General features: G+C 35.2%; 11 protein-coding genes across 59 annotated transcripts; 3 read left to right on the forward strand and 8 right to left on the reverse strand.

Annotated features, from left to right (window-relative positions):
- Positions 1–1,270: 1,270 nt before the first annotated feature.
- LOC106058321 (sodium/potassium-transporting ATPase subunit alpha-like) lies at positions 1,271–22,395 on the reverse strand. Its single transcript, XM_013215712.2, has 16 exons — positions 22,246–22,395; positions 20,513–20,686; positions 18,943–19,146; positions 18,176–18,289; positions 16,564–16,698; positions 16,316–16,433; positions 14,024–14,292; positions 13,628–13,826; positions 13,414–13,525; positions 12,875–13,007; positions 12,152–12,344; positions 9,395–10,277; positions 8,998–9,172; positions 7,882–8,012; positions 5,877–5,978; positions 1,271–5,713 (listed from the first exon to the last, which is right to left on the reverse strand). The coding sequence occupies exons 1-16, from the start codon at positions 22,270–22,272 to the stop codon at positions 5,593–5,595; spliced, it is 3,090 nt and encodes a 1,029-aa protein (XP_013071166.1). The 5' UTR covers positions 22,273–22,395; the 3' UTR covers positions 1,271–5,592.
- Positions 22,396–24,974: 2,579 nt separating this feature from the next.
- Positions 24,975–39,401, reverse strand: LOC106058320 (sodium/potassium-transporting ATPase subunit alpha-like). The gene is made up of 16 exons (XM_013215711.2): positions 39,094–39,401; positions 34,178–34,354; positions 33,799–34,002; positions 33,151–33,264; positions 31,828–31,962; positions 31,599–31,716; positions 30,948–31,216; positions 30,624–30,822; positions 30,419–30,530; positions 30,183–30,315; positions 29,867–30,059; positions 28,769–29,651; positions 28,489–28,663; positions 28,245–28,375; positions 27,840–27,941; positions 24,975–27,483 (listed from the first exon to the last, which is right to left on the reverse strand). The coding sequence occupies exons 1-16, from the start codon at positions 39,118–39,120 to the stop codon at positions 27,363–27,365; spliced, it is 3,093 nt and encodes a 1,030-aa protein (XP_013071165.1). The 5' UTR covers positions 39,121–39,401; the 3' UTR covers positions 24,975–27,362.
- A 2,509-nt stretch (positions 39,402–41,910) lies between these two features.
- On the reverse strand, positions 41,911–56,997 carry LOC106058322 (sodium/potassium-transporting ATPase subunit alpha-like). Its single transcript, XM_056010875.1, has 16 exons — positions 56,606–56,997; positions 50,463–50,642; positions 50,086–50,289; positions 49,210–49,323; positions 48,345–48,479; positions 48,103–48,220; positions 47,492–47,760; positions 47,074–47,272; positions 46,832–46,943; positions 46,524–46,656; positions 46,221–46,413; positions 44,685–45,567; positions 44,304–44,478; positions 43,835–43,965; positions 43,403–43,504; positions 41,911–43,234 (listed from the first exon to the last, which is right to left on the reverse strand). Exons 1-16 carry the CDS (start codon positions 56,630–56,632, stop codon positions 43,114–43,116), a joined length of 3,096 nt encoding a protein of 1,031 aa, XP_055866850.1. The 5' UTR covers positions 56,633–56,997; the 3' UTR covers positions 41,911–43,113.
- Positions 56,998–89,830: 32,833 nt separating this feature from the next.
- LOC106058324 (DDB1- and CUL4-associated factor 8-like) lies at positions 89,831–117,759 on the reverse strand. 6 transcript variants are annotated; one of them, XM_056010312.1, is made up of 16 exons: positions 117,631–117,759; positions 108,817–109,791; positions 105,509–105,612; positions 102,294–102,403; positions 101,765–101,905; positions 101,252–101,346; positions 100,704–100,811; positions 99,364–99,391; positions 98,657–98,701; positions 97,585–97,642; positions 96,927–97,034; positions 96,370–96,500; positions 95,271–95,393; positions 94,581–94,700; positions 94,189–94,297; positions 89,831–92,961 (listed from the first exon to the last, which is right to left on the reverse strand). In XM_056010312.1, exons 2-15 carry the CDS (start codon positions 109,785–109,787, stop codon positions 94,199–94,201), a joined length of 2,241 nt encoding a protein of 746 aa, XP_055866287.1. In that variant the 5' UTR covers positions 109,788–109,791; positions 117,631–117,759; the 3' UTR covers positions 89,831–92,961; positions 94,189–94,198. The 6 variants fall into 6 exon arrangements, with proteins under 6 accessions (XP_055866287.1, XP_055866289.1, XP_013071168.2 ...); XM_056010314.1 differs by lacking the exon at positions 117,631–117,759 and adding an exon at positions 116,832–116,990 and having other exon boundaries at positions 89,831–92,954; XM_013215714.2 differs by lacking the exon at positions 117,631–117,759 and adding an exon at positions 116,832–116,990.
- A 3,152-nt stretch (positions 117,760–120,911) lies between these two features.
- Positions 120,912–143,314, forward strand: LOC106058325 (hormone-sensitive lipase-like). 3 transcript variants are annotated; one of them, XR_008774584.1, is made up of 11 exons: positions 120,912–121,345; positions 122,988–123,174; positions 125,224–125,379; positions 125,986–126,063; positions 127,477–127,659; positions 128,706–128,825; positions 129,464–129,608; positions 130,773–130,991; positions 132,216–134,560; positions 135,303–135,454; positions 140,467–140,606. XR_008774584.1 is itself a non-coding variant. In XM_013215716.2 (11 exons), exons 1-11 carry the CDS (start codon positions 120,978–120,980, stop codon positions 140,668–140,670), a joined length of 4,161 nt encoding a protein of 1,386 aa, XP_013071170.2. In that variant the 5' UTR covers positions 120,913–120,977; the 3' UTR covers positions 140,671–143,314. The 3 variants fall into 3 exon arrangements, 2 of the variants coding, with proteins under 2 accessions (XP_013071170.2, XP_013071171.2); XM_013215716.2 differs by having other exon boundaries at positions 120,913–121,345; positions 135,299–135,454; positions 140,467–143,314; XM_013215717.2 differs by lacking the exons at positions 120,912–121,345; positions 122,988–123,174 and having other exon boundaries at positions 125,240–125,379; positions 125,960–126,063; positions 135,299–135,454; positions 140,467–143,314.
- Positions 143,315–146,277: 2,963 nt separating this feature from the next.
- On the reverse strand, positions 146,278–156,371 carry LOC106058317 (mitochondrial import receptor subunit TOM40 homolog 1-like). The gene is made up of 7 exons (XM_056009426.1): positions 156,066–156,371; positions 153,976–154,136; positions 153,725–153,826; positions 152,177–152,282; positions 149,800–149,931; positions 149,412–149,597; positions 146,278–148,439 (listed from the first exon to the last, which is right to left on the reverse strand). Exons 1-7 carry the CDS (start codon positions 156,244–156,246, stop codon positions 148,300–148,302), a joined length of 1,008 nt encoding a protein of 335 aa, XP_055865401.1. The 5' UTR covers positions 156,247–156,371; the 3' UTR covers positions 146,278–148,299.
- A 3,774-nt stretch (positions 156,372–160,145) lies between these two features.
- On the forward strand, positions 160,146–276,365 carry LOC106058326 (rho guanine nucleotide exchange factor 11-like). Of its 28 annotated transcripts, none has more exons than XM_056010004.1 (43): positions 160,146–160,563; positions 181,255–181,860; positions 189,809–189,847; positions 191,168–191,182; positions 192,829–193,001; positions 194,181–194,230; positions 196,695–196,752; positions 221,081–221,214; positions 222,040–222,243; positions 222,607–222,672; positions 226,179–226,379; positions 229,729–229,758; positions 234,054–234,155; positions 234,706–234,768; positions 236,237–236,311; positions 238,231–238,338; positions 238,949–239,053; positions 239,516–239,693; positions 240,119–240,224; positions 240,396–240,570; positions 241,216–241,324; positions 241,964–242,080; positions 242,644–242,730; positions 245,797–245,947; positions 246,491–246,542; positions 246,676–246,704; positions 246,840–246,914; positions 247,766–247,938; positions 248,109–248,252; positions 248,724–248,803; positions 249,196–249,321; positions 249,913–250,030; positions 250,259–250,437; positions 250,891–251,024; positions 251,812–251,924; positions 252,268–252,355; positions 252,690–252,824; positions 254,073–254,281; positions 260,976–261,067; positions 261,463–261,661; positions 265,769–265,956; positions 267,572–267,707; positions 268,113–276,365. In XM_056010004.1, exons 2-43 carry the CDS (start codon positions 181,532–181,534, stop codon positions 268,664–268,666), a joined length of 5,499 nt encoding a protein of 1,832 aa, XP_055865979.1. In that variant the 5' UTR covers positions 160,146–160,563; positions 181,255–181,531; the 3' UTR covers positions 268,667–276,365. The 28 variants fall into 28 exon arrangements, with proteins under 28 accessions (XP_055865979.1, XP_055865985.1, XP_055865986.1 ...); XM_056010010.1 differs by having other exon boundaries at positions 261,466–261,661; XM_056010011.1 differs by having other exon boundaries at positions 247,769–247,938.
- Positions 276,366–276,596: 231 nt separating this feature from the next.
- Positions 276,597–288,684, reverse strand: LOC106058331 (microspherule protein 1-like). 2 transcript variants are annotated; one of them, XM_013215736.2, is made up of 14 exons: positions 288,490–288,684; positions 287,155–287,370; positions 286,181–286,521; positions 285,838–286,034; positions 284,832–284,939; positions 284,445–284,554; positions 284,069–284,177; positions 282,665–282,879; positions 280,692–280,720; positions 280,380–280,472; positions 279,275–279,357; positions 278,584–278,687; positions 277,263–277,374; positions 276,597–276,787 (listed from the first exon to the last, which is right to left on the reverse strand). In XM_013215736.2, exons 2-14 carry the CDS (start codon positions 287,328–287,330, stop codon positions 276,689–276,691), a joined length of 1,776 nt encoding a protein of 591 aa, XP_013071190.2. In that variant the 5' UTR covers positions 287,331–287,370; positions 288,490–288,684; the 3' UTR covers positions 276,597–276,688. The 2 variants fall into 2 exon arrangements, with proteins under 2 accessions (XP_013071190.2, XP_055866010.1); XM_056010035.1 differs by lacking the exon at positions 288,490–288,684 and adding an exon at positions 288,313–288,454.
- A 3,196-nt stretch (positions 288,685–291,880) lies between these two features.
- On the reverse strand, positions 291,881–391,935 carry LOC106058318 (serine-rich adhesin for platelets-like). Of its 12 annotated transcripts, XM_056011489.1 has the most exons (22): positions 348,649–349,802; positions 348,067–348,516; positions 340,356–340,455; positions 337,084–337,272; positions 335,713–335,873; positions 335,049–335,121; positions 319,670–319,762; positions 317,966–318,088; positions 317,292–317,369; positions 316,507–316,618; positions 313,941–313,970; positions 313,352–313,501; positions 311,872–311,974; positions 311,067–311,211; positions 308,808–308,992; positions 308,065–308,207; positions 307,344–307,530; positions 306,344–306,448; positions 304,545–304,711; positions 303,220–303,441; positions 302,611–302,715; positions 291,881–302,258 (listed from the first exon to the last, which is right to left on the reverse strand). In XM_056011489.1, exons 2-22 carry the CDS (start codon positions 348,192–348,194, stop codon positions 296,080–296,082), a joined length of 8,778 nt encoding a protein of 2,925 aa, XP_055867464.1. In that variant the 5' UTR covers positions 348,195–348,516; positions 348,649–349,802; the 3' UTR covers positions 291,881–296,079. The 12 variants fall into 12 exon arrangements, with proteins under 12 accessions (XP_055867464.1, XP_055867462.1, XP_055867463.1 ...); XM_056011487.1 differs by lacking the exons at positions 313,941–313,970; positions 348,067–348,516; positions 348,649–349,802 and adding exons at positions 385,915–386,043; positions 391,800–391,935 and having other exon boundaries at positions 316,027–316,618; XM_056011488.1 differs by lacking the exons at positions 313,941–313,970; positions 348,067–348,516; positions 348,649–349,802 and adding exons at positions 385,915–386,043; positions 387,416–387,521 and having other exon boundaries at positions 316,027–316,618.
- Positions 391,895–402,090, forward strand: LOC106058332 (zinc finger C2HC domain-containing protein T03G11.3-like). 3 transcript variants are annotated; one of them, XM_056011492.1, is made up of 11 exons: positions 391,895–392,021; positions 393,091–393,224; positions 393,337–393,413; positions 394,397–394,974; positions 395,541–395,678; positions 396,481–396,542; positions 397,302–397,521; positions 398,806–399,035; positions 399,186–399,222; positions 399,457–399,508; positions 399,798–402,090. In XM_056011492.1, exons 4-11 carry the CDS (start codon positions 394,434–394,436, stop codon positions 399,985–399,987), a joined length of 1,470 nt encoding a protein of 489 aa, XP_055867467.1. In that variant the 5' UTR covers positions 391,895–392,021; positions 393,091–393,224; positions 393,337–393,413; positions 394,397–394,433; the 3' UTR covers positions 399,988–402,090. The 3 variants fall into 3 exon arrangements, with proteins under 3 accessions (XP_055867467.1, XP_055867469.1, XP_055867468.1); XM_056011494.1 differs by having other exon boundaries at positions 395,559–395,678; XM_056011493.1 differs by lacking the exon at positions 393,337–393,413.
- A 220-nt stretch (positions 402,091–402,310) lies between these two features.
- Positions 402,311–419,188, reverse strand: LOC106058333 (adhesion G-protein coupled receptor D1-like). Its single transcript, XM_056011495.1, has 10 exons — positions 419,082–419,188; positions 416,014–416,076; positions 415,066–415,169; positions 413,224–413,323; positions 411,839–411,931; positions 410,065–410,195; positions 409,260–409,326; positions 407,387–407,472; positions 404,165–404,285; positions 402,311–403,255 (listed from the first exon to the last, which is right to left on the reverse strand). The coding sequence occupies exons 1-10, from the start codon at positions 419,082–419,084 to the stop codon at positions 403,043–403,045; spliced, it is 981 nt and encodes a 326-aa protein (XP_055867470.1). The 5' UTR covers positions 419,085–419,188; the 3' UTR covers positions 402,311–403,042.
- Between the last annotated feature and the right edge of the window lie 14,112 nt (positions 419,189–433,300).

A 433,300-nucleotide genomic window follows, 5' to 3' on the forward strand; every position in this document is an offset into this window, starting at 1 on the left:
ATTTTTCAGTAAATGGCAGTAATTAGCGGTTCTTTCATTAGAAAAGCTTTGTTTTTATAAGTAGGCCTATTCTTTTTTTTTTTTTTTTCTATTGCTTTTATCGACATCAAACTCTAAAAGTCCAAAAAAATCTCTCTATAAATATGATGGCCTATTAAACTAGATCTTATTTATTTTTATTTTGGTATAATGCTGTTTTGGGGAAAAGGTATAAACTAATATCTTATATAATGTGACATTTCACTCAGTTAACATAGGTCTACACTAATAACTAATCTTTTTTTTTTTTTTTTCGAGATCTGTTACGGCCAAAACAGCAACATAGGGTCTATCAAATACTTCGATATGTGAGTTATTATTACATTGGGGAGGGGGGGGGAGAATAGTGGTACTAGAATTCCCGGGACAAAATTACGTTGGGGGGGGGGAAGAATAGTGGTACTAGAATTCCCGGGCCAAAATTACGTGGGGAGGGGGGGGGGAAGAATAGTGATACTAGAATTTCCGGGCCAAAATTATGTGGGGGGGGGGAGATAATAGTGATACCAGCATTCCCGGGCCAAAATTACATGGGAGGAGAGATAATAGTGATACTAGAATTCAAGGGCCAATATTACGTGGGGAGGGGAGAAATAATAAAGATACTAGAATTCCCGGGCCAAAATTACGTGGGGAGGTGGAGAGAGAGAATAGTGATACTAGAAAAGGCCAATATTACGTGGGGGGGGGGAAATAATAGTGATACTAGAATTCAAGGACCAAGGACCAATATTACGTGGGGAGGGGGGAAATAATAGTGATACTAGAATTCCCGGGCCAAAATTATGTGGGAGTGGGGGGGGGGAGAGGTGGACGATATAAAGTGGTCCGTTCCAATTGAACAACAGATACTAGACTACGGGAAGCGATGAAATCCTGGAAGTTTCACTGGAAATTTTTTTTTAAAAGGGAAATGGGGGTCAGAAAAATACAATGGAGATTGAAAAGATGCATTTACATTTCTGTTTTAATAAAGGTAGGAAGGGGGAGGGTTCCTACCGTTTTATTGAAAGTGAATAAGAAAAAAAAAAGAGAGAGGATGGTAACAGTTCACAATTAATATTATAAAGCCTAAATACTCTTGGGACAAATCAAGTTAGGTTGAATGCTAATTCAATTTAGAATTTTTTAAAAATAATTCAATGCGTAGCCAATAGCAAAATAATTGTCGACCTACGCGCACTTTCTGCTAAAGATCCTACAATAAAAAAAAAAACAAGAACAAAAAAAGTATGAAATAAAAATCTGTATTCAATATACTTGCATTACAAAACAACAAGACTAAACAACATAAATCTCTTGGATATCACAGGACAGAGAAGGTGAGATACTCCCATTGCTGAAGAAGAAGACAGTTACTATCAACTAGACGAGCTTTCTCTTTATGGAAACAAGAATAACACAGTGACTGGAAGTAAACTAACATATAAAAAGTAGGCCTACAATCTAAATAACACAGAAGTAAACCTGTTAATATAAATAGTAATGCATAATTAGTTTGAAATAAAGCTTGAGGAGTAAACATTAATATTTGAGCAGACTATTGCTTACAATGGTGTTTCTGGTTTCTGAGCCGATTGGGCGCGCACCCTCTGCTGGGGCTGTCTTATTTTTCAGAGGACAAAGAAATTTTAGTTTTTGCATTGTACTTAAAAATCCATATTTGAATAATGATCAAGTAAAAACTACACCATTACCAATGCTCAAACAAATTTTAAACAATTCAAAGTATGAGATTTTCACACCGTGAGGCGTCTACAATAAAACATTTTTTTTTTAAAAAAAGGTCCCATGAGGAAGACATTTCAATACGTTTCCACCAAGAAGATTCTATCAGTCTTTCTCACTTCAGAATCCATTTCTATCGAAGTCTTTGCGTAAACAAAACAAGCCAGCTACAAGATGTCTTTTTAAACATGTGGGCAGTCTAACTATTACAAATGTACATTTGCTACATATGCCTCGAATGTCTCTAGCAATTCAGCATTGGACCCTTCTTAACCTGAAAAGCACTCTTTTCTAGTGGGGGGAGGGGAAAGGGGGGGGGGGAGACGTTGAAAGAAAATGTTGAGAAACAATTGCTTAACAAAAAAGATGGATAAAAATCAAAACTCATTTTCGTTACTAACACAAAAAAAAATTGTTTGGCTTAAAAAATTATTGATGTTAAGAAGAAGCCAATCATGTTTACAACACAATAACTACATCTGGTACAAAATCTACAGTCACAAAAAGTAACTGCTACACAAATAAACTGTATACTTACATACATACATACATTTATATAAACTGGTATAAAATAGCTTAAAGGTAGAATATCTTTAGATGAACTTTACAAAATATGCTAGGGTATAAAAAAAAAAATAATTTAAACTTTGAAATGCATCATTCTGATCCACCACTAAGAAATGAGTATTTTGTCCATGAGCACTTCTTTGACGGGCCAGTGTGTTAGATGCTCTTTTGACTACTTAGGAGCCATTCATCAGACAAGTTAATGCTTCAGTGGAGATATTAAACAAACAAAACAACCAAGGATTATGAGAAAAAAAAACTAATGTCACCTAGTCCCATTCTGATTAACATCAGCACAAGTACAAGTGCAATCCTTTGTACTGGCTCAAAAAGCGTGAAAATCAAGCAATACAAATAAACGACTTAGACATCAAGATAAATGTGTAGAGCCAGATCCAGTTCACCAAAGTGTCAAGGTTAAGAGAAAATAGTCCCTTTTACGAGAAAATAGTCCCTTTAGGTTGACAATATGAAAGTGAACTAGTTTTCATAACAATTTGGTAAGTATAATCATTTTACACACACACAGATAGATGTTAGTAATATGCAAGGTGGTCCAAAAGAATATGGTAAAGTATTGGTTATATTATTACAGTTTTTTTTTTTTTAAATACCATCATTGATTTATTTAACTGCTATTGGTGCTAGATTATTAAAGTTTCTATTTATTTTAACCCAATTATTGCTAGATTATTACAATTAATGTTTATTTTAACTGCATTTAATGCTAGATTATTACAGTTTATATTTATTTTAACCACTATTATTGCTAAATTATTACAATTTATGTTTATTTCAACTGCTATTAGTGCTAGATTATGACAGTTTATGTTTAAGTATATTATTTGTGCGAGATTATTGACAATGGTTCAATTACAATTAATCTGTTTTCAGATAATTCAGATAAACACTAATTGCAAACAAATTTCAATCAAGATCAAAAAGCATTGAATTCACAAAATATTAGGACTAAAATCCCCAAAGAGGAAAAAACCATTAGCTATTTTATGTGGATTTGGAAATGATTGGATTACTTGCTATATGAAGGTTTTCAACTCAAGAAAATATATTCTAAACTTGTTTGAAAGATAACATTGCTCTCCAAAACAATTTGCTAGTATAATTTTATGTCCACCTACTTTAGGATAACCCTCTATCTAAAGGTATAAATTAAAGCCTTAAATACCATGAAAGTTGAGTAAACCTTTCATTCTGTTATACTTTTAAAAATCAAATTTCCATTTCCTAAAGTTTCTTTTTCCTTAAGTTTCCATTTCTAAAATTTCTATTTCCAAAAGTTTCTATTGTGTACTTCTAGTCATTATAATCACTTACATTGTTGAAGAATACCTAAAGAACAACTTTATTAATTTAGTTATTGATCTTAATATATAATTGTTAAAGTAAAGTAAAATTTCACTTTTCAGACCATGCAATCTATGGGGCATCTGTTTCTGTGGCCCACTGTTAACGAAGGTGTCATGTGGCCAGCACAATGACCAACCACCTTTACTTTTCCTCAACTAATGTCAAGTACCCATTAGAGCTGGGTGGATTCAAAGGTGCCCAAAAATCCCAAAATTTAAAATCCCAGTCTACACAAGAATTTGAACCGGGAACCCTCGGTTTGGAAGTCAGGCACTTTACCACTCAGCCACTGCGCCTCCCCAAATAGGTTATAAAATACATACTAATTTTTAGGGCATGTATAAAAATATCCTGAGTTACCACTCAAAGCTCAGTGTAACAAAAGTTAATGGATGTGGATCAAACCATGAATAACTAAATGATGTGAACTCACAAAAAGTAAAAAAAAAAAAAAAAAATGAAAAAAAAAAAAAAAAAAAGAATTGCTATTTAACTACAAAAAAAAAAATTAAAAAAATGAATCGCTAATTAACTACAAAAAAAAAATGAATTGCTATTTAACTTAATTATTCCAATATTTGAATTTGCATCCTTCGTTTTGAGATTCTTCAATAAAATTCAAATTAAAAAAACAAAAGCACGCCCCAAATGCTATGTGGAGATTTTTTAAAATAGAGTTTGCCATGTTTTCCATTTACAAAATACGGAAATATTAAAAACTTATTTTAAAACAACATACCATACAATACATTTCATGTATTTTTTAGCATTTTAAATTCGAATGTCAAAGCTCTTCTGCTGCTGCAGTTATTTTTATTATCTAGTTGACATCAGTGATATTTCAATATAGCTTAAATTATATGCTTTGTTTGTTATTTTCTTAATGTCCATTTCAAAAAACTCTTTCTTAATCTTCCTCTTTTCAGTTTCTTACATTTTCTAGACTGCTCTCACATTTTCTCTATTTTGTCTCTCTTACTATATTTTGTTGTTTTGAGAACATAAATGAGATTTAAAAATCAAAATGTAAACAAGGCGTACTTTGATATGTACGGAAATTCCTCACAAGATTTGTCACAGTTAACAAAAGTAACATCACCAAATTTGTTAAAATTTCATATCTAGGATTCAAACCCAAGCCCCACTCTGCCAGTGCTTTACCACTCAGCCACCGTGCCTCTTTTCTCTGCAGGCTACTTACAAAAATATGAATAATAAGAACAACATTACCTCTTTATAAAACACAAAGTGAACACTTACATCAAGATTTATCAGCTGTGCCTAACTGGTATTACAAAAATAACAAATAGATACAGTAATAAGAGATATAAGCAAGTTATGTCTACAAGGGAATATTTAATCATGCACGCATATAACATCTACTCAGATGGCAATTAATTCTGAAATATAAAAAACTGTTGGGCAAGGAGTTCCTGACTCCAGATTGTAAGATAGTTTCACCCGGAGACTACCAGGCTACTCATACAAATAATGAAAGCAAACATACAATCACTATCTCTCAAATCTAGTTTTAAAAAATGAATATTCAAACAATGATTATAAGCAATCAATCAGCTTATCATATTTTTAAAAAATTAATTAATATTTGTTAATACAAATATGTGAAAGTAAAAAAATCTTTGTTCCAACATAATTAATAAAACAAAAATTGATTTGAATGGCATTTCAATCTAGAATAAATAACATAAAACAGTCATAACATGAAACATAAGCTTCGTTACTTATTACTAGAGATGTGTAAAAAAATACAATTAAATCCACATTTTCTTCTTCATATAAGAAACTCAAATTTTAAACATTTTTCTTAAGTAAATAAATATACATTTATAATTGGATTTTTATTTAAAGATGCTGTTTCCTTGTGAACTTTTAATAGTAAGTCTCTCTCTCCACAAACCCCCCAGGGTGACGTCGAAGTATTAATTTTCGTATTTCATCATAAATGAAAATGGCCAAGCTGTAGGGCAAAGCAACTAGCCACCAAGTGACTCTAAAAAAAAACGTTAAAGACAAAATAAAATGTGATAATTAAAAATGCACTTAAGTTTAGAGGACTAAAAAAATTTTTTTTAAAGAATTAGACAAATAAAAGCTAACAAAAAAAGTAAATTTAATAGTAGTATTTCAACTAAGTCTTGTTAAATTCTCCCTACCTAAGAGGCTGCATACGAAGACCTTTGTCTAATCCAGGGCAATAACACAAGAAAGCAGCTAGGGCAGTCTCAAAGAACAATCCAAAAGTTAATCTGTGGTTTCTGGGAAAGCCAAAATGATCTCACTTAATATTCACTTTCTAATACTTGGTAAGCTCCTGACATGAGTTCATATATTTTAATGTAAAGCCATATTACAAACAAAAAGTCAATATCTAAAGGAATTCAATAAAAACTTCTTATTACTATCCAAAGATTTTGTTTCTTATCTTAAATTCAAGATTTTAGCTTTTTGAGCTCAGTTTTGATGGTTAGTTTTATCAATCCAATCCATACTGAAATAACAGACATTTTCGTTTAATTTCTAAGCATTTTTGTTTACTGGAGTGATGTTCTCCTGAAAATGTGTGATTTAGAGTTCATGTCTTTACCCAGTCTACGGACCCCTATTTTGATTCTTTTACATAACAAATCCATTAGAGACATAATTTCTTAAATGGAAAAATAATAAGTTAAAAAATGATAGGGAGAAAAAAAAAAAGAAACATTTTAACGTTACAATTATTACATTTCTATCCTTCAGCACACTCTCTCATTAATCTAGCACCAAAAGTTGTCTGACCATGGGAAATGTCTTCCAAATCTCCTAGATATGATTAATGCACCATTTGATAAAAACATTCATAAGATTGCTAAAAAGATTTTAGAAATAAAAAATCACCCTTTGGGTCAGGATTTTGTGATTTTACCATCACAAAATAGATTTTGGTACAAGACACCAATAGCAAAGACAAACAGACACAAAAACTCTTTTGTTCACCTGGCAATCAAATTATGAAATACAATTCAACTATAGGATATAATCATTTCACATGTAAATTTAGAGTAGTCTTGTGTGAATGTATAACTTGTTTTTCTATAGTTACAATGTTTTGTTTTGTGTAATGCACAAATTTTAAGACTAATTACCTTATGGATAATAAAGATGATTATTATTAATTATTGTTATGGTTATAATTATTAGTAAAATAAAGTTCCCCTTTCAGACCTTGTGATCTATAGGGCAGATGATGTAGATGTCATCTGTTTCTGTTGCCTACAGTTAACAAGGGTGTTATATGGCCAGCACAATGACCAACTGCCTTTACTTTTCCCCAATTAATGTCAGGTACCCGTTAGAGCTGGGTGGACTCAGAGGCACCCAAAGATCCAGAAATTAAAAATTCCAGTCTTCACCAGAATTTGATCAAAGGACCCCCGGTTCAGAAGCCAAGCGCTTTACCGCTCAGCCACTGCACCTACTTTATTATTATTGTTATTATTATTATTGTTATTTAAAAATACAAACTAATATTTATTCAATGGCACTGCCAGGGCCAAGCTTTGTTAGAGAGAAACTTTGTGTTGATGTGGCAAGTCTGCAGTAGTACACAGGCAATGAGAATCTTCTAAGGGATGTTAAGGGCCTTGAAGGTATCTGTGAGGTCAGTTGTCATTATCCCCTTAGTCGATATATAAACAGGGTATTATAGCTCAATCTCCAAGCTTAGGTTCCTATATTTTCTTTCTTTTCCCAATTATTATGGGATAGTGGTATGCCAATGTCAATGATTATAGCCTTTTTTTTTTTTCGACAATAAACAGCAGATCAGGACCATTAAAATCCACCATTTTGTTAATAAAAATTATTATTATTTTTATTATTATCCACTAGATTCCAGAAGGAAATTTGGGCTAGGAAATAAAAGCTTTTATTTGTGAAGTTAATTGTCTAAAACATAAAAAAAAAACACATATCTACCTTAGTTATTAAACTAGACTTGATTTTTAACATCTGGTAATTAATAGCATACAATATAAGCAGAGGTATTTCAAATTAGATGAATTTATATACTATTTAGATAATATAGTGTTAATAATATGTTGCATTTCATAGCACCAGAGACAATTCTCTTCTTATAAATCAAATAAATGCACACTCTGATGTTATGGCATAAAGACTTACTTCATGCCCTGTTGGAACAGGGACAAACGCCTTGTTTTACAAATAATGAGATCAGCCCACTGCACTATCACAATAGACACAAAGAAAGCAGTGTGGCATGTGTATTCAAGCTTCTTACGCTGGGCGTAGGTCTGAAAAATTAAAGCATGGTAGTTAATAGTTAGATCTTTTATTTAAAACCTGTTACCAGCTGTGACAAAATTCTATACATTAGAATGCTGCAAATAGTAAAATGCACCTTATTTGATACATTTCTACAAATTATTTGTAAGTAAGAGCTCAGATTTCTCAGCATTAACAATGTACTGGAAGTTAAATGACGATGGGAAAAAAACTTTATGACACACAAGCAAAAGAAAATTTCAAAATGGACAAAAAATATTTCTCTTGTATCAGTAATGTACATCCTGCTGGCTTTTGTTTAAGTTGAGAGACAAGGCTTTTACTGATTCAAGAAAGTACCCATTTATGTAGAACCAACCCTTTTCAAGATTCAGTTTGTTAAATGGGTTAGCTCATGGTTGAAAAGAGAACATAAACAATGGTTACGTCTCCAATGGATGTGGCAAATTATTGAAGTTGCAGCAGGGACTGCATAGCTGCACTCATCATTCATCTTTGGAATGTAAGACAAGCCAAACTATATTAAATGTTTTGCACATCCAAGTATTCACCTAGTCATATATTATTTAAAACTTAAACTCAACTAAGTTGGCCTTTTTTTTTAGCTAATTCAGGTAACCCATTTTTACTTAAATGATACTAGGAAAACAAAAAATATATTTTAGATTTCATTTCCCATAAAATTATTTATTTTAATGTTCTACTAATTTCTACACATAGTATGAGATGTCCGTACTATTTTGGTAATTAAATTCTTAATAACCTCATTTTCCTGCCATCTCTAAATATTTACAGCAAAATTACAAAAGATGTGAAAAAAAATAAGAGCAGGTGAAACTTATGTGAAACCATTGATAAGTGTCTAAAAAAAGGAGATTACGGAATATAAAGAATGGTTTTTAAATATTTATGAACTGTTATTACATTCATTTTGTGTGTGTGTGTAATTTAAGATATAATATTAATTAATTTTAATAAAGAAATATGTTTTACCCATTCTTGACCATAAGAATCCTCCAAGTTATTGATGCCCAAAGAATCCCATTCTTTGCGAAGACCCACAAGACGGCTAATCCAGAAGCCATTCTCACCCATAATAACAAAGTATGTGAAGAAACCAGCTGTGGCTTGGATCATACCAATTTGGCCATATGCCATGCTAATTAATCTAAAAAACAATTGAAATGACATTTAGATTTGTAAAAGCTTTTTACAGAAACATCTTTTAATTTTTGACTTTTATAAATGAACTGAATAGCCTTTAATAAATTAACTTAACACAGCTACATTTGATATAACCCTATACAAGTAATCATCTGATCTAATTTCATTAAGTATTGGGGGGAGGGGGTATTTTTATTTTAAAAAAAAAGTTTTAAATTTTTGGTACCTGTCATTGACAAGCTTGTCTTTAAGAGGATTTCTGGGCAATCTTTTCATGATGTCCAGTTCTGCCTGTTCATAAGCCAGTGAGATGGCAGGCACCATGTCTGTGCCAAGATCAATACACAAGATGGTGATGACACCAAGAGGGAGGGGAATGTCAGCCAGGATAAACAACAAGAAAGGGGAAATCTCAGGGATGTTTGAGGTCAGAGTGTAAGCGATGGACTTCTTTAAGTTGTCAAAGATGAGACGTCCTTCCTCAACACCAGTAACAATTGATGCAAAGTTATCATCCAAGAGGATCATGTCAGCAGCCTGCTTACTGACATCACTTCCAGCAATGCCCATGGCAACACCAATATCAGCTTTCTTGAGTGCAGGAGAGTCATTGACACCATCACCAGTTACGGCCACAATCTGTCCCTGTCTCTGGCAACCTTCTACAATGATCAACTTCTGCTGGGGTGATGTACGAGCAAATACAATCTCACTGTGGACAGTCAAAATTTCATCAATCTGAGCAGGGGTCATGTCCCTGAGGTCACCACCATGGATAACAGCAGCTTTAGCTTCTCTTGGGTCCACCTCTTCTACTGGGCATCCTCGCTCAGCAGCAATATCTTCCACAGTCTTGCTGCCCTCAGAAATAATTCCAACACCTTTTGCAATGGCCTTGGCAGTAATGGGGTGATCACCAGTAACCATGATGACTTTGATACCAGCACTTCTGCATTTGCCTACAGCATCAGGTACAGCTGCACGTGGAGGATCAATCATAGACATCAAGCCAACAAAACGAAGACCAGTAATAGGAAAGTTGGGGCTTTCAGGGTCAAACTGATAGTTGGGTGGGAATTCAGATGATGGCAGAACACAATCACAGAATCCTGAAGAAAGAATATTTCATATCTTTTTACAGTAATTATAACCACAGCAATGATAAATATTAATAATATTGTCTTAAATGATAGAACATTATCAATCAAAATAGAACTTCCTGCCAGGATAATTTATTTTCTATATCTTTACTTACATTGATTTCTTGAGGGTAAGGGGCTATTATTTTTTATTTGATTTTTATATAATGTTTCTCTAACATCACATATTTTAATATTTAATGTGTAGCAATGAGAATTTTCTGCACTCTATCTTAATCAAACTATTTGAACTTTATACCATCAGAGTGGCAAGCATACCACTCTGCCACAAGAGAGTTAGAAGGGTGAAAAACACAACCATTTCCATTTAAGAAGTTTCCTTAAAAGTGAATGAAGACTTTTGAAAAAATTTGTGATTTTATGTCAAAATGGATCTTCTGTTGATTTGCTGTTAGGTGACAAAAGGGAAAGTATTATATAATCAATCATCACAAAGTGGTATTATTTTATAATAGGAGATAATAAAGTAAAGTTATGCTCACAAGGCAACTATAAACAGGGTTGCACTGGATTGTAGCTCCAGCTGAATATCTGGCCATTTTTCACTATCCAGCCATATTTGGCACTGGCCAGTTGTGATATACATGAACACATAAAACTACCCACTATATAACCCAGATTAAACTTAACCTTTGAGAGCTTTACATTAGTGCAATATACATGTGTATAGTCTACATTGACAAACAAGTTACACACAGATCAACTTAAATTTATCTTATCTTAAATAATACAGACGTTACTTCAAAAAAGAATATGATTACGTTCTACACATCACGCATTTAGTCATGCATATTTACCAATGACGTAAATTCTGCCAAGTTACTGGTTTTCCTGGCTAGCTCAGGCAACCCATTCTATGCTCTAATAGCAATAGGGAAGAAGGAGCATTTGTACAAATTTGTCCTAGCATATGGGACGAGGAATGTGCCATTATCTTTGTGACTTTCTTTTGTTTTTGTATTTGAAGATTATGGTTCAGTGTTATATGTATAATTGCTACTTTACTTTTAAGTCTTCTGTCCTGAAGACTTTCTAAATTTAGTGAGCTAGCCAGGAAAACCAGTGACTTGGCAGAATTTAAGTCAATGGTTAATATGCATGACTGAATGCATGACACGTAGGACGTAATCATCTTCTTTTTTGAAATAACGTCTGTATTATATAAGATTATATAAGATAAGTGATAGATTTTATAGCAAGTAAAAAAAAGTAGAATAAAAATATATCAGGTATTCTAATTAGAAGTTTTGCAAAATGTTCAGTATATAGCTATTTACTAGACATGTAGGTATGGTATCTGGCACCAGCTGGATATCTTTATTTTACTATCCGGCCATATGTCAAGAGCCAGATATCTAAAAGTGCAATCCAGTGCACCAATACTATCAACCAATTCTAATAAGCTGTCTTATGTTCTGTTATGGAAATGTAACTTTATATTCAGTATCTTAGCAAGCAATGCATTATCCACCAACACAAACTGTAAATGAACAATTAGTTTACCCATACAAAGGATGTTATGATAGTTTTTGAAGGAATGTCCAATTTATCACAAATTTCTTATATTATGTATACTTTTTGTAATCTTTACTGTTTTTTTTTATTGGTGTATTACTAATCAAAATAAAACAATCTTTTAAGACTTCTATCTCTATGACTCTACATCATTCTTATTGATCTGAGAACAAAGGATTTAACAAAGAATGCAGCATTTCGATGTGGATACACAGAAATACTAGTGATATGTATATTTTGTCACAAATGACTCAGATAAAGCAACAACTAATAAAGCCTTGTTAAATAGCCCAGGTAGTAGAACTGACCCAAGACTCTCTCTCCAAGACCACCAAGCTCAAGATATGCAGCATTGAAAGCATCACGGAAGTTGTCATCCAGAGGCAGAGTCTTGCCATGCATGAGTATTGTGGAGCAACGGTCCATAATTCTCTCAGGTGCACCCTTCATTACCAGCAAGTAGCTTGGGTCATTGGGATCTTCAGTTTCATGAATAGATACCTAAAGAGATTCAAAAAAATGATAAGCATCCATAAGTCAAACAAAATTTAAAAAAAAAAACAATAGATTTAGTCATTTACTTTTACTTATTGGGATGAAAAAAAAAAACACCTATTGAAAACAAAAATTAATTTAAAAATATTGATCCTAGCATTGTCAAATTTTTATTGAAAGAAAATTAAACAAAAATAGAGTATTTTCCATGTATTTACTAAGATAAAAGGAGGCATGCTGGCTGAGTGGTATGGCTTCAAAACTGGGGATCCGGGTTCAAATCCTGGTGAAAACTACGATTTTTTATTTTGGGATCTTTAGGGCGCCTGTCAATACTGGACATTAGTTGGAGAAAAGTAAAGGTGATTGGTCATTGTTGCAGGCCACATGACACCCTCATTAACAGATGGCCACAGAAACAGATGACCTTAACATCATTTGCCTATAGATCGCAAGGTCTGAAAAGAGATCTTTCCTTTTTTTTTCTTTTTTTTTACTAAGAAAAAAAATGATAAGATATAGGTGAAGATATTTACTTGATATTTATTAGATGAGTTGAAAGGAATTTCACAAATTTTCTTATTGCGTCTTCTGAACTCTGTAACATTGCCTATTGACAGCTCAACACATTTCAACAAAGCAGATTCTGAAGCATCACCGTTGCACTCCCTATAAAATAAACACAATTATAGTCACAATATTCTATGTGTAGAAATAAATGTGACAATGTTAAGTTGCATTACAAATAGTAAAGGAGGCGCAGTGGCTGAGTGGTAAAGCGCTTGGCTTCCAAACATGAGGCAATAGCGGATCCAGAACTTTTAAAATGATTGGGAAGAACTATTTATAAAGAGAAAATATTGTATTGCAAGTTTGTATTAAATGCAGTTTGTTAAAAGAGGATTAAGTATTTTTTGAGCGGCAAATAGTTTCAGTTATTTATAAGTTTAATAACATAGTTGCAACAAAAACATAATAATTAACAATAAATTGCAATTGATTATGAAAAAAAAAAACTGTGGTAAGTTTATTAGTAACACCCACAGATTAGGATGTGGTAGTTTCAAAATCTAACCTTTTAAGTACTGGTACATTTTCTTGTCCCACTTTAAATTCAGCACGGTTGCAGAGCATACCAATACGTGCCAGGTTCATCCAGGTTGGGTCATTGCGAGAGTAGGAGGCATCTAGGCAAAATTAAGATTTTTGTTTATTAATAAGTGGTAATAAGAAAACATTGCAAACTATGACATTAAAGAAACAATATCTTTATTATAATAAATTCTTACTGGATTGATCATCACTTGTATCAGCTTCAATAATGCGTCCATCAAACCACATGTGAGCTACTGTCATTCTGTTCTGAGTCAGAGTTCCAGTCTTATCAGAGCAAATGGTCGAAGTGGATCCCAGTGTTTCCACAGCCTCCAGATTCTTGACCAAACAATTTTTCTTGGCCATACGCTTGGCAGTCAGTGTCAAACATACCTGTTAAAAACAAGCTCCTACTTGAAATTTTTGCTTAACAATGTTTTGTTTGCATAGTATATTTTCATAAGCGATTGTTATTCATTAATAAAAAAAAAATTTAATATTAAATCACCACATACAGCTACCACATGTAGTTAAAAATCTGTTGTATTGTTTCAGATTGACAAAAAAAAAAAAAAAACATTTCGACTTACAGTAACAGTGGCTAGAAGACCTTCTGGTACATTAGCCACAATAATACCAATCAAAAAAATGACAGCGTCCAGCCAGAAGTATCCAAGAATGAAAGCAATAATGAAGAAGGTAACCCCAAGAAACACAGCTACACTAGTAATGATATGGATGAAATGGGCAATTTCTTTAGCGATAGGGGTCTCTCCAACTTCCAGGCCTGAAGCAAGGTTGGCAATACGTCCCATCACAGAGTTATCACCAGTCTTGACCACAATACCACGGCAGGTTCCTAAACAAAGAAAACATTTATATATTCCTAAAAATTATGTCAATATTCAGAAGTAAATAAAAAATGGTAAGCATCATATTATGCAATAAGAAGAATTTACATTTTCTACACTATAAATGACTTTTGGACAAATGTTACAAAGGCCATGAAGGTCAAACATTAATATAAAAATAATTTTTATTTTATAATAAATGCTTTGTGCTATATAAAAAGGGCATGCATTTACTTTTAATTCTATACTAAATATTTCATTTTGTAATAAAAACAAAAAAGTTATATGTTTAATCAAAGCATTCTTTTCACTCATAATGGACAAAAAAATTAATTCCATCCAAATGTGGAAAAAAATTCATCACCTATTATCATAAGACCAGATGTGTGGACATGATTATTGTCAGAAGAGAGTTACTATGAAGTCAACCTGAGAGTTGGAGATTTTAGTTGGCCTGTCTAGTACCCATGTAGTCAGAGTCATGCTAGTAGCTACGTAGGAAGTAAGTTAACCAAGTAATCAAATAGAGAGAAGTCAGCTATTAAGTGGCCATGTATAGAAGTCAAGAGAATGAACTTAGGACAGGCATAAACTTGTGTACTGAAGAAATAATTGCATAATTTAAGATTAGGAGAACGAATTATTATTGTTGCTACAATTTTAAACTGTGTCTAAGTGTGTCATATTATCAAATCCTGGATCATTTTTATTATTTTAAAGTGTCAGCACAACACATCATATGATTCAAAACACTAGATATTACATGTATGTATAATGTACATTTATCATCTGACTATTGTCATCATATATTTGAATTTTCTGGTAAAGATATCATATTTATAATTTTATTATAAATGGTTCTGAAGTCTCAAAATAGTTCTTAATTATAGACATACAAGTAGCAAGTAGAAGTTCACATCTTCAACCAGCAGTATTTAAATGACTACAACATCACAAGAACTCTCTAATTATTCTGAAACAAGTAAAAACAGTGACCTTGCAAATTTCAAGTATGAATTATCTTGGTAAAGTTGATTTATGCTTTGAAAATAGTGAGTCAGGCTCTAAAAAGTAATAATAATTTTAGATATATAGTTGTTATAGACCTAGCATCATTTGATTCCATCTTTCAGCAATTATGGCAGTATAACACTTTTTTTAAAGTCAAGATATTTTATTTATATATATATATATATATGTGGGTGCCTAGGTATATGGTATTCTAGCATCAATGTTTATTAGGTGCACAATTTTTGAACACACTTTCTTCTGATGCCTTGCTTTTAAGCTTATGGAGGGTTTTTGTTATTATGCTGGTGTAATGTTTCTTTGAGGTTCATCTGTGTACCCCTGTTTAGGGTGAGCATCTAAGGCATTACTGCATTTTGCAATTGTTTCACTGCCATAGTGTATTTGAATAGATCTTTCAATTTGTCTTTTCTTACGTCTATACAGGAAATTAGTTATGGGATTATCAAGTCTACACTGTAGACTAGAGTCGGCAGTGTGGCCAGTGTTGTGCGTACTAAGGTGTTGCGTTGTGAGATAGCAAGGTGCAGAATGATTGTTAATTAATATATCCACAATATTATAATGTTTTAGACTCAATGATATTACTCCATCAGTTTGTCATTATAACTTACATTCATATCATTAAACTATTACATTGTTAACAGCAAGTCAATTATTTATTGTAATCATTGTAAGGTGCCTTTGTAAGGTGCTTGTTAAATGTCAGGGGCCAGGCAACAAGCTAAGACTTTAACACAACCCTGACAATATAAATATATGTATGTTATGAATAAATAAGATCAAAAAATTAATGATGCTAGTCAAATTATTGACATTTTAATTTTGTTCCGGCTCTATTGTTTTAATTTATTTTTTGGTCTACACGCATATATTCCTGTCATCTGAATTTAGACCCACTAGTCTCCAGTTAGCAGGAAAATTAAAAATGTATTTTCCTTTTTCATACGTTTTAATTTTGTAATAACAAGCAGAAAGTTACACACAACTAGAGTGATGTACCTTCAACAGCATTGGTGGAAAAGAAAGCTAAATTCCTAGTTTCAAGTGGATTCTCATGGGTAAATTCAGCTGTTCTCGTCTGAGGCTCAGACTCTCCAGTCAGTGAAGAGTTATCTACCTGCAATAAGATGTATATGTTGAGTATCAAAAAAAAGGAACAATTTCAGCGTACACATCAGAAGTAAAAAAATCCTAATTAGCCACCTTCATACTCATCTATATATAACCTGTGTGAGCTAGTATATAACCTTGAAACCAAAGGCTGAGATCACTCTGATGTCAGCAGGTACACGATCTCCAAACTTGACTTCAACAAGATCCCCAAGTACTAATTCTTCAGCATGAACATTTAGCTTCTGTCCTCCACGAATAACAGTGGCATACTGAATAAAAAAACAAATGTACAAAGCAAAATGAATAAAGAGAACAAATTCACACCCTTAGTACACATTGTCTTAAATACTTTAAAAAATTTACAATCAAAAAACTAAATTTAAGAAATTTTTACAAATGCAAGTAGAAATTTCATAGGGAGGATTTTTTTAACTCCATAATATTTTTTAAACAGATTTTCGAAAGTTGAATCTTAACTACCAGACCACTGTACTCATTTTACAGTGAGTTTCAAAATGTTGCTATACAGTTGAACTACTTTTTCAGTACTTGCCTAGTACATGAAAAAAAATTAAAAATGCATCAAAATAAAAAAAACAACAAACCAACCATAACTTATAAATCTTATCAATTACAGACGTTCCTTCAAAAAAGAAGATAATTACATCCTAGGTATATCCACACACATTACAACATTGCAATTTGTATATGTTAGTCCCGATGTGTTCTTTAACCTGAAAATTTTCTAAAAATTAGCAATGTTAACGAACCAGGCAAATTAACTCTTTCTCTCCAAATTGACATTTGACCTCATTAAATTAAATTAATGTTTGATTTTTTTAAAATTTACTTTGTGTTATAGAAAAAGAGCATGCATTCGACCTTTAATTCTATATCAAATAAAACACTTTCTGATAACAAACAAGAATGTTATTCAAGCTTAATCATAACAGGGTAAAAAAAGTACTAATGAGAAAATGAAGAATTCCATCGAAACATGGAAAATAATTAGGGAGAGAAAGAGTTAACAGTAGGTCTAACCTACAGTTGATCATATTTTGGTTGATTTAAACTAAACGCTAAGGAGTCAGAATTTTAGCAACAATAATGTCTTGGTTTAATTCACAGAGAAAGTGAAAGCTTTGACTGATACGAAAAATATTGAAAATTTTTTTATAGAGAGCTAGAATGATAGTAAGAAAAGTCCCTCTGGTTAGCAGTCAGTTAGGTTTAGTTAGTTTTGATTAGGGACTAGTCTGGAAAATTAACTGAATTTCTTAAAAAAAAAGTACATAGTTTTATCCAACACTTATCTAGTTGTTAATTCATGTTAATTACAGTCTTAGTTTAACTTAATGATAGATTTTCCTGATTCATTCAGGCAACTCATTCAATGTTGAAAAGGCACTTGGATTAAGTTTTTTTGTGAATTTTATCTTCTAGCATATGGAACAAGAAATGTCTATGAATTATTTGTATGTTACAGGTTTGCTAATGGAAGAAAAAAAATCCAACTGTACAAAACATCTAAAATTTAGTGTTGTATGAATAGACAAGTTTTGTAATAGTTCAATAACATTGTCAGAACTCTTACATGTGGAAAGGGTGGGGGTTATTTTGGTATTATGATTATTTTAACATTAAATTTTTATTTGAATAATTTAATATCATGGTAATACTGAATATATATTTTAAAAATTTAAAATATATAGTTGCAAAAATATGACGGTGACTAGCCATACACACCTGAGGAACCATGTTTTTGAATGAATCCATAATGCGTGAGCTTTTGGCTTCTTGATAGTATGAGAAACAGCCAGTAACCACCACAACAGCTGTCAGCACAATACCTAGATATAACTGTAAATGACAAAATAATATATTAGGAAAGTATTATGGCATTTTTGCAAGTAAAATGGATTTAACTAACAAAATCAATTAATTTAATTAACTTAAGGACATGTCCAAGTCATAGAAATAATTACTACAGTGTCCTTTAAGTATTCTTTAGCCATCTCTAAGCCTTGTCTTAACTATTAGGGGAGGGGATAGTAGAGCTTTTACTATATAGTATTATAAATTTTGTTATCCCAGAAACAATTAATATGGTTTTCATAAAAATAAAAAGAAAGAAATAAACAATAAAAAAAGAAATAATTTTCCACATTTCATTGAACTGACACTTACTACCCCTATTGATTTTCTTTTGTTTATATTTTTCCTAACAATAACTTAGGCATATTAATATTAAAACCATGTGGGTCGATTGGCTTCATAAACGTTTAAAAAAGAAAAAATTTCCAACTGCAGAAGAAGTTAATGGGTTAATTCAACAAGATCACACTAATCAAAAACATCACTTCAAGAGAAGGTCTTGTATACAGCCAATAATCCAGTAAAAGTTGGTCTGATATCACTTCACTCCTAACTAGAGCCCACACCTTTCCATTCTGGAAAATAACATCATTCAACCTCTCAATGTAAAAAAAAACAAAAAACAACAAGGTAATTACATTATCTCCAGGTGGATTCTCATTCTGTGATGCTTCTATTGAGTATGCAATGTAACACAATACAGCACCTATCCAGAGCAGAAGCGAAAAACCTGTGAATAATACTCTACAGAACTTCACCCACTCTGGTGTGGTTTTTGGAGGTGTTAACTGGTTTGGACCATCTCTGGCTAGGATTTCCTTGGCTCTTTCAACAGTGTGACCCTGAAATAAAAAAAAATCTTAAGTTTTGAATTAGAAAAGCATAAACTTTAATTATTTTATTAGAACATTATCATTAATGTTTCTTCTTCTTTGTTCTCATTATTATGTTGGAGCATTCAGATGACTAGACCAATATATGAAAGGAATAAAAAGTGGTTTCTAAATCAGGCAGCTCTCAATACAGTTTTCTTTTTATAGGGGTGTTATGGGCCCAGTGTCTTTTTAAGGCCTCTTGATAAAGAAAGCAATCTTTGAAGGATATGTCAGCATTCTCACAAGGGCAAATTACGCTAGTCCCAATTTTTAGATGCCAGAACATTCAGTTGTGTCTGGTTATAAGGAGAAAAATTAGGATATTGGTCTTGTCAGTATAGCTTATAATTGGCATCGTCTTTCTTGTGATTCAAATGACAGTGTGTTCTTTTCTTGTTCATTCTTTTCATTTAGTTTCTTCTTTTCTTCTGGATAGAGTGCAATTTTCAATAATGCATGTTTTCTCCCACACTAGGCAAGTGTGGCAGCCTTCTCATTTTTTTCTAGTTCAATATGTGCTGGTATCCATAATAACTGATTAAAATGCCAATTTAAGCCAACTGAAATTATGACTAAGAAGCATAAACCACTTGGCTACCTATCAAAGGGGGCTCAAGTTTGAAACTGGACTTGAACTGAATTGTGTTTGCTTAGTGCCTAAATGCATCACCCCCTCCCCATTTCTCACAAGTCCACAAAAAAAATTGGACCATAGTGCACTGTGCATGCTATAAACAAGAAAGAGAAACTAAAGAAAAGCAATGCAAAAAAAATTCTTTCAAAAGTCTAGTTCAGCCTAAAAATTTACTGAAAACAAAGGAATGAGATGAACTCATAGTAAATCAGGCTATTAAATATGAGACTCAGTGACAGGAACAGATTTTCAGGAAATTTTCTGCACTAGTGTGATGAGGTAACCCAAATAAAGAGTCATTGCATATTTTTTAAAATTATATATATTATATTGAATTGAATGTAGTTATAAAACATAGTTGTACTGAGTATTTGAAAACAAAAATTGAAAACCATATGCTACACAGCATACATAAAAATATTTGCATGCAAGGACATTTTTTTTGCAAATTTCAATTGCATTTCAATACTGCTTTTCTTGTTTTTGCAGTTATAAATGGTAAAGACAGTCTTAAACTAGTAAGAGTTGTGCTTTATTGTCATGGCAACATCTCTCTCAAAAAAAGCATAATTAAAACTTTTCTGATTTTTTATTTAAAAAATGACTCTGGGAAAATTGTAGGAATTCTTAAAATTTTAGAAAAATTCATATCACTGGAGTTCTAAAAAAACAAAATCTAACTATAACAAATCTTCTTACATTATTAGGGTCAGCCCCAAGTCTTTCATACAATTCTTCAATGGGGATCTTGTGCTCATCCATATCCAGCTCCTGTTTGAGTTCATCCAGCTTATCATCTCCTTTCTTTTTCTTCTTCTTGTCATTTTCTGATGGTGTAACTTCATTTCTGTAGCTTTCATCCCGAGGGCCTCCCTTTTAAAACAACATGTTTTGTATTCATTGGATGAATGTTGATAGAAAATGAAAATTAATTATAATAAGCACGGAACACTATTTTGATATTTTTTGTAAAAAGATAGTACCTGAAAGAAAAATAAGCAATAGAATAAAGAATATTTTTAAAAAAAAAAACTTATCTAAGGGAAGGAACTGTTAAGTACTGCCATTTGTCTGAAAATTATGGGGTTTATCTTCCTTTCTGCTATATAAACTAAACTAACTAATTAGTACTAAATGATTAACTAATTGGTTAATTTTTTGATTGATTTGTGTATTGTTATTGACTATGAATAATTATGCAAAATTTCAACTTGATCAGAGAATGGGAATTGGGAGAAAAAAACTTGTCAAAACATAATAAGGGGGCTAAATCCATATATATATATATATACATCTTATATTAATTAGCCTTTATTTCCCTTTAGTCAAAATCAAACAAAAAAATTAATCCCCAACAATTAATAAACTAATTGTTTAATTTTTTTAATTGATTCATGTCTTGTCAAGTTAAGTGAATAGTTGTGCAAAGTTTTAACTTGATCTGAGAATGGGAAATGGGAGAAAAAGCATGTACTTTTTACCAGACAGACAGACAGAGGGAGTTGATATAAACCTTGTTGCATCTTTTTTAAAATTTTTTTTCATTATAAATGCAAGTATTCATGGGATGTCTAAGTACCATATGAATAATTACAATATAACTTTATTTCTATTTTTCTAACAGAGGTTCTTTCAAAAATAAAAAGATAATTTGGTTTCTTCATTCTATGTTTATCTAGTCATACTAACTACATGAGTAGATCTATATCTAGAATAAGTATAGGTTTACGTCTAGTCATTTGTTATACTGGCTGATTCAGGCAACCTTCTCCAAGCTCTAATCAGTAATGACCTATGAAAAAAAGGGGCATTTTTACTAAGTCATAGCCTACTTATTTCAAATTTGCCCATCTAAATAGGGCTTTGTACTTTAAGATCGATTTCACTATTGCAGGAATTGCCCCCCCTCCCCCGCCACCCTTAGACATAAAATGAAAAGTTTATAAGTCATCAGTAAAGACAGTGGCTAAGGGATGAAAACTTCACGATGGTGTCCAGTTGGAACCCTGCCCGATTCCATACACTGCCGTCATTTCCGAGATTGAAGAACCATCCTTTTTTTTTTTTTTTTGTTATTGACTAGATCTAGAATTTCTATATCTCGATTTATATCTAACTTAGATCTATTTTTAACAAACAAAAAAACACGCTCAAGCACACGATTATTTTTTACCAATTAGCCAGGTGTTTTTAAAAATTATTTCTAGATATTCAAAAAAAAACAAAAAACTAAGCAACGCCTATCTGGTACTTATAATTATCTATGCTAAATTATTTGCGGAAATTACATTTATTATATTTTTTATTAAGCCTATTTATCGTATATACATAGAGATCTAACTAACACACAGCCTCTGTATACCAACCTACAAAGACAATTGAGTTTATTAAAATACTCACGAAAATTAACACACTCGTACAATTCTCCTTACCTTTTGGTTAACTTTACTCGACGCCATCGTGAATGCTTATGTCGTTAGATGGCGCTTTCTAGCTCTGTTCAGTCCACTGACGTGAAAAACATCAAAACAAGTGACGTAGTCTATAGACTTTAATGTACATTATGTTTTCAAAAATAAAAGTGCAAAAATTCGTTTAAAATACACCATTTTAATTTTTCATTTTACTATTTTTCTGGCATGTAAATTATGAAATAATGTCTCTATAGTAGGGCTGTATCTTATCTTTTATTATAAATTAGATCTATATATAGACGAACATTCAAAAGAAAAGAAAAGTACATCCTATGCGTAATCGTGTATCCAATAGATGGGACAAGCGAAAGCCACAAAGATGAACTGATTACAGATAACGGAAGACTGGTCATCGAATCAATTATTAGCCAAGATAACAGAAAGTGAGAAAGGAAATGCATTGAGCTGTCATACCAGCTAGATAACACGCGCAGGTGAGTTACCAAAGTAACTACTAGCCAAACAACTATGTTACGCAATCTCTGTGACGCAATCTCAGCTCAGTGACCTCATTCTGTTGTAGCCTACATGTGTGTGTGTTAAGTGTAAATGTTTACTTTAAAATTGTAAGAAAACAAAAAGAAAAAAGTTATGAAAGCATCTTAGGCATTCAGCTCAGTAAACTGAACCAAGTTAGACGAATCAAGAGAATAAGGGGTCTTTTTTTTTTTTTGGGGGGGGGGGGGAGGGGGCGAGTATATCATAACACAGCGGTTCTCAAACTGTGATACGCGGACCCCTAGAAATCCAGGCACTGGTAATTTAGGCACCGGTAAATTTGGAACGTTTTGACAAGGCGGAAGATTATAGGCACAGGAAAATTAGGAAATCTTTAATAGCGACCTTAATTTGATAAGTTTAAAAATGTTAACGTATATGTTAGGGTTAGGCTATGGGCTGTTGGTTACGTTATCAAAAATACCAACTTTAATGATTTTAACTGTATTATATTAACTATCTTTATATAATGAATCTTAATCTGGTGTCATTTTCCCCTGCATTCTCATGATTGTCATTGTGTTCCCGTTTTGTCAACTTTTCTTTTGTATCATGAAAATGCAGTTAGAAAAAAAAATTTAAATATGCTCAAAATTAAGGTCGCTATTAAAGAGTGCATAATTTTCCGCCTTGTCAGAAAGTGCACAATTTACCGGTGCCTTAATTACCGGGTGCCTAAAATTCCAGTCACAGCAATATGATAATTGTATACACTTAAATTCGTTGCTAAAAGTAGTAAAATTCAGTTTATCCGATCAGATAATTTTAATAACTTGCCACTCACTGCTGTTTTATATGTCTGTTATGTACTATTCTTTGACGAACTTATTTATATAATAAGCATTTATATAGTTTTTTCACTTAGGGGACCGTAGGCAAGTTTTAACTATGTAAGTAGGTCCCTGGGTCAAAAAGGTTTGAGAACCTTAATATACATGCATAAACACTTATTCGCAGATTTGCGCAATATTTTGATCAATATTGAATGATATTGATGATACATATTGTAAACATTCTATATAACATACGAACTCGCTTCATATATATTAGCCAATTATTTACTCCATTAGCCAATTATTTACTCCATTAGCCAATTATTTACTCAAGTTGTTCGTTTCATTATTTGTTCCACCTATGCGTCCAGTGGAATACCCTGCCTTCCGTCAGCGTAATAGCACGGTTGTATTCAGTGTCTGCTGGTTGACCTGGCTCGCAAGTCATCCTGACCTGCCTCCAAGAGAAGCAATGAAACCATGACACGGTACGTTAGTGAACGAACGTACGTTCGGCTCTCTCTCTCAACACATGCCAGACCTGTGTTTTTACCAAAATGCAAAAGCTTGGGGTTAGGGTTGGGGGGGGGGGGAATGCTGTGAAATTAAACGTAGTCGACATATTCACACATAGCCTACACGAAGATCGCCGTCATATTAACTAGCAATATCACGAGTCCAACAGAAATGTTTTTACTTAGAATTAATCAATCATCTAGGCTCTTGACCTGATCAGGACATGCTAAGTGTGAGAAAACTGACAATAAAACGATAAGGTATTTTGCTTCAGCATGCAGATCAACAAGGTGGGGGATGTAATAATAATCTTCTTGCTACAGAAATAAGCCAAACATATCTTACCAAAAATTAATTTACAAAGAATTGTATTTAATATAAAAAAAAAAACAGTTTGTCTTGTTTTGATGAGAGAGGAATCACTATGTCAAAGATTGCTACAAAGACCCAAATTATAAGCTTCCATCCCTTTTTTTTTTTTTTTTTTTTTTTTTGCTTCAGATTTATTGGGTTTGTAAACTGCAACACTGTTAATGTATCTCTGTTACTAACACATTTATATCAATCTTGTAAATATAGATGATTACAAGGTGTGTTAAATCAGACAAAATGCTGAAGAATCTCTCAGCACTTATGTATACATTCAACTTAAGATAGCCAGGCTTTTACAAACTTAACTTTGAGACATAAAGATATACTGAAAAATGTAATAAGATATCTGGTGGACAGTACCAGAACAAAACCAAAAAGAAAAAAATTAAAATTGGAAAAAAAAAACACATAGCTAGTTGTATGTTTACAACATAGCTAAAAATGTCAATCTACTACTACTACACACAAACACCCACATTGTGACTTGCATACACTTCCACATAAACTCACACAAAATGGAACAAGAAGTGATATTAAGATCTTTATTCGATTAAAGTTGCATTAAAAAATGACATAAGAGGTGACTAATAGTAAGAACATAGAAAACAAAATCTGCTTGATAAGACAAAAAAGGTGATAGTTATCACTTACCTAAGTAGAAAGGCATGAATTAAGAACATATAATTACAGAAGTAAACCATCTGATTTGGTTTGACCACTGCATATATAAACAGGATCAAAGAAAGCTTTGGTAAGCACACAGTAGTGAACCTAATTAAATTAAAGGTGGATTGGATTCAGTTGTTTTTTTTTTAATCAGGAATAAGGCTATAAAAGGAAACATAAAATGGAATGTTGGGAGGAAGCTATCATTTTGTTCTTGTTGAAATGTTCACAACAGAATGAATACACAGGCTAGTACAAGTCTAGGACGTTCAACTGCTACTGAAACATACTATGTAGTATATATATATATAAACTGGTATAAATTAGCTACAAGATCTTTAAATGAAGCAAATGAATAATAAAAATATTCACATTTTTAACTTTTAAAATGCATTTTTCTGGTCCATCAATACAAAATGTGTATTTTGCAAAGTTGTCCATCAGCACTCCTCACGAGTCCTAGGTAAAAGGCTCTAATACTGCTTAGAAGCCATAATGTTAGAGGCATTAATGTTCCCTCGAGGGGGGAGTAAAGAAAGGTGAGGGTGCTGAGAAAAGGACTTTTAAAGTTTTCACTTGCAGTACTCAAAACATACCCCTGCCAAACATCACAAACATGTGCAACAATTGCACAGGCTCAAACAAATCAAATCATGAATCAATTAACTACAACTAGTACAAAGTAAAGATTCCTGATTAAAATAAATGATTTTTTTTATAATCAAACAAAAAAAACATTTCAATGAGCCATTTTACCAACAAGTCAATAAGAGTAAGGAAAGAAAATCCTTATCCCTTGACAATGCTGAAGTATCAAAGCTCTTATTACATCTATCAGCATTAATTTTGTTTAAAAAAGTTTATGTGGAAAAAAAGAAGTAAAAAATATATTACAACATAAATGTGTACAAATCGTCCTTTTCATCAAACCAGACTTCACACATAAGCCTTCAACTTGATTTAATCCCTCATCCTGCGATGCTTAAAAATCAAGTTTTAATTTTATTATCACATGTCTTCCATAATTACATCTAGATGGTGTGTACCTTGCGTTGTTGTATACTGCATTGAGAACAACCTGGCTGGTTCGGTCCACTGACCTATAGTAACAGCTTTTAAAAACATGATGCTGTTTAGGGCATGAGTAACAGTACATGGATCAAAACAAATGCACATAAATGGAACCACATTTAAAAGATTGATCTAGTAAATGATATGGATAAAAATATCAACAACCATTTTTTTTTACACTTTTAAATTCAAATGTGGGGAGAAGCAAACAGAACACTAAACCCGAAACAAAAAAATAGATTGTAAAACTTTTGTTTAGTCTTCAACATGCTACGTAGAGATTTCTTCCTCTCTTTGCTATCTGGCAGAGTTTATATAGCATTCAGAAACAAAAAAAAAAACAGTGCGTTGTGCAATGAACATCTGAGGGCAACTATGTTATGTAAGCCAAAAAAAAAAAAGAAACACTTTTAATAGGCTACTTCACATGTTTAATGGTGAACAATAATAAATCTCAATTGCCTCTTAACATCTTCACTGCTTAGTATTTCTTAATGCCTAATAAACCCTTTCAATACAAATAAAAATGTAGGTTGGGAAGGGGGGGCATCTGACTAGTCTTCAGATTGTAAGTATATTGAGAGCTGGAGTCTGCCAGGCTACTCAGATACAACTTATTGGAACAAGATTAGCTCTCAATACAAATACCTAAGTTAACATTTAAACATACACACCCTAATCTTAATAGATCAGCTCAGCCTAATACAAAAATAATTACATATACAACTATACAAAATAATCCAAACAAAAAAAAAAAAAAAATAATTAAAAGCAAAATCATTTTGTACACATTTCACAAACCCTTTAATTTGAGTGGTAATATAATGTGAAATATACATCAGAAACAAATCATGTCACACTGCTACACTGACCTATGAAAACCAAACATGAACTTCATTTCTTACTAACAGTGATTTAGATTTAATAAAAAAAAAAAAAAAACATTCACTTGTACACTGAAAACACACTTTCTTCTTTGTATCAGAAACCAAATAACAGCACATTTTCCACAAATAAGTAAATGTATATATATATATAAATTTATGTATTGAATACATGTTTTAAAAATGAGTACAACCTACATTGCAGGTGCAATCTACTTAAAACTTTTGCTTCATAACTTTCCATGACAGATTCATTATTCAACACAAACACAAACTATTTTCTTTATGCATCTATCTAGTAGTAAGTCTCTCTCTCCACAAATCCTCCAGGGTGACGTCTAAGTATAAATTTGCGCACTTCATCATAAATGAAGATGGCTAAGCTGTAGGGCAAAGCAACTAACCACCAAGTGAATCTAGACAAGACGAAAAAAAAAAAAAAAAAATCTCAATAACGGACAAAATATATATGTATATATGTGTTATGAAACCATAGGACAATAACAGTTAATAATATATGAAAAGTATATTAAATTTTTGTGAAGTAACAGGTATGTATATAAACTGTATATTGATTTTAATTAAATCAGCATTAAATAATATTAACTGCAGTTTGAAAATGGAAAAAAAAAATTTTAATAAAGCTTACAAAATATTTTAATGAGGAACCATATTTCTATTACCAATAATAAAACACTAATCACTTCCCTAAGAGGTCTATTTAATTATTAAATTCTCCCCTGCAATATAAATCTCCAACATGGTTCCTTACCTAAGAGGTTGCATACGAAGACCTTTGTCTAATCCAGGGCAATAACACAAGAAAGCAGCTAGGGCAGTCTCAAAGAACAATCCAAAAGTTAAACGATGGTTTCTGAAAAAATAAAAAAATAGATTTCACTTTCATTTTTTTTAAAACCTACATGACCAAAAGTTCATAAAATTATTATTATTATCTGTATATTACTTTTTAACTAGACATTGGATTTTCATACAATTCTCTTCCATTTTTTTTAAAGATGAAAACAAAAAAAACACACACTATTTTAACTCTATTAGTGAAGAATCATTTGAACACATTTGAAACACTAAAGATAGACATTTTTTAAGTTTATAAAAGATCTGCGCTCAAGCTTTAAATAAATGCGCACTCTGATGTTATGGCATAAAGACTTACTTCATGCCCTGTTGGAACAGGGACAAACGCCTTGTTTTACAAATAATGAGATCAGCCCACTGCACTATCACAATAGACACAAAGAAAGCAGTGTGGCATGTATATTCAAGTTTCTTACGTTGGGAGTAAGTCTGAGAAGAAACAAAGCACATAAAAAATTCAGAGAAACTTTGGAATTACATAACTTAAATAAATTAGAATAACTTTCAATTACAGAAATATAAAAACATTTTAAAGACTTTACCCATTCTTGACCATATGAATCCTCCAAGTCATTAATACCCAAAGAATCCCATTCTTTGCGAATACCAAGGAGACGACTCATCCAGAAACCATTCTCACCCATAATAACAAAGTATGTGAAGAAGCCAGCTGTGGCTTGGATCATACCAATTTGACCATAGGCCATACTGATCAATCTGAAACACAAGATCCTCAACTTAAAGTTTCAACTAAACATTGTAAGAAAATTCAACAAATATTGCATTAGTATAAATTTAAACAAGTCTTTTTTTAAAATGTACCTGTCATTGACGAGCTTGTCTTTAAGAGGATTTCTGGGCAATCTCTTCATGATGTCCAGCTCTGCCTGTTCATAAGCCAGTGAGATGGCAGGCACCATGTCTGTGCCAAGATCAATACACAAGATGGTGATGGTGCCAAGAGGAAGGGGAATGTCAGCCAGGATAAACAACAAGAAAGGGGAAATCTCAGGGATGTTTGAGGTCAGAGTGTAGGCGATGGACTTCTTTAAGTTGTCAAAGATGAGACGACCTTCCTCAACACCAGTGACAATTGATGCAAAGTTATCATCCAAGAGAATCATGTCAGCAGCCTGCTTACTGACATCACTTCCAGCAATGCCCATGGCAACACCAATATCAGCTTTCTTGAGTGCAGGAGAGTCATTGACACCATCACCAGTTACGGCCACAATTTGTCCCTGTCTCTGGCAACCTTCTACAATGATCAACTTCTGCTGGGGTGATGTACGAGCAAATACAATTTCACTGTGGTTAATTAGAATTTCATCAATCTGAGCAGGGGTCATGTCCCTGAGGTCACCACCATGGATAACAGCAGCTTTAGCCTCTCTTGGGTCCACCTCTTCTACTGGGCATCCTCGCTCAGCAGCAATATCTTCCACAGTCTTGCTGCCCTCAGAAATAATTCCAACACCTTTTGCAATGGCCTTGGCAGTAATGGGGTGATCACCAGTAACCATAATGACTTTGATACCAGCACTTCTGCATTTGCCTACAGCATCAGGTACAGCTGCACGAGGAGGATCTATCATAGACATTAAACCAACAAAACGAAGTCCAGTAATGGGAAAGTTGGGACCTTCAGGATCAAATTGATAATTGGGTGGGAATTCAGATGATGGTAAAACATAGTCACAGAAACCTGAAGAAGAAATCATTTTAAATTAGATAAAAGATAATTAAAACAAAGAAAAAAAAAAATTTAAAGTATATTCATCAACATGTACAGCAATTCTTAAACATTTACCCTTTACATTATAATCCAGCATTAAAATGTGCTTTGTTATAATGCAAAATGGGAAGATATTTTTAAAGTTTTAATTAATTGTGCCAGGGCTGTATTGAAAGAAAACTGACCTAAGACTCTTTCTCCAAGTCCACCCAGCTCGAGATAGGCAACATTGAAAGCATCACGGAAATTGTCATCTAGGGGTTGTGTCTTGCCATGCATGAGTATTGTGGAGCAACGGTCCATAATTCTCTCAGGTGCACCCTTCATTACCAGCAAGAAGCTTGGGTCATTGGGATCTTCAGTTTCATGAATAGATACCTAAAAAGAGCATTACACAATTTATAGGAACTTTTTTTTTTAAATCTAGATTATGAAAAAAAAAAACAACTATATATACATGAGCTTTTAATGATAATTGTTGATAAAATAAAGAAAAATTACTTGATATTTATTAGTTGAGTTGAAAGGAATTTCACTAATTTTCTTATTGCGTCTTCTGAACTCTGTAACATTGCCAATTGACAGCTCAACACATTTCAACAAAGCAGATTCTGAAGCATCACCATTGCACTCCCTTAAAAAAATGAGAATTAAGTTATTTTTTTAAAGATGAAAATATGACTAAAAGTGATCTGGTAAAAAAAAAAAAAAAGTTCCATAAGTCAGTTGTCAACTACCTTTTAAGTACTGGTACATTTTCTTGTCCCACTTTAAATTCAGCACGGTTGCAGAGCATACCAATACGTGCCAGGCTCATCCAGGTTGGGTCATTGCGAGAGTAGGAGGCATCTAGGCAAAATTAAGATTTTTTTTTTAAATAAGTGGTAAGAAAATACTGTAAACTATTACATTAAAGAAAAAACATCTTTATTAAATTCTTACTGGATTGATCATCACTTGTATCAGCTTCAATAATGCGTCCATCAAACCACATGTGAGCTACTGTCATTCTGTTCTGAGTCAGAGTTCCAGTCTTATCAGAGCAAATGGTTGACGTGGATCCCAGAGTTTCCACAGCCTCCAGATTCTTGACCAAACAATTTTTCTTGGCCATACGCTTGGCAGTCAGTGTTAAGCACACCTTTTAAAAAAAATCTTAATTAAATAAATGGTATAAAGTTTTGATCACGGAGGTTAAAAATGCACAACAGCCCAATATTGTTTGTTCCTTTAATTTTTCGAGATAACAAATTAAATTTTACTTACAGTGACAGTAGCTAGAAGACCTTCAGGTACGTTGGCTACAATGATACCAATCAAGAAAATGACAGCGTCCAGCCAGAAGTATCCAAGAATGAAAGCAATGATGAAGAAGGTAACACCAAGAAACACAGCTACACCAGTAATGATATGGATGAAATGGGCAATTTCTTTAGCGATAGGGGTCTCTCCAACTTCCAGGCCTGAAGCAAGGTTGGCAATACGTCCCATCACAGAGTTATCACCAGTCTTGACCACAATGCCACGGCAAGTTCCTAAATAAAATTTATTAAAGGTATGAAACATTTATTTCTAAAAAAATTTAAATGTTAAGAAAAAAAAAACAACCTAATAATTTTTCTTTTAAAAATTTAGTGGGATAGTGAAACACTGAACAATGAAGTTCATTTTTTTGTCAAGAAAATTTTAAAATAAATTTAATTTTTATCAATAAGTCACAATCTTGAAATAGAAATATTCACACAATGGATATTAAAAATGAATGATAATCCTTTGTGCAAGATCAAGAAGCAATAAATCTCATCTAGTTGGAAAACAACTAAATGTTACTTGCATTAGAATTTAATATACTATATTTTTTACACATGACAGTAATTAGTGGCAAGCGGTAAGCTACTAACAACTAGAGTAATGTACCTTCAACAGCATTGGTGGAAAAGAAAGCTAAATTCCTAGTTTCAAGTGGGTTCTCATGTGTAAATTCAGCAGTTCTTGTCTGAGGCTCAGATTCTCCAGTTAGTGAAGAATTATCTACCTGTAGTAAGATGTGTTGCGTGTTAAGTAATGAAAACAAGCATAGCTCACAGAGATAAACTTAAAACCTATTACATCATATTTATCTAAACATTATGAGCTAGTATATTACTTTGAAACCATGGGCAGAGATCACTCTGATATCAGCAGGTACACGATCTCCAAATTTCACTTCAACTATATCACCAAGTACTAACTCTTCAGCGCGAATACTTAATTTCTGTCCTCCTCGAACAACAATTGCATACTGAAATTATACAAGTAAAATAGTTAGAAATATATTTCAGTATGAAAGGATTCTTTCAGCTTTAAAATATTTAATTGAAAAAAATGTGATGAAACATTTTTCAAGTATATTTTTTTTAAAGTTTAACATTTATAGAGCACTAACTGGGTAGCAGAAAAATAATGTTTTTGTGTTATTTTGATAATTTGATAAACATGGCATGATGAGGTAGAGGAAGATGTATACACTTCTAATGCAGAACAATGCAATAGAACGTTACAAAAGATTTTAAAATTAATTTTTTTTTATGGGATCTCCATGTCTAGTACAAAATAAGATTCTTCTTCTTCTAGCCAGCTTTTTGCTGCTGAGCTGTCAGCTCTTTTGCAGACTATGCCAAGGAAAAATAGTGTGCTATTTTCTTCAGTTGTTCAGCACTGCCGTACAGGGTGTTGGTTATGTTGGACTGTAGTGGTAGTAGGGTCTGCCTAAGGTGGATTAGGAAGGGGCATTAAAAAAGGATATGGTTTACAGTTTCATATGGGTGGGCGCAGTGTCTACAAAGTGGGAGTTGTGTCATGCCTACTTCGAGCTCCAGTGGGTTTGATTCTTATGTTAGAGTATTATTTATTAAGTGTGTTAAGTTATGTATTAATGGTTGGTTGTTTGTAGTTAAGTCCAGGAGTTATATTTGAGAATCTGGTAATTTTTTCTCTGTTATTGGGTAGATGATGTTTTAGGGCTAGTTCGTCACTAAGTTGGATAGAGTTCTTTGCTTTTTATGCTTGTTTTTCCTTATTTCTCTGTGTTAGTAGTTAAATAAGATAAATACAACTATTTTTTTTTTTTGTAAATGTGTAAATTTAAATTTTTAAAATAAATTTACTAATACCACAATGGATAAAACAAAACAATAAAAAGTCTACATTAGGCTTTACATTTTTAACACTAGATTTATTGTTTAATTTGTATATTTTCATTTTGTATTTGCCCGGTAAATGTAATGAACATTCAACAAGTCCAATGTAATACCACTCCCCCCAAAAAGCTACTAAAATGAATCTAATAAGCAGTCATTTAAATATTTTTTTTTAGAGTTCTGGGTCTTTGCTTTGATGTAAGTGAAAAGCAACTTTTTTTAAAAAAAGGAAATAAGATTAAATAAGTTAACATTTAATGGTGACATTAAGTAAGTTTTAATACACACACCTGAGGAACCATGTTTTTGAAAGAGTCCATAATACGTGAGCTTTTGGCTTCCTGATAATATGAGAAACAACCAGTAACCACCACTACAGCTGTCAGCACAATACCTAGATATAACTGTAGATGACAAAAATATGTATTCATGTACAAGAAGAGATGGCTAAAAAATTTAAAAAAAAAAAAAAGGCGATGAGGTGGAAAGGTCAGATAAAATGATGAGATCAAAATGGTTGTGCTCTAATTATGTAGCATTGTTATGGTTTGACAGAATTAAAAAATGCTATTTAGCTAATAAAAAACACAGACTTAAGAAAAAAAAATGAGATATAAGACAGAGGATAATAGTAACAAAAAGAAGAAAAAGGAGTCCCCCTTGACTTTTGTTTAAGTCAATTTTTATTATTTTGACAAATTTTTTTAACATTATTTTACAGTTCTTATGGAAAATTATAGAAAGTGGAGTCAAAGCAAAACTTAGACAAGTTAAACTTCTGGCTTCCTATGTACAAAAATGTCTACTATACTTCTTTGAAACAAAATTTTTTAAGTAAATATAAGAATAATAAGGGTACCGTTAAATTATTTTTTTAACAAAGGTTTGTTTATTTACAGCATAACGTTTTATATTTTTTCTTAGAAAAAGGTACTTACATTATCCCCAGGTGGATCCTCTGCCTGAGAAGCTTGAATGGAATATGCAATATAACACAATATAGCACCAATCCAAAGTAGAAGTGAAAATCCTGTGAATAACACTTTGCAGAACTTCACCCACTCTGGCGTTGTCTTTGGTGGAGTCAGTTGGTTAGGGCCATCTCTGGCCAGGATTTCCTTTGCTCTTTCCACACTGTGGCCCTACAACAACAAAAGGCTTATAAAATGACATAGTGCTAAGCTTAACGTTTGTTGAATAAATTGTAATTTTAGTTCCAAAAATCTAATAAAGTAACAAAAAAAAAAATGAAATGAATCTCTTATAAATGTTTTAATATACATTTTTATTGGTTGTATAAAATGCTTATATTCTTACATTGTTAGGATCTGCCCCAGTTCTTTCGTACAATTCTTCAATGGGGATCTTATGCTCATCCATATCCAACTCCTGTTTAAGTTCATCCAACTTCTCCTCCCCCTTCTTCTTTTTCTTCTTTTTGTCATCTCCCGATGGTGTAACTGCATATCTGTAGCTTTCAGCCCGAGGGCCTCCCTTAAAAAAAACAAAATATACTCATTTCATTCTGAATGGATATGCAGTAGCTTAGAGTCCAGACATGAAGACATAATGCACAGGACAGATCAAATAGAAAGATGTGCAGAGGCACTGAGATGGATGGATGAATATATATATGTGTGTGTGTATATATATATATATATATATATCCTTACAACATAAGAGGTCCTTTATAAATATCACCAGATAAAGAAACAATTCAGTATAAACTATATACTTTAAGTGTAAAATATATGAAGCACTGGTTTCATATATATATAGGGCCTATCATATAATATATATATATATATGTTCTTTCTGACAAGAGGCAATTTTGCTAGCCCAAAAGTGTAAGCATTAACTTTTCATTCAACTTCTTTGGGAAGATAGATTCAGCCAACAGGATTTGTAATAAAATATGCCTGAGGTAATTATTTTTAAAAGATGTGACTGTATTGCACTGAGAATGTGTTCACTATCATTAATAGTGTGTTGGTTGTGAGAATGACAAAAGGTTTTGTGCATTCTTTTTTATTCCAGAAGTTATTGTAAATCTTAAAATATAGCTAAGGATGCTAAAAAGTACTGTTTCTTCTGTTGCAATTTGTTATTGTTTTTTTTATAAAATATTGGAGAAATTTATTTTAGGCAGATTCAAAATAAGAGAGTAAGACCTAGTCTTTGACAGTCAAGTTTTTATGCATCATATTTCTATTTTATTCTTGGCATATTATCTGTTTTATTCTTGGCATATTATCTGCATTTTATTTTTAGCATATTATCTATGTTCACCTATTTTGAGATGCAAATATGTGATACTAAAATATTCAATTTCTAAAAAGAGGATTTTGTTGCACAATTATGAACTTCCCAATTCTTGGATGTGGTGTCATAAGCCTAGAATTACAAAATTATATTAACCACACACTATGATCTTCACTGTGAGTCTTGGATCTATTGTAACTACTTGGATGCTTTCTATTTTCTCTTGGCCAAGTATTCTAAGGGTGGCCAATTAGAATATTCCACAGTCACAGTGCTTTTTGTTTGGATTTGCTATGTTTACAAGTTACTTTAATTTAAGCCAATCTATTTGAGATTTCACAAGTTTGTCAAATTAAAGAGGCCTCTTTCTAAATCCAGTAAGATATATAGAATGCCATTAATTACTAACTGATCCAAGTGCTATGTCATAGCCCAAGTTGCAGATTACCCAAGTGATTCAGTTTTAACATTAATCTCCAAATGTGTCTTTTTGAATCTTTAAAAAAATGTTTTCCAATTCAGTAATTCAACTATTTAAATGGTTATTTTATTTCAGGTTAAAAAAGGACTTCTTGTATCTTAAAATGACAATGTTACAAGCTGCTGTAAAACTTAAAATAATCTCAAATCAACAACACAATATAAACTTTGAGGAAAGCTTTCAATACAGAAAAAAAAAATACTATAACAAGCACACATTAATATATCAACAAGGACAGATGTACTCTGGTCTTCACAATCTCTACTTCATGTGGCTTTTTTTTTTTTACTTTTATACAAAAAAACACTTATAACATTTTAAAGTTTGTTTTTTTTTACATTTTGAGTGTGGATGTGAATTTTGATATATTTGTATATGACTTCAACATATAAATTTTATCCTTATGGCCTAAGTTACAATTCTTTTTAAGTACATTTCTTATGATTGAATGATGCTTTCACATTTGTATCAATGTAAACAGTAGAATAATATTAAGAGAAAAAGAAAAAAAGGAAGAATATCAGTCAACATATTTTTTTTCTTTGTCTTTTATCTGATAAAGTGTGATTAATCATTAAGCTATATTATGTCTGATTGAATTAAAAATGTTTTTGATTAAATTGGATATATATATATAAATTGAAAATATAAATCATATCTTATTCTAAAAATAGTATTATAAACATTTATATTAAATACATTCAATACTTTTTTTTTTGCAAATGGACATAAGCTATAATATGATTTTTAAAGGTAAATAGCAATAATAGAAGCTGGTTGTCAGTGTAAAGAATTTGAGTTGATCACATGAGAAATCACTAATGTTTGAGTTTTATGATTTCACCATTAACTCAATAGCTCCTATTTCTGGTTGAAAAAAACCCTTCCAAAGTCCTAAGCAAGGAGGGATAACTCCATATTTAAAAAATCCTAAAAAATATGTATTTTGAAAAAATAATCAAATTGAAGATCTAATACATATAAACAAACAAACAACTTTAAAAAATAGAACTATATGTCTAGTTTTAAAAAATATATACGTTTAATACCACTAGAATATAAAAAACTTCAAAAATACTCATTTTCCCACGTGGTGGCTTATACACTGGGGCTATGGGCCTATTCGTTTGAAAAATTATTTAAAAAATGAAAAAACCTTCCCAATTTTATTAAAAATAGAATCGGTAATCTCCAAAATGATTTGTAATCACACTTGCAACGAGACTAGAAGAAATCTTTTTAAAAAGTTTAAATCAAGTATATTGAATGGGGGATTTTAGAAATGTTCTACAACGGTTTAGGACAAAAACGGGAAAACGTCTCCAACTGCAGAAAGAGCTAATGGGTTAACAAGACTTCTAGGAGATGATTGACTAAAATCTAACTCATTCCATGGGAAGCGTGGTCGAGGGGCCAAGCGCACTTGAACTTGGCTACCTAGAAGAGGGCTCGAGGTTCGACACCCAACTCGGGCAGAGTTGCGTTTACTGAACGCCTAAAGGCAGCACAGAAAACCAACTCCTAGATACCCCTTCCCCCCACTGGTCCACAAATGAGATTGGATCAAAGCGCTCTGAGCATGAAAGTAGCGCTATATAAAAGCTATAATAATAATAATTCCTCCCTACTTACAGTAGAAATGGTTGACACATCACTATGTTTATGTTATAAACCAGTCATTTTAAATAAAACATACAATAAAAATTTAATTATATTTTTTTTACTAATTTCTTTTATCTATTAACTTAGAAAAGCCATGTATACTACATATATTTAATATCAGAACTACATTTTTCTCAGGCTCAATATCTGACTATACCGGCTGTAGTATAAATGCTCAGTAAATATCGTAAATAGAACATCATGAAGTATAACTGTAAATGCACCTTTTTTTAAATGATGCCATTTGTTTTCAAGAACTCAGCAAATTGTTATAACTAACGTTTGAAAACCTAGGATGATTTACACAAATACTTTTAAACCAGGCCTGACTAAATTCTATCTGAGAAAGGTTGATGACCCTTTATCTTTAGCCATACTGCTACTACATATCATTTAAAGTTAGTTCTGTAAAAAAAAATTTAAAGGGAAAATTATTTAGATTATATGCTCAACTAATTCATTGAGTGACAAGGAACATTCACTCTGAGTAGTATAAATAATTGGGTATCATTGACTGAGATTATAGCATGAAATCTTATAACCCGTTTAAACAAGATTTTTCAAAGTTGGGTATATTATTAAATATATTTTTGTTGATTAGCATTAAATCATATTAAAATTTTGACCATAACTATAATGAAAGTGATATGATCTATTTTAAATTAATTATTTGAATATCTAAATTACATATTTAGCATTAGAAATCATAGTTTTTTGCTTATTTATAAATAAAGAAAAGTTACTTTATTTTAATTTCACAACTTTTATTAGTAATTTTAATGGTAGATAAACTAAAATAGTGCTTTATTAAACTTTATAATAATGTAGAATATGCTTCTAGATAAATGAATTAGATTGTTTTGATGTGTATTCCAAAACTTGTCAAATTATCACTAGTCACTGGTCTCACTAAACTGTGACTAAACATACTATATAGTGACAGTCTAATACGGTATCTCAATATTGAATATTATTTTGAAACTATTTTTAAAATTTTAATCACTACTATTCACTACATTCAACATACATGTGATTTGGCTCTCTATATATGTATAGGCCTATATGTCTGTGTAACTTAATTGTGTAGACTACTTAGCCTTATTTTTAGGTCTACAAGTACTGGGCTGCATTTTTGTTTTTCCTTTAAGTTTGGGTCTTATTCTAATTTAAGTAGATTAAATTTTTTAATATTGTCTTCTTATTTTTAAATAAAATAGTTTGCAATGACTCATTTGGTCCTTAAATAACTTTCAAAAGATGATCAAATTGTTTAGCCTTTTTTTTTTCTTATAATACTATTGGGGGAGGTAGAGGTATATATGACTTGTGCTGACAACCTCTAAAACGTCCTCTAGCTGACCTTTAGGGGCGAATGAATATTTATGAGCCGGATGAACCTTTTTTTTTTCTATCTAGAATATAGACTACATCTATAGTCTATACCTCTTTATATAACGAAATAAAGAGTGTGGTTGAAACAAATCTAAATATAAATTGTGTAGATCGAAATTCAGTACTGAATTCAATAAATAAACGTGTCTTTCAAATATAATCTTGATAAGACCGTACTTTTATACAGGCCTAACCGAATGCGGAAATAACGTCTAGGATCTAGAAATCTAGTTGCCTAAAATAGCCCCCCCAAAAAAAACATGATGAGAGACAGGGTTAGATCTATAGAATACTAAAAAAAAAATCAGGACAAAGCATACCACTACAGTTAATGAATTTTGATTTGTAAAATTAATCGTCCTGATTTCAAAAAGCAGATTCTTATCTAATAAAGTATGATATTTTCGAAAATTAACACTCGTACAATCCTCCTTACCTTTTGGTTAACTTTACTCGACGCCATCGTGGATGTGACTGTCGTAAGGTGGCGCTTGAACTCTAGTGACGTAACAAGACCAACGAGGAATGCACACAATAAAATATATTTTGAACAAAAAAAAAACACTGTTATTTACTAAAGTTTTTTTTTTGTTAATTATCACACAGTAAAAAAAAGCCAGAATACTATTAAAACACCACTTAATTTCCTTTCCAAACTATTTTATCATTGTTCTACCTATTTCAGTACGAAATAGATAGATCTATGTCCGCCCCGATCTATGCTGGCGGAGAAAGTGGTACACTTTGAGGGTGACACGAGAGTTTTATACCACGACCTTCATGTGGCTTCAGGATATGCCCCCGTCCTAAAGATAATGTTAATTATATGCGCTCTCGACATAGCCATTAAGGACTGTTACACAATCATACAAAATGAAATCCTTTCGCCGCTTGTTCTCTTTATAATAGCTTTCTGGTACCTTAAATTTATGCTTTATATTTATTAGACGATGATATTGTCTGATGTAATTTTAACAGTGTTGTCCAGTATGTAAATTAGACAGTTAAATTGTGTATTATTTCTAACATTTGTTAGTTGACTCAAGAAAAAAGGTGTGAAAAAAACTAATTAAGTCGCCTTTTAAGTGGTCATTTCACCTGTGTATTCCGCAGCACGGACAAGTCACTTTGCTAGCTCAGCAATTTAATTTGACACCATATAATATTATATAGGAGAAACGATACTCTCTTTTTTTTCCCATCCTTTATTAAATACCGCTATATTTTTTAAAAGTAGGACTACGAAATTCATTATTTTTTTAAACATAAATTCACAGTACTGGTAATAAAACGTAGACCTATTTTTTTAATTATTAGTTTGTAAAGCTATCCTCTCTTTTGAAGGAACGTGTGCAATTTATCAGATATAAACAATATTTAGCTGATTTACAGTATTTTTTTTTACGTTTAATTAGATCCAGATGATGATGCATTGTTAGGGTTGTACGGGTCAGGTGGCCATTTACTCATCGTTACTATTCTGTGCGTGAACATTCCTGGAAAGAACCTAAAGATATAGACCTATAAAGAGAGATAGAGAAACGTATTCATGCAACCTCAATTAATTAAAGTCGCTCGAGGAACTCACGTCTGCTGGAGTTAAAGCCAAGATTTAAAAATTCATCCTTGTATTTGTTAAGTCATCTGTAGGGCTGCATGCTACACCATTAGACAAATTAAATGATTAAATTGGTCAGCCTTTTTTTTTTTGGTGTTGAAACCGAAACCGATCTGTATTATATCACTGCCTTCAAAATTTTATTGCACGATATAGCCCACCTATAGGCCTATCTTATCTTAAATGTTTTAAAATCTTTAAAGATCCATCATTCCTGTGGTCTGCATCATTCTGTTCTGTATTTGTAGACATTAGCAGAATCTGTCCCCACATATTTCATCGTATCCCTATAGTCAGCCTTCTTGAGGTAATTGCCGATTCAAGTTCTGTTCATTTTAAATAGTTTCCCAACTTAAAATCCTCAGACTTTTGTGTGTGTATTCAAATGTCCTTATTATTAAACCTAGTCTTTGTACAACCCAAATTTTTTATGTCCACAACATTTGTACAGCTAAAGATTAAAACCCAACTTGTATTCTTAAATAAGGTAAAAACAAGGTGGCAGCAGTTTACAGTAGAGAAATACAATAAGCAAAGGAAACCCTGCTGAACTGAAATTTGATTTTGTTTTCCAGTGTTACCTGTGTGTACATTATTTTGTATTTTACTATACATTTGTATGCTGCACTTGATTCTTTTAAAATCTGTAACAGTTGGATTAATTCATTAGACTAAACACCAAATCTTTTCTTTACTATTTATATTGTACAGTGAAAACCTAATTTATTTTATGCATAGAGTTATTGACCCCATCCTCTTCTTGTAATGTGAAAGGTGACAAATGAAACATGTGGATGAAATATATCCCAAAAATCAAACTCATTTTATTATCTCATCAATAAGTGTTAACCATAACACATTTCAATTGGCTTCATTATACTTGATAAGTGTTAACCATACCACATTTCAGTTTGCTTCATTATAGTTATCAATAAGTGTTAAATAGACCACATTTCGATTGGCTTCATTATACTTGATAAGTGTTAACCAGACCTCATTTCAATTTGCTTGCTAAAAGGGTGTAAAGAGTGGAGAAAGAAAAAAGTGAAAATAGTTTATGCTAGTTTATGGTATTTCCAGTTTCATCTATCAGCTTGATTTTAAAATTTAGTGAAGCAAAGCTTCATACCCAAGAGTTTGAGCTGTACTGGAAGGTTAAGTCCAAAGTTGGGGTGTTTTCCTTCAATTGTTAGCTTTTTAGAACTACATTTGACCTAAATAAATGATAAATTAAGCTGGTTGAAATGAAGTGGGTTTTTTTCTAGTGCATTCTTATACATTAATTATCTGAATATGTGGAGTTTGTTAAACTAAGAAAGGTCTAGTTATAGAATTGAAAAGTGCCATTTAAAACAAAGTTAACATGGAACAGGAAATTGTCAGAAAATTTTGTCCATTTCACAAGGTGATGGAATCTTGAGTATGAGGCTTTGGCTGAGTGTAGAAGCACACTCCTTTGTCTGGTTAATTGACCAGACTAAAATCAAGAGCATTTCATGTGTATTTTATGCAGTGATGTATGAAACTAATAATGAATAATTAGGCTTATCTACATATAGAAAATCCAGAGTAAAGATTCTTGATTAAAATGAATGATTTATTATCAAGTTATGCAAAGTTAATTTACAACTAGAACAAAGGGCCATGGAAAAATATTCCTGATACCTTTATGTTTAAAGGACGAAAAAAAAAAATTTCCAAAATAAAAATGTGATGAAAATAATTGCATTTAAATATTTACAAATAAATCTTTACATCAGCTTGAAATAAACCACTTCTGTAGAGAAGTAGTGGAAAAAAATACAAGTTTTATTTCAAGCATCTTTATATATTAAGGTATGTACTTTTTGAAGACAGCAATGAGAAATACCTGGCTAAATTGATGCACCATAATAACACTCAAATGGGACTATAAGACCTGAGTAACAGTATTATGGGGAACACAAGTATGGAATTACATAAATTACATACAAATTTAGACAAATTTTTGGGGGACTAACTAAACTAACAACTAAAAAAAAAAAGCTGTATCCCTAAAAAATATATAATGTATTTTCAGTTTAATGAGATTTTTTTTTCTACAACAGTTGAAATACCATAAACAAAATATTGACAGAACTTTATTGTTAGGCTATAGGCCTACAATTAGGAGACAGTTTCTATGCAACACAATGGGCATTTATACAAGTTATTTCTTGCATATAAAGAAAAAAAATCTCATTTACCCCTTTAAAAAATAATTTATTCATTTCTTAATGCCTCATAAGCCATATAAATAAATACAAAAATCATATTGGTGATGGGGCACCTGACTAATATTTAGATTGTTAAATATAGAGAGCTGGGATCTACCAAACTAGTCAAATAATTAGTTACAGCATATTAGATCATGAAAAACTTAAAGCAACTCAAAAGTGAGCATTCACACATCTTGAATTTAATCAAATGACTTTCATTAGAATTACACAAATATACAGAAATCAAAATATTAAAAATGTCTTCAAAAATTATATACAACAAAAACTTTTCATTGGCTATTTATACTCCAGATACATAAAATTATTCTACCAAACAAAGATGAAGCATGAATTTTACATTCTAAATGTGATTTATAAAAAACATTACATTCACTTTTAGGCTCTATTCACACTATGTGTATCAGAAACCAAATAAATGCACATTATCCATAGTGAAGTATTATATATTTATATATATTAAAATTAAAAAAAAAATGTGTATGACCTACATTGCAGGTGCTATCTACTTAAAACTTGTTTTCATGACTTTTTTGTGGCACAATAAAAATCAATGGCAAAAAAATTTACTTAATGCACCTCTCTAGTAGTATGTCTCTCTCTCCACAAAGCCTCCAGGGTTACGCCGAAGTATAAGTTTGCGCACTTCATCATAAATGAGGATGATTAAGCTGTAAGGCATAGGAGCTATCCACCAAGTGAATCTAAACAAAACAAAACAAATACTTTCAAATAATGATACATTCCTGATTAGTACATTATTGTAAATTATAATAAAAAGTAAAAATATTTTTTTTTAAGGTTTACAAAGTGGAAAAATAAAACACTTAAATCCCAATTCCTTTGTCTAAGAGGTAGCACAAAAATCTTACCTAAGTGGTTGCATACGAAGGCCTGTGTCCATTCCAGGACAATAGCACAAGAAAGCAGCTAGGGCAGTCTCAAAGAACAAACCAAAATTTAAATAATGGTTTCTAGAACAAAAGGAAAAAAGTTAAACCATTGCTATATACATTAACTCAAATGTTAATGTCATGTCTATGAATTAACCTACTTACATTCCTTTAAAAAGGAGAGTTTGGAATGCTTTTTATGTTAAACTTGATACTTAAAGATTTTAAATTATTTTTCTTTTTTGTTACTATGCCTTATTTTATGCTAATAAGTTATGTAAATATGTTTTTCTAGGACTTGTAATTGTAATTCTAACAGATTTCAAAACACCTTTGGATGTCATTTGCATTAAAAAAAAATTGGCCATCAGCCCATTTAAACACTAAAGAAACTTAAGCAGCAAGACTTACTTCATTCCCTGCTGAAACAGTGACAAACGTCTTGTCTTACAAATGATGAGATCAGTCCACTGCACTATCACAATGGACACGAAGAATGCAGAGTGGCATGTATATTCAAGTTTCTTACGCTGAGTGTAGGTCTGAAAAAAAACAAAACATGTTTATAAGAAACTCATTTGTGTATTAGAGGCAATAAAAGAAAGAGGAGGATAAAAAAAGAGGGAGTGAGAAAGATAGAATGATGGGGGAAAAAAAAGAAAGAAAAAAAATGTAAAAGTAGATTATAGTAATTTTTGCTGGGGTCATGAAGTTAATATCTATCACAGACTATTGTTATATGTATTCCAGTACAAGTTATATCTTGTTGTGAACAACAATACTTCATACACATTTAATGTTCTGTTAAAAGTATTTTTAATGTTTTTTTACTTTGAAAATCATTTTTTGATAACTTGATTACAGTAAAAAAAAAAATTACCCATTCTTGACCATAGGAATCCTCCACGTCATTGATGCCCATGGAATCCCATTCTTCACGAATACCAGTGAGATCACTCATCCAGAAACCATTCTCACTCATAATAACAAAGTATGTGAAGAAACCACCACATGCCTGAATCATACCAATTTGACCATAGGCCATACTGATTAATCTGAAACAAATATCATGACATATATAGTATTTCTAAATGTATTAACTAAAATGGTATTTTAGCCTCAACTTTGGTTTCGATTTTAGTTAATTTTTTTTATACCAAGTTCTTGAGCTAAACGAAATTACCTCAAGCAAACAAATGCCAAAATGATCCATTGAGCCTTTAAATTAAATTTTTTTTTTATCAAGCACTATTGAAATTACCTTTGATTGACAAGCTTGTCTGTAGCAGGATTTCTAGGTGATCTTTTCATGATGTCCAGCTCTGCATGTTCATAAGCCAGTGAGATGGCAGGCACCATGTCTGTGCCAAGATCAATACACAAAATGGTGATGGTGCCAAGAGGAAGGGGAATGTCAGCAAGAATAAACATTACGAAAGGAGACATCTCAGGGATTTTGGAAGTCAGAGTGTAAGCGATGGACTTCTTTAAGTTGTCAAAGATGAGACGTCCTTCCTCAACACCAGTGACAATGGATGCAAAGTTATCATCCAAGAGGATCATGTCAGCGGCCTGCTTACTGACATCACTTCCAGCAATGCCCATAGCAACACCAATATCAGCTTTCTTGAGTGCAGGAGAGTCATTGACACCATCACCAGTTACGGCCACAATCTGTCCCTGTCTCTGGCAACCTTCTACAATGATCAACTTCTGCTGGGGTGATGTACGAGCAAATACAATTTCACTGTGGTTAATTAGAATTTCATCAATCTGAGCAGGGGTCATGTCCCTGAGGTCACCACCATGGATAACAGCAGCTTTAGCTTCTCTTGGGTCCACCTCTTCTACTGGGCATCCTCTCTCAGCAGCAATATCTTCCACAGTCTTGCTGCCTTCAGAAATAATTCCAACACCTTTTGCAATGGCCTTGGCAGTAATGGGGTGATCACCAGTAACCATGATGACTTTGATACCAGCACTTCTGCATTTGCATACAGCATCAGGTACAGTAGCTCGTGGAGGATCAATCAAGGACATCAAACCAACAAAACGAAGTCCAGTAATAGGAAAGTTTGGTCCATCAGAATCAAACTCATAGTTGGGTGGAAATTCAGATGATGGCAGAATATAGTCACAGAAGCCTGTGTATTGAAAGCATTTTTAAAATTTAGATGATAATTTAAAACTAACTTTTTAAATTAAATATTTGCACTGAGACATTTGTTTTAAAGCATATACCAAATTCAGACTTTGCAATCTTGAGGCAGATACCAGTATTGTAAAGGTCAACTAATGTGAAATACCCATTAGAGTTGGGTGGACTCGGAGCTTAAAAAGAATCCCAAAATTTAAACACCCACCTTCACCAGGATTCAAACCTGATACCCTCAGTTTGGACGCCAAATGCTTAACCGCCATTACACAATGCTAGTGATTAATTTAAACAAAAATTTTCATTAAAGATATGTTAATCTTACGCTTTTATAGCTTTGAAAAATGTTTTTTTAGAAATGAATGGTGTTAAACATTTTGCCCTTGGGAATAAATTCATAGTTATTTTTCCTCTTGTTTGATAACTTGATGTACCATATTTTGAAAACACAAAAAAGGCAGCACCTAAGGTTCGGAAATATAACCAACATGCTTCTATGTTAAATGTCAATCAATTTCCAAAAACAAAAAATAAATATTTCTAAAAACACATTTTTTCCAACATACTGAAATTAAAAGCACAAGACCCAAAGAAACATCTATTTATTCACTTGTATTAAATAGTGACTGTGGTAGAACATACCTAATACTCTCTCTCCAAGACCACCTAGTTCAAGATAGGCAGCATTGAAAGCATCACGGATGTTGTCATCTAGGGGTTGTGTCTTGCCATGCATGAGTATTGTGGAGCAACGGTCCATAATTCTCTCAGGTGCACCCTTCATTACCAGCAAGAAGCTTGGGTCATTGGGATCTTCAGTTTCATGAATAGATACCTAAGGACATGTAAAGAAATGTTAAGCCTCAATTTTTTATTAGGCTATATCTATAAACAAAAAAAGATCTTTTAATTTCAAGCCCAGTCAGGAAAAAAAATAGTAATTACTTGATATTTATTAGTCGAGTTAAAGGGAATTTCACACATTTTCTTATTGCGTCTTCTGAACTCTGTAACATTTCCAATTGACAGCTCAGCACATTTCAACAAAGCAGATTCTGAAGCATCACCATTACACTCCCTATAACAACAACAAAAAAATAAGATTATTATTCAATAATAATAACAATAAGGCTTGTCTTTGAGTCCGAAGATTACTGAGGAATGCAGTATTTCCTGTGGCTATGCAATAGAAAATAATATAGTACAAGAAACAATACTAAATATGGTACAAAGTTCAATTCATCCATTCTAACCTCTTAAGTACGGGGACTTTTTCTTGTCCCACTTTAAACTCAGCACGGTTGCAAAGCATACCAATACGAGCCAGGCTCATCCAGGTTGGGTTGTTTCGTGAATAGTATGCATCTAGGCAAAGGAATTAGAGATTTTGAATATTTTTACCGTTCAAAATGAAAATTGAGAATTTATGATTAAAAATTTCGAACAAATTAAAAATTATTTAAAGGAAGACAAAAATCAACTTTTAAAATCTTACTGGATTGATCATCGCTAGTATCAGCTTCAAATATGCGTCCATCAAACCACATGTGAGCTACTGTCATTCTGTTCTGAGTCAGAGTTCCAGTCTTATCAGAGCAAATGGTCGAAGTGGATCCCAGTGTTTCCACAGCCTCCAGATTCTTGACCAAACAATTTTTCTTGGCCATACGCTTGGCAGTCAGTGTTAAGCACACCTTTTAAAAAAAAATCTTTATTAAATAAATGGTGTAAAGTTTTAATCATGGAGGTTAAAAATGCACAATATTGTTTGCGTTCATGAAATTTTTCAAGAAAGCAAATTAACCCTTTAAGTGCTGAGCTGTTTTAGAATGAGTGCATACAAAATGGAATTAGAATTCTGATGTTTAGAGGCTAAACTGCCACACACGTTTTAAGGGTTAAATGTTACTTACAGTGACAGTAGCTAGAAGACCTTCAGGTACGTTGGCTACTATGATACCAATCAAGAAAATGACAGCGTCCAGCCAGACATATCCAAGGATGAAAGCCACGATGAAGAAGGTCACACCAAAAAACACAGATACTGCAGTAATGATGTGAATGAAATGGCCGATCTCTTTAGCGATAGGAGTCTCTCCAACTTCCAGGCCTGAAGCAAGGTTGGCAATACGTCCCATCACAGAGTTATCACCAGTCTTGACCACAATGCCACGGCAAGTTCCTAAATAAAGCATTATTTCGAATGTCTTTATTTTTAGTATAGCCAAACAATATATAATAATTTTTCAAAATGTTAATGAAAATGTGCCTTCAAAGTGAAGTAAATATTTAAAACCAGCATTGTTAAATCTGAATGCATAATTTTTATGTATAAAAAAAAATTATCATTGTGAGATAACCAACTGTGGGAAAGGGGGGAGGGAGTTCCTTTATTCTAAGGTATCTAATCATCAACAATGGAGGCTGATAAATGCATATTTCACATGCAGTTTTAGATTGGCGGATATTTCAGTTTTGTTAAGTCTATGATATTGTCAACAGACAGTTACAAGAAGTTACATACCTTCAACAGCATTGGTGGAAAAGAAAGCTATATTCCTAGTTTCAAGCGGATTTTCATGAGTAAATTCTGCACTTCTTGACTGAGGCTCTGATTCTCCAGTGAGGGATGAGTTATCAACCTGTAATAAAATCATGTTAATGCATAGGTAATGAAAACATGGAAACAGACATTGATTTACCACTTTGTCCATTTTTTCAAACCCTTCTAAACATAACCGTAACCTGTGTAAACTATCATGTTACCTTAAAACCATGGGCTGAGATGACTCTGATATCAGCAGGAACTCGATCTCCAAACTTGACTTCAACTATGTCACCAACGACCACTTCTTCAGCATGAATACTTAATTTCTGTCCACCTCGAATAACTAAGGCATACTGAAACCCAAACAAAATAGAACAATGTGTAAGTAAATTTCATTTTTTTACGATTTTTAAATTCAGCTTTTAACCAGAAAGTTTGGAAAATATTCCAAACTATAAAGCTCCGCACAAGGTTTTTATAAACATAATGCTTGAAAGTAATAGTTAAAAAAAAAAAAAAAGAGAATGACAAAATGTCCTGCCATAATTGGACCAGATGTTTTAAGTATGGATGTGAAAGTTGAACTTCTTTGAGATTATTTTTTTATTGCTTTCAAAAATATTTTTTTTATTTACTTTTTTCCTTCTATAACTGAGTTTTGAAAAGTAATAGAAAAAAACATTTGAGCTGTATTGAAGAGGGAATCGAAAACAAAACTTAATGTGTAGGCCGAAATAAAATTAATGAAGCAAACTTTCTAAAAGGCAGTTCTATTCACATTTTAAAAAAGTGAAGTTCCCCTTCAGACTTTGTGATATAAGGGGCAAATGATGAAAACATCATCTGTTTCAGTGGCCCGTGGTTAATGAGTGTGTTATGTGGCCAGCACAATGACCAACCACTTCTACTTTTCTCCAACTAATGTCATGTACCCATTAGAACTGGGTGGAGATGCCCTAAATTTAAAATTCCAGTCTACACCAGGATTCGAACCCAGGCTTTAGCACCCTGCTACCACGCCTCCTATTCACATAATACTGTAAATATATTTTTTAAAATTCTAATACAGGAATCAAAGAATACCTGAGGAACCATGTTTTTAAAAGAATCCATAATACGTGAGCTCTTGGCTTCCTGATAGTAGGAGAAACAGGCTGTAACAATTACTACACCAGTCAGCACAATGCCTAGGTACAACTACAAAAAAAAATAAAAAAAATACTAGAAATGAGCAAAAGTATTAAGTAAGCTATAAAAAAAGGAATCAATAGGATTATGTAGTAGAAAAATAGCTAAAAAAAAACTATCAATATAAAAAGAGAAGATTGCACAACATAATCAGGACAGTATAACTATGCTTATTCAAAAAGCAATGAGATAAACAAGTCAATTAAAAATTATTTTGAATCAATCATGTAAAAAAATGTGTATAGATCTAGACTCTCTAATAAGTGAGTAATTAGAAATATTTCTATTAATTGTTTTTGTGTTGCACAACATTCCTGCGTTATGGTCCAATCACTTTTGGGGACCAGTTTGGGGGGGGGGGGAGTAATCTGGGAGAAGGTTTTTGTACTGCATTTTCAAAAGCTTTTTTAATAAACAAAAAATTTTTGAGTCTGAATTCGAACTCCTGGCTCCATCCAATGGATGGCCTACTTGTTAGCCATTGAGCTGTTCAAGTGCTTATAAAAGTAGATTTTATTGTCTATTAGATTAAAATTTTAGGCGAATAACCTATTTTTCTATATAAATTAAAATTAATATGAATAATGTATTCATTGTTTATTGATTTATGTGTTGTCATCGAAACTGAATGATTGGTGCATATTTTAATTTTGAACCAAGATTGTGAAGCGGGAACATGCACAAGATTCTACTTAGGCAGAGAGTGAGTTGATAAAATAAAATTTGTAAAAACTAAGTTAAAAAAAGTAAAAATTTTGTTCAGATATTTACATTATCTCCAGGGGCATCCTCTGACTGTGCGGATTGAATGGAGTATGCAATGTAACACAATATAGCACCGATCCAGAGCAGAAGTGAAAATCCTGTGAATAAGACTTTGCAGAACTTCACCCACTCTGGAGTCGTCTCTGGTGGTGTCAGTTGGTTAGGGCCATCTCGATCCAGGATTTCTTTTGCTCTGGCTACTGAGAGACCCTAAAATTAAATTTTGAAAAACAGAAGCTATGGTTACATTATAGACTAACATGTAATAATGGTATTAAACGAAAAAAATACTAAACATTAAAAGGGTGAAAAGGAGCTTAAATGAATTCTCAGAACATTTTAATATAAAGTTTAAAGAAATATTTAAAAAAAAAAACAGTCACATTGTCAGGATCTGTGCCAAATCTTCTGTACAATTCTTCCATGGGGACTAAGTGCTCGTCCATCTCCAACTCCTTTTTGAGCTCTTCCATTTTCTCCTCTTTTTTCTTCTTCTTACTCTTCTTCTGGTCATCTTCCTTTGGTGTAGCTGTATATTTGTAGTCTTCAGCCCATTGGCTTTCCTTTTAAAAGAACAAAATATGTTGATTTAGACTGGAATACTTTTTAAAAAAAAAAAGCTTATAGTAAATGTAATTGTATCAATTAGTTTGGATCAGTCATGTAGTTATATGTATGATTGACCTAGACATAAATCTGTGCGATAGAAACCTGGTCTGCCTGGTCGTGCGGTTTGCGCGCTGGACTGTCGTTCGGACTTATCGATAGTCCCTGCCCGCTCCCATCCCCCGTCGTCCTACGGGAGGTTTGGACTAGGAAGTAATTATCTTCAACTCTGAAGGAACATCCGAAACATGTAAAACATTTTACAACAAACAAACATTTTTATCCATTGTTTTTTGTTTAACGTTTAGCTTTTTCAATGCGCTAGGATCCTATCACTCTTCTCAATGCGCTAGGATCCTATCACTTGTCTCAATGCGCTAGGATCCTATCACTTGTCTCAATGCGCTAGGATCCTATCACTTGTCTCAATGCGCTAGGATCCTATCACTTGTTCTCAATGCGCTAGGATCCTATCACTTGTTCTCAATGCGCTAGGATCCTATCACTTGTTCTCAATGCGCTAGGATCCTATCACTTGTCTCAATGCGCTAGGATCCTATCACTTGTCTCAATGCGCTAGGATCCTATCACTTGTCTCAATGCGCTAGGATCCTATCACTTGTCTCAATGCGCTAGGATCCTATCATTTGTCTCAATGCGCTAGGATCCTATCACTTGTCTCAATGCGCTAGGATCCTATCACTTGTCTCAATGCGCTAGGATCCTATCACTTGTCTCAATGCGCTAGGATCCTATCATTTGTCTCAATGCGCTAGGATCCTATCACTTGTCTGGACCAGATGTGAAAGGGAGAGGGAAGAAGGGGGTATATTCGTAAATGTTTACACGATCGTTTTTTAATGCATTAAACAAATTATTCACTCAGGGCTCAAGATTCCTCAACTAAGACCAACACATCTGTCAAATACGAGTTGTTTCCCTGTTCAAGATGCCAAACAAAATAATGAATTACAAATAATTAATTAACTATTTGTGTAACCTTTTTATTGATTATAGTGCTGTCAGGTAAAAGAAATAATTGTACAAAATTTCAGCTTAATCCGAGATTGGATGTGGGAGAAATAACGTGTAAAAACTTTTTGGCCAGACAGAGTGAGTTGATATAATCTTTGTAATAAAAATACTTTTTTTTAGTTACCCCTATAGGAGCTTGCTGCCCAATGCACTCATCGCGCGGGAGGACCTAAGTAGTAAACCGCTTTTGTGTTCTATCTGTAATGTTTAGTTCTCCAAAACTAAAAACAACAAACGAAAATTTTAAATAAAGACTAGAACCAAGTCGTCTTTGTTTATCCTCATTGGATAATTCGTTGTGATTGCAAGGACTTCTTTTAACTACATAGGGCTTGAAATCGGTGCAACAGCTATTTACTAAAAGTAGCGTTTTATATTAAAATTAGGTATGCACATTAAATTAGATGTAATAGGCCTATAAACGTTTTTTAAAAGGCAGTTTGTGTTACTCGAAAATTAGACGTCTGGTTATTGGACGTCCGTTAAAAGTAGAACTTTCCCTAATTGGGGTCGTGTCCTCCCGTCCGACAGGCATTGGACGTGAAAATGTCCGGCTTTTACTCGTTTACTTCGATGCATATCTTGTTTTAACACACAAACTCGCGTTTTTATCAAACTCTAAAGAAGATTTATTTTTGTTTCTTTTTTGCATTCGCGGGTAGAATGCTATCACCGAAAGTGCGTCTCCGCTGATCAAACTAAATGGACAAGTGGCTCACAAAATAGGAGGCCAACAATCCTAAGAAAATGGCTCAATGAGTTCCATACGTTGGCTAATAATCTATGTTTGTGCGAATGATGAACTACTTTGGAAAGTCGCTTTGAGAAATATTGTATAAAATGGTTTTGCAGCTTTTATTTACTGACATATTTCATCAAATACATTTTAAGCATTGTTTTTTAAAGATTAAGTTGTGCCTTTGAAAGAGTTTGTCCTCCTCTGGGCTTGTCGGGTAACCCTTGAGGGAAGAAGAGAATAGATATATATATATATATATAGGGGAAGGTGGGGCTAGTTGTCACAGTTTTCAGATTTTGATGTTTTAAACATATTTAGAATTCATTGATTCTCACCAAACTTAACATGCTGTAACTTAAACATTCAGACAACAATTAGAGTAAATGAAATAAACTTTATCTCTTTATTTATCAAAGTTATACAACAAAAAAGTGGCTGGGTTGAGGTTGTGACAATTTGCCCCACACCGGGGTAAGTTGACACAGGCATGGGGTAAAATGTCACACATTTAAAAAATCACCATATCTTGCTATGTCTAAAAGAAATAGCATATTAAGTCAAGACTTTGTTCTTGTAGTAGTTTCCTTGACTGGCCGTCGTGAAAGAATGATATATATGTGAAGGTTCTGAAAAGTTTTGGACCTAACAAGAAAAGCTGTAGGTTTTTCTTCAAAATAATGTTTATTTTTTTCTATAAAATATTTGTAAAATATCTGTTCACATCTCCCAGCAATGCACCCACTTCCAACCTATCTAAATTGTAGGACTAGGTAACTTCTTTCCTAAAATAAATGTTGCCCGGAAGACATCTTTTCTGTATGTTGATGTTGGCATAACCTTTGTAAACAGCATTATTTAAAGAGAAAGTCGCTTAATACTATTTAGGTATCTATTTAGGTATCACCATAAAAATGGAATCAATAAAACAAATAATTATTAATAAACAAATATTAATATTAAAATTTGTCTTCAAAATGCTTAATCTTCATTGGGGCAAGTTGTCACAACTGTGACAAATTACCCCAACCTGTGTGACAACTTGCCCCACAACAATTTTCAGAACATTTATTTTAATAACATTTTATTGGGTCGAGCTTTTTGAAAAAAACTAATTTCAATGTGTAACTAATACACAGAGATATGAAACAGTGTAATGTTAGACAATCATCTCAAAATTATAAGTGTTTTTCAACAAAATTACACAAAAATAAAATTCCACTTTCCGAACAGTCAAAAACAATGAATCGTGATAATTTTAAAATGCGAAAAGGTATCGACTTCATTTTATAACTATTTGTAAATGTTTCCGTAAACATCTCAGCTGTAGTTTCACATTTTTGATAGCGCATCACATTATATCGATATAGTGTTTGTGACAACTTACCCTTGTGACATTTCACCCCACCTTCCCCTACTTTTTAAAAAAGACACCTCCTTTATACAACTAAAAAGCGTTTATTTTAGATAAGATAAGATAATTTTTTTTGATCCAATCAAATGGAAATTCAGTTTGACTACAATCGACAACCTCAACGTAACTACTGTACAATAACAATGTAGATGCAAGTACGGACAACATTCACACACGAAACACATTCACACTGACAACCAGCGCTTTATGAATTAGACTTCTATGTACTTCTCGATGACAACAGCTGATTTTGTAACACTCAGACCGAAAGTGGGACGAAGGAGTTTTTAAACCTTTCTGTTTTAGTCCTCATGGAAAGGAGACGACCACTTCGTTCAGATCTGATGTAACAGTGGTTTAATGGGTGCAGGTTATCTTTGTCTTAATAACTAATGAATATTATAATTTTTTTTACCCCGCTCCATTCCCCCTGGTTAAGCGAATGTACAAATGTAGTCTACTAGACTTATAAATTTCTAATGATAGGCCCTTTAGGTATAGACTTAGAAGACTGCGCAAAATATTCCTGAACATTAATAAACATGCGGAAATACCCGAAGACATTTTGTCTGTTGAAGATAAATATTTTATAACTCTCTAGCTAAATTTTAACTTCATTTTATAATTTGAAAAGTGAAAACGATCAAACTAAAGTTTTCCAGTAGTTGTTTTTTTTTTCCGGGGGGAGGGGTGAGCAGAGTCTTAATCAGGCCTCTTGATAGAGAATGCAGCTTTGAAGGACATGGTCAGCATTCTCTGGGGATGGTCCACAAGGACAAGTTTCGCTAGTACCGACATTTAAGCTAATATATTTGAAATGTTCAGGCTATAGTGTACATTGTTTACGTCATTTGTTTTTATTAAATTTAAATTGTTTTTTTTTTCTCTTTCATATTGGTCGTGTGGGTGGTTGTGTGGGTGAGTGGTTCCGTTTTAACGTTTTGTGGGTGTTGGCTCAAATTTACAAAAACTTTTGATCGGCTCGGTTCATTTTTTTTTTTATTTTTACATTTCAATTTTGGCTGGTTCAAGGTCTGGGTACTGTCCCACTTTTTAAAAATACCGCATATTCTTTAAGTGCTTCCCTACTTTTGGTTAGTATACTCACTGACTTAAAATATCAATAAATCATCCATCATAAAATTTTTAAAAAAGGCAGTTATCTTATGAAATACAGACGTTACATCAAAAAAGATGATTACGCGTGTTCCTATGTCAATCTAGTCATGCATGTTAATCAATGACGTAAATTCTGCCGTCATTGGTTTTCCTGGCTGACTCAAGCGACCCATTCAATGCTCTAATAGCACTTGGGAAGAAGTTCGTGGTAATACGAAACTTTTTTTTTAGTAAAATCGACTCTAGCAAACTTGTGTTTATTCTTTAGATAAAACGGATACAAGGCTAGAGATTTATGTCTGAGGAAATAGCTTGCCGCCAAATGTGCTGAACGGCGCGGAAGGATCTAGGTTTTACTAAATTAAGTATAATAGCATACCTACATTTTTACATATTTTTTCTCTATGACCATTAGTCCTAGCAAATGGTGGTATTAATAGATGATCGATAAATCCCATCCATTAAAAAATACTGTAATAATAAGGCTCGTAACTCCTCATTAAAAAAAAACTGTAGTCAGTGCTCGATTTACCATCTATAGACAATACAAGTGATAGCTTAGTGTACCCTCTCGACTGAGGGCCCCCTTAATTTTTTTTATTTTATTTTTTTTTAAAAAGAGGAATAAATTGCCTTATGTTGATTACAAAGGGCCTCATATCGCAAATAGCTTAGGGCCTCAAGTCAATTATGTATATAGTTCAAACTTGACGATAATTTTATTGAAGTCAAGAGTCAGGGTTTTTGATACATTTCTGTTTACGATACGAAGTGATGACATTAACTAGGCTTGTCTTCGAGTCCGAAGATGTTATGACATTAACAAGGCTTGTCTTCGAGTCCGAAGATGTTATGACATTATCAAGGTTTGACTTCGAGTCCGAAGATGTGATTACATTAAATGAGCAGCTAAAAGCAGTCTCGATATAGTAAAACATAGATAACCTACTATAGAAGTGATACAATCCAACAAATGCTATTTCAAAATGGCTTGTTCCTTGTAGGCCTAATTATACGTTTGACAGTTTTCTTAGGCACACATTATAATATAGACGGGTAAGGAATAAGCGTTAAATAAAATGTACATTTATAAAGAAAAAAAAGTTTATAATAAAAAAAAAACTATACACGGACTAAATATGTCTATATATATAAAGTATATGTTGTTCAAAATGTATATTTCGCAGTGTTATTGGCACACATCTAAGTAAACTAATACTGATATGTAGTAAGCATATCTATTTCTATCTATTTATATATCTAGGCCTATATCTATATCTCTATAAAATCTATATCTAAGTATCTCTCTCTATGTATACATATATATATATATATATATATATATATATATATATATATATATATATATATATATATATATATATATATAAACACTTGTAGGCCTACTGGAGATATTCTAATGTAGGGAAAAAAGTTTTTTTACTATTTTCTATCATCGCTTGTGTAAAGATTAGAATAGATTCTAGATCTGTTAAACTGATAAAGTTTTGAAGCCCTGTCTCATTACCAGTTACCCTTTATCTACTTAAAAATACCAATATCAACTAGATCTAGTTATGCTAATAAACACTTATAAAACTTTTAAAAGTCCTTACCTTTTGAGTAACTTTATTTGGCGCCATCGTGAATCTGTCGTTAGGTGGCGCTCTCAATCCGAAGAATTGTCGAATAAACGAAAATTTGAAAGGAAAAAATAACACTTTACTATATTTGTTTTTGTTTTTTTTAATTGCACACTATAAAACTTAATGTCCACCACATGAAAAAGTCCTTTCCGCACAGCTATTTATTCCCTCTACTGGCCATTCTAGTAGAAAACAGAAGACTACGGTATGTGTCTCTATGAGCGCTATCACCGAAAAAACAACAACACAACGGCACGTGTTCACGGTGTAATTGCGAGTTGAAGTCCTCGATCAGCGCTGGTGAGGAAATGGCAAAATTTGGAGGATAACTCGAGGGTTTTATACGACGTCCTTCGAGATCATGTGGTTTCTATTATAAAATAGCCTCTATTATATCGTCTGAATTAATGCGTAACATATATAGGCACCACTTGACAGTTTAGATAATTACGCAGTATCGGAGAAGAAGTAAAGTTTAACTTTTTGATTAGATGCATTGAAGGACTGACAAAATAAATGAAGAAAATTTTTAAGCAAGTAATTTTTTATGAAAACATTAATAAAGTCTGCCCCTCCCTCTCTTTGACCCCACCCCCACCTTTTTGTTTTTATTCCTACGCGATTCGGGTCTTGCTGTACGGCTTTTAGTAAAAACTTGGGTTCCGGCCAAAAAAAAAAAGGATTTCTAGAGGAAAAAAAGAAAAGTAATTCCACGCAGTGACTACATGAGTGAGGAGCGGAGAATCGGAAATAATTTTCTAAAGCAAAAGAGCAAGTTGAAACCATAGACATAAATAAATATAGACTGGCCGAAGGAAGTAACTTCATGTAACTTGAAAACATGTATATATATCTATTGTATTCGGATTTCCAAATTATGAAAAATTTCATGATCTTCATTCTTAGAGATTAAACAAAACACTAGTGAAAATAGTGTAATACTTATATAGGTTATGGCTGAAATAGATATGAATACTTAACTTTTATACTGCTCATAAATGCTGTATAATAAAGTACACAAAATTGAAAGTCACAAATTTTCGTTTCATAAAACTCTTTAATCGGCCAGTCTATATTTATTTATGTCTATGGTTGAAAGCAAAAACAGTGAGCGACTTCTGCAGCAATAGAAAAAGGACGTTACTTCAAAAAAGAAGATGATTACGTCCTACGCGTCATGCATTTAGTCATGCATATTAACCAATGACTTAAATTCTGCCAAGTCACTGGTTTTCCTGGCTAGCTCAGGCAACCCATTCCATGCTCTAATAGCACTAGGGAAGAAGGAGTATTTGTACAAATTTGTCCTAGCATATGGGATGAGGAATGTGCCTTTATCTTTGTGTCTACATTGTGCTAAGGCCTTAATCCATACCAATTTTAGCTTAAAATTTAGTGGACTTGATTAAATTTAATGTGCAATATTAAAAAATAAGATTTGATGTTGACATAGGTTTATACATTTAAATCAACAGTTAATTTAATATTAAGAATTAATCATAATTAAGAATGAATCATAAGAATTGTAGTGATTTCAGCCTGTGCTGGATACGATTTGAGCCGCCCTAGTGACGAAGTGCATGCTACGTTCACGACAAATCTATTCGGCGACTCTCAACCATAAAACACGCCATACGTCCTTGAAAAAACAACAACAACAAATGCCGAGGACATAAAAACCTTTTGTTTCGCCAACAAAAAAAAAGCTCAGCTCATTTAGCCATATGGACAGCCATGGACCTTCACGAGACGTCTCGCGGGGGAGCGAGAGTGTCTTGTGATGACGCCACAGAATCTAATTAGGAAGTCCATTGTTACACAACGCTAGGCAGTTTCTTTTGTATTCTACATCTGAACGGCCAGGCATCATGATCAAGGCCGAGGAAAGTTGATACGGCGATCCAAATATGTACACGCGCATTTATTTTCCCAGAATGCTCATTTCTGTATTTTGATTTTCGATTTTCTGTTTCAGTAGCTCTTTCAGAGATGAAGAATCCTAGTCCGAACCTGATGCAGGACAGCAGGGTTCGGAAGCGAACAGGGTTCAAATTCGGAATGACAGATTATACCATACGATGAGGTAGACATCAACCTTGAGAATTCGGGGAAAAATATATGTGTGTATGTCTGTGTGTGAAAACATGACTGGCCTACACCCACAGCCTCTAGGGCCAGTACGCCATTATAGTCCCAATATTTGCTGATGAAGTGAGACTGGTTACAATATGTTCGTGCCCGGGGGGTGGGGGGGGGGAGGAGAACCAAGGGTACATTGAAAATGCGTGGGACAAAGGTTTACAGCGAAGTATAAAGCGTCACGGAAACCGGTCACTGCTGGATTAGGCCGGCAGAAGCTCGGACTCATGGACTGTGATAACAAAGGTGCACCAACATTTTAGGGCGAGAGAATTTTAACAAAGTGAACATGTGGGCCTGGAGTCGATTTGAAGACTTGTTATAAGGCCTATCTGAAGTTATAAAGCCTATATGAAGTTATAAGGCCTATCTGAAGATTAAATAGATATATAGAATGAAGATATCCTGGATCGCTTAGGGCCGCAGAGGAATATGGCGAACGGGGGTTAAACACGAGAAGATCAGGTGGCCAATACACGACACAGCCAGGAGGTTATGAGCCCAACCGTCGGTTATCTTTTTTTTTCGGTGGTGTTGGGTTTTTATTGGTTTACTTTTATGTTTACAAATCTTACTATTAACTCACTTTTTCTTAATGGAAATTGGTTGGAAACACAGACCTATATATATATTATCTACATATATATTATATAATATATATAGGTCTGTGGTTGGAAGCTTTCAAGTGCACAACGTCTTGTCGACGTTGATTTCATGCTAAAATGTGCACATATAATGGCTGGTTATCGAAGTTGGTAGAGCATCGCGCTAAAAACACTTATGTAAAGAGTTCGATCCTCTAATTTGTACAACTCGAATATCAACTCACTATGGTACATTTTTTTTCTTTTCTACCCGTTATTTCTCTCTCACCCATCCTCGGATCAAGTTGAAACTTTGCACAATAGTTAATTATTGGTAATTAATTATTTTGTTTTGTATAAAAAAAAATGGAAATAAATGCTACTTATTGATAGATGTGGCTGAATATGTGGAGTTATTCCCTTTTTCTAATGCAATGTAGTCCGCATGCCAGACAATCGCCTTCCCAAACGACATCTGTACGGGGAGTTGTGTACAGGAAAGCGCTCCCAGGAAGGTCAATACATGCGTTATAAAGACACTCTCAAGAGCGATATCGACATTCACGGCTGGGAAACACTAGCTCTTGATCGCTCCTCATGGCGTGAAGCCGTGAGTCTCGGAGTCTCGAGATTTGAAGCAAGAAGAGTGGTCAGGGGGAAAGAGCGCCGAACCAACCAAAAGCTGAGAGAAAAAGCAGGTCTAACTGCAACTGATAAAATCTACCCATGCCACGTATGCGGCCGGCTTTTTAAAGTGAGGATTGTACTTTACAGTCATCTACGAGTCCATATGATATGAGAAATATGCTCACCTTCGATCACGAAGGAGGATATATATATATCTATATATCTATCTATCTATATATATATATATATATATATATATATATATATATATATTGCAATAGGCTAAGGTGATATGTAAGAAACAGAGAGAAAGCCGAAACCAAGGCAATAAGAGATTAATATTAAGCTCTGAGTTCATTTAAATCAAGCTGAATTAGTGGCCATCTATTCAAAATATATTCAATACGAAGGAGCGTAGGCTACTTTGAAAACAGGATTTTTATCATCCGGGCAATATATTTGGACTGTTTGTTTAGAAAACGATTCACTAATTTTGCATCTTGAGGCCAAATACTTTAATAAATGTCTACTGAAAATGTCTTCGTGAATTTAAATCGTTGAAAGTTGGGAGACCATTTGATCTAAGTAGGCCTACGGTGCGGCCTACCTCTTCTTATACAAGCTTGTTGCGTCTTACTTTTTTTTTGTTACCAGTTGACGACCTTTACACATACACACAAATTTTAGTGACGCACGAAGACGTCAGACTCCCACCCCTACGTTACCCCCGTTTTTTCTTTTCAATAGGAGGCTGGAAGGGGGTAAAAACTTTGAGTATTACTTTGCAAGTCAGCCACCCGTTAAGAAATTCTTAGCGTTTGTTTTCCAAATGGAGTAGACTCACTAGCCATGGTGGTAGGGCGGAGAAAGGACGGTCAAGACTTAGGACCATGGTGAAGGCTAGATACTTCCTCCTTAATTTTCATGGGGCTGTGAGTGCTACTGCCCCCCCCCCCCCAATCCACAGTTACTCGATGTTCTAATGACGTATTCGGAAACAGGTTTAAACCCGTATAAACTGGCCATCCATGACCAGTGAAGCGACCCGCTCCTACGTTAATGTGGATAAAAGTTTGCAGCCTTGGTCTGAATACGGGGGCTATCAATTTGCAGGGTAAATTCATAAGAGACATTTTTTGTGTACACGTCTTGACGTCAATTAAACAATCTCTTGTCATTTTTTTTCTCACTTTTTTTTATGTTTGACATGTTCTCATTTAAATATGGCGTAACCTGCCTTTTTATTTCGCTTCATTATGAGAAAATCATTACAATAAGATTGTTTATTTGGGTCACATTTGCTGTTTAAGGTCATAAAATCATACCTCCGTTCATTTCGTTAGTAGTAGCTAGATGGCTCGACATTACGTCTGTTAATAACTTTGTGTACAAAGCTTATATCAAATCACTCTGTCTGTCTGGTAAAAAGTTAGTACAAGTTATTTCTCCGACACCCATTCTCGGAGCAAGCTAAAAATTTGCACAATTATTTCTTTTTCCTGACAACACAAGACTCAAAAAAAAACAATTAGTTAATTAGCTATTATTAATTGTTTCTTTTGTTTGGTATTTCGAACAAGGGAAAGAAATTGTACTTGACTGAAGTAGTGATATAAGCTGAAAAAGTCCTCTTTATAGGTCGTCGTCTAAATCTTAGTGAACAGACATGAAATACGACGAGACTATAGAAACAATACATAACTAAACAATCTTCTATGTTCATAAGAGCTTCAATAGCAGAGTGGTTACAATGTCGGCTGTAGGAGGCTTGAGTTCAAATTCAGGTTCTTCCCCAGCTCCTTTTTTTTAATAAATGCTTTTTTTTTTAATTGTTAGTCTAGATGCTAGATCTATTACTTATTTAATTACATGACTGATCCAAACCAATTGATACAACTATGCCTAATAAAGGCTTTGTTATTTTTTTTTTTTAAGATTTTAAAATATTTTCTTGTTATCGCGGTTTTTATCACTATCATTAGTGTTGTTAGTGGTTGTGTTGGGTTGTAGCCCTTTGGGGTACCACAAATGATCTGTCTTTTGCCAAGGATAGAATCTCGTTCAATGACAGGCCCCTTCCATTCTTTTATGCTGTCTTCCCATCGTTTTCTCTGCCTCTTCTTCTTTTACTGGGACTGTTCCCTGAAGGATGGTCTTTGCGAGCCCGAGCGACCTTGTGGTATGGCCATAACGTTTTAGTTTGCGTTTTTATACAGTCGTTAGCAGGTCATCGTAGGACCTAATGGACCTCATTCACCAATCGTAAACAAACAACAGTTAGCCACGTGATCATATTGATAAAACAATGAAAAAAATTGCCTGACAGCCTTAATGGATTGCGTAATTTGTATAGAAGAGATAGAGAACCACGTGGCTAAATGTTGTTTGTTTACGATTGGTGAATGAGGTCCATTGCCGTTGTGATCATGTTTCTAATGATACGGTCTTAAATTTGTACGTAGACCAACATGATGGCATAAAACAGAAAGGAAACAGTTACAGGCCCTACCACTTATGATGCATTAACAGACCTTGGGACATGTGAAAGTGAAGGCAAGAGAAGTGAAGAGCCTACACAAAATAAATACTAAATGCAAACAAGCCCAAATATTTTTTTAGTATGTCCCGTCGGTTTTCTTTCTATGACCTAATTTTATGAGGGTACGGCCAAAACGTAACGAAGGTCATGGCCAAAGTCCGAAAAGAAAAAAAAAGAGTATAATGTGAACAATGGAGAAGTCACACACTCCACCTAGCTGCTTACGTCAGATTGTCCCACTGAGTCCCATGGTCCACTACCTCACTACTTTTATACTGAGTGTTTACTGCATAGTTCACTGAGTTATTAGCTGACGTTAAATTGTGTTCGCTGATTTTAGGGAAATTTAAAATTAGAACATTGTTAGGCAAAAACAAAATTAAGAAAAAATATTTTAAAAATTTAAATTACTGAAAACCTTTTATCTGTCTAGTTCAGTGATTCCCAAAGTGGTCTATATAGACCCTCAGGGGTCTACGAGAGTAAAAAATGAATTGGGATTCTACTCTATGAAATGTAAATGGGGGTCTACGATAGTGGATCTCATCTATGCAGGTCGAGTCTTAAACTTTATTTCCCATTAATGGAATTAGCTCATACATGTGCATTAGTCAATCCTTTTAATTTCAACCCTGATATTGAATTCCTATCTTCATTGTTTATGTTTCTATTATGTAGCAAAGTAATGACGTTATAGAATCATCTCAGCTGGAGGATCATTTGAGACAATAATAATAATGGCAATGTCTTCGATTCCGAAGATAAAGGATGAGTTCACATGACTACGCAAACTCAATTGCGCCCTTCATATTTTCCCGATCTCGTGCAAACAAAAGCTGTTGTCCGCAGACGGTCTATTTAAGTTTTCTTTTCGTCTTCTGGTCTAATTTTCAGCTTTAAAGTTTGAGGATATTCTGATAATAATATTTCAATTGATAATCAATCCATATGATGATGATTTATGAAGAACTGTTTGGAAAAGTACTAACGAAGAGCTTAAAGTACAATTTAAAAAATGGATATCAGCTCTTAAGACTTATCAGAATATCTTCACAATGGTTCTCATTGTTATTGTTATATAATTGTTATTCCATTTTCATATCATGGGGACTACTGAAAACTGGAAAACATGGCAACGGGTCTACGAGACATAAAAGTTTGGAAACCACTGGTCAAGTTCCTCTCAATAGCCTTCTGATGTTAACAAAGATATTAAGACGAAAATGAGTCTACCTTTATTTCTTATGTGGGGGCGAGATGGCTGAGCGATTAAGCACTTGGCTTCCGAACCTGGGGTCCTGTTTCGAATCTCGGTACAGATTGATATTTTGACTTTCGAGATTTTAAGGGCGCCCCTGAGTCCACCCAACTGTAATGAGTACCTGTCTTAAGTTGGGAAAAGTAAAGGCAGTTGGTCGTTGTGTTGGCCACATGAAACCCTTGTTGGCCAAAGAAACGACCTTAACATCTTCTGCCCTATGAATTACTTAATGTCATCGAAATACAAAAAAAAAAAAAAATAAATACCTTTTTAAAAAAACAAAGCTTGTATTAACTGTAATTGTCTGAATAAGTTTGTATTAGTGATGTAATTATCAGTACAATTGACCTAGACATGATAAATCTATGCGATTAGAAATATTTATACCAATTGTTAAAAGCTTTTAGCTTTCTCAATGCAATATGATCCTATCACTTGTCTGGGCCAGTTGCGAAAGGGAGAGAAAGAAGGAGGTATCTTGGTGAATGTTTACATGATCTTTTTTTAATGCATAAAAAAGAAATGTTCTCTCAGGGCTCAAGAGTCCTCAATGTGTCTATTGTACTTATACCATCACGTCTGTCAAGTACGACTTCTTTCCTTTGTTCAAGATAACAGTAGTTGAATACCTAATTGGTTACTTTTTTATTTTTATTTTTGGATTGATTCTTACTTTTCAGGTACAAGAAATAATTGCGCTAAATTTCAGCTTAATCCGAGATTGGATGTCGAAGAAATAACGTATACAAACTTTTTACCATTCAGACAGAGTGATTTGATTTTAGCTTTGTAAAAAAAAAAACACTATTTCATAAATATGTATGTTTTCTCATTACACCATGTTCCCAAGAAACCTCCCTGAAAAACAAACCCCAGGCAGAAATTCCTTACATGGCAACCACTGAGCAGTTCAGCTCATATCTACAAGTTTTTGAATCTCTTAAAGGTTACAGACTAAAGTAAAGAAAAAGAACAAATTCATTGTAAAAAAAAAATTTGAACGTGTGAAATAGGTCAAAGATCAGGTTCATCTAGGGCTAAGGTCAAGGCAAAATTTCGGAAATTAAAGTAAGTTTCCAAAGGTCATGGCGATTAAAGATTTTTTTTTTGGCAGTCAGTGAAGATTTCTGTTGCATAATAGACAAAATACATTTTTGAAAAGCACTTGAGTCCGTCGACCGAACCGTTCTAGCGTAGCCAAGGACGATGCGGAAATTTCCGAAAGTGAGTCATTCTTTAGATATCACTATTCAGTTGTTTGTTGCAGTCAGTCGTAATAGGACCATGTCTCATCAAGCGTTTCTGTGGCTGTTTCGGAGAGTCATTCTCGCTCGCATGCATCACGTGATAGAACGCTACAAGAACTTTCTGCTTTTTATCTTACTCAATGACTCTTATCTTATACCTTGTCGTCGTGCATGACTTTTGAGATAGGACGTAATAATCTTCATTGCTGACAGAACGTCCAAAACTTTCCAACAATTCTATTCCAGTGTCAATAGAACTTCAGCTGAATACGCCGTATTGATTCAAAAAGAGACTAAGAGATATAAAAGGTCAACAACCTAGATCTACATTAATTCGCCTCCTGCCTTCCCATTCTCCTATAGTTATTTTCTATGATGTGCATGGGAAAAGGTGTTGGGCGCAGTGGCTGAGTGGTTAAGCGCTTGGCTTCGAATCTCTCTTTTTTTAAAGAAACCTGAGTATTTGTGATACTATTCAATTTTTGGCAGTTAAATCATATGAATCCTTGGGCCTTATGCCTCGTTTCTTTCACCTCTTTTTTTGGCTTCATGCCTCTTTTGTGGGGATTTTTTAAAAATTTATATATAAAGTTTAAAAGCAGTTAACATACGATCTCGGTGTTCGTTGACTGTGTAGTGTAAAAAATAATATATATTAAGACGCATGTGTCTTGTATAGCCATTCAATGAATTTCTACTGTGGATTTCTTTGTAATGTTCTTGTTTGTAATTGAAAACAAATGTAAAGAATGTCTGTCATCCTAATTCCAGTTAGTCAGCCTTTAATCTCAATTGTTACACCTATCAAAATTAATAGAGTTAACTTTCCGTGTAGTTTAACGGTATAGTAACATACTGTACGGGTATGGTAAATAAAACTATGATTTTAGTGTGTAGTGCAAATGCACAAACAATACCTGTAATTGTAAATTGTAATTTAAATTATTTTATGCTATGAATGTGTAATTTTATTTTGTCTATTCTATGAACTACAGCAGCCACGATAAACAGCATAAATGCATGCTTCTTTTATTCTATTTTGTTTATTTTAAGGGGGGGGGAGGATGAAGGGTGAAAAAAAAAGAGGTAAGGAGGAGAACAGGAAAGTGTCAATTTTTTCTTCAGTATTTCATGTAACTGTGTTTTGTATCTAATGTTTCCCTAGTCATTTCTTTTTTTTTCTTTACATTTTTTTGTTATTCAGTACGAAATAAACTTTAAAATTAACTATTTGTCTCAATTAATAGTTTAGATTTAAATTATAATATAGATTTTATGAGACATGTGAAGCCATTTAAATTATAATATAGATTTTATGAGACATGTGAAGCCATTTTTAAGGTCAGATTCCAATGAAACTGCTAGTACAAAATAGTCAAATATTAAATGTATCTTTTATTAATCATCAGTGCTACATTTTGTAACTTAAACATCTTTTTTTTCTGTTTTTTTCTTTGGTGTTAAATGCTTATTGCTTACTTGAGATGATATGTTTTAGCCAGAAAAAACAGGACAAGCGAACTCAACAAACATAAACAAATATTACTTTAACTTGAAACAAAATTTATTTAAATACAGAAAAATGTAACAACCAATGCATTTTTTTAGAAAAAATAGTATCCTAATCAGAATCATTCTTCAATACATATAGAATACAACAAACAATAATATGGACACTTTTATTTTTTTTAGAGAGATTAATTCACATTGTGGCCTACTAGTTTATTATTCCAGTAGTTTGGGGAACACCTAATAAGGCCTCGCTGAACGCTAGGGTTTGAGAAACACTGTTGTAGAAAATAATATAAAGTACTAAAACATTTATAATTTTCAAAATGCACTATTTGGCTGTTTAATATGTTATCTTTGACTCATCCTTAATCTTCATAATCAAAGACATTGCCATTCGTTCAGTCATTTATGTTGTCTTTGGTCATATTAGATACAGTTATAACTAAACATCACAACCAGTGGCCTTACAATTTTAAGACCAAAAAGATGAGCTGACCAAACCAGATTTATAAAACACTTAGAGAAAGCTGGTCAAGATAAAAAAAATAATTACACATTATCAAATAATAAATTACCAACACAAGATCAAATAATAAAATATGAACACATGATCAACAAATAACAAAATATTGATGATAATAATAATAATAATAATAATAACTTCATTATCCAATAGAAAATTTGTTTTATAATTGTGCATGACACAATCAAATAAAAAAAAGTATTAACAATCACAGAAATTTAATATCCATAAAATAGATATTTATGAAAACATTTGTAACTATGAAGTTAGAGATCTCAAACATTCATGCTAAGATTACCATATTTACATTTTTTTTTTTAATTTAAAAAACATTAAATTACGCCTACGAATAATTCTGAGTATGTATGTTTATACATCTCTATTTTAGGACACTTAAAAATGACATTTAGATTAGTGTGAATAAGGTCACATGTATTTTAGGACACTTAAAAATGACATTTAGATTAGTGTGAATAAGGTCAAATGTATTTCTAATATCATCATCATCTTTCCTTTGCATTCCTCATGGAACATAGAGCCTCAGCAAAAAAAAATGCCTTTCTCTTGTTAGTTTTTTAATGGCTTCCCAGCTCTTTCCTGTCCTCTCAGCTTCATCTAGCATACTGCATCGCCACATTCTTTTTGGTCTTCCTCTACATCTTGTTCCCTTGGGGTTCCATTCTAAGGCCTGTCTAGCTCTGTTGTTGGTATCTTTTTAAAGGGTGTGACCAATCCATCTCCACTTCCTCACTAAGATCTGCACCTCTATATTTTTCTGCCTACTCATCTCCCACAGTTTGGTGTTTTCTACTTTGTCGTACAAGTAAATTTTAAAGATATTTCTCAGACATCTCTTGATTTAGGTCTGAACTTTTTTTTGTTTTTGCTTCAGCTGTTTCCATGTTTCAGAACCGTTTCTAATTTATTATTAAATAAATCATTAAAAGACTCACAGACACAGAAACTTTACAATAATCATAACAATAAACATAAATAAAAATAAAGTTATTCTTAAACAAAATAGTTTTTATATGAAAAATCTCTATTAATAAGCCTGGTGTGTTGGGTCAAACAAAATATTTCAAAAGATTATGTAATAATTCTTTACCTGTGTGTGAGATAGAAGAAATTTCTTGATGTCAGTCGCAAGCCACCTTTAATTCCTTGCAGGTTCAGTTTAGTTTTTATTTCAAGCAGTAATACATGTCACTAGTTAGTCTTCGATTTCAATTTTATTCCCAATTCTAAAAAATAAAAGGTAGAAAAAATTTTACTAACATTAAAGAAAATGTACACAAATTTTTTTGTAAAGAGGATCATATTAAAACAAAGAAAGAAACAAATTAGCAAACACATTATAAACACTTTAAAAACCTTTGCCACAATGGTCTATATCTAGTATTAAAAAAAACATTTTGTTGAAGGAGCACTTATTTAGATTATAACTTTTGTTAAAAATAAAAATAAACAAAATTAATGTCTTGGATGATGTTGATGAGATTTTATGAGGGTATTAATGTCTTGCTCATTGTTTGTAAGTAGCAACCGCAAATCTGAAATAGCACAAATTTCTAGTTAGTTTCATGTCTTTGTGAAATTTCATTACAAATCCATGTTGTACCAAATAAGAAGACAAGAACGCAGTCAACAATTTCTGAACAGTGACCCATAATGCAGGATATAAAATTGGAATCTGTTTTAGTAACCAGAATTTGTGGTATCCTTGTTGAAAGCTGTTTAAGTTCCTTGTTTGTGGATATTTCAATATGCTGGTATGGATTCATCTGAGTTTGTCCATGCACAAAAAGGTTCAATACCCAGTTGAGAATATCCAATAGTCAAGAATGTCTTGAAATCTTTGGTTTATATCTTCATAGAATAGTATGTGGGCTAATAGATATATTCAACAGTAGTGAGGGATGAGTTGATTATTACTTTTTTTTCTTCTTTGTTTTACATGTAATGTGTAATCCTAAACCTGAACCTGTCGGATAAATTGGCTTTTAGTGAAAAAAGTTATTTTAATTGTATACAATTTTCATCTTTCTGCAGACCCCTTTCAGTCATCTCACAGACCCCTGGGGTGTCGCTGACCACAGTTTTTAGTCTAAACTATTATCTAACTGTTCTTTAAGTCTATACTAATAATTGTAGTTGTCTTGTTGAGATCCAATTATTGAATTCAAAAATTAAAAGGATCTAGATCTATAACTAGATTCTATTTATTATGTTTAATTTAAAATTATTATTAGACCTAGATTATTATTTAATAATCTACAGTTTTATTCTAACTTTTTAACTCTTACTCTTGGACCTAGATCTAGTTCTAACTTTAAACTAACTTTAAAGTTTAAATGTAATGACTAGATCGATCTAGATCTAATGATATTCTGATCCAGTGGCGTAGCATCCATGGCGCGAAGGGTCTCAATGAACCCAGGCCCATGACCAATAGGGGCCCTCAGCCTGGGGCGTACCAACCATGATGCAAAGGGTTCACTGAGCATGAACCCATCATTCGTATCCAAACTGGGCCCACAAGAGCCCTGTGAATATATTGATTGCTTTTTTATAAAAGCCGATTTAAACAATATAATCTAAAAAGGTACAATATTTGCATTGGAAGTCTTTTGCCACTTTTGGTAAATATACCAATATACCTGACTTGTATATCAGTATGTCATGTACCACACTTCTCAATTTTTTGTTATGTCACACACTAAGTTTGTCTTTTTGGGGAAGTGGGGCCCACCAAGATATTCTTGAACCCAGGCCCACTGGTAACTTTCTATGCCACTGTTCTAATATATAAATATAAAACTCAATCCTTCCTTCAATTAATAATATTAATATAATATAATTTATAATCGATCTACTCTTTAATCTAGATAGATGATTTTAATACTAATCATAGTAGCCTAATCTAGATCTATCATCTAGACAATTCTAGTTCTCGCCAATCTGGCTCCATAACTCTAACGTAATTATTAATAAATGTAATGAATGTTGGTCTAGAAACAAATAAGATTCAGATTGTTGATAAACCCAGTTAAGTTTATAGTATCACAAGATGTTAATCTATTTTTATTAATTATTTAATATAGTCAATCTAGATTAATTTTTCCATTAGATCTAGATGAAATCTATGTATAGGAATAGATCTAGATCTAAGTATGTAGATCTAGTCTAGACTATAAAGTATAGATGATTTGGATCATTCTAGTAGAGATTATTTTGCGATTTATTTTGTTGTTAATATCTTTTCTGGTTTCTTTCTTAAAGTTTAAGGAGCATGCATTGTAAATTATCCTGAACAAAGGGACTATTCATTATTTTAATTTAGAGCGTAGACCTAGATCTAGATGGAAATTTAATAACGGTTCCACGACTAATGGTTCCCGGAATGTGTTAGAAAATTAGCTCGATAATAATTCGTTCCCTACCAAAGGTTGACATACATTTGGTTCACCAACATTTGGCTCACTAAATATGACTCACTGGGCATGGCATTTGGTTTACCGATAAGAATACATTATATTATATTTTTTTTTACATTTAAAACTCTGTTTGCAATGAAAGTACACACTGGAGATACATGATGCATTCAGATGCATTAAACAATTTTAATTGTAAAAGTTAAGTTTTTCATATTCACATTTAGATCTAATTACCAATTGATATTAGCAATTGGTCAGAACGAGGCCAATCATTAATAGGGTTATAGATCAGAATCACACTCTTGTGATGTCAGCCGAAAGAAGTCAGATCTTGGTAGCGAGACTTCACGGACTTCATCATTTATGCGAGAAGCCCCACACTCTGAAAGAAATGTGCCAAATGTAAAACAATAAGTACTCTTTGTTTATTAATCATTACTATGACTCTATATGGTCGTAAACATTCCATACATGTAAGTTTTGGTCTTTTGTATCTGACGAAGTCCTCGTGGATTAAACGTCCAAATCTTGATCAAACAGATCTATGTTTATAATTAACTTTGAAAAAAAAAAACAGTAATTAAAAAGTGGCTAATCCGAATTTCGCAGGTTTGAGTCCTTAAGTTCTGGTGAAGGTACATAGATTTTCATATGTGATCTGCGATCTGGACGGACATCTCTGCATTCGCTCATCAATATTGCGATATACGAAGGGTAGATGATGAAAGGCTAAAGCTCAACGGTTAACGAATGTGTCATGTGGCCAGGACAAAGACCAATCACATTTACTTTCTCAATGTATGTCAGGTACCCTTTAGATTTTGGTGGAATCAGTGGGAGGTGCGACATTCGACCACTGGGTACACCTGACATGTCAGAGATTGCAACAGGGCGAGTGGGGGCGCCGAAATGGATAGCCAAACCAAATATATATCTGTGTCTTTACGTTGGTACACTTCGTTTACATTATAAATTAGTTTTATATGGATTCCTTCTGGCAATGCAAAACTGAATTACTAACACTAATGGGACATTTGGTGTGACCTTACTGCCCCCGAAACCTGGCACCTTCTGTACGTCACTGAACATCAACCACCAATTTACCTATATATTTATGTAGCCTAATATGTTGTTACAAACACCATATGAATACTGTTTGCCATTATTTGTTGTTGTTGTTTTTTTGTCCACCAGGGTGTTAGAATTGTAAAAATCATAACACCTTGGCAATTCTTTTGAAATCGTAAAGGTTGCGTCATTGCTGTGGCTATGTTTATCACGAATAGGAACGTACGCTGTGTTTCAAACAGGAGTCAGTGATTTAAAAAACAACACATTATTCTTAACACACAAAACAACTCAAAATCGTGCCCATATTCTTAAATTAAATGACTTGCGCTAATTTTAGAAAGTCATAATTCACTGTACTATATATAAGTGCATAAGTGGGAGTATCGTAAATTCACAAACACATAAAGTTAAAGACTCTCTCTCTCACACACACACACATATGCGTGTTTTACAACCTACAAAGGTGAACTACTGTCCAAGTGGCATGCACACACATTAATGGAGACACACATATACTGCCCTGTGCTTAAAACGTACAATGCCGAACCATCGTCTCAATGATAAATATACACGCTTTAGAACAAACAAGTGTGAGATGTGTTTCAGGTGTGTGTATGTCAGGGGAGGGGGGAGGTCTCTAAGACTGACATTTATGGGAGGCTATTTATTAAATAAAAGCAGGCTAGTGCCACCTTGACAAGACTTCCTTCCCCTTGAGTGACCCATCCAAGGGACCCGAGAAAGTCACCTTTTCCGTAGTGTTATGTCTAAACAGTGGATCCCGCATTATATTTGAGCCCATCTAACTCTGCATTCAATAACCGACTCATGAGTTGTTTTAATTTAAGCAAATTGTTTAAAAGTAGGTTACTTTTTTTTGTCTACGACATTGTGATGTTTCTAAATATCTATTTTAGGACCAGATTATGAATAGCGCAGTCAAAGCCATAACATTCAGAAAAAGTTACTTCTTCGTCATCTTACGAACAAAATAAACTTTATAAAGTCATGTGGTTTTAGTACGGGCTCTATCGAGACCTATCAACCCTGACCTAGCACGTCGGAAAGTGTGGGCAGTTGAGACCAGAAGCTCGTTGCAGTGATGACCTAATTACGGCCCGCTGATCATATCCGGCCCAAGACGAGGTGTGCCCCTCGAATCTACTGCTAAAGTTTTAATGAAGCCGCAGAGGATCAGTTCCACTGGACTCCGCTTTTTTTTTTTTTTTTTTGCTCTAAGCCCCCCCCCCCCCCCCCCCCGACACATGTGTCCATATTTTTATGGCAGTTCAGCGCGAAAAAGGTCGGACACCTGTCACATCACTGCGTTAATCAATTCTAATGAAGGGTGGTATTCTTCCTCTTCTTCATCTTCGTTCTCATTATTATGTTGGAGGGTTTCGATGACTAGACCAATATCTGAGATGAACTGTTTCCAGATCAGGGAGATTTCCAGCCCCCATATTTTTTTTTTCTATAGCTGTGTTTCGGAGTCAGTGTCTTGTTTGGGCCTCTTGTTAAAGAATGTTGTTTTAAAGGACACTGTCTGCATTTTCTGGTATTCCAATTCGAGCATCACTTCACAATACATTGTCTACTAGCATGATGCAACATCCACGGCACTAAACTTTATTCGCCAACTGATTATTAAAGCATTATTAGTATGCTTCTAGAATGGGATATTTTCACGAGAAACTAAACAGTTGGGGACGCTAAATTAAACTTTACTTTTACCAACTAATGAAGAATTGAGTTATAATTTTAACAATACCTCCATGCGTTGCAGTTGATCTTTGTATCAAGTCTCCTTTATTACCGCTAGTTAGTTGCTCGTTTGTTTTTTAATTAAGTTTGAAGTCATAAAATAAAAGTCTAAAGCTTCCTACATATTGAAATTATTTCGTGCTACAAATGGAAGAGCTCGGAAAATTTGATTCTGCAGTTTTTAAAAATGTGCGCAACACATAACGTAATGTCAGGTACCTATTAGAGCTGGGTGGACTCAGAGGCGCCCCAAGATCCCGAAATTAAAAATCCCAGTCTTCACCAGGATTCGAACCCGGAACCCCGGTTCGGAATCCACCCACTTTGTGAACCACTGGCCTGTGTGACCCCTCTCACCTCCCTTTTTGTTTCCTCCCCGTTTTCAATAGCAATTTTTCCCCCTGCTAAAGTAGGACAGTGTACAGGTAAGATGAATTACCGTTACCGCGAGAATGTCACGTGATTAAGTCGTGGGTAAAAGATGAACAGGTTTAAATAAAAAAAAAACTTTGTCATTTAAACTGAGATCTCTTTCCTTATTTTCATTTCCGCATCAAGCTTTCAATCCCAAATGTCTACTTCCTATTTCTATATATATATATAGAGAGAGAGAGAGAGAGAGAATACATTATATATAAAACATTAAACCATTTTCTTCACATACAAAATCAAAACCTAATTTTAAAAAATACTCAGACATAAGAGATAACAGTACACACATTCCTCGTTTTATATGCTAGGTCGAAATTGTACAAATGCTCCTTCTTCCCAAGTTCTATAAGAGCATGGAATGGGTAGCCTGAATTAGTCAGGAAAACCAAAGACTTTGCCGAGTTTAAATCATTATTTAACATGCATGACTAGATTGACCTAGGACACGTGCAGGACGTTATCATCTTCTTTTTTTTTAAGTAACGTCTGTATTTTACAAGATAAGAAGACATAAGTATTTGAACACCCCCCCACACACACACACACACACTCCCAATACACACAATTTTGACTTTTCCCCTAACATTTCACGTCGCTCCTCCCTCTTTAGTTCATTTCTTATACATAGTGCAATCTATTGAGGTTCAGTTTTTAGTTTCCTTTGAATGTCTGTATTGTACTTTCCATAACTCTAAACTCTAAACCATTCAAGCCAATAACGCTGAAACGTCTTTTATAAAGTGATCATTTGGCGGGTAAATATTTTATTTATCTAAATTTCGTTAATGGAGGCGCGGTGGTTGAGCGGCAAAGTGCTTGGATTCCGGGTTCGAATCCTGGCGAAGACTGGGATTTTTAATTTCGGGATCTTTGGGCGCTTCTAAATCCACCCAGCTCTAATGGGTACCTGACATTAGTTGGGGAAAAGTAAAGACGGTTGGTCGTTGTGCTGGCCAAATGACACCCTCGTAAACCGTAGGCCGCGGAAACAGATGACCTTTACATCATCTGCCCTATAGACCACAAGGTCTGAAAGTGGGAATTTTGCTTACTTTACTATATTTCGCTTACAATGTTAACATTTTTTAAGTATGTTTGGTTGTATTGTCCTTTATAATATTTCCATCATCATCTAACTGCTGTGCGAGCAGCAGACAATGTGAAGTATTGAAAACTTAAACTAAATGAAACGAAACGAAATGAAACAAAAGAGTAGGCCTACTTTTTTTTTAGCATTGGAATCATCTTGAACTAACGTAACCTCTTTACAAGCCTTAGACTTACTTTTTTTTTACTTCTTCTTTACGTAGATTACATTTTTTAAAACGTATTCTTTATCAAACAATGAAATAGTCATTTTATCGTAAACGTGCTTAGATTGTTTATTTATTTTTTTTTAATTCGCTCATTTTCAACTAATTAATTTATTATTACCCAAAATGTTGACATAGTGCTTTTTAAAAGCCTGTGAACGATAAAACTAGTCAGGATGTACTTTGTAATGTATTATTGTACAAATAATAATATCATGCGGTTTCTTTCGTCCGCCATGCTTGTCACACAGCGACTCAATGAATTCTAATGCATGCACAAAGTCCATTAGGAAGTCGGAAACGCTATGCGTCCTTCTTATTACATGGACTGTTAAGAAGCGTGGATCGGGAGCGTTCAACCAAAGTATTGCCTGAAGGTTCCACTATGTCAGCAACCAGCACTACGATTAGGTAGTGCCTCATAAGTGGCGCAAAGCCTGCACTAACAGGTGCCACGGATGGCTGAACTACCTCGGAACTACAAGCCTTTATAAAGATCCTGGTGGTTGTGTTCCTAACACATGTTGTTTTTTAGATTAGATGAAACAAAACAAACTGTTGGAGTTTTTAGCTCAGGTCAATTCACGGGAAATTTATTTAGCATGAATCCAATCAGGCAGACGATTCCACTCCATAAATATCTTTGTGTGTATTACTCTGCATATATATATATATATATATATATATATGTGTGTGTGTGTGTGTGTGTGTGTCCACGGGAAGTATCCATTTATTTATTAGTTTACGCCAACCGTTCGTTCAACCTGATGTGTTGATTCTAAAACCAATGCCCTCGCAGTTTCATGATTAATTACACATCCTTAAATTTTGGAGAGGGGGTGGGGCTATTTCCTGTTTCTAGCTAATAGATCCCAAAACGTTTTAAGAGCTTTTCTTTTTCTGAAGTTAAATTCACACCTAACGTCTTGATGACAATGGCTACGGGTTCTCTATGTATCTTTCCTTAATTAGTTTTTGCGCAAGACACTGTATCCGCTTACAGAACGAGGTTTACCTTTATCTTTGTATAGGCCCATCTATTAGAGCAGTGTTTCCCAAACTGTGTTCCGATGAACCCTAGTGATCCGCAAGGCCTGAATAGGTGTTCCACGAACTACTGGAATAACTAACTACCAGCCTTACACGTGAATTAATCTCTCTAAAAAAAAAAAGCAAAAGGTTCCGCTAAATACTCAGAATGTGCGAAGTGTTCCGTTAAGGAAAAGGTTTGGGAAACACTGTATCATAGTATGTAAGTATGGCCTTAGCGGTTCCTTAGTGAGATGCTACTTGTTCAGTAACCCGTCAATTTGGGTCGACTACTGGGTCAGGGGGGGGGGGAATCAACCTAAATCCTTGAATTGGCCACTGGCAGAACTATGGGAAGTGGAGAGGGCGCTTCTTTCCCCTTGTGTAAATGAAAGTTAAGTACAGTGGCGGAGCTAGGTTATATGCTGCCCGGTGCTGCAGCTCCTCATGTTGCCCTCCCCCCCCCCCCCCAAAAAAAAAAAAAATAAAACTGTGAAAAACCTTTTTTTCACATTAACGTGTATTCATTGTTAATGTATTGCTAATGCACACACACACACACACACACACAAAGCAATTCGACAAAGAGATATTACACGTAAATCTTACATGCTTTCTTGTTAGCAAAAGTGTCTATAATTTCTAATTTTTTTGTCAACAGCTCTTGTTCAAAGAACAAAATTACTAATTAGTTTGTCGTAAATTTGTCATCGTTGATAGCCAGTAATTCTTTATCAACATTACTCTTAAAGAAACTTCATTCGCATGTAGCTACACTTACCCCAGTTGTCAGAACTATGCGAGAACCAAACTGACGATATTTGGAACTGAATCGTCTTACTTATTTGATTTGTATAAAACACAATAGCTCGGCGGATTCTTGTTTCGGAAGTTCAGAGGCTTCTGAAGAAACTGTGACACATCAGTTGAAAGCATCTTTCTCTCAAGACACAATTAATTTTATGCAAGTCGGTAGAAGCACAATCGAGATTTGTATTTGAAGGTACACTTGCTAGTCTTTTATTTCCGTTAATACAGAGAGATAGAGGCGCGGTGGCTGAGTGGTAAAACATTAGGCTTCCGAACCGAGGGTTCCGGTTTCAAATCCTGGTGAAGACTGGGATTTTAATTTCGGGATTTCAGAGCCCACCCAGCTCTAATGGGTATCTGACATTATTTGGGAAACAGTAAAGGCGGTTGGTCGTTATGCTGGCCACATGACACCTCGTTAACCGTGGGCCACAAAAACAGATGACCTTTACATCATTTTCCCCATAGATCGCAGGGCCTGAAAGGGAAACTTTACTTTTTTAACACAGAGAAATACAAACACAAGGTAAGTAAGAAATTTGAAATTCTGCCTGCAACTAACAATCCACATGCTTCAGAACTAGAGGCAGAATTTTCACCTGAACTTGTCAGTGTCTCCAGAGTTTCTATGACTTTTGAAATTTCCTTGATTCTGTCCCTTCAATTCTTCTTCAACTCGTTTGAAAAGCTAACAGAGTGCCAGATTCTGCATCTAAAGAAAACGAATGTTGTGCAGGATTCTCTTCTAGAGTCTCTCCACTTTTTCCCTATTGTTGAATGAAAACTTGCTGTCAATACTTCAAGCTGCCTCTAAGTGATGACTGAATATGAGCTTTGCAGTCACTTGGTTTTCAATTGTTGGCAATAACCTCAACCACTCATTGAATCCATCGTTAGATTTAAATGCAGATTTAGTACTTGATCTTGTTGGGAATGTTAAGGACGGGATGCTAATAAGGATTTTTTTTTCATGAGCAATATTATACATACACTTTCTCAGAACTGTCTTGCGTTTTGGCTTCGTCACAAGAATCAAAGCTTCATCGTCTTTACTTTTGCTGTTTCTTGATGTCTATATATTTCTTTGAATGGACTATCTACACGCTGAACTCTCAGATCCCTGAGTGACAGGTTGTATTCAAGCATCATCTGTAAGGTCTTCAGGCCAATCTCAAATGTCGTTCAGTGTAGCGTATATTATCCTGTTTTTTTTTTTTTTAAATAACAGAAATGCTCAAGGGAACAGGAACTCAATACACACTGGGGTAAAGTTTGATGCCCCACCACCTTTACATGGCTAGCTACGCCTCTGGTTAAGGAATATCTAAACTTAGTAATCTATTTAACACATTCTAATATTGTGTCGTTCCCCCCCCCCCTTTTCTTTCCATAATCTTAAATACAATGTGTCACGTTTGAAGCAGTAAATGTTTTGAGATTTATAATGAACTGTTGCCCCCCCCCTCCCATTGTTCTATCTACCGTAACCAAATATATTTCTATGTACATATATTTCTAAGGAGATCTTTGTTACCAGTCATAAGAAAGCACTGTTGCAGACCTACCATGAGAATAATTCTTCGGTTTACACCTCTGATGGTTTTTCCTACTTGTGGCTGTGAAGCCTAAATAAAACTTTATTTTCTTTTTTGCATAACACACATTTGTCACCTACGGGAGTGGTGGCCGAGTGGTAAAGCGCTTGGCTTCCGAACCAATAGGTCTCTGGTTCGAATCTCGGTGAAGACTGGGATTTTTAGGGCGCCATTGAGTCCACTCAACTTCAATTGGTACCTGACATTATTTGGTTAAAGGTAGAGGATGTTTGGTCCTTGTGCTGGCCACATAACACTCTCGTTAACCGCTCGCCACAGAAACGCAATGATCTTTACATCATCAGCCCGAGGGATCGGAAAGGGTAACTTTACTTTCACTTATTTACTTGATGGGTACCTGACACACTTCGTTGATCGTTGTATTGGCTACAAGACACTATCGTTAATCGTCGGCCATAGTAAAAGATGAGCTTTATATTATTTGCCACTATAGTGCCACCATAGTGCACAGCGTCTGAAAGTATAGCCTAGATTTAGGTCACTTTAAAAAAACGATTCCGGTAACTTTTGAGGTAACAGATCTCAAGAACGAGAAATTATAGCCAGTCAGGGCAGTGGCGTAGCTAGGAATTTGCCATCATTTGGGGGCCCGGTGGGCTTGACCTCTTTAAAGTCCCCTGCATTTTAACATTTGACATCAAGACATGAGAAAATGGCGTAATTTTTAATATTTAATGTAAAAAAACCACTCATTTGGCTCCCCTCAAGTGGGGGCCCGGGGGGATTTTCAAATTCTCCCCCTCTATCCCCCCACCATAGCTACGCCACTGATTTAGGGTATGTTTGTGTGAAATAAGAAGGCTATACAGAGGTGATGTGGCTTAAGAATTAGATCAAGGGCTCTTGTTGATACGGATTATGGCCTATCTTAGGTTTGGGAAAGAGAGAGGAGAGATAATAGCCTTACGATACGTTGTTACACAATGGGGAGAAAAAAAAAGGGGGGGGTCATTATATTGACTGAATTACTTGAAGATACCATTCTATCCCTGTATGATGAAGAAAAATGATTTTCAATGTTAAAAAGAATCCCTTCTGAGTGGCCCATATACAATATTTAAAAGACAGTAATTTGAAAGATTTCAGAAGGTATATTTAATACCATTTTATGTTTACTTTAATTGACATAATAGAAAAGAACACCCGGCAGCAGGCGATTTCCAAACGAGACAGGACGCGGGATACACATTTGTGACTAAACGGAAACCTATTGCCGAGGACAGAGGTAGACGGCGGAAAAAGAACTTAAATCGACCACCGGCGGACAATGGTTATCTCTTCACTGGATTTGGAAAAGTACGTAGATAACAGCTAGGACTGCGTAGCCAGGTGAAATACTGCACTCCTCCTTAATCTTCTGCCTCTCTTAAGAACTGGTATTGAGTAATCAGAGATGCGTTAATATAAAGTTTACAGAGAAAATAATAAAGTTTGAAAGATACTGCCAAATGATACTCTAGACTCCTACAGCATTCATCATCGACAGTGACGCATGCAGCTAAAGAGATTCCAGCCACTTTGCAAAACTGTAGATAGCAGACATGCTGAAGCAAACTACAGGAGGCGGGACAGAAAAGGACGTAGCTATTAGATGAACTACTGAAAGACATTGACCCGTGAGTGCAGTAAGAAGTATCCGTGCACAAATAGGACAAGGACCTATTTTTCTCCACTGCCCAAAGGTTGTGACGTTGCAGATCAATGTTGAGGCCTACTATTTAATGATTGGTCTCTATTTAAGACAGCATAAGACTGTACGGCCGCCCAGTGTCTTACCCTTAAAGAAGGCCTTCACATTAAAAAAAAATGCAAATTAAATATTAGAAAATATGGAAAATGATATTCATTTTACAAACAGGCTTCTCTCTTTCTTTCTTCACAATTTGGCAAGCTTTTAAATATGTTAGTATCATTTAAGTGCATTTATATCAAAACTTGAAAACGGTAGTGACCCACCCCACAAATCCTTCCCAGATCCTCAACTTTCTAAAAAAATCCTGCGTTGGTCTGACACCTCCACCTATTAGGACAGGACTTTTGAAAAGTTGGAACTCTGTCCATCGACAATGCAGGTTCCATAATTACAGTCCCGCCTATGTGTCTAGGAGGTCTGGAGAAAAACATCGAGAGGCCCCTTCAGCCTCGAGGCTCTTTACGATCGCACACTTTTCCACACTGATAAGTAGTCTATGAACCGTGTGATTGTCAAAAGAGCTGAGCCGAAGGCTCTTCGAGCTCTAGGCGTGTAAGCCTGCTTGAACAAACCGTTCTGTCTGGAAGAGGTCCAAGTCAATGCCTATGTAAAACATTGCTATTTCCGATATATCTGGCTCTCATGGACTAGAATGCATGGCCCAAGGCCGAGTACACCGGGAACCTCTGCCATTTTCCTATGTTGTACCAAGCTAACCGCGCAGGACTCGCCATTTGTGTAACGGTCCCTTGAGGAATCGCACACGGATTATCGATAGGGGCGTGGAAGCTCTCTTTCAACTTCGCATCGTGCAATGGGAAAGCTCTCGCATTCCCTTGGACACTCATTTAGCCCAATCACTTTCTCTAGCGATCGTTTTCACTCGAGTGCCACATTGAGGCAGAATAGCGAACCCGGGAGTCTACGAACCTGCACAAACTCTTGATTTCGACAATTTCCCCTCATCTTAAACAATGATCGAACTAACCTAAGCTCTAACTTAAGTAAACATTAAATAAGTGTTCACATCGTTTGAACGTAAATAAGAGTTTTAGATTCGTAGAATTATGGCTCCTCTTACTTCAGACTACCAAACATTTTTCTACAAACTGTTTAACGTAGGAAATTAAGAAAGAGGTCTATCTATTCCTTTCAATGCTACGTCAGGCGTAACTAGATTTGCCTACAATGATAAAAAGACTGTAATGCTCCACAAAGGACTACAGAAATCAAAGAAGAAATGTTTTACGCACATTTTTTTTTACAGCTGATAGTTGCCCTTTAAGTAATGGTGGCTGGTGTAGTCGGGTTGTGAAGGAATAAGTTATGTAAAGGCTTGCATGATTAATGGGTCAATTCGTATCGGTGTGTTCCAATCTAAGAACAAATGAGGGAAATAAAAAAAAAAAAGAGAGTCCCACTACACAGTGTGTTACCAGAGGACGTGAAGGTGACCCGAGGACGATGTCACGCTTTCACACATTCGGACTGATGCGCAGAACATGTGCGCACATGCAACCACACACACACACACATCGCTAGTGTCAAGCTATAACAGACAACCAACGGCAGACAACAGGAAACACGTTTCGTCCACACTTCTCCCACGCTGATACAGCATTGAACAACGCAGGGCATGAACACAAGTTTGTCTCGGATATTTCTCTATCCCCATCTTTCTATCTCTTATTATCCCTTATTTTCTTATGTTTCTTTCACTTTTCTTAGTATTCTCTCAACGTCTCTCTCTCTCTCTCTCTCTGTTTTCTATCACATCTCTCCTTTGCCTCCGCTTCTCTTTTCTGTTTGCATTCACCTCTCCCATGTTTATACTTATCTCTATACATTTTGTACTATTTAGCCCATGTCTGTCGTTTCTATTTCCCCGTCTTTTCTAATTAATTCTGCCCCCCCCCCCGGACGCTCTTTCTTTCCTATCACCAGTGTCGTAGCTAGGGTGGGGTGGGGGGAGGGGGGATAATTTGAAAATCCCACGGGCCCCCAAAAAGAGTGGGTTTTTTTACATTACAAATTAAATATTACGCAAAATGCAGAGGCCACCAAAGAGGTCAAGCCCCCCCCCCCCCCGCGGGGCCCCGAAACCCCGAATTCCAAGCTACGCCCCTGCCTATCACTTAGACATCTTGGACTATGGTTAAACTTTTTGATTTCTAAAATCTAATTTGTAAATGCACTTTTCATTTTATCGTTGTTTCACGGACTCACTCTTTAGAAAAGAAGTTGGCTTTTAACAATAAGTTGCCAAACGTGTTCATTTTTTATTACGAGATTGACCCTTTACAGAACAATTAGATCAATTAGATATTCATTATAAGTAAGACATCAGTTAGGCCAGGTTCGCATTTAACTTCACATTCACTTTCACCTATCCTTTGATCTGCTGGACCGCTGGGGCACCACACAAGATCTGTCAACCTTCTTTCTCCATTCTTCTCTGTCATTTGTCTTTGATAGAATTTCATTCTGATGTTCTTTCTGAAAATATTGAAACCTGCCTTTTTACCTGCCTGGGTGGACCACTTCGGGGACCGATTTTGAGTTTGTGTTTCCACACAAACTGTAATTGTAACCTTGTTTAATTTATAGACTCGTTCGGGTGTAGATCTACTACATTTATGCAAAATTTTAATGTAGCCTACATTTCTTAATAATTTTATTTCACATTCTATAGTACATATAATTAGTTTAAAAAAATATATTTTTCGGAATGGTAACCACCATAGATCACGAACTTAAACATGTATGGAGAATTATGTTATTTCATGTACAATAAGTCTACTTTTATGTTGTTAAAAAAAAGGCAACTTGGCATTTTTTGTTTTCACACAAAAAATCTGTCAGTTTTCTTCTACAATGACTGCTATTGACAAAATGTGGTAGAGTCAAGTTGAAGGTAGTGTGCAGCTGTCACTATTTCCTGACATTGTCGCTCTGGAAGGGTCCTTGTCATTGTATATAACTTGTATGTGTCTCGATGGTCTCCCTTTCCAATTCTTTCTCTCTCTCTCTCGTGTCAAATTCGTCTCTTGCTCCCTAATTCAACAGTTTCCCAAGTTTCTCACACTCTGTCTATCCGGAGAGAGAGAGAGAGAGAACAAGAATCAGACCGACTAGAGTTTTCTTCTCCCTGTCTTTCTCTTTTTTAAAAGCAAAGCTTATCGGTGTGTTAGTATCTTTTTCTGTCTCTCTTTGTATAACCGTCTCTCTCTCTCTCAGTATTAACTGTGTAAACGGTAAAGGCCTAATAATGGCAGTTCACAGCCTATCCAAATGTCAAAAGGCTCTCTCTCTGTTCTCTTAATCTCAGATGGTAAAATTAAAAGAGAAAGAACAATAAACAGGAATCTCTTTACATAGATTGAAAGAGAGAGAGAGAGACAGAGAGAATATAAGATCTACAATCTTCAATGTCTTTCTTTCTTCTCCCCCCCCCCTCCCTCGGTACAGTCGAAACAATGTCACACACCGGTCATGTTTGTGACCTCAAAACTCCTATTCAATTGATTACATAAAAAAATAAGACTTCGACATTGGCTGGCTAGTAGTTGCAGCAGACTTAACAATAACCAATTTTATTACTGTGTGAGTGTAGGGGGCAAGGTGTGTGTGTGTTAGAAGGCTACGTGTGAGCGGGGTTTGTTTTTTTTTTGAATCACTGCCAAATATAATTAGGCTTGACTTTTATAGTAACACACAGGACATTTTCCGGACTGCAGCGTTATATCATTCTGCTTAGCGTTTCCTGCACACACTTCCTACACACACTAACACTGGCTATTTTTTTTTATGTAAATTAAAGTTCTTTTGATAAAGAGTTTGCATCGAAATCTAATAATAGTCCAACTGAATTCCACTGGAACTATTTTCAAATACCGTAATTTTTAGAACTACATATATATTTTTTTTTTCTAATTCATAATTTATTGATCGTTTGCTTTACTTCTAAGCTTTTATCTGAAACGGCGTGAAATTCTGAAAGAATTATTTCAATGCTTGGTCGTATGGTATATAGACCTACGCTGAAATTGTCATCTTTATGGTCCAAAGTTCGAACTTTCCCCTGCAGGAGGTTTATGAAGGAACTTGCTAAACTAACAAAAGTAGGCCGAAATTACGGTACAAACGATCTTTCTGCAGTGTTTACAATAATTTACATTATATAAAACAGCTATATATGTCAGTCTAGCTAGAGTGTAGTAACAGTATAACTCTATAAAACTAAAGGCATGTCGCTTTAAAAAAAAATCAAACAAAATGTAAACCCACTGAACCGTGCAAAGAAAACAACAAAGTTCGCAGAGTTTCGGTCCAACACACACACACACACACAATGGTTGTAAAGCACACAAAAGCTGATGACGCAAGTAGTTCTAATTTGTGTCGGGCAACTAAAAGACGCGATACAATAGAACTAGGTCGGTGCTTCTGGGTAGTTTATCCCATGCAGCCTACAGCAGGCAAATAACGCCTTACTTACCACGACATCCAAGAAAAAGAAAGTTTTGTTAACTCGGTTTGGTAAACGCGTCTGCGAACCGAAAATGTTTAGTATCAACAATGTTTGTGTGTTGTTGGTTTTTTTTACATTCGTGTTTCAGAATAGTACAATCGTAGGCTACTGGCTACATGTGTGATTATATAAAACAAACAAAAGTAAACTTCTCCTTTCCGACCTTTTGATCTATAATGCAGATTATGTTATAAAGGTAATCTGTTTGAAATGGTCAAAGGTTAACGAGGCTTTTATGTTAGCAGCACAACGACCAACTAATGTTGCATTTGAACGCGAGAAAACAATTTCCCACCCAGCCACCACGTGTTGTTATAGATTTCTGTAAGCAGACGATCTATCTAAATTAACCAGATCTGTTTCTATTTTCCGTCAGTGACGAAGTCAAACGTCTATATAAATAAGGTTGAGCAATTGACCGGTGTTTATTTAAGACAAAATAGTTTATCGCGAATCTTTCCTGATATTTTACGTTACAACGTCGCTAAAAGTGCTCGTTGACAATGAACCCTCCCTACCAAACGCGTCGATACAGGGCCTTAACCCTTCCAAGGTTAAAAAGAGCTTGCGAGTAAAAAGGGCTATTAGAATAACCAAAAAACAACCTTCCGGCATTGCTAGATCATTGGCTGCAGTACACGCCAGGCAAATATAAAACGGAACCAAGCACCACTAACTTTATTTTTCACAATTTACACAGAAGCTACAAATTTAGCTCTTTGGACTTGATCTCCCTGTTCGTCCAATGCGATGAACATAGTCTTCAGATATTACATTTAAAAAAAATACATTGGCGCTGTTCTTCTGCCTCAATGCAACATTTCTACTGACCACTCGCACATTCCATAGTTCGAGTCTGTAAGAAGAGATGGTCCAGAGGGAAAAAAAACCAAACTCGTAGGGATGTACTAGGTTACGGCCGCCTACCTATAGACTGAATGCTTATCTTATCTTATATAATACAGACGTTACTTCAAAAAAGATGATTACGTCCTACGCGTCATGCATATTAACCAATGACTTAAACTCCACCAAGTCACTGGTTTTCCTGGCTAGCTCAGCGAACCCATTCCATGCTCTAATAGAACTAGGGAAGAAGGAGTATTTGTACACATTTGTCCTAGCATATGGGACGAGGAATGTGACTTTATCTTTGTGTCTTTCTAAGTATTTTATTAAATTTTGTTTTTGTATTTGAAGATTATGGTTCAGTGTTTTATGTATAATTGCTACTTTACTTTTGAGTCTTCTGTCCTGAAGGCTTTCTAAATTTGGTGATTTTACTAAAGGTGTTACTCTAGTCAAATGTGAATATTCGTTTGTTATGAATCTCACTTCTCTATTTTGTGTCTGTTCCAGTTTCTTAATTTTTCTTGAGTTGAGGGGTCCCTAACGGAGGATGCATATTCTATTTAAAAAATAATCTTAATAATTGTTTCGATTATATATCTATATCTTTTATGTTTTGCACACCCAGAATAACAATGCAATGTTATTAATAATTCTCTAGTTGGTTAAATATCCAGATCAAGTCAAGTAGGCCTAGGCCTAGACACACGTTGACGAGGCTAGTAAAAAGTCTAGTTCTAATTTTTCAGTTAAATACAATGACGACTAACATAGGCCTACATCTAGGAAGCCCTGCTGAGCCAAATTACCCAAGTGTCCATATCTTAATGTTTGTTCCAGCAGACTTTCCTTGCCCATGTCTCTTAACTCTTATTGTATTGTAAACAGTTGTTCGCCCCTGCAAGCAGTAAATCTTATTTCTTATTTCTCAGGTCACAATAAAAAGACGCGATGCAATAGAACTAAATCTGGATCTGGGTCAGTTCAGTAAAAAGTGGGTTACTCAGCTGAAGATAAAACTGCCATGAACTACGCACAGACCTACAGCTATATTTCTATTGTCTATGGCAGAGGGTTTCCCAAACTTTTTCCCTTAACGTTGCGTAACACTACGTACATTCCGAGTATTTAGCGGAACACTTTGCTTATTTTTTTTAGAGAAATTAAGTCACGTGGTGGGCTACTAGTTAGTTATTCCAGTAGTTCGTGGAACACCTATTCAGGCCCAGCGGAACACAGTTCGGCAGCACTGGTCTATGGAAATAATTAAGTTTCGTAGTATAGCCTATATAGGCCTAATCATGTCTTCTATAAGCGGAATTCTTTTCTAAAGAACATACAATCAACACAGGAACCCCTCGCGGAGCAACATGAACGCTTGGACCACATGCAAATGTTTATAAAATACATGGTTGAAAAATGTTTTACACGTTTCTTCAGGTTTAAAGATAGTTAGGCCTACATTCTAGCCCAAGCATCAGTGGTGATGGCGGCCACGGTTCGAACCGAGACCATCAAACGACAGTCCAAAGCGCAGATTAGGCCTACCACACGACCATACATGTAGGCCTATGTATATAAAAATCCAAAACACAGTGCCTTTCAAATAATCGAACCAAAAGCATTTATTGCTTTCCCTTATAAAACTATTTGAAGTTGTGCAGAGTTAGGGAAGAAGAAAAAAAGAAGGATAGTGTGAAAGAAAAAGAATTGCTTGGGGATCACGAAGGTCAAGTTCGGTCATCTTCCACAAATAAAAACAAAGTAAAAAAAATCAAGATCAACATTATGGGTTTGTGTTCAGGACAACATTAATTTTGAGTTTGTGCCCTAATACATTATTTTTTTGTTCAGGACAACATTAATTTTGAGTTTGTGGCCTAGTACATTATGTTTGTGTTCTGGACAACATTAATTTTGAGTTTGTGGCCTAATACATTATGTTTGTGTTCTGGACAACATTAATTTTGAGTTTGTGTCCAATACATTATTTTTTTGTTGGGGGGGGGGGCGGTGTGTTAATTTAAGACAGCATTTAGGGGGGATTGTGTTCAGGGTGACATTTTTGGATTTGTGTCAAATGTCAACATTGGTGTTCTTTCAGATTTGAAGAGTAATGGCATCCTAGCCCCAACCTCTTTCATGGCTGCATGGGAAGGCAGCGGTCAGGGTTCGAACCGGGGACCATGAGACGACAATCCGGGGCGCATACCACATGACCAGGCAGAATGGACATGGATCTATTATAAGTAGCGGTCAGGGTTCGAACCGGGGACCATGAGACGACAATCCGGGGCGCATACCACATGACCAGGCAGAATGGACATGGATCTATTATAAGTAGCCCTTACTTGTCACTATGTTGTAAGCCCCATTTACAGAAAAAAAAAATGGTTGAGAGAGAGAGAGAGAGAGAGAGCAGACATTTGAAAGAGGTAAAATTACAACTGAGCATATTTGCATTCAAATCTAAATTCATACTTTCTGTTATCTGACATTTAGCCTATCAATGATACCTGGAACTTTTTGATTTGATTCGTTGTTTGTTCCACCCGCTAGTATTTCTATTTGGGAGATTGGGGGGAGTGGCACCAAACATATCAAAAGTGGAATTAAGTATCCCATACATTAGTGACTACTTATTGACACAAGTTTTGTAGGTCCTACTCCAAAGTAGGCCACTGCACGTTCTCCCCTCTCCCCGATCAGAGAATACGGCGGGACTGTCACACTCGACACCCAGTAGGAATGTGAAGATTAAAGAATCTCTCGTGCTATCACCTACCTGCATATGTTTATACAATTATATAACCTCTGACCCAACCAGAGATCAGAATGTATAGATCTAGTACTTATCTCTGACGCTACCCCCGAGCTTGATTAACTAAGACGGGACCACAAGTCTAGTTCGATTTGACCATTGAATGCTAACACTAATGTGCACACGCATGGCACTAGGCATTAACACTACCAACTTTATCACATTTCACTCATGGAGAATATTTTTTGGGTTTGCAGTTCTATTACTATTATTATCGTGGTTATCAATTCCCCCCCCCTCCCCCCACCTGTACGTTTTCAAACCTCTTGTATTGAAAAAAAAATAGATAAAGCTACACATACACGAGACGGGCTCGTGGCGTTCAGTCGTACTGACAAATGACTTCACATATACTCAGGTGGCTGTGGTAAAGCGTTTGGCTTCCAACCCGAGAGGTTCGAATCTCGTTGAAGATTGGGATTTTTTTTTATTCCGGGACTATTAGGACGTCGTTCGGTCCACCCAACTCTAATGGGTACCAGACTAGTTGGGGAAAGCATGGCTCTCAAGGTCTGAAAGGGGAGCTTAACGCTTTTACTCAACACCAACCAGCATTCATCTAGATCTAGACCTCAAAATAATCAATCAATAGTTATTATTAGTAGACTTCGTAACGAAAAAAAAATCCTGTATAATTTTTTTTTTTTTTTTTTTCTTTTTTTTTTTTTTTTAAGTATTTATGTATTTGTAATCACAGACCGATATAATATATATAGGTCTGTGTTTGTAATTTTGTATGATTTTTTTTTGATAATCTCAGACTCTGTTTTACTGTTCTCAAGCTTGTTCACTTTGAACTAGGACGTCAACAGAATGAGCCGAAAGGAAAAAGTTTTAAAGCTATTACAGCAGAGACAGAAAATGTTGATACATATCTGTAGGCGCGTTGGCTGATTGGTAAAGAGCTTGGCTAATGAACTGGGGTTTCCGAGTTTCGCCTCCTGGTGAAGACTGGGATTTTTAATTTCGTGATCTTTAGGGCGCCTCTTGAGACCACCCAACTCTAATGGGTAGCCTACCTGACATTAGTTGGGGAAAAGTAAAGGCGGTTGGTCGTTGTGCTGTTCACACGACACCCTCGTTAATTTTGCAGCACAGAAAAAAAGATGACTTTGACATCATCTGCCCCATAGATTGCAAAGGGAACTATACATATCTAGAAAGAGGGCAACTTAAGATAACTAAGAAGAATATTAAAATGTGCATTACAAAAATACTTTTAAAATTACGTTTCCCCGTTCTGAAATAGTTGTACATTAATTTTGAGTTTTTCAAGGTAAATTTTTAGTCCTATCCTAGGTTTAAGATCAACTATAAAAACATTTTTTTAAAAATATAGTCCTATATAAAATGTTCTCGTACAAACACAAGGTCATAAGTTCAAGAAAAGGATACAATCTAGTTTATTATTTATTTATTATCGTTCTGTAGATATTGCCAACAATTAGCTGTCACACAAGAAAATTAAAAAAAACATTTTTTTGATATAAAATAAATGCTATAAAGTAGGGCTTCCATGTTAGAGAAAAAACAAAGAACATTATATACATACATTTGTTTTTATCAGTGACATCTCTTTTTAAAATTTCCTTTGAGCTGTCACAACTCAACTTCACATTTTAAATGTATAGATATTGCAGCATTAGGATATTACTTTCATACAGGAATTTGAACTGGTCAGACTAAATGCAGATCCCAAAGATAAGATTGACATCAAGTTTAATTCGCCATTCAGAGAGACAGACACTAGAACTCAAAGAGCACAACTATCACAACAGCCCAAGCACTGAGAATTGGGGAAGGCCACAAGCTTATGGGGCACATGAGAAGAAAAGCTAGAAAGAGAAACATGAAGACTATGTTATGCAAATTTCTACAAAACAGATTGATATTGTAACTCTGTGCAATAATAGCTCTATATAATTGAATCATTTTTAACAAATCATTACTTCATGTTAGCTGTCCTCTAGGGTCCTCCAGAATTCGGGATGTGGGCTGTCTAGATAAATAAATCAACCCCATATCATGAAAGACTAAAACCAATTTATTTCACCTCAATTAATATTTGTATCACTATGCTATAAAATTTAGTGAATGGGAGCTTTACACACTAATTACTTCTCACCATCAGCAGCAGTGGGTGGCTGAGTGGTACAGCGTTTGGCTTCTGAGCCAGGGGTCCCGAGTTCAAATCCTGATGAAGACAGGATTTTTAATTTTGGGATCTTTGGGCACTTTTGATTCCACCCAGCTGTAAATAGTACCTGACATTAGGTGGGCAAAGTAAAGGTGGTAGGCAGTTGTGTTGGACACACGACACCCCTTGTTAACCGTGGGCCACAGAAACAGATGACCTTTACATAATCTGCCCTATAGATCGCAAGAACTGAAAGGGGGTACTTTACTTTTTTTTTTTTACTATCACCAATAGCAAGCTAGGCTGCAAAAAGCCTACCAGTAGTTTTAGAAATTTCAAAAATATTATTTATATATGTGTTCCATCATATATTATACATATTATTACTCAGTAATGTTAGTATTTAATATTTGTTACATTAAATCAAACACTGGATGTGTGTGTTTTTTAGTGGTTCCCCCTTAGATTAAATTATTAAAGTTTTCATTTTCTAGTGTCATTAATTTGCAGGCAACCATCCTACAAGCGTTTTTACTGTGATGCAGGGGAAGTAATCAAAATAATATGAGGGTACAAGTTAATAAAAAAATAAATAAATAAATACAAAAAAAATTGAGTAATCTTTAATAGTCTAACAACTATGCCCTTCATATGGCAATGGATAAATTTATATATTAAACTTTTTGATTAACATGATTTAGAAAATAAGACTACAACTGTTGTTTTTTTTTCTTCTATTTATTTAAATAATATTTTAGTAAATAATCTTGCAAAACTGACAAATATTTGCTTGGAATTCACTGCAGTGTTATTGGTTTTTTCACAATCGCAAATATCTCATCAAAAAGCTAATCCAGCTTTTATAAGCTCCATTTGAATAACTTAAACATAATTTACATGTATATATATATATATGTACTTATCTGCATATATACAATACACACTGCTAACCCACTTATTACAGAATTGCATACTGTCAGTTCTGCCAACATTTTTAGAGCAATGCTTTTTACATTTATTTTAACAATTTTTTTTTGTGTGTATTCCCACAAGATACACTTGTGTAGTGTGTCTGTCCATTTCCAGGATTAATGTTTGGGTTGAAATGTTGGTTGCATTGTTTCTTTTACTTCTCAATACCAGTACATTATTAAATGTCTGAACATTTCATTCACGTGCTTACAAAAAATAGTCATAAAAATACCAAAAGTGACTTAAATGCCAACAAATTTTAAAGTTAATTTAAAATTTAGATCTGAATTTTCCCAAGTTAAAAAAAAAAATGGCATGTAAAACATACATCCAGAGTCATTCATTCTTGAACAGTTTCAAAAACATTTTAGCTCTAAATAAAATAGAGAGAGTGCTCAAGATGAGATCAAGCCAGTCCACATGGCTATCAAACTGTTATCCTACATTCTCAAGCAAGACAAGTGAATTTGTAGCCAAGAAAATACACGTGACTTCCCAAAAACATTACATCAGTTCACTTTGCTATCAAACTGTCATCCTATATATTCAACAAGTGAATTTGTAGCCAAGAAATACAAAATACAAGTGACTTCCCAAAAACATTATACCAGTTCACTTTGCTATCAAACTGTCATCCTATATATTCAGCAAGTGTAGCCAAGAAATACAAGTGACTTCCCAAAAACATTATATCAGTCTTTCAAACTGTTATAAACAATGAATTCAAGCAAGACTAGTTAACATGTAGCAAAGAGGTAAAGGTAACTTCCTGATAACACATTAGTCCAGCTTGCTATCAGTTATCATAATAGTTTAGTTCAAACAAGACTAGTTAACATTACCAAGAAATACAGGTGACTTCCCAAAACCATTAGGCCAGACCACAATCTATATCAAACTTTACCCATTTGAAGCGATTCAAGCTAGTCTAAGTAATGCATTGACAACAAAATACATGCAGGTGAATCCCCCCAAAAATGTGAAAACTCCAAATAGTAACTGTAATAAACCGGTATAAACTCTACATAGAAAAGATCAGGCACACTTTGAAGAAAACAACATTGCTTCAAAAAATATCTTTTTTTTTTTATACATTTTGTTTTATTTCTACAAATTATATTTGTACAAAGTCCAAAGTTTTAGTTTGCATTTAAAACAAACAGCCATACATGATCAAGTAAAACAAAGAGAAGAAAAAACAAAACACATTGTCATATACATAGTACTATTGTTATCTACAGGATCAGATCAGGACTTTGTACATTGCATCCCACACAACCAGCTTGCAGAGCTGTTCAAAATCCACATGCCTTCTTGACAAAGGGGCAAATTTGAAGCTCAAGAACAATGAAGATCATTTCATGTCATTAATCTCCCTTGTTAGAGGACCCTGTCTTATTATCAATGTCCCACTGAAGACTTCCATGTAGAAAGAAAAAAAAAGAGGTAGAAATACAAAAGTTAGAAAACTAAACAACAAAATAAGATGTCCTAACCATAGCTAATGTATATATATTTAATACTGAGAGTTAATAAATATCAATAAAGAAAACATAATGAAAAAGTAATTTGTATCTCATTACAAAGCTTATATCAACTGTCTCTGTCAATGTGTCTGTCTGTCTGGTAAAAAGTTTGTACCCTTTTTTCTCCCACACCCATTCTCGGATCAAGTTGAAACTGCACAAATATTCATTGGCATAGTCAAGACATGAATTAATAAAAAAAAATTTTTTTTTAATTTGTCAATAAATTACTGGTAATTATTTTTGTTTGATAAACAACAAGAGAGATTAATCCTTCAAGATTCACAGATATGACTAAATATGTAGGTTTTGATCCCATTAGATAATTAAACACATTATTTCTACCACAACCATTCTCATATCAAGTTGAAACTTTAAACAATTATTTATATTACCTAACAAAGCATGAATCAATTTAAAAATTAACCAATTAGTCAATTAATTATTGGTAATTAATTATTTTGTTTCATATCAAATAAGGGAAAAAAATAATACATTATTGATTGACATAGTTCTAAGTTCAGAGTTCATTTCCTAAGATATGCTTTGTTTTTAAAAAAAAAGGATTTGTTATATTTTGCTTGTTTTTGTTTAAATTTTAAAATTTGGTGTCCGATATGCTGAATGAACTGCATAGTAATATCAAGCATTGGGCCAAACATACCCAACACGACCTTGTGCCCAATACATTTTTCATGTACATAACATTGTATCATAATGTGCTGAATCACTGTATTGCACAGTATTCTGTTATTGTAAGTTGTTCCTTTAACACTAACCAATACTAGGAGTTAAGAAAGAAGCTGGCTTTGGTGTTCCTGGAGTCTCTTTAAGGATCAACTATCCCAAGTACTATTTTCTTGTAGATAAAACTACATCAACATGTACATAATTAATTAAATTTGCCCTGTCATCAGAAAATGTTGACCATGTCCTTCAAAACTGCATTGTCCATAGAACAAGTCACTAGCCCAACACCCCTCAAGAGGAAAATCTATATGAAGAGCTGCCTGATATGAAAATTAGTGCACAGTAAGATATTGGACTAGTCCTCTGAACCTTCCAACACAACAGCTGAAGTTGTTTCTTTAAGGCTAATTCAAATTTTTTTGCTTAGTACCTGCTTAAGCCTATGACTGGGCACACTGCATTGAGTTTGTGTCAGAGTCATCTGACCTGCTACTGTTGTCTTCATCAGAACTGGACAATACTTGACCTTCTTCTCTCATCTAAAATACATTCCAAAATTAGGTCAAACATTTTATTTTTTATTTTATTTTGGTGTTAAAAAAAAATTGTCTAAAAAAGTTTGATTTTGAAAGTAATGAAATAGAGTAAAGTAGTAAATATGAAGTTTACTTTAAAATAAAAATAATAAAAAAATGATAGAACTATAAAAATTACAATAAAATTAAATTAAAAAAGAAAGCCTTCCAAATACATTGTTGTAGACATACTGTAAAAAAAACAACACTTTTATTAGAGTTGAATAAATCTTCCCCGGTTGCTTACCCTTCTTCGAGCTGAATTCCTAAAATGGTGCATGATAAACCAGAGCATTTGACCTCCAATCATTTCAGGCTCAGAATATTTTCTCTCTTGGCACCTATCTGAGAAGTTTTTCTTCACAATCTAGAGTAAAATGACAAAGAGAAAATTGTGCTTAAACTGATTGACCATAGGTGTGAATCACTATAAAAAAAAGCAAAAACTTGTTATAAAGTTTTAAATTCAAGCCTTAACCAAATTTCCAGTAGAATAACTATACCCATGTTTTACATATATTTAAATGTTCTGAAAATGTTGAGCTACCAATTCTAAGAGTGCTTTCATTTCAAATTACCCAAATCACAAATAACATTTTAGCAAAAAAACTTAATATCACAAAGCCTTTTACAGTGAGCTATACATTTACTAATTTAAATATTTTTTAACATTTAACTTATTTAATTAAAAAAAAAACAACACTTTTTTTTCTCATTATCTTAATGTGTTTATTTGCAATCAGATTTACCCATGTGCTTCAAAACAATACAAATATAGACAGATAGGAGTTAATTAAAAATATATTTGCACTGGTGTGTTTTCTTTATAGTTGTGAAAACAGATTGAGGTAATCAATATTTATATAAGTTCTAATTATTTTAATAAATTTTTAGACAAAGCCTAATTAATGAGATTAAAAAAAACAACAATTGTTACCTTTTTAAGTTCATCTATACACAGTTCTGGGTCTGGTTCATAGGGCATCCATAACTTGACATCATGATCCAGTCCACTGGTGGCCAGGAAAGGAAGAGTTGGATGAGGTTCTAGGACATTCACCTGAAATAGAAAAAGACAATGTGCAGATTCAGCCCAAACTCAATTCAATGTGTTTGTTTCGATTTCACAAGCAGATGATGAATTAATGTTAAAAATGTTTGTATTACATGTTTTGAGTGTTCCTTCAGAGTTAAAGATAATCTACTTCCTAGTCAAAAACCTCCTTCAGGACAACATGGCAGTGGGCAGGGTATGAACTAGGACCATAGAGACAACCCAACAACAGCCCATCCAACATATGCATGACAAGGCAGACATTAATAAGTAAAGGTTGTTCAACCTATTCAAGCCTGCTAGTCTTTATACAAACTACATTTGGATGACCAGTCAGAGGCATTGGACAGAATTCTAGAAAAGTGGAATATTTATGTCTAAATACTAAATAAAAAGCCAGTACTTTCGGTTTCTATCAAATTAATGACAACTGCAACTTTTTCTAAAGAGAAAAGATACCCTGTCAATGAGCTGCTGTTTTAGTTTAATTTTCTCTCTCAATAGTTATTGTTGCATAAAAGATATGATTCTGTTATTATTCAATATATCTTTTCATTTGCATTAGAACACAAAGTCTAGTTATACAAGTTGAAAGGGCCTTTGTTAGTCCTGACAACAAAACATATAAAGGATTTGTTTATGACAATACGATTTTATGTGGGGGAAAAGGTCTGTACTGTCCACAATTTCAAACTGAAATACTTGCAGACAAAATCCCATGAATAATTGACTGCACTTTACAGCTACTATAAAAAAAATTTTAAGTAAGTATAGTTCCCCTTTCAGACCTTACGATCTATAGGGCAGATGATGTAAAGGTCAAGAAACAGATGCCCTTTACCATTACATGAAAACTTAAGTGTACTAAAAACTTCTTTAGATACTAGAAGACATTGAGTCTCAAACTCTGAACTATAATTTCACCAAACAAGTGCTTTATACACTCAACCAACACAGGCTATAATTATCAAGTGTTACTTACCACTCCAGCATTATCTCCTTCCTGGAAGTTAATGATAGCTTCAGTCTCTTTGTCCCAGAAATAAATATAGCCACAATCGCTACCACTCACAATGAACTCTGACCTGGGACCATAAAAGTTGACATTCTTGGCTGGAAACAATAGGGCATTGATTATTTAGTCTCCTAAACATAATCCTGATTTAACTACCATGACTCAAATAGAAAAACATTAAAGATTTTCATACATGGTGGTAAAACTATTAGATGCTAGCTTTTTGGTGTATCTTGATGTACAAACTAAAGGAATTGGTGATAAACTATGTTTTTTTAAAGGTATATGATTTTTGTGCACTTTATAGCACTGCTGAATCAACACTTTAGAGCACTGCTGAATCAACACTTTAGAGCACTGCTGAATCAACATTTTATAAGCGTTTCCATTTGTGGCACAAAGCATTAGAGGAAGAAGGTGTGGAGGAATGTAACACTTATACTTTCTAGTGCCATATTTTTAAAACTATATCAATTTTTAAACCAATTTCCCCCCATTTTTTTTAAAGATAATATAAACTGTACCTGTAGCATTATTCCTGTGTCCAATGTATCTGTGTGTATAGTTTGCACCATCAGACATTGTGTTATCAAACAAGTAAATGTCCTCATCATTGTAGGTGGCCAGAATTTCTGTTTAAGACATTGCAGTGCATGAAACAATATTTCTTTTTATTACAAAAAAAATATTATTTTAAATAAACAATAAACATTGACAATGCCTGTTAAACTATTTGCATATGAACTTTTTTGTCAACAGAACACAGCTCTCATTATCAATTTTAAATTGGTCTTTTCAGTTGGAAGGAAATTCTCATAAGAATAAATGCTAGAGCCATTTACTACTAACAAAAAATCAACAAATGTCTTTTGCAACAATAAACTTTTGAGTTTATTTGGGGTTGGGAAGAGAATCTCATTCTTGAACCCAGGCCTGCGGGTACTGTCACAGCCTCATTTTTGTGATATATAGTGACATCTAGTCACACAACGATATCCGCAGGTCTCACAGGAAACTTCTGAGCGATAGAAGAAGTAAAATGTATTTTGGGTATTTGTTACTTGGGCCATTTTTTATATTCATTGTATTTACTGGACTTTGTATTATTTCACTATTGAGGAGATATGTCACTGTTTGGATGAGTAAACTAATTTAATACTAATGTACAAGCATTGTACAAACCTGTTCCATTGTAGTTGTAACAAGCACAGGTGATGTTTGCTTTGATCTCACTGTTTACCTAGAATAGCAAGTCAAATTCATTGTTGTGAAGTTGAACCTCTGAATAAGCTTTGAGCACAAACTAATAAGTACACACTGGTTTTATAATGAATCTGATATGACCAATCGTTTCATGTTTGGGCTCAAAGTCAAAATCCTTTTTCCTCCAAGTAAATCAAATTACAGGTTTTTATTGTTTAATGCTACCAATTAATAACTAAGCAAAGACTGTACTTTCTTATTTCCATAATGGCTAAGAAAGAAAGACATAACTATCTGTCCCATTACATCTTCTTATGGATTACAAAATATGTTAAATGTGTTTAATCTACAATGCTAGTAACTTTAATAAAAACATGATTACTTAGCTAACTTTCATGTCTGAGTAAAAACATATTTAAAATTATCAAGTTAATAAATTAGCTATCAGTAAGTTCTCTAGCAAAGAAGTCCTAGCTTTAATTTATATTTTAAAAAATCATATAGCAAATGTATTAGTTTTCAGCAAGTAAAATACTTCAGACCTTTTCTTTTTTTTTTTTTTTAACACTTAAAAATTTCAAAATACAAAAGATTTGGGCACTACTAACTTAAATAAGTATAAAATGGTTTTACAACTTTTGTGTTACTATAGAAAAGAAATTCCTCTGTTTCTGTGGAATAAAAATGGGAGATGACCCAGCTCTTCAGCTCTAGCGAGTCAATAAGTTGAAGTCTGCTCAATGTTCATTGCAGGATAGGCATGGTAGAGAACAAATGCATCATAAAAACTAGAACATCAAAGATAGTTAGGTAAAAGGTTAAATAAGATCATTTAACATTAACAGCTATGATCCAGTCTTGTTACATAAATCTATAGGTGAGAACACTCCCCAGCCAGGCAATGCAAAGTCAACCGAAAGAAAAAGTATATCTATTAGATTAGTTGTCATTTTAACTATCTGTTTGTAATGTTATCACAGTGCCTTAAGCCTACATTTTGTTTGTTAACAGCGCTTTATAAATAAAATTATTGTTATTATTAATGTCTTACCAGATGATCTGGACAAAACTTCTTCAGCACACCGCCATCAATTTCCTGTTAAGAAATCAAAATCAATTTTTGTTACAAGTTAACATTGGTATAGTGTAAAGAGCATGCCATAGTTAGAAGAGAATTGGATCAAGTAATCCCACTAACAAATATGTTCCATCCCCCCCCCCGCCCCCAACCCCAAAAAAAGTTTGATTCAATATATAAATATTTTGCTGAAGTACAACTAGCTCACTATTTGCATATCCAATACCTCTTATGCAAGTAATGTATACAATCATAACAATTAGTCTTGAAATTGTTGATATTAATTAACAAGTATAATGTCTAGTAGAGGCCCGGTGGCTGGGAGGTAAAGTGCTTGGCTTTCAAACCAGCAGATTGAATTCCTGGTGAACACTGGTCTTCGTACTTTCAGGATATTTAGGGCGCCTCTGAGTCCAGCAACCTCTAATGGGTACTTGACATTAGTCGGGGAAAAGTAAATGTGGTTTGTCATAGTGCTAGCCACATGACACACTCGTTAACCATGGGCCACCGAAACAGTTGACCTTTACATCATCTGTCCCATAGATCACTAGGTCTGAAAGGTGAACTTTACTTACTTTTTTTCTTACTTTTATAATGTCAAGTAATCTACATCTATATAATGTAGGTCTATGCAATATAGGTCTACGCAATGCAGATGCAATGTAACAGTAACTCACCTCGTTGATTTTTCTCTTGTCATAAACTCTATATTGGAAAGAATAAAAAAAAACACATTTGAATGCAAAAAATAAAAAACAAGTACAATAATAATAATAGTTATTTTTGAAGTCTGTGTACCGAAGATTTTCATGAAGATGATTTACATTAATCTGAAAGATTCTTGTAAGGATGATTGTAGGCATATTCTTGTAGGCTTGTCATCCATAGCAATATTACAGTACTTACAACAACTACAGGAACTACTTGTGAAATGTAAAGAAAAAGGACTCCTTTTAGAATGTAATAGAATGAGGTTTATTTCCATGATATTAATCCAATTTGCATGATTCTATTGGATGAACATATAATAACTTCTTGATTCACTTAAAATACTTTCACATCACACAAGCTTCATTGCTTGACTTGACATAAAACTAGTAACTTTCACTTATCAACTCCAACTAAAGCTTGACTCGTTTCTTCTACTAACAATGTCAACTAATATAACTTGACTTACTTACTATTTCAACTAATACATTTCAGCTCCAACTAAGTACTTCTCTTGACTACATACTTGAAAATAACTTCTTCTGACTGCATGCTTCAACTAAATACTAGTATTGACTGATATAATATTTTTTTAAAGAATTTCAGACATGACAAATTGTGTCAAAAGCATATTAAAGGTTTACAGCACTATCAACACCTTGCTGTCTTGTCCTTTTTTAACAATTTTTATAAGCCTATTTTCTTATTGTTTCTTATTGTTTATTTATTTCAAATAAGATAAGATAATTTTTATTGATCCAATCAAATGGAAATTCAGTTTGACTACAATTGACAACCTCAGCGTAACTACTGTACAATAACAATATAGATGCAAATACGAACAACATTCACACATGAAAACACGTACACACTGATAACCAGCGCTTTATAAATTAGACTTCTATGTACTTCTCGATGACGACATGATCTTGTAACACTGACCAAAAGTGGGATGAAGGAGTTTTTAAATCTTTCTGTTTTAAGTTCTAATGGAAAGGAGACTACCACTTCGTTCAGATCTTATGTAACAGTGGTTTAATGGGTGCAGGTTATCTTTAAAAATCGTGAGTGTTTTGGAATGGCATCTTTCATGAAAAAGCTCTTCAAGAGATGGTAGCTGTGTTCAAGTGATATACGATGCTTTTTTAATTAGTCCATCGTCTAAGTCTTTGTGCCATACCAGCAGGTGATGGCAAAGCTAATTAGACTGTTGATGGTTGCTGTATAAAAAAGTTTAATTATTGTTTTGTTGATGTTAAATTTCCTTAGCTTCCTATGATAGAAATCAAAGACAATGTTGACCACTGACCTGACATAAAGATCTCTGCCACCAACACAGAACTGACGAGGGTCACAGGGATTAGAGTGGATAGAATACAATGGGACTTTCTTTTCATTTTCTTTGGTTATCACTAACCTAAAACAGAAGAAGAGAGCAATAAAAAAAAAAAAAAACAGCTACAGTCATATGACAAATTTAAACACATTCAATTGTTGTGACAACTTTTTTTAAAAATAGACTTAACATCAAACCTATTAATGAAAGTATAACAAAGGTTTGATTTATTGAATGTATCAACATTTCAACATTATTTAATGTAACTTATAGACAAAATATATAAACCAAAAAAAAGTTCAGAGCTTTTTGGTAACTTTTGAAAGTTCATTACAGCAAAAATTATTTTTAAAAAAAAATGTAATTAGGACAAATGATAAATAAAAAATTATGAGATTAATGGAAGATTTACTAATAGTACTGGTTAATCAAAAGGGAGAAGAAAAAAAGAGAAAAAGGCCTTTGTAAAAAAAAAAACTATTTAAAAACTTAAGGGTGCAGTGCTGACCAAGAACACTTACTTATGTGGTTTTTCCTGCCTGAGGTCAAACAAATATGTTAGCGCATCTTCACCACAACTTAGAAAGACATTTGGTGAGTCTAACTCGAGAGCCAGCTTGAAAGATATAATTGGGTTAGGTGATGCTAAGCAAAGCATAGAATAAAATAAGTAGCAACAAAACATTCGTTGACATCAGTGCACTGTAATCTTACAAGAAAGTTACATTATAATGATTAGCAGGTCACTTTAGCATAAAATTTAACAGTTTACAAATCATAGGAAGTCCACACCCCTGTGGTCAGTCATAGTTGTACATTATATTACACATACTCAAAACACTGTTAAATAAGCATTCATAACAAAGACTTTAAATTAACCAACACAAGACTATTTTTTTTTTACACCAGCTGTCTTTGTATTTTCTTTATACTACTAATTAGAAAAAAAAATAATTTTGTAACAAAAGGCTAAAAAATCAGCCCACATCTTAAGTTAGCTGTTGGCAACAAAGGTAAAATACGGCCTGGAATACCTTATGTACAGCGCCTCTATGCTGGGCTAGCTTGCGAGTTGTTTTGCAAACCCCTGTTAAAGAGAGCTCAGCCAATCGCACCTGACCATCTCTTGCACAACTGATCACATGGCAGTCACCACTGTATGGCATAAATTTAGCCTGAAAGCATATCAAAACATGAATGTTCTAAAAATACATTTGTAAATCAACGTTTCTCTCTCTAGATGATTAACTGATGTCAGATATGAGCTAGAAGGACCCATTACAAGTTCTTGGCTGCCAAATACAACATTCTCCAAATAGATTTGAAAATTAAATCATTTAGCACTTTGTCAATACCTTCAAAAAAAGCTTTCTTAAAAAGTACTGCAAATAAATATATACTACACAATTAATGACCATAAACAAAAACAATAAAGAAAAACTCAAAGTAAGGTGAAGGAAATCCTAAACTAAAATGCAGATACACTGTAAATCAAAATAATTAAGAAACAGTTTCATTTTATCATGAACATTAAAATTACTTCAACATTAAAAACGTACTAACCTGAAAGACATTACTCCGATGGCCACTATCATAGATCAGTGATGGCCTGGCTCTCTGCCAGTTCCACAAGACAATGTTGAGATCATCTGAGCCACTAGCAAGTAAAGTGCCTGAAAGGGAATGAGTTGTTTGCTAAATATTATTTAAAGTTTTGTATCTATCTCAAAACATTTTTTTTTTCATATTCGCTATTTTTTTTCTTCGCTAACCAGCCTTTTTTTTTTTTTTTTTATAAATAAACTTGATAAATTTCTTTAGCCCTAATTTCACAATTATTTCCTTTTTAATGACCATAATCAATCACTAAGAGCATTTAATAAGAACATTATTACATTGATGTAAAACAATGGAAGTTTATACAATAGAATATTTTCAAATGTACCCAAAATCATACACTCAATTTTCTGGTAATTTTATCATTTAGGAGCTATAAGCCAAAGTTTCACCTTCAAAATGATTTAACAGTAGCTGGCAACCTATTTAAATATATTGTTACCAATCTCACTATCCAGGCTCGCTGCAAATTGCACCAAACGACACCACAAACTTAAAGAACTTGACAACTCTGGGCTTCAACATAACGTAATAGTTTAATGTCAATAAATAACAGCCAACACTGTACAATTGGCAGTATGTAACACAAGACTGTACAAATATCTCTCCGTCGTATCAACTCTTGCACTGGTCTCTCTGCCTCGTCTCGAACTTATACTGAGCCGTTGTAACGAACTGTAGATCGGAAAGTTGTGACTGCGTCACCTCCGCTCTTATATAGGGTCCCTACTGGCCTTCTCGAACCGGACAAAACGCTGCTCGACGTTTCTAGGTGGTCAGATGACTACAACTCTCATGACGCTCCTGAGCTCTGTTCACGACGGCAATCCTTCCCGAACCGTCCTGTTGACACTCGACTTGGCTGACCGTCGTAGCTCATCACGGTTGACAACTCGTCTAGCGCTGGCCTGGGGTGATTTGCATCGGCTGACTACACACACACCACCACCCCCATCTGTGCCACCACCAGGTTTATAACAATATGATATTGTTTTCAGTTTATCATTAATAGCATTCACCCATAAAAAACTTCTTGTATTTTGCTACTGACAAAAAAATAATAAAGATAATAGGTCTGAAATAAAGGTAGTGGGTTCCAAGAATAAAAATATAATACTGCCATAATAGTTACAAGTTAACCATTTGGCTTTGTTTTTACATGTTTCTAATGTTCCTTTAGAATTGAAGATTATTCCTAGCCCAAACTTCAGCAAAACAGGGTGGAAGGCGGCGGATAGAGTTTGAGCCTATGAACATCGAGATAACAGACCAAAGCACATACCACACAACCAGACAGCCATTCTATCTCCTTTTTTTCTCCAATGCATTAAGCACTCTTTTACCATTCCTGTCAAACATTTCTGAATCATTGCCATTCCAGTCAAACATGTCTGAATCATTGTAATTCATTCCTGTCAAACATATCTGAATCATTGTAATTCATTCCTGTCAAACATATTTGAATCATTGATTTTATGCTTTACCTTCAGGTCTAGACATAACTCAGAAAATTAAATTACACATCTAATATCAGATCTTGGCTGAAACGAGACCATCCGTTATGCACAACCAGAAAGCCATTTGCGTTGTACAGACATGTGACATGGCAACAAGCTATTGATATACACTGCCCACTTGTTGTGAGGTTGCAGGTCAGTGCTCAGGCCTTCTATAACGATTGGTCTTAGCTGAAATGGGCAGCTCCAAAATTTAAAAAAATGACTATTATAGGAAAAAAACGGCAACCAAGTGCAGATAGTCCTAAAGTTTTTCTTCTAGAAACTGGTTGCGTTTAAGTCCACAAACACCAGTTATCGAACTATTTTGAAGCAGTAATGTTACAATATCTTTTATACTGTTAGTTGAAAATGTCTCTAAATTTCTTAAGACTTTGTTGGTGAAATATAATTACTAGGACTTCATTTTGCATTGTGAGTGTATTGCTCAGTGGTTTGACACCTCACTTGGAGTAATAATTTATGTCAATCCAACATCTGCCATGGTGGTACCACCACTATCACCTCAAATGTCAATCAGAGGCACATTTCTGATTCCATACACTAGAATAAATTTGTACAAGTGCTCCTTCTTCCTTAGTGAAGTGCTATTAGAGAATGGAATGGGTTGCCTGAATCAGCCAGGAAAACCAACGACTTAGCAGAGTTTAAGTCACTGATTAACATGCATGGCTAGAATGACACATGAAATGCGTAGGACATAATTATCTTCTTTTTTGAGTAATGTCTTTAATATACAAGAAGATAAGATTTTTCTGTGAAATGATTGTTTCTCCACTACTATTGTGATTTGCTTGACTACAATGTGACTTTATTTTATAATCTATGTCATCTATACACTCATCACATTTTAGATACTTGTATAGAACTACATTTCTTTTTCTAATTAAAGTTGGAATGTATATAGCTCTGGTTATTTCTAGTTACTCTTTCGTTATGAGTGAGAATGCAGTACCAAAATATACAAAAATGTAATCTGAAGCAATGATATACTGTCTCAGATTAGTAGAGCAATGTAAGCAATGATGTATTGTCTTAGATTAGTAGAGCAATGTAAGCAATGATGTATTGCCTTAGATTAGTAGAGCAATGTAAGCAATGATGTATTGTCTTAGATTAGTAGAGCAATGTAAGCAATGATGTATCGTCTTAGATTAGTAGAGCTATGTAAGCAATGATGTATCGTCTCAGATTAGTAGAGCAATGTAAGCAATGATTTATTGTCTTAGATTAGTAGAGCAATGTAAGCAATGATGTATTGTCTTAGATTAGTAGAGCAATGTAAGCAATGATGTATTGTCTCAGATTAGTAGAGCAATGTAAGCAATGATGTATTGTCTCAGATTAGTAGAGCAATGTAAGCAATGATGTATTGTCTTAGATTAGTAGAGCAATGTAAGCAATGATGTATTGTCTTAGATTAGTAGAGCAATGTAAGCAATGATGTAGTGTCTTAGATTAGTAGAGCAATGTAAGCAATGATTTATTGTCTTAGATTAGTAGAGCAATGTAAGCAATGATTTATTGTCTCAGATTAGTAGAGCAATGTAAGCAATGATGTATTGTCTTAGATTAGTAGAGCAATGTAAGCAATGATGTATTGTCTTAGATTAGTAGAGCAATATTTTTAATATTACTACTTACCTATTCTGTTGAAGCTCAGAGCATTCACACACCCTTCATGTGCTTTCATACTCTCCACTCTGACTAAACGTTTCACCATCGATAAGCTTCCTTGAACTTTTTCCCTGTATAAAAACACATATTTTAATGAAATTCATTGGTAAATGGATATTAATTATAAGGTATCAATCTGAAATGATTTTATTTTAGATTTTAAGAAAGAACAAATAAATTTATCTATCCTGTTTTAGAAGGCTTACAGCTAAATTAAAAAGAACAAATTGCTTGCCAGTTTTACAGCATTATATTGACTTCAAAAAAAAGTTTGGACTTATATTGTTATCATCTTTACTTTGCATAAAGTATTTTAATGTAAAAATAACCAAAAGGCATGTACTCAATCCCAGAGATTAAGGATGAATGCAGTAGTTTACATGACTATATTAATTTATTAAGCAATCTCAGTTGTGTCCTGCATAGTTTCCATATAGGATGCAGACAAAGATCTTGTCTGCCAGGGTAATAACATTGTTCTAGTTAATACAACACATTGTATTCCTGTGTATAAATCATTATTAGTAGGTATAATACAGATATAAAGTAATGTGTACATTAAATTATATTGCTTAAAGCTGTGAGATAATAAGGATAAAGTAATTCAGTATGTCGGTTGTATCTGAAGAGTTTCTTGTCTATTTTAGTGCAGTTTAGCAAGGCCATGTACCACATTTTACAATATTATTTGAGATATATATTATAGGCAACTAATGAAAATGATGTCCAAACAAGGGAATTTTTTTTCCTGCTTTAACAGGTTTGAAAAGAGACTTAGTAATACTGAATTGGTATAATATCACAATAACTCTTCCACTGCACCGATGCTTATTGTGCGAAAACAACACAATGTTTAGAGCTGGATATGGATAAATTGTCTAGATAAGCAAGAAGACAGTTGATTTTACGTTTAAGTGAAAGGAGGAAGATGATGTCTTGTGCCAGAAATTGGGTCATTGTGCCTAAAGGTTACGAAAGGAATCATTGCCAATGGACAGAACAACAAAGTGAGAAGCAGTGTAAGTGCTGTGTGGTTTGTCTGGTCAGGATGATGTCTGTGAAACAGAGGAAGTGTCATTCCTGTGAGTGGAAAACATTCATGGTGGTTCTTGAGACAACCAGAAAGTAAAGATGGACAGGGACTGTGACACTGTGGTAGTGGTAATAAAGGTGACATAGGCAGCACCAGTATACCTTGTAAGGCAGAGAAGACAAACGTGGCTCCAGTGAAGCCTGTAAGCAAGAATAAGATCTGAAAATCAAGAATGCAATCTAAGTTTCTGGTGTCCTCATTTTTTACTGTTAATCTTCATTGAGTTGCCTTCCTTAAAGTTACCACAGCAAACAGGTATTTATTGGAAGTATATTTAAACTAGAACTACAAATGAACCATCTGCTTGACCTGCTACCTTTATCCTTTTGTTTTTTTATTTCTATACAAGTATATGCTTTGTTTGTTGAAAATGTGACAGCAATTTTAGTCTTACACACGTTTGAGTTTTTTTGTGTTTGTGACATGAAAAGTTTGAAAGTATTGAGAACAAAAATAATTTTCATTGAAAAGCACAAGTTGAAAAGTTTTTCCTTTTGTCAAAGCATTTTAGCACTAAACTTGGCACTGCAACAGCTGATCTGATGATTCAAACCCCAAAACATAAAAAGGACATGTAATATCTTTCTGGGAAGCTCAGAGTGTTGGAAATTCCATCAGTATTTTAGTAAAAGGGCTTAAAAAGGAAGCATTTTGTTGTTAAAAAAAGATGTTTGCAGAGATGTTAGAATTAATAAGCTGAATACCACAAGACAAGTAGAGTGAGCAAGAAGAATCTTAAAAAAGAGTAAATTACCCCTTTCAGACTTTGCGATCTAGGACAGATGATATACAGGTCATCTGTTTCTATGACATAGTTTAAAAAAATGGATAAAAATCTAATTTTTATATAACTCTTTTAGTGGTAAAGTGATCAGTCAGTGAGATAGATAGATTGATAGATGTCGATTTTATTTTCTATCAAATTTAAACCACACCCTATTTGCATTTTAAAAGGGACCCAATTTCAACTGCAGTTTACATTGAAAGCCATAGCCTCAAACTTATATATATTTCTTTTTACATTTTATTATCATTTTGTTGATGCTTGACACAAGGTTTAAAATAGTGCAAATCAGGTGTGCAATAATTGAAAAGAATAAAAAAACATACATATATAAATAATGTTTATACAATCTTAAATAGAAAATGTCTCCACTTCTTTTTGTTTGCCTTTCTTTTTGGCAAGAATATCCCTTCCCACTAGGATTTTGCAGCGTAGAAAACTCATAATTTTTCTGATTGCTCATCTTTCACCTATGATGCGGATAACAGTCATTTCCTAGGGCTATTGTTTGTTAGACATACTTGTGTGGAACGGGATAGGGTATTGTGTTGATGACAAAAGGATTAGCTTGTGCTAACATGTTTCATTCCTGCTCTACACCCTTTGGAGACGCAATTTGATTTGCAGCTCAGATACTAGATCTACTAGGACAGTGATGCCCAACCTAATTCAACCAGCAGGCCACTTTAATTTCCAACATTCTTTATCACAGGCCACATCAACTTATAGGTATAAAAATGAAATGAAATTGATTAGAAATCAATGGGGATCTGGTACTCACATTGATTAATGGGATATTTGAAGTTTATCCTTTTTTACACTTTGGAAAATGGTTAATTGTTCTACCATACTTAAAATGTGAGCAATATTTTTTTTTCATAATGCAGTTTTTATGTTTCTTTATAAAACAAATATGCTGGTTATTATTATGTTCCACAAAAAAGTAAAGATCTGTTCACTTTTCCTGTTAGATTCTACATTCAGAGTCACATTTCATAAAAACATAATATGTTAAAGGTCATTTAATAATATATCAGAGAAAAAAGTGAGGGCCCTAACATAGTTATATTACATTTTTCAACCCTTTTTAAGAGGGTGATTTTCTCCACTTTGTGTAGACGTTTCAGCAGGCCAGATGGTACTGTACTAGAATATATACCTTGCGCTATTTAGAAAGTAGAGCAAAAAATGTAAACCTTGTATCCCTTTGAAACTAATGAAAGTTCAGATGTTATGTTTAAAGCATTTATCTGATACATAAAAAAGCTTATCTCCATCCACGAAAAAAAATTTTGAACTAGAAAACAGAACAGTAGACAAGTCAGTATACATAATAAGAATAATTTGAGCTAAGGAGAAAGAGATTTGAATAAATTGAGTATAACTCCTATTACTTACATAAAACAGCTTGGGTTGTAACCATATTCTCTCTTCCTTAATTCAGGCACAGCAAACCAGTTAGGCTTTGGGTTTGTTTTAGAAAACAATGATTCAAGGGCTATCCTCACTTCATCACTTTCTGTCCTATCCTCATCGTCATCAGTGTTTTTATCTGCATTAGTTTCATTGTCATCATCCACAGTTGAATCAGAATCATCTGAACTGAAATTCTGTCGGCCAAGGCGTTTGCGGAGTAAATTTCGCCTCCTGAAAAGCCTTTGTCGACTGGATGCACCAATGTTGCTGTCATCAGAATCATCATCACTGTCTGAAGTTAGATCTGGTAGGTCTTCTGATGGGGGCTCAGGCTGAGCTACTTCAGTATTTTCTGTTGTCTCGTTCTCTACCCGCTCTGGCGTTGGCCGTTTCGGCTGTGGAGAACTGTCATCATCAGTTGTGTTGCGTTTACTGCCAAACAAACTGGTATTGCCACCAGATTTTGTCACAGTATCTATAAATATTGCTCTTGATTTTAAATTGACAGGCTGGGCCATTTCGATTTCTGTGTCCAGCCGAAAAAGTTCATCACTTTCTGGCGAGATTTGAGTGTGTTTATAAATTGACTCATCTTCCTTACTGGGCTCTGAAGTGTCCATGTCTCGTTCAGCACAGACTTCCACCTCAGAATGAGCTCCCACCAAAGTCTCAGCTAATGGAGTGTCTCCACTGCTAAAGTGTTTATTGCTCTCAACACTCTCTCCCTGCTTATCTACTTGGGCTTCATCTCCTTTGAGACAAAGCATCAAAGAACGTTCAGTATCAAGTACCTTGTTGATTAATGACTCCACACAGTTGTCTGATTTGAGAGACTGATAACCAGCAGCATCATCCTTACTATTGGTATCAGAGTGGTTGACAGAATCTCCCTCTTTGTCAGCATCTTCTTCCATTTTCTGTGTTTCTTCACATGAGGCTGTCGAGGCCATCATGTGCCTATAAATATATTAAATAATAATAATTAAAAAGAGGTAACAATTAATCTAATCTAGAAAATATTGCATGATATAAGTTCTAGGTAAATAATAAAATCAAGAAAGTTGTGTGCATAAATAAGTGAACATTTGTGTTTATTTTGGAGTGTTTGCACCAGAATTAATTTTAAAAACATGCTGTATTAAATTAGTTCACCCCAGAAATCTGTTTTTAGTTTTAGAAATTTCTGAACATCTAAGTTATATTTATTTTATTTTTTTGATAGTGTGATTACTAAAACAACAAAAATATGGCTTGATATGAAATGTGTGTGTGTGTATTTCTGGTAAAACCATGAGTAATGGTGGGCGGATGGTTTGGTTGTGAAGGCTGAACAGATTCAGATGAAGTCATAAGGTGTTCTGTGGTAGTTCAATTTAATAAAAAAGGTGTGTGAAAGTAACAGAAGGACGTGTATTTTTAGAGAGTCGTATCTTGTTTAAATTATCAATATTTCATTTGTGTTTCTATTAGAATAAACATTTCATTTCAAACACAAAAAACTGCATAGCTCTTCAAAGTAAATATTCTTTTTATATTTGACTGGTATGCAGCGTGTGATGGTAATGCACAGGGCCGGTGCTACAGATTGCGGGGCCCTGTGCAAAACGGACTGCGCGGGGCCCAGTCTGGGTAGGACAAGGATAATAAGTGAAAATTAAGATTTTTTGTTAGAAAATAAATTTGCATTTTATTCATACTTTACTAAGTACAGATCGGGGTCAAATTAATATTATGAACCATCTACAGTAGAAAGTAGTTTTTCAATAAAAAGCCGATAAAGATTTAGGTCTACCTTTTAGATTTACTATTGACTAGCAAAATATAGCTTTTGATTTTTTTAAGAGATCGAGATAGATTTAGATCTATATAGTGACTATTACAATAAATAAAGAACTGGAAATTCCTGTTTTGGTTAAAATTCACCCTATTATTACATTATTATTAAATGAAAGCTGACAATGCCGTTTTTTTTTATTAAACCACGAATAGGATTGATGTTTCCCATATTGAATGATACCCCAAAATGACATTTTTGTCTATTTTTCAGGACATTTGTTATGAGTTTTCAGGATATTTTAATAATTTCAGGAGATTTCCAGGAGCTCATGGAAAATTAGAAGGCTGCAAGAACACTGTTATAAGTTAAAATGGTTTAATAATTTACAACTTGAGTTAGCACTGGGCCTACTGCGGTTGTGTAGGTTGCAGTGCCCTAAGGCAGACCCTGGTAATGCAGTCTAGGATGCAATCATTTCTGCTTTAACAAGTCATATAATGTAAAATCTAGACCCACAAGTGAACAAACAGAAAATCTCATAAATGAATTAGATCTTATTGCATAAATCTAGATATAGTAAGCAAAGAAAATAAAATTGTTTAAGAAATATTAGATCTGTGTAACTAGTTAAAGGGTAGATCTACATGCTTGACTATGTTAGTGTGTTATTTTCTAGCCAGGCAATTCAACATACAACAAACGCCATTGTGTAATGCGCATGGAAAAAAGCAAGGTGGTCTTTTCACTGACCAGTGTTTGTTAGAATAAGTGGGACACATGGTCTATTTACTCTTTTGGGCATAGAGGAGAGTGGATGAAATTTTTTTCTGCTCAGGGTTGGTTATCCTAATGCTTTTAGATCTATATAACTATAACCAGGGCCAGCCTTAAGTAATACTAGAGCCATTGAGATTTGATCCAATTTTTATCCTTTTTTATATAAAAGATTTTTGTTTAAGTCTGTGCGAGGCTCCCACCAATTGGAGGCCTTAGATTGCCAACGCCTAAGGCCAGCTGTGATGTAACAATGGCAATCATAGCCTATGGACTAGTCCAGGGGTGGGCAACCTTTTTCTGCAGAGGGCCGCATTAAAAATAAATTGGGGACTGGGGGGCCGCACATATATATTTGCACTCCCAATTGAAGAATTATAACAAGAGTTAGTAATTTCTTGAACTAATTTTACGAATGATTTTTTTTTTATTAAATTATTTTGCCGATATCTGTTTCAATCACAACAATATCACCACAAACATGTAGTTGTACTTAATGTGAAGTATATAACTGTTTACTCTCGTGGAACTAGCTTACTAGTTGTTATCATTTTGACTGCTGTCAAATTACAGTCAATAAGTAATATTTGATATTTTAAGATTTTGGCACATCAATAAGCATCGACCTGTTCTAACACTTGATTATTTTCAAACAAAAAAAAAAGCATGTTCGCATATATATATGAATGTGGTTCCAAATAATATGAAAGTTCACTAGGAAAGTTTTTTTAAGTGCGGGTATGCAGCTTCTAGCACCCATGAAACTCCAGCGAAAGAACTGACTGAAACTTTTCTTTCATGTTATCTGGAGCTGAGACAGCTTCTGCATAAATGGTGAGTGGAGGGTATTGAAATCTGGTTCATGTTGCTGACGTCTTAAAATTTGCTTTCAAATTCCACAATTAAGGAATACAAATAAGTCTTGTACATTTCAACCATTTCACTAGAAATAGTTTCACCTTTCAGGTACAGACAATGATTAAGTCTAATTTCACTTGCTGGCCTCAAGAAATGGAATAGCTTTGTTTGGAAAGAATGAAGATGCACATACATTTCATGTGCAAACAACAAATTGCAATGTTTCCGAAGATAATCATGAATTCTGTCTTCAACTCTTCATTAGAAATATTAGTAACGAAGTCACAGTCAATTCAAGGAACTTAACAATTTCCATGAGATTCCATATTCTTCTAATGCTTAGGCCAGTGGATACTATTGTATTAACGAACATCGGAATGTTTTGTTTCCAAATCTTAAAGTACTTTTTGGAACTTCCAGTCAAGGCCGGCCTTGGATAGTTGGAGTCCCTAGGGTAGGCGAAGTGAATTTGGTGGCCCCAAATTAAATAGAAAAATATAATAAATTAACTGCGTAAAAAACTAAAACTATGCAGCTTATTAAAAGCCTAGTGTACTTCAACAATAACAGTCAGGATAGGTTCCGCTATTTCTTCTAAATAAATAATATTACAATTAACTTCTGCGGGGCTCTTAACAATCGTAGGCCTTATACAGATGCATAGTTTATGTAGTCATTAGGCAGGTCCTGTGCGTTTCATCTTATAATATTTAGAGTGCCTGCGCTACACATTAATGGTAATCAAAACAGATTTGTGTAAACTTTTTGTAATGAGTTTATGGTTGGGGTATTGCTCTTTATTTTATTACAAAGTCTGTTTTTCTCAGTCAAAGCAGGATCTCCATCAGTTGTTACCCTTGCCATCTTGTACAAGCCAACCCAACACTTTCAACACAGTTCTTCATGTATTGAATAAATACTGGCCTGAGCTTGTGTCTTTGACTATTTTTTTTAATGGGCAATTTAAAATAGTCTTCCAAACCTGCCTACCGTTACGCAAAATGCGTATTCGTTACGCAAAATCTCCCAAAAATGACCGCCAGTACGCAAATACGCATTTAACCCGTCGCGTCACACATTTCGTATGCTTTTTTTTTCTCCTCTCTAGACTAGCTTACAAGCGGTCACGGAGGTCATGCTAAGCCCACCTGTGGGGAGAGGGGCGAAACAGAAAAGGTGGGGTGAACACAATGTGCCCAGATCTATATGTTGATTGGTACTTAATAGCAATTAGATGTCTAGAAATGAAGAACGCGTGAGTGAGGGAGTGGCGGGCTGGTACCAGGTTGGTACCGTCACTTAGCTGATACACCAACGTGACTTTTTTTTTTTTTGTAAGTTCATGAGTAGAAATTAATTATGTTGGTGCATTCCTGATTCTCGTATTCATTTGTATAGAAAAAAAAAATCGAAGAGCTATCGATTCAAAACACATTGAGTGACACTGTAGATATCTAGTCTAGATCTAGATCTGGATTCTAGATCTAGAATCTAGATAACTTGTTATACAGGAATAGATCTAGCTCGAGTCTAGCTAGTCATTACGTTATGATTCTCTACATTACCCTACAAACTAGTTATAGATCTAGATCTAGTATGATTTAGAATTTAGATTGACTAGATCTAGATTCTAGATCGATAACATCTACTACCATCTAGTCTAGATCTAGACTAGATTCTTAGTCTTAGTATAGAATAGATCAAGTATGAAGGTAGGGCTACGAAAGTTTGGATCTAGCGGATCCACAGCATCTTAACACTTTTGAGCCCAGATCTAGAGTCTAGAGTAGATTATATTCATTATATAGACATAGATCCAGATCTAGTCTAGATATCATCTCTATTGTCGTATTGATCTAGATTTAGATTGTAGATCTAATCATGACATCTAATATATATATATATATATATATATATATATATATATATATATATATACATATATATATTTTGGTGCCAAAATACGCATTTTGACCGTAAGTGTTACGCATTTGGACTTTTTTTGGTAGGCAGGTCTGGTCTTCGTTTACTTTGACCTTTTTAAAATAACGTTTAGGAACAATGTTTCTCTAGCTTCTTCATTATAAGTGATAAGAATCAAAAGTTTCCATAATTTCTATAGATATTTACAATTATTTATTTTTAATATATTTGCATTTTTATATGTGTAATGTGATTTCTTTAGGTGTTCGCGGGCCGTATAAAACACTCCGGCGGGCCGCATGTGGCCCGCAGGCCGTAATTTGCCCACCCCTGGACTAGTCTAACAGACTCTGTAAGAATAAAGCAATGTGATTGGTTAGATCTAGATCCAATATCAGTATTGTTGAGGAGAGTGGCATAGGTATACCTTAAAAAATAATCTAACAGAATCCTGTTTCTTTTAAGCAGTGAATAATTTACTGTCTAATTTATAGATTTTTATAAACGTTTCTAAGCATGTAAATAAAAAAAAAGTTGTTGTTGTATTATCAATTGTGATGTAATAACAACACTGATGTTTAAAAGTTACAACTCCATTTTTATTGACGTGAACACAAAGATGAAAAACAAACAGGAGATTCTAATACACACTAATAACATACTTAAGCGAACACTTGAACATACTGAACAGTAGAACAAAGGAGACTACAATAAAACAAACAAAACACACACACTCAAAATACATAAACACATATAAATGTAACAGTTACTAATCTAGACTCTAGGTCTATATAAAAAAATATATATTATCTAGAAGTAGATTCTAGAATCTAGTTACTTTGTAGTGTAGACCAGTGTTTCCCAAACTGTTCTGTGAGGCCTGAATGGGTGTTCCACCAAGTGAATGAAACTCACAAAAAATTAGCAGTGTTCTGCTAAATATTCTGAATGTATGAAGTGTTCCATTCTGATTAAGGCAATTAAGGAAAAAGTTTGGGAAACACTACTAAAGTGTTCCGCTAAATACTCTGAATGATGAAAGTATGAAGATTTACATTGAATCATTAAGGAAACGTTTGGGAAAGATTACTGTATACTCATAGTCAAAGTAGAATGTACATGTATGTCATGTAAATAACATTACTATTACAGTATTACTGTTACTGTACTGTACTAGAATGACTAGGTGACACTTTGTCTAGGTATAGATCTAGTGTAGTATAAGATAATTAAGAATAAGACAGTAACTGAATAGCTTCAATAAGTAAAGAGGCAGGGCCGGCCCTACAGATTATGGGGCCCTATGCGTAACGGATTGCGCTGGGCCTAGTATGGGTAGAGGTAAGGATAATAAGTGAAAATTAGTGTTTTTTGTTAGAAAATAAATTATACATCTTTTTATTTTATTCATACTTTACTACGTACAAAGTCACGGTCAAATTAACTTTAAGAGACATCTACATTAGAAGGTAGTTTTCTAACAAAATGCTGATAAACATTCAGATTTCCCTTTAAGATTTACTATCTACTAGCAAAATATCGCTTTTGATTTTTTTTAGAGCTCGAGATAGATTTAGATCTATATTTAGATCTATATGCCATTGACTATTACAGTAAATTAAGTATTGGAACTTCCAGTTTTGGTTAAAATTCGCCCTATTATTTGATGAAAGCTGACAATGCCTTTTTTTTTATTGAGAGTACGATTGGTGTTTTTCATATTGAATGACACCCCAAATTGACAATTTTGTTTTTTTTCAGGACATTTTTATGACTTTTCTGGATATTTAAAAAATTTCATGAAATTTTCATGACTTTTTTTTCGTATACTTTGCAATTTCAAGAGATTTCCAGGAGTTCCTGGAAAATCAGGAGGCAGCGGAAACCCAATATCAATAAGTTAAAATGGTTTAATTTAATAATTTACAACTAGAGTTAGCGCTGGGCCTATGAAAGTGTGGAGCCCACAGCGGCCACAAAGGTTGCATTGCCCTAGCCTAAGCCTAAGGCCAGGCTAAAAAGGCTAAGGCTAACCCTAACCCTATAGAGGTACAATAGATTTGAATAGATTATAATCCTGACTCATGACAGACTCAAAAGACTAAGTGTCACTATACTGCTACTGGGCTGCCCCCTAGTAAATCCGATGTTAGTAACACTAGACTAGTAGTAGACTTCACTAGACCCCATTGGCATTGGATGTTAGTATTATAATAACTAATAAAAAAAAATAATAATAATAATATATAGATCTAGATTTCTAGAATTAGATCTATTCTATACTATCTACTATAATCTATGTCTACCATCTATTAATTATCATGTTTAACAACACGTTATTATAATATTATTGTTATGTTATTATATCATATTATTATTTATTATATAATTATAATTATCTAGTCACTATTGTCGTATTGACACTATCAGTGGCGGCGGCGTATCACTAGTGACTAGCCACACTAGTCTGTGACTAGAAAATCTAGATCTAGATCTCTCTGGATCTAGAATCTAGTCTATTTTTATTTATTATAGATCTAATAATTATAACTTTAAACTAATAATATAACTATTATTTAGTATTATTATCTATATTCTATATATAGACTCTAACTCTCTAGCTCTATATGCCCAAGGAACTATTTTAAGTCTATGTAATATGTACCGTAAGTGGATCTAGACCTAAATGCTACTCCCGAAAAGCTTTTAATGATTCTTGACTCTCATAGAATAATATATTGCGTCTTCCCAGATAGGCAGCTTTTTACCCTGATGTGTAAATCTATTTGTTCTGTTTATCGGATTCTTTTTTCTTTTATGACTAATTCAGGGGCAAATGTGCTTCCGAGTATTGATTAGCTTTTAAATTGTAATGTTTGGTAAAAGCGTTAATAGTTAATAATAGACTATTAGGCTAACTTAAGTAGAATCTAGAAATAGATTCATTCTATATCAAGAATCTATCTAAATCTATATTATTATTTATATAGTCTAATTTAGCTGACACATTTTATAAACAAACTTTTTTTTTATAATGGATTGATAGCGAAAACTTTTATTCTGGCTTAGATGTACATCTAGAATTACAATTAGATCTTAGGCCTGGTAAACAACCTGACCGAGATATAGTTATAACATGATATAGTCTTTTATTATAATCTAGAATAGTTATAGTTTATAGTGGTGAATGCTAGATCTAGAGTCTTGTCAGATTTTGAGACATGATTGAAAACTGAATGATGCACCATTAGTACGTAGGCCTACGCTATTTTGTGCCCTAAATAGTACTAATTTATAAGTCATTATAACCCTTTATTTGTCCTTATATCCTCCTGCTGTATGTGGTTATAAGTTATATCGTATAATTATAAACAAGTCTTAGCATATGAAATAAGAAATAAGCGTTTATCTTTTGAGCCTTTCTGATTATTCTTCTACGAGAAACTTAAATTATATCAACTCACTCCAGTCTGTCTGTCTGGTACAAATTTCGTACACATTATTTCTCCCACTTCCCATTCATTGTCCTTAATAAAACACGAATAAATAGTAATAGAATAAAAATAAAACAATTTCTTCTTTAAATAGTGATTCCGGCAATGACGTAGCTAGGGATTTTGGCTCCCGGAAGGGGCTTGATCTCTTGAAGGGCCCCTGCATTTTGACATCATGGCGTGAGATAATGGCAAAATATTTAAAAACGAGTTTCGGACACTCATTTGCCCCCCCCCCCCCCTTTTTTTTCAGTCTTAAATGTATATGATGTACGTCGCTCCCCTTCTGATATTTTGGCCGATTCGGTGGGGTAAGGGGGGGGGAGTGATTGCATCTACTGCCCTCCCCACTCTATTATATAGCCCTCTGAGTGGGGGGGGGGGCGGTCCTATTTTAATGGAGAAATCATAGTTTGTGAACAAAATTAGTTGAATATCTATAAAATATAAGCTACGTATTGATATGTGATTTAACCAATTTGTATATTATGTCGCACACTTACTCTAATCTCATATTTTATCATTAGTAAATATAAAATGAAAAAGGGTTGTACCAGGCGGGAGTGTCGATACATGCAATTGCCTTCCGCCCATCGGACGAACAAATACTTTTTCTTTTTGTATTATAGTTAAGAATTTACAAAATTTAAAAAAATGTCACTAATATAATTTATATATGCTATAAATTAAATTCTTATATCGAGTCGCCCCACCCCTATTCTTTAATGCCAAATGCAATCATTAGCAGAATTTATAAAAAAAGGAGCGATTATTAATTAATCGTTTTCACTCTACCGCCATCTCCCCTTTCCAGACGAAAACATGAGGTTTTAAAACAGAATAGTCAAATATGGCTACAGAGTTTATGTAATTTCACATGAATTTTTAAGAAAGACTTTGCTTTGGAAAATTTAGAATTCATACGAAATTTTTCAATATAAGAATAACGATTGAGATGAGTTCTGAACCCAAATGTTCTTTCCTAGTCGCCTTTTTCCAACCTTTACTCAATCTGATATTTTACTAGTTAAATAAATTTGGGACTATAGCTCACAATTTATGCTTGAATCCTAAAAATGCAAAATCAAAATATAGAGTAGAATCTAATTCGTACACTTAAATTTCTCCTCCCACTTCCAAATTTTTCTGTTTAGAACTTTGAATTACAGTTCTGTAACAAAACAAAGTTACAAACATGCCTATCCAACAAAATATGTCACTTACAAATGAGCTTTTTTTTGTTTTAAAAATATTATTTTTCGAATATTTTTTTTCGCCTGCGATCCTCAAAGCATTAATCCAAATATGTGGGGTATCTTCAAATCGTTTTATTTGCAATGTTGTAAGGGCCTATAAATTCATATTAGAATATTTTTCAAGTAAAACATTATTCAAAAAGTCCTTTTTAAATAGGATGAATAATGAGTTATAGATGTCAGGAGAATGCTTTTCTGCAGTGAAAAATGCAAGAAAACTTTTATGGCGTCGGGGCTTCGCCCCCAACGCCACTGATAATAATTAGCTGTAAATGTCAGGAGAATGCGTTTCTGCAGTGAATGATGCAAGAAAACGCTTTTGGCGTCGGGGCTTCGACTCGAACCCCACTGAGGAATTTTAAGCTTGCTGCGCTGCGGCAGACCCCCGAGCTATCAAGAGAAAGGCCTTAACATGACTGTTTTTTTGTGTTTTTTTTGTTTTTGTTTTTTGTTGTTGTTTATTTCGTCGAAGGTTGAGAAACACTGCTTTTTTTATTATTATATATATATATATATGTATATATATATATGTTGTACGCACGTTTATGCATAGGGTTAGGGTTTACTTAGGCGTTAGGGTTTGGAAGAGGCAGACAGAGAATGCGACGGTAAGGTAACATAAAAGAATGGACGGGCCTGCCATTGAAAGATGTTCTATCCAAGGCAAAAGACAGAGAGGAATAGAAAAAGACGGTCGACAATTCTTCCGTTGTGCTCCAACGGTCCAACAGACGAAGGGATAGATGAAGGTGAAGAAATTTGATTCAGGCCACCCGTTCCACGCTCTTGTAGGAACACTAGTACGAATTAGTTCTAGTGTACTATGGAATATTCTGAAATGTGCCTTTATCTTTTTTGTCTTTCTTGTGTATTTTATACTTTGAGTTTCCCGGGCAATGCATTTCAGTCTCACCGTGGCGCTCGGGTGGAAACGGTCGTTAGAGGAGACGATTGGGTCGATAGGTAGGCTATATAAAAAAAAAAAACAAACACGTTGGGGTGCCTATAGGGACAGAGTTCATTGCACTGGCAGTGATGGAAGACAGACAGATGGGAGCAAGCTTCTAGGCCTATAGGCCAGAGTTTCAAGAGCCTTAGATTCAATTCTTAGGACAAAATAAAGAAGATAGTTAGTTTTTTTAATGCATTTTTATGGTTTATTGGGTTTATTGTGTAAACTTTAATTATTGTTTCTTTACTTTTTTATCAATCTGTCCTGAAGTATTATTACAGTAGGAAAAAACAACAACTCCACAGGCGCAGTAGCCTACTTTTATGTTAGAACAAGAAAAAAAAATACTTTTTAAATAAGACAATAGGGGCCTACCTCCTTTATTCAACTAATAGAGCGATTATTTTTTCTCTTAAGAACTAATGAATGTTAGATTTTAAAAAAAGGAACATTTACCTTTTTACCCCCCCCCCCCCCTTTAGAAAGAATAATATCTAGACTTAGAGGACGCATATGCCTATGATTAAACTATTGAATGAATTTGGAAACACCAGAAGACATAATTATAATATAATCTTATAATCTACAATCTGTTCAATATAAAGGCCTATTTTTAGTTCTCCAAATTTAAATTGATTTCTTTTCATACTTAGAAAAATTAAAACGGTCAAACTAGAGTTTTTCCCAGTGTAGCTAGTCATTCTTTTCCCAACGAGATATGAACTGTCGAATCTCTAGGAAATTTTTAGAGCCCTTTTCGAGATCCGTGCGAAATGCGCGCTGGACTATATCGTTCGGACTCCTGGAATCAATGGTTCCAGTTTCATACCCTACCCTCTGCCATCCCCCGTCGTCCTGCGGGAGGTTTGGACTAGGAAGTAAATTAACTTCAGCTCTGAAGGAACATCCGAAACCTGTAAAACATTTTACATCAATTATAGTTTCCAAGTTTCCACGAAGATACGAGTTGAAGAGGTAAGGAAAAAAAAAAAAAAGGAAATCCTTATCTAAGGGAAATGATTCTAAAAAATATTTGCAACAACTATTGAGAGCCGGAAGTTTATATTTTAGAGTAAAAAAATGGATGACAATATAACTCTATAACAATAATGGATTCACCTGAAAAACCCGAAAGAGTATTTTCAACTTTATCACGAGAACTCAAGTCAATAGCGTTGAATAACATAAATTATTTTCAAAATGGAAAACACAGTCACCATGCAAAATTTCATCTGACATTCAGTCTTCTTTACGAATATCTGGATATCGGCATCGAACCAAGTTATTTCGAACTTTGTAAACATTTAACTTTGTGCAGCTATGATTTTTCTGAGTCTGTCAAAGGAAATGGTTATCGTAGCCTTTTAAAAGTAGTGACTAAGTGTTGCTTGCACTTGTTACAGCTGTGCAAATATATTACTTCAGTCAGAGATTCTATTTTGTTTCGCAAGAAGCTCTACGCCAAAGAGCTTGAAAGGTTTGTCAAGTTTGTTATTTGTTTATTTAAAATTTTGAAAATTTTTTATACTTTTAACTTAACTTAGGACTTAACCGTCTTAACTTAAGACTTAGGAGACTTCCAGTCTAGAATAGGCTAGAAAAGGTCTTTGCAAGCCCTGAGTACCTTCTGATATAGCCATACGATTTAAGCGTACATTTTCTGACTGATGTCAGCAAGTCATCAAAGGGCCCCATTCCATGGTGATTTTGTTGTGGATTTCCTCATTTGTGATGCAGTCTTTGTAGGTGATACCGTGGATCTTTCTAAAGCATCTTGATTCCATGGCTAGGATCCTCCTCTCTAATTCTACAGTTAGGGCTCAAGATTCGCAAGCCTTGCGATGGTCAAACAGACTAATAGGCATAAAATGTAAACTTTAAAATATTTAGAAAGCTTATTTTTATGCTATTAATTAGTATGACCCTCCCCCCTTTTCTTTTCTAAAACTTAAATGTTAAGTTTTAGATTCAGTTTTCAAATATTAATATATCACCTTTTGTGTTGCTACTGTGTGCAATGATTGCTGTGGTATTGTTTTTTTTTTTCTTTTTACAAAGCTTATATCAAATTTTATAAACTCTGTCTGTCTGGTAAAAAGTTTGAACATGTTTTTTTCTCCCATTCCCCATTTTTGGATCAAGTTTAAACTTTGCACAATTATACATTGCACATGACAAGACATGAATCAATTAAAAGAACTTGCCAATTAGTTAAATAATTATTCGTGATTAATTAATTTGTATGATATCAAAGTAAGGGAAATAAATGCTACTTAATGAGATATGTTGATATATTTATGGATTTAATCCCCTTATAATTACATTTTGGCACATTTTTTTTCCTCCCTTTTTCCATTGTCTGAACAATTTGAAATTTTGCATAATTATTCATAGTTGATGACAATATACATGAATCAATCCAAAAACTAACCAATTAGATTTATGAATTAGTATTAATTAATTAATTGTGTTTTATCTAGCTGAAAAGGAGTTAAACCCTGAAATTTTCATATAGATGGCAGTAATTGGCAACTCTTTCCCTCAGATTAGCTTTGTTTTTTAAAAAGTAATTTTTCTTTTGCTTGTTTGTAGTCTCTACTTAAATTTTTGTGTAGCTCTTAATCTGATACCACAACTAGGAAAAATAGACTTCACATATTTGTTAAATTTCAATGTATTTTTTTTTTATTAGAAAATAGGTCTTCAAATGAATTTAATATTAAAAAACAAAAATGATTTTGATTGAGCTTTTTTTTTCTTTTTTGCTAGAATGTACAGTTATTGTAAACTTAACATTTATTGATCACTTAAATTTAAAAGAAAAATCCCAATTGTAACATCAGAGAGCTGCATTAATCTTCAAGTAAGATTTTCTAGCATTTATGCAAAACATCTGCAAGGCTAGTGTTGATTTTGATTATTCAACCACACTGCATTTGAAATTCATTACAAATTTTCTATTTGGTTTTTAATGCAATTTGTTTTACAACTCTTAATCTTTAGAAAAACGTGAGAATGTATATGACAGCTTTCGGTAAAATCTTCTCAGTTTTATGCTTTATCTTGTGATAACTTCTCTGCAATATAAAAATATTTGTGAAATGCATTTCATATTTCAGCTATGTTTCTGCTCTGGGTCAACTAAGAGGGGTATTGTATTATTCTCTGAAACTAATCAACTACTGCCAAGAGGGGGAACTGTTTGCAGATGAGGACAGATTAAACAATACAGTAGCAGACCAGCTTGTACTTGATGTTGAGACACTGTGCCAGGAACCTTTCTATGGAAGGTGTCTTGGTTTCCAGGTTTGTACACTACATGTATGCATCTTCAATCATGTTTTGTTGAGAAATCCTCTACTATTAATTAAGTGTAACATTTCTCACTATCCAGGCTCTCTGCAAACTGGCCCACATGACACTATTAATTCAAAGAACTTGACAACTCAGGGCTCCAAACACTTTAATGTCCAATAAATTACAGCCAATACTGTACAATTGACAGCAACGTAACACTGACTGTACAAAAACTTCACCAGTATTCTGTAATGCTGTATCAGACTCCACTAACTCTCCACCTCTTCCTGGACTTGTACCTGATTCTCTGTTCTCGACCGACTTTTTATCATGCTTGTTCTTGACTCTGACTTTGACTTGTATTTGTGGAATTGGGAGGTAACGTGAAGTGACTTGACTCTGACACCTTCGCTCTTATATAGGGTCCCTATAGGCATTCTAGAACCGGATAGAATGTCACTCGACCATTCTGGTTGATCACATGATTACATTTGAGGTGACTTGCCTCAATACAGATCCTTCCCAAACTCCTGTGCACTCTCACTCAACACAGTTTACTGCTCGTCTAGCACTGGCCTTGTGTAGGCTAAAAACACACACAGCACTACCCCCATCTGTGTCACCACCAGGTTTATAACAATAGTATAAATATATATTGATAAACAATGTAAAGCCTTGGAACAAATCCACAGGTGTAGCTGGTGCGTACTTCTAGTAACTTCCATAAACTGAAGGTTGCTAGATTTCTATAAAAGTTGTAGAACTGTTTGTTATTCTATTTCTATTTGTATTATACATTGTGTTAACTAATTGGAGTTCAAGGTATCATTTTATCACAGAGTTCCTGTATCTTCTTCTACATCACATTCAAGTAGGAAACAATAGGGCACTGATTGTAAAAATTGTGTTCAATTTGACATTATCTCTTTCCTATAATATTTTTGGAAAAATCTTCACTGGCTGCCCTATTTTAAGAATACATCTTTGTTTACATCTTCTGCTGTGGCTGAGCAGTAGAGCACTTGGCTTCTGAAGACTGGGATTTTTAATTTCGGGAACTTTGGGCGCCTCTGATTCCACCCGATTCTGATGGATACCTGACATTAGTTAGGGGGAAAAGTAAAGGCAGTTGGCCACATGACACCCTCGTTAGCGGTGGGTCACAGAAACAGATGACCTTTACATCATCTGCCCCATAGATCTCAAGGTCTGAAGTGGGAACTTACATTTACATCTTCTGCAATTCTCCGTAGCTCAATCTAGAGATCAAGGTATGTCATGCAATGAATAATGAGTTGACAGGGTAATGAAATACATGTCTGGAATCTGATTCCACATTCACTCTCCTCTATAGCAAATTGAATGTATATGTTCACAAGTAATTAATAATATCTATAAAATATTTTAAAAAGTGATTAGCACTCTTTTGAAAGCTTGAGAGTTTAACTGTATGAAGTTATAAACATACAACCACAAGCTGAATCTAGAGTTATCATTTAATTTTTTTGTCTAGGTTAGGACAGAGGATGGATAACATTAACAGCAATATTATAATTTAATAGGATAGAGTAAGCGTAACTATGGGTGAATAGTTTTTAGCCTTTTTTTTCAACTTATCATTTTCAGAACCCTATTTGTTTAAACTTCCATTTTCTTAATTCTTATCATTTTGAACTTTTACTAAATAGTGAAAATGTTTATCTTTTTGAATATTAGAAAAGTGTACTTCACATGTCAAGGTTTTGGGTTTTTTGTTTTATCAATCTACTGTTGTTTTTTTTTCAAAAAATCAGCCAGGAAAACCATGACTTATGTCCCTTAGTTAACATGCATGACTGAATTAATATGTGGATAAAACATATTATCTTCTCTTTTGAAGTAAATTCTGCAATTTATAAGAAGAAGATATTCCAGCTTTCTTGGCGATTTGAACTAAAAAAAAACTTGGTTTATCTGCCCAGCTCTGTCTCTACTCTGTCTGAGAGAACTTGGTTGCTGGAAATTTTTAGTTGTTTTTTTTTTTCTGAAGGCATCACTATAAGATTTTTCCTCCTTCAGTTTTGTGACTCCATGTATAAGCCTGTACAAGTGTTGGCTATTGCCATGGCCTCCTACTCTGAGGGATATTTGGAGACGTCACAGATGATGCAAGTGGCTTCTTCTGTTTTCAACAGTGGAAAGTACTTCCTGGATCCTGAGCTCCGAGCACAACAGGTAGATCTAGTAGATTGTGTATGAGTATGCCATTTCATTAAGCTACTTGTAAAAATGTTACTTTCCACTATTTCAGCTTTAAAATATAGACAAGAGCTAGCAGGTATCATACAGACTTGCAATGATTTTAAAGCCAGGTTTTTGTCAACAATTCTGTTAAAAGTTGGCAGTTCCCACACAACTAACCTAAACAGGACCAGAATTATCAAGTGGGAAATTTTACATCTAGCAGGCTCTGAAATCCTCAATTATAAAATTTTGCATCTCCAAGGCCCAGAAATTATGAAATTTTACATCTCAATCAGAGCAGCAGCGACTGGTGCTTCCTTTAGATTTAGAGAGGTACAAAATTCACTTTGTGACTCGTTTGTGATACCACTGATCAATGACTGTGTCCTTCTGATCAAAACTGACTAAATGCTGCAGATATACTGATATCAATGGAGAAAGATACATCATCTCACCATTTTATTATTTAAAATTGGTTTTTATTTTCTCTTAATCTTAGATGAAAGAATTTTAAATATATTTATTTATTTATTTCAGTAATATTTTTAGCTTTTTTTTTTTTTTCTTTTAGTTCTATAAATTGTCCCTTTTCATAAGGTTGTCAAGGTCACAAGAACAGCAGACATCAAGTTTTGCAAAGCATTCTGGGGTTTTTCTGAATCTCCGGTCATGCGTGTAAGTATTTCCTTTTCAATAACTTAACCTAATGCACTTTTTTCATGCTGGTCATGTGAGATTCTAAAGAACCAGTAAATATTGAACTCAAGATTGTAAGTATTTTGATGGGGAATGTTAAAAAAAAAAGTTTCCATTTTTTTAAAATATTTTTTACATTTTAGCATGTTTTTGTTTTTGGATGAGAATAGCTGCATTAGCTAATTAGTATTTGTTCTGATAGTTACACTCAACTAGCCCACATTAAACCAGAGTTTCAGTTTGTAAAGGAACTGAGCTTTTCCATAAATCCTCTCATGGATTGACTTGACCTCACAAATAACCGTAGTAAATAGTTTTTAAAATTTGTGTAGGTTGCACAGTATTCTTTGATGCATCTTTGTTCAAAGAAAAAGTCTGGCTGAAGATGGAAGATCTTTGGCCACCATAAAATTAAAATTAAATGGAGTCTCTTTGTATAATGACAAAAATCTATGTATACCGGGCAGTATAACTGAGTATATGTCACATGATTTGGATTGCTAGGTGTTATATAAACCATTGACGTAAGGACGTAATCATCTTCTTTTTTGAAGTAACGTCTGTATTATATAAGATAAGATTGAAAGATACTAGAAGGATTCTTCCAAGCTGCCTGTGCTCCATTAAAGTTGTAAGAAAAGTTCCCTTTCAGACTTTGTGATTTATAGGGCAGATAATGTAAAGGTAATCTGTTACTATGGCCCACAGTTATTGAGGTTGTCAGCACAATCATCCACCTTTTTTTTCCCCAACTATCGTGAGGTACTCATTAGAGTTAGTTGAACTCCGGGGTGTCGTAAAAATCCATTCTGATCATAAAAATGGCAAGACAACACATACACAAAAGAATGTTTTGATTATTGTTAATGTGGACAGTAAAAAAGGCAATCATTGGTCTTTGACAGTGGTGCTTGGTGGAGCAACTGTCCTAGATGGGGTATGACCATTCATGACTGGGGTATCCACTTTCTCATGGTCTGCTGCTAGAGTGCATGAGATGATACACATTTTTTTTAGATTCCCAGCAATGTACACATTTTTTTAGACTCCCGGCAATGTACACATTTTTTTAAGACTACCAGCAATGTACTTCATTGAACATCTTGTAGAAAAATCCACCAAGATTTAACTACATTTATTTTATCCCTGGGCTATCATAAGGAATTTTTATGTAGATTTAAATAGTATACCCACTAGGCAACTACTTTTTCCAGTCATACTGGACTCATGGATATTCTACATCTCTAGTTCAATGTTAAAATCTCTTTCTTAGTACATCTTAGTACCTTCAAATTTTAATTTACACTCTCTAGCCCATTTATCCTTATTTTATACAGCTGCCTCTTGACATAGACATTAAATCAACTTAATTGTTTCCATTACTTTCCACAGCAACTGCCAATGTTTGTTTGCCCCTCAGTTGATGTGAATGAAGTGATAACACTAGGGCCAGACTCATTTAAGCTCCCACTGGCTGATGGCTCAGATACAGTGGACATCACACCTCCATGTGCCCACACTGGTCCTGGCCATGTTTATGTCAGGCTCATCTCTGCACAGTTAAGAGATGGACAGGTGAAGCAGTTATCTCGAATATGCTTTATTAAACTGTCTTAAGCAACCTGTCAATGTTTGAACTAGCACTTCCTGACATATCCTAAACATTTTTTTTTTCATGGAATATATGCTTCTCTTTTTTTTAATTAATTTATTTTCTTTAAATATTATGTTTTATTTGGAGGGTGCAGTTGATGAAAAGCCCATTTCTGTTACCAGTGTGTCATTTTCTCCAACCAATGACAGATGCCATTTTATTTTTAAATAAAAAATTTGTTTTATAAGCTCCCCCCCCCCCCTTACCTGAGTTAAAAAATTTCATTGAACTGATGCTTTTTTTTTTTTCATCATCACATTATTTTACTTATGATTAGAAATTAAAAAAAAAAATGAATTTAGAAATTTAAAAAATGGCATCAAGAAAGCAGAACTATATTTTTTTAGTCATTATGTTTTCACAAATCAGTTTATTTGTCAATGTACTAAATCTGAAGCAGAAAAGAAGGATGTTTACAGCATTATTAAGTGATGATTGATTTTTTGAAGCCATATTCATTTTGTTAAAGTTATAACTTAAAATAACTTTTTTAAAGAAATGTACATTTATAACATTTTAATTTAAAAAAAAGTTCCCCTTTCAGACCTTGCAATCTATAGGGCAGATGATCTAAAGGTATCTGTTTAAGGGTGTCATGGCCAGCACATCGGCCTATACTTTTCACAACTAGTGTCAGATTCCCATTAGCTAAAATCCCAAAATTAAAAATCCCAGTCTTAACCAGGATTTGAACCTGGGACCCCTGGTTTGGAAGCCAGGCGTGTTAGCACACAGCCACTGTGCCCCCTATAACATTTTAGCTTGTTTGAACCAATAAAATTAGCTTAGCTTATCTCCATGTACATTTTATTACTATAAATGTTTTTTAAACATCAAGCTACATTTATTTATTATTTTCGTGGTTATTATTCATTTTTTTTTAATTACCAATTTCACCCAGCATTAGATTTCTGCCATCCCTAAAACTTATGTTCTCAATGTTCACTGACCTATATATATTTCCCAGCATGCTTTCAGGAAAAGTTTAAAAGTCATGTCCCCTCCTGCTGCCAAACCAAAAGCTGCTGGACTTGTTATCCATATCCATGGTGGTGGATTTGTTGCTCAGTCATCCAAATCACATGAAGTGAGCTTATTCTTAAGATATATTTACATTTTAGTTTTGGAAAGTTACATATATGATTTCTGAAGCTCCATCACCATTATAATTTTGCAGTATCTGAATATTATTTTATTCTTTTAATTAGCTTTTTTTATAGCAGCCTTTCTTACCATTCAAAATAAATTAAAACTCAAAACATTCTTAATTTTTATACAGTTATGCATGTGATTTGTCTATGAAATGGTTTAAGATTTACTTACCAATCTTGTTCTGAATAAAACTTATGCTGATAATGTCATTTCTTTCTTGATTACTTCTGGTAGCATGTGGGGTGGGCTGGCATCGAACTCATTATCCATGTAGAGTAGGAATAGATTTGATGTCGGCTGAGTTGTGTTTGCTAACCACCTAAAGTCAGAACAGAAATCTTCTCCCAGATAACCCTTTGTCCCGCAAAGGGCAATAAGCAAGCAATAGGAGTGGTGAAGATGTGCAAGAAAAAGCAATAATAATACTATTCATAATGGTCATTAGCCTGTTGCAATATCATTTTGTCATAATTTTTTTAAAGAGGTTGTTGAAATTTGAATTATCTTATAATTTTCTGTCCTTTCAAATTGTCCATATTTCAAACACTAATTTTTTCTGTTTATTTCCTGCAGGTCTACTTGAGGGAGTGGGCATGGACTGTGGACGTCCCCATCCTCTCAGTGGATTACTCTTTGGCTCCAGAATACCCATTCCCTAGAGCTCTAGAGGAATGCTTCTACGCCTATGCTTGGGCTGTGAGCAACTGTCATCAACTTGGTAAGTTTGCTTTTAACAAGATTTGAACTTGAATTTCAAGAACAACTAGAAGAAATAACTGCTGCAGACTGCTGTGCTTTTAAAATGATTTCATTAATCATGGTGTGTAATTAAGAAAGTAAAGTTACCCTTTCTGACATTGCGACCTATGATAAAGTTACCCTTTCTGACATTGTGACCTATAATAGAATAAAGTTACCCTTTCTGACATTGTGACCTATGAGAAAGTAAAGTTACCCTTTCTGACATTGCGACCTATGAGAAAGTAAAGTTATCCTTTCTGATATTGTGACCTATGATAAAGTTAAGTTACCCTTTCTGACTTTGCGACCTATGGGGGCAGAAGATGTAAAACTCTTCTGTTTCTATGGCCAGCTCAATGGCTAACTGCCTTTACTTCTCATACATATGTCAGGTGCCCATTAGAGGTGGATGGATTCAGGCGCTCTTTAAAAATAAAAAAAATCAAGTTCAAAATACCAGTCTTCACTGGGATACAACTAATATATATTAGTATACCATAGACTGAAATCCATCTAAGAAAGATTGAGAGCTCTCAAAAAATGAAAGGTAGATTTGTCCTGCGGGCTGTATTTTGGGCATCCCCGGAGTATACAATAGGCTATTTTAGAGACAACATCTGTATAGTAAGTATAAGTAAGAAGCCAGTTATGTTCACATTGACTAACTATTGAAGCAATCTTAGTCTCACTGTAATTGTATGATTGCTGTGTGGAAGAGATTTTAAGTCAATGATATAGTCTACATTTGATTTCAGTACATCCAAATCAGTATAGCTATAAGGAAATATTTGACTAACACTTGACTTCTGATGTAGAGCTATTAGTTTAATAATAGTAGCTATTAGTTGATCAAGATGGATACAATTTGAAAGTTGTATGGTTACTGTCAACACTTTGACTTACAAAGGTGATTTTATGTTATCTTTTACATTAACCTGTGTACCAATGTTGGTTATATCAGTATATTGCTGTGCTAATTAAATGTTGTAATATCTATAGTTGTACTATGTACATTGAAGCTGGCTTTTTAACTTTTATTGCAAATTAAAACTTGAAGGAGCACATAACTATGATAATTTATTATTTTTTTAAATAGTTTTTTTGCAAATATTGTTTTTTTACATTATTCTTTTATTTTTAGGCTCAAGTGGAGAAAAAATACTCATAGTTGGTGACAGTGCTGGCGGGAATCTGGCCATTGCCACTGCCATGAGGGCCGCTTCCTTTGGCATCAGATCCCCTGACTCTGTGGTTTGTGTTTATCCCTGCACTGTGGTTAGGTACACACCCTCACCTGCCAGGCTTCTGAGCCTTTTGGATCCTATCTTGCCTGTTGGACTAGTGTCTCGATGTCTTGCTGGTAAATAAGTTTATATTATGAATAGTATTACAACATTGAAAAAGTAAAGTACTCATTATATTATGATAAAATAGAATAGAATCTTCTGATTTGTGTTGCGTTGTGCTTATCTCCTTTATAAGATCTTTGTTGATTAACTTAGTTGAATTCACAAAGGCCCATGTTTCAGTACTAATGTGGCAATGGATAGTAGCTCCAGCTCCAGACAAAAATCTGGCAGTCTTATTGCTATCAAACCTTATTTGGCTCCAGCCGAATATCACTGCAGGATACTTGGCCGGATAGTGAAAAGTACACCATAGTACAAGGCATGTTAATTTAAACAGAAATGAAACTTTACATTTTAAATACACATTACATTTATAGCAGCAATGACTGGCACATTTTTAAAAAATTTGTTTCTCTTGACCTATGAGTGGGTTAGTTAACATGTTATATTCCTTAACTTTATCACTCTGACCAGATGTCTGTCTTGCCGTGCGCATATATCCACAGAAGTAGAGATGAACAATGCCCCCCCCCCTTTATTTGTTTAGTTCATCAAATTGAGTTCATAGGTAGACAAGTGACCACATTTACAGATGGGACAGACGTAATTTGTAAATTCAATATGTTGACACTGTCTACAGGTCACACCTTATGAGTGAACTGATTTTGTTTACTTGTAGTAAATCTTAATTAGGGGGCTGGACTTAAAGCCACACTTCTACAGAGGTAACCAGGTGATGAGTTAGCTTACTTGGAAATAAATCTCAGTTAGAGGATGGACTTTAATTTACACCTTTAAATTGGTGGAGTTATTTTACTTGGAGACACATCTCAGTTATGAGGCTGGACTATAAAAGGCACACCTACACGTGTGACCTTTTGCTATACAAACCACTAGTTAATTACTATATTTTATAGCTGTCCAGTGCACCCCTAATCAGTACAGATGTATCCAACCTCTTAATAGCAGTAAGCAAAATATTTTGAACAATTGATTTGATGTCTTTTTAAGAAAAAAAAAAGTTAATTCTATGAATCAGTCACCAAGTGAGTGCTTCTTCTTTCCATTTTCCATGAAGTTGCTCTGAACTAATAAAATAAACACAAGTGATAGGCTTCTCTGCCTTTTTCAAAGGCTGCTCTGCTTTAGAACATTCGACTACTTAAAGTAAGAAGGAAGTTTTAGTATTCAAATTGTTTAATCATAATTCTCAATGTCATTATTTTATTTTCTAGCTTACGCTGGAGTAAATGAGGAACACCCTCTGTCCACTCCCAAAATGGATGATGTTCATTCCCAGAAGAGCTTGACTCGCATTCAGTTTGGAACATATGAGACCCATGACAATGACTGGCTCATTGTGGATGAAAATAGAAGCCGTGATGGCTTCCATGACCCAGTCACTCCTTGCACTTCTGAAGCAGACACTCTCTCTGAATTTTCCGAAATCCAGAAAAGTACCCCGGGGCAGCCGATGAAAATGGGGTTTCAGAAGAGTGAAAGCATGTTTAATATGAGAAGCGTTGATGACAGTCTGCCCAGACAAGTCAGTGATGTCAGACGGCAAAGTGACACCGAAATATTTTCTCAGCTGGTTAATGATGGAAGCTGCGTTTTCCCAGCTGGTTCAAAGGTTGGCAGCACAGTGCCACCTCACACAGCTCTTAATCAAGGTTGTTCCCAGAAGGATACAGTCAACTCTTTTAATCTTGATGGTCTTCAGCAGAGAGCTAAGCTTATGATGGAGAGTGCACACAGCTTGTTTAGCAGCTTGGCCTCATTCATGCCCACTTCGCAAAATGTCTTGTCCAACTTCCCAAAGTTCCAGGCTAAAAAGTCTCGGAAGCACATCATTGCAACACACTCCTCCCCTGTATCACTGCACTCAGAGCCCAGCTCTTCCAATGAAATAAGTAGTTTCAACAATACATCCCCTAGAGAAGAAAATGATCTAGAGAAAAATGGACTCCAAAGATCGAAAAGTTCTATTGCTGTCACTTTTTCTAGCCAGCTGCCCATGGCTAGTAGTGCCTCTGACTTAAACATTTTAACTGATAAGAACAACGATGAGGTTGGCATTAACAATAGCAGTTTGCCAGCTGAGGAGATGTTGACCTCAGCAGCCTCTTCATCCTCATTGGTTGACACGTCAGTGAGCTATGCCACTGCACTGTCCACACCTTTCTCTCCTCTGGAACGTCGCATTGGGGAGCTGGATGAAGAATGTGGATGCCAACCACAAGAAGTAGTTAATGATAACACACACAAAATTGAGACAGAGGTACTTGCAACCGCTGATGGGTTAAATGTAGAGGAAGATGTACAAGGAGGTGAAGAGGATCGAACAACTTCTTCCATTGTGTCCATCACAGGTCCACATGTCATTTTCACCACATTACCACAGACTGATGTCACAAATAAGCCGCACTTAGATTTCAATATAGAACATTCTGACTTGGCAGTGTCAAGTACTGTTATCACCTCAGAACCATATTCTATACCTACCACAGATTTACACTCAGACTCTAATATAGAACATCAGAGTACTGTCCACACTGAACCACAGCCTACTCTCATTACCAAGCCCCATGCATCTCTCCTCACAGAGCCTTGTACTATTCCAATGACAACACCAGTTTCTTCTTTCACTACAGAATCACACCCAGTTCTCATCACAGAACTGCATCCTGTATCTACCACCAATCAACATTCAGAACCAAAAGAAGGCTGTGAAATCCAACAAACTAAAGACATTGAAGCTCCTTGCTCCACTGTGGCTGAAGTCAGTGATCAGTCCAAAGAAGATAAAGCATTCATATGTGCTGGTGGTCTTTCTAGTGGTGAGGTCACACCTGACATGATTGCTGACCTCCCAGAAGAAAATAAACAGTTACTTAGAGATGCCCTAGAGGGTTTGGACTCCTCACCTGTAGAATGCTCTATTCTGAATGAACCAAATGGAGAAAATGTTATACCAGAGCCGTCATTTCCATTAGAGAAGATTCAAAGCCAAGGAGAAGCAGTTCCTTATAATGGGATGGAACAAATTGATAACATCTGTGAACAATTGAACTGTTGTAGAGTAGAACCACCTGTGTGTTGTATAGAGAGCCAAATAAATTTCACATCAAACAGAGTTGTCAATAGTGAGGGAGTATACCCATCTCATAACATTCTCATGGACACAGAGGTTGACACCGAGAACTTAGACCATCCTCAGGACATGACATCAGACAGAGAGGTCAGCAGAGAAGTAGAAGACAGCGACAGTGCCCAAGTAAACTCAGTTCCAAAAGCATCACAAGGACAGCAACAAGTCAAACCGCCCAACACATTAAAACTGAAGAGGTCTTTTAGACCTAATATTCTTTCATCTGAATCTCCAATGGACCCACTCAGCACTGCTTCAGAATCTTCTCTACCACAGCCTGCCAGCAGCTTAGAAGTTAGCTCATCAGAACCCTCTCCTAAAATTTTGAGATGTGGCTCAGCACCAGTATTGAATTCAAAGAGTCACTCTGGTTCCTATTTAGCTTCACCAGCCTACTTATCAGAAACTCAGTTACCACATTTTATTAAGGTAAGCTAGACACACCATCATGAATCAAAATTTTTGCTATTTGTATATAATTTAGTTACTTATAAGCTGATGAGCTAATAGTAAAAAAGTTACTTTCTATCATATAATATGAGTTTTTATATAAATCTCTCTTGACTTCAGTGTTCCAAGGATAGAAATAACCGCAGCCTCCCCCCCCCCTTTTTTTAAAAATAGTATTATACAAAAAGCTTTTTAATAAACTTATAATAGGCCCTTTTATTAGAATGCATGTTGATCTCTAGAGATCTAGTTGTAATAAAATAGTTCAAATGCTAACGACTTCATACAGATGCCCCAGTCTTCTGCATTTTCAAAAAAAAAAATCATTTAGTTTATTAATTGCTTTTGTTTATTTCGACAGTATTAGCAAGGTATTTAAGAAAAGGAAGAGGTAATGGTTAGAATCAAACATTAAATTTTAGAATCAAAAGAACATTCCAGTTCCGACGAAAAGCTTAAAATGGAAGTACTGCCGGCTTTATAGAAAATTTATGGGATCAAACTGCGAATTAAAAAAATCAGTTTGATTGTCAAAGTTGCTTAGTTGTTCTATGCACGAAGTAAGTAATAATGGGTTAAATGCTCATGTTTTGTCGTCCTGCCCATGTGGAATAATTGGTGGTGAGTCAGTCAGCTAGGGCTTTCATGAACATATTTTTATATTCAGTTTCTTTTATATTTTGTTTCCAAGTCCAAATGCTTATATTTTCTTCTCAGACAGAAATGTCACCTTCAGATTTTGACAAAAGAACTTTCGCATGTCACAGTCCCCTCCACAAACTGCGTCAAGCTCCAGTGGTGAAGAATCCGTACATGTCTCCCTTGCTGGCCCCTGATGACCTCTTGAAAGGACTGACAAGGGTTTGCATTGTGGTAAGAATGGTTTTGTCAGTCTATCACATCAATGCCATGGCCTGTTAATCAACTCAGTTATTTCACCAGTGCCCAGTTTTGGAATGTTGTGTTAATCTAGAAACGCTACACTATAATACAACGCCAACACTATAACGCCAGATTCAAGAATCCATTTATTTACACACCCTCACAGTACGAGGTTACACACAACACTCTGATATGAACTTTCTTACCAAGGGGAATAACTCTGCATACTAATAACAAACACATACACATAAACACAATGTCAACATTAATTACAATTTCTTTTTTTTTTCTTTCTTTCAAATCTTCCTCTCTTTCTCTATTTCATTGCATTTTGAAGGCTAAGTAAAACTAAGCATATAGGCTACATAAGGAAACAAAACTAGATGATAGTACCTCTGACTACCTCGAATTATAACTTTTAAAAAAGAAAACTTTGGAAGTGTCTTTGTCTACTAAATACAATTCAATCTTCTCAAACATCAAGGAGAATGTGTAGAGTGAGAATAAAGAAAAACAAAAAAAATGGCAACTTTAAAAAAGAAATGTAGCACTGTCTAGTATGTTCAGAGTTGCCTTAGCATTAGGCCTACATTCAATAAAACTTGTACAGCAAAAGTTTTAACTAATCAAAATAATAAATTTTATGTGTGCATAATGTAATAGTGTAGGCTACGAGCATCAATGACATATAATAAAATGACATGATATTAGACCTGCACATGTAAATGGATAGATTTGAGTAGTATATGTCAAATGGTAAGAGGAGTATTCTGGAGAGCAATAATTAAATTGTATTACGTCTTCTGACAGTGTGTGTTCATTAAAGAAATCTAATCAAAATTTGAACATAATGAAAACAAAAGAACAGGTATCAGAGAAACGTAAGCAAAGTACTAGTGTGAAGCGAAACTAAAACCAAGAACTAGTATAATAACAATGAGAGCAAAATAATACGGTACATAATGTTGCACAATATACAAATGATTGTTAATAAGAAACACCCAGATTTCAGCCAGTCTTCTTTATGTGCCCATCTTAACTGATCAGCATTCTTATTTGGTGTCTGGTAATGCAGGGCCTTGGTCACTCATCACTGCGAGTCGTGTACCTTCGTATTTGGTCAAACATTGGCTGTAAGTTGAAGACTATTTGACTGTCAAACTGTGCACATAGAATGGAGTCAAATGGGTTGTCGACATTTGGTTGATAAGACTTGGAATAAAATAAAATGTCCTGAGGATGGGGGGGGGGGGGGGGTGAAACACTAGGTATGGAGCCATACAGCCTAAGAATGTAAGGCTTAAAAGACGCCATGAATGGAGTCAATTGTTCTGATGATGTTATGGTGGTAAGCTGCCCCACCAAAAGACTTGTACTGTCACCTTGTTTCTTCACTGTTTCTGTATTCTCTGCTGGTCACGTTGATGGTAACAGTGGCAAGTGTAGATAGCATCTTTCTGTTGGTGGTGTAGGCACTAACCAGAAATACACATAGTCTCATACGCCCAGGTTCAAAAAAACGTTCTTCCCACACAAAGATGATTAAATGTAGTGGGGTAAAGAAATATTGACAATGCTCTGCAGTCTGATCAAATGTGGTGGGGTAACAAGACTGGGGGGGGGGGGGGGACTGTTAACAATCTGCTCTGTTGCTGTTTTTAAACTTGACACACATCGTATGTATCAAGAGTGACTCAAAGGCGATACGAGAAAGTAATGCCAGTTGTTAAGGAAAACAATGTCTCTATACTCAGCAAACTTGTGGCTAGAGCAGATAGATTCACATTGTCTCAGACTAACACACAGATGTTTCCTTCTGGTCGCTAGATTAAAGGTCACTAAGTCAAATATTCTGCCTAATATTTCGACACAGGTGTGTTCACTTTGTTTTTTCAGTGACAGGAACTGAAAATAGTCTCCACACACACACAGTCAGCTACAGTATGATTATAATTCTCTCTGACCGTGACCTTGAAGAAGTATTGTCCAAACTATACTATCAGCTCTACTACACATGTGTAACTTCAAAATTCGTGCACATTCTAGAAGCAGGTCAGCCTCAAATTTCTCCACCACTGTCAATCATAAAATAAATTCATCGCTCTACTGGAGCGTGCACTGCCCTCATAACCTCGTTGTGAAATCTTTCTCTCTGTGGTCTCCAGTAAACGGACAAGTTCCCTTTTCGTCCTCTACAACTTTGAGCGTTTCTGTCAGATTCTCCCAGCTGTCTGGGCATTTAGACAAAAGATGTCTATATGACCCACAAGATAAGCATCTCAAAACATTTCCATCACGGCCTAATGGGTTTAAACCTTTCTTTCTTGGTTGAGAGAACTGATCTCGAGCAATGTTTCTGACTTGACCTTCACCTCTAAAGTGACTTCCACCTTTATATGGTCTACTTCCATGATGTTCCACTTTCGGCTTGCTGGTAGATTTCAACTGCTCTTTATCTCGTCTTTCAAAGCTCTTGAAGTTTTCACGTCTGTTGTGGTTGAACTGTTGTTCACCTCGTCTTCCCAAACTGCTCAACGGTTCATGTTTCTTGTAGCCAGCCGCCCATAAAGACTCCTCATTCTCAGACAAACACCTCGGCTCAAGTTTGATACAGGCATCGAACTGTTTCCCTTTACTACCTTCTCCTTTGAACTTTCTAAGAGATGCCTTTGCTTCTTCATACAGCATCTCCCGATTAGCAAAGTTCATACCTGTCAGAACTAGCATCTTCTCAGTTTGCGTAATTCTTGCCTTTCTGAGCAGCTTGAAGGCCAGAATCTCAGGTAACATCTTCATTCATTTCTGTTCTAATCTCCTATACTTTGTATCAAACTCTGAAATAAAATCATGTATGGATTGATTTTCCCTTTGCCTGAAGTTTTCAAAATCATCAAATTTATCAATACTGTCTGCCAGGTCGTCTTTAGCCAAGTTCTTGTCAAGATTCTCGAAACCTTCCTGACACTTGAGCTCCGACAGCTCTAATTGCTCAAATACCTTCTCTCTAATCCTTGACTCACTGCCTTGTGGTAATGAAAGGGCTACGACTATCGCTCTCTTCTCTTTTTTTAGCTCCGTGATTTCATTCCACGCTAGCAGTTCTTTCTTATATAATTCATAAGACATATCTTTCAAAAAGGATGGAATCTCAATTATTGTAGCCATTATCACTTTAAATAGGATCAACTAAGTAAATACGTTTACTTACACGCTCTGCTATCACTTGTTAATCTAGAAACGCTACACTATAATACAACGCCAACACTATAACGCCAGATTCAAGAATCCATTTATTTACACACCCTCACAGTACGAGGTTACACACAACACTCTGATATGAACTTTCTTACCAAGGGGAATAACTCTGCAAACTAATAACAAACACATACACATAAACACAATGTCAACATGTTGAGTCCAATTATCACAAATTGAGAGAGTCCCATTAAGATCCCCTTTTTGCTACTATAGAGGATGAGCTTTGTCAGTTGGAAGCGCCATCTACCAAGTGATAGTAAGCATTCTGAGCTACAGAAATACATAAAGACAGGAAAAAAATGCAGTAATAGGATTTTGAGCTATAAAATTATGTTTTGGAGCTTACATCTATCTATCTATATAATTCTCTTCATGACTCAAGAGTTTGGACACCAAGTAATGGAAAGATCACTCTTTTATTTCTGCATGTCGGACGGACTAGTTACCCCACATAATTTTAGAGGCGAAAAAAAAAGGCCAGACTTAACCATTGTGGGGCCCAATGCGAAACAGATTTGGCACTGCCCAGTTTGGGTAGGGATAAGGATAATAAGTGAAAATTAAGAGCTTGTATAAGAAAATATATTCGCCTTTGCATTTTATTCATTCTTTACTATGCACAGAATTACTACACGAGCCTTGCATGTAGCGAAGTCATACAGTATATCATAAGAATTCTGTTTCCTACATAGATCATGCTCAATAGCAAGAATTACCAAATGTTTCAATCTATCTTTGAGAATTGTTAGCTTTAAGTAATTCTTCATTAGTTTGAGGCGTGAGAAGCTTCTTTTACCAGATTCCACAATTACGTGATAATGCAGTTTTTTGTTTTTGTTTTTTTTTATCACGCGTAGGATTGGCATTTTCCATATTGAATGACATCCCAAAATGACAATTTTTGTCTATATATTTCAGATTTGTATGAGTTTTCAAAAGATTTTAATAATTTCCGGAAATTTCCAGGACTTTTTCGTACATTTTGCAATTCCAGATTTCCAGGAGCTCCTGGTAAATAAGGAGGCCGTGGGAAATCTGTTATAAGTTATAAAATGGTTTAATTTAATATGCTACTAGTATGATACTCCGCCGGTCAACTAGTTGTAATTATTCAAAGAAAAAAAAAGAAGAACACAAACTGAGTTCCACCTCACACTCACAAGGCCTCATAGAACTCATTCAGTGATTGGCCAATTTTGGGATTTTGTTTGACAAAATGGAAATTTTATATATGGAGAAAAAAAGTGGGATCCATCAGCCTTTTTGTCAAGGCCTGATTTTATCTACTAATATTATCTTACTATCATTGACACATTCTCTTGGTGAAGTTTCCTTGGTGCTATGTGGTCAGTACATTGACAAACCTCCTTTACTTCACAAAACAAAAACAGATACAGCTAGTGCTGTGGGTATTCTAAAAATCTAAAATCCCACAGAATTTCAACTTAATATCCTTAGTTCACTTGTACAGAATAGAAAGTGTTGCATCATCTGATTGTGTCTAGTGTTAATGTTGCACTTAATAAGGATGTACCATTCTCTAATTACATTTCTAATAGTGTTAAAAAAATAACTACTTTTCATTATGTGCCCATGTGACACAAAAAAGTACACATGGCATTAATTTTTTTTAAATATATTAGTGTAGCACTGAATGACAACCTTCACTATGAGAGAAATGCAGTTTCTTAGTTAAGTTTTCAGGTCATCAGACTTCACTAACCTACGCCTTTTGTTCACTCTAGGGCTGCCATCTTGACCCCTTGCTAGATGACTCTGTCAGCTTTGCTCGGCGCCTACGCAAACTGGATGTTCCCGTTGAGCTTCACCTCATTGATGATCTCCCTCATGGCTTCCTCAACTTTGCCCTGTTCAGTTATGAAGCCAAGAAAGCCTCGGACTACTGCGGGAAAAAAATTGCTGAGTTGTTGCAAAGTACCTGTGTCTAAAGCAGAACTGCAAGCAAATGTGATTTAACATATTTCTACAAGGTGCATATCATAATTATATTTCAGCATTATGTATTTTTTCTCATCCATATTAGAAACAAAAAATTACGCTTTCTAGTTCTTTCAATGTCTTTCACTGCTTTGAATAATCGACTTTCTAGTTGATGTTGTGTTGATATAAATAACTTAAGAGCAAAACATTAAATTATATTTGTCCATTGTATACATTTGTCTGTTCTAAACTTTCATCCATCGTAAACATTGTAAGGGGCCCTGGTGGCAGAGTGGTAAAGCACTTGGCTGGAGCACATCGAATCTTACTGTCGATTGGTATTGGTAGATCCCCCTTGAGTCCACCCAACTCTGATGGGTACCTGACCTACATTGGTGAAAGTAAAGTCATTTGGTCGTTGTGCTGGCCACATGACACCCTAGTTAACCATCCGCCATGAGCCTTACATCATCTGTTCATAGATCACAGGGTCTGAAAGGGGTACCTTTACCTGATCTAAACATTGTAAGCAGTTTTTTGTTTTTTTTTAACTGACATGAATGTAAGCATAATTTATTTGAATTTAAAATTAATAGAATAAATTAATATCATGTTTAAACCTGAATGCCAAATGCCAAAATTCACATTGAATTTATTTCTTTGGTTAAATAAATTTTTTTATCTTACTGATGTATGTTTAATGTTGCAACAGCATACAAAACATTTTTCTCACCATGGATGCACTTTTTACCCTCAAAGTAGGAGGGAAGTGCTTTACAGAGCAAATGTGCCAACAGGCATTTGGATAGTGCAGGATGCTGAGTCGAAATTGTCATTCAGTTGGTTAAGATCATTTCTGATGTAGCTATAGATCTACTTCATAAATGTACTGCTAATATTTCTAGTACCAACACTAATGTCAAAAGAGATTAGGCTGGCATATATTATTTCTTCTAAACTAGAGGTTGTAGAATATACTACGTAACATGGACTAACAACTGAACTACTCAAATATTTAAGCTTACCCATTTGTTCAGAATATTTTTTGTTTCTTTGCATTGTGATAACCCTTGGTGTGTTTTGTGTTTGTTGCATCTTATGGAGAGAAACTCTTGAGATCAAATGTGCTGAACAGTAAACAACAGAGAGGTCTACTTTATAAAGATCTAAATTTAATTTTCATGTTTTTCCCATACGCGTAATGGTTACAGTATAATGGTACATTTTATGTTTTAATCATTTGAATGAAAATAGACTATAAGTGTTTTTTTTTTGTTTTTTTTTTTTATATTTGTGCACACTGACAGCTATCTCTCTTGCATCATTATATTTTTTTACAAAAAAAAAGTTATTTAAAGGGGAAGCTTTATTTCCGACAGCAATCCTGTGTTCTGTTTTATGTTTTATCAAGACAATATTTATTATTTATCATGTTTAAAATAGGTTGTCATTTCTATGTATATATGTTACCACCTAGCAGGTAACCAGACAATAAATCAAGCTTATAAATTGCTTTATTTATCTAAGTTAACAGGTACTAATATACAGATTACATTACTTACATGTTAACAAAATAAATGTGTATTTTCCTATTGCAGTATTTGTATTATAGTTGTAAATTCATTAAGTACATGATGGAGCTGGATATTCAGATGATTGAACACTCAGTTGATGTGATTTCAGTCCAATTCGAAGATTTTGACTCTGCACAGTTTTTTACCCATTTTTTAAATACCTGGCCTCTTTTAAACTCATGGAGGCTGAGTGCTTGGCTTCCGAACCAAGGGGTCCTGAGTCCAAATCCCAATGAAGACTTTGATTTTGAGCTTCAGGTCTTCTAGAAAGTCCCATGAAACCAAACAACTCTTATCTGTTCGTTGTATTGTGCTGGCCACAAGACACCATTGACCATCAGTCTAGACACAGAAATAGATGAGCTTTACATCATCAGACCCAAAGACCAGAAAGTCTTAAAGCAAACGTACTACTTTTATTTATTTTTTTTGGAGAAGAGGCTGATGGTTGAGTACTAGAACACTCCCACTAACCATTGGCCTCATCAGCAGGTTCACATAACATTGCCCAAGGGACTTTTTGATCTGCTAAGGAAGTTTAACTTGACTTTTACTTTCATGTACAGAAGAGTTGAATAGAAATAGTATTAATAATTTAGGAAGTACTATTTGCAGATATTTCATATATATGTAATTATACTATCTAAATAAATAGTTAAGAATTATGAATTAATAATACATTTTTTCCCCATTTTATTATTTATCTGGCTTTGATAAGTAGCCATTCCTTACACTGAACATTTGAAATTCGGGCTGATGACTAGATCTGATTTCATGAAAACAAAATCACAAATTCAATTTGATACTGAGAAAGATATACTTGTTCACATCTTCTTATGTGTCAAAACGTGAAGCTTAATGCAAAATGTTTACTTAACATGGATAATTTTGTGTTTTGAAGTCTCTTAGCTTATATGATTGGCTCACTCCTAAACTCTTTGTTAACAAAATGTTCACACAATGTTTTAAGGTTTTAAAGGCATGAATAGAAAGGAAGTGGACATGAATTTTGACTACCTGTGCGTGTATACTGGTGCATATATCAATGTAATGACAATTAAAAAAATATTTATTTTGCTGCATGCTCTTTTATTTATGTTAGTCATGTTTTCAAATAAGTTTTTCAAAGAGCCTTGTTTTAGCAATAACTATGTAGTTTTCTACTGCTTTCCTTATGATTCAATTAGTAATGTACCATTAAAACCTGAGTTCCAGTGGGCAGAATGGTGATGCCAAAGGAACCAACTACTTTTACCTCAGGGACTCACAAGAACTTTTTCACTTAGCCTACCAAGAATCCTTTTAAGCTATCTTAAGAATCACCAACAGCATCCATTTTAAATTCTCTAAGCTTATATGTAAAAATAAATGGCTCACTCTCTATGGACCTCATTCACCAATCGTAAACAAACATTTAGTCACGTGATAATATTGATAAAACAATGGGAAAACACTGTCACGTGATAGCCATTGTGTATTGAAAATTAGATTGTAATTTGTATGAGGAGATAGAGAATCACATGGCCCATAGATATGTATTTTTCCAAAACTCTTGGTCAAAATGGAGATTATCATAAAACTATTTCGGTTAGGAAATGAGAGGCTCGAATCCTCTCCTGAAAACTCTGCTTTTGTGCATTAATGCACACATCACCATATAGGTTACACATTAGTGGCTTCCCAGACCTGTTAAAATAGAAATCAGCAAGTCTGGGGCGGTCAAAAAAGAACACAACAAACAGTTTCCTCTTTTCTCCCCACAGAACTCAGCCTGTAGGTGTTTGTAGGAAGCTCTGGCTTATTCAATTCTTTCATGCAGGTCTGTTGTAGGAACTGTCTGTTGGGCTGCTGCCCTAGAGACTTGGAAATTGTTTAGCCTTTCTCAAATCTGCAGACTCTAAACTTTTGGTATTAAAAAATGGTTTTCAGCCCCACTCGAGGATTAAACCTACATGTGAGTGGCTGATTGGCCAATCTTTGATTTTAAGTCCTTAAAATGTTTGGAATATTTTCACTTCTTGGCTTACTGGGCAACCCAACTCTCCTCCCCCAAGGAAGAACCAAAACTATGTAAAAAAAAATAATTTAAATAAAATACTATTGACAATCTGGACATTTTAACTATCAAAACCTCACTTTTGCATATCATTATAATTAAAGCCCAGTATTTTTTTTAACTTAAAATGGCTAACCTTATGTATAGGTATATGCAAAACGGACAAATGAAAACAGATTTATGTTAATCTCCATGAGAACAAAAATTGTAGAATTGTAAATGATTGTAAAACACACATTACAAGAAAAAAAGTCTTATCCAAGATTCCTAATGAATCATGTCCATATTAGTATGTCTAAATGCCGCTAAATTTATTTGAATTAAAATATAAACCTACTTCTGATAATAAAACATCATTAGACATTGGATATTACAAGGTTTTAGTAATTATTAAATTTATAATGTTTTGGCCACCACAAGTTGGAATTAAAAAAAAAAGCTTATATTAGGTGTGATTGTATCAATTTGTCATGTAATCGTATTTAACAATAAATCTGTGGATTAGAAATATTTTAACCTATTGGTTTTGTTTAGCTTTCTTCAATGTGCTATGATCCTATCATTAGTCTTGACCAGTTGGGATTAGGGGCAGGAAGAAGAGGGTATATTGGTGAATGTTTATATGATCATTTTTTAAATGCATAAAAAAAAAGTTTAGTAAGGGTTCAAGAGTCCTCAAGGGGACTAATTCAACTTATACCACCACACCTGTCAATTACAATTTCTTTAACTTGTTCGATACCAAAAAATAAAATAGTTACCAGTACTTAATAAACTTATTAGTTAATTTTTTTTATTCTTGTGTTGTCGGGTAAAAGTAATAATTGTGCAAAATCTCAGCTTAATTCGAGATTGGGTGTGGGACAAATAATGTGTACAAACTTTTATCACAAGCATAATCTTAGCCATACATGGATTATAAAAAATGTGTGTTTCAGTCTAGCATTTCAGAATTTGAGCGAGTAAGATAAGTAACATCTTCACTAAGAATATATAAAAGTCTAAATACTTGAGGCAAGAGTAAATATTTATGTATTTCATCTGCCACAAAATCTTGATCGTGGCTAAGTAAAATTATAAAACTTTATGCATACCTCTATACTATTGTTTTTGACATAAGCATGTGTAAAATATAATATTAGCAATAAGGTACAAAAGTTATTGAGAGAATGTCAAGAAAATAAGTTGAAATCTTGATAACCTCTGTTGAGAACTAAAATCAGACTTCAAACATTGCAACACATCCCCTAGAAGCAACACAGGTCCACAGAGGTGATCCAACTACTACCCAGGTCCCCCAAAAGAACCTTTCAAATCAGTAATTATGTGACCTTCTTAAAGCTTCTCCTATTTCTCCACACTAACAGTCTTAACACAAATTGGAGGATTCTTCCAAAGACTAAGACTTGTTTAAACTGCACCATTACAACAGGACATCATAAACATATTTTCACATAGCTTTCACCATCTTCTTCAACTTCTGTCAATAACTATCAATCCCTAGTGCCATTATTATGTGTTAGATGTTATGTTTGTTTAGTCCTCATTTGTTTCAGCACTAAAAGCCCCACTTATGTTTTCGACACAAAATAAGATTGACTTTGGCAATAAGAATAGATAGTTATTGGTATTTCATCCTTACTCTTCTCTTAAGGTGATAGGTGCAAAGTTCTTTTATTAATTGAGTTAAACTTATTTGAAAATGCATGTGTTGCTTAGCAGGTTTATCTCATTGTCATCACAAGTAAGGGATACAATTTTTTTTTATTATTTAATTTTTTTATCACATAAATTATAAAATTTCCATTCTGTCAAACAAAATCCCAACAGGCACTTCATGATTAGATGCTGGCAGACAATAACTAATATTCGCTGAAAATTGTGTAAGTAGCTAAATGCATAGTTCCCTAAATATTTCAATAGAGAATAATAACATACCACATGACATTTACCTCAAGTAATAAAGTTTTTAAAAAGCTTGTAAATCAATTCATAATACACTTTTTAATTAAACAGATTCTTTGTAATCACATATTTATTCAACGTTTGCAAATGTTTAAAAGAATATGGAAGTTAATAAGAATATAATATCTAGTAATGTGAAGGAAAAAAAAATGATACAACAGTGAATTATAGAACCGCACTAAACAAAATTATAGTTGATAACATTTTCACTTCTACTTATTCTGAAGTAGCTAAATCTTGTGACATTCTATTTGTCAAATTTCAACCATTTAATTGTATGTTCATTAACACACATGCATATACACAACAATGAGCAATTCAAGATGATATTTTAGAATTGCTCAGTTAGATCTCCTACTTAAGACTAGCTCTCAAAACGTATGGATACGCATAGGACATTTTTTCTTCCTTTTGGAAGGAACATCTGTAATGTATAAGATAGATAAAACTCAATTTTAACACATATAATAGATTTGTTTGTGCTAAATTTTCAAATCAGACATTATTTTGTTTATAGACAAACACTATAGTGTTACATAATCTGTTATGACTACTAAGACATCAATGTTTTCTACTAATGCACATGTTAACACAAAGTATACTAAGATATCACCAGGATCCAAGTCTAAAGAGAGCTAAAATGTTTATATCTTTTTCATACATTGCAAGACATTCAACTTGAACACTTTTTCTCTGATGTTCAAAAGATATTCAAAGCATTTCAAATACAATAGATCTCGCATTGATAATGTGGTCCTTTCAACTAATAAAATTTGAATAGATATGTCTCCATTTTGAAACCTTTTAGATGCACACACATACACACACAAAACAAGATCAAATTTTTTATTACAGTGGTTATAAAATCATCCAAAGCACACACATGGTATCTCACATGTTCTTGCAAGCCTAGACAGAGATATCACTTCGACACACAAATGAATGTACAGAAATATGATTGCATCATGTATCTATGGGATACCTTTTAAAATGAAACTAGATATTTTGATCATGTGAAAATGCAAACAGTGGTCAACCCAGGCAAAATTGTATGATTCATCCAATAGTTCTATTCTAGAAGTCCAGAATGCTACTCACACTATAACACTAGCTATACAGGAACAAGGGTTCTTTAAATGTTAAAAAACCTCATTATGCAAATGTTTAAGAAGAGTTTGATCATGAAAAGATGAGGGAGTTTAATTTCTTTTTCTCTTAGTTTTTCAAACTTCTCACAAAGACCAAAGTCTTCATCAAATATTCAGACCTAAAATATGCAATTGATTGTGAAACAGTATATATATATATATATATATATATATATATATATATATATATATATATATATATATATATATATATATATATATATATATAAATGTTCAAAAATTTTGTAAATAGTATACAAAATGTGAACGAAGTGTGAAGTCTCATAACACAAGTTTACAGTGAAACAGATTTAAAACTATGACTTATTTTCAGATCAAATTTTAAGGAAAAAACAAACAAACTGTCACATGCAATAAAGGTGTTAGGTACTAGTATATTATTGTGATTTTTTTATAAATTTCTTGATCTTTAGTCCATATAACCAAAACATTCACATATATTAACAATGTTTAATACTGAAATCCCACATGGTCAGCTAATTTCACTGTCAACTTTCTAAAACCTATTCAATACATTTTCCTTAAAAATTAAATTGAGTAGATTTAATGACAACAGTCGTTACTTCTTGGACAAAATATTTAGCTATAAAAAGTATCAATTTGAAAACAATAGATTTTATTGTCAACAAGTTCCAGCCTTCAATGGTGAACTTGTTAACCAACAAACGAGAAATGAAATAAAAAAGATAAGTTGGCATCCTCTGAAGAGAGCTGCAAAACATAAAACAAGGCCATGTAGAATAACACATTTGTTCCTTTAAGTTCCAACAGTTTGGGTCACTTAGAAATCTATACACTGTCTGCACTTAGAAAAACACCATTCTTTTGTTAAAAAAAAAAATCTAAAAGATCTACAACTAATAACAGCTGGATTCATCCAATTATCATTCCAATGCCAAAGCGATATTGACTTTTTACATGGTTGGCATAGCCACTAAGTGCAAGAGTAAAGGGAAAAGGAGCTAGTTTCTTCTCTAAGACACCTCCTATACACCAGTTGCTGTCTAGTTGACCTGGCAAAGAGAAATGAACAATAAGAGTTAAGTTTCACAATGGAAATATACAAAACTAGAATGTAGTGGTCAGCAATATATAAACACACACACAATTTTTTTCATATAAAAAATATCATGAAGAGCTGTATTATACAGAATCATGTCACTATCCTAAATTACTAGGTTACTAGAGTAACTTTTGATGAGTAAATGAATTAAGACATGTTTTTACTGGACCAACTTCAGATAAAGGTTCAAATGATGTACACAAATAACAGTTCCCCTATCAGACCTTGCAATCTATGAGGCAGATGATGTAAAGTATTTACTTCTGTGGCTCACAATTAACAAGGATGTCATGTGGCCAGCACAATGACCAACCACCTATACTTTTCCCCAACAAATGTCTGGTACCTTTTAGAGCTGGGTGGACTCAGAAGCACCCTAAAGATCCCGAAATTAAATAATCTTAATCTTCACCAGGATTCGAACACAGGACCCCTCAGTTCAGAAGCTAACCGCTTAACCAATCAGCCACCACACATCATTAATAGTGAAGTGTGTAATTATTTTCTAAGATACACTTAAATAATAAAAAAAAAAAGATATATACCAACCCATGTTTTACATGTAAAAGTACAGCATATTAGTGAAATAAGTGGTCATTATTAATCATAAATCTCATCATAATGAGACTTGAATATGTAAAATTTTACTTGGTGGTGTTTTAAAGACTCATTTAAGTGTTTCAAGATTAGCAGTCTGGTTGTAGTCTTACATACAAAAAGTCTATTGCATTTTCAGCATACAAAAGTGATGCCTTCAGCGCTGGCTTAAACAGTTTCAGTCATTAAGACTTGTCGTTCCAACCCTCCAGCTGTCTATAAACATGAGATGTTCGCTCAAGACCTAATAAACGCCCTAAGATTTGAGCTGAGGATTTCAACAAAAAAAAAATTGTGTTGGTTATCTGTAGAAAGTAACACTCACCTCTGAATACAACATCAGCTTTAGGAATGTCTATCTGATAAGCTACAGTTGCAGTACTCTCAGCCATGCGTATGCTAGTCTCTAATTCTACTCCAACTTGTAAATTGTCATGAACTCTCTGATAAAAACAAGTGTGGAGATTTCCTGCCATGGGACTCAAGTTAGCACTCAGTTGCCACTTTTCACCTTCATGTGGAAATAGGAAACATTTTTGTTTAAAGTTAAAATTATAAAGAGGATAATAGAATCATGTCCTATATTGTCAATACTAACTTAAATTATTGCATTAACTATCCTAGTTTGAGGATTGCAAAAGAAATTGATATGATTTAAACAAATGTAACTACTTGATATTAGTTGCTGCTAAGAATGAAAAATTCTGACATACCTGAAAATCGACTTGCTAAAGACATGATAGCTATCTCCCCTCCAGGTACTTGCTGTCCTCGCTGGTACATGATCTCAGCTCCCAGAGCAAGATTTGGTGTGACACGCTGAAGGTAATGACCAACTAATAAACCTGCTCACATAAGAACAAGAGAAAAAAATAAAATATTCAGCAGATACACTTAGATCAACACTTAGACAAAAATTGATGTTTTCTCATTTTGTACAAGTCTGTATCCTAACACTGAGACCCTGGTACAGTAACATATAATAGACTTTAAACAAGAGAAACATAAAAAAATTTTTTTTTTAAAAAGCTTATAAAGAAGTGTAGATGTTTCAATTAGTTTGGATCAGCAGACCTGCCTACCAAAAAAAGTCCAAATGCGTAACGCTGATGGTCAAAATGCATATTTTGGCACCAGAATGCGTAACTCTTGCGCGATCCACTATTTTGTCATACATTCATATATATATATATATATATATATATATATATATATATATATATATATATATATATATATAATATTAGATCTAGATGTCATGATTAGATCTACAAACTAAACCTAGATCAATACGACAATAGAGATGATATCTAGACTAGATCTGGATCTATGTCTATATAATGAATATAATTTACTCTAAATCTGGGCTCAATAGTGTTACCGATGCAGTGGATCCGCTACAAATGTAGGTCTACTCCAAACTTTAGTAGGCCTACCTTCATCCTTGATCTATTCTATACTAAGAATCTAGTCTAGATGGTAGTAGATGTTAATTGTTATCCATCTAGATCTAGAATCTAGTCAATCTAAAATGATCTAAATCATACTAGTCTAGATCTACAACTAAATAGGATCTAGATTGTAGAGTAATTACTAATGTAGAGAATCATGACATAACGTAATGACTTGCTAGATCTATTTCTGTATAACAAGTTATCTAGATTCTAGATCTAGAATCCAGATCTAGATCTAGACTAGATATCTACAATGTCACTCAATGTGTTTTGAATCAATAGCACTTCGATATTTTTTTCTATACAAATGAATACGGGAATCAGGGATTCAACATAATTAATTTCTACTAATGAACTTACAAAAAAAAAAAGTTACGTCGGTGTATCAGCTAACTGACGGTACCAACCCGCCACTCCCTCACTCTCGCGTTCTTCATTTCTTGACTAAATCTAATTGCTTTTAAGAACCAATCGACGTATAGATCTGGACACAATGTGTTCCCCTACCTTTTCTGTTTATCCCCCCCAACAAGACGGCTTAGCGTGACCTCCGTGACCGCTCGTAAGCTAGTCAAGAGAGGGGGGAAAGGATACGAAATGCGTAACGCGACAGGTTAAATGCGTATTTGCGTACTGACGGTCATTTTTGGGAGATTTTGCGTAACGAATACGCATTTTGCGTAACGGTAGGCAGGTCTGGATCAGTCATGTAATTAAATTTGTACGGATATTGACCAACAATAAATCTGGGGAGCTTGCATATCTCATACCTCCTCATCAGACGTGCTTAACCACTCTGCTAGTGAGGTACTCATGACTGGAGAAGATTGAAGATTGTATAGTTATATATCTTTTTGAGCGATGACCTCTAAAGGGGACTAATTCAGCTTATACTTGTTTGAGATAACAAATAAAATAATTAATTACCAATAGTTAATTAATAAACTAATTGGTTATTTTATAAAACTGATTCTTGTGTTGGCATATAAATGAAATGGTTGCGCAAAGTTTCAGCTTAATCCGAGATAGGGTGTCGGAGAAATAGTGTGGTCGAGAAACCAAGTACGCTTGAACTTGGCTTAGCTACCTATGAAGGGGCCTTGAGGTTCGACACCTGACTCAAGCAGAGTTGTGTTTACTGAGCGCCTAAAGGCAGCACGGAAAAAAAAATCTCCCAGATACCCTCTCCCCCAACTGGTCCACAAATGAGATTGGACCGTACGTATATCACATGCCTCCTCATCAGACGTGCTTAACCACTCTGCTAGTGAGGTACTTATGACTGGAGAAGATTGTATAGTTATATATCTTTTAGAGCGATGACCTCTAAAGGGGACTAATTCAGCTTATACTTGTTTGAGATAACAAATAAAATAATTAATTACCAATAGTTAATTAATAAACTAATTGGTTATTTTTTAAAAATGATTCTTGTGTTGGCAAGTACGCTTGAACTTGGCTTAGCTACCTATGAAGGGGGCTCGAGGTTCGACACCTGACTCAAGCAGAGTTGTGTTTACTAAGCGCCTAAAGGCAGCACAGGAAAAAAAAAACTCCCAGATATCCTGATGGTAAAAAATTGCCAATTTTTGTCATTAATTTTTTTAAAATAAATTAAGTAAATTAATTGATTTACCTGATGCTGATAATGGATCTATATTTCCAGCAGTAAGGGAGGTAGTAAAATCATCTCCCTTATAATCTAATGATACCTGTTGGCCCACACATTTATTAGGTTGAAACTGTCAGATGAAAGCAAAAAAAACAAAAACAAATGCAATTAAATATGCCTTTTACTATTTCTATTTTATCATGGCCACAAAAAAAAAACTACAATTCAATTTAATGAAATAACTAGGGAAAAGTTCTGGTAGTTTCATATCCTCCCTGTACTTTTAAAGGGAAAAGTTCTCAGCTTCAATCCCTTGTCTGCAGAATTAATGTTTAACTAAACAAAGAACTTTTATTTAATCTCAGATTTACATGTTCCCATAACAAAACTAACAGAATTTTTGTATTTTATAATATATAGTCAAACTCACATTATGAGTCTATTTTAAAGGGAAATGGATTCTCTTGTTTATTTAATCCACAAATATAGAAAAATCACAAAACTAAATTCATTTTGTCACTTAAAATCTCATAAAAGAATAGTAAATGAACTAAGACATTATATTATTAATAGTTATCTCCAAGTCTCGTAAAAATAGACAGTATCTAGTTTTCGACCAAAACAAATAACACATCTGAATTTTTTTTTTTTTAAAGTAGAACCAAAACATTTAACATTAGAGATGGTGAAATTAATACCATATACCAAGTTATTCTCTGAGAGTCAGAGCTAGGGAGGTTACTCCCAGGGAATAAGGCTGCACTGAAAGTGTTAAGTACCTGACAACAATTGACATTTATCTCAACACATAACTAAATCCTATAACTCAGCGGTTCAACCTTTTAAGGTCGGCGACTCCTTTTAGAATCCCCCACTCTGACGCGACCCCCTAACACACCCACACACACAAAGCAATAGAAGAATAGACAAGAACAATCTATATTTTCGATGGTCTTAGGCGACCCCTGGCAATTTGTCTATTGACCCCCAAGAGAACCCCTGCTATAACTGAAGCACATATACTTCAGTGGCTAACAAACGCTTTGAACTAATTTCTTTTTCTGTTCATTCCTGCTGCTAAGAAAAATCTACTAACTAATTTTGTTTAATGACTGCCTTGGTTATTCCAGGAGCACTTGAAAAATGTTAACTTTTCAGTTAAACGAAAATGCCTTTTACATATGGAGAGAAATGCATTCTGAGACTTTTATTAAATTATTAATTCAAGTCCTACTGTATAGTCAAAAATCAAGCTATCCATGACAAGAAGGCATGGAAGGTACTAGGAATCAAAAGAATTAAAAGGTACAAATTTTTTAAAATCAAGACCTTAAATAAATTTTATATTCAACATATAGCAAAAAAATAACCAAAAACCAACAAATGAAAAACAAAAAGAATCGGTACAAAAGAATAATGCTATGCAAGATACATATGTAAAGTAAATATTGGCAATGCCTTAAAAAAAATTATTTAACGAAACATTTTTATACTTTTTTACAAAGTTGCTAGATTTCTTTTTTTTTTTTTGTGGGAAACATTCTAAAAAAAAAATTAATTCTTAAGACAAACCTGAGCTACAAGCTTTGCCCTGAGACGATCAGTAATGGCATGGATGATATTAGCATTCATGTTACCACTAGAGTCAATATCTCCCAACATGACTGGAAATGACTGCATGAAAATAGAAACTTATAAAAATTAATATTTGAACCTAATAATGAGACTATAAAAAAAAAATTCTGAAAAATGTATACACACACTTGATTTATACATTTCTAGTTTTAAATTTATTTTTGTATGAAATCTAGCACAGGGATTACCTCAGTGGGTGAAATTTGTTTAAGACCTATGTATGTTGCACCAAAGCGGTATACAGATGGAGAGAAAGTACTAAGAGTCATGGTGTGACTAATCTGGAAATGACTGCTCAATCCTTTAGCTATTATAACTTTGGCTCCTTCAAAAACTTGAGGAAATAGTTCTGTAACAGAAGATCATATATAATTTACACACACACAAATAATAGTATTGCAACAAATTTTTGAGTTTTGCACAATGAATATTAAAAACTTAACAGTGTAACAATACTATAGTTTTGATATGGAAATGTGGACATACATACTAGTTAAATCTCAAAATGATCTATCGTAGAGTCTTATATCTGAGCAACAAGTTTTGGGACCTAGGAGAAATTTTTAGTTTATTTTTTTATTTAGTGATGGTTTAACATAAAAAAACAACAACTGAAAGCAGATTCCTCTACTACAACTAATGGACAATAAAAATAACTGTGTTCCTATCACTATCCACAATTACGATTTTATTTTAAAATATAAATTGTGTCACTTCATTCCTCTACACCAGGGGTGAGCAAATTACTGCCCACGGGCCACATGCGGACACCTACAGAAATCAGTTGTGGCCACAGATTACACATAATGATAATGCTGTGATGTAAAAAGATTGTAAAATATTCGTAAAATTAGTTCAAGAAATTTCTAACTCTTGTAATTCCTCAAATGGGGAGTTTAAAAAAATGAAATATAAATGTATAATACAGTATAAATGTGAATTAAAAGACATTATAAACAGTTGAGTTAGCTAGCTTATTTTTCTAAATTGTAAGTACATATTATATAGATCTAGTCTATGTAGAATATAATAATATATGCGGCTCCCCATTCAATCAATCAATGGGCCATTGTTAAATTTAATTTTTTTTTCGGCCCTCGATAGAAAAAGGTTGCCCACCTCTGCTCTACACTGAACTCAGTTTTTGTGCTTTCCTTTTCACTGAACACTCCTCACTATGTGACTATCACGGTAAAACGGTACTGTAGTGTAACTTTCTTGAGACTTTCTTAAAGGGAAACTCCGATGGTTTTGACAATTTTTGATATAATATGTGTTTTGATTTACAGATAATGAATATATTCTTCTTTTTTTTAAATTTGCAATAATAATTTAGTAATTGATGTTTTTCCGACGTAATTTTCCTGCGCATCCAAAACAGTCAGACTTTCACCAGGTTTCTATTTGACGTCACAAAGGTGTTTTAATCTACTGACTTATTGTATAACAGGAGACCATACAGCAAAGTTTACATTCTCGTAAAAGAAATATATCTTTGTCTATGCAGTTAGATCTAGGATCTTGTAAGCAAAGAAAAAATGCGTATTAAAAGTAGATTTACATGTGTATTTTCTCGCCAGACCACTCAACACACAACAAACACTATCGCTTGCTTGTCTTGTCATGACCGACTACACGTAGTCTCGACTAGCCTTACACTGACCAGCTTGTTCGAATCATTCAGACACACGATCTATTTACTTCTTGGGATAGGGAGAGGCTTAGATGAAAATGTGGCTTTTTTTTCTTGAGTTGGTTATCCTAATGCTTTTGGATCTATCTATACATGTTTATATTTTATATATATAACTGTATCATAGCTCTGGACTAGGCCATCACTAAGCCTAACAGCTACTGTAAGAATGAAGCGATACCATTGGTTAAATCAAGTTTCTCTTTCAGTATTGTTTAGGGAAGTGACGCATGAAATAACTTAAAACAAAATCTCGCAGAACCCCGTTTTTTTGGGGGCGTGAAGAATTTTCTGTCTAATTTATTAAATATAAAATTTTCTGAGCATTTAAATAAAAAATGATATAATGTTTACTATTACAACTTTTTACGCAGAATTTAAATAAATCAATAACTAACATTTGAAAAACTATCGGAGTTTCCCTTTAAATTAATTAAAATTAAAGTATTTAAAGTATCTAATCTAGACTTCTAGACCTAGACATTCTAATTCTAGATCTACAAATCTACACATTTTTCGTCATTCAAAAGATTTAATATCAGAATATAGATTATAGATCTACATCTAGTTATTCATTAAGCCTGCCTTTAGTTTGCTTGTGTAGATCTTCGTAAAGTCCTGGATTAGTGTCGGGTTCATTTCCAGTCCCTGCTGTTTCTTTGGGTCTTGCTTTTGGAATTTCAGTTGGAGGTCCGGGTGGTAACAAAGGTGGTGCTGGTAAATCTACAGAGGATTTAGTCGACTCGGCTGCAGACACGTTACCCATGATTATGATCTGATGATGTCGTTATATTAATATGAATGTTTATAAAAAGAAAAAGTAACGGTGTTTATCTACTGGGTTTGATAACCTTCAACCGGACGCCATGTGCAAGTTAGAAAAGAAACAAATGCGTTGCGCATGACAATTATGAAACAACTTCCGAGCAAATAAAAAAATTGTCGATCGTTGATCTGAACCAAAAGATGTTTTCCGAGGCAAAAACCTAATATAAAAATAGTTTAAACAATGAAAACTGTCCGTAATAATGTACTTGGCCACCCATATTTTTCTGAATTAATCTCTATGTCTAGGTATGCCTGGTATGGTCATATTGACTATGTGAAATTTGAAGAGATCCATTTACGAATGCCATCAAGCAAAAAAGATCCCGAAATTAATCTGTCCTCACCAAGATTCGAACCCAGTTTCCCCGGTTCGGAAACCAAGCGCTTTGCCGCTCAGCCGCAGCTTCTCCGAAGAACGCTGAGCATAAGTGTTAATTGTGATTGATGGGTATTGGACTGTTAAAGTTAAGTTATGAGTCATAAGGTTTTGCCTACGGCCAAATGCAGTTGCAGTTGGCCAGAAGCTGTTACGGAGAGTTGCAGAAGGTCCAGAAAGTCAAGGAACCTGGCAACAAATTTGTGTTAAAGACAGCCGAATCTTGTTTTTGTAAAGACAGTGGATGGTCAGGGAAGAGCAGATGACCCAGCGGACATTTAGAGCAAAGGGTGGACTAAGAGACTAAGAAGTTATGAGTCATAAGGTTTTGCAGACGGCCAAACGCAGTTGCAGATGGCCAGAAGCTGTTACGGAGAGTTGCAGAAGGTCCAGAAAGTGCATGGAACCTGGAAACAAATTTGTGTTAAAGACAGCCGAATCTTGTTTTTGTAAAGACAGTAGATGGCCAGGGAAGAGCAGATGACCCAACGGACATTTAGAGCAAAGGAACGAGTCACATTGACAATCATATTGACCTTTATACTAATTCACAGACTTTGTATCTATTTAAAAGAGTGTGTTTAAAGATCTTCATCTCATTCTTGTAGAAGAGAGGATTCTATTATATATATATATATATATATATAGGCCTATATAGTCCATGGTAATATCCACAGTCATAATTTTGCTTGCGATCCTTTTAATAGTGCAAAAACTTGGGGGAAAATACGAGGCCCCCTTTAGACTCAATGCTTTGTGCTATCGCACGGTTTGCACAATATTAAGTCCGGGCTAAAAGGGAAAGTGCTAGTTAAGATCACTAGTGATACTCCATCAGTCTAACACAAACTGAGATCTGAATGTACTTTTCTGGGGGGCGTTTTATGTATTTTATCTTATGAAATACAGACATTACTTCAAAGAAAAAGATGATTACGCCCTACGCATGTCCCTAGGTTATTTAGTCATGTATGTTAATCAATGACTTAAATTCTGCCAAATCATTGGTTTTCCTGGCTGACTAAGGCAATCCATTCCATGTTCTAATAGCACTATTGAAGAAGGAGAATTTGTACAAATTTGTCCTAGAATAAGGAAAAAGGAATGTACCTTTAACTTTGTGTCTTTCTGAGTATTTTATTACGTTTTGTTTTTGTATTTGAAGATAGTTTTATGTATAATTGCTACTTTACTTTTAAGTCTTCTATCCTGAAGGGTTTCTAAATTTAATGATTTTAGTAAAGGTGTTACTCTAACCAAATGTTAATATTCGTTTGTTATGAATCTCACTTTCTATTTTGTGTCTGTTTCCATTTTTTAAATATTTTCATGAGCTGAGGGTCCAAAACAGAGGATGCTTATTCTATTTTCTCTCTTTCTCTCTCTCTCTTTCTCTCTCTCTCTCTCTCTCTGTAGGCCTATATATTTTGTGCCTGTTCCAATTTCTTAGTGTTTTCTTAAGATGAGTGGTCCCAAACAGAGGATGCATATTCTAGTATTTGTCTAACCAAGGTTAAATAACGTTTTTGTTTTATGTTCTTATTTGTAAAATTTCTTTAAATAAATCATAATGCTTTTTTTTATTTTTAAAATAATGTCATCTAGATCTATATGGGGATTCCAAGAATATTTTTTTTCCAAATCTTATATCCATTCACTCTGCCTGGTAAAAAGTATGTAGGCCTACAGATTATTTCTTCTACACCCATTATCGGATCAAGTTAAAACTTCGTACAATTATATATTGGCATAGACAAGACATGAATCAATTAAAAAAATTAATCAGTTAGTTATCAATTATTTTGATTGATACATCATACCTACATGGGAAACTAATCCTTCAGTATTCACAGATATGGCTAATTTTTTTGGGTTTAGTCCCTTAAATAATTGTTAACGCTATTTCTCTCCCACGCATTCTCGAATCAAGTTGATACTTTAAAACTTTAAACAGTTATTTAATGTACCAAACAAAAAAATGAATCAATAAAAAAAATAACTAATTGGTCAATTATTTATTGGTAATTAATTATTTTGTTTGATCGAGTAAGGGAAATAGCTTGTATATTATTGATATATATAGTTTTAAGGGCGGAATTCTTCCCCCTTAGATAAGCTTGGTTGTTTTTTTTTAAAGGATTTTTTTAAATTTTGTTTATTTATTATAACACCTAGCTATTTTGAGTTTTTAGTCTTTTTACCTAGAATAAGATAAGTGGTATCGGTGATATATTTCCATTATGACTTTTTAATACTGATGAAATATTAATAATTAAAGTAATATCATAGAGTCATAGAATAATCTCAACGGCCCAAAAAAAAAACAAAAAAACTTCATTTGGATCAGGCAGTGACGTTACTTGCAGGGGCTGCGGGTCGCACAGGGTGACACCGACTCAGAAAGACACAAAGATAGAGGTACATTTCTTATTCCTTGTGCTAGGACAAAGTCGAACAAGTGCTCCTTCTTCTCTAGTGCCTTTAGAGATTTTGAATGGCTTTCCTGAATCAACCAGGAAAACCAACGACTAGCAGAATTTAGTCACTGAATATTAACATGTATGACTCGAATGTGACTAGATAGACACATGAAATGCGTAGGACGTAATATCTTTTTTTTTTTAAGTAACGGTAGGCCTAGTACGTCTGTAATATAAGAAAAATGGAATTTGGTGAGCCCTGAACCACCCACTCCGTTTGGCTACTTACGCCCATATTGTAGCTTACAATACGCAAAATCTTGAGGACGACCACGTGAGGCTACTATTTATCAACGGAGTAAATTTTCTACCAGGATATCTAGATTCTAGATGTAGATTCTAGTCTAAATCTCGCAAAAAAAAAAAACAAAAAAAAACAACACCACCACCAACAAATAACATGGAACACAGTACAAAAAAAAAAAAAAAAGGTACATTTTAAAATACAAAACACACAAAGGTCTATTTGGCGTAATATTATATGTTAGTCCTCGATACTTATGGCCCTTTTTAAGATGCTCACTCGAAATGACACTGAGACACTGGTAGCTAATCAGTAGGTTACTCATGCACAGAATAAGTATACGGATTATAAGATATATGCTACCCATTATCATTTTGTGTAATTATTTAACCTGTTGCAGTTGTGAAAACGTAAACTAAATAGAAATCTGATTTAATTAAAATATTATTTACTAAAAATAATAATTTATGATTATCGGATGGACTATCTTTATTCACAGTGTGTAAAAATAGAAATAAAAAGTATGGCGGAATGACCTATGCGTATGGATATGGCTTCAGAAAACGTATCTCATCTGGCATTTACTCAAATAAAATAACTTTTCCATCACATAAACAAATTAAATTGAGTTTAACAATATATAGAGACAATCTGGCTGTTTTTAAGAAAATACAATTGATACAGTTAATACAAACACCGCGATTGACTGAACTCTATTTTCTTAGTGATGATATGTGATGCGGTTGTATACTCAAACTCAGTAGGCTTTGCAAAAAACATTCTCGGAATGGCTGAAAATTGTTGATGTTATTATTTTTTTCATTGATGCCAGTTTTATGTGAATTTTGCCGTAATTAATGATTGTAATCATCTCCAGGATTTATTTTTATTGCTATGAAAACAAAAAAGCTAAAGAAACTTACATAAGTGTAGCAGTCTAGTCTACTAGTCTAGTAACCAGTCAAGTTTGTTGTGGATGACCCCTTGCTCGATTGTGGAAAGTGTGAGACGGGAGCTTTTTAGTCTTCTGTGGCTGTGCAGATGCGATTTGGTACATGAATTACGTTTACTGGTATTTTCAAGGAGACCGATTCCCATGCCTCATTTTAGTTCCTCGGAGGCTGTGAAATAACAGAGAATGTCAATTTCTGAGCGGTAAGTGAAGTTGTAAACATGCATGAATCAGAACTATCGGGACCCACCCATTCCCACATTCAGTGACATTCTTGAATCTTGGCCTTGTTGTTGGTGTTAATCATAAATGTTATTAATTTGGAAGTCGGAAGTACAGTATCAAATCTGTCTAGATTCTAGATCCAGATCTCTAGACTAGATCTAGATATGTCTCTACTATACTAAAAAGTCTATTAGTAGATCTCTACATTCTACAACTAATCTAGATATAGAATATAGATCTAGAAGACTCTACTGACTTAACTGACTCTAGATACAATCTGTGTCTTCTTCATGTCTTGACCCTTGACAAGACAGTGGACTAGACTTGACTAGACCTATGCCTATGATTCTATCTAGATTCTAGATCTAGAATAGATATAAGAGATTCTAATCTAGATCTGGACTTCTAAACTAAGTAGACTGACTATACAGTAAACATTATACACTGTAATTGTATGGATCTATATATAATAATATATATATAGGAATATAGGACAATATAGAATATAGGTCTATATTATGAGTATCATCTGGACACCTGACAACTTATAATAGATCTAGAATCTAGATCTAGTTATCTAACACTCTCGTCAGTCATGTCAATGACCTCACTCAGTCAACTGTGAATCAGCATCCTTGGCATCCAAATGGGTTCTTGGCAGTTATGTAGGATTAAGATCAAACAATTAATTATTATTCAAGATCTAGAGTAGAGTCGCTCTATAAGTTTTAAAAAAATATAATCTGTTGTTAATTTATACATTCTGTTATAATGTTATAGATATTTATATTATATATATCTAGATTATTGTATTGTATTAGAGTATCATAAAAATTTGTTCAGATCTATGTACACTGTAAATATTTAATAGCCTGCCCTTGCCAAACATAAGTGACTTCAAAATAATTGTTTCTTTTATTATTACCATCAAACTTACCAAACTATGCTACTATAGATTTAGACAGTATGATTATAGTGTTAATAAAAAATGTCTTAGATAAAGTTAAACATAGATTTAAAGTAGCGGTTCCAAACAGTGTGCAATAAATTTGTTTTTATAATTTAAGTACCTATACTTTTGTATTCTATGGTCATGTCTAAATGTTGCCTGAAATGACAGTACCTGAAAAAAAAAATCCATAAGTTGCTTGGTGTCTCCTGTCCCCAAATTGTCAGCTTTTAGTATTGTAATGCTACTTCTTTCACATTTATAAAATACATAATCATATGTATCACTAACATTTTTACTAATGGTTTTGAGCCTTCACCAAAATCTCAGCTTGTATTGATAATTAATTTAGAAGATATAAAACAGCTTTACAACTATTGTCAAGATGGTATAATCAGGATTTTAACATAACTACATATAAACACAGCTAATTAATAGATAATGTAATTATTATAAAAATTACTAACATTTGTACTGTGCATTTTCTTTATCAGTGCTAAAGTGTAAATGATATATATAAATATATACATGTAAAACTAAAGAAAAAATGTAAAATACACATTTACTAGAAGCTCTTAAAAATTGTATAGACACCAGTTATCTCTCAGTATTTTGATTCATTTAAGACTCCAGTACCTGTATAAGATTTTTTCAAGCTTCTTCGGTATTTATTTTATCGATTTTATTTCTTTTCCCCATAAATCTATTAATTCAATTAATGGAACAAGTGCTTCTTTCTATGCATTTTTGTGCAAGTGAATTGATCTTGAGTTTATGTCCAGGAGGGTCCAGGTTTTTTACTCATAGTAATTTGAGAAAACTTTTGAATATACCCATAGGTAGTGGCATTTATAGAAAAGAAAAATAAGGTAATTTACAAAAAAATATTTTAAAAAATATAATATATACTTTCTTCAGGCTGACATAATAGTCAAGACCCAATTCTATGCTGATTGTAATAATATATTAATAAAAACTACTTTTATTTTAATTGCTTGTTAGGTTCACAGGAACTTATTTATAAAATGCAAAACTAATTCTTACAATAAATCAAGCTATTGAAAATGTGGCCACAATATGTATTATCAGTATGTGAATAGCAGTTGATTATGCTGCTTACTGTATATAGTATATATATATATATTTCATCAAGTTAAATTGTTAATTTTTTTTTTTCTTTTTATATATTTCTGTTTTGAATTTTTTTTTGTGAGCCCTTAACAATAGTCACAATAGCTTGTCAGTTTGCTAATTATTTATTTTCTTGTATCTAGCATATTGGCTTATATTAATACAAGATCTTTCCATACATTGAAAATCTGCTCTTACTTTTGATACCAAAAATAAGTTGATCTTTTACCAAATTATATTTTTGTCCTTCTGATTGTTTTGGGGAGTAGAAGTTGTAAGCCAAGTAAACTACTATTTAACGGAAGTCTTCTCTTTTAGTTTCTGTAAATTAAGTTTTGAACATGTTGCAGTGTACATACTTCCTTAACACTTCACTTTAGTATTATCAAACGGAAATTGTAAATGTTAGATACACAGCTTAAAAAAGTATGAGGTTAATTAGAAGAAAGAAATAGCAAGCTTTTAACTATCTTTACCTTTCAATTTGTATTATTCCTATAGAGATAAACTATTATTTTTTTAGCAGCTTTCTTATTTATATTTGTTGAAATTTCTTACTGAAATTTAAGAGCTGCTCACAAAACTGCTCATTATAGTTGTAAGCATTTCAGAAGTTTTAAAAGTTAGTACTGCAACGTACAGCTATAGTATAAGCAGTTCTCCATGAAATATCAAGCGGAGATAAATCTTCTTGACAAACTGGTACACTAGTTTTCGTTGTTGCGTCCCTTGGGATGCCCTTGAGCATTTCGACTGTGCATACATTATGACCTCCGGTGTGTCATGTGCTGCTATAACGGTTTTAAAACACTCGTGTGTTGACCTTGTAGTAAATGTCTGCTGTAGATTGTGTCGTGTATAAAGGCTATAGAGATGCACCGTTAACTGTATTTTGTTGATCTTCGTATAAAATATATAGCCAGTATTACATTTCAACCCCCCCCCCCCTTTTCCCCCAAACCGCTATGTAAATAAGACTCGGTAACAGGTTGAAGTGTTTGTAGACTAACTAGATGTGTAAAATATATTTAAAATATACAATGTCATGTTTCTGTTTACTGTATTATCGATTTTAGTCAATTGGAAGCTGTTATGCTATTCATGTCCTTGTAGTATGGCTTCAGATATAGGCGATAGTTCGAACTGCGGATCTACGGAGCACTAATAGGGAGGGGTAGTATGAAGCTGTGAACAAATGTTCTCATTTCTTCCATTTTACGTTTCCACCCCCTCCACCCGTGTCTCTTGGCTGTTGTGTGTTAGTAAATCTCGTCACAAAACTGTCCCTAAATGTGGTAGGTCTTCGTAAATTTACAAAAAAAAAATATATTATAAGCTGAGAAATTATATACTCTTAAAATGACACCACCACCCTTGTGGAGAGCAAAGAAAATGACTAGTAGCACAGTGGATTCAGAAATTTTGGCATGTGTTAGCAGGGGCCTATCAGGGGAAGTAACACGTTTCCGACCAAATTGACATTTTCGTGTTGCTTTCACTAACCCTACCACGCCCTACAACGGTACCTACACAGACTGTGCTGTGTTCAGTTCAGTACTTCTAACGAGACCGCAAACTAATGGTCACCTTTTTTGTTTCCCTTGCAGTGTTTGACACTCACTTTGAACAAGCTTCCTAACAACCAATAGTGATAGTCCTCATGCTAGTGGTTATCTCCCCTAATTCGATCACGTAATAATCAGTGTTTCCCAAACGTTTGACCTATGTGTACCCCTTTTATAATTTTTTGTAATGCTGAGTAACCCTCGCCCCCCCCCCCTTTTCAACCACACTTTAATTTATTAACTGAACATAATAAATGGGTATTTTAAAAAATCAGCATTGCCAGCATAGTTATTGAGGTGCAACGCGTACCCCCCCCCCCCCCCAAAAAAAAAAAAAAGTGTTCGCGTACCCCTGAGGGTACTTTGGTCGTAATTCATTGAATTCTCTTTCTTCCCTTAAAGTTATTGTGTCTTCAAAGTCAAATATTGAAGAGTTTCATTCAAATATCAATGTATGGACTGCATTTCGCTTCTTAGTTGATTGTTGTATTAAATGTCACTGACGTGTTCCTAAGCGAGTGCAAGTGTTGGTTAGTATGACTTTCGTAATATGACATGGGGGCATAGGATTTAGGGATGCATTTTGTCACATTTTAAATTTATCTATCTGTCTATCCATCCGTATATAATCTTAGTCTACCTACTTATCTTGAAGTGTGCACATCGACGCCAAAACTTCTTTCAGTTCAGAGAGGTTGACTTTGACCTACGTCATCTTGTCCATCCTGCTGATTGTCCTAGTCTATGTCTGTGTCTTCTTGTTTTGAAACAAGTGAGTTACATTCGTTTTGTGTGCACGTGCTTCCACTGCATTCATTTGTGCTTTTTACAAAGCTGACATCAATTTTCTCTGTCTGGTCCATAGCTTTGAACACGTTTTTTCCCGCACTTCCACAATTCTCGGATTAAGTAGGACAATTTGCATAATTATTCATTGTTCCAAAACAAAGCATGAATCAATCAGACAAATTAATGATTTATTTTGAAATTTTGATTAAATAGTGGTAATCGTTAATTTTGTTTGATATCGAAGAAGAGAAATGAATCTCAAAGAATTAATATAGCTGGCTGTAATTGTGGAGTTCTTCCCCCCTATATGAGCTTTATCTATGTTTTAACAATAATTTTTTAAATATATTTGTGCTTGTTAGAGGTATCTAGTCTTTCATTCCCGTGACACATTATTTTACGACCGAGTCATCTTAGACTCTACCTTGTCTTATAGACTCGTCATACAGTGCTGTGTTGTATTTCAGTATCGGTAAGCGTACTTTCGTTATTGTCGCGCGTTAGGTGGGAGTGTCCCATGTATTGATAGAGGCCTTTTTTTTTTTTTTTTCCAACGAGGCTCTCAACGCTAAACAACATAACCCACTCGCGATCTATGCAGCTAATACAGTGATATGGTCTAAACCGAGTACAGCCAACAACAGCATAAATTTGCTGTGGTTGTCCTTACCAAAGTGTATGAGGGCCATGTTACCCCAGGACGTGTGCTCGGACATAGAAGTTGGACGGAGAGATTACGAGAGATAGATAACGTTATGCATTCTTGGTAGCATTCTCCCCCCCCCCCCCTTTCTCGTTTCTTTGAGGCCAACGCAATGCACCACAACGAATGTTAAAACTATTTCACCTGGTTATCATGACCAATTGGTTTCTGAAATGTCCGTTCACTCTTAAGACGTCGTGGTGCTTTGTGTGACCGTTGAACCCGCTGCAAGCCAGTCGCCTGTCCTGTTTGAACTACTCGTATCACTAGTATCACTATCCTGAAAACCTGTATCATTAGTATCACTATACTGAAAAGCTGTATCACTACTATCACTATACTGAAAAGCTGTATCACTACTATCACTATTCTGAAATGTCCGTTCACTCTTAAGACGTCGTGGTGGTTTGTTTGACAAGAACCCGCTGCAAGCCAGTCGCCTGTCCTGTTTGAACTACTTGTATCACTAGTATCACTATCCTGAAAACCTGTATCATTAGTATCACTATACTGAAAAGTTGTATCACTACTATCACTATACTGAAAAGCTGTATCACTATCACTATTCTGAAATGTCCGTTCACTCTTAAGACGTCGTGGTGCTTTGTTTGACAAGAACCCGCTGCAAGCCAGTCGCCTGTCCTGTTTGAACTACTCGTATCACTAGTATCACTATCCTGAAAACCTGTATCATTAGTATCACTATACTGAAAAGTTGTATCACTACTATTACTATACTGAAAAGCTGTATCACTACTATCACTATTCTGAAATGTCCGTTCACTCTTAAGACGTCGTGGTGCTTTGTTTGACAAGAACCCGCTGCAAGCCAGTCGCCTGTCCTGTTTGAACTACTTGTATCACTAGTATCACTATCCTGAAAACCTGTATCATTAGTATCACTATACTGAAAAGCTGTATCACTACTATCACTATACTGAAAAGCTGTATCACTACTATCACTATTCTGAAATGTCCGTTCACTCTTAAGACGTCGTGGTGCTTTGTTTGACAAGAACCCGCTGCAAGCCAGTCGCCTGTCCTGTTTGAACTACTTGTATCACTAGTATCACTATCCTGAAAACCTGTATCATTAGTATCACTATACTGAAAAGCTGTATCACTACTATCACTATACTGAAAAGCTGTATCACTACTATCACTATTCTGAAATGTCCGTTCACTCTTAAGACGTCGTGGTGCTTTGTTTGACAAGAACCCGCTGCAAGCCAGTCGCCTGTCCTGTTTGAACTACTTGTATCACTAGTATCACTATCCTGAAAACCTGTATCATTAGTATCACTATACTGAAAAGTTGTATCACTACTATCACTATACTGAAAAGCTGTATCACTACTATCACTATTCTGAAATGTCCGTTCACTCTTAAGACGTCGTGGTGCTTTGTTTGACAAGAACCCGCTGCAAGCCAGTCGCCTGTCCTGTTTGAACTACTTGTATCACTAGTATCACTATCCTGAAAACCTGTATCATTAGTATCACTATACTGAAAAGTTGTATCACTACTATCACTATACTGAAAAGCTGTATCACTACTATCACTATTCTGAAATGTCCGTTCACTCTTAAGACGTCGTGGTGCTTTGTTTGACAAGAACCCGCTGCAAGCCAGTCGCCTGTCCTGTTTGAACTACTTGTATCACTAGTATCACTATCCTGAAAACCTGTATCATTAGTATCACTATACTGAAAAGCTGTATCACTACTATCACTATACTAAAAAGCTGTATCACTACTATCACTATACTAAAAAGCTGTATCACTACTATCACTATACTAAAAAGCTGTATCACTACTATCACTATACTAAAAAGCTGTATCACTACTATCACTATACTGAAAAGCTGTATCACTACTATCACTATACTGAAAAGCAGCTTCTTGATGAAGTCGAGTCATTCCAAGTAATTCTGATCAATAGGATAAACAAATTACAGTGTTACCATGGTATATTAGTTTAAACAAAAAAAAAAGGGGGGGGGGAGGCGATTATTATTTAATTTCATGGCGTATATCTCATCACTCCAGATTTATTGGCGTGTCTTAAATATCTCTTCAAAATGTGTCCATGAGGTCAAGAAGAGTTGGTTTGAACTATTATGCGAGGACCGCCTGCCATATCTGTGTTGTGCTACTGTTTACATTGAGTGTGTGTGTGCGTGCGGCGGTGTGTGTCCCCGCATGCATATGTGTGTGTGCTGTGTTACAATATCGGGTCTTGTTTTCGGATACGTCACGTGATGTCAGTATATCAACAGAAACGGCTTTATCATCTGCGCCCCCCCCTTTTTTTTTCTCCCCAGCTTTATTATTTATTTCCGTTCTGTTATCTTGTGTGTGTGTTTTTTTCTTCTCCTCTTTACCGCAGTCTTTCTATTTCTCTATGGACTAATTCTGGGTGTCGCTGTGCACACTCAAGGCCAGTTCTAGAACATCTTTCACCTGGGGGTCTTGCCAAGCTGTTGAGTTGTTCACCTTTTGGATATTTACCATACACGTTATGATCCAGTCTGTCAACTCGGTTTATCAGTTGCCTCTGTCGTAAGTAGATACTTTGTCAGTGTGACGGCCTTGTGTTGGTTTGTGCGAGCTTAATTAACCCTTTGGCTCTTGTCGGCCGCATTCATCATTAGTACGGAGGCTAATCCTTCTTACGGTGCGGTAGCGGCAGCTACATAGTTCGCTAAAAGCAAGCAGAGTCCCTATCCGCATTTTATTCCCGCCTAATCGATTTTTTACATACCACTGTTGTGACTTACACAGGCGGAGGCGATAATAGTAGCCATATATTTGTTGCCGCTGCTAGAGCTGCTACCATAAACGACAATTCTTTGCATGTATGGCGTAAGCTGGCGAGGTTACTATTTATTCTATTATTCCTCTTTGAATGCCCCAGATACTTCGCATTTGACAGAAACTTTTATCGACAGCCGTATTATAGCCACAACTAGAGTTAACACCTTGTCAGCATGGCCGGATCTAGACTGGATAAGGCCCGAAGCTATGGAGATATGGGACAGAGGCGGACTTAGCAGTGCGTCATCGAATCAGGGCCAAGAATATTGTACGATGGGCTGACGGTGACAATCGCGCCACCCACCCCTAAGGCTCGAGGCCAGGGGCGGTTGACCCACTCGCCACCCCTTAAGGCCGCCTGTCTAAGGGGCCTCTTGTAAGGGGATTTTTCCTTTGCTCTTTCTTCAAAATGATTGAACAATTTTCCGCAACCATTAAGTCACGTGAATATGCATGACAATGGAATAAACAATTTTGTCTTTTAGCTGTGCATTTGAGTTTTAAATACTTCGCCCGGACATGTGAGATTTAAATTCTCTCTCTCAGAAATGGCCTAGTTTCTGACAAAATTCAAAGCGTGTGGGACATTTTTTTCTGAAAAACGTAGCGGAAATCTAGAATAGACTGAAGCCTATTTCATTTAAAGGCGAGACATCAAGGTGGCACAGTGAATGAGCTGTACGGTGAATACTCCACATACAACTCGACCCCCCACCCCCCCCTTTTTTTTTACGCTTCCACTTCTCGCTTTGCCTGTAATGACATAACGGGTTTGAGCTCATCTATTTCTCAGCCAGCCCCTACCCCCGCCCCCACAGCCTGTGACTGTGGACCTTATCAGCGCTTGTTTACGCCCCGTCCGCCGTGTCTGTGGGCCCGTTCTAAATGGAGCTGTTGTTGGGTAAGATAAGACCTTGGTAGTCGAATTGGAGCAAACTGTGCAAGGGAAGGGAAAAACAACTTTCTGAGTCGCAGGGGGGATTTTGATGCGAATAAAGACTTTTTTTTTTTTTTAATGTGACGCCCTAATCGTTTCTGTCCAGTATTCCTGGCTATTCTATGATTTCATTGAACGCCCTGTGAACAGACTTCGTTAAAACGGCCATTTGGAGATCAAAATATAAGTATAAGCAAAATGACCCGCTCTACCCCCCAGGAGAGACTGGTTGGTGGCCTATGCCCCAAAAGGGAGCACAGGCAGAGATGAGATGACTCCCCAGGTATTAAGCCTGGTCGTGTGGTAGGCGCTCTGGACTGTGGTATCGATAGTTCTAGGTTCGAACCCTGTCCCTCGCCGTTCCCCGCGTTCCTATGGGAGGTTTGGGCTAGAATGTAATAATCTTCAACTCTGAAGGAACAGACGAAACGTGTCAAACACACAACATACTGGAGAGGAATCCCTCGTGGAGCGATGTGACATGGCTGTTAGGGCTGTCTTCCATCTCCGCCAGTGAAACGGACTAATTTCTTAAACACCCCAAACGGGGGTTCTGTTTTGCTTATCTAGTGGTCTAATCGCTTCCTCTAACAGCCGTTTCCAATCGGGCGCCACGTAAAGGCTGAGAAGCATTGCCTTGATTTTTACCGCATAAAACAAAGACTGTTGTGGAGCCCATATGAAACCATTTGCATGTGTTTATTTATTAGCTTTAGAAGACAAAGTATGCTTTAAAAAAAAAGACAGATACAAAAATGACGCCGTGTGCTGGCGCAAAATTAAACAAGCAAAAACACACAAAAAAACTTTTAAAAAAAAACTAAAGCTTTTAAGTGTATCAATTTGTTTGGATCAGTCATGTAATTAAATTAGCAATAAGCCTCAGGCGACAATCTATAAAAGGGACGAATTCAGCTTATACCACCACTTTCAGTCAAGTACTATTTCTTTCCCTTGTTTGAGATACCAAACAAAATTATTTATTAACTACTTGTTTTAGTGATTCTTGTGTTGTCAGGTAAAAGAAATAATTGTGCATAATTTCCGCTTGCTCCGAGATTGGGTGTCGGAGAAAAAAACATGTACAAACTTTTGGCCACACAGACAAAGTGAGTTAATATAAGCTTTGTAAAAAGACGACCGATATATGGGAAATCGCAAAGCTTCTCTAAGAGCAAATGTTCTGGTCCACAATAGCTAATAACGAGTTTTAACTGTTGACAAGTTAGTTTTAGAAGATACATTTTGTTTACAGGACGGGCGGCCTATCGAGTTCTTAATTTTTTCAATGGATTTTGCTTACTCGTAGTATTAAATACAACTAACTGCCTCTGCTCTAGTCCTCTTATCTGAGCCACTTTTGAGAGTTTCGTAACAGACTTACAATTTAGTACACAACGAACATGGGGCAGGAGGAAGAGAACAAATGTGGTGACGTGGGATTATCAAGTTTGTATTGCAGAAAGTTATGTTTCTCCACTATCATGTACACCGTTTTAGACCATGTATTCAAAGAAAAGAACCAAAATTGGTTAGTCGTTGGACTTGTTACCAAACTTTCCAATGTAAGGACGTTCAGTATGCAACAATTGTAATTGAAAGTAGCTAGGAATTTACCATCATTTGGGGGCCCGGGGGGCTTGACCTTTTTAGGGACCCCTGCAAGTCGACACCATGACATGAGATAATGGCTTAATATTTAATGTAAAAAACAACATTCCGAACACTCATTTATGGGACCACCTCAAGTGGAGACCCCATCTAATGATTTTAAAATCCCCCCCCGTTCCCCCACCATAGCTACGCCACTGGTAATTGACATAAATTAGTACCAGTAATTTCTTGTACGGATCTTGAAATAGTTTGCTGTAAGCAATGGCGAGGCTGAGGGAGAACTTGTTCTTCCATTATTTCCCCTATAAATTGACAGTTTTCTTTGCGTTTATTCGCAGAGTGTGTTTCCGTTTTAATCTGCAGTATTAATCTAGGCTTCATACGTGACATTTATTGAGGGTTCTTATCGAGGCTATATTGTTCTGAGTACTCCATAACGTTGAGTCCAGACCCTTACCCCATTCCTTCAATGGTGTTTTTTTTTTTTAATTTTAGTAGTAAAGCAATTTTTTACTTACACGTATTATAGATCTAATCATTAACTGTCTACTTTACCAAGCATGCGATAAAAAATTTAGATTTTTGAAGGTGACAATCACCATACAAAACCCGCAGTGGCATTAACTAAGGGCTAAAATAAGCTTAGCTTTGGAACTCATCATTCTGCATAGACCCTTTCCACCTAGTGTTTTTGGGGCGAAGGGGATCAACTGTTGGGAAGAACCAAACTGGGTGGAAAGGTGTAGGTTTTGTATGTGGGTTGGGGGGGGTGGAGAGTCTGAATAATGAATGACACAGGACATAATATATGTGAAACAGTTGAACTTTACCTTGACGCATGTTTTTTCAAGTAGCCAAGCTTGTCAGCGGGGCTCGATGACTGTGTAGTTGCAACTCGTGGCAGTGTGTCGGATGACTTGAGGTTACACGTGTTTCACACGCACGCACAGTCTTAACGCTCACACTTGGGGGATATCCGGATTTCTTCTGCATTCTTAGTTGTTTTCAAAGTAACTATTTGTTGAAACAGCTTATCTTTGGTCTTCCGGCCAGCTGTGTGCTCATATAGAAAGAAATTACAAGTGGGATTAAGTGTGTTCGCGAGTGTGTTGATTCTGTATACATTTCTTGTAGGATGATGTACTACTTTGTTTGGCGAGATGTGTAGCTATGTATCTGTTGCCTGGCACGTGAGCAGCGCCGTGCGTACACACGGAGTTATTACGTCTATTACATGACTGAGTGATCTTTGGTAGACAGTACATTGTCATTGATTGATCACTGGTAGACTTGTTACACCATTGATTGATCATTGGTAGACTTGATACACCATTGATTGATCACTGGTAGACTTGATACACCATTGATTGATCATTGGTAGACTTGATACACCATTGATTGATCACTGGTAGACTTGATACACCATTGATTGATCACTGGTAGACTTGTTACACCATTGATTGATCACTGGTAGACTTGATAAACCATTGATTGATCACTGGTAGACTTGATACACCATTGATTGATCACTGGTAGACTTGTTACACCATTGATTGATCACTGGTAGACTTGATACACCATTGATTGATCACTGGTAGACTTGTTACACCATTGATTGATCACTGGTAGACTTGTTACACCATTGATTGATCACTGGTAGACTTGATACACCATTGATTGATCACTGGTAGACTTGATACATCATTTATTGATCACTGGTAGACTTGTTACATCATTGATTGATAACTGGTAGACTTGTCACATCATTGATTGATCACTGGTAGACTTGTCACATCATTGATTGATCACTGGTAGACTTGTCACATCATTGATTGATCACTGGTAAACAGTACATTGTCATTGATTCATCACTGGTAGACTTGTCACATCATTGATTGATCACTGGTAGACTTGTCACATCATTGATTGATCACTGGTAGACTTGATACATCATTGATTGATCACTGGTAGACTTCGTACACCATTGATTGATCACTGGTTGACTTGTTACATCATTGATTGATCACTGGTAGACTTGTTACATCACTGATTGATCATTTGTTGACTTGTCATATCATTGATTGATCACTGGTAGACTTGATACATCATTGATTGATCAATAGTAGACTTATTACATCATTGGTTGACTTTTCACATCATTGATTGATCACTGGTACACTTGATACATCATTTATTGATCATTGTTTGACTTGTCACATCATTGTTTGATCACTGGTAGACTTGTCACATCATTGATTGATCACTGGTAGACTTGATACATCATTGATTGATCACTGGTAGACTTCGTACACCATTGATTGATCACTGGTTGACTTGTTACATCATTGATTGATCACTGGTAGACTTGTTACATCACTGATTGATCATTTGTTGACTTGTCATATCATTGATTGATCACTGGTAGACTTGATACATCATTGATTGATCATTGGTAGACTTGATACACCTTTGATTGATCACTGGTAGACTTGATACACCATTGATTGATCACTGGTAGACTTGTTACACCATTGATTGATCACTGGTAGACTTGGTACACCATTGATTGATCACTGGTAGACTTGATACACCATTGATTGATCATGGGAGACTTGATACATCATTTATTGATCACTGGTAGACTTGATACACCATGGATTGATCACTGGTAGACTTGTTACATCACTGATTGATCATTTGTTGACTTGTCATATCATTGATTGATCACTGATTGATCATTTGTTGACTTGTCATATCATTGATTGATCACTGGTAGACTTGATACATCATTGATTGATCATTGGTAGACTTGATACACCATTGATTGATCACTGGTAGACTTGATACACCATTGATTGATCACTGGTAGACTTGTTACACCATTGATTGATCACTGGTAGACTTGATACACCATTGATTGATCACTGGTAGACTTGATACACCATTGATTGATCATGGGAGACTTGATACATCATTTATTGATCACTGGTAGACTTGATACACCATTGATTGATCACTGGTAGACTTGTTACATCACTGATTGATCATTTGTTGACTTGTCATATCATTGATTGATCACTGGTAGACTTGATACATCATTGATTGATCAATAGTAGACTCATTACATCATTGGTTGACTTTTCACATCATTGATTGATCACTGGTACACTTGATACATCATTTATTGATCATTGTTTGACTTGTCACATCATTGTTTGATCACTGGTAGACTTGTTACACCATTGATTGATGACTGGTAGACTTGTAACATCATTGATTGATCATTGGTAGACTTGTTACATCATTTTTTGATCACTAATATTCTTGTTACATCATTGATTGATCACTTATTACATATTGCCATTGAGTTATCAATGGCGTTTTATTCTTGGTGTGGGGTTGATTTAAATGTGTTTTCACTTTCACAATGACAGTGGACAGATGTTAATTCATGTTTGGCCTCGTGAAAGGATCATCTTGTGAAACTGTAAAAGAAAAGAAGTGTTTGGCTATAGATCAGTGGTGGTCATCCAGGGTATAAGACCACCAATTGGGTACATTTTGGGTGGGGGGGGGGGTTGGGGAGTTCAGAGTTCACAAGGGCCCAACAATATATTGTTTTTTTTACGTTTTTTTCTTTCTGATACGATCCATTAATCCACCTAATAGAGATAGCGGAATGCTCAGCAGACTGTCGTCACAATGGGGTCGAGTTCGGACCCTGTACGCCGCCATCCCCGACATCTAGCAGACAGTCTTAGCTAACACTGTTTAAGCTGTAATCTTTTTATTTATGGGACTCAGACTGTGTTTGACCAAATTATAGCATATCAGACATGTCAGGAAATGATCATCTAAAACAGAGTTTTCCAAACATTTTCCTTTACGGAACACTACGTACATTGTGAGTATTTAGCGGAACACCTTGCTTATTTTTTGAATAGATTAATTCAAATAGTGGAACACCAACACAGTTTGGGAACCACTGATCTAAAAAATACTTGTTCAAGGACAGGTTATAAGACACTTTCACTGGAATACATGTCTATCATGTTGTGACATTGTGTTTAGGTTGTCCATGCTGTTTTCTGTCTGTAATGAAATGATTTAAAACATGGAATGTTTTCTGGTAAGATGTCTCTGTTTGAATGAACAATGAAAACACAAAACACAACTCTTTCAGGTGCAACTATGAATGGTGACAGCTTGAGCCTAACAGTTTAGTGAAAGGACAAATTGAATTGGGGCGTGTTTTATTTGTGTGTCTTTGGTAGTGTGTGCGTGAAATGTTCTTTAGAATAGCAATAACAGAAGGCACATTTAGACTCAACGAATTTATAGTATGAACATGCTTCATTACTTCATTGTTTTGATGGTCTGTTGTTAGACTTTCCAACCATCTCAAACCCATGGTAGCCTATCACACTCCTTAAAGTATGTGTCGTGTGTGCTCATTGACTGGTATTTGCTCTTAAGTTTCTAAATGGTGTTTAAAAAAAAATACATTATTTCTATCGGCACGTTCTCTCAGACCTATTGATCCCTCCACCATGAATTGAAATGTTAAATGGTAATTCAAAAAAAAGTAGAGCCCCTTTCAAACTCTGCCATCTACTGGGCAATTGGTGTAAAGCTCATCTGTTTCTATGGTCGACGGTTAACGAGAGTGTAATGTGGCCAGCACAACGACCAACCGCCTTTACGTTCCATAACTAATGTCAGGTACCCATTGCAGTTGGGTAGACTTAGGGGCTTCCTAAAAATCTCGAAATTCAAAATCCTATTCTTCACCGAGATTTGAACCTTAGCTCGATTCGGAATCATGCCGCTTTATCACTCAGACACCACGCCTCCGTTATTGTAAATATCTAATAGTACAGGAAAAAAACAAAATGACCCGAGGACCTTTCAAAAGTTTTTTTTAAAGCTTTTCAGTGTAGAAAGATTAAGACTGAGTACTTAAGCGTTAAGTGTGCGTATTGTCTGTGTTAGTGTGTTTTTTGTTGTTGTTGTGTGTGGGAATGGCTGCACCAAGCCCCCGTCTTGAGAGGTACACCAGCAATTGAGAATAATGATGGCGCTGTACACTTTAAAGACAATGCGTCTTTTTGTTCTGCGAGAGGATGAGGAAGCCGATGGCCTTGGCACCAATATATATTTGAGTGAATATGATAAAAACAGAGTTGTGTCGCTTGTTTTTGGGTGGGGACCTTCTTCCTTCCCCCCCCCTCCCCCCCCCCCCCAAAAAAAAAATATGATGTGCGATGGGGGGTGACACTGTTAGTGTCACGATGACTGCCTTGTCATCTCCGAGAATGCTGCAGGCCTGCATTTCAAACTGAGGCTAAATTAAACCGTGTCTTCCCGGGTGTGTAACTGAACTAAAGAGGACCAGACAAACACCACCCTTATGTTCTATTTATAGCCGACGTTTTCCCTTCAACAAAGCTCGTTGTGGGTGTGTGCATTGTATGGAGAAAACTTCCTAGCTGTCTCTTTCTGCAGCGGCTGCCGCTAATGGTCGTCTTGTTGTCCTCAATAACACCTTTGGAATGATTTCTTCTTAATAGTTTCACTTTGATCTGCTCTTTAAGTTAGTTAGTAAAAAAAAACCCCTTCTTTTTCCTGACGAATATTTCATTTCCTTTAAGTGAGATCAAATCCTTATCATGTAATTATTTTACTGCCCCAATTCATACCTCTTTCGTTCTTTTTAAAAATACTTTTACTAGAGTTAAAGTTCCCCTTTCAGACCTTGCAATTTATAGGGCAGATGATGTTAAGGTCATCCATTTCTTTGGCCAATGGTTAACGAGCAGGGTGCCATGTGGCCAGCACAACGACCAACCGCATGTACTTTTTCTCAACTAGTGTAAAATTTGGGTGAACTCAGGGGCGCCCTAAAAATCACCAAATTAAAAAAAAAATTCCCAGATTGAATCGAGATTCGAACCCAGTACCCCAGGTACAGAAGCTAAGCGCTTAACCACTCAGCCACCGCGACCGATAGAGAATGCTCTTTTAATTGAACATCTCGACAGACCTCCAAGCCTAGTGATTGTTCTTGTGATGAGTGAGAACGAGTTTTTTGCTTGTTTCGTCTTCGGCGAAGGCTGTCAAATACAAATACACTCTCGTAGAAACGGGTCCACTTGCCAGTAATCACATAATTTCCATATTGGTTCACCGTGATGAACAAACGTCTTAAGTGTATTTGTTGTGCTTAGGGCGTACATAACAAATCCCTCTGCGAAACAACGAACACAACACACGCAATGGGACGATGTGTTTTTTTTTTGGTGTGTGTGTAGGCAATGGGACCTATGACCTCTTCTTTATCTATGTACTTGCTGTACAGCTAAGGATGTTGAGAGAAGGTGTCCCCGCCTGATTGTGTGTTTACTTAACACGGAAGTTATCTTGTTTCCCAACTTTGGTCGTCACAAATACAAGAAGGGAGACCAGCTATCATAATTGTATTTTATTCATTATGCAATTTCACTGAGATCCTAGAGTGACTTGGTTGGTTGCATTGGGCGGCATGCTATCTCCATAGAAATCCGTCCTCTGGGGGCAGGCTCTGGCAAGGTTTGCAACCTTTTCCCAACATGTCCACTGCCCTGAGATTCTCCGGAAATGCGTGTACGCATTTTCCTCCTTTCGGCCTCCATGGAGCGCGCAATCTCCAACAGAAGGAATTGGGATTCTAGAATTTTGATTTCCAGAGAAAAAAAAAGGGGGGGGGGGATTAGGAGACGATTTTTACGGCTTCCAATTTTGGGCATTTTCCCTTCTTTTTAAAATTCCCATTTTTTTCTTATCTGTAATAACCAAAGAGGTGAATGAAGATGTATTAGTTTAGTATCCCTTATTTCAACTCCACTATGGTACAATCTTTTAAGAATTACCTAAAATCAAGAATCAAGGTCATGATTGTTACAGGAAAGTCTCCTGGCATTAAAAAAAAAGGTGAACTATATGTGTCAGTTATAGTATAATGCAGGACAGTTATTGCCCCTTGTTCTTGTTAAAATCCGAAGTCTTGTATGTTTTCGGGGTGTCTTGTACACGTTTTTTTCTTTCTTAGTTGCTCGGTGGGTTTGTGTGTGTGTGTGCGTTCTAGCATTCATTCTGACATTTAATTGACAATGTCATGCGGGCAAACCAGCAGTAGATCTTTTATTGTCTTAAACAGAATAAAAACTACACAGTGTGGGCAGAATCGGGTCTATTTGCGCAGTTAATTTAAAACAGGGTTACGTTGTTTGATGGTCTAAAATATATTTAGTATCAAGCGGGACTATTGCCAGACATGCCATGAAAAAAAAAATCTGCCCTCAGCCATCACGATGAGTTGAAGATGGTAGCCAATAGACTTGACTAAGTTCGTAGAAGAGAGTGTAATACTCGAGTATACCATCTGGCTTTAGAAAAAAAAAATAAAAGGACAATGCCTTTCAGTATTTCCTTTCTTTTAAACCTAGATGTTATGACTAGACAAGCGTCGTTTTACATTACATATTCTATATAAGCTGTGATCTAGGCTTCTTACTCTCAATTGATCTTATGACGAGCTGAAGTTGACTTCTATGAAACGCCAACTGAATAGGACCAGGCATTGACTTCATCGTAATACTTCTCACTTAGGTAGGATGGGTCAAAGTGTCGCAAGTATCTGCTTGAATTCTGGGCTCCACAGCTTTGGTCTGTTTGACTTTTTTTTTACTTGCGACCGACCTTCTAGCTAAGGTACATAGCAAACGTGTTCCATTTAATCTAGCTCAGAGTTTATGATATTGGAGGGCATTGAGATAGAAAGAAAAAGGGGAGATGACTAGGACGTTACTTCTGCTGAAATCGTCTCATGATTAAAAACATGGACGTCACTTAGTGCGCTATACGTGTATTTAGTAGAATGTCCGCTTTTTGTCTGTCTGTCTGTAGCCTCGTCTCGTAGACAGCTACATAGCGCGGAGAGAGCACTACTCATCTCACGGGCACGCACTGCTTTAGCGTGCTGTGTTTTTCTTGCATAGCTGCCCAGCCCGTACCTGTTACTTAATGACAATTGCATGTTTTTCTGCCGATGGGTTTTGCTTGAATGAACTTTGCACTTTTCTCCTCACAATTGTGTTGTGTGTTTTTTTTTAAATCTCTAGTAACTAGTTGGTTAATGTTAATTGTTATTCACATGCCCGCCCCTCCACCAAATATCTGTTTCAACATCCCTTGTGCTTTTAAAACGTAGATCCTATGGAGGTTGACACTATATGTCTCTGTCCTGATGGGTTGAACAAATAGGTGGTGGGTACAGGTGGGGGACTAACAACAGGTGGGGGACTCAACTTCATTGGCTGGCTGAGACAAGTGTGCATCCCCCTCTTTTATCCCCACCCCAACCAGGTTTTAGTTAACCTTTGTCTAATGTGGTTTGTTTTTCTTTGGTGAAGATTAGAACACGTGTGTATCTGTATGTATGTACATTGTATTATTATGCTAATGTGTGCACCGTGCACGGTAGTTGGACACGCTCTACTAACGCTGAAATTCTTTCAATGTTTACACCAGAACAACTTGCATATTTTTTTTAAATCTATGAATAGCACAACTGTTTCCCCCCCCCCCCCCCCCCAATCCCGCCACCACAATTGATCAATAGGGGTAATTTGAAAGGTCGATATTTCTAAAGTGCAGTCTTGGCTAAAAAAAAAAAGATTCTAGGCTTGCTTTAGGTTGGACAGTCTTTTAGGGATCCTAGGTGCATCCTATAGTTCAAGCATTTAGAATAGACAGTAGATAACGGAGAGGTTTTACTGAGTTTCTGCTAGAGCTTTTTTGGAATTCACATTTCGTTCAAGGAAACACAATTCTTTCTCGTAACTAGAAAGAGAATTGAGAAAAAAAAACGAAGTCGGGCAGAAGAGAATGATCTGAAGAAGAAAACTTTAAGTTAATGAAAGCTCATCAAAGTTAGTCATCTTTTTTGTCTTTTTACATTTTTATTTGAATTGAAATCTGTTTTCGCTATTTACAATGGTGATCAGAACAAAGAATGTTTGTTTCCCTTGATTTGTAAGCTGTAGTTTCAGTTCTTCCGCTTTAATTGCTATTTTGTGTATCTTCGTATTTTGTTTGTTTATTTATTTCTGTTTTCTTTACCGTATACGAAATGCTGTTGCAGTTGGTCATTTTCGTATTCGTTCAAGACAGAAATCTGTAGTTTGCCTTTTTTTTCTTTCTTGAAAACAATTGTAATATTCTGTTTCTTGTATAATTTATTAGCTACTAAAAGAAATCAACTAGTATGCTTTAACTTTGTATTGTAGTATTAGAGTGTAGACTTATACTTTTAACTTTTGTGTACTACTCTGTGGGTACAGGCTCAAACCAAGCTATGGGATACCGTTACATTTTAACCATTCTCGCCTTTCTAACTTGTTTATACCCGACACTTCACCTGTGGACCAAATCAATAGTTTTATATTGATCGATTCATATTTTCTCCCTTTCCAATATTAATAATAATGCAACCAATATCTCACCTATTAGCTCCCCCTCCCCCGTTTGAACCCCCCCCCCCCCCCCCCACCGTAAAGCCCGTTTCCTCCGCTGGAGTATGAATATTAAATTATTTTTAAAGGTGTCGACAGTGCTTTCAAAGAAATATCTAAATTGTTTAATTTGAACCAGTTAGATCGATTCACTTATTTATCGATTGACACAGTAGAGGTTCTGACTATAATAACTGTTTTTAATACAAGATTTTCTGCCTTGAATGTTCCCTTTACTGATTTACACCATTAGAGTGTATTAGAACTATGAAGTGTTTTTTTTTTTATGGATGCAGAATATTCATTTTACTTTTATCCAACTCTTTATCTCATCATAGAGAAAAACGTTAAAGGTTCCATTTAAAAAAAAATTATAATTATTTATACAATTATCAATAAATATAGAAATTCAATTTAAAATTGCTGTGAAACAATGTCTATGAACATGGTGCGTTTCAAACAATCATTCTTTAGGTTTTTATATTAAATGTCTGTTTTTTGTTTTGTTTTGTTTTTTAAATGTTTTCTTGACTTTGTAGAAGGGATTTTATTTTCTCATTGAATGCATTGATTTTGTGCACATTACATTTGACCATGTATTCCTTAATGCCAGGGCAACCAAAGAGCGCCTCGGTGAGGGATCGGATGGGTGATTTTCCTTGTTTGTCTCGGATTACAATAATCCTACTTCATGTGGAACACCGGACCAAGTTTTGGAGTTTCTCCTGTGTTGGATTACATCAAACATCAATGGATTTTGATCTTGTGACCAGTGACAGGCCCATGGCTTGTACCACTTAGACGTTCTACTGCTACTCTTGTGCTACTTTTGGTTTATTTTCCATGTTGGTAATAAGAACGGATTCGGTGATGGCTCATCTTTTAAACCAATGTGCCTGGGAGTATCTCATATCGATCTACGATATGAAGCTGTGACAAATCAATCACTTGCTTGGATTACATATTTGTTTGACACACCCAAAGTTTGGGCATCAGTGAAAACACAAATGCCCCTGAATAGAAAATGGCGGTCCATGGACTTGTTCGGCTCACGGGAGAGCCTGAACAAGCTGCCTTTTCTGAATCACGGGAACAAGGACAAAGACCACGGGAACAAGGACAAGGACCACGGGAACAAGGTGAAAGATTCCAAGGAGGGTCATCTGAAACACGAGCACCCTGCGGAGCTTCGGCCTCCGAAAGGCAACTCTAAGAATCGGTAGGTGTAGGTGTTATCCAAACATCAGTGCTTGCACCAGACTAACTTGCTTCATATAGATCTAAGCGGCTTCTAGTCACTTCTAATCCGTCTATAATATGTAGCCTTCTATGTTTTGTTTCAATCATTGATGTCAGTAGTTCATTTCAATTAACAGCGTTTCTCAACCCCTATATTTAGTACAGACTTTTATTTATTTTTAATTTTTTTAATTAAGGTGCACTCCCAGTCGTGCCATACGCACTGTAACTGTCCTGTGTGACTTATTTTTTTTAAAATAAACCAACTTATAGTCATTGTCTTAACCAACTTAAAAAAAAATGTAAGTCATTAGTGATACATCATTTTTTTTTCCTTCTCATTAAAGTGGGTATATGTTCTACTAATACTAAATCCCCGTGTAGTTACAAAGTTTTCAAGAGAAAACCCTGGCTAACTTTTAGCACGTTAAGCTAACACTTTAGCATTTCCTTTGACTGAAATGTGTAAATTAGTGATTGAGAGTACTAAGTAAATTGTCTGTATATTGGTTACAAAGATAACGTTTGACTAGACTCTACATACTTCCAAATCTTACGTTTTAGACTAAGGACAGCAAACACACTTCAGTTTAATTTCAGCCAATTGCGTTCTTGTTTCCGGTCGTCTGCCCAATATCTGTGCAATTCTAACAAATTTATTTAACGATAGCACTCTAGCTTAACGGATACCGAGGACAAAGATTGGAACCTCAATTCTACCAACTTGATTTCATTTTTTTTATAAATCTTATGACTTCTCCATGTGACAGCCTTTAAATGTGTTCAAATTTATTGGCACTAGAGTTCGAATTTAACGTCTCTTGTAAATAAAACATAAATGCTTATAAAAGTGTGTTCAATAAATTGCGTTTAAAAAGTAACAAAAAAAATGGATTTAGAACAAACGTGTCGAGCGTTACGTTTTGTTCATGTGGGCTAACTTTTTAACAAAAAGTAATACATCTATTTCTACCTTTTTTTAAAGCGCTGTAAAGAAAAGTATTTTATTGCGTTTAGTTTTTTTTCCCTACCTTATAAATTAATATATACAGAGAAAACTAGATAAATAGCATTGTTCAGCATTTTATACAAAAATACTTCTTACTAAGTATTCCGACCTATAACATTGTTCATCATTTTATATATAAAAAAAACAACCCTTCTTACTGAGTGTTCCGAGGTTGAGAAACACTGACACGCCGCCGGGTGGTAGTACTACTAGTGGCTACTTCATCAATTAACTCAATATATATTCATTTCCCTTTTTTTAATTTTTTTTTTTTTTACTGTTACTTTTGATTAGATAACATTTATTACTGTTGCTACCCTAGACTTAATTACGCTGATTCTATTTGGTTTGCTTCATAATATCGTGGCTTGTTGTGTAACTTCGTATCAACATTGGACTCTGTTGATATCTTTCTATTTCGTGTACCTGTGCCTACAAATATTTTATCTTTGACATTTTTTATATTTTTTTTTAACCTACATTGTTTAGCCAAATGTTTAGTGTTGTGTACGTGAGATATGTGTAACAGCTTGGAAATGTGTGTCGCTATTGTTTCTACTTTAATCAGTCTATATTTCAGATGCTGAATTCTTTGTTCACTTTTTTTTTTTTTTAGCGGGCGGCCCACAAAGGAAAAGGGCAATATTGTATTTGTGCTGTTCTTAAGCACCACCTTTTTTCATGCTTGAAATCGATGCAACAGCTACTTTAAATTTTCCTTCAACGTACCCTTTTGTTAAAAAAAAAAAATTTGCATTTTATGCATTTTAGTATATACCGTATTTAAAACGTATAAAAAAGCAGTGCTTTTTACCTACTATATATTTTTTTTTATATCTACAATTATGCTAACCAAATCAAGAAATATATAACAGCTACATATGATTCACTAAGCGTATATTCTGAAACTACTAATGGTAGGCTCTTATTCATCTATCTAAGACTTCAGATTTGTTGTTATTATTGCCTCTGATGTGAAAGTTGTCAGTTTTGTGTTTGTAACGTAGTTCGATGTAACTCGAGAGAATAAATGAAAACATGTATTGTACCTTGACTTAGTATTAACATGGTTGTAGTATTTTATTATGTTAACTCGATGGAACGCTGAATTATTAATTTTCATAGTTGGAAATCTCATTTAGCTCCTTCTTGCATTGCTGTGTGTGCGGTCGAGCACCAGGATTGGAACTGGCAGCTAAATGTTTTTACCATTAGATCACGCCGTCCTTTTCCCTAGTAGTATACAGTAGTAGTACCCAACAGGATTCCTTAAATGAATACCCATTACCCTTATGTCTACTTATAAATAAAAAAATGGAAAAAGCTCCCCTTTCAGGACATGCGATCTATAGGGCTGATGATGTTACGGTCATCTGTTTCTTTAACGAGCAGGGTTTCATGTGGCCAGCACAACGACCAACCGCCCTTATTTACCCCAACTAAAGTCGGGTACCCATTAGAGTTGGGTGGACTCAGGGGCGCCCTAAAGATTCCGAAATTCAAAATCCCCAGCCTTTACCGAGATTCGAACCCAGGACCCCATGTTCAGAAGCCAAGCGCTTAACCACTAAAACAAATTGAATAGAGTAGCGGAGTTAAGCTGAACATGATGGACGTGAAAGTACATTCTTTGATCTGCTTCCCACGTCACTCTGTCCTTTCTCAGCGTCACACACACACCCAATTTGAAAGATAATTAGAATCGGGGTCCCCCAGGCAACTGGAAAGTAGAGAAGAAGCGGGTATGTCTTACACTGTCGAGCAGGCGTTTGAGAGTTAATGGGCGTTATGCATAATTGAGGAAGTCCTCCTGGCTTTGACTTGAAGCGTTAACTCTGACTTAGTGCCACAATTAGCGTACCAAGCTATGCCTTGCTCTCTCTAGCCACGTGACATTCCGTATGGTAATGTGTGCGTTATTTGTTTGTTTAGAATTGTCTTGATCTCTCATTGAGTAAGGAGACACCCCCCCCCCCGTAATTTCCTAAGCTCGAGCTATCTCGCTGCAAGCTTGTAAGAGATAGTGCTGTTTCGTTTACTTCCTGCTGAGTGAAAGTAGCAGTGACACTCAAGTCAAACTAGAAAAACAACAACAAAAAAAACAGTTTGTTTGAACTGAAACAAAAACTCGGCGAACATAGAAGACGACATTGAAAATATTTGAATAACGTTTCAAACAACTGTTAACGTTGTTTACAGTCCTTCATTGGCCGCTCTTGGTCTACTTCTGGCTTGTTTTCAATCTAGTCTGGGCACTTGTACATCTAATTAGTCCTTCCGACTTCACATAAAAACAAGAAAAATATAAAAATACTTAAAAAAAACAAAAAAAACCCAACTATCTAAGAGAAAGAACTCCACACTTACAACTATATCTCTCATTAATGTAGAAGTTATTTCCCTTTTCGACATTAAACACATTACTTAATTACCAATAATTAATTGACTAATTGGATAATGTTTTAATTGACTCATGATTTGTTAAATGCAATAAAGAATTATTTAAAATTTCAACTTGATCCGAGAATGGGTGTGGGAGAAATTACATGCATAATTATCTAAATGGACAAAACCCAATTTTTTTAGCCATATCTATATACTGAAGAATGTATTTCCAGTAATTACCAGTAATTAATTGACTAATTGTTTTTTTTTTTTAATTGATTCATGTATTTTCTTCGCCAACGAATAATTATGAAAAGTTTCAACTAGATCCGAGATTAGGTGTGGGAGAAATAAGTTCTGAGTTTTTACCAGACAGAGTGGAAATGTTCAATTCTTATAATCCCGAGCTAAGGGAAATGTGTATTGTCTGTGACTAATGACAGAATTCTCTAGTATTCCAAGATTAGAAAACAAAGTCCTCCCCCATCGTTACGTGTGTTTCATTTAGTCCCCCCCAAAAAAGTCTCGTTAGTTTGTTGTTTTCTTTCAACGTAGCTCTAAAGCCAAGCTCTCATCAGGACGTCCCTTATCTTCCTTGTGCTAGAGTTTGTCAGTCGAGTGCTTCGTTCAAAAAAGACCTCCACATTGTCGCCTTGCCTTTTAGCTGTGAATAGTTTGCCGTTTTAGTTAGGTGCAAAAAAAAAAAAGGCTGCGTGTTGGCCATGTTGGGTGTTGCTGCGTCAGTGTGTGAGAATGCGTTTGTTATTGGTGTGTGTGTATGTGTAATAGTTTGATGTTTGTGTCTGTGGAAAAAACTATTTATGTGTCTCAACGTTGTCTGATTAAGTACACCGTGACACTTGAAGTGAGGGAGGTAGCGACTGAGAGATCCTGATATTTGAAATCTTTCTTCGGTTAAGTTGTTCTTCTTCCCTTTCCACAGAACCTATCACTCGCTGTGCTGAGCACTCTTGCAAACAAACAAATCATTCTAAACTACCGGATTTGTTTTCGTTCACTCAAGTGAATCAAATTGTTCAAAATATAATTTTTTTTCCCATAGAGTTTGAGTGTTTAGTCAACTCTTGACGTTGGGTGGGGACATATGACTATACATACAGCTAACGATTTATTATTTTGTCGCTCGATTAACAAGGCGGAAGTCTAAATGTTTGTATAAATAAAACAACTTCTATCAGTTGGTTAACAGAAAACACACCATCACAACTCGCTTTAGAGCTATGTATTTTGGGCTATGCTTAGTGCACACCCTTCAGCACCCACCTCTTAAAGCTTTCCGAGAAACCCAAGAACCACCCCATGTATCTCTTAGGAAACTCTGTACCTTTTCCAAGTGAAACCTCTGCAATAGGGTCGTCAAGTAGCATTACATTTCATCTTATTACGTGTGCTGTCAAGTCAATGACTGGAGCTTTCTATCAGGGATGTCCCACTGGTCATATAAACTTTATATATAATTGGTCGGCATATAAATATTTCGACATTTACATTTACTTCACACCGTCCTATATGCATTGCAAATAATTCTTGCTTTCTCGTTGATAAAAAAAAAAGAAATGATTACTAGCTCCAGTTTTAAGTCTGGATGGCATGTTTCTAATTTTTTTAAAGTTTAGTTTTCTCAATGGAGATATTTTTTTTTGTCTAGTAATGTAGACGTCAGTAAACACTAGAAGATCCATTGCTAAGGATTACCAGTGTTGCTTACTTTTATAAGTTCGCCGTGGTCAGTCATGTTGTTGGAACACCATTTGTAAGGTCACTTTGACTAGGTTATACTTTGTCCTCAGAGACTGTCCGTATTAAGGTCACCTCGGGTCACACTTTCAGCTCGTGTAGTAGATCTAAAAAATATCGTTGACTGGGAAGAAGCGGCCAATGAACAGAAAGAAGAGAAGATTGGTGTGTGTATTCTCCCCATGTCATGCTTGTTATAGACTAGTTGAAGTAGGAGGTGTATCATCTATTGGGTGTTGAGATTATATTTTGAATGTGTCATTCCCTAACCTTTTCAATGTCACTTTTCTAAATGGTACTCTATATTTTTAAAATAAAAAGTTACAAATACAATAGCGAAGACCTACGCACTTCGAAACATTGGAAACTATTGAAGAATTTCGTTGATTGCTGACATTACACACCGACAAGCTCATCACATGACAACATTCTCAAAGTTGTGAAATTATTGTGACTTATTAGTTTTCTTTTCTCCATTTTACACTGTCTGAAATTTGTTAATTTGTGTGTGTGTAAGTGAGAGAGAGAGAGAGAGGGGGGCACTTTTGGAAAATCAGACTCCCAATTTATTTCCATTTCTCTAGCCCATCTATTTTTAGCGCCCCATCCCTTTTTTTACAAGTTCATCCAAAATGACTCCTTTAGAAGCACTTAATAAAGACGTTTTAAAACAGAAGTGTCAAAGACAAAATGGTCTTACCCACGCCTTCACTGTGTCCCACTGCTCTTTGTCGCCAGTACCCTTGTGTCATGCTTACGTTGGTGTGTGTGAGAAAGATTTATGTAATTACTCACTTCAACTGCACAGTATTTTAGGGCGTGAGTAGAAACACTGCAACTATCTGTCCGCTTATTTTGGGAAGTTCATTAAACAAATAACAGCGAAACGTTTCCAGATTTAAGCCACTTTTAGGGAAAACAATCGTGGATTGTTTCAATCAGTGATTCTCACGTTTGTAGTGCCTGCCACTTTAAATGTTTTAGTGGCGAAGTTGCAGGCGTCGTCGTAGGTTGTGGTGGTGATTTTATTGGGGGGGGGGGTAAAATGAAATTAAGCAATAAAACGGGGGGGGGGGGGAGAACAAGTAATCTACTCTGTATTCACCCGTCACTAAATAGCAGGGCTGAACTTTACCGAGTGGGGTGTCGAGCCTCGAGCCCCTTCCATAGGTAGCCAAGCCAAGCTAAGTTCAAGCACACTTAGCCTCTCGACAAATAGTCCCACAGTATATCATAAAAACTTTATTTCCTACAAAGATCACGCTCAATAGCAAGAATTACCAAATGTTTCAATCTGTCTACGAGAATTGTTGACCTAAAGTAATTTTTCATTAGTTTGAGGCGCGAGAAGCTTCTTTCACCAGAATCCACAATTACGGGTATTGCATAATGCCGTTTTTTTTATCGCGAGTAAGATTGGCGTTTTCCATGTTGAATGACACCCCAAAGTGACAATTTTTGTCAATATTTCATGAAATTTGTATGAGTTTTCAAAAGATTTTAATAATTTCCTGAGATTTCCAGGACTTTTTCGTATAATTTGCAATTTCATTAGATTTCCAGGATCTCCTGGTAAATCAGGAGGCCGTGGGAAATCTGTTATAAGTTATAAAATGGTTTAATTTAATAATTTACACCTAGAATTAGCGCGGGTCCTATGAAAGTGTCGGCCCTGCAAAATAGCGGTGTGTGCTACGCTTGGGGCTGGCTAGTTTTTTGTTTTGTTTGGCGCCACTCCTGAAAGAGATTTAAAATATTTTTAACTTTGGCGACGCCGCTGTCCTGTATTATGAATAGTGGTTAGTGGACTTAGTGGAACCGTAAAGGGGGGGGGGTGTTTTTTTTCCCCTAGATCAGTAAGAGGTTAGGAAGTTTTGAAGTGCTTCGCGTCATTCCGAGGACTTGAACTTCATAACCGAATATTGTCCACTCTGAGCTGGCCCAGAGACCGATGAGTATCACTAGATATCTGGCGCGGGCATCGCGGAGGGAGCTAGTGGTTAGGCTTTGCTACGAGAAGATAGATGTAGATAAGACTTGGGAGACGAACGTTTATATATAGATCTGACCCACGTGACAGACATACGTTCATGTGTTAGTCAATACTGTTGCGAGAGAGATTTTATTGTAGAAATTATATAACCTACAGATATGTCTACTCACTGTGTCTAGGTTACGGATCTTCATTCACTTTGTGGTTTTAGATTAGCTTTGAGTTTGTGCAGTGCTCTGTCAGGACATATGATTTCATTTCTGCGTTGATGGATATATGTGGGCCTTTTAAGGGCAACATTCTGTGACCTAGTTTTTTTTTTTAACAACCTAGTTAAGCTGAATAATTTATAGGTTTTCAGATTTGGATCTCTATACAACACACGTTTTTATCTTGTTGTAATAGCTATTATTAGCTTCAGTAATGAAATCTATACGGTTAAGAAAAATAAATTCTGCTTTGGCTTTAGCTAAATCTCTATTGTAATTTGGATGCAGTTTTTTAAATATAGAAAAAAAAAAAAGACTGTGGCACTTAAAAGTTGTAAATATATGTGGATACGTATCAGTACTGAAACTTCCTGGCTTTTAAACAGTCCACTAAAATGTACAGAGATCTTTAATTCTACTGTAAATACTGTAAAGAACACAGCTCTGACTCAGACAGTACTAACTGTTCAGCTAGGTTGTGCAGTGGATGTCTATGTGTCTTAAGTCCTCTAAGTGGCTATGGGAATGCAGCCTTTGTGCTCTATTAGCAAATGTTATTTTTTTTCGCCAACAGACTTAGTCAGAGAGGAGTAGAGCCCAATGGAATGGGAAGGTTTGTACTAACTTGGTTTTTCTTGCTCTGATCCAGACAAGCTTCACTGAAGTGTGACCCCCTCCCCCTTTCAATTGCTAAACATATGTGTGACTCTCACTCTTTGTTGTCATCCCAATTCTCGTTAGTTTTGCTAACTCAGTGTTGTCTGTTGGACATTTGTTACATAGTGTGACTAGTCACAGTTGTTTTTTCTTCAGAGACCCCCCCCCACCCCCCCGGCTTATTTGCTTACATCCAATGTATATGGATGTCAATGATGTCCTGTTACAATCCCATTGCTTAGATCAGTGTTGTCACCCACATTCTTAAATGATGCTCAGTACTTACAGCAAGTTATTTTTTTGCTTTTGCAACCACACTCTGATGAGTTGTCACAACCCCCAGCAACCGCCGACCCCCCCCCAAATTTTTATGTGACTTCATTATTTAAAATAGTGTTGTATCCTCATTCCCTTGTGAGTGTATTTGATGTTCCCCACACCCTAATGTTTAGGTACATTTTGTTTTATGACTTCTTAAAGCATATGAACCTTATCAACTATTATTGGTGCAGCCACAGCTAATATACCCTTAAAAATTATGACCTTTTTTTAAAAGTTGTATAGGACAAGAGCCTTATAGCGGAAGTTTAGTTGTACCTTGAGATTCAAATGGTTATTTTGGGGGTTAAAAATTCTATAGCTATAAATTCTAACCTCTTGGTTCAGTATATATAGGACTACTAACCTTAAATAAAAACAACACATTATCAAAAGTTCTTTAGTATTGTTCAAAGCTATGTCAGAAATGTTATCTTTTATCTGCTACTAACTGTAACCTTTTTTTTTTTTTTTTTTGATGTGCTGGTCATGACCAATGATATAATTATTTATAATAGCCTCATACACAATTGAATGTTTGCAACCATGAATAAAACAGATTTTTTTTCTATCTTCAGAAAGATTTATGTAAAAATTATTGCTTGATCAAGTTTCTAAGAATAGATTAAAACATTTTTTTTTAAATTTTTATTTTAATAAGTAGAAAAATTAATTACATTATACAAATTTTTTTAATGCAGAATTTAAAATAGGACATATATGTAATAATAATAAAAAATTTAGGGTTGTATCATCAATTTCTGGTAAAATGTTTAATTGATGAACTAAAGATAAAGTAATACAAAATAAAAAAATCGATTCTGTAACAATTTCTTTTAAAGAAAGTTTAAAGCTAAATTAGTTATATTTTAATGAACTCTATGATTTTATTAGTTATGTGTATTAACAACATATTTTAGAGAACCTAAAAAAATGAACACTTTTTTTTTTCATCAAGATTATATCTAAGAAGGTAAACAGTCTCCAGTTTTCATATAATTACATTACTAAAAAAAGAAACCTATTCCTTTTTGTTTTCTGAGGTTTGAGTTCTTCTTTGCTTTGTCTTACTGTCTGGTGGCTGTGGATTATCTTTAAAAACTAAAGATACCATTTGATTCTTTAAAGTCCAGATACTTTTATAAGTCTTCAAGACAGGTGTTGACAAATTATGAGGTCAAAAGTAATTTTGTCTCCAACCATGACCTCTATATCAAAGTTGTTGATCCAACTCATCATTCAGAATTAGGTTGAAAATTTTACAGAATCCTACCTACCCTGGTTATAGGATCCTAATTGTATACATCCTTTTTTTAAAATAACTTTAGTATAGCACATTTTTCTTGCTAAAGCATGCTCAGTACCCTTATGTCCAATCTCTTTTGTGGTCCTGTTTGGGGGGTATCTTGGAGAGTTTCAGTGCTGTACTTAGCCAACACAACTCTGCTTGAATCCAGATTGTATACTGAGCCCCCTTGATAGGTAGCCAAACAGTTTATTTCACTTAACCTTACACCTGCTAATACATGGTCGTTTTTTTTTTTTGCAGTGGATTATTTGGTATTACTTGAAATCTTGATTTGAAATTTATTATTTGCTTCTGTGTCAATAATTTGTTCTTTAGTTACCTATGGTACTCTACCTGTCTTGGGTTGGTGATATTTGATTGTCTCTTTATTAAAATAGTTTTTGTATTACTTTATATTATTTACTGTTGCATAGAAATTCATACATTATAATTGGCAAATTGGTACTCATTCAAGAAAAAAACCTTCCACTTGCTTAGCCAAAATTTTGTTTTTGGGTTATATAGCTCTAGCTGTATAGTTCTTAAATAGCTCTAGCTTTTTTTATTCTTTCATTTTTAAATTTTAAAAATATTTTTTAATACATCCAAATGCTTTTTTTTTTTAAAAAGATAATATTTACATTAATGTTTTTTTTTCAAAACATTTATTTGTATCTTTAGTTTAGGTTTTTTCTCAAACATTTCTCATTCTCTTTTTTGTCAAATTATTTTTTTAAGTATTAAGATCTTTTTCTAAAAAAAAATGAAAATCTCTAATATAAAATCAGTAAATGATCAGTTTCTAAAAATTAAAATATAATGCTAAAGATAAACATTAAGGAGAAGAAGTTGGAATAAATAAATGTAACACATTCCTATGTCATAAATGACTTGTGAGTTTAACTTGAGTTTATTAACAATGATTTCTTTTTGAAGGAAATGAGTGAATTTTAAAACATGCTAAGATTATTAATCATGATTTCATTATTTCCTAATTTATTTGTTTTTACTTTGAGGATGTGTGCTTGAGTAAGAAATTATATATTAATTAGTTTAAAAAAAAGTCAAATTTTCCATTAAATATATGAAACTTTTACCTTTCTTTAATTAATACATAAAGATGCAATTAACCTAATTACTCTTAATTAACATTACAATTTTTGAGGGAGAAAACAACTTGAAAAATTAAAAAAAGTTTTTAACAATTGATTATAATGAGGCTCTGAATTTTTTAGTTTAAAGTTGTATATGGTATATGAAGTTTTCCACATCTTGTGTTAACTACACTTGGTAATGTTATCTCATACAACTATCTATTTGTTATCCACCAGGCTGTCCAGCCTAACACCTGGGAGTGATTCCAACGCTGGATCAAGCCGTAATGTGGAGCCTGCAGACCCAGCATCTCTGGTCCAGAGGTGTGTCATCATACAGAGAGATGAGAAGGGTTATGGCTTCACTGTCAGCGGGGACAACCCAGTCTTTGTTGCCTCTGTCAAAGCAGGTTAGTGAGCATGTTTCAACTTTGCTAGTTTTTATTTAGAACTTTTACATGATGTTAATTTTTAAAAAATCATACTTAAACTACATTTTTTGTTTTACTAGGCTTAGAGTTGGATAGGTTTTCTAAATCATGGCTAGAATCATATTGTTTTATTTGTGTGTGTGTGTGTGTGTGGGGTGTACATTTTCAAATAGTATAATGAAAAGTTTAAGTAACTTGCAATATGTCTATATAGCTAAATCATTTCTGATTTATAAATGATGCATAACTTTAAAATAAATTTGGAGACAATTTTTTGTTGTCTTACTTTGTAAAAATGTCAGTTTAAGTTTTATGTTTCAATTCTTCTGGTTGGAACTGAATCAAACTTTCATTCACTTCCACATAACTTATGTTTTGTTTAGGCTTGGTAATTAGGTGCATTTGTGATGACAATATTGATGGAATGTTTTAAATATGTTGTTGTTAATATACTTAAAAAGAAAATCCCAATTAAAATGGGAGAGTTTAAGGGAGATAATGCAATTTTTAAGAATCCATCATAAAAGAAAATTTCCCTTTGTTAATATTCAGAAGACATTTTCTTTGCTTAGGATTATTTGAGTGTCATGGCCATGTTTTAGTTAATCTTTGGGAGTTAGGAATCTTCCCTTCCCTTCCCTAGCCTCCAACCTAAGGTAAACAACAAAAACTTGAAAAAAACAACACTTTTCAACAATGCATGATGCATTCCAATCCACAGAACCTAAGGTTACACTGGGTAAAACATGTTTTATTATTAGAAAATTGATCATCCAAACTAATTCTGTCTGGATAATGTGGAATATTATAAACTGTCCAGGGGAACAAAGTGTTTGTATGTAATAGCCTAGACTTATTGAGAGAAATAATCAGGGATCTTACACTGCTCATCAGCATGACCACTTAGAACTGTACTGTACAGCAAAAACAAAAAAAACAGGGATCCTGACATTTGATTTCCAGAAAACGTAAATAATTTTTTCTTTAAAGCAGGACTCCTTCCATTTTCTAATGTTTGGATATCTTTAATGATTTACCATGTTTGCTTTGATTTGATTGTGTTAAGCCTCCCTCTACCTTTTTTTTTTTTAACGTAAGGTAATATTTTTAGCAACAAATGGATATACAAAAAATGTGTGCAATGTTTTGTATTTGCAGATGGAGCAGCATCAAAAGCTGGTGTACAGCAAGGGGATAGAATAGTCAAGGTAAGATATTTAACTTAATACATGAATCAAGATATTTATATAACTTTTATAGATGTTGAATAAAGTCCCCCTTTACAGCCCTGCGATCTATGAGGGCAGATGAAATAAAAGTAATCTGTTTCTATGGCTCACAGTTATCGAGGGTGTCATGTGGCCAGCACAACAATCAACTGTTTTACTTTACCAAACTAATGTCAGGGGCCCCCTTAAAATCTAAAAATTCAAAATCCCAGTCTTCCATGAGATTTAAACCAGTAACCCCTCGGTTTGGAAGCCAAGCACGTTACTACTCAGCCACCAGGCCCCCTAACTTTATACATGTTTTTTTTGGGGGGGGGGGAGATAGAATAGTAAGAGAAAGATATTTGTAAAACTTTTTATACATAAGGATAGAATAGTCAAGGAAAGATATTTATATAGCTTGATACATAGGGATAGAATAGTCAAGGAAAGATATTTATATATAGCTTAATTCATAGGGATAGAATAGTCAAGGAAAGATATTTATATAGCTTAATTCATAGGGATAGAATAGTCAAGGAAAGATATTTATATATAGCTTAATTCATAGGGATAGAATAGTCAAGGAAAGATATTTATATAGCTTAATTCATAGGGATAGAATAGTCAAGGAAAGATATTTATATAGCTTGATACATAGGGAGAGAATAGTCAAGGAAAGATATTTATATAGCTTGATACATAGGGAGAGAATAGTCAAGGAAAGATATTTATATAGCTTGATACATAGGGAGAGAATAGTCAAGGAAAGATATTTATATAGCTTAATTCATAGGGATAGAATAGTCAAGGAAAGATATTTATATAACTTTTTATACATAGGGATAGAATTGTCAAGGAAAGATATTTATACATTTTTTTATACATAGGGATAGAATTGTCAAGGAAAGATATTTATATAACTTTTTATACATAGGGATAGAATAGTCAAGGAAAGATATTTATATAGCTTGATACATAGGGATAGAATAGTCAAGGAAAGATATTTATATAACTTTTTATACACAAGGATAGAATAATCAAGGAAAGATACTTATATAGCTTGATACATAGGGATAGAATAGTCGAGGAAAGATATTTATATAACTTTTTATACATAGGGATAGAATAGTCAAGGAAAGATATTTATATAGCTTGATACATAGGGATAGAATAGTCAAGGAAAGATATTTATATAACTTTTTATACACAGGGATAGAATAATCTAGGAAAGATACTTATATAGCTTGATACATAGGGATAGAATAGTCGAGGAAAGATATTTATATAACTTTTTATACATAGGGATAGAATAGTCAAGGAAAGATATTTATATAGCTTGATACATAGGGATAGAATAGTCAAGGAAAGATATTTATATAACTTTTTATACACAGGGATAGAATAATCAAGGAAAGATACTTATATAGCTTGATACATAGGGATAGAATAGTCGAGGAAAGATATTTATATAACTTTGTACTTGTGAAGATACAAAAGTGAAGGTAAGACATGTATAGATATTAAGGGATGTTTTTATATATGATGCATAAAATCTTCAAGATATATTACGTCAGTTTTTTGTATAAGGGCTAGAATAGTCAGGATAAGATAGGTCAAATTTTATATCTGGAACTTTATGTATATGAGATCTAATAATAAAAGTTGGCAGTTAAAGTAAATTTATTATAGTCTTGAATGTGACTGTAATAAAAGTTGATTTAAAACTTCTATACCTTGCCATTTCTATTGAGAGATATGTCAAATCAGCACACCTCTGAGCTCATCTGGTAAACATCTTTTAAGAAAAAGAAAATAAGTTGATTGTTGTGCTGGTCAAATGACACTAAAATGACCTGTGGGCAACCCAAATAGTGGGTCTCTAGGTTTTTTAATAAGAACTTAAGAACTTTACTTTTCAATTATTATTATTTTTTTCTTTTTTTTTTCTTTATCCTAAACCTGTTGAATTGATTTCTGTGATTTGTGATGTTTGTTCCCTTTGATAAAGCAGCCTGGTAAACATTTTGATCTCTCTCTTCCCCCCTGCCCCTTACCTAATCAGCACCAGTTGTTGGTGGTGTTGAAATGCTCATCCCAACACATTGAAATGGACAGGTGCATGTAATCATAATTTAAGAATTTTGGTTAAAGGAAGTAAGAAGAGATGATCTCTTTCCAATTTCAGATTTGAAGATTTGTTCTATATATGTACATCCTTCTGTTCACTGCCCCTCTCCAAATGTCCATTTAGGTCCCAATTATTGCCATTGTGTTGGTGTTTCTAGTCATTCTTGTTTTTTGAATAAAAAAAAAATTACTTTTAATGCAACCAGATTTTCTATTATATTTATGTATGTATATAAATGTAGATATAAAATCATTCAAGGTTAATATCACTGCACTATATTTTTGTATTTGTTATTTGTGACTATACACTAATGCTGGTATTTGTTTGTTATAGGTAAATGGAACACTTGTGACAAGTAGGAACCACCTGGATGTTGTTAAGCTTATCAAATGTAAGTCCACATTTTGATTTCACTTTGATTTTCTTTAAAGCAGGACTCTCTCTCTTGATTTCTTCACATGACAGGAAGTTTTGAATACACTTAAAAGTGGTTCTTTTCTTAGAATTAATGTTGGTAGATCCTTTTGGAATTTGAGGGGGGGGGGGGTTCTCAACCATTCTGAGGGTACTTACAATTAGTGTGTGAGTGTGTTACTGTTACAGGCTAGACCTGTAAGTGAACATACAACATACTTCTCTTTACATGCCACTTAGTCCCACACACCACAAGTTGAGAATCACTGAAATAGAAAACACACAGTGTTAGCTAAGCTTATCTACAACTGAAAACTATTGAGGACCCACAACACTTTCCACTACGTTTCCAATTCTCTTTTGAAATAAAGAAAATCATAGACATATCTTGTCTAGTTTTCCATTAGCTACTATCAAAGAGGGGGACATGGTGGCTCAATGGTAAAGCGCTTGGCTTCTCAACTAGGGGTCTCTTGTTCCAATTTGACAATTTAGATCCATCGAAGGGGATTAAAGGGTTACTTTACTTGTTTTTTTTTTTGTGTTTTTTTTACTTAACTTTAAACGTTATGATTGAGATTGATCATTGATCTCAAGTATATTATTGTTGTTTAGTTTGACAAGTGCATGAAAAGGTCATGCAGAGCAGATAATAAAGAATAAAGTGAACATCATAATTAAAATTCTAAATATTATTTAGAAGGGAACAAAACAGAAGGAATCCTACAGATTATTTATACTCGCCCTGATAACGCTTTGAAAACAATCATACATATACACACAGACACACACAATCAACCCATAGCTGCAGAAAAGCTTTGAAAATAAAAATACTGTTCGTATTTAGTATGTGCATGGCTAATGATGGATCATGTATATATACGATATATTTCAATCGTTTTGTCTGTTTCTTGAGCACACCAGTAAAAAATGTGGTTTAAAAAAAAGTAATGGAAAAAACTATCATTTGTATAGGGGCTAGTTTAATTCCATTTACTAGAGCATATCCCCTCTCCCCATAGGCCCCAACCTCCTCGCTTTAAAGTGAAAAACAATAAGTTGTCTAACCTTGACAGGAAAAGGATTGTCTTAAATAGCATTAAATCCTTTGCAGACTGAATTTCTTTTACTTCATTAATTGGGTACGAGTGATTATGACCTGTGCTTTAAAAAAAAAAAAAAACTATAGTGGCTTTTTATAGATTCGACGACACGTTAATAATTAGGTGATTTTGATTTGTACAGACGTTGTGTGTAGGTAAATAGGGTAGCTATCTCTAGGTTCTCCATCACTGTACACAGTATTGACTAAGAGCACATATAGATCTAATTGAACGCTAGTGGTCTGTGTTACATTTTACAGGATAGCCTCTCCCCCCCCCCCCTTTTTTTTTCCTTTTTTTTTTTTTGTCAGTTGTCGAAGGCAAGCAAGCGCTGTGCCGTTCTACCCGATGCCTTCTCGTACCTCACCCCCCCCCTCCTGTCTTCTTTCCATCTGCCGAATCTGTTTCCTCCTTTCCTGCCGCCCCGATCCCCTCGCAACCCAAGGGGGTTTCGCAGCACAGTTGCGCCCACAGCGCGGTAAAGACAACACCATGGGGAAGTAGTTACCTCATACGCAGTCTTAGGGTGTGGCCAGGATGACCTATTGATTGCTAATGTCAGGAGTGGGGGGGAAAACGTTTACAAGCCTGGCAACCATTTTTCTTCCTTTGCTTAACAAAAAAAAAAGGGGGGGGGGGAAATCAAGCTGAGTTTTGTACATTTTTGTTTCTGGGTTATTATTCTGTTTTCTTTTTTTTCATGCTTATATCAACTCACTCTGTCTGTCTGGTAAAAACTCTGTACAGGTTATTTCTTCGTTATTTCTCTGACCACCAATCTCGGACCAAACTCAAATTTCGCACAATTATTTCTTTTACCTGACAACACAAGAATTGATTAAAAAAAACAACAAACAATTAGTCAATTAACTGTTGGTAATTACGGATTTTGTTTGGTATCTCGAACAAGGGTAAGAAATTGTACTTGACTGGAGCGGTGGTATAAGCTGAGTTAGTCCCCTTTATAGGTCGCCTCTCTAAATTGTTATGAACAACATCTAGCTATTTTCTCTAGTCATAAGTACCTCACTAGCAGAGTGGTTTGCCCGAGAAGGTGTGAACTATGAGTTCGAATTCAGGTCGTTCCCTTTTTTAAAAAAATACTCTTAAAAACCAATTACGGTAAAATCTACCCAGATCTCCCTTTCTTTCTTTCTTTCTTTCTCTCTCCCCCCCCTCCCCCCAATTTTCCCAACTGGTCCAGATAAGATAGGATCATAGGGCATTGAGAAAGCTAAACGCATGAAATAGCGCTGAACAAAAACAATTGATAAACATATTTTTTTAATCGCAGATTTATTGGTATTGGTCTAGATCTATTACAAATTTAATTACATGGCTGATCCAGACTGCTAGATACAATTACACTTCGTATTAGCTTTTGTAGTTGTTTTTTTTTCGAGGTTGCTTAGGTGTTAGACTGTTAGGCTGCTGCTCCGATTGTCTAGGTTCAAATCCAAAGCATGATTGACTGAGGATTAGAATTGGTCAGTGAAGCTGTACAGCTCAGCGAGTAGAATAGCATTGGTTGGGAAAAGAAATGTTTGACTCCATTTATAACCCAGAATCCATGCACTTAAAGGTTTTGATTTTTTTAAAAAAAGCAACAATTCCATTGAAATATTTATATACAAGCAATACAGCTTTATAGATTCGACTATGTAGTTGAAAATGTAAACTTCAAACAAATGAAGATGTAGTTTGAAAACACAGAGTGAACCAACAATGAACTGACATATTGGTGGGTTTGTTTCTGTCATTGGTAATGAGCAAGAAGGACTTGAAAGGAAACAAAAATCAGACATATTCCTTAAGTGAGTAAAGGAGAGCTGGTATTTTAGGTTGATCTGAGAGAGCTCATCTTGAATGTATTATGTTACCTCGCTACTGTAGGAAAGAGCTCATCTTGAATGTATTATGTTACCTCGTGTCACAACATTCTGGTGGTGAGATGTCACGATGTGTTGTGATGCCGGGGATTTTATTTGAATTCAATAGTTAACAAAAAATGAAGATCTAGAATCACAATTGACAATTCTTTGATAAAACAAAACTCTGGAACTTTATTAAATACAACGTAAGTACAGTTTATGTACAAATTACAAATCAATGAGCATGGAACATATTACAAAGGCTTTTCAAACAGAGCTCTTAGAAACGTGACTAGCTACAAGGACTTAATATTATCGACTGACTTTTCTTTCTTACTACCGCCAATTCTCTGGCGCTAACTCTTTTCAAAAATGTCTTTGTTTAAATTCAAATCAACCAATAGATTTCAAACATACTAATTAAGTCCCTTGGGTAAATCCTGACTTGAATGACAAGTGTCTAAATTTGAGGATTAAATCCCGAGACTCATGTCGAGGGCTTATATTACTTTCAAAAGTGAAATGTACAAACAATTCTATAATGTAATCTGTGACATATTACCCCCCTCTCCATTTAGCATTTGTATGGTAATAGAAATGCTCATATGTATTAAAATTATTTAAATATACACAAAATACCATACATGAAATTATAGAAAAATGGTTGAGGTAACATATGACAAAATAAAGTCAACTTGGAGATAAAAAATATGTAAATGCAGTGAATAAAATTATTGATGACTTTGAACACTTGTTTCACTATACAAGTGGTTATGAAAATGAGACAATGCTTGTCATGAACAATATCAAAAGTTGTACAAAGCATAAATCTTGAATTGAATAAGTTATGAAGCTTCACGATGAAATTAAAATATGACATTATAACTCATTTGTGAAAATGTGTACATGGAAAAAAATATATTGCATATGAAAAATTGACATAGAAAAAATTGATGTATACATGACAATCTTCTGAAAAAATAATACTCAATGTGAAATAAATCTCAACATGTGTGAAGCAATGAAAAATTCCAATTGTCTGTCATGTATCTGTACTATTATAATAGGATATATGCAATAATATTCGACCTGAAATAAAATACTCATGATTTAAAAATTAAAATGTCTGATGCATGTCATATGCAAAGATGCTGAAACATAATAAACAAAGTATCTTGAATGAGTGACTTTCCTCAGTGGGTTGCTTGGTGCTGAAATAAATATAACATCTGATATAGAACTCCTGTGGAAAAAGTGAGTAAACAAATTAATTTATTAATTAAATATAACTGGATAATGTTCTTCCTTGACGAGTATGAATGATAATGGATCAAGTGACACTAAATATGGTATAGTACATATATAAAATGTAAGTGTGAAGTTCAGAATCCTTCTGAATTGCCGTCATGGATGTGTGTACGCTTTTTCTAAACTTGAAGAAAAGGTCTTTCAGTTTATGAAGCTGTTGACTCCATGTCATAATGATCTCACAGATAATGTCTGATTGAACCGCGTTTGAGTTTGGTGAAAATAAGAACTGTCCGAAACCAAAACTCAATTTTCTGGTTGATGAACTTTGACGCTGTAGAACAATGGTAGCAGAATGCTTTGCGTTATAATGTTCAATAGAGCAATGACTGAACATGTCTGAGTTCGATCGGTCAATACAGCAATGTTGAAGAAGTTCATTTGTTCCTTTCTGAAGAAAAGTTGCCCCTTGAGTGGACGGAGGATGAAACTTGGTGTTGTCAATGTTATTGCTTTCTGAGTTTCTTTCAAATTGCAGTACTGGAAATGTCTCAGAAACACTGGTAAAGAAATCTGCATGGTCTGTAAACACTTTAATGTTCTTCACTGTTTGTAGTGCTATGTCATCCAGAGTGATGACCTTGGTAATGTCAATGTTATTGGATGTTGGTAATGAAACATCTATCTCAGGAATGGGTGTTGATGATGTTTCTTCTTCTTCCTCAGGAATAGTTGCTAAGCTTGTAAAATGTTCAACTTCTGCTTTGTTGTCTTCATTATCTGTTTCATGGTAATGTTCAAACATATGAACATGAAATACTCTGGTAACCTTGTTGACATTGATTTCATAAAGCAGGTCTGAAATCTTTCTGGTGATGTGAAATGGACCTTGCCATTTGTAAAACAGTTTGTTACTGAAATCTGGTAACAGTAATTTGACTTGATCTCCTTGAGCAAAATATCTTGATTTCATGTGTTCATGTAATATTCTTTGACTTTCAATGTTCTTGGCTGTAATGGCTTCTTGAGTTGACTCACATTCTTTCAAATGAGGAATACTTGTATGAGTGTTAGAGTCAAGTTGCATAGTTTTTCTTTTGTCTGGTATAGCCAAAGTTGATTGAGTAAAAATTTCTTTGTTATCTGCTTCTGATTCTGGTTCATGAGACTTGTCTTGATTGTAGCAGAAATGTTCAATGCATACCATAGTCTTGGTAGGTAATGATGCAGATGCAGTGTTGTTCAAGTCTTGATGTATGAGGTCATTTTCAATGGTTAGGGATAGGAAAGTATTGGGCAGGGATGGGCTTATATTGTCAGGTAGGGATGGACATGTAGTACTAGTAGCAGGTAGGGATGGACATGTAGTAACAGGTAGGGGTGGACATGTAGTAGGCAGTGATGTCCCTGTAGATTTGCTTGAGTCATGATGCCTAGATTCAATGTTGTTAATTCTGACTTTGTAGTCTGGTTCATTCTTTGTTTTAGTTATGTTGACTTTCTTTTGAGTTTGTTTCTCATCATGATCCCATTGACAATGTAAACATTTATTAATGTATTTCTTGACATCTTTGTTCAAGCTAGGCCAATAATATTCTTTGGCAATTCTCTTCTTGGTACTTGTTACACTCATATGTATGGTGTCGTAAAATTCATGCTTTGCTTTAATTATTTGTTTTCTGAACTTCTTTGGTACATATATTTGTTCAATGACATTGTACTTGTGGAAAGTAATCTTCTTGAGAAATCCATCTTCGAGATATGCTGTACGCTTTCTTAATTGAGCTTTCTGGTATATTCTTGTTAATGTTGCATCATTCTTTTGTTCAGCTTTGAATTCGGTATTTTTCAATTCTAATAATTCTCGTTTTAGTTCTTCTTGCCGTCTTCTGTCGTTTTCTCTGTCGAACTCAGCTAATTTATTATCAAACCATCTTTCTCGTTCATGTGAAGGAATGTTGAGTTTTTCTGCTAAAGCTATGGCTTCACCTATTATGTCTGTTGTTGAAGTCATGTTACAATGTACTTTTGCTTGATATTCTTTTTCTTCCTGTCGATGAACCCATTCTTCTGGTTTAGGTACTTGTTTTTCTTTAGCTATGTCAAATAATTCTAACCATCTTTGTGTTCTTGTCTTTGGAGACATGTTGAAAAATATACCAACTTGGAATGTAGAAATATAGTAACGTTTTGAATACAACAAATCAATGTTAGTTATGCCGTAACTAGCTATGAAGTAGAACTTTGTTTTACAGTAGAAGTACTACTGGAGTCGTTGTAGGAAGTGTAGATGTCTAGTATGGATCTATTGAGCCGAGTACTTTTTTTCTGGTTTAACAGTTGGTTAAATCTGGTCTTCTTTTTACTTTGTGCTGCACAAATGATTATTTACTGGTCTTCTTTATAATGCCAGTTATTTGCTTTACTGGTCTTTTATATAATGCCAGTTATTTGATTTACTGGTCTTTTATATTGCCAGTTATTTGCTTTACTGGTCTTTTTTATTGCCAGTTATTTGCTTTACTGGTCTTTTTTTATAATGCCAGTTATTTGATTTACTGGTCTTTTAATAATGCCAGTTATTATGTATATTGGTCTTATTCCTTTTGCCAATTACATATAATAATAGATTTCGTGAGTTAGACGTAACTCTAACGAAAATCTTTATAAATGAATTATCGATAACCAACTGACCTGTTAAACACAGAAATTCTGTCCTCCGTTAAATAAGAATGAAGTTCCTTTGAAGAGTTTAGAAATTGGTCCTAGATCTTGAATAAATTTCGTTAAAAGTTGTCCGTGAACTTTTATTAGTCGGAGAGTGCCAAATGTAACAACACTTGTGCCAGATGTAACAACATTTTGCTGGTATGCTGTCACGATGTGTTGTGATGCCGGGGATTTTATTTGAATTCAATAGTTAACAAAAAATGAAGATCTAGAATCACAATTGACAATTCTTTGATAAAACAAAACTCTGGAACTTTATTAAATACAACGTAAGTACAGTTTATGTACAAATTACAAATCAATGAGCATGGAACATATTACAAAGGCTTTTCAAACAGAGCTCTTAGAAACGTGACTAGCTACAAGGACTTAATATTATCGACTGACTTTTCTTTCTTACTACCGCCAATTCTCTGGCGCTAACTCTTTTCAAAAATGTCTTTGTTTAAATTCAAATCAACCAATAGATTTCAAACATACTAATTAAGTCCCTTGGGTAAATCCTGACTTGAATGACAAGTGTCTAAATTTGAGGATTAAATCCCGAGACTCATGTCGAGGGCTTATATTACTTTCAAAAGTGAAATGTACAAACAATTCTATAATGTAATCTGTGACACCTCGCTACTGTCGGAAAGAGCTCATCTTGAATGTATTATGTTACCTCGCTACTGTAGGAAAGAGCTCATCTTGAATGTATTATGTTACCTCTCTACTGTAGGTTGATCTGAAAGAGCTCATCTTGAATGTATTATGTTACCGTTGTGCTGTAGGTTGATCTGAAAGAGCTCATCTTGAATGTATTATGTTACCGCTGTGCTGTAGGTTGATCTGAAAGAGCTCATCTTGAATGTATTATGTTACCGCTGTGCTGTAGGTTGATCTGAAAGAGCTCATCTTGAATGTATTATGTTACCTCTCTACTGTAGGTTGATCTGAAAGAGCTCATCGTGAATGTATTATGTTACCGCTGTGCTGTAGGTTGATCTGAAAGAGCTTATCTTGAATGTATTATGTTACCACTATACTGTAGGTTGATCTGAAAGAGCTAATCTTAAATGTATTATGTTACAGCTGTACTGTAAATGTAGTTGTGTCTAAACAAAACGAGACCATTTAGTTTACTCAGTAGTTCCAAACAGTCCTGTTAGAAAACGTCCTTGCCCTTTCCATAAACTTCCCCTTTGAACTCTCCTACCACCTCATAGGCTTAGGATTGGATTGCCAAGTGTGGAAACAACATTTCGTGGCTCATTGAATCGGTTTCGTTTTACTTTTTTTGTTGTCATGGCCTTGATTATTAAACCATTTATCCTGAGAGCAAGGTAGCTGGAACTTGGAGTCCATGCTGTGACGTCATATCAACACGCGTAGTGACTTCATCATCATCATCTTTTCTAAGAGAACATAGGAGAGAACAGAATGCTATTCTATGAGTAGATGTCAGAGTCAGAGTTCCTCTCTTAAATACGAGTTTATGAGAAGCCAATTCGCCCTTGTCTATATATAATCAAGTTGTCTTCTTAAGATTTTAAAAAAGCCATTACTTAATCACATTTTGACTGTCTCGGTCAAGTTTCTCGAGAAGCCATTACTTAATCACATTGTCTCAGTCAAGTTTCTCGAGACGCCATTATATATACGTGTCTCCTTCAAGTTTGAGAACCATTACTTAATCACGTCAAGATTCCCGAGACGTCTTCACTTAATCACACTTTCTAATCGATTTACATGCAACGCATTGTAACATCTTACGCCGTTATTAGGTTATCAGTTGTTGTTTTCTATTCACTACGCTCGGGTACTCTACTTACTTCCACTACAAGAGTCTACAGCAATTTTTACTAAGCTTTTATCAACTCACTCTGCCTGTCTGGTAAAACATTTTATACACGTTATTTCTCACCCCCCCCCACCCCCATCTCGGATTAAGCTGAAATTTTGCACAACTATTTCTTTTACCTGATTGGCAACGAGAATCAATAAAAAAAAAATTAAACAATTAGTTTATTAACTATTGGTAAAAATGATTTTGTTTGGTATCTTGAACAACTGAAAGAAATCGCACTTGACAGATTTGGTGGTATAAGTCCCCTTTAGGAATCTTGAAACATAAATAAACATTTTTTTACGCTTTTAAAAAACGACCATGCAAACATTCACCAAGATACACCCTTCTTCACTCCACCTTTCACAACTGGTCCAGATAAAAATAATTGGTAAAAATATTTCTATCGCACAGATTTATATATCTATGTCAATGATACATATGACGGATCCAAACTAATTGATACAATTACACTTGATATAATCTTTATTTTTTTTGAAGTATTTTTGTTAATGTTTTTCTTGTTTAACTATCTATTCGAGACTTCTGTTTGTTAAGGCCTTATGATATAGTGTCAACAGTTGGTTACGTTGATTGTGTATCCATGTCTTTGGTTACTTTATGATTGTTCGCCTCTTCACTACACACCCTTTCACCAAGAACAATGCACATAACACATACGAGCTCAGAGCTGATGACCTTTTATCCGAAAGTCATCGGGTGAACTCCACATCTTGATAAAATCTGATAACCTGTGTCTCCCCTCCCCTTCCTTTCTATTAATCCTCCTTTCTCATCATAACATGGGGATTCCTTTTTTTTTTTTTTTTTTTTTTTTTTTAATTTATACGTTCTTTACTTGAAATCCTCCCCAACCACATATATATCACCTGTATTGAGCTTGTACGTTGTTAAAAAAAAAAAAGGGAAAGTTCCCATTTTAGACCTTGCGATCTATGGGGCAGATGATGTAAAGTTCATCTGTTTCTGTGGCCCACGGTTAATGAGGGTGTCTTGTGGCCAGCACAACGACCAACCTCCTTTATTCCCCTCCCCCCAACCAATATCAGGTACCCACCCATTAGAGCTGGGTGGACTTAGAGGCGCCCAAAGATCCCGAAATTATAAATGCTAGTCTTCACCAGGAGGATGCGCGGTGGCTGAGCGGTCAAGCGCTTGGCTTCCGAAACAGTTGTCGCTGGTTCGAATCCTCCCCCCTCCTCCTCCCCACCCTAGCTACGCCACTGATTAGAAAACATAACTCTTAAATCATTAGGGCTGAAATGTTTGTAAAAAAAAATATGTTTGTTAAATGTTTGACATGTTTCGGAAGTTCCATCAGGCATGAACATAATGACATCCTAGCCCTAACCTCACGACGGGGGATGGCAGCAGGTAGGGTTCGAACCCGGGACCAACGATACCCTCGAGACCAGCGCGCATATCACACGACCAGGTAGCCATCTTCGCATGACTATGATACGACCATAAACCACAATTTTCCAGGCTCTATTAAGGATTGGATAATTATGATTGTAACATAGTATTCCGATTGTATGAGTTATTTGGCTTGACTCGGATGACGTAAAGATACATGAAACACAGAACTGATCTTAATATAAGATTCGACTTACACGAATGAGAACGATGGTTTAGAAATAGTTTACACACTTAAACCCGACAGTCGGTTCAGTCGTGACCTCTATGTATCGAAGGTGTCGGTTCAGTCCCCCCCCCCCCCCCCATGAGTTAAAGTTAAACTTGACAAAATGTTTCTTTTACACATTTTCTCTCTTCCATCGCTTAGTTGATTCGGCGGCGGCGACTCATTTACTGAGAGGGGTGGAATATGTTTAGGCCCGCACATTGACCTTTTGGAATGGTCACGTCGTCCTGACTTTTGAGTTCTTAAAAAAATCGTTCGACTAATTAAAAGTAATTGTTTGTGTAATCCTGGTAAGGGGCCGCTACTGGGTAGAACATTTCCCACTAATTAACCTCAGCGTCTTGTCTGCACTTCGATTTTTTCGCATTTTAATGAAATTAATTGGTCTGGGTATATTTTGGGGGGGGGGGGGGGGGGGAGGGTATCGTGATACTTATTTTTTCCCTCAACGATTATGAACGAAACTGTTTTGAAAATGTACAGTAGTTTTTTTTTTGTCCCAACCAAAATACTGACCATCATATCACCAACCTAAGACAGGAATAAAGGTACTGACTCTCTGTTATCCGCAGTCGGTCACATCAATTAATAAGTCTATCCAATGTTCAATTTTGAATTGAAATTCTAAGCCAACTTTTAGTGAGGTTTTGTTAAAGCACAGAGCAAATGTTACGGACTTGAGTTGTCAAAAAGAAATGCACTTTGAAGATGTTATCCGTTTGTGATCAAACCACTTTTTGTTTTGATTTCCTGCCCTGGCAATGCTGTAATATATCAATCTGCATTGTTTTTCCATTGAAGTTTAACTATGTGCAGTTCAATCGCGGAATTCACTGAAGATAAATGAAGCACAAAACTAAAAATCTGGACATCAATATTGTGACTCAGAATAAAGTTTATATAGCGAGCACTTTACGTTGCACGCGTCTAAAATTTATTACGGGAGATTCAGTATCAAGAGATTTTACAGTCTCGCCCAAGTACCCAGAGGGCTTGTCAATTGCCTGACGTAGAATTCAAATAGTTCCTAGTTTGAAAGTAAAGGGATAGACTTTTAATATCACAGCGGCGCTCAACGACTAGGGCTGTCGAAATGGGGTAAGGTTTGCCCGCTGCGCCCTTTGACCTTGGCTAGCTCCAACTCGAAAGTGAAATAGACTTGTCGACATACTCTTTGTTTTTGTTGAAGTGTCCTTGGAGTTGACCTTTTATTTGCATCTGACGTTTCATCCGCTCAGATTTTTCACCCATGCAGTGCTTGCATTTTCTCTTTAGCAATCGACTTTGTCAGTCTCCACTTTCCTACATCTACCCAAGCTCCTATCGTGTATTCCAAAGATTACGTCTAACTCAAGGTGAAAAGCGCTGATTCAGTCTGGAGCAAAACAGTAGTCCATGACATCCAAGCTTTTTTGTCAGTGTTCAGTTTTTACTATTTATTAGTTCACAATTTTGGTAGAGTGAAAACAAAAAGCAAAATTGTAATATTTTAACAATCTAACTCGTACCTTCTTGGAAACTTCTGGGTGGGTGGATACGGTATCTCGAAAACGGCTCTAACGATTTTCCTAGAAATGTGACAGTTGCTGTATATCATTGGGAAAAGAATTACTATCTCGTTGGCCACTCCTGGAAAACTTTACTTACGCCGTTATAATTTTTCAAAGTATAAAAGGAATTGTATTTAATTTGGCTATGTTAAAAATTTTCCTTTTTTTTTAAAAAAAAAAAATCTAACATCCATTAGTTAAATTAGTTTAAAAAAATAATGTTCTAAAAATTGTATAAAGCGAGGTATTGTCTTTTTTTTAAAAGTATTTTCTACAAATGTTTTTCGTTTTTTTTTGGACAACATTTTATTTGACCTTTCGAGGTGAAAGTTCGCACATACATTCTTGTTATGTGACAACACATTCGGTAAGATCACTTCATTATTTTGGAGGTTATTTATATATCTCGATCTATGGGTTTAACTTTTTGTAATATGGCCGGTTAGCCATGTTGTTAGAGCGTCGTGCTATTAACGTGAATGTCGTGGGTTCGATCTCCTTAGTGGTCAATTTTTGTTTTCATGGACGAATAAATTATGAGTTTTTAATTTTGCTTCATTATGTGAAAATACAGTAAGGAATTCATGTAAAAATATTCTTTTTTTTTAATTACTGGTTAGTACTTCTTACGTTTGCCGTTGTAAAAGTGAAGCTGCCCATTGTGTACTTTAGAATCAAGAGGTGTGTGCCATGGCCTTTGACCCGACACTAAGTGAACACTGACATCTTACTTTATCGCTGGGTTGGAAACTGCAAGTGTGTGTGTCTCATGTGCATGTGTGTGCGTGTGGACCTGAAAGTCAGCAACCAATATCGAATAAGGACAAACTATCTTTATCAAAGCAGTAACTTGAACCTTTTTTTTTTCCCCCGAAGGTTTTCATGGCGCTTTTGACTTTGTTTTCCTATGGCCACGTTAATTTACTAATATTTGTGTTTCTACGAGTGCCGCTGATTGGCCTTCATATTGCATGTGCCAGCTGACGAGCACTGAACACATTCAGGATGTGTGTGTGTGAGCTGTTATCACTTGCACATTTACCTTCACAGCGAGGCCAGCATGTGCGGAATGGGAGAATCAGTCTCACGCGCACTTCTGGCGCGCTAGTTCCATTTCAATCGCGCCCCCCCACCCCTTTGAAATAAATAAAATGAACGTCTTGCTAGCAAGATGAAGAAATGAAAATAAAAGTAGATGAAAATTAATGAGACTATTAATTACTCCAACATTATGTATTACACACTCGGACAAGGGGGCGTTTTAGATTGGCATGCTAACAAAACCTTTTGTATTATTCACTCGCTTCGTGCGGATGTTGAAACGATTCGCACAACCAGTCATCATTCCATTTCCCCCTGCATGTATATCTTCAGTTATTTTTTTAAATCCGACTTTTATTTTGAAATGTTCAGTTATTGGTAGATTTAAATTAAAATACCTATACTAATTAAAAAAGGAAAGGTACTAGTTTTTATAATTTTTAAAAATTGTAATTCTGTGTACTAACATCTAACTGTATTTTTTTTAAAATTATTATTCGTCCCTTATCAACCTGGTGCTGATGCCGAAAGCGCTGTTGTCCCCAATCAAGATGGGCGGGGGCTAGGGGTAACCAATGAGCTTGAGGGTCAAGTGGGCCATGTGGAGTAGCCAGGCCTTTACAGTCCTGTCCTAACGGATCAATGAACATAATCATTAGGCACCCTAAGAGAGGAGATATAGGAAATTAGGGGAGGTGGGTGCGTCTATGTGACTTGACATGGACTATTTATCTGCTCTGTGCGTTTTTAGGTTTTATCATAAACTTATCACAAAAGGAGAACTGCTTTTATTCTATCTAAACACCTTACATCTCATTGATTGTAATATTGTCTTCATATGTTTAAGTATAAAGGTGCTCCATCAAAACAAAACTAAATAAATCCCAGTCGTTCCAGTGATAAAGTTACTTGTCCAGTGGGTTTTGTGTAGTTTTATTGCAACTCTTTGTAGTTAGTAGTATTAGCTTTATTTTGTAGAGTTCAGATGTATACCATACACATTCACTGCGTAGTTCTCTATATCTGTATTTTGTATCCCTCATGGGTACAATAACAGTATTAGAAATGTCGCCGTATCGTTTGAACAAGCAGGATCTGACACGAGTATCGTGTTCTCTGAAACACTTTGCCGTTACAACACCCGACCTCTTGGACTCAGCTACAAGCGAAGTGAATTGGAGACTTTTTGTCAGTCTTATGATTAGCTCGTTGTTCACGGGGGTGGTCTTCTGCTTGGCAAGTCAGATTGTGGACACTAATTCCTGGGGTTTGAATAATAGGTCCAACTACCCGCGGAAGGAAAAAGACGTACGTGTGGGTGTTGTGTGGATAAACTCCTGGGTGGCAGGCTGGTCGTCAGGTTTCGGTCGTGGACACCGTTCAGGGGGGGGGGGCTCAAATACCGTCACACTTAGTCGCACTGCAGGTTGTTGTTGCGTTGACAGGCTGTTGATCTGTTTGCGCTACGGATAAGTCCCTTGGCTTCAATGCTGCCGCTTGCGATAAGCTTCTTGTAGATTTAGATGACTATCTTTTGTTCATTCGTTTCAGCTGGGACAAAGTAGTGATCTGGAAATATTATTATAAGCAAAACGGTCAAGAGGACTATGCTGTTAAAGAAAGTAAAATTAATTAAATATTGATTAATGACTAAGTCTGAAATGATAATTATAATCCACATAGACTTATTTCTTCATGATTTAGCTCTAGCTTCCGTGTTTCTAGACTCTGTACTCTTGCTCTGTGTTTAGTCAGTGCCGTGAGACATTTGTCCTTGGGTTGAATTCCGGCTTGCATGAGACGTATGGCTAGGTGGTCTTTATTCAAAGTTTTCTCATGCTGTTTGTCGCGATATGTTAATGACAAATACTTGAGACCAATGTTTTCGTTGTTGGTCGTATTGTTGTTTTGCACCCATTTTGTACATACATTCTATTGATGAAGCTATGTCGTTAGACGTAATGCCTCCAGAAAACAAGTCACGGTCTCTTGACAAAGTTGTTTTTTGTCCCCCCCAGCTCTATTATGTCGGCCCTCATTCAGCACACTGCATTCAGATACGTGCATACAGTTGTTGGACTGTGATTACCAGGAGACATGTCTCTAAATCTACTTAGCATAACTAAAGACATGGGAATAGCTGACATGTTTGGGGGGTTAGTTCTAACGTTCTAGTGTATCTCCACTTCTATGTATTGAAAAAAGCTAAATCTTGGCTAGTATGTAGGTGATGACTGCATTTGTCCCATAGATTTGATAGTTTCTCATGAACACATGCTTTAGTTTCATTTTGATCCTTTTCTATTATCATCCAACGTTATGGCTAAGTCTTTCCCTGCAATTCTTCCTCCATTTGTCCAATTTGGCTCGGCTGATGTTATAGAAGACCGAACATGACTTTCATTTGATCACTGGTATTTAAAGTTGTTTCTTCACTTGGCTCTGTATTGACTTGAATTGATGTATTGGTGTGCTTATTATCAGACGCGGTGATTTATCACCTTTGGTAGCCATCAGTAGCTAAAAATAGCGATGATTGAACAGATCTTCATGCTGCATAAGTAATAGTAATTTACTGTAAGTGCGTTTACCAATCTATACAATAATTTACAGTTGAATAACTCAAGCTCGTGTGTCGCAGACATTCCATCCGTTGATGTGAAAAGTACGAGTTGTGTATGGAAACTTAAAAAAAAAACAACCTTAATAGTATATGTTGACTACACAAGTAGATCTAGTGGGCGTTACTCTGGTGAAAAAAATAGGGGGTGGTGGTGGAGAGGTGGTTAAGGCTTAGCATAAACACCTGACACTTCCAATCCAGCCTGCGTAGGTCGCGGGGCTGGATCAAGGAACTAGCGGTGGTGGTAAAGATGGGGAGAGAAGGGGGTGCAATAGTTCTGTTAGGCTGTGACAAGTGAGCCTTCATACCAGGGCTACCTGGCCACTCCGTGACATTTGATGGATACAGCTGGTAGGGTCCGCAGAACTTGTGTTTTTCTTGGCTTATTTTGGAGTACTTGTATACATCAGTGCCATTATTTCTTGTGAGGATTTAGTGGTGATATATTCTGAACACAGAGATGGGATTATAAAGAGAAGTCTGAACTTCATTGAATTGATAGGTATAGTAATGCCCTTGTTATCGTAATCGTATCGAAGCTATCATACTATCAGGTTTTTCTGCAAGTATTTCTCTAGCACTGTCATTGACACCTCATTTATCTGTTTTTGTCTACTTCACAACACTGAGATCTAGTGCTAAAACTCTGACAAATAAGATCAAAAGTTTAATCTCTAACCCCGGAATGTTCTTTCCCTGCAATTCTTTCGAATAAAAACAGCAAATCTAAAACAAGAAACCAACAAGAATGTCAAACAAACGCTGCAACAAACACTTCTGACGTCCCTTTATTATATTGACTTACAATGTCTTATTCAAAATGAATAGCAAGTAACATGGTACAAATGTTAGTTCCACCTCATTAGATCAGCCTGGTCCAGATCCCTGTAAGAGTCTTGCATTGATTTCTTCAATCAGAACCATTGGGACACACGAATCGTTTTACACGCGAAGTTTATAGAATAAGAAAGTCTAGAAAACATTACAAAAAAAAAGTTACTCTTGTTGAAGCATTCTCCTTTTACCATTAGAATTGAGTCAAATATATTATTGGTTGGGAATTACTTGAGAAGCTTTTTGTGATTAGGGATCGATCATCTTGTATACATTATACAGCGCAGGGCGGCTTTGGACCGCTGACATGATGTACATATCATTCAGACTGTGAACTTGAGATATGTCAAAGAAAAAAAAATGTTCACAAATCTGGTAAAACCAGATAAAAGTCAGTATATATAGATCTCTTGAAGTGTATATAGGCCAGTGCTTTGTACGTGCAGCATTCACCGAGTGGTTGTGCTGCTGGGTGGAGAAATGGCTCGGTCGTGTTGGTAAACATTGGGAGCCACCCCCCACCCGAGCAGCTCGCCCTCTAATCAGTCTACCCACTCGAGTGAGTGTACGTAGGTGACTAGCCTGGAGATCTATCATTACCACAGCTGTGACTTCCTTCACAAGTAGGAAAACGCCTAGGCCGTTGCTCTGCTAATTATAGCCCAGATTTTGACTTTTAAAGTGCTTTTTTTTTCCTCTTTGAAAGTTAAACTATTTCTGTGTATGAGTGTGTGTACAGGCAAACAAAATGACGCAAAAGGTTATGAACATAGCCGTGAAGAAGACACACACAGAAAGTCGGTAGTATAGAACTACTAGGTGAAGTGAATTAACCAGACTGTGTGCATTCCGTAAGGATTGAAGGTTGAGCTGTTTACCGTGTGACTTTCTGGCATTGATTTCACATCTCAGGTCCGTTTCACCTTTCTACAGACTTTTTTGTTTGTTTCCAATCATCATTTTTTCTTCTTTGTGCAGCGCTCAAGAAAACATTCCCCCCCCCCCCATTATTACATTAAATTCTACTAACAATTTTAAAATGAATACTAAAATTACCTTAAACTATGTTCGTTTGTTTGTTTTCATTCTACCACACGCCCCCATCCCACCCACAGGACACACACTATTTTTTTTTATATCTTTGTTCAATATCTCTGACGTCATTATTACCTTTAAACTTACAGATAGGGATTATCATAGACATAGAAGATTGAGTTATTTAAAAGCTTTAAACGCATTGGCTAAGCCCTGAACTAGTTTCCACTTTTAAAAAAAAAAAATTCCCGTTCCCACTACTACATTGATCTTGATTCTTTAGATTGAAAGACTGGGTGCACTCAATGGTCTGCATTGCATGAGAAATGTTGAGGTGGTCGGTTCCCCTCTAAGTTTGAGTTTCCTCAATGACCCACGACTTTGCTAATTGTCCTTAGTGAGACTTAAAAGTCCACGCCAAAGAGCGATACGAAGCGAGGTATGGCGATAACGAGGTTTTTGAAAGTGTTACTTCGTGTGTTCGCTACGGAGTTCAGTGACCGATACCCATTGGGGACTTGACCCAGTAAAATGACCAGCTGTCCAAAAAAAAATGCCCTTACATTTTCCGAGTGCTAAGAGCTTGGTAAGCTAAATCTGATGAAGTTTTCATCTCTCCTTGAAACCCCTGACTCTATAACCGTGCTACTTGTATCGAAGTGATTAGTGACGTTAATATAATGGTGTCCAAGTAGTTTCGCTTTTTTAACTTTAACATGAATTGCTCGTGATTAAAAAACAAATATACTCTAGTTGATACACACACATTCTGTGTACCATTCTATATATCAACATGCTCAGTAAATGTTACAGATCACTAGCGCTCAAGTTGTGTTTTTACAGTGCAATGTACAATGCAAATGTACAAAACTGATAACAATGAAAAAAAGAAAGGTTCCATAGAACCTATTCGCTACGGCTTATGCGCTGTGGGCCCTTTTTTTTTTTTTTTTTTTCGAGTGGTCGGATAGCAAGGAAGTACAGGCCAGACATGATCCGAGGGCCTTAGGTTAAGCATGACTGATCTAGTCTACAGAGGCAGTGTATAAGTGTGTCTGCGTGCACCTACTGTATCCCCCCTCTCCACGTCGTATTAATGCATGCACGCATTCCATGTACAAAGTACATAATCCTTACAATCAAAGCTCATCATTCTTTTCGCTGTTCTCTTCTCCCGTAGTCTTGTTCCCAACGCTGTCAGTAAGAAAACACGGCCCCTATAGTGTTACAGCCTTTGGGCTTTTTGTGATCGCAGTGGAGACTTTTATCTTAGCAGAATGTCTCCGTCATGGTCGTGAGGCGGCCGCTGCCTTGCACCGAGGCGCATGTCCTTTGTGACAAGCTATCAGCTGACACGCCCAGATCTTGTTCTTGGGCCCGCTCTTTGTAGTGAGTGTTTAGTTGCATAAGTAGAATAGTGCATAAGTATTTATTACTTTTTTAAAAATGTGTTTAAACGTAATGTAGATACCACAGAACATGCATTAAACAGAATGAACAGGCACATGATTAAGATGGATGCAGTTATGTTAATGTGTTCAATCCAATCTAGAATGGACACCCTCCTAACTCAGTTGACGAAGAGATGTAAATTTGAGTCACTGTGCGTAACGGTTGACGAGAGTATTACATGGCCAGCACACTGTTCTATATTCTCTCAGAGGAGTAAACTCGGAGTTAAAAGTTTATACTTGTTTCAACTAAAAAAGAAATGAAGTCTTGTGCTGGTATTGGATCATAAGCATCTTCAGTCATTGTGACACACGCCCTATGTGCTTAATGTTATTTTTTTGGAAGTGTCTAGACTTCTAGATGGTGAAACCTGTAAACGACGAAATCGCACCACGTGATCTCGATCTGAATTTAAAGATACATTCATGTCTCGTTTCATGTCTTTTGATGTGAAATAAATTGTCTTTTAATCGGTGGCCTGTAGACCCTAGATCGTCTAGATGTGCTGCGACATTCAACAAGAGACATTTCATTTAAGAATACATACATAAAGTGGAACTAACAGAAAACACGACTTATGAAAGAATTGTCAACTTTCCGGCCTGTTGTTTGAGGAAGTTGAAGTACTTGGAGTCTAGCCTTGTGCTTGTCATTTCCAATCGCAAGTTATTCAATGTATTGTATTACGCACACATTTGGATCACTTTTTAGGAGTATAGAGAGTGCCAAAGTGTGACTTACAAGAGGCGACTACGTTTTGTGGTTTTGTGTGTGTCGACTGATAATTATGTGTATGGTGCTATGTAGTTGCATTAAAAGGCTGCTATTACAAGATCCTTTTTAATGTCAAAATAGAAGTCACAATGAATAGTAGTCCTTTTATTACAGAGTTGTATACAATTTTAGTAGCTAAGAACACATACAAGAAAGATCACATAACACATCGCATATAGAACAGGACTAACTCATAATAGAACACACAACACACAGAGGATCGACAACACATAGACGATAGAACACATTGGAAACATTACACACAGAAGATAGAAAACACTAAAAGGGGCTTTAAAAATGTGGTGACTCACGTGATCAGGTTTAGAATTTATATTGATCTTTAGTAAATTAATGTCCAAAGTATTTTGTGAATTGAACAGGTTTCTTAAAAAACTATTTACTGGTGGTTATGCCTTAAAGAACTATTTAACTATTTTGTCAGTGGGGTCCTGAAGCAGCAACTACATGAATGTATTTATAAAATAAAGACGTTATTTAAATAGATAAATATATCTTTTGGTGTGGTGGACGTATTTGCATGTGGAATGTATTGATTGAAGTTTTGAGCTGTAACTACTAATATTATTGGTAGTTGAATGTGTCTTACGTCTAATGTCTAATCATAGGCCACATGCTGTGGTGCATCCTTGAAAGTTCACTTACTATCGACTACCTCCCGCTTGTGCAGATGATACTGTGGACTAAGGAGGAGGCATAGTATGTGTATTAGTAAAGGATAACGTTTGAGCACAACAGACCATGGTCGTCACTGCTAACCACTCAATGTCTTCATTCGCAATACTTAACTGGGTGATACTATTTAAAAGATGACATTCTAACTTCTTGTAGTACACGGTCGTAAGTGAACTGTTCTAAGCATGAAGAACTAAACAATAAAGGCACACTGAGTTTCCCCTCACAGTTTCAACTGTGACAAACGTTGGTTTTCAAAGATTAAAAACTTGGTTCAAATAACGAAACAATATTGGGGGGGGGGGGGGGGGGGTCAAATGAATCAGAATCTTTTTTTTTTTTTTTTTTGTTCACAATGAGTCGTGGGCTTTCCGTTTGAACATTTTTTTTTAAATGTACATCGTCTGCTAAAAGCTGTAAATGTAGTTTCATTGACCATTTTAATCTGTCAAGTTCAGTGCACATTTACATCTATATGACTTGTGAAGCAAGCAAGAACTCTTTACTTTGTAAGTTATTGTTTAATGTTTTTAATTTTTTTTTTGACAGCCGATTGTTACTTTGTATGCACTGTGAAAATTGTTCGTTTGATCATTAGCATGTGTGTGCTCTGTTTGGCTAAGTAGTTCTGAATACATGTATGACTTTCACGTGAATGTATGGAAACAGGATATTAGTTGGTTCATGTGCTTATGGTCGTTCATAAGCTGACTGTAGCCACCCTCATGTACATTTCTACAGCCCCAGTATAAGTGGGATTTAAGACAGATCGAAAGCTTGAAGATTGAGTAGTCTTTGCCTAATCGATTAAAAAAGATCAAAAAGTTTATTTAGGTGTACACATTTTTTTTCTGATATTTCTGTATAAACACCTACAATGGTACAACATTACAATGATTTAATACGGCGTTATCTTCTTTTTTAAAAATAAATTGCAAGTCGTTGGAGTAGTTAAACTTGTTCAAATATTTCTCTTTCCAGCTTTTTAATACACTTTCACACTTAATCATTTGTACTAAATCTTTGTTATCCTCATTAACCCTCCTAATGTCCGTTTTTTTTTTCAATTGTAATCTGGTGTATTCTAGAAGTAATCTTTTGATCGTAAACTAGCAATCTTAAACATCACTAAAAATGCTTTAGATATTTCCTCACTGCAGAATTGGTTGTCATTGCAACTAATTTGTTGGAGCCTACGTCTACACAATCTTGCCCTCTTTGCTGTTTGTTAGTAGAAACATTTATTAACATTTCTGTGATGGTACTTCCAACGCCTGGTTACCGACACAGAATTTTCGAGTTTTCTTTGGAGAACTGAAATTGAAGCGGTTGGTCGCTCTTCTGTTCACGTAACACTCCATGCCAGATGCTGGTAAACTTGTCCATTGATCTGAAATAAAACGGTATCACTAAGGACAAAGTCGACTAGATGTGTGTGTTTTTTAATGTGGATATTGTAAAGTATTTGTGTTGGGTGAACATTTGTTATTGAAATAAAGTCAATAGAAATCGTAGTTGATAAAGTTCATTTGATTCTATATGGGCGACTAGTTAAAAGGATACTTTCTTAAAAAAAAAAGTAATGCTACACTGTTGAAGATGCGTTTAGAAACCTATAAGATAATCTACGTCTGTATTGTCAAAAGCAAACTAAGTGAAAAGGTCATCTTTGTATGCAATGCTGCAATAGTTGTTAGATAACTGTGTAGAAAAACACTGGTGCACACCCCCCCCCCCGCTTTTTTTTTTTGTTGCTTATTGCCTGATATGGGTGTAGTTTGCATATTATTGTTGTACATGTAGAGATATTCCAATTTTAGTATCTAAGTTAACAAGTATTCTGCATTGCTTCAAGCTGTCATTTATCTAGGAAAGTTTTGGCCTAGACCTGGCTTTCGTACAGAATGTTCTAATAGGTGTTGAATTGCGTGTCATATGATTCGCTTAGTTCTGGTGTACAAAATCCCTCGAAAGCTTATTTCGCTTTACTCCCGTGTTACTTCATTTACTCAGCGCCCTCTTTTTTTTTTGTACACCCGATTTCTACTGGTCGCCCCCCACCCCCTCTATCTAAATAAGATGAAAGCGCTAGCGAAGGCAAGACATGTGTGTTCCTCTTTGGTAGTAGATCTGCCTTTACCTTCTCTGACCTTTGGGCCACTTTTCAGAAAACCAGTTAAACTGCTGCTGAAATGTTTAGGAGCCCAGAGAAACAGTAAAGGCGTTTACAACTTCAGCGCCCTCCCACCCCTCCTTCTCGTCACCTTGCACAAGGTTGGTTTCTCCGCTTATCTTGTCCTTCAGTTCATTATTAGGATGAAATGGTAGAGATTCTACTAGCCCAAGCTCTGAACACTCGAACTGCCGTGGTTGTCAAACAGTCGCTCCAATAACTGGTGTATGCTTTCTGAAGCATTATGTTAGGGCCCATTTACCGTGACTCAAATTTGACCCACTGCTGAGCCCGCCCCGCTTTACCCTTAATTAAAAACAAATTCTGTATATTACTATTTTTTGAGTTCTTAATCTGGCGCAATCAATGTTTTAAACATTTGTTTTGATAAGATATCTCCTATTCACTACTATATGAACTGATATTCGTATGAACAGAACAGGCCAACTTATGTGTAAGCTTAGGCGCAGGAGGTGGAGCACAATGATAAGCCTAGTGAGTGTGACACACACATAATCAAGTTTTATCTTCTTGTCATCAGACCCACCAGAAAATAACCGATCATGGATTAGTCTAGTCGTGCATGTTCATGAGAGACTTGAATTCGAAGTTAGTTTTCTTGGCTGATTCAGGCAGCCCGTTCCGTTTTCTAAGGGGAAGAAAGAGCCCTTGTACGAATTTTTCCTAGCATTTATTTATAGGAGTTTCTATGAAATATATGTCTTACATAAGGAACCAACGTACAATAACAAACACTGGATTGTTGTATTTAGAGTGTCAGTCATCACATTATTATGTTTTGTATTAATTAAAAAAAAATACGTTTTCAAGGGAGCAAATTAAAGCAAACACACACACACACCAAAGACTCTCTTTAACACTATGAAATACAATGAAGAAAACACAAAACAATTTGTAGTCAGGAAACATTGTTTTTCCTGTAAGGACTTAAGTTGACACACACACACACACACACACTGGATAAGGATGTGTGTGCTGTATGTGTGTTAGCCCCCCTACTTGAATCACCATCAGCAGTGAGTCACATTGACCTAGTTAAGCCACATCCCAGAGAACAGGTGTCCCAGTACTATCAGTTGGAAGAAGACAGTGGTGTAATTCTGCTTCACACACACACGCACACACACAATCCATGTAATTGTTAGCTGTCGCCTTCTTCCATTCCCACACTGGAATTACTTCCCCTTCAGGGAGTACTCTCAACATCTCATTATTCTTAGTACTTATTACATGGTGGTCAAAGTAAAACTGTAATTAATTGAATTCATTCATCATCACACAAGTGTGAATTCATTTGTTCTGGAGGTCAGTGTTGTCAATTTGTATTTTTCTTCTTTGATGTCCACCACACATAAGAAGCAGAAACAAAAAGTGGACAACACTGATTGTGCTAACCATTCTCCAACCTCAAGCATTTGGTATTGTAAATGACAACCATGTTCTTGCCATGTCCATGAAGTCCTTGAACACTCAGAACTATGGTAAATAATTAATGGCAGCTGCTTTTCATTTATTTCTGACACCATGCTCCTATTGTCCATGATGATAGATGGGACAAAACAATGCCCAAACTGTCATCAATAAATGTAGAATTTATATCCAAGGTGTGCGAGTAAGTCTGAAACACATATATTGATAGTGTGTTCTTTTGTTTCTTTTTCAGCTGGTTCTTATGTAGCCTTGACTCTGTTGGGAAAACCTCATCCTAGTGGGGCTATCAACACACCTTCCATCATTGCCTCCTCCAAACGAGACTCTGTGACCGGCCAGGTGGTCACTGCTCCCCAACCTGTTGACGTGAGTACCTTTTCTAAATCTGTTTCAGAAAAAAAAAATAGATTGAAGGCTGCATAGATTTGAGAAGTTATTAGAAGACTGATTGGCTTGATGATAGAGAATAAAAAAAAAAAAGAAGTTTTATGTTGTATTGCCATGTTATAGATGCATCAAGGCTGCACTAGCAAGATGCACTAGAAGTGCTTGCTGTGGAAGCCTTTTTGTTATCTGTTGTTGAAAGCTAAATAGTAAGCAAAGCTCCCCTTTCTGACCAAGTGATCTATGGGATAATTGATGTAATGGTCATCTCTTTCTGTGGCCATCACAACAATCAACCACCTTTACTTTTCCCCAACATGGGTCAGGTGCCCATTAGAGTTGGGTGGACATTAAAGGTACCCCTAAAGATCCTGAAATAAAGAATACCAATCTTCACCAGGATTTGAACCCGGGAACCCTCAGCTAGGAAGCCCAGCGCTTTACCATGCAACCACTGTGCCTTCCAAAAGCTGAATAATGTCATCTTTATTACCTCAGAGTACAAGTCTCTTGGGCAGCAGCCTTGACTAACCGAGCGTTGAACATGATTAATTATACTTCCGTCAGTCTTGTACATAGTATCAAATTATTTATAAGCTCCGTTAGTGATTTAGTATTTATTTAGCCATATTCACTTTTATTCAGCCCTAATGACAGTTAGTCCAGACGGCTAAATGTCACAACATGGACTCATGTTATTTAGTCCATAGACTGTCATAATGACTGTAAGCATTTTAGTAGACTAAAAACAAAAGCATAATTGCATTGATGCTAGTGTTACATTAAAATATTGTTTTTTGTTTTCAGCCTGAAAAAGACAAAGAGTTATGGAATCAGAAAGTGGTAATGACTCGGACGATGTACGAGACGGCAAAAGAAGATTATAACATGCTTCAGAGGCAGTATGTAGTGAAGCCTACTGACAAGCTCTACAATCAGCTACTAGAAAAAGAGAGAACATACCGAGCACTGGAGCAACAGTTAAAACAGCTGACAGGGGAAGACAAACTGGTAACATTGATGTCTTAAAGTCTTAGAACTTACATAAGAAAAGGAATCTAGGATTTTAGGAAACATAATACTATTAAACCTAAACAAACACTGTTAAAATCTTAGTTGTTTGAAATATTTTTCAAAGTTTTTAAAATATTTCTCTGCAAACAATGAAGTTAAATAATTATAATGTACGCTATATGTCTAGTACTTTTCTTCCTATGTTCACTAGTAAAAATAAATAGCAACCGTATCCCGCAACAATTAGGTTACTTTGTTCTATTGAACTCACTAATGCTCTAACCTTGTCTTCCTTTTATTTGGAATTTATTTTTAATTGTTTTTAGGATTGAAATCATTGACAATTTTGTGTTGTTTCAGCATTCAGCCATTACCTCAATTAGTCACCCTCCAGTTCCAGAACATGGGAGTATAGATAACACATGGGTATGTTATGCCACTTGCTTAGTCTCATTCCATAATGATTGTTCAGCATCCTGATTCTTGCATTCCATTGTATAAATTAAATAAAGAAGCCTAAATGTCATTAAAAAGTTAATGATCGTGACACTTCTATTGTATGTTTATGATTTATGTCTAGTCACTTGTATGTCATTGTTGTTGCATGCATAGTCAATCTAGTGTACAGATTGTTTGAAGACAAAAGTTTGACTTAAAAGTCACATTAAAGAAACCCATGGATTTTCTCTTTCTTGAAATGAATAGATGGAAAGGAAAAAGTCTCTTCACATGAAAGAACATTTTATTTTGTGTGTAAAAGTTCTTAGCCAGTGTTTCCCTTTTCATGAAACCAGCAACTCTACTTTCTTTCACTACATGAACTAGATTTGATCAACAAGAAAGAACCACTTATCTTTTCAACAATTGTATCAAGTCTATTTTGAAAGAAATTTATTTGGAAAGGGAATGGGTGGAGGTTCTGAGATCCTTGTCTTGTAGGTTTTTTTTGTTGTTTTTTTTTATGAGCGCACTTTTGAGATGTTATCAGAAACAACATGTAGCAGCATTATGCTTAATAAAGCAATCCTAACATGCACATTATGTCCTGTGTATTGTATCTCTGGAACTCTCTTATAAATATTGCAGTGATATGGCTTTAAATCATGGCCACCATTGCAGTGATGTGGCTTTAAATCATGGCCACCATTGCAGTGATATGGCTTTAAATCATGAACACTATTGCAGTGGTAGGGCTTTAAATCATGGCCACTATTGCAGTGGTAGGGCTTTAAATCATGGCCACTATTGCAGTGGTATGGCTTTAAATCATGGCCACCATTGCAGTGGTATGGCTTTAAATCATGACCACTATTGCAGTGGTAGAGCTTTAAATCATGGCCACTATTGCAATGATAAGGCTTGAAATCCTGGCTAACTCATAAATTAATGCACAGCAAGGTCTGAAGATGCTCTTAGAGAAAAAAAGATGATTGGAAATAGCTCTTCAATATATGGCTTATGCCATAATTACAACAAAAAAATACTTAGGCTGATCTATTAGTCTTTTTAGTCTTGTGCCATTACCAGGTTGAAATGTAATTGTATGTTCACTGTTGTGATATTACAATGTTCATCTGTAATAGTTTGTAAAGTCTTGTGATTTTATAAGGTTTGACTGTCATTTAATTGTATGTGAGTCTTGTGGTATTTTGAGGTTTGAATTATTTATAAGATCTTGTCTTAGGCAGGACTTTACTATAATGGTTGTCTGGATCACTGTTCAAAAATGTTTATGCTATTTGTCTTGTATACAAGGGTTGACCCTAGTTGTATGTTCTTGTGCTATGTTTCTCTTTGCTGATCTACAGAGTCAGCATTGAACTCCTTATCATTGCATGCTGGTTTCTCTTCTCCCTAGGTACCTTGGCCTTACCATTGGTGTTCATGTTATTTGCCATTAACCTGTAATGTTATTATGTTTGTTTTTAGTTAGATATAATATGCCCTCATTAGTGTGCCATGTTCATGTACTAGAAGGAATGAAATAATACTTAATCTGTATTTGGCCAGCTATGAGACTTGTTACTCCCCCCCCCTCCCCTTTTCTCTCTGTCCTCCCATGCCTCCCAAATGTGTTTTCTCTGGACTTGAACTATCTCATGTATTTTTTTTTTCTTAACATCTAGCTAGTCAGCTTCTATAACTTATCTTTATCATCGATAGTGTCACAGATTGACAAGGTTAGCAGATATTTTAAGATACATGTAAACTTTGTTCATCTTAAAGTTTGCTCCATTTGCTAATTTGGTTGATCTGTGACATGTACTAATCAAGAAAAGTCTTAACAGTTCCTTTTTCTCTTTATTAAACTTAATTTTTTTTTTAGGCTGCTTCTTTATTAATAACATATCTCTATCCTGGGGACTAATTTGATTTTAAAAAATTCTGTTCAAATATTGAATTATATAAGGGTTGATATCTCTTGGTTAAGAAAGTCAGCAACAACTTAGTCGAAATATCAAAATGGGGTTGTTCCTTATTTCTTCCAAGTCATGTGGTTGTGTTGTTGACATCTGGTGCTGCACTTAGTTTCTGTTAGTTTGTAGTGGGAATCTGAAGCAAGCGAATAACACATTTGTTAGTCAGGCATAAATCTAGATGTACTCCTACACTGGTCAAATGTTATTTACCCCACACTTTCATTTTAAGCTACTTAGTACATAGATCTTGTACACATTTTTGAAAGTTTACTGTTACATTTTTTGTATAGTAACTCATTAAGTAAAAAAATGCAAGAACTTTTCTTAAGATTTTAATTCAAGGTAAAAATAAACAAACATAACAATACTTCATAGTATCAACCATTTTAGTAGTTCTTAATATCTTCTATGGATACTTGTGTAGGTCTATCATATGTATATAAATCTGGAACTATAAGAAATATATAACTTTAAAAAATAGTTAAAGTTAAAGAAAAATAATTGTATGACTGTCTCAGCTACTTTATATAATATCCCATAGAGCATATATTTGTAGTTTAGGCCCAGAATTTTTTTTTTTAAATTGCAAAAACAGTTGAAAGAAACATCTTTCTGGTTTTAGATATAAATTTCTACAATAAAAAACAAAACAGATCAAACCTTACAGTTAGTTGGATTAACTGGGTTTATACCACACTAACATAGTGTTTGTTGTATCATAGTTTCATAGAGGCTAGCATAGGCCTATTTATTTATCTTTTTGGTTGCATAATGCAGTTACATTGAGATACACTAAAGCAAATAAACTAATTCATTGACATGCTTACAATTATTGAACTATTCGTATGTTAGAGAAGGTAATGATCTTTTGAGATTATCATTTAAAATGTAATGGAAATAACAGTGTCCTAGCCATTGTTTATCTCTGACCACATGACTTAGGTTAAAATAGGTCAGAGAACAACCCCATCATTAAAGAATCACCTTGTCTTGAGAAGAAAATATTATGTGCGCACTCTTTCAAGTATTCAATTGCAGCTACAACCAGCTAGTAATCTTGATAAACCTTGTTATTGAGTTCTCCTATTCTTATGAAGTATCCTAATTCCTGTAGCAAACAAGTCAAGTCTTTACAGATAGGTGCAATGATCTGCTGAATAAACATGGAGATGTTTCTTCAAATTCCCATGTTAAAAAAAAACTAACATGTATATCTTAATGAAGTACTTACTTCTTTACACTTCATAGCATTAAAGGCTATAATCTGGTATGATAGAATGTACTCCTCTCCTGTTTCAAACTATGTTCACAGTCAGTCTCATTGCATTGTTCCCAGGGCATGACATGGCCCAAGTTGGACTAAATATCCAAATGCATTATTCCCAAGTGGAAGTATAATAGTGTTAACATTTTTCTGAGTATATAAAATAGTGGGTAGCAGTAAGAGTACAGATGGAGTTAATCTTGTACAGCCAGACCTGTTGTAAGCCATGACTTCCTCTTTGTAAACAGCTCCATCGCTCCGGCTCCCCATCCAACATTAGGCACTCCAAGCAGAGCTCTGTCCCGTCCTTAGCATCGAGCTCTGCAGGGGAGAGCAGCCTGGCTGAGATGCGTGGTGTGCAAGTAGCAAGGTCCAAGTCTGACGTGGCTACCAGGAATAAAAAATCATCTGTTTTCTATGTTGACAACCAAGGCTTCAAAGACTCTGAGGTAGTTGGACCCATTTGTGTCTGTTCTAAATGCACCGTCTCACTTTAGTTCACTCAAATTCACCAAATATAGCAGTTATTTGTTTCTAGGTGGGATAGCACAAATAAAAAATGCTAGCTTCATTAGCATTAGTCACATTTTAATTACAGTATCCAAGTTTATACCAGTTCAAAGAAGTCTATTTAAATTTGTTATTTAAACCATAAGTTTAGAAAAAGCAATAACTTTACTTTGTACTGAGAGTTGGTGGGTAACTTAGCACAGAGATACTTCTTTATTTATTTAGGTTTTTTTTTTTAGTTAGTCAGCATATCTATTAAATATTCTTCTGAAGCTTGATACTATTTGCCTAAAAATTAAATTAAATTAAAAAAGAAAATTATTTCCATTTTAAAGTAATTTCATTTGTGATGCCACACTATTTTTTTTTTTCTTTTGAATCTTGATATATAACTGCTTGAACCATAAAAAGCTTTGATATGCTATTAAGCTTCTTATATATAATGTATTCATAGTATCTGTTTTTTATTAGATCAAATAATCCTAACAGAAATAGTAGTCTCACAAAGATATGTGTGCATTACAGCTATGTGTTTCACTTGTTTGCAGTCAAAATACTAAAAACTGGTTATATCAAAGTGTATTGGAATGCCTTTTATTTTGAAAAGTCCATGTTCGAAATACAGGCACATAATGTTGTTTCATCCTATTCCAATATACTAAATTTGATATAACAAAGTTTAACTCTATGTCTGTTTGTAGATTTTGTATTAATTTTGCATCTATAGTGTATGAGCTGGTGAAGTTATGACTCGAGACCCTGTCTACAGGTTTGATTACATAGTACACAGCTTAGTAGGTTAAAGAGCTCAATCTAGGTAGTTAGACACTAGGATGTATTGCCAGTCTGGGAAGTAATTCATTTGGACACTAGTCAACCTGTGGAGTAGCATACGCCGCTATTTAGTGATGGGTGAACACTTCCTGAAAGACACAGTTGTCCAAATGGGGTGGGTTTGGGCAAACAACTGTGAGTGAATGAAAAGAAGGAGAGCGCAACATTCAATTGTCCATGACTAAAAACAGGTTTTGCAAAATACAGGCAAATCTTTTTGAATGTTTGGCAAAGGCTAATTTAACAGGGAATTGTCTGCGCTTAAAGGCAAAAGACAAATTTGAATCTGATGGAGTCAGGGATATCCGGAAAATAAGGGCAGTTTGTGAAGTAGCAGCTGCGATAGTTTTTAAACTCCATTACTTATTCTCCCCCACCCCCTTGTTTTTTTCTGTTGCAGCGAAAGTTACATGGGGTAACTCTAGTCCGACTTGCAGAAATATAAGAGATACCTTTCCATGACTTTTTCATCCAGGGTTAGTGAGTCCCGCATGGTTGGGCGACAAAGAAAATTATATATATAGAAGATGTTGTTCAACTTTTCTGTAGGATTGATGGCAATGGGATTTAAACCCCCATCTTTGACATTGGAGTAGGCACACAATAGAGATACAAAGTTAGCTTCTTATCTTTGCTCTTACCTTCTACTTCTCAGAAAGTGAACCTTTTGTTAAGGTCTGATAAAGTGTACAACATTCTTCAATCCTTTGATCCACTAGTTTTTTTTTTTTTTGGTCTCCCTCTTGCACTGAAGCCTGAGTGTTATATTCTCTCAGGGTTGGTTGATTTCAAGGCATTCTAATTAGGTGTCAGAACAAGTGTCTGAAGTTAAAGTTCATGATAAATATTAATGCTTGTCTTTGAGTTGGAAGATTGAAGAATGCAGTATTTTTTGTGGCTAGGAAGCCCCAGCTGTGATCTACATATTTTGCCACATTTAGGCCAAGCATATCCATTGTCCACCAGTGGTCGATTTCATAGGGCCTAGTTAAAGGCTGCTAAATTGTCTGCAAAGCAGAATTGGAATGAGATGCCTTTGTTTACATTTTATTTATCAAACTTAATGCATTTTTTCTTAACTTTGCTTTAAGAGCTTCAACACTCCTGGGTATTTTACAAAGAAAAAAAAAGTTTATTATCGTTTGCTTCGTGTGTTGTTGTGCTCAGAAGTGGGACTATTCTATTGAGGATACACAATTAACTCAGTTTGTATCAAATTTAAGCTTATGAAAAGATCAAACCCAGAAGTGAAATAAAGCAACTACTGTTTAAGTTGCTAATTCTAAAAAAAAATGTCCCAATTTGTAACTACTGTGCTACACATTCAATCTTAGAACAAGTTTGACAAAACAAAAAAACTTTTCCCCTCCCTCACATTTACCTCATTAGCACTACCAGTAGCAGTTGGATGGTATGTAATGTTTCTAGGAGTTGACTTCTCTTAACTGATTGCATTATTTAGTCCAATCAATAACTGTTGGATTGATCCTTCTGATCTGTTTTCTCTAGTACTACTCAGCTGTCTGTCAGCAGGACATTTTGTCCAATATATTGATCACTAACTAGACCCAACACAAACTTTTTACTCTTGGACTACACAGGCAACTGGTATGTGGCATTTTCCTGGTTTTCATAACTGTATTTAAAAGTAGCTGATAGATGCAAAACAAAAATCATGTAATCAGACACTTATTTTAGGTTTTAATTAATTAGTCGTGACTAGCAATGTTTCAGTAGATAATTTTATTGATGCATTTGTGATCACATTTAATTTGTTGTTCTAGTCAATAGCTAGTCTTAAAGTAATCAATATAAGTATTGGAAAGATTTAAAAGATTATAAATCTATATAAGGCAATACAAGTTTTACTTGTAAATAGAATCAACTAACAGTGGTTTTTAAAAAATATGCACTAGTTTATCCTTTCCTCAACAGACACTTGCTATTGTAATATTAAATACTGCAGTGAAGAAAAATGTGTTAGCTTGTTGAAAGTTTTTAAAATCAGTTATTATATATAGGTTCAGGGGCGTTTCCAATGTGTGTGAACCCATTGGCATTCACTTAGCCGAGAAGAAAATACACTCACTAGTTGATGTACTGATAGTACTTATATTAACAAGATTCCGAAAAGGTTTTGATTCAGTCATAGTACTTATATTAACAAGATTCCGAAAAGGTTTTGATTCGGCCAAGTTGTGCTTATAGTTACTCCATGACAGTGAGTACAAGGAAGTATTAACATTGGTTGAGCAGGAAATAAAATTACAAGCTGTGTACTAGATAATTGAAAATGTCCTTGTGGCCTCTGACTCGACTAACAGACACTTCACAGCTCATGATAGCACTATTGTATCACCACTGTTATCAGTTTCACTGCTTACCCACTATCTGTATGTCCATGTATTCTCTTTTAATTCCCTCTCCGCTCAGCTTTCTATTTTAACTCCCCAGGCCAAGAAACGTTATTTCCACCTCAAAAGGGTAATTCAATCTTTCCCCATTTTCAAGTTCTGCTTGCTTTGTTGTTTATTTTGGACTATCAATTTTTTGTTGTTGTTGTTGAAATTTCTATTTGTTCATTTATGTTATTGTTAAAAATACAAGCGTTTTTGTGTGTGTGTGTGTGTGTTTCTTTTGTTCTGTGCTGTCCAATCATTTTCAAACTTTTTTAATAGAAGGTGGTGGAATATTAAATTAACATGTAACATTTTCATAACAGTATTTGGTTAATATTTTTGTTTTCAAATGCCAATTATCTTTATTATTAGTTATTAACACCTTGACAAGTTTGCTTTGAGCAAAATAATCCTTTTGTTCCTCTTTATTCTTATATAGGTTGAAGAATTTATGTATTTTCTTATGGAGGCCTGTTCTATTATTTAAGCAAGTTATCTCTTTTCAATTTGACCTCTTATGTTCTGGTTGTGGACTATTACAGTAAGCTGTGCAGTTGGCACAAAATGTCACAAGTTCTAGTCCAGTCACTAGAAGTGAAAAGCTTGCTTAAATAACATAGAGACTCTCAATTTTATTTTGCACCATGTAAATGTATTTGTGTGTAAGAGAAATGAATGTGGAATGGACATGTGCTTGGGAATATTAAACAGTCAGCGCAATAAGTTGACTTCTTTGACTCTTTGAAGGTCTTAGGTCCCAAAACTACAGATTAGCCATTCTGCTATAGTGTCTCTAATTAAGCTGTTTGTCTTAGACTTATGAAGTCTGTTGCAGTTAAAACATTACAGCTTGTATCATTCATCGTAGGGTAGATGTGTAGGCACTCTCTTCCTAAAGTCTACATTATATAAGAAAATTTGGGTTCTATCCTCTAACTCTTTTAAAAAAGCATTACAGCTTAATTGTGGTGTATTGGTAAAAGACATATACTTAGCACAAAAAAAGTTAATTATTGAATACACTATTTGATCGATGCTAATACAGTGAATTTTTCTGACGGGCTATTCTAGATACATTTGAAGTTTAATCACTTCTGTTTCTTCTACGATTACGTATAGATAGCTGACAAAGTTATACACTATGGCCTGATAGTTACAGTATTAACTGGGCAGTATGATCAATATAATGGACTTTCTTATATAGTAACCACTTACTTGTGGTGTGTAAAGTTTACTAACTAATAAACAAAGCTTAAAATTGGTTCACTTTACACCAATATATATTACTACTCTCACAAATAACTTACAAAGTCTCTGCTGTATACGTCATCTTTTGTATTTTTACTCATCATTGTTTTACTATGGATGAGCATGCCAGTGTAGTCATGTAAATAGTTATATGAACACAAAACACAGAAACCTTTTGTTCTTGTTCAGTGGCCCTCAACCTTTTTTTTTCTTTCTCTCTAGAGAACCTTTTGAGTAGACTTTTGTTTGCCAGCACTGTCCTTTCCTCACTCTGGTATCCCCCATCACCAATATACACACAAGAACCTCATTCTTCTTCAATTTAGTCACTAACAGCACAGCAAGGTACTAGGGTAGCTCAAATTGAGAAGCACTGTTCTAGTTTTATGCACACACCCATTGTTCTCAAACGAGTCTTGACATGAGACCAGGTAGTGGGGTGAGGATGTTGGAGGTGGGGTCTCCCTGTTCTGATGTTAACTTACCATGACATGTAGTACCAGTACCAGAAGCTGTTTACATCTGAGATATATTAAGTCCATCTAGTACTTTTTGTGTGCTTCTAGTTCATGGGGTCGGCAACCTTTGAGACAAATTATGTCTATGTAGGATTTCTCAAATATATTACATAAGTATTACTACACCATCTAGAAAGAGATCTTTTTTAAAAGTGCTCTATTTGCAAAGGAACACAACAATATAGGTCAATGAATAAACAGGATAGGTTGCTTATAGGTTATCAACATTTGAAGAACATATTCTGAGAAGTTCTTTTGACAAAGCTTACTTGACAAAGGAACCAACATAGAGATATTCTTCATTATTGGGACTGTCCTCTATTTGCTTCTTTATGAAAATGGCATCCTGTTACAGAGCTTGTATTAATGGGCATCAGTATCTGTTTCCTGGTCCTCCTTTGTTGTCTTCATGTGTTCCACTGCCATTCGAGCAGCTAAGGAAATATCACAGAGCCAATATTCATTTTATCATTGCACTTATGCCATGAATAAATATTCTGCATTATTTTCCACCTGTAAAGGTTTCAGGACTAATACTAATTGTTCTAATAGACCTCATTCACCAATTGTAAACAAAACATTTAGCCACATGATTCTCCAGCTCTTCTATACAAATTACATAATACACACAGGCTGTGTTGTGACAGTTTTTTTTGTTGTTTTATCAATATTTATCACTGGCTAAATGTTGTTTGTTTACGATTGGTGAATGAGGTCCATTAACTGGGTTTAACTATACTATATATGATGATAGATCATGGAGTTACATAATAGAAAATTAAGCTATATTTTTTTTCTTTCAAATTTTTATTATCTTTCAATTAATAAATAGAGGCATGGTGGCTGAGTGGTAAAGCGCTTAGCTTCAGAACAAGTGGTCCTGGGTTCGAATCCTGGTGAAGACTGGGATTTTTAGGGCACCTCTGAGTCCTCCCAGCTCTAATGGGTACCTGATATTAGCTGGGGAAAAGAAAAGGCAGTTGGTTGTTGTGTTGGCCACATGATACCCTTGTTAACTATGGGCCATATATCACTATGTCTGAAAGGGGAACTTTTTTTTTAAACTTTAAAAAAACAACAACAACAGGTTATTAAGTAAAATGCAATGCAACTTTACTTTCATTCAGGCTGTTGTAATTTTCCTGGGTGGTGGTGGAGTAAATTATCTTTGTTACAGATTTCAAAATATATTTTATTAGTAAAGTTGGTCAGAAACACTTCTTAGATTGTGTATGCTTACTTAGAGAAAACAGTTGGGACAGAACTAACAAGTAAGGTGGACTGGAATTGCGGAAATGATTTTAAGGAAAAAAAATGACTTGAGCTATTTTTTAGCCTGTCATATACTGTGAGAAGTGCACCTTTACCTTTGTACCAGGCTCATGTTATGATCACTTGCACTTGATGTGTAATTAATCACAATTAACCTAGCACACGTCACACACCTACAGTGTCAGTCTGCTGGAGAGACCCACCCAGTGACCTCATTATTGTAGCAGCATGTCTGACATTGGTTGGGTTTATCCATTTATATCTTTTATTTAAAGAAAAAGAAAGAATTTCTTTAAGCCAGGCTGAATTAAAGATTTGAAGGATATTGATTCTACTGCTCAATGCATATTAATACTTAATAAATTTTTTTTTCCTTCCGCAACTAATGATTTGTTCGATGCTTAAAAAGAAAGGCAAACAAGTTAACAGTTTTAAATAAACCCAACCAATGTAATTACTTGTTTGTGTAATTTTCTTTTTTTTTTTTTATCTTTCTTTTTGCATGGTCTGCTACTGTGTTGTCTGTCCTGCTTTATTTCTAATTAGCTGTGTTAATGAAAGCCAAACAGCCCAAGCCTTAAATTAGTATGGCATCAGCAAGCTACAACAGATTTACTATAGTCTGTCTCGATGGTCCTGTCATTTGATCATGTATTTCATTGCATGGACTTTGCTGTCATCTCCAACAACTTAATAGGTGGATTACATTTTGTGCATTACAAGTGAAGTGACATTATTTGTAAATTTGTTTAAAATTCAGCATTTCAAAACCGAAAGAGGCGGCCTGTTGAGGGGAGGGGTGGGGGGCAAGAAGCAGCTGGATGAATGGTATTTTCATTAGCTTACTTTTTTTTTCATGGTTTAATTTAAGAAAAAAATGGGTTCCTTTTTATTTTAAACTAGTTATATTATAAACATTTCTTTTTTCGTATTACTTATTCAATTATGTTTGCCCTAAAAATATTTTATAAATCTCATTATTTAAGATGTAAACTAAAATAAAAGCTCCCTGTTATAAGAGAATACTTTCTACGTTGAATGTATATTGTGATTTTATTGGAACATTTAAGTCTGTTGTGTTATTGTGGTTATCTTTATTTAACTACTGTATCACTATTACTTTTGATCTGCTGATTGCTGTATTATTTTTTTTTAAATTGTAGCCACCTCAGCCAGCTGTGTCCATATGTTGCCTACCCTTCTACCTTTAATCTTTCACTTTTAATGAGTTTGCCTGTTTTTCTGCTCCTAGCATCAAAAAGGCTTACAAATTGCCTCATGTTGCACTTTAATGACATGTATTGTTGTATTTCATGTATTTCCTTTTTTTTCCTTTCTCCAGGCTTCATCTGTGCCGACCACAACATCCGACTTTGGTAGTGTATATGACTCACCGCAGACAAGCCCCAGTGTGTCGCCTACCCCTAATGGCCAAGAATCAGTAGTATGTTTTTAATCTCTCCCAACTTTGGAATAAACTTTAGACACTGAGTTCTATATATGTAGAGTCCAATGTGCCTGATGTTTAGGATTCTTCCCTTTCCCCTAATGTATTTCACAGACTACACACAGAAATAATAAAAAGTGTGTTCAGTACTTGGGGTTGTCACAAACCAATGAAACAATTGGTCTAAATGCCTTGTCTCAATAAGGAATACATTTACCTAGGCAGTTAGCTGTTATCAAGATTGCTATGTCAATGTCCAGTTCCTTTTTGTCAATGAACTAGTCTGCTAGTTCACTTTGGGATACTTAAGAACTGGTATAATGTATTTGGTAAAGTTGGGTGCCACAAATCGAACATTTCCCTTAAGAATCAAATCACCCTTGTTACACTAATATCATTATCAAATAAATAATTTGGGGGTATGCTGGACAGTTAAAAATGTGAAATGAAGTGCTTACAGGTTACCTTTCTCCACTTTTTGCACTTTGCTATAATAGTCTCATTAACCTTGGATTTCAATCTTATTGAACAATTTCTCTCTCTCCAGGACACCATGAGTACAGACATAATTACCATAGATGATGAGGAGGTGCACTCTGAGGATGAACAGGTAAAAGGCAAATAGTCTTCTGTGTTGGTCCCTGCACTCTGTGTTATGTCTTGATAGTTAGTTTGGTGGTCTGTTTGTGTACTTTTGTAAGAAGTAGACCACAGAGGAACCAGCGGAACTGTGGTAATCCTAGTAGGTCAAGTCTACCCCCCTGAACATAACTTTTTTTTGTTTCATAATTTGCAATGAATTTAGGGATATTCAAGTCATAAAATGTGTAAATAATCAATAATTTTGGTCTTTCGATGCTACACTCTTACTGAAATTGTTTAATAGATCATTTCATTATCTGATGTCTTCCATCTTTGTCTTCATTATAAAAGAGGAAAAGAAGAAACAATTAATCTCACATTATTTAAAATAGAACTTAAGATTACTTAATCTTTTCTCTAAATATACAACCAAATGAGACTAAAGAGAGTTTGTTTATGAGTATACAAGTCAATGGTAAATGATGTTCAGTGTTTGCTACATATGTTTGTCTCAATTGCAATTCTTCATAATTAGCAAACAGAATTATGTTCCTATGACATACACTGCTTTTGTAAGCTAAAGAAAAACTTAAATCTTTAAATGTATTAGTTTGGTTTTATTGCTGAGCTAACTGAAGCAAATCCTGTGTTTATAGAATGTTAATTGTAAAAAAATTGAAATTTGTATTTTTCAAAAATTTTTGTTTACTGTTCAAGTCTCACTAGATAGTTTCTGCTAGTATTTTGTTCCCTTAGATGACACTGCTAGTATTGCTATAGTTTTAGCTCCTATTAGAGTGGCTTGCTAGGTTAAGGGGGCTGATTGGGGCAGCTATGATGATGACCTGACTGCTCCCATCTACCTGACAATAAATGGATGGTTAGTTGTTGACAACAGCAGATGTTCAGAAGAACAAGTTACCTGAAGCTAGAGTGTCTTGACACGTTTGATGTGTGTGTGTGTACATGTTTGTTAGAAACATTGTTTTTCTATTTTTCTACACTGACTTTATTTACACACTTGGGACTTTGACATACATATTATTTAACCCCCCCCCCCCCCCCCCCCCCCAAAAAAAAAAAACAAACAAACAAGCAGTGTAATAAAAAAAAATACTTAAAGTGAGAATAAGGTCTGTCTTTGAAAAGTGAATGTTAAATTTGAACTTCACCATTGGAGATTAAAAAAAAAAAGAGTACTTGATATAATATGTGTGTTAGAATGATAATTGAATTTCCTGCACATTATTTGTTAATAATAAATTATTAAAAAACAACTACAGCATTATAGTTATAGAGAAGCAAGTCAATGCTATTAACACCACACAGTTAATTGTGAATGGTTTGCCACTGAACATGTCATACATGAGAGTGCTAACACCTCCAGCACCACCTCACACGTAGTCCTACTGCTTCATAGGTCATTGTCTCTCACATAGTGTTGAGCTTTAGTTGTTTCCTGCATGTGATTAGATTGTCCAGGTCTTTGTCTACAGTTACTGGCTGCAGTCAGTCCTTGGGTAGGAGGAAGACCGACCACCCCGATTGGCACTAAGATAACAGGCCCTGAGGTTATATCATATATGTTATGCTCTAGATTTTTTTTTCTCTCCTGCATTGTGTATGGGACATGTCTATTTCTTGGCTGTCCTCCAGCTACTGGCAGTTTCAAATATGTGAAGGCTTTTAAACCAGTTTTTGTTTAGTAACTATCAGCTATACCAGTCGTGGAAAATTATGTATCTAATTTTTATAATGCAATTTCAAAGGACCCAGTTTAAACTGCCAGTTACTGACACTAAGATAATAGACTTGTTCACTAGCTTTTTAGGGAATCTTGATTTTTACCAATCACTCTTAGTGTTGATAACCATTCATATTATGATTATTAACAATAATATAGATACCTCAACCATGCCTACAACAGTAGCAGTATTAATTTATTTACATCATTGGTATAGCTCAACCATAGAAGTAAAATCTTCTGTTTTTTTTTTCACATAAACTACTTTAAACAAAATCTTCTAGAAGTCCAGAAATAAAATGTCTAATTTTAGGTGTATTCTCTGACACTTCATATAACAAAAAACTCTCTCACACACACACACAAAAACTACTTAATATGTTAAATTCCTTAAAGCCACCAGTTTTATAATCTAATCACTGTGTGTGTTGCATGCTGTACATGTGTATTAATCATAAGGTTCAGGCATAGTGCTGCTCTATATCTGCAGTGGTAGTTCATTAACAGTTGATCTGGTACCAGCTTACCCTTTGTATATATTGCTATTTATATTAACACAAGGGTTTATGTTGTATATATTTCCATCTGTTTATACCAGTAGTTCCTTTAGTCAGTGCTACAGGATCTTGTTGCGGTGAGAAATGCCATCCAAGCTTCTTAGGGAATCTAAAATAGAGCAAGATCATATAAGCCTAAGTCCAATAACTGCACGTCAAGATAGTCAAAATCCAGAAAGAGTACATCTTAAGAAATTTTTTTTTTTTTTAATTCAACAAGACCATTTCAAGAAAATTTAAATCCAGAAAATATTTCTATGGAAATTATAAATCTAGCAAGTATAAAATCCATTATGTGCTTCTGAAAAAAATTAAAAACCAGGAAAGGAGCTGTACATTAAAAAAAAAAGCATGGTACCAATGTTTGATATCCTCAGAATCTTTAACTGTCAAGATTGGGTTTGGAAAAGCTGAATATATCTATAATACTGGTGCCAGACAGATATACTTGAACATATTAGCATGTTTTGATATACTGAGAGTGACTGTACAATTAACATGTATGGTCAGCTGACATTAATGGTATGCAGTTTACCTTAAAAGATACTGTCTTCCAATTTTATTTTTCAAAAATTGTGTATCTGCTGTTAGAATTTCATGTAGAACTAATATTGTTGGTTATGGGTTGTTCCCTGTACTCTTTGATTTAGTCTTGACTTTGAATACTTACAAGTTGTGGTCATACTTCTTGGCTGTAGTCACTCTGTAGCCTTTCTCTGTACATATTTAGATAGTATTATATTTAATAATTGATGTATGGATTAATCAATGAGTTTTTCTAATTTTTTTTTTCTGTAGATTTGGAATTCATACATGTGAATTGATGTCTATGTAAATGAAAATAATTTAGTTATAATTGAAAATGAGATATAAAAGAAGAGTCTAAGTTACCAATGGCTACTATTTTACACACTTAGAATCTTTTATTAAAGACAAGATACATTATGAATAGGTTTAAATTACAAGAAACTGATTACAAACCCAGGCCACAAAAACATATATATCTTAATAACCACAGATCAGGGACTAATGAAACTAGCTATTGGCAGCTATTAAGTCTTAACATTATTCTTTTGTTTATTGCAGTAGTAATTCTATACATAAAAGCAGAAGTCTATTTTATTATACTGAAGCAAGAAATGATAGAGTTCATGTTAATTTAACACTTTTTTTTTCTTTTTATCTCCAGATGAATAACCCTGGACCATTTGCAGATATCAAATTGTTGGAGTCCAAGCCTGCCCATTTGGCTGTTTTCCTCAATTACCTCTTTCATAATCTTGATCCATCCCCAGTGGTAGGTATTTGTTTGTAGACATTTATCCTGTATTATTGTCAGTTTTATCACTTAGTTTGTATTCAACTTAAAGAAAACAATGTGTTGGTCGTGTGCAAAAAAATGACTTGCCAAAAGACCAAAAAACAATTCATCCTATTTCAGTATTCCTTGAAGTACATTGCATTAATCCAAATTGTTATTGAAAGATGGCTAATTTGTTCTGCAAAGTATTACTTGAGGCTCTGTACAGAGATCTTGTTGGGTTCACAGTTGTTTTTCTATGAGCAGTTCTTAAACTACTGCATTGTTTTTGTGGGGTCTTGAAGTGTTATGTTCAGATGATTTCAGTTGTCCTCTGGGACATTGTCCTGGAGCTTTCTGAACTCAACATGTGGCATCTTGTATTGGTCCTTCACAAAATGACTTTAAGTCTTATTATTTTCATATTAAGGAAAAGTGTGTAGGGTTAGTTTAAAAAAAAAATTGCTCAATAAATTCCTTTAGGGGATAGAAGGTTAATGTTTTGTTGATAGTTTTTGTTTAATTGTTTGATTAGGGCTATGTCATATTAACTTATGTTTGCTGCACTGCAACTCTTTTGCTTATTTACTACTAATCTTGTCCTCAGCTATTTCATCTAATATCAGATCAGTACTCCCGCTGTACTGCCAACTCTAAAGAATTGAGAAAGTATGCCTATGAGATATACTCCACCTTTATTGCACAGAATGCTGTAAGTTTACCAATGTCAAAATCATTATTCAAATTAGTATAATTGACATCTATTTTTTTTTTGGGGGGGGGGGGGGGGGGGGGGGAATGCAGATGTTGTCCACAATATGAACCTGAATAATTTTATTACAAAGTAATGTTAAATAGAGATATTTTAAATGTTTATTTCGTCTTAATTGATTTTCCAATTATTTTTTTTATTAAGCATTTGAAAGTCTCATAAAGTTACTTCACACATGGTGTTAAGGTTGAATCTAAACTCTGCAAGTTCATAGCTTTTCTTTTAAAACAAAAATTAGTATTCTGCTAGTACTAAAATAAGCATACAAATGTTTGAGCTAATTTGACATTTCATCTAGAACTAAGATTTGATATTTATGATTCACACCCTCATGGTGAATGTTGAAGAGTTTTATTCTTATGTTGAAACACATTTTTGGCACTTATTCTATTCTTTATACAGCCTCTGAGTGTCTGTGATGATGACATCTTAATCAGCCAAATGGACAATATACTGAACATCAGTGCCACCAAGACAGACAATGATATAGCCCTAAGGACAATGTTCCAGCCTGTTCGACAGAATGTACAAAATGAGATTAGTGAACTGTTATCAGATTTTAGGAGTAAAAAAGATTTAGGTAAAACAATATCTATTCATCTCAGAGGCTTCCCTACAATGAATTGCTTTGTTTCTTTTTGATTCTAGTATTGGAATTATCCACCTATTTTTCTCTCACAGAGATCTTATGTTTTATGACAATGCTTGATCAGACAACACTAAATTACTAGTTTTGTATACAATTTTGTATCATTTTGTAATGCAGGAGTAACATGTGCAAATGGCTCAATAAAATTTCAGTAGACCAACCTCCTCTATTAGTATTTACATTTTGTAATGCAGGAGTAACCTGTGCAAATGGTTTTAAAAAATTTCAGTAGACCGAGCTCCTCTATTAGTATTTACATTTATGGCTAACAAAAGATGTTATTTGTGCTACATGAGTATTGTGCTAACACTCTGTTTTCTTCTTATTTGTGGTAACGTTTTGTTATGGTTTTTCAGGAATGTTAAATTTCTATGGTTATGGCAAGCTTCAGGATAATATGGACAAAAATATGGAGATCAAAGCTGCTGAAGAGACATTGATTCCTGTGATAAGTAGTTTAGGGTAAAACCAAGTTTTTATTATAATAATTATCTGTTTGTCCTCACAAGATTTTTAGTGATTATTTATATAAATGTCAGTCATTTACTAACAGTAATCATTTAATTAAGTCAAAAGGTTCAAAGTAGATATAAAATATTTATTTATGTGTAATATATAAATTTTTTTACTCAGTGTTGAAGACAATGTTCGTGTAGAAAAAGACCAGGCCATTGTATGGGCTTTTGCCACATTCCTTCGTTCATGGGTTGGTACCAAATCCTCCCATCCCACTTTAGAGAGAGTTCAGACATTCATGATGAAAGAAAAGAAGAGTATTCGCATCCCCATGCGCTCCAGTAAAGCCAAGGTCAGTCTAAAGGAAGTTTGTGTCAAATATTACATTTATTTTGGTCTTTTTACTGGGGATTTTCAGACTTAAAGCTAATGACAGTAATGTGCTCTTAGTTTATACTTCAGGTGTTAAAATTCTGTCGACCTTCTTTAAGCAATAAAGTACAGAAGGAGAAAGTTATATGAAGAAATGTGGTCGCAATAGAATGGAACCCATAGAAAAAAGAAACAAAATGAGAAAAGAAAGATTTGGGAGAGATTTTGAAATAAAACCATGTCCAGAACACAAATTGAAAGATTACCTTTCTGTTAAATAATAATTATTACTTTATGTGTCAATGGTTAAGAAATTCTAAAAGTGCAAAAAAATTGTTGAAATACTTCACTTATCAATCATTAAAATACTTCACTTATCAATCATTAAAATACTTCACTTTTCAATTATTGAAATACTTCACTTATCAATTATTAAAATACTTCCAAATTCTGTATGCCAAAAGGTTTGTGTTATATGGATTGACCTGCATGTCTGAAAATCTGCAATCAACATTTAAACAAAATATGAAGAAAGTCACTTATTTTGTGTGCATGTCAGCTAAATATATTTACTTTAGTATCTGTGACTATCTGATCTTGGAAATATTAATGTTCTCTCCCACAGGAGGTTAAAGGTCATCAGTTCATCCTCCAACATTTTTTTGTAACCACTAACTGCAACTGTTGTGGTGGTCTACTATGGGGTGTTGGCTTTCAGGGTTACCAGTGTCAGAGTAAGTCTTACAGCTTTGCTCATTTTCATAACATGTGTTTCTCCTTTTATACATTTAACTCTTTCTCCCTTAATTATTTACCACATTCTGGTGGAATCATCGTTGGTATCATCTGTTTGGAGAGAAAGAGTTAAGTGATTATCATGAAGCAAAAAATTACTTCAACATTATGTCCCAGTTGTGTCTACATGATGGTGGGGTGTGATAGTGGCCAGGCATCTTTTGTTTTTTCATTTGAAAAGAGAATCCTCCATATATCTACCAAATTTTATCCTATTATTCCCTTTCACTTTGACTAGTATTTAGATCTGTCTTGTACAGCTATTTAAAACAAGTCTTTTGAAGTCTTGACATGAACTATAGAACATATGACATAAATGATACTACAATACTGATTTGATCATTGGTTTGAATCTTAGAAAAAGAGGGGGAAAAAATCTAAGACTACCTAGATCTTTTTTTGTTTTGTTTGCTGGTACTAAGGTGGGGTGGTTAATCCTTGTGGTGGCTGCATAACACCCTCATAAATGTTGTTCTTCAAAACTATTTAATTTTATTTTTATCTCCCCCTGCTAGTTCTTTAGTTCTTATTAGGAAAGTTTGAGATGGCATTAACTAAAGTGTGCACTCTTGTTTCAGCCTGTAAGATGCCCCTCCACAAACAGTGTGTAGAGAATATAACAGAGCCCTGTGGAGGAAAATTGAAAAGGAAAGACAGACCTTTGTCTAAACCACCACCACCTAAGAAACCAACAAGTAAGTCTCTGTTTTCACAAAGATACTTCTCAGTACTGTTAAAGAGGTGCAACTCTACAGCGAAGATGAGACACTGAAAATCTGATTTTATTTAGATTAGATAATAGAAACAGGCCATAACTAGTAAAGTAATCTATATAATGCTCAGTATAATAAAAGATCCTTGCTTTTTTTTTAAATTATTAGATTTTGCTGAGCTGTGTTTAGATATTCAAGAGGTAATGTCATTTAAAGTTACATTTGATTTTTCAAAACTCATTGGGACTAATACCTAGTCTCTTTATATCATACGTTCATAATAATCATTCTCTTTAAAAAAAAAAAAGATTTTATCTTCTTCAACAACTTACCTAGATATTTGTAGACATAGAAGTACCAGTTAGCAAAAATGTCAGGCAATGGGGATTTGGAGGAGGAGTGGATCTGACCATATATGGTGTTAGTGTTCTGTCTATTCATCAGTGCTTTTTCCTATCTTTTGATACACCCCTGTGTCGATTAGATGGAATAGCAATTTACAATTGGACTTTGTATGTAATTAATATTTTAATTTATTGACTCAGTAGGCCAAGGGTCCATTGAGACACAGAGACCTCTATCAGAGATTCCACATATAACTCAACCTTACCCTAAAGATCCAGAAGATTTAGGTAGGTGCACTTAATGATTGGACTGGTAGAAATCTAGTCTGGAATTATGTTCTTTATTTGTATTTCCATATATAATCATGAAATTCCTTTAATGAGATAATGAAAATGTGTATATTCAAACCTGCTTAATGTCACATTCATGACCCATCATTTAATGAAATTAAGTGCTTAGGTAAACATTCTTTTCAAATTTAATAATTGTGCAGACATAAATCACTTGAAAGTAAGCACTATAACAATATTATTGAAGAGAATCTAATGGAAATTTTTTTTTTGTTTTTGGTGGGGCTGGGGGGGGGGGGGGGGGGGGACATTTCTAATTTTGCTCACAGAATTGTGTTAGAAGATTTTTTTTTTTTTTAAAACATTGAACATTAAGTTTGTTAAAAGAAAAACTAAATCTAGGAGAAAACTTTTCAGGTGCCTAGTGCCTTAAATATCATAATTACAAGTACTCTTAGCTCCTATTTACTGTAGTCAACAGTTTCATCTGTCAGAGAATGTGTTAAGTGGTTTTGAATATAGTTTTAGTTTGTAGTTATTTAGAATAAAAAAAATAAAGCACAAAAAAGTAACATAAGTTTGAAAAAACAAACTATGAGGAAATATATATATGTTAGATCTGCTTTAAGGAACACCACATTTGTCTTTCTGCTTATTACTATTAGAGTTTTATTCCTCTTTGACTGCTGTGTCTGATTTCATTGTCCCACTCTTTCTCCTATCACCCCAAGATTTTTTTTTTATGGCTTGGTGTTAGAGATCCTGCTTGCATTGCTTTCTGATTGGTAGTAGTAGTTATATTTCCTTAGCTCTTGGGAGGCTACTTTTTTTTTCTTAGTATTATTACAAAACATAGTCATTAAAATCATTAACATTGTTAAGAAATCAACAGTGATGTTGATTTTTTAGACAAGTTCAAGGGGTGTGGGCAATTCTTCATAATGTTTTTTTTGTAAACATATCTAGATAAAGTTTTGTTTTCCATACTGAACATTTTTGTGAACTATTTTGTACATGTTTTCCCCCTCCCCCATTCCTGCTCAAATGACTTACTACCTGTTTCACGTTCATCACGAGTTAAGTGATGAAGTCGTTTTTGAAATTCTTATTGTGTCCCTTACTAATTATCTACTTCATATTAACCTTTCATTTTGTTTCCAACGTTAGCATTTAATGATGTCCAACTATGTTTAAGAGACTTGCTCAGCTTTCTTCATCCTATTCCTGCCATTTTGGACTCTATCTCATTGCACCTTGTTTTATCCTTCTAGTTTCATTTGCATTTTGATCCATTAGTTCTAGCTTGCTTTTCTCTCCTTATTTGATTTGCTTAGGTTGTCAGACATTAAAACATCTACTTGTAGCTTCTTCTTTTCCTCTAGGAAACATTTATTTAGAAAATTGAGTCATTTTGTAACAGATTTTTAACATTTCTAAAACAATTGGGATCATGGACAAAAAAGATTTAAGCGAAATAAATGTTGAATGTCTTGAATTATTGATTCATTTATATCTATTAATATCTTTTATTAAATCTTTTAAATTATAAAACAAAAATGTGTAGAAAAACAATTTTTAAAAACAAATCCAAAAAAAAAAAAAAAGTATAATTTTGTAAATCTAATATTTAAATTTGAGAATAATTGATACATTGTCAAGATAATTGAAGTTACTTAAAGAAAATAATAATCCAGTAATGACATTGCCAGTAGTTTAGATTCCATGAGCCTTCATTATCACAAATAATTTATCTATTTTTTCCCTTAAACAAATCACAAACATTTTCTTCATAGATACCAATATTATCTAGAGAATCATGTTTAATACATTATGTTCTTTTAGAATTCCCTTGAAGTATATTAATTCTATTAACAGAGTGATGAGATCTATTTCATTTAAGTTTGCTTGTTTTGGTTCATTTTTGTCCTTCTTGTAGAAAGAAAAACTTGAACAGCATAATAGTACTGCATAGGAATTACTTAAACATTGTTTATTGCACACCTATACCATACTGTGTTTTATTGTATAGTCCATTAATGTTAATTATTCTTGTTATATCCAATTTTTTAAATTTATGGCTTGCATTTTTTTTTTATCTTTTTGTTCTCTAATTGCTGGCATTTGCTATACAGACTAAAATGATCTAATTTAATTTTGACTTAAGTTGGTTTACATTTCTTGGTTGATTAGGTTTAGATCTACTGTCTAGCTCCACTGATTCAATAAAGCTGTTGAACACTTAACCAACACATAAACCAATTTGATTGGGTGGTATATTAAGCATATCATTTATAGTTAGCAATCATACATAAACATTTTTTATGGCAGTTACAATGATTATCATGTGTTTCGAACAAAGTGTAATAGTTTTTCTAGAGAGTAGAACATGCACAGTTGTGGTGACTGAAAATAATAAATCTAACCGACTGAAAAGTTTTTATTTCTATGATTAGATCATTTTGTCTAAGTCAAGCCCCAGCAATGAATATATTGCATTTTTTTGCCTCTTTGATACTGAAGTTTTGTGTTGGCATCGTCTTAATTTCAGTTAGTTGCATACCAAAGGTCATAGTGCCAATAATGATTTAGGATGTATGCCACTGATTAGGAATTAAGAAATGTCTTCTTACAATTCATCTGTAATGCTGGCCAAGTGATAGTACAGTTTTTTTTTTGTAGGTTGAAAACTGTATTGTTACTTTTGGCCCACAGAATGGCTAAAGACTGCTTTATATTATCAATCATTTCATGTTTGCATGCTTGATGTTTTGGCTTGGGCTTTACATATATTTTTATTTGTCCCTTTCCCCATTCCCCCTCCCCCCTCCAACCTGTGTCTGCTGGTCAACACTTCCTGTGTCCTGCTGTTGCTACACCTTATTGTTTCCCCTCTCTACGTGATACACGTTTATTTCATTGGTTCCTTGATCTGAAAACAAAAAAAACTTCTTTGTGACTTACTTTGTCCTGGAACTTTACTCCTGTCTCTTTCACACTTGATCTCTGGCTTTGACATACTTTGACGATTCCATCTGGCTCCACTTTCCCTCCTGTGACTTCTAGCAAACATCCTTTCCCTTATAGCTGGTCTACCCAAGCACTCAGTGGGCTCAATAGTCAGGCGGTATGAGTCAAGTCCAACAGGACCTGGCCCTGGAATACCTGGTCTCTCCGTCTCAACCTCAGGAAGCAAGTTGGATTCTGAAGGTGAAAGGTTGGTACACTTCTCAACGATTTCTAACACTCTTACAAGGATAATAATATTGATATTGTGGAGAAATAGTTGTTTTTTTTTTCTCATCTTTTCCCATTAGCTACATAGTTGTCCACAGTTTTGTGTCCTTGAAAAGGCAAAGTGGCCGTGCAAAGAAATTCGGTTGCCAAACTAAGAGTTTTTAGTTTGTATTTGGGCAGAGGCTAACTGGGAAATTAGATAACCTTTATGAATTGTATTAGATCGCAAGGTCTGAAAGGGGAAGCTTTACTTTTTACTTTTACTATGAATTGTATTAGGATGAAGGCTTTCACTTGAGAAACAAGATTATCTTTATGAACTATTAGAATACCTGCTAACTGTTAGATGTAAGGGCTGTCAGTATTTTTGTTAGCATCCTGATAGACCCTCTGATTTCTGAACAAGGGATCTTATTTTAATAAATATCAAAGTACAGCTGAATTAACTTTCTAATTTTGTGCATAAAAGTTTAAATTTTTCACTTTGCAACTAACTAATGCTTTTTTGTGTATATTATTTCAGAAAATCTGGCACAGATCTCAGCAGATCAGGGAGTCTCAATAATAAACCCGAGGTATCTATTCATTTATAAATGGGTGTTTTTACAATTGTGCTTTTTCTTCTTGACATAGAAATCTTTCTAAGACTAATAATATAAATTAGTTTATATATTCTAAATTAATTTGCATACCTGTGTTTCATTTCAGCAAAAAGGAGATGGACGCCGTACTAAAAGGTAATGATTTGACATGATATGAACTATTTAACAAACACCAGTACTTATCATTCCAGATTAGACACTAAATAACCAGTTAAGTTATTAATACACTTAGTTAAGCTCTAATGTTTATTGTTTCAACTTTGACTTCAGTGATGTGGATATCAATCCTGAAATGTTCAAAGCATTACATCAATCCCAGAGTTCTTCAGCCTCCAGTTCGAACAGGTGAGGTTTTTCAATTTCGAATGACACATTTATAAGGCTGTAGATGAGCAGATGATCTTACACAACTGGCAAAGAAATTTGGCAGTTGTTGGCAGTCACAGTGAAAGGCAGTTTGGTGTTTAAATTGTCAAACATTCTTGTAGGTCCTACACAATAAATACAGAATGTACACAAAATGTTATTTATTTCCTTGTCATATTACCTATAGCATTTTCCCTTAGCAACTTCTTGTGCCTATAGAAGCCAATCCTGGATACACATGAACAGTCACAATTTTGACATCTCTAATCCCCACAGGCTGCAGTATTTTTAGCCTTTTCTCTGCTCTCTGTGCTTTCGTCATTCATTCCAGGACCCCCCATCCCTTTATGTTTACCTACCATATAAACATATCCTGTATTTTTTCTCCCAACTGTTTGTTTCAGTCTTGAAGTGCTTCATGTCACACTTACATATCTTAAAGAGTGGATGACATCCAGCTCTCCTGCACTCTTTAAGACCACCATATAATATGTCCTGTGCAAGTGAGCCATTTGACATTTTGTGTACATCTCCAAGCCAGCTAAGGCCTCGATCTGATAACAGTGCAGATGGCCTAGCACTCAGCTCTTTTATTGTGCCACCTTACTTTCAGGCCCAATGTACTATGTAATACAAAGAAGCTGCTACACATTCAGGACATTTGCTAGATAGACAATACATTAAAAATAAATACTCAAGTAGAAATTTATCAGTATGATTTGCTTAGACTTGCTGACCACAGATTTACCTGTATCTCCTATATAAGAAAATTTAACACACCACAAACAAGTGCCTAAAAAAATTTAAAATAATTGTGTGTTTCCCTTCAGAAGTATTGAGAGTCCAAGCAACAGCACTGATACCATCATTGATACAAACAAAATGCCTTATGATTCTGATCTTGATGTGGACACAGAGCTGCCCCCCTTGAAATCTGTGCTGGGGGAAGAGGTATGCCGCAAACTGAAGCCAAAAGAGAAGAAAAGGCAAGAAGTCATCAATGGTAAGTGGGAAATATTATTTAACCCCCAAGTTTTGCTGATAAGGCTGGTATCTAGAACAGTCTACATCTTCCACATTTGTATAGCTTGAAGTTGGTACTAGACTTAAGTTTGTCGTATTGAGTATTCTTGTGCTTACTAAGTATATGTATTTATGTTCTTGTTTACACAGAGTTGTTCTACACTGAGAGAACTCATCTAAGGAATCTGAAGATCTTGGATCATCTCTTCAACCGTCCCATGTTGACTGATGTTGCCATGTCTGATCTAGCTAGAGCCCTTTTCCCCAGCATGGATGAACTGATCAATTGTCATGGTAGGTTGTGAGGCAGCTAAATTGCTTTCATTTATCTGTTTTTTTTGTCTTTGTTTGACTTCGTTACAGGGATACTTCTGTTTGAATTTGTTATTGACCTTTTGTGTTACATTGGTATAGCAATTAAAATAATTAACATTTTTTTTTATCACTTGTAAAGTAAGTTTGATGTCCTTGATTGTTATAGGTAAAGTAAAGAAGAGTTAATTTTTTTCTCTGACTAAAAAGAAAAAAGTAAATTAACTATACCAATTGAAAATTACCAATTGAAAATGTATAGTATTTAGGTCAGTTAAATTATTTATTTTTTCATGGTCTAATTATCAATTAAAACTAACTTGACATAAACATCTTAACTTTTCTTATAAACATCTTAAATTTTCTCTGGTCTATAAAGCAGCTCATAGCTTGACTTGAGTGTTCTCTTGTTGATGCAACTTGTCATATGTTCTATGACTTTATTTTCCCTAGCCTCTCTGAATGCTGACATGAAAGAAAGAGTGAAAAGTAATCCTGTTGTCAAAGACGTTGGAGATTTATTACTCAAACGGGTGAGATAGTTGTCTCCATATAATAGTTAATTATATATTAATAAATGGGTCATTCAAAGAAAAGTTGGCTGGACAACGGAAAAGAATGGAAAGGCCTCTTTCTTGCTAGCTTGCTAAGAACAGCTTCTGACAGAGAAAAGTGGATGGATTTGGCTATGGAATCTTCACAGCACCCCTATGACAAAAGTCAAGGACAGATGAGATGTGACAAGTTATAAAAATAACTGCAAAATATTATTTAAGAGTGGAATAATAAAAATAATAATTTTCTAATTTTTTTTTTAGTTACAAAAAATTAAAATGTTTGAAACGTGTATTAAATTAAATTATCAATTAAAATTTGATAATTAAAAAGACACTTAATTGATTGTTGTTATATAAAATTTCTACAGTTTGATGGCCAGTCTGGAGAATGGTTTCGTAAAATCTGTGCTGAGTATTGCAGGAATCAAGCCTTTGCTTTGGATTTCTTAAAGAAACAAACCAGGAAGGAGCCCAAACTGCAACAGTTTCTAAATGTAAGCCTCATGTATAATTATTTTAGAGGTTTATCACCCTCCTATGATGTTTTGGGATTAATATTTTAAGTTATATTATTCTAAAGGGTTTGGTTGTAACAAAAATCAAATAGAAATACTTTGGAGCATTGGAATGCCCCTTCTGTTTGTAATAAGCTTCTCAGTTATATAAATACCTTTAGAATTGTTTTCTTCCTGTAGTCTTTATTTCAATTTGTTTTGCTTTTAATTACAGAATTTTTGTTAAATAATTATTTCTAATACTTATGTGTGTCTTTGGTCAACAAGAGACAAGTTGATGTTGGGTTTTTCATTAATTTTTCTTAGATTATTTAGAAACACAAATTTCACTTTTTAGAAATGATGCCCAAATTCATTACAAATGTCAAAAATAAATACTAACCCCCCTTCCATATATGTATTTTTTGAAAATATTTATGTAAAGAAAAAAAAAGAGAAATTAGCTCTTCTGTACCATAGTTTCATTCTTATTATCTTTTTAGAAAATGTAGTGTTTTTTTTTTTTAATTTTACAATCTTACTTTAATGCTGCCATTCTAATCATCTAATAAATGTTACAACTGTTCCTAGGATGCTGAGTCCAATCCTCTGTGTAGACGACTTCAACTCAAAGATCTAGTGCCTTCACAAATGCAAAGGTTGACAAAATATCCATTGTTAATAGACAATTTGTTGAAGCATACACAAGGTACGTGTTTCACCTTTTTCTTGGTACACCAACCTTTTTCTTTTTAATTATTGTCTAAGTTCTGTGACTTGTTCTTAGTTACTTGTTTTGTATATTTGATTTAGTATATATGGATCTCCTGTAGGTCTTATTTAGTGAAAAGATTTTTAAAATGATCTCAAGAAAGATTAAACATGCATATAGTCAGAGAAATTTTATGTTAACCAATCTGCCTGTTTTGTATTATAGCTAGCAGTGAGGAACACAAGAGACTAGAGCGGGCGCTAGAAAGATGCAAACATATCCTAGGCTATGTCAACATGGCAGTGAAAGAATGTGAAAACTATCACAAGTTGAAGGACATCCAGAAAAGGCTTGACAGAAGGTCGATAGAGTCGTCAACTGATCCAAACTTGGCAGATGTCAAGGTTTGTGATATCATCTTTCTTTTTCTTTTCTTTCACCGTTTCCACTTTGTGTTGACTTTTCCAGTTCCTTTCTTGACCCCCACCTACTTTTGGAAGTAAGCAGATCCCTCTTCTTGATTGTTTCAAATATTACTAGCTAAAGGATCTTACAGTTCATCCTACATGCTATTTCTAGAGCAAGGATATCTCCTTAGTGTGTGTTTTATGATTTTCCTACAAAGTCAAAGTCCTAGAGTTCCAAAATATTTGACTGATATTATGATTAACTGGGAAACCAATGTTAAAGAATTTTATTTTTTTTCCCCCAAATCGTCCAGCTTGCTTGAATTTACTACATTAAAGTCCCTATGGGTGGTTGGTTTATTGATTACTTATGTATGCTAAGTCTCTTAAGAGTTATTGAGGTTGTAAATGTACACATGGACTCACAGCTACTTGTTTGTAATTTTCCAGAACCTTGACTTGACGACACACAAGTTAATATTTGATGGCCCACTCACCTGGAAGCTGCGGTCACATCGGACAGTCGATCTCCATGTGTTGTTGTTTGATGATAAGCTGGTATTGTTACAGAAACAAGATGAGAAGTGAGTGATGTTATTAGTAACTAAGTCACTTCATTGTTGTTATGTTGTTGTTTTTTTTTCATTTTTCATTTTAAATTACTATTTTTAGATCATGGATCGCAATAGACTTGCATGAAGTTTTGAAACACATTTTTTTTTAACACAGCTTGAGATAATAGCAATAGATACAAATGTGGATTACAAAGTGTTTCATGATAACTGAGCTAATCATTGAGATATAAAATCAAAAACCTTTTTTTTTTAGTTAAACAACATAGAATTTAGCATTCATATTCCTTGTAATTTGTAAATCAATGACATCTTTGATGTGACTAGGCTAATAAACTTATTGTTTTTTTTTTAATTTCCAAACAATTGTTTTAGTGAGATGGCTTTAAGATGAACCAAAAATATAACATTTTGACTTTGTACATTTATTAGAACTATAGGTTGAAATATCTCCGATTGAAATTACTTATATTTCTTATTTTTGTTTTAAAAGATAGAAATAGAAATGTAACAAATTATTTGGTTGTCATGTTTAAATTCTTTTTGTTTTTGTTTTAGTCATTATTCTTATTTAATCAAACTTTTTTCTTTAGTTTAGAGATTTCATGGATTATTGTTCACTTGAGAATACCCCACACCCCCAATTTTATGTGTGTTGACCTTGATCAGCCTCCCTCCCTCTCCCTCTTGAAGCAAGTTTCATTTGTACAGCAATCTCTTTTTACATTATTTTGTTTGTTGTTGTAATTGTATTGATTGCTTTGGTCTCATGTTTGCTTACCCTGTTGTTTCTTGTAAGGTTCATTCTCAAGTGCCAGAATACTAATGTCCAAGCAGCTAAAGATGACCACAAGTATACCCACAGTCCAGTTCTACGTCTGCAGAACCTTTTAGCCAGGAGTTTAGCCACAGGTGGTTTTTCTATTAGCTTGATTTCTAATGTCTAATTAAGTTGACCAATTGATGCAATTTATTCAGACATTTTTTTTTTATTGATGACAAACATTTTAAAATAATGATTTAAACAAAAAATCTCACATTTGGCAACAATTGTAGTTCACTATAGTTTAAGTAAAAAATATTCATCTTTTTTGGAAATATCAATTTCTTTCTTATTTTTAACATGGTACCACTTTTTCAAGTTTACTATTACAAATTTGATTTGTAACTGATCAGACATACACTCTAGTAAAATAATTGAATTTTCAATGTTCCTGAAGTTTTACTAATCATTTGTTTATCTTGCTCTCCACAGATAAGAAATCATTTTTTGTAGTGAACATATCAGAAGTCAGAGCTCAGATGTATGAGTTTACTGCCGCTACTTCAGAAATGAGAGTCCAGTAAGTATTTTGCTTTTTTTTCTCCTCCTCTTCTGTTGTATCTAGCTAGTTTGCTTCAAAGTCAAAAAATGAAATTTAGTGAGATTAATGACATTACTGGTCATGACAAAGCTGTTTCAAGTCAAGAGGCTCATTGAACATTTTGTATATTAAAAAAACTTTAATCTCTGGCTTATTACTTAGTCTCATCAAGACAAAAATCAAAATGCTAAAAGCTGTTAAAGGCTTAGTAAATTTTTTATTAAGATTATATTGTTAACACATAAAAACGAGAGAAAAAACAACACCTCAATATAGAATATAGAAATCAAATTGTAGTGTTTGCTGTCCACAGATGGTGTAAGTTGATCAATGAAAAGGCAGAGGAGCTGAAGAAGAATAACAATATTCCGGGCCCACGTACCAGCACTGTCATGCCTCAGTCACCACTGGAATCTGTTACTCTAGAGAGAACATCATCTACCAGCAAGTGAGTACTAAGTTGAGTTGGATGTCAGAAGTGGGGAAGAACCAACTAGATATTATTCCTTCCTTTCTGTAACCTTAATACTTAGTCTATTTGTGTGAGCTTAGATAACTTTTATCTCTGGGAAGCTGTGTATATTTGTATGAGCTTAGATAACTTTTATCTGTCAGAAGGTTGTGTCTATTAGTATGAGCTTAGTTAGATAACTTATCTGTAAGAATTACATATAACATGATAACTAAAAGAGTGCTGTTTGCTAGGCAATACAGGCCAAATACATCAACAGAAAATGGATACATAAGAAATAGTTGAAATCCAGGCAAATATAAATAAATTATAGTTTTTATATAGCACTAATTTCATGCTTATAGCATGCTCAGAGCGCTATGGTCCAATCTTGTTTGTGGGGGGAGGGGGTATCTGGGAGAAATAATTTAGGCGCTTAGCAAACACAACTCTGCTCAAGTCGGGTGTCAAACCTTGAGACCCCTTCATAGGTAGCCAATCCAAGTTGAAGCGTACTTAGCCTCTTGCCCACACATCCAATGAGACCTCTAGTGTCTGACAACATATGTTCCACCCTGTATGAGTTGACCCAGAAATCTGGGCAAATATCCAATAAGGCCTCTAGTGACTGACAACATATGTGCCACTCTGTATGAGTTGACCCAGAAATCTGGGCAAATATCCAATGAGACCTCTAGTGTCTGACAACATATGTGCCACTCTGTATGAGTTGACCCATTTTTGAGGTTTAACATGCCAGAGCAATCAATAGTAGTCCGTGCAAAACAAGTCAATACCCCTTAAGTTCTGTTATGGCAAAATTAGGATTCCCTTTTTGACACTGCGGGAAGTCTGAGAAAACAGGGATAGATATCAGCTTTTATAGCTGATGGAAAATGTGGCTGCAAAATCTGTTGAGCTGTACGGTAGCTATGTGGCACTATGGAGTACAGCAGTTTCTTGCCAGGACAGGTGTAGTCTTAAAGTTCATCCCAGGTCAAAGGCCAGGATTCAATTTATTCAGAATGTCGCATATAGAGAAATTAATATTATAGTAGCAAACTACAATATGCATACAGTGTGCTCTTGAGGAATGGAAGCTTATACATCAGAAAACACATAAAAAGTAATGGTATATTTTATTCATATACCTTTTTTTGACAAATACAACTGAATATTTAAATGTGGGAGGGGGGGGGGGTATTTCTTTTTCCTTTTTTTTAATGAGCTTTATATTTTCTCCAGGGAAAGTGACACCAACAGTCCAGTTCAGGAAATATCTGCTGGAGATGAAGAAGATAATGAGGAAGATGTCATAGATGGTCGCTTAGAAAGTCTGGATACTCACCAAGATGAGCTGGTCCAATCAGATGAGCTTATACAGCCTGATGAACTAAGAGTGACTAACCCAGTGACATCAGTCCCTGTTCCAGTCAGGTCCAGTTCCTTGTCAGGTAAGCTGTTCCCTCCTCTCTCAGCCTGTATGTGTATTAATACTGAGTCATTAGTTTCATATCATAGTGTTGAATTACAGTGACTTGACATTAACAGTGTATATTCTCTCTTGGTCTACTGATCAACTCTGGTCTAGGACAAACATAGCCATAGTTACTATGTATGAAGACATTTTAATACTTTTTCACTTTTATACCATGTAGAGTTAAGGCTGGGTATTTCTCTAACTTTATGGTGATGATCTCAACCTGTAACATAACAATTAAATTTAACATAAAAATCTGATTAAAGTTAAAATATTTTAGTTTTAACACTGGTAGGAAAAATACAAGACATTTACAGAATCATTAATGTTTCCCTAATAACAAATACAGTAGTTGAAGTATATAAGAATTGTATTATTTTTTGTCAATTTTTTTTTTCATTTACCAAATAATAATAATAATAAACCTACTTTTGTTCACAAACTGTAGTAACATTTTTTTTTTAAAGCTGGTTCAGTTTTTATATTAAAGTCTAAGTCTATAAGGAACATTAGTCTTTGTAAGAAAGTTCCAACCCCCCTCCAAGTAAACATAACCTACAAATTGTTGCTACCAATATTGGAACAAAGCCCAACAAAAGACTAACCTTAAAAGTTGTGTCCCATGTGTAACAGCTATGTTGTGTGTTCCAATGCCAGCCTTGAAACCTAGTCTAACTGCCAGACAGTGTTGTCTCTTGCATTAATCAACAAGGAATTTTTTGAATAAATCAGTTTTTAATTTTATTCCTTTTTTTTTTTTTTTTTTTTTTGTATAGAGTTTGCTACGTTCTTAAACATTTAATTACTAGACCTTTTATGAAGCCAGTGTGTTTTATTTAGATTAGTATTTAACTACTATTAGTCAAATTAGTTTGTTTTTTTCCATCATTATTAACATACTATATAATTCATTGGAGTGTAGACTTTTAAAATCACTTATAAAATAATATCATTTTAGTGTTATTAATTTAGGGAAGGATCTTCTCCTCTTACATACAAACACTTTCTCTAATCCACCATTTGCTTACTACTCACTAATGTTTAACCTCTTTATGAGAAGATCACCCAGAGAGAGCCAAGTGTCTACCTCTAGACTCATCTCATATTGTCTTTAACTATGCTGCAGCATCCAGTGGAATGAAGGCGATTGCCAGGCCAGCCAGCTGATATTATAACCAGCTATTGCTTTCATTCATATCTAATAATATATAAACCAGAAAATAATTTGTTTCTTTACTTTCTTGGCTCTTGTTTTCCAAAAAATGCCTCGGTTCTGCTCAAATTTTTTTGTTTTGTTTGTTTTGAATTGTACAGCACCTGGCCTTGACATTTGTGTGCACATCTTCTGTTTCTTTGGACTATCTCTTGTACACTTTTTTTTTGTTTTGTTTTGGTTTTTAGTCTTTAAAAACATTTAGAAAAGAAACATTTTTGTCCAATATTAAAAATATTTAGAAAAGAAACATTTTTGTATAATATTTTTCTCAGTTTTGATGCCAAAAAAAATGATCTCTTTGAGCACACTAATAAAAATCACCACTCCTTTTCCATGAGATCATTTAGTCATATTGTAAACACCATACAGAAACTTGTACAAGAGTAAGGTGTGTTGAACTACATACATTGTGTGTATGCTGGTCTTGGTTGCATATAAGTAAGAATGTGGCAGAAAAAAAGGGCTAGAATCTTGGCTGGACTCACAGGAAATAAAAACAAAAACACTTTTATTTTTCAATTTTTTTTTAAGGAATTTTTAGAAAAAAATAATTGACCTGGTTTCTCCAGCTACTTCTTAATTTGTTAAGTTCAACACTTTTTAGTTCATCAGCAAATTTGTAATAGTTTCAATAATTTTCTTAAGAACAGTCTGAATGTGTTCAGTTTAACTATTTTTAGTTCAATATATCTCAAATAGTATCAGTAGTTTTTTTTTAAAGAACAGTCTGAATGTGTTCAGTTGAACTATTTTTAATTCAATATATAATATCTCAAATAGTATCAGTAGTTGTTTTTTTTAAAGAGCAGTCTAAATAAGTATTGTCTAAAAAAAAAAGGGAAAAGGGGGGGGGGGGGGACACAATGCTTATAATGTCTTCATTTCATTTCTATATGACTTTATGTAACAAAATCTGAAAATTCTTGCAACTATAAACAGCACACACAAAATACCATGAAAATCTGATAAGTCTAGACAGCAGGTATATATTAACACTGCAGCCAAAAATCTCCAATCAAAACGGCCACTTATCTTTATAGAGTAGTAAAAACAAAGTGTAGATAGAGCTTTAAAAAAAAGTGTGGCCTTTGTTTGTGATTATGCCTTCTCCTGAGATACAAGCCAATGATCTGACTCTCTTTTAGAATCTACCTGCTGCTGAGCCTTGAAATAGATTAGCTGCATCTATCTAGTGGAGCACAATGTTATAATGAAATATTTGAGTTGATGGCATACAATAAGATAAGTTGAAAAGGATGTATACAGCTCTCAACAAGTTATTCATAAGCCCAGGTTGATCTCTTTTGTCCCTAAAACAATTATAATTCTGGTCTAATGTAGACAGCATCAAGAAACAAGGCATTTCTATATTTAAAGATTCTTTAAAAAAAAGCAAAATCTGGTTAATTCAAAGTTTCTTCTTTGAGTACTTTCTCAACTTAGTCGACTCTATTTCAAGTACCAAGTAGACTACTTTTTCAAGTACCTTGTAGACTACTATTTCAAGTAAAAAGTAGATTATACTATTTCAAGTACTAAGTCTATGGCCTCCTTCAGTCACTAAGTGACTATGGATCTTCTCATAGAATTGAAATGAATGCCTGGGCATTAGCTTTGAACAGAATGATGTCACCCACACAGCAGTTCCCCTCACTCCACACATCTAATGCTGCATCAAGAAACAAGGCATTTCTATATTTAAAGATTCTTTAAAAAAAAAGCAAAATCTGGTTAATTCAAAGTTTCTTATTTGAGTACTTTCTCAACTTAGTCGACTCTACTATTTCAAGTACCAAGTAGACTATACTTTTTCAAGTACCTTGTAGACTACTATTTCAAGTAAAAAGTAGATTATACTATTTCAAGTACCAAGTCTATGGCCTCCTTCAGTCACTAAGTGACTTTGGATCTTCTCATAGAATTGAAATGAATGCCTGGGCATTAGCTTTGGACAGAATAATGTCACCCACTCAGCAGTTCCCCTCACTCCACACATCTAATGTATCCAAAGGAAGTGCAGGCTGTGCCAGAGTGTAGCACTTTGTGCTAGCTCCTGATTTTTCCTCAATTGTTAATAATTGTTATAATTTATCCTCATGGAAGAGCCTCTGACAGGGTTGTGTATAGCTTCAAGGCAGCAGAGGTTTGAATTCAGAGTTTTCTTTCTTTAATATGTATAGCCAGGCAAGACTAACAAGCCCCTCCTACCAGAAGCTTACTAGTTTAGGTGCCATTAACTCAGTTCTTTCTGACCCAATATCTGAGCAACATGTGAAGGCCAGGAGTTGAGACACGTGCCATTAGGAAGCATTTTATAGGTAATAGTGTCCTTATATCCATTACCACTTCCAGCAATCACAACCTTACAGAACCAAGTAGACTGTACTATTTCAGGTACCTGGTAACTAGAAGTCATAGAAACATTAAATGTCAAATATTACCTGGCAGCCAAAAGTGCTAGAAATGTTGCAATGAAACAGATGAAAGGACTGAAAACACTCAGCTCAACTTAAGCCTGGGCTTGGATGTCAGACTTTAATTGACAGAGCAGGAGCTTTAAATCTTGATCCTGGGCTGGCTGAGCAGGAAGGGGGAAATAACTTCATTTATTATGTGGTTGCACTGGGCATAGTTTGCATTTGTACTGTGGTGGAAGTTATACAAATTTAAAGTTCCAGGTATGCATTATTTTTTGTTGTGGGCTTCCAAGTGATAAGTTGTTACAGATTTGAATTGTTACATGTCAGTGGATGGAGATACAACTGTTTAGGTATGTTACAAGGTCTACATGGGATGTGGTCAACCTGTTCCAGCCTTACACTGCACTCACACACCTACATTTGGCTTATAGGATGTTGTATTGTTTATAACATGTACAGTTTTCTAGGATGATTTTATTTTGAATCAGAGTTTGGATCTGGCGAAGGGAAAAAAATTGGAAACTGTTGGAACTGGAGATGATAATAACACTATACATCAAGATCTGCACTCTTTCTGGCTGGAAAATGTTATCAACAGGGATGAGATAATCGTAATGTATCAGGCAGTCTTATTGTGTTGGGATGAGTTTTTTTTTTATGGTGTAGAGAAATAGAACTGAATTTGTACCTTGTGTATTATGGAACTAGTTTCTAAAGTAAGATAATTTGATTTTGTTGGAAAGTCTAATTCCTCAATAGATGATTTCCACAATGGCTGGAATGTTCTATATTTACAAAAGATTGTTGAAATTGACAAAATAAAAGGTCACACTGACATAGCCTAGATAGTACTCCCCTCTCCTATTTTTTAAAAGTAAGCACTTTTTTTTGGCTTCTTTTGACTTGAGTTTCTTCCCTTGGCTCAAATTGTATGGTTTCAAACTTTCACTCTAATTGAAATAGTTGTGTTTAGTCTGTGAACTAAGTAGGCCTTTAGCTAGATTTGGCTTATACTTAGTACCTTTCTGGCTGGGTGTAGCAACAGATAATCAATGCAAGATGCAGCATGTGCTGAGGCAAAGGAAAAAAAAAAAAGGGGGGGGGGAAAGGAGGGTGTATAGGTTTCATGTCATGTGATGGCGTTGTGAACTGAAACATGAGAAACATTCATTTATGTTGACATTGCATTTAATGTCTGTGAGTTTCACTGGTAAGTTTGTGTATGGATGTTGACATTGCATTTAATGTCTGTGAGTTTCACTGGTAAGTTTGTGCATGGATGTTGACATTGCATTTAATGTCTGTGAGTTTCACTGGTAAGTTTGTGTATGGATGTTGACATTGCATTTAATGTCTGTGAGTTTCACTGTAAGTTTGTGTATGCAAGCTACAGTGACAACAATTTGCTGAATGACTGGGGTAAGATATGTAATAATTCTCTACTCATTTGTTACAATAGAGGTGTGGTGGCTGAGGGATAAAGTGATTAGCTTCTGAACTGAGGGTCCCGAGTTCAAAGTCTGGTGAAGACTGGGATTTTGAACATCTAGATTTTTAGGACATTCTTTAGTCCTCCTACTTTAATGAGAACTTAGGAGAAGTAAAACCGGTTGGTCATTGTGGTGGCCATATGACACATTCATAATCTGTCAGCCATAGAAACAGATAAGCATTACATCCTATGCTCCCATAAATTGCATTAAAATAATATTGTTTTGAAAAACAAGGGATAAAAACTTTTTTAATGCACTTGTTTTGTTAATTCCTACACTTGTTTTGGAACTACTTTGTGGCTGTAAATGATAGACACATTACATTACTCATACAAAAGGAGTAGTTGCCCCTGCTGATAGCAGAATTGAAAAATTATCTCCCTCTCCCACTAGAGTTGACAAGAGTGCAGCATCAAGTGAGATGTATGGCAGCTTTGAATTGAAGCACTCCACTCTTGATTTCTACTCTGTATACAGTCAGTAAACTGAAAATACAGCAGATAGCTGGCCTTTTAAATTGTGCAAGAAGGTGTGGTCAGAATTATTACAAACCATAAAAAAAAAATCTTTTTACCTTTCGTTATTTTTTTGCAAAGTGATTATTTTGCTGAAACTGAGTTGCAGCACTGTTAAGTTTTCATAAGAATACATTTTTTTTTTTAAATTTTTTTTTTGTAGGACTCGGGTTGGTGTCAGTTGTGTTTAGCTTTAAGTTTTTTGTTTTTTTTAACCAGGTGGTGGGTGAAGTCTAGGGGGTAATGTGGGTGTTAGTTTGAGTTGAGATGAACATTCAGATGAAAGATAGAGCCTAGAGTGTTCTGGTGCTGTGAGCAACTTGATTTCTCTCTCCTGGATTGGACTGTGTGTGTCTAGTGTTAGAGTTGTATTCTTCTTTAAGGATTTTCTTTCAGTCTACTTTTGGCAAGTTTTGACACTAAAAATGTAATATATGCAAACATATATATATATATATATATATATATATATAATATATATTTTTTTTTGTTGATGTGGAAAATGAAATCACTATGGTGTAAAATTCTGATTATTATATGAGTTGTTAATTTATTTAGGCTTAGATAAAGAATTATTTAAAATGGTGTTGGGGGGCAGGGAAAGGGGTCTTTTGTTGTTTTTTTCCCCCTTAAATAACATTCAATTAGTGGCATCAAAACTTTGAAAAATATTTTACACAAGGTCTTTGTCTCTGTCTCCTCTGTCTCTCCTAGTCTCCTCTCTTGCTCTAACTTAGTATATGTATGTGTGTTTACTTGGAAGTAATATTTAAAGGACATCTCAAGATAGATTCTGTGAACTGATTGGGTAACGATGTCCAGACATTGGAACTGTTCTTGTTCCATTCAGCCATGTGAAATATAAACTACTTTCCGTTTCTCTCACTTTTTTTGTTTTTTTTTTTTTGTTTGTTTTGTTATCTGACACCATCCCACCCAAATCCCTGCTGTAAAAATAAAATTTAACTATATGTGTAAATATATTTATGGATGAGTTTGTGAACCGGTTACCTCCCTTTGACAGACTTGATACTGCAGAACGCTCGGAAAATAGAATCGTGCTTCCAGGAGCGAGAGCATCTGCTGAAACTGATGCTTAGTCCATCTCACAACCAGGTTGGTCCAAGCCACCCCCTTCAAATCCATTTTTTTTTTTTAAACATTTAAGAACATTAGTTTTTGTTAAGATATATTCAATTCCAAAGATTGATTCAAGTAACTAGTAAAAAACGTCAAAATGTTAAAAAGAAATCAGTTTACGTCTTTTCCAGCCTGCATGGGAAGTAATTTCCTTTTGTTAAAGAACTTTTTTTTTTAAAATGATAGCCATTGAATTTCAAATTATATTTTTCAATGAGGTAAATAAATTAAAACAATAATCAGCAAAAAAAAAATGGAAGTTACTCCATTCCCACTTCTAAGATTAAGAAATGGGGTTGCCTGCATTATGGATTATCTTGGCCTATATTAACTAATAATTGACCCACTTTTCTCCAATGACCACCTTCAAGCAGAATCCGGCAGACGTTCCACCTAGAAGCACTGAAGAAGAGAACGAGGAAGTGGATAAGGAGGAGTTGATACAACTGTTTGACAAAGCTTTCGAAATCTCACGCAGATTTTTACACCACCTTTTGGCATCTGGACCCCCTTCCAACCAAAGACAGACGATGGATCAGGAAAGCCCCTCCTCTCCCTCTCGCCCACTGTGTATGTTTCACTTTTTTTTTTTCCAGCTGTTAAATTAGATGTTTTTATGAATGTTTGGTTTTATGTCTCACAGCCAATTGATGTTTCCACTTGTGTTTGGGATATACACTTTTGTGTTGTGAAATGTTGGCCTGTATTGACGTGTGTGTAGTGCTGTTCAAAGGCACTATGTCTGTGTTTGTGGGTACACTTTGTTTATGTCTTTTTCTACTTCACATTTTATGTTGTAGTAAATGTCCACACCATCTGCCTCACTAGAGGTTGACATTTCAATTACCCACTTTGTCCAATTGATTTGTAGAAAAATACATTTTTTGCTCATCTCTTAGTGAAATTGGCTTTAAAAACAGTACATTTTCTTGCCCTTATTTAATCATTCTAAATCTAGCTATTTTGAAATTCATCTTATAACCAAATCTAGTTATCTTATAACCAAATCTGGCTATTTTGAAATTAATCATATATATCCAAATCTAGTTATTTTGAAATTCATCTTATAACCAAATCTAGCTATTTTGAAATTCATCTTTCAATTAGGAGGAGAGAATAGCTAATTATTCTATATAGTTTTGAAAATAATCATCTAACTGATCATTGTGATCATCCTAACATAAAGCCAGTTATTTCAAGATTTTTTGTTTTCTTAAATTTCAACTAGTCCAATTTTTTTTCGAAATTCTCTTTTTTTTTTTTTTTGTTCAAGAATTTCAAGTTTGGTTGTATATTACTAAATGTATTTCACATTGTGTTAAGTTCTGTGTGTCACTTGTTCTGCGTTGACTGCACTGTATTGTCGTTGCTTGTATGGCATGAAGCTGAAGTTGTAATTTAGTCAGCTGCTTAGGTGTCATTTGTGTGCGTATGTGTGTGTGTGTGTCATTGTTACATGTCACTGTCATGACAGCTGAGGGTTCTTTTGGTCAGTTGTTGTTGTCGTGTAGCTCAGTGCCAGGCATTCACGTAGTTTCCTGTGCACAATTCCTTTTCATCTCTTTATAATTTTTTTTTCTCTACTTAATGAACCAACTTGGCAGTGATGGGTGTTTGGCTTGTGGTGATGGTTACTTAGAAACATCTGCTGGCCCATGGCTTGTACTAACCTTGCTCAGTCACATGCATATCGTCACATGTCTCACTTAACCAGATTGGCAACATATGCTTGCAAAGATTTTGAATTCATTACTTGTGTACTTCATGATACAATTTATTTTCATGTCTACATTTTTTGAAAATGAAATGACTTATGCCTATACCTTATCCTCTTCTTTCAGTCTGTCTTGTTATTTGTGTACAATCTATATATCAGGGACACATTTATTTATACCTAGTTGTTGATTACATTACATAGACCGAGCCACATTGCTAATGACTAACTATGGCAGGCTGCATGGTCATGATGTATGAACATCAGACTTGCTGCCATCCCTTGCTGTCCTGTAAGAGGTTAAGGTTAGAATGTAATCATCAATTTCGAAGTAATATTTAAAACTAATGAAAAATTTATTTACAAAAAAAACAAACTGTTTTGGTTGGGGGTTCCTTGTTTAGGATAGTGGTGCCATGGAGTGCTCACACTCTCTGCTGACTTTAAAATGTCATTTATCAAATCATTGGTACATTTGTGTTCATAGTCAATGAGACTTGAATGCCATCCCACCCCCCACCTCTCTACTAGTAGCTTTGATGGTATACCTGACATTATATGAGTAAAATCACAAGCACTGGGTTATTGTGGCACTAACTGTATGCAGACTTTGGTTATACATTGATTGGACATGCTCCCTCATAGTCTATACCAGAAGTATTGAGACTATCCTGCCTTTAAAATGATCCCCTTTACTTCTGAGAGACATTGAACCAAAACTAGCCAGTGTTCAGTATACAATAACATTTGTTCTCACTTTCTCACTTTATTTTCTTTGTTTTGAATTGAATTTAGCATCTTCCACACATTGACAGCAGTTGGAAGCACTTTAGAATTAAATCCCATATTACACTCTTGAATCTTTGTAGATTTTGAAAACTTGTATATAGTTTTCACAATTGATTTTGATCCTTTTTTTTTTACTCAGTTTGAAGAGTTTAATTGTATGAATGTAGTGATTTGTTTTTCATACTAAGTATTTCTCTATTAAACATGCATAAGTATTGAATTTGAACTGTTTTGTTCTATATCACATTGTGTTTTGTGATTATTATATGAATGATTATAAATTCAGAAAAAGCATGCTGCTAGTTATTTAATGATATCTCTAACAGGTTTTCATAGTTTTCAATTAGATGTGTTGTCTTGAGTTTTTCACTGACTTTTTCTTAGTTGATGTTGTAAACAGTAGACCTAGCTTTGAATGTTGTCTTTTGCATCTCATTACTTGCTCATTTATAGGCACTAGTGTAGACTTTCACTTTTTCAATTAGTCTCTCTACATTTCATTAGTGTACCATATTTAATACCTTTTTTTTTTATTTGTGTAAATGCCTTTTTATTTTATTTTATTATATTTATTTTTTTAGTGTTTTTTTTTTAAGCTAAGAATTCCAAACAGAATATGTTTAGTTTATTTGGTCTGAGGTTAAATAGTTTTTTAGGCTTATGAAACATAAGATTTTTTAAAACAAATTATTTTAAATTAAATTCCAATGTTTTCTTTCATTTTTTCTCATCAATATTGGAATTTTAGTATCTGGTGATGTATTTCTTGTTTTATATACAATGCTTTGATGGGTCAGGTATTTAAAATTTAAAGCAGTAGAAGACTTGATGGATTTTATTTAGTTTTTTTTTATGGTATAATGACCTGTTAGCTCAAGTGGTGTAGTTTTCTTTGCTTGAGTTTTGGCTCATTAAATGTTTGTGTTTTATACTCAACAAATCATCTTTACAATCTATTAATGGACTATTTCTAAAGTTACTAAATCCATGTTGGTGTGAGGTTAGCACATTCTATTTAAGTGATTTATGATTCCACTCACAGGTTAATAGTTCTCATGTTGTACACAAGTCGATAAAATCTATAATTTCTTAAATCAGATTCTTTTTCAAGTCACTGGGTACTTGACTTTGATTTAGTGAGATCAGGGTCAAGCTTAAGTAACTTAGCTAGTATGCTACAGAATCTAGAAGCTTGATTTTGGTATTAAATTTGTGAACAGTTTAATCCATTTATTTTTTAAAAAGAGTTTATTATATATCTAGTTATTTGGAATTGAATTAAGATCTATGTATCCCTAATATGTCCCATTTTAATTCAATTCTACATCTATTTCTAAAAGTGTTAGTTGTTCTTGTTTCTGGAGGTCTCTGAGTAGTTCCATAGTTCAAGTTGTTCTTGTTTCTGAAGGTCTCTGAGTAGTTCCATAGTTCAAGAGAGAAAATTGTATTCTGTTTTATTCGAAAGATATTTGAGATGATTTGTGAGGGCCAAAACAAAGTATTACGTTTATAATAGATTTGATCTTATTTTAAAGTGTGCACAATTGAATTGAATTGAGATTAAAACCGTCAGTTTTTGTTTTTTGGTTCAAGTTGGCTAAGAAAGGTAGATTATCTCTAGATCTAGTCTAAAGCTGTGTGATGACAAGCAAAATACTGAAAGTTTTATTTATTTTATTTTCTGGCACCAAAGCAACCTTTTTTTTTTTTCAAATGTTTATAAAATAAAATTAACTTAATTTGTTAAATAAAGGTGATAGCACAAATTCTTAGTTAATCAAATCTTAATTTTTAAAAATGTGCACATTATAATAAAATGAAACTTCAAATATCAGCAGAACAGACGTGTTAACAATGGGTCATAATTATTCATGGCATATTTATAGCTGTTGACAATTGTTTTTGGTCATTCCTTATGCTTTAATCTTTTCATATAATGCTTTCTTCAATTGCATTGCTAGGCCCTTGGGTTTTATGTCCACCAATTAATAACACGAAGAATTTTTTTTTAAAAAGAATTTTGAACTAGTTTTGTGGTTGGTTTGAAACATATTTAAGAATGATTTGTTTGATTAATTAACCTACTAGTAGATGGTTGTTTATCTTCATTTTTTGCATTGTTTGTGATAGAGTTGTTGTCGTCGATTGATTCAGTTTATAATTTTTTGTTGCAGCCACTATCAGCCAGGGAGAGAGCTCAGCCTCCGAGGCTGAGAGCAGTAGCAGTGGGGTAAGCAGCCAGCAGCAGACCATCCAGCCCCCAGCCCAGATAGTCCAGCAGCAGAGCCTGAGTGTCCCTGTTCCAATGGAGCAGCTGAAGGAGATGGCTTTGGAAATGAACACTATCCTAGCCCAACTGATGGTCAGTCAAAACAAACAAAATTCCTAATAGTAGAGTAGTTTAAAAACTAAAGGATAGTCAACCATTCAAGCATCAAGATAGTCATTGAAATAGTTAAGAAATAAATGGATATATCCATTTTTATCCAGCATATAGTCATTGAAATAGTTAAAAGAGTCTTATGGATAAATCCATTCTAATCCAGCAAATAGTTATTGAAGCAGAAATTTGAATAGTTATACAATTTAGAGATTATCTGGAAACAATAAGACCATGTGAAATAATTACAAAATGGTATTTAAAAAAACCCAAGTGAAATTTTAGAAAATTAAATTAAATTATACCTTTTATATAGTGCTACTTTCATGTTTATAGCATGCTCAGAAAGGGCTATGGTCCAATCTCATTTGTAGCTGGGTGGGGGGGGGGGGGGGAGGGGGTATCTGGTAAAAGGTTTTTCTGTGCTGCCTTTAGGCGCTCAGTAAACACAACTCTGCTCTAGTCGGGTGTCAAACCTCAAGCCCCTTTCATAAGTAGCCAAGCCAAGTTCAAGCGTACTTAGCCTCTCCACCATGCATGGATAAATCCATTCTAATCCAGCAAATAGTCATTGAAGCAGAAATTATTACACAGCAGCACTCAAATAATGTTTGAGGTGAAGATAACAAAAAATGAAGATATGCTCCAAATAGGTCAGAAATGTGTTCCCATTACAAGCTAAAAAACCCTCCACATTGCATGGTCATAAAGTCAACACCTAGGTTCTTAAGTTAAGTTAGTTGGTGATTGTCTAGTGCACTTGAAGCAACACTTCATTGCCCTAACACCTAGGTTCTTCAGTTATGTTAGTTGGTGATTGTCTAGTGCACATGAAGCAACACTTCATTGCCCTAACACCTAGGTTCTTCAGTTATGTTAGTTGGTGATTGTCTAGTGCACTTGAAGCAACACTTCATTGCCCTAACACCGAGGTTCTTCAGTTATGTTAGTTGGTGATTGTCTAGTGCACTTGAAGCAACACTTCATTGCCCTAACACCTAGGTTCTTTAGTTATGTTATTTGGTGATTGTCTAGTGCACTTTAAGCAACACTTCATTTCCCTAACACCTAGGTTCTTCAGTTATGTTATTTGGTGATTGTCTAGTGCACTTGAAGCAACACTTCATTGCCCTAACACCTAGGTTCTTCAGTTATGTTATTTGGTGATTGTCTAGTGCACTTGAAGCAACACTTCATTGCCCTAACACCTAGGTTCTTCAGTTATGTTATTTGGTGATTGTCTAGTGCACTTGAAGCAACACTTCATTGCCCTAACACCGAGGTTCTTCAGTTATGTTATTTAGTGATTTTCTAGTGCACTTGAAGCAACACTTCATTGCCCTAACACCGAGGTTCTTCAGTTATGTTATGTAGTGATTTTCTAGTGCACTTGAAGCAACACTTCATTGCCCTAACACCGAGGTTCTTCAGTTATGTTATTTAGTGATTTTCTAGTGCTCTTGAAGCAACACTTCATTGCCCTAACACCGAGGTTCTTCAGTTATGTTATTTGGTGATTTTCTAGTGCACTTGAAGCAACACTTCATTGCCCTAACACTAAAAGCTCTACCATAATGCTGTTTGTTTCTTCATATAGAGTGCTATGAACAGTGGCAGTGAGGAGCGTCATAGACTGCGAAATGAACTGCAGCTAGCTCAACAGAAACTAGATGCCTTGAAACAGTTGCAGCGTTCCATATCTGGATCCTCCCCTCCCAGTAGGAGCAGTCCAGGTAAAGGAAATAGTTTTTTTTTCCACACAATTGTAACAGTTAAGCAGATAAAATGTCCATTCCGAGCATTTTTTTTGTATCATTCAGAGTATGAAAAAAATTATTGTTAAATGTTACACAGTGGAATTTTCTTATTTTGATTTCATTGTTTAAAACCTAGAGTTCTAAAGTTCCCTACATATTTTCACAATAAAACTTTTTTTTTGTTTTTTTTTAAACTTTTATCATATTGGAATTGTTTTTTGCTTATCTGAGCCTAAACAAATGTTAATAGTTGTTAAGTGTAATATTGTTTCCTAATTTTTCTCAATTACTTTGAACATTCTGGATAATGACTTCAAAAAAAAATTAACTATCTACTTTACTACCTGTTTGACTTTATTATTTTCTTTGATGTCTCCTCAGCGTTTGGATCAAGTTCCAACATTCCAGTAGCCAGCGGGAAGACAAGTAATGAAGTACAAGAAGAACATGTTTCTAAGTCAGCAGCACACTCCTCACAAGCCTTTCAGACAGTGATACCAGATGAGGACCTTGTTCACCATGGAATTCAGCAAGAAACTCATTTGGAGGAGAGTGTTGAGGCCCTGCATCTGTCTACTGGCTCTGCAGAAGCTGTGCAGGCAATAGCAACAGAGAAGCTAGACGACTTTCGGATAGATGACGATGAGGGCAGTAGTAATGAGGTGTCTGTTGCTGACTTGCCACTCCCCGATATTGTCAACATCCCAGACAGCGACCAGCACGACACCTTCCACCATAATGAAGCGGACCTGGATGACAGCGAGTCAGAGAGTGATGACAATGACACACTGACATCCAAAAATAGCATTCAGGACTTCCCTAGTCTTTCGACCACTGTAGAAGATGTCGCAGGGGAGGAGATGGAAGGCGTGAACATGGTAGATAGTATACAGCACAGAGAGAGTGATGGTAGTAGTAATGTAGACCCCCAGTAGAGGTCTCAAAGGTCATTCTAGTAAATCTTTCTCTGCAAGATACCCACTCAGAACCGAAGCATGTCAATGATACGTTTCCCATAGGGTACTACTGATGCAGTGATGCAGTAGAGATAGATCTCACCATGTCCAGATGTAGCCTCATTGTTCGACTACTTCAAACACAAATATTGTTTCCTTCGATGGCATGTCTCATGTTATCATTAATCATCTTCTGCACTGTCAGAAGTGTTCCTCATTGTCAGCCTCATCAGAACATTTTGTACCTTCAGAGTTAACTACAAATAAAATAGTCATGAACTGTTCAGTAAAAATGTTTCTCATTCAATGGATTACTCACAAATTCACTTTCAGAAAGTTTGTTCCTGCTCCTTCTTTAATGAAAATGTGACTTGATTGAAAGAACAGTCTATCTTCTTGACAATTGGATTTACTATTTGTTGAAACAAGCAAGTTCTGTTATGATCATCCAGCATGTGCAGCAGTGATCTAGTTCTTCCCTTAGTTGGGAATTTACTAGTACACCCGTGGTTAAATTAAAATTATCTCTGGATTTAAGGAAAATTGGAGTGTGTTCCCTTTGCAAGTTTTCTTGTTTCTTTTTTTCCCTGTCAGAAATGGACAAAATAATTTGGAGACAACTTGGACATGATTCACACGTTCTTTGATCATAGAAGTCAAAATCTCATTTGACTGATTGGTATGAGGCTTCAAAGAAAAAATGCTATGTCTGAAGTACTAGAGGCAGCAGCACTAAGTAAGAAATGTCTTGTTACACTGGTAATGGAACCCATGTCTTAGAATTGAACTGCTAGTCATCTTTTGCAGCTTTCAATATTTGCACACAGTAGAATTTGACAATGTAGTAGTGAATGAATTATCCTACTGCCAGTGCTTTGAAACTGTCCAAAAATGATTGGACAAAGACAGTGGCCTTGACAATGCCCAAAAGGATAAGACAAAGTCAGTAACTTTTGAGCTGTGCTTAAAGATATTGAATGGATAAGTATATTTTTAAACTGTCCAAAATTGATTGGTTGGCTGCACAAATCAGTCCACACAATATGAGATGGCTGCAGTAACTTTAAAAATGATTTCAGTTTGCAGGGAAGGCTGCTGTAACTTATGAACTTTCCACAAAATGAAAGGATGGATGCAGTGCCATTTCGGAACTGTCTTCATTGTGATTGGTTAGCCCCTTGATTTACATCGTATCTGATGTTTTTCATTGTCTGAAAAAAGATGGTCTTCCTATGCTACCAGCAGGATCCTATTAGAAGCAAATCTTCTCATGATGATTCTAGCCATTATTTTACTGAAGGATTCCAGTCAGTGGATAGACTGATCCTTCTGGTCAAGTGTAGACAGGAGATGAAGCTATGCTAACCAGGAGATAGTCACTCTCTTCTCCTCTGGCACATCACCAGCCTAGAGGCTCACCATATCACACATTCACACTTAATAGTGAAACTACACTCAATAGTGACAGTTTTCTGTGTATCACCAGAACCACTGTAACCCATTTACCATAGCAGTGAATTTGTTTGTTCTATTCATTGATATTTATAATCTATTTAGGCTTTGTGTGAGTGAGTGTGGGTGTGTGTGTGTGTATGGTTAGTGTGGCAGTGTTCTGTGACATCACTGACACTTAAAGCATGGCAGATGGCTTGTGTCTCGGCTTGATTGGCTGCGCACACACACAAATAAAAAGCAGTACACATCAACATTCACTTGACTTACTGTACTACCCAGGTGCAAAACCATGCTCCTTTTCTTGGACTACATGTGTTTTAAGTGTTAAATAGCAGCATAGGCTGATTAACGTTTCTAGTGAGTTGACTGTGATTAGGCATTTTTCTGCCTCTGTTTTGTTTGGATTGTAGCAAGACTTGAATTTCATTTAGTAGTTGGAGTAGAACTGATGGCACGGAAAGTGTTAGTTTGGGCTTAATATTATGACCAGGTCTTTAGTCTTCGGTCATTAAAAAATAACATTTCGTTTTAAGCCATCACTGCCCTAAATTTTGTGTTTTTTTTTAGTGTGTGACTTTAAAGGACTCAATAGTGATGTGTATAATATCACTTGACTATAAAACAGCCCTAAACACACAGAGCATAGACCGTTAGTTCTAACATTTGACTGTGGTCTAGTGATGTGTTAGTATCTTATCTCTGAGTTATTTCTCTTACTGAGTGCTTAATGTGCTAACGTTACACCTTAATGTGTTAACCCAGTGGGTTATCAGGTTATTGCTTAGTCAGTGTATACAATCAGCTCCTGTTGCAGTTTGTTTCTGCTGGATTTATAAAAGTTGCTTCCAAGTTGACTGGTTCCATTGAGGAGGTAGGAAGCAATACAGTTTAGACTAATTAGCTGAAATTGAATTTGTTGAACCAGAAAAGTTATTTACAATCCAGTCTACCCTTAAATGATGTCAGAAAAAAAAAGTCCACTCATTATACATGTGTCAGTAGTAGAGCTGTAGAATGTTCAGCTATAAATCTTGAGGTCTTTTGTTTGAATCCTGGTAGGAATCTGATTTTTTTTTCTGGACAGAGTCCAAAATAATCACTCAGCTTTAAATTTGTTGCTTAGTAGAAGTTAGGAGGAAGATGACCTGAGGTCATTGTGCTGGACACACGTCTTCCCTTATGCTATTGGTCATGGGAACAAGAGAGCACCTCTTTGTCCTAATGTCAGTATGTAGCATGGTCTTGACTTGATTGGTGATAGATAACACATGATATATGGCTGTTGACTTGAAACTCTAAAAGGGGGTACAGAAAGTCACATCACATTTCACAACATTCCCACCACAGCCATTGATCCTATTATATAATTACTTGTGATAGTCCGGCCTGATTTTTTGAGCAGTTTTATTTAGTCTTGTTGCTTGTTGTTGATCCAATTGACACATTTCTCTAATTGTAGTAGATAAGTATTTGCCTCTTAGTTGAATAGACTTTTGATGCCACTGACTTAGCAAATCAATTATGCAGCTTAGCATTAATGTTTCTATGGTGTTAGCATGTTCATACTTTGCTTTTGTTAACTCTAGTTTGAACAGGTTTGTGAAGCTCTGTTGCCTTGAAACTCTATATTATCTTTCCTAAGTATTTCAAGCTCTATTATTGTGTTTGTTATTTTGAATGTTTCAAAACAAGAAGTGTAATCCTTTGTTTTATAAAAACAAGGTTTGTCCTATGACAGTGATTTAAGGCATTGCTTGTCTGATAGTCTTTGTACACATAGGTCTCTGTCATGTCACAGTGTCTGATAGTCTAGAACACACACATCATGAGTCATTGACTCCTAATTCAGGTGCCATTACATTGTTTCGGTGTTTGCCGGATATTTGTTTGTTTTCCCTATTAATATATATTTTTTTTATATTTTATTGTAATTATATTTCACAAATTGTGTTAACAAATCTTGTGCAAACATCTTGATGTTATTATAGTGCAAGACATCAGATGTCGCTCTCCTGATTTATAGTCCATTGATGATTGAATGAGGTCAAGAGAGTGTATCTCTGTAGAAATGAAACTGTCTCTCTACAAGAATACTGTTAAAACTGTTATAAATTTCTGTGTGAACTTCAGTATCCAACCAAATAGTCACTTGCTGTGAACATCTTGTTGTATGAAAAGATGATTCAAATTTTGTGTTTTTGTTTTAGATTGAAATTGCTTTTGAACACAAATTGATTTCAGCTCCTATTCATTTTAATTCAATTAATTTTAAGTGGGTATTCCAGTTCTAAAGATGAGATTGTTTCTTGTAGTTTGAAAGTAGGTTAGTTTTGTGTGGATTTGTTTATTCATGACTATAAACAAGTAGGCAGTTGTTATGGAAAATTGATATTATTTGGCTGATTACTGACATTGATTAAATTAAGATATTTAGTTTGCTTTGAGTATTAGTGACAGAGTTAATTGTATTGTAACATGGACAAAATGTTCAGTATGACATGATTATCTTCTTTATTTGGTTTCGTTGTATGATTAAATCAGATCAAAATGTTAACTTTCAAAGAAAAAATTTTCGTTACTAGAGTAAGACTTCTATTTTTAGCATCTGTACTGATCTCCAAGCAATATAGCATATGCCATATCTAGACACAGATTTAAGAAATACAACTATTAGACTGTGCTTAGTAAAAGAATTTGAAATGAGTTTGAATATGTTCATATATTTTTGTTTTATTGACTAGATTTGAACATTAAGGAGACTAAGTAATGTATAACTCCCAGTAGGATGTCATGTAGGTATAGCAAGAGATAGCAGGAGTATCACTGAATGTCCCAGACACTGTGTTATTGTAGGCCTGCATTATTCTGGATATTGTCAATGTTTGTGATATCATTTGTTAACAGTCTATTACTTCTGCTCTTTACTGAACTTCTGTTTGAATTGAATTGTATAGTTTGATAACTGGAGTTGTCACTGATCTAAGCCTTCTATGACATCTGTTGAATTTCAAGAAAATTGTCACTATTCAGATAAAAAGTTGACAAATCGTCTACTGTGTTTTTTAATTACACTAGTGTAGCGGAGTTTCTTGCCAGAGTTAAGTCCCCATTACTTTTGATCACACTGTGATATAACAATTATTTGTCTATGATTATTTTGTTTGTGTTTGAAATGTTCTTGTTTTCTCCCTTTGTTTTAGTTTCTTCTTATTAGAACAGACTAGTGCATTCAGTTGAATGGGCAATCAAAATACAATTGTGATGATTCTGACATTTAAAAAATAATGTAATTTTCAATGAGTTTTCTTGAAGTGATTTCCTTAAAATTAGTAAAAGAAAAAAAAAAACAAGAAAAATGACAAACAAACCTTCAGTTTCACTGACAGAAAAATTAAAAAGTGGTAGTGTCCTTAAGTGAATAACTTAACAAAAAGAATTTTGAAATGGTGATTTTTTTTAGTGAATTTTGAGTTGACAAACCACACAGTGCTTATTATTGGAGACATTGTTACCATAACTGTATTTGAAATGTGAACATTCAACTTTCAAGAGAACTTACCATCTGTTCTATTTGTGGGAATCTTTTATCAAGAATTTTCATCAACATCTTAGAGCTAAAGCTTTCCACTGAAATTCTTCAAACATACATTTCTAACTGAACAAAATGGATGACTTTCTAAGATGTTTGTTTTGTATTTATTTCAAACTTCTATTGATGTGTGTAAAAGTGTTTCTTTGAACGAACTTATAGAACTAAGTTTATATCCTTGATAGAATAATGTTTCTAGTCATCTCTTGAGAACAAGAAAATGACAAATATTGAAATCTCTCTAAAATGTAACTATTTTGGTCATGTTTCTAACCTTAATGCTTTACAGTCCTTTCAACACTAATGTTGTCATTCTTGAGTAGGTTTAATAACAAGTTATTTCCCTGCAAGGCCTCTCATGCACCATTCGAAAACTTAGGCAATGCCATTTTGTACAATCTTGCTCTTAAATGATGAGTTGTATTTATTTTCACCTAATGTAGATGTTTTGCCTGCTGTGTGTCTCTCTCTTTCACTACATTATCAACTGTGTTAAACTGTGTGTGTGTGAAGCTTCAACATTTCATTCTATGAAAACAAACTGTGTGTGACTGAGTGACAGTTTCTGAAAGTCAGTGAGTTATCCAAGAGTGAATCATTTTCTTACTTGAATCATGTGCATTACCTAACTATATATGAATATATTATAGTATCTATATATAAAGAAAGGATTTCTGTTTTATCTTGAAATGTTTTTTCCTAGTGTTTGAAATAGAGGGTGTGTCAGTTTGTAAGCTGTGTATTTTTACCTAAATAGTCTTGTCTTCTTGTAGTCACGTATGTTTGAACCAGAATGAAGCCTGTTGACTAGTGTCATTGTTGCCTGAAAGAGTGTTCTATCTCATGTAGTGTTAGCCTTGCGTTTTCCATTGTTCCAAACATTTTTTTGAGATTTTAAAACAATTTCAAGCACAATAAAAGTGTTAAGTCCACTTCGTATATAGAAATAAGTTTTAACAACTTAATGTTATGTCCTTTACTAAGTTACAAGAAAAAAAAAGATTGATAATAAAATTGTTAAAATAATTCCTACCTCATCCTTGATCCACTAGCTTGCTTTAGGTCATCTAGATGATATGGTTTAATTGACCTACTTTGATACTCAATAAGTAATAGTGAAAGTTTTCATTGTAAATGAATGGTTGAGTTGGAGAGAACTTGACATTCTGGTCATGTGCTCAAATTTCATGTTTTAACATTTGAGGTTATAAGGGACTAGTGTTGGGGGAAAGAGGGAAACAGAAAGTTGTTGATCTGCCGAGATCAGACCATCTTTTTTTTTTATTCAGCAAATATGTCCATCTTGGACCCGACCTTTAAGTAATCATAAACAGTAGCTACACATTAAGATTATTTCAAAGTGATTTTCATTCTATTTGTATAACTAGATCCTCCAAGTGGCTTTACAACTTCTCCATTACAACCCAACATTCTAGGAGACAATTGTTGTCCCTTTCATCTGTAGCCAGATTAGTCCTTAAATAGCAGTTAGCTCCAGACATGATTAGCTTGTGTTTTAATGTTGTGAGTTTAGGTTGCATCTGTAATCAGATTATTCCTTAAGTAACTGTTAGCTCCAGACATGATTAGCTTGTGTTTTAATGTTGTCAGTGTGCTTTGTGAAGTGATAGATTGTATGTTGTTACATGTTTCTAATTATAGCAAAGTGTGAAGCCAGTTGAATTGATTCTATCTTTTTGTTTGTTTTCACACTTAAAAACAAATGTTAAAATAAAAAGTTTTTTTTTTTTAATTTCTTAGTGAATAGCATCAAAATATAATTTATACATTTAAAAAAAAAAAATTGCTCTTAAAATCTATCAATATAATGATGTATGTTTCTTTGCACTGACAGTGAAACTAGGTCATTGGTTTCTCTAATGCTGGTATTTTAATCAAATGGTTTTGTGTGTTAGTATGACTGTTTCTCTGTGAAGATGGATTATAGGTAGACCTCAATGTTAATATTATCCTAGTGTTTGAAGTATGGATTGAATGTTGTTTTGATGATTCCATACCCTGGTACCCCATTATGATTGGCTGTAATTGTAAACGTTTTTTTTTAACCAGACGAGGGATCAATAAAAGCATTAATTACAAATGATGTAATCCTTTTTTAAATTTTTGTTAAGTATGAAAATTAGTTAATTTTACATAAATGCAAGAACTTTAACTGAAAAAAAAATTTTGAGATTGAAATTATTCAAATTAATGTTTACTAATAAATAATGAAACCCTTGTATTTTGAATGTATCCCACTTGTCTTGAGATCAGGTACATGCAAATTTAGTACTAATTGTCCAACATTCTAAGTCAGTTTGATTATTTTTACACATTAAAATCCTTGATTCTGATAGTGTTATTACACAAGTCTGGAAACTAACCCAATGTCATGTGATCCAAATTTCTCTAAGAGCTTTCTTCCTGGGTTCAACAAATATGTCCATGTGTTTGTGTGTGGAGAAATGTCCATGAGTTGAGTGAAAGAAGGAGTGCACCAAAGAACCTATCTCTGTATATAGCATACCAGTGGCTGCTGTACATAGGATGATGTAAGGTACATTAAACATGATGTAAGGTACATTAAACATGATGTAAGGTACATTAAACAAAACTTATCTACTTGAACACACACACACACGTGTTTTCTTTTATGTAACATTGTGTTGTTTTCTTTTTGCTGCAATTTGTCATTTAAAATGGACAAATTATAATTTACATTTGTAAGGGGAAAAAAACAACCTCTTCTAACCTAAATTTTAATCCTACTTATGAAATAGGATTGAAACATGTAAAAGAAACAGATATAATAGATTTTGTCACCAATTAGTCTATTAGATCTGCCAGAAAGAACAGGATGCCATGTTCATAAAAAAGAGAGCATGAGGTTTATTTGTGTCAAATATTGAGACTAATTACAATGCAGAATGTCTATGTACAATCTTACAGGATCAAAATCAGGAGGAGGTAGCTGCAGAACTTGTTTTGGTTACATCAGATCTGATGGCATTGATAACATCTTGGTTGATTAAAAATGTGAATCTAAGACAAGAGATCTGAAATAAATTTAAAAATATATAGTTTTAATAGTGATAGAGAGCTGTTCAAACTAGTAAGACAACAGTATATACGTCTAGAAAAGTTTGTATGCTATAAAAGTAACTAATATCTGACTACCTTTAAATCACTGAATAATACAATACAATGACAGCTCATATAATATATTCATATATATACAGGGCTTTTTTTGTAAAAGGTATTGGTACTGAGTAGTTGATTCCCTAACTTTTAACTACTTAATATTAAAATACAAGAAAAGTAATAATTTTTTTCAAAATGGTATGGTGCCGTCACAAAAAAAGCCCTGCATATATATATATATATATATATATATATATATATATATATATATATATATATATATATATATATATATATATATATATATATAATACACCAAAATCAACTAGACTGACAGAATTTACAAGGACACATGAAATCAACTAGACTTGACAGAAACTTCTCACCAACCTCAACAACTGAATTGTTGTGCAGCTTCTGTTTGTTACCAGCCATCACTGGCCTGCCATCAACAAGGATTGGCCTTTTACCTTCATTGGCTATGAAGAAATCCCCACTGTTCCTGTAGAAAATATTTCAACAAACAGAATTTTTTTAAAATATAAGTGCTCATTGTTATAGAAATCACATCAAATCTTTTTTTTTTAACTAAATGTAGATTATTTCAGTAATATATAATACACCGGTACAGCTTAAATATAAAAAAAAAAAACAAGGGAAAAAAATCCAGAGAAAAAGATATTTGAAACAAGAAAATAAAAAAAAAAAACAAAGTTTGTATTAAGCATACTTGCATCAATTAGTTTGGACCAGTCATGTAATAAAATAGATCTAGACCAGTGGTCTTTAATGGGGGCGCTATCGCCCCTTGGGGGCATTTTCAAGATTTTGGGGGGTGCTGGGAGCCAAAGGGGTGGTATGGGGCGCTGGGCACAATAGGGTCGCTGGGCATATAGGGGGAAAGAAGAAACTAAAGGTACACTGAAACAAAACAAAAAATTCTTCAAAATTAAAGCTGGCAAACTAAATATAGACATATAGCTTGCTTCTAATTTAAGAACAGAAATGTTAGAAATTGAGTTCGGGAATCCCATTTTCTATTTTTAAATTCTTACTACGTTGCTGTCATCAGAGGGTTTCTATTGTCCTTAGATCTTGCACGCATAAACGTTTGTAATTTGATAAACAAATTAGGTAATATGCCTTTTAGATTTTTTTTTCTACATGTTAATAAATTGATATGTAAATGTTAATTAAAAAAAACGATAAAGCTAACATTCAAGTAGAATAATGTAACCTTTTTTTAAACAAAAAACATTGACAATTCAGCTTATACCACTTTAGTCAATTACTATTTCTTTCCCTTCTTAGAGATAACAAACAAAATAATTTATTACCAATAGTTAATTAACTAATTGGCTAATTTAATTTTTTTTTTATTCTTGTGTTGTCAGGTAAAAGAAATAATTGTGCAAAATTTCAGCTTGATCCGAGTTTGGGTGTGGTAGAAATAATGTGTACAAAGTTTTTACAAGACAGACAGAATAAGTTGATATAAACTTTGTAAAAAATTTTTTTATAACATCTGTTATTGCCAAGGTGTGAAATACAGGGTAGCCAAGAGTAGAATGTATAGACTACGGGGCATTTTCCGGCAAAGAAAGAAATGCTTATCCACTTCCTACTTTGCCAAGGCATCTTAATTTTCTGGTAACATCAAATGAATCAAGATTAACACATGTTCTCTGGTAGGAGTCTCACACACATTTACCTCAGTTTAATAATGCCTTGTCTTCTAGAAACCTTCCAAGCTGGTCCCTCAAGAGATAAATCTACATCAACATGATTATCTTTGGTGGCTCTGCCAAGAGTTATCTGTGGAACACACACATAAAAGTGATAGACAAAAAAATCAAGTTACAAATACTATCTCAGACCAAGTTGCACACACTACTTTAGTTAAAGACACTTAAACTGTAATTATTCTCAGCTGTCACATTAAAGTTCCCTTTCAGACCTTGCAATCTATAGGGCAGATGATGTAAAGGTCATCTATTTCTGTGGCTCATGGTTAATGAGGGTGTCATGTGACCAGCACAATAATAATTTTCTCCAACTAATCTCAGGTACCCATTAAAACTGGTGGACTCAAAGGCACCCTAAAGATCCCGAAATTAAATATCCCAGTCTTCACCAGAATTCATACTGGGATCCCTCGGTTGGGAAGCCAAGTGCTTTACAACTCAGCCTCCTCAGCTGTCATATTGGCCCAAAAGATTATCTTCGGTTTGTGTGATTATGTCCCACAGAAAAATATTTAAGTTGGCATGATATTGACCCATAGGATGCATTTTAACACAATTCTATTATTTCTAGCAACAACTCAGCTCTACAGACTTCGTTCTGATTCATAGGCCATCACACCTCTTGGCAATTTAGACTTCAGTGAAATATAAGCTTACCTCTCTTGACCTCATAAGATATCTCACCAACCTTCCTCTGAGCACACCAAGAGTCTGACTATCAAAATCTGGCATACTTATGCCTGGGGATTAAAAACGAATTAATTGACATGCATGACTAGATTGACACAAGGGTACAATTAGCTTCTTGTTAGAGGAAAGTCATTTCTAAGATAATTTAAGATCACTACATCATTGTGTAGCATTGTAAAGTACAAACGTAAAGTAAGAAGTGTAGAGTCTGCAATATTTTGTGTGACAGTATTGTAGGAAAAGCACAAAAAATATCCCTTTAGAGTTACATGACATGCCTATAGGAAGCACATGTGCACAAAACAAGATTGGAACCAGTACAATGAGAATGCTATATCATGAAGAGTGCAAGATACAATCGCTAATTTAATTTAACATGGGGACCCCAGGACAAAACTGAATCGCAGATTTAAGTTTTGATGTTCTACAGAACAGAACAAAAATATCACAATTATCCTGTCTGAATGAATGCAATGTCATTGGAATTAACTTCACTCAATGATATTATACAGGGCTTAGTAGCTGAGTGGTAAAGTGTTTGGCTTCTGAACTGACAGGTCTTGGTGAAGACTGTGGTTTTGAATGCCAGGATTTTTAGGGCGCCTCTGAGTCCACCCAACTCTAATGGGTACCTGATGTAACAGTTTTCTAATATTTTAATTTAGCTCTATGGAAACTACATTAGTTTCTCACCTAGGCTAGGTGTCCATGGGTCCAGATGTAATTACAAAACCACTAAATAATCAGCAAACTTCTGATCATTCGCACATAGATTTCAACTGACATATATTAGTAAAAATAGATTATACACACATACGGGACACCTGACATTATTTGGGGAAAGTAAAGGCAGCTGGTCATTGTGCTGGCTACATGACACCCTTGTTAACCATGAGCCACAGAAACAGATGACCATTACATCATCTGCCCATCTATCGCAAGGTCTGAAAGAGATACTAACTTATAGAATGAGAGTATGATGAAGTTTTGTGGCTGGTGTCCCCTAAATGTTTTTGTGGGGTATTACTTCGCTTTTGTGTGTGTGTATGGGCAGGTACAAATCATCACGCACCTGTCACACTATCCACAAGGACCTGCCACTTTGGCATCTCTTGTTCCAAGTGACGAATCTCACGTTTGTTTCTTCTGTCATTCACAGCAAGTTCTGGGGAACAGGAAACAAGTTTTTAAAAAAATAATTCATATTAAAAAACAACATATATGATTTAACTCTTTCTCTCCCAACTGATGATACCAACGTTGATTCTATCAGAACGTGTTAAATAATAACGGAGAGAAAGAGTTAATAAGTTTAATAAAATAAATTTTGTTATGTTCAGTGTTTTAAGAAACAAATGAATACATAGAACAGTTTAGTCCTCACCATGTTCCACCAATTCATCTTTGCCTTCACTGAAACATTAGAGGAAAGTTATATTAATAGATCTATGAAAAAATATTTCTACAGTTAACCAATATGCTGACCATACAATAGAACATTTCTAAATACATTTTGATTAATAAGTTATGAGAGATTTAACTTTAATAATAAAATGTGACATTCACATTTTTGAAAGAGTATTGAAACAAATACTTTTATTGAGACTACTATTTATATATATATGTAATAATATAGAGATAAATTGTACCTTTGACTGTTCGGTATATTGAAATTCTAACAAAAAATATTTTATTATTTAACTAAACATCAAACATTTCTTTCTATCAAATAATATGTAAGCATCAAATATACTTTTTTCCAGCGGATTCTGATTTTTTTATAATCAGGTCAAGTTACTATGTAAACAAGAAGTAGCTCAAAAATGTATTTTTTGTATGGATAAAAGTAACTGTTTCAGCAAACTGAATATCATAAAATTGTTTATTCGAGAAGGATATTAATACTAAATCTAATTTAAGTAGTTTTTTTCATAAACTATATCAAATAGCTTTAAAAATCAAATATGTCTCAGTCCTGTGTAGACCTAGCATACATTAGTCAGATTATATAAGTCAAGTTGATCTAGTTTTCTAGCCTCATGACAGTGTCAACATGAAACGCACACCTCTATTTTCCACAAACAAAAGTAAGCTAATCTCTAGAGTTTTCTACGGTACAACAGCCTTTTTTGTTCATTCACTCACCTCAAACAATACATAATGAGGCAAAGCACTGAGGGACATGAGGGAAGGGAAATGTATATAATTTTTTTTTTCCACCTCCATAAAGAAAAATGTTATTTAACCCTCTTAAGACAGAGCATTTTAGCATGTCGTGTGCCAAAAAGTCGGAGCACTATTTCCAGACTAAACACTTCTCTTGCAAAAAAATTCATAACAAATAAACTAATTACTTTACATACACAAAACTATATATATTATTGAAGAGAAATGAATGAACTAATATAATCTTATGGAATTTATCTGAAATATTAACATTTATTAAAATAAGCCAAGCTAATTTGCATAATTTATGCGCATAAATTTCCAAAAATGTTTTTTCAAAACAAAAGAATTAAAAAGGTAAGAGTTTTTTAAGAAGTTTTAAGCTTGAATAAGCCCTAATACATGTGTTTAGGGAAATAAGGCACTTCTATCACAGTATTTTACTACTTTTCTCCCCACCCCCCAGGTACCATGGAAACAGATACCTTCATTTTTGCCACAGTGAAAGCCACCCATTTTTGACCCAGGGATCTTTTTTTGAGCTGTTTGTTTGCCAGAAAGTTGGCATCATATTTACTTTAACTAGATCTAGATTTAGTACTAGTGTAAACTTGGATCTAAAGCTTTCCTCAATAATGCCCTGATTTTTATTAGGGCTATCATTGTTTAAATAAAATAAGAGTCAGTGAGTTTGCTTTCATCAATATCACCAGCTGACTAGTTAAAATTTTCGCCTGTCACTAGTTAACTTCAAAAAATCAATACAAACAAATTTTCGTATAAAAACGGCGAAGGAAGCCGCCATAACAGTCTAATAATGTGTAAAAATAGTAAGAACTAATCTAATTGGCTCATACAAAACTGGCTAGCCAATCCTGTGGTTGGAAACATTGCGGCAAATAGACTGGCCGCTTCGTCCTTTTTGCCACATAGCATTGGCGTCGTCTTAAGAAGGTTAAAAACATTTAATATTTTATTTACATTGAAACATTTCTTTGGCAATGTGATTTTTAGGTTTTTTTAAAAATAGGCTTAATTTATGTAAGCTACTAACTTAGTTACACAAGTACAATTCAAAACAACTTTACTAATTGACTTATTATTAGACCAAAGGTATACACCATTGCCTACATCATTCTAAAGGCAATACTTTTACCATAAACTAGCAAATACTTTGAATGCATTTAAAACCTTATGTCATCATCGTTCATGAAATCTTCAATGTCAGACAGATTCAGGATGTGGTCTCCCTTGGGTAAAGGCTGTACACTCTGATCAGGCAGGAGATGATACTGTTTCAGCAAAAGCCAGTGAGACTGAAGTGTTTTGGCTGTACGGGCAGGATGGAAGACGTCTGGGTGTTGTTGCAATAGCGACTGGAAGCTTTCTAGTGTTGGCTGACTACTCTGTTAGAGTTGAGATACATTGTATTAACATATACAATAACTTGGGAGTATTCTTAAGAGATCATGATTAAAGATGTTGAACATTGCAAATTGTATAGATCTAACTACTAAACATTGCACATTGTATAGATCTAACTACTAAACATTGCACATAGTATAGATCTAACTACTAAACATTGCACATTGTATAAATCTAACTACTAAACATTGCGCATTGTATACATCTAACTACTAAACATTGCGCATTGTATAGGTCTACTAGCATTTATTCACTTCTATGGCTAAGTAGCATAAGCCACTTGGCTATCAAGAGGGCTTGAGTTTGAATTTCAAATTGTGTTTGCTGAGCAACTAAAGGCAGCAAGGAAAACTTCTCCCAGATTACCCCTTCCCTCCCCCTCCCCCAAATGTTGACAGAGATTGGTCCATAGCACATTGAGAAAGCTATAGCATGAAAGATGGGCTATGCAAAAGTAATTCTTATTAATTCTTATTATTATAAAAAGTGAGTAATTAACATTATTACTTGGATCAATATTGCAACAGAAGGCATTGATAAAAAATATATCAGCATTTCAACAGACATTCATTTATTAGTAACCAAAATTATAACATTATTATATGTATTCATTTCTAATAGTGAGAAAAAAAAAGAGTGTTATAACAAGAGATAGAAGCTTTCTAGTGCAGGCTGACTGGGCCTGTCTAAAACATCCTCATAAAAAAAAGGACATGTTTGACTATAGTTTTGTTGAAAATACGATAGGAAAACATTTCCCTCTTAAACTATTAGTTTTACACCATGCTAAGACTTCTTACAGGCAATGTTTTTTAAATTAAAAATTTTAATCCTGATCCAAAGATACAGTGGTAAAGTGCTTTGTCTCCATAGGTTCAAACCTTAGTGAAGACTGGGATTTTGTAACTTTGGGACTTTAGGCACCCCTGAAGCCACCCAACTCTAATGGGAGATCTGTTGTGCTGGCCACATGCCACCTTTGTGAACCATCAACAACCTAAGCTTACATCATCTGTCCCATAGATTGCAATGTCTGAACGGGATACGTTTACCTTACCCTTGTCCAACATACTAGTTTCTTTCTTAGTTGATCATTAACCCATTGTTTAGCTTTTAGTATTTCCCTAGCTCTATAACCACAGAGTTGTATATTTGAAGCTCATTACTCACAGAGGTGTATGTCCCTAGCAGTTTCTCTTCTGCTACACTGTACAGAGCTTTACCTTGAATGGTAGCTACAGTCTCTTGGTGCAACTGTCTAGCTGCTTCCATTGCTAATCTGTAAGCAAAAATTACCTTAAAATAATTTACCATATTGATGACCAAATGATATGAGATAAGATCTTATGCAAAGATTTCGGTGCATACAATGAATCATTACTCAATTTTATTCTCATTGTACACAGTGTTTAACATAACCTGCTTGGAGTTATAGTGCATACTTTATAGACAACTCTTCTGCTAAAAAATCTAACTTTTAAATTTCTAGGAAAGAGAAACAAAATAAAATAAAGGGATATAACTTAAATATACCAGTGGAACTCACTTAGAAATAGCTGGATCATACAACAAGGCATACCATCTCTCCTCAATCTCTTTAAGTGTAAATCTACAAGAGAACTTCACTCCAGTATGAACAGTGGCTAGATCATTGGTCTAATGAGGAAAAAAAAAATGAACACACCCATTTCAATAGTAGGCCTACCTCAAAGCTCAGACACATAATAAATGTCATACTCATTATTGAAAGTCGCAAAAAGCCTGATAGTTTTCAAAGTTTAAAAAAAAAGCCAGTTTCTATCAAACTGTTAGAAAGTTTTTAAGTTCAAAGAAATTAGAAGCTGACTTAAAAGAACAAAAGTTGATGTTTGAAATAAACTTTATAGAAAAGCTTTTCAAGTGCACACAAACAGAGATTTACAGAAAAACTTACTTGCTGGACTGCTGTGATCAGAGCAAGGTCATCTTGTGGCTTCCATCGGCCTAAATCTTTGATGGCAGGAGTTAAATTTTTCTGTCTCTTTGATCTTTTAGACTTGGACTACAAAAAATAAAATATAAAAAAAAAAGGATTGATTTTTATAAATCTGACAATAAAAATGATATGTTGGCTTAGGTTTACATCCAATGGCTATCAATCCAAACATCTAGGAGGTATACATCCAATGGCTATCAATCCAAACATCTAGGAGGTATACATTCAATGGCTATCAATCCAAACATCTAGGAGGTATACATTCAATGGATATCAATCCAAACATCTAGGAGGTATACATTCAATGGCTATCAATCCAAACATCTAGGAGGTATACATTCAATGGATATCAATCCAAACATCTAGGAGGTATACATTCAATGGCTATCAATCCAAACATCTAGGAGGTATACATTCAATGGATACCAATCCAATTGGACATCTAGGATTCCTGTCATGGTGTACGACATATTTGTACACAGATTTGGAAAAGCAGATACACAGGTTTCATTGACCAATAGCCACAGAAAAACTATTTCAAGATTCAAGTTCACTTTATCAATTCTAAAGTCTACTCTATTTCCAGCGTCTTAAAATCTTATTATATAGATGCACACATTCTGACATGAATTTTAGACTTGTGTTTCAAAGTCACTTATAGTTAACACTCAATTTCAGTCATGAGGGAGGTCTGGGTGTTAGACAACATGTAACAAATTCTAACTATTTACAGTCTTGGGTAATATATATATTTTGATGAATGTGTATATGTTGAGATTTGAGGAGATCAGTTTACTTTGGGACTTTTCTACTTCAAGAAAGTTAACTTTGCATTTGGGGTGCCCAGTTTAAGAGACTATACAAAAATTATTTTTAACTTTGTTCACTTTTAGAGAGTGATTAATTATAAAGCTTACCTTCAGTATGTTGTGAACCTGTATAGAAAATGACATTACAATATTACCTTGGATGACTTGGTGTGTCCACTCTTGGAGATGGATGCTTTTGTTTTCCCAGATGATTTCCCAGCAATCCCTTTAGAAGAGGACACTTTTCCTTTAGAGGCGATTAGTGTTTTACCAGTGCTGGGCTTGCTGCGTTTTTCTGGTGGCTTCGATAGCGTGGCAACATCAACATGACGGACTTCTCTTTCTTCTTCAGCTAAGAAAAAGAAATGAGTGTCATCGAATCACAGCATTAGAAGAGAGTGAAGAGCAGAGGCAGTCTCTGAGACAATAAGATTAATACTAAGTGATCATTATTATTTTAGTTCTATCCATTTTAAGCAGAAAAATGTTAAGATTTACCTAGGGGCTTTACTAGACTCTGAATCTGGGGTGTTAACATCAATGGTGTTGTTGTTATAGGTGTTCCAGGTGAAAATGGCTGAATGGTGCTTGTGGTTGGACCAGTATTTGCAGCAGGTTGGGGTTCAGTGATGGAAGTGGTTGGGGTGAGGCTGACGGGCGTGTGAGACTGAACAAAGTGACCAGCAGGTGTGGTTGGCAAGGAAGCTGTAGTTGTGCCAGATGAACCCTTCATGCGACCCCCTCGTTCTGTTTTTACCAAACTGCTCTCCACTAGCTCGTCATCAAACTTTTTTCTTTTGATGGAACGTGTGGAGCTCCTCCTTGCTGGCACAAGAGAACTGTACGAAAAAAAAAAAAGAATTTCAAGATTTGTCCTTGCAAATGAGGTTTCTGGATAAAGCTTATGTTTAGCTACAAAAGACAAGACTCACTATAAAAACATTATTAAATTAAATTCTTTCTTTACACTTCACCATTCATTACATTTTTTTTTAAGAAACTGAAAACGATTTTATTGATTATACTAAGAAATAAAATAAAATGTTTTCAACTATGCAAGGAAAAAAATATATTTATAAATCAGAATAAAAATTTTTTTGTAGCATATTAATAAATTATCCTAAAATGCCATGGAAAGGTTTTGAAATATACTTTCGAAAATCCACAAATAAGTTGTAATTAGTAAAAAGTATTTTCAAAGAAACTAATAAAAACTTGAAAGTAAGGTGGAGGTTTTACACAAAGACAAGATGTAATTTTAAAAAAAAAGTGCTCTACCATTAGCTAGTCATCCTGAAGGAAGTCAACAAATATATTTCAATACAAATAAAAAGAAGAAAGTAATGGGTTAAATTATCTGTTAATTTAGCTTTTATCTTGCCATCAACCCTTTACACCTTCATGCACAGTGAACTAAATTACAGTGAAATTCTTAGAACAGCAAAAAATAAGAAAAATTGTGTCTAACTTACCTTGGATCTACTGATGGCATTCTTCTGGACCTCGCTAGTCCTTGAGACTTGGGTGCTGCCATGGTACTTGATGTGTTGGGAAAGATTCCATCACAGAGAGTGGTAGGAGTTGTGGGAGGCAGAGGAGATAAGACATTCACATCTTCCTCTTTACTTGTATCCAGGCTGATATTCATGGTACTAGATTAGTCTGGATCTGGATGCATAAAATGGGATCTAAACAAAAAAAACACATTTAAATATTGTACCATTAAATTTATATATTATATCTGTAACACTAGTTTATAATAATCAAATTTGTAAACTATATAAATTATAATAGATCTCTATACTAATGATATTACTATATAGTATCTAATAGAGTATATAGTATTATATTATATATAGAGAGATTATAGACTATAGTAGATCTATATTGACTATATATAGAGAGTCCTCTAGAAATAGTCTTAGTCTTGTCTAGTTGTCAATCATTATATAATATATATTATTAAAAATTATTATTATTAGAATAATTAGATATAATTCTAAATCTAAATTTAGATCTAACATAAAATTAGTGTACTGTAATAGTGTATAGTCACTGTCTTATATATCTATGAATCTAGAGTCTAAATAAATCTTATCTAGTAGTAAGTTAAGTTAGTCATACTGACAATGACAATACTAAATTACTTAAAATAGTCAATCGTATACACCATTAAACGGTATATAGTATAGTCATTAGGACATTAGTGTTGGAATAGACTTAAACTTAGAATAGAGTTATAGCCTCTAGGTCTACTGAAGATCTAATCTAAGTTAGTATAGTCTATTGTCTATAGTAAATCTTAGATAGACCTAGTATATATATAATATATACTTATTACTACCGTATTATATTTTTATTTAGTACTAGATCTAGATAATAAAAATAAATTTAACTAGATTAGCTAGTTTCTATGACTATATAAAAAAGACAAAAGTATATATTATAATATAGTCATAGATCTAGTATAAGTATAGATAGTATGTTACTATGTTACACTATGTAGATCTATTATTAACTATTAATTTAATAATTATTAATTAGATCTAGATCTAGAATCTAGAATTAGTAGAATCTAGTATTAAGAAAAAAAAAATTAAGTTTACTAGTTTAAGACTACGTCTACATACTACATAGACTTATGATAGACTCTAAGTCAGTAACTTCAGTAAGTGTCATAAGAGTGTTACAGTGTAGATTGTAGTCACTGTAGTGAGTAGTGTTACGTGTAGTGACTACAATCTTAGAATCTAGTGAATTCTAGTGTAGACTAGATTCTATCTTCAAGTCAAGACTCAAGTTCATACCATAATGATAATCTTAAATTTAAAATTAATGTGATTCAATTTAAACAAAAAACGCTGGTCATATTATTAGATCTAATCTATTCTAAAATTTGATCTATTAATCGTTGATGATTTTCATTCAATAATCCAGTTAAGACTAAGAATAATTGTATCAACCAGACTAGATCATTTAAAGGAGATAAAAAAGTTTATGGCCATTCTAAACATGTCTATCGACACGGATTCTGCCAAATACTAACGTGTGGTTGTGTTATGTATACGCATACCATTTCTCAATACTAATATGTGGTAACATAGATCTAAGACTTATTTGATGTGTAAATTTATATCAAAGTATAAAGTCTTTCAATACTATTTATAACAATAGGTATAATAATAAGTTTAAAACACTGTAAATATGAGTTTTCCTTCTTTTATGCAGATGACTAGCAATGGTCAATCTTTTTGGAAGTAACGCCTGTATAATATAAGATAAGATAGGTTAGCGAGTAGCCACCCACTACTATATCTTCTAGTAACTAGAACTAGATCTAGATTAGTATTAAATCACTTTTCTAGCAGCTAGCTCTGTACTTTTCAAAACGTTTATTCTGCAGATGCTGAAATTGACTGAAACGACATCGATAGAAGCGCCAAAGAAGAAAGTGAAAACTGGTGAATTAATTCAAATGCAATTAACTAACTAGCTAATTGGCCTCCTTCAGTCGTAGAACGACTATGGTTCATCTTAGAGCACACTTCCTCATGTGGCTGTGGAGCCCTATTTTGGAGAGACACACCCGTCCACAGATAGTGCAGGTTAAGGTGGCTATTTTGCTTCGGTGGTAGAGGAGCTGGCCGTTTTTCGGATTTTACGTTTTTCTTCCTGAGCTGAAACCCATGTACTTTCACTGTCCATAGCTTTTTTGGTCACTGTCTCTCTCCATCTGTTGCGGTCTAGAGCTATGTCTTCCCAATTGTCAGTATTGATGTTCACTGATTTGAGGTCACGTTTTATTGCATCTATGAAACGGAGGTGGGGGCGACCAGTTTTTTTTTTTGTGCCAGTCGCTCTGCTATGAGGAGTGAGGACCTCCATTAAAGTGTGGCGTGAAGTTGAATATCCCTGTTTGCGCTTTTCTAGTAATGACCTCCATGTCATCGCAATTTAACTCTTAGCCTATTATGCGTAATTCATTTTGTCGGAGAACATGTCCCGCAAACCTCATTTCTACGCTCTGTCACAACCTTACTAAGGGGTTGACTCCCAGTTCGGCATAGGATTTCATTGAGACCCGATCTCTATAACGGACTCCTAAAGTCCGTCTTAGCCATTTTTGTTGAGCCACATTTTAGTCTTTTTCAATTTTGGCATATGACTTCACTGCACTTTATTAGTGGAGCTCAGCCACTGGTAGAAATTTGTAACCTCTCGGAATTTGTAGGCCTAATCTCTCTTGACCACATTCTTGGAATTAGGTGACTGTAGTTTGCTTTAATTTTATATCGAAAAGGAAAATCATCTGTTGAGGGGTTTTAAACTAAAAAATCTTTTAACAAATTCAAAACCCCATTTAGCTACGCTCATAGAATTTGGTGGGAGTAGTTTGCTTTAGAAGAGGTGGATTTTAAACCTCAAAACTCTCTGTAGGGGGATTTTAAACTCAAAACCATCTAGAGGGGGTTTTAAACTTTTAAAAAAGCCATCTGGTGGAGGGGAGTTTAAACTCAACCCCCCCCCCTGGCGTAGCTACGGTCAAAGAATTTTAGTGTGTAAGTTACTTTATTTTTATAATGAAGAGGTTGTTTTTTTTAGCTTGAAACCCCGCTGAAGGGGGGTTTAAACTCATTTGGCTACACTCTTAGATTTTAGTGTGTGTAATTTATCTTTTTTTTTTATATTTGAAGAGGTTTTTTTTTTTTCAAATCCCGCTGAAGGGGGGTTTGAACTCAAAACCCCTTTTTAGATTTTATATCGAAAAGCGGCCCCTTTGATATAGGTCTCGATGGGAGGCGTCAAAAGTAAAAGGTCGAGAAATATTGATATAGGCCTATCAGTGGTAGTTTTGCGGCCGTTGACTTGTTGACATGCGTTTTTTTTTTAGCTTACTTTTTGTCTTTGTCTACAAAGTTTACTGTCAGCTCAGTCTGTGTTCACGTTGTTCTTCCTAGTCCTGGATCAAGTTGATCTGTCCCACAATTAGTCATTATCGATGACAACATATAGCCTAAATTAATAATAATAATAAATCAAATAGTGATAATTAATTTTGCTTATATAGAGTAAGGGGAGATCAATCTTGCAGTAAAAAGTAGCAACAGGACGGACATCTTCCTTAATCAATAAGTTTTTGTATTTTTTTTGAAAATTTGTTTAAAATATTTTGCTTGTTTTTTTTTTTTTGGTCCTTCTTTGATCGTGTAGTGTCCGGTAACCCTAGAGATGAGATCAAACAAAAATCTAACAAACACGATTTAGTAATTAACAGCTATTATACATTATCTTCAGAATAGATCTAGTAGGCCTACATTATTTTGAAAAACGTACATAGTAAAGTATACATTCTGTCTCTGGTTCTATTCTATCTATTGCTACTATATAGATATAGGCTGCGACAGAGCTGAACAGGTCTTGAAACACCTTTTGCCCAGCCCTTTTTGTTTTTTTCTATCACCATATTTTACTGCAAAATGCCATTATAACCGCCCCATCCTATATTCCTATTCATGTTTGTTAAAAACATGGCCGCGAGACATCATTTTAATAAATATCTATTGCCATTGCTAATCTTGAGTAATCGTTTGTAAATTGTGGCTTGTCTAACTCGTTGGTCACCTCTTAGCTGTGATTGCTGTTTGCAATATTACGATTGATTTCCAGTAATTTGGTATGCAGGCTTCAGCTGTACTAAAATAGTAGCAAATAAAAAATATTGAGAGGTTAAAAAAATTCTTTTTTGTGGTTCTTACAATGGGGCAGTCCATTTAGAGGTGATGGTTGTTTTTTTTTGTGTGTATGGTCCTTACAATGGGGCAGTCCATTTAGAGGTGATGGATGTATTTTTTAATTTTTTTGTATGGTCCTTACAAAGAGGCAGCCCATTTAGAGGTAGTAAAGTAAAGTTCCCCTTTCAGACCTTGTGGTCAGTCCATAACCCTGAGCTCAAGAGACTCCTATATTATTTGTTGTCAGAAACACGTGAAGCCAAAACAAATTGTACAGAGCTCTCTCTCCTTAAACATTGTGTTTACAAACTAGGTATCCCCCTTTTTCTTTGGATTAGCATCTTTTCTGTGCATTCGGAAAACATTATAACCTACCACCTAGGATTAGTGTATTTAGGAAGACATACACACATAAATACAAATACATTTACGATAGAAAAACAACTCGCAAGATGAACAGCAGAAATAAAAGTCAATATATTTATTGTACAAGTCAAAGCCAAATTATTTTATGTCTGTTTAAAAAATGTTTTGTGTGTTGTAAGTTAAGGAGACATGTGACAATGATATTTGGGGGACAGCTAACACATGTCACTTTCAGCACCCTTCATGACAACTTTCACCACATGTACAAGAGTATTTTTCTTTACATCCGTAAAAACTAGTGACAGGCTTTAAAAAGTACAAACAGAAGCCAACCCAAAAAGAAAAATAATTTAAAATTCTTTTATCATTAAATTTCAAGACCTTCTAACAGGTTCATGGCTAGAGTGAAGCAAAAATTCTCTTCTTCTAATTAACAAATCTCCTTATTGCTAAAATAACTATCTTAATTAAATTTTAGCACAATGTAATCAATACACAAACAAGAATCTTAATATTTCTGGTACAATATTTTAAATCCACAGCATTAAGCTTAACTGACTTTCTTCTTTACATAGCTACCATCAGTCAAACTACTTCATATTTTATACAGTTGTGTGACAGGATGATTTTCTATAACTGTGAGAAAAAAATGGTTTAAGTTGCTCTCCCTGGAAAGGTTTCATCTAAAGTCAAACTAGGATCAGATGTTTTATTATCACCAAGGGAAAGAAGTTCCTGGTTCATACTGACACAGTGACCATCTAAAGTTAAGTTATGTGATTAAATATTCTGGTGTCGCTAGTTAAGGCGTACACTCATTAGGTGTTATAAGTTAATCTATATTTGGTTCAGCTATGCAAATGAAAAGTCTGTTACCAATAGCAGAAAAATTCATAGTAGTTACAGATGTACCAGTGATCATTCACTTTAGGACATTCATTTAGGGAGAAAAAAAAAGAAGAACTGACATGTTCATCCAAACATCTAAGTCACACTTAGCATGGACAAAAAAAAAAAGATCAAGAGAATGGAATGACAGCTTATCATGTCTTGGATCTAGAAATCATTTCAACTGCCCTTACAGAGTAGCATGGAACCAAAGAATCTAGAAGACTTCCTTCATGATATAATGGAGATTCTATGTCACCACAACACATGAAGACAAGTCTCAACTTCTAAACTACTTATTACAAGAAACCTTGCCCCAAAGTGAACCAATAGTGACTATTCACCAAACAACATTACATAGGAGTGAGTTAAATAAAGTCAAATATTCCCAGGTGAGGGTCAAATGAGTTCTTTTCAATTCATAAAATGTGATCAGTGATAGACTTTAATGAATAGTGGATGGGAAGTCAATTATTAAACCCTTTATTATGGCATTTCTTTCCTTCTAAGGCTTCACATTATACTTATCTTGTTAACATCTGCGATGTGGCTTCAGACATATTACATCTATAGTCGTTATCCCCTTCTAAACTGCTGCTCTAGTATTACGTTTGTGTATTAAGTCCCTGTACCTAGAATACCGCCCATTCCTCCCAAAGTGAGTTGCTAGCAGGAAGGTTTATGCATGGTTTTGTGACTGGACTACCCTTCTCTTGGTCACTGCTGACCTAAATATGTTTATGGACTGCAATTACTTTATGCATATGCATGGTTATTATGCAAACCAAGTCACAGACAATACAGACAATGGTTTGATATTTAAAAATAAGATTGAATTTTACATCTACAACACATCAAAAGACTAAAAAAAAAAGTTATAAAATGTCAACAGTTTAAATATAAATAATGGCATCTATGATTAATCCAAATTAGATCATTACATAACAATGCAGGGCTGATCAGCAAAACTGCTATTTCTCATCAAATAAAATGGATACACAAATCATTGCCAAGTGCAACTTTTATAAATATATTTTTAAATATGTGTGGCTGAGTTGCATAAATGGCCTGGCCACCTATCAAGAGGGCTCAAGTTCAAATACTGACTAGTGTTTGTTGAATGCCTATAGGCAGAATGGAAACCTCCCATACATCCCCAGAGCATAAAAGATTTGCTATGCAAAAGCAATTATAACAAAAAAAATAATAGTTTCTAGTACAGGATTCTATTTCTAGAAAAGAATTCTTTACAAGGTCTTTTCATAATGATTTATGTGCTAGAACCTGCTGGACCTAAAACAATTCTGTTCCCCATTAATAGTCAAGTTTACTAACAACAGTTTTTTTCCCCTAAAAAAGGAGGTTTGGATTTCTAAGAAACTTAAGTTTAGATTTGTTGTTCTGATTGGTTAATTGGTTAGAATGAGAGATTCTCTAGCTTCACATCTTGATGAAGTTGTGCTGGGATAGCACCCAAAGTATTTACCTTGTATTATCTGGATGAAAAATAATAAGCACACCAGTATTTTCAGACCTTCTATCATAGTCTCAACTAGATACTATAAACATCAGCCCCTCTTACCACGAAATGTGACTTGCAAGGTAATGTGATCACTGACATATATAAGCGATTCAGATCAAACTAATGTCTTCAAAAAACAACAACAAATTATGGCAAAAGATAAACAAAGATGATGATTCACAAATTGGGAAGTGAATTTTACTTACTGCTAAAAAATTCTGATCAATTAAAAAAAATTAATTAATAGAAACATGTACAGTAAGCATGTGAAAATACTGAGTCCATAATATAAACTATAGACAACTTGACTGCACTCTACAGATTCCAGTACAACAGCAACTAAAAAGTGAGGCAAATGAAACCGTGGCAGTGGAAAAACAAAGAGAAACTGGCATAATAGTCAAACATGAAACTCATTGTCCCAGAGTCAACTAAACAGGTGATTACAGCTGGAATTGCACTAGCCATTATGTGCTGCTACAACAATTTTGTTGTAAAAAAAAAAAAAATTAAAACTAAACATAAACATTAAATTCAAGAAGACCTGAACTCAACATCCTGTGTTTGGTATAAAAACAATGGAAGATGGAGAGTTCATAAAAGAAAAAGTGGGGATTTCATTGGACACCAACACACTATAAATATGATATATTATATAAAGTTTTGTTTCATTTACAGCAGACAGGTAAACCCTTTCTACTAGTCAGTCTGTAAATGTTAAAAACAAAATAGAATTGCACATGATAAGGAAAAAAAAAAAAAACTGAATTAAGTGTTTAAGAGATGCCCCTTTGATTCTCAGGTTGTGATAGCACTTGATGAATATTCATTTATTATATTCATTTATTATACATGTCCCACTACATCCAAATGTACACACACAAGTAGGATTAAAACAAAAACATGCTATGTCCACAGCTACATGATCTATTATGTACACAGGATTATGTATAAGCTCACTCAGGATTTAACAAAAAAAAAAAGAAAGTATTTTTGTTTGAATATTATTAGATGTTCACACACACTAATTGTGCAAATATGTACATAAACAGATATGTACACGATTATTTGTTCTGTACACTTCCACTTGAAATTTCACCATTCTGACTGAAGCATATTTTGTAAATTCACACAGGCAAATCTATACCAACATAAAAAGCTTCATCTTTCTTAACAGGCAATATTATGTAAAACAAAATTAATGATATCATTTAAGTACCAGTCTAATCAACTATTTAATAAAAATACCATTAATGTATTTTAACTTATTAAAAATCTTTTTAACTCAATCATTAAATAGGTCAAAATCAAGCATATACCCATCGAATCCAGTCATTCAATAAAGAAGGAGAAATGTATTTTGCTTATTAACTTGAACTCAAATGATACTTGTCCAAGTCATGACTTTGATCATGGGTCCAAATTGTTTAAAAAATGTAATTTTATAATTTACTTAAATGCCCCAAAACATTTCTGGATGTTAAAATAATAGGAAAAAAATAACAACAACAAAAAAAAAAAGACATTGTACAATACAATAGTTCCATAAAAAAAAAATCAAAATGCATCTGTTATTTCTTTTGTGGCACAATTTAGTCACAAACATTGCCTTATTGTGTTTTTTTAGGAAAAAGGGTGATAACTAGAATATTTCCATTGCACATTTGTTTCCCTTTCACTTCCACTTGTGTGCAGGTAAATAAATACAAGGAATAGACAATTATAAATATAGTACATTAAATTATTTCGTATTTATGTGAAAGCCATTTGAAAGAAGACTAGATTCTCTGAGCAGATAATGTGCAGAATTAAGTCTGTGTTTGCTAGGGTTAACTCAAGGCAGAACACTGTCATGGTGCGTTTAGTTAAGAGTCTGTTGTAGAGTTACATCATTTCTGTGTGCCATAAAATGGTTTAGGCCCAAGCCTTAAGGGTTGGCTTTTCAAATCGGCCCCATGAGTTAAAGGACCAACTGACGAGAGCGGTATTTCTAGGCTTAGCCTCATAATGTTCACACGTTCTCTCCTGTGTTCCTCTGGCTGTGGGGATGTGGACCTAACCCGCGCCCGAGGGGTCGGCATCTGGTGTGTGGAAGGGAAAGATGATGACAAGGATGAGGGGCTGGTGGTTTCTGAAGACAACTGTTCAACATCAGGTGTCACCAAAGAGTTTTCATTTTCACATCTTTCAAACACTTGTCTCAGCTCCTTAATACTGTTCCTCCGCTCGTTGTTTCGTGGGGAAGTTGGAGGAGTGCAGGCGCTTGGAGACTGAGCTGGGGTATTAGTAGTTTGACTGCTGATCAAAAGTTTGCTATCTTTAGCCTTGAGGTCCTTTTTTGGATCCGTTCGCCTTCTAATAACAGCAGGTTGGGTGCCAGAAAGCTGCTGGCCCTGAGAAGAAAATGGATCGCTGCCAATGGAGGAAGTGAAAGAGGAAGACATGGATGAAATATGGCTGGAGGCAAATCTGACAGTGCTCCCCTCGGTGTGGTAGGCTGTATCAGATTCTGAGGTGGAAGATTCACTATACGTTCTAGAGTTGTTCTTATACTTGGGTGGCCTTGAATTCTTAGCTGCAACAGATGGTGAGCTTGCTGAGGAAGTTGCAGAACTTGAGCTCCCAGGTGATAAAACCTTTTCTTTGCAGGGTTTCCTTACTGGAGAGGAGGGGCGTTGCCTAAGATCAACTGAGCTTCGAGGTCTCTCTTTGGGTGAGCTTGCTGGCCCTTGTGTAGCTGATTGTGATTTAGACTTTACTGTGGTTCTACTCACAACATTATCACTACAAGCAACACTTACATCAGTTTCCCTTACATCAGTTTCCACTGTAGGCACAACTCTTTCCCTGGATCTAGACACATGAGAACTAACAGAAAAATGACAGAAATCTTGCAGAGATCGCTGCAAAGTATCTTCCTCAACCATTTCTTGCTCATGTTTCACAGCCTCTAAACATGGGGTCAGATGTCCAGAATGAGCTATTAAAGATCCTGAATATGTTCTATCTCTATGCCGTGTACCTGGGCTACCTGAGCTGTCAGACATATTGGAATCAGATCCACGTTCAAACAAATCCATCAAGCTTTGCATTTTTTGAGATGGCTTTACTCGCAGTGAGCCAGAACACAAACCCAACATTCCTTCCTCAGAATCTTCAGGCACAAACAGATCATGTCTCTCGGCAGCTAACTGTAAGAATGAGTCATCAAGAGAAGATCTGCTGCCAGCTATGTCGGAGTACTGACAGGGACTTCCTGTTGACTGCTGGGAAAAACTCACTTGGGACTCTAAGAATTTAGATCGCCGAGGCAGAGACTTTGAGTCATAATGAAATTTTCTTTTTGCCACTGGGGGTGGAGTTTTCTTCTCAAAGGTTTCAGTTTTGTTATCATTAGATAACTTTTTTGTGATGGTACCAGGCATTGAATTTTCTTTACTCTCCGTTCCTTTAGACTGATGACAAGAATTGTTTTCTGCATCAAGAGCCTCGGCTACCTGCCTGGATGGCTGGTTCACCTTCTTGGCATGAACAGTCTGAACCTTTTTCTTAAGATCCTGCTCGATGACTAGTTTGGCACCCTTTTCAGGTACATCTTTCACTGTGACAGTTTTCTTGGATGATGATGCAGCTTCCTTCTTGACTGATTCCTTCTCACTTTTCCCGGTGTTTTCACGCTTGACTGACTGCCGGGTGACCTCTATAACATCATCAGCAAGAAGCCCCCCATGTTGGCTGCGAAGGCTGTTACTCATTTTGCGAGGTTTGGGAACAGGGCTTGGTATTTTACTTTGTGGCTTGCCAATTCCAAGGCTAGAAGACTCAGACTGTGGGCTAGGAACTCGATGGGACAGTGGAATGCGTGAAGATTTATTATCTGGTGTATTCTTGATGTCACGACTCCTAGGATTAGGTTTTGAGGAGGTCCCTGCAGTAGGCTGATTTCTGGTTGTTGGGGAAACATTGCCACTGCTAAAGTCTATAACCTTTGTGTCAGATGACCGCCTTGCATGACTCCCTTTCTTAACTGATGTTACAGGTGAAGCCTCTGAACCTCGCCTGGTGTGACCTGTTTTAGATGAGGAAGATGATGAGGTTGAAGAGGACGATGGAGAAATATCAGCATGCATGGAAGCAGACATGGACCCTGAGAAAGAAGATCTGTAGGAGGGATTACAAGAACTAAATTTATGAATGACATCCGGGCTGGCTTTAGGTCTTGGTATTTTAGAGAAAGAAGTCTTTCGTCCAGGTAAGCTTGAATCACTCGTTGGGGTCAAACTGTCCAATGTTCTATCCAAGCCATCTCTGCTGTCAGGGGACAGAAGCATTTCTCGTCCTTGGTTAAGAACATTTTGTACCTCTTCTTGGTCAATTTCTCCCTGGCAGTTCTCCACACTTACAACACGTGTTTTGACCTTCTCTCCTCCTTCTATGCTGGATGAACGTATCAGTCTTCTTTCTCTCACCATCGGTGTGGCTGGTTCAGATCCATGCACCTCCAGGGAAGTTTCAACTTCCATAGAGACAGCACCATTCTCATCAATGTCTGTCCTGACATCCTTGGAGGCCAACACAGTGAATGTGTCATCTGCTGGAGAGAATGTCATAGAGCTGTCAGATCTAGGGGATTTGAGCTCATCCACTAGTTTATTGCACAGGTTATCTACTTCCATGGCTACTTCGTCCTCACTGCTAATGTTAACCTTCCAGTTGCTGGGTTGGTGAGTCCTGTTAGGATGTTGATCGAACTCAGGTCTCCTTCTGCTTAGACTATGGTGGTCAGACTTTCTTTCAAACACATCATCATCTAGGGACTGAACCATGCTGTCAGGGCCATAGATTTCTAGGCTTGAAGCTTCACTTGGCTTAGGTGTCAATGTTTCATCAAAACTGTTACTCCGCAGATTGCCCCCAAGAATCTGACAGGCATCTCCTGAGCCATTCCTGAAGAACTCAAAGGAATTGGATGACTGCTCAGAAATACAATTATCTGTGTTAGATTTCTTCAGTGTCATTTTGTTCTCCATGATTACATCCATAGATGTGTGGACTTGAGGCAAAGATGGGGAGGGGTGGATGGTTATAGGGTAAGGGGCAGAGGTGGATATGGATGCTGGAATGTCCATTGAGAACTCGTCAGGGTGGTAAAGGGCTAGCTGAAGAGGGACATTACTCCGAGCCTGCATGTCACTTACAGTTTGCTCATCTTCTAGAGGAGTGGTTGTGGACTGGACTAAATCGGGCAAAGCCTCCCTTAGTGGAGTGGCAAGTGGACTTCTCAGGCTACTAAACTGAACAGATGATTCTGGAGATTGAAGACTGCTATTGGAGGACTCACGGCTCAGCCTGGCCCTCTGGCTCATTATACCCACTGCACACAAGCTAGACATTCGCTCAGTCTCTGTTTCATCCATTTGAGCCCCAGCTGCAAAGAGAGCATTAGACTGCCATGAAATATTGTCTGAAGGGTTAGCTTCTTCAAGCAGTCTTGATCTTGGAGAGAGGCTGAGGTCAAATCTTGGAGAGTTAAGGGGTGATCGCTGGTCAACACGTGGAGAATGCTGTCTCCTAACAACATGATATTGCCCAGCATCTGCTGATGGTAGAGCCACACTAAGTGAACCCAGATTTCTCCTGTCTGTCAGACCAAGTGGCACTTGCCCCAGGTCTCGTCTTGAATCCCTAGTGGCTGACAAAACAACAGCAGCGTCTTCATCAGGGGATGCTACCTCATCAAACTCTTCAGAGCTTTTGGAAGACACAGAAGATGTTGATGAGGATGAAGTGGATCGGTTCCTGCACATATTTGCAATGTTACTTCTTCCCCCTGAGCTATCCTGCACAGAGTGAGAATTCAGATCTGAGAACTGATGCTGACTGTCAGTTAAAGCACCAGAAGATGAGCTACTAGATTTAGGCCCACCATGATCTTGCCTTCTGAGGCGTGGCTGGATGACTCTTGTCTCCATTGTGATGTGATCATCCTGCTGCCTATGAGTCTGTCTGTACTCTGTAAATGTCTCTGTTACATGCATTGAACTATGTTCTCTGTCAGGACCTATCTCAGCCTGACAGCTACCAGTATCAGTTTGTCCATAGTGTTCTGAAAATTTGTTATCCCGTGTCTCTACAGTTGGGCTAAGTAAAGGGATATTAGCTAGAGAGTTAGTGCTAGCAACATCTGTCACAAATGTTAATGAATCTTCAGAGTCTGACTGACTGTAGGACTTGGCATTTCTAGAGACAGCTAATGAATGTTTCTTTGGTTTGAGTGACGAACCAGAAATGTTGCTGTTCTCTGAGTAAGATGAAGGATCTTCCTGGTTCTTATCTAAAACTCTCACTATAGCTGCTGATCTAAGGTCAGCTAATGCTTGAGGAGTGACCTTGACCTCTGGGCTGGTGCTGAGTTCTAGGTCAGAGGAAATCATTCTGTGAGAGCCAGTGTCATGCTTAAACGCAACATCCATCTGTCGATTGATCTCACGCAGTGTCCGGGTCATCAGGTGATCATTTTCAGTCAGGCTGTCAAGGCTGGTGCTTCTTCTTCTTCTGGGGTCAGACTCATCCACCCTAAGGGCATCTCTCCCATTAGTGGGAGTTATCCCCTCTTGGGCATTGGTAAAGCTGTTAATTGACATAGACAGTTCACTGATGGTGACAGAGGATAGCATGTCTGATTGACTTTCTGTTACATTTTCTAGGGATCTAGCTATGTCACTGGGCACACTCAAGCACTTGCTCATGCCAAGCCTGACTGCACCTTTCTGATCTGGGGCAGACACGTCTGACTCAAAGCTCCCAGAGTTGCTGGACTGATACGATAAGTTCTGAGGTGACCTGTGTTTCTCTTGAACTCCTGGTGAAGAATGTTTTGATGAGGCTGAGGATGGGACACCCTCATTTTCTAAACTATTCAGTAAGTCTTGAAGGTTATCCATGTCTCTGGAAGTGGCACTGGAGCTGGGAATAAATTCAGCACGTCTCCGCACAACTCGTGTGGCACTCACTCCCAAATTACTCTTATCACTAACTCCTTTGTGGAATATTGTGCCACTGGATTTGTTGGTTTCCACTTTCTTTTGTCCTACTACAGTTCCTGGCAAATGCTTATCAGAAGGGGTTCTTTCGGCTGCATGGTCAGGCTCATCCAGACCCAAGAGTTGCTTCACTTGTTCTCTTGGCACAGCATGCACCACTGCAGGGAACTCTGTCTGTTTAAAGGAGGAAAGTAGAGCTGGCTGGTTAACACTGAATTCAGTTTCCTTCTGAGAGTTATTAACCAGGGTGGTGGTTGTAGTAGTCTCTATGCCACTCGAGAACACTGTCTCCTTGCTAACTGATGCATCATCCCCAACCCTGTAGTTGGATGTGTCACCAATGCCTGGCCTAGGGAACAGCATAGCGTTCATGGCCAGCCTAGTATCAATCTGGTCCAACACTTCCTGCATGTTGCAGCCAGAGCTTGATACAGACATAGTACCCTGACTGTCCGGTGTTCTGGCCAATCCTATATCATCGTCAGACAAGATTTCTGCGTAGTCATGGAAACGTGAGTAAAAGTGACGCATTCTGCTCTCTCTATCATCATTGTCATATGGACTGCTGTCCACTTTTGCAGGCACATCACCTGCAGACGAAGTCACTTTTCTCGACATGTATCTTGGGGAGCCAGGGGACAAATGTGAAGGGGACTCATCTTCCCCTTTGGCTTTCTTCCTCCCCATAGTGGGACTCCTGGCCCCACGTTTGAGAGGCGATGTCAGTTCCTCATTGGATTTGGCAAACCTGCTTTGGTCTGCCACCTGCTGTAGTCTAGACTTGATGGCAGCGTCTATATCAATGTCTCCTTGGCTCTCACGCTTAGGGTAGATGAAATCCTCCAGGCTAATGTCCATGTCCTCCCCACTGCCTGATGTGTCCCCTCTGGTCATGCTTGAACTCCTCTCTTTAGTTGGCCTTCTATCCTGGCGTGGAGTGTTTGGCGCTGATGGTATCCTCCTGTGTAAAGCTTTACGAGCTGAATCACCACGGTGGAATGACTGGCGGGAATCATCAATACATTCTGAAACACACAAACATACCGGTATTATAAAAGATATAATACTATAGCAGTAAAGTACTCATAATCTCAAGTAACTTAAACTTGTTTACTCTATTTCATGTAGCAAATAAAATAATATTTCTGTGACTACCTTGTTAAGTAGGAGCTTTTTGTTCGTTTGTACTGATTTCATGCGCTTATTTTTAGGTGAGTCAAATCAATTAAAACCTTAGTCCAAATAGAGTTCATGAAAGAGTTCAACCAATATCTATTTATTTTAATTTGTTGAATAATATTTTTTTTTCTCAATAAATCTTATTTTTATGAAGAGAAGCAAAGAAACGGAGGCTTAAAAAAAAAGGTAATTCTTTACCACTATTTCGACTTGATTCCTGAGAGATTTGACGGTTACGTAGAACAGCAGGAGCATCAGAGGAAAGAGAACGCTTGTGTGACAGATGAAATGTTACAGGGTTAGCTGTAAAAAAGATATTAATAGAAACCATCAAACTAATATTAATTTGAGCATTTTACAGCATTGAAATACTCTTCCGTTAAAATCATTCATTAGTACATTTAATTTATAACAAAAAAAATTAACTTTTTAAATAATATTAATATAATATAATATTTTAATATTATTAAAATATTAATATTTAAAAGATGTTTCACTCAGTAATGACTTAGGATTGCGTCTATGTTTAGCTTTAGGAATGTTGTACTAATTTTTAGGAACTTTGTTTTTGGACGAATATAGGAAGCTATAGCTAGCTTGTGAATTGAATTTAAGGATGTGATTTATGGTTAAAAAAAAAACGGCATTGTCAGCCTTCATTTAATAAAAATATAATAATAAGGCGAATTTTAATCAAAACAAGAAGCTCAAATACTTAATTTCCTTAAATAGTTACTGGTCATATTAAGCTTCAGCTAGTGTAAGTAAAAGGAATAGGACCAAATTATAGCAAGACATAGAGCTTACCTTTCCCATTAGGTGACACTTCCTGCTTGTTGTTTGTGGTTGGTGCTGAGCTGTTCTCAGTGTTGCTCTGTGAGGTCCTACTGCTGATACTGCCTGTCCTAGACGTATTGGTGATGGAAAAGAGAGACTCTGCACTCTTAGCGCTGCGCAGATGACGCTTCCAGTTGTGGACATCCTCCTCTGTGATAGCCTTGGCTTGAACTGGCCCTAGAGTCACAGATTCTGTCAGGAACATTGTATTTTGATTTACTTCAAGGCACAAATTTACAAGCTCCTAAATGGTATGAGCTAATAGCACCAAGTTTATTTTACATAGGTCTAATACAAGTTAATTATGTCATATGATTCCTTTTAAATTTCATTTTTATCAACATGAGAAAGAATGAAGACGTAAACAGAGAGTCTGTAGGTCCATGACCACTGCTGATCAAATAGATACTTAGGGCATGTCATAAATACTGCTGCACTACTTTGAGAGTGATAAAACCTTCAATGAAATCCAATATTCAGTAGTTCTTAGTTTTCAAAGTATACATGAGAAAGAAAGACAACATGGTTGAGCAGATAGACAATAAAGTTTGGACTTTTAGACTTGTATAAAAAAAAATTGCAAATATGAAGAGTTAGAAGTCAATTAATAAACATTAGCAGGAAACCTTTATGAGTGGAAAGCAAAGACATAGAAGATTACCAATAAACACAATACTATATCTTCAAACAAATGAACGTGTTAATCCTAATTGCCAGACATAGCACTGCAGTTGATGCACTGGGACAGATTCTGTAAGTGGTTTGTCTTGAAACAGATACTAAATCTACTGATTGTATTCACTGGCATTAAATAAGTTAATATCATAGAAGAGAAATGAACTCCCTTTTATGGCTTTTGTATTTAAATGTTGTATATAAATAGTTCATACAAATTGACACGCTATCAGAGGACCATACCAATAGTTGTGTGCTATCAGAGGACCATACCAATAGTTGTGACAAAGATTTATAAGTTCACAAATTTACTTACTAAAGAAATATTTTTTTTAGTACACATAATTAAATTAATAATAAAAATAATAATCAAAAGCACACTTTTAGAAGACCCCAAGTTACTATTCCACAAATTTCAGATGGATTTTCAATATTAATTTTAAAATTTTGAGATATGGACTCAACAATTAACAAAAAACTAAAATAAAAATAGGCCTTTTTGCAAGGCCACAAAATAGGAATAATAATGATCAAATGTTACACTAGCAATAGTATTCCAAAGATATACCACCTACAAGCAATAAAACTGAAGAACACTGTTATTCATTGACGTGTCTTACCTTGACTAGATTTGCGAGCCTTTTTAACACTGCCACTGCGAGGTTTAGAGAAGATAGATTTCCAACCACCACTACCAGCAGTAGAGGCACTCCCTGCACTCATAGAGGCAGACTTCTTGTTGCCAGATACAGGCTTGTTCTCTTTCGATGAGCTCTGCGTTTTTTTCCTGCACAACAACAAAAAAAAAAACAATATTAGTTTGACTTGACACTGTTGGAATGTTAGCAGAAGTCTTCCCTGAAACATTAAGAAAGAATTATTTCAGACCTTTAGATCTCTATTAGAAACATTCCTAACATCTACAAGCCTCCAAAAAATTAACTCATTCCATTATTAAAAATTGTGAAAATACCGTAAAATATTTAGATAATTAATGTGAAAGAAATACAAGACAAAACTACAAATTTAAAAAGCTTCATAAATTGTGAGAAATGACTTTTCAAAATTTAATCCTTTTTAATATTGAAATATGACCATAAAACAAGAAAAACATAAAAGATACTTTAAAAAAACAAAAAAAAAAAACAAAGCTTATACAAAGTGTTATTGTATGAATTAATTGTGATCACTTATGTAATTAAATTTGTAATAGATCTAGACTAACAACAATAATTCTGTGTGCTTAGAAATATTTGTAGCAATAGTTCACTTGGATCAATCTGAATTCGAACACGTGGCTCACTCTTCCTCGGGCTGATGTGCTAACCACTCTTCTAATGAGGTACTTATGACTAGAGAAGATTGTATAGTTATATATTCTTTGTTTCAATTTAGAGCGCTGACCTATCAAGGGGACTAATTCAACTTATGCCACCACCTTCAGTCCAGCAAAATTTTTTTCCTTTGTTCGAGATACCAAACAAAATTATTAATTACCAAAAGTTAATTAACTGATTGGTCAATTTTTAAAATGACTCTCATGTTATCAGGTCAAAGAAATAATTGTGCCAAATTTCAGCTTGATCCGAGACTGGGTGTCTGAGAAATAATGGGTACAAACTTTTGACCAGACTGACAGACAGAGTGAGTTAAGAAAAGTCAATTTAAACAATCTAATTTATCAGAGATATTTCTACTTAAAACTGTTATGCTTTGAATGTTTGTTCATATAGCACCTAAACATATTTCACTCAAGAGAAGAGAGAAAAAAAAAATGGGTTGGGACCAGATTGAGATGCATGTCTCAGCTTTGCTTAAGGGAATGTGCCCAGCCACCAAGTACAAGAAAACATGCTATTGACAATTAGAAAGAAGTGCATGGAACTAAAACATCATTGATTAAGAAAAAAAGTGTTTTCAGAGGAAACCAAATGTAATATTCACAACAACAAACCAGTGCATAACTGAGAGCTTATTAGAATAGTGTTTCCCAAAGAGGGGTAGAAGTAGGCCAATAAATGCCAGGGCTATAGTGCATTTGATGAAATAACTCAAGCTTACAGGGATTAAAGAGTGGTAGACAGTTCAGTTCAAAATTAGATCAAACAATTAAACAAGGCTGGATGGGAAAACTATGCGAATAGTAAGGAAGCTAAATTATTTCTAAAACATACAAGTTATATCTTTCTTATCAGTTTTGAAACTATCATCAAAATCAGCTTTACAAAGGAATAGCAGCTTTGACAAACACTGATATGAAAAAAAAAGGGGTATTAAAAAAAGAATAAAAGATCAAGGCTAAAACAAAAACAAAAAAACTAATAAAAACAACAAAAGAACTTTGTATGTAAAAAAAAACACCATCAACCTTCTGGGTGCATATGTTTGCTATAATGAAAATGTTCTTTGTTTTGTTTACCCTTCATCTGATGGTGAGAGTTGAAACTTGGAGGGCATCAAGGTCAGACCTAACTTTGAAAACTTACTCAGGACGGGTTTGTAAACTATGTTCTCAGTAGAAGTCCTGGAGCAATAAGAGAGTCAACACAAGACAAGAAAATTATGTTTAATGTATCCCATGAGCCCTCAATCATACTTAAGAAGTGAATCTGAGCATGTTTCATGTTATTATGGAAATTCAAAAAGTTAGAAAAATAAAAGTACCCTTTTCAGACCTTCTGATCTATGGGGCAGATGATATAAGGGTCATCTCTTTCAATGGCTGATGGTTAACGAGCGTCACTAACTAATGTTAGGCACTCTTTAAAGTTGGGTGGACTCAGTGGTGTCCTAAATATCCCAAAATCAAAACGACAGTCTTCAATGGCATTTGAACTAGAGACCCCAAGCGTTTGGAAGCCAATCATTTTGCCACTTGGCCACCATGCTCCTTATTGGTAATTTATGTGCAGATAATGTATGAGCTGTAGGTGCCCTTGTTCAATAGAAAAACTTCTGTTTGGTGGATTCTAAACAAATTCATTAAATCTTTTTTTTTAAATAGTTTTTGTTTAGGGATTTGTTTTGGAGTCTTATATCTTTTGACTCTTTACTCAGATGACATTTAAGAAGCTTAGACTGAAACATAAAGAAGAAACAAAGAATTGCAGAATTTAAAGAAGTCATTAAAATGGGAGGACAGCCTCTACCCTTAGAAAAAAAAAAATGGTAAAATTTTTTTTTTTTTATCTGTGATAGAGGCTCATAAAAAACAACTCATCTGTAGTTTGATAAGATATAAAAAATATTGTAAACATGATAAGTGATAATTGTCCCAATATCTATGTCAGGGCATGTTTAAAGAGAACAACAGAAAAACAACATCCTAGAGAAGTACTATCACAATGTTATAAAGAAAACAGAGAACTTTTGACACTCAAAATATTTACTGTATAATTTATATACTAAATATTACTAACTTGTATCCTGGTAGGTCGATGACTGTGTGGTATTTGGATGGAAGATTCTTAGGTCCACCTCCCACGTCTATGAATTTCTTGGGGGCGAGGTGACCAATAAAGGCTCGCTCTCTTGCCTCTTCCAAGGACAATAACCGGGTTGGTGTGGAAATGGCCAAAGATTTGGGCCTGGGTTTCTTCTGACCTTCTGAAAACAATCAAAATAAAATCATAGCATAATCTTACATACCCCACTAAGTAGTTAGTTAAATGTTAATATAAACTTTATTGGCACATTTTCATAACTATTTGTAAAAGCTGTAAAATCTTTCTAGTTATTGCAGTTGAAGAATTGGTTATATTTATGAAATTCTCAATATATTGGAAATGAATACAAAATTGTAGAAGAGAGTATGTCCTTTATGCATTCATATTTTAGTCAAATGGTGCATATTAATTAGAGACTTAAACTCTTATTAGTCAATGTTTTTTTTTCTGGCTGAATCAGATAATGTAAACTTATAACTGAAAAGAGAGGCCAAATGAAAAAGTTTTTGAAACAGGTCTAAAACAAAATAAATCAATTACATATCTGGCTATTAAAATATTTTAAAATTTTTATAGAAAGATTGACAAAAAAAAAAAGAAATGTGGATGATAGTGACAACAAAACAAGACACTTGTGAAAAGTTGAAGTTCTTAATGTCAAAAAGAAATATGACAAGATGTGTAATGGACTCACTGCCGTTCTCTGTACTGCTGTAATTGGGCATTTTGTCACTGAAGATAATGTCACAGTAACAGATGAGGCACTCTGTGACCACAGCCTGTATGCCCACACCTTGCAGTGCTGCTGCTCCTCCCCCTGCTTCTAGCTCTTTGGATCTGGTGGTCAACAAAAACAATTCAAATTAGAAGTGGTTGAACTAAGTTTATTCATTGATAATTTGTTTCAGCACCAAGGATTTAAACTGGAAATTCATTTCTATACATCAGTCCAATAAAGAAGAAGAAGAAGTTTTTACAGTAACTTAAAACTGGTGATAATGAAAACTTGTTGGCGGCTCGGTACTATGACTACAGAGAGAGATGTGGGAGTTAGTGTGAATGCAAAGCAATATAATAGAAGTAGAAACAAATGACAGCAAAACAGTTTCCTTACTTCAGGAATTACTATTACCATAATATTAGCCTTTAGATAAACCTATTCAATTAAAAAGATGTTAATTGTGACAGATAAATGTAAAATGCTTACACACTCTATTTGCTTTCACAATATCAGTAAAACTATAAATTAAAAAATAGCAAGAGACTGTGTTGTGTGGCATGTTTTTATTGAGGCTCTATGTTCCATGAGGAACCCAAATGAATGATGATGATGATGTAGGCTCTTTTACAGTATGTGCCAATGAAAAAAAAAAGCATGCTGTTTTCTTCAGTAGTAGTAGGTTCTGCCTAAGGTGGATTATAATTGATCTGACATACCTAAGAAGGTTTGGAGCCCAAACGATGGCCAGATTTTTGGAATGCATTTCTGTTTCATGTCCGTAAGCTGCCACCCTTGCCAAGTGCCTCATGAGATACTCTGTGGTCCTATAGTGTGGGGGAGGCAACTGCTGGACTACATCATGAATCTTGAGAAGTTTATTATCCTCATCTCTAACAGCCTCCTGAAACACAACAAATAAAACAATCAAATAACTCCTTCTGCAGTACAAAGTAATAATCACACTTCAGTATATAAACCAGAAGAGAAAGAGCGGGCTAGTCTCGCCTCAGTGCGCAAGGGGAAAGAAGAGAGCTGACCAACAGGAAGTCAACCTTCCATATTATTTAGGTAACACAGCATGTGCGCTCTTCCAGACAGCCTTGATTTGCATAAACATGATGTGGTAGAAGCTTTGAGAATGCATTATTGGTGACGTCAAGAATCAAGAATAATGGATTTACACTGATATATAAGAGATGTGAAGCTACTTATCAGAGTCACTAGTTATTGTTCACGTTTGTTTATCATAGATTCCAGTAGGAATCATTATAAGTATTCTGCATTGGATTTTTATCATTATTCATTGTACTGGTCATCTGTATCTTCACTGTATATTATTTCATTATTTTATTATGGCTGCCTGGTCGTGAGGTTTGCGCGCTGGACTGTCGTTCGGATTTATCGATGGTTCAAATCCTGCCCGCTCCCATTCCCCATCGTCCTTTGGGAGGTTTGGACTAGGAAGTAAACTATCTTCAACTCTGAAGGAACATCCGAAACATGTAAAACATTTTACAAACATTCAAGTATATTATTTATGTCAGCCAAGTTATCATTGTGATATATGTTTTGAATTAATTCTTTTATGGAATTGAATATAAAGGCATTCAACTCAAGAAAATAAGTTCAGTGCTGTGTTATTTCAGTGTATCCTAATAGTGACTTGTAACAGATTTAAAGGCAGCTTCAAATCCAGGTATGCCATATGACTGTGGAGACAATACTAAGCTCTCTCCAAAATACAATTGTGAAATTAATATTTACCATTTTGCTCTTAACACAACAGGAAGCTTTCAATGTTTTTAAAACTTTTCTGATTTTGTAAATACTGATACAATTTTGATGTTTAAAGCAAGTTTTAATTTGTTAATGATTTTTTACCCCAATTCAAATATATCTCTAATAATTTGATGTAAACATTAGCTATGAAAAGTGACTTTTGTAAAGGTTTTGACATCTAAAAATATCATTTATTATTCTATTTGAATTATATTTAAAAAAAAAAAATTTGTCATTCAAAGATAACATTGCCAGTAAAGCTACATTTTCATTTGCTGGGCATTTTCAAAGTGGAAGTAAAAGCTTATGGGTTAATGTAACAGCTTTATCTACAATTGGGGTAATAATTGTTAAAAAATGTAGGCAAATTAGATCACTTTTGTTTTGTAGACTTTAAACTTGACAAGGAAAATACTGATAATGTTCTATTTCTTCCTATGAAGCCAATATATTTATCATTGTTAACAGAAAGTACTATGATTTGCATAATACTTGTATACTTATATACCATAGTCGATTTGCAGACATATACCAAAGTGGAATTCTTACTTTACTTTATAGGCATATATAAGTAAAAAATGAAAATTCTTACTTTACTTTATAGGGATATATAAGTAAAAAATGAAAATTAGACATTGAAATAACAACATCAGTAGTCATGTTATGTTTCTTGCCTATAAATGATCAATTAGCTGTTTACTTGTCACAACAAAGAAAGATCAAGTTGAAAGTATGCACAATTATTCATCATTGAAGAATCAATCAAAGAATTAATCAATTAAGTTAATTAATTAGTGGTAATTAATTAAATATATATATATTGAGAGATATGTGCTCTCCCTTGACTCACAAAAATTATTTTTTTTTTTTAAGTATTTTTTTTGTGCTTGTTTCTTAATGTTTTTCTAAAACAAATCCAAAGTGCATGAGAGTAACTTTGTTTTTTCACTAAGAACTATTTTAATAACATCAGAATAGAAGTTAGCGATACAAAAAATTTTTGTCACACAGTCAATAACTTTGAAAAGAATGTAAATGTTCAATCATTAAAAGACTTAAAGTCAATGATAATAAATACTGACAATAATTAGGCAACATTATGTTGCTCTACTGATGTTGTTTTATCACTAGGAAGTTAATAAACTGTAGCATGTATGAGAAAAAACAAAACAAAACAGCAAAGACATGTAACTTACAGCAAACTTGTCATACAGCTGGTATGTGAGTAAAGGGTTAGGTAACTCTCTAAAATACATCTTTAAAAGGGAGCTAATACTGTGTATATCCTGCAAATAACAGTCTTCGGTAAGGTCGGGGACCCTGTCTTCATCAAAAGCCAACCTAAAGGAAGAGAAAGAATTTAAAAAAAATGTAATGGGGAGACAAAAAAAGTCATAACCAAAAAGTTAGAATGCTAATGATTTGATTACTTTGTATTTTTAATTACACATACACAATGATGCAATGACACAATGCAATGATATAATATTTACTTATATCAAGATCTTCTGGAAAAGGCCAATGCATAGCAGACATTCTATTTTTACTGTTTCATGTCATGTTTTTAAAGGCCTAATACAAATGTTTTATGACGTTGGCATTTCTTTACTAACTCACAATTATAAGAAAAAGGAACTATACATAGAGCTGATGTTTGTTAATACACATAGATCTACTGAAGTACAGTTTTTGGACAAAAAATGAAGTGTCATATTGCCTGACTAAACTTTTGTATTTAATCTTGACAACTAGTCAGAACAGAAAGAAAAAAAACTTCATTTGGGGAAAATTGATCAATGGCCATTTCAAGCATGAAAAATAATTAGTTGATCTAAATGATAAAGAAAAAGTGGGCCATTTATTTATTTTTTTTCCCCACTGCCCTAAAGTGGAAGAAATAATTAAGTGTGAGTTTGGCTTTAAAAAAAAAATATAGTTAAATATGCCCAAGACTTGGCATAACTGTTTGCTTTAACAACACTGTGAACCACTTAAACAAACCTGAGCTTCTGTATATTGGATGTGATGCCTGATAGCCTGTAGATACCATGAACTATTCCATGTTCTTCTATGATATCTGTACAGCTTTTTAATAACAATGGCACTACAAAGGATAAAAACAAAACAGAAATGAAAATAAACTAGCTTTTAAACAAAATTATTCAACAATGATATATTAAACATTTCTGTATGGTCAGGAAGAAATTTCTCAATTAAATAGACAAATAAATAATAGATATTCACATTACAAACAATGCCTCCAACACGCAGCTATGTGTTACAAGGACATATGAAGTGTGAGGGTGAAAATGCCTCTTCTAATTATAGTTTTTTAGCCACAAAAAGAATTGCTCTACAAGATGAAACATACTTATCTTATGAATGAAGGCGGTCAATGAAAACAACAAAATATGGGAAAACATGTAAACTATAAAGAGAGAACAACAAAAAGAACAAAGCTTGTATCTTGATCATGAAGCCCTGACTGTAGCCTACACATTTTGACATATATTACAATGTCAGCTAAGGGGTTTATATAATAATATAATTGTACTAAGATTTAAAGGTTCACTACGTAAATGAAAACAATGTCAGCAGAGATATTTGAAAGGGGAATGAATGTGAGAAAGAAAAGGCATAAGGAAAATGATTGAAGTTTTCCTTGAGTAAAATGGTCTCACACCAACATACACAAAGTAAAGCACATAAATAAATTAAATCAGTTTAAAAAAAAAAAAGAGTACATGTCTTTGTATCATAGTACCAGTATTCATGTTTGCATCGTACTATTTGACTACAATGCTACTATCTAGTCAGAGCCTAATAGGAGTATGAACCTAACTTCTAAACAATAGTTATCTATATACAAGTTGTGATTGTTGCCATTTGATGAAAGTACCAGCAATTTTTTCCTTTGGCAATTAAATGAAATGAACAATATATAACGAACAGTTTGCATTTAATGTTAAAGAGTAACTGGGGTATGAATCTATATATCTTGTGTGATATTGTACAAATGTTTTCTCAAATCATGTATTGTTTTTTGTAATGCAAAATTGTAAAACAAATTTCCTCACGGATAATAAAGATTATTATTTTATTATACTGACAACAGACCAAAACAACTTTCTCCAACTATATAGTTTAAAAACAAAAAGGTGTTATCTTTGTGTGCTACTAGTATCTTTGAGATCAGCCTCACATTCCTATTGGACTTCTTTTGAGACTTCTATTGTTACCCTTTGTGTTTAAGATTAGATTTCAATCTTTAAAAAACTTTTTTTCTATCCTGAATTGACAAAAATATTTTGAAACTGAAAAGATGGAAATCTGTAGAGCCCATGCCATATTTTGTTGCTGAAAAGGAAAACCCTAATGTATTATAAAATAAATAAATGATGTCATGCTTGAAGTTTAAATATCTCTGCAACAGCCAGAGTTATGACACATTATCTTTTTATTTAATCTTCCCAAGTCTCACCGTCGTGTCCTGAGTTTAATAAATGCTCTCCGAGATCACAGCCAAAAACTCTCTCCTTGACAATCCCAGACTGCTTCAGTTGGTTACGTGGAGGACGGTGGGAGAAAAATGTCCGGAGAAAAGAGAGAAGCTTCCCATGTTTTCGGATCACTGAAAATCAGGATAATAAAACTAAAAATATGAAATATTATATATATTATGTGAAACATAATAAAAAATAGCACAGGTTTGCAGATATCCTCTGCAGCAAATAAAATTAATTAAAAAAAATAAAATTACTAATCCTAGGAAATATAAAACAATAATAAAAATTAACATTTGAAAGAAAATCAAGAAAAAAAATGAGATTTCTTTTCAAAATAAATCAGATTCAGGTCTAATTTTTTTTTTTTTTTTTTACACTAAATGCTATTTTAGATTTTAAAAAGTCATAGATTGTCTGAATTTCTATTTCAAACAAGGGCAATAAGAAATGAATGCAAATTGCAGTAAAACAACAAAAGAATTTGAACTGAAAAGGGAGTGAACTGAGTCTACAAAACTGTGAGGAAACTACTACTGCCACCATTAATCCCAAACCATTAATTACCACTTTCACTATCTGTAATATCCATCCAGGCTGAGGAAAAGAATAAAATAAAAAGTCCTGACTTATCTTAATTTCATTTTAGGGCAATAAAAAATTCCCTATAACTATAACTTGTGATAAGTATGTCAGCGATTTATAAAAATAATTGATTCAAATAAGCATTGATGTATAAAAGATATATATTAGTGTTCAGTTTATATCTAGTGTTAACAGTTCAGTGTTTATAGTTTCTATATAGACTAGATATGTAGATAAATTAAGAAAAAAAAAACAACAATTTCCCTGAATTTTTATACATAGATGATAGCAACATATTAAATTATCTGAGGGACTATATCAGGAATTGAGCAATGCATTTTAGCTTTTACATGACTTAATCAAAAACTTAGGTGTTAGATTTTAAAAGTAGCTTTAAACAAATTTTGTTTTTGAATTATAAAAATTGTTTACAGAAACATATCTGAATGCTAACTTGTGGGAGCTCAAGTATATTAACATGCTTTTTAAATATGCTGGTTTTTTTTTTTTAGTGTCAAGTCCCATAACAAAAAACAACTGTGGATCATGCTGACAAAATTCACTCAAAACCCTGAACAAGTCTCTTCTCCACTATGAACCATGCTGACAATGTTGATTTCTGAGCTTCAGTCTTGCAGTTAGTTACAGAGATACTTACAATGCGAGGCACCTTATAGTGCAAGTAATAAAGAGTATATGCATACATGTAGGATAATGATAAAAAGGTAAGCATGTATATCACTGGATAAAAAGTGTGGTGGAATAAATGGTACTAAACAAGTCAAGTGGTATAGTTATACAAATACAGTACTAGGATTAAATATTTGTGAGTGTGTATGAAATGAGTGTGTTGGTGGGCAATACAAAAGGTTAAACAGTACTGGATGAGAGCTATCAGAGATTTGGAAACATCAAAATAAAAAAAACTGAAAGAACAAAAAAAAGAGTTTAGAAAGCCAATGAAAAGAATATCCCCTTCAATTGGAAGGAAACACTTGCTAAGTTATTATGCTTGATTAGACTCCACAACTAGATCAGAATGGAACCTCTGTAGACATTGCGCAAGCAGTCCATAGGAAACAAATGGGCAAAGCAATTAGTTCAATTTGTTTAGAATGGTACGTGAGCTAATTAAGATTTAAAGCAACAACATTAACTTTAAAAATATTAAAAGCAGCTCAAAGTATAAAGCTAAAGAAAAAATTAATTAAAAACATAATATGGCAAAAGCTAAAATAAAGAGTTTTATGAGCTCAAGATCAAAAGAAACAAAAATTACAGAAACTGAAGATCTAGATAGTAAAAATAATAAGTACCAAAGGTTAAAGACCCAAACTATGTCTAATTGGACTAAAGAGAAAAGAATATACTGCATGACAAACTACCTCACATTCTCTCATACAAATCAAATTGACCTAAATTGTGTAACCATTAGTTTTAAATGTGGATGAGAAAGTCAAGCATATCCACAATAAGAAGGAAGATCAAAAAGACCTGAAGCTGTTTTTTTTTTCTATCCAGAGACTTCTTAAGATCTTAGCAGTGAAATAAAAGCAGAATGGAAGAGAGCAAAAATTACAGGAACTTAAAGTATAATCAGCATTGAAAAATTAGTAACAATGGAGGGGATAATTTACAAGCAAATCAAAAGTCGATAAAACCAAAGAGAAGCAGTGATTTCAAACAGACACTAGTATTTCTGAACACATTTCCAGAAGTGATTAGTATCTGAAGTCTCATGGAATCAATAAACAATTTCACACATTGGTGCCAGCACATCAACAGCAAGCCTCAACCAATATTAGAACACAACAGCAACAAATGAAATAATGGAAAGTTGATGTTAGTATAATGTTATGTCCAGTACCAGAAGGAAAAGAAAGGCTGGGTGTATGTATGGACATCAGAACCATGCCTCAGAACAACCTCCTAACATGCACACATGTATGACGCATAAAAAAATATAAACACATATTTGAAATCAGCACATCAATCAAGTGAGCAGGCCACTAGCAGCAACAAAAAAAAAATAAAATTAAAGACACTGAAATATACAAACAGGACTGACTGGTTGGTGATGAGTCAGGATAGGACAGGGCCGATGCCGCCGACAATGAGAATGTCCCCACAGAGCTGGCAGTGGCCACCGAGGTGTTGGAGGAGCGTGAAGGGGAGGGTGAAGGCGTTGATGATGAGGGTGTACTGCCATGGCTGGCAGTGTACGACTGGGGTGCACTGCCATGGCTAGTGGAGCTGGATGTGCTGCTGTGGCTGCTGGTGAGTGAAATGGGTGAACTGCCCTGGATGGCTGAATGTGATGGAGTAGCACTGCCTTGGGTGAAGGAGTGTATTGTAGATGGTGATGCATTGGCACTGCTGTGGCTGATGAAGTGTGATGTGCTGCCATGGCTGGCAGAGTGTGGTGTGGCTGCATTGCTGTGGCTGGTGGAATTGGATGTGGTAAGTGCTGCAGGTGTGGTGGGTGGAGGTGGTAGAGGTGGTAGTGTTGCTGAGATGGGGATGGGTGGCAGCTCCACCAAGTTCTCACAGGGTTTCCTAGATGCTGCCGCTGTAGCCAAAGGTTCCGGGCAGTAGGACGCCATGGAGGCAGGCACTTTGTCCCCTATAAGTTCAACACATTCACTGGGGAAGAATCCCACCTGTTGAAAAAATGAATTTTTGTTATTACGTTCCTTCAAGATTTCTCATCGGAAGAAAAATTCATTGTATATTAATGATAAGTATAACCCTAGCCCCCATTTCTGGTTTGAAAAGCTACCCTCTAAGCAAAGAGCTAACTAGAATTAAAACAAAATTGTAAAAAAATAAATAAATAATGATACAAAAAAATAAAGAACTTTAAAATAAAATAGAAAAATATGTCTAGTTAAAAAAAGACACTTCTAATATGTTAGAATAAAATCAAGCTTCAAAAGTATTCAATTTTCTGGGTAGGCCTTATACGCTAAGATATTCACATTAAAAGTTTTGTAAAAAAAAGCTGTTTATTCCATTTACCCTTAAAAAAAAAAGCTGAGCATTCGCTTTTTCCTTAAAAAAAAAAGGGGTTGCCACTGTTGTTTTCTTGCTCCAAACATGACATTATGAACTTTACTTATATGAAAGTTTAAAAAACTGTGCTAATGTCCTAACACATCCTACAGCATTAGGTGCTACTGGGTTAAAGAATAAGAAATTTAAAAAAATCTTTGTATTTTAGTATAATTATTCTGATTATAATTATTAATGGTACATAATTTTTCTCATTAATATTCAGTCCATTTGACTGTAAATATGTTGCGTTTAATGCTAATGGTTTATATGTAAGGTTACCTCAAAGCCTCGTTTTCCTCTCCACCAAACTGTGTCCTCAGCCGAAGGCATGTCAATCACTGAAATCATATCACCAACCTAAAGGAACAAAAAAAATCCTATCAGTTTTATTTTAGCTCTCTTTGTCTCAGAGTGAAAAGTTTCTAAAAAGCAGCAGTTCTGTGTTACACCAATCAGTTACAAACAACTGATGAATATTTGATTGAGCACAAGATGATTAGCTCTATTTTATTCCCTCAACAAGTTGCTGCAATGATTCTATTGACAAAAAAAAAAATGTGTCTAACACAATGGAAAGAAGAATACATTATTGATTTTCTTACTGTCCCTTGTAAAATAATGAACAACACTAGAAAAAAAAATGTTTTTGTCTTTTTAACAGTGTTAAACTTGATTGATTCAAACATCTACTCTTTTCCACTTCCCCCTCCCTTTTCCCACAAAATGAAATAAATATGAATTTTTTTTTTTTAAATAATGTTTATGACACCAAGAACACAAAAGCATAATATATAGCACCAATAAAGATCATAGTTTGCATACTCAGATACAGACTAACTGACACCTGACAGAGATATTCTGGTATACTAAAAATGCATTCAGTAGTTAAGTAGGTTTATGTAATGTTAACTACATATCTCTATAATATATCAAACAAATGTGACTTTTCAGACCTGTAGTGATATCTCATCTGCAGCTTGGGCATTGTAGCGTTTGATTACGTGGGCAGCGGCTATCGCAGGTGTGTTGATGCCAGAGTCATCTGTAGCCACCAGGCGGTGCCCCCTGTTGTCCATCTGCAGAGACAGACATGCTTTATTAAGTCTAGCAGCCTAAATGAACAGCACTTGCTTTGCTGACCATTAAGTCTAGAATCATGTACTTTTAGTCTCTAGACTTAATCATCTTATCTTATATAATTCAGACGTTACTTCAAAAAAAGATGATTACGTCCTACACGTCATGACTTAAATTCTACCAAGTCACTGGTTTTCCTGGATAGCTCAGGCAACCCATTCCATGCTCTAATAGCACTAGGGAAGAAGGAGCACTTGTACAAATTTGTCCTAGCATATGGAACGAGAAATGTGCCTTATCTTTGTGTCTTTCTGAGTATTTTATTAAATTTTGTTTTTGTATTTGAAGATTATGGTTCAGTGTTTTATGTATAATTGCTTCTTTACTTTTAAGTCTTCTATGCTGAAGGATTTCTAAATTTAATGATTTTACTAAAGGTGTTACTCTAGTCAAATAAGAATATTCATTTGTTATGAATCTCACTGCTCTATTTTCTGTCTGTTCCAGTTTCTTAATGTTTTCTTGAGTTGAGGGGTCCCAAACAGAGGATGCATATTCTATTATTGGCCTAACCAAGGTTAAATAACATTTTAGCTTTAAGTTTTTATTTGATTTATAGAAATTTCTTTTAATAAACAAGGCAATTTTTTTTTAATAAACAAGGCAAGTGGTGTTTATTTAGACAGCTAGACTTAATGATCTAGATGTTCATGTAGGCTCCTAGTTTTAACAATCAGTATGGAAAGTGATATTTAACTTGGTCAAGGTTAGTTTTAGAAATCAGAACAAGATGGACTTGGGCTTTGAAGCGAGCTCTCCAGTCCTAGATGGAACACTAAATATCAACCTGAATATGAACAAACATATCTAGGCCCTAGTCTCAACTATTTGGTTTTACTGTAGCAAACTTAGTCTTGAACTAAAATGATTGCATACAAAAATAACATATTAACTTTGATCAGAATAGTGAGAGTGCTGAAACATTGTCTATTTGTTTTCACAAATGTTAAGCTATGTATAATAATAATAATAATAATAAGGCTTGTCTTCAAGTCTGAAGATTAATGAGGAATGCAGTATTTCCGTGGCTATGCAGCCCCAGCTGTGACCTACATATTTTGCCACATCCACTTATGTATGATTATAGTAGAAAAATACCATGTACCTAAGAAGTCATATGCATTGATGATCAAGGAATGTTTACATGATCTACATTATTTAATGTCATGCGTGTGATAATAATTGCTTTATTATTGGAGATTATAAGATTTAAAAAATCTTTCTTCAAGTAATCAAGTCATCATTTGTGAACAATATAGTCAAATAAAATTAAAAAAAATTGCCCCTTTAATCTTTTTCAATTTGGCTAGAGGTTACAAAAGGCATAATATGATCAACACAATGATCAATTTGTTTTTTAAAAAAGGCATGTTTGGTAATTTTTAGAGCTGGATGGACTAAGAGACTTTAGACTCCAGAATTTAAAAGCTTAGCTTTAAAAGCACTTTAATTTAACCCTTCACTCCCGCTGATTGCTAGTGTGTGAGGAGTATTATATTATAAAGTTGAACTGTAAGTACCTCCATCCAGCTGAGTACAGAGCCACAGTTGATCATACCACTGGCCAGCTCTGAGAAATGACTCAAGTAGTTCTGAAGGACAGCTTGAACATCCTGTAACACATCAACAAGTCAACACTGATTGGGTTTTAGGAAGGAATCTATACTAAATACTGGGATAACATAATACATAAGTAAATAAATATATTAAACTGACAAAAATTCATTAATCATGTGAAAGTGGAGATTTTCTTGCAAAATAAAAGAGAAATGTGCACTAACAAATAATCCTTTAAACTCTTTGTAAAAAAAACAACTGAGATTCATCTGAAAGAACCAAATCTGTACACAGACCTGTCCTTGCAAGACTAATTGATAGTGTGTGGCTAACAAAATGACGATGCCCACCCCTTTTTTTTTCCAAATGCTGTGTAGTATCTAGTAGAGTAAGGAGGATTTAGTCACATCCTAGAATTTTAAAGCTGACCAAAAGTCCAGCTCCGAACCCATAGTTCTGAAATTCCAGTATAAAAATACAATTTTTGGAGGGAATGCCACAAAAATTCAATACAGACTTAAGAAGAAAAAAACTATAACTATGTCATCTCCAGATCAACAATATAGCAATACTTCAAGTCAACTCATACAGATATCTGGATCTGTTCTCTTTTGTAAAATGTTCTTGTAATTAAAACAAATTTACAATTAGGATCAATAAAGCAGTCTTAGTATTTTTGTCAGTGTCTTATCATAATCAATTTTAGTAGGAAATTTTTAAATGAAAGCTTAGAAAGTATAAGTTGCAAAATTTAATGACAACTACAACAAAACAAACACATTTTTTTTTTACTTCTTCTTCTTTGTTCTCAATTTTTTTTTTACTTCTCAATTTTTTTTTTACTGAGTTAATATCAAAAGACAGAGAGGAATGGAGGAAGACAGTCAACAGGTGCCCCACTAAACTAAAAGATAGGTGAAGGTGTTTGTCTTACTGTCATTCAAACATGCAAATAAAATGTTCTCATAACAAAATGGTTCTTGCTAAAAGTCCTGGATCAATGGTTTGTAAGTATAAGAACAAGCAAGTTACAGAGCACTTAAACTGTATCAGATGTGTTGGGGATTGAGAACCATTGACCATCTCACTTAAACTGTATCAGATGTGTTGGGGATTGAGAACCATTGACCATCTCATTTAAACTGTATCAGATGTGTTAGGGACTGAGAACCATTGACCATCTCACTTAAACTATTACATGGGATGGGGATTGAGAACCACTGTCCAACCAGGTTTGACCTTTGAATGTACTGGGTGGTGTGTGTGTGTCTATGGATGGGAAGGGGGAGGGGAGAATATAGTATCAAGAAGTCAGCGAGTCACTCACCATATAGGCTTTGTTGTCATAGTTACAGCTTCTGACTCGAGTTCTAGATCTAGCTGGCATTGTGTTTGGAGGGCAACAAATTTATCCATTTAATCAGGGTTTTGTCTACTTGGCATCTTGATATTATTCGTGTTTGTTTTATTAAGTAGTCTATTACACATGACCCATCCAACAGTTTAGCATGACCCTAAGAGAAATCAACTCTATTCCTTCTTTATTCATCCTTTCCCTCTGCTGAGGTTTTCGACTCCACCTCCTCTGGTGTCCGGAACATTTTACCCACAAGAAACAAAGCACAGAACTTAAAGAGTCTAGGTACACAGTACAACACACTGTCAGCACATGGTGCACTATGGAACCCACATATGGAGTGCACACTTGTTGACCCTAGTAGAACACAGTCAACTACTTAACTACCACATTGCTATTCTTAAACCAAAAAATCACAGGCTCGGACACAAATCTGCATAGACTTCAGATTAATACTACTCACTGTCCGTACAAACACACAAAAAAAGAAAGCTTGAAGTAAAGGGAATGAACTCCCAACCAAAGATATAACATTGCGCTTTGAGAAAATGCTTCACTCATTCTTGTCCAATTCAATGCTAACGATGTCCAGAACGCTTCAATGTAGACTTGATGATCAAACTTGTCGCCTATTAGACACAATTCTACTAGGGCAGATGTGTCATTTATAATCGTTTTCCCTGGAAAACTTCGTGCAGACCTCCCCCCCCCCCATGGGAACGATGTTGGTTTTTATAACAGTAACCATTTAGTGAGCAAACAAAACTAAACTTTACTGTGTCCTCGCACTAGCTTCATGTAGCCTACTCGCAAACAGTTTAACAAGAAAACACATTGAAATCTGCTCGTTTACATTTTCATATGGAAAAAAAACAACATCCCAACACTAGACCGATTTTCAAAAAGTACAGAAATCAAAAGTCACAAGAAGATTAACACATGAAATAGAATCCAGTTTGTACAACAAATTCAATGCACCAAGTGCCTCTACATGAAGTCAACAAGTGGCGAACAAAACATCCGGCTCAAAGCAATGAATTCTTATTTGATGCCAGATGTCATAGATAAATGCACATCTACTGCTGTTGTCAATCTACAGTGTCGCCTGGACGCGTTTCACTGTTCGTGTTCAGTTTGTTTTTCGCGTGTAAATTAGCTAAGTATTTCCTGTGCCAGCATGCTGACTCCATTACCTCTCCTGAAACCCCCACCCCCTTTTTAAAGAGCCAGAAGGACACATCATCCCACCCCTCCACGCACTGCTCACACAAGCCTACACGCAACGCCAACCACGCTCACGGCGCGCTGACCCTTGAAGAAGGGAGATAATTAGGACTAATTTCTAAGCCAGGGTTCCCTTCCACACTTGTCACTCAGCGACAATAAGCCATTCTGTTACAATCAACACACACACGCGCGCGGGCATACGGAAACAGTCGTCCATAAACAAAACTCGACAAACCAATGGACTCGAACGAGTTATGTAATACACGACTCAACATACATTACAGAATACATGTTTCAACATCGAACGAGACAATACAATACAACCGTTGTTGAAAAAAAAAAACAAAAAAAAAAACAGGAAAGATAAAAACACGTGAAGTCGCGTGCCAATGTCGGAGACGTTTATCTACAAGCCGCTGGCTCGTATTACACAAGGCAGAAGTTGATCCCACCGCTAGGAGGGGCTGCTTGACAGACGTCTGCTGCCGTTACAGCACTGGCCTACACAATGGGTGTGTTGATAGCGTAAACAGAAGATACAAGAAGAGACAAGGGACCAGTCATTGTCAACATCAAAGGTGCTGAGCCCAAATGTATGGACCTCAAGTTAGCAGCAAATAGATCTAGAATCTAGATATATATTTAAAAAAATAATTTAGCTTAAAGTTACAGATCTACAATTAAGCTAGATGTAATAAAAATGTATACGACTAACATTTAAATTCAACTAACATTTATATTTAATTGGATAACATAGACCCGAGTTGTTTGCTAATATCTAGAAATTATGTAATTCCAACAGATTTGATAAAAATTTAAGGGGCAGGAGAAGACAACTACATACAAAGAAATTATGTGGCAAACACAAGTAACTATGCTTTAATTCCTTCAAAAGGTCGGATTTGGAAAATCAAACTTGCCTACATTATCAAACATTGGAGACTTTTAAAATAGATACAGGCCATAAATTTAAGCCATACTGGGCCTGGAAAATGTGCTTGCATAAACAGGCTTTAATTAGGCCTACAATTAGTTTTCATACACTGACCCCAAGGGCCACCATCTAGTTTATTTATAAACACAAACTCCTTTTATCCTTATTTTAAAATCTGAAGTGGTCATAAAAATAAAGCCTTATTTATTAACATACATATTACAAAATTGAAAAATAGTTGTCCACTAGTAAAACACCCACAAAGATTTAGTGACACTACATACACTATTTTCTTTTAATAACCAGTCTGGCAGTATTTGCAAAAATATTTATTTTTTTAAAACTTTCATTTGACAACAGACCAAGTACTAGTCACAAAGTGATGTCTGCAAATCAAGGCAAACTGACGTCTAGAAATGTCACTTTATGCATTCCCATGTCATATTGGGTGATCACGAAACAAAAAAAGATTACTGCAAAAAAAAAAAAAAAAAATTGAAACCAACACCGGGATAGCCGGAAGGTAAAAAAAAAAATAGAACAAGAGACATCAAAACCATAAAGCCCAAGGTTGTAACTACCGGTATTATTAAGCTTTTTTTTTTTTTTTCGTTTAGATAAGCCTAGGTTTTTCTTTGTTTTTTGTTTTTGTTTGGATAGTCTAGGTTTTTCTATGTTTTTGTTTGACTGTCTACATATTCTGGGGGAAAAACAACAACAACGGTGGTACAGACGAGAGAGCATCATTCTGTTTGAGCCCGCCATGTCGGCCACCCAGAACGTAAACGCTGTTATCAGCTTACTCTAGAAATGAACAAATGTTTGCATTACATTTCAGAGTTGAGAGTATAGAGAAAGGGCACGCAAGGAAAGTGGCAATCACTAATCTTAGCAGGCAAGAGAGCTCCACTTTCAGAACAAGCAACTTTGAGACTTGAACCGGCTCATCAACTGGGGGATGCTGAAAAATTAATCCGCTCAAATAGTTCCTGGCCAGACGGCTATTTACTTCCGTGCCACAAGCCGCACAGGACAGGTGGTTAGAAAGCATACCTTCTATTTTGCCACCCAAAATGAGGCTAGATCGGCAATTTCTGACGTGTGGTACAATATAATTATATTTTCTCGTCAGCTATTTCCCTACAGATGAGGTTAGGCCCTCAGAACAAAGTTGAGCACATCAGATAGGGTTTGATTTGCTTAACTAATTACTAGGCACTGCATCGAAAGACTCTAGAGACATATATTTAAGGGATAGCCAGAGACCTGTGCCATTCGATCTGGAGAACCATGCGGATGAAGTTAACAGATTGCTGATATCAAGTCTTATCTACCCTAAAGCGATAAACTATTAAACTGATAATAATGCACATTAGAAACAAGAAAAAGAAAAAAGAACACTTTTTTAAAACAAAGATTATCTAAGGGAAAGAACCTTTAGCTCCCTTTCTGCCATATAAAACAAAATTAATGAATTAGTAGGCTATTAATTGATTAACTAATTGGTTAATTTTCAGATTGATTCGTGTATTGTCATCGAATATAAATAATTATGCAAAATTTTAACTTCAAACGTGTCAAAACGTAATAAGAGGATGCAATACATATATACATCCACATCTCTCACTAAGTAGCAGTTATTCCCTTTATTTCGATATCAAACAAAATAATTAATCACAAATAATTAATTAACTTTTTTTTTTTGATTCATGTCTTGTCAGGATCAATGAATAATTGTGCGAAGTTTCAACTTGATTCGAGAATGTGAAATGGGAGAAAAAAATATGTTCAAACTTTTGACCAGACAGACAGAGTTGGTAATAGCTTTGTAACAATAAAATCCTTTCGGTGATTGACCCAAAGGGTAGATAAAATAAATGAGCTGCTACATTCTTTTGAATTCTGTTGTAGACTTTTAAATGTCTTAGTCTTTTACATCTCAAAATCTTCTACACTCGCTTGCATTATAAAACTCATCAAAGCTGTAGGCCAACAAGGCTTTTAAAAACAAAACAAAAGCAGGTGTAATCCAAACTCTGGCGCAACATTTCGTCCTGTGGACCTATAAACTCATTACGATCATTCCATAAAAAGTCAAGGCTGACCTCACTTCGCTGTACTCAAGAATGTCACAATGCACCCTACACACTCACAAGTCACAGATCTCTATCATATGAGCCTTTATACACGAAATTTGAGCACATCAACAAAATCAGTCACGATTAGTTAATAGCCACATCTACCCACCCTAAAAATAACAGACCCTAAAAATAACAGCCATTTCAAATTTTTACGATCTACATAGACAAGATTGTAGAAACCACAATAACGTGAAGATTTTAAACTATTTTTCAAGGCATTTCTTAGAGAAATAAAATACAAGAACATTCCAGACATTTTTTCCGCCCGAACTTTGAAAGTCAGTTTCTCAACAGGAGCTAGGTAAGTGACGCAACACATTAAAACAAAGAATGGGTCAGGTAGAGGAGGAATAGAATTTACTCGAAAAAGTGAACTAATTGATGACTGGAGGTTCAGTTTGATGCAAGAATAGACTGGGAACCCATAGAGATAGATAGATAGATAGATAGATAGATAGATAGATAGATAGATAGATAGATAGATAGATAGATAGATAGATAGATAGATACAAACATAAAAGGACAAACCTATGGACAGAATAAAATTTAGATGTACCAAGAGAAGAAATGAAATACCTATATATATATATAATTATCTTCATGGCTCAAGAGTTTGGACAAAAAGTAAAGGTAAGATCACTCTTTTATTTCTACAAGTCGGACTAGAGTTACCCTACGTCACAAAATAGCAGGGCCGGACTTACCCCACGTAGTTTTAGCGGTGAAAAAAAAGGGGAGGGAAGGAGAACAAGTAATCTACTTTGTATTCGCCCGTCACTAAATAGCAGGGCCGGACTCAACAGCTGTGGGGCTCTATGCGAAACGGAATTGGCGGGGCCCAATTTGGGTAGGGATACGGATAATAAGTGAAAATTAAGAACTTGTATTAGAAAATAATTTCGTCTTTGTATTTTTATTCATTCTTTACTACCTACAGAATTACTTTACGAGCTTTGGGTGTAGCGAAGCCATACAGTATAACATAATAATTCCGTTTCCTACATAGATCACGCTCAATAGCAAGAATTACCAAATGTTTCAATCTATCTACGAGAATTGTTAACTTCAAGTAATTCTTCATTAGTTTGAGGCGCGAGAAGCTTCTTTCACCAGATTCCACAATTACGGGTATTGCATAATGCAGTTGTTTTTTTCATCGAACGTAGGATTGGCGTTTTCCAATTTGAATGGTACCCCAAAATTACAATTTTTGTCTATATAATTCAGGAATTTTTTATTTTTTTTTGAGTTTTCAAAAGATTTTAATAATTTCTGGAGATTTAAATGACCTTTTCGTATATTTTGCAATTTCAGGAGATTTGGTAAATCTGTTATAAGTTATAAAACGGTTTAATTTAATAATTTACACCTAGAATTAGCGTGGGTCTTTGAAAGTGCGAGGATCACTGCGGTCGCATAGGTTGCATTGGCCAAAGGCTGGCCCTGCAAAATAATGGCGTATGCTATGCCGTGGGTTGACTAGTATATATATATATGATCAGACAGAGAGACGGTTACATAAATAAATTTACAGATTGCTTAAAAGACTGAATAACAATATTTAAAATGACAAAGTGATTACAAATTAGAGTGACCAACAGAAAAACAAAAGGGGGGGGGGAAGAGATATAAAGACTGACAATACAGTAAGAGAGAAAAAAAAGGGGGGGGGGAAGAGATATAATGACTGACAATACAGTAAGAGAGAAAAAAAAAGGGGGGGGGGAAGAGATATAAAGACTGACAATACGAAAAGAGAAAAAAAAAGGGGGGGGGGGAAGAGATATAAAGACTGACAATACAGTAAGAGAGAAAAAAAAAAGGGGGGGGGAAGAGATATAAAGACTGACAATACAGTAAGAGAGAAAAAAAAAAGGGGGGGGGGAAGAGATATAAAGACTGACAATACAAAAAGAGAAAAAAAAAGGGGGGGGGGGAAGAGATATAAAGACTGACAATACAGTAAGAGAGAAAAAAAAAAGGGGGGGGGGGGAAGAGATATAAAGACTGACAATACAGTAAGAGAGAAAAAAAAAGGGGGGGGGGAAGAGATATAAAGACTGACAATACAGTAAGAGAGAAAAAAAAAAGGGGGGGGGGAAGAGATATAAAGACTGACAATACAGTAAGAGAGAAAAAAAAAAGGGGGGGGGAAGAGATATAAAGTCTGACAATACAGTAAGAGAGAAAAAAAAAGGGGGGGGGGGAAGAGATATAAAGTCTGACAATACAGTAAGAGAGAAAAAAAAAAGGGGGGGGGGAAGAGATATAAAGACTGACAATACAGTAAGAGAGAAAAAAAAAAAGGGGGGGGGAAGAGATATAAAGACTGACAATACAGTAAGAGAGAAAAAAAAAAGGGGGGGGGAAGAGATATAAAGACTGACAATACAGTAAGAGAGAAAAAAAAAAGGGGGGGGGGAAGAGATATAAAGACTGACAATACAGTAAGAGAAAAAAAAAAGGGGGGGGGGAAGAGATATAAAGACTGACAATACAGTAAGGGGGAAAAAGGGGGGGGGGAGGGAGAGACATAAAGACTGACAATACGGTAAGAAAAAAAAAAAGGGGGGGGGACACAGTCTCCTCGCGCACCATGCAAGCCAAACAGCAGCAGGAAACTCGCGTGAAATAATAAGACAATTGACATAGAGGGGGGAAGATAACTCGAGCATGGGCGATTTATTTATCAGAACGATGGGGAGAAATCTAGATCTAGAACGAGAGAGGCCGCGCTAAGCGATGACTCACTAGACAGTCTAGTATTTGTGGGTCAGTGGACTAACGACTAGTTAAATGCTTTGTTCTGGAGATCAACACATACACCACATACACCACAGCTACAGGTCAGGAGGGAAAAAAAAAACATGCAACAAATGAGAGAAAACAAATGGCGCTGAAATGAATAATCGTCGATGATCTGTAACCAGTTCAAAGATGGACGGGATTGCTACTTCGATAGTTCAGACATAGCAATCGAACATGTTCTATTGTAGCCATAGTTTGTTAATGCACTCATGTAAAGCAGATCATGATTATTAATATACAAAGTCCTACACCGGCAGTGCCAGGATCTAACTTTGGCAAAAGTACTACAAAATTCATTCATATCTCCTTAACAGTCCCAATAGTGACATTTTCCAATGGCCTGGCAGGTTTGAAGCAGTTCCGCCCTCTGACAGGTAACGAGACGTCAAGGGCCTCGAAGATTAATATTAAACTAAACAAATTCTGAATGTTTAGGGTACACATGCTACGCTGGAAGAGGCCACATATACATTTATAACAAGCACAATATTTGTAAAAATCCATAAAAAAAACCCAAAGCTTATCTATGAGAAAGAACTACGCACTTAAGACTATATTTCTCAATAAAGTAGAATTTATTTCCCTAAATCAATATCAAATTAAAATAATTAATTACTAAAATTAATTGTCTAGTTAGTTAACTTATTAAATTGATTCATATTTTGTTAGATACAATAAACAATTGTTTTCAAGTTTCAACTTTATCTGGGAATGGGAAGAATGAAAGTGTTCGATTATCTAAGGGGACGAAACCCTACCGATTCAGTCGTATCTGTGAATACTGAAGGATGAATTTCCCTAATTGGTAAACAAAATATAAATATATATTTATTACCAGTAACTAATTGACTAATTGGTTATTTATTTTTATTGATTCATGTCTTGTCTATGCTAACAAATAATAATGCGAAGTTTTAGCTTGATCCGAGAATGGGTGTGGGAGAAATAGCGTGTACAAACTTTTTAACAGACAGAGTTGATATAAGCTTTTTTAAAAAATAGCAACATAAACATTTAAATACAGAGTCACTTACACATTTATTTATGTAGGCGAAACCTAGACTAACAAAAATTATGCAGACTTCATTCACTATGGCATGAGGGGATTTAAAGGATAGGGCGCTATCTTTGGCCCACATGCCAGAGGAACTTTGCTACAAAGGGTGTTATATGAACGCTAAAATGCCACTGGAGTGAAACAGCAACCTCCAACCAGGGCGTCCCAGATCTGGCATTCTTCCCCGAAGGCTTGACAACCAACTGATACAAGTTAATTAATTAAAAATAAAGAAAGGAAAAAAAAGCGATATCAGAGGCCAATGTGATGGGCTATATAATGTAATTCATTTCATTAATTAACAGAAGCGCCACAGTTGGGGCAAGTCTGAGTGCCTGGCCTACACGAAGGTAAAGCAGAAACCAAAAAAAAAAAAAAAAAAAGAAACCTCTTTTTTTTTTTTTTAAATATTCGCCGGCAAACCGTGGTTCAAAATTGATTGTTAAACCACTTTGGTTATATTTTTAATGAATAGACTCTAAAAAGGGAAGTAATTAACAAAGCAAAGGTAGATACGTTTAGTAGCGATACGGGGAAGTGCAGATACGTTTGAAACTATTTTAAGAGAAGAAAACAGCAATATAAGTCAAAGTGACAGCCCTCCCGAACGCCTACAACATCAGCAGCAAACTACAAAGTTTCATTGCGCTGAAAGTTTCACGCATCAAGTTACCGGTTCAATCATGTCACTCCCTTCCCAACAGAGATCTGCACCAACCCCCTCTGTTAACAGATACACACCTTCACATAACAGATAAAATACGCGGGAACTATTTAGGTAGGCCTGCCCCAGAATCCAGATACACTTATGGGGGGTTTCCCCATACGCACGGTCTTAGGGAGATGTTGCAGAAGTGACTCTTATCTTACGTGTGATACGCGATGCTCCATCCTGCCAGGGGTTCTCAAACCTTCCACGAAAGAAATACGAGTTGTCTTCCCACAGTTGATTCTGTGCTTTCTTGCAAGAGGTTTTGGGCACGGTCTGCGGAGCCTCTAACAGTAAAATATTGTTGCTGGACATGGGAAGGGAGGGGGGAGGATATAAGACAAAGCTGTCCGATCAAATGGAACAATGGAAGAAAGCTAAGTAAAAAGAGTCAATACTAGCAAGTCAACCCGTATTGGGTCCAAGCGATATTTGGAACATAATTAACTTTCAGAAATTGTTAGCTGCCAAAGCAATAAAAAAAAATCTTTTTCACCAGTTGTAAAGTTACCTCACAGATTCCGAGATCTGCCGAGAAATAAAATGAATAAAAATATCTTCAATATATATATTCTATATCCAAAGACACAATGGCTAATTCACTAACAAGTGTTTTATATTATGACAAGTTTAAAGAAGAAGAAGATTCTCAGGGAGCTAAATCTGTTTCCTCACATCGCCTTCTCCCCCGCCACTCCCCCTTTCCCGTTTACCTTCACTTGCTCATGTTAATTGTGATTTAAAAACAAGCAAAGTATTACAAAATACTTAAAAAAAATAAACAAAGCTTGTGTGATAGAAAGAACTCCACATTTGAGAGACATACATCTCAATAATGTAGGATTTACTTTACTTCTATTATTCAATATAAAAAATTCTAAATGAAAATTGTTAGGTACAGTGAATATTTGTTAGGTTTCAACTTGATCCGAGAGTAGAAAGTGGAGAAATAACGTGTACAGAAAACTGTACCAGACAGAGTAAGTTGATATACCAGACAGAGTAAGCTGATATACCAGACAGAGTAAGTTGATAGTTGATATAACAGACAGAGTAAGTTGATATACCAGACAGAGTAAGTTGATATACCAGACAGAGTAAGTTGATATACCAGACAGAGTAAGTTGATATACCAGACAGAGTAAGTTGATATAAGCTTTGTAAAAAGTTTTAAATGCGCGATTTTCCTTCAAACAGTAGCATGACACAATGACGTACCTTCTCACTTTGAGATTCATTGGTGAAAACAATGCCGGTGCCGCCGACACGCCCCTGCCACGCCAAAACATAAGTCAGCTTGGGAGGACAAATACCCCAACACAAGGAACAAGTGATGAAAGTACACGGGGTTAAAGGTCACATTGTTGTTATCCTCCTTCTGTGACTGATATCTAGATCTACCACTCCAACGGAAATTCCCCCCGAAAAAACACAAACAAAAAAAAACTTGCTCCCCAACATAAAGAGCAGAGAAATTTTTTTTTTTAAACTCAAAAAGTATTGAAACAAATATACGGAAGTTGGTGCAGTGGCTCTACACAATCAGTTGTCAATGAACAGATTTCTTCAGTTGTCAATGAACAGATTTCTTCAGTTGTCAATGAACAGATTTCTTCAGTTGTCAATGAACAGATTTCTTCAGTTGTCAATGAACAGATTTCTTCAGTTGTCAATGAACAGATTTCTTCAGTTGTCAATGAACAGATTTCTTCAGTTGTCAATGAACAGATTTCTTCAGTTGTCAATGAACAGATTTCTTCAGTTGTCAATGAACAGATTTCTTCAGTTGTCAATGAACAGATTTCTTCAGTTGTCAATGAACAGATTTCTTCAGTTGTCAATGAACAGATTTCTTCAGTTGTCAATGAACAGATTTCTTCAGTTGTCAATGAACAGATTTCTTCAGTTGTCAATGAACAGATGTCTTGTCCAGTTTATTCAACACTGGTACAAAGTATCCATTCTATACTTCTCCATCTACAGCTATGTGTAAACCATAAGCCAGCAAACCGTGTGGTTCAAAAATTAATTAAGTTCATGTCTTTAGTTAAGTCATTGATGGCAGTATTTTAAAAATATCATGATCATGCTGTATCACATACATCTACAACTAGAGTACCGGCGCACCTTGTCCGGAAGTTTTACTCAGTACATGACATGTTCTTCTAGCCACGCACTAGGTTTTTTAAAAGAAGAATTTAAAAAAACCAACACATTATCTTATTCCATTTGCTAGGACAAGTCATACAAGTGCCTTTTCTTTCCTAGTGTAATAAAAGCATGGAGCGGGTTGCCCGGTTTAATTACTGAGTCTAATTACATGATTAACATGTAGGATTAGATTGACGCATGAATAAGCGTAGAACATAATGATTATTTTAAGGAATTTCTGTATCTTATAAGATAAGAATAACCTGGAAGAAAGTACTGTTACGTTATCAGCTTATTAGATAAATTAATCCATCTTTTAAAAATGTTCTTATAGGAGTTAATTTGTGTTTCGTATTGTAAGCATTAGGATGCACAGACGTCTGAAATACGTGTCACGTGACGTGAGTTCAGAGGCGTCAAAGTCTTTCTTCTGATTTGTACGACATTAAAACATTAATACTCTAAATTAAAATAACAATTAAATAGGTATAAATGCTTTTAGAAATACATTTTCCGAAAATGTATGGATAAGAAACTGAAGGAAAGTATTTTCTTTTTAGTGCGTTGCTCTTAGGAATTAGAATAATGATTAGTTTCTGGAAAATAAAGATCCATCATATATAAAGATAAAGTTTATTTACAAGAAATAAAGTAAAAACAAATATGGAAATAGACACCGTCTATTCTAAAAGTTTTTCCTTCAGCGTAGACATTTACTTTTGGTGAACAGCGAGCATTGCATAGTTTCACGCCCAGTGGCCCAGCTTCTTTCCCAAATCAATAAACAATCTTTCACTCTTTAACCAGCATAACAGCCGAGTGATGACTTGGGAGAGTCAAGCAAGAATGGTCGGCCAGCAGCACGTCATGGGTGGTCGCCTAGATGTCTCAGTTGAGTTGTCCGCTCCTGTTCAACCCTCCAGTTTTATGCTCACTTAATGATGCCCCCCCCCCTCATTTCTTTCTTTAAAAATTCCCCCCACACTTGCATTCCATGGAGGCCTTCAAGTCTTGTTTAGATATTCTCTATGGTAGAACAGAGTTTATGACCAGGAGAAACTGTCTTCCAGGCCTCGAGAAGTTAGGAGACTAACCAAAAAAGGGGGAGGGGCATGGTAGGTACTGCAGAAGAGGGTCAGACTTCATTGAACCAGTTGTAGGCCTACTGTTCCAGGCTTTTGTGGCTTATTATTATTTGACTAAAGGCAAGTGCCTGCTCAATTTACAAATGACTAAACACTGGTGAACATCATATGAAGAAATGAGCCTAGCAAGATATTCAATATCATTTCTAGTTTTTTTTTGGCGATCTAAACGTGACAGACCAAACAAAACTAATAGTGACAGACCAAACAAAACTAATAGCAGCTTTTCTCCTTTCGCGGGCAGCTAAAAATCAAACTTGATAGGTTAAAAGATAAAGAATTAAGAAGTCCCAGAAGGATTTGAGCACAAGAACATCTTTAAAAATAAAATCTTTATAAAGCGCATCTTTCAGGCTATACAATGTTCAGTGCGCTCTGATCTCTTATCTATTTGTGGACATGTGGGGGAGGGGGGGGGGGAGAATATGTGGGAGAAGATTTCAGTGCTAACTTTAAAGCACTCAGCAAATACAACTCAGGCCGAGTTGGGGTTCAAACTCAAGCACCTTTGATAGGTAGCCAAACGGTTTATGCCACTCAGCCGGACAATCCTCTTTTCAGCAGTCAAGCTCTACAACTCTACAACCCTCTGCTAACAAGACCCAATACGTGTAGGACAGTATCACAAGAGCTTGTCATGGCCACTGTTTGATCCTGTTGTCATAGTCCAAATTTGAGTCACTTAGTTCATTTCAAAGCTTTCAAAACAATTGCCCCCCACCCCTCCAAAAAAAAAAAGTAGAGTAAAACAAATGCCTTCTAACTTATATTAAAAATTTCAATCGAATCAACAAATTTAACATTAGCCTCACCCCCCCCCTTTTCACAATGTTTAATGCGAAACTCAGTTATTAGTGAAATGTCATCATTTAAGTCAAGAGTGCTATTGACCTCTATTCAATAGATGTGTCCACACCCAGACATTTGCATTAGTTTAGAAGTGTTTTAATTATCTTGTTAAATAATGCTATGAACTAGTAAAATCAACAAGAGACTAGAAGCATGTGAACAACTAGACAATGTGACAGGAAGTATGGAAAGCTGGCAAACAGTAAATTCTGTACTATTTCAAGTAAACATGTACACATGTGTCACAGATTACATTATAGAATTGTTTGTACATTTCACTTTTGAAAGTAATATAAGCCCTCGACATGAGTCTCGGGATTTAATCCTCAAATTTAGACACTTGTCATTCAAGTCAGGATTTACCCAAGGGACTTAATTAGTATGTTTGAAATCTATTGGTTGATTTGAATTTAAACAAAGACATTTTTGAAAAGAGTTAGCGCCAGAGAATTGGCGGTAGTAAGAAGGTAAAGTCAGTCGAATAAATAATGTCCTGGTAGTCAGTCACGTTTCTAAGAGCTCTGTTTGAAAAGCCTTTGTAATATGTTCCATGCTCATTGATTTGTAATTTGTACATAAACTGTACTTACGTTATATTTAAATAAAGTTCCAGAGTTTTGTTTTATCAAAGAATCATTAATTTGTGAGTCTAGATCGTCAGTTTTGTTAACAATTGAATTCAAGTAAAATCCCCGGCATGACAACACGTCTCACCACCAAAATGTTGTCACAACATGTTATAGAAATGAATTAAGTGTCAACAGGGAAAAGAAGAAATAGCAATCCCATTTCAGACAAGGGAAGTAATTCATACAAATACTTTACTAGAGTCATTGGAACAACAGGTAAGAATGAGTGGACACACAAGTCACCACTACATATCAATGCAAACTTTTTCAAACCAGTGAATGGTGTACAGTCGATAGTTGTGAAAGATCTCTAGAACTAATGTGTGGGTACTCACCTGTCTTGACTTTGTCTCCAACTGGGCAGCCTTTAAGTCCTCCAAGTGTGAGAACCTGCGGTCAAATATACACCTGTAAATAGAGGGAAAAGAAAATTCAATATGATGATCAAAATGTACTGACTAATTCATTGTTCATCTTATCTAATTCCTCCATATTATTTCTGTATAAGACCAAAAGTTCCAGTATATTTGGCCCCTAAAGAGTAAGAAACAATAGTTGTTAATTTTTCAGGTATTTTTGATTTGCATAAATATATTGAATACTGTAAAGAAAAAAAAAAGAAAAAAAATCTATACATTTAAAACTGATTTAAAAGGATAACTAAATGAAATAACTGGGAATCAAGGCTTAAGTATTTCACGGACTACAAAAATACAAATGGGCAAATGTGGCCTGATCTAAAATGGGCAGTTTAGAAAGGTAGTTAGGCCTTTCATCCATTAAAAGATTTTTAGAATATTGTCTTATAAAAGGGACCCAAGAGAGTGACAATTAGCCCTTGCATTACCATTTTGAAAAGATCTTTTACAGATTTTATAATGTAATACTAATTTAACTTTTTTAAAAAAGTAATGTTGAACCCTGAATCTGTATACCATGCTTCTGATAAACTATGCATTTCCATAAATACTATAAAAAGAGAGATTGAAGTCGCCTCACCTGTGCAGCTGCTTGTCAAGCATGTCAAAGTTATCCAGGGACCTCCTGATGATCCAGGTCCTGGTGGAGCCCACAGACACACTGACCAGGAACATCCTGGAGTCTTCAGACAGCTCTGTATTGTGCTTATAGTTATTAGCATCATCACTGCACATAGCAAGCTGAGGGACAAACAAGTTTGACAGTAACTGAATGGGAAGAGTTTGACTCACCAAACAAAATTGTTGTCTTGCAATAACTTTCTAAAACTCACAATGCTCTTTTCACATTTTAGAACTATGAAGTATCATCATGTACATAGACTTCAACCATGATCTTGTAATGATCAGTTGTTTATTCCATTGCAGTAGAAACTAAATAATGTCTTTTAAAGTAAATATATAATGTCTTCCTTTAGAAACTGACTTGACCATGAGACAATTCTTAGAATGCCTTGTTTTCAGAACAGAAAAAGTTGCAACCCAAATAATTTCAAAATTTATTTATCAGAAATTTTTTTTTTTTATAAATAGAATAAGTTTTATCTTTTTTTATTTTTTTTTTACAACAGTTGACAAATGATGTTTAAACTTAACAGATTGTTGTAAAATTTGTGACTGCTGCATTAGTACTAATAACATTGTATAGTTATAGACTCTGTGTCTGTGGCATTTTACGTCTCGAGAGACGATCTTTTCCCTTTGCAACTTCTTGTGTGACTAAAGAGGCCAATCCTTGATACACAGCTGCGATCACAGGTTGGGCATATATAATCACCAGGCGCCGTTGCATTTTCAAAAAATTATATACTATAATAATAATAATAATCAAGTTGTTCCTCCATATAAATACATGTGATGATAAACCTCTCCCAGGTTATAGCAAAAACTCTTCCAGGAATTCAACAAAATATACCTTCTAGGCCCTTAAAATTCCTAGGAACTTTCTCATTGCCTATCAAAAGGTGGTACTGCTGCAGACCTGCCACGTCACCAGAAAATTCCTAGGTGGAAACTGATAAAGGGACTAAAATGAATTTTGTTTTTCTCTTTAACGAAACTCGACCCTGGCAGCGCCAGAGAATGAATACTCGTTCATATCTAAGTAATAAGAATAAAAATAGCAATGTCTTCGATTCTGAAGATTAAGGATGAGTGCAGCGTTTCAAACCAAGTTGCAAACTGCATATTTTTACGCATCTCGAGTAGACAAAGTCATTGTCCACCAGCAATAAAAGTTAGTTTTTGGTCTTCTGCGCTATATAGTATAAAAATTTCTACTATATTACATCTTACTATTGCAATAAAATTCTTTTTTTTTTAATGAAAACTAAAAGCTTAAACAAAAATTCTTGTTGATATAAAAGAAAAAGCAAGACAGCTTAAGACTTACCTTCAAGGAAGGGATTTCCACTTGGTCATAGTGAAAGTGGGCATACTCCTCAAGCTTGGGGAACCTGGTCTGTTCTGAGCTGCCCTGTCCTCCCCCTGACCCACCCTGACCTGCAGGGGCAACATACTTGACCTTCATGGTGCTGACCTTAACTCCCTGAGGGGTCACAGTGTCCTTGGTTTCTTGGGGCTGTACATATGAAGAAAAAAAAACAATAAAATTGAGCTCGAGAAAATAAAAATATAAAATAAATTAATTTATAGAGACATAAAGAATTGATTTAAATACAACCAAGAGAAAGAGAGAAAGAAGTGAAATGGAAACAGGGCCAGATTTAAGGGAGGGCAGACGAGCTGAGCGGTAGTGTTTGGCTTCTGAACCGGAGACTGGGGTTCAGATCCTGGTGAAGACTGCGATTTTTAATTTCGGGATCTTCGGGCGCTTCTGAGTCCACCCAGCTCTAATGGGTACCTGAAATTAGTTGGGGAAAAGTAAAGGCGGTTGGTCGTTGTGCTGGCCACATGACACCCTCATTGAGTTTAAATACTTAGCAAGTATGACATGCTATTAGATGTAAGCATTATTATTCATAAGAGCCATATAAGTAGATCTTTATTTAAGCTTTTGAAAAAGTGTAGGGGCATCAAGATACTTAAATCCGGCTCATAAAAGAGATGGTGTGAGAGACAGAATAGAATACTAATAATAATTTGTTAAATATTTGTTATTTACATGCACAGAATATTTAGTGTCTTAGATAATAATCTTTTAATGTTGTTTTTGGACAGTTTTTCATCACATAAAAGATTTACAGATATTTGAGCCAGTTTAATTCACACTGGGCATTTATAAAAATCTAAATTAGGGTTGCAGTACATGATAAAATTCAGCAAATGTTATAGCTAATTTTAAATTAATGAAATGTAAAAATAAACACAAAAACCCAGAGAAGTCAGTGTTATAAATTAAAAAGTTTAAAAAAAAAAAGAACTGAAATACAAACTGAAAAGGTAGCAGTAGGGCTATCAGTAATAATAATATGCCACAAATGATAGTCCTTAAACACTGCATCACTGATTTAAAAAAAAAAGGTAATAATGATATGCCAAAAAAAATAATCCTTGAACACTGCATCACTGATTTAAGGTAATAATGATATGCCAAAAAAAAAAATCCTTGAACATTGAATCACTGATTTGAAAAAGGATTGCTCATTGCATCAGTTATTAAATACCAAAAATCACATCTGGCAAACACAGCCAAGTCCCTTAACAAAAAAAAGATGTTTAATCCTCTAGAAAACATATCCCTCCCCAGCCCGCAACAAACAATGTCACAAAATCTACTGTATGTGTGGGTGTGATTCAATATGAAATGGACACATTTCTAAGCACTCAAGTAAAAATGTATATCTATGTATTTTATATGGTTTGGACAATAGATCTAAAGCATCAATATCTCAAATTTTCACACAAATGTTAGTTTCCTATAGAAATATAGGACAGAGCCAAAAGAAAACCAATAAAAAAAAATGACATAAAATCTAATGTGCCAAGAAGGTAACAGAAAGTGTGGAGAAATAAAAAGTGGGTGCATTTTTTTACAAGTCTAGAAACCCTCCTTTAAGACACACCTCTGTTTAGAAGATCAACAAGGAAGTTTAAACACATTATGAACTATACCGGTACTATTAGAGTAGTTTCTAGATGTTCCAATGTACCATGAGTGAGGAAACTACTCCAGACCAGAACTACTTCCACCACAGACCAGGCCAGTAATGTAGCCACTTAGCTGTGTTGGCATAAATTACTTTCATTACTCAGCCTAGAGTATTTTCAGGAAAGGTAGTTTGATTTTTTTTTCTCCATAATGAAAAAAAAAAATAAGTGTAGCCTTATTTAAAAAGTTCCTTAAAAAATGATCCAGCAAGAAAATATTTAATACATCACTTTATAGGTCTACACAAAGGACGTTAATCTTTAATATTAGACATTTATGATGCATTGTGCAATGTTTCAAAGCCCTGTGATACATTGTTTTTCCATTTCACCTTGCATATGATGTCATATGCAATATTTCACAGCCTTGGGATGTAGTGTTTAATGTTTTAAATGCCTTGTGATGCAATGTGCAAAGTTTAACAGCCTTGTGATGTAGTGTGCAATATTTCACAGCCCTGTGATGAATTGTGAAATGTTTCACTGCCCTGTGATGTAATGTTCAATGTTTCACATCCCTGTGATGTAATGTTCAATGTTTTACAGCCCTGTGATGTAATGTTCAGTGTTTCACTGCCCTGTGATGTAATGTTCAATGTTTCACTGCCCTGTGATGTAATGTTCAATGTTTCACAGCCCTGTGATGTAATGTTCAATGTTTCACAGCCCTGTGATGTAATGTTCAATGTTTCACAGCCCTGTGATGTAATGTTCAATGTTTCACAGCCCTGTGATGTAATGTTCAATGTTTCACAGCCCTGTGATGTAATGTACAGTGTTTCACTGCTGTGCATTGTGCAGTGCTTAGAAGACATATGATAAAATGTTATATGTTACAAGTGCCATGAGATTTTCTTTCAATAAATGTGTCCTGAAGACAATGTTTCATGTCTTGCAATATATGTTTCAGAACAAATAAAAGTTATGTACAGTCTAAACAAAATTGTTTTTGGAAAAGATTAAACTAAAGCAAACAAATGATTCTTCTCATTCTGATATTTTGAAAACGTGTTTACAATAATAGATTTTATTGCTTGAAATATCAGACAATTTAAAATTTTGTGAAATTACATAATTATATTCTATGCTATAATCCATGCTGCGGTAGGTAGTCATTGTCAAAACATCTCATCTGTAAGTCTGTTTAAATATTATTGCGTCTGTTTCTGTGGCCAACAGTTAAGGGAGCAGGGTGTCATGTGACCATGAAAATAACTAGCCGACTTTCCCCGGCTAAAGTCAGGTACCCATTAGAGTTGGGTGGACTCATGGGTGCCTTAAAAATCCCGAAATTCAAAATCCGTCTTCACCTAGATTCAAACCCAGAACCCCCAGGTTTGGAAGCCAAGCGCGAACCACTCAGCCACTGTGCCCCCAAATCTTATTGAGGAGGTGATAATTTGAAAGATAAATGCCAAAAGAAATATAACCTCTTTGCCATTGCATCAAGCCCCAAGATCTAAATAATATATAATGTTTGGTTTTTTTTTTCAAGAAAAGGAAGTCTTGCAGCCTAGTGCTGTCTAACAACACAGTGACCAATCAGTGACCTACCTGCTTGGGATGGTGGGAGTGAGAGAAGCCGCTCTCAGACTTGATGGTGCCAGAGCTTCCCTTTCTGTGGCTGACCTCTTCATCATTCAAAGGAACGTTTCTGTTAGAAGACACACACAAAAGAACAACACATTAGTCTAAGTGGACACCACGTGGGGTCGGGGTCATCGGCATAGCAATAATACTGACAGAATGTTTCTAGTGTGAAGAAGGGAAAAAACAAAGTATGAATGCATTCACTTGGGAAGGGGCGGAGAACTTAGTTGAAGAAAGTTTCATTAGTGAATTCAAAATGTGCTGCTTTATGGAAAGACATTTGTATTTCCCTGGAATTGATCTACATGCACTAGTGTTTAGGAGATAAAAACAAATATACAAGGAAGACTATCATTTAAAAAGTGCCAGATAAAACAATGGCCCATCAGATTCCACAGTTACATAGGGCTGCGGCGTGGTCATCAGAAAAAAAAAATTAAACAATCTTTCTCCTACTGAACCGTCGGTAGGGCTACAACCGAAAGGGCTCAGGTGATTCTTGGCACTCGATATCATAAAGCAGATAAAGAGCTGTGAGGCAGGGTGCAGCAATGAACCGTATTTAAATCTCCATATGCAGTTTGTACACAAGCATACAGAACAAAATGGGATCGCTATAGGACAAAAGAATAATTGAAGTTTAAGCTAGGATCCTATCAAAAACACATCGAGTTGTTTCATGATAACTGATCAAATTTGTAGAATGAAACAAAGATTACAACAAGAATTACATTTTCTAGTCTCAATGTGTTTTTAATGTTAGTGTTACTTAGAGAGACCGAATGCCATTAACAGAGGACGGAAAATGGAGGCAGGGTTAGAGAGCGGTAATGGAGGGGGGGGGCAGACAAGACAGGATAGGGAGAGAGAGTCCATACTTGACCAGGACAACTGACCCTTGTTTGCAGTTGAGATTGACAGGGTCATGCTATTACTGTCAAGACATCTTTGTATAGTGCCAGTGTGCACGCATGCCTACAAACAGCCCAAGTGTTATGTTCAAACAAAACACAAATCTCCCATCCAATAAGAGTACAACTACTTGTTGGTACAGTACATTAACTCTCACAGCACGCATACCAGGCAGTAGCCTTCGCCACCCTCCCCAGGTAGAGTTTGTTACCAGCGCGCTTGTGTATTTCAGTTTCACGCCATTGGATGAATGAAATGAGATCGTTTCCCGTTTTTACAAATATTTTATCAACTCACTCTGAAATTTTGCACAATTATGTCTTTTACCTGACAATACAAGAAACAATTTTTAAAAATTAGTTAATTAACTATTGATAATAAATTCTTGTCTTTGGTATCTCAAACAAGGAAAAGAAATAGTACTTGACTGAAGAGGTGGTATAAGCTGACTTAGTCTCTGCGGCTTAGTGAACGCAAACATGAAATAGAAACAATAGATCTTCCATGATCATAGACTTCGCTAGCAAAGTGGTTACCGCGTTGTCTTGAGAAGCCTGACAAGTTCGAATTCAGGTCGGTCCCTTTTTGGTCCAGACAAGTGATTGGATCATAGCGTATTGAGAACGCTAAACAAAAACAAATGTTAAAAAAAAATATTTCTAATCACACATATTTATTATTGTTAGTATAGAATAGATTGTATATTACAAATTTAAGTGCACGACTGATCCAAACTAATTGATACAATTAATAACTTAATATAAGCTTTGCTTGTTTTTTTCTTTAAAGTATTTTTTTATTTTGCTTGTTTTTAACTTAGATCTAGTAGTTTCTAAAAAAATAATAATTAAAACTATCAGTCGTTACATGGGCGTAGTGTATGTGTGTGTGTGAGAGAGAGATGAGAATGTGTGTGAGAGAGGTGTGTGTGAGAGATGAGAATGTGTGTGAGAGAGATGTAAGTGTGTGAGAGATATGAGAATGTGTGTAAGAGAGATGTGTGTGAGAGATATGAGAATGTGTGTAAGAGAGATGTGTGTGCGAGAGAGATGAGAATGTGTGTGAGAGAGGTGTGTGTGAGAGAGGTGTGTGTGAGAGATGAGAATGTGTGTGTGAGAGAGATATGAGAATGTGTGAGAGAGAGAGAGAGATGAGAATGTGTGATAGAGAGATGAGAATGTGTGAGAGAGAGAGATGAGAATGTATGAGAGAGATGTATGTGTGAGAGAGAGATGAGAATGTGTGAGAGAGATGAGAATGTGTGAGAGAGATGAGAATGTGTGAGAGAGAGATGAGAATGTGTGAGAGAGATGTGCGTGTGAGAGAGAGATGTGTGTGTGTGAGAGAGAGATGAGAATGTGTGTGAGAGAGATGTGTGTGTGTGAGAGAGATGAGAATGTGTGACAGAGAGATGAGAATGTGTGAGAGAGATGTGCGTGTGAGAGGGAGATGTGTGTGTGTGTGAGAGAGAGATGAGAATGTGTGTGAGAGAGATGTGTGTGTGTGAGAGAGATGAGAATGTGAGAGAGAGAGAGAGAGATGTGCGTGAGAGAGAGAGAGAGAGAGAGATGAGAATGTGTGTGAGAGATGTGTGTGTGAGAGAGATGTGTGTGAGAGAGAGATGAGAATGTGTGAGAGAGAGATGTGCGTGAGAGAGAGAGATGAGAACGTGTGTGAGAGATGTGTGTGTGAGAGAGATGTGTGTGTGAGAGAGAGATGAGAATGTGTGAGAGAGATGTGTGTGAGAGAGAGATGAGAATGTGTGTGAGAGAGAGATGAGAATGTGTGTGTGTGAGAGAGATGAGAATGTGTGAGAGAGAGATGTGCGTGAGAGAGAGAGATGAGAATGTGTGTGAGAGATGTGTGTGTGAGAGAGATGTGTGTGAGAGAGAGATGAGAATGTGTGAGAGAGATGTGCGTGAGAGAGAGAGAGATGAGAATATGTGTGAGAGATGTGTGTGTGAGAGAGATGTGTGTGTGAGAGAGAGATGAGAATGTGTGAGAGATGTGTATGTGTGAGAGAGATGAGAATGTGAGAGAGAGAGATGTGTATGTGTGAGAGAGAGATGAGAATGTGTGAGAGAGATGTGTGTGAGAGAGAGATGAGAATGTGTGAGAGAGATGTGTATGTGTGAGAGAGATGAGAATGTGTGAGAGAGATGTGTATGTGTGAGAGAGATGAGAATGTGTGAGAGAGATGATAATGTGTGAGAGAGATGTGTGTGAGAGAGAGATGAGAATGTGTGAGAGAGAGATGTGTATGTGTGAGAGAGAGATGTGTGTGAGAGAGAGATGAGAATGTGTGAGAGAGAGATGTGTGTGAGAGAGAGATGAGAATGTGTGAGAGAGAGAGATGTGTATGTGTGAGAGAGATGAGAATGTGTGAGAGAGATGTGTATGTGTGAGAGAGATGAGAATGTGTGAGAGAGATGATAATGTGTGAGAGAGATGTGTGTGAGAGAGAGATGAGAATGTGTGAGAGAGAGATGTGTATGTGTGAGAGAGAGATGTGTGTGAGAGAGTGATGAGAATGTGTGAGAGAGAGATGTGTGTGAGAGAGAGATGAGAATGTGTGAGAGAGAGATGTGTGAGAGAGAGATGAGAATGTGTGAGAGAGATGTGTGTGTGAGAGATGAGAATGTGTGAGAGATGTGTGTGTGAGAGAGATGAGAATGTGTGAGAGAGATGTGTATGTGTGAGAGAGAGATGAGAATGTGTGAGAGAGAGATGTGTGTGAGAGAGAGATGAGAATGTGTGAGAGAGAGATGTGTGTGAGAGAGAGATGAGAATGTGTGAGAGAGAGATGTGTGTGTGAGAGAGATGAGAATGTGTGAGAGAGATGTGTGTGTGTGTGTGAGAGAGAGAAAATGGGAGACTAGATAGAAGTGGTTGTGGGCGGAGACAACAACAAAAAAAAGTTGTACTAAGTAAAATAAAGGTGACCTAATGAGCGACTACAGTTGCAAACAAAGTAAAAAAAAAAAGCTTTGTATACCACTGCCAACAACTTGGAAGAACTGGCTAAACACAGTGCCACCTGGTCTACAGGTAGGACTTAGACACGACAGGGAAAGAAAATCGTTTCAAGAAAACATTGAACAAGCTTGAAAATACCACTGCCAGTGAGTGGTACAGCATCCAGGAGAGAGGTGTGTGTGTGTGTGTGTGTGTGTGTGTGTGAGAGAGAGAGAGAGAGAGAGAGAGAATGGAGGGTAACAGAAAAAGAACGAAAACTAAAGGGAAATAATAGAATTGTCTTAAGGTTTTTGGCCCAAACAAACTACCCCTTGTTCAGCATCAATCTTCTAAATGACAGTGAACGATTCCAGGCCTGACTATTCTTTTTCTCCCTTAAGAGTCGCTGCCGATGTTAAATTGAACATTAGAATAATCTTCAACGTAACATTTAAAATGTACAAACATAGGCCTACATAGAAACAATGGAGCTGTCAAATATCCTCAATTTCTAAGTAAAACCTCGTCATGTTGTAATCTCCAACTCATACGTTAGATACCCGTAAACAAATTATATCCATCTAACCATCCTCGGCAGCCATTCAAAAGTCATCGAGAAACTCTTCAATATGAATTGTACAGGTACATAATTGTGTGCTTGAAAGGAACTTCCAGAAGTGATAGAGATAAAGACAAGAAAAACAAAAAAAAATAGTTTTTAAAAAAAGCTAATATATAAAGTGTAATTGTATCAATTAGTTTGGATAAGTCATGTAATTATATGTATGATTGACCTAGAAATATAAATCTGTGCGATTAGAAATATTTTTACCAATTGATTTTTGTTTAGCTTTTAGCTTTCTCAATGCGCTAAGATCCTATCTCTTGTCTGGACCAGTAGTGAAAGCGGGAGAGAAAAGGGGGGGGGGGGGATCTTGGTGAATGTTTTACATGATCGTTCACTCAGGTCTCAAGATTCCTCAATGGGACCAATGCCACTTATACCACCATATCTGTCAAGTACGATTTCTTTCCTTTGGTCAAGATAACAAAGAAGATAATTAATTACCAATAGTTAATTTACTAATCGGTTAATTCTTTTTATTGATTCTTGTGTTGTCAGGTACAAGAAATAATTGAGCAAAATTTCCGATTTATCCGAGATTGGGTGTGGGAGAAATAACGCGTACAAACCATTTACAAGACAGACAGAGTGAGTTGATAAATGAGGAATAAAACAAGTGTAGGAAAACTCGACACAAGAAACTTCAATAGTTGGCGAGTAAACCAGGACAATAAATCAATATGAAAAACAAGCAAATATATAAAAATGCTTTCATAAAAAAAGAAGAAAGAAAAAATCTTATATAGGAGGAAGAACACCACATTTACATGTATTCCCATTGCCAGTAATTAATTGACTAATTTGTTAATTCATTCTATTGAATCGTGTTTTGTTAGGTACAATAAATAATTGTGTAAAAAATTGTGTAACTTGATCCAAGGATGGGACTGAACAAAATAGCGTGCTCAAAATTTGTACTGACATACAGAGTGAGTTGATCTAAGCATCGTAATAAATAAACATATACAGAAGGAAAACTCTGAATTCAAACCTCTGCTGCCTTGCAGCTATACCCAATCATGGGAAAGGCTTTGGGAGTCAACCCTGAGGAAAAATCAGGAGCTGCCGATCCTAAGGCAGATAGCAGCCCCCTCAGTGCTACACTCTGGTAGAACCTGCGACGCCGCTGACCCCAAACTGTATCGGCACTACCGTTCCTTTGGATACATCAGTTGCGTGGAGAGGGGGGAACTGATGTGTGGGCGACATCGTTCCGACCACAGCTAATGCCCAGGCATTCATCTCATTTCCATGAAATGATCCATTGTCGCTTTGCGACTGAAGGAGGCCATATAATAAAAGTAGATCATGAATGCAACAGGTGTTACTAAATGTAGATAATCAATTTATTAGTTGTTAGAAAATATGGATAATAAATCCTTAAGGTGTTAATGAATAAGTCAAGACCCAATCTTTATATTCTATTGCGTTCGTGATTGTGGATCAGTAAAGAGTTAAGACAGGTTGGTAGAAGAATTAAGATTTACATAACATGTGTGATAATACAGTCTAATGTTAAAGATTCCTTCTTGGTCATGTGCCAATTTGTTATTCAAACAACAAGAATGTTTATACCTGTAGAGCAAGAAAATAGTTAAAGATATGTAGAAAGGGGTATCTGCGTGTTTACATACACTATTATTCCAGATAAAAAAAAAAAAAGAACATCGAAACGATGTAGAGAAATGACAGCTTTTTATATCTGTAGACTTAAGGAACAAAATCGGAGAAATACATCAAAATAAAAACAAATTATTCAAAAAGAAATGCAAGTGATTATACGTTCAGTCCTACTCAGATAAACAAAACCATTACATTTATTTAGAACAAACTTAGTTTAAGCTTCCTACAAACTGACTAGAGGATAAAAAGAAAAGCCAAATAGTAAGATCCACACTGAATAGATGGGCCAAGCAGGTGTTTTGAACATTGCACTGCTCAGTCTTAAAATAGCTGGTGTACAAATGAGAAAATAATACGTTCTGAGTGCTAAAAAATGAAACCTACAAAAAACAAACCCCAATGCATTACGTGCAGTACTGAATGCCAGGTTGTTTCTTGGATGGGGACAATGTTAACTCAATACTCTAGCTGTTTAACATAGCGAGTTACATTTGACTGATATCGAAAAGTCAATTTGTCCAAGTTACTGTCCTTAGATCAAAGGATTACATTGTAAATAGAGAAGAGTTCATAAATGATAAACGTATCTTAAAAAGTTACGGTCCTTTGAATTTAAGTGTGTAATGTCCCTTGTTCTCACCTAGATCTATTTTTGTTGTTGATTTATGCCCGACGTCTCATCGCTTTAAATTGTTGAGTTAGTTTTTATGGATATTTGTTTTCACCAGATCGCCCTAATAAACTCAATAACAATTTTATGACCAAAACTGGTTAGACTGGTCACCTGCCAATAAAGAAACTCTTAGATCTATAATGCTACAGAAAATGTTGTTCTTAATCATTGCGATACTCATAGGTTATGGCTATGTTATACTGCTGGCAAATGATGCATACTAAACTCTATTAGCAAAAATCTTGCGCTCGACTAAATCTATAAGTTGGTCCAGTCTATTAGGTCTATAGAAACATCTTATTTGAAAGTCGCAACATAATGCTAATTATTGAATATATTAAAATAACCAAAACAAAACTTAAAGCTTAATAAATTTGAACATACAATTATTATAGAAATATTTATCTGGCTATTAAAGTCAGTGCGATGTCTATATCTGACTCCAGAAAGAAAGTCCTTCCGCACTTACAATTGTTTTTATGCATTTTTGTGAAGTTATTTAAAGTAGCATTTGGCGGTGCTTAAATGTAATAATACCATGGCAGACTAGTGACATATAGTATGTTGTATTTTACTTGTAAGTGTCGACAGAACGTTGGGCAGGATAAGCCAATTCCCTGCCTGGTCATATGCTACATAGATGCAGTCTTCATGCTTTAGCAAATGGGAAACAATGCATTAGAGTGCTTTATTCTAAAATGTGAATGCAAAAACTAAAGATATTAAGCGTGCAAGTTAATTTTTAAAAAGGCTGAATTCTACTTGGTGGAGGGTTACTACTTCTACATATATATATGTATAGGCCTACTGCTGGTGATTGGTTAAGCTAGAACACGTGCTCCAAGAGGCGTTAATCTCAAAGCTCAAAACATTCCTTCGTGGTCTACCTGAGGTCAATTAAGGTCATACGCCGTGGTTTTAGGCCTTGACCCTGCCGACGTCTAGAGATCTGCGGGGTCCCGTAGATGTTCTGGACGTGGAACATTGAGGGGCTCACTCCAGGCTCCGTAAACATGGCGAGCCCCCGGAGAGGGGAGGTGACACTTCACAAAAGGTTTCGGCTGTAGGCCAAATGTTAAATGAATCAAATGTCAGAAGTCGGTTCAGTGGGCGCTCACAGCAAACCTATCGTGCACACACACACAGATGTCTTCCAGAAACTACGGTCCCATTATGACGTCACGCCATGACGTAAGTGATAATCACATCCGGCTCGCTAATCCACTTGTTCCCACAGAAATCGTCTCCTGACCATTGTAACAGCAACACCCAAGTGGCCAGGCGCGAGTACGTGTGACCTCTTGTTGAACCCGCTGACTCGAAGGTAACACTTAAATCTAAACAAACATAGTCATAAAACAAAGACATGATTACATCTCAACCAACACCTTAATGCAAATACATACAATTGACAACACCAATTTCATTTTTCGTAATTATCTATCTTTAATCGAACCAATTAAATTTACAGCTTGTTATTCCAAGTTCCATTCTTCTAAGTCTCGACCTAGTCCTACGAATATATTTCAATACTTGGCTACATTAAATTCAACAAATTCTCCGTGTACATCATGGACTATTTTTTTTTTCTGAAAGGGGGGACCTCATTGGAATCATTAATGTTGAAATTTAATTCGCCTGTTCGGAACCACTTAAACCGAACTCCAATTCATACTGACTCTTAAGCTGTTATTTGTGGCTTGAAATGTTAGTTCTGTATATATACAGGGTGCGTCAAAAAGTATACACACTTTGAACTGTCGTAGACAATTTATTTCCCGTTCTACAATGCTAAATTTCTGGACATGGAAAGCTTAATGTCTATCTAATTAGAAAAATAAATGTGGTTAATGTGAGTAATGTTCAAACTGGTGGCCTTCAGCGTCAATACATTGCTGAGTACGAGTCAACACTGATTCCGTACATCGTACCAAAGTGTTCACTGAGATTTCTGCGCACACCACCTGAATCTCATTCCACAGTGAGCCCAGGTGACGTAGTTTACGTTTGTACATCTCATCTTAAACTGTGCCTCATAAGAAGAAATCCAGCGGCGTGAGGTAGAGCAGCAAATCAATTGTCTATGACAGTTCAAAGTGTGTATATACATTATTTAGACGCACCCTGTCTATGGTCCGAACTATTCAAATAGAAAACCTCCAGTGTACTTGGAGCAGTGTATGCCTCTGTTGTAGTCTGTAGTAACTGCTCGTTTACTTGTTGTATTAGGACTAGATTTTGTAAATGTACTCATAACCTAAGCCAAGTATCACATCGTGTTTGCTCAGTGTACAGGCCAGATCTAGATACACTTTATGTCTACACAACTCCACACTGTGAGAGGGTCAAATACCAAGGACTGTTTAGAGCCCAGCGATGGTTAAGTTGATCTACCCCACACAGTATATTAGAGGAATAGACTCGACCCTGTCCAGTTTGATGTAACGAGGTTATACCACTACACACTACTGAAAACGTTCCAATACTACACTGACACAATGATGTGATAATATATCCATATCACTTGAACTCAAAGCACAGAATCCTCCATTAATCCCTAGGGAAAGAAAGAACACAAATCACCACTAAAAACCTTTAACTCTTTCTTTCCGTAATTATTTACCACATTCTGGTGGAATCAACGCTGGTATCGTCAGTTAGGAGAGAAAGAGTTAAACCTGAAATATTTTTTTTCCTATTTAAACAAATGTTTTCAATTAAAAACAATCGTTTTCGCCATAGACGTTCTATAACCATAGCACCACTAACGTATCGGCACAACCTATATATAACCATAGCACTACTAACGTATCGGCACAACCTATATATAACCATAGCACTACTAACGTATCGGCACAACCTATCACATCTTAATGTGCATGCCTATAACACCGTTAATATGAAAATATAGGCGAAAACAACAACAACAATGGACTATATAACATTCTCATTGCTCTGCTAGTCTTTCAAACTTTAAAGTGGCCAAAGATCACTTATGAATATACTTTAAAATACTTCAAGCTTTAGATGTTTTTAAGTTATTTTAATTCTAGAGACTTTAAAGTATGTTTAAATATCCCGTTGTGTGTGACAAGACCAGACGAATGTTGCACAATGTGAACAAAATATAATGGTGTCTAGTGTACTGTAGAAACAAACTCATCTACACTAGACTACTTTTTGGGGAAAAGGTTCAAAACCTGGAACCCAAGGGCCACTGCTATATATTGATCATCTCCTTTGTGGGCCGAGATCGAAACATAACCTACTCTTATATAGTAGGACCAAACTACCAGGATGGCTGCCTGGTCGTGCGGTTTGCACGCTGGACTGTCGTTCGGACTTATCGATGGTCCCGGGTTCAAACCCTGCCCGCTCCCATCCCCCGCCGTCCTGCGGGAGGTTTGGACTAGGAAGTAATTATCTTCAACTCTGAAGGAACATCCGAAATAAGTAAAAACAATATTTGTGTTTCCTCTGATGTTTCGCAACCCACACACACACTAATGATTCGAGTGATCAGCAAGTATAAAATAGTGAGAGCCGCTGATGAGTACTCCGACGTCTACATAGAAACATCGTATCTACACTGACACATGTCATTTCCGATTTCTTAGTGCTTAATACACACACTATCAGCTCACTTTAGTCTATGTTTTAAAACTGCTCTCTCACTGTCTCTCCGGCGTTACTGAAGTGACGTTTCAGACGCAAGTAATAATACGAACTATGACATACACATCTTCTCTATCACTAAAGCTTTTAATGAGCGTCATCTCATTATTTCAACCACAAGAATTAGAGCCAGTTACAGGGGCGTAGCTAAGAATTTCCCTTCATTTGGGGGCCAGGGGTTGACCTCTATGGGGGCCCCTGTATTTAGCGTAATATTTAATCCGAAAAAACTCTTTTGGAGGCCCCCTCAAGTGGGCGCCCGGGGGGATTTTCAAATTTCCCCACATCTCCTCCCACCCTAGCTACGCCACTGGCCAGTTATACAGGATACGAGACACGATGAGTGACTTGAACACAATACACCAGTGTGGCCTTGCTCCGCGGACGAATCAAGTCAAACTATACCAGGGAAAAAATAATTATGTATGAAATAATATTATATAAAGTAGCCAGATTCTAGGTCATGGATACGATAGTTAAAAAATGTCACATTGTAAGGTACCATGTATATTGCGTTTTATAGCATACATTATCGTATATACAGAAGGGTGTCACAAATAGAAATGTCCAAGTCTACAATGTAATTACTGAAATCCTCTACTAGAAATCAGCAACGTGAGACCTTTGTTACATTCACTTAATAAACAACTTGACATTTTTTCTAAGTCTGGCTTATAACACTAGTCAGTAAGTATTGAGAGCCAAGTGGACTGTACTCCGTGAGTCATTTGTTTCCTGTACAAAGAACACAAACACACACACTTATACTAGAACAATCTCATTCATCATTTTCTCTCAATACCAATCTCAAACTTTTATGACTTTCAAATAGATTTCTCTATAATCTGATAATGTATAATTATTCGCTTTTGGTGGTACCAACATTTTATCTGAAAAGAAGTTTTTAAAGGATTAAACTTGAAACAAATGCAAATATCTGCTTATAAAAATCATGCATTAAGAAATTCGAATTTAAAATAAAATATTTACTGAATGTTGCAAAGCCGAATTCTAAAATATTTCGATACGTAATTAACAGAGAACTGTTCTAATAATAATTTTTCTCTGATTATAAGATTATTAAAGTAACACTAATACAACAACGCAGTTATTCCCCTTGTCCTCTACCTTTCGAAATAACAATGTTGATTAATTCACCTCTTGCAACCCCGGGGGCTAGAAAGGGGCGCGAGGCTTGTCGCTTAACCTGTTTTTATCTAGCCCAAGTGCCACAAACAGAAGCATGACTGCCCACCTATATACCAATAACATCTCAAGCAGATGAGAGCTTCAGCGGCGAGGCGCCTTGATGTCAATGGCCAACTTCGGGGTGGAAATTATGCCCTCCATAATTTATAAGGTTCAACATCCCCCGGGTCTCAACTGGCCGGTAACATGTCAATCACCAGAAAACAAGCTTCATATAAAGTCAGATAATTATTACTTGGGATCAGAGTGCTTCAATAAACACATTAACTAGACACGCAAAAAAAAAGATGTGCCAAGATATACAAGTGAAGAACTTTGTTGTTGACATAAGGAGTGCATACCAAAACAAGTGAACTGGGTGTCAAAATCGGCCAGGGCATTTCTATACCATCCGGCCCAAAATGTGTATATCATATGATGGGCATCCAATTCTACCTGTGCTCAACATCATGATGTAAAAATTGATAAAGTACCTCTTTTGGGCCTTGCGAGCTATGGAGAGATGATGTAAAGGTCATCTGTTTCTATAAAAGTCATCTGTTTTTGTGGCCCATGGTTTACGAGGGTGTCATGTGGCCAGCAAAAAGACCAACCTCTTCCCCCAACTAATGTCAGGTTCCCATTACAGCTGGGTGGATCCCGAAATTAAACATCTCACGTCTACACCAGGAATTGAACACGAAACTTCTCGGTTCGTAAGCTAAGCTTTTCCTCTCATCCACCACGTGTCTTGTCTACGGCTATTACATCAGTGGAAATGTGTTCGATTAAAATTAGTAGTACACTGTCAAAGATCCGAGCGTCACTTTTATAAGAGAATATTATAAATCCTTTAAACAATTTAATACGTTTCATGGATACCTCCATGCGGCCCCCGGGCACTTGCCCGAATGCCCATATAGCCAGCCCGCCTCTGATAACAAATGAATACGAACCAACAAATGGCGAGGGGGGGGGGAAAGCTTAACTTAGGATGTTAATGTTCAGTTTTATAAAAAATATCTCTAAGATAAACATTGTAAAGCTCAAGAAAGATTGATGGGGAAAAAAAAAACCTCTAGATCTACATGACTTCCATGACTCAGGTCACTTCGACTAAAGTAGCGATGAGAAATCACACCAATTAATACGTTTGTGTTAAACAAGAAGATTGTCTAATCACACATCAGCAGAGCTCGGTGGTTTCCTCGAGTCCTCTGAGACATATCACGTAACTCTCCAACTTCAATAGAAAGTGATTTAGATGTGTCTCTCAGTGCTAGTATAAAATGTGCTTTTAGGCAGTTTGGTAAAACAATTGTAATCAAGGTTCATTACTGGTGGTATCACACATTTAAAGGGATTTATAGGGCACTGTTTCTATGGCCCACCTTAACGGAGTGTCATATGGTCAAGAACAACGACCAACCTCAGAGGCGCCTTAAGGATTCCGAAATAAAAAAAAATCCCAGGATTCGAACCCGAGACCCCCAGTTCTGAATCCAACCACCGCACCTTCACTCCACATATTTAGTGTGTAAAAGGACATAGATCGATGACGTGACAGTTTTGAGGGTAGAGAAGGTTGTCCGAAAACAGACTAAACGACATTTTGTCCTTGGAGAGTTACACATATTTATAATGAACGTCTTGAGAATAATTTTTTATATTTTCATTAGACAGCTGCTCAAACTCGCCAGGGAACCTGACTAGATTATACCATAACAATAGCGTCATTTGTAAATTATCTGCAAATTAACTGGACAAAAAAAAAAGGAGAGATTTTAAAACAAAACTAAACGGTTCTGAGGGGAGACAAAGTTATAGAACTGGACTACGAATGACTTGTTAGTGACCAACTATGATAGAATAGACTTCATACAGAACGCAGTTTGTGTTTTCATATCTCTTATAACACGCAGAAGTTAATATTAAAGTATTTCTCACTTCTGAGATGTTAAACAAAAATGGATTGCTTTGCACTGGAGATTTAAATGAACGCTTAAAGTACGTTCAAAGAATGATTACGCAAAGATAAAGAGACTTTTTAGGTTAGAGCTCTTAAAAATACCAGGAACCAGTGAAGAGGCTAGTTAAGCAGAATGATAGCCACACCGGACAGCGATTTATCAGCGCCTACTATTTTTGCATTGAGACCCGCTCAACACAAATACCTATCAATTACTCACCTTCCAATTAAACCGTTAGGCATGTACCAGTGAGCGTTCACTGACTCACAGCACGACAAGTGGGCCTCTCTAGAATATCAGACGTGACAGGTGTCACACACATACGCCAGTAATGACAGCAATGATCAACTGCTCGTCGGACTCGCACAATAGCAGCGATAACAGAGAGAGAGAGAAAACGTCACCGCCTCTTTCGTAAGGAACAATCCTGTCAGGTTATTAATATCTCACAGCGCTTTACCACAGTGCTTTACTGGTCCGTTTTGTTTAGCAGCAGAGAACGACTAATATGACAAGGATCTATATCTACCATGTTTTTATTAATCTTTCTTTAGAAAAACACGTTTACAAAAATTGATATTCTTAGGTGTCGGAAATTTTATTTTCACATGTTTTGGTATTAACTATAACAGGCGTATGATAACTATATCAAGCGTAAGATAACTATATCAGACGTAGGACAGCTATACCAGGCGTAGGATAACTATCAGAAGTTGGAAAGGCATAGGATAACTGTCAGGTGTAAGATAACTATATCAGGCGTAGGACAACTATGTGGGGCATATGATAAGTTTTCCGTGTGTAAGATAACTATACCAGGCGTAGGCTAACTATATCAGTCTTAGGGCAACTATCTCGAACATTTGATACGTTTTTTAAATACTATATCAGGCGTAGGCTAACTATATCAGTCGTAGGACAACTAGGGCATATGATAAGTTTCCCAGGCGTAAGATAACTCTACCAGGTATAGGATGACCACACGGAGAAGGATATCTCTATCAGATTTCACAGTGGGGTAGAAGCTTCTAATCCTCAATGTCAAGGCCTTCAGTCAGAATGCGTCAACATCAAAATGTCGAAAATCAAACGCTGGTAAATATTAAAACAATGCTAACTTAAACTACCAATAGTACAAATTACCAACAGTTAATTAACCAGTTGGTTACAGTTTTTTTTTTAAAATTCATTACTGTTTTGTCGGGTATTAGAAATAATTGTGTTAAACTTCGGCTTGACCCGAGATTGGGTGTGGGAGAAATAACGTGTACAAACTTTTGACCAGACCGAGCGAGTTGATACAAACTTTGTCAAAAGAAGCAAGAGATCTAGCAGCAGCCTTGGATCGGATAATTATAAGACGCAATGAACTAGAATTCCAGATAGTATTTAACATATAGTTTTAAAAAGAACAATATATGATTTGTGCTAAATGTATCTGCCATGACAAGTGTTTAACATCACTGTCATCATTCTCTTTGCTTAGACTTTCATTCATTGTCAGAATTCTATGTTACTATCTCACATATCACAGTAAAATGTCCTAACCTTCAGAATCAAGACTTGTTTCACCCTTTCACAACCACTCATAGACTTCATTCACATTCTTGGTTAAACAGTTGCCTCAAATCAGCATAGCACCGGTGAAACGGCTTATTTGAGCTTTTAGTCTACCTAGGATCCACTTACCACTCTTTCTATTCAACTCAAGCCAATATGCGTGTACGACAGTGAGAATACTAGATCTAACAATAATGTCCCCAATGAAAAGGAAAACACACAAAGTGGACGCTGCTATCACCACGGTAACAAGTTAGTGCCAACTCCGAAACCTTCAACTTTTACGCGTTCGAGTTCACTTTTACGCAACGGAAGCTAAAACATAAAAAGGCCTCCGACCGCGTGCTTTTACGTCAAGATCATAGAGACAAAGAGAGTGGGGGGTCGAACACAGCCCTTGTTTCTATGTCATAAGAGAACTACACTTGAACGACAGAGGGCAAAGCATTCCACTACAGGAACAGGGGGAGAAACGAGGCAAGGCTAACAACTTCCGGTTAATGCCGAGAGAAGATAGACAGGGCCAGTGTAGTGACCTAGGACCATGTAAGTATATTCACCTCCATATTTCTAGGCCAGTGAATATCAGATGTCAACGGTTGACAAAGTGCAGTACGGCGACGCCATAATGTTTTTTTTTTTTTACTCCATGAGTTTGTATTACTGACTTTACTAAGAAGACTTGCTTGAAAATTAACAAGCATGTAGAGTAAATGAGAATAGGACCATCTCACTTCCCAATTGCAAGAAAAAGGACGCCTATTATAAGTTATCTCGACATGATCAACGCATATTTTTTCGACTCAGAACCGGACACAACAAATTGAGACAACATATGTTGCAAAAGCTTTAAGTTGAGACGAGCTAAACATGTCCTTGTGGAGCATCACCAGAGAATGCAGACCATGTCCTTCAAAGATCATCAAAATAACAAAAGGGTGGAAACTAGGTGGACACGCTACTCAAAAACGACCCTAACAATTTTCCTAGAAATTCGACAGTTGAATTACTCCATGAGTATATATATATATATATATATAAATCTTCAGTGCGTTTTTGTACAAGAATAGGTGCTGGTACTCAGTGATGGATTGCCCAACTTTTAGCTACTAGTAAATTAATAATAAACGTGAAAATACAAAAAAAGTAATAATTTTTCCCCACATTGAAAAAGGTGCCGTTATGCCGTACCGGCGCGTACCGTCACAGAAAAGCACTGTATATCTTTGGGAAAAGAACTAATTGGCCACACTGGGAAAAACTCTAGTTTGACCGTTAAAATTTTCAAAATATAATCATCTTAAAATAAAATTATATCTGCGTCTTTTTTTTTTTAAACACAAGTTTGTCAGAGGGTATTCATGCATGCTTTTATAACCAATAGAAATGACACTTCGCACTTGAAAAGGTTTGTGAGCTGGTCATCCTCAGTAAACCATTGGGTCGAACCATTCGAAAAAAGTAAATGATAACTGGAACGCATGTTTCATTTAGACAGTACTGGAAACAAGCTCTCAATATAAATATATATATATATATATGAGATGCCTAAAACAATGTATGGAACATGTTCATGTTTTTATTATCCCAAATCTGAAAAAGTTCGTCTAGGTCATTCTGTACTGAATTCAGTGTAACTTAAAAAATGAATGACCAAATAACTAAACTGTGGTTACTCTATTTAAACGCATGTTGAGCAAACACCACAAGGACCATCTGCTTCTTCGCGTAGCTTCAAAGGGGGAAAAGGAACACAAGTCCAGCCACGATATATAAAACTTTTCTGTGATGTATAATGACTTCCATAATCAAACAAACAAGTCGGCCCTGTGAAACGTAATGCATACAAGGTTTCGGCTATGAGATCACGCTCACTAATCAGATTCATTCTTAGCACATATAGCAAGGAAAAAACAACAACAAAAAAAAACAAAGTAGATCTGTATACATTGAAATTGCGCTCTGAATAAAACAAATCACTATGCAAATTGAAATTTCAATTCCAAGATGATTGGAGTGCACGCATGCGCAGACGTACAGGCAGCTTAGGTTTACGATAATACAAATATAAAATAGCAAAAAAAAACAACATCAAGACAAATTGTTGCCAACTCTCCACTTTAATCTAGGTGTATAAGAGGATTAGCTCGCGTCTCACTGGCTCTGCTTTGTGCTAGATTAAAAAGATAAGAATGCAGATCAAATTTCACAGCGCTTCTCACCATTTCAGGTAGTCGGTAGTCTCCTTTGCTAATTGGTCATGCAGTCATTGCGTCTAAATAGGTTAGCTATCTTTTAACAATTTTTAATAAAATATGCATAATTATGCATACACGTATAAACGTTTAAAAAGGGAGGCAATTCATTTATAGTATTTCGTAATTGTTTACTTATTACGCCTACGAGTGAATAACGTGCTTTTGTTGTCCAATTAATTGGAATGATAATATAAAATTGTGTTCTTTTCAACGATAGGTCGTGACAATTCTAATATCGGTTATCGAAGTAATTTCTTAAAAGCTTTCTGAAATATCTATATATATAATTCTCTTCATGGCTCAAGAGTTTGGACAAGAAGTAAAGGAAAGATCACTCTTTAATTTCTGCAAGTCGGACTAGAGTTACCCTACAAAAAAAAAAAAAAGGGGGGGGGAAGTATTCACCCGTCACAAAGTAGCAGGGCCGGACTTAACTGTTGTGACCAAGAAGTCATGGAAAGATAACTCTTTTTTTACTTCTACCCCACGTAGTTTTAGCGGCGAAATAAAGTGGAGGAGAACAAGTAATCTACTCAGTATTCTCCCGTCACTAAATAGCAGGGCTGGACTTAACCGTTGTGGGGCCCTATGCGAAACGGATTTCGCGGGGCCAAGTATGGGTAGGGATACAGATAATAAGTGAAATTTTATTCATTCTTTACTACGTACAGAACTACTTTACGAGCCTTGCGTGTAGCGAAGTCACAGAGTATATCATAAACATTAAGTTTTTCAAAATAGATCACTCTCAATAGCAAGAATTACCAAATGTTTCAATCTATCTACGAGAATTGTTGACCTCAAGTAATTTTCATTAGTTTAAGGCACTAGAAGCTTCTTTCACTAGAATCCACAATTACAGGTATTGCAAAATGCATTATCGCGCATAGGATTGGCGTTTTCCATATTAAATGACACCCCAAAAGGACAATTTTTGTCTATATATTTCAGGAGATTTGTATGAGTTTTCTAAAGATTTTAATAATTTCCGGAAATTGCCAGGAGCTCCTGGTAAATCGACAAGTGACTGCGGGAAATCTGTTGTTATACAATGGTTTAATTTAATAATTTATACACCTAGAATTAGCTTGTGTCCTATGAAAGTGTCGGGGTCCACTGCGGTCGCATAGGTTGCAGTGGCCTAAGGCGACTAGTAGTCAATATTTGCGATGACAAGAACTTTGAAAACAGGTGTTGAGTATTCTCAAAAGAATGAGAACCACTACACACTAATGTCAAAGCGTCAGAAGTAATACTGTTCACCGTCAGGACAGACACAGTTGTCTTCCCTTTCCAAACTTTCCCAAGCATCTGTTGGACGAATCCAAGGAGGCGGCTGGAATCGATACCCGAAACTGTGTGTCTCCTTTGTCCTGTTTGCTTGCTGACGATATTTTTTTTTACTCCTAAAACCTGAAGTTTTATTCGATTTTGGCTTAGACTCTGGAGTTTTTAAAGGAAACAATAAAAGGAGAAAAAACAACAAAAAAAAAACCAAAAAACAGCGAAACAACAAAAACGTTTTGGTTAAGAATTTCTATAAATCCCCCCTCCCCAATTTCTTCTAGTGGATGAAATGATTTGTCCTGGGTGACAAGGAAGAGTCCTGGGGTATTCACAACGAGATGGGCGTTAGTTTACTGATGGAACGGCCTTAAATCGACCAGTGAAAACAAAAACAAAAAAAAAAACGGTGATGCTAATGTTCTGTGAAATGGGGTAGTTGTTAATGTGAACAGCTAAAAATGCGATATAAAAAATAATTGATCAAGCTATTCTAGTTCACACATCCGTCACATATCCCTTACTCTGATGAACAGTTAGGGTACCACACATGATCTTTCGACCGTCTTTCTCCATTCATATTTGCTTTTTGCCTTGGGTAGAATCTCTTTCAATGATAGGCCCCCGTCAATTCTTTAAACTTGTCTTCCCATCGCTTTCTGTCTGCCTCTTCTTCTTTTTCCTGGTACTGTTTCCTGAAGGAAGGTCTTTGCGAGCTCTGAGGACCTTGTGATATTTGCGGTTTTTGACAGTGGTTCGCAGGTCATCGTGGGGCAGTTGTGATCACAATTCCAGTTAACTGCCAAAATTACTTTATCGCTAATACATGACTATTTCAGAACGTCATTTCATTCCACTCGTGAATTACTGTAGCGTGTAGCATCAGGCATCATATTCAGATCTCTGCTGACACAATTATTATATGCTTTCGGACACACCAGAATAGGCGACGTCTTTGATTTTCGTATTTCACAAAAAAAAAAAAAAAGTAAAAAGATACCCAATAGAGCTGGGTGGACTCAGGCGCCAAAAAGATCCCGAAATTAAAAATCCCAATCTTCACCAGGATTTGAATCCCCAGTTCGGAAACAAAGCACTTTACCACTCAGCCACCGCGCCTCCTTTCGTATTTCACAGGCAAGTATAATTGTGAGCCTAATGGACGCAGTCAATTTAAAGAACTAATGTATTTGACCATTGTACAATCAATACGGTTAATTAAACATGTTCAACAGAGTACTAGTAGTGTTTCAGACACGAGTGCTTAAGGAGAAACTAAACAGAATGTGTACCCAATGCAGGCCTGGCTAAAACAAACAAGGAAACTTCAAATCGTTGAAGTGGTTCAAGCTTTGAACACGACAACTAGCTGATAGAGTGAAATGTCAGTAGGTTTTGTTTTGCAGAATTAAATCTAAAACACCGTAATATTACAAGCTGATCAAGTCTTGACTACAATAACGATGTGCAGCTTTACCGCTCTTGTTAGAGTGTGATAAAACGAATTTGAGTTACATTTGATGAAGATCGACACTATATAATCCATTGTTACCCAACTTCTGTCTGTCTGGTAGCCATACAACTTCCAACATACGTGTCGTGACCACATCATCCCAGAATATATCACATCATCCCGGAATGTGTCACACCATCTGGAATGTATCACACCATCCGGAATGTATCACATTATCCCAGAATGTATCACATCATCCCATAATATATCACATCATCTCAAAATGTATCACATCATCCCATAATATATCACATCATCCCAGAATATATCACATCATCTCAAAATATATCACATCATCCCAGAATGTATCACATCATCTCAGAATGTATCACATCATCCCAGAATATATCACATCATCTCAGAATGTATCACATCATCCCAGAATATATCACATCATCTCAGAATGTATCACATCATCCCATAATATATCACATCATCCCAAAATGTATCACATCATCCCAGAATGTATCACATCATCCCAGAATATATCACATCATCTCAAAATATATCACATCATCCCAGAATGTATCACATCATCTCAGAATGTATCACATCATCCCAGAATATATCACATCATCTCAAAATATATCACATCATCCCAGAATATATCACATCATCTCAGAATGTATCACATCATCCCATAATATATCACATCATCCCAGAATATATCACATCATCCCAGAATGTATCACATCATCTCAGAATGTATCACATCATCCCAGAATATATCACATCATCTCAAAATATATCACATCATCCCAGAATGTATCACATCATCTCAGAATGTATCACATCATCCCAGAATATATCACATCATCTCAAAATATATTACATCATCCCAGAATATATCACATCATCTCAGAATGTATCACATCATCCCATAATATATCACATCATCCCAGAATATATCACATCATCCCAGAATGTATCACATCATCTCAGAATGTATCACATCATCCCAGAATATATCACATCATCTCAAAATATATCACATCATCCCAGAATGTATCGTTGAGTCCAATGGAATCGAGCCTCTGCGGCTTCATTATGTACAGTAGTTAAAATTTTGAAGGGTAGGAAAAAAAAACACCTATCGGGCGGGATATGTCCCCTGGATCGTAGGTTGGATATCGCAGATACAATCAGGGCCGGAAAAAAAACAACTATTGGGCGTGACATGTCCCGATGGTCGTAGGTTGTGATCACAATCAATACATGTTGAGAATAAGTAGCGTTTCGTATGGCCGATATGGGTTACTTAACAGAAAGTGGGGGAATGAAGAAACAGAACAAACAATATTTTGAGATTATATTTTCACTAGCATTACACACCGGTTACGCCCATTGATTTGTTTCCAGGCTATATATTATTTATTTTGGGATTGAATCTCCCCCCCCCCCTTTTTTTTTCAATAAAATGGTCGACATTTTAAGGAATGTAAGCGATTATACCTAAACACTTGGCTTTGCTCATGTTTAACAGCTAGAACGACGAAAAAAAAAGCCATATTAAGAAAAGTGGAGAAAAGTGAAAGGGACATCCACTTCTCCATTGGAACATACACATCTCCTTTCAATCCAATGAGTGGAGTAGTGGACGTACACACTGACCTATGTCTACTGTAAACACAAAAGTGTGTATTGGTTGCTGTGTTGACATAACATGGCCTATCCGCACTGGCAGAAAAGTCATGGCATGTCAAGCATATGGGAACAATACGTGGTCTATTGTCTGGTACCGTTAACAGGGTACCACACTTTGTGTTTGGATAACAATGTTACATACTTAAAAGCCGGCGACATTTCCACTACCTCGCCCCCATGACACTCAACAAATGTCATTGTACTTTAAGCCTGGAACAGCGTTTAAAACAATAGCAAGAAGAAATAGAGGATTTAACGTTAGAGGTCCAGGACAGTGTGGTTTAAAATCAGGCTATAGACGAGGCACTGAAATTGGCTAATACAAACATTTGCCACTTAGGTAAAGTACAGTAGTTTTACGTACTGAGATTGGCGAGTACTATAACATAACAGAACGAATGAGATCATGGGAGGCCGGAGGGGGAAAAAAGAACAGGAAGAGAGATCTAGATAGAGAGAGAGAGAGAGATGGGTTGGTAGATAGGTAGGTGGTAGATAGATAGATAGTAATAGCAATAGTAGAAAGGAGTGAGGAATAGAAAAAAAATAAGTAAAAGACAGGTGTTGAAGAACGAGAGTGTGTGAGAGAAAGAATAAGGAAGAAAAGAAGATGTGGAGAGAGAGAGAAGAGGAGGGAGAGAGAGAGAGAAAGAGATTTTGTGAGCGACAGTAAAAGGCAGTGCAATATGATTGAAGAGCACTCACCTACATTGGTTTAAAAATAAACAGATCTATAGATCTATATATATCTGTGAGGCAACAAAGCCAAACAACCTTTTTATAAACACAAAACCACAAAAAAGCAACAACCAAGATAAACGTATGCCTTTAAGATAAACCCATCGTGTTCCTTACAGAATAATCATACACACAGAACTCAGCGCCGAGATTGTTTACGAAACACAATCTCTTAATGAAATCCAGCTATCCTATCGTCCAGATCAAAAGACTTATCCGCAACGTATCCACAGTCCGCAGTGTCCACAAGTAGCTAGCAGGAAACCAAAAAAAAAAAAAAAAAAAGGACACACCGCGTCCTCACTCACACGCGGGACACCGAAGCGTTTTATTGATCCATTCTCCCTCTTCGTCTCTCTCTCTCTCTCTCATTCTTTCTCTCGTTTCGTTGTCTCTCTTTCTTCAGACTCCTCTCTCAGCCTCCCCCCCCCCCCCCCCCCCCCACCATCAGCCACCCGATTTTTCTTTGGATTCGCGACATGCATTGGGGAGTCTCGCCACACACACACGAGAATGTCCCTCCCACGCACCATTCCGTTAAGCGACTAATGCATTGAGTCGAGAGAGAGACAACATGGGGGGGGGGGGGGGGGCGCCCGTGCTTGAGGTGGTGGACAAAGACTCCAGGCGTATGACAGAGCCAGGCTTCAGCACCACGCCACTGGTCCTAGCGATACAGCTGCCTAGTGTGACAGAGCGCGCGCTGGTGGTCAAGTGTGTCGGGACAAATAAGGCCAGCCGGTGGTCAACATTAGCAAGTGTGTAAGAAAGTGTACAAAGGAGAAAAAAAAAAACATCAACAAACATAACGGAATTTAAAGCGGGAACTGTTCTTACAAAACGTATATTAACTCTCTCCGTCTGTCTGTCAGAATTTTTTTTTACACGTTGTTTCTCCCACTTCCCATTCTCGGATCAACTTAGCACAATTATTCAACACATGAATCAAATTATTTAATTCATTATTGGTAATTAAATAATTTATTTTATATAGTAAATGGTAAAAAAAATCTTGCAGTATTGAGAGACATTGCAATAATTTAAACAGTTCTTTCCCTAGATGAGCTATGTTTTAAACATTTTTACAAATATTTTCCTTGCTAGAACTCCTCGATTGTACTGACATTGAATACAGGTTTTCTATGTATTATTCACCAATCACAATTAGCAAAACCAGATTAGTATGCTACATGTACTCAGCATGTCATCAAATACGAAAGTTGGAAGGGGTGACGCACTCGGCAAGTTAAATTTGAGTGTTAATTTTGAAACCTGGCAGAAGCTGAAGTTTCTAGGTCACCCCAATATCCACCCAGCATGCAAAGAATGCTTGAGATTTGTAGCAGCCAAGGTAAGCCTAGAATTAGTAGTAGTACTGACCGTAGTAGACTTAGAAAATCGCGTGTACTTGACACAATGAGCCGCTATGTCAGGAAGGGAACCTATTGCACGTAGTTAACTAATGAAGTGTTCAAACTCTATTTGAAGTCAAAGAAAAATTCCCTGATCAAAGGGCTAATTAAAAGGAGGCCTATGTGGCATAATGAGCAATCTTAGTTGGATCAACATCAAGCCTTCATGCAGTAATGAAGTTTTCATAGAGTACTTAACCAGCTTCAGAGAAGTTCAGGTAAATAGTTCAAAGGTGAGAACATAGTTTACTTCAACACAGTGTTCAGATAGAGAGAGGGAAATAAAAAGGGAGAAAGAAAGAAAGAAATGTAGAGAAAGCGAGAAAGAGGGAGAGAGAGAAGGAAACACACATATCGAAAATTAAACACGCGACGAGAATATATAATATTAACAAGATGTTACTGTCCAGTGAACGATGTGTCGTGTGAACGATTTGTCAAGAACCAATAGTTGGTGAACAAAATATCTGTGAGCAAGTTTTCGGTGAGCGATATGTCTGGTGAACGAATAGTCGCGTGAACGAAATGTCGGTGAACGAAATGTCGTCACCGTTAACGAGGGTGTCAAGTGGCCAGCACATAGACCAACCGCCTTTACTTTTCCCCAACTAATGTCAGGTACCCATTAGAGCTGTGTGGACTCAGAGGCGCCCTAAGGATCCTCAAATAAAAAAAAATCCCTGTCTTCACCAAGATTCGAACCCGGGACCACGATTCGGAAGCCAAGCGCTTTACCACTCTGCCACCGCGCCTCCATACACTTCCTTTATTTTGTTCACCGGATACACCAAATAGCTTGCTATTTATAGATTTTTTGTTTCCGCCCTGTATGAACATCTCCATGCCCGGTTGAAATGTGCCTCTGAGTTTCAACAAAAACTATTACAAAGGAGAAAACGAAATATAAGTTTAGTCACCTTTCTACCACTGCATCCCCCCATCTCCTCCTAAAGAAACGTGCTCACATAGACACACACTTCAGAAATCTAGCATCTTCTAACGAAAAATAGAAAAAAAAAAAGATGTACGAAATTGCATCGCAAATCTAATATAAATGTATTCCCAGAGCTCGTCTCTACATCCATCCCCCTCTCTCACACCACCAAGTTCCCACACGTATTGATGAGCAGCGTGTGTCCGTTGTTTACCTGTGGCAAATGAAGAAGACTCTTAAAAGCATGGGAAGCAACTCCAGGGCACCGCGAGAACACATGTGTTGTCGTTCTTGGTTGTCTCCAGGGTGAACCCCCCTTCAGCTGCGATCAAATTGCAGACCCGGCACCAGTCTCGTGGAAGTATTTTAGGTACCAACTATGGAAAATCTGTAGTTTATTTTTAATGTGAAACCGTCATTATGTATCATGTAGAAGATTAAAATATAAGATAACATTTTATTTAATATAAATACAAGGTTCGAAACACAATATGTGGCTATGCTGTTGAAAACATTGGCGATATAGCTAAATAACGTGAAACTATACATCGGAGTACCAAGTAAAGAATAGTTTAGGTCTAAGTTTTATCTCCCTAGATCTAGGTTTTGGATTTGTAGTTTCCTGTCCATTCGTCAACAATGGTTTGAGTGGGTAGAGGCTTTCAGCATGCACTGGGCCGTGGGTCACGTTTACTGACTAAACACAAAAACAAATGGACCAATTTCTGTAATGGATATAGTAATATATATAGTATACACCTTTACAACGCACCATTTTAAAACAATTTAAAACCGTTATAGCATATTCCCTTACATATAATATTAAAGTTTGTAGTGATGCATAGAGTCCTTAAGCTATTTCCGAGGCACAGAATGAAAAGAGAAAAAAAAACATTATTGAAATAATTCATCTCTCCAAGGCAATACAAAATGTCACCAAGAGCGAGAACAAAAAACAAAAAAACAACTTTTGTTGCAAGAACGAGATCAAGAACAAATGAAGACATGCACAACCCAACCCTAAAGATTCTTTCATCAATTCAATTGTGATTCAAACTATCGAATACAGAACTTTGTCCACAATCGATTCTGAGATATCAAGCAGAAAAGTTGACGAAGGATTTCATCGTGAATGTTTTAACCCATGCATAAAGATGGAATGAACAACGTACAGAATCAAGGACATGGCCCCTCGCGGCTGTTTCTCATTCGCACCGGGTTCCCTTCTCTTTCCATTATTAAGTAATCAATGAAGGACGGACTTATGTGGACTGGAGAAACTAGAGGGTCAACAGAGGCCTCAACTTTTCACCAGTTTACCACCTTGACCCCCCCCCCTCTCAACCTCTCCACCTCCGGCTCATAAAGAAAACAGGATAAAGGCGCAATCGCGAGAGGGTGGTGAGTGGATATCTCCGGAAGAGGGAGACAGAGAGGCGGGGAAAAAGACACAAGGGTAGCGGGAAAGCCCTAAGAAAGGGAAGCAAAGGGAGCGTATACATCCCCCCCCCAGCCAAACAGCAGCCGATCAATACCGCAGCGCACGTGCGCCGATGTCACCGGTGGAGTCTGCTGTAGGAATAGGCAGTGAGGGTGAAAGCTCAAACCTTGGAGAGGGGAGGGTCATTGGGGTCACATGACGCACTATTAAGTCGCCAATGAACTGACTTGTGTTTATTACTTCCGTAACATGTACAGAGATAGACCAGCAAGAGTCACAAACAATTTTATGACTGAAACAATCCTTTTTATGACTGAAACAATCCTTTTTATGACTGTCCAATTTTCCTAAGAATGAAAAAAAAAGGAGGGGGGGGGGGGAGTCAAAGTCACTATATCATTTTAAAAAAAAACTTTAGTAAATCTAGGTGCTGGGTGAATCATTTATCACTTAATTCTCCAATACGACAATCAGTTGTATTTTCCGAGGTAAAAGTTTCTGTACCACTGCAGTCGTCTTGATAATATTTTGAATGAGTTGCAGAGAACATCATAAGCAAAACTTTATATGATTCAAACAAATCTCCTACTGTTGACTCGGTAGTCAGGAATCAAATCTGAATACAACAAGACCAATTATAAACAAAAGGATTTTTTTTGGGGGGTGGGGGGGGGGGGAGAAGAATGTAAGGGAAGACAACAAATGGTTTCATAGTAACCGTCACACTTGACTGCACAGTTTACGAGTCAAGACCGTTAAGTAGATCAGATTAGGCGCAAAACAACAACTTCGAGTCGAGAGTAGACAAACCCGCTGGACAGCAGAAATAAACAAAACTCCACAGAATATTTTGAGGAACAGTCTCTAGAGAGGACTTGAATTAACTGTTTCATCTTTGTTACTATTAATCACGTCATATGGTCACCAAGCTACCGTGTTGTGGTAATATTTCTACAGTTTACACTGTCACTGAAATGTATTCTATCTTTGGATCAATCTTTGTAAATGAGTTCGAAGGCTAGATCTATAGAGCTCAATCAACGTAACAATGACGCGTGCATTATTTGAAGAGCCAGCGAGTGCGTGCGTTACAACCAGAAAGAAGATCAGACGCTACAAAGAAACCACCACAATAACATACGTAACAAGTGTTTGCAATATGAGTCACACTGACAGATCAACTGTCGAATTACGTCACCTGTACAAACTCTCCGCAACAGAACAACACAGTGTGTAACATCCCATTCAATAGAGTCCAACAGTCCAATCAATAAATACATAAATACAAAGTTGTGAAGACGCAAGAAAACGGACTGGTCCACGATTTCATAAACTCCACAAGACACCAAGCCGCTCACTCACTCACACACAGACCCAGTCTGCGGCACTACACGCACAGACTCCCAGGCTTGGTGTGTCTCAGCGGAACGTGTTGGTTGGCCAGATGTGCCTTGTTCTCCCACGAACAATACAAGTCATTAAAAAAAAAAAAAAAGAACGCCAGTGGAACCAAAAGGTGAGCGGAAGCTATGACACACGACGACGGTGGTGCTCGGAACCCGAACACAAAAAAAAAAAAAAAAAAAAGCTTCCGGAAAAAGACGAGCGCACGTCTGTATGATAAAAATTGTATATACCCGAGCCGAGGATTTCTCCTTACAATCCAGTACCCGAAGGAGCCATGGCGCCAGTGTTTCTGAGGCAAGCATTAAGTAAATAATCGATTGTTGTCCATTAGGTGTCGATAGTATTCATCAACTAGGGTCATTCAGTCGGGGAGGAGGGTTGGCGAAGATGGGTAGGAGCGCTGTGAATGTCAGATCATGAAGACTGTAGTATACAACGAACAATTTATTTTGTTTTGTGTCCCAGATAAGAACATTTAAAGAAATATATACAACCTCCCCGATATAAACGTGAGCTACGCCTATGCATTTATCCTGAAACAAGGCGTAATCTATATAATGGATTAAGTAAGCTCCGTGATTACTGCCTTTACTACTGCAGCGGGACTTAGTTTGCTATTTTAGACAAGATAATTGCCTTTTGTTTCACTGAATTACAGCTGTTGAAGTTACGCTCTGGGGAAAGGTCAAGGCCAGCCTTATTTCCGTCTAAGCTTGTTTATACAACAATTATATATATATATATATATATATATATATATATATATATATATATATATATATATATATATATATATATATATATATATATATATATACATATACAACTTATCCCGGATATTGTAAATAGACTGAAGAATTAAACAAGTTATATTTTAATTAAGAAACCTTTGTTCCTGAAAAGAATAAGTGTAATATAATATTAAAAGACTGATTATTTAAAACTTGAAACTGTACTATAACTATGGAGACTGTCTTATATAAACTGTATGAGATGCATATGAAATTTAAAAAAAAAAAAGGTTTTCACCAGGCATAATCAGATAAGGATGACAAGACCAAGATGATCATTCAGGCGGACATAACTGTGTCAAAACTGTCAACAGTTGCATGACTTGTCTGCCCTTGCCTAAACAGTGTACTCACGCCACGATCTCGAAACGGTAGTGCATTTATAGACAGGATAGAGTTCCTTTTATTTTAGGACTGCTAGTTCGTGGGACGGGTCAGGTTGAGTTATCATATTACAGTGACCAACATTTTTCGTTTATTTACCGGTCTCTTCTTTAAAAAAAAAAAAGGGGGGGGAGGGGTTAAAGTGGGCAAAGTCGTAAGATAGAGGGGAAAATTTAAAAAAAAAAAAAAAAAGAGGTGGGGGGTGAGAGATAAAGACCAAAACAAAAATGATTATAGATTAGAAACAGGATTAATACAGCAATTTGACCCCACGATGACTTGCTAACTACTAACGCAAAACTTATATAAACTTTAAGGTCCACAGGGCTTGCAAAGACCTTCCTTCAGGGAACAGTACCAGGAAAAAGAAGATGTAGACAAAAAGCGATGGGAAGACAACTTTAAAAGAATGGACGGGCCTGCCATTGAAAGAGATTCTATCCAAGCCAATAGACAGAGAGAAATGGAGCAAGACGGTCTTGTGTGGTACCTCAAGTTCCCTGAAACTTATAACCAATGTGACTTTTTTAAATGTATGCCTGCTTAGCGCATGCTTAACTCCTATTTACATTAGCACTGTGAAAATGTGTTGAACTTTTCTTCCTAACTTCAGGGTTAGTAGCACTTTTCCATGACAAAATTTTAGGAGATTTTAGGAGTTTTTAGGAGCGCTACGAACCCTGTATCTAGTATTATATTTCGTGGACTAAATCGTGAACCGTTGTAGTTTGATTCATTCTGAAGATTCAAAGTGATCACCCTATTCGTAGGGCTTCCCCTAAGAATAAGATTCCATGGATTTGTTGAAATGGACTAATTATTACACTATGTAAATCTTTCGTTAAAAAAAAAAAGTTTTCGATGCCATTTAAACTTTTTATAATATTGTTCTGACTACAGCTTACTTAAGTCGGTACCAGGTCACGGAAGTCTGGTAAACGGGGACTTTAAGATTTTCCCTTCTGTGACTCCAAGATGCAGATAGTGTTAAAGAACTAACAGCAAGTGACTTGAAAACAACAACCCTGTTCTGGAATGAGTGTAACGGCAATGAAACGAGCAAACATTTTTAAAAAAAAGTATTACATTTTTGGACAATCCAAACGGTCTGTGTGATGGTTTAAACTAATAGTTCAAACGCAATTTGTTCCTTCCCAGTTTTAACACATGATACCACAAAGAGGAGAGAGAGAGAGAGAGAGAGAGAGAGAGAGAGACGGGACCACAATAATGTAGGAAAACAGGGAGAGGGAAGGGGTATTAGTTTTGTTTTTCACCTGCTTGCGGGAATAGATAATACGAACTCTGGCACCTGGCATCTCTACCTGTTTACGTGGCATTCAGAGTTGTCTGTCATGACCGTTTTTGTCATTACAATGCAGAGCAAAGTTTCCGCTGCTTTTATAAAGTCTGGCGTCGGCTTCTTTTTGTGTGTTACAAATGATAGCGCACTGAATCCTATCACACATTTATCTCTTGAAGATGCGAACTGGTGCAAGGTCAAGAATTCCAACAGTATCTAACAAAGTAAGTTTTTTTTTTAAAGTGTCGCGAAACTTGAGTGGAGGTTCTGTTCAAGTTTTTATGTGCAGGGGTAACTGTAAAAATGACTTTAGCGAAGAAATGGATAGCGTGTATGTTAGCCTGCTAGTTAGATTGACAAATAGATAGTCAGACAGTTAAAGAGAAGATTATGTTGACATGATGAGGGAAGCAATGTATATAAGAGAGAAAGAGAAAGGCTGGAAGAAGTTGGGTTAGGGAGAAAAGATTAAAAAAAAAAAAGACAAGATATTGATGTATTGTATAGTTGACAATGTCTCCCTGTCTCTCTCTCCAAAATCATCAAAAATAAGGGAACATAAAATATTTTGTAACTGTAGTTAAAACAATGGGTGCTCCAACATCCCAGACTGGCGCAAGCGATCTGCAGCAGCACAAGAGTTTCCTCTTAAAGACACCTTCCTGGTCCTGAGATAAAGGAATCATTGGAAGCCCATGCTTCACATATCGGGCTTGGTGGGGTGATGCCAAAGAAGTCTATGCATTACGTTTGGCATTCAGCTGCAGGAGAGGACAGAGGAAATACCGTAGTTAATGCAACGCCTGAAGGGCCACATTTTTTTTTCCTGGTGTTTGAACCCAGAAGCCTTAGCATCGCAAGGCAGTAAAAGTAAAGTTCCCCTTTCAGACCTTGCAATCTATAGGGCAGATGATGTTAAGGTCATCTGTGGCCCACGGTTAACGAAGGGTGTCATAGGGCCAGCGCAACGACAAACCGCCTTTTTTTTCTCCCAACTAATGTCAGAAGCAGATCGCAAGGTAGTGGAGGTCTAGTACCCCTGTCCTAGTTTAATTGTCTTACTAGCCTGACGAGTCTGCTAAAGCTCCGTTTTTTTAAAGGCGCCTTCTTCTCTTCATCTGTTAGGAGAACCAGTTTCCCAGAGAGTAACATTTAAGCCACATGAGCAGGTCAAGTGCTGGACCACGGCTATTTGAAACGCATATCATCCTCTAGAAGTATTTTAAACACAGTGAGAGCGTATCCTAATGATCACAACTGGCTGGGAGAACATCTTTAATTAAATGACGCTAAGTATTATCAATATACATCTCATCAACAAAGTATAAGGAGTCTTCAGCTTAGAAACAGAATATCATATCGACAATCATTAGGACATGTGTCACTAGGTGTCACGGGTGAATGTGTGTATGTTTGTATAATCTATTTTTACAAAAGAGCGAATCACCGGAAGTGAGTTAGTTGTCAAAAGTAGAGAGTGCAGTGCGTGATACATGCCGTAGAATTCATTAAAGTCTCTGTGTATTGATCTAGTTGTTTCATTGTTTTATTCGATAATTACAGCGGAACCTCGGGACACCTAGAAGCACCGAGAAGGTAGTTGTCAGAGAGTTATAATTAATATATAATAGGAAAGCTGTAACACTAAGTAACTAGAAGAAAGGTTCTTAAACCCTATGTTTCAGCCACGATGCGGTCACAAATCACTTGCATGTACAACCGTATCAAAGTAAATCTCAGCCAAACAGAAACAAGTTTACCTTGACTCCAAACAGATTTCTCGAAAGTTCACTCCTATCAATCAAGGATGTGCTTTATGCCACTCACAGGGAAAGTCGGGGAAGGTTGCCATGACCTGCTAGACCTATATTTTGTAACGTCCGCACTGCATGAACTTAACGGGCGAAGGATACAATGCTGGTTGGACCAATATGTTTACAAGGAATTCGAAGATGTTACTGTTGTCATGAGTATACAAGACTGCAAAGCGAAATGTTCATTTTAAAGAAAGACATATTAATTCAAAGATACGATAATTTATATCTAAGTTCATCAGGAGGGCAGTGCCCATTCTCTTCAAACTATCCATACCATCTTTATATCTTCAATGTCAGAGCTGTCGCACTGGTCACAGGGAAGAAGAGCAGCTTGTTTTTCGTGTATTTTTAAGTGAAGACATTTTTCAGTAACATACAGATTTTTAAAGTTTTTTGTTTTTTTTTTGGTTACACTCGCTCAATCATTGATAGAAATGGATGATTCGTTAGTAAAATAAACTGACAAAAAAAAAAAACAACGCATACTGGTAAAACCAGATTGACACGCTCTATTCACCAACACATTTGTAGGTGTGGCGTAATTCACAATTCAAGAGCACATGACGCAATTCACATGCTCAGAATCCCTACCAACACAATAGTGTGATTACATTAACTAATGAAACAGTTAAACATGATTTCTCTCGTTACACATCAACAAAGTAGAGGAGAGAAAAAAAGGGAGAAAATAGTGTTTTTATTTGTAATATTATTGGTATCATTAAGTTAGTAGTTCCCCCTTTCAGACCTTGCGATCTATGGGGCAGATATGGTAAGATCATCTGTTTCTGTGTGCCACGGTTAACGAGGGTACCATGTGACCAGCATAATGACCAACATCCTAATGTCAGGCACCCATTAGAGATTCCCTTAAAATCCCGAAATAAAAAAATCCCAGTCTTCACCAGAATTCAAACTCGCGACCCCTCGTTCGGAAGCCAAGCGTTTTACCGCTAAGCCACCGCATCTCCATTCTTTTATCATTGCTCTTTTTTTGGATAAAGGTAGATAAAAAGATAACCTGGAATTTTCAAAGAGTTCCCCGGATTTTAGAATGTAGTTTTCCTGGTAAATATAAACATCCTAGAAGATTTATTCATCACCCAGAAAAAACACGTCGGCACTATCGACACTTCTCTGGCAACTGTGAAGGTAGACTATTGGCTTAGGAGAGACTGGAAAAATACAAGTTCGTATTTTTTTTTTTTTTTGCCGGACTAACACGTCCAGGAAGTGACGTTGAGAATGCAAACTTGATGAAAAAACAATCATAAAAATTCCTTATAGACATAGGTCTACATTTAATGAAAGATATAGAGGCAAATATAGAATGATCCGAGAGAGAGAGAGAGAGAGAGAGAGAGAGAGAGCATATGAGACAGAGAAAATGACCAAGACAGAGAGACAGTGACATAGAGCGAGAAAGAGAGATAATGAATAAAATGCACTAATAGTAACTCTGGAAATTCAATAAAAGTATAGCCCTAGCCGTCTCTACTAGTTTATCACAATAGTAGGCCTAAAAAAAAGTACGATAGTCGACCAAAAAGATGAACACACACAGAGAAAAGTCTGGAAACTATCCAGCTTAGACAGATTTTTAGTTTCCAGTGTTGCTGTCTATTCTCGTCTGTTTGTGTTCATTTGAAAGCAAGAGAGAGTGAGAGAGAGAGAGGTGGACTATTTCGTAACTACTAAACAACGACACATAAAATATTAAGATGCTAAGAGAGTGGAGCATATCAAAAATATTTTTATCTTTATGGAAAATCAACCATAGTCTGCATTATGTTAGTATGCAAAAATACAAAAATGTGAATCGGCATTTAGAGCCCAGATCTAGCAAATAGAGAATATAATAAATGAGGAAAATGGGTAAAAGAAATAAACCAATAAGATACAAGAGAGAAGGGGGTAAGGTGGGCTCTGTGTGTGTGAGAGAAAAAGAGAGTATAACAGTTTAGTCTTAGTTTTTTTCCTCTTCGCGCAAGTTCGATACATGTACCTGGTATACCAACAAGCCCCTAAAGAAAGCCCCCCCCCCCCAAAAAAAAAAAAGGCCATTGACTCTACAAAAGTACTGCAGGTAATATAGCAAGCGATCAAAAGTGATAGACAAACACTACATTTAGAAGTTGCGGCTGGAGATCTTACCCTAAACTGAAACACGTTCACGAGTCCATCCTGTCAGTGTCAGTAATCAGATAGGACAGGACAAATCCCACTAGTCTTAGACTGTTTACTGTCGACTTGATTCTTGTTATGAAAACATTACTTTCAACAGAGATGTAACATCAACATCAACCAAGAGACATGGCGGGGAAACTATTGCTGCAATGGCACGTTTCATTTTTTTACTTTTCTTTATACTTTATACAGTCAGTCAAAATTAGATACGGAAAAACTGTAAACGGTGTCGCCCATTTTTTCAAGTGTCCTGGAGGCAGCTCAAGTTATATATTTCTTCCGGCCCCTTTTCTCGTACACCAGAACTTAGTGGTTTCGTTAAAAATATCTCGGTGTGTCTGGATCAAGAGAAAGATGCCACTGGCGTCAGCTGAACACTTACTTAAGACCGCCAATACGAGATGCACCCCTGTGCTTCAGAGGTTCATTGGTTGGGGAAAAAAAAGATCGGGGGGGGGGAATCCTTACAGTGTCGACCTGTAGGCCAACCAGTAACACTCGGAGGCTAAAAGGATAAGATTCAACAGAGATTTAGTTCTATGAAAGCAGTGGCAATGACGTGAATGTAATAACGGAGCAATTTGTTGGCATTGTTAGTTTATTTGGCCGTTTTCTAAAAATGGACAGAACTCGCGTGTAGGCTGCAGACCATATTCATATTGCTTTGAGCTATATTACTGGCTTCAAAGACTTCGCAATATTCAATAGATTTATTTTTTATTAATGTCATATTTGCAACCACTGATTATATAATAATAAGTAATAACACTTCTCTTGACTGAAACTGTTCATATGTTAGGCTTCTAGTACCATCTCCAGGGCACTTCTTCCCCCTCCCCACGATAGTTTTTTTTTATGATTGACCACGTCCAGTGGATTGGGGTCCAGGGGTTCTTGTGTATACTTCTTATGAACCAGATCAAATAAGCTATAAGACTTCTCCAGCACGGAGCATCCAACACAAAGGTACACGCAGGTATGATGAAACTTGTCCTCTGTGGGGGGCTGAAGAGATAAAGGAACATTACTCGGATCAAAGTGGGCCGTGGTAGAACGATGCATTGAACAGGACAAGACTTGTTCAAGTCAACAGCAAACTATTAACATATGGGAGAGCAACGATTGAATCTCTAAGTAATGATTAGGAGAGACGGTCGGGAAGAGGTGTGTGTGTGTGTAAAAGAGAGAAAGACAGACAGAAAGAGAGATGGAAAGAGAAACGTTAGACAAAAAGAAAGACGTTTGAAAAAGAATTATAGTAAAACCAGAAAGGGAATAGGCGTATGATCCAATGGGTTAATGATCAAGAGATAATGTTTCAAAGGGTGTGCGCAGATACGTTTATCAAACAAACACCAAATAGATGCCACAACAGTTTCAGGACTCTTGTTTTCCTATACTATTGTAAGCCATACAAAAAATGTTCCGCGATAAACATTTGACTTTGAAATATCAGGAGAGATGGGATGGGTACTTTCTCTCTCTTGTTGACCAGACGCAGTTATTACGTTAGAACGTGTTTTAGATACGGGAGAAAATATCTCCCTGGGCGAAAGTGCGTGTGTTTGTATATGGGGGCTAGGGGAGTTAATACATTAAAGATGGCCAGCAGCCAGTAACAGTCGTCAGTGCTTGGCAGCTTGGGTCACTTAACGGAAAATGTCCATGATGTGACATAAGATGCATACTTTGCATAGGACCTACCAAAGTCTAAACCATATTGGCTGGCTTGTACTGTAATCAATGGACATTTTTACCCAAGTTAAGACTCTAGATCTAAATCTTAACATGTCTGCCAAGAAAGCTCACCATACATGGAGGCATGCCCTAGACTGGCTGTCAAGTAATGCGGTTTAAACAAAACACAGGAAGTAAACTTCTACAACTTTCTCCCCCCCCCCCCCAAACCTCTCACAAAATTTGACCCCACGTCTGACCTATATACAGCTCCGATGAATATTTTTTTAAAAATATACATAATTAGAAAGTAAGAAAAAAACTTCATAGAAATTAGAATACATGCCAAATGAGGATGAGGTAGATCTGTAGTTGGGGGAAGAGGGGTGCGACATGGTGAAAGGGGGAATGTGACTCCGTGCCTCACAGTTCGTGGTCTACCGAGTGCGAGCTCAATTTAAAGGTGAGCCTCGAGCGGGGCGCGTGCAAACACACACACACACACAGCAGCAGCAAGACAGGTGTGCTACCTAGGAATACATCGAAACAGAAATAAGTTTCAAGGGAATGATGGATGGAAAGGTGTGTGCTTCAAGTTGGTGTGTGTGTGTGTGTGCACCGTGGGAAAAACAGACCAACTCAACGAATCGACATTAACTTCCATTACGCTATTTATTATCTTATATAGGCCATGGGATTGGCATATACAATGCACAGGAGAATAGAAATGCATGTTCCTAGTAGGCAAGAGTTAAGTGTTCCTACTAAAAGAGGCTATCACATTGACGTCCTGGACCTTGAGAGAGGGGAGACTATAGAAATGTCAAAGGGAGGAAGTATAATATAGTGCAACGATTCGTTCATCTCCTAAAACATTAGAACCCAGCCAATATCTTCAGGCTGCCGGTCGATTTCGTTTAGAAGCCACAGAATGTTGATTACCAAGAAAGACAAAGTATATCTAGTAACATGCCCGGTTCAACCGGTGATTATGAGTAGAGAGTCTAACGCTTTCTAATTGCAATTCATGTAATTATATAAATAAGAAAAGTACGATTACCATGTTAGTACTTGTAATGGAATTAGTGTGTATATGTAGCAAAAGTTAAAACTTTTAGGTGTTTGATGGGCCGAAATACGTGGCTTAAAAAAAACTGAAGACCCTCAAGATACTTCAAAAATGTGAAGAGAAAGGTTCGACATTCTAGACCGATGTGAATCATGGTTCAGAAATAAACTAGACTCTACTGTCATTGTTAGAGATCCTTATGAACCATTAGCATACAATAGCCTGACTACCCAACCATCCTGTTTTAGTCACGCCCGATGTGTGGTCTGTTTTAATAGGTGACCGACCACGCTATGAAAATAGGATTAATAAACATTGGGGGGCGGTGGGGGGGGGGGGGGGGGGAGAGAGAGAGGAAGGGAAAGAGAGAGAGCAGTAAAAAGAAATAGCAGTGTGACATAAGTCTACACAGGCCGTGAATAATTGGTTTCAATAACTAGGAGTGATGGCTAGAGATTTCTAGATTTCTTTTCAAGAGAACTCCCAAGTTGTTGAGTCATCCAGCCTATACATGTACAGGTCAAGACAAACCACGTGAGTCTGGCCAACTCAGGTGTTTAGCACTAGGCTCAACTTTTTTGTTGTTTTTTTTTTGTTAACTAAAAGTACAAATGCTAACACCAAATCACCATTCAGCTTCAAGTATTTAATTTCATAATGCCTCCTTCCCCTGCCCATTAACCCGAAAGCGATCCGAAATAAAGAAATGGACAACCTATTGATTTAGTGTACATTATGAGTACAGGAGTAAAGCTAATTGAAATAAATCTCACGAGGAGAGAGGTTTAAAAAAAAAAAGAGAGGAGTGAAGGAAGGAGGAGGGAGTGTACTTTCTTCTCTTGTTGTACAATGTATTTTCTCTACGAACGTTAGTTAAAGATAGACAATACTACTCAATGATTAGTGAACACGTTTTGATGAGCTAAGTTTTTTTTTTTATATAGCATCTGATTTCTTTTAAAAATGCTTTTATATAAAGCGCCTCTCAGCCATTCACAATCTAAACTCTGCAATAAGCAATGCAAAACCCAGATGAGTAGATCTAGTATTGTTTGCAAAACTTTTAAACTCACCGTCGACTCGGTCAGCGCGCTTCTACGCTCACCTGTATTGAGCACTTGGCTTAAGCACGGTAACTCACAGAGAACACCACGCGCCCCCCCCCCCCCGACCCCCCAATTTCGCAGACAGCACAGTCCTTAAACTCCATAACGCACACGCACACACCAGGCCCACTCAAGACTCAACACGCATTACAGTAGACATGTTCTTATTTGTACCAGTATTGATGGCCAGTATTGTGTGGCACAACACACACACGCATTACAGTAGACATGTTCTTATTTGTACCAGTATTGATGGCCAGTATTGTGTGGCACAACAAACACACGCTTTACAGAGTGATTGACACGTTGTTTGACCATCATAAAGATTACTTACGACCTCATTGTACAATTATAGTTCATTGCTTTATTTCAATGCAACATTTAAACTATTCTTCTTTAAACTCGAATTTTTAAAAAACTCAAACATTGGTTTACACACTCTTAAACGAAACATTTGTTATTATACCTAGAAGCAAGAACACTCAACAATTGTTAAACACAGCCAAAGCCTGTTCTACCGTGAACTCAAGAAGAACTAATTTTGAATCATTTTTACATCCACTTCCAGATGTCAACGTTTCTAATTAACGAATAAAGTTCAATATTTCTTTAATCGAAGAAAATATCACACGTGATTAGACAAGGAACGAAATATATCTCTACAAAATAATCCACTGGATTCACATTTAGAATACTTCAAAGGAGGTTGGAGTATCCATAAAACCAACTTTCGAAGTCCTTACAAAAGTTCCTCAACCTTTGTGTATACTCTGCTTACTTCCCCTTTAAAGACTAGGTAGGATGTAGGTACTCGGTTCCCTCCTCCTTGGAGTTTACTCACCCGCTTGGCAGACATGGCGACGACGCGCCCTGTGAGAGCAGCCTGATCATCGGTGGCGCCCGGTGCGTGCCAACGGAAGAGGGCGTGTTACGCGTGTTGAAATTAGGACTGTGCTCACCCAATTACGCCTCAGGGATATTTAGCTTGCACCCCCCCCCCAAAAAAAAAAATACAACTTTGGTCTACGGTCCAAGAGAAAAGTGTTCCCCCCATTCCTCCTCCCCCCCGGTCTGTTAAACTACAAGAGAGGTTCACAGGAAGTACCAAGATTGTTGAAGTAATGCCACAAGAGAGTCAACAAATAGAGAGGGTCAGGGGAGAAAAGGGGGCGAGCGAACCAGCCTCGGCACCTCCTCTAGAGAAACGACACAAGCCAAACTAAAACATCACTTTGTCTAAATATATAAGGAATGTTGAGATGGTCTTTTAATGCTAATCTTTAAACGTTGGCAGACGAGAGGGGGGGGCGCAGATGTTTTAAGTACATAGTACCTAAAAAAAAAAGGTTTATTACTGGAATGGATGACAAAAGGGGAAGGAAGAAGATGAGGAGCACCAGGGGCGGTCTTAGAAGGTGGCAAACAAGGGAGATCGCCCCCTTGGGGTCTTGCGATAGAGATATTTTATGTCACCGATAAGTTCGATCTACACCTAATATACCATACCAATTCAATATAGACTAAAACACTTTAAGTCGGATTTCTTTGGATACAGCTCTCACTAAATAAGACTATAGTTACTCATCCAATACCAAGTTTAACATAAAGGCTCAATTTCGAGCCAGTATTTGGCCCGCATACGATATTCGCCCAGAGCCCAACGTACAACTGAGGCCGCCCTTACGAGCACGGAGAAAAGTTGAGGCGAGGGGGGGGGGGGGTGAACCCTGAAAGCATCAGCCATCGATCGATCTTTTCAAATTGAGTTGAAACATTGAATGACGTGTGTTTATTATTACTATTATACAACTTATTATTATATTTTAGCAACATACTGATGGAAGCATTACCCGCTAAAAGAAATATTGACTTGAACGACAAGCTCTTTCTTTAGAGGAAATACCTCTATCCCGAGCCTACTGGATTAGCGCCTAACGCCGCTGCTCAAACGTCTTGGGATTAAATCTTCTCGCACGCACGCAACGCAAACACTTGACGGCTTGAAACCAAATGCAAGTCTTTGAAATGTAAAAGCTGAGCACTGCGGAGTCTAAATATAGAAAGAAGTGATTTAGGGAAAAGATGAAACACGTGATCAGTTGTGCAGGTAAAACTAATACGCAAGGGAGATAATTTTAAAAAAATTAAGACGAAAGTCAAGGGAGGTCAATACACCTGGAACTTGAACGCATTTCACTTGCAATGTCGTAATAGATGCGCTAGAATGGTCGATGATTTAATGTAAGATTTACAGCAAGCATCGCCACGAGTATATCGTCTTAGAAAAATGTAGGCCCTTATGATACTGATAAATCACCGCTTTTGTAGAGTCAATAATGATACATAGAATAAGACCCTAGTACTCCATTAAGCCAAATTGCAAATGCGTATCGAACACACAGATGATGCAGAGAATGAATCGAAAATACCATGATCCATGACCCTCAAATATCGAACGCACAGACGGTGCAGGAAATGAATCGAGAATACCATAACCTCTAACCCTAATTAAATAATCGCCACCTGTTGAGAACAAACAATGAAAGGGATAGTAAATAATAATAACTGAGCTGTTGATGTTAAATTGTGCATGTGTTAACAGCGATTTCCTTGAGTTTGTACAAATGACTGTAGTCCTTTGTAATAAGTCCGACCTGACACAAATGTTATCTGTCAAAGTCGGAACAGTGCTACGTATATGACTACAAAGAGACTCTCTTTTTTTTTGTCACTCTATTCCAAGTCAGAGTCTTAGCTTGCAAACATGAGACCCCAAAGAATGGCTGAGTGAATGCTTCAAGTTTGATGTATAAAGCTTCTAGCACAATTGCCGTGAAGGGTTTGTACAAACACTAGCTACATGGACAGCGCTGTTGACACTGATCTAACTGTGTGGACAACTCAACACCGATATGGACCAGCTGTGAACACTATTTTGAACCATAGATCAAACATAGGAGACGTGAATGAGATTTTGGCGCGAATCAGTTTGAGTGAGAATACTATGACGTATTCGTCAACCCTTAAATCGTATCCCGCAGCTACAATTTCGGTGGTTAAAATGATGCCACGCATCTGAACGTGATGACGTAAACGGAGAATGACGTCAAAGAGCAGACGGGATGAATGTCGCCGTCGTTCACCATGTATTTCTAATGTGGATTTGGGTTTATTTCTAAGCTACACGAGACTGGATTTCGTTGCTTGATTTATTTTGAAGTTTGTTGTAGACTTGGATATGATTATATTAATGATTCTCACTCATCTCAATGACACAGTTTTCACAATCTGGAAAGTTGAAACAAACAACTAGATCTACGAAAAGGGCAGCAGACGACAGACATGACTTCAACCCAAACGTGTACATAGTTACAACGACCAGGTACACGACTTAGAAGTCATGATCAAAGGTAATGGACGAACACACTCTCACATGACTAACAGACTAAACTAAATCAGCTCCTATCATGAACACTGACATCAGGAAGTAGGCTGGTGTCGAAAACAATAACATTGATACGCACAGCAACTGGTCAGTAGAATGTCAGAAGAATTGAACAGCTAAGAGACCGTGAGCGCAATATGAAGTAGTCAAACGTTTACTTAAGCCCTGGACCTTCTGTGTCCAAAATACATAGAAATACAGCTGTATATTAAAATTACACTCAAATCAAATAAAACTCAAAATGTATGTACTGCATGGCGTATTTAAACCAAAAGGGAATATTATTAATCATTCGAAAGCTATACATTATGATTAGATTTTTAGTATTTTTATTCTTATCTTATAAAATACAGACGTAACTTCAAATAAAGAATATGATTTCGTCCTATGCTTTTAAATTCTGCTAAGTCACTGGTTTTCCTGGCTAGCTCAGGCAACCCATTCCATGCTCTAATAGCACTAGAGAAGAACGAGCATTTGTACAAATTTGTCATAGCATATGGAACAAAGAATTAACCTTTATCTTTGTGTCTTTTTCTGAGTGTTTTATTGGGTTTTGTTTTTGTATTTGAAGATTATGGTTCAGTGGTTTATGTATAATTGCTACTACTTTTAAGTTGTCTATCTTGAAAGGTTTCTAAATTTAGCGATTTTACTAAAGGTGTTACTTCAATCAAATTAAGATAGCTATAATAATAAAGCTTGTCTTCGAGTCCGAGGATTAATGACGAATGCAGTGTTTCTCGTGGCTACACAGCCCCAGCTGCGACCTACATATTTTGCCACATATATCCGAGGTATAACCATTGTCCGCCGGTGGTCGTTTTAGATTTTCTTTTCGCCGTCTACCTCTGTCCTCGGCAGCGGAAAGTTAGCAATAAATTAAGTTTTCATGGGTTTTAGAAATGTTACGGATAATGTCGTGATGGTTGAAATAAACTGCATGTATTTTGACTACCAAACCAATGAACAAAATATCTTCGTGTATAATGAATTTGGTAAATGCCAAGTCATAGATGGTGAGATTGTCTTGCGTACTCATCAACATTTCCAGCTACTGAACGTTTTATTTCAATACTTCTCAGTGTTTCCCAAACGTTTTCCTTAACGGAACACTTAGCGGAGTATTTAGCGAAAACACTGCTTACTTTTTTTTTTAAAGAGAGATTGGAATCCACGGACCACAGTTTGGGAAACACTGGTCTAGCCCATGGACAGCGTGGAGAGCGCGATGAAGATATACTAACGGGCTCTCTCTAGCAAGAGAAAGACAAGGACGATGAGACCTTCAAAACAAATTGGCATTAAGCAGTGGAATGTTTGTCTGGTTGCAAATGGAACATCGAAAACATGCTCATTTCTGAATTATTTGACCTATTCTATGAATTGACTTTATTGAAAAGTAGAACCAAACTGATACTAAATGTAATTGTATTTTCGTAATAATGGTTTTGCACCAGTTTTTGTGTTCTGGTGCTAATTGAAAATACATTTCCAAACGAATATATCGCACTACAAATATCAATGCCTAGGTTGAAGTGCAGGTCGTGTAGTAAGTCGAGTTTCCGGGCGCAAAGCTTTACAAGGGTGTTAATTGGCTAGCACAACAAACAGCCACCTCTTCTTTTTTTTCCAACAGATGGTCAGGTAACACCCCCCCCCCTATCAAACCCTCCCCCATTTGGAAACTATGTGAATCTAGGAACGACATCAAATCCTGAGTAGAAAGGTCATGGTCTAGAGTAGTCTAGACCAAGGCAGGTTGGCTTAGTAACAAAGCAATGTACGCTCATGAGCCACGCAAAGTAATTGGCCTATCACTTCAAGACAGGGAATTTTGTAAAGCAATAAAAAAACTAAAGAGAGAAACCATGAGCTGGCAGACATGAACTGAGCTTTGGAATATCGCCTTTAGCCAAAACAACATACAGGCTAGACTGTCAGGTCTTGGCAAGCTAACAAATACATATAACAAGCAAAATAAAAGGTTTGTCAAAGGGGAAAGAACTTCACATTTACAGCCACATATCAAAATACTGTTAGATTCATATCCTTTTTCGATATTGTTAGGAACAAAGAATAAATGTGCAAAGTTTCTGCTCGATCTGAGAATGGGAAGTGGGAGAAATAACATGTTCAAAATTTGTACCAGACAGACAGACCGAATGAGTTGATATAAGATTTGTAAAGCCTATACAGAGATATTTTAAATATTACAGTTTGAAAACTTTCTATCGTTTTTATGCATACAACAAGAAAATTGCATCTGTGGCTATTTGAAATAACTACATAGTATGCCATTGATTAAGTCTGTGCGTTGCAATTCAAAGACAGTTTTGTAGTCAAAGTAACCATATAGTTTACAGCAAAAAAAGACTAATTTATCATTACATATAAATTAGTACAAGAGAAAAACAAGAAAAATATTAAAAAATCCTTTTAAAAAAAAGCAAAGCTTATCTAAAGGGGAAGAGCTCTGTCCTTAAAACTATATCTACCAATAATGTAAAAGTTATTTCCCTTATTCAACAGCAAAAAACAAATACCAATAATTAATTGACTAATGAAGTCTTTTTGTTTATTGATTCATGTTTTGTTAGGTAGAGTAAATTATTGTTTGAAGTAATAAACTTGACTGTAGAATGCATGTGGGAGAAATAGCGTTAACCATTTTTTTAAGGGGACTAAACCCAAAAAAGTTAGTCATCTATGTGAATAGGGAGGTATTAGTTTTCCTTGTTGCTATTAGACAAAATAATGAATTACCAGTAATTAATTGTCTAATTGGTTACTTTTGTTTTTATTGTCTTGTCTATGTCAATGAATAATTGTGCAAAGTTTCAGCTTGATCCAGGTTTGAGTGTGAGAGATATAGTAAATACACACTTTTTACCAGACAGACAGAGTTGGTATAAGCTTTGTAAAAACTGTTCTTCATGAAATTACTTCAATTCTGTACATGCACAGATTCTGCAAGCTAAAACTCTAATAACAGCCATGCACATTATTTCACCAAGCCAAACAAGCAATACAATATCTCAGGGCATATTTTTTTTGTTTGAAAAGTTACCTAAAATTTTCTCCACTAAGTTACTAACTCATCTAGCTGTTGGTAAAATTTCCCCAAAAATATGCCCTGTGTAAATAAACATACAACTGTACACTTCTTGAACAACAAAACATAAATGGAAAGATGGCCAAAAAATAAATATTAGAAATTAGAAACACTGTAATGCCGCTAACTATTGCTGCAGTTTAAGATATGATCAAGACACAAATATTAGACTAATGTAAAGAGAGAGACAGAGAGAGAGAAGTATACATAAAATATGTGATGTTTTAAACAACGCAATTATCCTTTCTCTTTCCTCCCCCCCCCCCCCAAATAAATTTCTTGCCTCCAAAAGCAAACATTTTGTACATTTATTTTCTTACCAAGAATATTGTTCACTTGAGGGTAATCAGAACACCAGTTTAAGTTACTGGTATTCAAAATAACCATAATGAATGGCATGGCCTCTAATAAAAATGAGATGAAGCCTGGGCATTAGCTTTGGTCTGATGGATGTCCCCCCCCCCCCCCCCCCCCCACAGAATTTACCCCACCTCTCCATGCAAATGATGTGTCCAAAGGAAGGCCTTTCTCATGTTTCAGTATAGTCACAAGGAAACAGGGATTTGAATTCAGAGTTTTACTTCTCCTCTTGTGGAAAAACACAGACTAGATCTAGACTAAGTACTGTCATGACATAAGCCATCAATGGCAGACAAACATTTAATAATGAGAGATGTTATTACTATGCATGTTTATATATATATCTCTGTGTGTGCACGCATAGTGGCACTTTAAAAACAAAAAGGTTGAGACAAGTTGCATGATAAGTGGAGTGGAAAACTAGAAAAAGAGAAATGAATGAATTAAACAAACTTACTTTTGACTTCGTCTTAGCATGTCTAGCCCCTCAGGGTTCTGAATAACAAACAATTATGGTAGGTCTAAACATACAGTGTCCATGTTGTAATCTCACTTTCAGAACAGTCTTGGCCCTGAATCCAAGAACCTGAACATAAAAAAAAATATACTTTAAAAAAAACAAAGCTTATATTAAAGTATAATTGTATCAATTAATTTGGATCAGTCATGTAATTAAATTTGAAGCAGATCTAGACTAACAAAAATAAATCTGTGTGATTAGAAATACTTTTACCAATTACTTTTGTTTAGCACAATTTTATGCTTTTTAGCTTTCTTAGTGCCCTATGATCCTATCACTTGTCTGGAGGCGTTGGGAAGGGGGGGGGGGGTGAGCACTGAGAGAAAGAAGAGGGTATTTCCGGGTGAATGTTACAGTGATTGCTTTGTAAATGCTAATAATTTTTTAATTTAAATACATTGACTTATTATAATAATGTGATTTTACTATAATAAATGACTAGTCACATTAGTCTTAGTATGACATAGATGAATTAAACTGAGAAGCATTAAAGATGAAATTTACAAAAGTATTTTAAATCTTTCTCTCCTGATTAACAATACCATCATTAATTTGACCTCATTAAATTAAATTAATATATGTTTTTATAAAATTTAATTTGTGTTATATAAAAAAAAAAAAACATGCATTCTCCTATAATTCTATACCAAAAGTAATGTTTTCTGATTACAAACAAAAATGTTATTGAAGTTTAATCATAACAGGGTTGAAAGTACAAATATGGGAAATTAACAATTCTGTCAGAACATAGAAAAGTAATTACGAAGATAAAGAGTTAAAAAAAAATATATATAAATTTTGAGGAGAGAGAGACCATCCGTGAAATGTTTCAAAATGTGTTTTAACCAAACACTTGGAATGCATTCAAGAGAAGAACATCTTGTTTGCAAACATATTAGTGGGTATGAAAATTACATAAAGGAAATGAACTGAACTGATGATTGTTGTATAATAGTAGAGTAGATATAAGAGTAGACTAATGAAACTATTATCTATATTACTATAACATCATACATGTATAAACTGTTAGTGCAGCAATACTCTTAGTAACCCCACTAGCATTAACTTGGTATATGATGTTGGTTTCATTATTTTTATAAACTTTTTTCTGTTTTATTTTCTTGACGCAAAAGTTGTTTCAATTGCTAATCGGTAACTGGAAATGCATGTTTAACTTATAAAAAACATGGTTAAGAAAATCTATTTCTGCATTGGATAATAAATATTTAACTAGCTAAAAGATATTATAAAATTATTTATACCATGTGCCAGATGTGGAGTTCATAAAAAAAAAAGTATATAGATCTGTACAGACAAATATGTAAATCTTTTTATAATGATTCATTTATTCAGACTCTGCTTAAACATTTAAAAAAAAAAATCAATTAGCTTATTTATCGATATTGTAAATGATATTACAGAACAAAATAGCTTTTACCTATTTTCCAAATAATTCCTTATCCATTACAATTTTTGTTGTATTCTGCTAAATATTCCAAAACATCTCAACTTCATGAGCTTTAAAACTAAGTTTCCCCTCTCAAAATAATAACTTTTATTTCACAACTTAAGCCTCATATTTATGATGTAAACCAGTGATTTCCACTCAATGATACTGACAATATCTGGCCCATGATGCATTGCTGTGAAGCCCTTCCAAATTATGCAAACAGTGCAGTAAGTCCTCATTATTAAGAAATTAGAAAAAAAGGGGAAAACAATTGCACCAGCTCCTGATGCGTGTTTTGGAAAATTATTTTCCTCCCTGGCCAAAAAAGCTTGAGCATCACTGGTGCTTAAACTAATAACAAGATGTAACTATTGCCAATACTTAATCAATGTCTTAGTCATTAGTTAATGACTCATTACAATTAGACAAGATTTGAAAGTTAGTTAAAATCTAGCAGTATGTTTCATTTTGGTTTCAGGATTATTAATATATGAAATTTTAATAGACTTTTCAACAACTCAATATAGAATAAAATTTAATATCTAGATCTAGACAGAGAAAGTTAGATGTTGGAACTACTTTTTTTTTTTGTTTTACGTAAACTGGAAGAATGAAAGTAGGTCAGGCTTAATGACATTTTTTAGCCAAATGAGGAGGCATCAGCTAAATGAGACTGCATTAACCAAATGAGACTTGGATATTAGGTTTCTATACTAATGAGATGTGCTTCAATGCCTATGCTGTCCAGTGAACTTAAGTAAAATAAATGAGAGGGGTGTACAATTTCACCTCTTTTAAAAACCAAAATGAAAATACTACATTATGATTTGTTTTTTTCCCTCTGATTAACAGTACAGTATTTTGGATTCGAGAGCATAGATTTCTAGTCTAGGCTGTAGAATAATCTAGATCCAGACTTCAGATGTCTACTATGTTATACCTTAAACCCTACCATATTATTGTCAACTTTATTTTAATGTTCTGTCCTAAAATTGCACCTATTGACACTTTGCATAAATTTAATTTTGGATTTTTCTGGTTCACTTTATTTATATTTTTATATCAGGAAGAATAAACATAACAGGTTCAAAGTTCACAATCATGTATATGATATTTTATTTATATATATATATATATATATCTTAAACCATCAATCCTTCTTTGAGATTTTGTAATTTATGCTCATAAATGTTAATTCTGGTATATTAAGCTTAAATATTATGAATGGGAAACACCAAGTTTCTTTCACTTAAACATGACACCATTAAAATACAGGACATGTAAATTAGAGAGTTAAGGCAAAAGCAAAGCAAAAGATGCTTGTGCAGTCCTTGGCCCATGCACAGCTGCTGAGCCAAAGAAGTAAGGTAGTGAAAAGGTGGGTTTATCTACATCAGTACAACACTATGGTAAAATAAAAACTGTAGCATTGCTATCAAAAAATGAAGCTGAGAAAGGAAAAACAAATGGTGATAATTATTTGATCATATAGCTGTTTGAGAATGACAAAAGAAAATTATGTATTTTAATTTTAGAGAATATATATTATATATTTTTACAAAGCTTATATCAACTCACTCTGTTAGTTGTCTGGTAAAAAGCTTTTCTCCCACACTCAGTCTGGGATCAAGATGAAACTTTGCACAATTATTCATTGGTAAAAACAAAACATGACAAAACTATTCTCTGATCAAGTTTAAAAATCATTTATAATACCTAAACATGAATAAATAAAAAAAAAAATTTAATTTTAATCAATTATTTATTGGTGATTAATTATTTTGTTTGATATCAAAAAGGGAAATAACTAACATTATAATAATAACATTATTGAGATATATATATATATATTAGTAAGTGTGGAGTTCTTTCCCCCTAGCTTTCCATTAGATAAGCTTTGATGTTTTCGTTTTTAAGTATTTTAAAACTTTGCTTGTTTTATGCACTGTTCAATGTAACCAACCATTTTTTTGAAGCCTCAAAAAAATTCATCCAGATGAAAGGAACCACACATACATATCCAATTAGACTTTGATTCAGTTTTTACTTTTCATTACACAACAAATCCAAAAGTGTTTGATTTATGAATTGTTATTGACAATAGATGAAGAGTGCTCAGGCCATTGGTCGAACCATTAGTTCTAGATTTAGGTCATAGATATAGCAGGTAAAGCCAAGCACTTTACCACTCAGCCAACAGGACCAGAAATATAGGTCAAACCATTAAACAATTGTGAACTTCACAGTAAAAATTAATGCCATTTTCATATAATGTCAGGACTTTACTCTCTAAACCAAGACATTCAAGATCATTCTAATTGTTTTCAAGATAAGTGGTAAAGCACTTGGCTATCCAAGCGAGGGGTCTAGAGTTTTGTTCCCAGTGAAGACCCGAGGGGTCTAGAGCAGGGGTTCTCAACCTGTGGGTCGTGACCCCCTTGGGGGTCGATTGAAAATTTGCCAGGGGTCGCCTAATACCATCGAAAATATGGATTGTTATTGTCTATTCTTCTATTGCTGTATGTGTGTGTGTATTGGGGGGGGGGCGCGTCAGAGGGAAGATTGTAAAAAGGGGTCGCCGAGCTTAAAAGGTTGAGAACCGCTGGTCTAGAGTTTTGATTCCAGTGAAGACTGCTAGTTTGAACTTCTGCTCCATAATGGATTATTAGTGTAACATCATGATGGCATACTTTATTTCCTAGATGTTACTTCGGGTTCAAACATAACGCGAATGTCATGGTTCTCTGTGCTTAAAATTGTAGAGTTTGAGTCAAACTTAAGTATCACAATAATGCACTGAGTAACACATGTATCAGCAGACAACAAATTTATTATTAGAAATAGATAACTTGATATCTACAGATTATTCCAGCCATTAGATAGTAGAAACACATTGTACACAATTAAAATTAGCATCAAGAATGATATTCCATATCCCATAAAGTCTGAACAATCAAGTAGTGAATATCAAACACGTCCTCCTTTTACAAGCGGTTTTGTGCTATAACCACAGTTTATAATCATTGACTAGAAATCATAAACATGTCACAATGAGCTGTGACAATTAGGATGCCCCTTTGTCCCCCTTAATCAAATGGGTGTATACTTGACATGCCTTGAGGAAGTAGTTTTTTATTGCGCTGGTCAATAATGTTTTGGACGTTGTTTCAGATTTGAACATGATTTCATCCTAGCCAAAACCTCCCAGCAGGATGACAGGGCATGGCAGTGGGCAAGCAACAGGATCATCAAGATATTTTGTACATCTTTTTAACTTTCTGATATAGAAATAGTCATGCATTGTATTTAAGGACTAAAAAGGGTACATTATAATTCTATTCTCTACCACTAGAATCTAGTCTAACATTTAATTTATTACTGGCATTCACTTGACTTTTCTAGAAATTGATCTGTGTAGACCAGTTTTATAATTGTGTACTATATTTCTATATATAGCAAACAATATACATACAAAAGAAAAAAAACAACTTAAAATATACTCAAAAAGACACAAAGATAAAGCCACATTTCTTATTCCATGCTAGGACTAACTCATACAAGTGCTGTTAGAGTTAGAGCATGAAATGGGTTGCCTAAATCAGCCAGGAAAACCAACTGCTTTAGAAACGTTAAACCTTAAGTCGCTTAGGTCCTAATCTTAGTAGACTTTAGACTTAGTTATAATTTAGTAGAGGGTTTACAAGTCCAAGGCATACCATGAATCAACTGAAATAGTTATTAACATTAACATCTTTAATATGCATCATGCATGACAATACAAGAAAAAGACTGACATGTGAAATGCATCTCTACTAATCATCTAGTACTACACAGGACATAACATAGTCGTCATAGACAGAGACAGTCGTAACATAGTCGTCATAGACAGAGACAGTCATACTAGTCTACATAGTGACAGTAATAGGCCTACCTAGATCTACATCTATCTAATAGTATATATAATATATATACTATTAGATCTATATAGTATTATATATTATATAATATTTAATATATCATAATCATTCATTGTTTGGCTTGTGAGATTCATCACAACACATCAGACAGATCATGACATCTACATTGAATACTCACACTCATTCAGAGAGTCTGAGATAGACTAGTCACGACTCAGTCACTGTCAGTCTGAGTGTCACTAGTCACTAGTGACTAGTGTCAGAGTCAGTTCGACAGAGTGAGAGTTGTTGAGAGTCAGTGAGACTTGAGAGTGATGAGAAGAGTTTCAGTCTCTGACTGACTCTCTGAGTCCGACTCCTGAGGAAGTCTGAGATTCAGATTGTATCTAGATCTAGACTAAATTTAAAATTATACCTAGGCTTAATCATTATTTAAAATTGCAAGCGTTACTTACTTTTAAAGAGTAAACAACTTAAATTTAAACCATTTTTAATGATTTTACATAAATTTATCAACGAATCTTTTTATCAAAGAAGAACGCCATTTCCCTGACAATGAAAACTCAAATCAACAGCAACAAATTTAGTCTCTCTAAAATCATCAAAATGCTGAAATCAAAGTAGCAGTACCAGCCATAGAGTTTGAATTATTTACCCTAATGGCCGCCGTAACTAATGTAAGCAATTTAAGTTAACTGCTGTAACTGTTTATTAAACAGTTAAAAACAATAGATCTTGATAGTATACTTAACGAAGTATTTTTGTCGCAGTGTTAATAAACATAAATAGGTGGCAATATGAATTGACTGCACAAGTCAAATTAAAAAAGAAAGTATGAAAATGGAAACAAAGCGAGGACAAATCAAGGCGGATGCCGCCGAGGCCGAGGCGATGGTTCCTTTCTTATCAATCTTATTCAACTTTCATTACTTTGAACTTGCCTTGGTCTTGTTGTATTGACTTATTACTTATTGTAATTGTTATTCCTTATACTAGAATCTAGGGATTATATATAACATTAAACAGTCACTTTACTAGGCACCTATAGCCTTTATAGATACACTAAGCATAGTTTACGTAACTCGTAAGTATAGTTAATTAATCTAGTTTACTTATAGAATAAAAGTAAATACTAAAACAGTCATTGTAGTATTAAGTATTGTAACATTTATTATGGCTCCTTTTGTCTTGGAAGGCAATGGATGTGCCCAGATGAGTCACTAGTTTTGGTTTCATCTTGAGACGGGGCAGAATCTGGTGTGGCTAATCAAGCCAATTCTAGAGTGGCAGACTTTGCCACTATTCGTGCATGCGTATAATATGCATCTGATTCAGGGCTAGCTGACAGGGCAGCTTTCTTTTTTCCCTCTTGATTTAGGCAGATTCGTTTCTTTTTATCTCAGCGAGGATCGTCCCAGCACGCATTGCACAGTCTGTCTCCATGCACTCCTGAGTGTAGCATTTATATATTATAATATAAAATATTATAGGCCTACCTATTCTATTAGATTTTATTATAGATAAATCTAAAAAAAATTGTCCTGTGCTCCTGTTAGATTTAGACACTGGCTTATTAATATTTAGATTTATTCGTTGTTATATAAAAAAAGTAAGAAAGTATCATTGTAGGGCCTACTTATATTTCACAAAGAATATACAAATTTAATGTATGTCTATTTTGATTTGCAGAAACATTAAATTAATAAGATGAAAGTGATTAGATTCATATAAATTTATATCTATTAGCAAAGAACCTTCTTTAATATGGATAAGCTTGGTTTCTGAATGAAATGAAAGCAAAAAGCAAGGAATTTATAGCAAGTTTTAGATCAAAGTCATTTCTTTCCTGAGAATGAAGTAACTGTAAAAAGGTCCATCAGGTAAGTATAAGCCTAGATGTAAACATATTAAAATAGATTAACAAATAGTCCCAAAATTTAAGTAAAAAATTATTCTTTGAGTTAAACATTTGTAAACTTCTTTTCATTGCAGTCTTCACCAGATCAGGCAGATGTCATCAATAATTTTCTTGCTTTGAACCTCAGCTGAGAATGAACTTTTTCAGCATGGTTGTTACTGTTGTTTTATTATTTTCCTCTTGCTAAAGTCTATGCATAAAACTTAAAGTCAATATATCTTGAAAATATTTCAGCAAATTCACTTTCAAAATCTCATATTGAAGAAATATGGCACTGTAGATGATTCAAACATCATACAAAATGCATGGTGATAAAGACAAAATGATTTTTTTTTAAATTCTTTTGTAAAATATTCATGATGATTTATTTGACAGTTCCTGTAATGAAATAACCGTTTTAAACCAAAAATTCAGCGATAGAGAGGAAAATGGAAATGTATTAGCAGCTAATTTAATAGGAAAATGAAATTACTGCCTGCCTTAAGTCTCCAGCAGATCTCAGATGATGATTAAAAAAATAAAGCTGAAAAATTTCTTTGCTCAGACAATATTCATTTGTCCTTGATATGAGTATTTTTTACCATGGCTTTTTAACACAATTTCAAGGCTATTGTAATGTATTACATTTAAATTAAAGTAACAGTCTGAAATAATTATAGGCACAACTCTTGCAGCAAAAATTAATGAAATTGTACACTATTGATGTTAGCTTACATCAGCAACCTCCTGACAGTACTACAAAACAGCATAAAACCATGCAATAAACTAACAATAAATTGGAGTGTCTTTATGGTTTTTACAATATGAAGAAATATTACAATATTGCCTAAGCATTTTATTTATACCAGTTAGAATGTTAACTTGTAAAAGTACAAACTCATTTGTCTTCTTTTCCTGGTATCTGATACCCAGCATTTTTCTGTAGCATTTACTCTCAAAGGTTTGGATTCTTCTTTCAGCCTCAACAATCAGTGTCCAACTTTCACAACCATATAAGAGTACAGAGACTACTAGCGAAGAATATAGTTTTTATTTATGACTAGTTAATATTAAGCTAAGAATAGTATTTTTAGCTATGTTTATTATATTACATCTACATTAAATTATTATGGATCTATATTTTACTCAATTTAGGTACATTTTATTTGAAGAAAGATATTCTACAAGTGACATGGCTCCTAAGAATTATTTTGAGATTTTAGAAATAAGCATTGGAGCAGATGAAAACCAAATTAAAAAGGCATACAGGACTTTAGCTAAAAAGTGGCATCCTGATAAAAATAGTAATCCAGGAGCAAAGGAAAAATTTCAGGAGATTGCAGCTGCTTATGAATATTTGTCGAGTAAAGACAGGCGTGAGATACTTGAGAGAGATCTTCAGCGCTCAAATACTCAGTCACAGGAAAAACAAGCACAACCAGCAAGTACTTTCAAACAAACTGCATCACATCCACCAGAAAGCTCTTCACAGTCAAAAACCAAGAAAGCCAATGCTGCTTCTTGGTCTGAGACATTCACAAAGAATTATAGAAGTCAAAAGACCAAGCCAAATGCTGCCAATGAGAAATCACAAACTGGATCTGGTGAGAACAGCAATTACAATTTTAAATTTACAGACTTTAAAGCTTATAGGACACCAAGTCCAGTGTCAGAAACAGAAAACTTGTTTGATGATCTGTTTGGAGATTTACGAAATCCTAGAGGATTTTCAGGTAGTTTGTTGCATGGCTTAAAATTTATTTGTAAACAGATTTTTTTCTCTGACAATCTTTTTAATGCAAAAGAAATCCTTTCCTTTTATCATATTCTTATTTTTTACATTCTGTTACCACTTTAATGCAATAAAAAAAAAAAGTACAGTTAAATTTTTTATAACTGAAACTAAATAGTTTATAAATTAACTTGCACGAAGATTAAAAGGCAAATTAGATATACTTATTTATAAAAGAAAATGCTTAACATTTTTTAACAAAAACTATTTTCTTCACTGTTTTTTTTTCCATATACATTTACAATATATTTAACAAATAAAATTTATAACAAGACAGTTTTTATTTCTGATTAAAATTATGAAGAATTTCTGGCATTTAAGGGTCCCATAATTAAAGCAATAAAAAACAAAAATTGCTTTTTGAAATCATTCTTTTTATCATTAAAAACAATTTTTGGCTTTAGTCATTACATACAATTGAAAAATCAATACAAATAAACGTTTTTAAAAAAAATTTTAATTAGAAATAATTGCGGAATAAAATTTTCTAGTATTTATGATTTTTAGTCTCTGGAGGTCTCACAGGCAGTTCAAGGAACACCAAGAAGAAAAAAAAGCCTAAACCTAGGCATGTTGCACCTGAAAGAGGTTCACCAACAGGTTTAGATGAAGAATATTTGTTTACTCCAAGGCATAAGAATCAAGGTTAAAATTATAATTTGCTTAATATTCTTATTTAATTAAAAACAAGTTCATTTCTTCTTTAAAAAAAACAACACATGTGGCTTAGAAATACCAATCTAAAACAATAGCTTACATAAGTTTTAAAAACAAAATTCTTATTGAATTAGCCTGCACATATGTTTTGTACTTATAAATATAGCATTGCCCTATACACAGTTTTAATCTTCTTGAAACTCCATTGCTTTTAAACAGCAGGTTTTTATTAAAGCTCATAGGGTCACTATTGGTCAAAGTGATTCTTTAATCTTCTCATCCTCTTATTTGGAAGCTCCTCACCTTCATGATTTTAATGGCATCTAGAATATTCTGGTGTAATCCTGACCACAGAAAAATAAATGAGCCTACTATAATATGCCCCAGTAGTTTCCAACTTTTTGAGAATTAGAATTTTATCTTTTAAGGTTGGAGATCACTAGTATCAGATTACCATTACCAGAAAATGTCTCATTGGGTATTAAAATTGTGTGATTTAGGATTTCACTGTTAATAAAAAAAAAAACACACAAAATCCATGTAGATTAAAAAATTCTGTTATACATACATGGTTACAACTATTATTCATCATCAACCCTTTTACCTAGAGAAGAACACTTGAATAAAATATTATTGTGAAGGCCGGCACACTGTAAATAAATGTGTTCAAATTCTAATAGCTTTTAAATAGGCCAACTTAAGTTCTAATAATTGTTCAGATTTAGACATTTTTAATCTCTAAAAGCTGTATTTAAAGAACAAATTATTTCAAAATTATTAAATTTTACAGATGAATATGAAGAAAAACTCTCTTGTCCATGGTGTAATCAGGCTTTTACCAGAGGAAAATTGGTAAGTAGGCCTAAATTCCTATAGCCATAACTCTTAACTAATGATTAACTAGTACAAACAATTTGGTTAAAAAAATGATAACAATATTTATTCTGTTCGTAAAAATTGTTGTTACGAAAACTCATCACACTTATAAAAAAGTTAAATTATACAAAGTGGCTTTTAAAAAATTATTGTGATAATATTTTTACTGAGATACTAATATTCAATATTCAGCTTTTCTATTAAAACTAGTAAAATATAGTAATTCTGTTAACTTGTTTAAAAAAAACTTTTTATTCAAAAGTACATTGTCAGTTTTAGCTCGGCACTAAGTACATATACATGTATGCTATCTAGATAAGCCTCTATGCATATTGTACTAATCAAAGCTAGTTCCTTATATTTCTTAAAAAATACAAATGTTACTTTAAAAAAGATGATTACTTCCGACATGGGTACCTAGGTCAATTTAGTCATGCATGTTAATCAATGAATTAAACTCTGCCAAGTCACTGGTTTTCCTGGCTGACTCAGGCAACCCATTCCATGCTTTAATATCACTAGGGAAGAAGGAGAGAAGGAGTATTTGTACAAATTTGTCCTAGCTTATGGAGCAAGGAATGTGCCTTTATCTTTGTGTCTAGCTTATTATTACCAAGTATTTCCAGACTTATTGTATGTATTATTTTTCATTCAAACAGAAATTAAAAGTTTAAAATGAAGAAATATTACAATATATTTTTTTTTCTGCATACATTTTTATGGCTATTTTAATAGAGTCAGCATGAAGAAAAGTGTGGAAAGTTTGGCCTGAGTGCAGATGAAGAATCTGAAGATGAAGCTGATGCAGACCTAGACTACATTACTACAATCAGTAAGCCTATATACTCCTGGAAACCAGTCTGGCAACAGCAGCAGGATGAATTGAGAGATCAAATAAGAAGGGACAAATCTCTTTACAGAGAGCACTTGGCTAGTCATGACAACAAAAATGAAGGTTAAATGTAGACTAAATAAATATCTAAATTAAATGTGTACCTTAGATTTTACAAATCCTTTTAAATATGTTAAAATTATGCCATCTATTTCCTTGGTCTTAAAACATGTTTATTTAAACAAGATAATCATTCAGACTACTTTTGTAAAATGAAAAGACCTATTTCACTTACCAGACACCTACATACCCATAGCAGAACAAAAAGTAGGACAGAGCTTTACAATGGAGGAAAAAAAAAAGAGAAAGTAAACTTAAAAACTGGACATATTTTTCTTTGATTAAACATATAGTAATTTTAAGTCACCAAATGTAATGAAACTTTATTAGATATCATATTGCTCAGAAGAACTTACTTTTCATCATTCAAGCCAACCTACTATTGGAGCTCTCACAGAGTCAAGACAGTTTATTTTTCTCTTTTGTCCACTTTTGAAAATACTTTCTCAATGTTGGCATTATACCCGAGAATGCAAAGGAAAAATTCACACAGTTTGAGAAGCCCTGAAAAACGAGTTTCATTAGAACAGCTTTGTATATACACACAGCACTGTTCATGAAGAAGGTTAACAAAAAACTTATCTTTGTGTCCTGCAAATAATTTTAAATTGCAGTACTGGTCAAGCAATTAACATCCTTAACATTATTACCTCTCTAGGTACTGTATGCATGAAAATATATCATCAAATGTAGTGTCTTTTAATGTATTTAGAAAAATCTAGCAACAGTACTGGAATTCTTCAAAGGGTACCATCTATTTTTTTGCCATTGCAATAAAGAAGGATGAAAAGCTGGATATTTTCATACTTTAGGCTAATGGAGGACACTACCCCAAAAAGGAGGACATGACCTTTAGACGTCTGCTAACCCTAATTTCACTTTTACTACAAGCGTAGGGTCATTTTCACTTTTATTAATAATTTTTTTCTCTGGCATTTATTGTTTATAAATATTCTTGATCAACTAGGGCTGTCTACTTCACTTTTCTGACAGCTCTCTCCACAGCTAAACATGATTTTACTCTCCATACCAGTGAAAAAATTTTGTTACTTCAACTACCTGTTTATTCTTCTCATTGTATATATTTTTATACTTTTAGTATTTCCTTGAGTCTTTTTTTCCATGTGCTTTATCAACAAATACAGAAATACTCAAATGTATCATAAAAATTTAGATGCATTTATTTTATATATATATATTGAATATTGAATAGAAATAGCTAAACAGTCAAACAAACACTTATTTTACTGTTGATAAATCTAAATTGTTTCCCAATCAATACTTTAGGTCTGATCAAATGTCCTTACTGTGAACGTCAATTCAATTACACGAGTGCCAGCAAACACATACCTTGGTGTAAAGAATACGTTCAGAAATATGGCATCCCCATGAGTAGAAGAAGCTCATTAGAGAAAGATAGTCAAAATAAAAGAATCAGTGAAAGTGAGTTACTGTACGAAGCTTTTGGCAAGAAAAAAACTCAAGACACTGGAGCTGTGAGAGAGAGAATGAAAGAGGTATGGGATGACTGTATAAAGGTTTTCTTTTACAGCCAAGATGATTGCCATTTTTAAAATGAATGTTTTCTTTTATGATGTTTTTTTTAAAAATAAATATGAATATATACCTTTCAAATGAAAAAATACAATTCATTTTTTTTTTCACAGTATGCCAGTAACAGACTTAAGCCTGGACTTAGTAGAGGTAATTATATTAAAATCAATGTTTTAAAGAATTAGTGGAAACCTATTTATTTAGAAACAAGATTAGGCCTACCAACAATTATTATAATATTTAGAGAATTTTAATCCTTCATTTCAATACGCAAAAAGTAAAACCGCTAAATGTAATGTAAATGTTAGTGAAATACTTTATTTTAACAACTAGCTACTAATTTTACAGACAAAAGTAAAATCAATATTTAATGTAATTTTTTAGAGCATAGACAAGAAGATTTCTTTGTACCTGGTAACAGTATGCCCTATATGAGGTATGTTGTTTTTTTATGTTAATAAAAATTGTTAACTACTTTTGCGTAATGATCTTAGTGTAAGGGAGGCAATCTACTTCAAATCTGCAAAATAATATTGAATTCATAATTAGATGAAAAAAATTTCTTTGAATGGTATGCTATAATTATACAAGACTAAATTTTGTTAAAGGAAATACATAGGAATCCCACATTCCTTTTCCAGTTAAAAAAAATAATTGTATAACAATCTTTTTAGCAAGCTAACATTCTATACTGTTAATTCAAATATTTTTTTTTTTATTTTCAGAGAACAGCCAGATCTTTTTGCAGACTTTACAGAAGATGAAGCATTTATTTCAGGAAGGGATTTAGATCCTAAATTCAGCAGATCTTCATTTCAACACAACAGGACGTTTACAGCTGGTGCCCACCAATATGGCACCAGTACTCCACAATATAAAATGCACACACAAGGTTTATATGGGAAAAAGTTGTAGAACGATTCATTGCAGTTATAAAACATTCTATATAAATCTTTTTCTATAGAACAATGATCCTGTAATCAAAATGGTAAAAGCTCAGCTTTGGTGTAAGATAAAAAAAGACTGATATTGTTCCTGCCTATAAATAAATATTCCAATTTAAAATGCCATGTTTTTGGCACTGCATTGCAAAAAGAGCTTTAAACGTATATTACACATCAGACATTTTGTGATGCAAATGGAAAAAGATGATATAATTTTAATGCTGTTATGATAGTCAAGCCCGGAGTTCAATAATATTTTTTTTTTCAAATGTTGCTACTTAATTCTTTCATCAGTAATTGACACAATGATTATTTTACTTTTGAAGTAGGCCTATTTATGTCATAATTTACATGTAAATTTTTTGCTTAATTCTATGTAGATCCACTGTGTTAAACAATTTAATTTTTTCATTATGTGCAACATTTATCATAACATTGATAATTAATTTGTATTTTTCTTCCTTGTTATAAAATTTAATGTCATTAGGTATGTTGTGTTATGTCTTGTGTTCATTCAAGACTGTCACTGCAAAGATCTTAAGTCCAAAGTCTTCTAGCCATTATCACAGCAGCCATATTATATCCTTTCTGAGTTTTTTTTAGTATAAAATAAGTCTCAAATTCAAATTAATTTTGCTATGGGTGTAAAAACTTTCTCTTTGTAAAAAACAATTGCAGGGGGAGGGGATGGCTTTTAACATTCTTGAATACTGTATTTGCTTTTATGATATGGCCTCCTTCAGTTGCGAAGCGACTATGGTTCATCTCATGGAAATGAGATGAATGCCTGGGCGTTAGCTGTGGTCGGAACAATGTCGCCCACACATCAGTTCCCCCCTCTCCACGTAGCTGATATATCCAAAGGAACGGCAGTGCCGATACAGTTTGGGGTCAGCAGCGTCGCAGGTTCTGCCAGAGTGTAGCACTGGGTGCTGCAAACTGCCTTAGGGTTGCCAGCTCCTGATTTTTCCTCAGGGTTGACTCCCGAAGCCTTTCCCATGATTGGGTATAGCTGCAAGGCAACAGAGGTTTGAATTCAGTTTTCCTTGTCCTAGGTGGGTAGCCAGCCATGGCTAACGAGCCCCTCCTGCCTGAAGCTCACTGGTTAAGGCGCCAGTTACTCGCCTTTGCCCCTTCTCCTGTTAGTGAGAACAGTTCCACCGGACTTGATATCTGAGCCACACATGAAGGCCAGGAGTTGGACTGGTTGTCAGAGGCTATTTGAGATGCATGCCATTAGGAAGCATTTTATAGGTAGTGGAATGCTTACATCCATTACCACTTCCGGCAATGACAACCTTGCTTTTATCCATGCCTCAATATTGTGTTTGAATATCATAAGTGAGAAACATTTCATGTATGTGGAATGACAAAGTCAAATTGTTAGAAAACATGTTTCTTGTATTTTCAAATCAAATTGTTATCTATATATGCTACAGCTGTGATACAAGTGATGCAATCATTCAATTTGGTTCATATTTTTAAAAATATTTTGAAATACTAATTATAGATCCTTGACAAGATGAGTTGCTTACCTTGTGGATTACATTGCTCACATTCCTATTTTCAAAGAATGTTTTAGTAAAAAATATTTTGTATATTATATGTAGGCCTACCTCATTTTAAGTGTTTTTTAAGTTCCAATCAGTGTTGACCTTAGACATTTTTATGCTGCTGGCAGTAACAAAAATGCTATCCCATTAAAAATTTTATTTATAAAATATTTTTATTACCCTGTTTAAATGTTGTTGTTTTTTAACTCAAGCTAAAAAGTAAAAAAAAAATAATAATATTTTGGCTAAACAACTAAATTTTATTCAAATTTTTTAATAATAATTTTCTCTGTCTAAAACTATATAAAGTATGCTGACTGGAATATGCTTTTCTTAGATTACATGTAATAAGATTTCACAATTTCTTTATATCATTAAAATAATGTTTATTTACTTTTTAATTTTATTTGTCATGGGGGGTGGAGAAATCTTTACTGTAAAGGATTTCTCTTTAGATATTTGACTATACTGCAGATAGCTTTAACCAACACATATAAATATATTTTTTTAACTATTATTTCTTTCAATGAATATTCTTAATGGTATTGTTAAATTGTTTTTTAAAACTGATTTCAACTTAAATTATATAGAATACCAGAAATGAAACTAAATCATTTGTGCCATAATATAAATATATGTAATCTATAATACTGTCTATATCTTTCACTTGTTTATTGTTCACAATCATACATTTGTACGAACATATTAAATATCAGGTTAAAAACTTTAAAAACAAATAAATACAGATAAATTATGCTCATTTCTGAGCAAGACATTTATTATAGTTACTGTCATTAATTTGGAATGACTTGTGATGATGTTCCTTCAAATAAAAGCATTGCTAATCTGAAGAAGATGAGATTGAATCTTTCTCTTATTTGTAAATTACAAATCTGAGTAAACTTTTACATAAAAGAACAGATTGCCATATTGAGTAAATCCCATTGTTGTTGGATTTTTAAAAACGTTCTTTCACTCATATTGCGCACGATTTTTCTTTGACCTATTTTCTGGACAACCACCTTTCTACAGTGACCTTTGTTTCGGACATGCAACCTTACTACCATGATCTTGATTTTGACACATCACCTTACTGCCTCATAGGATATATACAATGCCAATTTCCCTCTTAAAATTAATGAAATTGTGCAATTAAATCTTTTTTCTTCTTTTAACCATCATACTTTTAAAGTATAATTAACATTACATTAAAAATATTCTTTTTACTCTGAAAATATGTTAACTAAACGTGAAAATAATGATTTTACTTCCATTTTGAAAAATTATTTTAAAGTGCCACTTAAGATGCTGATTGCAAATCCTGTGGTATGAAAATATTTCAAAAAACATTCTTTTATTCCTTTTTTTTTTTTTGATGGCTTTATTTTTGTTAAACTATGTAAAATCTTTAGGTTTGAATGAATACAGTCTAATAAGAGAAGGCTACTATTTTTCTATAAGAGTTTTAGTGAGTTATGAATCTCTCTTCTTGGACATAGCAATAGCCCGTAGCCCCTCTGCCCCCACTATATCCATTTCAAGTGACTGTGTGTTGCCAGTGGAATCACTCTTGGTAAGCTCTTCATTTTTGGCTCCATCTGGTGGCGGAACTCCATGGAAACGTGTCTTCAGGAGATTTCTTATCTGGCTACTGCACATCATGTGACATGTGAAAATAATCATGCCCTGGGGAAAAAAAAAAGGAAATTACTTTTGATTTCCCCAAATTTGGATGCTGTAGTTAGTCTGAGCTATACATGTGTTGGATACCAGTAGGTTGGTAATAAGAAAAATATTTCTGCTGAGCATGCAGAAATGGGAAATGTTATCTTCTAAGATTCAAATGTTCAAGCTATACATTTTGCAGAGTAAGCATAATTTTCACACAGTTTTAATGAAAAGTTTACCAGTGTTGTAAAACATTTTTTTTAATTAGCTGATGTGATCCTTAGCTAAGCCAATTTCTTTTTTGCTGTCAATTTTGAAATCTCTAGAATTGGAAAGAAATTTAAACACTTACCTGTTCAAAACCTTTTTTTTTTTTTTTTTAGATAAGACTGTCTTTTTAAACTCAGTTTTTTTAGTAAGTCTTTTATTTAATGTCTATGATGTTCTTAAAGCATCTTCAGCCAACGTAATATGTTTTTTAAAAGTGCTGTATACATTAAATTATTATTATTACAAACCTTTTATGTCTCATTTAAGGGTGAAACATTTGGAAATCAGCTTGTTATTTTCATAATAAGCTTGTTATTTTCATAATCAGCTTGTCATTTTCATAATCAGCTTGTTATTTTCATAATCTACTTATTGACTTGGTGGCTGAGTGGTAAAGCACTTGGCTTCCAAACCTAGGGTTCTCTGGTTTAAATCTCAAATCTGGGCTTTTCAGTTTCTTGATTTTTAAAACACTCCTGAGTCAAGTGTATCTGACAATGATTGGAGAAAGCAAAGGCAGTTGTCCTGGTGATGGGCCACATGACACCCTCGTTAAATGTTGGCCATAGAAGCAGATGAGATTTACATCATCTGCCCGAAACAATGCAATATCTGAAAATGGCTACATTAGTTGTTTTTTTTTTTTAATTGACTTACCTGTGAAGCATTTAGCATGACAAACAAATATTGAAAAGCAACGAATTTTGCTGGAACCACACCGAATAGCCAGGTGACATTGGTGACTGGAAGCTGTGTTATGATGGTTGTTAATAGATTCCTGAAAGTAAAAATCCTAATTGTATCTAATATAATGTTCACTTAAGATTTCAATAAACATTCCTCAGGCTACTTATGAGTGAAATAACATAGCAGATCGTTTCCTTACAAAGACAAACAGGCAAAGCTAAGACTGAATAAGAGTTTTAAATGATAGTGGAATGTTTTAAGCTGTAGAACGGTAAGAGGGGAGAGAAAAAGAAAGAGAAAAAGAAAAAAAAAAGAAAGAAAGGAAGAGAGAAAAAGAGAAGGAAAGTAAAAGGTAGACGGAAAGTCCGCAATTATTTTTTCCTCCATTGGATTGAACTTTGACTTTTGGCTTCCAACATTGACCTTGAATTAGATGCTTTATAGTGTAGTCAATGACCTTGAACTAGATGCTTTACAGTGTAGTCAATGACCTTGTATTAGATGCTTTATGGTGCAGTCAATGACCTTGTACTATATGCTTTATGGTGTAGTCAATGGGCTTGAATTAGATTCTTTATAGTGTAGTCAGTGGCCTTGAATTAGATGCTTTATAGTGTAGTCAATGGCCTTGAATTAGATGCTTTATAGTGTAGTCAATGACCTTGGATTGGATGCTTTATAGTGTAGTCAATGACCTTGAATTAGATGCTTTATAGTGTATTCAATGACCTTGGATTAGATGCTTTATAGTGTAGTCAACTTGTTATAATATGAACTACTTCACTCACAGTAGTATCACATTTTGGTGTCTTCTTCTTCTTCATCGTTCTCATTGTTATGTTGGAGTGTTCATATGACTAGACCAATACATGAGATGAACTGCGCAGTGGTTTCCAAATCAGGGAGCTCTCCATACAGTTTTCTTTCTATTGGGGTAATTTGGGGCCAATGTCTTATACGGGCCTCTTGGTAGAGAGAGCAGTTTTGGAGGACGTGGTCGGCATTTTCTGGTGATACTCCACATGGGCAGATTTCACTGGTTCCAATTTTGAGCTTCCGGAACATGTGTTGTCGCATTCTGTTGTGTCCGGTCCTGAGTCGAAAGATTAGACGTTGGTCTTGTCGGGATAGCTTATAGTAAGCATCATCTTTCTTGTGATTTGGATGGGAGCTCGTCCATTTCTCATTTATTTTATCTACAATTAATTTCTTCATTTCTTCTGGATAGAGTCCAGAGTTTACTTGTGAGTTTGTTCTCCCACTCTTGGCGAGTGTGTCAGCCTTCTCATTTCCTGCTAGTTGTATGTGAGCTGGTATCCATTGAATAACAGTTTTTTTGCTGTTGTGGTTGAACTTTGTGAGTGCTGTTCTGAGGTTTTTAATATAAGGGGAATCAGAGTTTTGCAGGCTTTGGAGGTTTGTTTTTGCGTCTGTTAGAAAGACAATCTGACTGTGAGGGGAACTTGGATGATTTGCTAGCATGGTAGCAGCTAGTGCTAGTGCTTCCCTTTCTGCTCTGTGACTGTCAGAGAGCTCTCCAGTTGCAAAGGATTTTTCTAGTTTTCCTCCATCTGGCCATTCGATAAGTATTCCAGCTCCTCCATTTGTGGTGGCTTTATGGGATGAGCCATCCGTGTAAACTCTGATCCACTGATTGCTAGGGTAATTGGTATGTAGAAAACAGTTCACTATTTCCTTGAGCTCTGTTGGTCTGTAATCAGATTTTCTTTTTATGTTTTCAATATGGTCCCTTATAATAGGAAGAGGGCTTTCGTCCCAGGGTGGAGATTCATTATAGTGTATCGAGGATTCCAGAGTAATTTTTCAAGTTGGTGTTTCTTTTTTAGGTTTAGAGATTCCTGTATGAAATTGGTCCTTTTGAGACGGTTTTTTGTGCCAGTTTTGTGGATTTTTGTTCTGAGTGGGTGCCTCTCCAAGGTTTCCAATTTTGTGAATTGGGAAAGGATTTTTATTTCTCTTCTTTCATCCAGAGAGATCAGGGCAGCGGTTTCCTCCATAGCTCTTATGGGTGTTGTTTTGATTGCTCCTGTCATTATCCTTAGACCAATATTTTGAACCTTGTCTATTTTTCTAAGGTTGGTTTGGGCTGCTGAGCCCCATGCTGTGGCACCATATTCTAGTACAGGTCTTACATAACTGGTATAGGTCTTTTTCAGGATGTTGTGATTTGCTCCCCAATCTGTGCCAGCTAATTTTTTCAAGAGGGATAGTCTCTGGATGCCTTTACTCTGTGTTTTATCTATTTGGTTTTTCCAGGTTAGTCTCGGGTCATAGGTGACTCCAAGATAAGTAGGGCTGTCATTTTTTTCTAAAGCTTCCTTATCTAATGTTAATTTTATTGTTTGTTGTTTTGTTGACAGTGAGAATATGGTATATGTTGTCTTTTTTGTGTTAATGGACATGCCCCAGTCTTTGGACCAATTATTGAGTTTATCAAGAGCATCTTGTAATCGAAATTTCGATGTTCCTACATATTCTTCTGTGCTAATTAAGGCAAGGTCATCTGCATACATGCTGCTCTTAACTTTTTTGGGTAGGTTTTGATTTAGATCGTTTATGAATATTAGGAAAAGTGTTGGGGATAGGACTCCTCCTTGGGGGACACCATTTTTTATACCCACTGTGTGGCTTCTTTGTCCTTGCATGCAAACTAAGGCTTTTCTATTATTTAGGTATTCCTTTATCCAGTTGTACATTCTGTGGGATATGTGATGCTGGATTAGCTTGAGCAAGAGACCTTGTTCCCAGACTTTGTCAAATGCTTTTTCTAAGTCAACCCACACAATTGTTGTTGGTTTCTTTTCTTGAAAGCCGTCTTCTATTTCTTGTGTGATGAAGGCAATTTGATCTTCTGTTGATCTGCCTTTTCTAAAGCCAGCCTGGGCTTCAGTGAGTAGGTTATTTGACTCAAGGATCCATGTCAGCCATTTTGGTGTGTTTAAAAACATTCTTAATTTACCAGCTAGTAGACTATTTAAATTGTGGGAACCAGATTCGTGGTTATCGTCATCCGCCCATTTTGTTTCTGATCTCTTTATTTTCTTTCCCCTTCCCAAGAGAAGACTGAGCAAGTTTGTAAATCATTGTCATACCGTTGGTAGTGTAGGTAGATATTATAACACACAATATGAATACGTTGTAAGACTACAAACAAAAAAATGAAACCCATACCCAAGCCTTGTAATGGGAGGCAACGCTTTTTTACTGTCATGTCTGTACTGTACCAATAAGACTAAAAACAAAACCAGCAAGTTGACCTGGAAAGAATAGATACCAAACATTTAATCCTCTTTTGCGGACATTCTCTATACATTTTTGGTTAAATTTGGTCTTTAAAAATATTTGATAGATCTATACCAGAATCAAAACAGTTGGATTTTCCCCTTTACAAAGTAAGCACAATTCTACTGCCTCCTGCCACAAAGCAATTATGGTATCCTCAAAGAAATGAAATGAAAGCCAGGATATTGGCTATGATTGGAAAGTAGTCGCACAGCGCAGCGCAGCAGTTCCCTCCTCTCCACGCATCTGATATGTCCAAAGGAACAGCAAGTACCGATACAGTTTGGCGCCATCGGGTAGCTCTAGCTGCAGAACTCCAACGTGACCTCTAGTCACGGTTTCTTGCTACACGCGGATGTGGAACATGGAAGTAAACTGTGCTAAAACACATCTGGACCCTCTTCACTCTTGGCAAAGATATATACAAAGGACTTATTTCTCTCTCAATCGATGGTAGCCTACAACTCTGAAGATGGAAGCCAAGCCTAAATATCTGGAAGTCACCCTGGACCCTAAGATGGGTTTATCCGATCATGTAAGACTAGTGCAGGAACAAGCGTCTGAAAGCCTTAAAGTGGTAAAGCTATTAGCTACGACCAAGTTGGGGGCCAAAGCAAACGTTTTGCGGGCTCTCTACATTGGGTCTGTAAGGGCAAGGATTGAGTATTGACCCCGAAGTGAAGAAAAGCTATCCTTCAAAGCACGGCCAGGGAAACTAGTACCCAGTACCCAGCCAATATCATTAAAGTGTTCACAGATGGTTCCACGAGAGAGAACCTAAGTCAGAAAACATCTGGGTATGGTGTGGTGGTTCGATTCCCTGGCTCCACTGAAAACGACGAGATTCTGGGTCCGTGTTCTGGCATGATAAAATTACGTAGCAGAAATGGTAGCAATTCAAAATGCAGTAGAGTACATAGAAGAACGACTTAACGAGAAATCTGCACAACCCAGTCATATTGTGCTATTTACAGACTCATTGTCATGCCTACAAGCCATCGAGAGTTCTGTTGGAACACTACCGAAACCACTGGCAAAAACACAGTATCCGGACGACATTACAGTACATACCGGGGCATATTGGTATTGAAGGTAACGTGAGGACTGACTTACTAGCCAAGCTCAGCACCAAACTGGGCCCTGTGAATGCGCCACAGACTTTTGAGCAGGCTCGGTTAATTGTAGACAAATGGCAGGAAAAAAAAAGTGGCACCGAAATTGGGAAAACGGAAGCACAGGCAGGGAGGTCTGGGAAAACTTTAAAAGGACCCTCTAAATCGGACGAATGATGGCAGTTAAACAGGGAAGAACAGGTTACAATTGCTAGGTACACAACGGGACACTATCCAATCGGAGCTTTTTTTGCTAAATTTAAATCTAACTTCGATTCACGTTGTAGACACTGCCAGCAAGACGACGAAACGGTTAACCATCTGCTTTACGAGTGCGCGATACTACACCCCAAAAAATGGTCATTTGAGTGAAAAAGAAACTGGTACGCATGGCGCGCTAACTCTGTTTGGAGACAGGGTAACTCTGCAAAGAACTGCTGCTGTCCGTGTCCGTGTTATCAGAGAATAGTCTTCTCAAGACTAGGCACCAGTGCGATGAGACTTACACGGTTCTGCCACGGTGTAGCACTGTCAACGGCCCTTAATTTTTCCTCAGGGTTTGTCTCCCGAAGCCTTTACAATGTTCGTGAAGGCAGCAGATGTTTAATTTAATTAGGCCTATGCAGTTAATAAAGCAAAATAGCCATTACCGAACAAATGAAACAAACAGGTCCGACAAAAGCCCACACTGATCCATTATCCACACTCAGCCAACATCTGAAATCAAATAAACGTAAAGCAATTGTAGTAAGCTAAAAAAAAAAAAACGTACACTTGGATTAGCAAAGTACTAAATGATAAAGAGGCCGGTGATTTTTTTCTTACTTTTAGTTCACAGAAGAGTGTTAACATTTTCATTCACCAATCGTAAACAAACATTTAGCCACGTGATTCTCTACCTCTTCTATAAAAATTACGATCTAATTTTTCAATACACAATGGCTATCACGTGACTAATTGTTTATTTACGATTGGTGAAAGAGGTCCATCACAGAAAGGATGATCACACAAGATTTAGGACACCTACATATTTTTGTCCATTAATGGCAACAATGATTCTCTTACCATATCGAATCAAAAACATTTTGATAATGATTTCTATTTGTACGAGATAGACTACGTTGCAGATTGGGTAAACACTTTTTACATAAACTTGTCTGCTGATTTTTTTTAAAGGGACATAAATCTCGAAACGCCTCTTTTTTCTTTTTCCCTAACAAACCTAATGTTTTACATGTTTCGGATGTTCCTTCAGAGTTGGAGATAATTACTTCCTAGTCCAAACCTTCCGCAGGAGGACGGGGATGGGAGCGGGAAGGGTTTGAACCTGGGACCATCGATAAGTCCGAACGACAGTCTAGTGCGCAAACCGCACGACCAGGCAGCGACCCGAGTCGGGAAAAGCCGCTACTAGTTTTGTGAGTCCAACAGATAAGAAGGCATGATTGTACTTACAGTCTTTCATCTCCATAGCCGTCACCAGCCACGACTGCAGTGGTAGCCACCACAATGATTGGCCCCACCCAGCCAACGCTGGCCAGTATAAACCTCCTCTTGGTCCTTTTGCCGTGAAGGAATCTGAACAGCTAAAACATACAAAGACATAAATTGTAGGTTTATTCATTACGATTTTTATACTATTTTTTTATTCAGCGAATGAAATTTTCTTCTTTTTTTTTATCAATCCATTGGGGCACTTATGACTTATATGCTACGTTATTTCGTTTTATTCAAGTGTGATTTATTTAATAATTTTAATGAAACCTTTAAGCAGATTAAACCTCTCATCCCAGAGCTCATGGAGGGCTTCAGCACATCTTTCTATTCAGATCTTTCCTGAGCCTTCTGTCTCCATGCCCGAACCCAAAGCTGTAGAAGATCTGCCTCCACACTGCCTGTTGGTATTTGCCGGAATACAATTTTCGCTTCTCTGTTCTCTGACACCCTTTTAAGATGACCTGCCCAACGTAATCTGTCCTTTTTTTTTTTTTCTGTCACTATTGGTGAGTCCAGTAGCTAGGGATTTGGGGGCCGGGGGAGGGGGCTTGACCTCTTTAGGGCCCCTGCATTTTTACATTCGACACCATGACATGAGATAATGGCGTAATATGTAATGTGAAAACAAATTTCGGACACTCATTTGGAACCCTCCTACCCCCACCCTAGCTACGCCACTGGGTGTGACTTCATACAATTAATATTTCTCCTGGTTAGTGCATGTCCTCTACCTAGTTTCATCTTTTTAGCACTATAGATTTTCTTTATGTATTTTAGACTAAGCCTCTAGACTGAATATTAATGAGAATTGGTAAATGCATTAACAAAAGCTGCCTTGAAGTGAACAACATAAGGGCAAAAAAAAAAAAAAAAAGAGAGGACAGAGGAAACATTATACATTCCGAAAGAGTTGTATTTGTTTTAAACATCCATCCATCCATCCCAGTGGCGCTACAGCCCACGGAGGGCTCTGGCCTGCATTTGTTTTAAACAAGCTTTTAAAAAAAAAAAAAGCTTAACTAAGGGGAGGAACTCCATATTTATAACTACATCTCTCAATAATGTAGAGGTTATTTTCCCGTTTTGATAATTAATTACCAATAATTACTTACTAATTAATTTTTTATTGATTTGTTTGTTGTTGTTTTTTTTACTTATGTTATGGCACGATTAGGAATGAGTTATTTGTTTTATAGAAAGAGAATATTTTGACTGAGACAATGACGCGACTAGTAAAAACAAGACCAGGATTTGAAGAAGAATAGCGACATGTAAACAGACGACTTTTGACGGCTCTAGAGAAACGCAGTTGTACGGACGTAGACATTTAGCTTGAACACATTCGACAGTTCCCTTCGTTATTATTAAACCTTTTATTCGACATTCGCTATCAGCGTCGACTAACATATTGTTGGCCTTTCGACTGTGTTATTTGATTTCGTTATTTGACTGTTACCTCCGCTTGATTTATCTGCAAAAGGCACAGCTCGGAAACGCCTGCTACAATAAATCGAGAATGGGCGTGGTATAAATAACGTATTTAATTATCTAAGGGGACAAAGCCCCAAATATTTAGCCATTTATCTATGAATACTGAAGAGTTAATTTCCTTTGTCGATATAAAACAAAATTGTTAACTACCAGTAAGAACGGAATAATATGAAATCCCCCTTTTATTCTAGTGTTATAAATAATATAAAAAACCTTAGATTGAAAAGAAATGTACTAATACCTTGAGAAGCATGTGTATTGAAAATGCCAGAGACCAAGTGTGCACTGCCAGAAACAAATAGTGAAGGGACGCCGTAGAAACCTTGCACATAATCTGTCAATCAGAACACACCAACATTTGATTAGTAAAGTAAAGTTCCCTTTCAGACCTTGTGGTCTATAGGGCGGATGATGTAAAGGTCATCTGTTTCTGTGGCCCACGGTTAACGAGAGTTTTATGTGGCCAGCACAACGACCAACCGCTTTTACTTTTTCTACAACTAATGTCAGGTACCCATTAGAGCTGGGTGGGCTCAGAGGCGTCCTAAATATCACGAAATTAAAAATACCAGTCTTCACCAGGATTCGAACCGGGACCCACGGTTTGGAATCCCTGCAATTAACCACTCAGCCTCCATACTTAAAGGGTCGTTTTCATGGTTACAAAGTTTCATGAGCTAATGTTTCATGAGCTAATGGGCCGTCTACACTCCTCAACTATACAAGGAGTTAACGACCAGGGCATTTTACAGGCTAACATGTTTCATGAGCTAATGGGCTATCTACACTCCTCAACTATACAAGGAGTTAACGACCAGGGCATTTTACAGGCTAACATGTTTCATGAGCTAATGGGCCGTCTACACTCCTCAACTACACAAGGAGTTAACGACCAGGGCATTTTACAGGCTAACATGTTTCATGAGCTAATGGGCCGTCTACACTCCTCAACTACACAAGGAGTTAACGACCAGGGCATTTTACAGGCTAACATGTTTCATAAGCTAATGGGCCGTCTACACTCCTCAACTACACAAGGAGTTAACGACCAGGGCATTTTACAGGCTAACATGTTTCATAAGCTAATGGGCCGTCTACACTCCTCAACTACACAAGGAGTTAACGACTAACTAACATGTTTCATGAGCTAATGGGCTATCTACACTCCTCAGCTACACAAGGAGTTAACGACCAGGGAATTTTACAGGCAAACATGTTTCATAAGCTAATGGGCTATCTACACTATTCAACTTCACAAAGAGTTAATAATCAAAAAAATTTCAGGGCTAACATGGGGAGTCAAAAAAAAAAAAAATCCTGACATAATCAATAACCACGTACTTTTTTGGAACTCGATTATCCCCCCCCCCTAAAAAAAATCATCTGTCTTATAAAAGGACCAATATTGCGCATTTTGTGTTATTCTATTAAATATTATGTTAAATTCCGGTTATAGTAATTCTATTAATAGAATGAAGAGCGTGTTAAGAAATAAATGAAGTGAAAAACTTTTTTTAGATTGACTTCAGAATACAATTTCAAAGTCTTTGTTTTACAAACATAGGAGTCTTCTTTCATTTTAGATATTATTCAAGTGTACAAAGATACATACAACATATCACCCACCTTCTCGGGAAAAACATTCTCCGCCCCTGCAAACGCTAGCTGGGCGCCAATAAGGGCGATGCACATGTTGCAAACAGAAAATAAGGCATCACTTCGAATACTGAAACGTCAAAAAATAAATAATATAACAAAAGAGACCTACTTATTTTAAAGTGTATTATCGTATAGGGCTCATTATTAGTGAACTTTAGACAAATTAGTTAAATGTTAGGTAATGTTACGTATATAAAGTCAACTTGTCAAGACATAGTCAAAAGTTTACATTTTAGAAAGCTATTTCGTCAGTCAAAATCTGCACGAAGGATTGTGATTCCTACTAAAAACAAACACTATTGACATATTACATTAATAGGGCCTATAGTGTAGGGTAATGTTTATTTTTTTATACTAAACTCATTCTGTCTGTTTGTCTGTCTGGTACAAAATTTGAACACATTATTTTTCCAATTCCCGTTCTTAAATAAGGTTTAAACTTTGCACTACTATTTATTGTTCGTACCAAAACATGAAGTAATAAAAAAAAAACTAAACCAAATAGTTAAGTTAATATTGGTAACTAATTAATTTTGTTTCATATAATTTTTTTTACAGTATTGAGGGGGTATGGCTGTAGATTTGGAGTTATTTCCCTTAGACAAGCTCTGTTTTTTAATGTATTTTTTTTTTAGTTTGCTTGTTTTATTTTGTGTCCAATTGAGCTCCAAACATTTCACTTGCTACATGTAACGCTTCTAAAAAGATTCATGTTAGTATAAGCCTCAGATTCATCTACAGCTTTCTCTTGATATTTCCACGCAACTAATACCACGTCCTTTAATACAATCCTAGAGAAAATTATACTACTTCCCTTTTCCCAATAGTTACAACTTACAACTATAAAGGGTTTTGTTTTTCAGAAGTCACTGGATTAAAGGCAATTTTAATGTTCTTATAAGTCATGATGTCAATTCGGAAACGACTAACTAGCAAGTATTAAATATCTCGGAACTATGCGTCAGTTATGAAATTGTTAGAATGAAACATAACCAAATGCATCACATTTGTTTTGGAAAATCAAATATAGAAATAGACCTCGGCCTCGAAATAGACCTGGACATAAAGATAAGACTGGTGTATTTTTTGATCATATAAAGTAAAGTTCCCCTTTCAGACCTTGTGGTCTATAAGGCAGATGATGTAAAGGTCATCTGTTTCTGAGGCCTATGGATAACGAGGGTGTCATGTGGCCAGCACAACGACCAACCGCCTTTACTTTTCCCCACCCAACTAATGTCAGGTACCCATTAGAGCTGGGTGGACTCAGAGACAGCCGAAGATACCGAAATTGAAAATCTCAATCTTCAAAAGGATTCGAACCCCGGTTCAGAAGGCAAGCGCTATTCCTCTCAGCCACCGCAACTCCCTTTGATCATATAGACATTTTTATATTTGAGAAGAGTTGGAGAGAAAACTAGGAAGATATTTTTACACATTAAAAATGAAGAAGATGGAAAAGTCAATAGAGAGAAGTCTCACGAGGATTTTCACAGTATTGTAAAACAAACTCAAGTGATACTTCAAAGAGACAAGGAATCCAAATCGCCGTCTTGTATAGAATTGTTTTAAAAAGGAGGCGGGCAAAAGAAACGCTGGACAGATAATACCCTAGGATAGAGAAGCCTCTGAGAAAGACAACAAACACAGATGAATGGTGTGAAATGGTCAGAAGATCCCTTATGAGACCCCAACAGATATCACGACAGGTGAAGGATATGTTGTAACATTCTTCATTACGTTTAGCCAGAGATCTACTTCTAAATTAGTTTATTACCTTATTTTTACATAATTGTTCAATCTACTTACGGGACATAGCAAACTAGAAACACAGACAGTAACGAGCCCACCACAGACAACCCAATGCCAACCAGTGTTATTCTCACAAGGATGTATTCAATTGTTGGAGGAAGCTGTGAGAAAAATTAACATAAAAAATAGACACCACAAAGAATATCAACGCTTGTGCTATAACAAATAATATTATTTTAGTCAGGGCCGGATTTAAGGATGGCAGACGGGACTGCAGCCCCGGGGGTTTCATAAGAAAGGGGCCTCCACAAAAGAGATAAAAAAAAATATTTGTATTTTGACGGCCAAGAAACTTTAAAGTTTTTTTTGTCTAATATTTAATTCGCATTTTACGGGTGGCAAATGTTGTGATTAAGAAGAGCACTCTCGTAGCATGCTCTGATAATACACTTTTCAAAAATGAAAAAAAATATAGGCCTACATATTAAATATTTTGTGAAATGGAAAGTGAAATTAAATTTACAAGAACTTTATTTCTTTCTTCTAAAATGTAGCATACTTTTAGATATAAATATTTTTATTTATAAGCGGATCTTTATTCAAGCGTTCTAAAAATTCAAAGTGGCTCCACTAAAATCCTTCTCCGGGGACTCCGCATACTTAAATCCGGCCCTGATTTTAATCTTTCTTCTATAAAGCAAACAAAGAAACGAAATCATCACATAAGAGACAATGTGTTGTCTTTATCTACTAGAGTTGGTTTTGCTAAGCGTCTAATGGCTGCAGATACCCCATTCCACCACCTGTTCACAAAATAGCTTGGACAAGAGCTCACTAGTCTGCTATAGGAGCACATACAAGTAACAATACTATACAACACAGATATACAATATATTCATGTTTCAATTAATTTCCTCTCATTTGTTAAATCATATTGTCATGGTGCTAAGTAGAGATAGTTTTATCTATGATAGAAAAAAAAAGGACTTGTGTAGTTTGACTTACCAAATAGACTTGTGTTTGCATCAAGAATCCATAGTTAGCCAAGTCAGAGTCATTATGCCACGGCTGTAAATACGAAAATCTAAGCTTAGAGATTTAAGCGACGATGGAAGCTATCTATAGTAACAATACACACTGTCAGGGGCGTAGCTAGGTGGGGGAGGGGGGGGGGAGAAATTGAAAATCCCCCCGGGCCCCCAAAATGAGTGTTCAAATTTTGTTTTTACATTAAATAAAAAATATTACGCAAAATGCAGGGGTCCCTAAAGAGTTCAAGACCACCCCCCGGCCCCCAAATGATGTCGAATTCCTAGCTACGTCATTGCACTTAGTTGTTATATCAACCGAAGGGATAATGACAGGTGACCTCATAATCAGCCTCAAAGCCCTAAAGATGCATAAGAGGATCCTTATTACATGTCAGAGGGCAGTACTGCTTCAGACCTGACACATCAGCAGAAAAATTTCTAAGTGGACACTGTTAAAGCCAATACAATGAATTTTGTTTCCCTTTATCGAAGCCCGACCCAATCAGTGCCAGAGTAATCGACGTCTTGCTTCTTCTTTTTGGTGATAAAATATGAAATTCTTGACCTAAAGAGGGTTGTTACAAAGCTTCTATCAACTCCCTTTGTCTGTCTGATTAAAAGTTTGTACACGTTATTTCTCCCGCACCCATTCTCGAATCAAGCTGAAATTTTGCACAATTATTCATTGGCATAGACAAGGCACGAATCAATTAAAAAATTAACCAATTAGTCAATTAATTACTGGTAATGAATTATTTTGTTTGATACCAACAAGGGAATTTAATCTTTCAGTATTCCCAGCAAGGCTAGATATGTAGGATTGCGTCCCCTTAAATAATTGAACACGTACATTTCTCACAAACCCATTCTCTGGATCAAGTTGAAATTCAAAAAACTTTTCATTGGACCTAACAAAACAGGGAACAAGTATAAATAAACCAATTAGTCAATTTATTTGTTGCAATTAATTATTTTGTTTGATATCGAACAAAGGAATAAGCTTCTACATTATTAAGACATATAGTTGTAAGTGAGGAGTTCTTTCCTTAGATATGCTTTTTTTAATACAGTTTTTTTTTAATATTTCGCTTTTTTTATGTTTAAAATCTTTGAAGCTTTCTTAAAAATGTTTTTCTCTAGCAGTTGTCCAAGTGCGGTTTGTTTGTTTCGATGATCTTACTGTCACCTTACAAGCAGCATTTAGTATTTAGAGAAGATTATATCTGGTACAAGCAGCATTTAGTATTTTGGGAAGATTATATCTGGTGCAGCAATACTTGAAGACCCATTTTGGTGTCCCTTCCATCGCTTTGCCGCTGGTTAACCGTGGGCCACAGAAACAGATGACCTTTACATCATCTGCCCTATAGAGCACAAAATCTGAAAGGGGAACTTTACTTTAACTTTTTAAATATAGTTCAATGGAATGGTTATAAAAAATAAATGGGTTTACATCTTTAGATGTTTTCGTTCCGTGTTCAGCTCACAGTATTAATTTAAGATTTTTTGTTTAAAAAAAAAAGGGGGGGTATTTTTTTAATTTAAGATCAATTTTTTGATCAATTAAATTTGAGGAAAATTTTGCACATAATCTAGGGTTATGTCTAGAGTCTAGCTCTAAAGGCCTATCAGTGTAATATAATAAATTCTAGTAGATCTATACATTTACTGCCTGGTCTTGCGGTTTGCACGCTGGACTGTCGTTTGGATATATAAATGGTCCCGGGTTCAAACCCTGCCCGCCCCCATCCCCCGTCGTCCTGCGGGGATGTTTGGACTAGGGAGTAAGTAATTATCTTCAACTCTGAAGGAACATCCGAAACATGTAAAACAAAACAAAACATTTAACTATCTGCTTAACCAGGATTCTTTTTAGGGGGGGGGGGGGGGGGAAAGAGGGGAATTAAAAAAAAAATCTACTTTTATTAGTTATTAAGAGAAAAACAATCGCTCTATAGTGTGTATAAAAGAGGTAATGCCTTTTTTAAAAAAAGTATTTTTAATGACACACTTTGTAAACATTAGATTGTTGTTCACAACACCAAACTAAAATGCTATTCAACCTTGGTTTGACGAAAATTAAAATTCTCTCCCTTAGTGTTGGCCTCATCAAGATGATATAAAGAAACGGATGCGGAATATTATAAAAAATGAATATTCACATTTGACTCGATAACACTCGATAAACTTTGAGAAGAGAGACTTTAAACTACTAAAAAGTAAAGTAGCAATAATAACAATGGCAAATTCTTCGATTCCAGAAATTAAGAATGGGTGCAATGTTTCACATAACCTCGCAAACCCTGTCGCGACCTACATATTTTGTCACATCTAATGCAGACAAAGCCATTGTCCGCCGGGGACTATTTAAATTTACATTTTGTTTTCTGCGCCTGTCTTTAGCAAGGTCTTATCTTTGGACCTTCTCTTTTGAAGGGGCGTCTGTAATTCAAGATGAGCTTCATTAAGGCTGGCCGCACGCGATTATTTAATCTTATCTTATAAATTATACTCGTTCCTTCAAAGTCTCTTCGTTCCCACCATGTGTTAATCTAATCATGCATGTTAATTTGAGACTTAATCTTTACTTAGGCTTTGGTTTTCCTGTCTGATTCAGGCAACCCATTCCATGCTCTAAGGGCAATAGGGAGAAGGAGCACTTTTTGTCTTTCTGAGTGTTTTATTAGGTTGTGTAAAGTTGTGTTTTTTTTGTATCTACAGGTGATGTCCTGGCTACGATTCAATGTTTTTGTATTATTAAATTTTAGTCTTCTGTCCTGAAGGGTCTCCATATTAAGTGATTTTACAAATGATGTTACTCTAGTTAAATGTGAATTTTCGTTTGTTATAAATCTCACGGCTCTATTTTATGTCTGTTCTAGTTTCTTTATATTTTCTTAAGTTGAAGGGTCCCAAAAAAAAAGACGCACATTTCAATATTGTTCTAGCCAAAGTTAAATTGCATTTTAATTTTATGTTCGTTTGTTTTCTTTATCCTGTATTCAATAATTGAAACTTCATAACATAGACACACTGCCTTACCATACTTTGTTAGGATTTAATCCAAGTAAGAAGTACAAACTGCTGCCTACTTCTGTGATAACCATATGAGAAACACTGGTAGGCTGTAGAGAAAAACTCAATCATGCAATCTTAGATATTGACGTTCTGCAAGCAAGGAATCGAATTTATAGCCTGGAATATAATCGGATTTCTACGTCATGGATGTGACGTCAGGCCGATGAGATATTTGAACAACGTTTTAGTCGTAAAGATACGCAGATGTACGTGTTTAGCAGAATGTCAGTTGTAAATCACTTTACATTATCTTTGGTTTATACACAGATGTACGGGTTTAGTAGGACGTAAGTGGCATAACTCACATTACATTAGGTTTAGTAGGACGTCAGTGGTAAAGCACTTTACATTATCTTTGGTTTATACACAGATGTACGGGTTTAGTAGGACGTCAGTAGTAAATCACTTTACATTCGGTTTGGTAGGACGTCTGTTGTCGCTATTTTAGGTTTAGCGTTATTGACATCATGTATTTAGGGTTAGCTGGCAGCATTTATTTAGCTATAGTGAAATCCTTTTTAGCGCTAATGACATAATTTATTTTGCGTTAGTGACATCCTTTATTTAGCGCTAATGACATAATTTATTTTGCGTTAGTGACATCGTTTATTTAGCACTGGTGACATCACTTATTTCGCTATAGTGATATCATTTGCTTATCGTTTGTGATATCATTATGTACAGCTAGTGACATCACTCTATTCGCATCTTTTTTTGTTTTAGCGCTAGCGACATTATATCATTTAGCGCCAGTGACATTATATCATTTAGCGCCAGCGACATTATATCATTTAGCGCCAGCGACATTATATCATTTAGCGCCAGTGACATTATACCATTTAGCGCCAGCGACATTATATCTTTTAGCGCCAGCGACATTATGTCATTTAGCACCAGTGACATTATATCATTTAAAGCCAGCGACATTATATCATTTAGCGCCAGCGACATTATATCATTGAACGCCAGCGACATTATATCATTTAACGCTAGCGACATTATATCATTTAGCGCCAGCGACATTATATCATTTAGCGCTAGCGACATTACATCATTTAGCGCCAGCGACATTATATCATTTAGCGCCAGCGACAATATATCATTTAGCGCCAGCGACATTATACCATTTAAAACGCCAGCGACATTATATCATTTAGCGCCAGCGACATTATATCATTTAGCGCCAGCGACATTATATCATTTAGCGCCAGTGACACCATTCATGAGCTAAATGTACAACAATGTCTTTTTAAATTCCACTGGTATTATATATTTATTGGAGTGTTCGTAAGATAGGTTGGATGAATGAGCGGGTCAAGGAAACAAAAAAGTAAGAGAGAGAGAGAGAGAGAGAGAGAGAGAAAGTCAAGCAAATCAGAAATAATTAGGACCATGAAGAATCACAAAGCACCAGGAGAGGACCAAATCACAGCAGAACTAATTAAATATGGAGGAAAAGACTTACATTCCCAAATACACAGACTAATATCAAGAATTTGGGAAGAAGAAGTAATACCAACAGAATGGGAAATGGCTCTTATAACCCCAATACACAAAAAAGGATCCAAGTTAAAGTGCTGTAATTACAGAGGAATATCTCTACTAAATGTGACTTGTAAGATACTGTCTAGGCTTATAACTAAGAGACTTGGAAAATATTCAGAAGAAATCTTAGGTGACTACCAATGTGGTTTCAGACCCAACAAATCCACAACCGACCACATCTTCACACTAAGATGTATACTAGAAAAATGCCATGAATACAACATACCAATCCACCAACTCTTTATAGACTATAAAATGGCTTATGACAGTATCAGAAGGAAATACCTATATGACACACTACAGGATTTTGGAATACCCAATAAGCTGACAAGACTTATACATATGACATTAAACAACTCAAAAAGCAAAGTCATAATACAAGGAGAACACTCACGGGAATTTAGGATTAAACGAGGATTAAGACAAGGAGACGCACTTTCCTGCATGCTTTTCAATTTAACACTGGAGAGAGTTATAAGAAATATACACATAAACACAAGGGGAACTATTACTAACTACTTCAGGAGAGAAAACATGGGTCCACAACCAACAGGGACGATATACAGCCAACCTCTACAATACCTTGCTTATGCCGATGACATTGCCTTATTGGGTAAAGAAACCTCTGACATCGCTAGAGCCTTCATACAACTAGAAGAAGCATCTCGACCAGCAGGACTTGAGGTCAATGACAGTAAAACCAAGTACATCACAATGACAAGAGACAATCAAACAGAGGGACAAAATATCAAAATCAAAGACCACGAATTTGAAAACGTCCAAACTTTCAAATATCTAGGAAGTACTATTAATTTCAAAAATGACCTACTAACAGAAATAAAGGAAAGAATAGCAGCAGGCAACGGGGCATTTTATAGCACCCACCATCTACTTAAGAGCAAAATGATTTCAAGTAAAACCAAGAAAATAATATACAAAACTATAATAAGACCAGCAGCAATGTATGGAAGTGAGACTTGGACACTGACAAAGACATCTGAAAATTTACTTAACACCTGGGAAAGAAAAATCCTTAGGAAAATCTATGGTGCCATACAGGATGAAACAGGGTGGATGGCACGCACTAACCATGAGTTATATCAATTATATGAAGACCCACCAATAGTGAACGAAATAAAAAAGAACAGACTACGTTGGGCAGGTCACCTTGAAAGAATGTCAGACAACAGAGGGGCAAAAATCGTATACATGCAAAAACCAAAAGGCAGGCGACCCAAAGGCAGACCCCGAATGCGATGGATAGATGACGTGGAAGCAGATCTGAAGCAGCTTGGGGTTAGGCCGTGGAGACGAAAGGCCCAGGAGAGATCTGAATGGAAGGATGTGTTAAAGCAGGCCAGAGCCCTCCATGGGCTGTAGCGCCACTGGGATGGATGGATGGATGGATGGATGGTCTTTTTAAATTCCACTGGTATTATATATTTATTGGAGTGTTCGTAAGATAGGTTGGATGAATGAGAAGGTCAAGGAAACAAAAAAGTAAGAGAGAGAGAGAGAGAGAGAAAGTCAAGCAAGAAGGAAATGAAAAAATCATCTTGTGTGCCTGAGTCTGCTGAGATGGGTCTACTGATTAGACTCTATGCAAATTACTCCGTAACTTTTGTTTTGCTAACCTGCCATTACGTCGTAGTTTATTGTTTATTTTATTTAATAGGAAAGTAGCCTAGTTCTCACAGCAGACTAATGTGGTTGGATGTTATACAAACTACGTATATATGGGATGCACAACTGTTTTTTGAAATATAAAAAAGAACAAAAGAATATGTCACTGAAAGCAGTATATGTAATATACTGATCTAGACCTATTTTAAAACACATATTTCTACTTTATTTGTTACTATGTGTCACAGATTACATTATAGAATTGTTTGTACATTTCACTTTTGAAAGTAATATAAGCCCTCGACATGAGTCTCGGGATTTAATCCTCAAATTTAGACACTTGACATTCAAGTCAGGATTTACCCAAGGGACGTAATTAGTATGTTTGAAATCTATTGGTTGATTTGAATTTAAACAAAGACATTTTTGAAAAGAGTTAGCGCCAGAGAATTGGCGGTAGTAAGAAAGTAAAGTCAGTCGAATAAATAATGTCCTTGTAGTCAGTCACGTTTCTAAGAGCTCTGTTTGAAAAGCCTTTGTAATATGCTCATTGATTTGTAATTTGTACATAACTGTACTTACGTTGTGTTTAAATAAAGTTCCAGAGTTTTGTTTTATCAAAGAATTGTCAATTGTGATTCTAGATCTTCATTTTTTGTTAACTATTGAATTCAAGTAAAATCCCCGGCATCACAACACATCGTGACATCTCACCACCAAAATGTTGTCACATCTGGCACTCCCCGACTAATAAAAGTTCATGGACAACTTTTAACGAAATTTATTCAAGATCTAGGACCAATTTCTAAAACTCTTCAAAGGAACTTCATTCTTATTTAACGGAGGACAGAATTTCTGTGTTTAACAGGTCAGTTGGTTATCGATAATTCTTTTATAAAGATTTTCGTTAGAGTTACGTCTAACTCACGAAATCTATTATTATATGTAATTGGCAAAAGGAATAAGACCAATATACATAATAACTGGCATTATTAAAAGACCAGTAAGTCAAATAACTGGCATTATAAAAAGACCAGTAAAGCAAATAACTGGCAATATAAAAGACCAGTAAAGCAAATAACTGGCAGTATAAAAAAGACCAGTAAATCAAATAACTGGCGTTATAAAGAAGACCAGATTTAACCAACTGTTAAACCAGTAAAAAGTACATCGGCTCAATAGATCTATATTATTATTATATCTGAGATAAAGCCAAAATCCTGATATTGAACATTTTGCTCCAATACAAGAAACTAACAAAGAAATTAAATATGGCTTCCAGTTCTAGAACACAACGATTCTTCGAATTAATAGAATTTGCCAAAGAAAAGCAAATTTCAAAGCCAGACCAGTGGGCAGAGAAACAAGAAGAAAAAGAATATCAAGAGCAAGAATCTGAAAAACAAAGGCAAGAATCTGAAAAACAAAGGCAAGACGCCGAAAAGCAAAGACAACATGAAAAAGAAAAAATGGAATTCGAAAGGCAAAATAAAGAAAGCATTTCAATTCAAGGTCACTCAAGTATGTTTGACAAATACAGATTAATGAACAAAATATCGGCTTTCAACGAAAACATTGACAATATGGACTCGTATCTCATAAGATTTGAAGAAATAGCTACAACATCCGGTCTACCTGAAGCACATTGGTCGAGCTCACTCCTCACCCTTTTGACTGGCAAAGCTGTCAACATTTGCTCACAACTGTCCATCAATGAACGCAGCACTTACTCTGATATCAAGGAAGCTCTACTGCGCCAATACGGAGCAACTTCAGCCAACTATAGAAAGAAATTCTATAATGAAAGGCCACAGCAAAATGATGATCCTCAAATTTTTGTAGCTAATATGTCAATGTGGTTTGATAGATGGGTATCCATGGCAAAAATAGAAGAAAGTTACCAAGCTCTTCGTCAACATATTATTATTGACAACATCACCCATGCTCACTCAGAAGATATTCAATCCTACATTATAGAGAGAAATCCTACTGATATACAGACATTAACCAAGATCATCAGACAATATAGAGCAGCCTATCCAAACAAGTCAGTCAAACCATCTGTTGAAGAAAATTTTGTCTGCTTTGCTCAAGACAAAAATGCAAGATATAAGTCAGATGACAAAGTCAAATGCAACAAATGTCATAAACTAGGGCATTTCACGTCTCAATGCCGCAGCAGAACCACAGAATGTTCATTTTGCCATAAAAAGGGTCACCAAAATCATGAATGTTGGAAAAAACAGGCAGTCTCCAAAAATCAAAATTTTGATAGACCCACATCACCAACTCAAAGATACAGCAATAGAGAGCAATACAATCTCAACAAAGCACCTGGAAACAATAAACCAGATAACAACAAACCTCGCTACAGAAGTCATTCACAGGACTCCAGACCACAATATATGCCAAACAGAAGCTCATATAACAGAAGCTATTACAATGAGCACTCAACTATGACAGTCATTGCAAAGTCCAATGGTCTCAAATTTTATCCAGGCTTTGTAGGAGACAAGAAGGTGGAAGTTCTTCGTGACACCGGAAGCACGTCCACATTAGTACATGAACGCTTCGTACACGCAAACCGTTTCACAGGCAACCACGTCCAAGTCACTGCATTCAACGGAACTGTCAGCAAGTTACCTGAGGCCATCATTTATGTTACTACACCATTCTTCAGTGGTCAAACAAAAGCATTAGTAACACCCAATCTACCAGTGGACCTAATCATTGGAAACATAGAAGGAGTTAAAGAATGCACTCATCAAGAACTTGATGAATGTAAAAATGCCATAGAGCAAGGTCAAAAATGTTTGGCAGTAATGACAAGATCCATGTCCAGACAACAAGAACATTTGGCACCTGAACAAGTTAGCCCAAATAATCACATGGCTACCTCAGTTACTCAAGTTATGCAGAATGCAACAGAACCAGTTACTAGTCCAGTAGCCAGCAATAATCAAGAACATTCAACATGGACACCCCCAGTTACATCAAGCCCATCCCTACCGGTCATAAATCCACCTCCAATTCCCGAATGTCCATTGTTGAACTTTGAAGAACAAGACGACATGCCCAGAGTCTCTAGCAATGATACAAGAACTCTATCTGGTCAAACTGAAGTCCATCAAGACAAGTCATATTTCACACATGATGACTTCATGCATCAAGACTTGAATAAGACTGCATCTGCATCATTATCTACCAATACTATGGTATTCATTGAAAATTCTTGCTACAATCAAGACAAGTCTCAAGAACCAGAAGCAGAAACTAAAGAAACTTATACTCAATCAACTTTGGCTATACCAGACAAAAGAAAAACTTTTCAACTTGACTCTACCACTCATACAAGTATTCCTCATCTGAAAGAATGTGAGTCAACTCAAGAAGCCATTACAACCATGAACATTGGAAGTCAAAGAATATTACATGAACACATGAAATCAAGATATTTTGCTCAAGGAGATCAAGTCAAATTACTGTTACCAGATTTCAGTAACAAACTGTTTTACAAATGGCAAGGTCCTTTCCACATCATCAGAAAGATTTCCAACCTGCTTTATGAAATCAACATCAACAAGTCAACCAAAGTATTTCATGTTCATATGTTTGAACATTACCATGAAACAGATAATGAAGACATCAAAGCAGAAGTTGATAATTTTACAAGCTTAGCAACTATTCCTGAGGAAGAAGAAGAAACATCATCAACACCCATTCCTGAGATAGATGTTTCATTACCAACATCCAATAACATTGACATTCCCAAGGTCATCACTCTGAATGACATAACACTACAGAAAGTGAAGGACACTAAAGTGTTTACAGACCATGCAGATTTCTTTACCAGTGTTTCTGAAACATTTCCAGTACTGCAATTTGAAAGAAACTCAGAAAGCAATAACATTGACAACACCAAGTTTCATCCCTCGTCCACTCAAGGGGCAACTTTTCTTCAGAAAGGAACAAATGAACTTCTTCAACATTGCCGTATTGACCGATTGAACTCAGACATGTTCAGTCATTGCTCTATTGAACATTCTAAAGCAAAGCATTCTGATACCATTGTTCTACAGCGTCAAAGTTCATCAACCAGAAAATTGAGTTTTGGTTTCGGACAGTTCTTATTTTCACCAAACTCAAACGCGGTTCAATCAGACATTATCTGTGAGATCATTATGACATGGAGTCAACAGCTTCATAAACTGAGAGACCTTTTCTTCAAGTTTAGAAAAAAGCGTACACACATCCATGTCGGCAATTCAGAAGGGTTCTGAACATCACACTTACATTTTATATATGTACTATACCATATTTAGTGTCACTTGATCCATTATCATTCATACTCGTCAAGGAGGAACATTATCCAGTTATATTTAATTAATAAATTAATTTGTTTACTCACTTTTTCCACAGGAGTTCTATATCAGATGTTATATTTATTTCAGCACCAAGCAACCCACTGAGGAAAGTCACTCATTCAAGATACTTTGTTTATTATGTTTCAGCATCTTTGCATATGACATGCATCAGACATTTTAATTTTTAAATCTTGTACATTTTATTTCAGGTCGCATATTATTGCATATATCCTATTATAATAGTACAGATACATGACAGACAATTGGAATTTTTCATTGCTTCACACATGTTGAGATTTATATCACATTGAGTATTATTATTCAGAAGATTGATCACATTGAGTACTATTTTCTCAGAAGATTGTCATGTACTATCACAATTATTTTTTCTATGTTAATTTTTCATATGCAATATATTTTTCCATGTACACATTTTCACATTAGTACTAACCAAATGAGTTATAATGTCATATTTTAATATTATCATGAAGCACCATGAAGAGAAGTAACCTATTCAATTCAAGATTTAATTTATCCAAGTATTATGCCTTGTACAACTTTTGATATTGTTCATGACAAGCATTGTCTCATTTTCATAACTACTTGAATAGTGAGACAGGTATTCAAAGTCAATAATTTTATTCACTGCATTTACATTTTTTTTTATTATTGTTGTTATCTCCAAGTTGACTTTATTTTATCATATGTTACCTCAACCATTTTTCTATAGTTTCATGTAGGGTATTTTGTGTATATTTAAATAATTTTTTATACATATGAGCATTTCTATTACCATACAAATGCTAAATGGAGAGGGGGGTAATATGTCACAGATTACATTATAGAATTGTTTGTACATTTCACTTTTGAAAGTAATATAAGCCCTCGACATGAGTCTCGGGATTTAATCCTCAAATTTAGACACTTGACATTCAAGTCAGGATTTACCCAAGGGACGTAATTAGTATGTTTGAAATCTATTGGTTGATTTGAATTTAAACAAAGACATTTTTGAAAAGAGTTAGCGCCAGAGAATTGGCGGTAGTAAGAAAGTAAAGTCAGTCGAATAAATAATGTCCTTGTAGTCAGTCACGTTTCTAAGAGCTCTGTTTGAAAAGCCTTTGTAATATGCTCATTGATTTGTAATTTGTACATAACTGTACTTACGTTGTGTTTAAATAAAGTTCCAGAGTTTTGTTTTATCAAAGAATTGTCAATTGTGATTCTAGATCTTCATTTTTTGTTAACTATTGAATTCAAGTAAAATCCCCGGCATCACAACACATCGTGACATCTCACCACCAAAATGTTGTCACACTATGTTTGAAGACGAATTGATTGCAAAATATAAATAGTGTATAACCCTTAGAACTAAATCGCTCCTGCGGACGTGAGTACATGTGAGAAGGATGTGTACAATCACTTGCCTACAACAATAACGGACGACCTATTGATCATGAAGTATCAACTATTTCTGAACAACTTTTATGGACAACCTTAATTGTTGTGAAAACATTAAACTTACTTTTTTTGTCTTGTGTGCTTTGCCAATGCCATCTTCTACTGATTAAATAAAATTACATAAATAATATTCTTAATAAAGGATATAGTCCAGGGAGACTACTCACCAATCACTATTGGGGGGGGGGGGGGGTCGGGGGTCGGGACTAAACAAGCTATGAAACCAACAACTCAACACGCACAATGGAAGCAGTTAAGTACAACTTGTAGGACATACACAAAGTCTGTAGCCACTGGAACCAGACATCTAGATCCATATAACCATAGACTATATATATAGTCTATGATATAACCTCCAGCCAACCACCGCAGTATGTTACATGTGTATATCTATCTCGAAGTAGTTGACAAATCTAAAAGATGTTGCTCATTGTAAGTAAAGGACAGTAAAATCAGAAGAGAATAACCCAGCCAGCAAAGCTAAAAGAGGAACTGAGTAGCAGCATCACAGACGACGTGTTGAAGAACAAACCCACAAACAAACATTAGAAATATATCTATGTAGAATATGTCAATGTTTTCTTCACTTCTCAATCTGTTGGGTTTTGTCACATTGTGAAATCGTATATCACCCTTCATAGTCAATATGACAGTTATGTATTGGGAATTAAATAATCTCTTTCTCTCTCATATATTAAGGGGGTAGCTACGATTATTTTTAGGGGGGGGGGATTTTTTCTCCCCCCTCCCCCGCCTTATATATATTTGGAAACGTTAACCAAAGCATATGGGGGGGGGGGGGGAGGGGGTCTCTTCTCGATACTCACCCTTATGAGAAAAACGCTGAAGACTACATTGCCCTTTTTCTGTCCCGAGTATCTGCCCTTGTCTTGTTCTAGGCATGCACAACAGCTAAAGCTCGTGCACTGTTGGTGTAAATACACCAGATCTATGTTGATGCAACGTCACATCCCGTTTATAAACAGCTTATCTTGCACGCGACCACAGCGGCATTTTCTTGCGATTGGAAGCGTCTTTTTTTGTTACAGGTTGCACGTGAAGCCAATAGTGTAATCGATGATTCACGTTTGTCAAACACATGTTCTAGATCAAAGGTTATTTTAAAACTCCTATTTTATATGTGAACTAATTAGATCTTATCTATTTATAGTTCTTTTAGGTGGTAATTTCCTTTCACCGATTGTCAGATTTAGGTAAGTGGGCATATGTGGGCTTTAATAAAGATCCACTAATAAATAAAATACTTATAGCTAAAAGCATGCTATATTTTAGAAGAATGAAATTTACTCTTTTTCAATTTAATCTCACCTTCCTTTTTTTTAAAATATTTAATATGCATATTTCTGTTTTAAAAGAACGTGTAGGCTATATGTTTGAGTTTGTGAAGGGTAATGCCCTTGGTAGACGCACTGACGTAAATCCTGAGCTGTAACCCCACCGAAATTTACATATTCCGAGAATGCTAGAACCACAAGCGAACTTTTCTTTATCACGACATTGTTGCCACTCGACGTAAGAAAAACATTAAAAATGAGAAAAAACAAACAAATTTTAAAGTTTCTGATTTGTGAAAATTCCAATATATTTACCTCTTTTGTGGAGGTCCTTTCTTGCGGGTTAAAAATTTTTTTTTTGTGTGTTTTATTTGTTTCTGACATTCCCTCAGACATGAAGATTATTACATCTCCCGCATAAAATTCTCTCAGAACGGCAGGGGATAGCAGTGGAAGGGTCTCGACTCCACTAACCATAGTGATTGTTGCTGACTTGTAGCACCAAACTGCTGGTAGACAACTAAACCGCTGTAAGGGGATTATATCTTAAGTGAGAAAACTTGACATAACTTGAATAACGTTTTGTGAACAATACTATATATAACTTTTATTTCAATATAAACAAAAAATTATTTGAAATGAAACAAATAAATGTAGTAGACTTTAGTAGTAGAATAAAATGATATTTTGCTAACAATCTCACTACAAAAGCACGTCTGTCGCCTACCCAAGACAGCTGACGACAGTATCATCATTCACACTGCACAGCCACCAACCAATCGCTAACTCCTTCTCACCGTCACCATAGAAACACACAGACGCACACCATAACAGTGATGGCATTGGTAAGCGCATACCACATAATCAGCCATCCCCACAAGGTGCTGGTTACGAGAAAGCTGTTTTATCAATGCAATACTTTCTTCATCTAGAGGCCACGACAAACTCCACTGATCACTGGTAATTGAAAGCTGGTTGAACCTATCGGATGGTATGGTTGAATATGTCAAGGTCATTAGATACTTGCAAGACACCACCTTTAGAAAACTCCTTATAAAAAAAAACACCAACATTGGCCACTGATAGACTAGTAGCTACTGTCACGTAACAATAAACAACAATGGTTGCTTTAATTGTAGAAACAGAGTGTTTACATTTCGAGAAACAACAGTAAATTTCACATTCAACTAAAAATAGCCCAATGAGATTAAAAAATATAAGCAAGTATCATTCCAATAAAAAATTCTAGTTCCTTCCAGTACAATGGAGAAGCTAATTTTAGTGAGAATATAAGTACAAGGGCAGACAAGAAGCGGGGCGGGGGAGGTCTTTTAGTAAATATTGTAACTCCTGTAGACGAGGGGTAGTACCCAAATATGGCCCTTGTTATGGTCATGTGATCGAAAGTCTTCATGAAACAGAGACAAGTGTGTAAGAAAGGGGAGTTCAGTCCTGGGCGGCAAGGCAGTAAGGACGACGGTGCGATACAATGTGAGTCCTCGAGAATGCAGCTGTACGAGTCCTGGAGTAGACAGAGAGGGTAGGAAAGTTTGGTGCAGCAGTTCTGTTATGTACATCAAAGCATTTGTAGTTAGTGCAGCCAATTGTGTAGTAATGGCTGTTGATGTATTAGGTTATTAAACCACCTCATTGCAATTTGAAACTCTTGTTGTCAAGTTCTTGAGATTTGTTGTCTTAAGCAGTCTTGACAGAAGGCCTGGTAGAGAAAATCAATATGTTTCAAGCTTCATGTCAAATACTTATTTGATTCTATAACTGAAATAAAGTTCTACTGCGTGTTATTAGTGTATGTTCAATCTTGTACAGATTTCGACTTGGGGGATCAAACTGTTTTATTTGGCAGAGAGGATTCTTGTTATAGCTCAGCCTATTGAGTCATGTGACAGAGCCTATGAACGTGGAAGATTCTATTGTTATCTATAGGATCGTCCTATTTTTCAAGTTTGTGTTCACTAAGACACAGACGATGACCTATAAAGGGGACTTTATCACCACTTCAGTCAATTACAATTTCTTTCCCTTGTTCGAGATAACAAAATAATTTATTACCAATACTTAATTAACTAATTGGTTAATCTTTTTTTTTTTTTTTTAGTGATTCTTGAGTTGTCATGTAAAAAAGAAATTGTGCGAAATTTCAGTTTGATCCGAGATTGGGTGTGGGAGAAATCACGTGTACAAACGTTTTACCTGACAGACTGACAGATAGACTTGACATAAGCTTTGTAAAAAACACATAATTCCATTGTTACTGCTACACACAAAAATCTAATTAATATTTTTTAAAAATAAATAAGGCACCTTTCGTGCTATAAGCATGCTTCGTGCGTTCTGGTCAAATCTTTTTTTTGTTGATCCGTGAGGGGGAGGGGGTCTAAGAGAAGGTTTCCGTGCTGCCTTTAGGCGCCCAGCAAACAAGCTCAAGTAGGGATTCAAAATTGAGCACCATTGATAGGTAGCCAAGAGGTTTTTGCCTCTCTTCTCACATTAAAAAAAAAGCATCATTTTTTTTTTGAGAAATCACTTTATCTTTCGGTATTTGAGAATGTGTCCACAAAAGACACCTGTTATTGTTGTTATATGTAAGTTAAGAACTATCTAGAATATGGTCTGGTTAGTTTCTCTTCACATCAAACCTGAATCGATGTGTGACCATCATTTCTTCAGCCACCCCCCCCCGCCCCCACTCCCCCGGCACCACGTTGAGAGACATTGGCCAACAGAATATAACTAGGTCTTGCATAACATGTCTCGTGTTGGATGACATCGTGTCACGTGGAGACGTCGCGTGCCACCAGATGAAAGAATAGAGCTTTCCTCTTATGATAAGATTCTCTCTGCTTAGTAGCAGACGATACGTAGTAATAGCATTAAACAAGGGAGGCAACTTCTGTACAAATCTGCTACGAGGGTGGAATACAGACCACTAGTGAAACCACCAATTCTATGAGTTTTTTTGTGTCTGTATATTTTTGTGCCCAAGAAAAAAATAAGAGACTAAAAATCTTTTAAGAATCACTCATAACCTTATCGCACTTTTTAAACTACGAATAACGAAGATATGATATTATGGGTTTTTGACACATTGATACAATCTAAGCCATGTCGTGCCAAGTAATATCCACTATAACAAGACAAAAAAATCAATCCGTCCTTTGTGCTCTCTAAACTTATGTTGTAAGTATCACTAATTTTACCTTTGCCATTACCTATCCCTTAGTGTGTTGAATCTTTGGGGTACCATGCAGGATCCGTCGCAGTCTTTCTCCATTCCTCTCTGTCTTTTGCCTTAGATAGAACCTCTTTCAATGGCAGGCCCATCCATTCTTTTATGTTGTCTTCCCATCGCTTTCTATGTCTGCCTTTTCTTTTTCCTGGTACTTTTCCCGGAAGGAAGGTCTTTGCGAGCCCCGAAGGACTTGTAATATGGCCATAGAACTTTAGCTTGCATTATTTTACGATAGGTAGCAGGTCATCATGGGGTCCAAACGCTGAAGTAACCCTGTCTCTAATCTCTTGGTTTGTGATGCTGTCTTTAAATGTGATACCTAGGATCCTTCTGTAGCATCTCAATTCCTTTGCTAGGATCCTCCTCTCTAACTCTGCAGTCAGCGTCCAAGACTCGCAAGCATAAATGAATGTGGCTATGACCAGTATCACTAACAGTGAGATATATTTCTAGTGAGCTTTGCACAATCAAATTCTTCTATTACAGTTCAGCTTATTTCTACAACTGTTCAAGAACGTCTATGGATTTCTAAAAAAAAATAATCTTTTTACTAAATATAAGAAACATTTGAGTCGTATGCGGGAATACCTAATTCAAAAGTATTCATAATACCCTAATTTCATTTTAAGCTGATATTTTGATTAA

Source organism: Biomphalaria glabrata, chromosome 14, assembly GCF_947242115.1.
Source record: "Biomphalaria glabrata chromosome 14, xgBioGlab47.1, whole genome shotgun sequence".
In the NCBI taxonomy this organism is placed as follows: Eukaryota; Metazoa; Mollusca; class Gastropoda; family Planorbidae; genus Biomphalaria; species Biomphalaria glabrata.

Excerpts from the sequence above, each read along its gene's own strand:
- LOC106058321 (XM_013215712.2), bottom strand. The coding sequence starts at position 22,272 with ATGGCGTCGAGTAAAGTTAACCAAAAG. Across the intron at positions 10,278-12,151 it reads TCTTGGAGAGAGAGTCTTGG|GATTCTGTGATTGTGTTCTG; the intron begins GTCAGTTCTACT and ends TTCTTTCTTCAG. Across the intron at positions 5,979-7,881 it reads CTGTTCCAACAGGGCATGAA|AAACCACAGATTAACTTTTG; the intron begins GTAAGTCTTTAT and ends TGGCTTTCCCAG.
- LOC106058320 (XM_013215711.2), bottom strand. The coding sequence starts at position 39,120 with ATGGCGTCGAGTAAAGTTAACCAAAAG. Across the intron at positions 28,376-28,488 it reads ATTCATATGGTCAAGAATGG|ACTTACTCCCAACGTAAGAA; the intron begins GTAAAGTCTTTA and ends GTTTCTTCTCAG. Across the intron at positions 27,942-28,244 it reads CTGTTCCAACAGGGCATGAA|AAACCATCGTTTAACTTTTG; the intron begins GTAAGTCTTTAT and ends TTATTTTTTCAG.
- LOC106058322 (XM_056010875.1), bottom strand. The coding sequence starts at position 56,632 with ATGGCGCCAAATAAAGTTACTCAAAAG. Across the intron at positions 46,414-46,523 it reads ACTCGACTAATAAATATCAA|GTATCTATTCATGAAACTGA; the intron begins GTAATTACTATT and ends ACATGTCCTTAG. Across the intron at positions 43,966-44,303 it reads ATTCCTATGGTCAAGAATGG|ACCTACACTCAGCGTAAGAA; the intron begins GTAATTTTTTTT and ends GTTTTTTTTCAG.
- LOC106058324 (XM_056010312.1), bottom strand. The coding sequence starts at position 109,787 with ATGATGGCCTCGACAGCCTCATGTGAAGAAACACAGAAAATGGAAGAA. Across the intron at positions 100,812-101,251 it reads AGGCAGGAAAAACCACATAA|GTTAGTGATAACCAAAGAAA; the intron begins GTAAGTGTTCTT and ends CTTCTGTTTTAG. Across the intron at positions 94,701-95,270 it reads GTATAGATGAACTTAAAAAG|ATTGTGAAGAAAAACTTCTC; the intron begins GTAACAATTGTT and ends ATTTTACTCTAG.
- LOC106058325 (XM_013215716.2), top strand. The coding sequence starts at position 120,978 with ATGGATTCACCTGAAAAACCCGAAAGAGTATTTTCAACTTTATCACGA. Across the intron at positions 125,380-125,985 it reads CTGAGCTCCGAGCACAACAG|GTTGTCAAGGTCACAAGAAC; the intron begins GTAGATCTAGTA and ends CCTTTTCATAAG. Across the intron at positions 134,561-135,298 it reads AGTTACCACATTTTATTAAG|ACAGAAATGTCACCTTCAGA; the intron begins GTAAGCTAGACA and ends TTTTCTTCTCAG.
- LOC106058317 (XM_056009426.1), bottom strand. The coding sequence starts at position 156,246 with ATGGGTAACGTGTCTGCAGCCGAGTCGACTAAATCCTCTGTAGATTTA. Across the intron at positions 149,932-152,176 it reads AGATCCATTATCAGCATCAG|GTTTATTAGTTGGTCATTAC; the intron begins GTAAATCAATTA and ends TTATGTGAGCAG. Across the intron at positions 149,598-149,799 it reads TTTAGCAAGTCGATTTTCAG|GTGAAAAGTGGCAACTGAGT; the intron begins GTATGTCAGAAT and ends TTCCACATGAAG.
- LOC106058326 (XM_056010004.1), top strand. The coding sequence starts at position 181,532 with ATGTGCCTGGGAGTATCTCATATCGATCTACGATATGAAGCTGTGACA. Across the intron at positions 241,325-241,963 it reads TCAGGGTTACCAGTGTCAGA|CCTGTAAGATGCCCCTCCAC; the intron begins GTAAGTCTTACA and ends CTCTTGTTTCAG. Across the intron at positions 261,662-265,768 it reads CTCTCCCTCTCGCCCACTGT|CCACTATCAGCCAGGGAGAG; the intron begins GTATGTTTCACT and ends TTTTTGTTGCAG.
- LOC106058331 (XM_013215736.2), bottom strand. The coding sequence starts at position 287,330 with ATGAATATCAGCCTGGATACAAGTAAAGAGGAAGATGTGAATGTCTTA. Across the intron at positions 284,940-285,837 it reads GACACACCAAGTCATCCAAG|TCCAAGTCTAAAAGATCAAA; the intron begins GTAATATTGTAA and ends TATTTTTTGTAG. Across the intron at positions 278,688-279,274 it reads ATCTTATGAGGTCAAGAGAG|ATAACTCTTGGCAGAGCCAC; the intron begins GTAAGCTTATAT and ends TGTGTTCCACAG.
- LOC106058318 (XM_056011482.1), bottom strand. The coding sequence starts at position 348,194 with ATGTTTACGGAGCCTGGAGTGAGCCCCTCAATGTTCCACGTCCAGAAC. Across the intron at positions 335,122-335,712 it reads CTTGACAAGCAGCTGCACAG|GTGTATATTTGACCGCAGGT; the intron begins GTGAGGCGACTT and ends CTCTATTTACAG. Across the intron at positions 306,449-307,343 it reads ATCGACCTACCAGGATACAA|GACTTCTACTGAGAACATAG; the intron begins GTTAGTAATATT and ends TTATTGCTCCAG.
- LOC106058332 (XM_056011492.1), top strand. The coding sequence starts at position 394,434 with ATGGCTCCTAAGAATTATTTTGAGATTTTAGAAATAAGCATTGGAGCA. Across the intron at positions 397,522-398,805 it reads TCATGACAACAAAAATGAAG|GTCTGATCAAATGTCCTTAC; the intron begins GTTAAATGTAGA and ends TCAATACTTTAG. Across the intron at positions 399,036-399,185 it reads TGAGAGAGAGAATGAAAGAG|TATGCCAGTAACAGACTTAA; the intron begins GTATGGGATGAC and ends TTTTTTTCACAG.
- LOC106058333 (XM_056011495.1), bottom strand. Across the intron at positions 410,196-411,838 it reads CAATACACATGCTTCTCAAG|CTGTTCAGATTCCTTCACGG; the intron begins GTATTAGTACAT and ends TGTATGTTTTAG. Across the intron at positions 403,256-404,164 it reads TCATGCTAAATGCTTCACAG|GGCATGATTATTTTCACATG; the intron begins GTAAGTCAATTA and ends TTTTTTCCCCAG.